The sequence below is a fragment of the Globicephala melas genome, chromosome 7, assembly GCF_963455315.2.
Source record: "Globicephala melas chromosome 7, mGloMel1.2, whole genome shotgun sequence".
NCBI lineage: Eukaryota > Metazoa > Chordata > Mammalia > Artiodactyla > Delphinidae > Globicephala > Globicephala melas.
This window is the reverse complement of record NC_083320.1, coordinates 309272-839346: the sequence shown is the minus strand read 5'-3', so window position 1 is coordinate 839346 and position 530075 is coordinate 309272. Positions and strand designations below refer to the sequence as shown.

Sequence of the window (530075 nt, the reverse complement as noted above, 5' to 3'; positions counted from 1 at the left end):
ACTTTGTTAATCTTCTCATCTTTCCCTTTATTTCATTTATTTCTGTCCTTATCTATTATTTCCTTCCTTCCTGGTTCTTTGGATTTGATCCGTTGCTCCACCTCGAGGTCAATTCTTAGCTCATTTACTTGTAACTCTTCTATTTTCTGATCCATTTAAAGGCACCAAATTCCTTCTATAGCACTGCCCTAGCTGGGTCTCACAGAATTTGAACATGCAATGTTTTCATTATCATTCAGATCTAAATATTTCTTAATGTTCCAGGTGATCTCCTTTTAAACCCAAACCCATGGGTTACTTAATAATGTTACTTATTTTCCAATAGTGTTTCTTTTATGATAAACTTTTGTTACCAATTTCTAATTTAATTGCCTTATTGTCTGAGCACGTAGTCCGTGTTCCATAAGGATGCTGGCAGGAAGCAGATGGCATGTTCAAATGAGCAGGGCCTGGTAAAGGGAGTACTTACAAAGGTGTGGGTAGGAGGTAGGGAAACCACAGAGCTGAGCGACGCTGTCTCCTGATTGCCCCGGGGGTGGGGGGTGGAGGTGCCCTGGCTATAGGAGCAGAGGCCTCAGTTGAGGAACGCAGCCAGCCTGAGCGCCCATCGGAAGGGACTTGGGGAAAAGACCCTGAACCTCACTCTCCGCTATCTGTCAGTGCTCCCTTTGTCTGAACCCCCCACTGACATGGTCTATGTAGGACGATCCCTTAGAGCGTCGGGCAAGGGGGATTGAGAAGCACAAACGGAGGACAGCAGCCCCGTCTGCGTGGATTTCTCCTCTGGAACTTATGGAGGCTTCTTTACGTCCTAACGCCTCGTCTATTTCTGTAAATATTCTGCGTGTGCTCAAAAGGTTGTGTTCTCTGTATGATGGGTGTAAAGTTCTGTATGTATTTAAAAGTTCAGAATTATTCATTATATAGATCAGAATGTGGAGATGATGCTAATTTTTGTCTGCTTGAGCTGTTAAATTATTAGTTTTAAGTTAAAGTCTCCAGTTACAATTGTTGAAATACCTACTTTTCCGTGCAAATCTGGCGGGCGTTGCTTGATGGGCGCTGAGGCAAACTCAGGCATTTCAATGCTTTTGACGGATGTGCATCGTCATTCTGCGGCCCCTCTCATCAGCGTGCATGTAAGGTCCTTCTTCATCTGTTGCTGGTTTTTTTCTGTTTGTTTGTTTGTTTTTGCCTTAAATTTGAATGTCATATATGAAGAGGTCAACCCAGTTTCCTTTGGTCCATGTTGGCTAGTATGTCCCCTGCCAACATTTTTATTCTAAACTTTTTGTACCTTTAAGTGTATGTCTTTTAGGCAACCCATTGTGAGGATGTCAAAATCCAGACTGCTTCCACCTTTTACTTGGAATTTAACCCACTCACATTTATAGAACTGTTATATTGAGACTTAGATTTGCCACCTTATTAAAAATTTCCATTTATTATATATATTCTTTCCTGTTTCTTTTTGAGTAAATATTCTTTCTCCTGGTGGTTCATCCTTATTCTTATTTTTGTTTTTATAGCAATTGCCCTTAATTTAAAATGCTGTTTCTTTCCTTCTTTCTTTTTTTCTTTTTCTTTTTTTCTTTTTTCGCTACTCACCACCTGTTTGGTCACTTACTCCTCACTCCCTGGCAATAATGAGATTGTCTGGAATTACACAGTTCTGAGTTATTGTGGGTATATTCTATTTCTTTTCTTTTGTCCTCTCTTTTAAGACAATTAATACACATTCTAAGAAACTTGGTCGTCCTTATTGTCCATACCTCTTGAAGAGTCTTCTTCATCTGTGTTACTTATGAAATACAAAGTATTTTCAATGTGGGCCTTGGGTGGAAACATTCTGAAACCTTGTATTCCTGAGAATATTTTTTATAATACTTTCAATTTCACTGGATGTAAAATTCTAGGTGCAAAGTTTGTTTCCTTCAATACTTTAAACATATGACTTTGTGGTCTCCTTGTGTGCTTTTGAGAAGAGTCCATGCTTATTGGGCTCTAGTTCCATGTTCTCTCAGGATGCTTCTAGAATTTTCTTATGGTGTGGATTTTTCTGTCTCCTGTTTGACAGTCTGTGAGTCCTTCAATCTGAAGTTGTTTATTTTTCTTTAATTCTGGAAAATTCATTTCCTTTGTTTTTCAAATATTTTCTCTTCTCTGTTTTTTGTTTTTTTTTTTTTTGGTACGCGGACCTCTCACTGTTGTGGCCTCTCCCGTTGCGGAGCACAGGCTTTGGACGCACAGGCTCAGCGGCCATGGCTCACGGGCCCAGCCGCTCCGCGGCATGTGGGATCTTCCCAGACCGGGGCATGAACCCGCGTCCCCTGCATCGGCAGGCGGACTGTCAACCACTGCGCCACCAGGGAAGCCCCTCTTCTCTGTTTTAGCATCTTTTTTCTTTTGGGATGCCTAGCATCGGTGCCCGTCCCCACCATTAAAACGGCTGGCTTAACAATCACATCCTTCATGTTTTAGCCCTGCCACAGCGCACTGCCCTGTGTTTTGTGCTCTGACCCTCTTCTGAGGTGCAGGTCGGCATCTGCTTTCAGTTATGTGCTCCACCCCATCACCGCTCATCGTGATGCTTTCTGGTTTGAAAATGTCCACTTAGGTTGCATTTCAAATGTATCAACTCAAGGGCTTCACACCGCTATGGACTCGAAACAGCTTCTGGAAAGATGGGGGCAGCGGGTGAAATTGTGGATTTTTTTTTCATGGGTAAAGGAAAACCAGTAAATTTGACAGGTTCAGAACTGAGGTCAAGGAGTCTCCCTGCTTCTGGTTGGGGGCTGCTGCCCTTCTTTCTTCCTGCAGGCAGGTCCTGAAAACATGATCAGACCTATGTTGCAGAAATGCCCACAGCATAACAAACCTTCTTGCTTTCACCTCATTGCAGTGTGGAAAGGAGGCCACGCTCAGAGACTGGGAGCCACACGTGGCTTGCAATCTAAACAACATTAAAATGACCCTACACCTTGACTAAATTCTCTGGAAGGCAAGGGTGGTTCAGTATTAAGGACTCCATCATTATAATCTACCATTCTCGTAAGTCACAGGATAAAAAGAAATAGGATGACTTTAGCAGGTGTTGAAAAGGCATTTGACCAGAGGGCCATCCATTTCTGGTTAAAAAGCAAATAACTACTCCCTTCGGGGAAAGATGGCTTCTTCTTTCACTTTAGGAGACAGCATCCCTTCAGGATCTTGGGGGATAAGAGTGCAGCCAAGGGGCGGCATGGGTTAGTGTCTGACTTCACTCTCTATCAGCTGTGTGACTCTGGGCAAGTTCACCAGCGCCTATGTCTGTCACCTCTCCTGTTGGTGGGATAAGAACAGTACCAACATCAAACGGCAGTGGTGAGGATTCATGTATGAAATGCTGGGTCCAGGGCTGGGCACACGGTAAGCCCTACACAAACAATACTCGTAATGGTGAAACAGCAAAAGAATTCTCGTTTAATTAGGGATGTGCATTATCATCTCATCTCTGTTTTATTTAGAAGTATCAGCCAATGCAATTACAAAGGAGAAAAAAAGGTTAAAATATTGAAACAAAAAAAAGAAACAAAATTATCAATATTTGCAGATGACGTAATCATCTACCAAGAAAATTTAAGGGATGAGTGAAAAGCTATGGGAAACAGTACTTTAGGGAGAGGTAAGAAAAATTATCACTGAGAAGGCAACGGTTTCCATAAAAACAAATAATAACCAGTTAGAGCCTATAATGGAGGAGTCTAACCACAATAGTACTAAGAAAGGTAAATAACAGGAAATGTGCTGGTTTCTCGTTTACAAAGAAATTAGGTAGGAAAACTTCGAAAATCCATGAAAAGAGGTAAATTAATGGAAAAGTATAGCATACTCTTGGAAAGGAACAGGTGATATTGTAAAAGGTCTAGTTTTCCCTAAATTAAAGCTACACGCTTGTTGCAATCTCAATTTAAAAAGCAGCAGAAGTTCATGTAGAAAAACAAGAAAGACTAGTGAGACGATTTGTTAAAAAGAAAGAAGAATGAGGAGGATTTGCCATTAGATATTAAAACATATCATGATATTCTAATCATTAAAAATATACCAGTATTAAAAGAAAATAGATCAAAAGTTTATGATAAAGGTATCAGTTCAAAAAATTTGGAGAAAATAGATGATTTGATAACTGGTGTAGGACACTATAGGAAATACATAAAATTGGATCCCACCTGACACGACATCAAGATAAATTTCCAATGAAGTACACATTTATTTGTAAAAAATGACATTTTAGGAAACTAGAATGAAGTGTGAATGGATGCATTCAACATCTTGGTGTGGAGAAATCAGGGTACACCAGCTGATTGCTCTAAAGAAGAAGATGGACTTCATAAAAAGTAAACATCTACATGGCCGAAACATCATAAACAAAACTGAGAGACCAACCCTGCCCTGGAAAAAGTATTTCAAAACATATGAAGATGAAGGGAACTTCCTCGAGGTATAAAAAGCTTATGCAAACTAATAGCAAAAACTATAAGTAACCACCAGAGAAATAGCCACGGACTATGAAAGGGACACTTTACAGAAAGAAAATGGGTCAATAAGCAAAGATAGTCATAGTTAAAGAAATGCAGGTCAGAACAGTGAGATCTTTTTTCTGACCCGTCAGAGCGTCCAAAGTTTAAATGTTTGGCAGCATCCAGTACCCTGTGGATGTGGGGAAAGGAGCCCTCCACACCACAGCTGTGGTTGGGGCAGTGGAGAGATTTTTCTGGGCGTGTCTGCATTCAGGTGCCCCCTCCTTGATTCAGTAATCCCACGGATAGAAATCTGCCTGCAGTATCTGCGCACAAAAATTTCCCAAGAGACAAGATAACCAAGGTGTTCACCCACGAGCCCTGGTTAAATTAATCGGGGTGCACAGGAGAGAGTTCTCTGATGTTACTGAAAAGAATGAGTCCAAAAGTTATGTGCCAGTGTGGAAAGACCACCGAGATGTTTGTTCAATTATTTAAAAGGGGCACAGAGGAGTGTGCATAATATACCCAAACAACCACAAGAAACGGTTGGCAGTGTTTGCCAGCGCTGGGCCTGCTGTTGGGGGAGGGAAGCAAGGTTGCATTCACTTAAAAAAAAAAAGTATCCATCTATCTATCTATCGATCTATCGATCGATCTGTCTACTTTCTGTTTATATAGTTTGAATTTTCTACTCATATTCAGGGATATCTTTTGTAGGCCAGTAGCACTATCTAGGAGTAGAAATTAAGACCCATTTTCATTTTTTACTTTTTTTGGCACCATTTACAATACTAATAAATACTACATTAGGTTTTTTAAATTTTAAAAATCTATCAAAGCTGTAGACTTCCCTAAGGCTAAGCAATGTTGAAAGACCCCAGTCCCTCCAAATATTAGGTTAAGTTATATAAAATTGCTTATGTTCAACTAATTTGGATCGTGAAAAATGGTAATTTCAAATGGTTTAACCTCATAAGAATAAGTTGTAGAAAAATATATTACAAAATTCAAAATACACAAACCAAGCTTGCAAACAGAAAAGAAAAACTACCCAGGTGTCACCAACCAAGAGGACACTAAAAATGTAGTTGTGGCTACAGTCAAGGTGAGCTGATGGCAGGATGGTAATGTCTGGACAGCAACTGGGCAGGTGCAGAGGGGACCAGGTGAACCAGGTGGGTAAGGAGTCAGCTGAAGGAGCTCTTCGGGCAGGATGGCATATCCAGGTCAGGAAAACGACTGTCCAACACGGGTCATCCCTGGGGCCTGAATGTGCTTGAACTGGGGGGAAGCTGGGAGGAAAAGGCTGGGTCGGGGCTCCTGCCTGGTGGGCACCCAAAGTCTAGGCTAGGCCAGGGCTCAGCAGAAAAGCCAAGGATGGGTGGTAGGGTCCGGGGAAGCTGGGAGCCAGGTGGAACCCGTGACCTGTGCTTGAGAAGCGATCCTGAAATTCTTGAAGGAGGCATAGAGTCATTGAAACCATATTTGCAGAAATATTGGCTTCGACTTTTCCAGAATTGTAGATAGACAGAAATACTTAGTGAGGAATTAGCATGAACCCCAATAGGAAAAAGAAAACCAAACCTGCAGAAACCGGAGACCATGAATGAACGAATGAATGAATGAATGACGGAATGAAAAGACAGGTTGCCTGAAAAGAAGCCACAGCTGGGGGAGTGGTGGGATGTGAGGCTGCTATGGAAGTACATGGGAGCCCTGGAGGAGTTGAGGGGACACGTGGAATTTGAACAATGCCGCACTGCCTCAACCTGGGCCTCCTCTGCCCAAGCCCGCCTCCCCTCAGGGGCCACAGAGCATCTGGTGTTCTTGCGGTCCAGGCCCTGGAGACCCCGCCCCACTGGAGACCCCTCTCATTGGAGGCCCCGCCCTTTGGAGGTGCCGCCTGGTTGCCGCGGCAACCCACTGCAGCCGAGTTCCGGGCTCTGCGGGGCCGCAGGGGAACGCCGTTGCCACAGCAACGGTGGGGCGTGTCTGGCCTGGTCCGGAGAGCGGGGCGCACATCCCCGCGGACGCAGGTGTCGTTGCCTCTGCAGCGAGAGGGCCCCGCGGGGTACGGATCCGGACTGTGAGGTGAGGCCAGGCCGCGGGGGGAGCTCTGTGGGCTCGAGCTGAGTCGCGGTGGGGTTCCAGATCCAGCACTGGAAGGCCTTTATCCGTATTTTACAGATGGGGAAACTGAGGCCAGGAAGGGAAAGACCTGCTCCAAGTCAGCGCGTTGATGTCCAGGCAGAGCTGGACAGAGCTCCCCTATCTGGCTGAAGCTCCCTTGCCCACCTGGTCCCCGTTGATCCCCTATAGCAGGGGTCCCCAGCCCCCGGGCCCCTGTGAGGGACCGGGTCGCAGAGCAGGGGGCGAGCAGTGGGGGAGCGAAGCTTCATCTGCTGCTTCCCATCCCGCCATCGTTCACATTACCGCCTGAACCACCCCCCACACCCCCCGCCCATCCGTGGAAAAATTGCCTTCCACGAGACCAGTCCCTGGTGCCAAAAAGGTTGGGAACCGCGGCCCTGTCGGCATCTGCAGAGCTACACTGAAGTCACCCCCTCTCTTCAGTTTCTGCAGCCTTTCCCTAAGCTGAGCCTCCCATCCTCCACAGCCCTATGAGAAAGCCTCCTCCATGCAGCCTTCCTGCCGTCACCACTGGATGGAACGTTTCCACCCTCTGAGTTCTCATTTGTTTCATCCTCTGAGAGTCTCATGTTGTGTTTAAAGTGGGCCCAATGCCCTCCTTGGGGTCTGGGGAAGAGTAAAGCAAGTGAGCCAACAGGCAGTGTGTAAATTGTCTGAGAACCAGGCTGTCTGGGTCAGTCTTGGGCAGGAGAACACGACACTCAGGCTGGGAGGCCAACACGGGTGCAAGCATCCAGGAACCGCAGCAACGGTGCGGACAGGATTCCTGTATGACCCACCGGAGGCTGCCGAAATGGGGCAGGGACCAGACACCAGCCACTGACCTGGGTGCAGGGGAAGAGGCCCAGCAGAGCTCCTGTCACTGGCCCAGCATATGCAGTGGGGCTAGGGTCCAGAACGGGCCAGAGACTCGAGTCCTAGGGCTGGGACTCTCAACCAGGCTGACCTGAGGGCAGCCTGAGGCTGAGCACGTGTTAACACGGGGGGGCCGCCAGGGAGAGAGCCTCAAGCCCGCATACGGACACTGCTCTGGGCTCCCATCAGTAGTAACCTGGGCCCTGCCAGCGTTTGTATCATGCTGCAGAATTTGCAAAGTGCTTACTTTTGAATAACTGAGCTCCTTACACGCAGGTCCCCTTGCACAGGGAGGCACAATCATCGACCCCGTTTTGTGGATAAAGAAACCAAGGCTGAGAGACTTGAAAAGGCCCTGAGCGTCCCAGGTACTTGCGGTCAGCCTGAGCCAGACCCCTGGTTGAACACACTTTCTACGACTCCAGTAGCTTCTCAGGGGCCAGAGCCACAGGGGGTGAAGCAGCCCTTGGGGGATGGTAGGAGCAGGTTCCCAGGTGACTGGCCCACCCCAGGCTTTAATTACTGGAGGCTCTGATTAGCCGGACCCCTGAGCGCCTGCCCTGGAGAGTGGGCAGGGCTGGGATGAAGCCCAGGAGTCTGAATTTGTAGGAAAACGCCCTCCCCCTTAACCATTCCCAATCTCACCTCACTGCAGAATCACCCAGGAGGTAAGATCAATGTTATCAAACTTTATGAAGAAGGGAAATAACCTGCAGGAGGTTCCAGGTTTGGAACCCAGAGCAGAGCTGGGAGATGCGCACCCAGTCGAGGGTGGAGATTGGCGAGGCCCCAGGTGAACGGGTCCCTGGGCTTTGGGCTTGGGAGGCCTGGAGGGGATCTGCACTGCGTCTGGATAGCTCTGCTGGGTTCTGCTCCTGGTGTGCCTGACGGCCAATTGCTGACTCAGTGTCTGGCCAGCAGCAGCTGGCAGCCGGGTGGCTGGGCTGGGGCCAAAGCCCATTGTGGGGGACCGTGTCCGAACAGCAGCTGCTTCCAGAAGCTCCCTTCGTGACCCAGACCAGAAGGAAATGCTGACTCTTTAAAGGTCAGTCAAAGTCCCCAGCACACCCCCCGCCCGGCCCCTCCACTGTTTTCCCTCCTCTGCACATCTGCAAAGACCCCACAAGCTCTGAGCTGTGTCTGGGCTTGTAGGGTGAGGGAACAGGAAGGGTGTCCTCTGTATCGTGAATATGTTGTTAGGTAGGGCTAGTAATCAGGACTGTCCCGCCACCCACCCTGAGCCGTGTCCAGGGAGGGAAGGTTGAGGCTCCCCAGTGATGTGGCTTATAGATTCTGCTGTCAGGCAGCAGGTGAAGCCGGGGGAGGCTCTGGGGCCTAGAGCAGGTGCTCTGGGGTTCAGAAGGGAGGGGGTCCAGCACTCTGCTAGATGCCAGCAAGGGTTCAGGGGCTGGGTAGGACACCATGCTGCTCAGGGCAACTGCCGTCTTACAGAAGACGGGGCCTTCCCCAGGAAATTTCTGCGAAGTGGGAAGTGTTGCGGTGGCGATGCCCAGCAGCGCACAGGGCAGGACCCCGCCCGACCCCCCACTTCCCCAGTCAGCCTCCACCCACTCTGTCCCTGACTCCTCTGGGCTCTGCTTTGCCTTCAGCCAGTGGGAGGGTCCAGCAGGAGGTTAGAGGGCAGGAGGAGAGAGTGGGGGGAGGTGGGGGCAGGTTTCCCCAGCACCTCCTTTTCAGATCTCGCCGGGGGGGCTGCCACCCTTGTTGAGGGCTCTGTTTCCCGCACAACCTTCTCCAGGTTCTGGTGTGGCCCCTCCCTGTGCCCTCCGGGACCGACACAGACTCCCAGCGCTGCTGACTCCTGGGGCTCCCCCTCCCTCAGGGGCCCCCAGCCCTGCCTCCGCTGAATAAACAGTCCTTCACGAACTCTCTGCAGCTACCCCAGCGAGTTTCCTCCTGTAACCCTCACCAGTACATGCGGCCCCTTCGCAAAAGCCCAAGCACGTTGACATAATTTTAATTAGGCCTAGGGCCCGCCAAAGTATCAGTAAATTATTCGAAGAAGAAACTGTTCAGGTCATCTCTTTCTCTCTGAGGCCCAGGTAATAAAACAGGAAGGAAACGAGAAAAGTGTGGCTCCGGGGGACAAAATCAAACATCTTAGAACTTAGAAAACTTATTTGGTTCAATGAGGAAATAAAACTGAAATTATACTCTAGTTAGAAATGAATGAGAATGAGAATGTGCTTCGTCAGAACCAATGGGATGTAGCCATTGTGTTAAAAGAAACAAATTCAAGCCTTAAATGCTTGGTAAGAATTCAAGAAAGATCGAAAATGATTGGCCTCTACATTCAACTTCAGCATTTATCTTTTTATCTTATTTTATTTTATTTTTTGGCTGCGTTGGGTCTTCATTGCCATGCGCAGGCTCTTCTCTAGTTGTGGTGAGTGGGGGCTACTCTTTGTTGCGGAGCGCGGGCTTCTCATTGCAGTGGCTTCTCTTGTCATGGAACACGGGCCCTAGACCGTGAGGGCTTCAGTAGTTGCAGCACACGGGCTCAGTAGCTGCGGCTCGCGGGCCCTAGAGCACGTGGGCGTCAGTAGTTGTGGCGCACGGGCTTAGTTGCTCTGCAGCATGTGGGATCTTCCTGGACCATGGCTCGAACCCATGTCCCCTGCATTGGCAGGTAGATTCTTAACCACTGCGCCACCAGGGAAGTCCAACTTCAGAATTTAGATTATGAGTAACAACAACAAAATTCAACAGATAGTACAAGAAAGAAGCTAAGGAAAACCTGAAATTATGAAATAGAAAATAAACAACAATTAGACTTAAAAAAAAAAGGATTGGTTCTTTGAAAATGAGGAGAGGATATAACTACAGAAAAGATATTTAAAATGCAATGTTTATATAAAAAGTGAAAATCTAAATAAAATTGATAACTTTCTAAGAAAATATTAATTACCAAGATTTTCTTACAAGGTGCTATAGACTGAATGTTTATGTCCCCCCATATTCATATGTTGAAATCCTAATCCCTGATGTAATGGTGTTAGGAGGTGGGGGCTTGGGCAAGTGATTAGGTCATGAGGGTGGAGCCCTCACAAATGGGGTTAGTGCCTTTGGAAGAGAGACCCCAGGGAGCTCCCTCCTACCTTCCACCGTGTGAGGGCACAGGGAGAAGTCGGAGGTCTGTGAACCAGGAAGCAGACCTTACCAGACACCAAATCTGCTAGCTCTTTGGCTTTGGACTTCCAGCCTCCAGGACTATGAGAAATAAGTTCCTGTTGTTTCTAAGCCCCCAGTCTATAGTGTTCTGTTGTAGCAACCCGAGCAGACTAAGACACAGGGAGAGAGAAAACCTGAATGGCCCAGTAACACAGGGGAAAAATGGGAGACGCAGTAAATGATTTGACTTCCCTCACACGTGCTCGCGGGTTAGGCCCGGATTGTTGCATGGACAAGTTCTCCCAACTCCTCCAGGAACATAGTATCTGTTATCTAAAGTGATCCAAGGCAGAAAAAATATGTCACGATCCCTGATTTTTCCCCTGAAGATAATGTAGTCCTGAGACCAACATCAACAATAGCACAAAAGAGAAACTAAAGACTAATATCACTTTCTAATATCCATGCAAACATCCTAAGTGGGGTTGAAGAGTACAGTACAAGAATGACATGTCTTGACCATGTAGAATTTGTTCCAAGAATGAAAGGATGGTTCAACATTAGGAATCTTATAATTAAATTCATCGCACTAATAGGGTAGAACAGGAAAAACCATGTCATATTGATCAATGCAAAAAATACATTTGATAAAATTCAACAATGATTCCTGATACAAATGCTTAAACTAGTAATAGCATGAGTCTTCCTAACTTCAAAGAGATAGATCAAAGCCTAACATCAGACACAGTCTCCATCACCCTCAAACATGGTACCCTACTCTATTTTCATTGTAATATTTACATGTCCCTTAAATTGTTTTATTTTTTTCTTGTTTACTTCCTCTCTTCTTCCAGGGAGGAAGGATCTTGTTTGCCTTGTTCGTAGTTGTGCCGCCAGAATCAAGAACAGTGCCTGGCACAAAAGATACAGGCGAAGAAATACTTGATGAATGACTGAGTAAACAAAGAAACAAATAAATATCGGAATGAATAACTCAACGTAGTTCCATCAGGGTTAAAAACAACCAAGGATGGGCTTCCCTGGTGGCGCAGTGGTTGAGAGTCCGCCTGCCGATGCAGGGGACACGGGTTCGTGCCCCGGTCCGGGAAGATCCCACGTGCCGCGGAGCGGCTGGGCCCGTGAGCCATGGCCGCGGAGCCTGTGCGTCCGGAGCCTGTGCTCCACAAGGATGGACGCTATTGCTGTTCAAGTTCAGTATTTTATGATGCTTCTGCTCCATGTGAAGGCAGGAGAAAACAAATGCTAGATCTAAGTGTGGAAAGGAAGAAAGAGTTACACTTTTCAGATGAAATATTGTCACTACTTGGGAAATCTAAGAGAACAAACAAGGAATTTAGTAAGCTGGCCAAATGGCAAAATAACCAGGAAAAATTCCAGCAGTAAACGTGGAAGAACACAATGGCAAGGAGGACTCATAGGGAGGAACGCAAATACCCAGCAGACACAGCGAACACTTGAAAAGCTGCTCAACCCAAAGTCACGATTACGACAGTGATGACGTAGCACCCACGGCCTTCAGATCTCCGAGCACTCAGCCTGCACAGCCCCAGGCGGCCAGGCTGCCGGCCGTCCAGCAAACCCCACCCCGCTCAGGGACCAGGGCTCGGAAGGTGAGCCATTACACTCAAGATGTTACCCCAGCACAAGTCCAGAGGAAACACACACAAGGGCAGTCGTCACAGTATTGCTCAACACCCCCAAATTTGAACCCCCCTGAAAGTCCACCAGTGGAAGAGTGGATAAATAAAGTGTGATGTGCTCATGTAAAAACTGCTACAGCAGTTAGGATGAATGGACCAGATCTATGTATAGCTGCATGGATTAAACCCTCAAAACATAACCCTGGATAAAAGGGGCAAACAGCCAGTGTTTACCACGTGCATTTGACCACATAAGACATTTTTATTTATGGTTTATGAATCCACACAAGTATAGTAAAATTCTGGAGGCACGATTTTAATGTTAAAGACCTTGGAGCTGAGTTTCTCTGGGGAGGGAGGAAGGAGAATGGGGTTAGGGAAGGGTACATAAGAAACTTCAGTTGCGTCTGTGAGACATTCTTGGCTTTAGTCTTTATCGAGGTGTACTTTACGCACAGTGCAATGCTCAGATGTGTGCCACTTAATCAGTTTTGACAAATACCCAGCAAGCCAGGCACCTTTCCATCACTCCAGAAAGTTCTCACATGTCCCTTCCCAGTCCATTCCCCACCCCAGAAGCAATCTCAGACCTGATTTCTAGTATCAGGCGTTCCTTTGCCAGCTCTAGAATCTCAGTGAATGGAATTGTACGCTTCTGAGCCTGGACTCTTCCAGCACAACATTTCTGAGCTTCACCCATGCTGTTAACACACCGGCAGTCTCTCTTCGCCGCTGAGTGGTGATCCAGCTTTGCAGCTATGCCGTGGTTTGCTTGCCCTTCTCCTGTTGATGAGCATCTAGGTTGTTTCTAGTCTCTGACTATCATCAAATAAGCTTGAGCATTCTTGTACAAGGCTTTTGGGGGATATATATTTTTAGTTTCTCTTGAAACTGAAGAGGAACTGCTGAGTCATAGAAAAAATATATATATATTTAACTTTCCAAGAAACTGCAGTAAAAATTTCCACTCCCGTCAGTAGCGTGAGAGGCTCCACTTGCGTCGGTCTTGCCAACATTTGGTATTGTCAGCCTCTTTCAATTTTAGCCACATCTTATTTTCCTTGATCGTTCCTTGATGGCTAATGATATTAAGAACTTTTTTATGTGTTTATTGACCACTTGTATATGTGTGTGTGTGTGTGTGTGTGTGTGTGTGTGAAGTGTCTGTTCAAGTCTTTGCATTAAAATAAAGTTGGATATTTGTCTCTTTATTATTAAATTGCAGGCTTCTTTACATATCCTGGATACAACTCATTCGTCAACCACGTGCGCTGTGAATATTTTCTACCAGTTTGTGATTTGCCTATTTATTTTCTTGATGATGTTTTCGATGAGCAGAAGTGTTTAATTTTTATGAAGTTCCATTTATCTTTTTTTGTGTGTTTGGTTAGTGTTTTTTGTGTCCTGAGAAATCTTTGCTTACAAGGCTGCAAAGATTTCCTCCTGTTTTCCTGTGGTTTATTCTTGCACTTTTGTTGTTTTCACTTTTACCTTTAGGTCTACGATGCAGCTCTGATTTTTGGAGCACCGCTCACTGGAGAGCCTTCCTTTCTCTGGTCAGCCACACTGGGGCCTTTGACAGAAACCGTTGGCCGTACGTTTTGGGTCCATTTTTAGTCACTGTTCTGTTGCAGTGATCAACTGGTCTTTTTTTTTTTCCAGTACCACACTGTCTTGATTACTGTAGGTATCAGGACACTTTATTGTTTTAAAAAACAGGATCTGAAGCAAAAGGAAGAAAATGTTAACATTCGTTAAATCTAGTGGTGCGTCCATGGATTTTGAAACCTTTCAAAATATTAAAAAATGTAAATATGTAATGGAAGACAGATTCCAATCACAACAGCAACAAAAACATATAAGTACCTAGGAATAAATTAAACAATAAACGGACAAGTTCTTTATTAAAAAAAACTATAGAAGGTTATTGAAGACATAGAATTTATATGAATAATTGAGAGATAGTATACTTTCTTGGAAGGAAAGACTGAGTATTATAAATTTAATGTAATTTCTATAAAAATCATAAGAGAGTATTTTAGGAAGGTAAGTTGGTTCTCAAGTTAATCTAGGCAAAACCAATAAGAGTGGATAGCAAGAAAAAATTGACACAAGTAAAAGAAAAAATACTCAGGGAAATTTATCTGCCTTATGGGAAATCAACCTTAAAGCTATAATAATGATAATAGCTCAATACTGGCAAAGGAATTGACCAAAAAATGACACAGAACAGACATACATGAATTTAGCTTGTGATAAAGATGACATTTCAAACCAATAGGGAAAATCAGCCTATTTTCTGAACTGTGTCTGTTGATTAAAGATCTATTTGGGGGAGGAAAAAATAAGGTGTCCTCCTCATTTTACATACACACAAAATTCCAGATGGAGTCAAAATCTAAAAGAAAAATTAAGACTTCTGGTTACTTTTGTCCCCCCAAAAATACAAATCCTAGTTTTCTCTTCCTTGGGCTGTGGAAGACCTTTCCAGAACATAAGGAGTCCAGAAACCTGACAGATGGGGCCACAGCAAAATCTAGAGCTTGAATGTGACAAAATCAACCAGAGACAGAGTTAAATGAAAAAAAAAAAAAGGTCCAACCTAGGAGAAAATGTTTATAACACACCTAAAAGATTGCGTACCTGTACCCATAACATTGAAATACCTCTAAATATTAAATCAATGCTTCAGGTACATTTGAGTGTTTATAAAAGAAGGTACTAACTTTGAAATGTTTTGAGAAATAAATAACCAATTTTTTAAAAACTACAAGAAAGTATGAAGTTATAAAAAAGAGCCCTGACAACTCAGAAAATTGTGGGTGGCCTCTACTGGGGTGACTCCCTCCCCCACTCACCCAGGAGTCAGGAAGCAGGGGATGCCAGGGGAGGGTCCTGGCTGATTGGGGCATATGGAGGAGCGTGGGGTCCAGGCCCTTCCAGCTCCCACCTTGTTGTGACTGTGTGTTTGTATCTGTCATTTGGGCCACGTGTGTGAGTTTCCTGTGGCCGCTGTAACAACACACCACAAACGTGGCTCAGGACGACCCAAATTCATTCTCTCCTGGTTCTGGAGGCCACAAGTCCGGATCAGTTTCGCTTCGCCGAAATCAGGGTGTTGGCGTCAGCAGGGGGGGTCCGTCTGGAGCCTCCAGGGGAGAATCTGTCCTGGCCTCTCCCACCCTCTGGACCCACACTCATTGACTCACGGCCCCTCCCTCCGTCTTCAAAGTCAGTATCTCAGCATCTTTAAATCCCCGCTTCCATTGTCACACTGTCCTCTGCCTTCTCTGTGTGTCTAATCTCCTTCTGTCCCTCTCTTATAAGGGCTCTTGTGATGGCGTCTAGGGGCACCTGGATACTCCAGAAAAATGTCCCCATCTCAGGACGCTTCCTGTAAACATACCTGCGAACACTTTACTTGGTAAGATGCTATTCACAGGCGCCAGGGCTGAGACCTGAGATCCCCGGGGTCTTCGTCTGGCCTGGTGCCACGTGTCGCTCTATCTTTTATGCCGAGATATCAAAATAGGTGAGCGTGTGGGTGCTGCACTTCGGCTCGTTTCACCACGTGCGCTTCCCTGCCCTGCAGAGGCTGCGTAGCCCTTGCCGTGATATAGCCTCTGCCAACCCCGTGAGCTCACAGGGGTTTTGAAGGCAGAGGGCTGCTGTGGCTGGTGGCCCAGGTCAGTCACATGGCTTTGGGTCATTCCTGGAAACCCGAGAAGGTCCCGATGGTCAGGAATGGGGACCAGCACCCCTCAGTACACCCATTTCTCCTCAAACCAGCCATAGTGAATTCTCACTGACCCCTCTGACGCTGTGGACCCCATCCACTGCTGCACTTAGCGTCCCCGGGAAGCATGCCTGAGCCTCGTGGAACTGACTGAATCAGGAGGTCTGTGGAGGCGTCTGGCCCAGGCCGTTTTTAAGGCTCGTCGGTTTGACCCACGTGTGCAGCTGGGCTGAGAACCACTGTTTTGGCGGCTCCATCTGCAGAGGCATCGGCTCTGTCCCGCTAAAATGTGATTGATACCATCTCATACCATTTCTCTCTATCAGGCTCCACGACCGCAGCAGTCAGTGCTGGAACCTCCCACGGCTCCTCCAGACCACCTTCTGTTACTGGTCGTGTCCATCACCTGCTTCACACAGGCTGCCTGGAGCCCCTTCCCCTGATTAGGCACTTCTGCCGACCCCTTAGGTTAAGTTCCCAAACCCAGAATTTTTGTACTCAGAGGTCATTCACCTCCACACTTTTTGGTGTTGGTAGCTTCCTGTCTGTTTTTTTCTCCCGAATTTGTGTTTCCCTCCATATGATGATGGGCTTGTTATTTTTCTGAAGAATCCATCAGTCATCTGGGACCTCTTCTGTGCAGACAAGCCCGCGAGTAGAACTCCTCTGCAGGACTGGCTGGATGTGGGGCTCTCAGGAGCAGAAGAAGCCCCGCAGCGGGGCTTCAGCCCAAGAAAACGCAGCTCACAGAGGCTTTCATCCAGAAGATGGCATCGCAGGGACGAAATGGGCAGCAAAAGCGGCTGAAGTGAACTCTTGTCTTAGATCTCGTCAGAAGAGAGGCTGGCCTGGGAGGAAGCAGTTTGGGGATCGATTGCTTTCTCATCCGCTATTCAGGAGCAGAGGAGAGGGAAGCCGGAGGCCACCCCACGCCCCGATGACGCTGCTACTGGCTAAGCCTTCACCAGGAATGAGCGTGGGGCTGCGGTCCCTCTGGCCGGTGCATTCAGGTCTCCTCACTAAGCGGCCACGGGCTTTGAGTTGGGAGCCTGAACGCCTCCCGCCCGAGGTGCAATCTCTGGGGAAAAATGGGTGAAACAGAGGCGGCAGTGCACCAGGGGCTCCCAGGACCAAGGCGAGGCCTGTGCAGGCCCTGGCGGAGGAGCGCGAGCTCCCTCGGACAGGTCAGCACGGAGCAAGATGCCGGCGGCCTCGTGGTCTGAGCCACGTGCTGGGAGCAGTGGGGAGAGGGGGAGGACGCGGAATGCGTCTGGAAATGACAGGGAGGTTAGCAGAGCGCTCCTGGTGGGCGAGTCTTCACGTGAGCTGCCACACCAGGTCCTGCCTGCCTGGGACCGCCGCCCCCCAGGAGGACCACGGCCCTGGCTGAGCTGGGGGGTGCCTGCCACCTCCCAGGGAGATCCGGGCTGAGGCCCTGACGACAAGCACCCCTCGGAATGACCCAGCGTTTGCTCCTTCCACACTCGCACCCGGGGCTGAAAGCCGGGAGCCCAGCTCACCCCTGACGCCCATCAGCGTGTGCTCACGGTGGCCGCGGTCTGGGTGGACACAGGTCCAGGCCCCTCCTCCCCCAGGCCGGCTTGGTCCCTCCCCTCTCCCCGCGCTCCTCCCCGCTGTAACGGAGCTGCCCTTGCGGAAGGCGGCCCCTGCTCCGAGCCTCGGTGTCTTAATTCATAAACAGGGAATTAAACAGCCTGCCTTCCCTGAGGGGCGCCAGGCTTGGGTGAGTCAAGTGCTGCGAAGTGAGGACGGGCAAACCAGGAGCCCTCTCCCCACGCCCTGGGCTTCTAGAACACACGGGAATCCCACCGCCCCCTGGGCTTTTGGTTCCAACCCTTCCCAGGAGGAGCTGGCAGAGGAGGGGCCCCAGTCCCCTTCAGGACCTCCCACCACTGTGCTTCTGGAGGGACAGTGAGGACGAGCGTCCTCTTGGGGTCCTGGTATCTCCCCGACACCTCCCCCAGCTTTGTCCTGTGCTTCTGGAGGGACAGGGAGAACAAGCGTCCTCTCGGGTCCCTGGTGTCTCCCCAACGCCTCCCGCAGCCTTGTCTGTAGCCTCTCGGGTCTCCCCGACGCCTCCCCCAGCCTTGTCTGTAGCCTCCTGGTGTCTCCCCGACGCCTCCCCCAGCCTTGTCTGTGGCCTCCCGGGTCTCCCCGACACCGCCCCCAGCCTTATCTGTAGCCTCCTGGGCCATGTCTGGAGTCTCAGGAGCTTGGGTGCCTTGCGCCAGCTTCCTGGGGGGCAGGGGCAGGGGCAGAGGTCAGCAGGAGGCCCGTGACCTCAGTCACCCGCCCTCCTGCACATACCGGGTCTGGGGGCAGGGGCAGCACAGAAGGATGTGCTGGCATTCTCAGAGCCCCTACCAGAGCAGGGCAGAGGCAAGGGGGGATTCCAGGCTGGGAGCTGGACCCCAGGGTTTCCAGCAAGACCGGGTGAAGGTCTGAGCTGGGGTCTTGGGAAAGGAACCTGAGGGGAGGGGTCTGTCCTGAGGAAGGGGGCATCTCCTGACCTGGGATGACCCTTCTCAGGGTAGTCTCACCCTTCCCACCAGGAAATCAGTCGCGGCCTTGGGCCCCACGCGGTCAAACCTCAGACCCTGGGGAAAGGTGACCCTCCTGCCCTGTCCCTTCATCCCTCCCCTCTCAGAGGCTCCTGGAACAGGATGTCTGTGTCCCAGGGATGCTGGGGGGTGACGGAGATGCAGGAAGAGGAGGCCGGCCGGGTGGCCAGGGGCTGGGGGCAGCCAGCAAAGCCCTCGAGACCCAGAGCTTTCCATGACGTGGGGGCTTGTCATAAATGCAGAGTCTCGGGCCCCACCCTGACCTCCTGAGCCAGGATTTGACCTTAGACAAGCTTCCTGCAGAGGCCTGTTTCCACCGATGCACGAGAGACGGTCATCCATGAACGGAGACTTGCACCCAGCAACACACGACGCCGGGACCCAGTCTGAACCCAACGCTAATCAACCACCTTTGAAAGGTCATATTTTGGACAATCGGGAAAGTTCGTCTCTGGACGGGCCATTAGATGATATGAAGCAATCTGATTTAGTTTTGTGAAGCATGAGGCACTGTAAGAAAATGTCCATTTATTTTAGATGCACACTGGAAGATTCGGGTAAAACACCATAAGGTCTGGGATTTGCTTTGAAACAGGGAAAATTAGACAAGTGAACATGGGGGGCTGGGGGACCAGATCAAAGAAATGAGGTCGACAAGATGTAGACGGCCAGTGGGCCTGGGCTGCTGGTGGGAACCAGGTTCTATGAGCTCTACGTCTGTGTCTGCTTCGAGTGTTTCTGTCGTGACTCACACTGAAGATAGTTTAAATTTGTGACTGTCCCCTGTGAGGTTCCACCACCGCGTCCTTCCCGCGGTTCACCCACCTCTGCCTCTGCACGTCCCCGCAGACTCCGCAGGGGTCACTGTCGCACTGCTCAGAGCACAGCCGCGCAGGCAGGTGAGTGCCTAGCCACCTCCTGGGGCCACGTGCACAGCCCAGACCCTCTGCAGGGTTGGCGCTCTCGCCCTGGCCCTGGGTGGGATCTTGGGTAAGGGGCACCGTCCTCTTTAGACCTTCCTGCAGTCCCCCTGTGCCCGCCTGGAACAACCAACCTGTGTCACTTTGCCATCAGGAAGAGCAAGAAAGCTGCGTTTTGAGGAAGGAGAATGAGAAGCATCCTGTGGGGTCTCAGGCTGGCCGCTGGGTGTCGCTGTTCTCCGCGGGGCCAGCACGTGGTCCCCCTACCTCATCTGTCCCATCCCCAGGCTGGAGGCTCCCAGGGCCCAAGCACAGGCTTTTGGAGTCAGGTGACCTCTGACCCCAGACCCACACCCTCTGAGCCTCCCTGTCCTGTGGGTCCCCTGGGAATCCTGGCCGCCTCGGGCTCCCTGCTGAGGATCTCTGGCCAGAAATGCAGATTCCCGGGACCACCCAAGTCCTGCTGAGCAGAAATCTGGGGATTCAGATACTCACTCCCATTTGGGACCCTCTGCACTCCAGACACACAGGAGGTCACCAGGGGAGGCGCCCCCCTCTCCTGGCCAGCTCTCAAAGCACCTTCCTTGCTGGATCCGTCATTGCTCAGGAAGAGTCTGCGGTTCCGCGGGGCTTTCAGGAGAGACCCCAAATGTGCCTTCCTCTGCTGCTGACGCTGCCGGCTCCCTGGGGCTGGCCCTTTGTACCTCCCACCCTCATGACCCGGTCAACCTTTCTCCCCTGTCAGACTCAGAGCTTCCTGCCCGCCTGTCCCCACCTTGGACATGCTCCCTGCTGCCGCCTGGGCTTCTCGGAGGCCACAGCCGGCAGCTGCATCTGTCCCTCCCCTGGGCCAGCATGTCAGAACCGTAAGCCCGCGGGTTTTCTCATCGTCTTATGCACAGTCATTTATTCTCATACGGTTGACTCAGAGTAGACGCAGTCAATGACGGTGAACAAACAAAAACATGAACTAATGAAGCGCAACGTCAGAACGTCTCTCAGCACAGGAAGGAAATGAGGCTGAAGTTTGCATGGATCTGATTACAGAGCTGCCAGCGTTTGCATGGATCTGATTACAGAGCTGCCGGCGGTGCAACTCAACGCCCTGAGCTTTGAAAAGTCAACTGTGCATATTTGCGTCCCCAGGACCACCCCCAGGACTCAGCAGAGGCCGTGCTCACAGCTGGATTCAGGACAGAGAAAGGATACAAAGCAGCATCAGTAAAAGGAAGGGGCGCAGGGACAAGTTGGGGACCAGGCGTGAGCTTCCAGAGCCCCCTCCCCTCACACGACACGCTTAGCTCCGCACCACCAGCCGTGACGAGACCGTGAGGTGCTGTCTCCCCAGGGAGCCCGTCAGAGACACAGCGCCTGGGGCTTTTCCTGGGAGTGGTCGCGGGCACCTGTGCCTGGTGAAGGTTCCAGACTCCCAGGAGGAAGCGGCACTCCGCAGGAGCCTCACTGGGCACAAACGTCTAGGGGCAGCGAGGCCGTCTGCTCCACGAGGGGGCTGGGGACCCTCCCGGCGCGCACAGCCCAGGGCCAGCCTCGCGGGCGGGTGGGGGCCTGTTAACCCTTTCCTCCACAGCAGCTGGAAGGCAGCCCCCGGGATGTCAGGGAGAGACACTGAGAAGATGTTGCTCTAGAAACGCCAAGGTAAATGACTTTAGCTGCAGCTGGATCGAACAGACCTGCTCACCTGACACACTGACAAATGAGAGTATCAGCTCTGCCTCTTGAAGGTCTATGAAATGGCTTAAGAAATCGTTTCCTTTCCTGTTCATTAAGAAAAACCTGGACCGGAAAAGGCGGACAAAGTCTGAGCATCCAGACTGTCTCAGGAGTGAAAGGCAGCATCGGCTCTGACCTGTTCTCTATCCTTCCCTCAGGGACCCATGAAGGCTCCGGTGTTGACGCCACTGAAATATCAGCGCATATTAAATGATTTCAGTGACGCAGACAAAAACCTGGCAGGATGAACACAGAGTGTAAAAGGGGCCTGGTGTCCATAGAGGGTTTCCAAGCATTTGATTTGTTTTAAATTTCTTTTGTCTTTTAAAAAATTATTTATGGTGAGCATATAATACTTTTATCTTTTAAAATTCAACTTAAAAGCTGAATGTCAGGTAGGCATTGAATTGTTTTTCCTGGGAAAATTCCTGAGAATAGCAGAGTCCCCCAGGTTCTCCATAGCATCAGGCCAAGGTGACTCAGGGCAAGAGTTTGCAAAGTGTCTTCTCACATCCTATGTCTTTTGAGGTTCATAAACCCCTGGGATGCCAGTGAGGGTGGGCACCTATACCTCCTGCCGAAGAGGCAATCCCAGTCGGGGGCGTTAAGTGACCGATGAGGGCCAGGCCCCAGGAAGAAGCGGGTCCACTCAGGTCTCCAACCTCCTCCAACAGCGTTCACCCGGCCCCCAGAAGTAACTGCGTTTAGGGCAATGGACGTTTAGGAAGCTCTCAGTGAGGGTCAGACATGGAGGGCCGTGGGCACGAGAGTCCCAGGGGACGTGGGCCGTTTCTCATCTCTTTCCGTAAGAGCTGGGTGAGTTTCGGAGGTGGGGCAGGGCTGGCAGCCCACCGGGAAGGCTGAGCGGCCACAGGGACGGCATCCCTGTCATCAGCCCAGTGCTTGTGTAGCCAGAGAACACCTTCCACTTTTGTGTTTGCTGAATCAGAGTTTCAGAAATCTTGGGGGTGTGAGATTGGAGAGAAGAGTGAGGGCTTGTGAAAGAGACACCAATGAGCCCTCAGAGGAGCTGTGCCAGGCAGTGGGACCGGGGGTGGGGGGATTGGAGTGCGGGGCTGGCACCAACAGGCAGCGGGAGGCTGGAGCGCGGCGGCCAGCAGTGCCCTAGCTCTCGACTCTTAACAGCCGTTGACAGCAAAACCTAAAGGTAAAGCCCCAGCGTCAGGGGTCCCCTGCTGCATTAGCTTCCTAGGGCTGCTGTGACACATCCCCGCAAACTGAAATGTGTTCTCTGCTGGTTCTGGAGGCCAGACATCCAAAGTCAAGGTGTGGGCAGGGCCGCACTCCTCTGAAGCCGGAGGAGGCTCCTTCCTGCCTCTCCAGCTTCTGCTGGTGGCTGGCGATCCTTGGCGTCCCTCGCCTTGTGGCTGCGTCCTTCCGATCTCATAGCCTCTGTTGTGTGTCTGTATCCGTGTCCAAATCTCCCTCTCCTTGTAAGGACACCCGTCATCGGATGGGGGCCTGCTGTGCCCAGGATGACCTTGTCTTACCTGGATCACACCTGCAGAGACCTATCATAAGGTCACATTCACGGGTACCAGGGGTCAGGACCAGAACATACAGTCTGGGGGGCACAGTGCAACCCACAACACCTGAGAGCACTGAGATCTACGTGGCAGGGGCCTGTTCCCCTGGCACCAGTGTTGGGAAGGCAGGCTGCAGCGAAGACACGTGGAGGTGGGCTGACCCCGCAGAGCCACATGCAGTCCTGCCCTGAGCATCACGTCCTCGCAGACAACCCGTCTTCTGGCTTGGATTCCACGGTCGCCTCAGAGAAGAGGGTGAGGCCGTCCCGGCATGCGAGGACTGCTCAGCTTGGTGGAGGCCTTAAAAACTCCCTGAGATTCTGACTCCTGAGGCCCAGAGGAACGTGATCCGGCCCAATGGCCCTGCAGCACCTGGCACCTGTGTGCCAGGCAGCCCCGGTCTCCCTGCTCACCGTGGCCCGTGATGCCAGCGCCTCCCCGATCTGTGGTCCAGGCGGTGTGAGCAGCTGCTCAGGCCACACAGTGGAGGCCATTCCAGACGCCCTGCCCGCCGCTGCCGCCTCCAGGAAGGAGGCCAGGCCCTCGTCTCTGGGCCAGACGCAGAGTCTGCTCATAGCCCCTGCGTGGGGCTCCCAGGGTCCCGAGGGTGGGGTCAGGGGACTTCTCTCTTCTGGGAACCCAGAGCGGACTCCAGGAGGACAGTGCTGGCCGCCGCCCCGGCCCCCCGCCGCCCCCAACACTGAGGGAAACACACCAGCCAGGCATGGGCCTGCCGACAGGTGGGGGCAACGAAGTGCTAGAGGCAGCTCCCCCAGAATCACAGAACTTCTGACTTCTGAGACCTTCCAGAGTTCAGGGGTCCTGCCCAGACTCCCGGGAGCCCACCCTCGGAGGTACCCGTATGTGCCCGTCCTCAGCTTGGAGGGTTCAGCAGGGGAGGGCTTTGGGGAGATCAGAGCCTGGACGGGAGAGTCTGGGGTGCTAGACACCCCTTTGCTTCCCAGACCTCGGCGGGCAGAGTGCCCTCAGCCCGTGTGCAGCCCTGGAGGCACAGAGAGATGCGGGTGTGGGCAACGGGGGCAGCAGCGGGGGCGGGGCTCAGACAAGCGCAGGGCCCGGGTCGGGGTGCGCCAGCAAAGGTGTTGGTCCAGCCCATCCAGCTGCGGGCCCTGGGCCAGCTCCCTCCCCACCGGGGACCTGTACTCACGGCCTCCGCAGGACCAGCCAGACAGGACAGGCCGTGCAGTCCCTGACAGCAGAACGGACTGGGTCCCTGGGATCCCAAACACGAAGGGCGGGGCGACCTCTCACCTTGCCCTGCAGCTAAACTGCAGCTTCCCGCTAATAGGAAAACAGTCAGAGAGGGTTCAGTGCCTGCACCGCGGCGATCCCCGGGAGGAAGCTCCAGGCGTGCGCGTCCAGTCCAGCCTGAGTCTCGCCAAACTTTCCCGCAAACTCTCGTGCCCTGGGTTTCGACGACCCTCATCTCATGTTGGATTTTAAACTGACGTTAAAGTTGATGCTAAATGTATCCTCCGACTGACAGCAAAGGCTGGATTGACTTCTGTGATGTTTGTGAGGCCAGTGTGTGTCATCTCCTTAGCTCTGTAGGTGGGACATACAAATAGCTACTTCCTGGGTTTTGGGATGTGAGAGGGTGGGGCACCCTGGGCGATCCTAGACCCCGGTTCTGCTGTGTTAAGAGCAATGTTTTAAAAATATATATAAATAAATAACAAATAAATTAATTTTAAAAAAGCAATGTTTTAAGTCCAAACGTCAGTGGGAAATACTCAGAAGGATCTCTTTACTCCTTAGTAAACTCAGCGGCTGGCGCCCAGCCGTCCCTCTGGGGCACTGGCCGTGGGAGCCGGAGGGCACGTGGGATGCAGCCTGGCCAAACCTCCCACCTCACGGGGCAGGCGCAAGGCTCCGGGGTCCTCTCTGGTTTGTCACGACTGTCACATTATGAAGGACACAGGGACCCATATGGGAAAGGGGCCGAGCCCCCCATGAGGCCCTGAGAATCACAGCACACAGAGCGGACACTCGAGAGCCCCAGGAGCGCTTGGTTTTTCTGCGACGGTGCTCTGCTGCTGTGGTCGACGTGTCATTCGTCACCACGTGGCCAGGGGCTCATCTGCCTGCTCAGCGCCTGGAGAACGGGGGTGACTTGCTGCCGCAAGTCGCCCGTCCACCCTCATCGCAGTGGAGCTGAAGCACGTGAGCCATACCTGTGGCAGTGCCCTGACACTGCTCAGTCCTGATTCTCCAAGGCAGAGCTGGGCTCCTGGCCCCTCGCCACAGGCGCAGGCTTCCACACCACGACCTGGTGTCCTCACCCAGGGCACCCTGACCACAAGGAAGCAGCATTGTGCTGGGCCGGGGGTGGGTGGGGGAACAGCAGTTAATCGATGGTGTCCAGAGCCTGGCCCTTGTAGCACCTGCCAGGGCACCACTAAACAAATACCCAGGCACATGATGCCTCAGCAGGGGCTGCTCGCTGGGACAGGCTCCCACTGACCTTCTCCCAGCAGAGACCCACCCCTACCACTCAGGTGGGGACCAGGCCGTGGCGCCTTGGGCCGGACGCCCTGAGGCAAAGCTGCAGTTCCCACCAGGCAGCCCTGGGGGTCCTGCCGCTCTGGCTGCGGCTGCGGGTTTCAGGCCGTCTGGGACCTGGCGGGCTGTCTGTGAAAATGGGAGCGGTGGGCCTCTGGCGGCTCCTCTGGCCCAGGATGTCAGGACAGGCTGGCTTTAGCCGTAGGTTTGAAACAGAGCATCCGTGGAGACTCCCAGCTGGTAGATAGGACGAGAAGCCCGTCGGTACCGGCACACAAGGTCACTGTCTGCCCGGAGGGCCAAGGGGACAGACGGCACCGCCTCCTGCCTTCACGACACGCCTCTGGGGTGCGGCAGGTTGCAGACCCTCAGGCAAAAGCAGTCGTTTGTGCTTTTCACGTCAACTGTGGGAAACCAGAAGTGAAATTTCAAAACCAGGCTCAGTGTGTGGCAGGCATCAGCCTGTGGGTTCCACCACTGGCTGGGAGACTAAGACACTCCTGGGTCTACGGGCAGCTGGACCCAGGAAGCCCGCCGCGGGCAGGCACAGGAGCTGGTCTGCACTTCATTCCCAGGCCCCCACGGCTGCTGGTTCAAGGCCCCGCAGGGTGGCCCCGGGTGAGCCGGCTGGTCCTTCCGGAGCTACAAGACGCAGCTTCCGGGCGACGCTGTGCTGACCTTGGCCTCAAGACCAGGAACTGCCTAGCCCACCTGGCCAGGTGGCCCTTGTCTCCAGGGCTCCGGGAGACAGAGGTCGGTTACCTGCCGCGCTGCTCACTGGCGTCAATGGCTCGCGGCTCCCAATCTGCTCTCGGACTGAGGAGACGCCTCTCTGGATTGCAACACTCCCCTCCCGGTTACGTTGACACAGGACATCTTCCTGTTTTGGAACAGAGAACACACACCTCCCTCGTTTCCCTGGGCTGCCCCCACCCGTCCACCGGCCAGGCCGGGTCGGCCAACCCCGGGCCCAGGCTTCTCCTGCCCCGACGTGCCACGCTGGGCACCCCTCAGGGCTGCACGAAGTGGGGTCCTGCCCGAGGCCTACACAGACAGGGCGGCCCATGCAGCCTGTGGCGTGGCGGAAGGACGTCTGAGGAACTCCAGACAGGATGGCTCCCCGGACGGGAGGCTTGGCCACAGCTCTGAGAAAAGAGCCAGAGGGGCTGAGCAAAGAGAGGGACAAGCCTTCCAGGCAGAGGGAACAGCACGTGCAAAGGCACAGAGACATTTGTTAGACTGGAGCGAAGGCAGCAGTGTACCTGGCGGGAGGCCCCGATGATGCACTGGTCCAGGTGGTGCAGCTCTCAGGTGGGCGGAGGGCGGGCCGAGCAGGACTCTGGGCTCAGGGACTGAGGGAAGGAGCCCAGGGACCGTGTGGCTGCAGACAAGGTGGCCAGGGCAGGAGCAGAGTCGAGGGGTCTGTCCTGCGGACCGGGTGGTCCCCCCGCTGCCAGCAGGCAGGGGACCCCCAGGGTGGGCACAGCTGTGGGGCTGGCACCCCCTCCAGCAGGAGAAGGTTCCTCAGCTGTGGCAGGTCAGCACCAGGGCTGGGCAGGGCTGACACACCTGTGACTCCAGAGGCCCAGTGCCGCACAGGTGTTACCAGGCCAGTACCGGGCCCCAGCCACCATGGCCGGGCCAGACCTGAGGCTGCTGGCCCCAGCAGGGGTCTGCACGGGCCCCCCTCACACAGGCCTCCACCTCTGTGCCCAGGTCCCTGCAGCTCCTTCTGCCTAGCAGGCCCTCACCACCCCTCCCACCCTGGGGTGGGCCCGCCTCTCCCTTCTCCAAGGCCCAGCTCCGAAGCCCCCACGGACTTTGCCCAGCAGCCCCCCGGGGTTGTCCCCTCCTCCAGGCGCTCAGGCCCTTCAGGCGTCTCCTCTCAGCTCCCAGGAGGCTGTCGCAGACCCCAGGTCCTCTGCCCCACCCGCCGGCCGCCGGTAGGGGCTTCTGCGTCTCTTCTAGCTGACGCTGCCTCAGCTGGAGCTGCCAGACTGGGTCCTGGCCCAGAGGGATCGCTTGGTAAGGAAGATGTCGGGGCAGTGGGGAAAGAAGGGAAGGAAGGAGCGAGGGAGGGGGCGCCCGCTGGGCCTCCCTGTGCAGGACAGGGCCAGGCTAGCGGTGGCGTGGCAGGCCTGCCCTGGGCCAACAGGGACATGTCTGGCCCCCCTTCCCTGAGTTTCTTTCTGCCCACCACTCGGGGCCTGTCCCCTTTGCCTGTTCCTCCCAGATGGACAGGGCGCCCTGACCCAGCAGGGCTGTGAGGGTCTCCAGGTGCTCAGGCCATGCCCGTCCATCCTGGCTAAAGCTTGTGGAGTCCCTGCCACCCCAGGATGCCAGACGAACCCAGCCCAAGCAACGAGTGCTGAATGCAGGGCTCTGCTGAGCTGAGGGCAAGTCCCCATGGGGGAAGGTCATGTGCAGTCACTTGTCGACCACGGGGGCTCCGTGCAAGCCCGGACGCCCCCCTGGTTACTGAGGCCCAGGCGTCAGATCCCTAAACACAAAACGGGAAGTGCTGGCAAGCTCCAACCCGGCCCCTTGAGAGCTGTCAGAAGCAAGAGCTACTCAGAGAGCATCCGGTCCAGTGCCTCCCCGGCCTGGTCACCCACAACGCAGGGCTCCTTCGATGTCCCAGGACGCCAGCGGCTCTGCTGGGCTGCCGCCCTGGGCTGGGCCTGGCTCCTCCTGCAGGGAGTCTTGGTCGCATGTATTCGACCCACGTGCTGACTCAGAAGCTGCGGAGGCTCCCCAGTGAGCACCCCTTGGTTACGTGTGTGGAGACCAATCATCGGGGCCCTCAGGTGTAGACGGGCAGAGGAAATACTCCAAACGGATCAAGAATGGACGTGTCCTCAGTGTGTACATATGTGTGTTTATACACGTGGAGCATATACTTTCTGAAGTGAGTCTTTCCGGGAGCTAAGCCAGAATCAGCAAACTGTGGCCCTGGGCCAAATCTGGCCCACCGCTTCTTTTGTAAATAAAGTTTTATTAGCACACAGCCACACCCTTGTAACCGCCTTCTCACCACCACAGCAGGGCTGAGTAGTTTTAACACAGCCTGCAGGTCTGCCAAGTCTGAAATGTTGGCGCTCTACTCACATAAGAAAAACGCTGGGGCCCCCTGAGCCCAGTCAGGCGTACCAGGCTGGGCATCCTTCGGGGACGGAGAGGGAGGGGTGGCTGGAGGGCAGAGGGCAGCTTGCCAAGATCTGTTTTTCACTGACTGGACTTTGTTGGCTCCTCCTCTCCCACCGAGGGTTCAACACCCCTGCTTCCAAGCCTTCACGTGCAGGACAAGCATTGATAACGGCCTGGTAACAACGACACACAGCAAAAGACAGCAGGTGGAGCAGAAACCCGTCAACCAGGCTCACCTCCTGGACGCCTCCGTGTCCTCCGGTGCCCATCGTCCAGTGCAGGGCCTGCTGGGAAATGCTCCGGGCACTGACCGCGGCCAGTGTGGCCCTGGGGCACAAGGTGGCAGGTTGGGTGAGGACCATGGCCTCCCACCCACTGCTGGTGGCCCCCCCAGAAGCCCTGAGTAAGCCCCTGTCCCTCCCCAGCCGGCTTCTGCTGGGGCCCGGCCCCTCTAACCTGACCCCCCGCGTCATGGCGGCTGGGGGGAGGCAGACAATAGGACACATGCACAAGGAGATGTTCCAGGTAGGCCACTGAGACACAGCGGTCAGTGCCCTGAGTGGCCTCCTCCCTGGGGTGGGAGTAGGGGAGGCGGCGACCTGCATGTCCACTGCCCCCAGATCATGGACGAGATCAAGCAAGGCATCCAGTACGTGTTCCAGACCCGGAACCCCCTCACGCTGGCCATCAGCGGCTCGGGGCACTGCGCACTGGAGGCCGCCCTGTTCAACCTCCTGGAGCCGGGGGACTCCTTCCTGGTTGGGGTCAACGGCATCTGGGGGCAGCGGGCCCAGGACATCGGGGAGCGCATCGGTAAGAGACGGTGTGGGCGTGGGGTGCGGCCCTTCTCTCCATCCTTCCCCAGAGGCCTCCCTCCTCCGGCACAAAGCCTGGAAGCCCCCCTCTCCAGGTACCAACCTCGGGCCCTGAGCACTTACCCCCCCTGGAGGCCCTTCACGCATCCCCCTGCCTGCCAGCCTGCTGTCTCCTCCAAGAGGGCGTCGGGATGCTCGAGGGGCCCCCATCCCCCTGGTCTCCCGGAGTTTGGGGAACAGCTATTTCCGGAGCCCGTGGTGGGGACGGCACTGCAGGGACTCCTCTGGTCTCAGCACGAACCCAGAGCATCCCCGCAGCTGTCTGAGGTCCCCAGGGGCCACCTCTACTCTGTCACAGGACAAGGTTTCAGAAGCTGACATCCCCCCCTCAAAATCTCAGAAACAGCTGTTTCTAGAGCTGCAAAATACGGACGTATGGACAGGGTGTCCAGTTCCAGAGTAAAATTTACTAAAGGAAGAGACAGAAGTCGAAAGCCCTAGGGTGCATTGGGTTTAATGATTTACCGCGGGTTTGGAAACATCACGGAACCCCTGCCTGGTCAGCTCCGCACATGGGCACACTCGGTCCAGGTTAATGGACAACCCCCGACAGCCCGAGGGCATCCTGACCCCTCACCGGGGCCCCTCCAGTGCACATGCCGGTTTTCAAGGGGAGCTCGGGTCAGGCAGGGTCCGGGACCCTGAGCGGACCTCGGCCACCCTCCTGGCCTGGGCAAGCCCCTCCCCTGCCTCCACCACACACCTCAGGCCCCTGAGGCTGGATGGTCCTAGGGCCTCCCTGCCTCCTGCATATGACACTGGGGGCCTGCTGTGCACGGGGGTGCAGGGCTTCAAGAGACAGAGCAGGACCAGGGCCTGCCTCCCTGGAGCCCCAAGGCCCCAGAGGGGGCAAAGCCTGCTCCCGCACCCCCTCAATCCTTCACCCAGTCATCCACCAAATGCATGGCCCCTCTGCAGCTACCCTCTGCTGGGAAGCGCCCATCTGCTCAGCCTGGCACAGATGCTTCCCTACTTCCCATGTGGAGAGGGCTGCAAAGGACCAGGGTGCCCCGGCCTGGCTGGGCTCAGGGAAGGTGGGCTGGGGAGGCGACAGTGGAGCTGAGGGACCCGCTCTCATCCACGGCACCCCGGAACCTGGGTTCACCGAGCACACTCCACCTTCCCCCTCCAGCAGCGGCTGGGGGCAGGCATGGGCGGCCCTCACAGGACCCACCTGCTTAGCCGGGCCTCTGTCCCCAGCACTGGCTCCCCCCAGCGTGCGGGGACTGCTCACCACTCACTCTGCCCCCAGGAGCCCGCGTACACCCCATGATCAAGGACCCTGGAGGCCACTTCACGCTGCGGGAGGTGGAGGAGGTACGGGGGGTGCGCCAGCCCGGGGAGGGGGCCGGTCAGCTGGTGGGGCAGGAGGGGTTGAGGGGCGTCCAGTTCCCACTGCCCAGATTTGCACTGTCCCTGGGGAGGGGGACAGACGGAGGCCCCTTCCCCGCACTGGGTCTGCCCATGGCTGTAACCTCTGTCCTCTCAGGCCCTGGCCCAGCACAAGCCCGTGCTGCTGTTCCTGACCCAGGGAGAGTCATCCAGTGGCGTGCTGCAGCCCCTCGATGGCTATGGGGAGCTCTGCCACAGGTGAGCCTGTCCCCTCAGGTGTCCGCACAGGTGAGCCTGTCCCCTCAGGTGTCCACACAGGTGAGCCTGTCCCCTCAGGTGTCCGCACAGGTGAGCCTGTCCCCTCAGGTGAGCCTGTCCCCTCAGGTGTCCACACAGGTGAGTCTGTCCCCACAGGTGAGCCTGTCCCCTCAGGTGTCCGCACAGGTGAGTCTGTCCGCACAGGTGAGCCTGTCCCCACAGGTGAGCCTGTCCCCTCAGGTGTCCGCACAGGTGAGCCTGTCCCCTCAGGTGTCCGCACAGGTGAGCCTGTCTCCTCAGGTGTCCACACACGTGAGCCTGTCCACACAGGTGATCCTGTCCCCTCAGGTGAGCCTGTCCGCACAGGTGAGCCTGTCCCCTCAGGTGAGCCTGTCCGCACAGGTGAGCCTGTCCACACAGGTGATCCTGTCCCCTCAGGTGAGCCTGTCCGCACAGGTGAGCCTATCCCCACAGGTGAGTCTGTCCCCTCAGGTGAGCCTGTCCACACAGGTGAGCCTGTCCCCTCAGGTAAGCCTGTCCCTCGGGGGAGCCTGTTCCAGGGTGGCAGTGCTGGGGGCAGAGCCAAGCACAGCTCAGACCCAGTCTGAGGACAGGGTGGGAGTGTGGTGGGCTGCTGGCCGGTCCCCCCAGCCTCTGCCGTGTGATGGTGGTGCAGGTCCTCGGGGGTCCTCCTGGCTCTGGGCCGAGGCTGGATGGACCCTCCCATCTGAGAGCAGGGTCAGGTGTCCCCCCAGTGCCACTGCCCTCCTGGCCCCATGACTAGGGAGGGCTCAAGCTGACCCTGCAGCCTTGGTGCCAGGGCCTGCCCCCCTTGCCCCGAGGTCCCAGAGCCCCAAAGCAGCACCGTCCTCCACTGCCTTCCGCCAGGTTCCCCCACCCCTGCATGGGCTGCCCAGGGCCTTGGGTGGGGTCGGGGGGATTCCCTCCTAGGACCAGCAGTCGTGCTCTGGACAGCTGACCACAGGGTGGGAGGAGAGAAGCTCCACTGACAGGCAGGGTCACCCCGGCAGGGCTGCCACCCTCCATGGGGGCCTTGGGCCCACTGGGCACAGCCCAGCCAGGACCACCTGCCGCCTGGGGTCTTGTCCAGTGAATCAAGCTCACAGATGTCACCTGGGCTATGACTCCCATAGGTCCGCGTGGAATACTCTTCGTGTGTTTTTTAAAGAAAATGTGGAGGTGTAGGAAAGTCAGAGGTTTCAGTTCAGGCTGTTCCTGGACTCTGTCCTCCCATGCTCTGGACTTCTGCCCTGTGGGCTGTCAGCAGAAGAGATGCAGCCTTGTGCTAGGCTGGTCCCTGGACCCCACACGGCCCTTGGGCCTGAGCAGTCAGAGCACCCAGCCAGCCCCCAGGACACAGACTGCCTGGCTGGCCTCACGAGTACCTGGGTCCGGCCACCTGGGGCCCCCAGGGTGACTCGCTGTGCCGGGGGCTCACCCAGGTTCAGACACAGAGCTGGTCCCGGGGGGCTGTGGGAGGTGGGAGGCTCCCCTGCTTCCCCGGTGGCCCTTCTAAAGGCTCTTAAGGCCCCTCCAGAAACCCCACCCTGGGGCAGAGTCTGACGCCCCTCCTGCTCTCTGCTGCCCCTCCCCCCAGGTACCAGTGTCTGCTGCTGGTGGACTCGGTGGCATCCCTGGGCGGGGTCCCCATCTACATGGACCAGCAGGGTAAGGGAGTGCCCCCCGCCCAGCCACCCACCGGTGGCCCGAAGCGTCAGAAGCCCTGGCTGGGGGTGTGCTGTGCCAGGGCCTGCGGGTCCGTCGGCTGCATACGGATTAGGCGCTGCTCTCCACAAGGCGTGGGAGAGCCGCCAGCTCCTCACGGGGCAGGACACGCTCCAGAGACTGGCCACACCCCGTGTTTCTGCTGGGCCGTCGGGCCGGGACCGGGCGGCAGGCGGGAGGAAGGGACCCTCCAGGGGAGGCATTTGGAGAGGCACCCAGAGCCTTGGAGGAGGTGTGGGGGCAGTGCCAGGGCCCCTGCCAATCAGGGCGGAGACCCCCCTAACACCTGTCACACGCCGGGAGCACCGCTGACATTGTCACCTGCAGGCCAGCCCGGGGAAGCTTTCCAGGCCCAGCATCTCCTCAGGGAGGAAAGCCCGGCTCCACTCTGGGTGGTGCGGCGTCCACGGCCGCCCGGCCCACTTGGCCTGGTCCGCTTCTGCCTCTGCAGAGGGCTCTGCTCCGCGGGATCCAGTGCTGAAGGGGGAGCCTTCTGGGCTGACCCCAAACCACTGCTCTGAAAGGACAGGCACACAGAGGGGCCCTGGGGATGGGAGCAGGCGGGCAGTGCTGTCCCCGGGATGCCCACCCTGGGCCTCCAGGCTGGCCGCCCCCGCCGTGGAGGGAGAAGCCAGGCAAGGAGGCTCCAGCCTGAGGCCCAGGCCGCGGAGCAGCAGGGCCAGGCTCAGGACCTCTGGCCTTCACTGCCCCCCACCGGCCTCCACGGGACCCTGTGGGTCAGCAGACGTCAACCTAATGTCAGCAAGGTCGCTCGTGTTGCTGGTCCTGAGTATTCATCGCTTGTGTGAACCCCCACTTCACCCCTTTCCTCTCGGGAGAACGTTGGGTCCGCCCAGTTTTAGGCTTTAGGAATGAACTGTAAAGAACATTCCGGGTCCACCCGTCCGTGCACCTGGGCACGCAGTTGCCTCGGGTCCCCACCCTCAGGGAGTCAGAGACGGTGCAGGGCTTGGATCTGAATCCTGGTCCTTCGTCCTCCCGGCTTTGGGCTTGACCTCCACCCTCTGCTGCCGCCCCATAATTTGAAACTCCCCTCAGGCTGTGTGGGAGCCCAGGGGACGGGCACTGCAAGATGTGAAGGAAAAACCTGTTTGCTGCTCCACCCTCCGCCGCCCCCCACTCTCTCCCAGCACTTGACCCCAGACGTGTGGGTTTTCCACACCAGGCAGATGCTAACGGGTGCCCTCCAGTTAGCTCAGCCCACCTGCAATAGCGTCGGACCCCACAGGGTAAGGGTCTAGTCCTCCAACACTGTCCCTCCCATTTCCGACACCAGTTGCATGGTGGGTCCCAGGTTCCTGCAACGTCTGCTGGACTCTCAGGACCTGGGCTGGGCAGCCCCCCCGTGACCCCTCCCCCCCGTGGGGCTCGGCCCCTGAGCATGCGTCCCTCCCCTCCACAGGCATCGATGTCTTATACTCGGGCTCCCAGAAGGTCCTGAACGCCCCTGCAGGCACCTCGCTCATCTCCTTCAGCGACAAGGCCAAGTGAGTGTGCCCCGCCCCCAGCCAGGGCTGGACAGGCAGCAAGGCCAGGTGGCCCCGAGGAGGGAGGGACGGAGCAAGGGAAGGGACGGCTCCTCGGGCCGTGCTCTGCAATGCTCCCCCCAGTGACAGGCGCCCACCCTCGAGGCAGAGGCACAGCTGGGCCCCAGGGGCCTGAATACAGACACGGGGGTCCCGGGGGCCCCACCCATCTGGCTCACTTCTGAGCAACGGGGGGCTGGGGGCATTCAGGCTGATTCTCCTCCCCAGAAATAAGATCTACACTCGGAAGACCAAGCCCTTCTCCTTCTACCTGGACATCAAGTGGCTGGCCAACTTCTGGGGCTGTGACGACAAGCCCAGGCTGTGAGAGAGGGGGCGGGGCTGGGCGGGGAGGAAAGGGGGTGGGTGGGTGGGGGGAGGGAAGTGCTAAGCCCAGGATGTGAGAGAGGGGGTGGGGCTGGGCGGGGAGGAAAGGGGGTGGGTGGGTGGGGGGAGGGAAGTGCTAAGCCCAGGATGTGAGAGAGGGGGTGGGGCTGGGCAGGGAGGAAAGGGGGTGGGTGGGTGGGGGAGGGAGGTGCTAAGGGGTGGGAGCCTCCACCCTCATGCCCTCACACCCCAGCTGGAGCCCAGTGCCAGGCCTTCAATGCCCCCAGCGGGGTCCCCCCCATTCCTCCCAGGCCCCCCAGGCATGGTCCCCACCCCACTTTCCATGGGCCCTCTCGTCCCAGAAGTCCCAGCGCATCTGCAGGCACTTTGGACCTGGCCTGACACATCTTCCCAATCCTGAGCCTTGCTTTACCCATCTCTCAGAGGGAGTGGGGGGCAGGGGGCTCTCTGTGAGGTGGCTTTGACCCTAACCCGAGGCCCCTTACGTGACACACGTAGACAGGGACACCAGGAACTGCGCCCTATGCAGCGGGCCCAGCGGGGCACTGGGGCCACAGGTGGGAGCCAGTGCCTGGTCTCTAGCCCAGTCAGCCTCTCCCCGCAGCCCGGCTAGTGCCCTGCTCTGAGCCAGGCTCTCCCCACATCTGGCTGCAGGTCTGTAGCCCCCAAGCTGGACCGCGCTCCCCTGGATGGGGGCCGACCCCTCGTCAGAGAGCCTGGGCCAGCTGGGGCTGGGAGAGACACAGTCACTGCCCGGGCCCCGCCCAGTGACCTGGCCACCCGCTCCTGTCTTCCAGATACCATCACACCACCCCTGTCGTCAGCCTGTACAGCCTGAGAGAGAGCCTGGCCCATCTAGCAGAGCAGGTGAGCGGAGGGGCAGCAGAGCAGCGTGGAGCGGGGACCCGGCAGGTGCTGAGGCTGGCGAACCGCTGGGTGGCCCCCACCCCGAGATTCCCTGATTGGGGGCAGGGGGCGAGAGGGATGCTAAGACTCGGTTGGTTTGCTGAGGGGCCCGCAGGAAGGAAGAGGTGCTGGGGGCCTTGCTGGAGAGTAGCCCTGAGTGGGGAGGGGGATAGGCTCTGGGCAGGCATGGGGGGGGCGCGGGGGGTGGCGAGCCGGCTGCCAGCTGAGGGTAGAGGCCCCGGAGGATAGAGCCCTGAGGGCAGATGCGGCGAAAGGGCAGGTGTGGACCCCCTTCCAGGCCCTAGGTTCTTAGTGAAGCGCTCAGCGCGGGCCTGGCTGAGCAGAGGGCCCAGGTGGGAGGAAGAGAGGGCGGGCGGCCAAGAAGTGGAGCCAGAGGGCGGGGGGGGGGGAGTGAGACCACCGTCAGGAGGCTTGGCTGTGCCCTCGGCCACTACCCGCTCCCGGGTGTGGGCAGGAGCCACGTGGGGACAGCTGGGTGTGACCACGACCAGGGTGGTGCCTTGGCCCAGTGCAAGGTCCACACTCTCGGGACCCAGGAGGCCAAGTCTGGCCCAGGCCAGGAAACACAGCCCCAGGACGGCCCCCAGGGGCCCTGCCAGCTGCCGGTCCAGAGGCCGGGAGAGACCTGGGCCAAGACCTGCCTCCAGCAAGGCTGCAGTGCTGCGCCGGCCACGTCTGCCCCCTGCGTCCACCCACGTCGCCACCGGCCCAGGGCTGGGCTAGTGTCCCATGGGCTGGGTGGGACATGGTAGTGTCCCATGGGCTGGGCTAGACTCGAGGTGTCCCGTGGGCTGGGTGGTCACCTGTGCAGCCGGGAGAGAGGCCGGGAGCTGACGCTAGCAGGGCAGGGGACTGGGCCACGGCTGGGAGCTGTGCCGCCGGAGAGGCTGGACCCCCGTGGAGTAGGGACTGTGGGCTCAGCGGCTGGGAGGGCAGGAGGCAGCGTGCAGCCCAGAAGCCTTTCTGCCCCCAGGCAGCCCCCCACCTCTGGCCAGGTCGTCCCCACCCCTCCCAGGGGCCTGGAGGATCCAACAACCGGCTGGGCCGCCACGTCCCCCTCCCAGACCCAGACTATTTCCACCTCCCTGAGGTAGCCCGGGCCCGGCCCCTGGGGCAGAGTCAGGGCCCTGAACCTGGGGCTCCAGGGGGCTCCCGAGGCGCTCAGGGTCCAGGCCAAGAGAGGAGCCCCTCCCCCGGCCAAAGTTGCCCCCCCCGGTGGATGCCAGCCAGTTTCTCCCTCTCTGCCCACCGAGGAGGGCCCCCAGCCCACCCTGCCCACCCCACTGCCCTCTCCCCACCCAGGGCCTGGAGAAGAGCTGGCAGCAGCACCGCGAGGCCTCAGAGTACCTGCACGGGCGCCTGCAGGGGCTGGGCCTACAGCTCTTCGTGAAGGATCCGGTGAGGAGGGCGGGGGCAGAGGCCATCACATGGCAGTGGGGGGAGGGCGAGCTCCTGCCCAGCCCCCTCTCTGGATATGCAGTTCTGGTGGGGGCAGGGGCGGTCCTGGGGATGGGGCACAGTCCCCGTCATGGTCACGGTTTCCTGGCCTCCGGATCTCAGGACATTTAGTTGGATGCCTCCACTTCCCCCAGAGCCTCTCCGTCTGGAGTAGTTATGGGTGCTCCCTGAGCTGGAGGACGCCCATCGGCCTCCAGAACGCCAGCCAGACTCCATCCTGGAGGGGCTGGGGGTAGGGGGTCAGCTGAATAAGCCAGCGTGTGGCCTGTCAGAGAACAGACACACAGAGGGGTCCCTGGAGGCTGGAAGCCTTGCTCTGAGCACCAGCCGGTAGGCGTGGCTCCTGGGGCGGTGGTGACCTCGCTCTCCTGGGGCCCCTTCTCCGTCCCCCACATGCACCCCTGCCCGCCCCTTTGGAGCCTGCGGCCAGGGCTGGCCAGGCCAGGGCAGGTGGAGCTGGCTGTGATGGCACGAGGTGGCTGAGCCCGGCCTGTCCTGCAGGCGATCCGTCTGCCCACCGTCACCACCGTGGCCGCACCTGCGGGCTACGACTGGAGAGACCTCGTCAGCTACGTCATGGACCACTTCAGCATCGAGATCACGGGCGGCCTCGGGCCCTCGGTGGGGAAGGTGAGGGGGGCCTTCTGTGCTGAGTGTACCACATGCAGGCCGAGGTCAGCAGTCGTCTGCGGACCCGGGACAGCAGGGCGTCAGGAAGGGAGCACCTTCTCTGAACCCCAGGGACTGTACGGGGAGTGACCTAGGCCACGTGTACCCTCCCACCCACTTCCTCCTGCACAGGGGGACACCAGCTGGCTCTGCCCTGGCCTCAGTCACAGCCAGGCAGGACCCCAGACAGAGGCTGACATCTGCGCCCCGCCCCCGCCCTAGGTGCTGCGGATCGGCCTGCTGGGCTGTAACGCCTCCCGGGAGAACGTGGACCGAGTGATTGGGGCCCTGCAGGAGGCCCTGCAGCGCTGCCCCCGGAACAAGCTGTGACCCGGCTGCCTGTCCCATGCTCACGCAGTGACTGGGGGTGGGAGCCCAGGGGCAAACAGACTCTGCCAGGGGGACAGGGACAGGACAGCTGCTGACCCAGCCCGGGTGAAGGGGGGAGGGGCAGGGCCGGGCAGGGGCCCGACCCCTCCGAGTGGAGCTTCCTGGATGTGGGCTGTTTGGACCCTCAGCGCCTCCCCAGCGAGCGGCCGTCCCCATAGGTCACTGGCCTGGGAATGTTCAATAAAGAAGCCGCTGGTCATCTGTCCTCACTGTGTGGGGCCGGGCTGCGGAGGAGTCTGGCAGGAAGGCGCCCCACTCCCTGACTGCACCTCTGTTGCGGGGAGCTCAGGGAGCGGATCCTCGCCCAGGCCTCCCCAGGGCTGGAGGATGGGGTGTGTGACCGTCAGCTGGGCCGGGCGCCCTGACACTGCACACCCTGGGCCCAGACCTTGAACCTGCAAAACACATCCTCACGTACGACCTCCACGGAAGGCCCGCAGGGTGGCGGGACTAGGGCACCAAGATGTCCAAGGGCAAACAGCCAGGACTCGAGCCCTGGAGACTCAAGGGCACACCGCAGGCACGCAAGCCACTGCAGGCGCGGAGCGTCTGGGAGTTCGCAGCCCTGGGGCCACTCTGCAGCCCCCAGCCCCTCCCCCTCCTCTGCCTGGCTCCCCCGACCCCTGTCCCTTCGCTCCTGCCCCTCACTGGCTTCTGCCTATGCCAGGCTCCCTCGCCTCTCCTTCCTGGGAAGGGTCAGGCCAGGCCAGAGCAGCGTGTGCTGCAGCCACAGCCACGTCCACACGTCCAGGTCCTCACGTCCACACGTCCAGGTCCTCACGCAGAACCTCTAGGATGCACGCCATTGCTCCCTCTGGTCGAGATGGGCACCCACCCCATGCAGCCCTGTGTCTCTGTGGAGGGCTGGGGCTGGCCTGGCTCCAGCCCGTTGCTCACCCAGCTGGGCGCTGGACACAGCTCTGGGCACTGGGGTGGGGCTCTGAGCAGACCCGAGGCCCGCTGCCCCGTGGTGCTCACAGCCACTGGGAGAGATGGCACTGATAGGGCGACCCAGACACTGTCACAGGGTAGCTGTGATCAGCGCAGGAGCTGAGAGGCCAGAGGGTCTGCAATCCCACTTTTAAGGTCCTACTTGCTCCTGTGTTTCTTTTATGGTCTGTGCTGTTTGGATCCTCCCTAGGAAACCTCTGCCTCCCTTGAGGTCCCGAGGATCTGTTCCCGTGTTTTCCTCTAGAAACTTTGTGGTGTCAGGTTTAATGCTGAGGTTTATGACCCACCTCACGTTGACTTTGTCCGTGGAGGCGAGAAGGGGGCGAGGTTCATTTTTATCCAGGCTGATACCCAGTCTTTGCCATGTTTGTTAAATAGCCCTTCCTTCCCATCTAGTTGACGCGGCCCCTTTGCCAGCTGACCATGGGTGCAGGCCTCCTTCCGCCTCTGTTCCCGTTCGTTGCTCAATTTATCCGCCCTTATGTCCACACCACACCGTCTTAAGTACATCAGCTTTATAGAGAGTTTTGAAATCACGTAGTGCGCGTCCTCCAGTTTCATTCTCCCTTTTAAAGATTGTATTTCCTATCCTAGATCTTTTGAATTTGCATACAAATTTTAGTCATCTTGTCTATTTCCTCAGAATAGCTTACTGGAATTTTGGTGGGAATTGCACTAAATCTATACATCAAGTTAAGGACAATGGAAACTATTAAAATATTACAAATTCTTGTTCATGAACATTAATTTAGGTCTTTTAAAATTAAACTTAGCCGTGTTTCCAGTTTTCAGTGTAGAGGTCTTACGCATCTTTTACGTGATGTATTCCCAGGTGTCTGGGGTTTTGTTTTATGTATAAATTTATTAATTTTTGGCGGCATTGGGTCCTCGCTGCTGCGCGTGGGCTTTCCCCAACTGCCCATGAAGGGGGGCTACTCCTCATCGTGGTGCGCGGGCCTCTCACTGTTGTGGCCTCTCCCGTTGAGGAGCACAGGCTCCGGAGGCGCAGGCTCAGCGGCCATGGCTCATGGGCCCAGCCGCTCCACAGCATGTGGGATCTTCCCGGACCGGGGCACGAACCCGTGTCCCCTGCATCGGCAGGCAGACTCTCAACCACTGCGCCACCAGGGAAGCCCTGTAAATGGTATTTTTAAATTTTCATTTCCAATAGTGATTCTTAATATATAGATTTATAGCTAACTCTTCTCTATAAGCAAACCTAGTAGTTTCTTTGTAGAGTCCTTGCGAATTTCTATGCAATCAAGTCGTCTATGAATAACAACATTTTCACTCCTTCTTTTCCAGTGTTCATATCTTTTCATCATTTTTTCCTGCCTCGTGGCACAGGTGAGGACCCTGTACCAGGTGGCTCCCGATGGGCAGCTTGGAGCACACGGTCCGCTGGGGTCTCGCAGGCAGGGCCTCGTTCTCTGCCAGGGCTGCGCATCATGGTAGACACTGTGCTGAGCAGTGAGGCTGCAGATGACGTGGTCCCGCTCCACCACCTCCACGACCACGTTAGGGTTTCCAGAGATGCCACGCGCTGCCCACTCTCCCCGGGTCCCACCAGCACCTGCACCTGCACCTGCTGGAGAGCCCAGCTGGGCTCTGACCCCACTCGGAACCCACAACCTTCCAAGTCACTTACCCTCCGCACTTTGGGATGAATATGTCTAACAAGGCATCCAGCGAACTGCTAGCTAATGCCCCCAGGTCTTCTTCGCAGGATGTAATCAAAACGGTGAACCAGAGTGACGTTCTACAGGATGTCCCAATGATAAAGGCCCATCAGGCTTATGTTGTGACACAGAGCACGAGGATGAACCTGGGGCAAGATCGCGAACTTACGTTGTTGCCTCTTCCAAGTGAATGCAAACTGTTTCCGACCCTCCTCTCTAAAGGGGGTTGAAGAGAATGCATTTCCCAGATCAGTAGTCACCTAGCACGTCCCAGAGGCTGTGCTGTCTGTTCTACTAAAGAAACCACAAAGTACAGCACCTGGGTTGCAGGGTATGACTTGGTTCGGTTTATGTAATCCACTGCCAGTCACCACAATCCCACTGAGTTTTTATTTTTTAAGACACATTTTTAGAGCAGGTTTAGGTTCTTAGCAAAATTGAGAGGAAGCGTCAGAAATTTCCCACACACCCCTACCCCTACCGGTATGTAGTCTCCCCACTGTCAACACCCCCGGCCAGCATGTGATATTTGCTGGAATTAGTGAGCCTACACTGACGTGTCCTAATCATCTAAGGTTTAGAGTTTACAGTAGGGCTCACTCTGGGTGCTGTACATTCTATGGGTCTGGACAAACGTATAATGACATGTGTCCACCATTATAGTATCATACAGAGCATTTTCACTGCCCTAAAGTCCCCTGTGCCCCACCCATTCATCCCTACCCCTACCGCAAACCCTGGCAATCACTGATCTTTTTGCGGTCTCCATAGTTCTGCCTTTTCCAGAATGTCATAGAGTTGGAAGCATACAGTATGTAGCCTTTTTCAGATTGGCTTCTTTCACTTAATAATATGCATTTAAGCTTCCTCCACGTGTTTTCATGGCTTGATAGCTCATTTCTTTTGAAGTCTGAATAATATTCCATTGCCTGGATGGACCACAGTCTATTTATCCACTCGCCTACTGAAGGACATCTCAGTTGCTTCTAGGTTTTGGTAACTATGAGTAAGGTTGCTATGAACATCTGCATGCAGGTTTTTGTGTCGACGTAAGTTTTCAGCTGCTTTGGTTAAATACTAAGGGGTATGATTGCTAGATCGTATGGTGAGAGTATGTTTAGTTGTACAAGAAACCACCACATTGTCTTCCAGAGCGGCTGCACCGTGTTGCATTCCCACCAGCAACGCATGAGCGTTCCTGTTGCTCCACATCCTCGGCAGCATGGTGTTGTCAGAGTTCCGCATTTTGGCCATGCTAATCGGGGTGTAGCGGCACCTCACATTAACTTGTATTTCCCCTGATGACCTATGATGTGGAGCATCTTTTCAGATGCTCATTTTCCATCCGCATATCTTCTTCGGTGAGCTGTCTGTTAAGGCCATTGGCCCACTTTTTGGTCGGGTTGTTTCTTTTCTTGTTGAGTTTTAAGAGTTCTTTGCATATTTCAGATAACAGTCCTTTATCAGGTGTGTGTTTTGCAAATTTTTTCTCCCATTATGTGGCTTGTCTTCTCATTCTCTTGATATTGTCTTTCACAGAGTGAAGGTTTTTAATTTCAGTGACAGCCAGCTTATCCACTGCTTTTTTCATGCCTTTGGCGTTGTGTCAAAAGTCAATACCATACCCAAGGTTATTTGGGTTTTCTCCCGTGTTACCTTCTAGGAGATTTATAGTTTTATGCTTTACATTTTGCTGTCTGGTCTATTTTGAGCTCATTTTTGTTAAGGGTGTAAAGTCTGTGTCTAGACTCATTTTTGTCACGTGGCTGTCCAGTGATTGCAGCGCCATTTGAGGAAGAGACCACCTTGGCGCCATTGTATTGCCTTTGCTCCTCTGTCAGAGGTCAGCTGACTGCATACATGGGTCTCTTTCTGGGCTCTCTACTCTGTTCCATTGATGTATGTGTCTAGTCTCTTGCCGTCCTGATTACTGTAGCTTTAGAGTAAATCTTGAAGTCTGATAGAGTCGGTCCTCCGACTTTGTTCTTCTACTTTAATATTGTGTTGCCTTCTGGGTCTTTTTTCTTTCCATATAAACATTACATCCATCTGTTGATATCCACAAAATAAATTGCTGGGGTTGGGATTGCAGTGAATCTATAGACCAAGTTGGGAAGAACTGACGTCCTGACATACTGAGTCTTCTATCCATGAAGATGAAATATCTCTCCATTTAGTATTATCTTCTTTGATTTTGTTCATCAGAGTTACACAGTTTTTCTCTAATAGGTTTTGTATATATCTTGTTGGATTTTATCTAAGCATTTCATTTTTGACCCATCTGTTGCTGAGGTCGTGCGGGTGAGTCACAGTTTTGAAGGTGGCTCTAAGCCCTGACACTGCACTGGCACACAGTATGTTTTGCTGGACAATTTTGGCCATGGCAGTAGGTGGTTTTAAAGGCTTCCCCTTGGCCTTTCCTACCACTGTGGCTCTTACTCCTGCTAAGTACAGCCATCCATCCTGATATACCTCCAACAGCAAGGAAATGACCACAGGGTGGGCCTGGACACTTTGCACCCATTACAAATCAGATTGGACCAAGATAATGTCTTCTGCAACCTCCCCTGACTCATGGCAGGGGGTGGGGGGGGTGGGCATCATGGCATTTTTTTGTCTCCTTGTATGAGTGTCAACTCTGGTCCTGAGTCCCACAGCCTTCAGAGAAACTCGCATGTCCTCTCCGTGGCCACAGGTCTTTCTGGAGGAGGTTCAGGGAGGTGGCTCCCACGTGGACTTGCTCAGGGTTTGCAGGCCCTTCTCAGGACCCCGGGGTGTGGGCTGTGGCTCAGAATCTGAGGAGTAACGTCATTGAGAGGCAAAGAGAGTGAAGAGTAGAAAATGCCTGTCACCACCTGAGCCTGGAGCTGGAACCAGCTGGGGAAAGTCTCCTTGGGACCACCCGGCCCGGCTGGGAAGCCTCGCCCTGCCGTCGCCTCCAGCACCTGCCCAGCCGTCTGCCTCGGCCCCTCTGTCTCTATGGGACTCTGACCTGCAGGGAGGAGGCGCTGCTGCAGAGGAGCTGGGGTCTCTCCTTCCTGACCCTGACCCTCGGGCATGGGGCCCTGTCTGCACCTTCACTCCACTGTCTGTGATTCGATGACTCTTACATTCCTCCAGCTTCACTTTCCCAAGAATCTCACAATTCTCCTGAATTTGCCCAGGAGACCTGGCGACACTTCGTGTACCCAAAGCGCCAAGGGGCTCTGAGCCTAGAGGAAGGCCCAGCTCCACGCCCGACGGGCCCCACTAGGTACCTGCCCCCCGCTCAGGCGTAGCCCTGTGTCCGGGGAGCGCTCCTCGCTTGGCTCCTGGAGCCCCTCCCCCCGACCAGGGGCACTGAGGTGCCTGAGGCTGGCGTCCACTCTCCCTCCTGTGTGGTCTCCTCTCCCTTGCCGTGCATGTCCATCATCGCCCTTTGCTGACACCCCTGCTCCTGCGGCCCCAGGACCAGGCCAATCTGCCCTCCAACGTCTCAGGCACCTCGTACCCGGCAAGCTCAGCGTGCGTCTCCAGTCTGCCCCCAGAGGGTTCTCCCACCCCCCGCTCCCATCTCGAGGTCACCCTGCTTCCGCCCAGTTAGTCCTGGATCTGCTCCCCCTCCCTGCGTGCACACCTCCACCCATAGCCACCCCTCCTCAGCCCCACGTCGCTCCTCCCCGGGCCGCCCAGCCACGGCCCTGAGCCTCCAGAGCCTGCCCACCCCAGAGGAAGGAATCTGGCCCCAGCGCGCGCCTCTGGGTCATCCGTCTCCGGACTTCCATGCTTGCAGGGCTCTCTTCCTACCCTGGCCGGACAGCAGGCCCCGCCTGGCTGAGCCCTGACCCCTCCTGTGGCGCACTGGTCCCCTGCCAGTTCCTCGCTGCCCGCCCCCCCCGGCCCCTCTGCACACGCTCCCCCCCCGCGCTCTGCCCCTGCCCGCTGCCCTCCCGTGCTTTCCCAGACCTCAGCTCTGATCGGAGCCCTGATGAGCCAGGCCACGTCCTTTCCCCTGCAGCCCCTGGGTGGGTGGTAAGTTCCCCAGCAGATGGTAAGCTCCACGCGGCTGGGGCAGTATGGGCCTCCTCAGCGTGCGCCAGGGGGGCACAGAGGCTGGCACGCAGCCGGCACTTGGACAATGGGTGGAGGCCCAGGAAAGCTGGATGTGAGCCCCGCCTGGACCCGCCAGGACCCAGCCGGGAGAGTGGGGCGAGAGACGAGAGAGACGGGGCCCAGGGCGCAGGGGAAGCAGGCGCCCACCCCAGCCGGCCAGGTAGCATTAGACCACGGGGGAGCCACGTACCTCGGGCCACAGCCGCCAGGACCACAGCCCTGGGACCCCGGCGGGGAGCGAGGGGAAGACCAGACATGCCCAGCATCGTGGGCGGATCTGAAGAGCTCCCCGTGGGCCTTGGCGGCACTGGGCGGGCTGGCCTGCGCGTGTCTGTGTTGCTTCCATCTCTCAGTGTAACTCAGGGCAGCACGGGAGCCTGTATTTCGGGAGTTCCCAGAGGTGCCGGGAAAGGGGTCACGCGTTCCACCTGAACAGCCTTGTGAAATGAGTCCTGGGAGCACAATGGCAGCCCCCGCGAGGGCTCGGCACAGGTGAGGGACGATCCAGGTGGCGAGGGGTTTGCCCCCGGAAGGACACAGGTGGCAGTCCTGCCCTGGGTGCCCTCCAGAGCAGCGTCAGACGGAGGAGAGGACTCTGGACTCGGCGTGGCCTCGCTCCGCCCTGTCTCCTCGGTTCCCAGCCCATTTGGGGCACATCCCGTGTCGCCCACTGTCCCCCATTACTGGACTTCAGACTCGTGCACAGTGATGCCCCTGGGGCTGGAGCCCCTGGATTCCCAGTGATTTCCTGGGAAAGCATTTCCCCCGGGTTACGGGACGTGAGCCCTGACAGCCAGGATCTGTCCCACTGCTGGTCCCCGTGGCCCAGGGGCTGTCCTCCTGACCACCCATCACCACCCCACGGGCCTGCTACCTGCTAGGAGGGGCCCGGGGGCTGAGGGGAGGCAGGCTGCCCCTGGGGAGGCGGCCACCCAGCCTGCTGCCTTTTCTCACAGGGACCCAGCTCTCAGCGTGTGCCCAGCTCTGACGTAAACACGCAGGGAACCTGCAGGACCAGGTGTGGAAGCGGGTGATGGGACAATCGACCCCCAGGTTGGTGGAGAAGCCTGGGGAGGCACTCGGGTCGGTTCCTGCGCAAGATGCAAGGTGCACGTGTGCTGTCGGGGGGCAGGGGGCGCAGGCAGGGTCTGTCTGTCCAATGGGGGCTGCGGGGGGGAGCCCTGAGGAGGTGAGCTGTCCAGGCGTTTGTGAACACCCGGGCCACCCAAAGAGAAGCAGGCATGTGGCCAACCAGCATGGTCACCGGGAAGGTAACCCCCCCACCAAGTGGGGAGCAGATAGCTGAGCCATGAAGCTTTCCAAGCGGAAGGAAGGCAGGGGTCGCCACAGCCCAGGACGGGGCGGGCAGGGGTCTATGGGGAGAGGAGGGTCCCGAGGGCCTCGGCACAGGGCTGGGGAAGAGGGGGCTGAGAAAGGGGCCCAGGGAGCAGCCACACGGTCATCTGGCGTCACGCAGAGTGACCCAGCTCTGTCGCACAGGCCCAGTCAGTCAGCCCAGGGCCAGACCGGAGTCACTCCCGCCCTCCCCTAGAACGTGGCATCTATCTCACAGCCCGGACTGAAGAAGCTACTAGGGCTCATCGAAGCTGCCAGGTGGGGGAGAAGAATTTGATCCCCAGGTGGTGCCGGCAGATTTGAGTTGTTTTTGTTTTTCTTTTTGAGATGTTTTTATTGTGACGAAAAAATATAACATAAAATTTACCATCTTAACAATTTTTAAGTGTAAATTCAATGACATTAAAAATATTTACGGGCTTCCCTGGTGGCGCAGTGGTTGAGAGTCCACCTACCGATGCAGGGGACAAGGGTTCGTGCCCCAGTCCAGGAGGATCCCACATGCCACGGAGCGGCTGGGCCCGTGAGCCATGGCCGCTGAGCCTGCGCGTCCGGAGCCTGTGCTCCGCAGTGGGAGAGGCCACAGCAGTGAGAGGCCCGCGTACCACAAAAAAAAAAAAAAAAAAGTCACATCATGCCACCAAGTTCACCATCCATCTCCAGAACTCTCCTTCTTCCCAAACTGACACTCGGTCCCCTTTAAACACTCCCTCCCCATCCCCCTCCCCCAGCCCCTGGTAAACACCATACTTTCTGTCTCTATGAATTTGACTGCTTTAGAGACCGCATACAAGTGCGATCGGCGCGTTTGTCTTTTTGTGGCTGGCTTATTTCACTCAGCACAGTGTCTTCAAGGTTCACGCGTGCTGTAGCCTGTGTCAGTGCTGCACCCCTTCTGGCCGAGTAATGTCCCATTGTATGCGCAGACCACATTTGCCTATCCACGCATCTATCAGCGAACACTTGGCTGTTGTGAAGTACGCTGCTATGAACACGAGGGTACAAATATCTCTCTGAGACCCTGCTGTCAACTCTTTTGGGTTTGTACCCGGAAGTGGAATTGCTGGATCACGTGGTAATTCTATGTTTAATTTTTTGAGGACGCACCACACTGTTTTCTATAGTGGCTGCACCATGTTTTATTCCCACCAACAATGCACAAGCATTTTGATTTCTCCACATCCTTGCCAATACTTGTGATTTTCTGGGGCTTTTTGTTTGTTTGGTTGGTTGGTGGGTTGGTTGGTTTCTTTTTGGCCGCGCAGCACGGCCTGTGGGATCTTAGTTCCCCGACCAGGGATTGAACCTGGGCCCTCGGAGTCCTAACCACTGGACCGCCAGGGAAGTCCGTTCCGGGGTTTTTTGATAGTGGCCATCCTAATGGGTGTGGGGTGATATCTCACTGTGGTTTTGATTTGCATTTCCATAACGATTAGTGATGTTGAGCATCTTTTCATGGACTTATTGGCATTTATATGTCTTCTTTAGAGAGCTGTTGATTCAAGGCCTTTGCCCATTTTAAAATTGAGTTGTTTGGAGTTTGCTGTTGTTGAGTTGTAGGAGTTCTTTATATATTCTGGACATTAATTCCGATATCAGATATATGATTTGCAAATATTTTCTCCCATTCTGAGGGTTGCCTTTTCACTCTCTCGATAGCTTCTTTGATGCACAGAAGTTTTCAATTTATCCAGTCTATTATTTTTGGTTTTGTTGTTGCCTGTGCTTTTGGTATCATATCCAAGAAATCATTGCCAAATCCAAGGCCATGAAGATCCCCCTGTGTCTCAGCTCTGACGGTGAGGATCCCCCTGTGTCTCAGCTCTGACGATGAGGACCCCCCTGTGTCTCAGCTCTGACGATGAGGATCCCCCCGTGTCTCAGCTCTGACGGTGAGGATCCCCCGTGTCTCAGCTCTGACGGTGAGGACTTTCGTGGCAGGGTTTTAATGCCCCGATAGCACCACACCTCCCAGGTGCCCCAGGCAGAGGCACCCTCCCCCGGGTTGCCGTCTTCACCGTCGTGCAGAGCTTGGTGCTCCGCTGTACCCACCCCGTGAGAGCAGGTGCCAGGGGCAGGGCCCATGCGTCATCCCCGCACCCCTTCCCCAGGACCGTCCCCCAGAGCCCGCCCAGGGCAGCAGTCTCAGGCAGCCCTTCCAGTGGATGAATACAGGCTGGGTTCTGCTCCTGGTGGCCTCCCAGGACTTATCCCCTGTCTGGGATACGTCCTGAGACTTATCCCCCACCCCAAAACACCAGGGCTGATGCGCCCCCTCATGGTCTCCGGGCAGTGGACTGGATGCCGAGAGAGGCCCCCAGAGCTGGAGAGAGAGGGAAGGCGGTGAGATACCGCTCCCACAGCACACGTGCCCAGGGGCCCACTTGGGGTGACCCCAAGAGGCTGGCCGGCAGTGTCCCTAACTGTGAGCCTCCCAAGCCCCGCGTTACAGGGCCTCCGCTGCTATCTCATGGCCAGGCCTCAGGCGTGGACAGATGGCCGGGAGGCACAGACGCACAGATGGCAACCAGCAGCCTGGGGCCAGCGGGCAGTGGGACAGTCAGCCTTGTCACCAGTCAGCGGTTCTGGGCAGTGCCCGAGCCTGCGCCCCAGCCAGTGGGCAGAACAGGGCTGCATTTTGGTGCCACAGCAGAATTCTCAGGCTACTTCTGTCCAGCACCTGCAGGGGACACACCCCAAAGAGGCGATGGACCCGGGTCAGCTGAGCCACAGCGGCCAGTAGGAGCCCCTCTTCTCAGGAGCTGTCGCCGGCCGTCCCACCAAACCGGCTGCCAGGAGAGACGTCTGCTGGGGGCACGGGAGGCGGGGGGGCCCGGGGCACAGGGTCACAGAGGAGCATAGACAGGCACAAACGCCAGCCAGGTCCCAGGGCCGATTACGGCGAGACCTGCGGCCCAGAGGCCACGGGGCTGGGACAGAGGAGCCCGCCCCTTCCCGGCCTCCCACCCTCTTCCCAGGCTGCCCTGCATGTGACCCGTCTTCAGAGGACACGTCAGGGTCCCCCATCATGTCCGCAGCAGGCATCCACCCCGGCTCCGTCTGTCAGGCCGTCCAAGGGCCGGAGTGGCCTGAGCATGGGGAAGTCCACGCTTTCCTGGGAGTTTCGAGGTCCCTTCCTCTTGGGGAGGGTCTGGCTCAGGGGTGGCAAATTCTGGTGCCCCCGGGGCCGGCGAGGGGCAGAAAGAGGTGAGGCCAGCCTGGCCCTGTTTCAGCTTCCCCACTCCTCACCCAGCCCCCTGGGGCCCCCTGTCCACACGTGGGCCCGGCACGGCCAGGACTGCGGACTGTCCTGAGGGAGTTTATGGGTGACCTGTCACTGTAAACTCAGCAGGGGCTGAGGAGAACCCAGCGAGGCTCCTGCTTCAAGGAGGGAACTGTGACAAAACGCGGTGACGCCCTGACGGTGAGGGACCTTCCTGTGCACAGACAAGGGTGGCCACGTGCTGGGCAGGGGCCGGTGGGTGAGGCCACAGCACGGCGCTCGCTGCCTGGGGGCCCTGGCCTTCTCCAAGCCGCAGGGGGAGGCGCTGGGTCCAGGGCGCCGGCCAGCAGAGCCCATGAGGAGGGGGTCAGGACAGCCGCGGTCCTCCCTGAGCCCACCCTGCCCGCAGGCCCGTCCCACTGGGACCCCCCTTATGGTGAGCTTCTCCATCACACCCTCTCTCATTCCAGAGCCTTCCCCGGGGGCTGTGCCTAGGCCCTGGGCTGAGCCCTTCCCTGAGGGCTCTCCGGCCCACTGATGGCCCAGGACAAGAAGCCGCGAGCACGGACGCTGGGCCGTGAAGCCCTGGGTGGTGCGTAGGGGGCCCGTGTGAGCCTAGGGGGGCGGAGGCATGGGGGCCAGAGAAGGGGTCTTGGAGGAGAGGGTGCTGGGGTGGGTGAGGGTAAGGCCAGAGGGCACAGGGCTGCTCTGCTCAGCCTCGAGTGTTCAAGGGGGCAGAACAGGCCGAGGCGGGTGTCCGGGTGGGGAGGGGTGGGGTACAGGCTAGACAACCCCACCCGCCAGAGGGGCACCAACTTCCCTTGTGTCCGGCCGGCGGAGTCTTATTTGGACTCCTCTGAGTCACCTTCACGGGTGATCACACCGATCTCTGCAGCCTCTCATCCCCCCACTGTCCGAGCACCCCCCTTTGAGCCCCCCAGGTAGGAGCTCTCCCCAGAGGGCAGGGTCGCACTCTCCCAGCCCCCGAGCCCAGCTCCCTGGGGGCAGATGAGGCCCAGCCTCCGGGCAGCAGGAAGTGCCGAGCCTGTCCCTTCCCCAGCCCCCTCCCCAGCTCCCCAGGTGCTCCGTCCTCGGGAGCCACAGGGGTCCAGGGCTCCAGGAGCTAGAGGCAGCCTTGGGTACCAGGCTGGCGCCCCAGCCATGGCGGTCAGAATCTGGGCCTCTGCTTGGAGCCTCCGGAAGCCAGAAGTCGCCACTAATCCAGAGGGGCCGTGCTCAGAGGATGGCCTTGTCCCCCGTCCCCCAAACTGTCCAGTGATGCCCGGCGGGGCTGTGTCCGGCCAAGAGCCCGTCCTGTCCCTGCGTAGGGCACGCTCGTGGCTATCCTCACGGGTGGTGGGGGGGGCAGCCTGAGGACACCAGGAGGAGGCAGAGGGCACGCGTTCCTCGGGGAGAGCTTCCTTTAAGCAACGGCAGCACCGTCGTACATTTCGGCTCTGAGGAAGTGGCCTGGACCCCGTCAGTCTCGCCCCTGGCAGCCCTGGGGACAGAAACGCTGACCCACTAAGTGTCCACCCTCACTGCTGGCCCCTTCTGGCCTTGCCCGGCAGGCCACCTCTATCTCCTGAGCTGCCTCAGAAGAGCCCAGGTCTCTGGGAGTCTGGGGACCACCCCCCGTCCCCAGGGCCCCAAACTGGCCTCCTTTCATTAGAGGGGCTGTCACTCCCGCTGCTGGGCCCACCTCCAGAGGCTGCCCGTTTCCAAGAGGGACTCCTGTCGGCATTAGCCCGGCTGGGAAAGGTCCAAATTTGAAGGAGGATCCCCTGAGGGGAGGGAACACTGGGGAGCCACACTCACTGCAGAGGCCCAGGCTGGGGAGCACAGAGCTCTGGGCCTGCAGGGACCTCTCCCATCACCACCCACAACAGGTCAGCTGCTGCCAGTGGTCTGTGTGGTTCCGGGGCGGTTCAGGTGAGAGGAAGTGAAGTAGGAAGTGCACAAGCCACGCGGCAGGTCACCTGACGGGCTCCAGAGGGAAGTCAGGTTCCAGAGGCGCATCCGAGGGCAGGTGAGGAAGACGGGCTCTGCTCTGGGCCTGGGGCAGGTGACCTCCCCTCCGCAGGCTCTGCGCACCTGTTACACGGCATTGCACTACTGAACTCAAGCTCCTTTGCAAATGCTCGGACAAGAGTCACAGTTTATGATTCTCCATCAGGAAGGACCCGTGGTCTGCACGCTTCCTCTACCTGGTGTGTGGCCACCAAGCACACAACTCCTCCTGGGGCAACTGCTCAGTGGAGGGCTGAGGGCCCTTCCCTGCAGGGCTGGGGGCCCGGGGGAGAGGCCAGTCGCCCGGGTGTGGTCGCTCAGGCGGAGAGCTTCACCCAGGGCCTCTCCAGGTCTCCTGGGGAACAGCTTCTGGACAACAGCGTTCCCTAGTCCCCATGGCAACAGGGCCTGCACTCCTGTTTCCAGGGAAAACCAGCCCTCAGCGTCGTGGTTGCCGCAGCAACGCCTATGGGCTCAGTCAGCCACGCTGTCCCGCCAACCCAGAGAGGGCAGCTGGGCACCCAGGACAGAGGAGCCAGGTGCTGCCCAGGTGCGGGGTCGGTGCACAGAAGGAGGTCCTGGCCCTGCCAGGGTCCCAGGAGGAAACTCACCGGCAGCAGAGTCCCTGCTTTCCCTTGGGTCCTGTGCCCCAGCCCACGATGAGTTCCGCCTCCAGCGAGCCAGGCAACGGGGACTCTGCCGAGCGGCCCCGGCTGGGGCTGGACGCTGTGATCCAGGTCAGTTGTGTGGCTGCCCTCTGGCACCCTCCTGGGAGCAGGTCCCAAGGGCACCTGGGGAGGGAAAGGACCCTGCACAGAGAGGCCACACCTCCCCGGCTCCAAGGGGCACTTTCCACGTGTTCACGTGGTCAGCATGAGCACCACGTGAGCGCACGTGCACACAGGCACCTTACACACAGGTGCACACGTACACACACAGGTGCACACGTACACACACACACAGGCACCTTACACACAGGTGCACACGTACACACACAGGTGCACACAGGTGCAGACTCTGCTCGGGACAGGAGCCTGGGGAGAGACTGAACTGGGGGCCGGGGGCCTGAGCCCCAGGGCCAGCCTCCCTGCTCCGTGCTGTGTGGGCTCGGGCTATCAGCGCCCCTCTCTGGGCCTCAGGCTTGCGGCCTGCACTCCCACCCCGACCTTCTGGGGTCTAGTTCACTACTGCCTTGGGGCCAAGTGTGGGAATCAGCGGGGGCTCCCCTGGAGAGGCGTGCGCCCATGGGGGTGGCCCGTGCCCAGTGTCTAGTCTGTGAGCTCCAGAAGTGCTGGTTCGGTTTTCCTTCATAGCACCCACCTGCATAACAAAAACAACAGCGACAACGATAACGACTGGGAATTACCCCACGCCCCCTCCTCTTCACTCCCTACTCCCAGCCCGTGGCCGGCCCTGCCACCCCACCCTCTTAAGTGCCCCCCGCTGGCCATCACAGCCAGACAGTCCCCACCCTGATTCACCCCTCAGGGATCCCAGCGAACCCCTGGGAACCAGCTGACTCAGAGTTGTTTATTAACGCAGTTATTAGACTCTCAGCAGTGCGCTGCCTGATGGGGGGTGACGTGGCCCTGTGCAGACAGACAGGTCACTGCAGAAGAGTAATTGCCGACAGTTGTCCCCGTGACTAAACAACACGGCGGAGCCACCGCACGTGCGCGCGCGCACACACAGGTGCCCACGCAGGACAGAACACGACCGGGGCAGGATATTTGAATCAGGTGATGCAGGCAGGAAGGCTGACAAGATGGCCCTGGGTGGGGTGACTTTCTCTGTCCAGTTCCCGTGAGGTCCAGCTCTGCGAGGCCCTGGGTGCCGGTGACCATGAGGGCCGGTGGGGGGTCAGGGGAGGGAGGGCCGCTCGCACACCAGTTTCCAAGCCAGGCACCCCGTCAGCCTGTGAGGATTCTACCACGCCTTTGGGTTCCAGGAAAATAGAGACTCGAGAGTCGAAGCAAGTTGCTATGGTTACGGGCTGGTCTGAGGGAGAGACACAGGATGGTGCCGACACCCGGCAGTGGCATCGGTGCTTGGCAAAGTGGCTGCCCCCCCGGCCCCCGCTGCCCGTGGGAAACCGCCATCTGAAAGCCACGGGGAGCCCTGGCCGAGGTCCGCTCTGCCCGCCCAGCCAACACCTGTTGTCTTCACCACGGTGATGGAGATCGCGGTGGCTACTCCAGGGCTGAGCAGGCGGCAGGCGCCTCAAGATGCCCGGATAGGCCCGTCCGGAGGGGGAGGAGGGGGGATCCTCCAGCCCCTCCAGCTACAGACGGGGAAACCGAGGAGTCCGGGCAAGGCGTGGCTCCTGGGGGACCAGACCTGAATGTGCTCCCCTGCCCAGAGGAGCTCCTGACACCCCACTTGCTGCTGCCCCTGGCAACCCCGGCCCCGGCCCCCCCTCAGAGCTGGATTCTCTGAGGGTCTGGACGCAGAGGCGGTGGAGAAGGCCGACGGGCAGGAAGATTTGTAAGTCTGGGCCCAGTTCCTCTAGAGCTTCAGGCATTTTCAGACTCTTTCTTTTGGGTTAGGTTTTGATTAACGGTATTTTTCTAAGAACTTGTCTATTATATATAAATTTTCAAATTTACTGCCCAAGGTTGTTCCCAATATCCTCTTACTGTCTTCTTGAAGTCTGAGGCTCTGAAGCAGGTAACCACCTGCCCCTGAGTGTTGAGGCGCTTGAGACCCAGGGGTCACCCAGGACCCAATCTGAGGAAGTCCCTGGCAGGCTGCAATGAGCTGGTCACCCCGAACTGACGCCTCCTTTTGCATTGCTGATACCGGTCATTGTGGGTCCTCTGTACGGTATTTTGTCTTCTATTTCATTGATTTATATACTTTTTATTCCTTTGCTTTTCAGTTCTTTGGGCTGTTTTTCTTCTAATATTTTGAGATGCGTGCTTAGCTCATTGATTTGCAGCCTTCTTTGTTTTAAAATTTTTTTTTTACTTAAAAAACTGTGGTAAATTATATATACATAAAATTTACCATTTTCATCAGTTTTAAGTGTACAGCTCAATGGCATTAAGTACATTCACATTGTGCAGCTATAGCCACCATCCAACTCCAGACCTTTCTTCATCTTCCCCAACTGAAACTCTGCCCCCGCTAAACACGAACTCCCCCCTCCCCCTCCCCCCCTCCCCCAGCCCTGGCACCCACCACCCTACTTCCTATCTCTATGAATCTGACTCCTCTAGGGACCTCATATGAGTGGCATCATACGATACTTGCCTTTTCGTGTCTGGCTTATTTCACTTAGTTTTGTGTCCTAAGGGGTCATCCATGCTGTAGCCTGTGTCAGAAGGTCCTTCCTTTCTAAGGCTGAATAATATCCCACTGTACGGATGGGCCCCATTTTGTAATCCATCCATATGTTCATGGATCCTTGGGTTGTTTCCACCTCTGGCTGTTGTTAATAGTGCTGCAAATACCTGTTCAAATCCCTGCTCTCACTTCTTTGGGGTGTACACCCGGAAGTGGGATTGCTGGATCCTACGGTAATCCCATGTTTAATTTGGGAAAACTCCACACTGTTTTCCACCGTGGTGGCATCATTTCACATTCCCACTTTCTTCTTTAATGTATGCATTTCCTCCTAAACAAGGCTTTAGCTGCGTCCCATAAATTCTGATATAATAAGTTTCATTTTTACCCAGTTCAAACTGCTTTCTAATTTCCACTGTGGCTTCTTATTTTAGCCCTGGATTATCTAAAGGTATAAATACCTTAGTTTTCAAACATATAGAGATTTTCAAGCTTTTCTTTACATCTAGTTTAACTACCCTGTGCACAGAGGTTTTGCTTTGAGCGTCGTCAGGTGGAAAAGCTGATTAGCGTCTGCACGGAGGCAGTCGGGCGGCAAACGGACGCCTGGATCTGGTTTCAGAGAAGAGCTCCGTGCTGGAACCAGATGTCCGGGGCCGTTGGCATGTGGGTCACTGGGTGAGATCCCAAGGGGAGACTGTACCCAGGAAAAGGAGCGGGTGCACACCCGCACCTAAAGGTGGGCGAGGCGAGAAGGAACCGGCCAAGGGGACCGAGACGGGGAGGCCAAGGAGGTGAGATTGACTGGGAGAGGGCCATGTCTGGAAACCTCGTGAGGGGAGAGCTCCAGGGAGGAGGAACGACCGTCAGCACAAAGTGCTGCTAGTAGGTCAAGCACAGACTCGGTGGACCACGGCATTCAACAGCGCGGGGGTCATGGGTGACATTGACCACAAGGGTAACTCGTGGGGCACGTAGGGGCAATACATCTTTTTAAGGCGAGGATAAATTATGACAGTTTGCGTCGACAAGAATGGTCTGATAGAGAGAAAAATAACATACGTAAGCAATAAGGAAGGATTGCTGGAGCAATGTCCTTAGTGCAAGAGAGAAGATGGTATGGGATGAGGTGGGGTGGGTGGGATGGGATAGGATGGGATGGGGTGGGATGGGGGGGTGGGATGAGTAGATACATGGATTAAAGCAGAGGCTGGCAAACTTTCTGGAGGGGCCAGATGACTGATACTTTAGGCTTTGCAAATCATAAAGTTTCTGTAGCAACTATTCAGCTCTGACACTGGAGCATGAAGGGGGTCACAGACACTGTGTGAGCAAATGGATGTAGTTATTTTCCAAGAAAGCTTTACTTACGAACAAGCGGCAGGCCCGGATTTAGCCTACAGATAGAGTCTGCCGAGCTCAGGATCAGCGGACGGAGGAATAAGGGGACATTCGGGTGGGTAGGGGAAGAGACTGTCGTACAGATGGTGGCAGATGGTTGAGTGGGTGGGTGGGAGTGGTGGACACGTGGTAGGTTGGAGAATGGATGGAAAGTCATTGTACACAGAGTGTGGGGATGAGAGCAGAGCCCCGCATTCTAGAAACTGGCCCTTGCATGCATACAAAAGCGTGCCGACATCCTAAGTGTGCAGCTTAACTGAGCCGGTCGTCGTGTGGCTGGCGCCCGCCCCAGCAGAGCATTCTCAGAATGCCAGAAGCCCCCTCCCCCAACATACATTAGTCTTGCCCATTTGGGGACTTCAGGGAAATGGAGCCGTATACGTGAGTGTGTAAACACACACACTCTTGGTACTACACCACGTTCGCGAAATTCACCGGAATGCAGCGCGTCGCTCTAGTTTGCTGTGCACGCCATCATCTCCCCACTGCACTGTGTCACCTTTGTCACTCACCAGTGTGTGCATGTGTCTGCGCACGTGTGTCTGCGGGTGCATGTGCGCATATATACTTCCAGAGTTCGTGGCCTCTTCCCTGGTCAGCTGGTCCTTATACCAACGCTACCCTGTCTTCGTCCCTGTGGATCTGTGACGTGTCGTTACGTCTGAGCATAAGCTTTCTTCACGATTCCCTACATACTTTTTTTTTTTTTTTTTTTTGCCGTACGTGGACCTCTCACTGTTGTGGCCTCTCCCGTTGCGGAGCACAGGCTCCGGACGCACAGGCTCAGTGGCCATGGCTCACGGGCCCAGCCGCTCCACGGCACGTGGGATCTTCCCAGACCGGGGCACGAACCCGCGTCCCCTGCATCGGCAGGCGGACTCTCAACCACTGCGCCACCAGGGAAGCCCTCCCTACATACTTTTGACTCTTCCATAAGAATTTTAGAATCCGTTTGTTAATTTCTACAAACTAAGAATCCTGCTGGGATTCGGATTGGGATTTCATTGAATCTGCAGATTAATTTGAGGAGGACTGACGGCTTTACAATGCTGTCTTCCATTCTTCCATTTACGTTTTTGCTAGTTTTACTCAACGTAGCTCTCCACGGAGCGGCCCTGCACATACTTTGTTAGCACATTGGCTCCTAGGTATTTGATGTGTTGGGAAGCTGTTACCACTTTTAAAATGATCATAGCTGAGAAACCGGCTCTGTTTTGAGGGTCGCTCCGTTCCCAGGCTCTGTCGCTGATCTTCCAAACTCAGAGCACCCACCCAGCCCAGGACGCCCTGCCGCTCACCTCTCCCTGAGTGTCGGTCCATCTCCCCCACTGCTTCCGTGGCTCTCTGACGTCTTCAGGAGTAGGAGTTTCACAGTCTACCTGGCTGTTCTAGTAACTGTGGAGGGAGGGCTGGCTCCCTGGGTCCTCTGTGTCCTGCGTCCTCCCCTCCCCACACACACACCTTCTCCACTCACGGGTTTTGTAGAGGTGTTTATGGTTTAAGTTTCCAAAGTGGGAAGGTCTGAGGGGGAGGGGGGAAGGGAGGGGCACCGGGGAGAGGGAGGAGGTGCTGTCAGGAGGCCCGGGAGGGCTGGCACAGTCATGAAGTCGCAGCTGCCCCTGAGCAGAAAGGAGGGCACTGCGGTGTTCAGGTTCTGGACCTGAACTGGCCCTGCCACTGACTGTCTGCCTCAGGGTCCCCATCTGTACGAGGGTGAGACAGGTGGTCTGGGGGGCTCCCCAGAGCCTGGGTGAGTGAGGGCCCACCCTCGGGACAGGAGCCGGGATGGTTTGAGAGTGCCAGGGTGTGGCCAAGCCCTGTGTGGACGGCAGCCAGGGTCACTGCCAATCAGATGGGACATGTCTCCCTTCCTCGTTCAGAAGCGAAGACGGGGCGCCACCATCCTCACGGGGATGTTAAAGGCCTTCAGTTACCTCTCCCGCCTCGTGGCTCCCGTGCACCCTGCTCCCCAGCCCCACACAGACTGCCTCTCCTCCTCTGGTCCCTCCACCTGGACGCCTGACCTCTGTCCCCTCTGGCTGCTGGACTCTTATTTATCCTTCAAGGTCCAACTCAGCGGCCCCCTCCTCCCGGAAGTCCGTGTGGGCACAGAGGACACAGTAGCAAACAAGACGGACAGGATGCTGCCCTTCTGTCATCCCTTGACATGAGTCAGTTTTCAGTTGTGATTCATACCTTGGGCTTGGCTTTCAGTCCCTCCGGTAGTGGCCTGTGTCTGAGCCTGCTTGCGTGCCACGCGCTGACGGTGCCGGGCTGGGGAAGCGGGGATGAATGAGAAATTGTCCCCCCATCCCCAGCGCCTGCTTTCATGCCTGGTCCAGATTGCCCCCTTATTGTTAGTTGAGGCCCAAACTACCACCCCCAGAAGCCTGACCCGGCTCCTGGGGTGATGCCCAGGGCCCCAGAGGGCTCAGCGGACGCACAGAGATCTGAAACTGGGCGGTGCTGAGATACAGCACGGTGGGGGCCAGGGGTTACCCCAGGCACAGAGAAGCTCTTTTTCCTAAGGAAACGGAGCCTGGCAGGCCGCCACCCAGGCCCAGGGCCCTCTCTGCAGCCGGCCAAGCCACGGAAGGATGGCAAGCAGACGTCCGGTGGCTGGACTTGGCTGGAGGCCCTGTCCTCAGATGTGTTCTTCAAGCTGGGCCCGCGCCTGGCGAGGGCCAAAGCCTGGCCCTGGGGTGCCTGGGGCCCTGTGGGGGTGCTGGGGAGGGTCTGAGGGGCAGAGGCGGAGGAGGAAGCCAGGCTTGGGCCGACCCCCATTCCTCTGCCTTCGGGGAGGGGACCCAAGGCCAGCGTGCCTGCGGAGTCCTGATCTCGGGCCACTGGGAAGGTGCTGGGGGCCCACGGGCAGGGGCCCAGGCCTAACACTGCCGCCCGTGAGTGCAAGACCCTGAGCCTCCCTTCCAGCCGAGATGACAGATATAAAACGGGTGCTGGGAGACCTTGAGAGGTGACGCCCTTCTCACATCTCCATGAGCAAGGGAGCCTCTGCCTTCCCGCCGCCCCCAGGAGCCCCAGCCTCCCTCCTCGAGCGACGGGCAGTCACAGCTCCTGCAGCGCCCCTTGTGGCCACACGGTGGCACTGTTGGAGCTCCGCCACCCCAGACCCAGGCTGCTGGCCAGGGGCGCCCCCCCACCACCATCCCCCGACTCTGCCGAGGGGCCCAGGATTCTGACTCGCTCACGCTGCTGGCTGAGTTGAGGTCCCCCGCTGGACACCCGCTCTCGCAGGGTGACTTTCAACGGGGCTTCTGGCGCCCCTCCCTGCCTTGCCACGGGGCTCATCTGGACCCACCCGGGCCACCCAGGGGTCTCCCTCACTGGGCTCTGGGTATGGGGCACCCTCATCTTCCTTCCAGAAGTCGCTGGGCTCCTCTCCCTGGGGATCTGTGCCTGGGCAGCCTGCGGATTCAGAGGGGCCACTCGGGGGTCCGATGCTGGTCACCAGTGAGGGAGAGAGTGAGATTGTTCCGTGTGGGTTCCGTTTCTGTCTTACAGCTCCACCCGCCCTCCCCAGCCGCCTCATGTCCTCACCTGTGGGGTTAGGGCGGGGTCCCCAGAGCCGCAGCCCCCGGGTCCCTGGGACGCCCCATTTTCAAAGATGAGAACACACGGCTCGGGACAGCAGGTGGCATGCCTGAGGTCAGGCAGTGCACCGGCAGTGGCAGAGCAGGGGCCCCAGCCCACCTCTCCCAGAGGGGAGCCCAGGGTCCTCGGAGCGGAGACCCTCCCCATCCACAGGGCCACACGGCGAGGGCGGCGGCGAGGAAGGAGGGGATGGCCGCCCCACTGGGCCGCACACACAGGCCCCCCTCTAGGGCTCGCTGGGGGTGTCACGCAGGGGCTGTGACCTCCCTGAGGTCCTTAGAAGCTGGTTGAGCTGATGGGGAGGAGGACGCTGGGGACAGAAAGGAGGAGGGGACATGGTCAGGCTCAACTGTGAGTCTGAGGTCTTTTGGGGAGCTGATGCCCAGCTCTGGTGTCCCCTCTGACCAGCTGAGACTGCGAGGGGGGGAGGGGGGCTTCTAGAAGTCTCCCAGTGCACTGCCCGGTCACAGGCAGACAGCACACCCCCCCAAAGCTGACCCAGAGCCACCCCTGGCCCACAGGGCTGCAGGTGGCATCACGGGGTCCCGGGCGGCCGCAGGGGGAACCAAGCCCCAAGGCCAGAGGTTGGTGCAGGCCCAGTGACCTGCCCTGGGTGAAGGCCCCTCCCTGCCCCCATTACTGGGGGGAGTGGGGGGCAGGAGGTGGGGCGGGGTGGGAGGGGGCAGCCCCAGGGCCTCCGCGCACCCCCACCGTGCTGACCCCGCTGCCTCCCTCCGCTCCAGCTGGGCCACGGCCCATCGCAGGCACCCGGCCGCAGCTGGAACCCATTACGCGCCCAGCTCCTCTTGGGACATCTCGGCTAATAACTGACCCTCCGTAAATGTTAGGAATGAGTCAAGTTTATGCCGCTGCTGCCTTCCCGTTAGCGGGTGGCGCCGCGGACGCTGGGGCGGGGAGGGTGGTGTGGAGAGCGGAGGGGCAGGGGCCTTCCTGGACTCGACAGTCCCGCGGGCCTCAGGTGGCTCTCGCCTCCCCCTTGGGCCTCGGTTTCCCTGAGTGCAAAGGGGGTTCAGGGGGGACGATGGCTGAGCCCCTGCCTGCGGCCTTGGTGGTCTCGGCGCCCCCTTCCGGGCTCTGCCGAAAGGGGCCAGCAGGCACCTCGTCCCCTCCCCTCAAGGGAGGCTGCTCACCCGAAGTCATGCTGAAGGGGGTCGGCGAGGGGGAGTAGTCAAGGTGCCTCCCAAGACCTCCCAGGGGACTCAAATTCCTACACGCAGGTGAAGGAGGACTGGGGTCCAGGTGAACCAGAGCCAGGGTTCTCACTCCCCGTGGGGGGCTGTGGAATTCAGTCCCGCGAGTTTGCTCAGTGTCTGCCCAGCACCGAGCTCCTGTTGGGATGGGAACGTGGCTTCACCAGGTGTCATGCAAGAGCCCGGGTTTCGGGGTCGCCCTGGCCACTCTGGTGCTGACGGAGGGGCAGGCCTCGTGTCCAGGCAGACGTGAGCGGAAGAGACCAGGCTGGGGTCTCAGGAGGAGGGGACGGGCTGAGATTGTACCAGGGCAGTGGGGTGGGGGGAGCAGGGCTGCACCCAGGAAGCCCTCCATCCCTACCGGCCCAGGCCTGAGGGTCAGAGCCAGGTGGAGGGGTCTAGGCCTCGAGAGGGTCTTCAGGGAGAGCTGGGGGGATCAGAGGAGGACAGGCAGGTAGGAGGCTGTGCGGTGGTCACTCACCAGGGCCCTGGGATGGGAGGGAGATCTGGGGAGTCTCGGGGTGGGGGTCTTGGGAAGCCAGGGGTGGGGAGGGGCTGGGCATATGGTGATAAGTTTGAGAAGTCTGGGACCTTCGGGGGTGATGGGAGGACCCTGGTTTGCCGCCCTAGAGAGCCACTGGAGGGGACATCCATCTCCAGGACCCCCTGGGAAGCGTCTGGTTTCCCTCTGTATTTCACTCACTGCCTGACAGCTCATATCGCAAAGGCAGCAGGGCCGGTGGGCAGCTACGGACTGTCCTGAGTGCAGGCCCATCCTGCCTCGCTGCCCTCTCACGTCCAGATGTTCATGCTGGCTTAGAAGTGGCTGCCTCGGCCTGCAGCGTTCACGAGTTCCCCCCACGGTCAGCACCACGACAGACCTGGCGACAAAGGTCCCGCCCGGCCCTGGGCTCTGGAGGGCAGCCCAGGCCCTCCCCCGGCGGTGCCATCGTCGTGGAGCCAAGAATGCCCAGGGCCGAGGCAAAGTGCCAACTGGAGCCCAAGACCCCAACACCAGTCTCTGGGTACCCAAGACCCAGGGTCTCCTACCCGCGTCCGGGGCTATTCGGACCTCTGCCACAGATGGTCAGCTGTTCTAGGCGGCTAGGAAGGAGGGCCGTCCCCACGATCCACCCACTGTCCCTCCCTCGGCTCCCACCCTGCCCCGGCCCAGGGCCCACGCGTGCCCCTCCCAGTGGACGGGGAAGCCCCACATGGCTGGCCTTGTCCTAAAGGGGGGTGTGTGGGTGGACCTTCTACCAGTTGTCCCTCTGCTGTTGTCAGCCCCTCCTGCCGTGGGGCTCTGGGCCTGCTGGGTGGGGTTCAAACCCCTCCCTGCCAACCCCACTGTGAGAACTGGGAGGCTGCCTGCTCCAGGAGGGCCAGAGGCAGGAGCCTGCCTCCCAGCGTCCCCGGAGAGGTCCACCACGACGGTCAGTGCGGCCCCCGCAGAGGCGGAGCAGCGCTGAAGGGTGGGACGAGGTGGTGCCCTAGGCTCGGAGCTCTCCGGACCAGCTCTTCGTTCCTCACCTGTGCTCAGAGCAGCGCCAGGATGGGCAGGGTGCCCTCCCACCTTGAAAGGTGGGGAAACCAAGGCACGGGCCTTGGTGACCTCACCCAGTCCTCTCCAGCGCACTTTGCCACCGTATGGGAGCCCCGTGGCAGCGCCCACTAACTCCAGTGGGTTCACGTGGGGCTCTGGCAGCTGTCCAGGGACCTGCCAGCCCCAGGCATCTCTGAGCCGGTGTTTTTCAGAGGCTGGAGGACACCGTTCTGAGCCCCATGGCCAGCAGAGAAGACCGGGCGCTGACCGTGCATGGGGGAGGCTGGCGGGCCTCACCCATCCCCGTGCCTGCCCGCATCCGTGAGATTGTGGCTGGCAGCCTGGGCGAGGAGCCGCCCCAAGGTGAGGGGGGCCACCAGGGGGGCTGCAGAGCCGTCAGTCAGAGTCCAGCTTCAGGGAGCCAAGCCCCTCACTGTCCCCTGACCGGGCCGGCCCCTCCCGGCCCATCATCCTCCCCTGTGCTAGGGCGAGAAGCACACCTTCCCACGGCATCGTCCCCGGGGGTCAGAAGCCCATCCCCACGGCGCGCTCACCACCAGGCCACAGGGACCATGCCCACCTAGCCCCGCGTTGGTTTGTCACACATCTGTGCCCACCAGTCTTGATTTAATTATGTTCATTTTTCATTAGATGATGAAATCCTAAAGGGTGACACTCAGGAGGCGTGGACGCTAAGCAGCCCCCCCCCCAAGAGCTCTGCTCCCCCAGCCCCCGGGCCCCCTCGCGGTGCCTCTCGCTGTCTGTCACGGCTGCGTGCGCGGCTGGGTCCCTGCACCGAGGCCACCCAGCCAGTAGGGCAGCCTGGCCCCAGAGTGTGCCCCGACCCCCTCGTGCGGGGGTCCCGAGACCCCTTTCTGAAATAAGGGGCTCTCCAGCCTCCTAGAGGAACTGGGGACCTCACTGTGTGTTAAGGAAAAAGAAAGCCCACTGTGTGGTTAGAACAGCAACTTACTACTTGGGGGTGAGATCTGGTTACCCTGAGTCAGCAGTTCTCACTGCCTGACGGGGGTGTGGGATCCCCAGCGTCCAGGGGGACGCTGTAACTGGGTTGGGGCTCGCCCTGGGCAGGGGTCTGTACCGGGGTGAAACGTGATGTCCACGGCAGGAGAGGAAGGGAGGCCCGCGGCCGAGGTGCGGCCCCAGATCGGGGTCCCCCGGGTCAGTCCCGGCAGATCGGCAGACCGGCGGCGGGACAGGGAGCCGGGCTGGGGGCTGGCCTGGCCACAGGCTGACCTGCTGCTGCGCCTGCAGCGCTGCGGGAGCCGCCAGCCGCCTCGGCCCGCGTGCAGGAGGAGCTGTCCCGGCTGGAGGAGCTGCTGGCCCAGGCGGGGGCCGAGCGGGACGAGCCGGCCGGCAGGTACCACGCAGTCAGCGAGCAGGTGAGCGTGCGTAGGGACGCGTGGCAGCCAGAGGGTGGCAGCCGGGCCCGGGGTGACCGGTGGATCCGTCAGCGCGTCTCAGGACGTGGAATGACAGTGGTCAGCCATGGCACGGCTGGACCCTGGGCGGTGGCTAGAGAAGCTGAGGCTGGAGGGGACCGGTGAGAGCGGGACAGGTGCCCGGGGCTCCCCGGCCCCGGGGTCCCCCAGGACTCCCCCCCCAGCTTAAGCACTGACTTGTGCCCCACCTGCCAGAAGCCCTGGGGGCGGCTGGGGCATTCCTGACCCCTGGCCCTGGCCTCCAGCCCAGCGTGGGCACGTGGCAGCAACTGCCCAGGGGAGGAGCGGGAGCAAAAGGAACCGCCTGGCGGCCGCCGAGGACTGGCCCCGCCCCCAGCCCCCACCCCCGACGGCCGAGGGCGGACGGAGCCCCTGGGCCTCTGTCCTCAGTGCCCTGGGCAGCGCGGTGCCCTCCAGGGTGACTGGCTGTGGCAACAGGCCATTTGGTCACGACCAGTGGGGCTGGGAGGGCCTCCTGGTGGACAGATGGGGAAACCGAGGCAGAAAAGTGACGAAACTTGCTAGGCCAGAGCCTCTGTCCCATGTCTGCCACTCTAAGACATGATGGCCTCTGAGGCAGGACTGGGCTGGGGTGCCCGGCCCACAGTGTGGCACACTGGGAGCCCCTGTGTCTGCAGAGTCCCCCTGGTCTACGTGGCAGGGCAGATGACTCCACTTTCCAGATGAGAAAACTGAGGCTCAGAGCTAGTCCGAGTTATCCAGGGCCACGCTGCCATTGCTGGGTGAGACCTGACTCAGGTCTTTCTCCGGCATGACCAGTGACCAGTGCCGAACGCCCAAGGGCCCTGGGTCAGCCTCGTCTCCTCGAGGGTTCCGAGGGCTTCCTGGGATAGGCGGCGTCACCAGCCCCACAGAGGGAGGGCCTCCCTGCCCCCACCCGGAACTGTCACACCTGTTCTCATCGCCAGCCCCACCCCCGGGCAGACTGGGAAGGCCCTCCTCATCCCCGGAGGGGACGACGTCTCCCGCCCACCCTGGGCCCTGCGCGGGGCGGGGCGGGGATCTTCCTAGCACAGGGTGGGGAGATGTTGGGAACTAGAGGCCCTATGGGAATAGAAGCCGCAGAAATCCCGCGGCCAATTAGGAAACCTCGTGAGTCAGTAAGCTCTGAACTCAGGCCTGTGCCAGCTCTGGCAGGCGGCTCAGCAGCCCTTGTGAGGGCCGCAGAGGGGCCCAGCCTCCCCAGGTTCCCCCAAGCAGATGGGCGGGCGGATGGTGGTAGCAGGGGCCGCGTGACGGTTCCGTGGGCACCTCCATCCCGGCTAGACTCCCAGCCCCCGCCCAGGCCCCTGGGCTCGGCTGGACCCCCCGGCCCTCCTCTCCAATCCCACTGGTAGCTGCGGGGGCCACTCACCTCCCTGTACTCAGGCCCCATGTCGTGCCACAAGGGTGCCCTTCAGCTCTCCTGACCTACCTGCCTCAGCCCCCCACCAGCCGGCCTCCTCGGGTCGGGGCCCCCAGCACTGCCTTTTCCCCTCAGAGCCCCGGGTCCCCGTCTGCTCAGGCTCCAGCAGGCTCGGGGTCCACCTGGCCCAATTTGGGGGGCTCCCCTCCCTGCCAGGCCCACTTACTGGGGGTGTGGTACCCACCCACCCGCTAGATGAGGGGCTGGGAGCAGACGGAGGGTCGAGCACAGGCAGGAGGGCAGCTGCAGGGGCGGGACCCTACGCTCACTCACTCCCATGGGGGTGACCCCAGGCCTGCTCTGCATCTCGGCCGTCCTGCCCCTTATGTGGCCGGACCAGAGCCTGGACCCCCACTCCGCCAGCCGTGGGCACATGGCACAGGACCATGGCACGGACGGCTGCCCGCCTGACCCGTCTTAGCAGACCCAGCTTGACCCCAGCTCGACCCCAGCCCTTATCCCAGCCTGGCCCCGCCCCAACTAGGGACCCAAGGGGAGCCCTCTCACCCATCCCTGGGAGGGTTTTGTGCCAAAGCTGCCCAGCCCGCTGGGCTTGGAAGTGTCCAGCCAGGTGGGTTAATGCCCCTCTCCAGCCGCAGGCCCGGCTGGAGGCCACCGAGGCTCGGCTGCGGAGGTCAGAGCAGAAGCACAGCGTCGACCTGGAGGAAGCCCTCGGCCGGCTAGAGGCTGCCGAGCAGAGGTGAGGCCAGGCAGGCAGGGCAGTGGGGCAGCAGGGAGCTCGGCCGTCACTGCGCAGCGGACGCCACTGTGCCGTCGGGCTGTTGACACCTCTTCCCAGGTGGCTCCAGGGCGGGGCAGCGCGGGGCGGAGCAGCACAGGGAGGGGCAGCACAGCACAGGGAGGGGCAGCACGGGGCGGAGCAGCACGGGGAGGAGGAGCACGGGGAGGAGCACGGGGAGGGGCAGCACGGGGAGGAGCAGCACGGGGAGGGGCAGCATGGGGAGGAGGAGCACGGAGAGGAGCAGCACGGGGAGGGGCAGCACGGGGAGGAGGAGCACGGGGAGGAGCACGGGGAGGGGCAGCACGGGGAGGGGCAGCACGGGGAGGAGGAGCACGGGGAGGAGCACGGGGAGGGGCAGCACGGGGAGGAGGAGCACGGGGAGGAGCACGGGGAGGGGCAGCACGGGGAGGAGCAGCACGGGGAGGGGCAGCACGGGGAGGGGCAGCACGGGGAGGAGCAGCACGGGGAGGGGCAGCACGGGGAGGAAGAGCACGGGGAGGGGCAGCACGGGGAGGAGGAGCACGGGGAGGGGCAGCACGGGGAGGGGCAGCACGGGGAGGAGGAGCACGAGGAGGGGCAGCACGGGGAGGGGCAGCACGAGGAGGGGCAGCACGGGGAGGAGCAGCACGGGGAGGAGGAGCACGGGGAGGAGGAGCACGGGGAGGGGCAGCACGGGGAGGGGCAGCACGGGGAGGAGCAGCACGGGGAGGAGGAGCACGGGGAGGAGGAGCACGGGGAGGGGCAGCACGGGGAGGGGCAGCACGGGGAGGGGCAGCACGGGGAGGAAGAGCACGAGGAGGGGCAGCACGGGGAGGAGGAGCACGGGGAGGGGCAGCACGGGGAGGGGCAGCACGGGGAGGGGCAGCACGGGGAGGAGGAGCACGAGGAGGGGCAGCACGGGGAGGGGCAGCACGAGGAGGGGCAGCACGGGGAGGAGCAGCACGGGGAGGAGGAGCACGGGGAGGAGGAGCACGGGGAGGGGCAGCACGGGGCGGAGCAGCACGGGGAGGAGGAGCACGAGGAGGGGCAGCATGGGGAGGGGCAGCACGAGGAGGGGCAGCACGGGGAGGAGCAGCACGGGGAGGAGGAGCACGGGGAGGAGGAGCACGGGGAGGGGCAGCACGGGGAGGGGCAGCACGGGGAGGAGGAGCACGGGGAGGAGGAGCACGGGGAGGGGCAGCACGGGGAGGGGCAGCACAGCACAGGGAGGGGCAGCACGGGGAGGGGCAGCACGGGGAGGAGGAGCACGGGGAGGAGCACGGGGAGGGGCAGCACGGGGAGGAGCAGCACGGGGAGGGGCAGCACGGGGAGGGGCAGCACGGGGAGGGGGAGCACGGGGAGGGGCAGCACGGGGAGGGGCAGCACGGGGAGGAGCAGCACGGGGAGGGGCAGCACGGGGAGGGGCAGCACGGGGAGGAGCAGCACGGGGAGGGGCAGCACGGGGAGGAGGAGCACGAGGAGGGGCAGCACGGGAAGCAGCACGAGGAGGGGCAGCACGGGGAGGGGCAGCACGGGGAGGAGCAGCACGGGGAGGGGCAGCACGGGGAGGAAGAGCACGGGGAGGGGCAGCACGGGGAGGAGGAGCACGGGGAGGGGCAGCACGGGGAGGGGCAGCACGGGGAGGAGGAGCACGAGGAGGGGCAGCACGGGGAGGGGCAGCACGAGGAGGGGCAGCACGGGGAGGAGCAGCACGGGGAGGAGGAGCACGGGGAGGAGGAGCACGGGGAGGGGCAGCACGGGGAGGGGCAGCACGGGGAGGAGCAGCACGGGGAGGAGGAGCACGGGGAGGAGGAGCACGGGGAGGGGCAGCACGGGGAGGGGCAGCACGGGGAGGGGCAGCACGGGGAGGAAGAGCACGAGGAGGGGCAGCACGGGGAGGAGGAGCACGGGGAGGGGCAGCACGGGGAGGGGCAGCACGGGGAGGGGCAGCACGGGGAGGAGGAGCACGAGGAGGGGCAGCACGGGGAGGGGCAGCACGAGGAGGGGCAGCACGGGGAGGAGCAGCACGGGGAGGAGGAGCACGGGGAGGAGGAGCACGGGGAGGGGCAGCACGGGGCGGAGCAGCACGGGGAGGAGGAGCACGAGGAGGGGCAGCATGGGGAGGGGCAGCACGAGGAGGGGCAGCACGGGGAGGAGCAGCACGGGGAGGAGGAGCACGGGGAGGAGGAGCACGGGGAGGGGCAGCACGGGGAGGGGCAGCACGGGGAGGAGGAGCACGGGGAGGAGGAGCACGGGGAGGGGCAGCACGGGGAGGGGCAGCACAGCACAGGGAGGGGCAGCACGGGGAGGGGCAGCACGGGGAGGAGGAGCACGGGGAGGAGCACGGGGAGGGGCAGCACGGGGAGGAGCAGCACGGGGAGGGGCAGCACGGGGAGGGGCAGCACGGGGAGGGGGAGCACGGGGAGGGGCAGCACGGGGAGGGGCAGCACGGGGAGGGGCAGCATGGGGAGGAGGAGCACGGGGAGGAGGAGCACGAGGAGGGGCAGCACGGGGAGGGGCAGCACGGGGAGGGGCAGCACGGGAAGCAGCACGAGGAGGGGCAGCACGGGGAGGGGCAGCACGGGGAGGGGCAGCACGGGGAGGAGGACCACCCCCAGGGCCTCAGGCGAGAGTGCAGGTCCCACAGGTCATGGGGCCTCCCTGGCCCTCTGCTCCCTCGTGTGTCACCCCAGGCCCCCTCCGCCTGCTGAGGCCGGGGCTCTGGCCTGAACTCCAGGAAGGCCGCCTGAGCTGCTCCTGGCCCTCGGCTGGCCTGGCCAATCCTGGGGGGCCCGAGGGTTCTCCCCTCAGTCCCAGTCCACTTCACACTCTGGCCCTGACTCCCAGGCCCCTTTGGCTTCAAGCCGCTCTGATTTCATGATCGGGCTTACTTGTGCACCGTTGGTAAGTGTGTGTCATACCCCAGCGCCCCCGGAAGTAGCCCCAAGCCCCAGGACACGGCCGCGGAAGGGAAGGGCATCTCTCCACGTTCCCTGCAGGGCGGCCAGCGGGAGGGATGAGCCCCCACTCCACGGCCAGCTCTGTCTCCAGACCTGGGGGAGGTTAAGCCATTTGTGGAAGACTTCCCGGCCTTGGTTCATCCTCAGGGACTCTGGATAAGGAAGAAAAGTGCTGAGAAGCATTTTGAAAACCAGTTTTGGAGCAGGGGGGTGGAGGGTGTTGGTAAATAAGCCAGGAGAAGGCTGATGCCCACAGAGCAGACAGGAGCAGAGGAAGTCCCTGTGGCCGCGCGGCTAGCCTGGAGGTGCGGGCTCCAGAGGGTTTGGGGTCCCCGACTGCAGCCACATGCAGACCTGCCCTGGGTGGAGAGAGACCCCCACGGTCCCAGAGGAGCTGCCCCCTCCACGGGGCAGGCCTGACTCCCTCTGCCCCCGCCCTGCGCGGCAGGGTACCTTCCCAGCCCTGGTACCCTCGGCCAGGCTCCCAAGCCCTAAGCCTCTTGATGGTCTCCCAGCCCCTGGAGTTAGGAGCCAGCCACAGTTGTGTGGCAGAGCCAGGGGAGCCCAGAGGGGCGGAAGGTGGGGAGAGCAAGCGAGTCAGGGCAGGAGGGGGCGTGCCGGGCTGGCACCCAGAGGCTGGCCCCCGTTGGCGGGGCCACTGAGGACCGCTGCAGGTGGCCAGTGCCTCTTAGGGGCAGTCTGGGCACTGCACAGTCGAGCTGGGGTCGTCTGGGCCCAGGAGGTTCGGGGCCCGGCTGTCTGAGCACGTCTGTAGGGAGAGGCCACCCGCCCATGGCCACGCCGCTCCGTCCCTACCCGTACAGGAGCACCGGCCTCTCCCAGGTGAACACCCTCCTGCGGGAGCAGCTAGGACACATGAAGAAGGCCAACGACAGACTGGCCGAGGAGCTGGCGGGGACGACGCACAGCGTGCTCCTCCTGCGGGCTGAGCTGGAGCTGCGGGAGAGGCAGCGCTGGACCCAGAGAGAGGTGCTCCCCGGCTCTCGCCCGTGGGCAGGGGCATGCCTGGTCTGGTTCCCGTGGCCGGGGTCGGGGTGGGGGGCAGGAACAGGGAAACGGAGAGCTGGCTTCTGCCACGGCCCCTTCTGGGGGCAAGGCCCCTGGCCTCCCGCCACACCATGTCCCCCACTCGGCTTGGCCACGTTAGTCTGCAGGGTGGGGGACACTGCGTGGGAAGACCCCCGCTTTGAGAGAAGGACGCCTGGCTGGGCTTGGAAAATAGAGTGAGGGCCGAGCCCTGGTTCTGGCGTGGCCGAGCTGCTCTAGAGAGAAGAGTCTCTGCAGGCCCAACTCGGGGTCAGACACAGGAGCCTGGGCCGCACCACAGCCCCCCACTCCCTGGCCAGCCCAGCAGGGCCCACGCAGCCTCTTCTGAAACCCGCAGCCCTGGGGCGCGGGGTCACGGCACGGGGCTCCAGGCCTCAGCCTTGCTGGGGGGGATACTGTGTTGACCATCCCGGGCTGGTCACCGGGGCAGGACGTCCAGCTTGAGGTAGGGGACATATTTGAGACGGGTCACCCCACGCCTCTGCCTGTCCACATCCCCGCTGGGCTTGCAACCTCTGCTCCGATCGTCCCTGGATGTCCCCACGGACCTCCCGGCGTCTGCCACGGGCCCCATGGGCAGGATTTCTCCCCAGACGTGGCAGGAGCAGAGGCAGAGCTGGTCCCCGGGTGCCTGGGCCTCAGGCTGACCCTGCACAGGTGTCCCTCGGACAAGCCCATCTCAGAGGGGCCGTCTCGGCACTGCCCACACGGATCGGGCGGGGTGGGAGGCCCAACCCCACTGTGTGGACAGGGCTCCTCCTGCTGGACAGCTGCTCCAGTCAGAAGCCGAGCGGCCCCTCCTGCTGCAGCCACCCCTGCACGGGGACGGGACGCCAAGAGGGAATATGCGCTTGTCATCACAGGGTGGTCGTCGATGGCCGGGCTCCCACGTGGGGTTGGGGAGACGTGGGAGACACATCACGCCCCCGCCTTGGCCACTAGGGAAACAAATGCCCTGGAGACGGGCCTCGCGTCCAGTTTGGCACTGGTTTATCGAGGGTCTTTATTCCCCCTTGGCCGCTGGCCGGCGGCTCTTCCTCTCAGCGCCTTAGAGACCCCCGTCCTCTGTCTGCTGGCCCGCCACGGAGGCCGTCGTCCTCTTGCCGTGGCCGCTGTGAGCGGCCGCTCTCTGTGATTGCATCCTGCCAGCTTCCTGCCAGCTTCCCGCCGCAGACGCGCAGGTTTCTTTGTGTTTATCCTGCTGAGGACTCATCAGATGCCGCGCTCCCCTTGTCCTTGGCAAGCAGCCGTCACCTCCTTCAGTGTCACCCACGTCCCGCTCTCCCCTGTCCTCTCCCGCCCCGTGGACCTTACCCATCCCCGTGCTCCCTCCCACGCTTCTTAACCTCCCAGACTTTCCTTCCTTCTACCCCCCTGGTCTACGTGGTAGATAGAAGGTAGAATCTACCCTCCTGGTCATCAGTTTTCTCTTCTGGTGTCCAACCGCCCTTAAACCTGCCTGTTAGGCTTGAATCCTAAACGTGGTGTTTCTCAGCTTTAGCAATTCTGACGTAATTCTGGATATTTTCCAGCTATCTCACTCTTAACTGGTACTTTCAAGCCTCTCGTGTGTTTGCTGATGCATATTAGGAAACAGTTATTTTGTAGTCTGGGTCTGACGTTCTAATATCTGAACTTCTTCAAGGTGTGAGTCTATTGTTTCTGTTAGGTCGTGGTCATGGTGCTGTGTTTCCTTGTGTCTTTGGTGGTTTTTTAAAAAAATTTTTACCTAAGACCTGCATGTTATCCTTGGGACTCTGAAAATTGTTTGAAACCTGGAATGAACGTGGAGTGCTCCAGAAAGGACTGCCATTTGCTTAGGTCGGGTTCTCAGGGGCTCTGACGACCTTTGGGCCACAACCTGGAATGAACGTGGTATGCTCCAGAAAGGACTGCCATTTGCTTAGGTCGGGTTCTCAGGGGCTCTGACGACCTTTGGACCACATTGAAGTAAATTTTCAGCTTTATTGTTTTTTTTAAACCACCCAGGTTTTGTGAATCCAGGCTGAAAACTGCACCAAGGCTAACTTGTGGTTCCAAAACCACAGGGAGATTTTTTCCTTACTGTCTTGGTCCCTCCAGGCCACTGTAGCAGAAATACCCCAGCCTGGGGGCTTGTCCACAGACATTTACTTCTCACAGCTCTGGAGCCTAGAAGTCCAAGATCAAAGCGCCAGGTCCTTCGTCTGGTGAAGAGCGCTTCCTGGTCACAGACGATACCTCCTGGCTGTAAGCTCACATGGCAGAAGGGACTGGACCCTCGTGGGGCCTCTTTTATAAGGACACTAACACCAATCCTGAAGGTGGAACTGGAAAGCCCCACCTCCAAATACCATCACGTTGGGGATTAGGTTCCAACATGTGAATTGTGGGGGACACTGCACCTCTTTACAGCGCCCTGCAGGCAGGTGTGTGTGTGCATGTGTGTGTGCATGTGTGTGTGTGTGTGTGCGCGCGCTTGTTCACCGTCCACGGCACCTCGTTATAGCACCCTGCAAGCAGCTGTGTACGTGCGCGTTTGCGTGTGTGTGCGTGTGCACGTGTGTGCTGATTCGCCCATCTCTAGCACACCTTACTTGGAGTGCAGCTTGGGGGATCACGTCCACATGTGAGCAGACTCCCCCTTGGGTGGACCTTAAGCTTTCCTCTCTGTCCCCAGAGCCCCTGTGGTCAAGGAAACGTGTTCAAGTTACTGTTTGGCAAGTCCCCCTAGAGTCCCTGAGTTTCCTGGTTCCTGGCTTGCGTGTCCCTTACCATACCGGCCGCCCAGCCTTGCGTTCAAGAAGTCGTAAAGTGTGGAATCCCAAGTATTCCAGTGTCTTAGTGGGCAGGCGGGACAGGAGTCGCTCTTCGTGTCAGCAGGAGGGATGTCTAATCCCTGCTCTTTGATGGTCACAGTTGGGGGGTGGGGTGCAAGCATACACAAGGCTCTGGCACCAGGCGCAAAGGGCGTTCCCTACACAAGGTACACAGCAGGTGTTTCTGGGCTCGATGGGGGGCACCTCAGATGGGGACTCAGGGGAGGTGATCGGCAAAGGCTTCACGAAGTAGCAGGTGAGCGTGTGGGTCCGGGGCTGGAGGACCGGCAGGACGTGAAAGTGCTTTGTTTGAAGCAACATTGAAAAGCCGCGGGTGGGGCTGTACCAGGCAGGAGGGGCCCTGGGAGCACCGGAAAGCACTGGGCGTGGTGGTGAGCCCCCCGGGGGGCCCTGGAGGTCAGTGTTCAGGACACAGCCCAGTGCAGGGGCTGGGACGGTGGTGGGGAGACTCAGGACCTTCTGGCCTTCGGCTAGTTCCCTGCAAGGCTGGCGCCGCTGACCGCACGTGACCCCATCCCACTCCTGCCCCCAACTCTCCACCCCGTCCCCTCCCCGTTCACAGCCCAGCGCTGGGCTCTCGCTGCACCTTACAACCTTGTTCACTCCGCCTGTTCTCAGGGTGGCTCCCCCACCCCTACCACTGCATGGGCTCCTACTGGCAGAGGCTTCTGCCTCCCTGCCACCTTGAAGGGCCAGGCCCCACTCCCGACGTCCTAGGGGCCCTCCGAGAGTAAGCGCTGCTCTCTAGGTCCTGGAGAAGGCAAGGTCTGTTTCCTTGTGTCGTGCTCCCAACCCCCCAGCTGGAGGGCGGGAGCTGAGTGCCGCCCACGGCCCCACTGGGGGAACCAGGCTGAGTGGGTCCTGGTTCTGGACCTGGGAGTGGTCACCTCCCCAGGTCCTTTGGGGAGGGGAGCAAAGCACTGCCCCCGGGGACGGGGGCGAGTTGCATTGCTCAGGAAGGTAAGCCAGTGGGGTAGGCGCCGCATGCAGGAGGGTAGTGATGAGGGGCTGCACTCCGCCCGCCTGGAGCCAGAGGACCGGATTGTGGGGCGGGTGAATGGGGCCGCAGGGCTCCCCTCACCCCTCAGCGCCTGGCCTCCGCCTGCAGTGGACGCAAGCCTCTTGCTTTCAGACCCAGCGTACTTGCGCGGTGGGACACCAGGATGTCCTCCTCCTGCAGAGACAGGTCACAGCCCTCCGTGGACACCTGGCTGAGCTGCGTGCAGCCACCGAGAGGTGCGTGCCAGCCACCCTGCCCACACAGCCAGGCGTGGGCGCCATCAGGGTCGGGGAGAAGGGCACCTGAGGCCCAGGCATCGGGCCCACCACACTCCTCCCACGGGGGGCCCGATGGGAGTGGTGGAGACGGCAGCAGAGGTGGGCAGTGGACGAGATGGACGGATGGACAGAGTGAGGCAGGCAAGGGTGCAGGGGAGAGAAGAGAGGCAGGCCAGCTAGGGAGATGCAGCGCCAGGGGCCGGATCCACCCGCAGGGACTCTGGCTTCCCCCCTGCCCTTGCCGAGAACCTCCAACGGTCCACCCTGGGCCCCTGAGGCTCAGAGGGTGGAAGTGCTGCTCAAGGTGGACAGCCTGTCCTGTCCGGCCTGGCCCATTCCCCGCTTACCCCCGCCCCTCCGAGATGCCACCCAGCGGGGCCTCCCCTGAGGACGGCACGGGAGGGGTCTGCCGCAGGCCTGTCACCAGACCCTGCCCCTGCCGCCCAGCGTGGAGCCTCCAGGCCGAGCCACAGGCAGCCCCGAGGCTCAGCGGAGTGCCGCCCTTGTCTCCCAGGGGCCTCGCTGACATGCGAGTGGACGCGGCCAGGACGGCCCAGCGCCTGCACACGGCCTGCCTGAACCTCGGCTCCAACCTGCGGCTGACGGCCAGCCGCACAGCCAGCGCCCTGGAGCAGCAGCTGCAGGACAAGGTGCGGGAGATGCTGCAGCTGCAGGGTCGCTGGGACGCCGAGAAGGTGGCACTCCAGGCCAGGTGGGTGCAGGAGGTCAGGGGTGGGGGGCGGGGGCGGGTTGCTACGCCCACCCATCTGCCCTGCGGCCGCGGGTCTGGGACTTTGCTCACATGCAGTTGTAACTCCTGATTTCACCCCACACCCTGACACCGGGGCACTTGCCCTGAAGCCGCCCACGGCTCATAATCGCCACCTCGTGGCAAAGGCAGGCGGGTCCAGACCTCCTTACCCACCATGCCCTGGAGGCAGCGCTAGCGCCCTGCGGCTGGGCGCGTCTCTGTGGACACTGCCCCCATGGCTGCTTCCAGAAGTGGAATTTTCAGACCTAAAAGGCCTATCCTTTCAGGGGTGGGCGCCTGTTTTGAGGGCCCCCAGAGGGGCCGGGGTCCACCCCCGGTTATCGTGGGAGGTTCTGGACACGGAACTCACGTGTGGTGCTCGAAGGTCTCGTGAGGACAGCTTCTGCAGGAAGCAGGAGGCAGCTCCTAACGCTGCCACGGGCCTCTGTTCCACGGGACCTGGGGCTCACGGGGTCACGAACGCCCTCGGGGTCAGCGAGTCCAACACACTGGAGCCGCCCCGGAGGAGAGCCGCGGCGGGCCCGGGGGCACGGGCGGTCTAGCGCAGCCCGAGGGTTCAGCGCCCGGGGCCTGAGCCGAGGGCTCTGGGCCCACGGGAAGGGAGGCCCGGGTGCTGGGGGGCAGCCAGGGGCCTTTGAGAAGAAGGCGGTCCCGGGAAGGAAAGACAATGACACCATTAGACTTACGGTGGCAGAGGAGTTCCAGGCAGAGGGACCAGCCGGGACAAAAGCCCAGAGGTGAGCACGGCACCTGCCACACCCCAAAGACAGAGCAGGGCCTTGGGAAGCCACGCTGTGGGGCTGGAGAGCTGAGTCAGGGTCAGAGCGGGGGTCCTGAGTGCTGCACTCGGGCTCTGCGCTCTACCCTGAGACAGCGGGAGCCACTGCAGGTTCTAGAGCAGAAGACAGGCGTCTGACTGGAGCGGGACTAAGGTCCACGCAGGCAGAGGCGGCCGAAGCCAGCAGGCAGGCCGCACCCCAGGAGGTGGCCGACGGGGCCGGGGGGTTCCAGGGCCCGCCAGTGCCCCAGCCTCTGTTCTCTGCACTGACGACCCCACCCCGACTTCTCTCCAGACTCTGGGAGCAGACGTTGCTGGTGCGGAAGCTCACAGAGCAGAACGCGGACAAGGAGGAAACCATCTCCTCTCTCAGAACGGAGGTTCAGGAACTGGTGCGTGGCACTGGGAGAGGGGCGGCTCGCGGTGGGGGAACCCGGGCCCCGCTGAGCAGCCTCCCCCCCCGCCAGCAGGAGTTCCGTCACAGTGGAGGCCGGCCGGCCCCGGGAGACTTGAGGGCTGAGGTGGAATCCCTGCAGCTCACCTCGGACAGCATCACAAAGGTGCGGGCCCGTCCCGGGTCCTTCCCGCGTGGAGCAGCGGAGGGGCTGCAGGGTCCTGGTGCTTCGAGCAGGCCCGGGAGATGCTCTGGAAGGACCCGTCCGACCTCAGCCCTGCGCTCTCTCCCCTCTACCCCTTCCTACCTGCGCCCTGAAGGTGGCGAAGGCAGACGCGGGGTGCCCGGAGCCAGCCTGGAGCGGCAGCACCGAAGGCCAGGAGGCGCGGGGCCAAGCAAGGAGCCCCCCACGGGCCGTGTCCCCGCCACGGGCGTGCTCCCCGGCCGCCCTGGACCCTGCGCTGCGGGCTGTGCAGGTGGTCATTGAGAGGCGGCGGCAACGGGAGCAGGTGGGCGGCCACAGAGGCAACGCTGTGCCCCGTCCCCACCGGAGCAAAGCCACAAGGCCCACCAGGCGCCTGCCCCTGGACCCCACACCCCGGCAGGGTCTCCGGTCTGAAGTGCATCCTTTCTCAGGCAGTCGGGAGCCCCGCTGGCTTCTGTGGTCGAAGGCCTGGCCAGGCCACGGGGCTCACGCCACGCTCCCACTCGCGGGCAGGAGCTGCGCCGGCGGCTGGAGTCCTCCGAGGCAGCGGCCGCCGGGCTCCACGAGCAGCTGTCCGAGAGCCAGCGGGAGCTGCGGGCCTCGCGGAGGCTCCTGCAGGAGCTGAGGCAGGAGCAGGCCCGGGAGCGCCAGGACCTCCTGGGCAAGCTGGAGGCGAAGCGCTGCCGGGAGTCCAGCAAGCTCCGGGGAAGGTGAGGCTGGAGGGCTGGGCTCACCTTCTCCACGATGCCCCCCGCAGGAGAAGTGAGGGCCATCTCCCGGACAGGAAGTACTCCTGGCCCGAAGGCTGCCTCCTCGCCCCTTCACCCCCCAGCCCCTGCCTGCACTGAGCACAGCCCCTCTTCCCTCGTCTGGGCCCGTCTGGGCTGTGTCTCCCCAGGACTCACCCTCCCAAAGCCCAGGCTGAGCACGTGCCTGCCCCTTGGCCTGCATCCCAGGCTCCCGGCCGCCCGGCCCATTTCCACACTCCCCTCCTGGGAGTAGGCTGTGCTCTCTCCCACCTCCCCGCTGGCAGCCAGGACTCCTCCGGGGGTCGTACCCAGCCTTCACAGGTGGTCCATAAAACCCCAACTCCGGCCCCATCCGCTGGGGTGGCCCCGCGTGCCCTCCTGGCGTGTCCTGCGGCTCTGCTGTTCCGTGGTGCAGTCGGCCGTGAGGCTGTCTGGATTCTTCTGTGCACGTCTTACTGCCCTGGGGCCGGTGGGGGTGAAGGACCTGGAACGAGAATCCCCCAGGATTTATAGTCCTGAGTGAGAGGCTCGGTGGGCCTTCCCAAATCCACACACTGCCCGAGCCGGGAGATGGGGCGGGGAGTGGGCTGGCGGCCCAGGAAGGCTTCCTGCAGGAGGGAGCGACGCAGGGGCAGACAGGACCACCTCCTGTGCTTCCCCTCGCTCACCCCGGGGGCTGGGACTGCAGGTCCCTCGGGGCTGCTCCTTCTCCGGGTGTCCTGACAGCGCACTTGGTTCTGAGACAGGAGGTCCAAAGAAAAAATTCATCCCGGTCCCGCTCTAGAGAAACACACGGGAGATGGGCAAAGAGATGGGAGCAGGCGGGTTCAGCCTGGCACGGGGGCCCGGGAGCGGAGGAGCCAGCGGGGGCCCCCGGGGGGCGGGAAGAGCTTTGCCAGGGGGAGACAGGAGCAGGTGTGGGGCGCAAAGCAAGGCAGGCGGGGCCCCCTCACCACGCCAAGGAGCAGAGGTCACGGGGGCCGCGGGGGAGCCGTTGGCAGCGACGCCGCCCTCACAGCCGTGGCTTTGGCAGGGCTGATCTGGCTGCAGCGTCCTAGGGCCAGGGGGTGGAGGGCAGGCTGGAGCGGCCCTTCAGCACCGGGGAAGGAGGGGCTGAATCCCAGGGACATTTGGGAAATGGGGCCTCAGGACTCGGTGCTTCAGAGCACGGCCGGGAGAGAGCTGCTGAGACTGCAGCCCTGGCTGGTGGGTGACCGGCAGAGGGGACCTGGCCGGGGCGACGGGGGCGGGTCAGCAGCGAGCACAGCTTTGACAAGGCTCAGCAGTCAGGGGAGGTCAGCAGCGCAAGCAGACCTGGAGCTGTGGGGTTCCCGTCGGGCAGGCGCCCCTCCTCCCCGCTGGGTTCTGCAGGTGCAGAGGCCGAGGGCAGGGACACCCCGGGTGCAAGGCCCTCCAGGGCTTTTGGGTCCCTGGGGTCCCCTCCCCGCTGCACGCCCGGGACCCCCGGCTTCTCCTCCCCTGCTCCCAGAGAGGAGGCAGCTCGGGAGAGGCGTGGAGGAGCTGAGGGGGAGATGGATGTTTCCGACAGGGAGCGGCAGAGTCCGGAGGCCAGGCGCGCGGGGCTGCAGAGAAGCCTCCTGCGGGGGGCGGGGCAGAAGGCGGAGCTGGTGAAGCAGGGCCTGCAGGGCCGGAGGGAGCTGGACGGCAGGGGCGCCGCGCCGCCACCAGCGGGCTGTCCTGTCCCCTCTGGGCCCCGCGTCCTCAGCTGCTGATGCGACCTCTTCTGCACCAGCCTCGTCTCAGGGGTCGGGGTGCCTAGCGAGACAGCAGGCCCCGCCCACGGCGGCCGGCCCCCACCGCCACCCAGACACCCACTCCAAGCCCGGCCCAGCGCCACCCCGGGGCAAATCCACCACCCTGGGCCCAGCCGAGATGGGTGCCCCAGCGTGTGTGCCGCGCTGCTCACCCAGGCGTGTGGGCCAGGCCTCTGCTGACAGTGCCACCTCCAGCCAGAAAGGGCTCAGCGGTTCCTGGCCTGCAGGGCGAGCCGCGCTCCTCTGGGGCCCCTGGGCTTGGAGGGAGCTGCCCTGCCTGCTGGCCCCCGTCTCGCCCTGAGGTGACCTAGCGCCCTCTGGTTTCCGGGTCTCAGTCAAGGGCGCCTGGAGCAGCTGGAGGAGAAGGTCTCGGGGCTCAAGAAGGAGCTGGTGTCGGCCCAGGAGGTGCTGAACACAGCACGGCTGCAGAGGGACGTCCTGCAGAGTGAGGCGGAGGTTCTGCGCAGGGCCCTGGCCCAGGTACGACTTCCACTCCTCTCTCCCCGCTGCCTGGGCCCTCAGGCCATCCCCAGAGCCCCCAAACTCAGCGGCGGCCTCCTGGGTCCCTGGCCAGTGGGCACCGGCCCACCTGCGCTGGGCACACCTTCTCTCAGGGTGCCCTCTCCCTCGGTCGCCCTGTCACCTCTCCTGGCTGCAGCCTTGTACCCGGGGGCCACCGTCTGCCCCAGAGGCCTCACCACCGTGGGCCCCCTTCCACCAGGCCCCACCCAGAGCGCCGGCTCACACACCTCCGTGATGCGGGGCTCACTCCCTCCCCGGCGCTAACAGCTCTGCCCAGCGGAAGCTCTGCCCATGAACCTGAAAGTCCCTCCCTGGCTTCCCCGCTGGGGTGCCCTCTGCCCTCCCTCCACCCCCCAGGCCGAGTCCAGCAAAACCAACCTGGAACTGCTCGTGTGCCAGCTCAAGGCGGAGGGGGTGGAGCAGAGACACTCCCTGGCTGACATGGCTGCCCTGATGGCGGGGCTGGCTCGGGACAAAGGCTCCCTGAGCCACCTGGTCCTGCAGGTGAGACAAGGGCCCAGGGGGACGGACCCTGCCTAAGCCTCGCTTCCCCAGCGTGGCTGTGAGTTCCTGCCCCCACCCTGCTCCCCTGAGCTCAGGGCCCTCCCTTCACCCGTGCTCTCCCCGCCTTCTCCCCTCCTGGACTTGGGGGCTGAGGGTGTGGGGGCGGGGCCTGCACAGGGACCCCTCCCTGCCTCTCTGGCGGCAGCTGGAGCAGGTGGGCCAGGTGAGGGGTCCGCGGGCCCCGGGCCCCCAGGCCCACCCAGCAGGGCCACCGCTGCCTCTGGGGCAGCCGGGCACACGGCACCTTCGGAAGTCACGCTGGTTCAGGGTGCATGTCAGCACCAGCGCTTTCTAACTGCAGTGCTGCCTGACGTGGCTGATTCGAAGCCGTCTCCGCAGGGCTGGGAGGCGGGGAACGGGGGAGGAACACACAAAGAAGGACCTTTACATCAGGCCTGTCCCCAACATCCGGGGGCTGGGTTCTCCGCTGGTCAGAGGGTCGAAGGCCTCGGGCCCACTGATGCTCACACGCTCGGGGGGAAGGCTTCACTCCTCCTCCGTTGTCTTGTTTCTCTCCTTCCTGGACCGCATCCACACAAAAGAGCTGCCCCGTCACTCACTCGCTCTTGCATTCCTGCGTTCATTCCCAAATCTGCTGACATGGATCTTCCATGGAGGAGGTCAGACTCCCTGGGACGAGACACTGCAGCACCTTTGCTTTCTCCTGACATCAGCCTTGTCGGTCCACATGGAAACCCTGTCTCTGCAGCGTCTCCGGCCCCCAGTGGCATTCAGACTTCATGGTCTGTCACCTTTGGGACTCAGTCCAGCCTCTTTCTGTTTCTCAGACTGTCCTAGCCTTTTTGGGGTCATCTTTTCCTCTTTTTTTAGTCAAAGGGTGACTACACTCAGTAAGCCAGTGCACAGTTTTTGACAGTTGTAAGCAAAGTGTCTCCACCAGCCCAGCAGGCTCCCTCCTGTCACGGCCACCCAGGTGGCCTCTGCCCTGACCTGTTTTAGACCTTGCTGTAAATGGAGCCATGGGGCATAGACTCTTTTGAGCCCGGCTTCTCTCCCTCAACATGACGTCTTTGAGAGCCATCCCTGTTCTTAGGTGTATCAAGAGCTCCTTCCTTTTGACTGCATAGTAATATTCCATCATTCGGATAAACCACGCTTGCTTATCCATTCACCCGCTGCTGGACTTCTGGGTTCTTTCCATTTGGGGAGTGGACAAGACTGCGATGAGCATTCATGGTCAAGTCACGTGTGGATGTTCTCATTTCTCTCGAGTAAATACATAGGCGTGCAATTGTGGAGTCACTGGGTAGGTGTGTGTTGAACTTTATAAGAAACCGGCAAGCGGTCTTCCAAAGTGGTTCTATCATTTTACTCACCAGCAGCGTGGGAGGCTTCCAGCCGCTCCTCTGCCTCGTCAACATTTGGCATCATCCGTCTTTACTTTTTAGCTATTCTGTGTGTGTGAAGTGATACGCCATTGTGGTTTTAATTGGCATTTTCTGATAACAGATGGCATTAAGCACATTTTCATGTGCTTCCTAAATATTCACATACCTTATTTTGTCAGGTATCTATTCAAGTCTATTGCCTATTTTTATTGGGTTTTCATATTTCGGTTATGGATATGTAGGAGTTCGTATATCTTGGATAAAAGTACTTTGCCAGACAGATGTACTCACGTTTCTGTGACTCGCCTATACATTTTCTTTTTTTTTTTGGTGGGGGTGGTACGCGGGCCTCTCACTGTCGTGGCCTCTCCCGTTGCGGAGCACAGGCTCCGGACGCGCAGGCTCAGCAGCCGTGGCTCATGGGCCCAGCCGCTCCGCAATATGTGGGATCTTCCCAGCCCGGGGCACGAGCCTGTGTCCCCTGCATCGGCAGGCGGACTCTCAACCACTGCGCCACCAGGGAATCCCTTTTTTTTTTTTTTTTAAATATACATTTTCTTAATGGTATTTTTGATGGACAGAAAAGTTTAACTTTGGCAAAATTCAGTTTACCAAGTTTTAAAAAAATTTATGGTTAGTGTTTTCTAGGGGCGGTCTGAAAAATTTTTGCCTAGCCCAAGGACGAGACAATATCCTGCTCTGTTTTCATCTAGCTCTTAGGTCTATGATCCATTACAAGTTGATTTTTCTGTACAGCAGTGGTTCTCAAAGTGTGTTCCTCAGACCAGCAGCATTCGTATCTCTTGAGAACTTGTTTAAAATGCAAATTCTCAGCTGCCCTCCCCAAACCTACTGAATCTGAAACTCTGTGGGTGGGGCCCAGAAATCTGGATTTTAATTATCCCTCCCAGTGACGCTGATGCACATTAAGGTGTGAGAACCACAGGTGTGTGGTATGAAATAGGAACTGAAGTCAGGTGTGTGGTATGAATAGGAACTGAAGTCCATTATTTTTCATACTAATATCCAGTTGTCCCAGCACCAATTTTCAAAAAGACTTTCCTTTCCTCCTTGAATTATCTTGGCAGCTTGTTGAAAATAAATCGATCATACATGTGCATATATGTGCCCAGATCATATTGTTGATCTGTGCAAACTGATCTATGTGTTCATCCTTTCACCAAAACTGCACTGTCTTCATTCCTGTAGCTTTTTTTTTTTTTTTTTTTTGTGGTACGCGGGCCTCTCACTGTTGTGGCCTCTCCCGTTGCGGAGCACAGGCTCCGGACGTGCACGCTCAGCGACCATGGCTCACGGGCCCAGCCGCTCCGTGGCACGTGGGATCCTCCCGGACCGGGGCACGAACCTGTGTCCCCTGCATTGGCAGGCGGACTCTCAACCACTGCGCCACCAGGGAAGCCCCCTGTAGCTTTTTAATGTCTTGAAATTAAGTAATGTGAGTATCCCCATCTTATCCTTCTTTTCAAGACTGTTTGGCTGTTCTCAAACCTTTGCATATTCATATACATTTTAGGATTAGATTGTCAATTTCTATACCCAAAAAAGCCTGGTAGAACCTTGATTGGGATTGTGTTGAATTTATAGATCAATTTGAGAAGACTGGACATCTTAACTGTATCTAGTTGTCCATCCATGAACATGGTATATCTCTCCATTTTTTTCTTTACTTAATTCCTCTCAGCTGTGTTTTGTAGTTTTCAGTGTAGAGGTCTTGCACGTCTTTGATTAAATTAATTCCTAGTTTTGATATTGTGCCTTGCTGTTTTAATTTCATTTTCCTATGTCCATTACTAGTATATAGAAATATAATCTCGTTGATTAACTTTCAGTCATGCAACCTTGACAAATTCATTGATAAGCGCCAGGGTTTTACATGTACATAATCATGTTATCTGTGAATAACAACAGTTTTACTTCCTTTCTGATCTCAGTGACTTTTATCTCATCTTCTCTTAATTCACTGGCTAAAGACCTACAGAACAAAATTGAAAAGAAGTAGTGAGAGTGGCCATCCTCCTACCAAACTCAACTACGAGGAAAGAATTCAATATTTCACCATGAAGTGTGATGTTATCTATAGGCTTTTCATAGGTGCCTTTTATCGGATTGAGGAAGCTCTCTTTTATTCCTAGCATGCTGAGATTTTTTTTTTAATTATGAATGGGTTTTGAATTCTGTTAAATGTGTTCCCTGAATGAATTAAGATGATCATGCCATCATTCTTATTCTGTTAATACAGCTAATTATATTGGTTTATTTTTTAATGTTAAAACAACCTTGCATACCTGAGATAAACAATTTCATAATGTTTTTTAAGGATTTTGACATCCATATTCATGAGGAACATTAGTCTATAATTTTTTTTCTCATAATGTTTTTGTCAGATTTGGAATGTGGGTTATGCTGGCCTCACAAAATAAGTTGGGAGGTGTTCCCTCCTCTTCTATGTCCTGAAAGTGTTTTAAAATTTCTGTTTCTTCCTTAAATGTTGGTAGAATTCACTAGTGAAGTCATTTAAGTCTGGAGTTTTCTTTGTGAGAAAAGTTTTGATAAAAATTTAATTATTTATTAGATATAGGGCTATTCAGATTTCCTACTTGGTCTTGTGGCTGTTTCTTCTGCATTCTAATAATTTTGCCTGTTGTGTTTTTATTATCATTCAGTTCAAACTATTTTCTCATTCTCTGTGTGATTTCTTCTTTGACCCATGGATTATTTAGACATATATTACCTAATTTCCAAATGTGGGAATTTCCTAAGTATCTAATTATTATCAACATCTAATGTAATTCCAATAAGGTCAGAAAATATACTCCATATTATTTGAACAGATTTAAATGTATTGAAGCATGCTGTATGGCCCAGCATATTAGCTATTTTGTTGAACATTCCATGTTCATGTAAAAAGAATGTGTATTATGCCATTGTTGAGTGTAGTGCCTATAAATATCAGTTAAGTCAAGTTGCTTGATACTGTTGTTTAAGTCTTCTGTGTCCTTATGGGGTTTATTAGTTTGTTTGCTTTATTAGTTTGATTTTTTTTTTTTTGTCTACTTGTTCTATTAATGACATTTAAATCTCTATGATTGTGGAATTGTCTATTTCTATCTTTAGTTCTGTCTACTTTTGCTTCATATATTTTGAATTCCTATTTTTAGGAGCACACAAATTAGTATTTTATGTCTTCATGCTGAACTGACTTTTTATCTTTATAAAATGTCCCCTCTTATCTTTGGTAACATTTGTTTTCTTGATATCTAATTTTCCTGATATTGATATAGCCACACCAACTTTCTTTACTTACTGTTTCCATGTTATATCCTTTCCATACATTAACCTTCATTTCTCTATGTCTGTATATGTGAAGTGTGTCGGGTCTTGCTTCTGTATTTACTCTGACAATCTCTACCTTTCAACTGGAGTGTTTACGTCGTTTACATGTAAGGTAACTGTTGATATGCTTGGTTCAAGTTCACCATCTAGGTGTTTGTTTTCTATTTATCTCATTTTTTTGTAAATTTTTACATTTTGCCTTTCCAGATTTCTTTTGGGTTATTTGCATATTTATTTAGTATTCCATTTTATGTTCTCTATTAACTTTTTAAAGCTATACTTCTTCTTGTTATTATTTTAGTGATTACTTTAAAATTACGGTATGCACAGTCTATATTAAAATAACATTATACTATTTCACAAGCAATGTAAGATCGTGACAACAATATATTCCATTTATCCCTCCCATCCTTAGGGCTTGTTGCCATATATTTTATTTATACATACGTTGTTATAAGCTCTGTAATACATTATTAATATTTCTGCTTCAAATGGTCACTTCAACCACACGCACACACGCACACGCACACGCACGCGCACGCACACGCACACACGCACACGCACACGCACGCACGCACACACGCACGCACGCACACACACACACGCACACGCACAAGCTGTCTAGTGAAATTCTCCATCTTCTTGGATATGTTCTTGAACGCATTAAGTATAACATGTTTCAGGTCTTTGTCTGATAACTGCAACATCTGGACCCCCAAACTGGGTCTATTTCTGTTGTCTTTTACCTCCTCGTTTTCAGTCCTTTGGCCTTATCTCCTGGTGCTTAATAATTTTTTATTGAATGACAGATTTTGAGGTTTTGTAGAGCTAATCTGAGGCTCTGGGTGATACAAGCTTCTTCCAAAGGGAATTGGCTTTTCATTTTAGGATATCAGAGTCAGAGCAGAGCACCTTTACCCAGTCTTGGATTTAGCTGTTTTGTAACTGGTTTCAGTCTTTTTTGAAGAGTGAGCTACCTCGGGGTGTTGACCTCATGGAATGGCTCTCCTGTGCTCCTAACTAGGGCCCCCACCCTGAACTCTGGGTGTTTGTGTCTCAATTCTGAGATTGCCAGACGTCCTGCCTGACATTCTGGATGCTCCACTGCACTTTCTGGTCCTATTCATAATAGGACAGCACATGCTCTGAGGAGAGAAGAGATACTGAGTGGTGGTCTCACTCTTCTGTTTCCCTTTCCTCCAAGATCTTGGCTCCTTCAGACCCAGCTACCTTGACAGCTCTCTGAGGCCTTATACAGGTTCCTGTGATAGGTTTTGTCTAGATTTTTGTGATGTTCTTGGTGGAGGTGTTAGTCTGCTACAATCTGTTCCTCTGTCACCTTCTTTGCATTTCTGTGCCATGTCTCCTGACCCCAGAAACTTGTGACCCAACAGAGGTTACCATTTAGATTGGCAGCTGGGTCCCACCTGGGGGTGCTCAGTTCAATAATTTCTCCATCATGGTGACAGGAGTGGAGGTCCCTCTGCTGTGAAAACACACATGCACCAGGGGTCCAATACGTCTCATAGCCACCCTCCTCCTCCACTCTTTCCTCCATGCCGTTCTGCATGAAACCACTTTTTCTGAAGTCCTTCTTTTCCCTGGAGAGGCCCCTCCTCACACTTCCACTCTCTCTGCTGGACTTTCCCCTCCCCCTCCCCTAGGTCACATGCAAGAAACAGGCCCTGGAAGAGCAGCTGGCCCAGAGCCTGCAAGACCAGGAGGCCCACATGGACGCGCTCCAGAGGGCCCTGCAGGAGAAGGAGGCTTTGTCTGAAGAGCGGGCCCAGCTGCTGGCCAAGCAGCAGGCCCTGGAGAGGCAGGGCCAGCTCACAGCTGAGGAGGCAGCTGACCTCAGGTACCTGGGGTCATGTGGCCTTGACCTCAGGGAGCCTGTGGTGTGGCAGGGATGGGCAGTCACTCAGCAACTGTAAGGCAGGGCAGGTATGTCTACATGGGAGAGAGGCTGTAAGGGAGGGGCAAACACAGTGCCCGTGGGGTCAGAGAGCACCTAGAAGAGGTGAATGCAGCGAGAGCCTTCCTAGAACAGTTTTCCTGAGAGAGATGGTTGCACTGGCCCACCTCAGACCAGCAGAAGAAAAGGTGTGGAACGTCCTGCTCATGGATCTGAGCAGTTCAGGGTACACACGGCTTCAGGCAAGGCTGGATCCAGGCGCTCCTGGTGCTCTCAACAGCCTGCCTTTCCGCCATCAGCGTGGCTCAACTCTAAGGAGAATTCATTCCCGGGCAGGCTCGGGGTGAGAGCTGGCCAGATGGCCAGCAGCCACGCCCAGCTCCTCCTCCAGCAGACACAGAGTGCCCTTCTCCCCACTGCCCACAGCCGTCTTGAGCCGCTTGACATCCTTGAGGAGATCCTGGGCGTCGCAGGGCTCCGACATGCAGGCTGGGGCCCCGTGACTACCCCTGGAGCCCGGGTGGTGGCAGCCCCAGGGAACCACGAGGCTGGGGGTGGGGGTGAACCCTGAAGACCATCGGGGCCACTTCCAGGACACCTGGAACAGACACTGCAGGCGAGAACAGGGTGCCCTGCCCGCTGTTGCCTGGTGAGCTGAGCTGGCCTGTGGCCTGTAAGGGCATCCATAAGCTGGTGGCTTTCTGCGCCTTGTGCCCTCCTCAGGAACATCGAAGTACTTTTGTAGAAAGAGTTCCTCCCGAAATTCCAGTACTGGGGGCCATGAGGAAACTTAGAGGCCCAGGTCCTCGAACTTCTTCACAGAAGACCTCTCCTCCCAAGGAAAGCATGGCCACAAGTTGGAGCAGGAAGCCCGATGAAGTCTCCTCCTGGTGGCTGGCAGCAGAGGGTCCCAAGACCCCACTCCTGGCCCCGTCCCAGGCCCCACCAGTGCTCAGAGGACAGGGAAGGGGGCCTCTTTCCTCCCGCCAGCATTTGCCGCCCAGAGCATGGGCCCTGGTCAGGGGACCCTCCCCCAGCCTCAGCACTGGGCCCACGGCCTCTGTGCATGGAGGCCCTGCAGCTCCCAGACGGAGTCCCACACCCACTAAACAGCACTTCGCAGGGACCAGTCTGAGCTTCTGGTGACAGGGCGGCACGGGACATGGCTTGCTTCTCCTGATGACCGAGGAGCCCAGGTTTCAAGGTCCTCCGGCCCCCCGTCCCAGGCCCTGACAAGGCTGCGGTGCCGCGGACCTCTTTTAGTTCTCAGGCTCCAGCAAGATGGACTGGGGTCCCCACTTGTATCCCACGCACCCTTGCTGGTGGTGCCGGGCCTCCTTCCAGGAAGTGAGATGCTCCCGGGCTCTGGTGGAGGGACAGACTGGACACATCCTTAGAGTGTCCGGGACTGGCACAGGTCACTCCCCTCAGAGGGGCCCGGGTGGGCACAGAAAGCTGGGGAGAGCCGTCCAGACGTGGAGAGTGGGGAACATGTGAGGTGCTTAAGAGGGTGGGGACTGGAGGGGGGACGGGATATCAGAGGAGTGAGGTTCCTGGGCCCTGCAGACACCAGGGCGCCCCGGAAGGTGCTGACAACACCCCACTCTGACACTGGCGGCAGAGGTGTGCAGGGGGCCCGAGGGAGACTGCGGCGGGGCCGGGACAGGCTGAGCAAGGTCCCCCATGGCCCGTGGCCCTCCCTGACCCACCGAGCCGTTTGGGGCTGCGCGTCGGCTGTCTGTGTCTTCATGTGGGCGTCTGTGTTGAGTGTGGTGTGTCCTCGTTGGTTAGTTGGTTGGTTTTTTCACCGTACGTCACCCAGCACTGGACCGAGCACACGCTCGTTGGCTGGCTGGTGACTGATGGATTTGCTGTCAGAGACGCAGTCCGTGTCATCACCCGCCCCCGAAGCGGGTGCCGCTGTGAGTCACCTCGTGCACCCCAGGCACTTTCTGAAGGGCTGCGTCTGTGCCCAGACGCAGAGGCGGCTTCTTCACGCGGGGGAATCGTGCTGCACGAGTTCCGCTCTGAAGGCTGCTTCTCAGAGTGACTCTTTAAGAGAATGTCCTCGTTGTCTTAGCAGCTAACGAGATGCCCCGTAGTTTCTGAAACATTCCAGCATTTCATGGCATCGAAGCTGAGTGTGATTGATGCCCCGTGTGGAGCTACGGGGAACGTCGCTGCGCTGCGCCATTGGTTCATGTGTATTTTCTGAAGAACCGACGCCTAGAAGTGGGATTGCTGTGGCCCAAAGACATGCACGCTTTACGTTCTGAAATTTCCCAGCCCCCCTCCCCCCAACCAGAGAAAGTCACCCTCACACCCTGCCAACACTAGATGTGATCGTTATTTTAAGCTTTTGCTAATGTGACATGTAATCGATTAACCATCATAGTTGTGATTAGAACCCCCTTGAGGACCAGTGAGTTTCTTACGTTTATTCCCCATGTGTGTTTTCTTTGTGAATACCGGTCACTGTTCTCATCGTTCTGTAGGATCAGACGCCTTCTGTCATCGACTGGCAGGAGCTCCTTGTATGTGACGGACATTCACCCTTTGCACATTTAGTGCAAATACTTTCTCCAAGTCTGTCCCTTGTTTTTTTTGTTTGTTTGTTTGTTTTTTGCGGTACGCGGGCCTCTCACTGTCGTGGCCTCTCCGTTGCGGAGCACAGGCTCCGGACGCGCAGGCTCGGCGGCCATGGCTCACGGGCCCAGCCGCTCCGCGGCACGTGGGATCTTCCCGGACCGGGGCACGAACCCGCGTCCCCTGCATCGGCAGGCGGACTCCCAACCACGGCGCCACCAGGGAAGCCCTGTCCCTTGTCTTTTGACTTGGTTTGTGGAATCTTTTCTGCACAGAAGGTTCCGTCTCCCTCTCTTTAAGTGTATTCAGATCTGTTGGCCTCCTTATTTTTGTCTTGTGGCTTTTATGTCTTGCTTAAGATTATAAAACACCCTTCTGGATTTTTTCTACTATTTTTACAGTTCTGAGTCGCTTAGTTGTTGTCTCTTTGTGTTGTTTTGCATTTTAGCTTTTTAGTCCACCTGGAACATGGTTTATGCAGGGTCCAGTTTGTTCTTAGGTTTACGATGAACGAGCTGTCCCCCGTTTGCCTTCTGATTTACCATCCCACCCTGACGGGCACCGTCCTAGCAAATGGGCTCCACGCTGTCCCTCGTTGGCAGGATCCTCCGCCAGTCACGCCAGTGAGTGACTCGCCTGTTGTTTGGTGACTCTCTGCAGGGCCGAGAGGGACTCCCTGGAGAACAGCCTCTTTGAGGCCCAACAGCTGGCGTCACAGCTGCAGTCACGGCAGGAGCAGCTGGAGGGAGAGGCCCAGAGCGCAAGGCTGGCCCGGCAGGCCCTGCAAGGTGCTCCGCAGACAGGCCCCCTCGGCTCCTGTCCCCAGACCAGCCCCAGACGGACCCTTTAGATGAGCTCGTCCCCTGATGCTCTGCTCCCACTCCCCAGCCCCCAAAGGGGCCCAAACGCAGCCCAGAGCTCGTGTGTCTGAGTGACTTGTGCCACTATTCTCTGTGATGGGTGGGCACTGCTGCCGGCGCTGGCCCGAGGCTCAGAACGGGCTGTGGCCACAGGGTCAGCGTGGCAGCCCCCGGCCCCACCCCCTGTGCGCCCGTCCCTGCTCAGCCCACCCTGCAGCATGCAGGCTGCCCAGCGCAGGCTGGGATCAGGACACGTGCCTGCAGTGGCACCTGGGGGGCTCTGTCCTGCTGGCTTGGGCCGTATCCTCAGAGCCGGGGGCTGCCACTCCACAGGGGCTCACAGGGCCGCAGGGTGTTCCGGGGGATGAGGTAGGGGTGAGGGAGGGCCCCGCGGCGGGTGTCAGATGCGCCTGTCCCTTCACAGTGCAAATGGAGCAGCTGAAGTGCACCTGGGAGGTCCAGGAGACGAAGCTGCAGGGGGACGTGGGGCGGCTCTTGCAGCAGGTGATACAGCAGGAGCAGGACACGCAGCTGGCCCTGGAGAGCCAGGCGCTGGCCCACCTCGAGGACCTAGCCCGGCTCCAGAGGGAGAAGGTCTGCCTCCCTGGGACCAGCCCCCAGCTGCCCAGCCGCTTCCCGGGAGTCTACCATGTCCCCAGGGACGGCAGGCACTTGGGGAGGGGCCCAGGAGACCAGCCGGGCGGCAGGGGTGCCCAGGCCACGCTGAGGCTGGGCCAGAGGACCCTTGACAGTGCACGTGGGCGGCCAGGGCCCTGTCCCTCACGGAAGAGGCACCCACGGGCGTCGGCTGACCTGGCCGCAGTCTGAGGACCCATAGCTGGACGGAGCTCTGTCCCCCTCTGAGACGTCCCGCTGGTCACAGTCCCAGAAGGCCTCGAGTGACACGTCCTTACACACTTTGCATGTCAGGGTGCCTGGTGCTCTGTGGAGGCTCAGGAAAAGTTTCTGAGCTGTGACTTGAGTGGGGGGTGGTAGCCGCTGGGGCCCAGAGAGCCCTTCGCAGCGCGTGTCACTGCGTGTGAGGTGTCGGCGTGAGGCTGGCTGAACCGGACGGTCCCTGGGCACCTGTCCTGCCCTGACGTCCCACGAACCCAGTCTCACTCAGGAACACAGGCGCCTGCTGGTCTCACGAGTCCTGACCTGTGAGTCTTCATGGCCTGTCCCTTTTCCTCGGCCCAGGAGACCCCGAGTCTGTCTCTGACAGAGGAGAAGGAAGTGGCGGCACGCAGGCTGGAACAGGAGGAGGAGCTGGTGGCAAAAAGTGCAGCCAAGAGGGAGCCTCTGCAGGAGGAGATTCAGAGCCTGAAGCATGAGCGGGATGAGAGTCTCCTTCAGCTGGAACGCGAGATGCAGCAGGTGATGGGCCGACCACGAGGCAGTGGGAGCTCTCGTGTCTGATCACTTGCCTTCTCCGACCCAGCAAGAGGGCTGTGCGGGGCAACCTTTCCACGCCACTGTCATTGCAGCTTTGATCTTCCACAGCAGTCCTGGTGGACAGACATCCACCCACCTACCATCCACCCATCCACCCATTCATCCATCCACCCATCCATCCATCCATCCATCCATCCATCCATCTATCCATCCGTCCTTCCATCCATCCACCCATCCAACCATGCACCCATACACCTGTCCATCCATCCATCCATCCATCTACCCATCCACCCATCCATCCATCCATCATCTATCCATCCATCCGTCCATCCATCCATCCAACCACGCACCCATCCAACCATCTGTCCATCCAGCCACATAGCCATTCATCCATCCACCTGTCCATCCATCCATCCATCTATCCATCCACCCATCTATCCACCAATCCACCCATCCATCTACCCATCCAACCATTCATCCATCTGCCCATTAAATTACCTGCCCATTTACACATCCATGCAATTCACTGTCCCTCCACTCCCCTGTCCATCATCCATCCGTTCACTTGAATATCCATCCTTTATTCACACACCCAGCTGTCTACCCACGTACATAGCCGTCTATTAACATACCCAATTGGCCATTCACACACGTGACCATGAATCTATCCATCAACTTGCTTAAACATCCACCCAACTGTCCATCCACACAACTATCCTCCACTCACCTGACCATCCGTCTCTTCAGCCACTCACCCAGCCAGTCATCCATCCATTCACTTAAAGACCCTTCCCTCCATCCACACACCCAGCTGCCCACCCACATCCACTGATTGTCCACGTGTCTGATGATCCCTCCATCCATCTGATCACCAGCCAGCCGGCTATCAGTGTGTCCATCCATCAGCCACCCACCCAACCCGCCTCCCATCCCACAGGCCGTTGGAATTCAGACACTGGGCAGGTAAAAGCTACCCTGTGAGTGCAGACAGTTCCGGTATCCCGCGCCACCCTGAAGCGCGCGCTGTTGAGTGAAGGGGACGGACAAGTAAACACATTCCTGTGGGCTGTCGCACTGTGACAGGACGCTCAGGGGTTGGTACAGCTACAGATCGTGGGAGAAGAGTTACAGTAGCAGGAATAACCAAGGTTGTTGTCAGACTCTGCATCTCTAGTTTGACTCTCACAACGCTGAGAGGTTCACGCTCTTATCGGCCCCTTTGACAGGAGGGAAACAGAGATTCACAGACGTTGAATAACTTGCCCAGGGCGGCACGGTACACCTGCTGGGCAGTGGGGACCATGTCCTTGGCCACTCCGCTCTGCTGCTTCCTGAAAGTGAGGATGGCGTGTCGAGGGTGGGGCTTGAAGGAGGGTCGGGAGGCTGTGGTAGAGGAACAGCATCGTACGAATGTCCGGGGAGGGCAGAGCCCCGGATTCAGCTGTTCACCAGCGTGACTCACAGAACTCCAGGAAGCACCGCACTTGTCGTTAGTGCTATTGTAAAGGACACAGGCCAGGACGAGCCCAGTGCAGAGACACGGGGACGGGCTCTCTCTCCGCAGAGCCAGGGCCGGCCACCCACTGGCACATTAGGGTGTTTACCAGCCGGTAAGCTCCAGGGTTTTATTGGTGTTTCCTGGTGTGGGTGTGATGGACTAAACTCAGGGTCCAGCCCCCTCCCAGAGGCTGGGTGGTCAGGCCAGTCTCAGTGGCTCACTGCCCCAGGGTTCCGACCACCTTGTTAGCACAAGCTCAGGTGTGGCCCCAGGGTCCGCAAATAACAGACAACCCTCACCTGTGAAATTCCGGGGGTTTAGAGGCTCCCCCAGCACCCAGGGCAAAAAGCAGACACACTCTGTTACAAACCTCCTCCCAGAGACTGCCGTGCACAGGCCAGCAAGTGGGAATACATGCTCCTACGCCCGCCTCTGTAGCACAGGGATGAAGAGGACACACAATGTTCTGGACCTTTCTCTTCTCAGGATCAACAGACCTGGGGGCTTCCACACTGTGTTCAGAGCTCGCTGGTTCTTTTCCACAGCTGCATGACGCCCCGACGTGTGCAGGGATCCCCCTTCGTTCTGTTGGCCTCCCTTCGGTGGGAGTCTTGTTGTCATTATGAATAACATCATAAATACTCATCGGAGACCCCGAGCGTAGGTCATGCGTGTCTCCAGGCTGCCCTCCCCAGGGGGCCTGGCAGGGAGAGGATGTGCATTTGTGACTGACGGGCATTGCCAAATCCCTGCCACCCCACAGCCTGATGACAGAGCAGGGGTCCCTCCCACCTCGGGGCTGGTGCGTGAAACGCAGCATCTCCGGGGGCTCACGCGCACCCCTCACCCTCAGCGACGCGGAGCACGTGGGGAGGTTAGGAACGATTAGCAGTTCCTGCTCTGTGCCTGGAGCAGGTGGAGGGCTCCAGGGAGGAGGTGGCCCATGAAGCCCCCTGACCTGCGCTGGGAGAGAGCAGGTATTGGGCAGAAGCAGGTGGGAGGGGAAAGGCACCCTGGGTGGGGCAGGGGAGCTGCCTGAGCGCAGGCTGGCAGGCTGGACCCACCCCCTCAGGATGCAGCTGCCTCTGAGGGGCTCCTCCTCCCAGAGCCTGCGTCCTGGCAGGGCCGTGGCACCCAGAATTCTGCTGAGCCTCTCCTCAGAGCCCCCCAGCCCTCTCACGAGCACCCTGCCCCTGTCGCCCAGGCCCTGTCTCTGAGAGAAGCGGAGACCAGCCAGCTGAGGGAGGAGCTGTCCAGGGCCGCGTGGGAGCTGGAGCTGGTGCAGCACGAGGCCCGGGGCCGGCAGGAGCGAGCCGAGGTGAGCCCGCACCCCAGCCGGAGCGAGACACCTGGCTTGGCCGCCTGCACAGCCCAGCAGGGGCGGCAGACCCCAGAGGCGCCCCCTCCCTGCCTGGTCCCAGGGATGCATCCCCTCCACCCAACCCACCCGAGCCTCCGTTTCCCCCAGGGATCTCCAGATCCCCTGCTGGGAGGGGACAGTGTCTCTGCGGGAAGCAAAGGCGATGGGGTGGGACAGGGGTGGGGGGCAGCAGGCCAGTCACCCTTGTGCCACTGGGCAGAAGCCAGAGAGGGGAGGGCCTGGCACCAGCAACAGAGGGGGCAGACCAGGCTTTTGCCCGCCAGCCCCCCAGCCCCTGGCCTTCCCCGTCTGACCTCAGCTGCCTGTGGCACAGCATAGCTGTAGGAGGTTCCGAGGGCCTCTTGGGGCTGACTTTCTGGAGAGGCCCCTCCCAAAGGAGAAACCCAGCGGGTAGGCCAGCGTTGTAACTGAGGCAAGCGCTCACCAGAAGGACCCCATAGAGAATCCCCAGCAGAGCTGGAGGGAGGCATCCGCCAAGGGGCCAGAAGAGACCCCAGCAGGTAGCCGCCCACCCTGGGCCAGTGGGCAGAGGCCCCCACGTGCATGGAGGCCACTGTGGGCAGCCAGCTGGGGTCACCTGGGGCCCCTGGCTTCTCTTCAGTAGCCCCCGTCTGGGGGCACAGGGCAGGCAACAGCAAGTAAGACTCCGGGAGCAGGGGTGGCCACACTGGGGCCCTGTGCCCCACCCCACGGGCGGGGCTGGGCACCGCTGCAGTCGCCGGTAGGGTAGCCTCGGCCTGTTTACGGAGTGGCGCCAGGCCCCGGGTGGGTGACGCAGAGGCCAGGGCCCTGCCGCCCACGGGAGGAGGGGGCCGGGGGGATGGCTCACGGTGAGGTTGGGGGACGCAGTCCCCCCACAGGTAGCAGGGGTGGTCGAGGGCAAAGCCGGACCCTGCCCTCAGGACTCCAGCCGCACCCAGTCGGCTCAGCTGGGCCAGCGCCATGTCTCCTCTGCCCCCGCCTTCGTTCTTCCAGCCTGCCCACCTTCATTTTTCACCCCGGTCCCCGGTGTGTCCCCAGCCCCAAGGGTGCGGGGTTAGATGCTCCCCTGGTGTTGCATTAATGGCTCAGTGAGTCCATGAACAAGTGAGTGGGTGGAACGCAGGCTTCAGGGCTGGGTGGCGACCCTCTGACCCCACAAGCGGGGCCGTGCTCAGAGACCGCAAGGGGCCCTGGACAAGGGCAGGACACCCAGATGGCAGGCCTGGGGAGCCCAGGCCGTTTGCTCCGACCTAGCGGGCCGTGGCGGGAGGGGCGCTGGGCAAGGGAAGGAGTGTTGCAATTAGGGGTTGGCTGCCAGGGTGTTTCTTCACCCCCTCCTGATGCAGCGACCTGGACCCCCGGGTCACTAGCAGAGCAGTCCCGGGCCGCTCCTGGCACCCGGGAAGGTGTTGCCTAAGAGCCTCTCTCCCTGGAGCCCCCGCCCTGCTCTGTCCTACCATGGACACAGCCGCGAGGGGTGTGGGAGCCCCATGGAACTGGGACCTCCTTTCCCCGACCACCCCCTAGCTGCTCCCTCGGGCCAGGAAAGACCCCAAGGCCCGGGAGCGGAGGCCCCGGCTCGCAGAGGGGCCTCTCTGGGAGTCCTCCCTAGAGCTGGCTCTGAGCCTCCCACTGGATGCGGGGGGGGGCCTGCCCGCCAGCTGGGCTCTTCCGGGAGCTCATTAAGGGTTCTTTTGCCACCTTGACTTGGAAAACGGAAATTAAAACCCACTGAGAGGGGAGGGTGGGGAGAAATGCCGGCCACGGAACAGCAGTTGTGGGTGACCTACAAGCAAGGCCCCCGTCGGTGCAGGGGCTCCCGGCTTCGCCCTGCGGTTCCTGATCCCGAGGAAGCAGTCCTTCCACTCGCACCCCACCCTGGCCACACCAAGCGCTCACTGCAGCCTCGCTGGGGCTGTCCCGGGGGCACAGCCAGACCTGGCCGCCAAGGTGACACTTCTCAGTGGAGATGGACAGCCGCACCCCACCCTGGCCACACCAAGCGCTCACTGCAGCCTCGCTGGGGCTGTCCTGGGGGCACAGCCAGACCTGGCCGCCAAGGTGACACTTCTCAGTGGAGATGGACAGCAGGGGCCAGGAACAGAGGCGGCACCAGCGAGCTTCCTTCCCCGAGGGCAGGAAGCTTGGCCTGATAGAGCCCCAGCTTGCCAGATCCCTCAGACAGTGGCCTGTGAATAGGGAAGGGGCGGGGGAAGGGTGTCTCCCAGAGACCCCGTCGGGGGCAGCAGGGCACCAGGCCTCCCTGGAGCACAGAGCCAGCTCTGTCCCTCGCCCTGCGGAGGAAACTGCCCCTGGGGACCCAGACCACCCCGGGCGGTGGCGGGGATATGTCCTGGCCAGGAAGCTAGGCTGGGTCTCGGGCTCAGGGTAGGCAGGTGGTGTCCTCATTCATGGACAGGAGGGGTTCTCGCACCGCCATGGCCAAGCCTGTGGCCCAGAGGCCCCCCTGCTCCAGGTGGCCCTCGGTTAGCACTAGAGGAGCGTCTTGGCGCTGCGGCCACCGGAAAGCAGAGTCAGGCCCAGCTGAGTCCCGCCCGCGTGGACATCCAAGTTCGGGGCATAGCCGCGGGTCCCGCCCGCGTGGACATCCAAGTACGGGGCGTAGCCGCGGGTCCCGCCCGCGTGGACATCCAAGTTCGGAGCGTAGCCGCGGGTCCCGCCCACGTGGACATCCAAGTTCGGGGCGTAACCGCGGGTCCGAATAGGGACGACCCCGACCCCTACCAGGCGTGTCGCAGGTACTCTCACACTTAGAGCCTGGGAGCGTCCCCCAATCCCACCCGCCTGCTTGAAAGTTCAGGGGGCAGGGTCAGCCCTTCCCATAGGAAGCTCCCCCCGACCCCGACACCGGGGCCTCTGCCCCGCCCCCCTCACCACTGGGACCCTCAGGAACCGGCACTGGCGGCACTGGCCGTGGTCATCCGGAGCCCCAGGCCCACCTCACGTGGCCCGAGCGGGCTGCCCGCCTGGCCCAGCACAGCGTGGGGCTGCCCTTGGGGGCCTGAGCCTCCCGCCAGGCACACTTGACGCTGCGGCCGGCTTGCTGCTCCCCCCAGGCCACCATCAGCGCCACGACCGCAGACCTGAAGGCCCTGCAGGCCCACTTCGAGGACGCCGTCTCGGCCCATCAGAGGGAGGCCAGGGCTCTGGGCGAGAGGCTCCGGGAGATGGCGGCCCAGCGGAGCAGCGCCAGGAGAGAGGTGAGGCAGGGTGGGAAGGGGGGCCCCTGCGAGGCAGGTGTGACCTGAGGGGTAGGAAGGGACCCGCATCCGGGACCCACCTTCCAACAAGCCGTGGGGAGACCCCGGGCGAGACGCTGCTGAGCGGGTGCAGCCCGCACACAGCGTGAGGCCTGGATGCCGCCGGACCAGGCCCTGGGGGGGCGAGGCCGCCCTGGACGGGGGGAGACACGCAGAGCGAGTGGGGTGTCCCGGGGCAGCCACGCGCGGGCCCCGCCAGGGCCCAGAGGCTGGTGCGGGGCCCCCGGAGCCTTGTGAGGTGTCCCGGGGTGGGGGCCAGTCTGGGCCCGGGCGAGCGGAGCTCGGCAGGCAGGCTGGGGAGGTGTTTCTGAAGGGGATTTGACAGGACGTGGGGACGCGGGAGGGGGCGGGCAGGCGGGCACAGGGATTGGGGCTGGGGGAGGGGCCCCGGGGCCCAGCGACCTCATGCACTCCCCGGGCCGGGCGCCAAGGCTGGCAGGCAGGCGGGGGAGCGGCCAGCAGAGTGAGCAGAGGGGCCGGGCCCTCCCCCAGCCCCCCGAGCTGGGCCAGGAGAGGACGAGAGCGTGATTGAACATGACAGCCTGTTTACTTTGGCCCCCAAAGAGAAAGGTCTCCTTTCAACAGATTTCGAAGTCAGGCCTGGTCAGCGACCACACGGGGAAGCAGAATGAGATTTTAAAACTGGGGGCGGCAGGGGGAGGAGCCGGGGGGGGCACGTTTGTGCTGGTGGGTGGAGGGAGAAAGCAATGCCTCGTGGGAAGTTCAGGTTCCCCGATCGGCCGCCCCCAGAAAGGAGAGGGGCCCCAGAATGGGGACGGGGTGGAGGCTGAGGCGGGTGAGGGGGGCAAGGGGAACAATGGCAGGGGGAGGGAGCCCAGAGGACCCTCCCAGGCGCCAGGCTGGCCCAGAGTCGCCATGGAAACCATAACACTTTCACAGCCTTTAAACTGGAGGAACATCCAGGCCTCTCACAGCCGTGCCTGAGGTCCACACGTGCGTGCATGCGTGTGTGCATGTGCGTGTGTGCGTGTGTGTGTGTGTGTGCTTGTATCACACGCAATACATACACCGCCTGTGCACATGGAGACCACACCCCCATGCACACACGTGCACACACAGAGTGGCAGTGCACACACATGCACTCATGCGTGGACACAGCACTCACACATGCAAACACATATGGGCACCACATCTGTGCAACAAGCAGCACACGTGACCCCGAGAGTCCTCACACGTATGAGCATCACACACGCGTGTGAACGGACATGTGGGCACGCACGTCTGCACATAGGTGTGTGCAGACGCACACACTCACGCATGCTGTGTGCATACACACGTGTGTGCTTGCACATGCATGCACACGTGTGAACACGCACACACAGGCCAGGGCCCCTCAGCAGCCCCTCCCCCGTGCAGAGCCCTCGGGTCACTTCCCTGCAGGAGATTTCAAAAGAGTCTGTTTATACAATTTCTAGTAAAGAAATAATTATTATAATCACATTAAGAGATTTGGCTGTAAAATTCCTGTAAAAGGGGTGGTTGTTCTCATGAGGCGGGGGGGCGGGGAGCAGGGGGGGCGGGGGGCTCCCTCCCCCGCGTTTGTTTTGCTTGTTTTCATCTCCTCGGCCCTGGGAAATGAAAACAGCTTCTTTTATGATGGATAGGCCCTTTTGCTGGTCCTTGACCTTCGGGTGGATTTCTGCTGAGCTCGGCGGAAAATGCTCCGCGCAGTTGTGGCTCCCACATGTGGGGGGCGGGAGGGGAGCGGAGGGGGGCCCTTCCCAAAAACAGAACAACAATAACAGCCGGCGGACGCGGGAGCCAGGCCGGCCGGGGCCTGGACAGTGTCCCGCTGAAACAGCCAGCAAAGTGGGGCTCGCACTGGCAAACCAGCGCCTGGACAAGGCTCCGTTTCTGTGGCTTCCCCCACCTCCTCCTCTGGGGCACGCCTTCTCCAGAGTGCGCCAGTGGTCGGTGGGGAGACCAGGGATCCCAGCCGAGCCCCAGAGCCCGCACGTCGGGCCGGGCTGCCCCTTCCCGGGGTCTGCGCTCCCTCCAGCGCCTCCCACCAGAGGGTGAGCCCCGGGGGCCCTGAGGCAGCTTAGGAACCCAGGGCGCTTAGGAACCCTGACTGCCACGGACGCTTCAGCTCGGCTCTCAGCCCCACAAAACCACGGAGCCCGCAGGCCCTGCCCAGAAGCCAGGGGGTGAGGAGGGCCCCGGAGCAGGAGATGACACAGGTCCCGGCTCCAGCACGGTGGGAGTCCCCCTCTGGGCCCGGAGCAGGTCTGGCAGGGGACGAGGACACACCTGCAGCCTCTCCCCCTCCTCGGGTCAGCTCACAGAGGTGCGGGTGGCCTGAGGCCAGGGTCCGGGCTGCTGGGCCCTGAGGTCCCCACTGGCTCCACAGCCTTCCCACCCTGGGGCCTCGGCTGCCCTCACCCCTGGGGTTTAGGAGGCCCTCGATTCTGTGGCGGGCACCTTGAACCATGCTCCTGTGACAGCGACAGCCCAGTCCGAGCGGCCCTGCTGCGGCCAGAGGACGCTGAGGGCGCCGTCGCCCAGAGACCTGGCTTCCCCACTCCCTCCCTCACGGAGAGGGAGCCCAGGCCCGAGGCAGTGGACGTGCCCACGGCCGTGCAGGGCTCAGGAACCTGGGCTGCTGAGGCTGCTCTCCACACCAGGGTGGGCGGTGGCCCGGGGTCCACACTCTTATTGAAGGGGAGGAGCCGGCCCGAGGGACACAGGTGGGGACAGTGCAGACGTGTGGGCCGAGCTGTGTCCCACACAGGCCCTGCTGACCGGTGACCAACGTCCCCAGGGTCCAGGGAGGGAGCGCAGGGCAGCACCAGGGTCAGGAAGGGCCAGGGTGTCTCCTGCCAGGGCTCTGGGATGGGCCCCTGTGAGCCGTCCTGCAGCCTCAGCGGCGTGGGCAAAGCCAGGCTGCCTGCTTCTCCTTCGAGCACTTGACGACCCGGGGCCGGGGTGTTGGGGGGGCACTGGCGCTGCCAGAGGCCACAGCTGACCCTGGCCCGTGGCCCCCAGCTGGCCCCTAGAGACACACACTCCTCCCCAGGCCGAGAGGCTGCGGGCACAGCTGGACGAGGCCCAGGAGGGCCTGGCCGCCCTGCGCCGGGAGCTGCAGGGCAGCGAGGAGAGCCGGGAGAGGCTGCACAGGGAGGCCCTGGATGCCCGCCGGCTGCTGGAGGACGAGGCCCGAGAGAAGGACGTGCTGCGGGATTCCAACACCGAGCTGCGGGCCACCATCCGCAGAGTCGAGCAGGAGAAGGCCAGGTAGGGCGGCCGCCCCACAGAGCAGCCCTGGTCCTGTTGAGCTGGGCCAGATGATGGTGAAGTGGACACACCCAGCGGACCCAGGTGCCAGCTGCCCGTCCAAAGGGTCTACGGTGCTGGCCCGGGAGGTGGAGGCTGGGACGCCGCCAGGCCTGTCCTCGCCCTCAGGAAGTTCCGTTCAGCAGGCAAGACAGGCCCCAGGTGGCCAGGGCTGGGGAGCAGAGGGAGGCCAAGGACCTGGTCAGTGGCTCCGGGATGCCTACCAGAGGCAGGACAGCCTGGCCGGAGCTGCGGCCCTCCCCGGGGAGCAGCAGAGGTGCCGGCGGATGCTGGACACCGGGTCTCTAGGAGCGTGGCTAGAGGGAGGGGAGTGGGGAGAGGGGCTGAGACACGGTGAGGGGCCCGGCCAGCTGGGCAGTCGGACCCAGACAGAGGTGTCCCCAGACAGAGGAGGCTGGGCTTCGGCACACTCGAATCGGATGTGGGGAGTGTCTGGCTGGAGTGAGGCGGGCGGCCTGCCGGGTGGCCAGGACCGTCACCTGGGGGGATGCCGGAGCCCCCAGGGAGCTCCCCGGCCCAAGGCTGTGACCCTCTGCTCAGCTTTCAGCGTTCCAAGGAGGAGAAGGCGCAGAAGGTGCTGGTCCTGGAGGAGGCCCGGGCAGCGGCTCAGAAGGAGGCCGGCACGCTGCGGGCCCTTCTGCGGGGGGCACAGCAGGCACAGGCAGACGCCCGCCGGCAGCTGCAGGAGCTACGCAGACAGGTGAGGGGCCGCCCTGGAGCCCACACCCCTCCAGGAGCGTCCCCCCACTCCCCAGACTTGGAGCCACAGCAGAAGGGCCCTGCTCGGACTCACGGGGTCTGGCTTTGGTCTGCCTGTGGGGCACAAGGACAAGCCCCAAACCTACTGGCTTAAAACAACCATTCGGACGCCCACGGACTCTGAGGGCCAGGAGTGAGCCAGGGCGCCACGCGGAGGGGACCCCACTCCACAGAGGGACCGACGGTGGGGCTCTCCCAGCACGTCTTCTCAGGCGCCCGGTGGTGATGCTGGCTGTCGGGGGGACGGGGTGGGCAGCTCCCATGGCCCCGAGTGGCCTGGCTTCTTCCCATCACGGCCGCCTCAGGGCTCAGGGTGAACAGATGGGTACTGCTTCATCCTTTAGCCTTGGCGTCCGAGGTCAGGGCCACTTAACACTGACCACCTTGGTCTCAAGCCCACCCAGGAGGGCCCTAGACTGCCTTCAAAGTGTGCACACCCAGTTTTGCCAGACTTCTGCAGACAAATCGGTTGGTGAACTGTCTACTGTAGGGACGGGCACAGGCACCCTTCCTCACTCGAGTGGCCTCTGCACCCGCATTTTTCACATCTCTGGGCTCCACAGAGTGTCCTGGCTCCAGAGGCGAGACACCAGGAGAGGGTGTGGAGTGGCAGAGAGAGTCAGCTCCAAGGGCCTGGTCTTGCGGGGGACACGGCACAGACCCCAGGCTGGAACTGGACGTGGCCTTAGCCTCCCTGAGTGCAGTCTGCTGGCCGGGAGGGAGGCTCTCTCCCGGGCCATGTGAGCAGAGGCAGGGGTCAGGGAGGCCTGGCACAGAGGCCCAGGCGACCCCATCAGTGTCGACCCCACACACCCAGGTGATGTCACTGGAGGCCGAGAACCAGAGGAAGAGCCAGGAGCTGCGCCGGATGCAGGTCCGGGGCACACAGGGTGCGCAGCAGGGGACGCCGGAGCTGCAGAGGCTGGCGGCCGAGGCACAGGCAGCCAGAGAGGGCTCACAGAGGGAGGTAGGAGCCCAGCAGCGCCCAGGGCTTCCCGTCTGGCAGGCGCGGGGCCCCAAGCTGGGGGACTGGCTGTCTCCACCCCAGCCTGGGCACTTCCTGAGGGGCTGTGGCGTCTCCGTTTACCCCCCATTCACTCATGAGTATTCAACGGGCACCTTGCCCGAGTCCATGGAGGGACCATCCCAGGGGATGGGGGCACGAGTCAGGCCACGAGCAGGGTCTGCCTGGGGCTTGCCCCACGCAGGCCAAGGAGGGCACAGCCTGGGGCCATCGCCCCGTCTGGCCAGGGTTGTGAGGCTGCCAGTGGGCTCTGCTGCCTGCCAGGACCTGCTCCATGGTTCTGGGGTGTCCCTCCCCACCTGGGCTCGGTGTCCCCATAGTCAGACAGGGGGTGGGAAGCAGGTCCAGGGCCCCCTAGCTGTGACATGCCGAGCAGGGGCTAAGGCCAAGCGGGCTGGGGAGTCTTCAGAGAGCAGGTGGGTCTGGAGCCCCGAGTCCCTTCCCCAGGTCCTGAGGCTGCAGCAGACGCTGGTGGAGGCGGAAGCCAGGGCCGCGGCCCGGGAGAAGCAGCTGGAGGAGCGCCTCTGCGAGAGCCGGGGCACCGAGCGGGCCCTCCGGGCCGAGCTGCACCGCGTCACCAGAGAGCTGCAGCAGGCCAGCGGCACGGCCGATGGCCTCCAGGCTCGCCTGGACGGGGCCTGCCAGCGGCTCGGCGGCCTGCAGCAGGAGGTGGCCCAGGCCAAGGGCGCCAGGCGGGAGGCGGAGGCCCAGCTGGGCCGGCTGTGGTCCACGCTCCACCTGGGCCTGGGGCTCCGGGGACAGAGCCCCGTGGCCTCCCCCAAGCGGCCCGGCTCCCCCGCCAAAGGTCAGTGTCGTCTGTGGCTTCAGGCAGGCTCCTGTCCCAGCTGTGTCACCCTCCTGGGGCATCACCCCCGCCCCCCAGGGCCCATGACCCTCGGGTTAGGGTTAGGGTTAGGAATCCAAAGGAGGGATGTCTGGGAGCAGAGCCAGCAGGAGAGAAGCGGGGGCCTGAGCCCTGTGCCTCTCCCCAGGCTCCCCATGGCCGGGGATGGCAGAGAGAAAGGGGGACGGGGCACCTGCGTGTCTGTCACCGCATCCCCACCACGCTCTCTCAGTCGTCACTGTCCTGCAGGCTCAGAGGGCACCCAGGGTTCCCCTGGGCGGCAGAGTGCCAGCACCCCCGGCCGGTCCCGCTCGCCGCTCCGATGGCCCTCGCCTGCCCCGGGAGACTGCAGCACAGAGGGGGCCGTGGCCTCGGTGAGGGACGCCCTGAGGGACTTGGCGCAGAAGCTGAGGGATGCCCGGCGGGAGCGGGAATGTGGGCGGGGAGGGGCTGCTCGCTCGGTCTGCTGTCCTTCTGTCTGTCCGTCCTGGATCCACTGAGACCCTGGCAGGACCCTGAGGGATAAATGCCAATAAATACCAGCAGCCCTCGAAAGCCAGCTGCCCCACTGCCCAGGGCTGCCCTCCGTCCTCTGAAGAACCAACCCAGGAGCTGGCCAGGGCCCCCTAGAGTGCCCCAGTGACCCCACCCTGCTGCCCCGGGGATCCCGCAGGGCAGTCCATGAGCTGCCCCCGCCAGATTCGCCAGACTCGAAAGGGCGAGGGTGGGAAGAGACAGACTGACAGTGACGGGGTCCTCCACGGACACCTGTTCCCCTTCCACTCCCACCCCACCCCCGCCCCGCCCGACCAGTGCCAGCCCCGGGGACGGGCTCCAGCCCCACACAGGCCCAGATCCCGGCGGGGGGCCGTCCCTGCAGGTCACCCTGACCCCACCCACGGGCCAGCTCCCGTGCCCCTGCAGGCCCTGCTGCCCCGCTGTGTCCATCCCGCACAGCTGGACACGGGACCCCAGCCGCCACTCCAGCCCTCGGTGCCCCCCTCCCCGCACCCGCAGGCCAGCCCAGCCGCCCACCGCCCTGTCCCGCCCGAGCAGCCTTGAGCTGCCCCACCCCACCCTCCAGCCAGGTACTTGGCCCTCCACCCGCCCCCGCCCACCAGCTGCCCCCGACCTTGGTTCTCCCCCAGGATGCCTGGCGCTGCCAGGAGGGGAGCCTGAGCTGCCGGCTGAGCGAGGCCGAGAGTGAGCGCGCCCGAGCCCAGAGCCACGCGGGGCAGTTGCAGAGGGCACCGGCCGGGGCAGAGGAAGGTGGCCGCCCTTCTCCACCCTGCCCTGGCCACCACTACAAGGCCCCCCAGAGCCCCCCTCCTGGCACCTCGAGGGTCCGTCCCGGGAGCTGCTCGGGCCCGGGCCACGGGGCCAGACCCCGGAACCAGCATGCCCCCTACCCCGAGGCGCCCCAGCACCTGGCAGCTGGCGGGTCTTTCTCAGCCGTGGCCTCCCCGTCACAAGGCAGTAAAGTCCAGAGACCTCCAAGGCCCGCCCCGACCTGGCCCCCAGCTACTCCGCCACGCCGGCCTCCTGCAGTCCCACCTCTGGGCATCTGCACTGGCTGTGCCTACCGCCAGGAGCCCTCTTCCCCCACCGGGTCCTCGGCCCATGTCAGCTCCTCAGAGGGAGGCCCCCTGCCCTGCTGGTCACCCCACCTCCTTTCTGCCCCCCTTCCCCCACTCCTGGGTCTGCCCAGGAGGCAGGCCCGGGCCTGGCACGGAGTCCAAGGGAGGGATGTCCAGGAGCAAAGCCAGCAGGAGAGAAGGAAGGGTGGGGAGGGGCCTGGAGTCCAGGCAGAGGGAGCTGACACCCCAGACCTGCCCCCGGGGACCTTGACTTTGAGGCAGGACGGGAAGGGCAGGGAATTTTCAGAGGGGGGGCCTCTCCAGCCCCTACCATCTAGGTGCCAGTCACTTAAATAAACCAAGCCTCAGTTTCCCAGCCTGTGCAATGGGAGGGGCCATCCCCGAGAGGCAGCCCCACAGGCCCTGGGAGCCAGGTGAGCTGCCCCGCTTTCCCCACAGGCCGGCGTGCAGGCTGCATGGGCCCTGCAGGAGGAGGTGTCCCCAAGGCGCGGAGGAGCGAGGCTCCAGGTGGGCGCACCTCACACCCCGGGGCAGGGGGCGGGGTGGGGAGGAAGGCTTCTGGGGGAGGGCGGGTTCCAGGTCCCCGCAGGCAGTGGCACTGGCTGTGCTGGGCTGGGGCAGGCGGCCCCTGGGCGTCGGGCCCCCACAGAGCTCGTCTGGGCCACCCTGGCAGAGCCTTCTTTGCAGTGGTCCCAGCCCTTATTTCACAGATTTGCAGACACTGAGTCCTGAGCAGGGAGTCACCTGGCCCCGGTGGCACAGTCGGCGAGGGGCCAGGTCGGGGGCAGACCCCCGGCCTCCCAGGTCTGTGCTTTTGGCGGCAGGCATAGGGCGGCGCTGGCCTAGCCTTGGAGCTCTCCAGGTGCGTGGGGTCATATTTATGCGGCCACGGGACCGCATTTTCTTCTATGACACTCAGACATGGAAGGAGGTTGCCCCCGGGGTGAAGTTTTCAGGTGAGGATCTGGGCCTGAGGTGGGGGCCAGGCCTGGGCGGACGGGGGCTGGCCCGGACCCCCCTCCCTGCACCCCACCCAGGCCCACAAGTCCAAGGAACCCTGGGCTGTGCTAAGATCCCTCGGCAGGACAGGGCCAGGGCCAGGGCTCAGCCGGGTCTGGGCCGCTGCGGCTGCTTGAGGACCTCAGAGCTCCAAGAACAGCGCACCTGGCTCAGGGGGTACAGGCCCCAGAGGCGGCCACCCCCAGGTGTCAGGGAATCGGGTCCCCCGGCCCCATGCTGGAAAGACGAGGCTGATGGAGACAGCAGAGCAGAGGGGCTGAGGAGGACACGGGCTCGGGTCCAGGCCACCCCCTCCCAGTGCCTGCGAGGAGGGACCTGGAGAGACGGCCTTGCATGTCAGCATAGCAGTGAGCCGGGCGAGGCCTGTAGGGCCCCAGGGGCAGCCGGCAAGCAGGCCTCCCCTCAGAGGGCAGGTGCGGACGCCAAGCCTGCGCTGACTCGCTCCGTGCGGGGCTCGGCCTGGAGCCTGGTGGCAGGGGCCTGGGTCCCAGGTGCCCGCTAGGCCAGGAGCCTCTGAGGAGTGGCCTCCTGCAGGCGATGGGCAGAGAGCAGAGAAGGAGCTCAGCCTGGAAAACATTTGTGAGCTGAGAGGGGATTTCTGTTTCAAAGGCCCCAGTGGCTGAAGCTGCTGGGGAGAGGCTCGGAGGGCTCAGTCCCAGCGCCCAGGTGCCTGGCTGGGGGCTTGGGAGATGCCCAGGAAGTGTGGGGTCTGAGGAAGCAGGGGAGGCGGGGCCAGGCTGTTTCATTCTACACGTGTGTCCACATGTATTTGTTCCGTGCACATTTGAAAACAGTGCTTCCTGTTTGCAAGTTACACGTTTTGAAATATACCTATTAAACCAAACTTTACATCATTCAAATATTCCACCTTGATTCTGTCTCCTGGATTTATCGAAGCTAAGAATCATGTGTGGAATTTTCCCAAGACAGTTTTTTGGGGCAATGTCTCCTTTTATCTCTAAGGGTCTGTAACTTCTAGATCTCTCTGACACGCTCTCTAACGTTTGCTTACTGGTCTGGAGGCCTCTGTGCCCTGCTCCGTGCCATTGTCTTGAATTCTGCTCTGCCCAACGCTGGCAGTGCCCCCGCCATCTCCTGACCCTGGCCTCTGCACTTCGCCCTGTAGGTTTTCGGCCATCGTCGCGTCAGCCTGGCTTTGGTTACAATCCTACCTTAGAGTCTCTCCCTTTTGCAGGAGAATTTGCCCCACTTACAAGTTTTGTGATAACTTATGCTCTGCTTTTCTTCCATCGCTGACGAGACACCTGCCCCTTTAACGACTCCTCACGACTTCCTTTTTGTCCTTTCACTGTGGGGTCATCTGCTCGCCCCTTCCCTCCAGTGTCTGCATCCTGGTGTCATCCTTGTCCGGTCTCTTGGTCACTGCTTGGGGGAGGGGGGGGTGTTACAACAGTTGAAGTGTTTTCCCCTAATATTCGGTGTTAAATGTGAAGAGAATGTGTGTGTCACCTGAGCTCAAGGACCTCCCACGGCCACCCCCAGCAGCAGGGGTTCTGCACCTGTGCCCTGGCTCTGCTGTGCTCTGAGGGCTCCCCTCCTCCAGCCCTGCCCCACCCCTTTCTTTCTCCTCAGCGCCCAGGTGGGGTCCCTGAAGAGCTGGTCCCTGAGTCTGAACCCCACCCCACCCCCTGCCCGCGTCTGTCGAGACGGGGGCTTTGTGCTCCCAGCAGTCCCCGCCGGCATCCCCCTCTCTGACGGCCCAGCTGCGAGTCGCCATGGACGGCTGACTTCACTCCACGTGTGAGCCCCTGTCCTTGGCCAGAAGTCCCGCTGGCCTGCCTGCCTGCCTGCGGGGCTGGGCTCCCTCCGGGCTCCCACACTTGGGAGGCTGGGTCCACCCTCTTGAGGCTCCGGGAAGCGTCCCCTCGCAGCCGTGGGACTAGGTCCCGTTTCCCAGCTGTCCTCTGGACGCCTTCCCATAGGCTGCCCGCCGCTTGCCCCCCCCACCCCCGCACCGGCCTATGGCCCTGTAATGGACTAGGCCCGCCCACCTGGGTGCCCTCCCCTTGGGTGAACTCGAAGCCAATGGGCAGAGCCTTAATTACAGCTGCAAATCCTTTCGCCAATAACCTCACGAACTCGTGGGACAACACCGGCCAAAGGTCACGGGCCATCTCAGAACGCTGCCCTTCGCGGTTGGGTTCTGTTAGGCACGTCAGCTGAGCTCTTCGTGAGCACAGATGGTTCCCTGAGTCAGGCTCACGTCCCACCTCTTCTGAGCGGGGCCTGTTTTTCCTTAGATTTCAGGCGCCTTGTTTGCCCTCTGACCTCAGTGTCAGACGGTGTCAAGAAATGTGAGGGTGTTTTAGGTTGTTGGAGCTGCTCCTTCCGGAGTGGGAGCCGGAGGGCCCGTTGATCTTTGAAATGTTTGCCCTGCGCGTGGGAGCCCGCTCCGCGTGCAGGATCAAACCTACCTTCAGTTTATACGAGTTCTTTCCACTTCGAAACCGTCTCTTCCCCCCCACCCCGCAACTCTCAGCCGCCCACCCTGCACTCTGGGCCTGCCTCCCTCGCTGACCTCAGACTTCACCTTCTCATCGCGTCTCCCACCAAGTCTGGGAGGACTTAGGGTCTCCGTGGTCTTAGCCGCTCTGCCTTCTCTCCCTGCTGCCCCACGGCCCCGGGCTGGCGCTGGTGTTTTCACCGCAGATGGTTCGTCCTCTGGCTCCCCGCTGGGCTCACCGTCTCGAGAACATCAGTTACCGTTTTCGGACACGATTCCCCTTTCCTGAAATAACTCTGTTCTCTTTTTGATTCGAGACCCTCCGATCGGATTCCGTGGACCGACTGCTCTCCTGACAGCTGACCGCGAGCGACTCACGTAGTGATTCTTTTCCTCCTTTTGAGAAGGGGGTCCGGTCTCCTTCCCAGCTGGGGCTGCAGAGGAACCCATCAGGGGCTTCACGCGTCTCTGGCCAGATGTTTCACACCCCAAGGAAAGGCAGAGAGGAAGAGCCCAAGGGGAGACGTGGGGAGCAACGGCAGAGACGGCACTGAGGCCCCCCCAGAACTCTTCTGTTCCAGGAATGGGGAGGGTGGTGGCCCCGGCCTCAGGGCAGAGCTGCGGGGTTGTCCTCCGGCTCCTCCCCCAGGCACTTGCCTGCCAGGGGAGTGGGGGCCTTCCTGGTGCCTCCCCCACCGTGACCCTGGTCCCTGGAGGCCTCCCCTCCACACCCCCACTGCCCCCTCCAGCCCCGGCCTCTGAGGTGCCCACGTAGGGTCTCCACACGGGGCGCAGACGGCTCTGCCGGAAGTTGTTCACGTATTCTCCACCCCTGTTCGTCCTTCTGGTTGATCGAGTGTTGAGCAAACTGTGTGCCAGAATCCATCCGTCGTTTGTCCAATTCTTCTAAGAATTCTGGCAATTCGCAATTATCCTATTTTTAGGCCACTTGCCTCCATGTGCGCTCCATCTTTCGGGAACCCTCAAAGTCCCTGGTCTCCAGCTGAGGGAAGTCTTTCCCAATGTTTGTAACCTGTTGGTCATTGCAGTGGGCGCCCGGGAGGGGGTTCAGACACACCTCAGTCACCGGAGGCCCCGGGCACTCTCCACTCACAGCCAACCCAGGCTGCAGCGTTTCCAGCCCGCTGTGGGCTCAGGATACGTGGCCGCACCGCCTGCCGCCCACTGCCTGCACCACGTCCAGGCCAGGCTGCCAGGCGGCCAGCGTGAGCTAGAGCAAGGCTTGCATTTGACAACATCTTTCACTCTCATGGACTGGATTTTTCCCTCGTTTCACATAAGCCAATGTGTTTGTCAAGAGAAAGTTAATTAAAAACATATTTTTCTAATTAAATGGTAGGCTGTGCTATGCAAACAGTAAGATTCTTGTTTGAGAGCAAATCCCTCCCTGTTTCCAGGGCTACCCTGGGAATTCAATAGATCAACAATGCAGAACCGAGCCCCAAGGTTAGGACACGCGCGAACACAGCCCCCGGGGGGCCTGCAGGCAGCTGGCGGGGCCTGAGCCAGCGGGAGGCGAGGCGCGGAGGGGGGCCTGGCGCCCGCCCACTGGGAGAGACCGCCCGAGGCTGTCCTCGGACCGGCGCCAGGTCACAGCCTCGATGGCTCAGAGGGGCTCGAGGCGTCCACCAGCACCTCACAGTCCCTCGCACACCCTCCCCTCCTCTCCAGAGAGCTCAGCCCCAGGGCCCAAATCCAGCTTCAGTCCAGGTTCTAGAGGCGAAGTGGGGAGCCGCTCGGCCTTCTGGGCGCGCTGTGGCTGGAGCGCGTTCCCGATACTTGTTCAGGAATGTCTGTGCGCCTTTAGGGCACCATGCTTGTCAGATGTTTTGTGTGTTAAGAGTATTTTATCTTCATAAAAGGAATCGGTGAGCTTCCCGTCTCTTTCTACTACCTGGGATCATCTAAATAGCCTCGGAGTCAAGCCTTCCTGAAAGGTTACATTGAACTCACCTGCAAATGCCCCGCCCCTCCTGTCAGCTTACGTAATACATTTTCATTTCCTCTCCCAGCTTTTCCCTCGCGGTCTCTGAGTTTTTCTATCTCTTCTGGGGTCAGTTTTGGACATTTGGAAGTCACCCATCTCATGTTCAAAGGCGCTGCCAGGAACTCGCTCTTATGTTTGGTGGCCGTTTTTCATTTTCACACCTGTAGTTAGATCTTATTTATATCTATAGTTAGATCTGTTTCTGTCCCTGATGTTGGAGATTTTTATTTGTCTCTCTTTAACTTGCCAACAGTTCATCTGTTTTATTGGTCTTTTCAAAGAATCAACTTTTATCTCTTTTCTCCTTTCATGTGGTTTATTCGTTTCAGCTTTTATCCCTATGGACACACTCTTTGTTGTTGTTGTAATATTTCTGATTTCTTCAGTTGCTTAGTGCTGTGTTTATTCTGGGCTTTACTCTTTCAATAGTAAAAGCATTCAGTGTTATTGTGTTTTCCCTCGTTGTGGTTTGGTATGTGCCCCCCTACGTTGTTGTTGTTGTTGTTGTTGCTTTATTTACTTTTGGCTGCGTTGGGTCTTCGTTGCTGCGCGGGCTTTTCTCTAGTTGCGAGGAGCGGGGGCTACTCTTCGTTGCGGTGCGCGGGCTTCTCATTGCAGTGGCTTCTCTTGTTGCAGAGCACGGGCTCTAGGCGCGTGGGCTTCAGTAGTTGTGGCTCGTGGGCTCTAGAGCGCAGGCTCAGTAGTTGCGGTGCACGGGTTTAGTTGCTCCGCGGCATGTGGGATCTTCCCAGACCAGGGCTCGAACCCATGTCCCCTGCATTGGCAGGTGGATTCTTAACCACTGCCCCATCAGGGAAGCCCCCCAAAGGTTTTTATCATGAATTCTTTTCCTTTCTTACCAATCCTCTAGGAGTTTCCGCTTTTATTTCTTCTTTAATTCAAAGGTTGTTTAGAAGAATAGACGCTGTGCCTCTTCTTGCGGCTGTGTCTCGTCTTACTGGAGAGGGGCTGCCTTTGGGACCGTTATGATGTTTTGATCAGCTTCTGGGTGGATCTTTGCTTATGTTCCTGGTTTGTCGGTTGCTTCTTGGTTGTTGGTTGTTTGCTTTCTTGGTTCGGTTTTGTCTATTTGTTTGTGGTATGTTTGGAGGGAAACTGGATAAGCTGATTGCAGAGTTTACAGGGAAGAATAGATGTTTGAGATTTTCTAAGAAATTTTTGAAATAGTATCGTAATACTGACTGTAACAGTAGCGTGGTCAAAGCAGCAGGGGTTGGCACAAGGGTGGACGAAGAGGCAAGCAGGACAGGACAGAGTCCAGAAGTTTCCAGCTGTCCCTAACCGGCACCAGATCCCAGCCTCCTGTCTGGGCTACTGAGGCCCACCGTGTAAAGTAAGGCGCTTGGGTCCCCTTATATTGGAGCACTTCCCAGCGCTAGTTCTGTCCTGTGACCGGCCAGAGGGCTCGCGAGGCTCCCAGAGGGCAGGGCCAGGTGGCCGTGCACTGCTGCCCAGCGCTCACCCACACTGGACACTTGCCAGCCGATGAACAAATCGATCCGTTGTCGCCAGTGGATGAAAAGGCTGAGGACCTGAACTCCGAAGGATGCGCTGGGGTTGGCGGCAGGCTCTGCTCTTGTGCAACAGGCAGGGTGCGGAACGTTGCGTCCGCCTGCTGTGCTAGTGCCTGAGGCATTTCTAGCCTCTACAGACCCCCACTTTACAGCAGCCCCCATACAGGGGGGCGGTCCTCACAGTTCTTCTCCCGTCCTTCTCTTGCTCCCGACGAAAACGCTGTGAGATCGCATCACACCCGTCCGCAGAGGGGGAAACCAAGGCTGGGGGCTGGCCCAAGGGCACGTGCCGAGCCCTGCCTCCTTCCCCAGGCCCGGGGTGGAACCACAGAAGCCGGCGGTCGAGCCTCGTGCGCTCCTGCAGCTGAACCCCCGCGCTGAGCGCAGGCTTGTGACGCGTGCACGGCCAGCCGCCCCCCATTCAGGCTCAGGGCTCAGAACCAAAGCAAGCCAGCAAGGAGACTGACTCCGTGGGGCAAAGGGAGGTGTCCATAAAGGGTGCCCCGTTCAGTTATTATGGTTCATCTGAATTCCACAAACGCTGAGTCACTACAAGAGGAGCATAGCGCATCACGAGTGGCCTGGAGCCTCTTTAAAATACCGTGAAATATTTAAGCCATATTTGAAGGAAACGTCTGCTTTTCTACGGGAAAATGTGTACAAACAGAAAACTGTAATTTCCAAAATTGTAAAGAAGGGTGAAACCTCAATTTGAGGTACAAGCATTGCCCTCCCTTTCCTTTAACTTTCTAAACTGACAGACCCAGAAAAGTTCCTACAGGGTCACGGCACCTGTCCCGCCTTCACCCAGCCTGGGACGGGGGTGCCCGGTGGCTCCCCCTCTTCCCCTGAGTCAGTCCTCCTCTTGTATTTAGTGAAAACGGAGTGGGAGGTGGATGCAAAGCCCCCTTAGACACACGGCTCCCGGGACACAACTGCTGGGTCCCTGTGCCTTCAGGCGTTCCTGCTCTGGCTCTAGACCCAGTCTCCCTCTTCCTAAACAAGCACCTCTTGCCCGCCACAACCCACACCCCCTCCTCTCTCTGCTGGCCCCATCTCCCCTCCCCCAGCCAGGATTCTGGAAGGGCTGCCCCTCCCCCTCTCCCCAGACCGTCAGCACCGCAACCTCCCGGGACCCACACAGACACAGAGATCACCAGCAACTTTGGTCCCTTCCAAAGGGTGCCTTTTGGGTCCATGTCTACCCGAGCCCCTGGAGCTTTCCGCACAGGAGCCTGACCTCTCCCTCCGATCTCCGCCAGCTCTCTGGTCCTCCCTGGGCCCAGCCTCCTCTTTTCTCTGCTCTGAAGTCCACTTGGCCTGGACCCCTCCTCCCCCCACTCCCTGGCCTTCCGTGCCAGGGCCTCCATAGTCACTTGGTCCTGTGACACTGCCCCTGGCGCAGTGACCCCCGGGAGACCCCTCAACGTGCTCCCACACCCACCTTCCCATCCCAGCAAGTGGGCTCCGGACACCCCGCACGCAGTCCAAGCTTGGGAGCCCTCGTGGCACTGCCTGCCCCTCACCCGCCACGCGGCCCTCGGGCTACCTCACCATTCCGTGGCGCGTTCTTCCACTTCTTGGCTCCTTGAGCCCAAGCCGCCACAGGCTCCATATGGACAATCCCGGGGCCCCCAACTTGCCTTCCTCCGCCCCCCGCTCAGCCCCCGCAATGGGCCGGACGCGGCTCCTGATTTTCCAGAGTGCTCTGTACCAAAGATCACCACCACCTCCTGCCCACCAGACACTCGCGGGCAGGACGGCATCCGTGTGCTCCCGAGAATCGCCAGGCCCCACTGCGCACCAGCTCCAGCCCGGGGACACCACAGGCGCCGTCCTCGTGAAGGCTCAGAGAGGAGGGGTGACAGGGAGGGGGCGGCGCAGCGGGAGAGGGGGGCGGCCAGCAGCACTCTGGGCTCGGGCAGCAGGGGTGGGGAGGCCTGAGTCACGGGGGTACGAGGTGGGCACAGGGGAAGAAGGCTGCAGGTGGAGGGCGTGGGGGCTGAGCCCCACCCGCCCCGGGAGCTTCGGAGGATTTGGGGGGACTGTCGCGGTCTTTCTTCCAAGGGCTGGAAGCAGGGCAGGGAAAACGGATGTGTCTTCTGAGCCACTCTGACCACAGCGGAGAACCCGCCTTTGCCCACGCCGCCGGGCCAACAAGGCCTGCTTCTAGGACCCCTCCCACCCCGCCCGTGGTTACATCGGAAACTGCCCGATCCGTGCACACGGCACTCAACCTGTTCTTGCGTCTTTGCTTCCCAGCCAGTGCACGTGATCTGGGCAGACGCCAGGTGCCACAGCCTCACCTGCAGCACACCCCGGGCCGTGCTTCCAGACGGCCTGTGCCTCCCTCCCCCAGAAGCACTGGACACGCGGCACCAGGCCCTGGACGAGGGCAGAAGGCACAGGCAGGGCCTGGCCCAGAGCGGGCGCTGCTAGAGGAGAAGGTCGCCCCCCTGGAGCGCAGGCGCGGGAGGCCCTGCAGCAGGTGAGGGGCCCCGGGGGGCAGGGCCCTGCCTTCCCTTTAGGAATCGCTCCCTCCGTGTGAAGGGAAGTCCAGGGAGACGCTGGAGGCAGGTGTCAGGCCTGGAGTCACCCAGACGCGTCCAATCCCCAGCTGACAGAGGGGAAACCGAGGCGGGAGGGGCACGCAGGGAGTCAGAGCCCCAAGGCCTCTCCCTGGTTTCCTGCTCCACTGCGGGCGCCCCTACGACAGAAGGTGGACTGTGGACACACAGCTCCGGGAAAAATAATCAGCCGAGCCGGGGGCTCAGCCTCAGGCCAGAGTGACCTGCCTACGCGCGGCCTCTGCCCGGCCCCTGCCCGGCCCACGTGCTCTGGCGGCGGCGGCGGCGGCGGGCGCAGCGCGCGGAGAGGCGTGTCCTGCGGGAGGAGCGGCCGCGCTGCGCCCCGGGCGGCCCGCCTGCAGGGGGAGCTCGCGGTGCACCGGGCCCAGGTACCCGGATCCGGTGGATGGTCCCCGGAAGAGGGGGGTGGGGTGGAAGGGTGGTCCCTGGAGAGTTGGGGGTGGGGAGGCGGGGTAGGGGAGGGCCTCGCGGGCGTCCAGGCAGGGGCTGGGGGGTCGGGGAGGCACCGGCTTCTGTGTCCCAACCCAGTGGGGAGTATGCCCGCCCTGGGCCTGTCCACCCGCCTCCAAGCTCAGGGGCAGCCTGGCGTTGGCAGGTCACCCTGTGGACCTCCACAGCCCTCCGGTGATGTTACCCCAACTCTACCTCTGCTGTCCTCGGGGGAGGACCACAGGTCATGGCAAACACACGCGCGCGCACACACGCACACACCCGCGCACAAACACACACACACACGCGGCGTTGTTCCCAGTGTTTGAGCGCCAGTCCTGCCTGGAGCTGTGTGGCATTGGCACACTGCCCGCCTCTGGAGCCCAGATTCCCCTGTCCGCGGTGGAGATAGCCCAGGCTCAGGGGGTGCCCTGCAGATGGGGGCAATGGGAGGGTAGGTGTAGGCCCGCACAACAGAGACCAGGAAGAGCGCCGGAAGCCGTCTCGTCACCCTTGCAGACCCAACATGGGCTGGGGTGCAAGACAGGGAACCAACCAAAGAGGCTGAATGAATGCAGGACAGGACAGGGCACGGGCCGGCCCAGAGACGGGCAGAAAGGATGTGAAAGGCAGGGAGGCCCAGGGGCCTGCTGGCCAGTGATTCTGACAGCTGAACTGTCCCCAGGCGTGAATGGACCATCTTCACGTATGAAACGGGCCAAAGTGGAGGTATTTGGGTTGAAATCAGGGGTTGGGGTCACCAGAGCATCTTCCTGGGGCCCAGGTTAACTGATGGGGAAACTGAGGCTAGTGAAAGGAAATGACGTTCTTGGAACCAGGCAGAATGTCACCCAGGCCCCAACCCCAGCTATGGCTCTGTGGACCCACCCAGCAGGCCTGCTGTGTGCAGGGACCTCCCAGGTCACGTGGCCTGAGAGGCAGCTCCCTTGACCTCGATGTCCTGCCTCTGCCCCATAGGAAGAGGCACGACCCATCCAGCTGACCCCGGCGGAGTGCGAGGCTGGACTTTGGGCCTGGGATTCTGATGCCCTCTCAACACCCCCAGGGGTGGGCAGGACAGGGAGTCCAGAGGGAAGACAGACCACCGGGCAGTAGGTGGAAAGCCTGCGCTGGGCTGGTGACCAGGCACCCGAGGCACCCGTCCCTTCAGGCTCCGTGTCCCCACCTGAGCGGGGGGGGGGAAGCAGGAGTCCTGGCAGTGGGGAGAGCTGGGGGCTCAGTCCTGGACCCCAGAGCAGGGCAGCCTTCCCAAGGCCTCTCTGGGGCGAGGGCATGGTTGGGTCCTGCTGCCCGGGCGGCCTGGCAGGTGGTGGCCGGAGGCTGTGTGAGCACACCTGGGCAGAGGTCTCGCTGCCTGTCCCCTGGAGCCGGGAGCTGGGCTCATGTGCAGGCACAGGGACACGGCCCTCCCGACGTGGCATGGATGACCGGGTACAGCTGCTGTCCCTTGCACCGCAACACTGGCCCTGGGTGGAGGTGTGGGTGGACCCTGCCAGCCTGGGCTCAGCTGTGTAAAGGGAACTGGGCCGAGAAGGGAAGGTTCGTCCCTCACGGTAGGTCCAGGCAGCAGTGTCCGGCCAGGGCTTCTCAGAGGGCGGTGGAGGGTCCGTGTTTCATGGCTCAGCCCATGGACTTTGCAGGGACCACCTCAGGCCCAGTGGATCCCTGAGCTTGTCACTGTGCCACCTGCCTGCCAGGTCCTGCGCAGAATGGCTCTGTGCGGGGGCGGGGTTTGTCTGGGCCGTGCAGCCCAGGGCAGGAGGGCCCGGGCACCACAGGGGCCAGGCTTGGCCTCACCAGCACACAGTCGTGGCCGCTGGGACGAATGGTGAGGTGACAGTGCCCAGGGCTCTCAGACTTGGAGGGCAAAGATGTCGGGGGGCGGGGCGTGTGGACACCAGCGAGGAGTGAAAAGGACAGGCTCAGGGTCGGAGAAGAGGCAGAGGCCACCGGCCACGGCAGGGGCAGGAAGGAGAGTGTTTCACTGTGTCAGGAGCAAGGTGCAGAACTAGGAACAGTGGGGTCCCCACAGGGGGTGACGGCGGCACCCCAGCGCGGAGGGCAGGCTCCAGAGAGGACTGACCAACGCACCCCGAGGGAGGACAGCAAGGCCCCGCCCGGCGAGGAGCTGCCAGGCCTGGAGCCTCCAGGAGAGCCGCCACCCGGGTCACGTGTCCCCAAGCACATGGGGACACGTGTCCCGGGCAGGCCCTGGCCACCATGTGCACACTGTCCAGCTCAGGTGGGCTCGGGGACAGGACGGTTTTCCAGAGGGAAGTGGCCGGGTCAGTGGGGTGGCCATGGAAGGCAGGGACCCTGGGGACAGAACTGGGGTCAGGACGGAGGCGCAGAGGCCAGCAGATCAGGTCACTGAGAGCCAGCGGCCAGCTTGTCCACGCAAGGCCACCTGCCTTCTCACAGAGAAGGGTTGTCCAGCCGGGCATGGTCACCAGGACCCTGCAGCTTCTCCTGAAGGGCAGGCCCAGTGCCAAGCTGGGGAAGCCAAGGGCTCCCGTGGCCGCTTGGGGTAGGGGGCCTGGGGGCTGGGAGGCCGAGATGGCACTGCCCCGGGCAGCAGAGCCAACCGCGGGTCCCTGGAGCCCAGATGGGGGAGGGGAGGAACAGCTAACGAGTTCCGGGAGGTCAGCTGTGAGGGGCCCGAAAACCCATAAAGGCTTTATTGGCGTCTCAGGAGGGAACCCGGATGCAGCCGTTTATTTACTTTGGATTTCACTTTTCTCTTCTCTTTTTAACATGCACGTCCCGGAGTGTAACTGGATTTTTAAAGAAACAGGACTTCCTTTCTCAGTGGAGGGGCACCCTTCGTTTTCCTCAGTCCTGAAGAAGAAAGGGTCCCCTCCTTCTGTAACACGCTGGACGCTGCCCCCGTCACGTTGCACTCGAGACCGATCCGCCATGTCCCAGGGCCCCCCGAGAGACCAGGCCCTGTCCAGCCTGAGGGCGAGAGGACAGGCCTGGGCCTCCAGCAGCTGGGGCTGACCACTGTTCCACCCGGCCCAGAGCCGGGGAAGTGGACAGGTCTGGTCTGGGGCCCAGATTCCCATCCTGCCCCAGTGGCTGATGGGCCAGGCCTGCCCTGCGTGTCAGTTCCTTCCTCCAAAGGGACCATCCACAAGGGGGCAAAAAGGAGCCCCCAAACCTTCCCACCAAAAGTGTTTGTTTCATTGGTCACCCAACATTCATCCCCAGTTCTTCCCCCCTGTCCTGTGCCTGCGTGGTGAGGATGGGGGCCAGGAGGGGGGCTGTACTCAAGCAGCGGGCCGTTCCAAGGAAGACGGGCTGTGGGGACAGGGACACAGAGGACACAGGCTGGCTGGGACCTGGTCAGGGAGAGGTTGGGGCCTATGAGCCGGCTGCAGGCGCTGAGGTGCAGGGGTGCCAGGATGCAGCGCACAGAGGCTCCCTGAGGCTGGGAGCGGCACTGCAAGGGCCTGGAGGTACCAGGAGATGCAGCTGGTCCAAAGCAGGACAGCAACGTGACTGGTGGTCCCCCCTCACTCTCATAGCAGCCCCACATGCTGGACGGCCCAGGCCACTGGGCATCCTGGCCAGGGAGCTCCCTCCCCCAACCCAGCCAGCTCTCATGGGATCCAGAGCCCCTCCCGGGGGCACCCCACGTGCTCTCCAGGGAAAAGGCTGGCCTGAGCTCACACCCCCGCCAGAGACTGTGGCAGGTTCTGCTCTTGTAGACAGAGCTGAGGAGGGAAAGGGACAACGTGAGGGCGGGGGCCGAGAAGGAGCCGCTGGACCATACCTGCCTGCACCAGGAAGCGGACAGGGCCCTGAGGCAAAACCAGCTGGGCTCCATGCACCCCAGTCTTGGGAGTGGGCCGGGGCCTGGGGCTGGGGGTGTCCGGGTGGGTGTGGGTCCCAGTGCTTCTGTCTCGTGCTTGGACACACATATGCACACGCCCAGATGGGAAGGGCGGGCTGGACCACTCCTACACAGAACAGGTGCGGAGACGCAGCCCCAGACAACAAAGGGGTCCACCAGGGCGACACCTCAGGTCTCAGGGCTCCATGGGCCCCGTGGGAGTGGGGGGACCATCAGGGGACCGTGAGCCAGTGCATGGACCAGAAGGGGGAGGAGTGTGGGAAACACAGGGCCAGGCAGGCCCACAGGCAGGTCCAGGGGCTGCTCCTGTGTGTTCTGGGGTATCTCCCCTTTCACCACTGGACAGACCCTCTATCGCCAGACAAGGAATCGGCAAGGGAGGTGGGGGCGAGAATCAGCCTGCGATGCCTCTGGGACCCCAGGTCCAGCCAAGTGGAAACTAGGATGCCATTAAAACAGATGTAAGGCTCACCTTGCCGGCCTGTGGGTGGGGCTCCGGAGCAGACAAGGCCCGGGGGCCGAATGTGTTTACGAAACCCTCCGCTCACCTTCCGGTCCTGGCCAGGCCCTGGGCTCCAGCAAAGGGCAGCCGGGCCAACTGGGGGTCCCCAGGGGAGGGCTGGATGCGCCTGTCCCGGGACTCTGCGCAGCCCTGGGTGGGCAGGCCACAGTGAGGTGCCTGGGGTCTCCCCTATGCCCAGCGGCTCCAGGAGCTGGCCACCCAGCACCAGCGAGACCTGATGGTGGAGGCCGAGCGGCTGCACGGAGCCCATGTACAGGCTGCACAGGCCCTGGCGTCCCGAGAGAGTACCCACCAGCAGCGGGTGAAGGTGCTGGAGAAGCAGGTGGGCGGGGACCCAGCGCCCGGCGGGGGTGCAGAGGGAGGGGAGGGTCCCTGCGCCCGCCTGGCCCCAGCCCGAGGTCCTCCGGCAGCGCTACTGCCCGGTGGGCTCCAGGCCATCCCCACGGGATCCCACACTACCCTCCGTCACTCCCACACCTCACTGAGGGGCGGAGGGGGATTCTGGGGCGGGTCACCACCCTCTCCGTGCCGCCATCGCCCCCCATAAAGAGGGGCGGGGACAGTCCCTCAGCCGGTGGTTGCTGCGTATGAAACGTCCAGATGGTGCCTGGCGCGTTGCAGTCCTAGTGGTGGTGGCCGCTGCACCGTCCTGCGGAGTCAGGGACGGGGTCAGCAGCGAACGGGGGGGCGGGGCAGTAACAAAGCAGGACAGAGCCTTGAGTGTGTGCCTATGCTGACCACACCCCCCCCACACGCACGCATGTGCACAGACACACACGTGCACGCACACATACACAGACATGCCAGCCGGGGCTGCCGCGCGGGCTCCGAGCTCTCTGCCTCGGGGGAGCTGCTCGATGGGGGAACAGAGGAGGGAACTGAGACGCAGAGACATAGAGTGGCAGCCCGCTGACTCCCTGAGGTGGTGTCCCTGACCCTCCAAGCCACGTTTGCTCGATTTATAAGCCCAGGAGCATTATTTCCTCATTACTCTGAGTGTGTTCATGGCTGAGTGGAAGGAGGTCCACCCACTGTGAGTGGTGGTCACCCGGGTCCCTAAGAGCCCACGGGGGGGTGACCCTGATCAGAGGTGGGACCCTGCACGCCCCATCTGGCCTCTGGTGAGTCTGTCTGTCTGCCGGGGTTTCTCTCCACGCACACCGCCCCCTTGGGAGCCGTGGACCGCGGCCTCCCAGCCCTTCCGGTCACGGAGCTCAGCCACGGGGCCCGCCCGCCCGCCCGAGCTCCTGCCCTGTCCCCAGGTGGCCAGCCTGAAGGAGCCGCGGGACCAGGAAGTGCAGCAGCGGCGACGAGCCCGCCTCGGCCAGGCCTTCCAGGCCAAGGAGTGAGTCCGGCTCCCGACCCCTGGGTGGCCCGGCTGCCACTGCCCTGACCGGCCCGGCAGCAGAACCGCTGCTGGGGAAGCAACGCCTCGTGCTGCTCAGCCGGGGGGCCGAGCTCGAGGGGCACCGGGCCAGGGAAGCCACCACCCGTGCCGGGAGTCAGTGGGCACCCTCTGATCCCCTGACCACAGAGCTCCCCCAGCCCTTGGGACCCCCGCCTCCGGCTGGCGTGGCCCGAGCTCCGGAGCCGCTGCTCTCCGACGCGCCCCTCCCCGGCAGCACGGAGCCTCCCGCGGCCGGCATCGGCCCTGGCACCGCTGTGGATGTGCTGACCCGGCCAGATCCCGGCGGCCAGGCCCCAGCAGGCCAGCTTCCGCAGCCACGGGCTGCATTCCGTGCCCTCAGCTCTGTAAACATGGGGAAACACGTGGAAAACATTTCCACCAACTGAAGCCAAAAACATAATGTCCCGCAGGCCCAGCTACCACATCCCTGCGCACAGAGGCGGCAAGACCTCCGTATCCAGGAACTGCAGGGCCGTCACGGTGGCAGGTGGCTGCAAGTGACTCAGAGTCCAGTCCCCACCCCCACCCCCACCCCCCGTGCTCCCCGCCCCGTGACTCACTGCCCGTGAGAGGCATCAGGATGTAAACGTTAAAGTTGTTAGAGAACCACCCACTTTCCCAGCCTATAACTCTGGGAAAATTCCTGCGGGAATCCAGCCCTGGTTGCCACGGAGACCGGGGCAGCCATCTTAGGCCGATGCCTGGTTCACCTGTTCGCATTTTCTCTCTTTTCCCCCCATGAACACTGGTCAGAGTGATTTGTTTCCTCTCCAAATGGCCTCTTTTGTTTTGTAAGTGACGTGTTTACAACATCTGCGGGGCACCAGCCAGCCCAGGAAATTCCTGCGTCCGCAGGTGCTAGCCGCCACCCCGAAGCACCTCCTCCCTCCAGGACTCATGGGGGTGAGAAGGGCCAAAGCTCCTGGAGCCCACCCATTCCAATCACGATCCCGCACTTAAAACAGGCTGCCCTGTCAGGCCTTCCTTTCTGACTGAACCTAGTAACGGAGTTGCCATATGTTGCGAACTGCACAAAAAATAGGTTTCATTCTGCCTGTCAGCTCTGCCTGATTATTGGTGGCTGTGTTGAGAAGGATTCTGAAGTTCAGCCCAGACTCAGAGGGGAAGAGCATGGTGACCCATTAACAACGCTGCTCTGGGCGAAGGAGGCGTTAGTGGTGGTGTTCGCACCCAGGTATTCACCAGCTTGCAGCGGCCCATTGGAACGCATAGCAACCCAGCGGCTGCCCCCACCATTGGAGAGCCTGGTACAGACAGGAAGGGTAGGGCCGTGAGACACACACAGCTCTGATGCTCAAGGCCTGGCATTTAGTAGGCAAGTCCCTCCCCTTCCTCCTCGACCCGGCGACCCCACGACCCAGTGGGCAGCTCCCTTGTGGAGGAAGGGCCTGAGGGTTGGCGGGCGGGGAGGAAGGACCCGGCATCTGGAGATTGACACTTGGAAAGTGTCAACACTTGCCTCCCTTTGGTGGCCACTGGCGTCTCAGCGTCACGCCTTTGGGACTGAATCGCCCAGCACAGAGGAGGTGCCTAGTAAACGTGCACAGATGAGAGAGGAATACACCCCAGATGCAAAAGGGGTCGGAAAGGTTTCTCAACATTGAAATGAGGGCCACGCGCTATTTGATCAATGTCCTTGCTGGTGATTTCTGGACCCTCCTTGCCCAGACTGCTCCCGGGAGACGTAAGATTTCTTATATTTCAATGAAAGTTCAATCAGTGTAGGAGACGCTGTTTTTACTTGTTCAACATAAAGTTGTATACTTAGGAGAAAGGATTTTTCTGATGGAGATAAACTGCTGTTTTCTTAAACATTTCCAATGGCAAGCGTGTGGCTTCCGTGTGAGAGCCTTATGGCCGCCCGCACCCACGTGTGCACAGCTGTGTACCCTGAACCAGGGCCCCCCATCTCTGCCGCAGCTGCACCAAGGCCCCATCCATCCTCACAGTGTAGTGACCACGCCGGGTGGGCCTCCGCAAGAGCCAGATCCCGCCTGCCCCTCCAGGCCCTGTGACCTCCTGACCTCATTCCCGGACCAGGTAGGGGTCTCCCTGAGGTCTCACCTACGTGGAAGCCCCAGGTGCTCAGGGCGGGTGGGAAGGAGAGAGTGGGAGGGGGGTGCAGCCAGGCAGCCTCCACCACCAGCAGCCCTGCTGGAGCCCCCGTCCCAGCCCTGCAGGGACCAGCCGGCCAGGCCAGGTTCGGTGGGGGAGACGCTCCCCACCTTGGCCGGCACGGGGTCCTGGGGCTTCCCGAGGTCGGCTCCGGGGCTCCCCATCTAAACTGCGTACACACTCAGGCCCTAAATTAAAATGTCACAGGCCTGTTGGGGAGTCTCGGGTTTCCTGGCCGCGGAACACGAGCCTGCTTGATAAAACGATTTTGGTTTTGATAAATGTGGACTTTCTGTGGCCAAGACAAAGGCACCCTTGAGTCTGGAGGGGAACCTGAAACAGCACATTGCTGAAAAGTATTTCCTGATAATATTTTTAGCACCTGGAAAAAAATTTTTTTTTCTCTTTTTCGCCTGTGGAGCTGTGTGTGTGTGTGTGTGTGTGTGTGTGTGTGAATGTAACACCCAGCATGGCGGTGCCTCCTGTTAACCCCCAGTCTCCCAAATGGGACTGCAAATGGCCCAGGGTGACGGCCGCGGAGGGTCAGCAGGCCTGTGCCTGCAAATGCACAGCCTCGCGGGGGGTCTGCCTGCCAAGCGCCACCGTGTGCCCCGGGCATGGCCCCTGGGGCAGCCCTGCCCCTACAGGCCCCCAGGAGGACCCAGAAGAGAGCCTTTACTAGGGTCCCCGGAGGCATGTGCTCAGGAGAAGGTCAGCAGTGCCCCGGAGGGACCTCCTCCGCCTAGGCGGCCTACTCAGAGGAGGAAAGTGCAACTGGGGGGAGGACGGGGTGTGTGCCCCCTCCCACCCCCTGCAGGAGGTGGGCCAGTCTGGGGGGGGGTCAGAGGTCAGCCTGGACAACCCACTGTTCCCACCTTCCCCCCTGCCCCCCCCCCGCCGTGGTTTGGTGCAAGCTGGGAAGTTCTGCCCCTTCTCCCTGTCAGGGAGGGGCCACCTGCCCTCCCCCCTGAGGAAACAAACAGGAGAGGGCCTTCCCCTGGGCCCCAAACCCACGGCACAGACGGCAGAGGGCTGCCAGTTTCCCACAGAAAACCCACAGATGGAAAAGCACGTCCTCCTGGGCTCCCACCAAGGTGACCGGCCTGCTGGCAGCTCTGCCCTCCGGGCTGCACTGTTGGAGGCCGTGTCCTGACCCCACGGGGATTTTGCGAGTGAGGTTCACGGACCCTCCCTGTCCAAGGAGGGTGAGGCTGCCACACCCCTCCTCCGACCTTGGCCATGATTTGACCACTGTGCTGCAGCCTGGCTCAGGTCTTCCCCCCACCTCCCCACTCAGCATCTGAGCCAGCGGGGTGCCAGGCTTGGCTTGTCCTCACGAATCAGCCCCCACCAGCACCCGAGAGCAGAGAGGGTGGAGAGCCCCCGGGGGTCGGGCCCTGTTCTGGGCCTAGGGACCAGAGGTGGCCAGATGCCGGCCCCCTGTGGAGGACAAACAGAGTCTGACTCAGAGCAAGTTCCTGTGGCACGAGAAGAGCTGCGATGGCCACAGGCTGGAGACGCAGAATCTGAGTTGTGGGCACTCGAGGGCCTGCTCCCACCCACGGGGCATCTGTCCACTTGCCCCCAGGCCGGCGTGGACCAGCCTCCCCGATGGAAGGCTGATTTACCGGGAGTTGGCCCCAGACTTCTCTTGCTGTGAGGTTTCCTTAGGCCCCCAAATCATCTCCCCCCGCATTTCTCCTGATGTGGCCATGCAGGGCAGAAACTGCTTAATGCCCTGAAGCAGCCCGGGCCAGAGTCCTCCTCACATACGACCAGATGGCAAGCCTCAGGGCTGGGTGGGCAGCGTGAGGCTGGCCTCTGGCCACTTCCAGAAGGGTGGCCCCCGGCCGACGACACGCTGGCAGGAGGGTGACCTGGTCCCCTGGGGGACAGGGGCCTGAAAGGACACCCAGGAGGCCTGCCCCCAGGCCCAACAACTCACGCAGGCCTGAGGGTCTGTCCTGGAGCTGCCTTGCGGACAAGGCACCTCCTCTGGGCCGGCCCCACACGGGCGGCTGGGGACCCACGGAGGAGGAGGAGGATGGCCCCGGCCGCAGGGCACGCCCGCAGAGCCCTCTCCTTGCGGCCAGCTACCTCCGGGGGGCTCGGGCCCGTGGGCTGAAACGCCCGCCCCGCTTGGCGCTTTAAGAGCCGCCTAATTTGCATGGCCCGGCCCGGCCCCGCCCAGGCCCGAGTGACCGCCCGGTTGGATATTTAAATCGCGGCCGTAGGGGCGGGTCCGGCTCCGAACGCGGTCCCGCCCGGCGCCTTCCTCCGCGAGAGACGACCGGAGCACGGCCCGGCCGAGCGGCAGCGGGACGCCGAAGTCCACCAACGGCGCGGCCGCGTTCCCCGCACGCCCGGCCGGCCGGGCCTGCGGGCCACTCCCGACCGCGGCCTCGCTCCTGCCCCGCGGTGACCGCAAGCCCCCCTGCGGCCCTTCCTCGTCGCCTGTCCGTCCCCGCTGTGTCTTCGCTGTGTCCCCCGCTCCGTCCTTCTCTGTCCCCGTTCCGTCCCGCTGTGTCCCTCGCTCCGTCCCCGCCCGCCGACCCCCGGCGATGCCGCGCGGCGCCACCTGGGCGCTGCTCTTGGCCGCGGCCCTGGGGCTCGGGGCGCGCGGCGTGCGCGGCGCTGTGGCCCTAGCCGACTTCTACCCATTCGGCGCGGAGCGCGGCGACGCCGTCACCCCCAAGCAGGACGACGGCGGCTCCGGGCTGCGGCCGCTCTCCGTGCCCTTTCCGTTCTTCGGCGCCGAGCACTCCGGCCTCTACGTGAGTAACCCGAGCCCGCGGGGGGCGCCAGGGGGGTGCTGCGCCCCGGCCGCTGCCCGCCGCCCCGAGTCCCGCCGCCGCCGCCAGCAACTTGGCACCGTGGCGGCCAGAGGTGGAATGAGGACAGCGCTTCCTCCCTCCGGCGGCCAAGGCCGGACAGCGGCCCGCGGGAGCGGCGGGCGGGGTTGGGGGCCCGAGCTGCGGCCCGGCCACCTTGGCGAGTGGAGCGGGGCGCGCCCGGCCCTGGCCCCTGCCCCTGTCGGACCGCCTGGGGCTTGGGCTGCGGGCACTGAGCCGTGTGCCCCTGCTGGGCCCAGCGCAGCGGGGTGAGGGGAGGCCTGCCCCGTCCCGGTTCCTTCACAGACAGCAGTGTAACAGCAGGCGGCTGCTTCCTGGGTCCTCAGTTTCCCGAGTGGGGCTCCTGGCCCCTTCAATTCCTCACTTGGCCTGCCGAGGTCTCAGCCCCTCCCAGGGCCACACGGGCCCCGCCCCCAGTTGACACCTGAGGCCCACTTGCTGGAGGCTGGGACGCGCCCAGACTTTCAGAGGTGCTGTGCGAGACTCAGCAAGCTGGTCGTCTCTGAGCCGCCCTTTCCCTCTCCCTCTCCTCCTGAGCCTGCGGGCTGGCCACTCAGGCCCAGACCTTCAAACAGGACTCCCAGAGGGAGCTCAGGAGAGCGGGGACAGTTCAGGCTTAAGGACAGCAGAACCCCCCCGGGGGGACCCGGGGCCACTGAGGAAATGCAATGTCACGCCTCATTGCTGCATCGAGCATTTACTGGGGGGCACCGTGCGCTGTCCTCTGAATCCCAGCTAGAAAAGTGCCGGCACCCTGTACCTCCAACACCATTGCCCCGCCCTCTGTCACTTCCAGCACCACCTCCACCTCCCCCCTCCACCGCCCATCAGCACCACTGCCTGCACTGCCAGCTCCCCCATCAGCCCTGTCACCTCCCCCATCAACACTGCCTCTCTCCACTCGACCCCAGCTCGGCTGCCAGCATCACTAGCTACTCTCCCACCACAGCCCTTCCATCGCCAGAGGTGGGAGGGGCAGCCGTTCTCTCTGTAGGTGCCACCCAGTGCACGTTCCTCCGGGCCAGGACTTGGACAGAGGGGCAGGACTGACTTCCGGAAGTATGGGGCTGGGGGCAGAGCTGTGCTCAGGGTCTTTGGGAGCCAGGGAGGCCCATGCATCCTAGAAGGGGGAAAATTCACGTTGGCATCGTCTTAACAGAGCCTCTGTCCAAATGCTCCTTGAACCTTTGGGCCAGGCGCAACCTCCTCACTCCAAGTCACAGGTGAAAATATTATTAAAACGGCTGACCCTCTTAACAGCCTCACCAAAACCATCTACCCCTGCCAAAGCAACTGGGAGACGTGGTTCTAAAGTGGAGAGATGTGCTAGCAAAACAAACGGTTTCATCTGAAACCAGCACGTGGTTCCTCGCAAAACCTGTGTCTCCATGAGAGCTCTTTCCTGAAAAAAGCTGTCGTCTGACAAACACCTGCCCGTGGCGACGTAGGGAGCCCACTTCACCTCTCTTCGCTCGGTAGGAAAGACAGTGGAAACCTTGAGGGCCCCGGACACCTTGCCTGAAATAATGGCCAGGGCTCTGTGGTCAAGGAGGGAGCAGGGCAGCGGGTCAGAAATGAGGCCAGTTAGAGAAGAGAAGGCATTTATTCCGAAGCAAGTGGGTCAGACTGGTGCCTCCCAGCTCGCGCAGCTGAGACAGTGCTTCTCTGCATGCCCCTGTCTCTGACCCTCGTCCAGCCGGGCGCGGCGTCAGCCAGCCCTGAGCCCAGGTGCCTGCATCCGGCCGAGTGAGGATCCTCCAGGGCTGGACACCCCGGCCCGATGCCTGGCAAAGAGCAGGCTTGTGGAGTGAATGGACACACGGGTGAGTGAATGGAGGCCTCGCCGTGACCCTGCGTGAAGATCAGTGCTTTCTGATCAGAATCGACCCCGGCAAGGACTCGGTCCTGCCGCGTGCGCGGTGGCCTCCTTTCTAGAAAGCCCCGTCGTTTTGCTTCTTTCTCACGCCGTAGCAGCCGTATGTGGTGACTTGTAAGGCTCTGAAAATTGTTGAGAGTCCCTTCTGAACACAAACCAGGCCGGCCCCGCTGGTGGGCATGGAGCGCGGCAGCTGAGAGGGAACCTTCTTGCAGGGAAAAAAGCTGGACAAGTTCACGGGTAGAGATGGCAGCTGTGCTGTGGCCTGCAGGCCCGGCCGAGGTGCAGCGTCCGCGCGGGGCGGCCACGGGGACTGAGAGGCCGTGAGCGGCCAGCGGTGGTGAGGAGCCCCCGTGTCCCCCCAGAAGGGTGAGGCCTGGGGGCTGCGGAGGAAGGTCTTGGTTTATTTGGCATCAGGAGCCCCAAGTGGCAACCTCAGGGAGCACTTCTGCTCCTTCATCAGGGAAGGAGTGCCAGGTGGGCGGTGTCTGCGAAGGTGCTGGGCACGCTGAGAGGGTCCACACGTCTGTTACGAGGGTGCAGTGGCCGAGACATGGGTGCGGGGTCTGCCGGCTGTGTCTCCAAGGCTGGGCTGCTGGGGGTGATGCACAGGGGGGTACCCGCCTTGGCGTGCCTTCCATCCTTCCCCTGCAGAGCCCCTTCCAGCCCCTGCTGGCCCCGCACGCACAGTGCTGTGACACCCTTGACCTCTGAATCTTGGGGACTCTTCCTTGTTCTGGTCTTTTGGAGCACCTTGGGGCCAGTCACGGAGAGCCCCGAGTGGGAAACGGGAAGAGTGTGGGCCCGGGGCGGGCAGTGGCACCTCCGAACCTGGGGGAAGACGTGTTGACAGTTGATTTGACCTGAGCCCTGGCCAGCAGCCCCTCTCTCTAGTGTCCCAGACAAGGCTGGCTCCACACCTGGTGTCTGCTTATCCGCTGGCATCCCCACCGGGGGCACAGTCCCCGCCCAGCCTCTCCCAGACCGCCCGCCCAGGGGAGGTCCGCAGGCGGCCCGGGACCGGTGGCTGGTCGGTTCCTCCGAGAACCCCGGCTTCCCCACCTGTGCAGCCCGTGGCACCTTGCCAACCAAGACAGTCCGCTGGCTGGCCACCAGCTCCGAGCCATCTGGAAAACCCACCCTGACCCACAGGACAAAACCAGTGAGATGGAGGCAGGCCTGGCAGTGGAGCTCGGCTTTTCTGACCTGAGGAAGCCCCCGCAGAAACGCATGAGCCCCCTGGCTGGGAGGAGAGGCCGCAGCCCCCAGGGGGCAGACAGGGTCCTGGGCAGGCCCCTCCCCACGCTCCCTTTCTGCTGGTACCTGGGGTGGAGCGGGGCACAGGCAAGGGGCTCGGAGGTGGAGGTGGGCAGGGGTCGAGGGAGGGTCCTGGGTGGCCTGGCAGCCCCACGTGGGGGGAGAGCGCCGGGGCGAGATCCAGGCTGGCCCCTCGGCCTGGACCTCCCGGCAGCCCGACGGAGGGCGGGCAGTGCAGTCCTCCCCGGCCCAGAGAGGAAAGCGGGCCTCAGATGCAGGCCCAGGGGCCTCAGGACTCCTGCGTCCCGCTGCCTCCTTGCTATTCCACCCCGGCCGTAGTGCGGCCCAGACAGAAGTCCTGCTTCCTCGGCCATCCTGGGAGCTCCCCTGAGACCCCGCCTCGTTCCCACGTGGTCAGAGCAGGCAGCTGGGCCTGCAGCCCTGCCTTGGAAATGCTCCCACTTCCCAGAGCGGCCACCCCGCCGGCCTGGGCGCGTGCGGCACCTCCTCGTGGGCCTCCGGCTCCTGGCCCTGCCCCTCCAGCCTGTCCGTGGGGCGGCCGAGGGAGCCTTGCCTTTCTCTCCTGCCCTTACCCAGCCCCCCTGGCCTTGGGGCTGGGCCCCGTGTACCTGTGCCCCCCCATCACCCGTCAGCCCCCCTGGCCCTGGGCCCTGTGTACCTGTGCCCCCCCAGACCCCTGACCTTGGGGCTGGGCCCCGTGTACCTGTGCCCCCCCGTCCCCCGCCAGCCCCCCTGGCCCTGGGGCTGGGCCCCGTGTACCTGTGCCCCCCCGTCCCCCGCCAGCCCCCCTGGCCCTGGGGCTGGGCCCCGTGTACCTGTGCCCCCCGTCCCCCGCCAGCGCCCCTGGCCCTGGGGCTGGGCCCCGTGTACCTGTGCCCCCCCGTCCCCCGCCAGCGCCCCTGGCCCTGGGGCTGGGCCCCGTGTACCTGTGCCCCGTGTACCTGTGCCTCCCGTCCCCCGCCAGCGCCCCTGGCCCTGGGGCTGGGCCCCGTGTACCTGTGCCCCGTGTACCTGTGCCTCCCGTCCCCCGCCAGCACCCCTGGCCCTGGGGCTGGGCCCCGTGTACCTGTGCCCCGTGTACCTGTGCCCCCCGTCCCCCGCCAGCGCCCCTGGCCCTGTGTACCTGTGCCCCCGTCCCCCGCCAGCCCCCCAGCTCCCTCTGCTCCAGCCAATACAGAACAGGTCACCCTCAGCCACTGTGCTGCCAGCTCGGAGCCCCACCCAGGACAGGCAGGCCTCCTCCCCTGACGGGCCCCACTCCCCCAGCCTGGTCCCTGCGCTCCCCGCGTGTCGCTTCTGACCCCACCTCGGTGGTTTACCCTGCACGGGGCGTGTGCCCCGCAAGGCACGTCAGTACACGGTCCTGGCACCCACGTGTGTCTGACTGTATTTGGGCGTCGTGCTGGCGGATGTGGACGTAGGCGTGTAGGTGCGTCTGCCCACTGAGGGAAATGCAAGCAGTGACAGCTCAGCGGCCGTGAGCAGTCCTCGGGCTCAGGTCCCGGCTCCCGAACGCCAGGCACCACTGAAAGGAACTGGGGCTCTCTGGAGATGATACAGCCATGGCAGGAAGAGAAGAAAATGAGCTTGGAAAAGCTTGTGCCAGAAAGTACTAGAGTGATCAAAGAAAGATGGGGATGTGGCGGAGGGACACAGCGGCCACACCCGAAAGGGGCTCTCGGGACAAGCGAAGCATTACTTTAATGGCAGTGACAGATTTCAGTCCCTAAGGAAAGGGGAGCCAGCGAGTTCACGCCGATACGAGTATAGATACATGAATAAATGTATAAACGAGGGAGAAAGTGGTACTGACCACACTGCCTCGGTGCTGAGTGTCCTGCTCCGGGCAGCCGTGTGTTCTCGGTAGAGGATGTCCTTGCTCAGGGGAATACACAGTAGGGGGCTCAGTGGGTAAAGGGTCATCACTTCTGCAAGGTCCTGTCAAGTGGTTCAGGAAACATCTGTGTAGAAGGAGAGAGAGCATGATGAAGCAAATGGGGCAGGATCCTAGAATCTGGTGAATGTGGATCAAAAGTATGAGGAGTGCCTTGCACTTTTTCTGTAAGTTTGACATTCTGTCAAAACATAACGTAACCTCTAGGGAATGCCTTCTGGCAGAAACACCCGGAGCCCCGGGCACACACCCCGCCACCCTCACTGGGAAGCCAGCCTGGCCGGCTGGGAAGGACTCAGGTGTTCCCCTCCTCAGCTCTCAGGGGCTGTGTGAAGCTAGAAGTGACCAGCTCGCCACAGCGTGCCTCCAGGACAGCCCACCACTCACTCACCATTGACTTATTTGCTAATTCATTTAGTCACACATCCATCCGGAAACCTTGGTGGAGCCCTAGCTCTGAGTCAAGGAGCGGACATATGCACCAGCAGCAGAGTTTTACTTTTAGTCCTAAAATTTTGTCTCTTTTGTTCACGGTGCTCTCCCAGCCTCTGCAAGAGAGCTAGCTTGTAGAAGCAGCTCTGTAAACGTCGGCTGTTCATCCTCTGACTGTTGGGATAACACGCCCATAATTCCATCTTCCCAAAACAAGCGCTCTAAACATTTTGGCAACATCCTTCCCGATGTGTTTTCAAGCGCATTTGGAGCTGCCATTTCATACAAATTTCCATTTTGCATATTTCGTTCAATATTATACTGTGAGCATTTTCCAGTGCCTTAAATTTGCTGTGAAGAGTGTGCTTTTTGGTGGCAGTATAATATTCCATCCTGTGGCTATACCATAATTCTTTTCAGCAGTCACAACCTGTGGCCTGTGTGGGTGGCTTCAGTGTCTCCGGGGATGCTCCAGTGCACATCTTTGTTCAGGCAGGTCTTTTGTTTTTCCGTTCCTCCAGGGGGGCTGGCTGGGTCCCAAGGAATGTGCTTTTCAGGGCTGTCTCCCTACTTTCCCCTGCTGCCCAGAGGGCGTCCTTATTCACACCCTCCTCTGCTGGGGGAAGGGGGCCTCCTCAGGTGACCTGAGTCAGCCTGGAGGGCACAGCAGCTTCCAGGCCACACAGGGTACCTGTGGTCCAGTCGACGATGGGGTGGGGACAGTGGGCAGACCCAGGGACAAAACAAGCTGCGGGAGCCTGGGCCCCAGTGGACGCTGCTCCCATGGCTCTGAAACCAGGCGGCTGGAGGGGGCTGCCCGGCTCGTTCCCTCCCCCCCACTCCCCCCAACCCCCGTACCTCCCCACAGGGGGTCCAGCCTCAGAGCCTTAGCAGCCATTAACTGGCCGTTTACACACCGGGGCGAGTCCTTCACTGAACGCCTGCTGTGTGCGAAGCGTTACCCGGCTCCCAGCCCGAGGACTCGGCTCGGGCAGAAGTCTGAGTGCTGGGGGCTGCGTCCAGGGTGGGAGGAGTGGGCACCGTGTCTTGGTACAGGTCCCAGGACCAGGCTGTCCTCCAGGCGGGTCCAGGCGGCTGGCCGAGGGCCAGACACAGCCCCCTCGGGCCCTCACACACGTCCTGCAGCGAATGTTTCCTGCCACCTGCTCTGGGCAGAGGGGCTGCCGGGCACAGGCAGCTCTGGAGGCTTGCTGTGGATGGGGCCTGGGGTAGGGCTGGTGTCCCGGGGGAGTGGCCACCGTCCCCAGAGTGAGACTGGCAGGGTGAGAGGCCTAGGTGTGGGAGCAGAGGCACACTGTCCCTGCACTTGGAGGTGGCAGCCAGGGGCGGTGGCTGCAGGGTGACAGTGGACCCGACGTGGCCTCAGAGCTCAGGGCAGCAAGGTCAGGCTGTGCTGGGCCCGGGGGAGGGGGGCGTGGGTGCCCAAGCACAGGGCATGTCCAGGGGCCTCTGGGGACTTGGGATCTGGTCCTAGGGGGGCACCTGGCCCAGGTGTGCCAGAGGTGAGGCAGGAGCTGCCATCTAATCTACACAGGGAAGGAAGGGAAGGGCTGTGAGGACAGCTGGAGGGACAGGACACGGGAGGGGCAGGTGCCTGGACCCCCCGCCCACTGGAGAGGCAGCCCCTGTTGGAGTGGGGTGGGGCTCAAGGGCCTGGGCTCTGGGCCGTAGGCAGGACCACAAGGCCCAGCAGGAGACGAGAGGGTGGCCACCGGGAGGCCCTGGACAGCTGACGGCAGGGGGCACGGTAGGGAGGTAGCAGAGGACCTGCGCCCCGAGGGCCCAGCCTGGGAGGGGGAAGGGCCGTCGCTCCAGTGCTGCAGGGAATCCCTCCTCCCCCGCTGGGCGCTGAAGCCAGCCCACTGCCCCACCCGCAGGCTACACCCTGGCTGCCCAGCAGTGCCCCCCCCCACCCGGTCCTCTGTGGCCCTCCAGCAGCCAGGCGAGGCCACCTGGCACTCCGGGTGCTCAGAGAGGGCCAGCCTCCCCTCCTCGCCAGGTCTGGGTGTCCAGGGCCCCACCTTGCCCGGGGGCCCAGGGCCCTGCCCACGGCCGCCCTGCGAGCAGGACCCCAGCCCCGAGCTGTGCTTGTGGAAGGAATCCTGGTTCCCCAGAGAGCTGCCAGGAAATAAAAGACATGCCTACATTTTTCAAAACAAGCTTATAAAAGGCCTCAGAACTTTATTGTTTTATTTCTGGCAGAAACGTCAAAGCAGGAACCAAGGCCCCGCCCTTTCGGATCTGATGTTTGCAGAGCTGGGGTGCTGTGCCCGTGGGGTCCCCAGCTCCCCTTCAGGCTTGCCTCCTGGCCCAGAGCAGCCCCTTGCCCAGCAAGGGTGGCACCAGCCAGCCCCAAGCTGCCCAGTTCAGGGACCAGCCAGACACACGTCACACGCTTTCGGCTGCAAGTGGCCTCTGAGAGACTCTCCAGGACATTCCCGCTCTCTCCCAGTTCCCTCCCAGTTCCCTCCCAGCTCTCTCCCAGTTCCCTCCCAGCTCTCTCCCAGCTCCCTCCCAGCTCTCTCCCAGCTCTCTCCCAGCTCTCTCCCAGTTCCCTCCCAGTTCCCTCCCAGCTCTCTCCCAGTTCCCTCCCAGCTCTCTCCCAGCTCTCTCCCAGCTCCCTCCCAGTTCCCTCCCAGTTCCCTCCCAGCTCTCTCCCAGCTCTCTCCCAGTTCCCTCCCAGTTCTCTCCCAGTTCCCTCCCAGTTCTCTCCCAGCTCTCTCCCAGTTTTATCCAAGTCGGAAATGCCACCAGGCCATCTCTCTGCGCTTTCTCCTGGCCCAGCGGAGGGAGGGCCGGCCCCTCCTGTGAGAAAGGCCTGGGTGCCTTTCCCTCTGCGGGCCACACGCCCCCCCAGGTCAAGGGCAGGCTTCCTCCACGCCCCGCGGGCCCCCTTCCTGCTGCTGTGGCCTCGGGGCCTCCCCAGGGGACCAGCCCAGGCCCACCTGGCTGGCCTCAGGTCCTGAGGGGCAGCGGACGCGGGGCGGCACGTTGCAGGGCCCGGACCCAGCCGACGGCCGGCCCGGGTCTGGTTTCCGGTATGTCAGTGGCTGAAGAGCACGCTGGTGCCCGGCAGGGGGTCGGGGTCCAGTCCTTTCTCCTGTTTTCCCGACGTGTTGCCCGTTCTACAGAGTGCTGTTGCAAGGAGAGAAATAATAATAGTAAGATTGATATTCTGTGGGAGTAGCATTCGCTGGCCCTGAAGAAGGAGAGGGACCCCGGTGCGGGGGAGGGGTGCCGTGCCGCTCCCCGCGCCGCCAGCCCCGCCCCGCCCCACCGGAGGTTCAGACGTTCTCCCCTGGAGGAAGACAGTCCGGGCACGCCCCTGCCCAGGTGGCCCCGGCCCTGCTCTGCCCTGGCCCCGCCCCGTGGGGAGGGCGGCAGCCATCCGGTGGGGGCGGAGAGGGGAGCCCGCCGGCCGAGCGCTGGCGGGCAGGCCGGAGGCCTCTGCACACACCGCACACACCTGAGCACCGGACTTCAAAAGCAGGAAGGAAACTGGGCAGAGCGCCTGTGGGGGAGCCATGGGGCCCAGGCCAGCCGAGGAAGACAGACGGGGGGGGGGGGGGGGGGGGGGGAGGGGGGGTGCAGGATGCAGGGAGGGCGGGGCAGGCGGTCCCACCCGGCAGGTGGCCACGGCCCTAGGGACCCTCACTCCAGCCTGCGGCGCCCCCCCATCCAACTGTGACTCCTCACCCTTGACTCTTTTCCTAAACACGGGCAGAAAAGGGGACCCAAAGTAAGTGTGCAGCGAAAGAGCAGATGTGATGCCAGCCCCGAGGGACGGCGGCCCCATCACAAGGCCTGTGGTTGCCGCCCACACCGTGCAGCCCTGACAAGGCTGCCTGCACCTGCCTCCTTCCCTCCAAGTTGTTCAGGTTCTTCCATGTTTTGTCCATTATCACCGTGGTTCAATTACATAGATCGTCTTCAAGTTGTTTGTTTCACTGTGGTGGACATTTGGAGCTGTTCCTACTTTTAGACCATTCTTACTGTGCTGTCTGGGAACATTCCGGAACGTGCGTCCCGGTGCACGTGGGCGCTGGCGTGGAGGGTGGTGGGCCCTAGGGGTGGGGCTGTCGGGCATGGGCCGCACCCGCTCCCAGCTCGTGAAGTACAGAGGCCACGGGTGTTCCCACTGCAGGACACGCTTGCCAGCCCGGTGGTTGTGGACGGGCGTGAAAACGAGGTGCTGCTGCTCTGTTTTGTTCATGAGGCTGAGCACATCTTGTTCGCTTGCCGTTGGATTGCCTCATTTGTAAGCCCGCTGTCAAGTCTTTCCTCTTTCCTACTGAGTTCCCTTTTTCCTTGTTACTTTATGGGAGTTGTGTACATACACCAGGTCACAAGTGTTGCAAACATCTTTTCCCTTTTCTCTGCACCTTACTTCACGCTCTTTGGTGCGCCTTTGGGTGAATAGGTACTCTTGAGTTTAATGCAGTAAATGTACCCGTCTTTATTTTTATGGTCAGAGGTTTTTTGTGCTTTTTTTTTTTTTTTTTTGCGGTACGCGGGCCTCTCACTGTTGTGGCCTCTCCCGCCGCGGAGCACAGGCTCCGGACGCGCAGGCTCAGCGGCCATGGCTCACGGGCCCAGCCGCTCCGCAGCATGTGGGATCTTCCCGGACCGGAGCACGAACCCGTGTCCCCTGCATCAGCAGGTGGACTCTCAACCACTGCGCCACCAGGGAAGCCCCTGTGCCTTTTTCTTAAAAACATTTTATTTATTTATTTGGCCGTGTTGGGTCTTAGTTGCGGCACGTGGGATCTTCCGTTGCGGTGTGCGGGCTCCCTAGTTGTGGCACGCGGGCTCAGTTGCCCACGGCATGTGGGAATCTTAGTTCCCTGACAGGGGATGGAACCTGCGTCCCCTGCGTTGGAAAGTGGATTCTTCACCACTGGACCGCCGGGGATGTCCTGTGCCTTATTTTAAAAATCACCTCCAAGTCTTGAATATGTTCTCCATGGCCCCCCACAACAGCGTCTCTGCTGTGCAGCTTGGTCGCTCACACCTCCGTGCCTGCGCATGTGGAGCTGGGCACGAGGTAGGCCCCCCAGCCCGCCCCCCACCCCCCACCGAGTGTGTGCCTGGGCCATCTCCCGGCCCTCCTCCTGCCCACCTGTCTGATCACTGTTCCGTGTGAGAGCCCAGTGTCCACCACAGCATCCATCCTGGACCAGCAAGTCCTTCCATCTTTTCTTCTCCAGGAAGTCTTGGTCCTTCTTGGCGTTGCCTTTTCATATAAAATTTACAGTTGGCTTATCAGGTTACACACACACACAGACCCACGTCTGCCGGGATTTTTACTGGGATTGCGTGGAGTATGAAGACTGACGCGAGAACTGATACCTTTACCTGGGTTGACTCGCGTGCCCGGGAACAGAGCACGTTCCTGTGTTTATTTAGATTGTCTCTGACGTTCTCTAATAAATCTAACATCTTTTGTTAGATCTATTCTTAAGGACTTGCTATTCTCTATACTGTTGTAAATGGTGTCTTTTCTTCATTTCTTTTCTAAGTACTTACTGCTGTCAATGTGGAATCACAACTGAGTTCTTACCGCTTCTAGTTTTATATGTAACAACCAGGCCGAGCCTCTTACCAATTCTGCTGCATCATCGGGATTCTTCTGGATTTTCCCACATTCACGTGCATAGCATTTGCACCTGATGGTCGTTGTGTTTCTCCCTTTCTAGTCCGTTTGCATTTTGATTCATTTTTCGCCTTGCTGTGCTGGTTGGATACATTGCGTGTTAGCAGGACCCAGAAAGAAAGTGTCCGTGTTTCACGACTAAACGTGCTGCTTCCTCCTGTTCGTTTTCAAGATGCCCTTTTCCGGATCAGAATGTCCCCTCCTATTCCTATTCTCATATTCAGGGAATTTGTATCACATGTGGGTGTTGGCTCTAGTAAATACCATCTCTACACCTATAAAGGTGAGTCTCACCTTTAATCTGTTAAATGGGTCGCTTAAATTCATTGGATTTCTACTGTAAAGCCACGCTTGATTCCTAACAGAAATCCAAGCTGGTAGTGATGAATTACGTACCCAGTTCATATACTGCTGCATTCAGTTTGCTAACTGCGTTAAGATTTGGGCGGTTTTATATGTGAGATTGGGCTGTTAGCCCATCCATGTTACATTTTAGTGTCGGGGTTGTGCCAGCCTCAGAAGATGAGTTCTTCTGTCTGGAAGAGTTCGTGTCTCTCTGGACTTACTCCTTGGATGTTTGGTAGAACTCACTGGTGCTGCCATCTGGACCTAGAGTTTTCTTGGTGGGAAAATTGTGAACACTAATTGAATTTCCTTATGAATATAAAAAAATAGATTTTCTATTTCTTTTCACATTTGGTAAGTTGTGTTTTTCTAGGGGAAAAGATCCATTTTATATACAGCTTCAAGGTGATCAACATAAAACTGTTGAGGTCTGGGATTCGATGGTAGCCTCCTTACACACCAGCGGTCAGCCTGTCACTGCTTCTCAGAAGCTGGCCGAGGCCCGAGGCTCCCGGGTCAGGAACAAAGGCCGTTAGGGCTCATGGTGCAGGGAGAGGCACACCGTGTGGTTCGCCTTGATGTCCCTGGCTCTCCTCGTGGTGTCATGAGGCCACACGGAGGGGCCCAGGCAGATGGAACCCAGACTGGGGGTTTGTGTCATAGCCAGGAAGCCCTGGGCTCGGGGAAGCCATCTCTCCTATGGCGAGCCTGCCTTTGCCCGCAAGGGAGAGGACACTTTGTCTCTCGAAGCCAGTCTCTGCAAACACAACCCCAAGACCCGGCCCAAGCAGGGAGCGGACGAGCAAAGCGCTCGGGGCCTCCCCCACGGCCCACCTCCCCGCCCCCCCTGTTCTGGGCCAAGCTCCAATTTTCACACGAGTCTGCCATTCCGTCAGCCACCCTGATTCATCGGACCAGCAGAGGCCAGGACCAGATCTGGGTGATTTGCTGCCCACAGGACTCCAGGCAGCAAGATGGGGTTCAGCCCCAGGTCCCAGGTGCAGCCGGCTGTGCAGGATCCCAGAGAGGCCAGGAGTGGTCCAAGGCCAGGCCACCGTCCATCCTGACGCACGAACGCCTGCGGACCGCCCTGCTGATCTTGGATGCCATCACCAGTGACTACAGAGGCCGTAAATTGGCCCAGAAAGCAACTCCCATTAGGCTGACAAGCTCACCCTGCTTTTGCGCAAACCTTCCCAGCTCTACACTGAAAATCTGGTATGCTGGGAATCGCCCAGTCACAGGCAGACTGCGAGGGTTGAGCCCCTGCCCCGCCGTGGAGAGACGTCCTGTGATCCCTCTCCCCACATGCAGACGTGTGACCTGAGGGGACGCAGGCCTCTCAGGTTAGGATCTGTTCAACTTGATTCGGATTGCCTGTCCCGCCGGTTTGGTTAAGGCCTAAGGGCCGTGTCTCTGACCGTTTGTGGTCTCAGTCATCACACACAACAGAACCCAAGGCCCAGTATGAATTCGTGTCATGAGACAAACAAGGTTGTGCCGTCGTGAATTTACCTGCAGGGAGGGCGGGGCCCACACCTGGGCGGCAGGCACAGTAGAGCAGTTTGTGACCGGAGTGTCCCGTGGTTTTTCCACTTTCATAGCTCGCAGACAGGGATGCAAACCCAGCGCAGGTCAGGTGGGCAGCTGCACTGCTGCCCGACTCAGGTGGGCCGTGAGGGCTTTGCCAGGCACTGGATCTAGGGGCGCAAAGCAGTCACCTACCCCCGGCTCCCCCGGGGGCTGAGGTGGTCCTGCCCAGGTGTGGGTTGAATACTCCTCAGCCACAAAGCCAGTGTGCCCGTCCTGGCCCCGTTAATCACCTCCTCCCCTAGCCACCCTCTGCTCACAGCCAGACCTTTCACCAGGAGGGCTCAGGTGCAAAAGCAACAGGCATTTGTGTAACATGTACAGACACCGTTACATCCCCCACAGGGGCCCCCATGGACCACCGCTGATGACAACACGCAGAGTCCTCAACCAAGTGACCGTGTCTCCAGGACCTGGAATTCCGCCATCCAACAGAAAGTGAAATTCGAATCCTGCAGCCCCTGTATGGGGGCTGCCCCTGGGGGCGCACCTACCAGGCTAGGCAGGGCTGCTGTCAGGGAGAGGGATGCCTCACGGTGCCAGGAACGGTCCGGGCAGGTCCCTGTCTTCAAAGGAGGGCTGTGTAACCCGGTACCCACACCCCCCTTAGTCCTGGCCACCACCCAGAGGCCAGCCAAGGGGAGCTGAACCCCTCCTGGGGCCACGTTTGGTGAGCAAACAGCCCGGCCAGGGTGCGAGGACCCGGGCAGGCAAGGCCACAGGGGCAGAAGGCTTTCGGGATGATTTCAAGGAGGCTGCTCCAGGGCTCGTGACACCAGGTGCCCTCAGAGGATGGGGAACACAGAACGCTCGTCGCACACCTGACTCTAAGCACTGCGGGGGCCTTTGAGACCCCAGCCCTCCGCTGCCACACACAAATGGTCCAGGGAGTCGACGGTGGCAGTGCCGTGGCCAGAGGGGGCTGATGAGGCTGGAAGGGCAGCACCGTGACGGCAAAGTATCAGCAGCAGTGAGACCCCATGGAGGGCCTGGGAGGGGTCAGAGGTGGCTCGCGAGGCCGGCTTCTGTGGACACAGGCCTGGAGTGTGGCAGTGGGTTTTGCGCCCCTAACGCAGAGCCCTTTCTTTCGCTGGGTCATGGTGGTGGCTGCATTGCCATCTCTGGTACGCGGAGGGACACAGGGGCATCCCCGTCAGTCCCATCAGAGAAAGCCCCACCCTGGACACCTGCCCGAGGGACCCAGACCGTGCGACCATCAGCTGCAGTCTGTTCCCGAAGATGGGCGCCCTTAGTTGGCCGGGCTGGGTGGGCTCCGTCCGGTGGCAGCGCCGGCTTTTTCTGCGGAGGGTCTGGTTGTGAACCTCTGCGCATCGTGGCCGTGAGGGCTCGGAGCAGAGGCGTGGGCGCATGTGGGTTCCCGCAAAGCGCGGCCCACGGAGCCCCACCCAGCCTCGTCTGCGTGACCTGGGAGCTGCGAGTGTGATTTGTGTTTTTAAAGGGCTGTGAAAACAAAAACAAAAGGGGCAAAGAGGCATATGCGAGGAGCCCGTATATGGTCCACGGCGTGAAAAGTGTTTACCATCTGGCCCTTCAGCCGGCAGTCCGCTGACCCTCCAGCAGACCCTTAGCAGCCCCCGCAGGTCAGTACAAACCTGGGCGTCCCTCAGAGCTCCTTCCGTGGCCGGGTTGCAGGGGAAGCCGGTACTTACAGTTCTGCCCACGCGCAGGCTGACCCGGCGCCACTTCCGGAGTGGGCGCTGGAGCCGGACAGCCGCTGCCCCCCAGTGGACACCATGGGGCCCAGCTTAGCTGGGCCATCGGCGAACCAGGCTGGCTCTTAGGGCCCCTCTGGGACCCGAGGTCCCGCTCGGCCAGGGCTGCGCTCCGGGTGCCGGGGCGTTAGCTGAGCCCCCCCGAGGGCCGCTGCTGCTGTTTCACGTAAAACCGAGACGGCTCGTGGCACAGGGACCTCTCCCTTTGGCCACCGACCCAGCTGGGCCCTTCCCTTGCTAGTGCTCAAGTTCAAGTCCGCGCGCCCCAGTGGGGATATTGGGCAGAGAGTCACAGGCCCCGCAGATCACACTCAGCTCCTACGAGCTGTCCCGGGGAGCGGGCAGGGCCCCAATTTGTAAACAGGGTGCAGTGGGCCCTGCCTCGGGCAGGGGGCGCTGCTGGGCAAGGACAGGCCTCCGGCTCCGGCTCCGGCTCGGGCTCCGCGTGGCTCCTGGACGCCGAGTCCTTTCTGCTGCAGGGCCTGCGGGCGGGGTCTGTGCTGCCCTGCCCTCTCCACGTGCAGGGCCCCTGGAAGGAGAGCCCAGCCACTTCCCGGACGGACGTGCAGGCAGCGATCACTCGTTCAGACACAGAGGCCACGTGGCCCAGATCCACCCACAGGGCCCCTGAAGCTTCCCGTCCCCACTGCAAACCCGTCTAAACGCCAGGAGTCGAGTTTGGGCATCTTCTCTTCCTACGGGAGCGCAGGAGAGTGGAGGGGCCGCGGGCAGAGCAGAGGCCAGCTCCCGCTTTAGCCTTTAGCCCCTCTTTCCCGCACCCCTGCACTCCTGGGCCCTCCCTGCTCCCAGAGGCCCACGGTCAGGAGCGCCTACCTGCCACCTTCCTCCTGCCTGCCTTCCTTCCTTTTCTTTCCTTTTCGTTTCTCTGCTTTCTTTCTCTTCCGTCTTCATCACTGAGGTATAATTCACTTACTGTGCAGTTCACCCTCTTACAATTCAATGGCTTTTCACATACTTACAGAACTGTACATCATCACCACAGTCACCCTGGGAACATTTCCCTCACCCCAGAAGAAGCCCTTCGCCCCTGAGTGACCATCCTCCGCCTTTTCCAGCACACCCCTGACCTAGGCAATGACTAAACTACTTTGTTTCTTTGGATTTGCCTGTTCTGCGTGTTTCATGTAAGTGGAGTCATAGTGTTTTGTGACTGGCTTCTTTCACTTAAAATGATGTTTTCAAAGCTCACTCGTGTTGTGGCCTGTGTCAGTACATCATTTCTTTTATTTGCCAAAAAATTCCATTTATTTTTATAACGTATCCACTCCTTAGTTGATGCAGATGAGGCTTGCTTACTCCCTTTGGCTATTATGAACAATATTGTTGTGGACGTCTGTGTACAGTACATCCTTGTGTGTGGACATGTTCTCAGTTCTCTTGGGTGTCTATGGGTATATATCTAGGCATGGAATTGCTGGTGCATATAGTTATTCTGTATTTAACCATGTGAGGAGCTGACACTGTCTGTTTTCCAGAGTGGCCACACATCTTGCGTTCCACCAGCGGTGTAGGAGCGTTCCCGTTTCTTCACATCCTCGCAAACAGTTGTTATTATCTCCTTTTTCCACGATGGCCATCCTAGTGGGTGTGAAGTGTTATCTCACTGTGGTTTTGATTTTCATCTCCCGGACAGCGATGCTGAGCGTCTTTTCATGTGCTTATTTGCTGCTGCGTATCTTCTTTGGTGAGGTGCCTGTTAAGGCCTGTGGCCCGGTTTTTGACAAGGTTGGTGGTTCTCTTATCGCTGAGTGTTAAAAGCTCTCTGTGTACTTTGCATAACCGTCTTTATCGTATTAGCAAACAGTTTCCCCAGGTCTGTGGCCTTCCTTCTCATTCTCTTGGTATTATCTTTCACAGAGCAGAGGTTTTTGTCTCCTTTTCTTACTGCATTAGCTAGAACAAATGCTGAAGACGGTGGTGAGAGGGACATCCTTGCCTTCTACCTCATCTTAGTGGGAAAGCATCTAGTTTCTCACCATTGAGTATGATGTTACCTGTAGGTGGTGTTTTTTTTTAACCTCTTTATTGGAGTATAATTGCTTTACAATGGTGTGTTAATTTCTGCTTTATAACAAAGTGAATCAGCTATGCATATACATATGTTCCCATATCTCTTCCCTCTTGTATCTCCCTCCCACCCTCCCTAATCCCACCCCTCTAGGTGGTCACAAAGCACCGAGCTGATCTCCCTGTGCTATGCGGCTGCTTCCCACTAGCTATCTACCTTACGTTTGGTAGTGTCTATATGTCCATGCCTCTCTCTCGCTTTGTCCCAGCTTCCCCTTCCCCCTCCCCGTGTCCTTAAGTCCATTCTCTAGTAGGTCTGCGTCTTTATTCCCATCGTGCCCCTGGGTTCTTCATAACTACCCGTAGGTTTTTTGTAGATATTCTGTATCCCCCTCTGTTCCTAGATTACTGGAAGTCTTTATCATGAATGGGCGTTGGATTTCGTCAAATGCTTTTCATGCATCTGTTGACATGATCATGTGATTTTTCTTCTTTATTTAGCCTCTTGATGTGATGGATTACATCAATTGGCTGTTGAATGTTGAGCCAGGCTTGCGTAGCTGAGATAAATCCCACTTGGTTGTGGTATACAATTCTTTTTATACGTTGTTGGATTTGATTTGCTAATAATTTGTTGAGGATTTTTGTATCTATGTTCATGAGCACTATTGGTCTGTAGTTTTCTTTTCTTGTAATGTCTTTGTCTGGTTTTGGTATTAGGGTGATGCTGGCCTCATAGAATGAGTTAGGAAGTATTCCCTCTGCTTCTATCCTCTGAAAGAGATTGTAGAGAATTGGTATAACTTCTTAAGTGCGGTAGAATTCACCAGTGAACCTGTCTGGCCTGGTGCTTTCTGTTTTGGAAGATTATTAATTATTGATTCAGTTTCTTTAATAGATATAGGCCTATTCAGATTGTCTATTTCTTCTTGTGTGAGTTTTGGCATATTGTGTCTTTCAAGGAATCGGTCCATTTTGTCTAGGTAATCAAATTTATGGTCATAGATTTTTTTCATATTATCTCTTTATTATCCTTTTAACAACCACGGTATCTGTACTGATGTTCCCTTTCACATTTCTGATGTCAGTAATTTGTGTCCTCTTTTTGTCATAGATAGCCTGGCTGTCAATTTTCTTGATCTTTTCAAAGAGCCAGCTTTTGTTATGTTGATTTTTTTATTGATTACCTATTTTCAATTTCATTTTTTTTTCTTGAATTCTTCTTATTTCTTTTATTCCACTTACTTTGCATTTACTCTGCTCTTCTTTACTAGTTTCCTGTGGTGGAAGCTTAGATTATTGCTTTTAGATTTTTCTTCTTTTCTAATACATGCATTCAGTGCTATCAATTTCCCTCTAGGCGGTGCTTTCACTGCATCCACAATTTTGGATAAGTTGTGCTTTAATTTTCATTTAGTTCAAATATTTTTAAATTTCTCTTGACATTCCTCTTTGGCCCATGTGTTATTTAGAAGTGTGTTGTGTAACCACTATGTAATTGGGGATTTTCCAGTTATCTTCACTAGTTACCATCTGTCACCTAGTTACCGTCTGTCGCCACACCAAGTCATTACGATATTATTGACTATATACCCCATGCTGATTTCTAGTGTGGTCTGAGAGCAAATATCGTATGATTTCTATGCTTTTTAATTTCTTAAGGTGCGTCCTATGGCCCAGAATGTGGTCTGTCTTGGTGAGTGTTCCTTATGAGCTTGAGAAGAATGTGTTTTCGGCTGTTGTTGGGTGAGGTGGTATTTCGATTATATCTAGCTGTTTGATGGTGGTGTTGAGTTGGGTTATGTCCTTTCTGATTTTCTGCCTGCGGGATCTGTCCATTTCTGGTAGAGGACTACTGAAGTCTCCGACCGTAACGGTGGACTTGTCCATTTCTGCTTGTAGTTCTGTCAGCTGTTGCCTCATGTAGTTCAATGCTGTGTCAGGTGTATACACACTAAGGATTGTCTTGACATCTTGGAGAACTGATCCCTTTATCATTATGAAATGACCTTCTTTACCCTTGATAATATCCTTGGTTTGAAGTCGGCTCTGTTTGAAATTAATATAGCAACTCTTGCTTTCTTTTTTTTTTTCTTTTTTTTTTCGGTACGCGGGCCTCTCACTGCCGTGGCCTCTCCCATTGCGGAGCACAGGCTCCAGACGCGCAGGCTCGGCGGCCATGGCTCACGGGCCCAGCCGCTCCGCGGCACGCGGGATCCTCCCGGACCGGGGCACGAACCCGTGTCCCCTGCATCGGCAGGCGGACCCTCAACCACTGCGCCACCAGGGAAGCCCTTGCTTTCTTTTGATTAGTGTTAGCGTGATATGTCTTCCCCCATCCATTTACCTTTCATCTATATGCGTCTTTATATTTAAAGTGAGTCTCTTGTAGGCAGCTTATAGGTGGGTCTTGTGTTTTGATCCACTCTGACAATCTCTGTCTTTCCATTGGCGCATTTAGACGATTGATGTTCAGAGTGATTACTGATATGGTTGGATTAATGTCTACAACACTTGTGACTGTTTTCCATTTGTTGCCTTTGCTCTTTGTTCCTCCTTTTGTCTTCCGCTCTTTTCTGGCTCTTGGTTTCTTAGTTGAATTATGACTGACCTAGTCGCCGTCTGTCGCCACACAAGTTATTACAGTCCCCATGCTGTACATTCCATCCTGTGACGCATTATTTTGCAGCTGAAGTTTGTACCTCCTCTGAGTGTCCCTCACCCGTTTCACTCACTGTCCCACCCCTCCTCCCCTCTGGCAACCACCTGTTTGTTCCCTACGAGTTCTGATTTGTTATGTTCGTTCATTTGTTTGTTTTTTAGATTCCACATATAAGGAAAATCATACAGTATTTGTCTTTCTCTGACTTACTTCACTTAGCATAATACCCTCTAGGTCCATCCATGTTGTCACAAATGGCAAGATTTCATTCTTTTTTATGGCTGAGTAATATTCCATTATATATATATGTATACACACACACACACACACACACACACATACATATACATATATATCCCACTTCTTCTTTATCCATTCATCTATCAATGGACACTAAGTTTGCTTCCATGTCTTGCCTATTGTAAATACTGCAGCTGTGAACATAGGGGTGTATATATCTTTTCAAATTAGTGTTTTTGTTTTCTTTGGGAAAATATCCAGAAGTGGAATTGCTGGTGGTTCTATTTTTAATTTTTTGAGGACCCTCCATACTGTTCTCCATAGTGGCTGCACCAATTTACACTCCCCCCAACAGTGCACAAGGGTTCCCTTTTCTCCACACCCTCACCAACATTTTTTATTTGTGTTTTTGACAATAGCCATTCCGATGCGTGTGAGGTGATACCTCATTGTGGTTTTAATTTGAGTTTCTTTGATGATGTGAAGTTGAACATCTTTTCATGTGTCTGTTGGCCATCTGTATGTCTTCTTTGGAAAAAAATCTATTCAGGTTCTCTGCCCATTTTTAATCTTTTTTGTTTGTTTGAGTTTTTTTAATGTTGAGTTGTATGAGATCTTTGTATATTTAGGATACTAACCCCTTCTTGGATATATAATTTGAAAATATCTTCTCCCATTTAGTAAGCTGCCTTTTCATTCTGTTGATAGTTTCTTTTGCTGCGCAAAAGCTTTTTAGTTTAAGTCCCATTTGTTTATTTTTGCTTTTGTTTCCCTTGCCTGAGAAGACAGATCCAAAAAAAAAATTTCTAAAACTGATGTCAAAAAGTGTACCGCCAGTGTTTTCTTCTAGGAGTTTTATGGTTTCAGGTCTTTTTTTTTGGGGGGGGGGGGCTGTGTTGGGTCTTCGTTGCTGCACGTGGGCTTTCTCTAGTTGCAGCGAGCGGGGGCTACTCTTCGTTGCAGTGCGAAGGCTTCTCATTGCGGTGGCTTCTCTTGTTGTGGAGCATGGGCTCTAGGAGCTCGGGCTTCAGTAGTTGTGGCATGCAGGCTCAGTAGTTGTGGCTCAGGAGCTCCAGAGTGCAGGCTCAGTAGTTGTGGCACACGGGCTTAGTTGCTCCGTGGCTTGTGGCATCTTCCCGGACCAGGGCTCGGACCCATGTCCCCTGCATTGGCAGGCGGATTCTTTTTTTTTTTTTTTGCGGTACGTGGGCCTCTCACTGTTGTGGCCTCTCCCGTTGCAGAGCACAGGCTCCAGACGCGCAGGCTCAGCGGCCATGGCTCACGGGCCTAGCCGCTCCGCGGCATGTGGGATCTCCCCAGCCTGGGGAGATTTCTCATCTATATCATTTTCCTTCTCTCTGAAGAACTTCTTTTAACATACCTTGAAAAGCATGTCTACTGGCAAGAAATTTCCTCAATTTTTGTTTGTCTGCGAAAGCCTTTATTTCTTCTTCACTAAGGATTATCTTCACTGAGGATAATTTTGCAGGGTACAGAATTCTAGGTTGGTGGGTTTTTTCTCTCAACATTTTAAATATTTCATTCCACTCTCTTCTTGCTTGCACTGTTTCTGAGGAATAGTCAGGTATAATTCTTATCTTTGCTCCTCTATAGGTAAGGTGTTTTTTCCCCTCTGGCTTCTTTCAAGATTTTTTCTTTATCTTTGATTTTTCCATGATTTGAAAATGATATGCCTAGGAGATCTGAGCACCTCTCCTTCTTGGTATTCTCTGAGCTTCCTAGATCTGTGGTTTGTGGTCTAATATTAATTTGAGGAAATTCTCAGTTATTACTGTTTCAAATATTGCTTCTCTTCCTTTCCCTCTTTCTTCTCCTTCTGGAATTCTCACTACATGTATGTTTCTCCTTTTATAGTTGTCCAGCAGTCCTTGGATAATTTATTCTGTGTTTCTTTTTCTTTCAGTCTTTATTCTCTTTGCTTTTCAGTTTTGAAGGTTTCTGTTGAAATATCCTCAGGGTCAGAGATTCTTTCCTCAGCTGTAACCAGTCTACTAATAAGCCCATCAGAGTCTTTCTTTACTTCTTTTACAGTGCTTTTTATATCTAGCATTTCTTTTTGTTGTTTCATAGGGTTTCCATCTCTCTGATTACATTGCCCATCTGTTCTTGCATGCCGTCTACTTTATCATTAGATCTCTTAGCATATTACTCAGAGTTGTTTTAAATTCCCAGTCTGATAATTCCAGCCTCCCGTCATGTCTGGTTCTGATATTTGCTGTGTCTCTTCAAACTGTGTCTCCTACCTTTTATTCTGCCTTGTAATTTTTTCTTGGGTAAAAGGAACTGCTATAAATAGACCTCTAGTAATGCGGTGGTAAAATGTGGCCATAAATTTGCTCCTAAGTTCTGCTTTCACCATACCTTCACGTATTGTTGCTAAATAACACTTTTGTTATCTTTCTGTCCAAAGTTATTTATATTTCCTAATTTCCATATACATAGGAATTTTCTACCTTTTGGGGGTTATGATTTTCAGTGTAATTGCACTGTGGCCAGAGAACAAACTCTATACTTTTTGCAGTCATTTGAAATTTGTTTACACTTGCTATGTGGTCAGTATATGGTAAATTTTAATGTTATATTTGTGTTATATATTAGGTCAATTATTATTTACATTGTTCAAATTTTCCATATTCTGACAGATTATTTTTGTCTGCCTAGTGTATATTTTACTAGCAAAGATGTGTTGAAATGTCCCACCATGATTATGAATTGACCTATTTTCTTTTTTTTGAATTTTATTGCATTTATTTTTTTATACAGCAGGTTATTAGTTATCCATTTTATACATATTAGTGTATATATGTCAATCCCAATCTCCCAGTTCATCGCACAAATTGACCTATTTTCTTTTGTCAGTTTTTCACCTTTATATGTTGAGCCTTTCTTATTAGGTATATAAAAATACAAAATCGTTATATCTTTCTTTATTATTATGAAGTAACCCTATTTATCTCTAACAATACTTACTACCTTATGGTCTAGTTTCCCTGAAAACAATATAACTATACCGGGTTTCCTTTGCTTAGCATTTGAATGGTATTATATATAGTATTTTAACGTTTTATTTATTGATTAATTTATAGTATATATTTTAACTGGAACATCATATCCATTTAATGAATCATTGAGGTACTTGTGTTTCAGTCTATCTTCTTGTGCTGTTTGTTCCACTGCTTTATATTTCCTTTTTTTCTCCTTTCTTGCCATCTTTTATGTCAAATACTGTAATCATCCCATCTTATCCCCCCATCAGTTAGGACTATCTACACTATTTCTGTTCTTTCAGTGATTATCCTAGACAGTACGATATGTGCTTTTAATTATCAATGTTCACTAATAAGTTTATTAATGCCATTGTCCTTCTCTTGGAAAATACAGTGGCCTTGAATCACATTAACATGATTTATACTCTCCCAACTTACAGGCTATTATCGTCATGGATTTTAATTCTCTGTTTTCAAGCACAGTTCCACAAAGCATTATTTATGTGGTCAATGTTCATGTAGATTTATTCTCAAGCCTTCTGCTTTAGTCTGCTTGGGTTGCTGTAACAAAAATGCCATAGACCAGGTGGTTTAAACAGCAACAACAAAAAAAGATGTTTATTTCTCACAGTTCTGAAGCCTGGGAAGTCCAAGGTCAAGGGGTCAGCAGATCTAGAGTAGATGGTGAAGAACCACTCCCTGATTCATAGACGGCCATCTTCTCGCTGCGTTCTCACATGTCAGAAGAAGCAAGGGAGCTCCCTGCAGTCTCGTTTTTAAGGTCACTAAACTCATTCATGAGGGCTCCACCCTCATGAGCTAATCACCTCCCAAAGGCTCCACTTCCAAATACCATCACCCTGAGGAGTAGGTTTCAACGTATGAATTGAGGGGAGGGGGCACAAACATTCAGCCCATAACAACTTCTTTGTCCTTTTTTCCTTTTTTAAAAAAAATGTTTATTTATTTTCTTATTAGTCATCCATTTTATACCCATCAGTGTATACATGTCAATCCCAATCTCCCACTTCATCACACCACCACCACCACGCCCCGCCGCTTACCCCCTTGGTGTCCATACGTTTGTTCTCTACATCTGTGTCTCCATTTCTGCCCTGAAAACTGGATCATCTGTACCATTTTCTAGGTTCCACATATATGCCTTAACATACGATATTTGTTTTTCTCTTTCTGACTTACTTCACTCTGTATGACAGTCTCTAGATACATCCATGTCTCTACAATGACCCAATTTCGTTCCTTTTTATGGTTGAGTAATATTCCATTGTATATATGGACCACATCTTCTTTATCCATTCGTCTGTCGATGGGCATTTAGGTTGCTTCCATGACCTAGCTATTGTAAATAGTGCTGCAATGAACATCGGGGTGCATGTGTCTTTTTGAATTATGGTTTTCTCTGGGTATATGCCCAGTAATGGGATTGCTGGGTCATATGGTAGTTCTATTTTTAGTTTTTTAAGGAACCTCCGTACTGTTCTCCATAGTGGCTGTATCAATTTACATTCCCACCAACAGTGCAAGAGGGTTCCCTTTTCTCCACGCCCTCTCCAGCATTTGTTGTTTGTAGATTTTCTGATGATGCCCATTCTAACTGGTGTGAGGTGTTACCTCATTGGAGTTTTGATTTGCATTTCTCTAATAATTAGTGATGTTGAGCAGCTTTTCATGTGCTTCTTGGCATCTGTATGTCTTCTTTGGAGAAATGCCTATTTAGGTCTTCTGCCCATTTTTGGATTGGGGTGTTTGTTTTTTTAATATTGAGCTGTATGAGCTGTTTGTATATTTTGGAGATTAATCCTTTGGCCAATGATTCATTTGCAAATATTTTCTCCCATTCTGAGAGTTGTCTTTTCGTCTTGTTTATGGTTTCCTTTGCTGTGCAAAAGCTTTGAAGTTTCATTAGGTCCCATTTGTTTATTTTTGTTTTTATTTCCATTACTCTAGGAGGTGGAGCAAAACATATCTTGCTGTGATTTATGTCAAAGAGTGTTCTTCCTATGTTTTCCTCTAAGAGTTTTATAGTGCCTGGTCTTACATTTAGGTGTCTAATCCATTTTGAGTTTATTTTTGTGTATGATGTTAGGGAGTGTTCTAATTTCATTCTTTTACATGTAGCTGTCCAGTTTTCCCAGCATCACTTATTGAAGAGACTGTCTTTTCTCTATTGTATATCCTTGCCTCCTTTGTCATAGGTTAACCATAGGTGCGTGGGTTTATCTCTGGGCTTTCTATCCTGTTCCATTGATCTATGTTTCTGTTTTGGGGCCAGTACCATATTGTCTTGATTACTGTAGCTTTGTAGTATAGTCTGAAGTCAGGGAGTCTGATCCCTTCAGGTCTGTTTTTTTTCCCTCAAGACTGCTTTGGCTATTCAGGGTCTTTTGTGTCTCCATACAAATTTTAAGATGATTTGTTCTAGTTTCGTAAAAAATGCCATTGGTAATTTTATAGGGATTGCATTGAATCTGTAGATTGCTTTGGTCATTTTCACAATATTGATTCTTCCAATCCAAGAACATGGTATATCTCTCCATCTGTTGGTATCATCTTTAATTTCTTTCATCAGTGTCTTACAGTTTTCGGCATACCGGTCTTTTGTCTCCCTAGGTAGGTTTATTCCTAGGTATTTTATTCTTTTTGTTGCAGTGGTAAATGGGAGTGTTTCCTTAATTTCTCTTTCAGATTTTTCATCATTAGTGTATAGGAAAGCAAGAGATTTCTGTGCATTAATTTCGTATCCTGCAATTTTACCAAATTCATTGATTAGCTCCAGTAGTTTTCTGGTGGCATCTTTAGGATTCTCTATGTATAGTATCACGTCATCTGCGAACAGTGACAGTTTTACTTCTTTTCTGATTTGTATTCCTTTTATTTCTTTTTCTTCTCTGATTGCCGTGGCTAGGACTTCCAAAACTATGTTGAATAATAGTGGTGAGAGTGGACATCCTTGTCTTTTTCCTGATCTTAGAGGAAATGCTTTGAGTTTTTCACCATTGAGAATGATGTTTGCTGTGGGTTTGTCGTATATGGCCTTTATGATGTTGAGGTAGGTTCCCTCTATGCCCACTTTCTGGAGAGTTTTTATCATAAATGGGTGTTGAATTTTGTCAAAAGCTTTTTATGCCTCTGTTGAGATGATCATATGGTTTTTATCCTTCGGTTTGTTAATATGGTGTATCCCGTGGATTGATTTGCACATATTGAAGAATCCTTGCATCTCTGGGATAAACCCCACTTGATCATGGTGTATGATCCTTTTAATGTGATGTTGGATTCTGTTTGCTAGTATTTTGTTGAGGATCTTTGCATCTATATTCGTCAGTGATGTTGGTCTGTAATTTTCTTTTTATGTAGTGCCTTTGTCTGGTTTTGGTATCAGGGTGATGGTGGCCTCATAACAACTTCTTTGTCCTTTTTTCCTTTTAGTGTGGGTCAGCTGTAAGACCACACCAGTCCCAGTCCCATTAGAATTTCTTTAATAGGGGTCTGCTATTTATTTAGTTAGTTAGTTAGTTATTATTTGTATGGATTTTCTCTGTTTGGCCTTCAGCAGTAATGGATATTCTATCTCAGTATAAAACTTTATGTTGGCAGTTTATGTATCTGTCAGCACATTGAATATATAATTCCACTGTTTTTCTTGCTCCCATTGTTGCTTATGAGAAGTCAGCAGTCAGTTTACCTGTAATGCCTTTAATGGTAATTTATCTGTTTTCTCCTTTTAAGATTGTCTCCTTGTCATTGACTTTCTGCATTTCCAGCGTTTATTTTCTATAGCTTTGTTTTTGTTTTTTCCAGGTAGGGAATCACTGGGATTATTGAATATGCAATCTGATGTCTTTCAGCAGTTCTGGAAATTTCCCAACTATTGCATTTGTATCTCTTTGCCTTCTGTTGCTCCATGTCATACATTTGGCCGTCTTACTGCTTCCCATAGTCCTGATCTTTTCTTCATTTTCCACCTTTTTGTCTCTGTTCTAAATTGTAGATCTTTCCTTCTGAGCTGTCTTCTAGTTCCAGTTAACTCACTCTTTCTTTAGTTCCATCGGACCTGCTCTTAAATGTCTAATTTAAACAGAAATTCTCTTAATTTCTGTTATTTGGTTTTAGTGCTAGAATTTCTACTTAGTTCTTTTAAATGGGTTTAAAAAATAATTTCCAATCCTGATTTTTTTTTTTTTTTTTTTTGTGGTACACGGGCCTCTCACTGCTGTGGCCTCTCCCGTTGCGGAGCACAGGCTCCAGACACGCAGGCCCAGCGGCCATGGCTCACGGGCCCAGCCGCTCTGCGGCATGTGGGATCCTCCCGGACCGGGGCACGAACCCGCGTCCCCTGCATCGGCAGGCGGACTCTCAACCACTGCGCCACCAGGGAAGCCCCCCTGATGATTTTTTAATAAAATTTTGTATTGTGGAAAATATACATAATATAAAATTGACCATCTTAACCATGTTTACGTGTAAATTCAGTGTCATTAAGGACATTCATGTTGTGTAGCCATCACCACCATACATCTCCAGAACTCTTTTCATCTTGCAAAACTGAAAGTCTATATCCATTAAACACTACTTTGCCCATTCCCCTTCCCCTTGGCAACCACCATTCTACTTTCTGTCTTTATGATTTTTGACTACTCCAGGTACCTCATATAAGTGAAATCACACAGCGTGTGTCCCTTTGTGACTGGCTGTTTCACTTTGCATAACGTCTTCAAGGTTCGTCCATGTTGTAGCCTGTGTCAGAATTCCCTTCCGTTTTTAATAATATTCCATTACGTACATATATCCTATTTTGCTTATTCATTCCTGCCTTGATGGAACTTTGGTTATTTCCGCCTTTCAGCTGTTGTGAATAATGCTGCTATGAACATGGGTATACAAATATCTTTTCAAGACCCTGCATTTAATTCTTTTTGGTATTGTTGTGGATTAAATTGTGTCCCCTCAAAATTTATATGCTGAAGTCCTAACCCCAAATGTGATTGTATTTGGAGATAGGATCTTTAGGGAGGTAATTGAGGTTAAATGAGGTCACAGGGGTGGGACCCTAATCCAATAAGAAGATGAAGAGACACCAGAAAGCTCTCTCCTTCCTCGTGTGCACACAGAGGAAAGGCCCTGTGAGGACAGAGCAAGAAGGCAGCCATCTGCACACCAGGAAGAGAGGCCTCACTAGAAAGCAGCCCTAGTGGCTCCTTGAGGACTTCTAGCCTCCAGGACTGTGGGTAAATACATTTCTGTTGTTTAAGCCACTCAGTCTGTGGCATTTTGTTATGGCAGCTCTATCAGACTAGTACAGATACATACCCAGCAGTAGAATTACTGGATCATGTGGTAATTCTATTTGTAGTTTTTTTGAGAAACTGCCTGCCTACTGTTTTCCACGGTGGCTGCACCATTTTACATTCCCACCAACAGTGCACATGGGTTCCAGTTTTGCTACATCCTCACCAATGCTTGTAATTTTCTGGCTTTTTAAAAAAAATAATAGCCATCCTGATCGGTGTAACATGGTGGCTCACTGTGGCTTTGATTTGCATTTCTAATGATTAGTGGCATTGAGTATATTTTCATTGGCTTGGTCATTTGTATGTCTTCTTTGGAAAAACGTTTATTCAAGCCCTTTTCCCATTTTTTTAATCAGATTGTTTGGCTTTTTGTTGTTGTTGAGTTGTAGGAGTTTACTATATATTCTGGCTATTAATCCCTTATTAAATATATGATTTGCAAATATTTTCTCCCATGTGTGGATGACCTTTTTACTCTGCTGAAGGTGTCTTTTGATGCACAAAAGGTTTTCATTTGGATGAACTCCAGTTTGTCTATATTTTCTTTCGTTGCCTGTGCCTTTGGTGTCATTGCCAAAGCCATTGTTGTGAAACTTTTGCCCTATGTTTTCCTATGAGTTTTATGTTTTTAGCTCTTATATTTAGGCCCTTGATCCATTTCAGTTAATTTTTGTAAATGGTGTTAGGTAAGGGTCTGACTTTATTCTTTCACATGTGGATATCCAGTTTTCCCAACACCATTTGTTGAAAAGACTGTCCTTTCTCCACTGAATGGTCTTAGCACCCTGGTTAAAAATCATCTGACCATATATGCAAGGGTTTCTTTCTGGGCTCTCTGTTCTATTCCATTGATCTATCTGTCTGCCTTTGTGCCAGTGCCACACTGTTTTGATTACTGTAGCTTTGGGATAAGATATGAAATCAGAAAGTGTAAGTCCTCCAGTGTTGTTCTTCTTTTTCAAGATTATTTTGGGTATTCTCTTGATGAAATTTTAAAGCTTGCATTTTATTTCTTTGAACATAGTAAACTTAGTTATTTTATAGTCTGTGTCTGATCATTCCAATATCTGATGTTTCTCTTATTTCTGCTTATTCCTGTCAGCAGTGTCTCACTTCCTTGTGTGCCTGGTCATCTTTGACTGTGTCCTGGAATTTGTATTTGAACAAATGTTTACAGGAATAACTTGAGGCCTAAGATGATACATCTTGCTCCAGGGAGGGTTTTTCTTTACTCCTGCCTGGAACCTAGGGGTTCCACCTTAATCTAAGTTCCAGGCTCAAAGTGCCTGGATGGCCCAGGTGAAGGGAAGGTGGAGTGTACATCTGCATAAGGACCACTTACTTTGGGTTCACCCTGATTATGAGGCAGGTCTTAGAGGTCCCAGCTTAATGTGGGGGTTATCAGGTTCCTTACCTTGAGCTAGCCCCGAGTTTTGGCATTTATCTCTTTCCCTCCATGAGGCTACAAAAATTATAGGTCTGTCGTACAGCTGTTGCTTCTGCCTCTGCAGATGCACTCACTCAGGGGGAAAGGAGCTTTGAGTACTGGGCTCACCTCCAGTCTCTTCTTGTCCAAGATTTAGAATTGAAATATGCCCCCTTCTTCACTCTTTGGTGCCTTTGAGAGGTCTATTGGGCTTCCCTGGTAGCACAGTGGTTAAGAATCCACCTGCCAATGTAGGGGGCACGGGTTTGAGCCCTGGTCCCGGAAGATCCCACATGCCGCGGAGCAACTAAGCCCTTGCGCCACAACTACTGAGCCTGCGCTCTAGAGCCCGTGAGCCACAACCACTGAAGCCCATGTGTCACAACTACTGAAGCCCGCGTGCCTAGAGCTCGTGCTCCGCAACAAGAGAAGCAACTGCAATGAGAAGCCCGTGCTCCGCAACAAAGAGTAGCCCCTGCTCTCAGCAACTAGAGAAAACCCGCACGCAGCAGCGAAGACCCAATGCAGCCAAAAATTAGATAAATAACCTTATAAAAAAAGAAGAAGAAAGGTGTATGTATCCGCCTTTTTGGTTGGTGTAGATTACAGAGCCTGCCCTCACCCGAAGGGTCATTTCTAAAAGCACGGGCTGACCACAGTCTTCCCAGGATAAATCGTGACGGTCTAGAGCCGACTCTGTGATCGTTAGTCCACTCAACCCTGCCCAGCACCCCGTGAGGCCAGAATGAGTGTTTGCTCCATCCTGCAGGTGGAAAGCCAGCGCACAGAGAGGCAAAGCCTGACGTGCCTGGTGGCTGCATAGCTGGAGAGTGGCAGGGTCAACGCTAGAACCAGTTGTGTCTGACCACAAGATGCCGCTCCACCTCCTGTGCTCAGGGGCCTTCTGGGGCTCCACTACCTGGGGTCCTGAGCACAGGTGCCCCACCTGGCCCTCGAGGCCCTCCCGGCCTCCCCTGTCCACAGTGGTCCCAGCCCATCCCCACCCCTGCTCGGCAAGCACGCCTCCTCCTCACCCTTCCAGACCTGGCTCAGAGGCTGGGACTGCCCTGCCCTCCTGCGGCCCCTGATGGGAGTCGGACCAAGGAGCTGGGGCCACTGGGCAGGTCTGAGCCCCCTACCGCACAAAGCCAGGGCCCACACTGGGGGATCCCCACCCCACGCTGGCAGCCCCGGGCCAGGCACTGTGCAGGGCACCGTGTACAGCAAACAGGTCAGAGCCTGTGCCCTGAGCCACGGCCTGTCTGGGAGGGGTTGGAGCAGGCCCAGGGATCCCAAATCAGGGACCAGGAACTGTCAGGCCATCCTGAAAATACCCTGCCCAAGGCTGGCTCAGCCCAGGGGGTGAGGCTGGGGAGGCCCCCATCTGGCCCCTCTCTGGCTTTCTGCCCCGACAGGTGAACAACAACGGGATCGTCTCCTTCCTGAAGGAGGTTTCTCAGTTCACCCCAGTGGCCTTCCCCATCGCCAAGGACCGCTGCGTGGTGGCGGCCTTCTGGGCGGACGTGGACAACCGGCGTGCAGGCGACGTGTACTACCGGGAGGCCACCGACGCAGCCACGCTGCGCAGGGCCACAGATGATGTCAGGCGCTACTTCCCCGAGCTCCCAGGCTTCTCTGCCACCTGGGTTTTCATAGTCACCTGGTACCGCGTCACCTTCTTCGGAGGCAGCTCCTCTTCCCCCGTGAGTGTTCTGTCCTGGGGAAGGGAGGACATCCATCTGGGGCCCAGGGTCTCCCTCCAGGGCCCCCTGCTTGCTGAGTGGGCCAGACGCAATCTCTGGGCTTCGTGCCCAGAGGGGACAGCTGGGCTCAGGGGGGAAGCCACTCGCCCACGGTCACAGGGCCAGGCTGGAGGGAGGATGGAGCCTGGGCCTCCTGGAAACCACCCACGTCCAGGGAAACGCCAGGTGCCCCAACACCGTCCTTCACTCCCTCGGGGGACGCAGACGGTCTGTGATAGAAGGTTTCCGTTTGGAACGGTTCAGTACTCAAAGGGTTAAATGGGAAGTTTATTGCGTTTAATACATTATTCCTTGATGACGCCAAACGGCCACAGCGCCCAGTCCAGAATAACCGACCACTTTAGCCAGCGTGGTCCGTGTGGCGGGCGGATCCCCAGTGAGGGCGGCATAGCGCTTCCGGCAGCAGATGCGTGAGCGGCACCTCCTGCGGCCAGGCCCGCGAGGGGTGCCGGGCCACAACCGCGTGGGACAGGGGGCGGCTCTCTAGAGAAGAGCACTGGGGAGCGGGCGGCCTTTCAGGACGGCGTGCCCACACATTCAATACACATTCCTTTAGGGGCACGTCTGGGGCAGGCAGTGTTCTGGGCTCTGGGGAGGCGGCCCCAGACAGAGAGCACAGGACATGACTCTCCCGCGGGGCGCACTCTAACAGGGGGGACACCAGCGACCACGTAACAGGGACGCCACGCCAGCAGGACGTGGGCTCTCCCTGATGCTGTGCAAGCCTGGGGGCCTGGCTCGGCCACGTGGGGGAGGTTTGGAGCTGGAGGGACTGGAGGGCTCAGCACAGCAGTTAGGGTGGGTGTGACCACACTGGGCTGAGGAGGAGAGGGAAGCCCCGAGGGCGGTGCCCGGTCTCCCATCGCAGGCACAGGGCGGGAGGGGTGGGCACAGGTGGCAGACGGGCTCGGTCCTAGATGTGCTGAGCGGAGCCCGGAGTCCCCAGCCGCGGCGGCTCAGGTGGGGACGGGGCGGGGAGGGACGTGCAGGTGGTGATGAACCCTGCAGCCCCCAAGAGGCCAAAGAGAAGCCAGCTTGTTGGCAGGTACCCTGCGAGAGTAACCGTCACTGCTGGGGCTGTAGCAGGAGTATGAGAGCAAATCAGGAAAGATGGGCTTTTTCTGTAAACATTACTACAAAGAAATTTCACGCCTGAACTTTTGTTCACACATAGCCCACTAACATTTTGTATGTTTTGTTTGTTTTTTCTTATCGCCAATTTGTAAGAAAAATGTCTTTTTAACAAAAAGTAGAGAAAAAGAATCTCCAGCCCCACCAGCAGGAGGCAACTCCTGTTCAACGTGTCCTATTGTGAATCGACCCACACGTTAAAAAATAAATAGAACCACCTGGAACGTGCTGTTTTGTGAGTGTTTCTTTCACTCAGCAGTATTGTGGGCACTTCCCTCATTCTTATATGTTCCTCTACATCATTGTTTATGTTATAATTTCACCTCTGCAGAGTCATTTTACCTGTTACTTCTCCGCCTGGGAGGAAGGAGGCGCCCAGGGCCCCTCCTGAGCAGACAGAGGAAACCTTAACGTTCTCCTCTTTTCAAACCCGGAGATGTCAGTTCCAAAATGATTACCTTGTGAGACGGGGAACCGGGATTCTGAGTTTGGAGTGGAAACCAGGCTGGGAGCTGGGAGATGGGGAAGCCCTCCCCTGGGGGCACCTGCAGGGGCAGGTCGATCAACAGAAAGTGATGGTTAAGCTTCGGGCATGTCCTCGTCCTCCTCAAGCGTCTGGGCCTCATAGCTCGCCAAGCCCCTCCGCTGGCCTTGCTGACCAGCCGCGGTCCGGCCCTCCCCACACCTTCCCACTGCTCGGGCCTTCCAGCCCTCACGCCCTCCTCGTCCTGAGTCCCAGCTCCTGAGCTTGCCTTCCTGCAGGAGACTGCTCGGTTCCCCTGCTGTCGTCTTTCACCGTGGACGCCCCCATGTGCGATGCCTGCGTGCCAGCCCGGCGTGGCGGCACTTGCGCTCCGGTGGGCCTGCTGCCTCCGTCACGGGGTGCCCCGAGGGGCGCTGCATCGCCCCCAGTGGTTTGTGAAATCATCCCGGCATGAGTTGCTAGAAGGGAGATTGCTGCCTGCGCAAGTCTGATTTCCCCTCAAAACTGCCCACTCGTAGTTGCATAAGCCGCATTCAGAAGCGCCTGTAGCCCTGCACCCCGGCCAAACGCACCGCTCCACAGGCGCGAAAGGAATGGCCCTGGTTTTTTCAGCTTTACGCATCTCTGATTTCTAGTAACGGGGAATCTTGGCCAGTTGTATTCCATCGTGATGTTTCTGTTCACACCCTTTGCCAATTTGTCTGTAATCTTTCTGTCCTTTTTCTTATCGATCCGTGGAAGTTCTACTTGAATTAAAGACATCATCAGTTTCTCTGCCGTGTGTGTTATAAACACACTTTTCCCTTCACTCGTTGCCATTCAGCTTGATCTCGTGACACTTTTTTATATCCGGAAGTTCTTGTAGTCAAATGTATAAACCTCCTTTGTGGTTTCTGCAGTTTTAACAAATGTCAGGCTTAAAAGTCCTTCCCTAGACGTTCTACATATTCGCCTACGTTTTCCTCTAGGCCAACGACAGCCTCATTTACAACCTTACTCGTTTCGGGATTTATTTGCATAAGAGATATAAAGCTCCAATTTAATTGTTTTTCAGAGCTTCCTATTTGTCCCACGATCATTTCTTAAACAATCTCACCCTTTGTCCATTCTGAAATAGCACCTCTTATGTGTACACTGCCCACTAATATTTTCATGGAGGATTTTCCATGAAAACCAAAAAACTTAGCGATTGAAAACTGCCTTTCCTTCTTTCCCCTTTTTCTCCTTTTACTTTTCTGTTCATCTCACATGAGATGATTTTGTGGATTTGGCCAGGTAGTCATGAACCGTCTGTGCCCCCAGACCCACAGAGGAAACTGTCTGCTCCTGGCGTCCGTGGCCTCCACAGCCCCTCAGTGGGCTTCACTCGCTCACCAGGCATCAGATAATACTGGGGAGGGCAGGCGTTGGGGACACAGCGGAGGATGGAGGCCGAGGTCATCGGGGCCTCCCTGTGGCTGACCATCTCGCTGGGGAAACAGAGGAGGGACCAGTGGGCGACAGCAATGTGGGTGGGGCGGGGTCTTTGGGTGGAGACGGGGGCACAGGCCCCGCTCAGGCCCCTCCTTGGCAGGTCAACACGTTCCAGACCGTGCTCATCACCGACGGCAAGCTCTCCTTCACCATCTTCAACTACGAGTCCATCACGTGGACCACGGGCACGCACGCCAGCAGCGGGGGCGACGCCGCTGGTCTGGGGGGCATCGCGGCCCAGGTAGGGGCCCCTGCTCCCCACGGCTGGGACTGTCACGAGCTGATGAGGCAGGTGGACGCCCCCCGCGCCCCGCTCCACCCAGTGCTGTGCAGAGGCCTCTCCCGGCCCAGAACCACAGAAACACTCTCCGGCCAAAGCGCCTTTGTCCTGACCCACACGGCAGGCCCTACAGGGCCAGCTGCAGCTGGGACAGGGTTCTGTGTGCGCTGTGGCCTGGGGTGGCCTGGCCCGTGGCCTGAGGGACAGTGGCCAGCAGAAAATCCCAGGTGCGGAGGGTGGTCAACTGCGAGCCCCCAGGGCCTGGGAGTGCCCCTCCCCCCGCTCCAGGTGCTCTGCTTTCTCCTGAGGTCACACTGGCCCTGGGTCCTAGGGGAGGCCCAGGAGCCCAGGAGTGGGCGGGAAGGGGTGGGGGGAGGGCTGCCAGGGCCCAACCAGGTCAGCAGCTGGAGGAGCTGCTGGTTAGGGTGGGGCGTGGCTGGAGGAGCTGCTGGTTAGGGTGGGGCGTGGCTGGGAGGCGGGGACCGCACGGGGTGCGGTGGGGGGGGGGGGGCCGGTGAGGATGCCCCTGAGTCTTCAGCACTCCGCAGCTCACGAGGCCGCCCCCGCGGGAGGTGGGTCTCAGGAACGTTAGGGAGACCTGCGGACCCAGCCCGCACCTGCCCCCACTCTCTCCCACCCGCCCGCAGGCCGGCTTCAATGCGGGTGATGGGCGGCGCTACTTCAGCATCCCCGGCTCGCGCACAGCGGACATGGCGGACGTGGAGACCACCACCAACGTGGGCGTGCCCGGGCGCTGGGCGTTCAGAATCGATGATGCCCAGGTGCGCGTGGGGGGCTGCGGCCATACAAGTAAGAGGACAGAGAGAGTGGCTGGGGTGGCGGAGGGGCATGGACTAGGGAGGCGGGATGGCGGGGGGCGGGGAGGGGGAGCCCCAGGCCTCTTGGGGACGCACGGCCCCGCCCACCTCGGCTCCTCTCCCCCGGGCTCACCCCTGAGCCTCAGTCTCCCCCTGGGAGGCCTTCCTGCCTCTGCTGAGGGGAAGGAGTTTGCTGGAGACCACGGTTTGAAGTGTGAAGGGGTGTGAAGGGGGGGAGCTGGGGTCACATCCCCACCCAGGGAATCCTGGGTATCCCTGCGTGGCCTCCCGCGTCCTCAGGACCACCTGGGAGGCAGGCCCTCTTCCCACCCACTTTGCTGCCTTGCTTCTTGGTGGGACTTGGTGCTTGTGTGACAACCTGGACATCTACCTGACAGGAGGGAGCTCTCTGACGCCCGGGGTCCTTCAGGCACAGAACACAGAGCAGACGGGAGCAGGGTCCACCCCGGGGGCGAGCGTGAGTCCTGTGGAAACAGCGGGACTGGCCACAGAAGGATGTGCTCCCGGCTCTCCTGCTGTGTGGCTCTGGGTCACAGACCCTCCTGAAACCCCTGCTTATAAACGGAGGGGGGAGGGTGTCAAGTGACGGGTTCAGCCGTGCCACTCCCCCGGCCAAACCTGGAGCCAGTGAGGCCAGTGCTGGGACCTCCCCCGGAGATCGCCTCCCACCCCCATGGGGACCAAGGCCACCAAGAGGGGCTGCTTCTCCTGAACACCATCCCAGGGATGAACCCAGCGCAAGGAAGCCCACCCAGACCTGCCAGGGGAGCAGGCGCACACCCCGGGGGGGGGGTTCGGGGGGGGCGGGGAGGGCAGGTGTGTACCGCCCCGAGGACTGGATATGGGCCCTGGGGAGAGAGGCCTGGGGAGCCTGAGCCCACCCACTCACCAGTGTGAACGAGGGGGCGGCCCACAGGGCCAGGAGCCCAGGGGCCACTGATTGCACCCCGTCCCCCAGAGTGGCAACACCCGCCCGGGCTCGGAGCCGCGGTGGTTCGGGGCACGGGGACGGTACTCCGTCACCACACCTTTGCGTGGGCAGCACAGAGGTCTGGCGCTTGCCAGCGGCCAGGGGCTTGGGCTGTGGTTGAGGGGTAGAGTATGGGTGCAGGTGTGCGTGCAGGTGTGCGTGCAGGTGTGCGTGCAGGTGTGGGTAGGTCCACGCTCCCCACAGAGGCTGCCGGCTGTGAGCCTGCAGACTGGGGTCCTCAGAGGAGGGTCCAGTCAGTCCCCCGGGGACGCCGTTCCCACGTGGCGGTGCTTCTCTCCCGCCCCAGGCCTCTGCGGGGAGCAGACGGAGGAGGCCCTGCTTGGCCCTCAAAGCTCTCGCGCATGGAGGCCCTGAGGGGCACAGTCCCGTGGGGGTGCAGGGAGACCGGCCCCCTCGTGTCCCCGCCCCACGCTGCAAACCCAGGAGATGGAGCTCGTGCGCCTCAGTCTGGAGGCACCGGGGAGGGAGGGTGGGTTCACACCTGAGAGGCGGGGCGCCCACACCTGGCAGTTTACCTTATGAGAAGGGCTGGTCCTGACACGGGCTCAGGCAGTCAGCCGCCACCCGCTGCAGGGCAGCCGGACTACGCCGCCTGAGTGCCGGTGTGGCTCGGTGAGTGGACCGGTGGGGGCAGGGACGGTCCTCAAAGGCACCCACAGCCTTGGTGGTGCTCAGGGCCCGAGGGCCCTTCCGGGAGTGCCCCTCTCTCCCTCCCTCCTGGACACCAGCCAGCTCTTCCCAGGGCCCTCCTAGTAACAGGAGGTCTGAAGCCCTGGGATGCCCCCGCACCTGCCCAGGTGTGCTCATTCATGGCGGGTTTCGGTGGCCTTGTTTCTGCGGAGGGTGGGCCCCATGAGCTGAGCCCTGCGGGAGGCCTGTCCTCAGGATAACGGAGACCCAGCAGCAGCGGACCTCGCAGCGCCTCCCCCGAGAAGGGCCCCCGGGCCAGGCTGACGGCCCTGCCCTCCCTGTGTCCGCAGCCTCCGTGTGCCTGACCCTGCGCCCCTGCCTCAACGGCGGCAAGTGCATCGACGACTGCGTCACGGGCAACCCCTCCTACACCTGCTCCTGCCTCTCGGGCTTCACGGGGAGGAGGTGCCACCTGGGTGAGTTTCTGCTGGGACCCCGGCCACCTGGAGGAACCCAGCAGCACAGCCAACGGCCCCAAGAGCCCGAGGCCGCGGGCCTCTGTCCCCGTGGTGTGGGTGGCGTCCGGGAGGCGCCGCCGGCGGAGCCAGACACAGCGGCTCCGTGATGGCGAGCACGTGGGCGGGCTCTGCAGCCGCGCCGCCCCGGGCCACGGCAGGTCCTCCCCAGCGGCGCCTCCACTGAGTCCCCGGCTGCCCCGTTTTCCAGATGTGAACGAGTGTGCTTCCCACCCGTGTCAGAACGGCGGGACCTGCACGCACGGCGTCAACAGTTTCATCTGCCAGTGCCCGGCCGGCTTCGGGGGACCCACCTGTGAGACAGGTGAGAGGAACCAGGGGCTGCAGGGCCGCGGGGATGGTCCTGCCCGACCAGGGAGTGGTGGCTAGCCTGGTGGGGGCATCAGGTCAGCGTGCCGCAGGGGGCCCGGCCCCAGGGAGGCCCGGGCGCAGGGGGCGCAGGAGCCCAGACTCCAGAGGAGAGGCCCCGCCCCCTGGGCGTGACAGGAGCGCTGACCACAGCACACAGCCAAGGATGAGGCCTTGGGACAGGGCAGGGCCTGGTTCCGGACGCGTCTCACCGTAGGCCTGCACCCCTGAACCCCTGAACCCCAGCTGCTCCTGGCAGGAGTGCAGGCTGTTTCTCTCCATCCCGGGGGTCTTACGGCCTAGATGTGGGTTGGGGTCTTTCTGAAGACCCCCTTGTTGCTTCCAAACTGCAGCCCACACGCCCGTCTGCCGCCCCACTGCTGAGCGCGCCTCTTGGAAGCAGTGCTTTCTGATCAGGCCTCTACTCTCTGCCCTTCATGCAGCACCTCTTTGGGGCCCCTCACCCTGGGCCCTTCACCCACCTGGTAAAGGAAGGTGGACGCCCCACTCCCACCCCCGTGCCACTGTGGGCAGCCACTAGGGGAGCCCAACAGACGGAGCCCCTTAAAATCAAAGCACGATGACCCTTGCTCCCCACCCGGCGCAGCCAGACACACTGTCCCGTGCATACGCTTCCTGATGTGTAACTGTTGTTTAGAAAAACATGGAACACCTGGTTAACTCGAGTGTGTACGAGTAACCACCGCACCAATGTCTCCAACTAGAAAAACCGTTTCTAATGGAGACTTACGGCCACAGGGAGTGTTTTAAAGTCCTTAACTCTGGTGTGTATACACGTGTCCGGGCCGGGTGGGACCCTGGGAGGGCTTGGGGCCAGAGCCAGGAGCCCTGAGCCTTGGCCTCCTCATGGCCACCACGGCAACACCCATGGGTACCAGCCCCCAGTCCCCCATGAGGCTCTCTGGTCTCAGGACCCACCTCGGCCCCCAGAGCCCACGACAGCAGGGATGCTGGGCAGAGCCCAGCAGGGACATGGGTACCACTCGGCCCGAGGCTCCCCTCCCCCACCCGTGCCCAGCCCTGCCCTCTGGTGGAGTCAGGGTCCCAGAGACGGGGGTCACCGTGTGCCGTCAGCCACCAAAGCACCGCCACACCTCCCAGGGTTCAGGCCTCCTTCCTCCCACTGCCCCCCACCCTGACTCCAGGGTGGGTCACCCGCTCTGGGGATCCCGTCTGGTTCCTGTATTGAGTCCTTTCTGGAATGAGCTGTCAGCAGGACAGGCGACATAGCTGGGGGAAGGCAGTGTCCCCCCACCTGCTGCCAGCAGCCACCAGGTGAGGCCAGCATCCTGGGTGAGGGGCAGGCCAGAGCGCCAACAAAGGCGGGTCCCGCCTGCTCACTTCCACCTGACTGGGGGCCGAGGCCTTTGCAGGGCTGTCCTTGCAGCAAGAAGTGCCGCCTCGCCCACCCTGGACCCTCAGCCCCGGACCACTCAGGCCCCTCCTGCGCCCCCTCAGGGCTCCGTCACAGGCCGTGCCCCCAGCCCAGCTGGGAGGAATCTCTCAGCCCCAGAGCCCTGTCCTGTGATGACAGCTCTGTCACAGTCATCTTAGCAGGGGCACTGCCCAGGAGGGTGGGAGCTGGGTCCCATTCACCCCCATGTCCCCCGCCAGGCACAGGCACACCCTCCCTCCTCCCCAGGTCTGCTGAAATAAACCGCATTCAGACAAGCTTTCAGTGCCGGTGGGTTGGGACTGCCCTGGTCCCCCAGGGCCCGATGCCCTCCAGAGACGGCCAGATCCACGCGTGCTGCAGCCCGAGATGTCAGCAATGGGGCCACCCCAGCTGGGGATCCCATGGCCTTCCACCCCTTTGTGCTTGTAGCACAGTCTCCATGCGACGCCAAAGAGTGCGAGAACGGCGGCTGGTGCCAGGCGGAGGGCGGCTCCGCGGTGTGCGTGTGCGCAGCCGGCTACACGGGCGCAGCCTGCGAGACGGGTGAGTGTGCCCTCGGGTGGGAGCAGGGGCGCAGGGTGCCAGGTGCTCAAGGGCTGGCACAGAGCCGAGCACCCACCTCTGCCGCCCCCAGATGTGGACGAGTGCGGCTCTGACCCCTGCCTGAACGGAGGGTCGTGTGTTGACCTGGTGGGGAACTTCACCTGCCTTTGTTCAGAGCCCTTCGAGGGACCTCGCTGCGAGACAGGTAACGGCCACGCGCCCGAAGCCCCCCACCGGTGACAGCAGTCAGCTGCCCCCTTTCCCTCTCGGGGGTGGGGGGGTCTGGTCTGAGCTCTGCTGTCCACGTGCTGGGTAAGGCTGAGCGAATGTCTTCCCCTCTCTGGGCCTGGGCTCCATCCGGAAAATGCAGGTGTGGATGAGCGCCCTCCCAAGGCCCCTCTCCCGACTCAGGAGATAGATTCTTGGCTGTTTAACGTCCCTCCTTCCTACCCCAGACCCCTCGCCTTGCTAGGGAACAAGCCGTGGGCGTCGGAAAGAAAGCTGATCTCTCCTACAAGTGATGGAGGCTGCTAGCTCCTGTTCCATTGCATACTGTTCTAAATAATGCCAGTTAGGACTCGGTAGGTCAGTTAAAAGACCCACGCAGTAAGTTCGGGGCTTTAGCACCTGACATCGCCTTACCTCCCACAACAGCGGTGCTTGCATCTCCCCGGTGGGGGGGCGCTCGAGACAAACTCAACTCGATTTGCTTCGAGTCTCAAAACCTAGGAAGGAAATTAGGTTCTACCCGTGAGTAAGACGCGGATGGGCGCTGTGCCCTCCGTTGGTCTTTGGTCGGATGGCCACACGCAGGGCGGGCTGTGTCCTGAGGCGATGGCGAGGCTTCACGGTGCAGAGGGCGAGAGGGTGGCAGCCTTACCTGCTGCCTGAAATCATCGCGATGTGTCACACGATTGCCTAGATTGTGATTTAAGTATCAGCGTATTTAACTAAACTCACGTCAGAAAACAGAGAAGTGCTTGCAAAAGACTTTGCAAAGAAACCATGTTTTGTACGAAGAATAATGCAAACGAAAGCAAACAATAGGAAACAACTGACTTGTCTACCCCAGTACAAGCTCATTAGCCACGTTGCACATACAGCGGGAAGCTGGCCGAACGTTGGAGATTATAAAAAGGAGTATCTAGCCTTCTGCTTGTGGCCAACAAGGATTAACTGCCCTGGGAACTTCCCTCTCGCTGTCAACAATGAGAAAACCAGACAAAATATATGAAACAACTGTTTTCAGCCATTGGACAGCAGAAAGTAGAGGGCTGTCATCCCTGAGAGAAGGGAATGAAATGGTGTGAGCCCTACAGTTGCCCCAAGGCTGCCTTGGCGCCGTTTCCAGGCTGCCATGCTGGGGTGGGGCCGGGGAGGAATCCAGACTCCAGCAGTTCCTCTGAGTCTCTGGGTCAAGGAGACAGAGATTCAAATTCAGTGGCTGGAATTTGGGGGAATAATACCAGCAAGGACAGAGCTACTGAGAGGGGAAGCGGGGAAGGGGAGAGAGCACGAGATTGGCTCTGGAGATCTGCAGGGGGACCCCTTGAGTGTGGGTCGGGTGAAATCTATTGGGCTGGGGAAGAACCACTGGGAGTGGTGAGTCAGACAATTCCTGGAACTCAGACCCGCCTCCCCACCAGCTGGAGTGGAGTGAGCTCTTCGTAGCCAGGGCCAATGCTGAGTAGAGTCCCCAGTGGTATCACCTTAGTAGTGGGGATAAGTAAATGCTAAGCTAACGGCTAATCTGATCTGCCCCAAGAAATCTTAAAAGAAAGTTCGAAAGGATCAAACTGAGCCCAAGTAATTTCACTCTCTGCCAGCACAAAATCCCCCACCCCTTAAAGGAATAATAACGGAGGCCAGGGGACCCCAAGATACCCGACCAGAAGTTACTATAGGAATAATAACAGAGGCCAGGGGACCCCAAGATACCCAACCAGAAGTTACTATAGGAATAATAACGGAGGCCAGGGGACCAGGACACCCGACCAGAAGTTACTATAGGAATAATAACAGAGGCCAGGGGACCCCAGGATACCCGACCAGAAGTTACTATAGGAATAATAACGGAGGCCAGGGGACCCCAAGATACCCGACCAGAAGTTACTATAGGAATAATAACGGAGGCCAGGACCCCAGGACACCCGACCAGAAGTTACTATAGGAATAATAACGGAGGCCAGGACCCCAGGACACCCGACCAGAAGTTACTATAGGAATAATAACGGAGGCCAGGACCCCAGGATACCCGACCAGAAGTTACTATAGGAATAATAACGGAGGCCAGGACCCCAGGATACCCGACCAGAAGTTACTATAGGAATAATAACAGAGGCCAGGGGACCCCAAGATACCCGACCAGAAGTTACTATAGGAATAATAACGGAGGCCAGGACCCCAGGACACCCGACCAGAAGTTACTATAGGAATAATAACGGAGGCCAGGACCCCAGGACACCCGACCAGAAGTTACTATAGGAATAATAACGGAGGCCAGGACCCCAGGACACCCGACCAGAAGTTACTATAGGAATAATAACGGAGGCCAGGACCCCAGGACACCCGACCAGAAGTTACTATAGGAATAATAACGGAGGCCAGGACCCCAAGATACCCGACCAGAAGTTACTATAGGAATAATAACGGAGGCCAGGACCCCAGGACACCCGACCAGAAGTTACTATAGGAATAATAACGGAGGCCAGGACCCCAGGACACCCGACCAGAAGTTACTATAGGAATAATAACGGAGGCCAGGACCCCAGGACACCCGACCAGAAGTTACTATAGGAATAATAACGGAGGCCAGGACCCCAGGACACCCGACCAGAAGTTACTATAGGAATAATAACGGAGGCCAGGACCCCAGGACACCCGACCAGAAGTTACTATAGGAATAATAACGGAGGCCAGGACCCCAGGACACCCGACCAGAAGTTACTATAGGAATAATAACGGAGGCCAGGACCCCAGGACACCCGACCAGAAGTTACTATAGGAATAATAACGGAGGCCAGGACCCCAGGACACCCGACCAGAAGTTACTATAGGAATAATAACGGAGGCCAGGACCCCAGGACACCCGACCAGAAGTTACTATAGGAATAATAACGGAGGCCAGGACCCCAAGATACCCGACCAGAAGTTACTATAGGAATAATAACGGAGGCCAGGACCCCAGGACACCCGACCAGAAGTTACTATAGGAATAATAACGGAGGCCAGGACCCCAGGACACCCGACCAGAAGTTACTATAGGAATAATAACGGAGGCCAGGACCCCAGGACACCCGACCAGAAGTTACTATAGGAATAATAACGGAGGCCAGGACCCCAGGACACCCGACCAGAAGTTACTATAGGAATAATAACGGAGGCCAGGACCCCAGGACACCCGACCAGAAGTTACTATAGGAATAATAACGGAGGCCAGGACCCCAGGATACCCGACCAGAAGTTACTATAGGAATAATAACGGAGGCCAGGACCCCAGGACACCCGACCAGAAGTTACTACAGGCGCACAAAGGGTTGAGAGTACATGACCCAGCCAGGAGCCAAATAGACCAGTAGAAACGGGCCAGAGGTGGCAGAACCAGCAAGTACAAATGTTCAGTTGTCCATCATGAACACGCACCATGTGTTCAAGACTGCTGAGGGAAAAAGACATAATGAGAAGTAGGAGATAGAAAAAAAGAAGCTTCTAGAGATGAAAACTATAATATCTGAATTTTAAAAATACACTGGATGGTGTTAACAGCAGGTTAAGACATCACAGAAGGAAAGATCAATGACCTTGAAGAGAGAAAAGGAAGCAATTCAACATGCAGCCCAGAGACAATAAGATGAAAGGACAGCACCTCCTCAGGGGCCTGTGCACAGACACCATGCAGTCTGGCAGGTGTGTACTTGGAGTGCCGGAAATGAGGGAGGGGGCTGAAGGGGTGCAGAGAAAGTATGTGAAGAAACAACAGCCAAACACTTTCTAAGTCTGATGAAAATGAAAACCAAACCTCCAAGAAAAACACGAAGCCACATCATAGTCAAATTGCTGAAAACCAGTGACAGAGAAAACCTTAAAAGTAGCCAGAGAGAAAAGGCAGACTGCACAGAGAAACAAGAATGACAACAGCCTCATCAGAGACAACGCAGGTCGGAAGACACTGGGACGACACCCCTAAAGCATGGAAGAAATAAGCTGTCAGCCTCGTGCTATACACCCAGCAAAACTCTTCCAGAAATTCAGGTGAAATAAAGATTGTTTCAGACAGCAAAAACAGAGAATCCACCACCAGCACATATGCATTACAAGAAATGTCTTTTCGACAGAAGAAAAATGGTCCCTGATGAAAATCTGGATCTACACAAAGGAATGAGGAGTTCTAGAAATGGTAAATACATGGGTAAAAATAAAAGACTTTTCTTCTTACTTGTTAATCTTTTTAAAGATATTTTTAAAACAAAGAAATAGCAACATATTTGGGGTTTACAATATACGTAGACATAAAATGTATGACACCAATAGCTTAAAGCAGCCTGTGCAAGCTTTTAAAGGGCCAGATAGTAATTTTTTTTGGCTTTATGAGCCATGTGGTCACAGCTATTCAGCTCTACCAACGTAAGGCGGAAGCAGTGCGCCACAGACTGTGCATAGTGAGTGGGCGTGGCCATGTTCCAGCGATACTTTATTGTTTTAAATGGGTGGCAGGCAAGATTTGGTCTTTGAGCCTTTGCTTATCAACTTCTGGCATAAGGGATAGAAAGGGAGAAATGGAAGTATAATATCGTAAGGTCCTGACATTATATACGAAGTGGTATAATACTGTTTGAAGGTCGACTGTGATAAGTTAAAGGTATACATTGTAAACCCTAGAGCAGCAACTAAACAAATAATAATAATGAGTTACAGCCGATAAACCGACCACGGAGACGAAATGGAGTCCTAAAAATACTCAGTACAGAAGGTATGAAAAGAAGAAAAATGAAGATAAAGAACGCTGGCTGTAACTACCACTGAATATTCAAAGGTACAATTACAAAATACCAGATTTTAGCAGTGGAAAGGAATTCAGGATTCAGAGGATTTAATCCTTAAATAAATACGTAATGTTAACTGAGCAAATGAGTTATATTACTAGCTACCTCTAGTTAATAAATAAAAATAAAAGTGTGCAGGAAAATTTGAAAAATCTACAGTCATTGAGAAGAAAAAGGAATATATTTTTCTAACTCAAAATGAAAACACAACTTTATATCTTTAAGAATAAATGAAGCCTAGTAGTTAAAGTTTAAATAACTTTTTAGTGGCATTTATGAAATTTTACATATGCTTTCTCACCTTACGATTTCATATAAACAAATGTTTTGTTCACCCAGGAAAAAAAAAAAAAAGACGAAAAAGGAACAAAGAAGAAGTGGGACAAATAAGAAACAATAGCAAGGTGATGGGTTTAATCCAGTCATATTGGCAATTACATTTAAATGTAAAAATGGTTAAAAACACAAAAGACAGAGATTGTCAAATCAAATTGAAAAGCAAGACCCAACCATATACTTTCTACAAGAAACCTGCTGCCAATAGGAAGACACAGATCATTTTAAAGTAACGGGATGGGTCTCACACTGAGTGCAGCGACCAGTCCTGGACTGAGTGCTGGGAGCGGCTCTGAGGACTCTGACGTAGCAGCGGGCGGGGTGGGGAGAAGCACAGGGGCGAGTCCTCATCATTTTCCTCTGGTGTCCCCCCGACCCCGCCGCCTGGTCTCAGAGCAACCCCGAAGCCAGAAGTCGGCATCAGCGCTGACGGAGAAGCAGGACCCACAGAGGCGGCAGCAGTGGGCGGAGCCTTCCGCTCCAGCCGGGGGAATTCTGGGCTTCACAAGCGTGGGCAAACTCCTGCTGGTTTTCCCTTTCTCTGTCCTCCAGCCACGTGACCCCAGACAGGCGTGCGGTCACAGGAAGTAAGTAGCAGAGTGGGGCCACTAAGCCCAGATTACAGGCCAGAGGACGAGATGTGCTGCGGAGGGCGTGGAGGGGGTCTGGGGCGGCAGCCCCATCATGTTCTTTCTGAGCTCCTGGGCTCCCTCAAGTTGGGCGTGTGTAATCTGATAAGCAAAAGACAAACAACTCAGCGGAAACAATGGCAAAGAATGTAAGCAGGAAAGTCACACAGAGAGAAACAAACACCATAAACAGGTGAAAAGAAGCTCAGTCTCACTAATCAAGAAACTACAAATTAAATAAAAATCTAATTTCAGGTTTTGCCCATTAGATTGGTAAGAATTTTGATAGTTGATGGAATCGGGAATTGGAAAGGCTGTGGCAGAATGAGTGCCCCCATTCTCCCCGGGGAGTATTGATTCTATTTTCCTTGAAATTTTTTTTGCAATCGTTCATATGTATTACATTTACAGTTAATTTTTAAACCATAAAATGATGGATAAAAAAATTAAAAATGATACCATTTATTGAAGGACTTAGGTATAAATGTAATAAAGCATTTTCAGGATTTAAATACTGAAAACTACAAAATGCTGATGAAAGAAATCAAAGAAGCTCTCAGTACATAGAGAGACACTATGTTCATGGATTAGAAGACTTAACATAGCAAATATGTCAGCTCTCCCCAGACCGACCTGTAGATTTAACATGATTCCAATCAAAATCTCAGCAGGGTTTTTGGTAGCTGCACACAAGCTGATTCTATAATTTATATGGAAAGGCAAAGGAATTAAGATAGCCAAAACAATTTCGAAAAAGAAGAATACATTTTAAGGAATCACACTACCCGGTATTAAGACTTATTATAAACCTACAGTGATCAGGATTATGTGGTATTGGCAAAGGGACAGACACACCAATCAACAGAACAGGAAAGAGGATCCAAAAGCAGACCCACACAAACATGGGTATCATTTTTTGAAAAGGTATAAGAGAGATTCAGCAGAAAAAGGATGCATAAAAGCATGGGGACCAGCAAGGACGCAGGGACTGGGCAGCGCTACTCCAACCTAAACACCTCTTACACAAAGATTAACACAAAATGAATCATAGACCTGAACAGAAAACAGAAAACTGTAACGTTTTTAGAAGAAAACTAAAGATTCTTAGATAGAAAAATCTTTGTGACTCACAGTTAAGCAAAGAGTGCTAAGACAAGACCGCAAAAGCATGCTCTATCAAAAAAAAAAATAGATAAATTGGACTTCATCAAAACTGAAAACTTTTCCTCTGTGAAAGACACGTTTAAGAGAATGAAAAGACAAGCTAAAGACGGGGAGAGGGACTTCCCAGGTGGTGCAGTGGTTAGGACTCAGCGCTCCCAATGCAGGGGGCCCGGGTTCGATCCCTGGTCAGGGAACTAGATCCCACATGCATGCCGCAGCTAAGAAGTCCACATGCCACAACTAAAGATCCTGCATGCCTCAACTAAGACCCGGGGCAGCCTAAATAAATAAATAAGTAAAAAAAGAAAGACTCGGACGCTTAACCAAAAAGGATACACAGAAGGCAAATAAACAGATGAACAAAACTGTTGTCATTAACTATTGGTGAAACGCAAATTAAAGCCACAATGAGATGCCACTGCAAGCCTATGATAATCGCTAAAATAAGACACTGACCTGGTGAGGGCACAGAACAACGGGAACTCTCACCTACTTTTGGTGGGAATGCCAAACAGTTTGGCCACTCTGAAATAGTTTGATAGTTTTTTTTATAAAGTTAAACATACACTTACAATATGACCCAGCAATCGCACTGCTAGGTATTAACCCTAAACAAATGAAAACTTATGTCACACAGAACTCTGTACAGGAATGTCTGTAGCATGTCTATAGCCACCAGAAACCGGGAACCCAAACATCCTTCCCAGGGTGAACGGACACATGAACTGCGGTACCTGTCGACGTGGGACACAACTCGGTCATAAAAAGGACTAATTACTGATGCTTATAACACCTGAGACAGTCCTGGAGGCATGACGCTGAGTGAAAGAAGCCAGTCTCAGAAGAGTACAGGTTGTTTGCTTCCACTTCTCTGGCATCCTTGAAAGGACAAAACTGCAGTGATGAACAGATCAGTAGCTCTAGGGGTTCAGGACGGAGGGGGTCTGTGACCCTGCAGAGAGAAAACAAAGAGGTCTTTGGGATGACGGAACGTCCCGTATCCTGTCCTGTATCCATATACACACAGCTATACATGTGATAAAATTCTTAGGCGTGTCCCTCAAACACAAGTCATTTTACTGTATATTAATTTCAAAGATAAATTCTGAAAAAACATGAGGAAATTGAACATTTAGAAACAAAAAGACTAAAAAGGCAAACACGCATCAGGAGAAGCTGGAGTGGCTGTATTCATATCATTCAGATTAAACTTCCGAGTAGGAGAGCAGCCAGAAATGGGGACCTTTTGTAATGACCACGGGCCAGTCCATCAGGAAGACACAATAAATATGCAGCGCCTAGTAACGCAAATAGAAACACCCAAAGCAGCGGCTGGCGGAGCTACAAGGGGGGACAGATCCCCCGCCACAGGCGGGGCTTTCGGCGGAACTCCTATCTCGGTGGCTCAGAGCACACAAGCATGGGGACCAGCGCGGACGCGGGGACTGGGCAGCGCTGCCAGCCGACCTGGCCCGACTGACAGTCACGGACACCCACGTTCCTTCCAGGACTCACGGAGCCTTCCCTATGACAGACCATCCTGTCGGCCATAAAATAAGGCTCAATAAATTGAAAAGGACTGTGTTCTCTGACCACAGCAGAATTCAACTAGAAATCGGCAGCAGAAAGATAACTTAAAGGTAAAAATCCCAAATCTCTAACTAACAGAGATGCTGGATGGGAAACGTCTGGGGGCTCTGGCCTCAGCTGGGCCCTTTGGTGCACACCTGGGGCTCCCTCCTCACTCTGGCTTCTCATTCTGCTCCAGAGAAGGGGCTCGGGGACTGAGGGGCCGCTAGAGGTCAGTTTCCGGGCGCTCGGCACTAAGGACAGAGGTTAAGACACCTCCTCTCCGGCCCGAGGCCCCATCCTCGCCGTGCTCTCTGCGCGGCCTCGGGTGACCTCCGTCTTTCTTGCAGGAAGCCACCCGGTGCCCGACGCCTGCCTCTCGGCCCCCTGCCAGAACGGGGGCACCTGTGTGGATGCGGACCAGGGCTACGTGTGCGAATGCCCCGAAGGCTTCATGGGCCTTGACTGCAGGGAGAGTGCGTGTGGGCCGGGCTGCCGGGGCCCCGTGGGGTGTGCACGCAAACCCCCATGAGAGAGGCTGTGGGGAGCGGGGAGAGGGGCTACACGGCGGGGTTTAGGGACGGTGGTCAGGAGAGGGCCCCCGACATTGGAGGCTCCTCCCTCCCTCCCTCCGTGGCAGGAACCCCCAACAACTGTGAGTGCCGCAATGGTGGCAGGTGCCTGGGGGCTAACACCACCCTCTGCCAGTGCCCTCCGGGCTTCTTTGGGCTCCTCTGCGAATTTGGTAGGTGCCCAGGGCTGGGATGGGGGCGCCCTTCCTGCCTGGACCCTGAGAATCCCCACAACCACCGTGTAAGTGGTGGCTTGGGCCTGGGCCCGGACCCGCATGGCGGGCCCCGGGGGCTGGGGTGGGGAGGCCACAAAGGTGCCCGAACCTGGTCACCCGGGCAGCTCGGTCCTTCTCAAGGACACACGGTCTCCAGGGAGACACGCGGGGACGTGAGATGGGCTCACCCCTTCCCTGCAGAGGTCACGGCCATGCCCTGCAACGTGAACACGCAGTGCCCCGACGGCGGCCACTGCATGGAGTATGGCGGGAGCTACCTGTGCGTCTGCCACACCGACCACAACGTCAGCCACTGTGAGTGGGGGGGGGGTGCGGGCACCAGCCTGCGAGGCCAGGGTCCGGCCCAGAAGCCGGGGTGGGGGGTGGGGGAGAAGGCAGTGGGCGCAGCAGGAGGGGGCCCTCGAGGGGACCTGGGGGTGGATGGCCTGGCCGTGCGCACGTGCCACGCCGCACCTGCCTGAGCCCCGGGCTTAGGTGCTAGAACGTTAACGTGCACCTGACGAGCACCTGCAGAGAAACAGGTTCACCCCGCGTATCTGTTAGTGCGCGGATGACCAGTGACTTAGGTAGCGAGTGACTACACGTGACGGTGGTGCTGGTGGTGACGATACCAAGACCCTCGTGGACCACAGCTCCGTCCCAGCTCACGTAAGAGTGAGGATGAACTCCGGAAGAATCAGAAATACAAGAAATTCCAGGGCGGACCTTAGAGCCCAGCGTGAAGAATCAAGACCTTGGCCTTGGTTCCAGCCAGGACCTCAGGGTGATTGCCCTCTGTCCCCGCAGCGCTGCCGTCCCCCTGCGACTCGGACCCCTGCTTCAACGGAGGCTCCTGTGATGCCCACGATGACTCGTACACGTGCGAGTGCCCGCGGGGCTTCCACGGCCGGCACTGCGAGAAAGGTGGGGCGCGGCGGCACTCGAGGGGGCGGGGGGCTGGCGGGGCCGCCACCCCGGCTGCCCCGCGCCTCTCGCTCATCACAGCGCTGTCCTCACGACGGGCCTCCTTTCCTGCTCAGTGTTCTTCCAAGTGGATTTTAGAATCACTGATTTTTTAAATTCATTAGGACTTTGTTAGATTGGGCGCAGTTGGAGAATGTCAACGTTTTACAACATTTAGCCAGTTAAGAACGTGAGCACTCTTCTGTAAACACACAGCAGGCGTCACTGTGCTCGCCAGCACCCACCCAGGGCCGTCTCTTCCACGCAGTTTGAAGCAACGCTCAGAACTCTTTTCAGTGACCCAGGCGCCCCTTGGTCAGAGCCCAGGGTGCCGGCCCCCTGACCCCGTGTTGCCCGGCCCATTCTCCTGGGCTCGGCAGCCGGCCCACATCCAGCCCTGCAGCCTTCCCACTGCCCTCACTCGTCCCGAGAGCTGAAGCCTGGACCTTTACCTGCACGCCTCTGCCGCTCCCACGGTGGCCCTGAGGGCAGCTCCCCGGCACTCTGACCACGGAGCCCCTGCGGCCACCCCACCCCTGAGGCAGGAGGAGGGCTTTCCGGAGAGCAGGCCTCGTCCTCTGCAAGGACCACTGAGGTCCGTCACCCTCGGCAAAGGCATCCCGGAGAGCGGACACGGAGGGACACGGGGTGGGGTGGCCGGAACTTGGGCTGGCAGCCTGGGAGGCCCCACAGGATGCGGGGCGAGAAGCGGCCCCCTGAGCCTGGGGGCAGGCCCCCTCCTGCCTCACGTCCCCCCCGAGCGTCGAGGAGGCCAAGCGCCTAAACTCCTGGCTGGGCTGTGAAGGTGCGGCTCCTCCAGCCCGGGCGGGCGGCCGGGGCCCCGCACGTCCAAGGAGGTGCCCACAGGAAAGGTACAGAAAACAGGAAAATCAGGGCCACAGCAGGGCTCCCAGCCCGGTCCTGGATGCCAGCTCCCCACCGGGCAGGAAGGCGGGGCCAGCTCTCCTGGCCCTCCAGCGGAGCCTGAGGCAGGGAAGAGAGGGCGGGCGGGCGGGCAGAGGGCCCCCGAGGCCGAGGGGCTGCACGTGGCTGGCTCGGCCCCCCTGCAGCTGGGCCTCGGGCTCCGCCGAGAGGCAGGCCTGGGCGCATGGGGCCCAGCGGTGCCTGAGGACGGAGAAGGCTCACGCGGGGCGTCGTGGGCACTGCGGGGCCGGGAAGCTGGCCCTGCTTTACCCGCCTCTCTGTCTCTGTCTGTCCCTCCTCCAGCCCGGCCGCGCCTGTGCAGCTCGGGGCCCTGCAGGAACGGCGGCACGTGCAAGGAAGCGGGCGGCGAGTACCGCTGCGACTGCCCCTACCGCTTCACCGGAAGGCACTGCGAGATCGGTGCGGCCCCAGCCAGTGGGGATCAGCCTGTAGAGAGTGGGGAGGAGCCAGGCCCCGACCCAGGACCCCCGACCCTGCCACCGTGCGTCTGCTTGTCAGGAGCGTCCCCGCCAAGGCCCCAGCTCTGGGATGTCAAGGGATCAGGGAAGGGGCAGGGGTGGTGGACGCATGACCCCCGACCCCGCCCGATGGGTGCCTCCTGCTTCCAGGGAAGCCAGACTCATGCGCCTCTGGCCCCTGTCACAACGGCGGCACCTGCTTCCACTACATCGGCAAATACAAGTGTGACTGTCCCCCAGGCTTCTCGGGACGGCACTGCGAGATCGGTAAGGGGGGCGGAGGCCAGCGGGCCAGGGCGCAGACAAGAAGACAGGCCCGGTGGGCAGGAATGGCCCGACCACGGAGGCGTGGGAGGCGGAGCTGGGGCGAGAGACGGGACGCTCTCCTGCAGCCCCGAGGCCTTTGGGGAGGACTCGGTGGTGGGCGACAGGGACTCCCTGCACCCTTGCAGCCCCCTCTCCCTGCTTCCGGAGCCCGTGCATGAATGGGGGTACCTGCGAGGCCCTGGGGACAGACTTCTCCTGCCACTGTCAAGCAGGGTACACCGGACGCCGGTGCCAGGCAGGTGAGAGGGCTGGGGGTCCTCCGCTCCCTGAAGGGCAGAGCAGGGCCCAGCAGGGGGCCGAGGGGAGGGATGGGAAAGAAGGAAGGGAGACCTCTGAGAAGCCCATTCTGGAAGGCATGGCGCCTTCACCCCGGGATGGGCTGTGTGGGGAGCGAGGGCCCCAGGCCGTGCAGCCCAGCGGAGCCAAGGGCAGAGCAGCAGGAGGGGCCGGCGGGCACCCCACGGGGCAGGACAGGGCTGCTGTGTCCTTGCAGAGGTGGACTGCGGCCCACCCGAGGAGGTGACACACGCCACCCTGCGCTTCAACGGCACCCGGCTGGGCTCGGTGGCCCTCTACTCGTGTGACCGAGGCTACAGCCCGAGCACCTCCAACCACATCCGCGTCTGCCAGCCGCAGGGCGTCTGGAGCGAGCCTCCCCAGTGCCACGGTGACCTGGGGGCCCTCTGGGGTGGGTGGGTGGGTGCACAGGGCCAAGCCCTCCCCCCCTCCCGGGCCGAGTGGAAGAGCACAGGGGCTGCAGTTCTGACCCTGGCCTGCGCCTCCTCCCTTTGGTATCCTCTGTGCAAAGTGAGGCCAAAACCCTGTGGTGATGGTGGTGATGACCAGTGCCAGCTCCACTCTGTACCCTTGTCTAAGGGCTTCCCTGTCCTCAGAGCATCCCAAAGCATGGGGTCCAGCACCCACACGCCCACTCTGCAGAGGAGGCCACCGAGGCCAAGAGGTAGCCCAAAGGCAGAGCCCCGAAGAAGCAGATCAGGGTTCAGGCCTCACCTCCCGCTCCCAGCCCCACCCAGACCTGTGGAATCAGACCCTGCGTTTGAACAAGGTCCCCACGAGCCCCCATAGTGCTTTGAGGGCTGTTGCTCTAGACAGTGTTGCCTCCAGGGCCCTACAGTGCGCCAGGGTGCACGGCCTGCAGGCGAGACCCCCCGACCCACGCCCCTGGAGACAGGGGCACCGCGGACACCACCGCAGGCATGTGGCATTAATTCAAAGCATCCCAGACTCTGTTCATCAGAAAATCTGTGCGATGGTAACACATTTTTCATGAAAGAAAGGTTTTTAAACAAAGTAGCTTAGGGACAGTGACAGCACCCAGAGATGGGAGGGGCACATAACACATTTCTATCTCCCAAATGCCCTGCAAGGCCCAGTCGGGCCTGGGCGGCCCTATCAGGCGAAGAGTTCCAGAAAACAGGTGGAGACCACCTGGCTTCAAGCATCTTCCTTCACTCCTGTCCTTCCAAGCCCCCCAGGGCTGGTGGTTACTGTCTAGGAGGCCACCCCTGGCCCACTGCCACTTCTCCTCAACATGCCATCAGATGAGGAGTGGGTACCACCAGGGAACGCGCACCCATAAGCCAAGATATCAAGACACCCAACAAGTACGGCCACCTCCGAAACAACAGTAAAGTCCAGACAACACATACTATTGGGGGTAGAAGTATAGAAGATAAATAAGAATATAAAATAAGCATGACAAACATACAGAAGGAAACATGGCACTGGCCATAAAAAAATGGATCAATATATAATCTTTTAAAAGAAAGCAGAAATAAGAAGATTGAAAAACTATAATAGTTGAAGTAACAGACACAACTTACAAATGGATACGGACGAAGACTTAAGTTAATGCGTGGACAGATTGGCGTGCGGGGCTGTACGAGAGAGAAGCAGGGCAACACTCAAATCAAAAGACAACGCAGGCGCTGAGGAGGGTAGGAGTGCTGACGCTGAGGTGACAGGAATCCCAGAGTGAGGAGGAAACGTGGGAGCAGCTGTGGAGTAATCCCCAGAATTACTGGTGAATGACCAGAGGCTGAAACGGCCTGCAGGACATCACACAGGAGAAAAGGAAGACGTTAGACACATTGTAATAAAAGTTAAGAAAATCAGAGAAAAACAGAAAAAAAGAATCTTTAAAACATCCAGAGAGAAAAAAGGAACAAGAATCCGATCGGCACCGGGCTTCTCAACAGCGGACGTCAGCAGTGAGATAATAAACCGGTATCGGCACCGGGCTTCTCAACAGCGGACACCGGCAGTGAGATGATAAAACGGTATTTTTAACATACTGAGGTGATCCATTCAGTTAGGATGTAGACAGTTAGAAAATACCATCAGTCTCACTGTAACATCAAGGAAACACTGGAGAACCCATAAGATCATACCTTTTAACCTATCAGAGAGCTGAGGATGCAAAGAAGTTTTCTCACAAGGGAACACCAGGCCCAAACAATGCTATGGGTAAATTCCACCAAACTGCCGAGAAACAGATTGTTGCAGCGTGATACAGGCTCTTCCGGGGAGTAGAAAGGAGTATGTGCCAACCCACTGTGTGACGCCAGGATAACCGTAAACCAACACTAGATATGGACAGTTGGAGAAAGTAAAATTAGGGGTCCATTAAACAGACGCAGGAATTTGACAGTCTATAAAGACTATATACACCATTATCAAGTTGGGTTATTGCAAAAATAGTTTGATATTAGAAAAATCTACAGTAAACCAACTGAAGGAGAAAAATCATGTAAGAATCTCAAAGAATGCATAATAATCATTTGATAGAATTCATACCTATTCATGAAACAAATTCTTACCAAATAAGGAATAAAAAAGTACTTCCTCATCCAGGTAAAAATAACATGATACACACACCCTTCTAGTACCATGTGGTGTAAAATAATATAGAATCTTATTGGAAGGAAAACTTAGAAGAGAGAAATAGCAGAGCCCCCATAGCCCCCACGTGTTCATTACCCCACAGAGAGGTGTGCTTAGGCCAGGCACAGGTAGGCTGGACACACCACCTGAAGCACAACAGTTACACTCCACATATTTATAGAAGAAGGGGTACAGACTACATCAAGAGAGCTGTGGAACGATGTGTTCCTGACCCTTGTTATGCAGGGGAGGATCTGGAATTCAAAAGATGTTCTTCTGTTGAACTGACACAGACAGGCTGAGCTGCCAACAGGAGGAAGGAAGTCAGCTTCCGAGGCAGGTTTACTACACCTCTCCTCAAACCCAGAATACACGGTATCCTAAGTAGACAAACATTCCCCTGAAAATTCAGAACAAGACAAGGATGCCCATTATCACCAAGTCTAATCAGTATTACACTGGCAGTACTAGGCCATGCAATAAAGTAAGAAAAAGAAATTAAAGTCATGAAAATGCTGAAGGAGGAAGTAAAAATGTCAGTATTTGCAGCAGATATTGTTGTCTTTACAGGAAAACTTCTAAAAGTGATAGGAAATGGAACATGTTTAGTAGATATAGGTGTTATAACAAAATTCATTGCATTTTTATTTATCAATAACAAACAATTATAAAATATAATTATAAAAAAGACATGTGCAGAGAAAACCAATGAAACCAAAAGCTGATTCCTTGTAAAGGTCAATAAAAATAATTAAACCTCTAGCTAGACTCATCAAGGAAAACAAAGAAAAGAAAAATTAGCAATATCAGAATGAAAGAGGAGACATCAGTAAAGATCGTACCAGCATTTAAAGGACAGGGAGATATTGTGAGCAACTTTAAGCCGATATATCTCACAACTTAGAGAAAATGATGAATACTACCTTGAAAGACACAAATAACCACAACTGACACAAGAATAAATAGAAAATGTGAATAGCCCCATAGCTATGAAATACATTGAAGTTGTAATTTAAAACTCTTCTGCAAAGAAAATGGCAAGACCAGACTGCCTCACCAAGTTCTATCAAACATTTAAGAAAGGAATAGTACTATATACGGAGCTCTTTCAGAAAATGTAGGAGGAAGGAACACTTCTCAACTCATTTTATGAGACCAGTATTGCCTTTATACCAAAACCAGAGACATTACACATATGAAATTACAGACTAATATTCCTCATGAGCAAAGCACAAAAATCCTAATAAAATATGATGAAAATCAAACCCAGTACTTCATCCAAAGGGTAATACAACCTGACCAAGAGGGAGCCACCTCAGGGCACAGGTTGGTTCAACATTTGAAAATCAATAAATGTAATTCACCACATTAGGAGATAAAGGAGGAAACCATATGATCATCTCAATAGATGCAGAAAGTCATTTGACAAAATTCAACTGTTATTTTAAAAACTCTTAATAAACTGAGTAGAAAAAAAGTTCTTCAACCTGATAAAGGGCATCCATGAAAAAGTCAGCAGCGAACAAAATACTTAATGGTGAAAACTTCCTGCTATAGTCAGTAATAAGGCAAAGGTGTCCCTTTCACCAGCTCCTTCCAACGTTGTCCTGGAGGTCCTAGACAGTGCCATAGACAAGAAAAGGGGGAAAAGCCATGTCTATTGGGCAGGAAGGAGTAAAGATGACACAATCGTGCACATAGAAAATTCTAAGAGATCCTACAAAAGGAGCTATAGAACTAATAAGTGAATTCAGCTAGATCACAGGATACAGGGTCAATACACAGAACCAATTATATTTTCATATTCTAGCTGTGAAGACTTGGAAAATGAAGTGAAACAATATTATGTACAATAGCATCAAAAATGATAATTTTTATATGTGTGAAATGAATTATAGACATAAATGGAAAAGATAAAGCTATAAACTTCTGAAAGAAAGCATATGAGAAAATCTTCATGACAACTGGAATAAAATGGTTATGTACTTGGGAAAATATTACACCGTTTCCCCACTTCTCACCATACACAACAATTAATTCCAGATGGATTAAGGACTTAAATGGGTTTTTTTTAAGTATATGATTTTGTATAGAAAATGTAGGTAAATATCTTTTTGGCCTTGGGGTAGGGAAAGATTCCTTAAGCCACAGAAAGCACTAACTATAAAAGAAAAAATGGACAACTAGACTAGCTAAAATTGAGGAATTTAAATTCATTGGCCTTAAGAAAATCGAATATAAGCTACAAACTGGGAGAAGATTATATATATTATATATATATTTATTTATATATAATATATATTATATATATAACATATATATATAAAATCAACCCAATAGGAAAATAGGTAAAACACATAAGTAGGCATTTCGTGGAAGAGGAGGTACATAAAGCCAATGAAAAGAAACATTCTCTTCATTAGTGATCAGCAAAATGCAAATCAAAAGTACACTGAGAGGGGCTTCCCTGGTGGCGCAGTGGCTGAGAGTCCGCCTGCCGATGCAGGGGACGCGGGTTCGTGCCCCGGTCTGGGAAGATCCCACATGCCACGGAGCGGCTGGGCCCGTGAGCCATGGCCGCTGAGCCTGCGCGTCCGGAGCCTGTGCTCCGCAACGGGAGAGGCCGCAGCAGTGAGAGGCCCGCGCACCGCAAAAAAAAAGTACACTGAGATACTTTCAGTTGGCAAAACCTCAGAAGTCTAAAAAGCCCAAATACTGGTGAGGATGTAGAGCAACAGGACTTCTTATGAACTGCTGGAGGAAGTGTAGATCGGTAGAAGCACTCTGAAGACAGCTTAGTAATTTGCCTGGCAAGTTGACCATCATATAAACTATGTCCTAGCAGTTCTACTTCTAGGTATAAGTCTAGGGAAAACTCACATCTACACCAGGAGATGTGAAAGACACAGCTTTTTTTTTTTTTTTTTTTTTTTTTTTGCAATAGCAAGAAGTCTAAATCCAACCCAAATTCCTACTAAACAAGAAAGGATAAAGTACGGTATAATCACACTGAGGAATATTATACAGCAGTAAAAATGGCAACCCACAACAATGTGGAGACATTAATGCTGAGTGAGAAAAGAGTGCATATACCACAATGTCCTATTAATAAAGTTCGTAAAGAGCAAGATCAAAACCATATATTGTCTAAGGTATTCATAAAAACTTTAAAACTAATTTAAGGAGGCACAGAAGAGATAAGCACAGAAATTCGGGTCACAAGGAGTTGGGAATTGCACGTGACCAGATGAGCCGGCCAGCGTTCTAGCTCCCAGGTTGGGTGCCGGCCCCCAGGTGTCATTACGTCCTTACCATTTATTTACTTATTTACACGTTAAGCATTAAAAGTAAACTCTTCTAAATTGAACACTTTTAATTCAGGAGCACAACTCGCGGTTTTTAAAAAGCCTGCGGTATTTTAAAATGAAGGACTCACCCCCAAATGTATTGGTTCCGTACGTGATTGTTATCTAATGAATTGGCAAGATTGGGCCTGTCCCCCGAGGGCCACTGAGGGCAGCCCCAGGCACTTCCCAGACGCCGGCCCAGCCCGAGTGCCCAGGTCCACAGTGTCCCCTGCGCCGAGGCAGCCCTGCCCAGATTCTGGCCTCTCCAAGCACCTGGGGGAGGCCGTAGACCTCTGTCCAGACCCTCACACCAGAGCTGACCTGTGGCTGTCTTAACCTGGCTTCGAGTCACCCCCTCTAACAACAGCAACACTGCTTTGTTCTTGGGGCCTCTCCTGGCACCTGGCACCCGGGCTCTCCTCTCCCAGAAATTGACGAGTGCCGATCCCAGCCGTGCCTGCATGGGGGCTCCTGCCAGGACCGCGTCGCTGGGTACCTGTGTGTCTGCAGCCCAGGGCATGAAGGAGCCCGCTGTGAGCTGGGTAAGACAGGTCCCAGCCCTCGCTGCGGGCCGGCAGCTCCGGCACCCCGGCCGTGGGCCTGGGGCACTGGCATCCCCTGGCCGTGGTCACCTTGCTCCAGCTGCCCCTCTCCCTGGGCTGGTCTCTGGTTGGGCACTGCCTGCTCTCTCAGGTCCCTGCCAGCTCTGATGTCCAGAAGGACAGCAGTTTATAAATATCTCTGCTTCTGCCTCCCCAGGGGGACTGAGAGCTCAGCTGAGAAAAGCTAGCCTCCTGCAGCCTCTGGCCTGGGGGCAGGGGGGCAGGTCACACCCCAGTGCTCTGCGCCAGAGGAGGGAGGGGAGGCCTGCCGGGTGCACCGCTGAGCAAGCCCTGCTCCCTGCACGCCTGTGGGGTCCTCTGAGCCCCGAGACAGAGACACCGCCCCGGCATGGCGGGGCAGGCCCAGGATGTCCAGTCGGGGCCCCTGCGAAGCCTGGGCGGTGAAGGCCGGAGCGGCCTGGGGGCAGGCTCTGTGGGCAGAGTGGAGGGCAGCGGCGAGGCTGAAGCCTCGGTGCACAGGAGACCCCGGGGGCGGGGGATCATGCCGTCACATGTCCCGTCTCTGCAGAGACAGACGAGTGCCTGACGCAGCCCTGCAGAAACGGAGGCTCCTGCAGGGACCTCCCGGGGGCCTTTGTCTGCCAGTGCCCCCCAGGCTTCGTTGGAGTCCACTGCGAGACAGGTAGGGGCTGCGCTTGGGGGATCCCCATGCGCCAGGTCCTCAACCACACTCGCTAGGCCCCTGACACCCCGGGAAAACCTCTTGTCAACAAACGCAGACCCTGGGCCGCTCAGAGAGCAGGGGGATGGGGCAGTCCCCGTGGCCCTGCTGGACAGGACCCCTGGGGGAGGGGCCCCACGGGGGAGGAGGAGGGGAGGGCCGGGTGCCCGCCAAGGGGAGGGGCCCGTCGCCAGCCCCTTCCGCCCGCCGGGCTCGCCCCGCCGCCCTGCGCCCCCGCCCGGCCTCCCTCCTGCCTCCCCTTCCCTTCTTCCCGCTGTCCTCTCCTCCCTCCCCCAGACACCCCCCTGCCGCCCTGGCCGACTCTCTGGGTGTTCTCCAGAGGTGGACGCCTGCGACTCCAGGCCCTGCCAGCACGGAGGCCGGTGCGAGAACGGTGGCGGGGCCTACCTGTGTGTCTGCCCAGAGGGCTTCTTCGGCTACCACTGCGAGACAGGTGGGGCCCAGCCGCCCTTCCCTCCTCCGGGGTCCTTTCCTCTGCCCGCCCCCGCCTCCTGTACTTACCCTCCCCGGCGATCTCACGTCCCCCCCAGCTCCATGTCCAGCCACAGGCCCTGCTGTCGCTGCACCGGCCAAGCTCAGGGCCGCCCCAGGGGCCAGGAACTCACGGTTCCTCACATCGGGATACTCTCCCTGATCAGCCTGAGCAGGGGCTCCTTGGGGACCAGGTCCCGGCTGGAATGTCCCTCCTGGACGAGGGCTTCCCTGACCACAGACCTGCAGGGGCCCCCCCACCATCACCCGTCTCCCCAGCACCATTTTTCTCCTTTGGAGCACTTTCCCGTCTCTGGGACTGTCTAAGCAGTACTTCTCTCAACTTGCTGCTGTGTATCCCCTCCCAAAACAGGCCTATCCCCGGGGTGGGGCGTGGCCTGACCTGGGCTGTTCGAGTGTCCCCAGCCCCTAAGCTGGGCGTGGCTGGCTCCACTCAGACCTACTATAGTGTGGATGGGCTTCTGGGCTCCAGCGCCGCAGTGCGGACCGCCTGTGGCCAGAGAGCCCCACTGCACAGGCCTGGGGCGGCGGAGGGCACTGCAGGCTCTGGCCTGTGAGCTTGGGGCCGCACCCACACCCCAACCCCAGTGCTCTCAGCTGCCTGCTGCCCCCGGGAGTGGTCGCCCCAAGTCACCTTGGCTCGGGCCGGGGCAGCATGGCCTGGTTCCGAGTCAGAGCCCTTCCCTGCCTGGCCTCTCCACGGGGCCCCGGCAAGCCCTGCCCTCCCCCTACGAGAGTGCCCGCACCCCCCGTATCCACCTCCCCAGAGTGCGGCCGTGATACCACCCACCTCCACCCCGCAACTGCATCAGCGCAGGAACGGCCCTGGGTCAGGACCAAGGCCCAGCTGGAGGGGGGCCTGGCGACGTGCGCACACTCACGGCTGCCTCCCCCCTCGCAGTGAGCGACCCCTGCTTCTCCAGCCCCTGTGGGGGCCGCGGCTACTGCTTGGCCAGCAACGGGTCCCACAGCTGCACCTGTAAAGCGGGCTACACGGGCAAGGACTGTGCCAAAGGTGAGGCGGCCAGGGTGCCGACGTCGGGGGCGGACTCCCCTCCTCCCCAGGGCTGCAGACACCCCGTGGGACGGGCCAAAGGGCCAAACGGCCCCCAGGGCCGAGTGTCCAGGCGGCTGCTCTCCCAGGCTCTGCCCGGGAAGCCGGGAGGAGCAAACAGGCCGACGGGCGGCATCAGCGCAGTCACGCGTGCGCGCACACGGGAGACCCTCCAGGAGCCCAAGGCGGGCTCCCACCAGCCGTGGCCCACCTGCGCCCCGGGGTAGCCAGGCCCGAGAGCTAATGGGCCAGACACCTGCCTGGGGGCCGGGGCTTCCACGGCCGACAGCTGACCACCCCCCTTCCCTTGTTCTTGACTGAAACCCTGAAGAGCTCTTCCCACCAACGGCCCTCAAGGTGGAGCGAGTGGAGGAGAGCGGGGTCTCCATCTCCTGGCGCCCACCCGAAGGCCCAGCCGCCCGGCAGATGCTCGACGGCTACGCGGTCACCTACGCCTCTTCCGACGGCTCCTACCGCCGCACGGACTTCGTGGACCGGGGCCGCTCCTCGCACCAGCTCCGGGCCCTGGCGGCCGGCAGGGCTTACAACATCTCCGTCTTCTCGGTCAAGCGCAATGCCAACAACAAGAACGACATCAGCAGGCCCGTGGTGCTTCTCACCCGCACACGTGAGTGTCTGCAGACCTGCCCGCCCCCCCGAGGGCCCCACGGGCCGCACGCCGCGGAGCCGGCTGGGGGTCAGCCAGCCGATCCCCGACACTGGCGCCAGCGCTGCCAGGCAGGGCAGAGAGGGAACCTTCTCACAGAGAGGAACAGCTGCGGGACAGAGACGGCGATGGGGGTGAGGGAGCGAGACTGGGGAAGTGCAGCAGGGCCCCTGAGAAGGTCCTGGGCTGATTTGCCAGCCCACACTGGGGCGGGGCCGAGGGGAGGCGGCCAGGTACCCCGGGGGTGAGGATGGAGCCTCCTTGCTGCAGGTCAAGAGAAGGGGCCAAAGGGGCCGCAGGGAGGGCCCTCTGGGGGAGCTGCCCTGAATGGAAGTTGTGTGTAAGGGCGTCCAGAGGCTTGGGGCCCCAGCTGGCTTGTCTGCTCCTGGGATCAACAGGGGAGGGGGGAGAATCCCAGAACACACCCATGATGGTGGGATGGTGGGCGCTGGCCCAGGGGGTCAAGAGACTGGGGAAGGGGCGGCTGGAGGCTGGAGGGTGGAGCGAGAACTGGGAAGTGATGTGACTACTGGGTGTGTCGAGAGCCCCGTGGGGTGGCTGACGGGCTCCGAGTGAGGCCCAGGGCAGGTGGACACAGGCAGGCGGCTGGGTGCGGACCCTCGGAGGACAGGCGGGGGAGCACCTTCTCAGGTGCCCCGGGAGGAGGGAGGCAGGCATCCTGGCAGCAGCTGCTGGCCCGAGCAGACGCTGACACCGAGGACATTGAGGGCCAGTGCAGGCGAGACGAGGACTCAGGACAGCACGTCCTGGGGGAGGCCAGCGAGCGGTGCCGAGGACACACCGGGCCAGCAGGGCGGGCCGGGCACGTGGCCGAGGAGCGAGCCCTCAGGGGCCTGGGGGAGGAGTAGGCCACCCTCAGCCTGGCTTCAGGAAGAAGTGCTTTTGCGCTGCTCGAGGTGGGGTCTGCCGGGGAAAGGCCTCTGGAAGGAAGACAGGGTGGGAGGGGTACCGCTGTGCGCAGAATGGGGCGCTGCACCCCGGGAGCTTCGGGCGCCCCTCTCCGCTCCCTTGGCTGGGGTTCGGCCCCCTCCCTGAGGTCGCCAAGGACCCTTCCTGGCTTCTCCCCGTCAGGCCCCTGGACCATCCAGACAGTGCAGGTAGTCGCTGTCGGTGCCACTGAGACAGCCAGCCAGAGGGTCAGGAAGGGCCCACCTCGCCCCTGGCGGTCTGAAGGGGCCAAGACCGCCCAGAGCAGTGTCCACAGCAGCCCCTCTGGAGCCCCCCCAAGGCAGGGGCCTGGGGCGTGTCCACCCACCCCGACTCCGCACTGGGCTGGGGGACGTGTTCAGCCCAGGCTGGATGGCTCACCGTGAGGCCACCTCTCCGCGACCCCCTCCCAGTGCCCTTCCCGAGCCTCCTCTCTTGTCCCGGCCCCGCCCTACCCAGGGGTGAGGAGGTGCCACACGGCTGTGCCCCCATTGTCCCCAGGACCCCGCCCCGTCGAGGGCCTTGAGGTCACCAACGTGACCGCCAGCACCATCTCGGTGCGATGGGCTCTGCACAGGATCCGCCACGCCACCGTCAGCAGCGTCCGCGTGTCCATCCACCACCCCAAGGCCCAGGAGGACGAGTCCACCGACGTGGACAAGGGTGTGGACAAGTTCACATTCAGGTGAGAGCGCGGCGGCCTTGCCCCACCCCGGCTCCCAGCCTCGCTCTTGCCGCCACCCTGTGCTCCCCACCTGCCCAGCCCCTGGGGGAGCAGGGGCGCTTGGTCGGTCCTGGGTCTCACTCCTGCCTCGCCTCCTCATGGGGCCACCAGACAGGTGTTTCAAAGTGCCCCCAAAAGCAGAGACACTCTAAAAATCTGAGGACAGACCTCCTGCACGGAGGCCAGTGAGACACTGGCTACCCAGAGGCCAGCCCAGAGTTCTTCCAGCCTGAGTCACGCAGACAGACGCCTCTGAGAGGGAGAAACCGTGGCACCCCTGGGTCGCCTGACATTTTTATCTTGTTCAGTAATATCTTCGAACCTTAAACTAGGCATATAAACTTCTTAGGCTTAATTATTACAAATTACATACAAACAAAACTACAAAAATAAAATTCAAATGAACATCAGTCATTCAGAATGGCCGGTGACTGAAATAAACCCCTTAGCAACCCTGCAGGGAAGCCTCAGACCCCACGGCCTAGGCGCCCCGGCTCAGGGACCCCTGTGGGCTGCTCGTCAACCAGAGAGGTTTCCAGCCCCTGGCCAGGAGGGCAGGCAGTGCTGGAGGGCAAGGGTGAGGAAGAGTGCTGGCAGCCTCCCAGGCAGGGGTCCCCAGGCTGGGGAGTAAAGTCGGCTCCACTCCAGGACACGCCCACCAAATTCCTGCGCAGCAGTCTGGGCGGGCTCAGCGGGAACAGCCCTGCAGCGTCCAGCCCAGAGCAGCCACAGGCCACGGCCAGGGGGCGGGGCTCTGGAAGGTGAGGCCAGGCCAGGCGGGGCGCTCTGTCCGCCACATCCTCTGAACCACCCACATTTTGGTACGTTTCTGGTTTGCAGACTTCTCACAACCACTTTTTCTGTGCACGTCTGTCCTTTCCGTCTAAGCAGACGGCTGTCAGTGCTGGAGACGACACTCCACTTTCTTTGTCTTTTAAGTATTGCTGTGACTCTCCTTGATTCACATCCTGCCCACTTCCCAAGAGTGGCAGGACAGAAACACAAATGGAGCCCAAGGTGGGCATTTTGTGGCTACGTCAGGGTCCCCAAGACCACGCCCACGTTCACTAGGGGGCCCCCAGGACTCAGCAGAGGCCGTGCTCACAGCTGGATTCAGGACAGAGAAAGGATACAAAGAATATCAGTAAAAGGAAGGGGCTCAGGGACAAGTCGGGGACCAGGCGTGAGCTTCCAGAGCCCCCTCCCCTCACATGACACGCTTAGCTCCGCACCACCAGCCGTGACGAGACCGTGAGGTGCTGTCTCCCCGGGGAGCCCGTCGGAGACACAGCGCCTGGGGCTTTTCCTGGGAGTGGTCGCGGGCACCTGTGCCTGGTGAAGGTTCCAGACTCCCAGGAGGAAGCGGCACTCCGCAGGAGCCTCACTGGGCACAAACGTCTAGGGGCAGCGAGGCCGTCTGCTCCACGAGGGGGCTGGGGACCCTCCCGGTGCGCCCAGCCCAGGGCCAGCCTCGCGGGCGGGCGGGGGCCTGTTAACCCTTTTCCTCCAATTGCCCTATTCCGGCCTCTCCTGTCTTAACACCAGCCACCCCGGCAGGCCTGTGACCTTCCCAGCCACTCCAATACTAGACAGACAGACCGGGGAGTAGCTTCCTGCCCCTGGAGCACTCAGGTCTCAGGCCACAAATCTGGCCTTCGTGGAGGCTGCCTGGCCACCAGCACTGGCACGACCCCTGGCCCCTGTCACAACCGCGCAGACGAGCCTCAGTCTGGCAGCACAGCCGTCCCATTCCTCTCTCCCTGGCCTCCCCTCCCCACAGGGCCCTGCTTCCAGGAAGGAGATACACCATCTGGGTGACTGCCCTCAGCGGGCCTGGGGGGCAGGAGCACCCCACCGAGAGCCTGGCCTCGGCGCCGCTGAACGTGTGGACCCGTAAGTAGGATGGCGAGGGCTCGGCTCACACGGGGGCTTCTGGAAGGTCTCGCCTCCCCCCGAGCCCTCAGTCCTCTCCAAAGTGGCCGCAGCACCAGAAACCTGGCCCTGGCCACGTGTAGCAGGCGTGCCCAGAGGCGCCCGGGATGGCGGCTGCAGGGGGCTGGGTGGCCCTCCCGCGGGGGACGACCTTCCTAGGCAGCCCTCCGCGTGGCTTCTCGCACGCTGCCGGGCTGCTGCGGCACCAGGGTCACCAAGCAGGGCAGGAGGGACAAGCGGCAAGTTGCCCGAGTGAGCGCCACGCTGCCACGGGGAGGACGCCCGGCCCTCACTGCCCCTCCCTTCCCAACACGCGGGCTGTCCGGGCACAGGGGGCACAGTGGACAGGGGTGGGGAAAGGGGCAGGGGCTTGGTGAGCAGGGCCTCGCCCGGTGGTGCAGGTGGACAGCACAGGCTCAAGTCCTTGCTCTGACCCTCAGTGCTGGGGCCCTGGCCCACCCTCTGCCTGTCTAGCCCCCTCCCCTATCTACATCCCAGGAGAAGGCGTGCATGGCCAGCCTCGAGGGATGGAAAGTGTCACCGGGAGGGCCCCCTGATGGACTGACCAGGCAGGGGGCCTCACTGGGGGCCAGCGGGTGGCATTCTGGGGGTGCCCCTTGGGGCAGGAGGGGGAGCTGCTGCAGGCCCTGGGCAGCTGCGAACGCCCCTCCACACCACCCTTTAGGACCACGAAGTGGTCTGTAACCACCCAAGCTGGCTTCAAATGAAGCTTCAGCAATCCGTGTCAGATCTTTAAACCGTGTCCTGGGCAGAAGACCCCGTCAACCCCCTTCACTTCCCTCCCCTGCTCCGTGCTCGCCCAGGGCCTCTGCCGCCAGCCAACCTGACCGCCGCCCGAGTCACGGCCACCTCCGCCCACGTAGTCTGGGATGCCCCCACTCCGGGCACCTCACTGGAGGCCTACGTCATCAACGTGACCACTAGCCAGAGCAGCAAGAGCCGCTACGTCCCCAACGGGAGGCTGGTGTCCTACACAGTGCGGGACCTGAGGCCTGGACGGCGGTACCAGCTGTCAGTGACGGCCGTGCAGAGCGCCGGGGGCGACCAGCTGCACAGCGAGCCCGCTCACCTGTACATCATCACCTGTAAGTGCGGCACCTTGTCCAGGAGGCAGTCCTCCTGCTCTGGCCCAGGCCACACTGTCCCAGGGACAGACAGGCAGCCGAGAACAGGGCTGTGCTGACACAGAATTGCAAGCATGGAAGTTGGGGGAGGAGTTCCTGGGCAGCTGGTGCTGGGTCACTGAGCTGGCAGTTCAGAAGACTAAGCATCTCACTCCTCACCTTGCGCCGTCCACCCGAGTGGACCCCAGATGGCTGAGCGGTATATACAGGGCGTCACCCTGCAAACAAGCGCCGAGAGTGGGCAGTGGCAGTGTGGAGGCGGCCCTGGGTGGCGGCCTGGCAGCCAGGCCTGAGCCGTGAGGGGCTGCCGGACCGCAGCATGGGAAGGAGGGGCAGGACAGCCTCAGCAAGGGGTGGGCTGGGGGAGGCAAGAAGGAAGGGCAGAGTGGGCGGACGGAGGGTGGGGGCAGCTGAGGAACGCGGAGGCTCAAGGCCACGGTGAGGACACGGGGGTGCTCCCAGGAGCACAGGAGGCCCGCTGGGTCCCGCGGGGGTCCTGCGCGACCCCGCTTACACGTCACAGCTCACAAGAGGACGGCCGGTCTGGATGGTGCTGCGGGGAGGTGGGCGGCGGCCCGGGCTCCCTCCTCTCCCAACCCACCGACCTGCCCTCAGGGCATGGGGCGCACTTGCCCTGTGACATTCAGACCCAGCTCAGCCCCAGGCGCGCCCGCCAGGCAGACAGGGCAGGTCGGGGCCCCTCTGTGAGCCGGTGGGGGGCGGGGGGTCTCGCAGGTGAGGCGGGTACCCAGCCCTGGGGGTGGGGGCTGCGGAAGGCCACGGTTAGGTGACAAGGACCCACGGAGGAGCCATGCCCTCTCTCTCGGGGTGTGCAGGGCGTGGGCCTCAGATGAGGTGAGTCTGGACGGGGTCCGAGGCCCGGCCCCACCTGCAGGCGGAGAGCCTGGGCCAGGGTGGGGGGCGGGGACCGGCACCTGGACCACTCCCAGGCCGCATCCGCAGCTCCCCATCGGGCGGGGAGCGGGACTCGGGGTGGGATGGGGGTACGCGCCCCTTCGGCTCTCACCTCGGAGCAGCGGGGCAGGGCGCGGGCACAGGGAGCCCCAGACCAGCCCATGCGGCCACCCCGTCCTCTACCCGCCCGCAGCCGCGAGGGACGGCGCCGACAGACGCTGGCACCGGGAAGGACTCCCCCCGCGGGCGCTCAGAACCCGACCGGCCCCCGCGCGCCTGCCGGAGCTGCGTCTGCTCAACGACCCCGGCGCCCCCGCACCGCCGACCCAGGCCCCCAGGTGCCCGCCTCAGCCGCCGCCCCTGAGAGCCCGGGCCCAGAACCCGCCTGCTGACCCGCGCTGACTCTCCCACAGGTTCTCGGAGCTTGTGGACGGCAGAGGACGAGTGAGCGCCAGCTTCCGCAGCTCGCCTGGCAGAAGGGTCACCGTGAGATCACGTGAGTGCCAGGCCTCCCAGTGGGATGAGGGTCGAGGTCCCTGAAACCTGGGCTTCAAGACCACCTCCAGTGCCCCGCACCGTCCCCAGCGGGGGACCCCGATGGGGTCGGAGGCCCTGGGCTCCAGGGAGAGAAGCCGCTCAAGAAGGCGGCCCAGGGACAGTCCTGGGCGCGAGGGAGCAGGCTTCATGGTCAGCGCGCTGTGGCATCCTGATCTCTCCTAGAACCCACGGCTCTGGTGCAGCTGGAGAACGCGGAAGAGGTCCCCGAGCAGGTCAGCCTGGCCCTCCAGCTCCCCGGACGCAGTGGTGACAAGGGCGTGGAAAGTAAGTCAGCAGGAGTAGATTTCAGGGCTGACCACCCTCAGGGGCCTGAAGGACCCCAGTGAGGAGGGCTGAGGCACGGGGCCTGCCCGAGGGGCAGCCGAGCGCCCCGCTCTGGAAAGGGGGGACCAAACCACACCACGCAGGCAGACCAGAACAGGCCTGGGGGCTGCAGCCACCCAGACATTCAGGGTCCTCCCTGGAGAGACTGGCCCACCGCTGCACCCTGCAGACGGCCCCTCCTCTCCCTCTGCGAGCAGCAGAGCCCTCCCTGCCTCTCCCAGAGATGTACAGGGAGCAGGATGGCAGCAATGAGTGGAGGGGCAGCCGCTGGGCGGCTCCAGCTGGAGGACCGCCTAGGAGGCTGCCGCCACCCAGGCTCGGCAAGCAGGGCCTGAACTGTCTGCCGGTGAGGGCCACAGCTGGGCAGCTCCAAGAAGCCACCTTCCTTCCTCAAACTCAGACCCTTGCTCTATCTTTCCTCCCGTTCTAACCCTCGGGGCCTTGTCCCTCTGGGGACAGTTCTAGGAGCCAGTGGCCCTTTCTCCTGAGCTACACCACAGGCTCAGACTGGGCTCACCCATCAGCCAGTCCCCAGAGAAGGCAGAGTACTCGGTAAAGGGAGAGTCAAGCGCCCAGGATGCGGCCTCACCTGCAGGCCCCCAGCGCACCCAAGGACACCTGGACACATCCAGGCACCTGCACCACAGGGTGTGTTTGCCAGCGGTGGCTCCACGGCCCCACACAGCCCAGCACCCCTCACTGTACGAGGCCTTGGTGAGCACCGGGGGGGCGCAGTTTGTGGGTCGGACGCGGTCAGAGAACGAAGCCACCGGCTAAGGTGCGGTCAGAGTGAAGACACTCGTGTTGCTGGCGTTTTGTAAGTGAAAAAACAAACATTTTATCTGATGGTGTGCGTTATGTCAGCCCTTTTAAATATCAGATGTTTCATTTCACAAAACTCAGAAATTAGAGGGATGTGAGTGACCTCTCCTGGGTCCCTTCTTAAGGAGAGATTCGAGGTGGCACCAGGCTGGCCCCGGATGTCACTGCCATCTGCAGCGTTTGCTAACGTGAGGGACGAAGCCTTGGCAGAGTGTGCGATGATTTTAGGTGATAACAGGACGAAACATCTCTAATGGCCCCCAGGTGCACAGAATTAGTCACGGTCTTTGGCTCCTGTCACATTCTCACCATCAGGCCAGGCTGGCCCCCTTTTACTTAGTGAGTCTGGTTGGTTAGCTTTTGCTAAACTAACAGCCTTCCGACCTGGAACCCACCCATGAACCAGAACACAGCAGTAGCCTGTGTCTTGCTGTTGTCCTCCCAGTGAACCACGAGCTTGAGTTCGTGCCGCCATCCCTCTGCTCCATCAGAGGCTGGATGGTAGGAGTGAGTTCACCGCCCGCATGGGTGTCCGACAGCCACAGGCTTTCCTCACCGGGCAGCATCTGTCTGTGTGCTGCCCCCAGACCCGCGTTTGCGCCCAGCATCCTGTGCTCGTTCACCCTCACTGTCCAGCATCTAGTCCGTCAGTGAACTCGCTCCGAGGGCACGTGGGCCGTGTCTGCCGTTGTCAGCAGTGCTGCTCTGTGCTCCTGTACACATCTCCCGGCACGTGTGCAGGCTCGGGATGTGTGAATGCCCCAGTGACAAGAGACTGCGAGTTGTCTTCCAAGTGGGGTATCAGTCTGGGTCCTTCCAGCAGCAGTGAAGAGGTGCAGTGAGTTGGCCCACAGTCTCTCCAGAATCTGAGCTTGTCAGGTTTCGCCGTCCTGCCAGCAGGACGGGTGTGGAGAGCACTGTAATGATCTGTGTCCCTCGAGAACTGGCGTGGTCAGCGCCTCGTCGTGGCCCCTCCTCCGTGCCGCTGCCTGGCTTCCTCAGGCCGAGCCTGACCGCTTCAGAGGCTGCCTCTTTGGCAAGGCTCGCAGTCCCACGGGGCCAGTCCTCTCGCTGCCCGTCAGTGTCCTGGCTGTTCTTGACTTTGTATTTCTGTAAACGTTTACAATCAGCTTGCCAAGGTCCACAAAGTACTTGTTGGAACTTTACATGGCCAAACTTCTGAGGCCCTATATGGCTGAAAATACACTTATTAGCCCTCACATTTGAAGGACAATTTAGCTAGGTATAAAATTCGAGGTTCAAAGTTCCTCTCCCATTCAGTTCTTCAAACATCTGTCCACTGTCATCAACTGTGCTGTCACTGGGTGTCAATCTTGTTCTTGTTTCCTTCTAGAATAATCTGCTCCTTCTCTCTGATGGTTCTTAGACTTTTCTTTCTAGGGAAAGAAAAGTCTAAGGGAAGGACGATCCCCAGAAAGCCCCAGGCACCCCCCAAGCACACAGTTAATGCTCCTGATTTGGCATTTGCTCACCAAGCAACTCTCCAGGTCAGGGCCGCTCCTTCAAGCACCCAGGAGATGCTCCTGGAGGATTCCCAAGATTCCTGCCATCCTGGGAACTTGGAGTGAATGCAGAAGCTGGTCAAATTCTTCCTGTTTCTCCCAATTTCTCACCCCAGGAGGGCTTTTGGACTCTGCTGGCTTTATCCCCTTGACACCCATATAAGTGGGGGCAGAACTTAAACCTCTCTACTCTGTAATTTATCCTTCATATAGGAGGAGCCCATTGCCCCCGCCCCAGGGTGCAGCCCCATCCTTGTCCCCCACCTTCGTTCAAAACAGCCTTCTCTTTGTTTTTATTTACTCGTGAGTGTGTTTGTGTGTGTGTGTGTGTGTCTGTCTGTCTGTCACGATAAACTCAGGATTCAGTGGAGACTTTGTAAAATGAGGCTACAGAGAGTGGTGCCCCAGTAAAACCCCCACTGCTTCATATAACTCTAGGCTTCGGGTCCCAGCTGCCCGAGCATGGCACAAATGTCAGTCACAGTCTCTGCAGGCTGGTGTCCCAAGTACAGAGAGTAAGGATTGCTGACATGGGCTCACAGGTTCTAAACACCCCTGCACACTTCCATGTTCTGTAAGGTTACCATAAAATGTCTCTGGACAATTGTTATGTACAGTGTCTAAAATCCACATGGAATTGGAAGGGACCCGGAATAGCAAAAAACATCCTAAAAAAGTAGGAAGACTCACATACCCGTTTGTCAAAACTTAGTACAAAGCAATGGGAATCAAGTCAGTGCCAGATACTGGCACGAGGATAGACGTATAAATCAGTGGAATAGAATTAAGAGTCCAGAAATAAACCTATACATCTGTGGTCAACTGATTTCAACAGGGGTGCCAAGACCATTCAGTGGAGGAAAGAAGAGTCTTTTCAGCAAACGGTGCTGGCACAGCTGGATATCCACATACAAAAGAATGAAGTTGGACCCCCTACCTCACACCATACACAAAATTAATTAAAAATGGATCAAAGACCTAAATGTAAGAGCTAAAACTATAAAATTCTTAGAAGAAAACACGGGTAAATCTGTATTACCTTGGATTTGACAAAGGATTTTTTTTTAATATTTATTTATTTACTTATTTTTGGCCGCATCAGGTCGTAGTTGTGGCATGCAGGATCTTTCGTTGTGGCACACAGGCTTCTCTCTAGTTGTGGCACGCAGGCTCGAGAGACCATGGGCTCAGTAGTTGTGGCGCATGGGCTTAACTGCCCCACAGCATGTGAGATCTTAGTGCCCCAACCAGGGATTGAACCACGTCCCCTGGAAGGCAGATTCTTAACCACTGGACCACCAAGGAAGTCCCAAAGGATTTTTAGATATGGCACCAAAAGCAAGAGCAACAAAAGAAAGAAAAGGTTAAGTTGGTCTTCATCAAAATTTAAAACTTTCTGTGCTTCAAAAGACATCATCAAGGAAGTGAAAAGACAACACATAAAATGGGAGAAAATATTTGTAAATCATATATTTGAAAAGGAATCTGAATCTAAAATATATAAAGAACTCTTAAAGCTGAATAAGAGGAAGACAAATAACCCAATTAAGAAATAAGCAGGGCTTCCCTGGTGGCACAGTGGTTGGGAGTCCGCCTGCCGATGCAGGAGACACGGGTTCGTGCCCCGGTCCGGGAAGATCCCACATGCCGTGGAGCGGCTGGGCCCGTGAGCCATGGCCACTGAGCCTGCGCGTCCGGAGCCTGTGCTCCGCAACGGGAGAGGCCACAGCAGTGAGAGGCCTGCGTACCGCAAAAAAAAAAAAAAAAAGAAAGAAGCAAAGGATCTGAATAGACATTTCTCCAAGGAAGATACACAAATGGCAACAAGCCCATGAGAAGATGTTTGGTATCACTAGTCATCAGGGAAATGCTAATCAAAACCACAGTGAGATGCCTCTTCACATACACCAGCATGGCTAGAATGAAAAAGTCAGGATACCCACAAGCACTGATGAGGATGTGAAGAAACTGGAACCCTCCAACACTGCTGGTGGGAATGTAGAGTCGTGCAGCTGCTTCAGTTCCTCAAAGAATTAAACATGGAGTTACCATGTGACCCAGCAATTCCACTCCTAGCTACACACCCAAGAGAAATGAAAACATGTCCACACCAGGACTTCCACAGATGGCCACTGCAGCACTATTCACAATTGCCGAAAGGTGGAAACAGCTGATGAATGGATGAACAAATGTGTTATATTCAAAATTATTGGACCATGAAAAGGAATAAAGTACTGATAAATGCCACAACATAGAGGAACCTTGAAAACATTATGCTAAGTGAGAGAAGCCAGTCGTAAAGAACACATAATCTGATTCCATTCATGTGAAAGTCCAGAATAGGGAGACCTAGAGTGAGAGAAAGTAGATCAATGGTTGCTTCGGACTGGGGGTGGGGGGTGGAGGTATATGGGGTGAGAGCTAAAGGTACTGGGTTTCTTTCTGAGGTGATAAGAACATTCTAAAATTGACCACGGGGGTGGATGCACATATCTGTGGCTATGCTAAAAATCTATACACTTCAAATGGCTGAATCGTATATAAAGTATATCTCAAAGCTGTTTCCAAAATGTACTGTGCAGAACAGTGTTTTGGTGTCTCTTTTGTGTAGGAAAGTGGGGAAGGGAAATATGAATGTGCATACCCATTTTCTTATATTTAAAAATAAATAAAACTAATAAAAATGATTAACTCTATAATTAAGCAGAGAACAAGAATGAAGAAATAAAGGGAATGGAGAGGGAAGATAGGTATCTCTAAATGTACCTTTATAGATGTGACTTTAGAAATAAGAAAATGTTTTTTTAAATGACACCAAAAAAGAAAGCAATGCCTAAAATTTGAAAACAAACTGAAATAAACGTACTAACCATGCCGATGGCATAACCACACAGGAAAAAAAAGGATCACTTCAAGTGATTTTTAAAACAGCATCCTAGGGACTTCCCTGGTGGTCCAGTGGGTAAGACTCCACGCTCCCAATGCAGGGGGCCCAGGTTCCATCCCTGGTTGGGGAATTAGATCCCGCATGCATGCCGCAGCTAAGAAGTCTGCATGCCGAAGCTAAGAAGTCTGCATGCCGCAACTAAGAAGTCCACGTGCAGCAACTAAAGATCCCACGTGCCGCAACTAAGACCTGGCGCAGCCAAAATAAATAAATAAAACAGCATTCTGACTATTAACATCTAGTGGGATATAATCTAAGGATTAAAAGAATTGCCAAGAAATTTTAAGCTGTACTCAGTGATCTTAATGTCATTTCCAAACTATTACATGTACATTGTGGGATAAAGAAAATAATTATGTTAATGCCACAAAGATTTTCAGCATGAAGTGATACAATATAAAAATCAAAGAAGTAAAACCCCTGATTTTATTTAATTCTGTTCATTTGAACTGGAAATATTGGAATGAACTCATAATTTGTTCATTTTTATTTTTTAAATCTAATTTCCTAGTTCTGTCTCCTGAAAAGACCTGGAGCACTGACACCACAGTAACAGTGAGCCCCTTGATCAGCCAGACTGTGGACTCTAGATACCATTCTCCACTAAAAGGAACCGGGGGGGGAGTTCCCTGGTGGTCCGGTGGTTAGGACTCTATGCTCCCAATGCAGGGGGCCCGGGTTCGATCTCTGTTCAGGGAACTAGATCCCACATGCCACAACTAAAAAAAGATCCTGCATGCCACAACTAAAGATACTGCACACAGCAATGAAGATCCCGCGTGCCGCAACTAAGACCCAGAGCAGCCAAATAAATAAATAAATATTTTTTTAATAAATAAATATATAGACTGCGGTCTTCAGAGAAATGGCTGATTCCAAGGCTGAAGCAGAACATGGACAAAATAAGCCCAGGACATGGGAATTCCCTGGGAGTCCAGTGGTTAGAACTCCGCCCTTTCACTGCCAAAGGCCCGGGTTCAATCCCTGGTTAGGGAACTAAGATTCCACAAGCTGCATGGTACAGCCCAAAAAAAAAAAAAAATCCTAGGACATACTTGTAAAAAAGCAAGCAGGCTTTCAAAAACAACTAGGATTGTGTCTAAAGGGCACAGGAGCCAACCTGAAGGGGCTCCCACTGGCCAAAGATGGGATAATTTGAGCATGAAGAAAGCTAATGACAGCAACAGACTGAAACCCATCAAATATCTACAAGTCCACAAGGTCATAACAATGGTAAGAAAGAAAGAACAACGTATTGGTCAACTTTAGAGCTTGCTGGGGGACCAACTCACTCTGCAAGTATACAAATAAAGGAAAAGAATGGAGCACTTACCTGGCCTTGCCTGTATGGACTGTATTTTAGGGTGACCAAGGGGTGGCTGAAGGAAAGCAGGTCTTCAGAGGGTACTCCCTAGCTAGTGGAGGCAGAGAAGTGACAGATCACATGAGACATGACCCTAGTAGAGATCAGCGATCTGTATGACTTCTCAAGCCGTCAGGTGCAGAGCCTAAGAGAACTTTACTCTGGATTAAGCAGGCTGCCAACACTGAACCAGTGATCGATCCTCCCATGATGAAAACCAAATGCGGAGACATCATGTCTCCTGGTGTAGCCAAAGGGCACACAGCCACCTGTTGTGAAGCCAAAGCAAAGCCAAGCCCATGTGAACCTGAATCCTATTAAGCCCCTTTCTCTTACTACCAGTTAACGGGAAACGTGGGGAGGGGGCAAGTTAATGCCGTCAGTCAGACCCAGAGGATGGGAATTCCACGGGACAAATGACCTCATTTCTTGAATAAATACAGAGGGGAAGAAGGTTAAATTTATAGATTAAAAGAGACTTGAGATACATCAAACTAAGGCAATGTGAATCTTTATGAATCTGAATTAGATGGGACCAACTGTAAGTAACATTTTTAAAGATGATCAGGGAAATGTGAACACGGACTGCGGTTTCTTGTGATATTAAGGAACTACTGTTAATTTTGTAATAATAGTATTGTGCTTAAGTCTTTATGTATTAGATACTTGCTGACATATTTACAGTGAAATGGTTTCTGTGAACTGCTTTGAAATTCTCCAACTAGAGAAAGAAAGGCAGATGGTAAGCGGGAAATAGATTAAACAAGATTGGCAAAATGTTAAACCACCTCCCCCCACGAGGCGGCTGCCGAGAAGGGGGGGAAGGGGGAAGGGCTGGATTAGATGTGGAGGGGTTACTCGAAGTGGTGGCGTATGCACGATTCTTATTCTTTTGTGTTTCTTAGTTTGTTAAGAGTTAAAAATGAAAAGACAGTGGACTCTAAGGGGGGAGGGGCAGGTCTGCCCCCCCCAGGCAGCACCACTGACCAACCTGCCTCTAGCTCCCAGAGTGCGGAAGGCAGACAGCGGCCCAAGGGGCACGGACGCCAGCACAGACTGCTGCAGAGAGGCTGCCTAGGGCTGGGACTTGGGGACACACAGCTGGCTCGGGGACAGGCACTGGAGGATGAGGAGGGCTCTCAAGGGTTGGCCTCTGTGTTCCGAGCAGAAGAAACCCTGTGCGGCGGGGCAAAGTCAGCAGAAACGTGGGGCAGGGGGCACAGGCCAGGGCAGAGCGGGGAGTCTCTCCCAAAGACGACCAGAGTGCAGCCACGATCTAAGCTGTGAGCCGAGGCGCCTCTGCCTTGTGACGGCTCAGCACCGAGAGCCCTCCCTCTCTCCCTCGAGGTGATGGGGTCAGGGCTGAGCACACTGAGGCCAGTCTTCTCACCTCTGCTCTCTGACCACCCCTAGGGCCCACTGGTCTTGGGGACGGCAACCTGGGAATGCTATCAGGCCTTCCTGTGGGGCCCTGAGACTAACTGCTCGTGGCTGTTCACAGATGCCCCTGGGAATTGCTCAGACAACCCCTGTCAGAACGGAGGCACCTGTGTGCCTGGTGAGGATGCCCACAGCTGTGACTGCACCCCGGGGTTCAAAGGCAGACACTGTGAGCTTGGTAAGTTTGGGGCCGCTCCCCTTGCCTGCTGGGGTCACTGGGGCTGGGGCCTGGCCTCTAGATGCTTATGACGGCAGGCTCTGACGGGACCGCTGGCCCCAGGGTGGGTTTGCCACAAGGACCTCCAGCCATGAGATGCCAGGACAGGGGCCTGGCTACGGTGCCCCAGACCTCCAAGCGTCCAGGTAGGGAGGCTGGCAGGCAGTGAGCCGCCAGGCCTCCCACTGCCCCAAAGTGCCAGGGTGAAAGGGGCTGCCCAGATAACTGGGGGTCTGGGACAATCACAGGGACACAGGGAGAGGAGGGAGGAGGGGGCTCTTCTCGCCTGGGGACCAAACGAGGCAGTGCGAGGGAAAAAGGCCACGGGCCTGCCTCAGACTTCTGGGCTGAGGACAGAAGCTCCCACGCCAGCCACACAGCCCTGAGGCCTGCCAGACCCAGAGACTCCGACCAGCCCTGAGGGAAACCAGCCTGCAGGCTCCCAGGACCCCAACTCAGAGGAGTACCCACAGTCACTGAGCAGCCCCGGGGACAGGCCCCCAGGCCAGGAAGTGGCAGGGGCAGAACCCCAGACCTACAGTGGCTGCAGGAAGAGGGCAACCGTGGCCTTGAGCTCCTTGTAAGCGACGGCCCTTTTCCTCTGTGCCAGCAGCCTGTAGAAAGGTGCCCCAGCCCTGCACACGGCTGTTCTCGGAGACAAAGTCCTTTCCGGTCTGGGAAGGAGGCGTCTGTCACCACGTGTAAGTCCCTCTCCTCCGCCTTCACCATGTCTGTATCGTGTTCCCGACCCTGAAATGCTTCCACCCTGTCCTCACAGGCCCCTGAGGTCTAGTAGTCACAGCACGGAAAGGGCTTGCTTTGACCACCCACCCCCTCCATGCGACAAATTAGGAAACTGAAGCTAAAGGGCTGAAAACCTTGCCTAAGGCTGTGCAGCTGGGAGCAGAGCCACATGAGGTCTAGAAGCGGGATCCCCTGCTCCTGCCCTCGGGCCTTGCTTCCCCACGCCCTGGGGTGGCATCAGCCTCCCTTCCCTGGATGGCAGGGCATGCGGAGACTCCAGGAAGTGCCACTCCTCAGCGCAGGAGACCTCGAGTCGTGGTTCTGCCGTGAGTTCCTGACACGGCCCTGGGCAAGGCACTCATGCCTCAGTTTCCCCATCTGTAAGACGGGCTGAGGAGGGAGTCTGCCGAGCCCACCTCTTCGGACCTTTCTTGCTAACACTCTGACTCCGTGGGTCATACTTACAACCTGCTTTGTCCACCATACGGACGATCACCTCCCGTGTGCCAGGCGTGGTTCAGAACACTCGGCACACATCAGCGAGCCGAACGGGCCAAAGTCTTGCCCTGGGAGTCCTGACGTTCTAGCTGAGGGAGACACAGTACACAAGAAGCACGAGTTTGTCCTGCAGTGTTTTAAATGGTGGCAAGCGCTAAAGGAGGATGGAAGAAAGGAATACGCAGGGCCAGGAGAGCCAGGCCCGGGGGGCAGGAGGGGGTGGCAGCAGCATTCGGCAGGGTGTCAGGGGAAGCCTCATGGAGAAGGTGACATGACCAGACATGGGCGGGCGGAGATATCTGAGGGAAGAATGGCCCAGTCAGAGTGTACCTGTTGCCAAGGCCCTGAAAGCAGGAGCCTGCCTGCCCGTCTAAGGAGCAGCAAGGCCAGCAGGGCTGGAGCCGAGTGAGCGAGGGGGCGTGGAGGGTGGGCCTTGGAGACCCTTGGAAGGACCTGCATGTGTCCTCTGTGAAGTGGGGAGCTACTGAAGGACACTGAGCTGAAGTGACACCTGACGTGTTTAAAGATCACTGGGATGGGATGTAGGAAGGCAAGACAGAAGGCTTGACATGAGCCTGGACATGAAGCCAGCGTGACACGCAGCAGGGATACACCAGAGGCACTGAGCTGCACTGGGACTTGGGAACCCAGGTTTACAGGCCCCTGAATTTGGACTTTGTGGAATGGCACCCCGGAGCCCCTGCACCTCCGTCTTCCGACTGTGTTAGTTACACCAGTGCCCGGGGCGACCACCAAGTACCTGACCGGGAGAGCCCTGCACTTGCCCATAGCTTTCCACCCAGTGCTTTCAACCTATTGTATCTGAAAGGGACTTCCTTGTATTTAGCATTTGCGAGGGGCTTGCCATGCAGCCAGTCTGACATCTCTGGTTTTTATTGGAGTGTTTAGACCGTTTACATGTTAACAAAATGACTGAAGTGACTGGGTTGAAATCTAACATACTGTTTTCTATCTGTCCCACCTTATCTTTGTCACTTTCTCTTTCCCTGCCTACTTCTGGATTATTTTTTAGGATTCTGTTTTACCTGTACTGTTGGCTCACTGATATACTTCTTTGGTTTATTTTCTTTAGTGGCTGCTCTGGGATTTAAAATATGCGTCTTCAACTGATCACAATATACCTTGAATTACAACACAACTTCAGTATCATAGAAGACACGCAACAGCAAGCTTCTACTTCCCCTGTCACTGCCGGACGTTTTACTTCCACATATGCCATGAACCACACAGTGTGTTACTTTTGCTCTCAACAATCATCTTTTTTAAAAATGTTGAGAGTATAAAGTCTTTTGTAGTGACTTACACGTCTACCGTTTCCAGCGCTCTGCATGCCTTCGTGCAGGTCTAAGATTCCATCTGGTACCATTTACCTTTGGCCTAAAGAGCTCACTGGAACATTTCCTATAGGGCAGGTCTGCTGGTGGTGAATTCTCTTAGCTTCTGTTTGTCTGAAAAGGCTTTTATTTCACCTTCATTTTCAAAAGACACATTTGCTGAACACAGAAGTTTTGGTTGATAATTGTGTTTTTTTCAAATTTCAGCACTTCAAAGAGGTCATTCCTTTGTCTTCTGGCTTGCAGTTTCAGATGGGAAAACTTCAGTCACCCTTATTCTTGTTCCTCTATATGTAACGCGGTCCCCATCACCTGTGGCTTGCTTTTACGTTTTCTCTTTATTACTGTTTTTTTGGGAAATTTAATGATGATGTGCTTTGGTAGGTTATGTACATGTGTTTTTACTCTCTGGAGTTAAGCTTCACCTCTGTGGTTTTAGCTTTCATCAAATTTGGAAAATTTTAGCCATTACTTCTTCAAACACTTTTTCTATGCATCCATTTCTCTCCTTCTTCTGGGACTCCAATTAAGCATGTATTAGACTGATATTGTCCCACAGGTCACTGAGGCTCTTTTCCTTTTTTTCACTCCTTTTTCTCTTTACTTTGTTTTGGATAGATTCTACTGCCATGCCTTCAATTTCACTGATCTTTTCTTCTGCAGTGTCTAACCTACCATTAATCCCATTCAGCAAAATTTTCATTTCAGATATTGTGATTTTTTGTTTGTTTTGTTTTGCTTTGGCTGTGTTGGGTCTTTGTTGTTGCACACAGGCTATCTCTAGTTGCGGCGAGCAGGGCTACTCTTTGTTGCAGTGCACAGGCTTCTCACTGCGGTGGCTTCTCTTGTCACGGAGCATGGGCTCTAGGTGTGCAGGCTTCAGTAGTTGTGGCTCGTGGGCTCTAGAGCGCAGGCTCAGTAGTTGTGGCACATGGGCTTAGCTACTCCACAGCATGTGGGATCTTCCCAGACCAGGTATTGAACCTGTGTCCCCTGCATTGGCAGGCGGATTCTTAACCACGTGCCACCAGGGAAGTCCCAGATATTGTGTTTTATCATCTCCAGAAGTTCCATCTAGTTCTTTCTTTGAGGCTCCACTTCTCTCATTATGTTTATATTTTCCTTTACATCACTGAACGTGTACAGCAAATTTATAACAGATGTCTGCTATTTCAGTCATTGCTCTCATTTCTGGGTGTTTTTCTATTCAATTTTTTTTCCTGTTGATGGGTCACATTTTCTTGACTCTTTGTATGACTGATACTCTTGTAATTTTTTTGTTGGGATGTTAGACATTATAAACTTTATGGTACAGACTGTTGGAATTTTTTTTGGCATTCTTTTCAAGAATATTTTTGTTTTTAATTTTTTTATTGAAGTAAAGTTGATTTACAAAACTGCATTAGTTTCACGTGCACAGCATAGTGGTTCAGTTTTCTGGGCTTTTTGGTTTGGTTTTTTGTTTTGCAGATTATATTCCACTACAGGTTATTACAAGATATTGGGTATAATTTCCTGCACTATACAGTAAATCCCTGTTGCTTAACTATTTTATGTATAGTAGTTTGTATCTGTTAATCCCATACTCCTAATTTATCCCTCCCCCTGCCACCTCTCCCCTTTGGTAACCGTAAGTTTTCTATGTCTGTGAGTCTGTTTCTATTTGGTATATAGATCCATTTGTATTATTTTTTACATTCCACATATAAATGATATCATATAGTATTTGTCTTTCTCTCACACTTCACTAAGGATAATATTCCCTAGGTCCATCCATGTTGCTGCAAATGGGAATATTTCATTCTTTTTTATGGCTGAGTAATATTCCATTGTATATATGTACCACAACCTCTTAAGCAAATCGTCTGTCGATGGGCACTTGGGTTGTTTCCAAGTCTTGGCTATTATAAATAGTGCTGCTATGAACATTGGGGTGCATGTATCTTTTTGAATTATGTTTTCCTTTTTTCTGGATATATACCCAGGAGTGGGATTGCTAGATCACATGGTAACTCTATTTTTAGTATTTTAAGGAACCTCCATACTGTTCTCCAAAGTGGCTGCACCAATTTACATTCCCACCAACAGTGTATGAAGGTTCCCTTTTTTCCAAACCCTCTCTATTTGTAGACGTTTTGATGATAGCAGTTCTGATTGGTGTGAGGTGATACCTCATTGTGGTTCTGATTTGCATTTCTCTAATAATTAGTGATGTTGAGCATGTTTTCACGTGCCTGTTAGCCATCCGTATGTCCTCTTTGGGAAAATGTTTATTTATGTCTTCTGCCCATTTTTAGATTGGGTTGTCTTTTTGTTGTTGAGTTGTATGAGCTGTTTTTATGTTTTGGAAATTAAGCCCTTGTTGGTCACATTGTTTGCAAATATTTTCTCCCATTCCGCGGGTTGTCTTTTTGTATTGTTGATAAGTTTCCTCTGCTGTGCAAAAGGTTTTAAGTTTGACTAGGTCCCATTTGTTTATTTTTGCTTTTATTTCTTTTGCCTTGGGAGACTGATCTAAGAAAATACTGCTACAGGGGCTTCCCTGGTGGCGCAGTGGTTGAGGGTCCGCCTGCCGATGCAGGGGACGCGGGTTCGTGCCCCGGTCCGGGAAGATCCCACATGCTGCGGAGCGGCTGGGCCCGTGAGCCATGGCCGCTGAGCCTGCACGTCTGGAGCCTGTGCTCCGCAATGGGGGAGGCCACAACAGTGAGAGGCCCGCGTACAGCAAAAAAAAAAAAAAAAAAAAGAAAATACTGCTACAATTTATGTGAAAGATCATTTTGCCTATGTCCTCTTCTAGGGGTTTTATGGTGTCACATCTTACGTTTACGTCTTTAGACCTTTCTGAGTTTATTTTTGTATGTGGTGTGAGGGAATGTTCTAATTTCACCGATTTACATGTAACTGTCCGGCTTTCCCAACACCACTTGTTAAAGAGACTGTCTTTTCGCCATTGTATATTCTTGCCTCCTTTTTCATAGACTAACTGACCATAGGTGTGTGGGTTTATTTCTGGGCTCTCTGTTCTGTTCCATTGATCTGTATGTCTGTTTTTCTGCCAATACTACACTGTTTCGATTACCATAGTTTTGTAGTACAGTTTGAAGTCTGGAAGGGTTATACCTCCAGCTTTGTTCATTTTTCTCAGGATTGCTTGGCAATCTGTGGTCTTTTGTGGTTCCATATAAACTTCAGGACTATTTGCTCTAGTTCTGTGACAAATGTCATAGCTGTGTTGATAGGGATTGCATTGAATCTGTAGATTGCTTTGGGTAGTATGGCCATTTTAATAATACTAATTCTTCCGATCCAAGAGCACAGGATATCTTTCCATGTCTTTGAATCATCTTCAGTTCCCTTAATCAATGTTTTAGTTTTCAGCATATAGGTATTTCACCTCCTTGGTTAAGTTTATTCCTAGGGCTTTCTAAAAACGTGACTTTAAGCAGGATTTTTTTTTTTTTTACTTTCTGATGTTTCATTATTAGTGTAGAGAAGTGCAACAGACTTCTGTATATTAATCTTGCATCCTGCTACCTTGCTGTATGTATTTACCAGTTCTGACAGTTTGTGTGTGGCGACTTCAGTGCTCTCTAGTGTCAGGCCATCTGCAAATAGTGACAGTTTTACCTCCTCCCCTCCGGTTTAGATACCTTTTACTGCTTCTTCTCATCTGACTGCTGTGCCTAGGATTTCCAGTACTACGTTGAATAGAAGTGGTGAGAGTGGGCATCCTTGTCCTGTTCCTTTGTTTGACTTTTGGCTTTTGGTTTTTTGCAAGGCAGTTTAGATGGATCCTTTTGAGGCCTGTTTTAGGGTGGCGTTAGCATAGCCTTTATTCTGGGGTTAATTATGCCCCACTTTTAAGGCAGGGCCTTTCTGGGGTTTCTATTGCTCTGGAACAGCCTATTAACCAAGATCTCCCCACTCTGGCTCTGGGAACTGTCCAGCTCTTCAGTAGTTCCTTGCTGCCCGTCTTTGCTCACCCGATGCACACACAGCTTAATCTTCAAGGGGCCCGCCCCTCCAGATCTCTGGAGCTCTTCCTCTGCACAGCTCCCTCCTCTCCGTGCTCTGACCCTCTGCCTCCCCAACTCCAATCTCTGTTTCGCCCACTCAGTGTAGCCACTGCTTGGATTCTCCCTAACCCACAACACAGTCCGAAAAGTGCCTCCAGGCAGAATTCCAGGACCATCCCAGAGCTCAGCTTGCTCCCCTTCTCTCTGGGTTACTGTTTTGCACTGTCTTTTTTCTAACATCTGAAAAGACTTACTTCCTGGATCTTGACCAGTTGTTCACATGTGGAAGTTAATTCCAGATCCTCTTACTGCCTGATGGCTGGCAATGGAAGTCTTAGCTAAGGCTTTAGACCCTAAGGACTCTCCTAGACTAAGCTCATGAGTTTTACCCATTGAACTCCCTGCATCTCTTTCAAACAGCTCCGATGTTTAAAAAGCTTTACCAAGAGTCAAACACTTTCTCATTCATTATTCTCTACAAACATGTGACAGAGGCAGTGTAAGCAATTCCCATCTCATACGAAACAGAGGCTTCAGTTCCAGAGACGTGCTCAGAGTACACTAGTTAGTAAGTGGGAGGCAGGGCTGGGAGCCAGGTCTCCTGTTCCACACCGCCCGTGTCTAATGCCTGCATCTCCAAGGCTTCTCAAACTTCTCCATCAACTGCCCGTAAGAGTGCAGTCACATTGTCTCAAGGCTTCGGAGCCAAGTAGCCTGTCTCAAGCAAGACATGTCTTTGAAATAGCACATTTTTAAAAAAATATTTATTTTTTGGCTGCATTGGGTCTTAGTTGGGGGACTCGGGATCTTTCGTTGTGGCGCGCAGGCTCTTCATTGCAGTGCATAGGCTTTTTTCCAGTTGTGCATGGGCGGCTCTGTAGTTGCAGAGCGCGGGCTCAGCTGCCCTGCAGCATGTGGGATCTTAGTTCCCCGACCAGGGATCGAACCGGAGTCCCCTGCGTTGCAAGACGAATTCTTAACCACTGAGCCACCAGGGAAGTCCCAGCACACTTTATCTCTTACTATATATCACTTTGTCAACACTCATCATAATGTACACTTAAAATGAGTGTATCTTATTTTACATAAATCATACCTTGATAAAGTCATTTTTTTCAATTACATGATTTTTATGTTGGACATTTTAATACATCCACAGGAGGTAAAGTTTTATCAGGAGAATAATAGCCTTCCCTCAGACACCTGTACAGCTACCTGTAGGTTTGTGTAGCCTAGGTGAAGGGGCTGGGCAACATTCTGCTCAGTTTCCGGCTTCACTGAGCTTTCCTGTGATGCAGGTATAAAAGAGTCTACAAAGTGCATCCAGACACCTGTTTCAAAGAGAGCTGTGAGAGCACGCGTGCCAGGACCCCAGACAGGTGCGTCCCAGGGAGGAGGCCCGTGCTGTGCCCTGCAGGCGGCCACAGGTGGCCCTGGTGACTGGGGCTGTGGGATGCCACAGGCCATGGCTGAGCCAGGTTGCCAAGATGTGCAGCCCGGCTATGCTAAGGAACTGTGTGCCCACATGTGTACACGTGAGCGCACACAGATGGGTACAGCTGGGCATGGTGGATGCTGGTAGGGGTCACAGAGTGGGTGCTGGGGAGGTTACATGGTGGGTGCTGGGAAGGTCACAGGGCAGGTGCTGGAGGGAGGTTGAGTGGTGGTGCTGGGGGGGGTCACTCTGGTTATGCACGTTCACACAGTATCTGGCACTAGTATTGGGAAGTGTTACTGACAGGTCCAATTATATAAATACAGTAAATCTCTATTTACTTTTTATTCACTCTCACCCAGGTTCTTTCCCCAAAGGGCTCAAGGTAGTCACAGATTATTATATAATGCACTGCCTGAGTACAGACAGCAGAGTCCAAAGCTCAGTCACATTCTCCATAGACCAGTCACCACATGCACCAGGTCTTGCGTTTCTGAGTCAAGGAAAAACCCACCCTGCCTTACCTAAGCGCATCACCTGTCTCCCATCACCCATCCTCCACACTCCCTCTCACTCTCCATGACTCACACCCAGCCAGGCAGCCTTCCTCATCACTCCACAACTCCCACCCCAAGCCAGGTGGGCACACACAGACTCAAACGTTCATCCCTGTGTCAGTGTCTCACTACCACACTCCCCAAACTGGAACACATGTGACCTACAGACAAGACAGGATCACAGCAGGCAGCCTGGGCCGAGGAAGCTGCAGAGTTACAGGGACACAGGTTTCTTTTTAATAAACCGCATTTCTCTAATTATTTCAGGAAACAAAGTAACAGTCCTACACTGAAGAAATCTTAAGGTACGTTCCCACAGCCAGCAGAGCTGCTGGGAAGTCTGAGGGACATCACCCCAGCACGCGGCCCTCAGGAGGGCTGCTGTCTCCTTGTGGAGCCCTGAGAAGAAAGCCCAGTGTGTGCTCTGTGTCATAAACTCAGACCAGAAGGTTTCAGAACTTCCTAAGGGGGGTAAAATGGGTGAGAAAAATAATACTTAAGGAAGGCCTCCCAATAGACATAAACTTGGTCTGATACATCGAGCCCCACTCTATCTCAACGGGCAGAAAAACCCCTTCCCCAGTCATCAGCAATGGCAATGGAGGGGGCGGGTGAGCTCTTAGAGGGAGGTGGGACTGACAGGGGCTGCTGGGAGGGCAGGCGAGGGGGTACAGTGGGAGGGGCCTGGGATGCCAGAAGGCAGAGGAATTCTAGGAGTGCTTTCCAGACCCTAAATGGCAGTCCACTGAGAAAGGGCGTGCGGCCTTGATCACATAACTCTGGGTAAGTCCTGAGACTCCCTCACTGGGAGAGTGCCAACGAACACAGGCATCCTGAGCATTCAGAAACCCTGAAACGGAAGAAGCTTTCTAGCGCTATTCCTGCTTAATCCAGTATTTCCCAACCTCTGTGGCAAGTCAGCCCATGTGACTCCCACCCCCTCACACGCACGCTCTGTGGAAACCTTCACGATAATTTGCAAGATACTAGGCTAAGCCACAGCCCGACACAATTTCTTATCAACGTGACGCACTGGGAATGAAAGAGGTATTCTGGCTGACCCAGGACAGCTCACCACTCGAGCTCCATAAAGGAGCCTAGAAGCCCATCTTCCTGGTGGTGTAGGAGAGGAGTGAGACTCCTGGGTACCAAGCAGCTTCACAAACAGGCTACATTTTTTTATATGGCTGAGGAGATGAAGAAGAAATGTTACTCAGAGACCTTTATAAACAACCAGAAGCAAAAGAGCTTCGCAGGTATAGGCTGACACTAAAGCAGAATGTTCACCAACCAAGCAGGGAAAGCAGAGGCTGGGACCCACAGGCTGGGCAGCGGCACGTGAGCGAGAATGTGTGACCTCAGGCGTTCAGTTCCCATCAAAAGTCTCTGCGTTCAGGTCCCACCTACTCAAAGGCATCACTTCCCCCCCCCCCGCCACCACATACCCAAAACATGCACTCCAAGGCTTATAAGCAATTCACCACCCACAGATATAACTGGGGTGTGAAACATTTATATTGCAATAAGTCATCTGAAAGATTTATATATATATATATATATTTTTTTTTTTTTTTTTTTGCGGTACGCAGGCCTCTCACCACTCTTGCCTCTCCCGTTGCGGAGCACAGGCTCTGGACGCACAGGCTCAGTGGCCATGGCTCGTGGGCCCAGCCGCTCCGCGGCATGTGGGATCCTCCCGGACCAGGGCACGATCCCGTGTCCCCTGCATCGGCAGGCGGACTCTCAACCACTGCGCCGCCAGGGAAGCCCAATATATGTATTTTTAAACTCATTCAATGAATCCATTTCTATAAAAACACATCAGAAACCCTCAACTGTTAAATTATCAAATACTGGCTTTTAGGATACCCATTCTTCAGACAATGGAGAAAACACAAATAAGCAGGAAAAATTCACACACACACACACACACACACATACACACACACACCCCCAAGAACAAAGTACAAGAATTCATTTCAGTCGAGAGAGACCAGGGACAGCCCATACGCCTTCAGAGAAGAGATCCAAGGCGGCACCAAATGAAGGGGGTTGCAGCCTGCAGATTTCAAATTGAAGCTGCAGTGCTGCCCACATGTCCCCACCACTGGGGGGTATAGTCAGTCCTCCACGAGCCTGCCCCCCAGCACCCACTGCCATGTCACAGGGAACAAACTTCACAGTTCTGACGTGGCAAGCTCTTCAGGTACTCCGGGGGCAGCAACCCGGGAGCCGCCGCTGTAAAGCGGAATGGGTACCACCACCATCCTCCTCACGCCCTGGTCTGTTTTCTCTTCTAAGGATCAGGATGCTCTTGTTAACGCTCCATCAACCTCACGAGTTTCTAAAGCCCAGGAAGACGAGGTCTAAAATTGGATTGAGAACAAGGTCCTGGCTGGAGTCGGTGCCCTGAGTGGCTTCTCTCCTCTGGCCTCTGGAAGACAGATGGCCAGGCCAGGCAAGCACCAGCCACGACCAGGGAGACCTCCGGGACAGAACCCACACCTGACGTAGCCCAGGCTGCCGTCTCCTAGGGAGAATGCGCACCCACGGCGCACACGTTAGCCCTGGATGGCAAGGCTGTCCACCAGGAACGCTTCTGCAACCTTCAGAAACCCGTTCTCAGATTCCAAAGTCAGAGAAAGCGTTCTCCCTTTGAGAGCTAGCAACAAAATTGAGGAACTGCTCTCAACAGCTTCCAAAGCAGAGATGGTGGGGCTGGGAGGAAGGGGCAGAGATAAGGCCACGCTGCAAGCACTTCGCCCGGCTCTCCTCCGCCAGCAGATTATTTATGCTGACCATTCGCAGGCTACTGCTCCATCATACGGACCAGCTGACTCTGAGAGAGAAAATGATAACACTAAGACGGAGTTTAAACACTTTTTACCTACAACCTTTTCTGCAAAGGTCAGACAGTATTCCTGGCTTTGAGGACCCTATGGTCTCTGTGGCAATGACTCAGCTCTGCAGTGGTAGCACAAATGCAGCCAACAGACTTGTGACTGACCAGGCGTGGCTGGGTTCCAATAAAACTTTATTTACAAAAACAGGCAGGGCCAAGTTGGCCCATGCACCACACTGGGTTAATCCCTGGTCTTCGAGGTCATAGGCTTTGGCCTCTCCCCTGGATGACAAGTCCCACCAAGGCACCAAAGACCTCAAGGGTTTCATGGAAACCTCAAGGGTTTCAGACCCCACTTGGAAAGCCAAGGCAGCACCTCTACCAGGTCCAGCCAGGGCTCCTCCCACAAGCCTGAGCGCGATGCTGGTTAGGGCTTCTCTTAGTCCAGGACGCAAATAACGCTGTGTGGGGCTCTCAGGTAGTGAGCACCGTGTTCCACACGCTCCTCCTCCACACACAGATCGCCGCGTCATCCTGCCACGCCTGCTCTCTAGCACGCTTCTAAGCTGCGCTTGCTCCTCCCTGCAAATGAGCTGAAAACCAGAGAAGCCCAGCCCACCTCTAGCGTGCCGAACATTTTAGCCGCTGGCCCAGACTGGAACTCAGGCCCCGTGCATCTTCCACTGACTCTGCCCTGAGTCAGCACCACAGCCACAGAAAGGGGCTCTTCCTTTCATCTTTTATAAAAAAATTTTTTTTACAGAGTTATATTTTAGGCTTTTTATTTTTATTAAAGTTTTGTGTGCATATGTCTGTGTATTATGCATTCTGTCATTTTCAGCAAGGAGGAATAGTCATTTCGAGAAGTCTCTACTGTACTCCAGAAGGTCCCCAGTCTCCAAGGCCCACCTGGAGAAGACGGCTGAGTGCAGTCCAGGGGCTCTGACACTGGGAGAATCGAGAGAAAACCACATACATAAACACGTACTGCTGACCTCTGCTGTGGCACTGGGACCTGCCACTGTGCTTCTGTGTAGGCTACGGCGTCACGAGCAAACAGCAAGATCAAGTGATATCACTGGAAAGAAGACGAAACCCTCTACTGCCATGTTAATAACCTCAAGCCCCTCAGCCACGAGGCAAATGTAACGTGTTCCAGTCTTTAGCTTAGAAGCCCTTGTTTCTACAAGAAACAGTCTACTGAATCCTGAGCTTGGTGCTGTGTTTTCTTATGATTAACCCATTTTGGTGTTTTATAAGTTAAACATCTAGTGAAAGACTTCCTGACGCTAAAGGAATTATAATTCATCCTTGAAACATTACAAATGAGCCACTGCTTTTTTCCACACGGCTCCTTCTTAAAACTCTAACGTCTTCCTTGGAGATACTCAAGGTCCACCCCAAAAAATTAGCAAAAATGGAATCAAAACATTGCCAGGCGCATACACATTTCTGTGTCGAAAAGAAAGGAGCGATCCTGAGTTGCCGAGTTAGCCTTGTGCTAATCAAAACTTGGATCAACTAACCACGTAATCGAGCTTAGATTTAAGATTCTGTTAGTCCCGACTGGGGGGCACAAGAGCAACACCCTAGGTTCCAGGGATCGTGCCAGCCACCCGGAGACCACAAAACACAAGAGTAAATGAAAAATGAAATCTCTTTACTTTCAAATCATTCTGCCCATGGCTAAGACAGTAAAGACAAAACCTCCCTTTTCCCCTTGCACAAGGACTGACACGGGTGCAAATGAGGAAAGCTATGCGGCACCCTGCTGCTCACCCACCAGCCGCACCAACAGGCAAGGGCTCCACCCGGTGTCAGCCAACCTCCAGCACCTTCCCTGGGCTGGAACTCCTGCCACTGGCCAACAACTGCCCCTGATGTCGGCCCACGTGTGGAGGGACTCACTGAGCTACTGTGCTTTTGCAAAAAAAAGTCTTTCTCTTTGCAGTCATGCTCGAATATGAGCCTGGAGAAAGCAAAAGCATCTACACCTCAGTAAATGCAGCTCAAACCTACCCGCAATAAAACACAGCTCAAACCTACCCGCAGTGAAACACAGCTCAAACCTACCAAGAGAACCCCAGTACAGAGGAGACAGGAACTCTCTTTAAAAATCAGCTATTTACTTTACTTTTAAATAAAAGAGAAACAGGTGTAAGCCCATTTAAAATCTTAAGTCCTCACGAATAAACACGGTCGCGTTTTGCTAAATGGGGCCTGAGAGCAGTGTCTGAGCCTTGGCGCTGCTGTCTCTGGGCTGGCTCACCCTGTCGTGGGCCTGTCCTGTGACTGTAGGATGTTTAGAAGCAGCCCTGGCCTCGACCTACTAGACCCCACTAGACCCCAACTGCACACCCTCCTGGTCCTAACAACCAGATGGGAAATGTCCCCAGATGTTGCTAGGTGTTCCCTGTTGTCAAGATCACCCCCAGGTGAGAACCGCCACCTGACAGGACTTACGTGGTCTCTGCAAGAAAAGCGAGGCCAAGCACCAGGAGTCTCGTGTGTAGCTGTTAAAATGCTGTAAAGACCTGAGTTTTGGGCACATCACCAAAAATGTCTTCTGCAGCATCAATCCTGTGCCAGCTGCCCCCAAGAAAGGAATCTCCAGAACCTTCTAGGAATCACCCATCTTCCCATCCCTCGCAGAGCTCACGCCATCAGGGCTGTACCTCTACCTCAGAGATGACCCCTGGCTTACATCCAAGCCCATTCCCCAACCCCAACTCTTCAAGTCACTCCTCAGACCCACTGGCCTCCCCAAGGGGCCTTCCACCACCTCTGGTGTCACGGAGAGCTCCCTGAAATGAAACCAAGCCCAGACCTGTGGCCCTGGCTCCAGGTCAGAACTCCACGGACGCCAGAGACGTCAGGGGCCTGCCTGGACGCAACCCCCTGGGCCTGAGCTGGCGTGAAAGCAAACTCCGCCGGTGGTCAGAGTCAGGGCCTGCTCTTCACAAAGATGCAAAAAGCGCCCTCCCCGCGTTGCTGGCGTTAAGAAGCTGTGCAGAACAGAACCATACATCACTAATCAACTTCCTTTTACTCTGCTGTACAATGACTGCAATTACGAAACCATAAGCTACTTTTGAACTGAAAACCTGTTCCTTGTTTTCATAAAATAAAGTGCTGTGATAACCTAAAAGCTCGCTGTCTTCTCAGAACTCTGTCTTTGTCACGAGGAGGATGTAAAATGACTCCTGAACCAGAAGAAACATCCCCCACTGTCACGGGACTGTCACCAACACAGATGGGAGAGAAAAAGTAAGACCGAACGTCGATGTGTCGAGCCCCCCCCCCCACGATCTAGAGGCTCAAAGTCAGCCTTTTACTCAGGATGGAACAGGGCCCTCCCCCCTGAACCTGATGGCAGATCAAACCAATGCATCTGCTTCTTAGTCTACTTCTCAGGTGATTTCCAATTAATTTTTTATCAAAAGACCAGTGTGAGAATGAAAAATAACCTGAGAAGATCCAAGTGAAGTTCCCCAAAACCTTGAGGAAACTACAGTACCCTCCGATCCGTCTGGGCTTCTCTGCACTCCAGTCCGTCCGTCACGGCCCCGCCTCCTCCGGGCTTCCGGCATCAGCCATTCGGCCCTCAGACTCCTCCTCCTCCCGGGCCAAGAGTTCCTTAAAAACCCCAAACTCCTCAGCAGAAGAACAGGCTGTCTTGGCCAGAAACTCAGCTTCTGAAACCCTGAGGATGTCCTTGAGTAAAGGGTTGGGGACCAGCGTCTGCCCCTTCTTGTCGGGGGTCTGGTACCGGCCCAGGCGCTCCAGGAACACGTGCCTCTCCTTGGTCTTGGTCATGGAGTACTGCAGGAAGTCGGTCTTCACCACGTCCACATGTTTAATCCCCATCCTGAAATAGGCATACTGGAGACACAGCATGGTTAGGAAGTGCAGCTGCAGAAAGCTTTGTAGGCTCCTAAGGCGCAGTGAACTGAACTGTCCAAAAGCACTGGGAGAGACCTGCCTCACTAGTGACGGCAGAACACTACGATCCCGACACCTGCGTGATGGCTTTCAAAGCATTTTCAAATTCATATCGAGAAAAATGCAGCAGAAAATAAAGGGCAGGAGGGAGAAATTAAGTTCTATTTTTCTTCATGGGGTAAGGAAAACTATGAGTATGGAAAAAATAGGCAAAAAATTCAGAAAACATCTAGGATTTGACCTAAGCCATCATAATTGTTACCAAAAAATTAGGACACCCTTCACAATTATGTTTCTAAGATCAACATGCAAAATAGGTTCTAAAGATAGGAAGGTTCTAGCTATTTTTAAATTAAGTATTTTAAGCAGAGGCCTCATTAGGATTCTAAGAATAGACCTGGGTCGTCCGTTATTAATGGCAGAAAAGTTGCAAAAGAGGTTTTTTTTACCTGTAGTAAAGAAGTGAAGAACGAAAACCGAACTCTCTTTGGCTGGTGCAAGCAAAGAGGGTCTAGGCCTTTCACCTCATCCACTCGCCCCCGCGAGTCAGCTAACCCTGACTACACTCGAAAACTTGCTGTTACTAATCACGCCACCAGGAATTCTCACCTGGAATTTGTATTCCAGTTCACCAGGGTCCTCCCGAAGAACACAGGGGCATCTGTGCAAAATCTCGGTGACTTGCTTTACCGTGAAAAGGCACTTCTCCTTGAGAACCCCGACGATGCTCTCAATGTCCCGCTGACGCATGGTGAAAATTTCAGGGCAAGAGTAAAGCACCCGCTTTAATTTCCCTGAAGAACGTAAAAAAGGGCAAGTACATAATTTTAGGATATTCCAGAAGCCCAAGTGGCCAACCACACCCAATACAAGCCAGCATTTAAAAATCAAACAAGGGTCCTCTCCTCCACAGAAGGAGTGCCAGCTTCAGATAACGTCTTCCCAGAAGCGTCGTGGAAATGGGATGGGCCAGAATGAGACATCTCCCCACTGACTCCCTCTCACTTCTCAGACTCGCCAACCCTCCCTCCTGGTATCAAGAGGCCTCTTTCTGGCCTCACAGCTGAAAGGCACCTACTTCATATTCTAGGTCTCCTCTTGCCCTTCTCACCTAGAAAAGACTTTCACAGGGATTTACTGGAAAGCTCAGACAGTAAGATGGGATAGTAGCTTCCCCCATATCAGGGCTTTGGGTTCATGTTTCCTTCTATGATAAAATAGCCCTTGAAATATTCACAACCAACATTCTTAAGACTGAGGAGCCTGAACTCAATGAAAGGGCGTTCCGCTCTAATAATTAACGTAATAACCACAAGAATCATGACACACAACCACAGAGACTGGTGATCTCCTGGTTAGTGGGTGACCATATATTTTATCCACACTACGGTGCTTCTCAGTGACAGAGTCCCTATTAGTAACTGCATTAGGATAACTGGTATAAACTGAGACTCTCCCAGGCAAATTAGGGCATATGGTCTTCCTACAGGTAACTGAGTAAAATTTAGTACCTAGAAACGTAGAACCACTTATTTAAACTGTTAATTAAAATCTTCCTAACAGGTGAGCCAGTCAGTGTCTTGATAAAACGTGTCAGGAATGAATTTCAGGAATTTAGTCTTCATCTTTGCAGCTTAAGGCCACGCTGAGCTTGTTAATTTATTGATATAACCGCTGCATGTAAGGTGCTAAGTTTAGCTTTTTAGATTAGACTGCGATAGGTAATCTGTTAAGAGAAACACACACCACTATCTTTTTGTTTGTTTGTTTTGTTTTGTTTTTTGCGGTAAGCGGGTCTCTCAGTGTTGTGGCCTCTCCCGCGGAGCACAGGCTCCGGACGCGCAGGCTCAGCGGCCATGGCTCACGGGCCCAGCCGCTCCGCGGCATGTGGGATCCTCCCGGACCGGGGCACGAACCCGTGTCCCCTGCATCGGCAGGCGGACTCTCAACCACTGCGCCCCCAGGGAAGCCCACACCACTATCTTCTGCTCATTTTCTAGAGAAGGAGACCGTAAAGATCCTCTGAAATCTGAATTCCCAAACCTTTTCTCCCTCTCCCCCACCCGACAATATTTCACCAGCAAGAGGCAAGAATAAACAAAAGAGTGGCATTCCTCTGATCAAAGCAGGCAGGGGTCCTAGGAGTTGCTCACGCCACCCACCCCCCAGAAGGCCCGTAAAGAGATCCAGTGAACTTCTAGGGCTCCCGGGGCTCGAATCCTGTGGGGGTGGGGATGGTGGCTCTTTTTGCCTTCACTCCACCAGTGTCCCAGGAATCTGGGCAGATCTCACATTCCACAGTAAATCGAGACACCTGACTGGAATCCAAGCCTCTACAGGGAACTTTGTCTCTCTGGCTTCCCATCACACAGACACAAAGCCCTAAGCCCACCCCAAGTCAGCTTCAGCATCAAAGGGCAACATACCTGCACATAAACCAACACCACGTGCCCAGCACCGTTCTAGATGCCAGAGCCTCCAGTGAACACGCCAGACACGAGCCTGGGTCGGTCACTCAGTCCCCCTCCCTCCTGCAATGCCCTCTGCGGAGCTCATTCTGCTTCCTCACCTCCAAGCCAAATCACACATTCCTCTCAAAGGCCTTCCCCCAGAAACCTCCCCGAATCGACCTCACCAGGCTATTCGTTCCCCATCTCTGACTCCTCAGCTCTCTATATAAAATCTACACCTTCTCATACCTTCTCCAAGCCCCAGCTTTCGCAGGTAACTGGAGCGCTTCTTCATGTGCACGACAGGCAGTTTCAGTAACTGAGGACTCTTCTTTAAGGCCACACACACAGGCTCTGGATTCAGACCCAGGAGTATTAATTCTGAAATGATATCCAGCAACTGCTGAGGGTGGGTGCCTGGCTGTATACTGAGCAGTTCGTTAACATGGACATCACTGAAACCCATGTCCAGGAGGGAACTGACGACCTTCTCTCGCTCCACAGCCGTCCTCTGCTTCTCGAGGAGGCACTGAGTCAGCCCCGTCCTGTGCTCTGGTTCTTGCGCGTACTTCTGGGGTTCAACAGAGGGTGACTCCCCGAGGCCCCCCCCGCTGGAGACCGTTGTCAGTTTACGCAGCAAAAAAGCAGTCGTCCTCTTCTGTCCTCCAAGCCGAGTAGTCTGCCTAGCAATAAGGGACCAGGTGAGGGGGATCAGGCGGTGCCCATCCAAGACCTGTAAGACACAGCCCCCAAAGGGAATTAATTCCTCACCACTCCCACATAATGGACACCTCGGGATTTCTGAGGCAGGGTATTTAGTGCCTTGGTCCTACACAAACAGAAGTTTTTACAAGCAATCCGCAAAGTCATACCTGAACTTAAAAAGCCTACAGAGAAAGACGTTCACGTACAGAGAACAGAGAACTGCAGAAGCACAGAGATGAGCTGTTGCTGCTATAACTGAGGAGACACAGACAAGGGGGACAGGGGAGAACTATTTCAACGCCACCAGGTAAAGTATGGGGGGGCGGGTTTCCTCCACCTTCTCAGTGCCTGGGGGGCCTGCAGATTTAACTGGAAGATTAGCAGGCAGAAGAAAAGGTTTACTTATATGCATGTGGTGGCTCACAAGCGCTGGCTCCCTAAACGGCTGGAGTTGGAGGCTACCTGGAGCAAATGGGTGGCGGGCTCCTAGGCGAGCAAATGGGAGCCCAGGAAGTCTGTGATAATGTTTGCTTATGTAGATACACGTCGTCCTCCCTCTCTTTTTTCCTTCCTGGCCGTAAAGCTCCCCAGGAGAAAGGATCTGTGGCGCCCTCGCTCCCAGAAAGTTCTGCTTTTAGCGCGATAAGGGCCGCCCCAAGAAGGCTTCTTTCTGTATCTGCTAAATCTCAAATGTCTGTAACTTAAAGTGATTTCCGTGCCAACTCTGGGGGTCCAAGGTGGTACCCACACCTGAAAAATCTGGACCTCACGTGAGTCTCCAGATTCACGTACTTAAATTCATTCCACAAAAGAAATCCTGGTAGCCTGCAGGCAAACTACTCCCGTTGACTTCAGAACTCTCCAGGGTTCAGGCTGGCGCGTAACGAACGAGGCCCACATCCCCACTCAACCGCCCTTCACGGCCCGTCCCAAAGCCTCCCCAGCGCCCTCGGCCGCCGCGCCCCCGCCAGCCAGTCAAGTCCACCCGCTCGCTGCTCCCGCCTCCCGCTCTCGCCCTGTCTGGGGTCCACTCGCGGGGTCGGCCCAGCGCCGGCGGGGTGAAAGCGGGATAAAGCCGCACTGGCGGAGCGGAGAGCGCCGCAGATCAGGGTGCGGCACCAGGTCGGCGTGCGCCGGCCTCTACGACCCTCCAGGGAGCCCCTGCTCGCGGTTCCCCCTCACCTGCCGACCCAACGCAGCCATAGCGCGAAGGCAGCGGCAGCGCCGCTGACGCCGGAAGCAGCCGTCTCCCGGGTCCGCCGCTTCCGCCCTTCCCCTCGGCAGCGCGAAGGCGCGGGAAGCAGTTCCGCCCAGCCCTTGTCCGCAGGTGTCCGGTGCTGGGCCGGTTTCTGGGGCCTGGGCCCGCCGCCACCTTGGGCGCGGAGAGCGCGCCTTCTCTGCTTGGTGCCTCCGCTGCCCGGGTTTCCGCTTTCTAGAGCTCTCGGCTAGCGCAACAAATGAACAGCTCCTTCCCCATACGTTCGCTTCTCATTACCTTAAAATTCCTCTTAAGAGTGGAGGTGAGAGGAAACCGTAACCTCGCTCAAACCGGCCACCGCCTCGCGGTCCAGCAGTAACCTCCCCGGAGAAAGCAGGGCCCCTCCCAAGGCAGGTTCACGTTGAGGTAGAGACCGGGCGGTCTGAGTAAAAGGGAGCCGGTCCCAGATATAGTTATTTGGTGTGGAATCTGCATTCAATATGAATATTAGTGACAAGTTGAAATGGTAGTGGAGCGATCGGTTCAGGCATGCAAAATGGAGTCTGGCGGCCATGGAGGACCTGGTCTCAGCCACTCTCTGCACCGCTGAGAACGTGAGCTTTGAACTGTTCCAGACCCAGGGACACCCCCAGCCTATTCAGAACAGCACCTGCCAGCTCAACCTTCTGGTCTCAAGGTCTCCCTTTATAACCGTGCAACCATTTCAGACCCCAACCAATCCTTATTTGACAAGCACCCTTACTTCTTGTGAGCTCCAATTATAATTCTTGATAAACACCCCCCCCACACACACACACATATTCTAGAGGTTTAAAGTATCCAATGGAACTCCAGAAGTCTTTACAGTTTAAAAAAAGGGGGGGGGTCCTCCCAGCTTAGAGGTCTGGTTTCCTCTTGGGATGAAATCCAGTGATGTTTCAGCCTAATTTGCATTCATTCTTAAATTTCGGACATAGGCCTGTAACAGTTCAAATATAGACACTAACCATCTTTCAAAAGGGGACAGTGGTGAAAAAGAAAAAAAAGGTGTGCTTTCTCAGCTGCCTAAATTCCACCAATTGTAAGCCCAAGCCTTAGTGTATAAGTATTTCTTCTTGTTTTATCTACTTGTTTCCGAACTGAGAAAAAGGACTTGATTCTTGCATGGATACAATTTATAGAGCTCTGGGCCAGGCACCAGACTGGATGCTAAAAATCTTTCTACAGAAGGATTATGCCGAAGAAGCAAGAGGCTGTAAACTTTTCTATCTGGACTCTTTCTGCAGAGAGCACTCTCAGAGTGTTCAGACTTTCTGCTGCCATCAAATCAGATGAGTTTTAATTACTTTTTCTTATAGAGAAGTAACAGTTCTTGGAGACCTAGAACTTTGCATTCTCGGCCCATTGCACACCTGTCTGTAGAAACATTCTGTAACTTCTTTTGTGTTATAAGCATCATAAAAACTACATAGGAAAACATTTGTGTTTTTTCCCCCACTCTTGAAGAGTTCTTTGAACATCACGAGACTCATTTGATTCTGAAGAGTAAATGTCATTAACGTACTACACACTTTAAAAATTCACTTCTAAAAGCCCTGCCTTTACTGTCCCTGACGGATGGAGGAAGGTCCCTCGTCAGTCTCTTGAGACATCACGGAGACTCAGGCAGCACTTCCTAAAGGAAGGGGAAGGCAATATCCTGCATCCCAGTAGTTGAGAATCAAATTAACTGTCATCGGAGCATCTGAAAATATCACGACAGTTGCATGCTTCTTAAATGAACACTAGCATACTAGAGGCAGGCTGGCCCCTGAGCATCTTCCCTAGAGCTCGGGACAGGAGCCTTGGCACCTGCGGAAAGTGATAACGTGGGAAAAAGGCACGGGTTGGGGTAGCGGGGGGCGGCGGGGGGGGGGGGTCTTGGTTTTGGTTTTGTTTTCTTCCTGCTATTTGAGCAGGGGAAAAATGAAAGGTTTCTTTCTGACACCAACCGCTCCCTCCCCTCTAACACAGATGCAAAATAGAGGCTGGATTTCCTGTGCCTGAGCTAGCTGACTCTGTTTCAGAGGGGGATGGACTGGAGCCTAGAGGGGAAGGGCCTTCTGAGTGTGTGAGAGCTGCACTGGGGCCTGAACAGGGATGGGAGAGGGACAGTTGGGGCTGAACGCCCCCCCACATAGTCACGGAGGGAGCCTGGACTGGCTGGGGAGTGCTGGGAGGGTGTCGTGGGTGGACAGCAGAGCACAGACAGATGGTGGGCCAGCCCTGGTGAGCTCGTGCACAAGGAGAAGGGCAATGCCTGAAACACCACACCCTCTAGTCTCCTTAGACCAAGCAAGCTGCAGAGCCCTGGGCTCACCCATAGGAGGGACCCCCAAACTGACCAAGGCTGAACCTCTCTCCAGCTGTGGCAAGTGGAGATGCACAAACGGAAAAATAAATAAAGTACTTCCCATACCAGCGCTGTAGAATTCACATGGTCCAAGTCAGGGTAATTGCTTACTAACAAAGTTGCTTTAATTTGGAAAACGTTCAAGGAAATAAATTAATGAAATAGTCTGGTCATTTGGTGAATAGGTTCTACACATTCCTCATATCAGAGGAGCATATACCAAGTCAGGAAGCAGAAACACAGGCACATATACAAAAGTAGAAAGAGGGTTAAAAACCTTTTGTGTGCCTTTTGGAATTTCACAAATTAGAAGCCTTTTAATAGTAAAAAATAGTACAAAACTCAATTGAACACTAGAATGTTTTTTCAAGGCCATGAAAAAAATGAATTCCAAGTCTATTTTATAACCCTAAAACAATATAGTATCCCTGGCTTTTGTTCTAACATTCATCAAGCTTGCACATGAGGTTTTAGACGGTGCACTGGGCCTAATTCTTGAGAACTTACTTCCTCTGAATGGACGGGGCCTGAATATAACATGACTTCCTGAGTAAAGGAGAGCAGCAGAGAGCTGGGTTCCCCGGCGGTTAGGGGCCTGCCCGCGCACATGAAGCCCTGCGCAGCTCCGGGGCCTGAGCCACTGCACTTGGGCTCCTGCTCTCCAGCTCCAGACTGCCCATGGACAGAACTCCGCTCTCTAAAGAAAGAAAAAGATACTGTGTCAACTGCCAACAGCAAGATTCTAAAATACTTTGCTTCTCTTTGGAGAAATTCTTAGGAGCAAAAGACATCAGGGGAACCCTTCAGAACCCAACTGGCAATGTTCTAGACTCCCTGGACCCTGCTGTGGTGCCGCGGGGATTCTACGTCCAGAGCCACAGACAATGTCTGCCCACTCTGAGCAGCGGGGACCAGACACACGGGGCTGCCGCTCCCAGCTGTGGGCCCCCGGGGTCCCCCAGACCATCGCACTCCTCGTCTGGGCCTTATCCTCCCTTTCGGCCCGCTCAGACCACTGCCAGCTACACTTCGCAAACTCTCTGGCGCAGCCCTCAATACCGTCTGCGGTTTCCTCCTTGTCAGAGGCTCCCGTGGGCACGCACCCACCTTCCACAGCCCCTGGTGGTGTTCAGGGACCTCTGGAGTCTGTTTCACAGGCAACAAGCCAGCTCTGGGCCCTGACGTTCACGTCCAGGGCAGCACAGAGGAAGGAACCTCGCCCTCCCCCAAGACCCGGGAAGCAGCCTGGGAACCGCCTCAGCCCCGAGGGGCACGGCCTCGCCTCTCACCTGGCTTGTTTAGTCGACACACCTCTTCCCAGGTGTAGTCAGCCAGGTTCACAGGCTGCGTCACCCAGGGGTCTGTCACCAGCTTCTCCAAGGTGGTGCGCTGCTCGGGGACAGGCTGTAGCAGCCCAGACATGAGGTTCATGAGATCTGGGGACAGAAAGGCGTGTGGCCAGAAGACTGACGGAGGACCCAGGCTGGGGGCAGGTGGAACACGTTTCACAACTGCAGGTCCTGGGTCTGATGGGACAGGAGGTGGCTCTGGATCCCCACTTCTAACTAACACTCCAGGAGTTCTGGATGTGGGGTCCCAGCTATGCTTCAGGAGGGGCTGTGGGAGATGTTTGTTGCCTCTGAAAGGAAAGCTTGGAGCTCGAGATCCCACCTTGCTCACCACACCAAGTGTGGCAGCTCCTAACCTGGGCCTGATCTGAGGGACTCTGGGGGTGCAGAGCTGTGGACACAGGGATCACGTGACAGGACGGAGGTGGGAGGTGGCCGGCAGCAGAGCCCCAGCTCAGTCCCCACAGGAAGGCAGCACGAGCTCTGAGAAGAGCCCCCAGCCTTGAGTCTGGATCTGGGTCCCATTTCCTTTTAGTGTCACCTCAGCCAGGGCCACCCAAGCCTCACTGCCCAAGTGAGTATCCTGAGAGCCTAGTGAGAGAGCCTGCGGAGCAGCCCCCGTAGGCAGAGCTGCAAGAGCCGTGGTACCACGGAATCCAGAACGTTAGCAAAGCTCTACAAATCTTCTTCTAGGCTGCTCTGGACTGAACTGTGCACCCCCCTACCCAGATTCACAGTGTGATGATATTAGGAGGTGGGGCCTTTGGGAGGTGACGAGGGCTAGACGAGGTCATGAGGAGGGGCCCCCGCAACAGCATCAGTGCTCTTATCAGGAGAGACACGAGAGGGCCGGCTCTCTCCCTCTCTCTGCCACGTGGGGACACAGGAAAAGGCAGCCATCTGCAAGCCAGGAACAGGGCTCCCACCAGGAACCGCATCTGCCAGCACCTTGATCTCGGGCTCTCAGCCTCCAGACTGAGAAATAAATGTCTGCTTTAAGCCCCCAGTCTGCGGTGTCCTGTCATGGACGCCCGAGCGGGCTGAGACACAGGCTTCTAACCTAAGCAAAGAGCCCAAGGCCAGACTAGATTCACGAGGGCACTTAGCTCCTCACTGCCTGTAACGATGAATGATGACTCTGGCATCACAGAATGTCACTATGTCACTAATGTCTGAGAGACCTCAGAACCCGTGGTCCAGCTCCCAGGAGCACCTCCAGGTATGGGCCGTGAGGGTCCCACTCCAGGCATACCGCCCAGAGGTCCTCACTGCAGACGCAAACCGCCACTCATGGCCCTGGGGGAGCCAGCTCACGGGAGCTCGAGGTGGGACAGAAACCCCCAGGTTCCACATGAGCGGCCGGGGGGCCAAGTCCATCCTTTGCCCTCCCCGACAGGTGACCTTACAGTCACTGCCACGGCCACGCTCAGAGACGGCTAGTGTTTGCGCATCCTTCAGAAGAGGGCCCTATGGTCCAAAGGGAAACTCTCCTAAAAATAAAGTTGTGATGTTTGAAGGTCATATTCAAATCGTCCTTACGTTCAGATCAAAGTCCGAGAAGAAGAGATTAAAGAGAGAGCTGGGCTATCGGCACGGACCCGGGTGCGCTGCTCTCGCAGACGGGAAGCCTGTGCAACGCCGGCGCCCGTCCGCCCGCCACCGCGCGAGCTCACCTTCCGACACCAGGTACGGGGGTTTTATCGCAGCCTCCAAGGCCTCCTCCAGCTCGCAGAAGGGGTTCTCCTCGAAGATCAGCGTGTACAGTGCGACGCCCATTGACCACATCTCCAGCTCTGGCCCCTTGTAACTGCAGGAAGGAGAGAAAGCACTCGGGGCGCTGGGCCGGCCCCGCACGTGAGCCTGGCACCCACACAAGTCACCCGAGAGCGGCTTCCAGGGAGACGCGCCACACTCCTCGACCACGTCCTCAGCGCCGGCCCGTCCGCCCCCAGCCGGGTGCCGGCCACATGCTGCAGAGGGAGAGGAAAAGCAAAGCCCCACTCGGCAGCTGAGAGACAGTCGGGAGATGGCACGGGGGCAGAGCAGAGTGCCTCCCCGGGGGCTTCCTGGAGGAGGTGGAGAGAAGGCCCGGGAGCGCAGGCAGAGTTCCAGGCCCGCAGGAACTCGGCTCACTGGGGGCCCTGGGGAGCCACAGGCAGCTTCAGAAAGATGTGAAGGATGCTCAAGGCGAGACTGGCACGGGTGAGCATCCTTAAGGATGAGGTAAGGCAGCGGCGCAGGATAGATAGAGGAGAGTGAGAAGGGCATGGACAGAGGGAGTGCAGGCAGCCGGCCGGCTGGAGGAGCAGGCTTCAGGGAGGCAGCTCCCTGGGGTGCTCTTTGTTATTGCCTGTGGTTACAAACACCCTCATCCCAGCCACCATTTCCTGGGCACTTGTGAGATGCTGGTGCTCTGCAAGGCACGTACATGGTCTAACCCTCATCCTCACAGCAAACCAGCAAAATACATATCACCTTGGTTCCACGTAGAAGAGGTGAGGCTGCTGCTGGGCGGGCACGGGAGCCAGGCTGATGGCCCCCACGCACCAGCCCCCGTGCTGCCCACTGCGGTTGGTCCCTCGGGTCTGGAGCTCGGGCGGAGGGAGAGTCTGGCCCCGAGAGACTTGGGCAGCAGCGTCTTTGCAGCAGAACAGGAATGTAGACAAGGTGGCTGAGAGGAACTGGTGAGAAGAGGGCCCAGGACGGGGCCCTCTGCCTTCCAGGGAGCCACAGAGAGCCTGGGGACATCAGGAGTCGGGAAACCAGTGGGCAGTAGGGGCAGGGGGCTGGGCCCCAGGCGAGAAGAGGGGCCAGGAGGGGAGGGGCCACGAGGACAGACCTCAGGGAAATGAGGGGATGAGACAATGCTACAGCCAGAAAATCAGATTTGGCAGTTTTTGTTTTGTGCCACTTATGTTTTGGAAAAAGAAATTTTAAGAATTTTGGAGGCTAAAGAGAAAAATCCAATAGACTAGAAAAATCCAATAGACTAGGGGTCAGCAAACTTTTGCTACAAAGCGCCAAACAGTAAGTATTTCAGGCTGGGGCCACGTGGCCTCTGTCCACCAGGGCAGCACAGAAGCAGCCACAGACACTACGTGAGCCGACAGGACTGTAGTTATGAAAACAGGTGGGGGCCGGATCTGCCGCCCCTGGAGTAGAAGGACATGAAAACAAGAGCAAGGAAGCGGGGTCCCTGAGGACGGGATGTAGAACCGGGCAGTGAAGGACCCCGCGACGCTCTGGCGTCTGTCCCTCTAACCACAAGCCCTCCTGGAGAGACACGTCCTAACCACACTGCTCCAAAGTACGTGTAGGTGGTACAGGATAATACCTGTGGTCCGGATCTGACTGGATTTCATTTCATATGTGTACAGACACACTTCGTTTACATGTGGACAAGACAGAAATCCATGCATACGCAGGGGAAACACTGAGCACCGTTTCCATGCAAGCCCACGAGCACCTGAGCTACATCGGTGTCCCTTCCTCTCCCGAGTTCCCTGAGACCAGGCCCTGCCCAGGCCGGGCCCCTCCAGCTCACAGGCTTCTGGGGTGCAGAGATGTAAACGCGGCCTGCACCCCTGCTGCTCCTCTCAGCCAGCACAGGAAGCTTGGCGCGCCCCGAGCTGACGCATGCTGGGCCAGTCAGCGACAGCACCTCTGGCCAGGAGTGGACCCAGCTTCAGCCTGGACCCTCTGCATTAGTACTTTTTCTGTTGCTTGATTTCTTACATGGCCAGCCCAGCAATATATTATTGGACTAGATTACTAGTTCTGTCATCAAAATAAATAAACCAACTAAAAAAAAAAATCCTCTTCATTAATTTGAAGAGTCCCAAGTTTTGGGACTCTTTTTATCTTTCTCTTAACTTTTTTTTCTTTTCTTTTTTTTTAAAATTTATTTATCTTTGGCTGCATTGGGTCTTCACTGTTGCACGCGGGCTTTCTCTAGTTGCATTGAGTTGGGGCTACTCTTCATTGGGGTGCATGGGCTTCTCATCGCGGTGGCTTCACTTTTGCGGAGCACGGGCTCCAGGCATGTAAGCTTCAGTAGTTGTGGCTCGTGGGCTCTAGAGCACAGGTTCAGTAGTTGGGGCACACATGCTTAGTTGTTCCGTGGCATGTGGGATCTTCCCAGACCAGGGCTTGAACCCGTGTGTCCCCTGCATTGGCAGGCGTATTCCTAACCACTGCACCACCAGGGAAGCCCTCTCTTAACTTTTAATTGTATGAAAACTCCAAACATAAAAGTTGAGGAAATAATATACTGAATCTCTGTCTCCACCCACCAGCTTCCCTGACCCACCTTACTTTTCCTGCCTGCCTGCCCACTTATTTCCCAAACATACTTTATCACTCAACACCCTCGTCAAAGAGGCACAAACTGAAACCATTTTTCCCCCTAAAACCCCACCAACCACAGGTCTGATGGCAGGTGTGACAACAGGCTGCAGCTCCCATGATACGTACGGGTTTCCCATGAGGACTTCGGGCGCGCAGTACTCAATTGTCCCACAGAAGGTATAGAACAGCTTGCCCCTCTCCAGGTAGGCAGCCGAGCCAAAGTCTATGAGCTTGATTGTAAAATCCTCAGCGATCACGATGTTCTCGTCCTTGATGTCCCGATGAATGATGCTCTTGGAGCGCAGGTATCCCACTGCTGACACCAGCTGAAATCAGGAGGCCACAGGGGACTTTTTAAAAGGCAATTCAGGTAGAACATGAATTTAAATTAAGGATTAAGAAGAAAAAAAGAAAAGAAAAAGAACAAAAGAGTTCTCTAACTCATCACAAACTGGTGACAGGAAAGACTCTGGAGGCTGCAGATCGCACACAGCTGAGCCGTGTGGAGGAAAAGCAGCTCCAGGCAGCATGCTCAGTGTGGCTGGCACACGTCATGCCCACAAGGCAGCAACGCAGATCTAGGATTCTTTTCTTTAATTTCATTATTTATTACTATTATTATTTTGTGATAAGGACACCCAAGACACGGTCTACCCCCTTGGCAGATTTTAAAGTAGACCATGCAGCATCGTTAGCTATAGGGACCATGCCGTACAGCAGACCTCTAGGACTTACTCATCCTGCAAAACTGAAACTTTGTATCTTTCACTGACACCCCCATCCCTCCCTCTCCCAGATAAATATGTGAGTTTTAAGTTCTCTGTCTGTGTGCTACCAATGAAACCTCCTCAGCAGATACAGAACGACCATCTTGGGAGGAAAGACAGACAGACCACGGCAGAAGCTACAAAGACACATGGTGGGCACCTTAATGAGTGTGGGCTGGTTGCATGGGAGGTGGCCCTACAGAAGGCCTGACTCCACCACCTTTGGTTCACAGTGAGGGACAGTGTTCTGCCCAGAGTTCACATGGCAATTCGAGCAGAGTTGGGGACAGAAGCCAAGTCTCCAAACTCCTACTTCAAGGCTCTGGCAGCTCCTCAAAGATCAGCACTGAGTGTCAGCCATACGTTCCCCAACATGTGTGGAAGTCTCTACCATGTGAATTTAAAGTAACTCCCCAGGAAATGGGCTTCATTCCAACAAGCCAAGCACGTTAGTCTCCCCCGTGAAAGGGTAAAGTTACTAGAACACACTGTTGTCTGCCTGCACTGCACGTGTGGGGACAGAGACCAACAAAAGCAGCACCTCAGTTAAGGTTAAGGAAGATTAGTACAATTTCTGACCCCATTCATAATTTGGACACCAACTGTACCAATCAACATAGTGATCTCGGGACTTCCCTGGTGGTGCAATGGTTAAGAATCCGCCTGCCAATGCAGGGGACACGGGTTCGAGCCCTGGTCTGGGAAGATGCCACATGCCGCGGAGCAAGGAAGCCCGTGCGCCACAACTACTCAGCCCACGTGCCACAACTCCTGAAGCCCACGCGCCTAGAGCCCATGCTCTGCAATGAGAAGCCACCGCAATGAGAAGTCCACGCACTGCAACAAAGCGCAGCCCCCGCTCGCCGCAACTAGAGGAAGCCTGCGCTCAGCAACGAAGACCCAACGCAGCCAAAAATTTTAAATACATAAATAAATAAAAAACACAGTGATTTCATGGATGTAGTCAGTCGTTTACATCATCAGAGACAACTTTATATTTACAGATGAATATCTTGAGTCAGAAGCGATAGTTCGTGGCAGACAAACTAAGCTGAATTAATTAACTTTAAATGAATGAATGCATATTTGCATGCACACGCATGCAGACACATCCACACCTGCACATTTACATAAGGAAGCATGCATGCGCACGCGTACACACATACGCAAGTGTGCAGACACACACGTGCGTGTCTATGCCTATACGTTCACACATATACATACACTTTTACGTGTATATGTACATACATATACGTGCACACATGCACATGTACATATCAGGCTCCAGTTGGGAAACAGAAAGCACACACTAATCTGAACATGGAAGGCTTCATCAAGGTTCATTAACTACAAAGGGGTAAAGAACCTGAATGGGAGTAGCTGCTCTTCCTGCAGGCCCCCCGCAACATCCCAGCTGCACAGGAGAGCAGTTCACCAAGCAGACCCACAGCTCTGGAGCTGAGAGGCAATGCACTAACACCTGGCACTGCACATACACACGTTTACATGCAATAATATAGTTCTGTAGAGTTCTGAATCCATGCTTACATATAACAACACTTATGTATATAGATTTACAAAGGGGCTATAGATACCTCTTGCAAAAGTTAAAAAGTATTGAACACTAGAATTACCTGTATCAGTCGCCCCAAATTAACAACGGTTAGGTAGCAGCTATTGATAAGTGACTCCTAATGTTATGTCATACTGACACTCTGTTTGCCATGAAGATTTCAGAAACAAATCTTTGCCATGAAGTAAAGTAGATGCGTAAATAACCTTCCAAAGTAGCAAGGGGGGAGAGGTGACATTCGGGCAGAACGATGATGACCGAAACTTACAAGTAGGTGCCTCAGAAATTCAATTTCACAAATCCAATAACTTCTGGGGGCTTATAGCTTTGAGGAAGAAATGTCAATTCATGGAAGCTGTCATTAGAAATCAAGTCAGCTCCAGGAAACGAAGAGCAAATCTGTGAATTGGTCACAGCCCCGTCCCAGGTATCTCTCCATCTTTTCCAGGGAGCTAGGAATCGTCTGGAATGGAACTACCACGATATTAAAACTAAAACAAGAATTGCAGTCTCCCCCTCCCCGCGCTGCCACCCAACTTCTCTCTGTCATAGGACACCTTTCCACTTCCCTGGTCACGCTTCCGTTCCAAAAACTAACGAGTGGACTAACATCAGGACACAGACAGACACAAGGAGATCAAGACAAATACTCACTGTAAAGTGAGATTGCCAGAACCGCAACCTCTGTGGACTAATTAACTGGACAGCTACGTTTATTAAGCACTTCCTGTGTGCAGGACTCGTGTGTGTGTGCTGCACAAGGGCCTTAGAGGCACTCTGATTTAATCCCAACAGCCTCATGGTGCTGGCACTAGAATGATCTCTACGTACAAATGAGCAATGATTTCCCATTGGTGAACGAGGATTCAGATCAAGTGCACAATCTCAAAACCCAGTCTGGTAGCTCTGCTGGTCCATTTTTGAGATTGCTTCGGATATTGTAGGGATATAAGTAAACCTGAATCATCAACCCACGTCTGCCATCATTCCATGATAGTACCTGGCCTCATTCTTCCTTCCCCACCTTACTCTCTCTGCTTCATCCATAGAATTCTCTTCTCAAAATACATATCCTACTCAATAAAATCCGAAAACCGAAGGCCAGATCCAGCTCACAGAGAGAACGGAGTGTGTATCACTGACCCTGCAGCCCTGGGCCCAGGCAGCCAAGCCCACACTCGCCCCGGGCGGCTCTGGCCCGCTCTCACCTGTCGGAAGATGTAGCTCGCCAGGGGCTCATCGAGGCTGGGATGGCGGTCGATGAATGCAAAGAGGTCCAGGCCGGAGCCGTGCTTCTCCATCACCAGCTGAAAGAACCCTTGGTTTTCAAATACATCCAGCACCTGGAGAGACACAAGCTGGGTGTGGCCCTGCCGGGGAACCTTCAAGACAACGAACTCGAGAACGAGTGTGACAAGAGCTCTCTACCTTGACGATGTTGGCGTGCTCCACCCGGGACAGGATGGCAATCTCTAAAGTGACTCTCCCAAGTTTGGGATCCTCAGTCCAACAATCCTCCAAAACCTTCTCCTTCTGAATAAACTTCACCACCACCTGCGAGGAAAGCAGAGAGGAGGTGACTGCAGCCATCCCCGCCAGGCCTCCAGCAGCCCGTCGAGCCTGCTGCTCTGCCTTCACCCTATCCCCACCCCGACCCCCGCTGAGCCCCAGGCACATGAAAGAAGAAACTGAACAACAACCCTCCGGCGCGAGCAGACAGAGAAGCAAGTCAGTAGCCGACCGGAAGTGCTGACTGGACCAGCCCGACCTAGAAAGTGGGCGGACGGGGGTGACGGTGTAGCCACAGGCGGAGCTGCGGAAAGACAGGTGCTCCCCAGAGCACCGCATGCCACCCCAATTTCTCAACCGAGTATTGGATGTCCTGGCTGAGAAAATGAAACAAGAGGCCTGAGAACTAGAAAAAATGAACAAAAACTGTCATTCATGTTGATCCTGAGAACTAATAAGAGAGTTCAGCAAGACAGATGGACACAAGATAAATACAGAAAAAATGGTGTTAGTCAACTAATGATAGTCAATTGGAGTGTGGAATAGAAGAAAAAGACACCGTTAGTAAAGAAAACCAACACTCTAGGTCAATGAATGACATCCCTGCCCCTCAACAAAACACCTGCTCCTAGGTGGGTGCTGGGCATGTGGTGAGCAGTGGCCGCGGGCCGGGCCTGCTCTGCACTTCAATAGGAGACCCCAAACCAGACGACAGAGAGCCCCGCCCTCACGGAGATCAGCATCTGCCGGGAAGCAGACGATACACAAGATGCACCGCGGGTCAGGAAAAGCGAGGGCAGCTGAACCGGGAAGTGCCGGGTGCGGGGGCCGGGGTGGGCTTCCTGAGGCAGCGGCTTCTGAGAGGGGCAGGGGAAGGCACTGCAGGCAGAGTGAAGATGGGGGAAGATTCTGCGCGTGCTGAGCAGGCGGCACGAGGGGCAGTGACGGCACACAAGGCAGAAGCAGGGAGACCACTTAGGAGCTTCTGCAATATCCAATCACCCCACAATAATCTGAAGAACAAAGGTGGTGGCTTGGGTGCCAGCATGTGCGTGGTGACAAGTGGACAAACTCTGAAGATGCTTCGAGGGGAGGGTCACCACGATTTAACAGGTCAGATGAGAGACGCAAGGGAAAGCAAGAGGATGAGGGTGGAAGCAAGGCTGATGGCCCGAGGATCCAGGTTACTGGGCACGGGAAGGATGATGGAGTCAGGCGGGGCCGGAGCGGTGCAGACGGCAGAGCTCGAGTTCGCGTGTTTGCAGGGAGCTGCCTGCTGCCCGTCCAGCTGCAGGTTCAGGGAGACAAGAAGGAAGGCGGCCTCCAGGGCCTCCACACACACCTAACATGAGCTTCAGGGGAAAGAATAACGGAACAAGAGAAGAGAATCCTCTTATGGTAAAGAAAGCTCTAAACATCTAGATTGAAGTCTTACCAAGTGTCAAGCAAGAATAAGGAACACACACACACACACACACACACACAATACACACACATACACACACAATACACACACATATACACACACATACACACACACACACACACAATACACACACATACACACACATATACACACACATACACACACACATACACACATACACACACACATACACACACAATACACACACATATACACACACAATACACGCACACATACACACACACACACAAATACACACACACATACACACACATACACACACATACACACACACACACAATACACACACACATACACACACATACACACACATACACACACACACACACTACACACACATACACACACAATACACACACACATACACACACATACACACACATACACACACACACACACACAATACACACACATACACACACAATACACACACACATACACACACACACACACACACACAGAGAAATATGTCCTGGTGAACTTTCTGAATTCTGAAGATTAAAAAAAAAACAAAAACAGAAAGGATAAAAATCAAGTTGCTGGCAGCAAAGTTCACTTCAAAGTAATGGCAGATGACAACAGACACCACTGTGTGTCTAAAACGTTCCGAGAGGAAAAAGGCACATCTCCACTAAAATATGAGGGAAAAACACACCCTAATACATGTAAGGATTCCGAGTGGAACAGCCATACATCCTTCCTAGAAAAATTAGTAACAAATATATTCCAGCAAATGAAACATGAACACAGGAAAGAGAAGAAACTGGATATAAAAACACTGGAGGTTTAACAAAAGCAGGACAAGACTTGTACACTGGAAACTATAAAACATTGTTGAGAAGTGAACACAACATTGTTAATCAACTACACTCCAATATAAAATAAAACTTTTTTTTAAATAAAGTAAATGAAATAAAATTTTAAAAACATTGTTGAAAGAAATTAAAGATCTGAATAAATGGACAGACATCCCATGTCTGTGGATCAGAAGAATTGATATTGTTAAGATGGAAACACCCTGCAAATCGATCTGCACTCTGTCCTGAGAACTGGACCCAAACCCTTCAAAGTATACTTTCTGATTGGCTGCTTTTACTTAATAATGTGTTGGCCTAATAACATTTAAATTGACATCCCTGTTTTCTGAAAGGCAAAATTACTCATGTGGCTTCGTTTTAAACCAAGAGAAGAACTCTGGGGCTCCTTTCTTCTTCCTTAGGTATAAAGGTCTAAAGAAACCCGCAGAGCCTTTCGGATTCCTGATCCAAACCGAGAGTGAGTAGATCTGCCCCAAATAAATTAAAGATGACAACAGAAACTGAAGAACGAGACTGCTTAGAAACACGTGACACCCAGAGCAGCACGTGTTTAAACCTCTAGAAGGTGGCCGGGTGCACTCAGACAACTCAACGCTGCACAAGCTTTTATTATTAAGTAACAGCTTAAAAAACACACATTCAAGCTAATAAGCTAGAAAAATAGCAAAATTAACTCGTAGAAAGTACAAGAAAAGAAATTTAAAGAAAACAAAGCAAATATTTGATTAGAAAATAGGCAATTCTTTGGCAAGTCTAGCAAAGAGAAGACAGTGAAGACAAGGACAGCCAAGGGGACGAGACTCGCCACAGAAACCCCTGCAGACGTGACGTCACAAGTGCTGGTGACCACCGGTGTCCCCAGCTCTGCAGGCCCCACAGAACTGGCAGAGAAAAAAGAAAAAACACTTACGTATGAATGTAAGTGAAAAAATCCCAAATAAAAATATTAGCAAGCCAAATTCAGCAACGCATTAAAAGAATGTTATAACACAATTGAGGAGTGAGTCTACGAATGGAAGTTGAGTGTTGTTATTTATATATTAATAAAGGAAACAAAGATACAATCATCGCAACAGATGCTGAAAAGACATCTGATAGAACTCAACGCTCATTCTTTAAAAAAAAAATTTAGTGAACTGAAAATAAAATGAAGTATTCTCAAACAAAAGGTATCCGTCAAACAATAAAAGGAGCCATTGGAATTGACAGAGGACCACCCCGAGGTCGGGAAGTGTACCTGTTACTCCAACGGCTCTGCGGCTCCTAGCCAAGGTGACAGCAGGAAGGAAAAGAGGCGATGAGATGTAAGTAATAGAGAAAGAGACAGGACTGCCACTGCCGGCAGAGGAAGAAAATCCAAAGGATCCACTGAAAGATCACTAAAACCAACAAGACTTTGATACAGATCCTGGAGGTACCAATCCAAGCACGGAGCTTTGGTAAATTCCAGAAGTGACTAGAAGCCGCCGTGGTGAAGGGGTCCCACGCTGGCCCTCCCAGGAATCGGCAGGCCGGGCCCGGGGATACCTGGGCAGTCTGCGGGGTTCGCCGGGACAGGCAGTACGGCGACCATGCCAGCTCCCCCGAATCACGAAACGCCCAGGCAACTACAAATCTAATCACAACGGGACTTGGGAGGGAGGGGCGGTGGCTCTAAGGCACATTACAGGATGAGGTGTGCGGCAGGGCAGCCGGCCCCTCAGCACGCAGACCCCAGCTCTGCAGGAGCCCAGTACCTCCTTATTGGCTTCCTGGTCCACCGCCGTCCACACGAAGCCAAAGGCCCCTCTGCCGATGGGGCTGAGCGTGCTGTACTTGCGGGAGTACGCGCCCTCGCAGGCCGCCAGCCCCTCCAGCTCCGCAGCCTCGGGGGGCTCCTCAATCCAGGGTTTGCTTGCGAGCACCTGCGAACGCAAAGGCACGTCCGGGGGACCACAAGCAACGCACTGAAGGAGCCGGGCAGCGGCAGGCCGAGCGGCGACAGCGGCACCCACGCCCTGTGCTGCCCCTCCCCGCTCTTCCCAGGCCCACGGGGTCCCCGGCCCGAGACCCGCTCTCCACGGGGTATGCCAGGGGCCTCAACGTGTCTGTCCAGACTGGCACACACCTGGACCCCACTGTGCACACGGAGACACACAGATTTGAAATCCCACATGTGGCTTGATACACAGAATGTCAGAAGACAGACCCTACACAGACCCTCTTCCCATCCCAGAGGACAGAGAGAGAGAGAGAGAGAGAGAGAGAGAGAGAGAGATGCTGATTGGGAGAGGCGGGCGGAAGGCAGGAGCTGACTTCAGTCACCAACCTCCCCCAGGCTGGCTCCAGACAGCTCGCAGGTGGAGTGGGCGGAGCCAGGCAGGAGCAGGCGGGTCTGCAGGGCTGAGTCCAGGTGGCCGTGCAGGAGGTCCTTCACCAGCCAGCAGCAGAACAGGGTGGATGAGCCCTGGAGCTCCACCCGCTTCACTTCAAACTGCACACCTGAGGACGGAAGGGGAGACCAAACACCCCCGCTGCTGTCACCACAGCAGTGTCAAGACCCCCAGAACGAGATAAAGCCAACAGACAGCGCCTGGGGCAGGGGCGGAGGGCACGGAGCCCGGAGAAGGGCAAAGCTGAGGCTGGCGGCCGCATCACCTCCCGCCGGCGTGGTGTCAGCAGCCCAGCATGTCTTCGGGGGCAGCCGGAGGCCAGGGGACTCAGGAGAGACCCGCCACCAGCCACCGATTCGGACGAGCCTGGAAAACCTGCCCCCAACACCCTCCACAGGAGTCTGGCTCGGGAGCCACACGTACACACACGTGCCACCTAACTGTACACGTCACCGTGCACACTGCCGTGGCACATGTGTGCGTGGACACAGCCTCCTGGGAACACAGCACATCTAAGGTAGCTATCGGGGAGGTTTACAGGGGATTTTACTTTCTTCTTTTTGTTTATATTTTCTAATATTTCTGCAAATAACACATACTACTTATGTAACTCTTTTAAGTTTGGGAAAAACCCTGGTAACCAACACTACGAAATCAGCAACGAGGAGACAACTGGCTGAAACACGGCAAATTAGGAAATCAGGCAAAGAAAAAGGGACAAGTGGACGGGTCTGACGGCCACACCCCCAGAATGGAGATTCTGAGGCCAGAGCAGCCTGAACCCCGACAGCACACGGAAAACCACCACCAGCCCCTCAGCCACACCTGCCTCCTGCTGTGGCAGCCGGGAGCCCACCCCCTGCTGCACCGCACGGAGGGCCTGGGCCCCCGGGCTGCCCCCTCCCCGGCACACGCACCTGCAATCCTCACTTTGAAGAGGTAAACTCTAACCTCGGCTCTATATTTAATATAACACCTCATTCCTGCCACAACGATTCCGGGGATGAAGCCCCATCAGAGGCCAGAATCAGGAAGCCCCCCTGACCCCGCTGCGCCACGCTCTTGGGGCAGCAGGGCAACGGGGGACCGGGCCCTCCCTGCCCCCCACCCGCACGTACTCAGCTGTGAGCCGTCTCGGTGGTAACAGCTCCCCGCGTAGGCGCCCTCCTGGATCTCGTGCTGCAGGTCGGCGGCCCCAAGCGGCGCAGAGCCGTCTGCTCTCACAGGCGTGGAGGTGACCTGGAGGCTCAGCCTGGGTGCCTCTAACAGGGACGCATCCATGGGGCCGGCTCCCGACACAGGAGGGACGCGGTCCAGGCTCTCTCGGCCACCCAGGTCATAGTGTTCGGAGGACACCAAGCCAGTCTGCGATGGTTCTGTTCCATCCAGCCCCAGACAGCTCTCACGGAACCGCCGGCCTTCACCCAGATTGAAGTTGGTGCCGGTCAGCAGTAACAGCTCCCGGCCGTCCAGGACTTCTGACCTCTGCCTGCGTAAACCGCTCACGTCCACATCAGAGACCCCCAGCGAATGGGACCGGGTCCCCCCGAGTTCAGACGTAGCGCAGGAACAGTTCGAAGAAGTTCGGTCTGTCCATTCGCTGAAAACGAGTTCCTTGAGGTTCCAGGAAAACGAATTCTCGCCAGCCTCCCGGGCCTCCACGGTACCGGGCAGGTCAGTGGCAAGGGTGTAGCGGGCCGAGGAGCTGCCCGAGCGGCCGCCGTGCGGGTCTGTGCCTCCCAGGTCACACAAGGACGCAGGGGCGGAGGGCGGGGGCTGCTCTGCGGGGACCAGCTCGGCGCAGGAGACACCCCAAGGCCCCGCAAAGCTCGGTGCAGGCAGCTGCTCCTTAATCAAGCACGTCCCCAGCCACGGCTCATCCAAAGAAAGCGTCGAGAGCAAGGGCTGCACCGTCCCCAGGGGGCTGGGGGCCGAGCCCGGGCTTCCCCGCTGAGTGCTCCACTCTGCCTCGAATCCAGGGCCGCGCACCGGGAGGCCCTGCCCTGCCAGCTGACCCGCAGCGTGCGGCCTGGCCTTGGTGGCATCAGCCCCGTGGTCTGAATCGCTGGTACCACTCGAGCCCCTCCGTCCCAGCTGTGTCTCCTGATATAGGCCGCCCCTTCCAGCACCACTGGTCCCATCTGTACTTGGCACTGGTGTTTCAGCATCTTCATGGGAAGCGCATGGTTTTGTGTCCACTGGGTCAGACCTGTTTCCTCCCAGAAGGCCCTGCCTGAGGCTCTCTGCTGTTGCCAGCCGCTCTTTCTCTAAGGCAGTGCTCTGGTGGTCCTCTGGCGACAACCGACGGCCAGGGGCTGACGGGCATCCCCCCGGCATGTCTCGCCGGCCCTCGGGCAGTGACTGTTCCTGGGCTGGCGGCCTTCCCTCCGGGATATTTTGCTGGTCCTGGGGTGACGGCTGTTGGCCATGGGCTGGTGGGCTTCCTTCTGGGACGCTGTCCACCCTGTGGATTGTTATACGGATGACACAGTCACTGAGGAGCCACAGAAGAGTCAATAAAAAAGAGACCACAGGGGCTCCCCCTTGATTAGAGACCCGCACCATGCACTTAACGCCATAGACTTATGACAGAAAAAAAAGACTTTTATAACTAAACTTAAAAATGAAGAACCAACTCACATATTCTCCAGATAAATCCACACTTAGCAATGATTTATCCAAGAATGCCACTGAGTGCCTAGGACCCTCTGCTCAAGGCTGTGGTCAGCAATCTCACTTTGCGGTGAGTGGGACCCCGACAGCCGTGCAGCCAGCCTCTTCCTGCCCGCAAGGTGGAGGTGTGGGAAGAAAGGAGAGGCACTGGACACTGCACGCGGTAAACCACAATGGCTACAAACACCATCGGATCTCACAGCTCAGAGAGGGCAGGGCACGAGGGGCAGGAGGCTGGAAGAGCCGTGCCCCCAGGGTCCTGAGAGCTGGAGCACAAAGCCCCCAGCGCACTCAGCACGGGCGGACCACTGAGGAAGAGGCCGCCACGGCCCACCTGGCAATCTGCATCCAGACTCCCCTCTGCCGGCCCCGCTGCCAGCACCCACTCGGCCGGCGGTGCTGAGCGCCGGCCCCGTGTCAGCCCAAGGTCAGCTGCAGGCACCAAGGCCAACAGAAAGTGGCAGTGCCGGCCTGGCTGGGGAGGCGTGCGGTGATCTGTAAATGTTACACCAGGGGCTCATAAAGAGGCGGGGAGAGGAAAGACGTCACTTAAGGATGGGTCCCACAGAGGAGGCCGCTGTGAGTGGAGTTCTCAGGGACAGCTGAGGGGGCGAGGGCCTGCAGAGACCAGGCAAGAATGACGCCACCTCTATCTACCACCACCATCTACCTGGGCCAAGAGGCCAGCCCTGGACCCGTCTCCGGGGAGCCACACGGCCTCTGCGGTGTCAGCAGGTGAGGCGACGAGTGAAGGAAGAAGACGGTAACTGGCCCATGAAGGACGCATCAAACACTTAGAACTGCGAGACCAGAAACGTCCAGCGAAGAGGAAATGCAGGAATGGCCCATCTAGTTGAAGCTCCTCGTTGCCCACCCACGTCCCAGAAAATCAAGCCCACGCACCGCACTGAGGTTCGCTCAGCACGTGAGCCATCGCTAAGACACACCTGCCCCGACGCGGGCCGGGCACCTGGCGCCCACACCAGCGGGTGCCCCTGAGCCCAGGCCCCACCATGCGCCCCCAGGCAGCACAGAATCCTCCCTCCTCACCGTGTGTGTGTGTGTGTGTGTGCGCGTGCGCACACGCACACACACAGCAAGGAGAGCCCGCAGTCACGCTGCTCCAGCCACCAAAAGTTAAATAGGAAAAGGCCAGGAAGTTGAAGCAGATGACAGGAGCCGTGTTCACAAACCACGGCGCCACCTGTGAGGTGGCGGCTCTGAGGCCGCGCTGCAGAGCAAGGTCTCCGGGACACACACACCGCGTGCCCAGGCACGTACACACATTTAGGGCAGCGTGTGCATGGCAGCCTGCCCGTGCCCATGCAACACACACTTCCGTCTAAGCACGTGGGGAAAGGGGTCCTGCAAGGCCACTGACGGCAGAGGTTCTCTCTGCGGACAGAGTCACGGGGACTTCTACTCTTCACCATTATTCTTCTGTACTTAGAAAAACATGCACGTTCATGTAGTACGTATTTAAAACATAATTTCAAGACTAGAAAACAGCGTGTATGTGTGAGTGAATAAATCTCACACAATGGTGAACAAAATATGCCGGAGATAAGGGAGTGCATTCGGTGAAGTTCAAGAACAGGCACCTCCGACCTGCGTCCTGACCCCAGGGCAGTGAGGGACACCGAGTGGCGTGGGAGCAGGGCCTCCCAGGGTGAGAGGAGAAGGTCCAGAGAGGCTGGCGCATGACTGTATGCTACGCTTCAAAGAGACTGCTTTAAAAAGAGAAACTTACTGAAAACAAACCAAAATGCTATGCACAACAGGACTGTGGTAACTGAGCAAGTGGATGTTCTATTTCTACTTTCTTAAATTTTCCACATTGTACCTCGTCTCCTCTAAATAGAATAACTTTGTTATTTAAAAATGCATAGCAAACAGATTCAAATTATTTACAGAATGAGAAAATTACGCTGGAATCAGCTCCCCGGAACCTCCCTGAACGCCTCCTTATCCATAAACTGGGGCCCGTCTCACGGAGCCTGCAGGGACCCGGCCGGGTGACACAGAAGCACTGCCATCGCGAGGGGCAGCAGCAGGTGTCACCTCCAACATTCCCAAGGACTGAACACTTCCCCAGGGTGCCTCCCCCCTGCCCCTCGCGCACCCGCCCCTCCCCCAGAGGACTTACCCCAGAGTGGGCAGCGCCGGGAGGGAGAAGGCGAGGCGGCCCCCGGCGTCCACTGGAACCTGGGCCCTGGGCGAGGCAGCCTGGCTCTCCGCTGGCTTTGGGGTCTCAGTGTTCACCCTTAGATCTGGCAGCAACAGCAAAAAAAAAAAAAAAAAAAAAGAGTGTTTTCCATTCGCTGGCTCGTCCTGCTGAAATGCACCTCCTCGGCCCGTGTGACTCGTGAGCAGGGGGCAAGGGGGCCTAACCTGACCTCAGACACACCGCCAGCCCCACGTCCACAGCAGGTCTCGGATCTGACCGCCCCTCACTGCCCCACGGGCACCAGGTCCAGGCCCACAGCCTCCCTGGGCTCTCCCTGCTCCGCCCTGGGCCCCGCACCTACCGACCCCGGAGTCGAACCTGCCCCTCATCTGCCGACAGCCCCCGAGGGCTCCGCTCTGACGCCGGGTAAAAACCAAAGGCCTGGCAGCCGGGCCCTGCTTCCCTCCCCAGGGCCTTGGGGCCTGGCCCTCTGGCCACCTACCTCACCACGCCCGGCGCTGCTGACTTTCCCAGAAGGCTGCCCCTGCCTCATTCCGGCTCACAGACCCCAAGACGGCACACCCTCCCCTGCTGTGCCCTTCCTTTGAGCGCTGGTCACCTCCTACGGCTCGTGTGCCACCTGCCTCCGCCTGCCTGCCTACACCAGGGCCCGGGACATCACAGGTTACTGGGGTCAGAGGAGCAAGACTGTCCTTGCCACACAGCAGCCTGCATGGGGGAGGCTCTTAGAAAGTTTAGTCCCGGCCCCTGGCTGACAGGCACAGGCGGGCTGGCACCATAAACAAGAGCACGCGTCCCCACGCACCCAGAACACACACACACACACACACACACACACACACACACACACACACACACACACACACACACACACACACACACACACACACACACACACACACACACACACCCCCAGGAAGAATTTGGAAATCTGGAAAAAGAGGAAAGGGAATGCATCAGCGATACAGAAAAAAACTTGAAAAAAAGGAGTCTTTGCAGACACAAAAACCCGGATACAATGAAGGAAACCCCATGTTAAGAAAAGTGGTCACAGACTTCCCTGGCGGCACGGTGGTTAAGAATCTGCCTGCCAGTGCAGGTTCGATCTCTGGCCCGGGAAGATCCCACATGCCGTGGAGCCACTAAGCCCATGTGCCACAACTCCTGAGCCTGCGCTCTAGAGCCCGTGAGCCACAACTACTGAAGCCCGCACGCCTAGAGCCCGTGCTCCGCAACAAGAGAAGCCACCGCAACGAGAAGCCCGCACACCACAACGAAGAGTAGCCCCCGCCCACCGCAACTAGAGAAAGCCCGCGCGCAGCAACGAAGACCCAACACAGTCAAAAATAAATAAATAAATAGATAAAAGAAAAGTGGTTGAAGAGAGTCAGTAGCCTAACAAAGCATCTTTTAAAACCTGGACACCGTCTGACAATAAAGGTCCACGTCCCAGTTGGATGCCACGCAGCCGCGTCCCCCTCGGTGGCCACATGAAACCCACTCACACGTCTACTCAAACACCACGTCCTCCCACGGACGCGCCCGCATGTGACAACACCCCACGGGTGCGGAGCTGGGACGGCCCCCGAGGCAGCGCCGGGGCAGCTCCTCCTTGAACCTGCTTGGGGAAGGCGGGCGCCCCGGAGGCTGCTGGTCCCCTGCTTCCCGGAGCTCCAAAGCCAGAGCAGGAGCCACGCGCCGCCCTCTCACACACGGCGCCTGCAACATCACGTGGTGGGGCTCGGGCCACTTGTTGGAATCATATTAAATGTTGAAAGTACTAGAAATAAACAAATCCCGCCAGGACTGTTTACTCAGGGATTCATCTGATATGCTGCATCAATCCGGTCTTCAGCCACTTACATAAAGCTATATCACTCACATAAGACCGCCAACTAGTGGCCGGTGTTGCGGACACAGGCATGCAGTGACTCACCTGGGGACCTCTCGCGCTAACACATCTGTGAGACCCGCACACAAGTATCCCATCCCCTGGGAACACGGAAGGCCCACAAGAGACAGAGAGAAACATCAAACCCACACAAACAGGGTCCCCATGACAGCCATCCCATCACCCATGGAGGCCAGGGGCGGGGACTGGGCGGCCACAGGTGCACCTGGGAGGAGGCGGCAAGCTCTCACCCTCGGCTGTGTGCTGGGCATCCCTAGTGGTCTCCCCAGGCCCACTGTGTCTGCCAGCGTCCAGGCAGTTGGCCACGTCTGGCAGCAGAAAGGAACTGTCACAGGCAAGGTCCATGTAGTGGTAGAAACCAGGAATCAGGAAAGTGATGTTCTAGAAAACAAAAGGACATTTCAGAACCTGGTGAGAATCCTCACTGACCCACTGAACCATCCCTCCGTCCCGTCTGGGCAGAGAATGAAGACAACGCCAGCAAGTCTCTGGACAAGGTTAGGAAAGACCCTGGTCAAACTCCTTCTGGCAGACCCGAAGCCCTGGACGCTCAACACGGAAATCAAAATTTGCTTCCCTTTCTCTTAGTACGCCCTGACGAGACTGCGTCCACACACTCCCTGGAAGGACCTGGCGCCCTCAATGTTCCTGTGGGGAGCCCTTGTCCAAGAGTTACTCTAACTGCGTTTTCATTAACTTCAATTGAACTAAGTTTGACTTAATTTAACTAAAATTTATTTTACTTGTTTCTTAGTATTTCTATTAAAGAACAGAAAGGGACCAGTTTTGGGAGCCTCAAAAGAAGTTAAAGCTCTGGCTGGCTGGACGGGGTGCAGGGTTGGCTCCAGAAAGAGTGACAAGAGGGGACGGCTGCCTGTGGGGAACAAGGTGCTCGGTGAAAGGCTGTGGGGAACGCCAGGCCTGCATCCACGTCTAGGAGCCAGTCCAGCCAGGTGCAGGGCCTGTGGCCAGGGGCGGGGGTGTCATTCAGGTGTCAAGAGCAACACATCACACAGCAGCCTCTCCTTCCTGCATGAACCACTCCCCCCCAGTCGAGTGGGGGCCCGTGCCCCCTCCTCAGAAGCCCTGGAGGACTGCTGAGACCACCCAAGGAAAGCCACTCCGAGGAAGCCTGAGATGCTCGCCTGCCCTCTGAGCCCAGCCCAATCCAAGGAAGAAGGTTCTAGAAACACCTTCCTCCCACGCTGACTCACAACGGACCCCAGGATGGTCAGAGGAGGTGTGGACAAGCCCCGGCCCGTGGGTGTGGAGCGAATCCGCACAGCTGTGACACACCCTCATCCAATAACTCAGACCCGATCTTGCTTGGGACAGGCTTTGGGGTGAGAGAGCCCCTTCCCTCTCCTGGGGGGGCACATGGCACCCAAAGGCTTTGGGGGTAGCCCAGGCGGGGTCATCAAGTATTCCCTGTGGGGTCCAGATAAATGGGCGCAGGCGGGGGAACAGGGCCGTGAGCAGAGGCCTCCCTCTCCGCGCCCGAGTTCCCGCGGGGAGAGCTGGCGAGCTGGGCTCGAGGATGCAGAAGCACAGGCCTAGGACAGGCCAAGACCGGCTTCCCCAAGGCGGGGCGGGGGAGAAACACCTTGCCCAGGAGCTCATCCTTTCCATAACCAAACAGCATCAGAGCAAAGCTGTGGTTGATGCCGTAGATGGTCCCGTCCGGCAGGAGGGTGATGAGCCCACTGATGGTGGAAAACACCCAGATGGAGGCCGAGTAGCCCCAGTCAGGGGCCGCCTCGCCGTCTGCTGCCTCCTCGCTGCCGGGTTCAGAGTTCAGCTTTAAGCTCAGAGGGAAGGTGGTACCATCCTTGGCTCTTCCAGCAGACCTCTGAATCCTGAGATTCTGAAAGAAAGACACACCACCGAGCTAACCACAGCACCTCCTGTGGCCCGAGCCTTGAGCCTTTGCTGCTTTAGATGTACGTCCACCCACGCCCATTGGCGGGTGCCCCCCAAACACCTAACTCTCCACACTGCTCTTCCTTCCACTATCTCCCCGCACCACCCCTCTCTGCCCCAGGGAACGCAGAGCCCTGACCGGGAGCTGCGGCCGGGCCGGGGGCCCTGAGCGCAGAGCACACAGGGTCCATCAAGCAAGGCGCCAGCCCTGCGGGAGCAACACCAGCAAGTTCCTCCCTGCTGTCCACCCTGGACCACTGGTGCCCCCCAGCGCCCACCTCTGTAGGCGGCCTCAGCCCCTCAGCCCCGCCCTCTGTCCTCCAGCCTGGGGGGCAGTGGCTTCCCGTAGTTGCTGACCTCTGGGCGGCTTGCCCCCCCCACACCCTCCGCCTCCTTAGCTCCTCTGTCACCCACGCAACCAAGTCCTCGCATCACGTTTCTCTGCTCAAATACTCGGGCGTATCCGGTCTCCCAAGCCAATCTCAACGGTGCGGCCTCTAACCAGAGGCTTTCTGAGTCAGCTCCCTTCCTGGTCCCAAGACGGCAAGCTGGCCCAGGCCTCATGTCTACCCCTCACTCAATACCGCCTGCCCCCTTCTCAGGGTCCACCCGCAAGACACAAGACCTGCAGAGGCCCAAGGCCTGAACGGGGGGGAGCTCCCACTGCATCAGCACAGCGCTCTGACCAGGGGCAGAACTCAAGACCCCAGGCTCCCCGTGGTAAGGGTGCAGGCCAGACCCCAGGCCCCAGGGAGCCCTGAGGAAAGAGGGGGCAGGGTGTCTGTCTCCACCTGCTGCTGGGGGTGTGAGGCGGCTCCAGCGTGGGGCTGCTGGGAGGGTGCTTGCCGTCCTGGCACACACCTCTTGTGGCCACGTGCCTGGGGTGGGCAGAGGTTTGCTTACGTTCAGTTAAGCATAAGAGGCTGCCAAATAGTCCAGAGCTCTGGGGTCCAAGTGGTCCCACTGCTTTAGAACAGAGTAAAGGACATAAAGAGAATAAGGTACGGGGGAGAGGTTTCCAATTGAGCTGGAAAGCCTAAAAATAGCAAAGCACCACCTCAGAGGGCTCAGCTCTCTTAGCCTAAGGCCAGTGGGAGAGCCAGGGAGTGCCTACAGGTGTCCCGAAAGAATCTGCTATTTCTTGCAGCAGCAGAGCCGACTTCAGCCCCAAATCGACCATCCGGCTGACGCTGCCGGTCGCTGGGATGTGACATCAGGTGAATTCCCAGCAACGTGATTGCTTGTGTGAGGGCTGCGTGCTAGTTGGTAAACGGAGCACCTGGAACTGGGAGGACCCAGACGAAAAGAGAACCTTCAGCCTCAAAGCTCCACTGCCCCCAGAGCTGCCGACTGACCTGCCTCCGTCTGACCTGCAGACCTGCCTCCGTCTGACCTGCAGTCCTGCCTTGGGGGGAGACCTGCCACCTGCCAATTCCCCCTGCTCCTCTCAGCCCCCAGACCTGTCAATAAAGAGACCCCAGCAGGAGCTCCAGGGAGAGGGCCGAGGGGCAGGAGCAGTCAGTCAGAGAGCCACGGAGGCTCTGAGCCTACGTCAAGACTGCAGAGCCCAGACACCTCTAAATGGAACCCGTCCCGTCATGTCCATGCACGGGCCACTCCTACTCTCAGGAAGCCCGGCCTCCATCTGCAGGCCAGGGGTTTGGGTCTAAGAACTTGATGCTCATCAGATAGAGACTCCAGCGGCCACAGGGCCCCAGCCACGGCCAGGCAGTGCAGGCGGTCGGGGGTCCTACCTTGGGGATGTGCTCGCCAGGCGGAGGGAGCTGCACAGAAGGGATAAGGTCTGTGATGCGCTGCCCGACCACTTCCTCCACAGACGTGAATCCATGCAGGTGGGCAAAGAGACCGTCACAGGACGTCACGGTTCCCTTGGAGGAAAAGCCAGCATTTTAAACCTTGTAATCAAAGTTTCTTGCGCGTCAGCTTTAAACCTCACCGAACTTCTGTGTCTTCAAGTTGAAGGCAAGGCTATCGGTGCTACCTCTCCCCCACAACCCGACCCCCACAAAGCGCAGCGGCACAAAGAACGCCGTCTTCCTCCTTCTGCCGGGCGGACCGAAACACGCATCTCTCCAGGCACCCGCAGAAGCCCATACCGCAACCACACCCACGCTTGCCTCTGAGGGCCGTCTGCACCTCAGCCACCACTCGGACAGATGTACGTGTCATCGCTTTATTGAAGTGTTGAAACAATCCTGTGAGTGTCAGGATTATATCCCAATTTTACAGGTGAGGGAACGGGGCCACAGGGAGACTGGGTTCCCTGCCCAAGTGCACACAGGTTGTCAGGGGGCTGCCGGGGGCCAACCCCCCAGAACCCCATGCCCTCTTTCTGCCCGAAGGCCCCGGTGGGGAGGCGACACGCAGTTGAGAAACAGACTCACGTTGCTCTGGAAAGCCACCCAGGCCGAGACCCTCTCCACGGGCTCCAGCACGACCACGCAGCAGAGGCTGTGCTCCTGCTTCACCCTCCGCATCCACACGGAGACCGGGATCTGCTCCCCACTGCGGCTCACGATGTCCACCTGGGGGCAGAGGGGCTCAGACCCGGCCAGAACCTGGCACGTGGGCGTTCCTGGCCACTGCTCACCTGCCTCACGTTTCGGAAATAAACTAAAGTACAAACAAGGCTTCTGACACCTAACCTTACAGTCTCTGGGTGAATGAATGATCTATCGAAGAGTAGGTTTTTTCCATCCTCAGCCTCATGGTAACAAAGCAGGGGAAAGAGCGGTGTCTGTAACTTCTTAAAGAACAGACACCAATACATGCTGAACGTCTGAATTTTCTTCTAGGTAGTCGTCTCGTGGACGGGTAATTTTCTGGATGTAGTTGGTCCTCTCTAACTTGTTTTGGTGCCTGAGGCTCAGGGCTCAGCATCTAACATGCAGGTCAGCCCATCAACGTCCAGCTTGGACACACACAGGAAGGCTCAAAGCTCCAGGGAAACCCTGCAGCCATGCCAGCCCCTCCAAGACCACCAAACAAGCAGGGCGTGGAGACGTGGATGGGAGACAACAGAACCGTGCGACTCCTCGGGAACCTGGTGTGGGCCCTGCAGGCTTGCAAGGCGGTCAAGGCTCCTCCCGACGCAGGAGTACCGGGGATGCGCCAGGCCAGCAGCAGTACCATCTCTGTTCCCACACGGCCTCCCCCCGCCGCCCCAGGTGCTCCCCATGCCAAGGTTGAGGGCAGGACGGCGCCGGCAGTGACCACTGGCAGTCAAGAGGCCCACACTCACCACCGTGCCAAACACGACAGCAGCGTGGCCGTCGGCCTCCACGTGCTCCTCACTGAGGGCCTGCGCCACGTTGGAATCCGGCTTCAGGAAGAACTGTGTGAGCTTCTGGCCAATCAGGTCGTGGCTGCTGTACCCCAGGAGCCGGCAGGCTCTGTCGCTGGCCACCAGGATCTGAGGTCGCAGAGAGGAGGGCACCCGCGTCACCAGCAGCTCCTCTGGCTCCCGGACAGCCAAGGGGAAGGCAGCGAGGAGGTGGTGCGGGGACAGCCCAGTGACCTGTCCTTCCCGCCACGTCCCGCGGCCGTCGAGCTCCCAGCAGAGCCGCCCCGGATCATCCGGCATCTCAATCGCATGGAAACAAGAATGACCACCAGCCAGTGCAGCAATGGCACTGAGACTGAAACCACCCATCCTTCACCCGCCGAGATGCACACACCACGTCGTGAAGACCAGGCGGGAGAGACGGGGATGCACGCCCCACGGCCTGCCCGCCTGACAGTCTCAGCTCTTTGCACACAAACGTGCATGATGCAAATGCATTTAATTCAAACACTGAATATCCAGGCCTATTTTAGTTGAGCCAGTGCTTGAGCAAAAGCATGAATAGGTAACGCGCTGCTTTCCTTTCCTTGAATCTCTGCCTTGATGAGAGGATTCAATGTTTCGACTGATTAACACGGAGGTAGGTTTTCAAAGTCCTCTCTTTTGCTACTATGTAGGTAGAACCAGCCCCTTTTCTCATTGCACCCAAAACACTCAAGTGCCTCTGTTTCAGGTTATAGGTTGAAGGCACAGACCCCAAACTCACGGCTGGGTCGCAAACCGAAGCACATACCTCTGTGGTCTTGGCGTCCACGGTGAACACGGCCTTGCTGGGGTTGCACACAGGGGCCGGGAGCGGAGGTGTGGACCACCCTGAGGACAAGCCCTGCAGCAGGGAGCAACAGGACGTGCTGCCCAGGGACCCTGCCAGGTCCGCCTGCGCAGGCGCAGCCAGCCAGTGCGATTTGCTTGTGCAAATATTTTGGGCAGCCAATGACGACAGACAGTAGGAGCTCCATCTGTCTTCTGGAAAGCAAAGGAAGGGACACTTTAAACCTTGCGTGGCTGCAACACACAAAACACACAGTCCCCACCTCTAGCTCCTGCAAAAGGGTCCAAGGATGAAATTGACCTGCAGGGTTGTGCATCTGAATGTTCCCCAGGGGCCACCTAGACAACCACCACACAGAAGCACAAAGGACCTCAACACTGTGCAAACAACCCTCTGAAGTCCCTTCCCACCCGCCCCTCCCAGGGGCATGCTCCCGTGTCCATCGGTCCAAGACCCACAGTCCCTCCGGCTGCTACCCCTCACCCGTCCCTGTGGAGTCTCCCAGACCCCAGAGCTCCCTGCTGTCTCACCACCTGCGCTGGGTCTCCCTCCTCCTTCACCCACAGGCTCACTCCCCACCGCGGCTCCAGAAAGTCAGTTCTCGGCAACATCGCCAGCGGCTCCCAAGTCCCAGCGGTCAACTCCCAGGCCTCGCCCCCCCCTCCCCACGCCTCAGCAGTGCTGGGCCGGGAGGGCCGCTCCCCTCCTCCCAAACTGCCTGCCCTCAGCAGGGCACCCTCTGCCCTCCACCTTCTCACCTCTCAACACTGCAGGACCCCAGGCTCATCCTCAGGACCTCCAACCATCCCTGGTGGCTTTATATACACTTCACATAGACGTGTGCTGATGGCCCCTGGGCTCCAGGTGCCGGCTCCCCCCTTTCCCAGCTCAGTGAATGTCAACTCCATCCTTCCAGCAGCTCAGAAAGCAAACAAGCGAACAGGACTCTTCCCTGCTCTCCACTCTGGGCCCTCAGAGGGGACGCCTGGCTTTCCCAGTCAGCGGACCCACCCTGACCATCCTTTGAGGCTAGAAACCACATGGTCACCTGCCCGGGGCCTCCTCTTCCCAGGCAGCCAGTGCCAAGCTCAATCCAACCACCCTCGGGCCTCAGGACAAGCACTGAGGCGCCAGCTCTGCTTCTTCCTCCCACCCCTCGCCGGCCAGAGCCCCCGGCTGGAGCCCTCACTCCCGGGGCACCTGCCCGCCTCACAGACCAGCGAGGCCACCGCCACAGCATCTGTCTCCTGAGCACAGCTGGCCCCTCCAGATCCTCCTACCCTCTCCCGGAGACCAGACCCGCCCCCGCTTCCCCTGCAGCCCTTTCCCCCAGCTCCAGCCACCTCCCCGTCGTCCTAACAGGCTTCCCCGTGGTCCGGGCCTCCCACCCCCAACAAGCACCTGCCGGTGCCCAGGTACACCCTCCGACGATAAGCCACCGAGGCGGAGCAGCGCCTTCCTCCTGGCTGGGTCTGGGCCCCGCAGGCACCAGCTGATGCAGAGAAATAAGGAAGGGGGGGCAGTGGCACCTCCCACTTCTCGGCCAACCCCGGGCACTGCTGCCCGCAAGCCCGTCTAACCCGTTAGCCTGCATCCTGCATCCGGGAGGAAAGCAGGAGCCTGGGCGCGGTCAGCCAGCATGCGCCGAACCCAGTGAATAAAACTGAGTTCTGGCTCGCGCAGCCCACCCGGCCCAGCCCGGCCGTCTCACACACCCTGGAGCGAGAAACCCCGACCCTGGACCGCAGGCCAATTCCAACCGCCGCCTGAAAAGGAGTTTCCTGCACAAGAATCACAGCAGAACAAACGTGGCAGGAGAGGGTCCTGCCGGCATCGCCTGAAACGAAGGCCTTTTCTCTGCAGGAGCAGAGCCCCTGAGTGGAGCCAAGCGTGGCCCCCACCTTCACACGCAAGGCGGACGCCCCTGGAGATAAGAAGGGCTGCTTACCAGACAGCGCCATCCTGCTCTGGCAGAGCTTCGACAGCCCGTTCCTTCTGCTCGGCTGTCTGTGGGCCAAGGACCAGGACTTGCTGGGCTCGGAGGCGGTCTGCACAGCAGGGCTCTCTGGCGGCGCTGCCAGGGAGAGGCTCCCGCCCTGGCCCCGGCGGTCCTCTTCTGAGGCCATGGAGCCGCTGTCCTCCACCGGGAGCTGGTGGGCCAGCGGGACCATCGTCCACCGGAAAATGAAGTGAACGGATCAGCGTCTGCAAGGCAAGAACAAAGGCAGTTCAGCCAACTAATTCTTCACAAGGCTGAGCTCAGCTCAGCCCCAAAAGACTCACAGGCGCCCGAGAGCCATCCTGGGTCAGAGCCTACGAAGCAAGGATAGTCGGACGGAGAGAAGTGCATAGGAAGGGATGAGAAAGAGAGAAGGAGAGGGGGGAAAACCAGAACAGAGCGGGAAGGAGCCGTGAAGGACACTTTGCACTACAGTACAGACCCACCGCCAGGAGGCCCAGGCCAGGGGCCTTGATGAAGGAGGAGGCCAGGGCCAGGGCGACGTGCCCCTAGAGCCTACACCCCACTTCTGGATCACCTTCTGGGCATGCGGAACCCAGAGCTCCCGGCCAGAGGGCCTGGAGCCCACTCTCCAGACCTGCACCGGCCTCTTCCCCTCATCAGTCCTCCCATATTACAGCACCCACCGACCCAAGGACAGGCCGAGGAGCAGCCCTGCTCCAACGATAAGAAGGCAGAGGGAGACCAAGCTTCAACAGCAGGCCTCCCAACACAGGATGGACCTGGCAGCTGTCCCTTCCCATGCCACCACATTACAGCAAAGAACTCTAAGGAAGCCCAACCCACGCATCCCACCCTGGCTGCAAAGTCATCATAAAGATTCATCAGGGTAGGAGGGCAGTGCCTTTCCCAGTGAACAGTCTGTGGGCTGATTTATCATTTTGCATACAATGATAGCAATGTGGGGTCTCTGGTACGCTCATGCCCCAGGTCCCTCAGAAGTTAACATTAGGGCCTGGCAATGCCCACCTAGGCTGCGCGCTGACCTCGGTGGTAAGGGGGGCCCCCTAGACAGAGGGAAAACTAGAGGTCCCACTAAGACCTGTGTGGAAGGATCATGACATCAAAACACGCCACAGAGCTACATAAACAAAGGTCATTGCAGGTAGAGGAACAAAAATAGCCAATAGAACATAGTCAATCTCAGAAACAGAGCGAAGGGACACTGGCACACAGTGAAGAGCAGTAGGGCACCGCCAGCATGTTCCCCAGCTCGGCGAGGCCCTGGACAGCACCTGACCTTCCAGTTCCAGTTTCCTCATGTGTAAGGTGTGATTAACAATAATCCACACCTCATAATAATACTCTTGTGAGGATTCAGAGACCTAAGTTGGGGCTGGCATACTGTAAGTGCTTAATAACTGTGATCTGCTAGTTCTCAATGGAATTAGAATAATTAGTTTGGGGCAAAATTGCATCCCTATGACTTTCCATGTGCAAAAATTAGTTCCAGATGAATTAAAGAACAAAAGTTCTAGGAAAAAAATAAGACTAAGAATATAGTGGACTGGATAACTCTTTGTGGCCCTTGCATTTTAGAACAACTAGGTCTCACCACGAATATGGTGGCCATGGCATCTGTGAGCTACCTGAAAGTAGGAGAAACTTCCAAAAGGTAAAAACAACACACATGAGCTGAAACCAGAACTGGGAGAGTGAGTTACCTCAAGAGACAAGAGAGTTACTCTTAGACTCCTAAAAGAAGCCAGGGACCCTTGAAGAGGGGCAGTGTGGCCCTAATTCAGTAGCACCCCCAAGATCCTGGCAAAAGCAATCCTCTCAGAAACAAAGCATCCTAAATAGAGGCCTGAGATTTTCCAAAGATTAAGATTAACCAAATATGCTCTCTTTCAATTAAACAGATAAGAAAACAAAATACCATGAGTGAAAGTCTGCAGAAAAATCAAACAACAAAGTCATTTACACAAGAAGACTAAATGGTAGAAATAACTGCAAATGTGTTTAAAACTATAAAAGATGGAGTCTTTTGCTCACAAAAGTGAGCAAACAAGAGTTTCTCAAAATAACTAGGAAGATATTGAAAGAATCAAACCAGCTTTTCAGAAATTAATTTTTTTTTTTTTTTTTTTTTTTGCGGTACGCGGGCCTCTCACTGTTGTGGCCTCTCCCGTCGCGGAGCACAGGCTCTGGACGCACAGGCCCAGCAGCCATGGCTCACGGGCCCAGCCGCTCCGCGGCATGTGGGATCTTCCCGGACCGGGGCACGAACCCGTGTCCCCTGCATCGGCAGGCGGACTCCCAACCAGGGAAGCCCGGAAATTAATTTTTTTTTAAACCAGTAGAGCTTAAGTTCAGTAGAACTGGAAGGTTGTAGGAAACAGAGATTTTGCTCTTAAAGGTTGTACACAGACTCTCACACACTCTGAAATCCAGCACAAAGGCAGTGGTTTCAAAGGAGCCTGGGTCAACCCACTTGTTGATCTTAGAGAGCCTCCTGGAAAGGCAGGGGCAGCTGCAGCTCACCCTGGGGACTGGGACACTGGCTGCAGCCATTTCTGTGATTGTGTTCCACAGTGCTGACACCAGGGCTGGTGGGTACAATTTTGGAATCCTCCCTCTAGCCTAGTAGCACCAGGTGCTCTGTCCATCCCACCAGCGTGCCCACAGCCACTTCACGTGGCTGGGCCTCACAAGCAGCTGGGCTGGGGCCCAGTTCCACACAGCAGCACACCCACAGCAGCGGGCCCCACCACAAAAGAAGGGCGCACGCAGCCCACATAGGGAGCACCCCTGAAGCATCTGGCTCTGGTGGCCAGAGGGGAGTGTGCTGCTGAGTCCCACAGGACACCTCTCACATAAGGCCACTTCTCCAAGGCTGGGAGACATAACCAACCTACCTAAAACAAAGAAATAAAGATTAGCAAAATGAAGAGACAGAGGAATATATGCCAAATGAAAAGCCTCAGAGAAAGGACTAAATGGATATGAGTAATCCACCTGATAAAAGACTCCAAGGTAATGATCATAAAGATGCCCACAGGATTCAGGAGGAGAACGGATGAGCACAGTGAGAAGTTCAACAAAGAGTTAGAAAATATACAGAAGAACCAATCAGAACTAAAGAATACAATAAATGAAAAAATACACTAGAAGGAATCAACAGTAGATTAGATGACAGAGGAACAGATCAGCGATCTGGAAGACAGAGTAGTAGAAATCACCCAAGCTGAACAGAAAAAATAAAAAAGAATTAATAAAAATGAGAATAGTTTCAGGGACCTCTGGAACAACTACAAGCATATTAACATTCAAATTAGAGGGGTTCCAGAAAGAGAAGGGAGAGAGAAAGGGCAGAGAATTTATTTGAAAAAATAATAGCAGAAAAATTCTTCAACCTGGGGAAGGAAACAGACATCCAGGTCCAGGAAGCATAGAAAGCCCCAAAAAAGATGAACACAAAGAGGTACACACTGTAATTAAAATGTCAAAAGTTAAAGATAAATAGAAAATCTTAAAAGCAGCAAGAGAAAAACCATTGGTTACATACAAAGGAATTCCCAGAAGACCATCAGGTGACTTTTCAGCAGAAATTCTGCAGGCCAGAAGGGAGCAGCACCATATGTTCAAAGTGATGAAAGGAGAAAACCTACAACCGAGAATACTCTACTTGGCAAGGCTAACATTCAGATTTGAAGGAGAGATAAGGCGTTTTACAGACAAGCAAAAGCTAAGCAAGTTCAGTACCACTAAACCAGCCTTACAGAAATGTTACAGGGACTTCCCTAAACAGAAGAGAAAAGGCCACAACTAGACATTTTTAAACTGTGAAAGAAAAAAAATCCCAGTGGTAAAGGCAAACATAGAAAAGGCAGTGGATCAACCACTTATAAAGCTAGTAGAAAGGTTGGAAGACAGAAGTAGTAAAATCACCTATACCTATAATAAGTAGTTAAGGGATACACAAAGTAAAAGATGTGAAATACGACATCAGTAACACAAAATGTGGTATGGGGAGGGAATAAAATGGAGGGCTTTTAGAATGCACTTGAACTTAAGCAACTATCAACTTAAAATAATCACATATACATATAGGTTGTTATATATGAATCTCATGACAATCACAAACAAAAAACCCTATAATACATAAACAAAAAGAAAGAAATTGAAACATAACACTAAAGATAGTCACAAAAATCACAAGGTAAGAGAGCAAGAGAAGAGGAAAGAAACAGAGAAGCACTACAAAAACAATCAGAAAACAATTAACAAAATGGCAATAAGTACATACCTATGAATAATTATTTTAAATGTAAATGGACCAAATGCTCCAATCAAAAAACATAAAGTGGCTGAATGAATGAAAAAACAAGATCCATATATATGCTGCCTACAAGAGACTCACTCCAGATCTAAAGACACTCACAGACAGAAGTGCAGGAGCAAGAAAAAGGTATTTCATGCAAATGGAAATAAAAAAAAGCTAGGGTAGAAATACTTATATCAGATAAGATAAACTTTAAAACAAAGACTGTAACAAGAGGCAAAGAAGGGCATTACAAAATGATAAAGTGACTCAATCCAACAGGAAGATATAACACTTGTAAATATATATATACCCAATCTAGGAGTACCTAAATACATAAAGCAAATATTAACAGACATAAAGGGAGATAAATAGGTGGTAACATAATAACAGCAGAGGACTTTAACACCCCCAGTCACATCAATGGACAGATCATCCAGACAGAAAATCAATAAGGAAACACTGGCCTTAAATGACACATTAGATCAGACTGACTTAATAGACATATGGAGAACACTTCATCCAAAAACAGCACAATACGCATTCTTTTCAAGTGCACATGGAACATTCTCCAGGATAGATCACATGAAAGGCCACAAACACACCTCAGTAAATTTAAGAAGACTGAAATCATATCAAGCATCTTTTCTGACCACAACATCATGAAATGAAAAATGAATTACAAGAAAAAAAATGGAAAAACACAAACATGTGGAGGCTAAACAGCCTACTTAACAACCAATGGATCAATAAAGGAATCAAAGAGGAAATGAAAGAAGAAAACAAAAACCTCAAGACAAATGAAAACAGAAACACAATGAGCCAAAATCTATGGGACACAGCAAAAGCAGTTCCAAGAGGGAAGATTATAGTAATTCACGTTTACCTCAACAAACAAGAAAAATCTTAAATAAACAATCTAACATTACACCTAAAGGAAACAGAATAAGAAGAACAAAGCCCAAAGTTAGTAGAAGGAAAAAAATAATAAAGATCAGAGTGGAAACAGAGATAAAAAATTAACAAGATCAATGAAACTAAGAGCTGGTTCTTTCAAAAGATTAAACAAAACTTATAAACCTTTAGCCAGATTCATCAAGGAAAAAAAAAAAGAGAGGGTACAGATAAATAAACTCAGAAATGAAACAGGAGTTACAACTGACACCACAGAAATACAAAGGACCATAAGAGATTACTATAAAAAATTATACACCAACAAATTGGACAATCTAGAAGAAAGGGATAAATTCCTAGAAACATACAATGTTCCAAGTGACTGAATCAGGAAGAAATAGAAATCTGTACAGACTGATTACTGGTAGTGAAACTGCATCAGTAATCAGAACACTCCCAACAAACAAAACACCAGGACCAGATGGCTTCACAGGTGAATTCTACCAAGAAGAGTCAATACCTATCTTCTTCAAACTATTCCAAAAAATTGAAAAGCAAGAATCACTCCCAAATTCATTCTACAAGGCCAGCGTTACCCTGATACCAAAACCAGACAAAGACACTACAAAAACAACCACAGGCCAATATCCCTGACAAACACAGATGCAAAAATCCTCAACAAAATACCAGCAAACTGAATTCAACAATACATTGAAAGGATCATACACCATGAGCAGGTGAGATTTATCCCAGAGATGCAAGGGTGGTTCAGTATCTGCAGATCAATCAACATGATACACCACATTAACAAGACAAAAGATTAAAATCCTACAATCATCTTAATAGATGCAGAAAAAACATTTGACAAAATCCAATTTCCATTTATGACAAAAAATTTTAACAAAGTGGGTATACTGGGAATATACCTCAACATAATAAAGGTCATATATGACAAAACCACACCTAATGTCATACTCAATGGTGAAAAGTTGAAAGCTTTTCGTCTAAGATTGGGAAGAAGACAAGGATGCCTACTCTCACCACTTTTATTCAACATAGTATTAGAAGTCCAAGCCTAAGCAATCAGACAAGAAAAAGAAACAAAAGGTATTCAAACTGGAATGGAAGAATTAAAATTGTCACTATTTGCAGATGACATGACACTATACATTAAAAACCTTAAAGATCCCACCAAAAAACTATTAAAACTAACAAGTGAATTCAGTAAGGTTACAGGATACAAAATTATATAGACATACATATATATATACACACATATGATTGAATATTACTCCGTCAAAAAAAGAATGAAATCTTGCCATTTGCAACAACATGGAAGGATCTAGATGTTATTATGCTAAGCAAAATAAGTCAGAGAAAGACAAATACCAGATGATTTCACTTATATGTGGCTCTAAAAAACAAAACAAATGTAGAAACAAAACAGAAAGACTCATGAGTACAGAGAAAAAACCTGGTGGCGGCCAGAAGGGAGGTAGCTGGGGGGATTAGTGAAATAGGTGAGGGAGATTAAGAGGTAGAAACTCCCAGTTATACCATAAGTAAGTCACAGGGATGTAATGTAGGGAATATAGTCAACAGTATTGTAATAATTTTGTATGATGACAGATGGCTACTAAACTTATTGTGGAGATCATTTCCTAAAGTATATAATTGTCAAACCACTATGTTGTACACCTGAAACCAATACTGTATGCCAACTATATTTCAATTTTAAAAAAGGAAAAGAAAAAGAAAAATGGGCAATAGATAGAAACAAGAATTTCACAAGAGAAAACCCTATAAACCTATGATAAGAAGCTTAACTTTACGGGCATAATCATGACAATTTTACACCCTACTAAATCAGCAAAAATTAAGAACCTAAAAATTCTAATACCAAATGTTGATAAAGATGTGGATCAATGGGAAGGCTAACAAATTAATATAATCTCTTTAGAAAACAATTTAAGTCAAACATTCTCCTCTGACAGTACTTTCCACTCTTAGATTTATATTCTATAGATATTCTTACACATAGGTAGCAAGTCACACTCAAGAACGTTCAGGGCTGTATGGTTCATAATGGCAAAAGAAAAAAGAAAAGAAAAATCCTAAACATTTAGTAATTAGAAAATAGATTTAAAATCCTGGTATATTCATGCTATGAATTATAGCAGTGAAAACAAATTCTATACACACAAGGATAAATGTTAGCAATATAAGTGAAAAAAACCAAGTTATGAAAGACTATCGGCAACAGGATTCCCTTTCTGTCATACCCCCTCATCTAAGTATATTGTTTAGGGGTACACAGTTACATGACAAACCCAAACTTCAGGCAGGAGATGTCCTATGAGGGTCCAGCAGCGAGCTGCAATGAGGGAGGGCACAATGGCACAGGGTCTCCCAGTTCCTAATTTGGGTGGTGAGTTTAAACACGTTCATTTTACTGTTTTGACTTGTGACTCATCTTGCCAATGAATCCACTAGTATATACTGGAACATTGAGACGTTTTACGTGTACGCGTTTGTATCCCGCACGGGACCCTAAAAAGCAATAGCTGGCTAGGAACCAAACGGTGAGTAGGAAGCAAGAGAGCAGCGAAATGATAAACTTATTAGAACGGGTTGCTCTCCTTCAAGTAGCAACATTTAAATGCCACAGGTTGATATTCCCTTCTTTAAGCATCTCAATGCACTAATTATTCTGCAATAACTAACAACAACATGATCATATTTCAGTTTTCCACTTCTATAACCAGCCTATAGACAAAGCCCAGAAGACTTGATTACGACTTCAGACTACACAGTAAGTGCTATAAAACTTTACTTTGTAAAAGAAAGTAATAAAACTCTTCAGAATACATTGTAAATATTACAAAAGTTTACTTTGTATAATAAAACTGACAAGAAACAGAGAGAGGAAGGAAGGAAATGTGGAGAGAGGAGGAGGGAACAAAATGTTTTGTCCTTCCTGGGGGGAAGTAAATAGTGTCTAAAGTTGATAAATTAAGAAATGGACACAGAAAAGACAATCCGTTTTCCCTTGGTGCCTCCTGTGCTGTTCGCAGTCTGCCGAGCTAGTTCAGCATTGCACAGCACATTCAGGCCACAGCCCCAGGCTGGCCCCTGAGAGCACAGACCCTAGCTTCACACAGCCTTACATCTCTTCCTTTTTTACAAGTTCAGTTTTGACTCGGGCCTAATCCAGGACTAGGTTTTTAGAACAGGTGTTGTTTTTTTGCTGTGTGTGTGTGTTTTCTTTTTTTGGGGGGGGGGAGGGTATTATTTTGTTTTGTTTTGTAGCCACTCTGAGCAGAAGATGTGGGAAGCTGGACCCAGAGAGCACCTCATGGTGCTTCAGAGCAATCCTACTCCCGTTGCTAGTTTTGATTCCAGAAGGTGTAAGTGACACTCCCCACCCCCCACCAAACAGAAGGAGAGGTTTGCAGGGAGCTTCTGGAATAGTACTCCTTGCTCTTATGGGTGAACTTCTGGAGGCCACCGACTTTCTCCCACTAGAACAAACGCTAGGAAGCAAATAGCTCCAAATGCTCCCACCACTGCTATACAACCGAGAGCAGAACCAGCCTCAGGATGAAGCTAACACGGTGGCGAGCAGAGCTGAAAATGGCAAGATGTCATTTCGAACCACTGGATGAACCTACCATAAAACATGCCTTTCTCTGGACTTTAGGCTTGGGGGCCAATAACTTCACTCACCGTCAGACCCATTTTGAGACTATCTCTCTGTTTCTTGCATCAAGGAATCCTACAGAGTATCCAGGATGATGGCTGCTGTGAGGGAGGGTGTAAGCAAAGGCACCTCTCAGACCTGAAAGGTCCTCAAAGGCATCCTGGAGGAGGCACCAGCAGGGCTGAGCCCAGCAAGGTAGAGTAAAGAAGCCTCCCAGGCAGAACCACAGTAAGTGAAAGATTCCCACAGAGCCCTTGGGGAGGAGTTCAGCGCACAGGAGTCGGTGGGGATGGGCCTGGAGAAGCTGGTTGGGATTCCCAGGGCCTCCTACGCCGGCCCAAGCAGTATGGATCTTATTTAGAGGTCTATGCTTGTAAGTCACCTGACCAGTGGGGGAGGAGGGGGGAGTTACAGTCATCCAGGCAAAAAATTATAAGGTCTTAACTTAAAGCAACACCAGAAAGACGGAGAGGGAAAGCCACAAGAGAAATTAGACATAGAATTGATATAGGACTACTGGGCGAGACGTGGAAGTACGTAAGGGAATACAAGTCATCAAGACCGCATCCCAAGGCCTCGGCCCTTGTCTAGGAAAAGAAACACTGGTGAGGAGGTTAAAGATAAAGCCCAGGTGTGTAGTGGGGACGTCAGGAAGCATGGACACGGCGCTACAGCCCATGGCTCGCCCCACAAACGTCTACTGAGAAGCTCCTACGTGCCGGGCACCGTGAGCCGAGAGCGAGACGCGGTCTGCCTCCTCCTGGCCCCCTTCCAGTAGGGGGACAAGGCACACACAGTCGCTCTAGGGTCGAGGACGGAGCGCCAGGTGGGGCCAGGCCGAGGCCAAGACCCCGAGGCGCGCAGAGAGAAGGGCGCGGGCGCGGCCGGGGGCAAACGGCCGCAGGGCGGCAAGCGGACGGGCACGCGGGCAGCGCGGGGTCGCGGGCCGGCTCCCCCTGTGCGGGTAGCTCACCTGACGCCGCAGAGAGTCACGCGCCGACCTCCCAACACCCGCCGGGAGGGAGCCCATCCGCGCCTCTAGCCCCACCGACCAATGGCAGAGCGACCGATGCCGACTGACAGTACTCACGGGCCAACCGCTAGCGCCCGTGGGCGGGGACGCAGCGAGCCCGGGAGGAGACGCCCGCGCTAACGGTTGCTAGGGACGCACCGGAGTCTGTCTAAGGCGCCTCGGAGGAGCCAAAAGAGACAGGGCCTCCACCAGCACGGTCCGCGGACGCCGTTTCCTCTGGTCTCAGGAAGGGTGAGCAGCGCGGAGCTCGCCCCTCGGAGACCTCGACCTGAAGGCGGGGAGCGCAGGGCTGCTCCCTCACGGCCCACGATGCCCGCGGAGCCGGGGGCCAACGTGGGCTGCGGCGCCCTCAGTGGCCGGGTCGGCGTCCCGGGCCCCGAGCGGCTCTCCCGGCACTTCGGGCGGACCCGGTAGCGGACAGGCCCCGGGCCCGAAACGAGCGCGGGCGCCCTGCGCTAAGCGTTTGACTGGAAGTGGCCCCTTCACACGGGCTCAGTCCGCGCGGCGACGCCGGAACAACGTCGGCACATTGTGCAGACGCAGACGCTGAGGCCCGGAGGGGCCGGGGATGCGCTCGATTGGCCCGCACTTTGCAGCCCCACGCAGGGACCCGCCCCGCCGTGTCTGGCTACCAGCCCACGAGCCCAGAGCGGCTCCCAGACTCCTCTCCGCTCTCCTGCAGGCTCGGCTCCGTGCGTGCGGCCCCGACTATCCCTGCCCTCAACCCGCTCCTCGCCTTCAAAGCCTCCCGAGCGCTAATTACCTGTCCGCCGGGTGGTGTGGCTGGCGGCGCGGGGGCTGAGGGCGGGCTCGGCCTCACGGAAGGACTACAACTCCCATGAGGCTCTGGCGCCGCGCAAGCGTATGTGATTCCATTGGCTGGCAAAGCTCTGAGCTGGGAACCCTCATTGGCTGAGGGGCCTGAGGCGATAGATACCGGAAAGGGGAAGAGCAGCCAACATGGCGGCGGAGCGCGGCGCGGGACAGCAACAGTCGCAGGAGATGATGGAGGGTGAGCGGCCCCGCGGGGCGGCGACCGAAGGGCCCAGCGGGTGGGGGGCGGCGACCCGTACCGGCCTTGCCCGCCTGCGGCCGCGGCTCGGACCCCGCCGCGCGCACCCCCTGACATCTGCCAGCCGGCAGGGCGGGGGTGGCCCTGGACCCGGGACCCCGTGCTGAGGCGGTAGCGGCCGGGAAGGCGCGGGAGGCCCGGGAGGTGCCAAACCTAGGGTCGGGGCCAGCGGCGGGGCGAGCCGGGCGCGTGGGTGGGGACTGAGGGCGCGGTGGTCCCACAGCCCTGGCGTCCGCCAGCTGGTGGGAGCCTCGCACCGAGTTCCTCAGCCAGCCCCGCGAGTCCCCAGTCCCGGGGCAGCTGACGAGGAAACAAGGCGCGCGGCTCCCTGGGACTCGCCCGAGTCGGGTCATTGGTGAACGTGGCGGGGGTGCAGAAGGGTCCTCTCGAAAGTGAATGGGTCGTGGGGAAGGGGTGACCAGGAGCCAAGAGCTGAGTTACAAAATCGACGGTTTCTTGTTTTCAAAGCGATCATAGTTGCAAAAAGACTAAATCAAACTCTTCCGCTTTGTTGAAAAAAGTATATGCGTGTTATGTGTGCGTATAGTTACATACACACGCTTACCGCAGTCAGAGAGCCAGTCGTGTCTGCGAGTGCTCCCGTGCTGTTCGATCCGCTGGCCTCAGCGCTCCGGAAGAGCAGCCACAGTCTCCAGTGTCAAGTGCTAGGGAAGCGGGGGCGGCGAAAGAAGAGCAGGCATGTTTGTGAGTGACGGCTGCGCAGCCAAAGCCAGCTCTGAGCCGAATCGTGCAAGACAACTATAAATCAGCCGGGTTGGAGATGGGCTGAGGTCATTTCAGGTGAAGGAAGCCACACGAAGGCAGAGGGGTGTGAAGGAATGTGACCTGTTTGGAGGAGAGTTCAGCCAGGAGTGGCACAGTCCTACTGAACGAGGGAGAGTGCCGGTGAGGCTGGCAGGGGAGGTCGTGGAGGGCCTTGCTGGGGGGAGGAGCACATGAAGGGTCTTGGACTTTCAGACCATTAGGTCTTTTTACGCAGGGAAACGCCTCTTCTTATCCCCCTTCTTCCCACCCTCCCACCTATTCCCACTTCCTCTTTAGCTGTTTCTGTGTCTTGGTAAATGGCAAGTAGGAAACCCAGGCAATTCCTTCTCTCCGGCTCCCACCCATCCAATGAATCAACAAGCTCTGCTGCCCCTGCTTCCTTAATCTCTCCAAATCTTTAATACCTCTCCCGTGCCCACTGCTGATACCCTGAGCCAGTCCATAGTCCCCGCTGCCGCATAGTCACCTTATGTGCTGATCTGCTGTCCCATGCCCCTGTTTCACTTTGGCTGCCCTTCATTAGCTAAGCCCCTCCCACCCTGGGCTCCGCTGCACCAGACCATTGCCCAGTAGAACTTGCTGTCCCTTAGCCTTGACCACCTGTGCCTGGTAACAACTGATTTATCACATGTCTGCGTACGTGTCATGCACATGTTTTTGTGCCTGACAGCAGCTCTGAGATGCAGGTACTATACTAGCTCTTTCTACAGGTGAGGAGACGGAGGCTTGGAAAAGAAAATAACATGCCAAAGCTGTGTCTGTAGAGACAGGATGCAAACTCAGGAAGAGTCAATGGCATTCCAGAAATTTTTGGAGTCAAAGATCAGATTTGGATTTTAGAATAAGCTCAGATTCTCTAGCAATGGAGAATAGATTAAACAGCCAGACAAGCCACCGAGAGACCAGTCAGGAGGCCAGGCAGGAGCCGAGGCCACAGGTAATGAGTAGCTGAGCCAAGGCAGTTGCCAGGGCAGGGAAGAAGGAATGCGTTTGGAGGTTTTAGAGGTGGATTTCATCAGGACTTATCCAGCAGTCCTTGCCTGGGTGCTGCTTTGCTGGGCCCAGCAGGAGATACAAAGGTGAAGTAGCTGCCTTCCCCTCAAAGAGCATACCCCTTTGTAAATAAGCTGCATTGGGAGAAAAGAGAATGCTTTCAGTGTGGTTGATGATTCCGAGTAATCCATTAGCGCTCCAGGTCTTCCACAGATTTCCAAAAGAGGCTGCAAAAAAAGTCAGGAAAAAGGGAAATTATTTGACAGTCTTGCCAAAGAATTTTTACCAGTCTGCCACATTTAATCACTGCCTGATTTGCTAATTCAAAAAATATTTATTTACCAGCCTTTCAAAACTGCGCTGGTGTCACGGTGCCCTGACATTCAGCATCAGTGACTTCGTGGGGCATTTAGCACTACTGGCTGTCTTCTCCTTTTTCTAGAGCTCCCCGCTGCCCACAGTCTGATTTGAGTTAGTCTTGATTTCTTTCAGAACGTGGGCCTGTGAACTGGGCTGGTTTTCTTGGCCAAATGGATAGTGGAGCATGGATGAAGGTATGTGGCGGGAGGGTCACATGGTCCCCTCTACGTGGACATCCAGGCCAAAAGGGAGCCAGACAGGAGGTGCTTCTCTGTGTGTTACCGCTAGGGCGTTTAATCACAAACCACCCAGGCCTTCCAGAACACCTGGTAATTCTTCACGGGTTCCTTGAGGGCAGGAATAGTATGTCACTCACCTTTGTACCCCTGTGGCCTCCCTGCTGTGCCCCATTCCCATCTGCCACAGTTCCCCCCTCCACTGGATGCCTCAGGTGGTACCTGGGACATCCATGGAAAACACTCAAATGTTTGTTGAACTGAGTTCAACAAACATTTTTGAATGAAGTCTTTTTGACTTCCAACTGGATGTCAATCTGTTATATGTTCCTCAAAGGGCCCCCTAACATGGGTGTGAGTTCTTATGGATGTGTGTGGGTTCAGTTGACAGGCGGGTGGAATCGGAAGAGTCGGGCGATGAAGAAGGGAAGAAGCAGAGCAGCGGGATGGTGGCCGAGCTCAGTGCGCACAGCCTGAAGGACGGAGAGGAGCGGGGGGAAGAGGACCCAGAAGGTACCAGGCCGAGTTAAGAACCTTAAACTCACTAAGCGGGAGGAGGATGGGGCTCTGTGGCATGTGATGGGCCCCCGGGTGGCGCCCGGGTGTTTGTCTGGCTGGCTCTGGAGGCCCTCGGTGGGTGGCCAGGGGCACTGGGAGTAGGGCGCCCTCTGAGGTGCTCCCTGAGCCAGCTACACACTTACGGCGCTTGCAGGCAGGATGAACTTTTTCCTAATTCCATTGAAGGCAAATACTAACGATATTGATACTAATGTGTCATCTGAAACAGAACCAGAAGATTGTCGCATTAACCACACGCGCAGAAAGTGCAATTTGAAGTAAACAGTTGGGCTACCGAGCGCGCTCTCGTTTCCACCGTGGACGTAAACTGATTCTCTCTTAGTCACTTCTGAGTTCTGTCCACCAAACTTACAGGCCTGAGGATCAACTTCTAAGTTGGTTTAGTGATTAACAACAACAAAATGAATTTAGAGATGAGAAAAGTAAGTGCTCAGCCTGTAATGGTGGGTTTTCACCCTCCCAAACTATGATCTGAGCCTTTTTTGTTTGTTTTCTTTGCTTGCTTAGAAAATCAGTTTACATTCAGAGGAGTGAGAGAAACCATAGAAACAGACATAAAGATGTCCAAGATATATTATTAGGTGAAAAGAGCAAATTCTTTACAAGTGGGATGCGTGTTAAAATCCTATCTTTATTTTTAAAATGATAATAATAGAATAATAGTATGTAGTTTTACTTAAGAGAGAAAACACATCAAGCTGTTGTTGGCCCGGGGGGGCCGGGGGGCAGTCTCTCTAAACAGCAGGTTTGAGAGGGTCTCTCGTACCTTCTGCATTTTCTAGATTTATACACAGTGTATGGGTATTTAAAGTTTTAATAGTCATGCATTACCGTTATGGTAATTAAAACAAAACGAATTTTTAAAATAACATCATGGTCTGTGCCAGTGAGGATGGTTGGTAACTATGGCAACCTAATTTTAAGGCAAAAGGAGATTACCACAAAAGTACCAGTCACATTACTTTGGAGCTTCAGAGTCGATATTCTGGAAGTGATGTGGGTGGAATAAGTACACGGGAGTGATGGGTGAAAGCTCTTCTTGCTGACTCAGTCACAGGAAGGCCAAGCGGTGGGAGTGTCACCTGCCCTCACATCTGAATGCCTGGCATGTTGACCGAGCCCTGTCATGGGCTCTCCCCTGGCTCGTGAGCACAGGCTCACTGTGACTCGCCCTAGGGTACATGGCTACAAAGTGGAGCCCCTGGACTGGACCCCGACTTGTCTAGATCCGGTGTTCTTTCTTCCAGGCTACTAGCTGGTTACAAGTCCTCTAGGAAGGTGCATTTTTATAGGTCCTTAGAGAAACCAGGACTTGCTCCTACCTATACTTAACTTAGATCTTAAGTTCAAGTAAAACAAATTCAAATGTGACAACTGGTACCATTCACTTATTTTCTATAAGTTGTTTTAAAACTTAAAACATACAGGATAGGTTTGGAAAGATGGCTGGTAACTTTGTTCAAAGGTTAAGCTGCCATTTTGAGCACTGCCCTGTGCTGGATGTATTACAAACAGAACCCTTTAAGCCTTGTGACCATGTGTCCTGGACACCCTGCCTTTGTTGTAGCGCGCGTCTTTCGTTGCAGCTTCCTGAATTCAGGCCGTTGGCTGTGCTGTCTTTTGTAGGGGGATCGTTTGGGCATATCTCTTGGTTTTGCCCAGCTCCTTTTATTTAATTTTTGGGTTGGTTGACATCTTGTAAAGCTATGGCTGAACTAGAGTAAATGACATGGGGTTTTTTTTGGGTTTTTTTTTGCGGTAAGCGGGCCTCTCACTGTTGTGGCCTCTCCTGTTGCGGAGCACAGGCTCCAGACGCGCAGGCTCAGCGGCCATGGCTCACGGGCCCAGCCGCTCCGCGGCATGTGGGATCCTCCTGGACCGGGGCACGAACCCGTGTCCCCTGCATTGGCAGGCGGACTCCCAACCACTGCGCCACCAGGGAAGCCCGACATGTTTTTTTAACTAGCCATTGTCGGTGGTTATGGAAAAGGCGGCGCGGTGAATTCAGCCAGTGTGAAGCCAGGACGTCTTTGTCAGGCTGGGCCTGCATCTGGCGTGCCTCTCCGAGGCCTCCAGTCCAGCCTGCGAGCTGCCCCGTGTTGGGGGGCGCTGGGGGCGTGAGGCTGGGCTGTGAGCCTGCTCAGCCGCAGGAGCATATGCAGTGTTGCCGTCGGGGAGAGGCAGCTGAAGGAAGCAGGCCGAACGGTAGTGGTGACCAGCGGTCCCTGGGGGCACAGGCCAGATAGCAGTCACCGTGGAGGAGCCGCTGCCACCGAGGAGGAGCCTCTCCAAGGCAGGCGGCCCAGTTTCTTCAACAACGAATTGCAAGAACAAACGGGGACTTTATAGAAATGCCCTCTAGTTACAGTGTGTGGCCTCATTCAGATCCTAATGCATGCAGGCTGGGGAGAGCATTTAACCCTTTTAGATGATGTGCTGCAGTAGGCCCAGAGCCCAGTGCGGGACCGGTGGCAGCCCTCCTCAGGCCCCCGGACGGGAGGCCTGCTCTCCAGGGTGGACTGGCTCCTCATCCTGCCCGGCAAGAGGGTCATGGAAATTGCTCAGCGAGGCTCTTCAATCTTGTCTGTTGAGCTGAGCGTTTTGTTTCGCTCTTTGCAGACAGACATGTTTGTAGATGCTGGGCCACTTTCCAAAGCAGTAGAAGGCACATCCTAGAACATCTGATGTGCCCACAGCGTGATCTATATTCAAATGACCTGCTTTCTTGTCACAGACAAGAAGGGAAAGACCGGGAGGCAGGCTGCCACCAGCTACGCAGCTTCGGGCATCACCAGGAGGTGGCGGTGGGCAGCTTCCTGGCCCCTGGCTGGGGTCACTTGAGGCTCGGTCACCGTTCCCCCTCCCCCGGCTTTTCTGACAACAGCGTCAGACTGCATTTCCCTTCCTGGGAAAGTGTGCAGCACAGATGGAAGTTTGGAGGCGTTTGCTGAGTTCAGGAAACTGAGGATCTTGAAGGGTGACCACTGTCAGACAGATGTTAGCTCTGCTGCGTCATCCATGCCCTCCGGGTGTTGCCTGCTGGTTTCTCCTCTGCTTTCGAGTTGGCTCTGTGCCCCAGGCAGCCCAACCCAGCTCTCCGTGGACGCAGGGTCTGCGTCCTCCTGGAGACGGGGGGCTCTGAATGGGCTTTTCTTCTTCTTCTTGTTTCAGAAGGACAAGAGCTGCCTGTGGATATGGAAACCATTAACCTGGACAGAAATGCAGAGGTAATGCAGCCTGCTCAACCCAACCTCGGGGGGCATGGTGACAGCACTCTGACCGTCAGGGTATCTTTTACGAGCGTGCCAGATTAGCGAGTGATTTCCCTGGAAGGAGTTGTCTGAGCCTGTCTCCGTTGGCTCAGAGACCCTGTGTTCTTACTGTTTTTAATACCAGTGATTGACCTGCCATTTCTGTTTAACCAAGTGAAACGCCTTTGACTCAAATTATATGGGTCAGATGATTGCATTGTATGTGGTGGGGTCCTGCCATCCCCAGCCTCTGAGAAGCACCGCGCATTAATGATCTGGGAAGGGCGGAGCCAGCCGCTGTGTCTAGGCGGCCCGTGGGGCCTCCCCTGAGCCCACAGCCGGCCGTCGGTGGGGGTGCGGGACTCAGAGCATGGGCTTGTGCTCTGTGCTAAGGGGGCAAAGGGGTGAGAGCAGGTTTCGCATCCCACCCGCTTGCAGGGTCAGTTGTACGTCAAGCCGCTACCCGTGGTAGCTGAACCGAGGAGCGTTTTGCCGCTCGCCTCTGAGTCCCCACCCCCTGTCTGCGCAGACTCCGTGTAGCGCTTCTCCCTTTCTCCCCTCACCCTCGCCTCCACCCGCTGCCCGGCCTCCTCGTGGCTCCGATTCCAGGAAGCATGTCTTCAGGCGCTTGCCTGCAGCTGAGCTAGGTCTCGTCTTGTTTCAGGACGTTGATTTGAATCATTATCGCATTGGAAAAATTCAAGGGTTCGAGGTGCTGAAGAAAGTGAAGGTGAGAGGAACTCCGTCCTTGCAGGGGAGGTGACACTCCAGAGTCTGTCCCGCCCGAAGGACATAGATAAACCCAGAACAGAGTCAGTTCTGCGCAAGTGACAGTCCTTGCAAAGGTGCTAGGCCGCACCAGGAGCTGCCGTCGGGCACCTTTCCTCCTGGGCCTGGCAGGGTTGCTAGGGCAGACGGCAGGCTGAGTGGCTCGCCCCAGGTTCAAGTGGTGGCTCGGGCGTGCGGCCGCCTGCAGTGCCTCAGGTCGAAGCCCGCCTGCAGCCACACACACCCCAGCCTGTGCAGTCCTTAACTCGCTTCAGCCCAATCTGTTTTTCAGAATTGAGCTGCTGAGGGTTCCCTCTGCTGGGACACAGCACCCCCGCTGCCCGCTGCCTCCCTCACTAAGGAGGTCTGCTCAGAATGGGGCTTGCCTCCAGCCTCCCTTGGGTGTCTGCCCGTCCTTTCCAAGGTCAGCAGCTTTCTAGAAAACGGGAAGGAAAACCATGTCCTCCCACCCGGAAGACCTGTCCTGTAACGGCGGGCGCTTTCTCCTGGCCTCCCTGTTGCCTACGTCAGCTGCCCTCTTTCTGTCCCCTAGACTCTCTGCCTCCGTCAAAATTTAATTAAGTGCATTGAGAATCTAGAGGAGCTACAGAGTCTTCGAGAGCTGGATCTTTACGACAACCAAATCAAGAAGATTGAGAACCTGGAGGGACTGACAGAGCTGGAGTGAGTCGTGAGACCCAGGGAGACAACGGAGGGGCCCGTCCAGCCTCCCCAGAGCCAGCCCTGGGCCCCAGCTCTCAGGCCCAGGGAGGCCACTTCTGCCCCAGGGTCCTGCCCTGCACCTGGCTCCAGGGGTGCGTTGGCTTGCCCACAGTCCCAGCCTGCAAATTAAACCTGTGGAGGCTTTTGGCTGGTCTCTTCAGGGAGGACATGGTCTCTGCCCTGAACACCATCCTGTGAGCCCAGAGGCATCGGGAACCTGTAGGCTGCCTCCCAGCTCTCCCGGGCCTTCTTGGGCAGCCACAGATTCTGCGCCCGCCCCCGGGTGAGGCACAGTCCCCCGGGTCGGGATGCTGCCTCTAAGTTAATTACATTCTGAGTTCTGTGTGACCTACACTCATTAAAAAATAAATGTTTTGCCTGTTCCCAGGATTCTAGATATTTCTTTTAATCTACTGAGAAACATTGAAGGAATTGATAAGTTGACACGACTGAAAAAGCTCTTCTTGGTCAACAATAAAATCAATAAAATTGAGAACATAAGCAGCTTACATCAACTGCAGATGCTGGAGCTGGGGTCCAACCGCATCCGGGTAGGTGCGAGCGTGGCGGCTGCGTGGCCTGGACGGTGTGGGTGCAGGGTGTGCGGTCGGCTGTATTTTTCATAAGAAAAAGTGCTGACTGGACGTCAGTATTAATAAGAGTGTGTGCCCAGGTGCAGCGGTCTAGCCTTTCTTCTGCACGTAGAGTTCACTTGCTCCCCATTCAAACCATGACATAATTCTTACCAAACCATTCCATTAGGTTCTGCCCGAGGTGAGCTGATCAGCCCCAAACACTTTGCTTTTGAATGTACTGCAGAGTGAAAGTGTCCCAAGGCAGCAGAGGGCTGGCTTGCCGATGCCTCGCCCCACACCAGGGCCGTAGGAAGGAGCACGCAGCCTGGTACTCGGCTGGCCTGTCCTCCCCTGCTGAGCAGCTGGGGGCAGGGGTTTCGGAGCACTTCTTACCCTCCCTCCGTGTCGCAAGTGACCCTCTGTCCAACTTTTGGAAGCTCGTAGCACACGGTCATCCCAGGTTGGCCCTCATGAGCTGGACAGGATGCAAACCAAAGAGAGTGGTTCTGGCAAAGGGCCTCTCATGACGATGGTGGTGATACGGCTGAAAATAGCAAAGCAGCACACTTAAAACTAGACAGTGGCCCAGATGTCAGCATTTTATCGAGTATTTCTCTATGGAATCTTCCAAGAGAAAGGTGGCTCGTCACAAATTGATGCAGGCCGTAGCAGTTAAGGATGCCTTCCCTCTGAATCCTCATCCTCGTAGACTGCCCCCAGCCACATCTTGCTGTGAAGGGCCAGACAAGATGCTCGGTCTGCACTTGCTTGAGGCCCCACTGTGTTCCCGTGCACATAGTCTGGTCATTTAGTGCTGAAGAAGCCAGTAGTTAACCTGTTCTGGGAGAGCAGTGAACTCAGAGGAGGCGGCGGCCTGAGGCCTGGTCAGTTTGCGTTGATTAAGCCGGCTGCTACCCGAGGCGCTGCGGGAGATCCATCTCCAGCTGAATGACGGAGCACCGGCATGGAGCAAGGAGAAGCAAGGAAGCAGGTGGCAGAAACAGGAAGAGGGGCGGAGAGTCAGGGAATGGGGGCACCTGCTCTAGGAATCCCGTAGGGCATCCCAAGGCCAGAGCTCCCAGCTTCTGTCTCTTGTGGAATGCATTTTAACAAACCCTACATAGAGTCACGTAATAATGTGGCAACTCGGAATTTTAGGACTTGAGGGACCTGAGAAGTCCCGAGAGCTCCAGGGCTCTGTGGAAACTCGAGGTCCGGGAGTGAGCCCAAGTAAGGGGGGGCCTTAACGCCTCGCTCCCACCCCCACCTTTTCTGTGTTCTCATGTTGTGCTTTCACGTGAGGTTGCATGGGAAATTTTCCAGAGTGGAGAAGCACCTGCCCGACGCCCCGGGCGGCTCTCTCTCCTTGCCCAGAGATCTTCCTCTTCCCCGGGTAGCTAAGCGCTGCCCTGTCCTGATTTTCACAGGCAATTGAAAATATTGACACGTTAACCAGCCTGGAGAGTTTGTTTTTGGGGAAAAACAAGATCACTAAGCTTCAGAACCTGGACGCACTCACCAACCTGACAGTCCTCAGCATGCAGGTACTGACCGCCCTACCCCCCCGCCCCTGCCGCCTCCGTCCTGCAGGCCCAGGGCCCAGGCTTTGATGGGCTCTCTGTTTCACCGGCAGGGAGCGACTGAGACATTATACTTCACTGACCTTAGTCGTGCGTGACGCATGCTGGACCACAGTTTCATTCTCCAAGCATCACGCTCCTTTTCCTAGTAAAAGTTCGAGCTGGTTTTTAGCCAGAGGGTCTCTTCAGAAGGTGGAGCTCATTCCAAAACCTACAGTGCTGGGCTCCACGGTGGGAGCGGCCCTCCCGCGTCCATGCGGAGGGCATGCGGCCTGGCTCGGGGGTTGGGAAGCACGTGGCTGCGCCTCAGCTCCTGTTCCTTTTTGTCAGAAGCAGGCAAGTGGCACCAGGCCCTTGAGGCAGGATGTGGCGGGGTGCTCTGAGGACAGGACCTCAGCGTGGCAGGTCCCCTAAAACCACAGGTGCCTTTTGGAAAGCAGATGTTCCGCAGACTTCTTTAAGAAGAGGGCGTTAGGCTTTAATTTGAGTTATAGTAGTTGCTGAAAGAAATGAGAACTGATTTTATTTTAAACTATTCTGTGATGCTGACATTTTTGAATTACTAAATTGAGGTAGGCCTTCCCCAAGTAGATGAAAAGTGAGTGCTTTGCATAAAAGCCTTTAACCCCGCGTATGAGCTTTAGCCCAGTACAGCAGACGCAAGATTTCGGTCTTCCTTTTCTGTGTGTGTGAGTCCCATTCTTGCAGCTGTATCCGGATGCCCCGCCGTCAGGCACCCATGGTAAGCAGCCCCACTTGCCACAAGCCACGCAGCTTCGCGCGTCCTTGCTGCTCTGACTCTCCCTCTTGCAGGGCAACCGGCTGACCAAGATCGAGGGCCTGCAGAGCCTGGTGAACCTACGGGAGCTCTATCTCAGCCACAACGGCATCGAGGTCATCGAGGGCCTGGACAACAACGTAAGCCCGCCGGCCGCCTGTGGGGCAGTGGGGTCATGGGGTGCCCGACGGGCAGGCAGCACACACCAGCCTCCGGGGGCTCTCGAGGGGACTTGCTGCCTCTGGAGGTCTGTCCTAGTGACCTTTCCATCCCTCCTCACGCTGGGAAACACAGACGCAGGTGGTATCTGCTCAGCCCTGAGCGGGCGCTGAGCTGAGCCGTGTGTCGCGGGGATAGATTCACTGCATGGCCCTATAGGCGTTGGGGAAGATTTTTAAAAAGTAAACCCCAGGGACTCCCCCGGCCGTGCAGTGGTTAGGACTCTGTGCTTCCTGTGCAAGGGACGCAGGTTCAGTCCCTGCTCGGGGAACTAAGATCCCACGTGCCGCGGGGCACGGCCAAAAATAAATTAAAGTTAAGAAAAAAGTAAACCCCGGCTGCTCCTAGGTGTCCCTGTCCCACGGAGGGCTAGTGGGCGCAGCAGCCACCCCCTCTTCCCGCTCTGGGCCCCACTACCCAGCCCGCGGGGCCAGCAGCGCCCCCCCGGCCCAGATCCTGCACAGTCTCGCTCCCTCCCGCCCGCCCCTCAGCAGCCCTGCCCGCCCAGCGCAGGACAGCCTTAGGGGCGCTGGGCAGGGAGGGGTAGCGCTGGCCCTGAGCCCCCAGGAAGCCCCTGCGCCCCTCAGCTGCCTGCAGGCAAACCTGCTTTTCCTCAGTGCAGTATTCAAGACAAATAAAATACTTTTACTCTTTCAATTTTACTGGGTTTTTTTCCTGTTTTGTTGACTTGGCAGCACGTGTAACCAGATTGGTCACTTCTGTCGTTGTAAACACAGCGTTTCAATCTTCGTCAAGTCTCCTTTGGGCTTTGCGCCTCAGCCCCTGGGCCTGGCCACCATTAGTAATGTTTTCAGGGGAAATCCACGTTCTGAATTTCATTTCACCAACATCTACATACAAAATTTTAGAAAAGCTAGAATTTGCCTACAGTGAGTCTGGTCGCCTTTCCCTGCCTTCCAATCAAACTGAGAGTTTACAGAGCTGGTGTGTAAACTGGCTGCACACTCGGCCGGTGCAGAATGGGACCCTGAGGCTAAGCTGAGAGGTGCGGCCATGCGGAGGCCATGCGATTGGAGCCGGGCGGTGCCCCCTCTGCTCCTTGGCCTCCCCCGCCGGTCCCCACGGTCAGCGGAGGGTCCATGCAGGAGAGGGCGTGGCAGCGGTGTGGCCCAAAAGAGCAGCGGGGTCCCAGGCGCACAGGACGGGGCAAGAGCTTAGGACTGTCCCAGTAGGAGCGCTGCACCTCGGTCTGGGGTCAGCACCGCACCCTTCTGGGGCCTCTGCAACAAAACAGAAAAATAGCAGTTGTGGCTTTAAAGGTAATCATTGTACGATTCTTGTAATCAAATGAGACAGGCTTTCCTCTGAGACCTTTGTTCAACTAGAGATCAAATATTCACCTATACTTTCTTCTAAGCTTTATCTCTTAATTTATCTGGAATTTACCTTTGTGGTGTGAGATCAGGCAGTAAGTATCCTTTTCCCAAATGGCAGATCCACCATCTTGACACCACAGCTGAGTCCTCCCCCACTGCTGCCTCTGTTTGCCCCTCTGTGTGCTGGGTCATCTTCCTGTGGGTCTAGCGGGGTAATCTCTCCTGTGCGTGCTCTCCCCACCCTGTCCCCTTCCTTTTTTTTATAAAAGCAATTCTTACTGGTTTGCTTTTGAATGAGCTTTCAAAACACTGTCCAGCTCCCCAGCAAAACACGAGGTAGTATTGAGCCCATGACGGAATCCTTGTTCCTGGACGTTTGGGGCCAGTTCTGGCAGCCGGGTGCCCCTGGTGCTGAGCCCTTCTGCTGGGGCTGCACAAGGGTCACATCCTGCCGCGGGCCGCACATGCTTTAGCTTGGCCGGTTCCTGCGCTGACACATCCCACGCCGCCCAGCACCGCAGAGCAGGGGGCAGCGGGCCTGCCCTGGCCCCGCCCTGCTGCCCACGGTGGCCCCCTTCTGCAGAGTTCTCCCGAGTCCCTGTTTGCTCTGAAAGTCGCCGAGCCCCGCAGGCAGGCGCCTCCTAGCCCCCTGTAGTCACGCAACTATCTGAGCGGACACCAGGAGCCCAACAGAAGCCAGTGGAAGGGCTCCTCACCCGCGTCTGTGCCCAGACGGCACAGGACACTGTGCCCGGCCCTCAAGGAGTCAGAGGCCAGGGCCGGAGCGCTTCTGGGTTGGCAGGGCTTCTGGCTGCCCGCTCGTGTGTGTGTTTGTGGGCTTTGTTTTTATTTTATTGAGAGTTTTTTTTTAACTTTCCCTTAAAACTTGGTATTTGGAGTCAGAATCCCAGGAACACAGTAGAAAATGTAAGAAGGCAACCCGCAATCAGAAACGAGCAGAGAGGAAGAGAATGTATTGTCGGGGGCTGTCAACCAGCTTGTAACGTTTCCCTTTTGATTTTAGAAAAACTTGCCAATTGGTGTGGTTAAACGTACTTCAGGAAGCAGTGCAAGCTTTTAAAGGCTTCGTTTTCACTACAATCTTATTCTGTGAAATCCTGAAACTCTGTGAACTTTAAAAAAAAATTCCTCGGGCTTAGCTGATGTGTGCTGGGAAGTAGGCGTCTGCTGGACATTTCTGGAATAGAGGGTCGAGCACAGCGTCTCCACGAGACGGTGCGATGCCTGCCCCGCAGCGGGCGAGCCCCGGACGCTGTCCCCAGTGGGGCTGAGCCCCCTCTTTCTTCTCTCCCATCAGCTGTAAATTCCAGGCCGGGGCCACCCGCTGTCCCTCAGTGCCCAGGCGTTCCTCTCCGCCCTTCCTCCTGTGCTGGAAGGAGGGCCCCTTCACCCCCGCCAAGCCCCAGGTCCCTCAGCCCTAAAAGAAGAGGAAACACTGTTCTAAGGATCAGTTGGAATTGTATGTTTCCTTGGGTTGGGCACTAAATAGATGCTGCTGCAACTGTTACCCCCTCTTCAGAGCCCCGGCCTCGTGTTAGCTGCCCTTCCCGGGACCAGGCGTGTCGCTGGGGTCCTTGCGGGCCAGGATCTGGGAGCCTGGGGCTTGGAATCTGAAGGAACTAGTTCCAGACCCCAATGGTGAGAGCGCAGTGAGGCAGTCGTGAGGATTCTGTGTCTTCGGCCTGGTCTGGGGGTGGGCGGGGAGGCTGCAGGAGGTGGGCAGTGCTGTCCCCCTGCTAGCGCACTCCCGTCCTGGGAGGGCAGCTCGCCTCATGGCGCTAAGCTCAGCGCCCAACGCTGTGTGCATGGTCGCGCGCTCGTTGTTGATCTGAGGTAATCCAGGAAAAATTTTATTTCCTTATTTTAGAACAAACTCACGATGTTGGACATTGCGTCAAATAGAATCAAAAAGATTGAAAATGTCAGCCATCTAACAGAGCTGCAGGAATTCTGGGTAAGTTTAATACACAAGGGGTTGATGACACTTCAGCTGCACTGGTCCTGCCGAGTGAGGTACCGTTTACTCCAGCCCTGGAGGCTGTGGCGTGGAATGGGACTGTGGGCAGGGCTGTAGGACTTCGGCACCCACGCGGGATCTCGGGCCCCGCCACGCCCCAGATGTAGACCAAACCAAAATGGGCATTTTAGAAGATTCTGGGTGACTACGGTCACATGAAAGTGTGAGGAGCCCTGCACAGTGTACGGTTAGACCCGAGGATTGCCACGTGACTGAAGGGCTTCCAGACCCCGCCAAGGGGCCAGTGCACCCAGCACGGGGGTGTACCGGCACCACGGAAGGAGGTGTCGCATGGGCTTCTGCTGTCAGTCGTCCCAGAATGTGCCTTGTGTTTGCCTCGTGGTGACAGTGTTGTCTCGGGAGCAGTGTCACCGAGCCCAGAGGAGGAGAAACAGGGCATGAGATGTCTCGAGACTCCTCTGAGGGGGTGGCAGGATGACCCCCAAGCTGAAGTCCTCAGTGTCAGGGTTCCACACGGTGTCCTCCTGAAGCACGTTTGTTGCCTGGTGGCCCCTGCAGGCGCCACCACACGCTCCACCCGGTGACTGCCGTCTGCAAAGTGAGCGTCGTCCGGATGCGCTCAGTCTGATCCAAGATTCGTGCTGCGTCTAAGGCGTGCTTCTTCCTTGTCTAGCCATCCTCCTGACCCTGCTTGTGTCCTGTGTGCTTTCCTTTCCTCATCTTAAAAGATCGACCCGGTTTCCCTAGAGCACAGGTGGCCTGCTGTGAGCATGTCCCTTGCCCCTTAGCGGCAGCACTGAGTCTTGGGCGTTGTCAGCACGTGATGCCACAGCAAGTCTGGGAAGACCGGAACCAGCCTTTGAGAGGCTGGGGGAGCCGAGCGAGCCACCGTGAGCCGGGGGTCTGGTGTACAGCCCACCCCCAGAGGCAGGTGTGGCTAGTGGTAAGCCGGTTGCATTGGAGCGAAGGGATTTGGCTCCGAAGAGGCCAGGGAACCACACAGAGGAACCGCACAACCAGAAGAGGGGTCCAGAGATGGAGGCTGGGGCTAGGCCAGCACCCAGGGCGCCCAGCAGGGAGACGGCGCTAGGTGTGCCCCCACCCCCCGCAAGGTGCTGATATTCACGCCGTGTGTAACCCCTCCCCGTGAGTGTGTGTTGACCTTAGTGACTCACTTCCAGCCGACAGAATGCAGCAGAAAACAGGATTCCACCCCCGTGACGGGGTGATGAAAAGACTGGCTTGTCTCCTAGGGGCTCCCCCTTGCTCTCTCCTGAACCCCAGCTTTGTGTGAAGTAACAGACACCTTCTTTGATGCCAGCAACATACAAGGCACGCATCCCCTCTGTTGAAGTGATTCTGTTGTGTGAGAAATGTATCTTGGGAATTCTCCCACACCTCAGTTTTGTTTAAAATGTTATTGAATTTGAGGGGAAGTAAATGTAAATTTTCTATATAAACATTAGCCACCAAAGACCATTGTGATGGGAAATGCATACATTTGGGTGAAGTTTGGGTCTTGAAAACCACGAGATAGTCTGCTGGGGAATGTCGGCCAGGGTGATGTTCTGTAGCGGAATTCCAGTCTGGGATTCAGGCAGGCTCATCACCAGACTCTAAAACCGTGGACGAGCAGGGTGTTCGCACGTGTGCCAAGTGTCGCCCCGCCGAGAGTTTGCTGATTGCAAAGGGGAGACGCGTTCCCCAGAGTCATCTGGGCGCCACCAGTGTGTCCACAGGATCAGACTTATCCCCGGTGGTGGGACAGCCTCATGCCTTGCGTCCCCCGATGTGCTTCATGTATGAAGTGTGCTCACCAGGAATGTTTAGTGTGACGTAACCAAGCATGTAGACCTAACTTCCAGTTGTCAGGAAGTAGAGGGTCCGGGAGAACGAGCTAGGTGACACCACGGGAAGCAGGCGGCTGAATCCAGAACAAGGGTCCTTCTACACGACAAGTAGCTGGGTGTCTTTAAAGGTCGACTTCATACAACAGAAAAAAAATGAGAGGAGGAAGTGGGAAACATTCTAGATGGAAAAAACTAAAAAGTGCACCTTCTGGGAGACTCTTTAAGAAGACGGGCGTACCTGGAAGGTCACACTCCACATCACACCTTGCTCCTTTACATCTCAGTTGTGCAGAACTTGAAAAAAGAGACATAAAGGCCTTTTTTTTTTTTTTTCCCCTCAATGAGGCTTCCAGAGATGCTGGAATTCCTGTGGAGACAATACAGATGAATGGTTTTGAGTTCCATTTTGGAAAAATACAAAGATAAGAATCTCCGGGGACTTCCCCGGTGGCACAGTGGTTCAGAATCCGCCAGCCGATGCAGGGGACACGGGTTCAAGCCCTGGTCCGGGAAGATGCCACATGCCGCGGAGCACCTAAGCCCATGCGCCACAACTACTGAGCCTATGCTAGATCTAGAGCCCGTGAGCCACAACTACTGAGCCCGCACGCCACAACTACTTGAAGCCCATGCGCCTAGAGCCCATGCTCCGCAACAAGAGAAGCCACCGCGATGAGAAGCCCACACGCCACAACAAAGAGTAGCCCCTGCTCGCCACAACTAGAGAAAGCCCCAGCGCAGCAACGAAGACCCAACGCAGCCAAAAATAAATAAATGTATTTAAAAAAGAAAAGAATCTCTGAAAGTTACCTGTGTCAAAGACATCCTTTACAATGTGCCATTGGTGGTGAGTAAAACTCCCAGGTCCACATTCGCTAAATCCTAGAGAAAACTGCCCTGTGGCCGGCTGTACTGTGGAATACCCTCAACTATAAGACCTGGGGTTTATAAAGACAGTAAGCGCACCAGCGGGGACTAACAGGACGGCGGCATTGGAAATGCCGTGACGTGTGACACAGGAAGCACACAGTGTGTGTCAGCCACAAACGACTCTGTTGAGAAAGACGAGGAGGTGGCGGCCCTGCCGGAGCGCCAGCCGCCAGCGGAGTGGGAGACGGCCTCTAAGTAGATTCTGCTGCAGAAAGACCTTGCTTCTCCTAAGCAGTGTAACATGGCTACTTTTAGTAAATGAATGTGCTGTTCGCACGTTGCAAGTTAAACGTGCCTAAGGCGTGCGTGTCTTTTTCGCGGCTCCCCACTGCAGCGGCCTCCTTCTGGTAACCGAGCAGCTGCGGCCACCGCCACGGGGGCTATCGCTTCCCTCTGGCTCTGGTTTGCACACTCTGCGTTGGCCACAGGGGCAGCTCATGTTGTACGAGAGGAGTGTCGCAGACTAGCGCTTAACAGAGTACTGCTTAAGGCTTTATCCTGGGACAGCTCTTCTCCCTTTGCGGTGGAGGCACCTTGAGTCCTGCTCTGAGTTCCGGGTCCCCGTGACTCCGTGCTCAGAAGCAGGCTTCGGGCCCTCCACGAGGCCGGGCTCTGGGTTTTGGAAATCTGGCTTTCCCAAAGCACGGGGCACACTAGGCCCACGTGGAGTTCTGTGAAAATAGCGTTCCTTAAACAGGCGAGTCTGAGAAACCCTGCATTGTATACCCGCTGGGAGAATCGAGGAGAAGCTCTGTGGGAGATTCATAACGTGCAGTGAGTTATTAAAGACAAGACTGGCTGTGACAGTGGAACTGGCGCCAGAGTCGCCCTCCCACCATGAACCGACCCCAAGGCCCGAGGCTGCTCCGTCCGGGCAGCGCACAGCAGGCAGCAGCAGGCCGCAGGCCCTGAGAACGGGGATGACACAGTGAGCCCCGGGCTGCCCTGCTCTGCCTAGGACCAGCTTCCTGAGCGGAACACTGCAGTTCTGTGGAGCTGAAGACGCAGCGGTCAAAGTTCATGGCAGCTGGACTCTTCAGGACAAGGTGTTGGAGAGAGGAGGGCCCCGGAAGTCCACGTGGGGGTCGCCTGCCAGGCTGTGGCTGAGCGGTGGGCAGTCTGGGCACGAGACCACCCCTCTCGCGGCTCACCCACTAGCTCTGCCGGAGGAGAGCAGAGCTGGGGGACGATGGAGCTCCAGCCCTGCCCAGGTGGGGGTCTCACCAGCACCCTTGACATCCAGCTAGACACCAAACGGGCCAGGCCTTAGGGGTAGGTGCCACAGGCTCAGCTACGACGCCCTCCAGCCCCCTAGAAGCAGGCTGCAGCGGTGTGTCCAGAGGAGGCTGCGCTCGGAGCGTCCCACCAGGAAGGGCCTGGGGACCCTGAGGGGGTCCTGGCCTCCTGGAGACCCGCCCCGAAGGAGTGTGGAACCGAGCCTGTGGCCGTCTCTACACCGCCTTAGCCCCGACGTCCAGCGTTCAATCCAAAATCACTAGGTGTACAACAGGAAAATGTGATCTGTGTTCAAGGAAGTCGTCCTGAGAAACCGAGCCTAGGTTTTCAGTCACCGTTTGTGAACGTAGCCCTGGACCTGGAGGTGGCTTGCGGTGTCTTGGTCCTCACTCCCACCTCCAGGCTGCTCTCGCCTTCCCCCCGAAGACCCCCACCACACAGCCGCTCTGCAGCGTGGCCGTCATCCTCTCCCTCCCTGGAGACCCTGGTGCTGCGGCAAAACTGGGCCCTTCTCTCGAGACTTAATCCAGTGCCTGGTCAGTGCTCGAAGCCTCTGCAGCGTCCCCACCAAGTGGCAGTGGATGGGACCGTCAAGGGCCTCGGCTTCTTCACCTCCCACACATGGACAGATGTCATACCTTCTCTGAGTGGGGCTGCTGCCGTGTGACCTCGGCCACCCCGCTTCTGCCCTCGCAGGTTCCAAGGGAACAGGTCTGCCCTTCCCACCACCATGTGCATGGCGGGCCCCAGGCCTGGTGTCTCTTGAAGCGTGATTTCTAGAACCGGGTGTGGCCGGAGCCAGGGGGTGAGGGCAGCAGGTGCGGGGCATGCACTCAGGGCAGCTTCCCCGCCCACCCTGCACACCCAGCCCTGTCACCTGTCAGCTCACGGGCGGCGACGCGCTGGAGCCTCTGCCGTGCACCTCTCTTCCCAGGGCTATGGTCAGCATGAGGTCAGCCACAGAAGCTGGCAGACACGACACGTCGGGGCTCTTCAGCTTCCCTGGGAGCCGGTTACTGAGCGTTTGCTGGCGCAGCACAGCCGGGAGCCATGATGGTGATGTCCCCGCGGGGGCCGCCTGAGCCCCCTGCCCTCGCCCTTCACTCCGACCATCCAGGGCACGTCTCACGTTCACAGAGGCAGTTCTCTAGTTTGTGTTCACTTGGCCGTCTGCCGTATTCTTTGGAAACTGAAGACTGGTCTCTTGGAGCCCCAGCAGAAGGGCCACGACATCCACGCGACAGGCATGGACCAAGCTGGGTGACGGGTGCTCCAACCCAGAGGCCCTACGTGCCCTCACCTTGATGGTGGTTTGAAAAGTGAGAGGTCTCCCCACCCACCAACCCCAGCCCCGCGGGCCTCAGCAGAGCCGGGACGGGGCCTCCTGACCTGCTCTGAGCCCGTCCTCCTGACGTGGCGCGTCCTGGACGGGATCAGCCGTGGTGCAGCATTTCCGCCACAGAGGCGGGCGGTGGGTGTCCCGGGGGTGCACGCCGTCAAGGCCCCTCGTGCCCTGAGTGTCCGGCGAGCGACCTCTGGTCTGTTGTCCGTGTTGTCATCAGAGCGCATAGTCAGGCCTTGGGGACAATGGCCGAGGATGGTTTGTAGGAAATACAGCCGAACCGGCTGCAGCACTTTGCCTGGAGACGGGGTGGGGTGGGGTTGCTCCGTCTCCCCTCTGCTGAACTGAACATGGATTTGCCCCTGTCGTGGCACCGTGTCCAGGTTCATCCCATATGGGACGCGGCCCGGCCAGGATGTGCCGTGATGGATGGAAGGCCCCGTGAGGTGCTGGTCACCCCTCTTTTGAGCGGGGGCCTCGTGCCCCACGTGGGGAGGCTGGGGGGCCGGGTTGGTGTGACCTGAAGGGGGCGGGGCAGGGCTGTCGTGTTCTGAAGGGGGGCGCGGTGCGGGGCTGTAGCACCCTAAGGCTTCTCCGATGTGCGCGTGTTCCCCCAGATGAACGACAACCTCCTGGACTGCTGGAGTGACCTGGACGAGCTCAAGGGCGCCAAGAGCCTGGAGACTGTGTACCTGGAGCGGAACCCCCTGCAGAAGGACCCCCAGTACCGGCGGAAGATCATGCTGGCCCTCCCCACTGTGCGGCAGATCGATGCCACCTTCGTCAGGTTCTGAAGCTCCCGGCCCCTCTCTTCCAAGAGCCTCCCAGCCACGGTTTTTAGTCCACCCGTTGCTCCTAAATCATCGCTCTATCAACAACGGTCACAAACCCAATGGCAATAAAAAGGCACTGAGTGAAAGCTGCCGTGTGCGGTGCCGCTCGCCACCTGGACACCAGTGCTGTCACCTCCGGCCAGTCCGCATTCCGAGTTAGTGGCCCACAGCCCCGCGCCACCCGTGGTGCTGCTCGCGACCGTCTCCGTTTCCTCCTCTCAGAGGGCGGTCACAGCCCGCCTGAGAGGGTGAAACAGCAGGTCTGGGAGCGCGTGCCGGGGGGGCGCCCGGGCCATCCAGGGGCCCTCGGGCCTGTCAGCCCAGAGCTTCGTAGCCTCCTAGACCAGTTGATGCCAATTTTATCTTATATATTAAAAAACAAACCTGCAGGCAAAGGATGACTCAGCCCTGTGTGCCGTGACCCCCAGCGCTCTCTTAAAGAGCAGTGGCCGCCCGCCAGGCCCTGCTGGCTGCCTTCTGGGCCTGCCCGTTGGTCCCCCGCAGCCCTCGGGGTAGGAGGGGCCGCCTCCCGCGCACACTGTGCTGTGCCGCTGGCGGGTCTGAGCCCACCTGAGTCTCTCTGCAAGGACTGTCTCTAGAGAGCTGCCCTCATGGCTGCTCGAGTGCTGCTTCCCCTTCTTACCCCACCGTTGTGTTGGCTTGTTCTTTACGAAACTTACATTGACACTCACCCTTATTCTTTACAAAACTTACATTGACCCTCACCCTGAATGCTACAAGGACCTTGTCATCTCTTGGGGCCCTGGATTTTCCCTTCTGCAGAATGAGGACCAACTCTCAGGGTCTCCAGGGTTCCTCCTTCTTCCAAGACCCAAGCTGCGCTGTCCAGTGTGGGCCCCCTTGTGCCACACGTGGCTGCATCAGTTCAAGTTTAAATTTGTTAAAATGAAATTAAAAATTCATGTCCTCCGCTGCACTTGCCACACCATAGCCACATCTCACCAGGGGCAGCCCGTCTCCATGGTCACAGAAAGTCCTACTGGACAGCACTGCTCTGGAGCCTGTCACAGAGCCTGGGCAGCCGCGTGGGGGGCCAGGAGCTCGGGGGTGACCGCCTGCTGGGGTGGCCTGAGGGTGAGGTCACGTCCAAGTCCTGACTCAAATCTTCGCCAGAATCGATTGTGTGACGTGCATCTGTGAGCATCTCCCTGTTGAAGAGTGAACTCTTGGAAAGGAAAGCAGGGTTAGGTAGGACCTGGCCCCAGAGAGCCCTTGCGTTGCGACCCTAGAATTCTGCCCTTGGCCAGACACTAGCTGAGGACAAAAGAAAGCCATTTTAGAAACACAGCGTTTCAGGATCTGAGTGCCCTTGCTGGAAGGATTATGTGGAGGAGTCCACCCACACGAGCAGTGAATCCAAATGAGGAGCGAAGGAAGAGAAAGACAGGGTTTGGCAGCAGTACCAAAACCAGCAAAATTTGGTTTAGAAGTACGCACTCGACTGGTTGGTGAGCTCTTTTCTTTGTAAATGCTAGGACGGTTCCTGACAAGACACAAAACTTGCCCCTGAAAAACCATGAGTGACCCGAGCCGCATGGCTATGGTTTTTTTAAATCGAGGTAAGACCGTGGCAAGTGCAAGTAGAGACTGCAGGCTTTCGCTTTGGTGTGGAAGAGGGAGCGAGAGCTTAGAGAGTTTGTGGGAAGATGTAAGTTTAGAGCGGCCGCTCGTAGACATAAGTTATCCAACATCCAACTCACAAGTAGGAAAAAACCCAAAAAGCTTCAAGCAAAGAGGACACTGGAGAAAAAGGCTCAAGGAGGCGCCGCAGATAGATGTGCAATTGGGGTCAGAGCCCGTCCGTCCCCGTCTCGGGTCACAAATCCAAGTCCAGCACCTGCTCTTTAATAGACACTTTCAAAATTATACAAAAAAAGTAGAAGGGATGGGAAAGCTCTGCTAAATCCAGCACAATCCTAATCAGAATGACATTTGATTTTTTAAGATCCTTAAACTCTAAAATTTATATGGAAGAAAAGATCCACATTGAACCTTGAAACTTTAAAAAGGTTTAGTCACCTTTGAAGATGAGTCAAAAGCAGTGATTTCCTTCCAGATTATAAAAAATCTGGGGGAAAACAAAAAAGCTACAAACCCACCGTAGAAACACTGCCAACACTGTAGAAATACTGCCGGCCGCACAGACCCTCGGACGGGCTCGGTGCTGCTGAGGGCGCCCGTGGGTCCCGGGACGAGAGGCCTGTGTCCTGGGCGGGGCTGGCAGAGGAGCACAGTTGGTGGGAAAAGGGACACTGACCCAGCCTAACGTCGTACGCAGGCCGACCTGAGGATTAAAAGTCTCCGTGTGAAAGTAGAATCGCGAGCCAGTAGGAAGAACGGTGGGAAAATACATTCGTGAGCTGGGAGTGCAGAAACGCCGCTTAATCCCCGAAGCACAGCCTTAAGACAAGGTTTTGATGGGTTAGTTTACATAGTAAACACTCCTGTGGGCAAAGGACACCATGAATAGACCACTGAGAGCAGACTGAGAGACGTGTGCTCAGACTTTAGAACTGGCAAAGGGCCTGACGCTTAGATGTAAAGGACTCCTGCAAACCAGAGGAAGGAGAATCCGGGTAGAAACATGGGCCCAGGACAATCAGGCAGCTCAGAGAAGCTGGGGGCCAGCCAGCCAGGGCTGCCATCAGAGGTGTGCAAACCAGGGCAGGGAGCTGATCTGCTACAGTGCGGGGTTGCCACGGGGGAAGAGGGGGCACGGACCGGGGCGTCCACGTCGGGAGTTGTCCCCTCCTGGCCGGCAGGGCACTGCACGCAGGCCCCGGGCACAGCGGTGGCTGAGTCCAGCCTGGGCCTTCGGCTACGGTAAATGCTCCTCAGTGGGGAGGAGCCCACAGCGCCCTTGCTGGGAAACCACAGGAGGCCCCAGCCACGTGGACTGCACGTCCATCACAGAGGGATGCGTCCGAGTAGGAGGGTTCCCACAACAGGGACGGAGTGGACGAGGGGATAAAGTGAGGCCCGAGTCCCTGCTGAGAGCACCCCGTGAACAGAGGGTGGTGAGCACAAGCCGCCTCACCAGGGTCTCTGCAGCGTGACGACGCCGACGGTAAGCCAGGGGGAGGGGGGTGACGACGCCGACGGTAAGCCAGGGGAAGGAGGGGGGGTGACGACGCCGACGGTAAGCCAGGGGGCGGGGGGTGACGACGCCGATGGTAAGCCAGGGGAAGGAGGCAGCTTCCGTGGGCGATCTGACCTTCGTCCCTCAGCAGGCACTCGGCACCTGCTCCGTGCCAGCCCCTCTCTTGGGCACTTGGGAGACATCGCGACAGAGGTTTTTAAATTCCTGTCCTTGTGAACTTCACATACAGTGGCTATAGATTAAACAATAACCGTAATAAGACAGTTACGTAGTTGGAAGGTGACCCGTCCTTTGGAAGAAAGCAGAGCGTTTTGGACAGGCTCGCTGAGGAGTCATTTAACAGGAGGAGTGGGTGACCCTGAAGAGAAGACCAGCGCTGGGGAGGGGGCGGGGACCCGAGAAGGGGCGGCAGAGGTGGGGAGGGGGCGGGGACCTGAGAAGGGGCGGCAGAGGTGGGGAGGGGGCGGGGACCCGAGAAGGGGCGGCAGAGGTGGGGAGGGGCAGAGAGTGAAGCCGTAGCCAGAGCAGCCTGGAAGGAGGTGGGATGAGGGCGAAGGAGCCCTGAGAACCCCCAGCTCTGGGCTTGGGGCACTTGGCAGGAAGAACCAGGGGGGATGGGGAGTCGGGGTAGGGACCCAGGGGGGCCGAAGGAGAGATAGGGGTCGGGGGGCAGGGGATAGGCATGCAGACGCACTGGACCGGGGTGAAGGCTGCGGGGATGGAAGTGCCCTGTGCAGCCAGAGACAAGCAGGCAGGACGGCGGCAGATGGCTGGTGAGCAGGCTGGGGGGCTGCCTGGAGGAGGGTGCTCCTTTTGTGCAAGAAGAAGGTTTGGGGGAAGCGGGGGAGGGTCCTGGGGGCAGGGAGCCGCTGTGCAAGCGAGGTAGCTCGTCCGGGCACAGGAAGCCTTGAACATCCGTGGTCCACCCCTCAGGCTCTGTGCAGAGCAGGCAAGTGTCAGGAGGACGGAGCCCTTCCCAGCTGGCAGTCACTGCAGTGGGCACTCACCTCAGTGGTCTCGCCCAGACCAGCAATGTGCCCACCCCCCAGGACGAGGTGCATTTGTTCCAAACCACCTTTCCAGACTGCCTCATGGCCGGGGGCGGCCTGAGACTCGTGCTTAGCTGACGACACCTGCTTTCCCGAGAAGAAGGGCAGGTGCAGCTAGCACAGGACCTTGAATGTGGACTCGGTGGCTGGACCTGCCACAGCACTCCTGCAGCCACAGGCGAGGGCTCTGGCCCTGACACCCTTGAGCCACTGAACCCACCCAGGTGCCAGCACCTCCCTACTTACGAGGTGAGGAAGAAAACCTTTTGGGTTAAGCCACACAAAGGTCTGGTGTCAAAGCCACAGTAGTTGGAGGCTTAGCTTTTTTTAACTAATGTATTTCTGAATATTATATAAACATATATTAAAAGTTATGGTCAAATAAAGCTAGCATAGCAGCGGCTCCTGGGCCTGGGCCCTTCCTAGCACCTGGGACCCAGCAGTACAGCCGTGCTAATTGTAGCTTGCTTGATTGCTGAAATTTTTTTTAATAATATATTTTTTATTAATAGACTATTTTTTAGAAGTTTATTTATTTTAATAAATTTATTTATTTTTGACTGTGTTGGGTCTTCGTTGCTGCACGCGGGCTTTCTCTAGTTGCGGCGAGCAGGGGCTACTCTTTGTTGCGGTGCGCGGGCTTCTTATTGCAGTGGCTTCTCTTGTTGTGGAGCACGGGCTCTAGTCGTGCCGGCTCAGTAGTTGTGGCACGTGGGCTCAGTAGTTGTGGCTCGCAGGCTCCAGAGCACAGGCTCAGTAGGTGTGGCGCACGGACTTAGTTGCTCCGCGGCATGTGGGATCTTCCCAGACCAGGGCTCGAACCTGTGTCCCCTGCATTGGCAGGCGGATTCTTAACCACTGCGCCACCAGGGAAGCCCTAATTTTTTTTTTTAACTGCTAAAGTAATGCAACTTGAAAAAATTTCAAACCATAATACATTGTATAAAGTGAAAAGTAAAAGATTCTACGCAGGCGTGTGTGCCTTTGCACGCGCCTGTGTCCCTCTGAGGCTCCAGCTGAGCTGCGCACTCACCTCCAGAACCCGCTGACTCTGCTTTTCCTGAGCAGACAGTGCTGGGGCCACCGACAGCGGAGGGCCTGGGACCCTGCGGGTCGGTCTCTGCCGGGACCGTCCTTCGCAGCGGCAGCCAGAGGACAGTGTCCAGCGGCCTAGGCTGGGGAGCTTGGCCAAGCCCTCCTGCCGCAAGCCCCGCAGGGTCAGCCTGAGGCTGCCCTCTGCCAGGATTCCACCTCCTCGACTGCATGGGTGCCGAGGTCAGGGGCTCCAGCCAGGATAAGGGTCAGACTCAGGGAATTCCACAGGCAGCCAAGGGCAGGAGGGGAACGGCCATGGGGGCAGGGCCGTGAGGACAGGGTCCCTCCCAGCTCTCTGCCCTCAGGGCTGACCCAGACTTGGCTGCCAGACCAGGCTGGTGCTGGGAGGTTGGCCATGACCTCGGAGGCCTCTTCCGGAAGCCGCTGTGCCAGGTGGGAGCCCGTTCTGCCATGAATGGGTCGCCAGAGAAAGGGGGTAGATGGACCCAGGGAGGCTGGGCAAACACCTGGCCCGTCAGGGCTCCACAGGCCCCTGGGCCTGGCGCGGCATCTCCTCCAGGCCCTCGGGGGTGAGAAGGGCCAGGTGCTCCGTGTGGCTTCGGTGGGGGGACCCCAGCCCTGGGAACCGCGGTTGCCCACCTGCCCGCTGGACGCGCCGCAGAGCAGCTCACTTCGGGCCGGGCCTTCGCAGGTGGGGCGGCCTCGGTCGGTCCCTGTGCTCCCGGCGCAGAGCGCGGACAAACACCCCGCCCCAGCCCTCGCGCTCGCCACGGCGGGGCATCTGGGGCCTGGTGCGGGCTCCCATCTGCTCCTCCAGGCCTCGGGCTCTCTGGACTGAATGACAGCTGCCCCAGCTCCTGTAGCTCTCCCCGCCCCCGCACCGTCCCAGCCACCAGCAGCCCTCCTGGCCGCAGACCTCCCCGCGCTCTCTGCCCCGCTCTGCCGACCCGGCAGCCGCAACAGTGGTGTCCGTCCTCCCCGCAGAGGGATCCAGGGGCCGGCAGGAAGGACGCAGGGTCAACATGGCCAGAGGGTCCTCCCCGCTGGCCCAGGATCCCCGAGGAGGAGCCGCGGCCCTGTCTCTATTAAAGGGTGGTCTGTTCCCCCTGCAGGCGAGGCGGGGGGGTCTGCACTCCAAGCCCACCCTCGGGCCTTCCCAGGCCCTGCCACGCGGAGGGGGAGGCGGGCACTCCCTGGGCAGGTGGGCAGACAGACAGCTGCGGGGCCAGCCTCCCTGTGCTCCCCGTCTCCCTGGTCTGGAGCAGGGGCCCAATCTAGGGCGGCTTCCTCTGCTCCCGGGCCGGACCCAGCCCTGCTCCAAGCCCCGTCCTCCCCTCTGAAGCGCGGACTGTGCGGTGAGACAGGGACCGGGCCCCACGTGCCCCTCCTACCCCACCCGTCCCCACCCCGGCCCTGGCCCTGGCGGGATGCAAGAGCGGGATGCAGCACAGACGGGCCCGGGAAGAGGACAGTGCCGTCCTGATCGACGTGGCCGCCGGGGCAGAGAAGGGGGACTCTCACGGGAGCACAGCCAACGCCTCGGAGGTAACCCCTCCCCTCCTCCCCTCCCCGGGTCCAGGCTCGGTCTGCTCTAGGGTTAGGAGGTGGACGCGGGGACCCGGGAGACAATGGCCCCAGGCCCTTGGTGGGGCGGATGCATGCCAACTGTGTCTTCCCTCCTGCGTCCCCCAGCGACACCCAAACCCTCACCTGCCCCAGCGAAGGGAAGAGGGAGGTGCCCTTAACCCTGAGGGATGAGCAGACACCCCTCAGAACAGGCTGGGCGGGGCCGGGTGGGGCCCCCGGCGAAGGGGGAAGGAATGAGACACAGAGCAACGCACCAGGGTGACGCGGTTGCCTAAAAACAGAGCCGTGAGCGCAGCAGACGTGGCCAGTGGTGGGTCTGGGTAGAGACCATGGGTGCTTGTTGGGCTGTGTCTGCTTCATTCTGCATCCGCCAGTTTATCAGAACACAGAAGTGACGGGGAGAGAAGGCCCTAACCCCCAGAGGGCGGAGATGGGCTTTAGAATCAGGGTCAGGGTCAGAGCGTGGGTAAGCTTCCGATGGGTTAGGTGAGGGCGAAGCTCGGAGCTCTGCACGGGTGACGTTATTGACAGGGTAGGTTTTCGGTTAAGGTTAGGGTTAGTTAGGATCAAAATTAGTGACGGGGTTCAGGTTAGGTCACCCTGGGCCCAGGGGAGTGCAGATGCTTTTGATAAAGTTGCTGGGGTGGGAACACCGGCCCCACCTTGCCTTAGGTTCCAGCCGACCCCCGGAGCCCAGGTCAGCCACTCTGGGAGGCCCCGAGGACCCTGAGGGCCTCAGCCTGGCCTCAGGCTCACTCATGTTCAAGCTTTGTCCCCTGGGTCAAACCTGGAGAAGAACACACCTCCTGGGGCCTGCAGGAGACTCCCTCCGGGCAGCCTGTTGTGGGCCTCCTTTGGCCATCTCTAGGGTTCCCACCCCTGTCCCTGGGGGGCCACAGACACCCCAAGTGAGGCTGTTGGGGAAGATTCCGGGTCCCAGACCCGGGAGTCCCCACCAGGGAGGTTCCTCTTCCCTGGTCCTCCGGGGCCTCGAGCCTCCAGCTGCTGCAGCCTGAGAGTGGACACAGGTGCCTCCCTTCCTGCTGCCCCAAAACATAGCCTCAGGGGAAACACTCACCCGGAACATCTAGAAACGCAGAAGCATTCCACCCTCTGGGCGCCGTGGCCACCTCCGGCCTATCCGAAGGGCACTTAGGGGCCATCCAGCTCTTCTCCAGCCTCTGGAGGCCAGCACGGTGGGCGCCCCGGGTCCTGCCCGTGCTGCCCACAGCCCAGGTGCTCCGTGGCCCGTGGAAGCCCCCGGAGAGGCCCGGGGCTGGCCTCACCCCCGGATGCACGTGTGCTGTGAGCCCCTCTGGCCACGTGGCCAGAAGCTGCCATTCCTCCCACTTCCTTCCCTCCAGCTGGACGCCAGGCAGCCACCGGCAGGGTGGGGAGCCCCGCCAAGCCCTGGGCCGGTGAGCCCCTCCCAGCATCTGCCAGCCGTGCCTGTGTTGGTACCGGGGCTGGGGACACAGATGGGGCACCCAGGGGTGGCAGCGGGAGGACGGGGCCCAGGCCGCCGTCCTCAGGAACCAGGCCTCCCCTCCCTCGCCCAGCACCATCTCCGGAGCCAGCTGTGGTACCAGCCTCTGTGCTGGAGGGTGGGGTGAACAGCACACAGCAGGAAGGGGGTCCCTACGGATGAGGGGAGCTGGAGGGGGCTCGGGGGCAGAGCGGGCGGCCGTCTCCCTCCTGCTCTGGCCTCAGGACCAACTCCAAGTCACCTCAGACTCTGCTCTCTTGCGCCCCACACTTTCTCTACCTTCAAAGTGGATCGGATCCACTTCTCCTCACTCCCCACCCCACGGGTCCTGTCTGCCCCGAGCCACCGTAATCTCCCCAGAGTTCTGCACCAGTGCCCACCTGCCAGCCCTGCTCTCCACGCAGCACCGGAAAGACCCGTGCTAAAAGGAGATGCCCTGACCTCGCACCCGTTAGAATGGTTGAACGACAACAAAGAAACAGAAAACAAGTGCCGGGGAGGACGTGGAGAAACTGGAACCCTCGTGCACTGCCGCCGGGAAGGTGAAACGGCGCGGCTGCGGTGGAGAACGGTATAGCGGTTCCTCAAAAAATTAAACACAGGATTACCGTATGGCCGTCATGGCGGGCTTGCTGAAGAAGACCACTGGCCTTGTGGGACTGGCTGTATGTGAGAGTCCACACGAGAGGCTAAAAATATTGTATACAAAGATTCTTGGACAAATCCCTAAAAATGCAGCATACCGGAAGTATACAGAACAGGTTACAACTGAGAAGCTGAGTATGGTTAAAGCGGAGCCAGATGTTACAAAATTAGAAGAGCAACTTCAGGGAGGCCAAATAGAAGAGGTGATTCTTCAGGCTGAAAATGAACTAAGCCTGGCAAGAAAAATGGTGCAGTGGAAACCATGGGAGCCTTTAGTGGAAGAGCCTCTTGCCAACCAATGGAAGTGGCCGATATAAACATCATTAAATGACTTGTGTGTTTATGGGAAACTGATGTAATTAAATATTCTGTTATATTAAAAATATTTCCATATTATTGACATCTTATAATCAAGAAAACTGATACAGACCATATATAGGAGACTTGATGAAATTGCTGATTATGTAATAGGGACTTGTGAATCGATTTTTGATTTGTAGAGCATTCATTCAAATTATTTCAAAAATATTTTTTAAAACAGAAAAAAAAAAAAATTACCGTATGATCCAGCAATCCCACTTCTAAGTTTATACCCAAAAGAAGTGATGACAAACATTTGTGTTGTTTCCATGTTGGGGGTTATTGTGATTAATGCAGCAATGAGATCACGTACAAGATTTTGTGTTAATGTAAGTGTTCATTGGGGGTGCGGGGGCGTATACCACTGAGTGGAATTTCCAGGTCATATGGTAACTCGATGTTTAACATTTTGAGGAACCGTCAAACTGTTTTCCAACGTGACCCCCATTTTACAAACCACCAGCAATGAATGAGGTTCCAATGTCTCCACATTCTATCCAACACCTCTTATTGTCTGTCTTGGTATTATAGTTGTCCGAGTGGCTGTTGGGTGGCATCTCACTGTGGGTTTGATTTGTATTCCCCTAATGACTGGTGATACTGAGCATGTTTTCATAGGCTTATTGCCAATCTGTATATCTTCTTTAGAGAAATGTCTATTCAAAATCTTTGCCCATTTAAAAATTGGGTTATGGGACTTCCCTGGTGGCACAGTGGTTAAGAATCCGCCTGCCAATGCAAGGGACACGGGTTCGAGCCCTGCTCCGGGAAGATCCCACGTGCCGCGGAGCAACTAAGCCCGTGCACCACAACTACTGAGCCTGCGCTCTAGAGCCCTCGAGCCACAACTACTGAAGCCTGTGCTCTGCAACAAGAGAAGCCACCTCACTGAGAAGCCCACGCACAGCAACTTAGAGTAGCCCCCGCTCACCGCAACTAGAGAAAGCCCGCGTGCAGCAACGAAGACCCAGCACAGCCAAAAATAAATAAATAAATAAATTTATTTTTTTTTAAAAATTGGGTTGTTTGTCTTTTTATCATTGAATTGTAAAAGTTCTCTTATGTTCTGATGCAAGTCCCTTACCAGACACATGATTTGCATATACGTATTTTTTCTCCCAGTCTATGGGTTGCCTTTTTTACTTTCCTAATGATGTGCTTGGAAGCAGATAGGTCTTTAATTTTGATGAAGACCATCTTACCAATCTTCTCTTTTATTGCCTTGCTTTTGGTGTCGTATCTAAGAAATCATTGCCTAAACCAGGTCATTAAGACTTACAACTATGTTTTTTCCTAAAAAGTTTTATCATTTTAGTCCTTATATTTAGGTCTGGGGAATTCCCTGGCGGTCTAGCGGTTAGGACAGTGCGCTCTCACTTCCAAGGGCCTGGGTTCAATCCCTGTTTGGGGAACTGAGATCCCACAAGCTGCTTGGTGTGGCCAAAAAAAACCCGAGAACAAAACAAAAAAACCCTTAGGGCTGTGATCTTTAACTTGTTATCTTTTTTTTTTTACACACACACACACTTATGTAGATGTTTTACACACACACACTTATGTAGGTGTTTTAAAATTAGATTTCTGCTATTGTGTTTTGTTCTTCACAAAATTTTAGAAAGCTTTTCACATCAGTACATATAAACACATCCCATTCTTTTTTTTTTAAATTGGGGTATAGATATTTTATTAATTTACCATCTTAACTCCACTTTGAGTTAATTTTTATAAATGGTGTGAAGTAGGGGTCCAAATTCATTCTTTTGCTTGTGAAAATTCACTTGTCCCAGCAACATTTGTTGAAGTCACTATTCTTTTCCCATTGAATTGTTGACCTCTTTGTTTTAAAAAATGATAATAAAATATATGGGTTTATTTTCAAAATCTCAAATATATTCCGTTGATCTATATGTCTGTCCTTATGCTGGTGCCACTCTGTCTTGATTATCCTTTTTTTTTTTTTTTTTTTTTCTGCGGTACGCGCGCCTCTCACTGTTGTGGCCTCTCCCGTTGCGGAGCACAGGCTCTGGACGCACAGGCTCAGCGGCCATGGCTCACGGGCCCAGCCGCTCTGCGGCATGTGGGATCCTCCCAGACCGGGTCACAAACCCGCGTCCCCTGAATCGGCAGGCGGACTCTCAACCACTGCACCACCAGGGAAGCCCTTATCCTATCTTTGTAGTGAGTGTTGAAATAAAAAATTGTGAGTCCTAAAATTTTGTTCTCCTTTTTCTACATCGTTTTGGCTAATCTGGGTCTCACGTGTTTCCATATGAATTTTAAACTTGTCAATTTCTGCAAAAAAAAAAAAAAGTCAGCTAAGATTTTGATAGGGACTGTGTTGAATCTGTAGGTCAATCTGGGGAGTACTGCTGTCTTCACAATGTTAAGTCCTCTCATTCATGCACATGGGATATTTTTGTGTTTATCTAGTTAGTGCTTCTTCAACTTATTTCAACAATATTTGGTACTTTTCAGTGTGTACATCTTACACTTTTTTTGCTGTTAAATTTGTTCAGGTTTTTGGGGGGAGCTGTTATAAATGGATTGTTTCTCTTTGTTTTATTTTCAGCTTGCTTGTTGCTAGTGTACAGAAATACAGTTGTTTTGTGTGTTAATTTTGTATCCTGCAAACTTGCCAAACCTGTTATTAGTTCTAATAGTGTTTGTAGTGGCTTCTTTGGGATTTTCTATACACAAGATCATGCCATCTGTAAACAGAGAGAGTCTTACTTTTACATTTACCTGTTTATTTATCCTCTTGGTCTGTTCATTCGTTCTTGCATACCTGCACTTCCACCTGAGAGTATTCCCTTCAGCCTGAAGAATTCCCTTTAGTATTAACTGTAGAGCATGTGTCTGGGACTAAATCTCTCAGATTTTGATCGTCTGAGAACATCTTCACTTAACCTTCATTTCTGAAGAACATTTCTACTGGATAAAGAATTTTAGTTTGCAGTGTTTTCCCCACCCTTTAAAGATGTCGTTCCATTGTCTTTGGGCTCCGTTGTTTCAGTTGAGAAATCATGTGCCTGTTTTATTATTTTCCCCTGAAAAAAACATGGTTTTCTTTCTCGCTGCTTTTAAGATTTCTCTCTATCTTTAATACAGCAGAGCTATGCTGCACAATGATTTTCCTAGTTTTTAAATCCTGTTTGGAGCTCACTGAGCTTTTTGAACCTTTGAACTGATTTATTTCATCAGATTTGGAAATTCTTGAACATTCTTGTTCAAAGATTGCTTCTTTCCCACTCTCTCCTGGTTCTCAGATTACAGTCTATTGGGCCTTTGACCATGACCCCATCCTTCTTGTACCCTGCTCTGTTCTTGCCATTCTTTTTGCTCTGAACTTCGCTTTTTCTACTGGTCTCTCCTTAAGCTCAGCATCCTGTCTTCTGTTGAGTCTAGTCTACTGTTAAACACGTCCAGTGAGCTCTTAATTTCCTGTGCTGTGCTTTGCTCTTTTATTTCTTATTTTGGGCTGCACCACGCGGGATCTTATTAATTCCCAACCAAGGATCGAACTAGCACCCCCTGCAGCGGAAGCGTGGAGTCTTAACCACCGACCGCCAGGGAAGCCTCCGCTTTGCTACCTTAGCACGTGCATTTGATTCCTTTTCATAGATTCTAATTCTCTCTCAAAATAGTCCAGTTGTTCATCGGACCGTTTTGTCCATTCTTTACCCTTTTTTTCTCTTTTAACTTAATAACCATCATTATTTTGCGCCTTTTCTGCTAATAGCTCCACTGTGTGGTTCACCTCTGGGTCTCTGTTGACTCTGTCACCCTCCTGTACAGTGTTGAGCTTTGTTTTGGCAGGTGGTCCAGTTACTGGCAGGTCACCTGGATGGGCCTGAGCTTGGTTTCAGGTGTCAGCTCTGCGCTCATCCCGCAAGTGCAAAGTCCTCACCCCTGTGCTATCGCCCAGGAGGCTCAGCTGGGAAGCCAGAGGGGCCGACAGGCTCCCTCCTCCCTGTGTGGCTGGAGCTCCAGCACTGTGCTTCCTGAGTCTCTGTTAGCCATCAGCCTGCAGCAGCCGCCTCTGGGCGTGAACGAGTCAGCAGCTCCAAGGACCCCCCGATCTCCTCACAGACCTGTGTCTCCGTCCTCTCCACATAGCAGCCCTCAAGCCCAAGGCCCCTTAGCAGCCCCGGATTCTGACCTCCCTCTGGGCTCTGTGGCCCTGCCCTGCAGTTTGGAAACGCCATGAGGGAGAGAGATGAAACGAATGCTTCCCTCCTCTCGAGGGCCTTAGCCCGGCATCCACTGCTTCCTGTGCTTTGCCCAGCTTTTACAGTCTCTGTGGCAGGGAGCTAAGGCTGATGTGACTCACACTCAGAGTCCTTCGAGACCCACATAGACTCCTGAGGAGTTTGGGGCTCACTCTGCAGGGATGGGGGCCACAGAGGAGCCAGAGGGCAGACCCCAGCCCCTCTCCAGGGCTCAGCTTCCCCCGTGGTCCAATGCAGGGCTGTCCTGAAAGCTCTCCTGAGCCCTCCCACCCCAGCAAGGACCAGGGAGGGCCTGGGAAGGAGACACAGAGGAGCCGGCCAAGCGGCCGGTGCCCAGATCCTACTGCCCACCGGGAGCCTGGGCGTCCCGTACCTGTGGGCCAGGTACGTCGGGTAGCTGGGGAGCCCCAGGCTCAGCGTTCGTTCAGTGACCTTGCCCCACGAGCCCTGAGGGCATGGTGTCCCGAGGCGTGGAACAAATGAAGCCCCAAAGTCCTGCTGGGGGCCTCACCCTTCAGTGAGCACCCCATGGAACCACTAACCACAGGCCAGTGTAATACCCACCCATCGCAGGAGGCCAAAGCCTCAGGCCGCCTGAAAACTCAGAAGCCACCTTCCGCTCATCCGTCCCACCTCCAGCGTTAAAGCTTTTGTCAAGGGGTGACATTTGTAATCATAACTGTGTTTTTATAGAATTTAACAGCTGAAGAAGTCCTTTTGCATGCAGTATGTCGGTTACAACAGTTGGCATCACTTAGACCCCCTCGGTCTCCCGCACGTTCCACCCTCCTTTCCCACGGCTTCCTCTGTTCCCCAGGAACAGGCTCTGCCATCAGAGGAACCAATCCTGAATTTTACGTTAATCACATTCTTGTGTTGTGGGTTTTTTAAAATCATTTTTGCCCCCATTTCACGTCACCAAACAACACAGCTTGGTTTTGTCTCTTTGAACCTGATGGAAGGTCTCAGTGTCACTCCTCCTGACGTAGTGTTCGCGAGGCCCGCCTGCGTCGCTGGTGCAGCTGCCGCTTGGCCACTGTCCTTGCTGTGGAGAAGCCACTATCTTCCTCTCTGTCCTTGTGTGGACAGACATTTGACTTCTTCCCAGTTTGGGGTGATTATGAAGATGGGCTGCTGTGCACCTGTGCCGTGCCCTCACGGGGCTGTCTCCTAAGGGTAGGGTCGCTGGCGGGGTGCAGGGCCACACCAGTCCCCAGGCACGTTGCACCGCCGACAGCGGGAACTCCTCTCAACACTTGGTGGTGTCAGTTCTTACAACCTGGTGGGTGTACAGTGGTGTCTCGCTGCAGTTTTAATTCACCTTTTCCCTGATTCCTAAAGGGATGGAGCATTTTTTGCATGTTTATGGGCTCTTTGTGTTTCCAGTACTGCGAACGGTCTTTTGCACCTTTTGCTATCAGGCCGTCCACCGATAGCAATGCTGGGCGCATTTGCTCATCAGTGCTGGTGCTTGTATCCTGGACGTTTCCTCGTCGCTTCCATGCGCGCAAACCCCTTCCGCTGTCGGCCTGGCTGTCCCAGCATCACGGTGTCCTGGTCGGTTTTGACCACACGGCTTTCCCTCCACCTTGTGTTCTGTTTCCTGTCCTTCAGGCATGAAGTGAGCCCCTGCCGCCCTTGCGGCCCGCCCTCCCCGGCCCACAGCCGGCTGCGCTCCCTTCCAGAGCTGCCTTAAGAGTTGGCAGACATACACACCGTGGGACTGGGGCCAAGACCCCTCCCTTTCCAGGTTCAGATCCACTTGACAGCCTGGTGCGGGGAGGGGCTGCAAAGCTGCCCTGTACGACGGAAACGGTGTGGCTCACAGGTGCGGTCACATGACTTTGCCAAACCTTCTTCCAGAACTGGGCTGCATCCTCCTTGGGCGCGGGGACCACGCTGCCTGAAGCCACACGCTGCCCAAAGGGCCCTCAGCCTTCAGTCCAGATGGCGGCCCTCAGCTTTCAGCACATGTCACAGCCAGCTGGGGACGCCCAGGCCTGTCCCCTGGGCTTCTGGCCTTTCGGGGACCCCGATGGCTGTGATGTGGTAGCGAGGGCTGAGAGCCACTGAAGAGGACAGTTTGGGAAAGCAGGTGCACTCAGCAGAGACGCCGGTCCCCGGGACAGAGACGCCGGGCCCCGAGCAGAGAGGCTGGGCCCTGGAACTGAAAGTCCCCGGCTCCGGCTCCAGGAGAGCCTGGCACGCGCCTGCACACAGACACACGGCCAGGCCCGCCCGTGTGTGCACACCTCTGTTGTACGTGCATAACATACACAGATGCCCAGTGGCTTGTCGAAGGCGCAGATGGGCGTTCGTTACCTGCAGAGTTTCTTGCCCATGGACGTCAGGACAGCCAGGTGGCGGCCTCGCAGGGACTGTCGCTGTTTGGCTGGCTTCCAAACAGGAGCGGCCCCCCCTGCCGGCTTCCACAGGTCCACAGAAGCCAGGTCCACAGAGGCAGGCCCACAGAAGCAAGTTGCCTTTTATCAAATAGGTTTAAAACGGCGCTGGTGAGCTGTTACCACGGCTACAGAAATGCCTCTTTTCCTTAGAGTGTGAATGCACGCACACGTGTGCACACACGTGCATAAAGATGACCGCACATGCCACACGCGCACACGTGTACACGCATGCGTGCACCCCAGGCTCTCACGGAGCCCCCCGTCCCGGCAGCGTGATGCCCAGGACGAGGACAGCGTGGTGCGCTACCACCTCTTCAGCGCCCCTTGGGCTGTGCTCCGCTATTACGCGGAGGACCTGCATCTGAAGCTGCCCCTGCAGGTACCCAGGGCACGTGGGGGGCAGAGAGGGCCTGGAGGCCCCCCACAGCCAGGATCGCTCGTGATGGCCCTCCAGTTCCCGGGGGCAGCCACCAGTGCTGACAATCCTGGGGGCTCCCCACTCCGTGTCCCCGAGGGTCCCTGCCAGCTCCCCCACCCCACCCCCGCCAATTCCACGGTGCTCCTGGAAGCCTTGTGGCCAAGTCGGGTGAGGGGTGGTGCCCCATGGTGGGCTCAGGGGAGGGGCGGGCAGTGCGCACAGAGGCCAAGGCTCTGAGCGGGCCACCTGGGCCCCCCTCCAGGCAGGGGCACAGGGCGGAGGGGCAGCGGCTCCCAGGTGACCTCAGAGCTGACCAGCAGAGCAGCCCTGGAGCCAGAGGCCCGGAGAGGGAAAGGGGCTTGCCTGGTGTTTCTGCAGGGCCCACAGCAGAGCCGGGGAGGGCGGGAGCCAGGGTGCCCGGTTTGCGAACCCACACGCCCACACCCCACCACCTGGTGTCCGCGTCCCCTCAGGACAGGGAGGGGCAACTGACAATTCCTTCCAGGAGTTGCCCAACCAGGCCTCCAACTGGGCAGCCAGCCTGCTGGAGTGGCTGGAGTTCCCCAACATCCTGCTGGAGGACGTGCCCGACGTGCCCCACAAGTCTTACTCCTGCCAGTTCAAAGTGAGCAATCTGTCCAGGTAAGATGGCCCCACCACTCCGCCCGACAGCCTCACACAGGGCCCTGGGATGGATGAAAGAATCAACGAATGAGTGAACCAAAACCTGCTGCTCTTCCCCTAAACTCTCTCCTTCCCAGAGCTTTTCAACCAGGGCCTGGGAGTCTCAGGTGGGTGAGCTTTCGTGCATGTCTGCATTATCTACACGTCGCCTGTATCAGTCAGATAGGCAGGTTGTGCTGCGGAACGAGCATCCCCCAAACCTCAGTGGCTGGACGTGAAGGTCCACTTCCTGCTCAGCTCCATGTCCGTGGTGGGTGGGCACGGTGTCCTGGGGCCCAGGTGGGAGTGCAGGCTTCACCCCACACAGAAAATGCAAGCGGTCAGTCCACACTGGCTCCTGGATCCCTTCTCCCATTCACATTTTACTGCCCAAAGCAGGTCACACAGCCACACACCCAGCAGGCAGTTTAGGGCAGCGTCCAGGCCTGGGGGGACCCGTGTGGGTGGCCAGCACTGGAAACCCCCATGCTGAGGACACCTCCTTCCCGGGCTGGTGGGAGGATTCAGCCTCACCCACACGTGTCCCCACACAGGGAATCCCCAAGGTCCTGGTGTCCCAGGGAGGGCCCTCTGGTCAACCACCTGTCCACACAGGCTACCACCAGACACCGCCCAGAGGCCTTTGGTCCTGAGTTCGGAACTTCAGGGGATGCAGATGCCTGTGGGCTCCTCTGCCCAAGTGCAGTCCACTCTGCCCTACCCTGGGGGGATTTCCGTGATGTCCTGCCATACCCTCAGGAAAGGAAAAGGCCCGCACGGGAGCTGCCCATGCCGCCCGGTGGCAGTGGTCGCTCTCTGAGGCCTGGCTGAGGTGCAGGCACCTGAGTTCTGACTCTGAGCCCACAGGTTCCTCGGGAGTGAGAACCAGGCCACCTTCTTCCCCATCACCTACAGGCACCAGATTGTGAGTGGGGTCCTGACCCAGCTCTGAGAGGCCTGCGGCCCCAGACGTCCCGGCCCCCAGCGGGCAGCAGAGGCCTCTGCGGACACAGGAAGGTTCGCCTTTGTCCTGTCCAGAGGGATGAGGTCCCGGGGCTGGGGGCCCCGGGGGGGTGAGGGGATGGATGCTTGGAGGCTGCCCCCACCTCACTGCACAAGGGGAGCACAGCTGGGGCCCCGAATGGGTATCACCTTCAAGAACCTGTGGGACTTGCCAAGACCACGGGGACTGGGGAGGTGTGAGTCCAGTTGGTCAGTGAGGACGGGAACCACGGGCAGAGCCGACCAGAGGCTGAGCGTCCCTGAGAAGCATGGGCAGTGCCTGGCCTATGGTGAGGGAGGGCCTGGGACAGGCCTGCCCAGGAGAACCGGCTGGTGACAACCGAAGGGCACCGGCCACGCGGGCTGCCCAGCAGGGGCTGGGCCGCCCCCGACACAGGCCTCCAGGTGGAGGCTGACTCCTGCCCAGAGTGAGGACCCAGGGCGGGCTGCGCTTAGCTAGGGCATGGGTTCAAATCCAGACTCGACTCCCATGAGCCGAGCGTCCCAGCCAAGGTCTCCCATCTACCAAGCGTGAGAACGATCACCACCCTTGGGGGTTGTGTGAGCCGGTGACATGAGGAAGAGCTGGGTGTACCCTTGCCATTGTCGCCAGGAGCCTCGGGAGGCTGTCTGTGGGCTCAGCCCCAAGACGGGAGGGCCCGGGTGTCCCCGCCCCCCTGTCACATGACAGGTGACCAGTGCCATCCCTGCCACCCCTAGCTGTTCGAGGTCCTGGCCAAGACCCCATACGGCCACGAGAGGAAGCGCCTGTTTGGGATCGACCAGCCGCTGGGGGAGGGGGTCTTCAGCGCAGCCTTCCCCCAGCACGACGTGATTCCAGGGGCTTCAGGGGCGGGGCAGGGTGGTCGGGCTGCCACCAGAGGGTGAGTTTCTGGATGAGGGGGACCCCAGGTCCTGCCCTGGGATGCGGGGCAGCAGCACACCAGGCCCTGCTGCGGCCTGTCGTCTCCCCGAGCAGCTTCTCTCCCTCGGGGGGATGGGGAGGTCACCGAGCCCCTCACAAGACCCGGGGAGGATGTGCTCACCACGCCAGCTGCCACCGTACCGGGCTCGGTCAGCCAAACCGTCACCCTTGACAAAACGCCACTGCGTCGGTTAGGAGGCTGTTTACTCCCCATGAGGCCCCCAGAGCCGCACGAAGGGGCAGCGGGGCCTCAGGGCCCAGGTCAGTCCCGCACCCACTGCTGTGTGACTGGGGGACAGTCGGTCCCGGGCAGCCACCGAGGGGGTGAATGTGGACGCGCACCGGGAAGTGCCTGGGCACTCAGGCTCCATCACGCTCCGCGGGCCTCGCCCTCCCTGCTGGCCAGGGCTGCACGGCACGGGGTCGGCAGAACTCTCACCCAGAGACGCGGAGCCCGCTCTGGACCACAGTCGCTGGCTCCTCCCAGGGCCACCCCTCCAGGCCCTTCCTCTGCCCTGGACTCGGACCCCGGGCCGAGGGGCTCAGCACAGATGTCCCCTCCTCAGAGAGGCCTTCCTGGACCCCCAGCCCCCAAAGTGACTCTTTTGCCCTTGAGCAGCAACCCTGCATCCTGGGCTTTGTCTGCCTTGTGCCCATGCTGGGCCGGCGGCCACCTGTGGGTCTCGCCCTGCCCTGAGGCCCCCACACACCTAGACTGTGCCTGGCTGGGGTAGGGTGCCCAGACCAGCCTGGATCCTCCCTGCCCGACCGCTTCTCATCCCCAGGGCCCCTTGACGACACCCCCAGAGGGCCCACGGGCCCTGGGCCTCACCCAGCGGCAGGTCCGGCTCCAGCCCTGGGCCCGCTGGCACAAGTGGCACAAGTACCAGCTTCTGGACCATGTGCGCAGGTACCTCGGGGAGAAGGTGGCCTTCTACTTCGCCTGGCTCAGTGAATCTCGTGCCCACCGCCCCTCGGGGCCTCCTGGGCCCCTAGCTGCTAACAGGTGTCCCCAGGAAGGGAGCTGTGGCGGGGGCTCAGCCACCGGCCATGCCGACCCCTCCTAGGCCAGCACTCCCTGGCTGAGCCCTGCCCCTGCCCCACCCCCTGGCCCCATAAGGTAACCCAGCACTGGGACCGTTCCGGGGCACCCCCATGTGCTGGTCATGGACCGGGAACCCCCTTCTGCAAGCCAGGGCCCCCTTTTGACTCCAGCCCCCAGTGTCCCTGGCCCACCAGACATGTCCCGGGAAGCCCTGGGCCACCCCAGGAACTCCCAACCTGGCAGAGGTCGCCCCTGCCCGGGGTCCAGGGAGAGCCGCCCTCTCACCTCCAGGCAGGCCGGCACCCTGGGGATGGCTGTCTGCCCCGGACGGCCCCCCGTCCTCGCTTTCCTCACGGGCTCCCCACCCTGCCGCCCAGCACAGTCTCGCCCCCCCCACCCCCCGTCCTGCCCCAAAGATAGCGATGCGCCTGCCCTCAATCGCGCATGCGCACGTCTGTCAAGATGGCGACCAGTGCTGGGGTGCTGTGCAGGGCGGCGGTTCCTGCCCTTGTGGAGTGTACCGGCCTCGGGTGACGCAAGGAGAGGCCACCCATAGCCTCTGGGGACCCGGATGCGGCGGGGGAGTGGCTGTGGCCAGGGCGCTGGCGCCCAAGGCACAGCCCACCTGTGAAGGACCTGAGGCTCCATCTGGGGCAGGGAGGGCCGGGGCCCCAGGAGGGCAAGGCCAGACCACAGGGTCATGGGGGGCACGACAGGTGGGGTCCTCGTCTCGGTCCTGGACAGACTTGCATTTTACAGAGGTCCCTCTGGCTCACGCAGGGCAGACAGGACACCAGGCTGGGATGGATCTGGGCTTGACCCGTGAGAGGCAGACAGGGTGCACACTTGAGGGCTTGGGGGTACTGAGGGACCTGGCCACGGTGGGGTGGGGTGCAGAGCCGGAGGCATCCACAGTGACCCCCGGTCACCCAGGACTGGAGTCCGGTGGGTGATGTGCCTCTCGAGGAGGGGACACCCATCCTGGGCATGCTGGTTGGAGGTGAATGGGGCTCAGGAAAGGGAGGTCCGGGAGGTGGGAGGCACAGTGGGCTGGAGCCCTGGGGGCTCAGGTGCCGAGGTCAACATGGGGGTAGTCCACAGTCCCGGGTGGGGCGAGGAGGGCAGAGCTGTGCCCAGAGCTGCCGGGGGTGTCCTCCCCGAGGACCGGTCCCCTCCCAGCTTCCTAGAAGGCCCCCACCCCTGCTGGCTGAATGTGGTCCCCAGAGGACGTGCGGCTGTGTAGACCCCCACCTGGGGCTCAGCCCTGGGTACCCAGGCCACCACAGTCGACTCCCAGGGTTTCCCTGCCTGGGCCCGGCATCCCCCTGCAGGGCTCTACACAGGCTGGCTGGTGCCAGCGGCGTGGGGTGGGCCCACTGGTGCCCCTGGTGGGCTGTCTCATGGTGTCCTCAGACGCACCCACGTAGTGTCCTCTCCCCTCAGCTCCCAGGCCTGCCCCTTGCCTCCTGAGATGGGTGTGCAGTAAGAGGGACCCCCCAGGTGCCAGGCCCTGTGCAGAGCTGGGGATAGAGGTGAGCACTGAGCACATCCCTGCCTTAAGGATGTCATGGAGGGTCCTGCCCGCGAGCTTGGCTGGAAGACTGGCAGGTGGACAGGTGCGCTCCCTGACAGGTGGATAGGTGTGCTCCCAGGTGGACACAGGTAGGCAGGGTGATCCCAGGTGGACATAGGTAGACAGGTGTGCTCCCAGACTGACAGGTGGACAGGTGTGATCGCAGGTTAATTTTATTGGCACTCGCCCTTGTTTCTTACAATAGTGTAAACTTTTCTTACAATAGATAAATAACTGGGCTTGGGTTTTATCCTACTATGGAGCTGAAATTTCAAGAAGTTATCTCCAAAATTATCATTGCATACATTTTTAAAAGAAATGCTGGGCCTGGCAAAGACAGTGTGGGGAAGGAGGGGGCAAGGGGGCGGGGCTGGGGGAGGGCCGCCTGCCCAGCCCCCACAGCTGCCCTCCCCGCCCAGAAGGCAGGAGCTGTGCCCGCTCTGCCTGGACTCTGGTCCAGGTAAGGACTCTGGTCCAGGCTGGTCCAGGTAAGAGGGCAGGTGAGGGGAGGAAGGCAGCCCCCTGGGTCCTGGCCCCGCCCCACCCGTAAGCCCAGCTCGGTCACCACCTAAGGCAGAGCCCTCTGTGAGTTACGTAACCCGGGTGGCAAGGTCCCCACTGGGCTGGGACTGCAACTGGCGCCCCCCGCCCCCCCGCAGCACTCAGCAGGGTGCCTGCACCAGTAGACGTCCACCTGGAGCTTTCACTATTATCGTTGTCATTATGTGTGGCTGGCCGAGAAGGTCAACTGGCCACCCCCGAGCTCTCAGGCACAGCCGGACTGAGCAGAATTCAAGAGGCCGGGGCGAGGGGCCCCTTGGGGTCCCTGAGCCCTCTGGGTCCCGTCAGCCCGCACACTTCCAGGGTGTGTCAGCTTTTCCATGGGAACAGCGGCCTCACCGGCATGCCATACTCACTGGGCCTCGAGCCCTGGTGCCCAGGATGGACCCACAGACAGAGACACCTTTGACACACTGCTGGGAACCCATCTGTACCAGTTTCCTAGGACTGCTGGGACAAATTACCACAAACGGGGGGTTTAAAACAACAAATTGCTTTTCTCCCAGTTTTGGAGGCCAGAGTCCAGTATGGAGGGTTGGCAGGGCTGGTTCCTTCTGGAGAACTGGCCCTGGGCCTCCGGCCTGGGTTCTGGGGGCCGCCAGGAATCCTCCTGTCCACTGGCTGAGGCTGCGTCTCTCCCATCTCTGCGTCTGTCTTCACGTGGCCTCTCCCTCTGTGCGTCGCTGTGTCTGTCTCCGCTTCTCTTACAGGGATTTGTCATTGGTTTTAGGCCGTCCCCCTAATCCAGGGTGCTCTCATTCGGAGATCCTTACCCTGACTACACATGCAAAGGCCTTTTTTCCAAGTAAGGCTATATTCTGAGGTTCCAGGTGGACATATCTTATGGGGGCCACAGTTCCATCCACTACAGTCCACCCTCTGGCCCCCAAAATTTTATGTCCATCCCATGTGCAAAATACATTTACCCCCAACCCAGTGTCCCTGGAGTCTCGCCCACTGCAGCATCAACTCTAAGTCCAAAATCTCATCTAAATATCAACAATGCAAAAAGTCCCCAATCTCATCTAAATTATCTAAACTGGGTACAGGTGAGACTCTGGGTGTGGGCCCTCCTGGGGCAAACTTCCTCCCTCCCTGTGCACTAGGAAACGCGTCTCTGCCTCCAGAATACAATGATGGGCACACGTAGGACAGGTGTGGCCTTTCCTAAAGGGAGGGACAGGAGGGAGTAAAGGACCACCAGTCCCAAGCGCGTGTGAACCTCATGCCCACGCCGCAGGCTAGCCGGCTCTCCGACCACGGCGGCACCGTCCTGGGGCTTCGACCACGGCGGCACCGTCCTGGGGCTGCTCCCACTACGAGGTGGGTCACCCCCGACAGAGGCCGCTCCCTGAGCACGCACTCCCGCTAAGCACCGGCTCCCCTCCAGGAGCGGCCGAGGCCCCAGTCTGCCGCCTCAGCTCCCACAACAGCTGCGAACCCCGTCGCCAGTGAGAGTGAGCCCTACCTCCCCAAGAGAAGCCGCCTGCGCCGTGCTGGCCGGCTCCACGGTGGTCACGGTGATGGTGACGGGTCCCCGCTGCCGTCCGCCCCCCGTCATGCCTCTGCCCTCCTGAGCCTCATGGGGCAGCTGCGTCCCCCTTCCTGCCTTGGGGCTGGGGCCTGACGATTCCTCTGCGACCCACAAGACCCCCGACGTCCTCAGAAAGGCCCCCATGTACCTGGGTTCCAGGGAGGGGCCAAGTTAGGGGGTCTGCGATGTAAGAGGTGTGTGTCGGGCAGGGGGCTCTGGGAAAGTTTCCCCCAGGGCATCTTTCAAGCATGGCGGGGGAGGGGGCAATCCCAGCACAGGGGTCCACCTCACCCTGTCTTGTCTTCCAGTCAGAGGGGCTTCCTAATTGACCCCCTTAGATGTCAAGGAATTCCCAAGTAGGAGGGGAGAAGGAGGGATGGTTCTTGAGCACCTGGGGCTGACAACAGTGCACAGAGGCCCCTTTGATAGCCAGAGGTCACCCACCCTCTAGCTCTCCCTGCCTGCCCCCCCCCGCCTGCCCCCCCTCCCTGCCTGCCCCCCCCCCCACTGCCCGGCAACCCCACTAAAAGGAGGCAGGAAGCACAGCCTGGCTGAGGGGCGGAAGCAGGGAGGGAGCTGTGGGGGGGGCTGGGCTGCCCCACAGGTGGCCGTGATGGTCATGTGCCTGGGGTCCATCGTCCTGTACTGGGCCATCATGGCCATCCTGGTGTCCAGGTCAGACAACACCCTCCTCGCAGCCTGGGTGAGCTTCCACTGCTCCTGCTGGTGGGGTGGGGGTGGGGCTCTGATCCACCCCTCCGTCACCCTGCCGTCTCCTATCAGGCGTCACGCGTCTCCAGCCTCATGGGGTCCATGGTGAACCTTGTCTTCATCCTCAACCTCTCCAAGATCTACATGGCCCTGGCCCACGTCCTGACGAAATGGGGTGAGTGCCGAGGCCGGCTGGGTGCTGACCAGGGACCCAGCCCTGCTGGACCGAATCAGAACATGACTTTTGTCATATCTGAATGAGGCACGGGTGGGACGTGCCACATCCTCCCCCCAGGGTCCCTTACATGGCAGTGAGCAGGGCCTCTGTTTGGGGAGAGGGGGGCACCCCAGGCCTCGCCCCGCATCAGCAGGAATCCTTGCCCGTCTCTGCCTGCTTCTCCCCCCTTTCTCTGACCCCTTTCCATTTCCTAAGGACAAATCCATCCGTTCCACAAATTGCACAAGTTGCAGTCCTGGTCTAGGAGAGGGACAGAGGTCAGCAGCGCACAGCGAGGTAGGCTGGTGCGGGCCCAGAGTGCCGCGGAGAGAATGTGGGGTGGGCAGGCGGCCCGGGGAGAGGCTCCAGGTGGGGGTCCAGGGACAGGGCCCTGGGGGAGCCAGCAGTAACGTTCCTGCAACGGTACGGCTGTGTGTCCCCCTCCGGCCTCAGGATTTTCCTCCAACTCACCGTTTATGCTCCCACCTCCACCTCAGCACCTGCTTGCTGGACACCCTCTCCGCCCAGCCCCCCAGACCTGTGCCCCAGTCCGCTTTCCTGGGCCGCATCATGTTACTTTTTATTGTCACTTGCCCCAGCTCTTCCTTTACCGACATAACGCCTTTAGATGCTTTTGCAGTTAGAAATTCAGTAACGCCACACTTGGCCCCCTTCTTGAATGAATTTCTTTAAAAGACCCGGGCGACGCGGCCCTCTCCGCACTCCCTGCGCCAGTGAAGTGCTGACGACAGGCGCTCACTGTGCCGCACAGACGCACCGGACCCAGACCACGTTCGAGGACACCTTCACCCTCAACGTGTTCATCTTCCAGTTCGTCAACTTCTCCTCACCCATCCACATCGTCTTCTTCAAGGGCAGGTCAGCGCGCGGCACCCGCAGCGCCCTGCCTGGCCACGCCCCCTGTCACGCCCACAGCGACCGCGCCCATCTGGACCCACCCACACCTTGACCCTAGGCCCCGCCCCCATCCGGCCACACCCACACCGCTCTCTGCCCCGCCACGCCACGCACGGCCTGGCCGTCGGTCACGCCCTCACCCCGCCCACTGTGGGCTCTAGGCACTCGGTGAAGGCGGGGGCGGCGCAGGCGTCCGGCACGTGGTGCCCCTCGTGCTTCCGCCAGGTGGGCTGCAGGCGGCCGCGGGAGCAGAGGCATGGTTCGCCCCTAGGTTCGTGGGCTACCCGGGCAACTACCACACCTCGCCTGGGGTCCGCAGCGAGGAGGTGGGCGCGCGAGGACCCCGCCGTGTGGTGCTCCCTTCGCCTTCCGTCAGCCGCTCTTCTGCCCCCGCCCCTCCAACCCCTGCGCACCGCTCTGCCCCTTCCCAGACCCCACTCGGGACAGCCGTCCACGGAACACTCACAATCCACGTGTCCCCGTTGGCACCCGATTCACACCTGAGCGGAGCGCCAGTCACAGGGATGGACCGTGAGCCGCTGTCATGGCCACGAGCTCGGCTGGCACATTGTGGGTGCAGAGGCTGGCGACCCTCACGGGGCTTCTCCCCAAGGCGCCCCTCGCCCCACCCCCCAAGCACAAGCAGGCTCACCTGCATGGCCCAGCAGCTTTGAGAGCCAGGGTGAACCTGTTTTTCCAGAAAGTGGAAGCTGGTTTGTGCAGGATGAAGAATCACTGTAGGGTGGGTTCCCCCAGAGCGGACGCCCAGGCAAAGACCCGGATTCAAGTAACGGGTGTGGGTGTCACCCTGGGAAGCATGCAAGGGGCAGGGGCTGTGCAGAAGGAGGTGCACCCACGAGTACTTGAGGGGGGGGGTCACCACTGTGGGCTTATGAGCTCAACCCTGCCCCACGCCCTCTGAGACATTGTAGAAAATCCCTCAAAATGTGCCTGTGGTTCCTTACTGGCTGAGGGCCAAGCACACCCCGAAGCAGCATGAATGGGTGTCTTGAACAGTCCACAGGTGGCCTCTAGGCTGGGCCAAGGAGACCCGGGTGGGAGTCCAACAGCTCCTGTGGAGCACCTCACCCGAAAGACCCTCTTCTCCCTGATGGAGAACAGCAACTTCCCATGGGTCTGGGCCGTGACCCAACCCGACAGCTGCCTGCAAAGTGACTGACCCCCAAGGGACACTCTCCATTTTCGCATGAGAGGGGAGGGGTTTTCCAGGGACAGGGCAGATGGGACCACAACTCGGGGCATGACTGCACATGACACACAGCAGTCAGGCAGCTTTGTTATCGGTTATCAGTGGGAAAAGTTCCCAAGTCAAAATGGTTTCAACAAAAAATGGAGTTTCACTGGCTCCTCTGTTGAAAATACAGGACTCTGTGAACTCAGGTATGGCTGGATCCAGGTGTTTCAACAATGTTGCACTGCTTTCCCAAGCATTGGCTGTGTCCTCAGGCAGGCTCTCCTCACCTGGTAGGGAAGACATGCTGCAGTGTGGGGCTGATATCCCAAGAGCACAGGACGACACCCTCTAGCTTAGTAGCCAGTGCAAGGCATGCTGTCCCGCAAGCTCCCCATAAAAGCCCCAGGCCCACCTCTCACTGGCTTGATCAGGTCACTGATTGGTGAGGCCTGCCTGAATCCTGGGTCCTCCCTGGAGCCACAGGCTAGGGTCAACCCCATGTGGGTTCCCAAAAGAGCCCAGGGTTGCCGTATGGCCGTGCTTCTGGTGTTCCCGTGACAGTCCGCCTGCGGGACCTGGGGAAGACTGTGGGGGCTTGAATGAGGTCAGGAAGGGGGAGGGAGGGAAGGAGGGTCTCTGCAGTCCTCAAGGTGCCCCTGGCATGTCTGAAAGGGAGATGAGGGCATGGCAGGGGCCGCCTTCGAGGCATAGAGAAGGATAGGCAGCCGTGAGGCTGGTCCCTCCCACAAGGTAATCTGGAGCCCTGATGCTGTAGTGTGCGGCTGGAGGCTGCCTCACTGAGTTGGCACAGGAGCTCCTGGTCATCACGGTGGGCAAGCAGATCATTTGCAACGTGCAGGAGATTCTGGTCCCGCGAGTCACCCACCCCAACCCGTCCCTGGGAAGCACCCAGGGACTGTGGGACCCGGAAGTGTCTGAGGCCACAGCCCCCAGTCCAGCCCCAGCTGGGAGAAGAGGTTGGGGGGAAGGCAGGCCCGGCCCCTCCTGGACCCCAGTGACTCCAGTGCTGTGTAGGGGGAGGGTCGGCCCCAGCCACCTGCCCCACAGGCGCTCTGCCACCTCCACCCCATGTAGTTGCAGCAGGTGCTTGAGTTCTCCTGCCCAGGGGCCAGCTTTGGAGGGGAGGAGGCCTGGGTTCCCGGGCCCTGCCCCATCCATGCCAGTCCATCCTGTCTGCAGCCCACTGTGGCTGGGCCGGGGGCGTTCTTAACGGGGACACTGGGGTCCCACCTCCCCAGTGCCACCCACTGGCAGCACTGGCGCCCCTCCCATGCAGAGCCCTTGCAATGGCCTGTCCAGGCATGGCCTCTTATCTGGCCCGAGGCTGGACTCAACCTGGACGCCCTCCAGCATCCCCACACACCCGATCTCCCTGTGATGGCCGCTCCCTGGCAACTCCCCCGGGCAACCGAAACCGTGGCTTCAGACCTTGGCCAAGCCACGTGCCCTCTGTGGGCGTGGCCCTGACTCTCAGGGCAGGTGGTACCGGGAAGCTGAATTCAAGCAACAGGCAGGTGTAGCTGGGCTAGCGAGCGACACACATGCACACACACGTGCCCCACTGTCCTCATCCGCTCCCTCCCAGCCCTGACACAGCTCCCCGGAGGAATCAATGCCCCTAGATCTCCTACGAGTGATGCTGACTTGCCTGAGAGCTCTGCTGGGGAGCTTGGCACGCCCTCGCCGCCACCCCTGCTGCCGCAGGAGCGGAAGGCCTCACCCTCGCACTGCCCACCCTGTGGCCCCAGACCCTCCTCCCCTTGCTGCCCTTTGCTTGCAGAGCGACCAGGACCCGGCTTGGGAGGACGGGGCCATCGTCCTGGGGGTTTCTGTCTCCAGGGAGCTACGGGGCTGGTGGCAGAGGTCCCGGCTCTGCTCCAAGGAGAGGAAGGCAGGGCTGGCCAGGTGCCCTAGGAGGCAGGCAGACTACGAGCTTCTGCCCTTCCAGGGCCCCTTTGACGGGCACCTTGAGATGGGTAGGAGCCATGGCGGTGGCCACAGCCACCGTGCGCGGGGAGGGGCAGCCGCACTACTGAGGGGGCTTCCAGCCTCAGCATTCCTGCCTACATCTGCCTTGAAACATGATGTAGGGGTCCCTGATGGAGCCAGGCCTGCAAAGATCAGGAATTGTGGCGGCCAGAGTGGGGAGCGCCCAGGAAAGCCTGGCTGAGGGCAGCAGTGGCAGCATCCTGGGCACTCGGGTTTGGAAGAGGACCTGGGCAGTTGATGGGGCTCCCTTGGAGTGGCCTTAATCTCAACCCGCCCTGGAAAGCCTGGGCCAGAGCCCCCCGTAGGAAATGAGAAGTGGGGTACGCAGGAGAGTCAGCCCTGGGGGTGAGGGCAAAGGCCCCCTGAGAGGTAAGGTTACACCTCTGGGGAGTTGATTTTCTCCAGACATTTTCTCAATGCCCGCACTCTTTGCTGGACCCTCCAGTGCCCTTGCCAGGTGGAGGCCTATGCCTGGGGCTCATTCCCTGCATGAGGTGACTGCAGTTTTTGAGGCCAGAGTCCGCATCTAATGCGGGCACTGGTCCCTGCAGCCAGGCCCTTCTCTTTGATGACAGGGGAGAGAATCATGGCACAATCTGAAGTGCTGCATCTGAGCCAACACATTGCTGTGAGCTCCCCGGCAGCTCTGAGCTCCCCGGCAGCCAAAGCAAAAGGGGTGGCAGTAGTGGCATCGTTCTGTGGGTAAAAGGGAGCAGAAGGCTCACAAGGGAGAAACATGGTTTTTCATGATAATGTGAGCCGGCTGACCTTGTGTCTCTACTCCACTGGACAAAAGGCAATGAGACCCCATGCTCTCCTTAGGAATTATACCTAAGAGCCAGGAACCCCTTTCAAGGAGCCCCTTCCTAGAATCAGCCCTAGAATCAGAGGCAGATTCTACTGCCACTCCTGCCAGGGTGAGCCAAGCAGTGGGGAGGACTGTTAAGAGTCCCTGACCTCAGGGAGATGGGGTGGCCCATGACCAGCCAGAAACGCATCCAACTCTGTGACAGCAGTCCGGGGAGGCTTCCTGAAGGAAGGAGCCCTGCAGCCGAGCCTGCGGGATGAGTACCATCAGGAGGAGCAGGAAAGGCCAGAGGCCGGGGCTGCTGTGCACAGTCAGGGGCTTCCCCTGAAAGGCGCAAGTGAAGGGTTTACGGTGGGCAGTGTCGGCCATCGGTCGCAGGCACGCGTGGCCCTTCCCACCAGCTGCAACCGGGCGGGCAGGGGTGAGGGTTCGCGGGCCGTGGCTACCGGAGGGCCTGGCGGCGACCACCGACCCCCGCAGTGCTGCAGTCCGGCTTCATCACCGTCTTCGTGGCCGCCTGCCTCCTCGCGCCGCTCTTCGCCCTGCTCAACAACCGGGTGGAGATCCGCCTGCACGCGCGCAAGTTCGTCCGCGAGCGCCGGCGCGCCCTGGCCGAGCGCGCGCAAGGCATCGGCATCTGCTTCCCCAACCTGGCGGGCATCACCCGCCCGGCGGTCATCAGCAACGTGAGCGCGCGGGCCTGCCCGGGGTGTCCGCCGGGGAGAGCGGGGCCGGGCGGGGCGGGGCGCGCGGCCCCGCCGGTCGCCCGGGCCTTCCTACTGGCCTTCTCGTCCGACTTCCCGCCGCGCGCCTACTACCAGTGGAGCCGCGCCCGCAACCTGCGCGGCTTCGTCAACTTCACGCTGGCGCGCGCCCCGCCCGCTTTAGCCGCAGCGCACAACCGCACGTGCAGGTGAGGCGGGGCGGGGCTGGGCGGGGCTGGGCGGGGCTCCCACCCGGAGGGGCCAGGCTGGGGGGGCCTCGCGCCCCTGGCTTCCCGCCTCCTTCCCGCCTCCGGAGCCCCGCCGGTCCGGTTGCTGCCCTGCGGGAGGGATCTTGATCACCAACCCCATTCCTTCCATGGATACAAGCTTCTTTTCTTTTTCTAGTTCTTCTTGAGTCAATTTTGGTATTTAGTATTTGTTTTTACGGAAAACTGTTTCAGTTAAGCTTTAGAATGTAACGACATGAACTTATATTCTCTTAAGACCTCATTTTGTAGTTATGGCCCCATCTTCTTTCCAGATATAGTACATGTATTTCCTCTTGAAAATCAATTTTCTGAGTTGAAACCTTAACTCGTTTCAGACTTCTTGGGTTTTAATAAACAAATTGTGTCTATAAATTTATTTGAACATACTTTTTATAAATTTATTTATTTTTGGCTGCTTTGGGTCTTTGTTGCTGTGCGTGGGCTTTCTCTAGTTGCGGCGAGCAGGGGCTACTCTTCGTTGCAGTGCACGGGCTTCTCATTGCAGTGGCTTCTCTTGTTGCGGAGCACGGGCTGTAGGCGTGCGGGCTTCAGTAGTTGTGGCTCGTGGGCTCCAGAGCACAGGCTCAGTAGTTGTGGCGCATGGGCTTAGTTGCTCCATGGCATGTGGGATCTTCCCGGACCAGGGCTCGAACCCGTCTCCCCTGCATTGGCAGGCAGATCCTTAACCACTGCACCACCAGGGAAGCCCCTGAACAAACTTTTTAAAAGCTTCATTCCACTAGTGTTGATAATACTTCTATCCTTCACTTCTAAATATTTCATCACTTCAATTGTGATTTACCTATTTATCCATGAATCACTTAGGAAAGTAATTTCCCAAACACACAGAGTTTCGTTTTTGCTACTTTTAAAAAATCATTTGTGGTTTAACTGCACGGAGGTCAGAGAGCCTGAAGAGTTGACCTGATGTAAACCTCACATTTGTTGAGTCTCCCTTTAGGATCTGCTGGTCACAATGGATTTTTGCATACGTTTCAAGTGAACCTAAACAGAATCTTTATTAATTTTGGAGCAAGGTTCTACATATACCCATTAGGTCAGGCTTCTAAGCTTTGTTGTTCAGATTTTAATTTTACTACTAGAAGAAGACAAAACACTTTTAGTCACTTGTTAATCACAACTCTGGTGTATTTCATTAACTTCTGTGGCTACAGTGTTTTCTTATGCATTGTCTTTCCTCTGAGTTCATTTTTCTTCTCCCTGAAGTTTATCCTTTAATAGGCACTTTTAGGAACGGTGTGGCTGGTGAACTCTTAAGTATGTTCATTTTGTCCTTCAAATGGCAGGTATAAAAATCTAGGTTAAGCATTATTTTCCCTCAGCTCTTTCTAAATATTTCTCTTTCGTGCACTGGCTTTTCTTGTTAGAAGCATTCGTTGCGTTTAAGACTTTTTCCTTTTCCTTCATTTGTGTCACTAACAGGCCTGTCACGGAAGGGCTTATTTAAGTTTCTGACCGAGACTCAGCAGGTGCTACCGATCTAGAGTGATGCCTTTCTTTAGTTCTGGAACAGCCGCATTCTATTCCTTCAGGCAGTGATTCTCCACGCTCCCTGACCTTCTCTGCTGTTGGAGCATCTCCATTCCCCCATGTGTCTTGAGCACTCTCTCCTATTTGTCTGTCTTTCTGGGCCTCAGCACTGCGTAACTGTCTTCCAGCTCCCACGATGTGTCCCTTCTGTCGTGTCTCGTTTAGCCACTTTAAGTATAGCCCATTCTTTGGGGAATTTTTATTTTCAAGATTTTTGGCTTTTTTCTTTTCCGACAAAGTTGGCCCTGGTAATGCTGTTACCACAACACAGAAATACGGAGGACATGAAAGGACAGCAAGATGACCATTCAATCTGAACTAGCCAGCAAAGCCCAGTGTCGTGCTCAGGATAGCAAAGGAGCTGGCCGGGCAGCCTGTGTGGGGACATTCCCTGCTCCCAGTACCCTCGCTGGTAAGCCCAGCCGGTGAGGAGGAGGAGCTGAGAAGTGTGTTTGGCACCCTCAGCCCGGCTCCCCACTGAGCCCCATGTCTCCTGCAGGTATCGGGCTTTCGGGGGGATGATGGACATCATGCCCGGACCTACTGGAATCTTCTGGCTATCCACCTGGCCTTCATCATCGTGTGTGAGGCACCAGCATGGTGGGCCCCGCTCCCCACCCCCAGTACTTTGCCTAATCCCAGCACAAGGTATGCAGGGGCTGGCGTGACCAAGGGCGCTCACTGCTGTGTCACCTTGTTCAGATCACAGTCCTCTGCATCCCTTCCCTGCCTGGCCTCTGTCTCCAGTTGTGTGGACGTCAGAATGCCCTGGGCACTGCGGAGTGTCCCACGGAAGCCGGGGGGTGGTCTCTGTCGCTGTGGCCTCTGCCTCTTCCGGGAGTTTCCTTTTCTGCACTGATGCTTGCTGTCCGCTCAACCCACACCTGAGGAGCAGGTGCCCCACGAAGGCCACCCTGGGCACTTGTTTTGCCCGCAGCACGTGGTGTTCTCCATCGGCCGGGTCCTTGACCTCTTGGCGCATGACATCCCCGGATCTGTGGAGATCAAGGTGAAGCGGGAGTACTACCTGGCCAAGCAGGCGCTAGCCGAGGACGAGGTGAGCGCCCCAGCCCCCGGTGCTCTGCCGCTGTCCTGCTCCCCCTTCTCTGCCCTTTCCTGAAAACAGGTTCTTGGTGGAACAAACGGGGCGGAAGGACCAGCCCTCGGGCTCAGAGATGAATCTGGGCCCACAAGCCTAGGCTGCCAGGAGCCAGAGGCAAAGGGGTCACCCTGAGAGCAGCCCCACCTGGAGGGCGGGGGGGAGATGCGGAGCTGTCAAAGGCTCACCACCCTCAGAGGCCACAGCCTTTCTCCTGGCCCCTCAGGCCTGCTGTGGCGCCCACGGCCGGCCAACTGCAGCGTGGTACCTGGAGCGCTGGGCATGCTGTGTCCGGGGGTATCAGGCAGCTCCTGCCCAGCCCCACGGACCAGTGCTGTCTCCTCACTCCCCTGGGGCAGGACGGCTCCGGTCCTTCCAGCCCCTGCCCCTTCCCCATCGCCTGGCAGGCATAGGAGGTGGCTTCTACCACGGGCTGCTCCATTCACACTTCCATCCCCCTCAGCCCTTCGGTGAGGCTCATCTCCTGTCCTCTGTCTTCTCTCCCGTGCTCCCCGCACGTGCTCTCCCTCAGATGGCGGTGTCCCCTCTCCAGGCCAGCCCCGCCCCTTCCCACCCTGTCCACGCAGCGTCTTGCGAAACCTGCTGGGAGTCTGCCCACCACCCCCGCCCCGTCCCCACAAGGCCTGCAGGTCTGTCTTCTCATCTCGAGCCCCTTTCCCTTCCAGCCTGTCCACAGCCTCTGAGCCGCCCTTTCCTCTCCTCCTGTGGTACCACTTGACTCCCCCAGACGGTGTGCTCTGAGGAGTGGGCACCCCTTCTCTCCGGGCAGCGAGCGCCCAGATGGGGAAGGTTTGGAAGGAGACTGAACTTTATCCCCTGACCAGTGAATGCCTCGAGGAAAGGACACTCCTGCGATGCTCGGTGCATCTCCTTCAAGAAGTTCTGCCTGTCTGGGTGCACATGGTCCTCTTCAGAGCTGGGAGCTTAACGGTACCTGCAGTTCGACTTTGTCCACTGACTGGCTTCACAACCTCTCTCTGTGTTTACCTTCTCCTAGCTCGGATCACACAGCACCTCCCAACTTCGCCATCTGCTTACCGTTCTCTTGCTCTGCGGTTAGAAATCACACGGCATTAAATGCCCGGAGACACTGCCCATCTTCGATTTCCTTAGGGGACGCTCCTCGAAGTGCCCAGCAGTGTCAAAAAGGACACGTGGTTTTTAAAGCGCTTTGATGCACTGCACCACCGCCCAGCTTTTCCCCAGAACTGCCGGTTGACACCTTGATTTAAAAACCCACGGCTCTGGGCCTCGGGCAGCACTGAGCATTTCTTGACCAGTGGGGCTGAGGCTGTGGTGTGGCCACTGACATTTTTTTGGAACCTGCCATTTGCTTACCCACTGTTTAAAAGATGAGCCGTCCTTCCGCTTGTGGGTGGTGGGGCTGCACGCACCATGCCCTTGTCACCAAATCCACAAGTATTTTCTTGCAGATGGTTGCTTTGTTGTTGTTGTTAAATTTTAAAGTAAATTTATGGAAACATAAGAAATGCTAGGTCACACCTCGGGTTTTCATGAAGTGAACAACACACCAGTGTAACCAGCTTTTGAACGAAGACACAGCCCTGGTCACCAGGACGCGGTCCTGACAAGGACCTTCCCACACCACCCTCCTCCTCCCACCTAGAGTAGCCACCAACATGGCCTCCGTTGGAGGGACGGAACGATGGAACCCACAGGTGCGACCTTTTCCACGGGCCGCACAACCACGAGCCTTCCCTGCAGCGTTGTGCATGACTAGCCCACCCCGGCTGCTGTGTCAGCTCCCTGAATGAAGACGGCCACTGAGCCGTTCTGCCCAGCTGCTGGGGACAGCGCTGCCTTCAAACTTCGTCCACACCTCCTGGTGCCTGCTGGTGCCCCCGCAGGGTGCATGTTTAGGAGTGGGAAGTGCCGGGTCACTGTCCACCCCCAACAATGACGCCTCCCAGCGCTGTGGCTCTTGCGGGAACAGTTAACACAGGGCTGAGAACCCTATGCCAGCTGGGAGAACTACACCAAATACCTGTGGGTGTCCAGTTACCACTCAAGAGCATGCTGAGGACACCCCTGGTTTCACAAGACTGAGCACAAGGGCTTCCCTGGTGGCATGGTGGTTAAGAATCCACCTGCCAATGCAGGGGACACAGGTTCGAGCCCTGGTCTGGGAAGATCCCACATGCCGCGGCGCAACTAAGCCCGGGTGCCACACTTACTGAGCCCGTGTGCCACAACTACTGAAGCCCACGCGCCTAGAGCCCGTGCTCCGCTACAAGAGAAGCCACCGCAATGAGAAGCCCACGCACCACAACAAAGAGCAGCCCCCGCTCGTCGCGACTAGAGAAAGCCTGCGTGCAGCAACGAAGACCCAACGCAGCCAAAAATAAAATAAATTAAAAAAAAAATTCCACTATTTAAAAAAAAAAGAATGAGCACACGCGGGACGTGATAAAATGAGTCCCAGCACACTGTATCTGGTTTCGGGTTTTATTTTAGAATTTATAAAATTCCAGTGTCATCCATATTCATGAGCCTTTACACATGTTTGCATATAATCTCCAAATTTTAAAGTTAAGGCCAAGGGATGGATGGTAGCCATGGACACATATGATATGGAAGACGTTCAACAAGGAGGAGACGGACACACGCGCCCATTCCCGCCAGGCTCTCCCCGCAGCATCGGAGGCCGCAGGGGACAGGCCTGGGCACAGTCATCTCATCCCCTTTAACAACAACCAAAAACAGAGCGAGCGAGACCCCAAACACAGTTTAGGAAAGGGGAGTTTGCATCTATGACGTTTAGCAGTAAATGCACGTGTGCAAAAATCTGTTGTGAGAATTAAAAATTTAACTCTGGGGAGGACAGGGCTGGATGCTGTAGGAAAGACAGAGGGAGGGGGAGGTGTGGGCAGACTCCTGGGGGGCCAGTGGGAAAGGCTCTGAAACTCATGCCGAAGGAGAAGAGGGGATGGTCCTTCCCCTGCGAGGCTCCCAGAGGCGGGGGGGCCTTTCCTCCTGTCTCCCTGTTGCAATCAACCCCACCTCCTTCGGGGTCACGCAGCCCACCCAGCAGGAGCAAACGCCCCTCCTTTCCTCTCCCAGGTGGCCACGCCTCTGAATGGGCACACTTAAGGCCGCCGGAGCTAGTGGGGACTTGCAGAGGCGACCGCAGTTAGACTCGGGGTCTACTCAGGAACTGAAGAGTCAGAAGGGGTCCGAGCTCCAGTTAATAAATTGAGAGAAGAACTCTGGGAGTGGGGAGAAGGTGGTCAGAGCAGAGACGACTGTCCCCAGGGCACAGGGCAGCTCCTCTACGAGGCCCAGCATCTGGCAAGACGACTCAGAGTGGCCCGTCGCCTCCGTGGACATGGGGCCCCACCTTTCCCTCTTCAGGGTGGACCTTGACCAAGCCGGCTGGGGCCGGGGCACCCTGACCCGCCAAGGCCTGGGGTCCAACCGCGGGACTGACCTACCACACACCTGACAAAGAGGCCGCCAGCAGCACCGGGGCCTCTGGTCCCGGCCGAGCGGCAGCCTCTCTCTACCCCAGGGCCAAGAGGCCTGCCCTTCGAGCATGCATCAGCGGCCACCTGGGGGGGGTGGCCCGTGTGCTCCCCGTTGGACGGGCCCACTGGCCACCGACCCAGTGGGGGAGGGACAGCACAGTCTTGAGCCGGGCACTCGGCTTCCAGCCCCCAAGGCCGCAGCAAACACACCCTGAAGCTCGGGACACCCCATACCAGCTCTGAGGTAGAAAGAGGCAACTAACTCAACAGGGGGCAGCTGGGAAGGGGTGGGTGCGAGGGAGCGGAAGGTGGTGTAAAACCAAGTCAGCCAGCGTGCAAAGGGTGGGGCCTCCGCCCAGCAGGAGTGGGTGGTCTCCACCTCCCCGGCCAGCCCCCTCCTCTCCACCTGGCGTTCCTCAGGCCCCGCACTCACCAGGCTCACCAGACGCGGGGCCTGCGCCTGTGCGGTCCGGGGCAGAGACCCCGACGGGACACAGGGCAAGCCAGGGCCCCCCAAGAACCGCGTTTCCCTCCTGCCTCCCTGATCCCTCTGGCTCCACCATGGCTCTCCTTTGGGTCTGCGGGCGCCCAGTGTGCACACCGGGCCTCCCTCCCGACCTGCCCTGCCCTGGTCTGGGTAACTGGGCTTTTTGGCAGCTGGAAGAAGGCGGAGCACATTCTACAGGGAGGAGCATCTGGATGGCAGGCAGGCAGGCATGAGAGAGAGAGGGGGGTGGGAAAGGAAGAGGGCAAACGTTTTGGCTTTTATAAAGTCAAGGAAATTTATTTCCTGAGGTCATGACACAGGAAGTAGACTCGGCTGCACCTGCGGTGCTCTCCTGGCGGAGGCCAGAGCCTCGCTGACGTGCTGGGTGACACCGTCCTGTGACCTCCTTAGTGTTCACAAGAGTGGAGAGCCGCCCAGAGCGAAGGCTGGGAGCAGGCCCCGCGCTACGCTGGGTGCCACCAGGCCCGGGACCGGGCCACACACAGCGCGGGGTGCCGGCTTCGCTGTGAGACCTCGGGGAAGGGGAGCATCGACAATTTACGGAGGGTCCAGCCGCTGGGTCAGATTGAGACAAACCATCATGTGGTGGGTTCAGGTCAGCAGGCTGGAGAGGGTTCTGCTCTTTGATCATTATCGTTTGGGGCCCCATGGGAGGGTCTTGGGGGCCACCTGAGCCCCAAAGCTGGGAAACTCCTCGGAGCTGCTCATATCGGGAGCCTGTGGGGGGAGAGAGGGCTGGGCTTCAGTGACGAGGCCGCCCCCGCCCCCGCCCCCTAGCAGCTTCTGGAACGGCCGCCGAGGCGCACGCGCAGGGGCTGGACGGCTGAGCCTCACCTTCTCGCTGCTGCTGGCGGTCCAGGGCGCGTCACGCACCACAAAGCCCCTGGACGGCGCCTTAGACTCCTCGTGGGGGGCGGGCTTCACGTACAGCTGCAGCGCCTCGCTGTCCACCACGTCGGCCAGCTGTGGGTGCAGGGGGGGGGTGTCAGTTTGCAGCAGCGATGCCCGACGGGCACCCCTGCACCCGGCCCCAGGTGCCTGCCGCCCAGCCCGGACTCACGTATTCCTCCTCCAGGTTGAGGATGTGGTCGATGGCCTCCTCCACGTTCTCCGGGAGCCCTGTCACGGTCACGCAGTTGGGGTCTGGGGCCCCACTCTGTGGGAAGCGAATGTCCACCTGGAAGGAGCACACACAGCAGCTAAGACGGCTCTGAGGGCCCCGTCGTGTGCGGCTGGGAACGGTCTGTTTCTAGTGAAGATCCCCCCTCGGGAGGACCGGGGCCCTGCGGGGCACCTGGTGTTCAGAGCCGCATGTGCCCTCACAGATGCAGAGCCATCGGCCACCACAGGGCTGCCGCCTTCCGCAGGCCATGCAGGGCGCTGCCGACAGGGTCAACTACACACAGCTGTGACCCCACGCGACCTCTACCTGAGGGACAGAGACCTGAGCCTCGGAAGTCTCCCGATCCGGTTCCCGAGTGTGGTCAGCGACCCAGGCAGGAAGAGGTGAAGCCCCAGGTGGTCCCCGCTGCCCCCTCAACCGGCTCGTGGGGACATAAGTGGCTCGATGGTGCACGGAGCACCCAGCCGCTCCCCCCTGCTGTGCTTTTCGGGCTCAACGCCCTTCACGATCAGGTCGGGGACTCACCTTGAATTCATCCATGATTTTGCGGATGGCTTTGCCACGGGCACCGATGATGCGGGCGTGAACACGGTGGTCTAGCGGGACGTCCTCAGAAACCATCTGTTCAAGTTCACCCACAATTTTCAATATGGCATCCCGGGCAGCTTCTGTATTCTTCTCGTACCCTGTGATGGTAATTTGGTCCTGGGGCTGAGAAAGGAGAATCCGGTCAGAAGAGGGGGCACCCAGGGATGCCTGACTGCGAGCACCGACCCAGCGGGGCGCAGCTCTGTGGGGGGGTGAGAAGAGGGGTAGGCGCTCAGCGGGCCTGGGTGAGGAAGGCCTCACCTTAAGGGTGAGGGGAAACCCAACCAGCTCAGAAGGGAGAGCGCCTAAAACAGCAGGTTACCAGTACCTGTGTTCTCCCGCCCCCCGCACACACTCCACCAGAAAGACAGACGCGGACGAGCAGGAGGAAGGGCACCGGGCCCCAAAGCCGAGGGGACGCTGGCAGCTGAGGGCACGGGGGTGGGTGGCCTCCATTGGAGGCGTCTCCGCTGGACAGACACACCGACCTGGAGACAAGGTGCAGACAACCGTGGCCGGCACCCCTGCCCCTCAAACCAGCAGGTGAGACGCCAGGGCCGTAAAGATGAGCAGAGCAAATGGGTAACTCAAGGCAGAGAGAAGGAAACTAGAAGCGACAACCTAAAGCCATGCTCCTCAGGACAGGGAAGAGCACTACGCCCACACCGAAGAACACAACACGACGCAGAAGGACCACAGGACACAAACGAACACCTGGACACAAAACAGAAGAGCAGGAACTCGGTGACCCACGCCAGGAGAGAGACAAGAGAAACGCCAGGACACACCAGGGCTGTGGCCAGGTGCCTCCGGTCCCGAAGAAGCAAATGCAGACGGTGGGCGGCGGGCTCCACCCAGAACCCAGCCCAGCAGAGCCCAGACTCCCACCAGCCGGCGGTCCCATCGTCCGCCAAGTACACAACAGCACAGAACAGACTGCAAACGCAGCATAAGCCTCACAGGAAAAAGCCACGAATGCGACCCAGGACCACTCAGCCCCACCTGGCTCATGGAATGCTGACCAAAGTGATCTCGACACTATACAGTGACTAAAAACATGATTGCGTGGAAAAGTTGGGGGAAATAAAAAGTAGTGAAGGCGAAGAGTCTGAACTAAATTCTCAAGGTCAAGATAATCTTAGAAAGGCTCGAATGGAGCAGAGCAGCAGTTTCACGAACACTGCTTAGAAATACAGAGGCGAAGAAACGGCGCTGCCCAAGATGCACCGGGGAGGGTCAGCAGGGCCAGTGAGGGTGCCAGGGGCTGAGTCCAGAGCAGTAAGAGGCTGGGAGGAGAGGAGGCAGGGCGGGGGACAGGAGGGCCCAGGTCACCGCCCAGAGCTTGAGCCTGAGGGGCGGAAAGTGCGAGGGGGGGGCAGGCAGGGGTGTGCGACGGCCTGGGGGCCATGTCTGGGGGAGGGGCTGCCTTCCACCGCCCTCTGAGTGCAGCAGGTGGAGGGCCAGGTGGGCGCGGGAAAGTGCTCCAAGCCCATGACAGAGAAGCCTCGTGCGCTGGCCTGGGCCAACATGGGCCCAGACCCCAAGCCACCATCAGCTCCCCAGAGACCTGCCACTCTCATCACCCCTCTGGATACGCCCTAAGTTTGCGTGGTCACTGTCCCCAGGTCAGGACGAAGACCACCGAGAGCCCCTCTGCCCCTGAAGCGCTCCACCGTGGCGTCTGACTCAAGTGGGGTCCTCCTTACCTGGTTCCCATCATCCTTATCAGGAAACTGGATGTTCACGTCATGCTCCAAGCGGATTTGGGTGATCACTGCCCCCTTCCTCCCAATGATTTTGGGGTGATATTTGGGGTCTACAGTGACACTCAGCTTAAAACTCCTTAAAGCCTGCAGATGAGACAAGAGAGAGTGAGGGGGAGGGGGGGCACGTCCGCCTCGGCCCTCAGCATCGCGCGCCCACGCGCCCCTTCCATCCTCAACCTGGAAGGGATCCGTCGTCACCTCTGCAACAAGAACGAGACACGGCCTTCCCGCTGGCCGCTGCGCCCCTTCCGCCATCAGCTAGTAATGAGAACCCGAGGACCTGACCATTCCACAACCACGAGCACAGATCCTTCAGAAAAGAGGGAAAGCTGCGTGCTGGTAACCGACAGGCCTGGCACAGCACACAGCAAGCCCTGGGCTCTACTACCCTAACTTGTCCCTAACTTGTGAAACAGAGACCTGATGAGTAAGTATAAAAAAGTTCTGGGTCTTTTGGGGTAGGGGTACGAAAGCAGGCAAAAAAAAACACCCCAAAACCAAACCAAACCAACAAAAAACCCACAAAAGGGAACAAAAGCGCTAAGGGATGTCCACAGGCAGAGGCTCAGGCAAAGCCCTGGGCAGAGAAGGGCCCCCATGGCCTGTGCCGAGGCTGAGACAGCAGGGACCACAGACTCGTGAGGTTCACGGGCCCTGCCCCATCACCAGACGCCAGGAAGGTTCCCCTCAGCAAGGAGTCCGTTACCCCCACATAAAATGTAACGGTGCTTCAAGTTTCCCGAACACCCGCCCCTGCGTGCATCACTCGTGGAATCCTCCAAACGCCAGCCCCACAGAGAGGCAAAGCGGCTTCTCATGTCCACCCAACGGCAGGGAAACAGCACCGAGGGCGTCAGTGGGAGCCGTGTGGGACCACAGTCACATGTTGGGGGGAGAGGGGGTCTTTCCTAGCAATGGCTCCCAGGCCTCCCCAGCTGAACCTTCCCTGTAAGGTTGGCAAATGTCTTCAGATTTACTTAAGAAACAGCTAATTAACGTGGAAGCCCACCTTTGCCACCGTTACGTCAAGAAGAAAGGGCCACGGCCCCAACATTGCCTCTGATGAAAGCTCGCTGCACGGTGGGTCAACTGGCTCTCCCGCTGCCACCTGACTTCATTGGCTGAGGGGCAGCCCGGGAGCTGGAGGTCGGGGCCCCCCGGGTGATCCTCCCTGGCCCACGCAGCCCCGCCCGGCCCTCACCCGGTCTTCTTGCTCTGCCTGCAGCTCCTTCACCCGCTCCAGCAGCCCAGCCTTGGCCCGGTCCAAATTCGCAGCCAGGCCTGTGATGGCGATGATGTCAGACTGCAGTTCAGGTGCCGGGACGTGAATATTCACCTGTGCGGAGACGGGGACAGGCCTGATGCACGTGCAGGACAGACACGTGTCTATCTGGTCCCCACCAGCGGGGAGCCTGGGAGCCGTGATCAGCTGTCCACCTGTCCCTTTGGCCAGGGACACAACTGCAGGCTCAGGACAAGGCGGGTGGGACGTGAAGCCCCACTCCGAGGGCTGACCTCCTGACCTGGGGGGCACCCCCCCGACACCTGGTCTCCGGGGAAAGGACCCGCCAACAGCTGTACCTCAAACTCGTCCATCATCTTGCGGATCCCGCTTCCCTTCTGCCCGATGATGTACCGGTGAAGGTCAAAAGGCACCTCCACTTCAATGGTGACGGGAACCAGCGCCTGCAGGGCAGGGGGTGAGGTTAGGCCTGAGAGCGAAGAGCAGAGGGACCCTGTGGGCTCAGCAACAGGTCTTCATGGAGCACAGGGGACGAGCCTGTGACAATCGAACCTTCTGTGCCATTCCACTCGGACTGAGAATGCTGCCTAGACCTTTGACTCAACAGAGGACACGGAAAAAGGATGTGGAATGCAGTCTTCAGGTCAATGCTGGCAGAGCAAACAGACCCGGGCCTGTGCTCAACGCGGCAGCCCCTTGCAGAAGCAAAGCAGCACAACTCCAGGGAGAGGCATCAGGGGCCCACAGAGGAGGGGAGTGGGGCTCACAAAGAGGCTCGCCCTGATCCCAGCCTCGCTGAGACCCTAGAGTGGGTCAGAGCAATGGGACACCACCCGGGACCACAGACTCCACTATCCCGACTGCAGCCCCGACCGTGCCCTTTACCTCGGCAAGCTGCTTGCCCCACTTGACCCGTGATACGACAGAACCCGTTCTGTCCACTGCGGTCGCGCTCAGCAATTACTCATCCTTGTGAGCCCCGGCAGCTGCACACCACGGAGGGTGAGTCCGAGCCCCGCCAGCTCCGCGCCCGTCCTTGGCCCGGGCCTGCAGCCCTGCTCCTGGGCTGTGACCCAGTCCAGTACCTTCCGCAGTGCGAGCCGAGGTGCTTGGGCTCAAGTGACTAGAGCCGCTCTCCCTCCCCGCCCCCACCCCGGTGCCTGCTGATGGGCCCCCAGGGACGTGGGAGTGGTGGTGGGGTTCTGAACGCACCTCGAGGGCTTCCTTGGCGGCCTCACACTTCTCCTTCCGGCCGGAGATGACGATGATGTCGCACCTCCTGGGGGAGCCGGGCTCGGCCTCCTTGCCATCCCTCCCCTCCCCCGCGTCGTCACCATTCTCCTGGACAGCAGGCTCCACACTGTGCACTAGGGACAGGGAAGGGGCAACTCAAGCTGCTGAGCGCCCAGGCCCAGGCCATCCTACGGGCCACCGCACGACGCTCGCCCCTGTCCAGACCCATACACTGGTCCAGCGCCTACGGGGGGTGCTGGTGGGGAGGGAAGAGTCCTGCCTGACTCCGGGAGGACGCTGGCTGGCTGGGGGAGGAGACAGACCTGCGGGAGGGGCACGGAGCAGGGCCCACTGCGCCCGAGAGGGAAGGAGACCAGTGCCCGGATGGTCATGACAACCCAAGTGACCCGTGCTGGGTGGAGGCAGCCAGGAGGGGCTGGAGAAGATGGCTGGGGAGGGGCCAGCTTCTTGTGCCAGGACGCCAGCAAATCCCAGAGCACTGGGGGGCACGGGAGCCGGCGGCGTGGCTCCCCTGGCCCCTCTAGGATCTGGGCGTGGCCGAAATAAACAACACGACATTCGTGGAGCGAGACAGAACCCAGGAGCGAATGAGCACACAGACACAACGGCCTAAAGCAATCACGACCCTGGACTGAGCTGGGGAAAGGTGTGGGCTCGGCAGGACACTTTTAAGATCAGCAGAACCTGCATGTGGACGACGAACTAGGCCGCAGTATCACGTAACACTGGATCTTCTGAGTCTGGTGAGTGATAGAAGAGAATGCTCTCATCCTTACGAAGAAGCCACTACAGGTAAAGGGTGCGTCTCAAGATTACATTTAAATAACTCAGAAAAAACAAGCGTGCCTGTGTGTAAGGGAGGGGGGTGAATCTGGATGTATCTTTACACCATCCTGTGTAATCTTTCTTTAATGTGAAGTTTCAAAATGAGGAAGTAAACGTTCAAGCGTGAAACATAAATGTGACAAATACGATTTAACTCGTTTCTACTCAAAACAGCCCATCTTCTCAGGAAACCAGGAGCTTCAACAGCCATGACAAGCTCCGTAGAGGACAGAGGACAGAGCAATGGGAGTGCACCCTGCAGGCCACAGGGCTGCCACCAGACCCAATGGGTCAACAGGAAGGAGATGGGCAAGCAAGGAGGACACGGGATTTACAAAGTTGGGTCTGAGACACCAGCTAGATCTGCATCCCGCAGGTCACCTCCCTGACCACCGATCGCCCTGCCCTGCCCTGTCCCGTCCCCGGGGGCACAAGCACAACCAGGTGACAGGCAGGACACCTGGAGCTGAAGGGCCGTCCCATAAAGGCAGCCAGCCATTCAGACGGTGCCCTCTGGCCGGTCAGTGGCTGCCTCATGAGAGGGGTGCTGGCAACGGGGAGGAGGTGCTGCCGGGACGGAGCCCAGCACACGTGGCACACAGAGGGCCCGGAAAAAGCGGCAGGCCTGCACTCAGGGCTCCCCACTGCACAGGAGGCTGCAGGTGCTTTGCTCTCCCCTGGCCTGGTCACCAGCAGCTGTGAACCTCTAGGAGATCTGAAGGGCACCTCACCACCCTGGAGCAACTAACACAGCCCACCTCTGAGAAACCAGGGAGTGACCCTGAACCTCTGGAAGCCCCCAGGACAGCCGACCGTACTGGCAGTGCACCCGCGCAGGAGCCCCAGGAAAGGAGGAGCTTCACCAGGACAGCCAACAGCCGCCACCACCTACCCTAGGCTGGGACCACACACACACACACACACACACACACACACACACACACACCCCCTCCGCTTCGCAAGCACAGGGCTCACCGCAAGGACTCACCTGGGTTCTCTTCTCTGTCTGGGAATTTAATCTGAACGTTATAGTCCCGAGTAATCTGTTGGATTTTGGAACCTTTGGGGCCCATGACCGATCGATGGAATTTCTGGGGTATGGCGCATTCTATGGTCACCTGGGCTTCCTGTGGGGAGACAGAGCAAAAAGAAAATAACCGGCGAAGGTTAGTCGCTTAGGGTCAAGTTCACATCCATCGCTTTCGTTTCCGTCCCCCTACAGCCGCCTCCCAGCATATGGACAGCCTGCGGTGCAGGGCAGGGCCAAAGGGGAGGCCTCTTTCTGAAGCGCTTCCCAAAAAGCGTACCGCCCAGAACTAGAACGTAACATCTCACTGCTCTGCAGACAAAGGAGGGCCCCTCCCCCACCGCACCGCAGGAGGTGCTGTTAGGAGCCATCCCTCAAGGGATGACGTTTGGAGGCTGGGCTGGTCCACAAGGAGGGTGAGGTTCTAAAGGCTGGTTCAGAAACCCCACACGTTTTCAGGGGACCTCTCCCCTTGGGAGGAGCAGGGGGAGGCCGGTCCTTGTGGGATGCCCACCCACCATCAGGAAGGAGGCTGAACACCAGACCCCTGGCGCTGCCGAGGGAGCGTCCACCCGCCTCGGGGCCTGGAACCCTGCCGAGCCTCCCGGGCGCCCACCAGGTCCTCGATGATCTCCTGGATGCGCTTCTTGGCTGCCTCCACGCAGTCCTTGGCCCCCTTGAGGGTGACCTTGTTGCTCTGCGTGCCGGAGCGTGGGAAGCTAACCATCACACCGCCGTACTCCTCAGCGATCTCGCGCAGAACCTGGCCTCTCCGGATGACAAAGTGACGGTGGTGCCTGGGGTCCACCAGCATGTAGTCTTCAACCACGTTGTCCTGCGGCGTTGCGAGAAGGGCGCAGTGTGACCCGCCCTGCTGAGCGCGCCGGGACCCCAGGGCCCCCAGCCAGGGCCCGGCCCCCACCAGGCCTCACCAGGCTCCGGATCAGGGCCTCCAGCTCCCTCTGGGCCTCCCTGACGGCGCCCTCCTTCCCTACGATGGTGATCAGGTCCTGGTCCCTGTCCTCAGCCGCCGGGAAGATGACGCGGGCCCCGGTGCTGTCGCGCACCTTGCGGATGTTACCGCCCCCTTTGCCGATGAGGAACTTGTGATACTCCGGCTTGGCGCGGATGTCCACAGTGAAACTCTTGGTCTGCTGCAGAAACCAACCCCACGTTTGTTGGCCTGAGCCACCTGCCTGGGCCCTGGGGCAGGTGACGCAGAGGGCCTAGGGGTTGGCGCTGTGAGGGGGAGTTCTCCTCACAGTGTCACCAACGTCCCTCCAAAGGGGGCTACTCAAACCTCAGCAAGCACGTGGACAGACACCCGGACAACATGGTACTCGCATCTCCTCCCCTCCACGATCAGAGACACCAAGGTGGGGACAGCACTCAGCCTAGAGCCCCAGGCCTGCCACTGACCAGCAATGACCAAGCTTCTGCGAGCTGCTCTCTATCTCCATCTGCAAAGGGGACGTGGGCTGGGGGGACTGCACCCGCACAACGGGAAGCCCATGGCACGCTGGGAGCTTCTCCCAGCCCGGGCACCCACACTGCTCCCGACGCCAGTGGACAGCGCCCTGTCCAGTCCTCACTCCCTAGGGCTCCAGGTGACCTACGCACCACCAGCTGCAACCTCCAACTCGGAGACGGCCAAGCCAACCAAGGCCCACATCTGACACCACGAAAGGCCCTGGCCTGGCGACCTCGCTGAGATGCCGGTTCCTCTGGCAGAAGCGCCAGGAGAAATGTGAGGGGGACACACCCCCAGGCGGACAAGCCCATGCCGGGCAACCACTCTCCTTTCTCTTGTCATGAAACCCGGCCCCCAAGCTAAACGGTGAACAGCCTAAGTCTGTTATCTTTGAGTGCCGGTTTCGCAAAACACCACCGAGAATCCTCAATTTTTCAGACAGACACTCGCAAATAGCAGCATTCTAAAAGCTAACGAGTTAGTTGAGCCCAGCCCAGCAACATGATACAGGACGAGACATCAAAAACAGGTGGGGTTCGCCCCGGAAACGCCAAAGTTGGTTAAACACCAAATCAATCTAATATCTGCACTAAAAAAAGAAAAACCAGGTGATCATGTCAACAGATCCTACAATACACCCATTCCTGAAAAAAACGCTCAGCACACTCGGAACAGAAGGGAACTTCCTCAGCTGCATAAAGAGCGACTGCCAAAGACCCAGAGCACAGCTCACGTCCCGCACGGCGAAGGGCCGAGGGCTGCCCCGAGCCCACGCCAGGCGAGGCTGTCCGCTCACCACGGCTACTGAACAGCGCACGGGAGGTCCAAGCAACGTAGTAAATAAACAAGACACACAGGCGGTACAGGGCAGAAAGAAAAAGAACTGCACGTTCACAGATGGTGTGTTTCACCTGTAAAACTCACAAGAATCCACAAAAAAAGGTACTGTCACTGATAAGTGAGCTGTAGACCAGATGCATAAAATAAGGCCAATATGCAAAAATCAAATATGCTTCTACATGCAACAGTAACTGGAGATTGAAGTGCCAATCGTATAAAAAGTACCATTTATAATAAAAACAAACTAAAATCAAAACAGACATAAACCTAACAAAACGTGAACAAGATCTTCACGCTAAAAACTACCAAACACCAATGAAAAACCAGAGTTTAAAAATTGAATCGATGTGGACTGGAAGATTCAAAACTGCCGAGACAACAATTCTCCCTGCTTTGATCTTCAGATCCAACATGACCCTAATCAAAATCCAAGCAGGATTTCGCTCTAGAAATTGACAAGCTGGCTCCAAAATGCATATGGAAAGGCGAAGGGTCTAGAAGAGACAGAGCAGTTTAAAAAGCACGAAGCTGAAGGCCTCCCGAGACGTCCCACAAAGCGGGCCGTCCACTGCGGTGCTGCTGAAACGGAGCCAAGTCCACAAACAGAGCGGCACCTGGGATTTTAACAAAAGGGCAAAGGCGACTGAGTCAACAGAGAACCTTGGGAGGTGACAGTCAAAATGTTTTTATTTGAGTGGCGGTCACATGAACGTATGCTTGTCGAAACTCAGAGCTATACACTAAACTTTACTGTATGTAAATCATACTTGAGGGAAAAAGCCCCAAATAACAAGCCTAGCAGCACATTTTCTACACTGAATATGTAGGCATCCGAGTTGGAAAGGCCCTTCAGTGGGGGCAAGAATCAGAGACATACAGGTATATATAGGTGTTTGCTAACCTGCCACACAGAGAGGGTGTGTGGAGGCGCCCAGCGTGACAAGAGGACAGACACAGTGACCCTCCTGGGCGGTGCTCACCTTCTCCTCCGCCAGGTGCAGGAGCTGTTTCCGGGCCTTCTCCACGTCCGAGGAAGGGCCCCTGATGATCACGGTGTCACTTCCCGAACCCTCCACGGGGAAGTGGATGTGGACCCCACCGCACTCCTCCATGATGGAGCGGATGAGGCGGCCCTTGGTGCCGATGAGCGAGTTGTGCAGCTTGGCAGGGATGGAGACCTCCACCTCGGCTATGTTGGCCTGAAATGACACACAGCACGAGCGAGCCAGGTTTTTGTGTGGCGGGAAAGGGCAGACATGCCGCGGAGGGAAAGCCGTGACGTCACACAAGATGTCTCCCTCAGGCGCCTGCAGCAGAGGCAGGGCCGAGATGCCCGAGGACCAACCCTCCCAAGAGCCCCGTAAGCAAGGACCCTGCCTCTACTCAAGGCGGAGCACAGGGACTGGATCACCTCCCACGTGACACAGCGACAAGACGCCGGAGACAGGAAACAGGCCAAGCCTGGTCCCTGCCCGCGGCCAAGCCCCTGCATCAAGCATGCAGCCCTGACAGCCCAGGGAGAGCGCAGCCCCCAGCACTGCAAGCTCACGGGCTGAATGTGCAGGGAGGCCAGCCGGGCCAGGGAAAGGACCGCCACAGACCCGGGACCAAGCACCGCTGTGATCCCACCCAACAAATCTAAAAAGCAAGTCCGAAAAGGAGCAAACTGTTTTAAAGTAACTTATCGAAGCTCAAAGCTATTTATAGAAATGCAAAAATATCCAGCACCCACCAAAGTAAACCTCATAATATCTAGCATCCAATTAAAAAAACAAACAAAAAACCGGACACGCAAAGACAACGCATCACGAGGAATGAACAACGGAAAACAGCCCAGAAATGACACAGAGTTAGAGCCAGTGGGCCAAGGACACTAAAACAGGGATTTTCATCACTAGACTACACAGGTCAAAAAGCCAAAGGCAAGCTGAATGTGTCAAGCATAAAAACAAATGGCTGAAACTGAACTTGTAGAGGTGAAGACAATATATGAAAAGAGGAAAATATACTTGGTATAATCACAGATCAGACATTGCAAAAAACTAATGACCTTGAAGAGACTGTTGAAAGGAGGGAAAAAAGCACTCCTCCTCCGCAAGCAAATAAAAAGGCACTGGTGGACAGCAGGGCAAGGTCAAGCTGCCTAGCACCAGGTAATCTGAGTTTCCGGACGACAGAAAAAAACAGTGAGAAATAACGACCCAAATATTTCCAAATCTGAAGACAACTCTAACCTCACATATCCAAGAAGCTCGATGAGAGCTTCAAACTCCAAAGAAACACGAATGAAATTACACCAGGACACATCGTAAGTTGCTAAAAGCTGGTGATATGATCATTAAACAGGCCAGAGGAGCAAGGATGACATCAGGTGTCTCGTCGGAAACCACGTTAAGTGAGAGACACTGAGGCAAAGCCTCGAGTGCTGAACGAAAGCCACCAACCTGAGGATGTGGGGCTGGTGGGGATGCGAGATGGTGCAGCCACTGTGGAAGACAGTCTGGTGTTTCTTACAAAACCAAATGTTACTCTTATGACACGATCCATCTCACTACTTACTACTAAGTAAAAGCAGCCAGTATGAAAAGGCTACATGCTATTCCAACTATTTGACATTCTGGAAAAGGCAGACTATGGGGCCAGTGAAAAGATTGGTAGTTGTCACCGTTTGGAGGGAGGGAGGGATGAACAGCTAGAGCGCAGAGGATATGTTGACGTGGGTGTATTTTCTTATTAAGATGCATGTAGGGTTTACGGTGTGTCGACAAAACACAGTGGCGGGCGCAGGGCTGGAGGCCCACTGTTCTCAGTTCCTTACACTGAGTTTCAAGCAGCATCAAGTCACCTGAAGACAGGCTGTGGGAAGTTGAAGATATATATACCAAACACCCTAAAGCAACCACTAAACTAAAACAGAGGTACACCCGACAGACCAAAACAGGAGGTTAAAAGGCATCATAAAAACATCTAACGCAAAAGAAGGCAGAAAAGAGAACAAAGCAGATGGGACAAAGAGAAACAAACAGCAAGACAGCAGGTTTAAATCCAAGTGCTCTACGTAAAATAACCACACTGAGGGGGCCAGGGGCTGGGGAGAGGGAAGGAAGAGCTGTTATTTGGTGGGGACAGAGTCTCCGTTTGGGAAGATGAAACCGTTCTGGAGGTGGCGGTGGTGACGGCTGCACAACAGTATGAATGGCCTTAGTGCCCCTGAACTGGACTGGACATTTAAAAGTGGTTAGGATGCTGAATTTTGTTTTTCAAACTTCACAATTTTAAAAATGGAAAAATTATAGTCACATTAAATGTAATTTAATTAACTTACTAAGTGTATGTAATAAAACTTGCCATACATACCACAGAAACATATATAATTACTAATGTGATTAAAACGTAAACACTTTTATTTAAAAGGCAGAGATTGTCAGACTGAATAAAAAAGCAAGCTGCCTAAAAGAATATCACTTTGATAAGAGAAAAAGTAGATTTCAGAGAAAAGAATATTACGAGGGTTAAAAGGAGATCATTCTACAATGCTGCAAATTACGTATACTAGGAATGAGAAAGATGACATTACCAGAGACAGGAAAGAGATAATACGTGAACATTAAGAAAATTTTTACACTAGTTAACTTGACAACTTAGATAAAAGAGGAAACCCCTTGAAAGACACAAACTACAAAGCTCACACAAGAAGGAACATGATCTCCTGTGATGAAGCGTCACCCGGCAGTGAAAAGCAGCACTGACACGTGTGACAACGTGGTGAATCTGGAAGGACCTGTGGTCTGAGAACAGCGAGGCCTGCGTGCGGGCGGAGGCGCCACGGTTCCCCTCACACAGTGAAGCAGGAAACTCACCCCAACCCACGGCGGCACAGAGACCAGGGTGGATGGGGGGGCGCCAGGAGCCCAGTGGGGCAGAGGCGGGAGTGAAGGGGGATGAGGGTATTTCGGGGTGACGGTGTGCGCTATCTGGATCGTGGAGGTGACTCCAGCGGTCAAAACTTACACTGCACACTTTAAACACATGCAGTCTCTTGCCTGTTAATTTTTCAAAAAATTGAAAAAAAAAAAAAAAAAAGTAACACCTTCAGAATGGGACGATTTCCAAGCACCTGAGTGGGACAAGCGGCAGGCATCTCTTGGTGGCCCACCCGGCCCTGCGCCCCAGGCCCCAGGCTAGAGCACCCCGCCACACAGCGTCCCGTTACCAGGTCTTTCTGGATGGACAGGATGCGGCTCCGGGCGGCCTCGCAGTTGGCTCGCTTGCCTGTGATGATGATGGTCTCCGAGTTGCTGTTCTCTGCAGGAAGGTCGATCTTGGTGTTGCTTTCCTCCCGGATCTACAAGGAGCGAGGGGACCGTGAGGGGCTGACTTCCCAGGGCTGGGCAGCAAGGCTCCCTTCTTCAGCTCTAAAGCCAGAACAGCGCAGGGCTATGGGGGCAGGGGGGGCAGAGCCAAGATTCGGGAGACACGCCGGCCGGTCACCTTTTTAATGTTTGCACCTCCTTTCCCAATGATGTTCTTATGAAACTGTTTGAAGATCGGAACAGAAATTGAATAGCTATTTTCCACCTAAAAAACACAAAAGATGGTACAATTAACCGTCGTACTACAGATTGACTTTTCCTTCTTGTGCCTGAAGGTGGGACGGAATGACAGGATTCTGCGACCTACTTCTCTCCCCACCTGACCTCCAGAGATTTGTCACAGGAAAGGTGAGACAACTTATCCGACAACTGACCAACCGGGCGTGCCAGTCAGCTACCGCAAAGTCCCTCCCGGGAAGAGCGGCCCGCGAGAGCGCCTGTGATCTGTTACACACGTGTTCTACAATCCAGAAGTGCCTGGACACACACCAGCTCTTTGGTGTCATAGCCAGGAGCAGAGCTGCCTGAGGGTGGGCAGAGGCCGGGATGCCAGGCCTAGGAGAGAGCTCAAAATGCCCATGAGGGCAGCAATTCCCACCCTCCAGGGCAGCGCTGGGAAGCCCTCCCCATCACCCCTCTGAGGAGGTCAAGTCCAAGCCCCCGAGAACCCCTGGAAAGCACGGGGCACCTGCAGCCCTCCCACCAACCGCCCTCAGCACTCTCCAAACTGCCTCTTCGCATTCCAAGTTTCGAGGAAGATAACAAATCAACACGTGACTCCTCAGGCTACGTGTGTAACCCTCTCTTCTCCTTACTGGATGGGAGAACTTCTCTGCCTAGGTATCCGAAGACCCCTCAAGAAACAAAGCAGGGACTTCCCTGGTGGCGCAGTGGCTAAGAATCCGCCTCCCAACGCAGGGGACACGGGTTTGAGCCCTGGTCCGGGAAGATCCCACATGCTGCGAAGCAACTAAGCCCCTGTGCCACGACTTCTGAGCCTACGCTCTAGAGCCCGCAGGCCACAGCTACTGAGCCCACGTGCTGCAACGACTGAAGCCCACGTGCCTAGAGCCCGTGCTGTGCAACAGGAGAGGCCACCGCAATGAGAAGCCCGCGCACCGCAACAAAGAGGAGCCCCCCCCTCGCCGCAACCAGAGAAAGCCCGTGGGCAGTAACGAGGGCCCAACACAGCCAAAAGTAAGTAAATTAATAAATTTATGAAAAGAAACAAAGTAACTCTGCACAGGAAAAGGATTTCTGCTGCTCTGAACACCGTGAGGTGGGGGGCTGCCCCCGTGCCCGAGCGGGCTCCCCGAAGCAGGGGCTCTGGGGAGCACCCCCAGCCCCTGCCACCCTCGACACTGTCGCACGGCAAAGCATGGAGGCGCGCCCTCACCAGGTCTGCCGCCACCTTCTGCATGTACTTCGTGCACTTCTCCACCTCATTCTTGGGCCCTCTAAGCTGGACAACATCGCTTTTCTGTGCTGGGTCTGGAAAGTTGATGATGACCTAGAACAAATCATCAGGAGACCAAGTCTGATTATTAGCGAGGACTGGATTCCAAAATACTGAATCAAGAATGTCTTTGGGAAACCTTTACCTCTGGGAATTTGTCCCGAATTTCACGGATCCGTTCACCCTTCTGCCCAATGATTGTGCGATGAAATCTCTGCTCAATGATTAGGTCCTTGGTGCGCTCGTTTTCCTAAAAATACAACTGAGCACAGTGAGGGGCGCCCAGGTGCACCCCTGCAGCACTGCCAGGCACCAGCGGCTGGCAGGGAGCACCCCTCGCAGAGCACCTGCCCTCTCCAGCAATGCCCACACTGCACGTTACTCTGGTTGTGTGTTATTCTCCTGAACAAAGCAGACGAGAAAACGGAGTGTAGGACCCTTCACCCAGAAGTGCTACTGCAGCAGCTCATCCAGCAACTCTACTTAACGGGCGGGCTGCGAGGCTTCGCCCTCTGCACAGCCCTCCTGAACACTGCGTGGCCCGGACCGCGTCCCTGTGCGGACAATTAAGGAAGAGTGGCTCAACACAGGGCGCTGAACCCGTGTGGCTCTCACCCTCCTCCAGAGGTCCTATCAAAACGTGGGAAGTACAAGAAAACGAGCAGAGCTGGAACACAGAGACAAACACTAACAGCCAAGCAGACGCTTCAAACAATTCTGGGAGGTTCTGGATCAGACTGGCATCAGGGTGACAGAGAAACAAGGGTTCAGCAACCCAGTACCAGGATAAGGCACCCCAGAGCAAGGATATATCTGTCTGCATTTGACTCAGAAAACCAAGAAACGTGTGTGAGGGCTGGTGGCTTAGTCTCTGGGATGGGGAACAAGGCACCACCCCGACGCTGGCTGTGCAGATAACCACACAGCCGTGCTTCTTGACCTTGGCTGCACACGAGAATCACCTCCAGAGAAGTCATCACTGCAGCTGGGACTCTGGGGTCTGGCCAAGGCTGAGCACCCAGAGCCCTAGCACCTCCCTAGCACTACATGGGGCCCTGGGGAGGGGGGGGAATGAAGGAAACTCGGTACCAGCAAGTCACACCCGCACCGGCCACCCTCTAGGACGGCACAGGAGGAAGGTGCTGCCACACAGCCCCAGCCCCAGCCGCGGGCTCACCATGCGGGAGGCGAGCTCCAGCAGCTCGCGCTTGGCCTGCTGCACGCCCTGCGGGTCCCCCTCGATGCGGATCAGGTTGCTCTTCTCGCTGTCGGGAGGGATGCGCACAGACACCTTGTACTGGTCTTTGATTCTGTTTACTGAAGAACACAAAAGGACACGCGCAACTGGATGCAGAATCTACCTTGCGCCACCAATGACTCACAACGTGGCAGGACAGGGCTAGAGCCCTCCCCAAAGCTAACCACTCATCCCATAAGCAAAAACTCCACAGCAAGACCTTCCATGTTCGACCAGGAGCCAGGTATGGACCACAGGCTGGCACCTCCCTGAGAACTTCCAGTGTCCTACGGCGAGGGCCACTCGGTGCCTGAGATACAGCTGGTCTGGGCATGGCCAGCGCATTTCTAATGTGGAGACAGACAACTACTGTTCAAGTAAAAAAAAATTACTCTCAAGAATATAATAAAAATAAGAAGCCATTAAAATCCAGAAGCTCCCACATTACCTGAAGATAAAAGCACCCCCATCGACCACCTTGGAGCCCATGGAGGCCATGCTGTCTAAGGAGACTCCATCGTCAGCTCAGCTCCAGCCTGAGCACTTCACTGTCTTTGCAAAACCAGTGGAGTTGTTGACAACCCTCCCCTGTCACCTTCTCTAGACAGAGATCCAGGCTCCCACACCCTGGGGAAGCCTCATCACCAGGAAATGGGGTCGGCATTTTGCCCACCATGTAGTAAAGGGGAACCAAGCTCCTTAGAGGGTCGCCAAGGAGGGATCTGAGCGAACACGGACACAGCCATGAGCCGACCCACTCGGGGGCTGCTGTTCCAGGGCAGAACCACACGGGACAAGAGCCAAGGACACAGAAGCTGGGTGGCAGATTTTAGATGAAAGAAAACGAAGGTGAGAAACTGAACCAGAAGAGAACGGAACAGACACAATTCTCTGAACAATGCAAAGTGGCTCTGCACTTCCCAGGGAGCAGAAACCAGAAATTAACATCAGAACTGCACTTCCTTACATTTTCTGTTTAAGAAAACACTGCAGTTAAACAAAACAAAAAACAAAAGCAAATTTATGGTGTGTGCAAATTTACGGCTCAAGCAGCACTGACTGGTGTCACTCCCTGTGGGCGTCTGCCCGTTGTTTAAAACGCTCCAGAACTCACAACTGACACCAACTAAAGCAGCAGCAACTAACTAGCTTATATTTACTCTGAACAAAGAATGGACTGCACAGGGCAAAACCCAACAGGGCAGGCACACGGAGGTGTCCTACCTACACTGGCGGGGGGTGCCCGCTACCTCACCTCCACCAAAGGTCACACACAGGGGACAGAGCTGTTCTCAGGACTGGTGAGCACCGTGATGCCTAGAACGGCACTGAAGTTAAACTGAGCAAAGCAGTGGATTTCAAAACACATCCGACATCCGCGGATTCAAGCGGAGCGCTCACTCGGCACGTTCCAACTTGAGCCGGTTCAGTCCGCGGCTGAGCCTGGGCTGGCCAGCCCAGCAGGGGCGTGGTCAGGGGCGCACGTGAGGATGGCGGATGGCAGACCCCACCCCAGCAGGTCTGGCTGAACTGTGAGGACACGGCCCCCTGCATGCCTTCACGACCAGGCTCATCACGTTCACCTCTAGGCCCATCAGCTCCAGGCCAACCTCGGCCCTGGGGGAGGCCCCAGCTAGGAGTCTAGGCCGCCCTCCCGCTGGCGCTCTGCTGAGGACGCCCCACCTGCCCTCCGCGTGCTGCCCCCACTCACTGTTGGCCCCGCTCTTCCCGATGAGGTGTCTGTGGAACTTGTGGTCGATGTTGATCTCCACGTAGTCCATCCGGTTAATCTGTGGGAGAAGCACAGAGCAGGACATTGGAGACCACAGTCCAGGACCTGGGCCCAGATCCGCAGACACACAGCCAGAACCAAGGCCCGGGAGCTGGCAGCGGCCGCCCTCTCTTCCCACTCAGCTTCAGGGTCTGCGGCAGGATCGTCCTACAGGCCTCTCGCAAGACCCTCTTCCACAGTAAGGTTTCGTCTACCCACGGCTCTCCCGGACTTCGGCCAGATTCCAGCTGTTTCAGAACTCGCCACTTGCCGACTGGGCCCCCCTCCCGCGCCTCCAGGGCCCCCACGTGAGGTCTGACTGGCAAGTGACAGGATTATGCCCTATGCCCACTCGGCCAGCACCCGGGGCACCTTACCAAGTCCTTGACCATGGCTTCGATCTGTTCCTGGGCCACGTTTACATCCTCTGTGGGGCCTTCCAGGGTGATCCTGTCCTCGCCCTCCGTGAACTCGATGTGGACCTACCGCACCAAAACAAGAGTCGGCTCACCGGGATGGCACGGCCACAGCAACCTCCTATGCGAGCCTGGGCTGCTCTCCCGGGGCAGCAGCCGATCCACAGACACCAGGAGAAGTTGGAAAGGCGGTCTGGGGATGACCACGGTTTTGGTACTAAACACTGTGTGGGAACCGCAAAGGCCTCCCCACTGTGCGCCACCAAAACCACTGGCATGGAGCACATCAACACCTCACTGCTCACGCCCCCCCCCCCCCCGTGTGCGAGGGGGGGTGAGACAGACGACAACGGGGGTGAAACGTCACCACCACTGCCCCCCGACCCCACCCGGCCCAACACACCAGGTGAGAAACAACGCACGGGGAGGGCAACCCGGGAGGCCGGCACCACGGAGCCAGCCCCACCGTGGGAACCAGGACTCTGAACAGAACAGGAACGAAATACGACGCACGCGTTCTCTGCCAAGGTTACCGGACCTACTGCCGCCCGAAGGACAGAGACGCGGAGGGCAGAAAGGCCCACAGACTCCACCTCCACACGAATCGTATACAAGTTCTGCTCCACGAAATTCTCAGATGTAACTACTCACAGGTTACGACACCGTAACAACTAAATGAGGTATTTCTTGAGATATTCAATAGACTTAGCAATACACTCTTCCCCTGGTTAAAAAGACCCAAAGACGTGACACAGGTATTTGAAAAAACGTATTCTGCTCACCCCTGGCCAACCACGGAGCAGCTGACTGTCACCCACAACAACTGATCTTTAAAACGGGTGCCCCGGTCTTCAAAGGCACCCCCACCCCCACAGGACAAAAGCAATGTCAGCAATGGGATGACGAAGATCAACTCAACACAGCAGACAACGATTCCTTACCTTTGGCATCTGCTGAGTGATTTTGGCCAGGTTCTGCCCTTTCTTGCCAATGATGAAACGGTGAAGCCAGGAAGGAGCAGAGACGGAGGAGACCGTAAAACTGTTGGCCTAGGAAAACCAGGAAACAAACCCGTGGGTCTGCAGAGTCCAGGTTTCGTGAACACCAAGCCAGGTGGCTCACCAGGGCTCAGAGACAGGTGAGTGCTGCCCTCCCCTGACACGGTCCCAGGAAACGCTCATCGGAGTCTCCCCACAGTGAGCAGTTACCTTGGCATAGACTTCAGTCAACGCCTGCCCCAGCTTTTCAGGCTCGCCTCGGAGGATCACAGTCTCTGAGGTGCTGTCTGAAGGAGGGATCTCCACAGAGACTCCAGTTCTTTCCAGGATCTCCTGCAGGGAATTGCCCTTGGGCCCGATGACATACTTGTGCTGGGATTTCCTCACCTCCACTGCGATGGTCGTGGTCCTCTTTTTCTAAGTAAGAGCGCCGTGAGGGTGTCAGAGGGAAGGGCCGGGAGCAGGACACAGGGCCCCGACTACAGCAAGTGAGCCCCGAATAGTGAAGACGATGACCAGCCAATCCCCAGAAACTCCACTAATCAAGGACTGGGCTTTCTCCTCAAAAGAATTACTGCAGAATTTAAGTCAAGCCCAGAGTAATCATTGCAACTAGCTAGGAAGAAACAAAAACACCCCGTCCTCTCCCCAAAGAAAGGAACCAGCGTCAGACCTCAAAGCCCACCGACTCAGGCTAACAGCTCACCCAAAGGCCTGATCAGCTCTGAGCGACACGTGCCCAGGGGCACACAGGGCAGGGGGAGCTCGGATGGGAATTCGTGGGGACAGCCGCCCAGCAGAGCCTGGCCCACTGCCTCACAGCTACGGGGAGGCGCAGGCGCCCCCTTCTAACTGTGGCGACTGGAGCTGTCCAGGCCTCGAAGGCTACAGGGCAGGGCTGGGCTGCTCTCTGCCCCCCTCCTGACTGCTACCTTCTCCTCGTAAACCTTCTTGACGCGAGCCACAGCCTGAGCCAGTTGCTCCTTCTCCCCCGTGAAGACGATCTCGGTCCGGTTGACGCTGGGCGGGGGTATGTTGATGCGTGTCCCCGTCTCCTGCATGATCTCGCTGACCAGCCGGTTGTACGGCCCCGCGATGAAGGGGTGGAACGCCTTCTCTACTTCCAGCCTCTCCACAGCACGTTTGTCCTGAGAGGGAAGGACGGAAACCATGAGGGCACAGATCTGGGCCTCCCGGTGGTTGGGGCAAGGCCACCACGCACACCAGGCCCGTGGCTGGCCACACCTGCTCGGCGGAGATGAGCAGGACCTCGTGGCGAGCTTTCTCGATGCCCTCTTTGGTGCCGGTGATCCTGATCTGATTGCTGGCGTCATCTGGGCGTGGGATCTGGATTTTGGTTGCAGTTTTTAGCTCCAAGTCTTGCAGTTTCTCTCCATTTTTGCCAATAACAAAGCGATGGTGTTCTTTGGGAATGGCAACAGTTGCTGAGGCCTGTGGCAGGAAAAGAACCAAAAAAACAAAAACATTTGCAGGTTCCGCAAAAGCACGTTTTCCCACGACATTCTCCCTGGTTGGAACGCCACCTCTGCCTACTCTCACCTTGCCAGCCCCAACCCGTCCTTCAGAACAGTCTCGGGTTAAACATGGCCTGCATGGGGAAGCAGGACCAAGCCCCAGGCTTGAATGAGTTCCAACGTGACACAGACCCATGGTCCTGCGTCACCCCTTCAGCCATCACGATTATTCCTTCAGTGTCTTCTCAGCCCAGCTCTCAGCCATCACGAGGACAGGAATACTCAGGAATGGCACGTGCCTGCTTCCTAGCTCAGTGGCTCCTCACACCACACTAGGACACAGCAGGGACGCAGGCACAGCCTGACTAACCAGATGAACTGTTGTCTCTGGAGCACTATATGCTCTTGTCTTCAGACATAAGCCCTATATGTAGGAATAAACTCTTCTTGCTATCTCTTTTACAACCAGTTAAAATAGACAACCCATTTGAGGAAAGAAAACGACAATAATCCAAATCCTCAAACTGCCAGAAATTAAGTAACTTTCTGAAGTCACAGGAAAATCTGGGAGGAAGACAGAGGTTTCCAGTCTTCCTAGATCTATAAACAGTCATCAACCAAGAGGATGTCAAAAAAAAGAAAAGGGCCAAGTGTTAAGGTTCCCACCACTAGTGCAGCAGGAAGTCACAGACCAGCCAGCTTCCCTCCTTCCCCAAAGGACACAGCTTCACAGCCAACTTTCCAACACTCACAACAGAAATGTTAAATTGTATCACGGAGGCAATGAAAAAGGCCCTCACTTCCCAACTAGCACAGAAAGTAAGACCAGTGGCTTATAAATTATGAGCAAATGAGGTTTATTCTAAAAATGGTTCAATATTAGGAAATCCATTTCTATAAATCATCATATTGTTAGATCTAAGGAGAAAAATCAAATGATCATCTCTATAAAATCAAAATCCTTTCATGATAAAAATTTGCAAGAAAACAGAAATCAGTGGATGTATATTTTTTTAACATGACCAAATATACATGCACCCTCAGCCCCAGAGCTGTATTTGGCAGGAAAGCTTTGCTCATTAAGGCCGTGCACTGTCCACAGCCACTGCCAACCTCCACCGGAGTATTTCCCACGAAGGAGACACGAGAAAGCAGAGCCGACACGAGGCTGGAGAGGAAGAAGCACATGACTGCACACAGGGGAACCCTGGGGAAAACCACTACTTTACCCAACTCTTACTGTCCGTAAGAGGAAGAAAAAATTAGGATCCGGACTCAGCAGCTTTAACTCATACTGACAACACATGGTTAGAAGATGCGAAAGGCGGACCACTCATCTCAGCAGCTGGACCCAAAACACAGCAGGTGGAACGTGCGTCCCACAAGGCAGAGCACAGCCCTGGGTGATCTAACACCGCTCGGAGCAAAAAGCTGATGATCAAACTTGAAGGGTAGAACAAAAGGGAATAGAATGGACAGGAAATCCTGAAAGAGAACAGTACAGGAGTGGTGGCAGTAACTGGACTAGATATTAAAATATAAAACCATTACCAATAAAACAGAGAACATGAGCACACGGAGAGACAGACCAACTCAAAATCTAGGAACAGACCCAAGTTAGCACGAAAATTTAGGACGCGATAAGAACTGCCACTCAAATCACTGCGGGGAAACTAAAATTGGTGTCAATGACTTGATAGCTATGTGGGGAAGGATGTTTCTGGATCTGTCTGTGGCACCATTCACACTAAATTCCAAACAGATCAGGACTTGAAATATAAGAACACCTTTACAAGCACCAGAGAAAATAAGAATAAACTTTCCTACGACCCAAAGTAAAAAGAAACTTTGCTAACAACAACTCAAAAAAACAAAAGAGTAACGAATTTTGACTACATAAGAATGAAACTTTCACACAGCAAAACATACCAAGATCAAAACCCAGGTGGCAAACTGGGAACTGTCTCTGTAACGTGTTACTGATGCAGGGTTTGAAGAGCCCCACTGCGTCGAGCAGGACGGAAACCTTTACCTGGACAGCAAAGGGCAGGAGACCAGTGCACAGGGGAAACGCAGATTAAAAGTATACGCAATTATCTTTCAGAGTCCAGAAAGTCCCAGTATCTGACGGCCCTGGCAAGGCTCTGAGAAAGCCAACGGGAGGACAAACGCACAGCACCTCAGGGGAGGGATCTGGCTGTGATGGCAAAATTACAGATGCAGATAACCTCTGACCCAGCCATCTCACTTCTAGGAAATCTCTCCCGAGATAACTGTAAAACAGGAAATAGCAGGTGCACAAGGTGTTTAACTGTGCATGATTTGTTAAGAGCACAAGTCTGGAAGCCACCCAAGGGCCCATCAAGAGGAATGCCTGAAATCGCAGCACACCCACAGAGCGCTGCGCAGCTGTGTAAAGAAACGAGGAAGCCACTACCTGCGCCTCGATGCACTGCTCCAGGATGCAGGGCAGAAAGAAACAAGGTGCAGAACAGAGCTCACAGCAAGGTGACTGTGCTTCTCTTCGCAAACCAAACAATGGAAGAACACCCCAGAGACCGAGAATGGCCACCCAGCAGGGGAGAAAGGGGCCAAGAGGACCTCACAGGGCTTTGCAATCATGGAATATTTAAGTACTTTTTAAAAACCGAAAATAAACTAAAAACAAACAAACCTAACTATATATCAAGATGATAGCATAACCTCAATAGAGAGAGAATTACTTCAATGATTTTAAAACCCCACCATCTTTCACCTTAATTAGAAGCATGTGTTTGAACTCATGCAACTTCCCACCATAAACATCCAGAACTCTTGGACCAACAACTGACTTCAGGTCTGTGGAAGGAGATGGCTAAGGTCAGTCTGTGTTACAAATAAGGAAGTGGTTCAAGATGAACAGTTATGTCAGAAGGTGCAGGGTGCCTCCCTGAAGGAGCTCCCGCGGGCCAGAGACAAGGCAATTTCTGCATAAAGAACTAATCAACACACCAGAAGTTCATGATGACACTGAGAAGACCCATGGACCCAAGATGCCAGAGTGCCAATGTGGTCTAAAAACTAAGGGGAAAAGGATCAATTTTTTTAAAAAAATAAATTTACTTATTTAATAAATTTATTTTTGGCTGCACTGGGTCTTCGTTGCTGTGTGCGGGCTTTCTCTAGTTGCAGCGAGGGGGGCTACTCTTCGTTGCGGTGCGTGGGCTTCTCACTGTGGTGGCTTCTCTTGTTGCGGAACATGGGCTCTAGGCGCGTGGGCTTCAGTAGCTGTGGCACGTGGGCTCAGGAGTTGTGGTTCCGGGGCTCTAGAGCACAGGCTCAGTAGCTGTGGCGCACTGGCTTAGTTGCTCCGTGACATGCGGGATCTTCCCAGACCAGGGCTCGAACCCACATCCCCTGCATTGGCAGGCGGATTCTTAACCACTGTGCCACAAGGGAAGCCCAGGATCAATGATTTATCCTGCACGTCCCACCCGGAAGTTCTTCATCAGAATACCAACTAATTCAGGAGGAGGGAGAGACTAGAAAGCCATCACTTGCAACCCCAAATGAATTCAGGCAGCGATAGCAATGGTTGATAGAACTATTAAGCAAAAGATTGGTCAGGAACTTTACCATGGATGGATTTGCTGAAGACACCTGAGTCTACGGATCAATCCTGGAATCAACACCAAGTACAGAAGCACTACCCACACGTTTTCTTGCCAAACATACAAGCTGAACATGAAAGCAATCGAGAGCCCCTAGATCTACCCTCCGATTTACAGGAATAACGATGGACAGTGGAACGAGCCAAACACCTGCTTGTCCCTCGAGAACAAATCAACGGCATTAAGGAGAGGAGAGGAAGGAGCTGCTGAGGAATGAACGAGCGGGAGCGGGCAAGTCTCATCCGGACACTGAGGAAAAATCCAACCAGGAAGGACGCCTTTGAGATGATGAGGGAAGACCATACACAGACTGGGTTGATGTGGGTATATTAAGAAGTTAACTTTATTAACTTTAATAAGTGAGTTAACAGGATGTGGTTATATTTATGGGAGCCCACCGGGCTGTGCTCCCCTCCCCACTAAGCCCCCTGGGGCCCCTCTTGCGTCAGCTCCCCATCTTTGAACCACCACATCTAGAGCCAGCTCTCCCAAAAGCTCAGAGACTCAGCAACAGGTGGGAAGAACCCTCATTCCCACCTAAACCCATCTAAAGACCTGTCATACTACATTTTAATACGATCCTCTGCATTTATCTTGGCCTTTAAGTGATGCCACTTCGGGAGAAATGCATCACTGATTTACTCATTTATTACAATGGTTCCCAAATAAATTCCAAGTAACTGGTATCAGACTGCTAAGAACTATGGAATTCGTGATCTCCCAAGGCCGGGGCCTGGAAGTGTGTATTTAACAAGGCACGTACTCACTGACCCTCAGAGCCTGAAGTGGGAACTGCTGATCTACACATGCATGTCCTCACTCCACCAACTGGGCAAGCTCAGTTGCGTGTCTGAAGCTCTGGGACGCCCCTCTAACTTTCAGTTCATTCACCGCAAGAGCAGAAATGGGAGGTGCCCTAGTTCTATCACTGAGTTAGTGGTTTCACACTAAAAGTGCCAGGAGGCTCTGAATATTGCTGGCCTGCCTGCAAACTCTATGGCCCTGCCCACTGGTGGCAAGAGTCGGATCGGGTCTGAGCCGTGTCCGCAGTGCCTGGAGTGCCCCTTCTGGGGAGGACCGGCCGGGGAACACCCACCTGCGTCTGCAGTCTAGCAACAATGTCCTTCCGGGCTTTCATGACAGCATCCAGCTTCCCTGAAACCATGATGGACAGGCCCTGGTCTTTGGCAAGAGACAGCTCCAGGTGAGCGCCAGTCCTCTGCATGATCTCAAGGCAGATTTTTGCTTGTTCACCTTCTCCAAACTGGTTCATGTCCTTGTATTTCCTCTCCTCCAGGGGTACATGGAACACCTGCTCAGAAAAGGTCAAAAAGGTAAGGTTAAGAGACCAAGAAGAGAAGACAGGAGTGTCCAGAAACCGAACATACACAGTAAAGAACGTGAGTTTGTTCATTCACTAAGTATCACCCCTGCCTACTGCTCTAAGGCCCCAGAGGGCAGTTAAGAGACAAGTGGAAAGCGCCTAAGGGCAGGAGACTGTGAAGAAGTCCTAGTGAAGAAGACACCCCCTGCCCCGCCACCAACCAAGTACAAATGAAGGCAAGGGGCATCACATAACAGTAATGAGCAAGGTCAGTGAAGGAAACAAACTGGGAGGGGAGAAGGACCTGGCTGGCTATGCTGGGAGGGGCCAGAGCAGAGGAGCGGGAAGGGAGGAGAGCTTCACAAAGGGGGCGGGGAGCATCTAGCACAGCGGGGGTCCACGAGGTAGGAGGGGGAGTGCTGGTCCCTCAGCCCACCCTGTGGGTGAGATGAGAAGACAACGGAGAGTGTGAAGGAGGACACGTTCTGACTGAGGACTCGGGCTGAGCAGAGGCAAGGGTGGAAGCAGGGAACCAACAGGACTGTGGTTCAGGGCCTGAGCCACTATGTGGAGCTTGGTGCATTTACAACATCAGGAGGCTGGGGGAACCAGACTACAGCCGGCGATGAGTCCTGGGCTTAGGGGGACTTCTCAGTGCGTGGGTGGTGGTCGACAACCATGACCCAACATCGACACACAGAGAGAGCACTGAGCCCGCCAACACCCCAGCTCCAGGGAGCAGAGACAGGCTAGCGGAGTCCCAAAAAATCAAGGGGAGAAAACTGATTCAAGACAGCGGGACAGCTGCTGACGCTGGTGACACGGAAGCCAAGGGCAGTTCCAGCAGCTGGAGCACAGACTGGACTGCAGTGGACTGAAAACATATGGGACCATCCATTCTGGGTGCTGGGGTACAGGGCAGCTGTGCTTCCCTAGAGCTCTGGGGGGTGGGGAGACCGACTTAATCCAAAGGCCTCCTCTCATGTCCAAAGCACTCTCACATCTGCATGTTCAAAAACCCTCCCGGGAATTCCCTGGCAGTCCAGTGGTTAGGGTCCCACACCTTCACCACCGAAGCCCGGGGTTTGATCCCCGGTCAGGCAACTAGGATCCAGAAAGCAGCGCGGCACAGCCGAAAGAAAACAAAAACAAAAACCTCCCATCAGACACCACTGCTTCCTACTTGGAGGGGCAGGTGAAAAAAGAATGGACTCTCTACCTGAGTGATGACGGAAGCCTTGATGGGCCGGATCTTGTTATTCCAGACGCCAGCAGGTTCCTGGGCATTTTCCAAGCAAGCTGCTTTCTCAGGGAGTGGGGGGAAGGCATCCTTGTAGGTTGGAGGGTCGCTCTCCTCCTCTGAATTTAAAGTGGCAACTGGACCGGCCAACATAGATTAAGAGGAAGCACACCACTTTCAGTGTTAGATGGAAAAACCACGAGGAGGGTTTCAACGTCAAAAAGAGAGAGCACTGACTGCTGACAGTTGACACTGACAACCCCCCACCTCTTCCCTTGGTCACAGGCAAGGGCCCCCGCCGCTCCGCAGGCCCAGCGCCCTCAAGTTCAGCCTGTCAACTGGAAGGGCCAGACTCTGATCCGGATGGCGCCCCTGCCCTACGCACAGCCTCCCCTGTGAGCCTCAGCTCAGACGCTGGATGCCCCACTGCTCCCCTAATGGGGTGAGCTCCTTGATGGAAGGCCTTGACACAGACTTTTCGGCCCTGAAGAGTCTTCCAATCCTGTATTCAAAAACAATCACGACCACGACAATGCCTGGCACATAGCCAGCTCTTAAATTTGCAGAACAAAATGCTGTTGCTGCCCAGCACTGCCAGCGAGAACCCCCCCGAGGTAAATTGCAGCTGATTTCCCACTGTAATGTACCATGTTGAAAGCATCGCGGGACCTGTCATCTCTGCCCCCCGCACTCCCAACGCAGGGAGCACAGGAGGAAATCAGGTCCCGGTGACCCCCTGCTCCACCCTCCACAGTGCCCCGACCGTTCACCACAGCTCCATGGAAGCAGGAGCGTGACTGTCTGGGTCACCCTAGGGTCCGGGGCTGAAAACAGTATTCGGCAATGGCAGGGCCCAATAAAAACTACTGTGAACAGAGGTGCACGCAGAGCAGAGGGATGACCCTTGGAATTCCGACTCCAGGGTCGTGACTCTAGCCATGCAGCCGTGCTATCCTGGATGCCAAGACAGACTCCGTGTGACGAGCTGTTCCAGTCTGCCAGTGCCCGCTCCCCTCACCTAAACACGGGGGCGCAGACCCCACAGGGCTGTTGGGTCGTGTGGAAGCCCCAGGCAGCAGGCACTGAGAACCCAAGCGAACGGCAGTGTCTAGGTCTCCACTGCTGAGAGACAAGCCACTGAAACGTGGCGAGTGTGACGGATGAAACGCACTTGTAATTTTAATTAATTTAAACTTAAGAACGGATATTCAATTTAGTTATCGGAAAACTTTAAAGAATGTTTGGAACGACAAAGGGTAGAACAAGCTACTCTTTCAGCTACAAATTTTATAAAATCTAACTACAGATGAAGGGCTTTGGATGGAAACAGCATTCAAGTCAAGTTGTCCTGCAGTCATACATACACATCAGACTCTGAAGGGAAAGACAAGACTGTGAAGTATGAGCTAGAGACGCCGAAGCGACCGTCCTGCAGATGCCGCAGCTCGTGTACTGTCCCTCCTGGGCAGCACTGGTCCCCACTGGGGCTGGCTGCCTGGGCCAGTGCAGCACCCGAGTCCCACCTTCATCCTCACAGCTATCTCCCGACAGAGCTCTGGGATGCTTCCCATCCCAGAGTCCAGTTCAACACAACTGGGCAATAGCCATTTTGGAGAAGAATCCTAATAATCACAAAGGCCAAATTCACTGGCTTTCCAGAACGTTGTCCACATTTTAAATCTTACTGTAGGCGATCCATCCACCACTCCTGGCCAATTTCACCCCTCACACGAGGGTAGTGCAAAACGGAGCACACAGCACTGGTGGGTCCTGGCCCACCGCACAAGCACAGGGCTGAAAGGCACCTCTGGAGAGGCCACAGGCTCTCATGAGGATTGGAAAGAGCCGTGTCTTACGGTCAACAAGAACAGTGGGGAAGGGGCCGTCACCTTTGATTTGTTGCGGAACCAGTCCACTTCGGTGTTCAGCAAAGCTCTCTTGGGTCAGAACGGCGACGGAGCTCATGGTTGATCTCGGGAGTCCACACGATCCGGGTGAGCCACTGAAGCAGGGGGGTGAGTCAGAGAGGCAAGTCCGGCACAGACAGCTCGCAGCTACCTGATCCGTTCAGCTGAGAGTTTAAGCCCAGGGTTCACTCTGCTTCAACAGCAAGCAACACCTTATCTTCCTCACTTACAACTGCTGACATAAGGTGATTCCCAAACTCTCACCAAGTGATGAAAAGGAGAAACTCAAGCGGTGGGGGGGGGGGGGGCACCCTGGAAAACCTCCCCCCCGTTGCCCATAACAGAGCAGATGTAGGCTCCAGCTGAGAGGTTCAGGACCAGGACGCCCAGAGGCCACCCCTCTCTCCACCCACGGTGCCCCAATGGAACCCAATACATGTCTGACCCAGCCCCAGACACAGATCAACATCTGGATGGTTCTACTAACAACTATCCCAGTTATTTGGTTAATCTGTTATCCTCATGCCTCCTAATGCTTATAAAATGTATCATTTGACAGTAGCTGCAAAGAGCCACTGAAGAGCAGCCTCCCTTGCTCTGTGGCGACAGTGTAACAGCAAGAGGTAGGAGGGGTAGCAGTCTAAGTGCCTCTGGCGTGCGGTGACTGGTTGTTCTCCCACGTCCGGTCTCCCAGGTGTGGGAGGGGACTTGCAGCAGGTGGGACCAGGCCCAAGGGCACACAGTTCCTCAGTTCAGGGTAGGAACCCCGCAGTCTGCCTCCGGACCCCACTCCTGAGTGGCCGCAGTGCTCAGCGAGACTCTGGCTCTCAAAGCCACAGCTCCCTTATTTGGAAAAGGGGCTCACTCAGCACTGGCTGCCTCTCTCCAGCTCCAGGTGAGCCCCATGCTACTGCAAAGAGGAAGAACCCACTCTCTTCACACAATTCTGCACCAAGTGTCTTCTTGTGCCACCGTGGCAAAAAAGTATAAGAGGGTCAAGTAATTTATTAAGAGTGAGTTTCTTCATCATTTTTACAACACAGTAAGACCCCTCCCCAAGTTCAAGAAAATTAAACTCTGTATTTCTAAAGAAAAGCAAGATACAAATTCAGATACCCCGAGCAAACGTAATTCACATTTAAGGAAAAAAGATTAAAAATAGATGGAAACCAGATGACACATCTACCTGAAGTATACACACTGCTCCGTGCTGGGAGGTTAGCTACAGTGATTCTCTCTGAAGAACCATTAGGAACTTAAGGATAAAACATAATGGAAGAAGGCACGCACACAGCCCAGGGCCAGGAAGCCTTGAGACAAGACACACTTACCAGCGAAACGGTCAGTAGCCAGAAGGTCCGTCCTGAGGCCGCCTCTGTTAGCCTGCCAGCTTTTTCTGGTGTGGGACAAGGGGAGAGGGAGCAAGGAGAAAACCAGAGAAAAGTTACTTATCTGCATCCTACAACCCAGATCTGTTCACCTCTCAACCAGAAAAGGTCAAAGTATTACTTACACTTTGGCTACTAATACCAATATTAGGCAAATTGCTTGGGGGGAAAAAATGGAAGGAACCCTTTCACTAGGCCATTAGCTTCTTCTTTTTTTTTAAATTAATTTATTATTTATTTTTGGTTGCATTGGGTCTCTGTTGCTGTGCGCGGGCTTCTCATCGCAGTGGCTTCTCTTGTGGAGCACGGGCTCTAGGCGCACGAGCTTGGTAGTTGTGGCTCGCGGGCTCTAGAGTGCAGGCTCACTGGTTGTGGCGCACGGGCTCGGTTCCTCCACAGCATGTGGGATCTTCCCGGACCAGAGCTCAAACCCGTGTCCCCTGCATTGGCAGGCGGACTCTTAACCACTGCGCCACCAAGGAAGCCCCTAGGCCATTAGCTTCAAACAAACATATTACGGTAAAACCTGAACCATCTGGAACTTCTAGAGGGCAACTTGCAACTTTTCCAGGGACCCAAGGGAATCCCGTAAGTGTATCCCTTTTACATGTAACCATTTTGAAGTAAAATTATCACAAAACTGATGTTTGTTCTGCTATGTGGCGAGTAATTTTTCCTGTATTCCTCTTATAAATCTATGCTGAGCCAGAAGAAAAAAGGTCTGCAACACTGTGTCATGATCTAGAACAGACTGTGGACCTTGGGGGCTCCAGAGCTTTTTAGGGTGACTGAGGGCTACTGTCTTTAAGAGTTCCCTGTGTATTTTGTAGTTACTTTGTTCTTCTTGCTGTTAGCCTATAAAAGTTCTTCGGTCCCTTCTAATCTACTGGGGATTTAGAGACCAGGCCATAAAATAGCAGGGCTGGAAAGGACCTTCAAAGGCCAGCTTGAAAGGACCAAGGAAAAGGGGTGGGTCACCTTGCCTTGGGGGACTTCAGGACAGTGAGGCTGCCAGGCAGGTTACCAGCCGCACCACGTGCGCTTGATGAGGGAGACATTATGACAGTGGTGAGGCATGGGCTAAAATGGGAGAATTCCCATCAGTAACAAGAATACTCTACCTCACTGGAGAGTAACACCCCCAAGTTCTTGCCCATAATACAAGCGTGGTTCAGGAGCTAGGAAGACGGTTCATGGCAGTCAGGGGTGCCTCAGTGGGGTCTCAAATGTCCCAGTTGGGGACATGAACCAGTGGTATAAAAAAAAAATCTCTCAATGTAGGGGCTTGAGTCACATGGGGGAAGTACTATGAGCCAGAGGCCAGACCCGCTCTGGGGCCCCAGTCCCACCAAACACACAAAGGCACCTGAGACCCAAGTGGAGAAGGTGGAGACAAACTGACCGAGACTATTTTATTTAAGAGTTTGCCTCCAACGCATTCTAATCGCAAGTCTCAGTGACTAAGGCAAGGAAGAAAGAAACCCTTTCCATTCAACCAGACTGTCAGAGTAGCACATCCACGCGTGGGTCCTGACGGGGTGGAAAAGGTGAGCCCGCCTCGGGGTTCCCAGTGTCCAGGGGGCCCACACTTAGCCCGTCTAGGAACAGGATGGCGGTGCTCCAGGTCAAAGCGCCAACGGGAAGCCAGGACCCAGGCATCTGCCCCGCTCTCCTGGCAACTCTTGACTGCTGACCTGCGACCTGAACAGCCTCCCACGCCAGGTGCCGACATCCCTTATCAAAACCCACTGACACCCACTCTCTAAGAAGCTGCATTCACCCACGTGACCACCATGACGCCCACACCATCTTCTCTGTGCTCCTAACTGACCAGTCCTCTTGCTTTCTTGGACAGGCAAGTCTTCAGTGCCCAGTGACAGCTACGAGGTAAGCCCGCGCAGTGCAGCCACTGTCCACGTCCGCTCCAGCCACAGATTTCTGACGAGAAGCCCCCACCCTGCACCTGGCGTCACACACAAGAGGGGAGGAGCTCCTGAGGCTCCCTTCTGAGCCAGCTCCCACATGCAGCACGAGTCAGTTCCGGTGAGCCTTTCTACTGAGCCCCGCATTCCTCACTGGCTCAAGAAAGGGGCTTCAATACAGCCCAACCGGCAGAGCCTCTAACGCCCCCATGTGTGCACAGGCCCTCAGGCAGCTAAGGGCGGAGGGTGGACCTACAGAAAACTCCAGGCTGGTTGGACAGGACACACTAGTCTCTAGTTTCCAGATTTCAAACGGCAGTTTCTCCCAGCTGGAATGAATGGATCACAGCGAGCCACAGGTGAACATCGAGGGTGTGATATGATCAAATTAGGGTGTTGCTTTTCTCATAAACTTCTCAAACTCCTGTCTCTAAAGAATCCATTTTAAAACCGATCTGCTGATCCATGTGTAAGTGCAGACCTGAGACCTACCTGAGGCGCTGGGGTAGATCTTATAAAAGGCCAGCACCAGTCCTCCTCCCGTGCCCCCAGCCCTACTGTCAACCTGCCGCCAGTTCAACAAAGCAGCACCTAAGAAACCGTCCCCCACAGCGCTACGCCCACCCCTCGGAGATCTTTCAACAACCTCACGCCCGTCCAGGCGTGTGTGCTCCCTACCCCGGCTTCCCTACTGGCCATCAGTCCCAGGAGACCTTACCCAGGCCTCCTCCTGAGGAGCAGAGACCAAACATTTGCTATCACAGCTCCTCCCTTAGTTGAATACAGCTGCTCAAATCAGGACCAAAAGGGACCTCAGCGACGACTCTCTCCCACTCTCTGAATAAGCTGGGGAACAGGAGCCACACAGCCTTCCCTGGGGGCCCAGGCTCTGCTGCTTCTCCATCACTGTGTAGCTGTCAGGACAGGTGGCTTGAGGTCGGGCCCAGATCTGCTCCTTCTTCCCCCTTCTTGCCACAGAGAACAAGTCCATCTTTCCTACAAGACTCCTTCAGGTATGTGAAGGAGTACTTCAGGTACTCCTTCAGCCCATTCCCCAGCCCCCTTCAGTGATTCCCAAGATGCCCTAGTCCCTTCATCGTTTTGGTTGCTCTCAACTACTTTCCATGCAAGCATTCAGATCCACCCAATGCAAATCTCAAACTCTTCTCAACCTGGACTTTAAGTCTTGTTTCTCAGAGTATAAATACCCACAGTAAAAAAAACACATTTTAAAATACAACTATGTAAGAAAGAACTAGAACCAAAGGAAGAAGGCTAGACAGAAGCAAAGACTCTTCTTTCCTACTCGCCCCCTCCCCAGGGTGGGATGCAGCGGCTGGGGGGCACTCCCACAAGGATGGACAGTTATGCACCAGGGTGCCCAGGTGAAGTCACAGCATACGTGGCTTACATCTGAAGCTCGGTCCTAACAAATGTACAACAGATTAAATGAAGAATTTTACTTTTTTGCCTATAAACAAGGAAATATAAGTTGATTCCCTTGTAATGTTTTGCCAATTACATATTCAAAAGAGCAAGTCTTTTGCAAAGAGAACTCATGAGTAGTAGTCCAGGAAGAATTTTATCTCAGTCAACTAATGAGATCTCAGTGCTTTGTTTACCTACTAGACAAGACTGAGTATGCAGGGTATCAAAAAACCACCAGGAAACCCAGGACCTCTGTCCTCTTCTTCCAAAGTTGAAATTATTTACTTTTATCCCCACAGCAAGCTTGTAAGGAAAAAAAAAATTTCAAAGTCCTTCTCAAGACCCACAAACCAACTGAGAATACGAACATAAAATCCCGATGGCTGCGAGATCACAAAGCATAAATATAAGGCCACCCGCACAAAGTCTACACGGCTGGGCATTTGTGCGTTTCACCAAGTTCTGGAAGTCGGCACCCATCCTGCAGGAGGAACTTTCGCAGATGCCACCTCAGCAAGGCCCTCCCACAGGCCACGCGAGCCCGCGGGCGGGGAAAGGCTTAAAGGGGCAGCAACGCGCTGGGCCTCCCCGCCTTTCATCCAAATTCGGTACTTTTCCGTAATGCATTTTTCGTCCGTGGACCCTGGGGCACATCCAAGTTGCGCTCCAGCCCCGAGGAGGGCAGCAGGGCCCGGCCGACCACGCAGGCGGCAGCAAGTGGAGGTGAGGCCCGGCCTGCCTGGGCCCCGTGCCGCCGTCCCGTCCAGCCCCACCGCCAAGGATGCCCTGCGGGACAGGCCCCCGCCCCTGCCCCCTCCGGCCGGCCAAGCTGGGGGGAGGGGCGCCCCTGCCGGAGCAGGAGGGGGAGGGGGCAGGGCCCGGCCGCCAACGTCACCGACCTGGGCCCAGGTCGGCCCCCCCCCACCTCAGCGGCGGGCGCGCGGAGGGAGCGGGACCCGGACTGGGGTTTGGGGGCTGCTCGGCGGGGCGGTGGGCTGCGCAGAGCCGGCGCCGCGGCACTCGGGAAAGTTTCTCACTCCTCCCGTGCCAGCGCCGCGGCCCATGCGCAGTGGTGACACGTAGCCGCCCCCCCACCCCCGACCGGTCAGGGGGGCGCCCGCGGGGGGAGGGTGGCTGTGCTGGCTGGGGGAGTATCGGCTTGGGGGCGCTGGGGCAAAAGGCGGCCCCGGCCCCCTCCCCCCGCCCGGGGCTCCACGTCGGCAGCCCGGCGCCCCAACTTCCCCGCGCCGCCCCCCGCCCGGCACCCCGGCCCGCGCCGCCCGCCCCGGCCTGCTCACCCCGAGGTGCACCCGTCCGTCCGTCCGTCGTCCGTCCGCCCGCCGCGGAAGAAGCCGGGACCTTCGCTCGCTCGCTCCCTCTAGGCTGGCTCCCTCCAGGCCGGCGCCCGGGCCCCCGCGGCTATATAGGGCGGCGGCTCCAATCCCGCCCGGACACGTCAGACCACGGCCGCCCCGCCCGCCGGCCAACGCCGCGCCCCCGCCCGCCCGCTGCTCCTACAGCACCTAACTCCCCGGGGGCTCGGGAGCCTTTTACTGGGGGGTGGGGGGTGTCGGGGAGTTGGGAAATAAGTCTCCACCTTCATAAAGCGAAGGCGGGAGGGACTGCAGCTCTAGCATTGAGGTCCCCAATACCGCCTCCCCACCCCAAAAAGAAACAAGACACCTCGAGGTACAACACAAAGGAAATTAACTGCTGGCCCCAACCATCTACAACTTCCAATAGCTGGACAAGCTGGCCTAATAAACTCGCGTGGAAACATACCCCATGCCCCCAAAGTTCGGAGCACAGATCTCCACTGGCGCACTCGCCTGCGGTTCTGCACCTTGTGTCCTTCCCGTCTATAAAATATCCCTACTCTACTCCTTGGCTACCAGTTTAATTCCCTTAAAAATTGTAGACCCCTTTTTTAAGGACTCCACTCCTACAGCTGTGCCTCCAGCCTCACAGCCTAAACAAACAAGAGGAGCAGAACAGAGCCCCTGCCCTCAAGGGGCGTCCACCCTGGTGGGTGAGAATGGCTTGCAGACAAGCCAGGTCTGCATTCCTTGTGTAATATCTGACAAGGGCCTCGGTTTCCTTCTTTTTTTTTTTTTTTTATAAGGGTACAGGCCTAGTGGAGGGATTTGCACCTCTGATGAAGCAGCCCATGAGTAGAATCCTACATGACATACAGAAGTGCACCACACACTGGGGACAAGGCATGAGCCGGGGCGCTGGCAGGACTGGGAAGGCGAGGTCAGGGTAGAGAGGACCCCCAGGGACAGGTCAGCTCGCCTGCGGCCATGATACACGTGTTGCTCAGGATGATGGGAAGCTGGGCGGGGGGTGGGGGGTAGTTGAGGGGGAGAAGGCAGGACCTGGGTATTCCTTTCAGTGGAACACTGTCAAAGTATGTACACATGGAGAGGGGGGCGGGGCAGGGCCACAGCAGTTGTTCAGTCTAAAGGTGACAATGGCTTTCCATTGTGGTTGGCAATGGCAGATGCACCAAGTGGACAGATTCCAACGGTAGCACCAGAAGTTTCTTATTAACTGGACACGGGGAATGACAGAAGTCAAGAACAGCAGGGAGACTAATGAGAAAAAATTAAAAAATAAACATTAAAAAAAAAGAACGGCAGGGTGGTTCCTGGCTGCCCTCACTGAGATGGAGAGACTGAAGGAAGCCTAGATTGGTAAGGGGAAGTGTGATGCAAAAACTCGGATATGCCATCTGACATGCCCACTGGATGGCCAAGTGGGGATGTCAAGTAGGCAACTGCATGTACAAGGTGAAGGCTGGGGAGAAGCCCAACACAGCTGACAGAATATGACAGCACTTCATGACATCACTGGGGGAAGAAACCATGGAGCTGAGGACACTGTCATCAAAGCTGTACCTTAAGTCACCAGGATGGTACCTGGGCAAGGTGGCACCTCCTTAGACTTGGAAGAATCTCTGTAAGCATCCCTTCCTATGTTATCACTGAAGTTTGGAGGTAGTCTTTCCATGCGGATTAACCAACCAGCAACTCCGACAAGTGTGTTTTGTTATTTTTTGTTTTTGAGGGCTCAGCACTACAGAGAGGTCTGAGAAGGGAGGAAGAAGGGAGGGATTCAGAAAAAGTAGGCAGGTCCACTGTCAAGGAACTTCCAAGGAAGCTAGGAAGTCACCACAGGAGAAGCTCACAGAGTACCTGGTGCACAGGATGCCTTGGAAGAGATGGTTAAAAACATATAATTAGGGCTTCCCTGGTGACACAGTGGTTAAGAATCCGCCTGCCAATGCAGCGGACACAGGTTCGAGCCCTGGTCCGGGAAGATCCCACATGCCGCGGAGCAACTAAGCCCGTGCGCCACAACTACTGAGCCCACGCACTGCAACTAGTGAAGCCCGCGCGCCTAGAGCCTGTGCTCCGCAACAAGAGAAGCCACCACAATGAGAAGCCGGCGCACCACAACAAAGACCCAACACAGCCAAAAATAAATTTTTTAAAAAACTGTAAAACAACAACAACATATAATTAACAAAAGATATGATAAAATCAAATGTTAAATTTGTGCTACAAACCATCTCAGGATGCTTTTGTGCTGATAGTTACAACCGGCTTTCCTTCCCAGCAAGCTTTACTACACTGAAACTAACAGTCTGCAGAGGCAAATTTTGAGATATCTGGGCCCAGCAATATTCACACAAAATAATATGCAAACCCCTTATGGCTGCCTCAAAAGGAGAACAGCAGTATGTAACATTTGGGTTTTCAGTGTTCAAGGGGACAGGGGAGAAGCTTTGGGGCTCCTCAAGGTAAAAGGTTAGAATAGATATATCCCCCCCCCACACTTAAAGCCACGATACCCCCAAAAACTAACCCTCAACAGAAGGTAGGTTCTGGCCCACTAGCATAGAGAGACTACAGGACGTTTCCCCACTGGCCAGTGCTGGGAGATGGAAACCCCTCTCGAGTACTAGCAACCATGCACTGGTTTAATTAAGGTTCAATAAAGGTTTAGGGCTCAAATTCCTACAGCCCCATTTGTCCAAGGCCTAGCCCAAACCTAGAAATTAACAAAACAGAAAGCAACCCCACCTGGGAGGGAATGAACCTCACACCAGGCTGCAAAGGACACCCACAGATCTACCAACACTGTAGAGAAGCTTAAAGTCCAAAGTTCAAAAACTAAGACTGAAAGACGATTAGACTTAAGAACTCCAGGTTACAGAACTATCAGAGGCTATTAAAAAAAAATTTAAAGCGACTAGAAACATAAGACATAAAGTTTACAATTAAAAAAAAAATCAAGAGATGGAACAAATTAGAGAGGTTAAGAACCTCAGATACAAGGATGAGGAAGTCCAACACATGTCTAATAGGCAGTCCACAGGAGGCAAATACAAAGAATAGAGAAGAGGGACTTCCCTGGTGGTCCAGTGGCTAAGACTCCATGCTCCCAATGCAGTGGGCCTGGGTTTGATCCCTGGTTAGGGAACTAGATCCCGCACGCATGCCACAACTAAGAGTTCGCATGCCGCAACTAAAAGATCCCGCGTACTGCAACTAAGACCCAGCACAGTCAAACAAATATTAAAAAGAAAAAAAAAGAACAGAGAAGAAATATTGGAAAAATAATGGAGAAAATTTTAGGATGTAAAGATATTACATTTCCCTCCCCTCCTAAAAAGAGACAGAACAGGTGGCCAGGTGGATAATTTAATCTCCGTTTTGGTGTAGAACAGTGAAACCTCAAAAACGACCAAGACAAGAGCAGACCTTAAAAGCAACTAGAGAGAAAAGACAGGTTACCTATAAAGGAATACCACGAGACTGGGGGCAGACCATGTCACAGCACAATGCCTACCAGAGGACAATGAAATAACACCTATAAATTACGCTGAAGAAAGTTAACTGTCAACTTAGAATTCTTTATCTTAAAAAAAAAATACATTTATTTATTTATTTTTGGCTGCATCGGGTCTTCGTTGATGTGCGCGGGCTTTCTTCAGTTGCGGCGAGCAGGGGCTACTCTTCGTTACAGTGCACAGGCTCCTCATTGCAGTGGCTTCTCTTGTTGCAGAGCACAGGCTTCAGTAGTTGTGGCACGCGGGCTTAGTTGCTCCGCGGCATGTGGGATCTTCCCAGACTTGGGCTGGAACACATGTCCCCTGTATTGGCAGGCGGATTCTTAACCAATGCACCACCTGGTAAGCCCTAGAATTCTTTATCTTATTTAATATAATATACATTATTACTTATTCATTATGTTATTTTGTATTACTTTTTTTTTTTTTTTTTTTGCGGTACGTGGGCCTCTCACTGTTGTGGCCTCTCCCGTTGTGGAGCACAGGCTCCGGACGCACAGGCTCAGCAGCCATGGCTCACAGGCCTAGCCGCTCCGCAGCATGTGGGATCTTCCCGGACCGGAGCACGAACCCGTGTCCCCTGCATCGGCAGGCGGACTCTCAACCACTGCGCCACCAGGGAAGCCCTGTATTATTAATTATTAAATAAAAGAGAAAAAAAGAAAATAGGAAGCAAGAGAAGTAAAAGAGAAGCAATTTAAAAGGCAAATAAAGCACAAAATACAATGGAAGAAATGAATCCCAATGTGGCAATAATCTAATGTTAATACACTAACTAGCCAGTTACAAAATCCAGCTATAAGCTATTTAAGAATCCCAAACCATGAGGACATAGACATTGAAAGTAAAGGGATAGAAAAAGTACTCCAGACAACTACTAACCAAATTAAAGCTGGGCTATCTATATTATTTTCCGATAAAATAGACTGCAGGATAAGAAGCATTGCTAAGAACAAAGAAGGTCAAGAATAAAAAATTCAGTCAACTCTGATCATGTATGTACAGTATCTAATAATGTAGCTACAAAATGTATAAATAAAAACTGAAGGTTACTAGGAATTGCTACAGCCAAGATTACAGGGCAAGACTGACTCAACTCTTGGTAACATAGAGTAGGAGATGAAAAATGCACAGAGTATTACAGCAAAGCAATTCAAACCTACTTTACTGGGCTTATACAATCCTTTGCCCAGCGATTAGAAAGCACATTCTTTGCAAGTGTACATCGAACTTTTACAAAAATTGGTCAGGAGCTAAGGCCCCCCCCCAATTTTTTTCCAACAAATGACAAAAAATTAATAAACATTCTGTGATCATAACACAATTAATTAGAAGTCACGTTAAAATTTTAAAAATCCTGGAAAGTTTAAAACTTGCTCCTAAATAACTCATGGGTCAAAGAAGAAATCTGAAAATATTTAGAATAAAGCAGTTATATATCCAAACTTGTAGAATGAAGCCAGAGTGTTACTTGAGACAAATCTATAATCTTAGTCATCATATTAGTGAAGAGGAAAATGTAAAAATTAGCTAGTCACCCTCTTCTAAAATTAGAAAAGCCACAGAATAAAACTAAAGAAAATAGAAATAAAGATAAGAAATCAATGAAGTAAAAGACATATACCACAGAAAATAAACTGAGCTAAATCTAAAAAGACTAGTTAGATCTCTGGCAGAAATGATCAATAAAAAAAGAGAATAGGTAAAAATAGGCAATACTAAGAATTCAAAGTGGGTCAAAAACTATAACTAAAATAGAGACTTTGAAACATCATACAAGAATTCTACTGAGAAAAGTATTATCAAAAACTTAGATGAAATAGGCAATTTCTAGAAAAGTAAGTTACCCAAACTGAGTCTGTTAGAAATGGAAAGTTTAAATAACCAACACTCTCCAATATTTGAAGAAACAAATATAAAAATCACAACAAAAAGGCAGGCCCAGATGGTTTTGTAAGGAAGCCCCAAGAGACTGTCTTCCCAACTCACTTAAAGCCAGGGAAATTTAATACCTCCCAGACAAGGGTAGCAGGGGAAAAGAATATGTGAATTTCATCTAGGTACTTAAAAGCAAAAGCCTAAAATAATCTAGCAAACTGATCCAGAGATGTAAAAACAAATACGTAATATATAATGATAAAGTCAAGTTTAATCCAGTTATGCAAGGTGGTACAATATCAGAAAAATAAAGTAATTCACCACATTATTAGCGCTGGAACAAGAAGATCTGATCATCTCAAAAACATTCAAATGAAGAACATGATATAGATTACCCATTCCTGATAAAACAGGAATACAAGGACACATTCCCTAACTCCATGATGGGCACCTACCAAGAGTCCTCATTAGAAGCATTCATATTGGGATCATGAGGAAGGCTGGTTGCACTGAGCATTTTCTATTCAAACCTACACTAGAGATTCTAACCAGGGCAGTAAGGCGGGAAAATGGAACGTATGAGGATTGGAAACAAAACTGCCAGCGTCGGCTTCCCTGGTGGCGCAGTGGTTGAGAGTCCGCCTGCCGATGCAGGGGACACGGGTTCGTGCCCCGGTTCGGGAGGATCCCACATGCCGCGAAGCGGCTGGGCCCGTGAGCCATGGCCGCTGAGCCTGCGCGTGTGCTCCGCAACGGGTGAGGCCACAGCAGTGAGAGGCCCGCGTACTGCAAACAAACAAACAAACTGCCAGCGTTCACAGACAATATAACTGTCCAAGTACAAGATCCAGGAGAACCTATAAATGCACTATCAGAACTAACTAAAGAGTTCGTAGGTTTTTTGGAAACAAGACCAGAACGCAAAATCAATTATGTTCCAGAACACCAGCAACTATTAGAAATAAATTAATGGGAAAGTAGAATTTATGGAGAGTATTGTAAAAACCTTTGTCAAAATACAGGAAAGACCAAAATAAGTGGAGAAATGCCACGTTCACCTATATAGGAAGACTTAATCATACAGAGTGCAATTCTCTTAGACTAGAAATTCAATGCAAATGCAACTTAAATCCCAAGAGAGGCATGCACATGTGTGTATAATTTTATAACCAGATTTTATACAATTTTCATTTATACAATATTTCTATATACATTTATACAAAATATTTAATTTATATGTATACAACAACTTTTATACAGAAGATCAAGGGCCACAGACAACGCTGAGGAAAACAAGGTGGGGAGGATGTGCCCTCCCCAATCCAAGATTTTCAGCTGCAGTAATTCAGGCAGTGTGTGCTTGTGCAGGAGCAGGTGAGAAAGCCCAGATGTGGACATAACAGACAGACTCATTAGAGGTGACCTCCTGCATGGACTACACAATCAATGCCTCCGGCAAAACTGATTATTTACATAAGAAAAACCTAAGTCCTTACCTCACACCACTCACAAGGCCAGTTAAGGCTTGAGATGCAAATACTGTGAGCGAACCCCCTCACTTCTAGATATATGCTACAGGAGCATCTACAAGAACCACATCACAGCCAACAACTGTAAACAATCTGTCAATGAACATGGACAGACAAACTGAGGTGTGTAACCTAGGCTACTTACCCTCTGTGCTTTACCTACCTACCTGACAGGAACCCCTCCAAGCAGGGTCACGTTGATGGGGGTCAGGGGGCATCGCTGGGGCTGTGGGAGTGCTCAGGTCTGATACTCCCTCAGCAGTCCTGCCACCCTGTGGGAGACTGGTGCTAAGGGCGGGGGTGTGGAGCACAGTTTGCTCTCCCACACTGTGTGGTGCTCAGGTTTGGGCAAAGAGTATGCCTTCATCCTTTTTTTTTTTCTGCGGTACGCGGGCCTCTCACCGTTGTGGCCTCTCCCGTTGCGGAGCACAGGCTCCGGACGCGCAGGCTCAGCGGCCGTGGCTCACGGGCCCAGCCGCTCCGCGGACCGGGGACACAAGCCTGCGTCCCCTGCATCAGCAGGCGGACTCTCAACCACTGCGCCACCAGGGAAGCCCCTTCATCCTTCTTGAGAGCTGAAATATACTAGTAAACTCCTTCTGTGATTAAGCTTATTTATATGTAGCTATAAATATAAACTGTAGTGTCGACCCACGTTGACTGGTAGTGCATTCGAATACTGAACACCTAAAAACTAGGTTCCTTTCTTTGGCTCAGAGATAGTGTTTATTACCATATGTATGTTCAACTCAGCAGCTTTGTTCCCCCCAAATATAGTAGTACAAGTTCAGACGAGAGCGAAACAAATACCTGTGGTCCATGTTTTCCTTTACCTGGCTTGATTCTTTCTCCACTAATTCTATCAGCGTCACTTCTTTTCAGGAAGTGACAGAAAGGGTAACTTAGAATTTTCTTCAATGACATGTATTTCTCCATAACGTGAAAATAGGTAACAACTAAGTTTTAGCTAAGTCATGACAGGTGTCTCTAGTGCGAAGAGACTGTGTAATTAACACCACACCTGTCGTCAGGACACCTACGTTCAGAATCTTGCCAGATACTACTTGGGTCACCCTGGCTGGTTGCTTATGCTCTGACTTTCTACATTTCCCACCTCTATCAACTTCTGAGGGCTTTGTAACTTGTTAAAAAGATCAAGGAAGATAGTCTGCTCTACAGTAGGTATCCCACTGTTTGGGGATATTAGTGTTTAATTCCACTAAATGAACAACACATCGCCACGTTCCACTAAATGAATACTCTAGCACGTTAATTTTACAAATACTGAAACAATCAGCAATATCTTTCCACAGATGAGTAAAGAATAATATTTATTTAGAGCCTAAATCAAGAACAAGTGTCAGATAAATACACCTTATAACTCTTTTTAAAAAGCAGATGGGACAAAGGTTAGGTTCAAAAGAGTAAGTGAATGGATTTCCACAGAAATGAAATGAAACCACTCTATAGAGCCATGCTGGCCAATACGTCCTGGCGATGTGTGTCTATGGACACTCGAGACCTGGCTAGTTAGAACTGATATAGACCGTAAGGCTAAAATACACACGGGTTTTGAAGGCTTAGTACAACAAACACAATGTAAAACATCTTATTAATGATTTTATGTTGATTACATGTGGAAGTGATAACATCTTGGATTACGTTAAACAATATATTATCAAACTTAAATTTCACTTGTTTCTTTTTACATTTTAAAGATGGAAACCAGAAAATTTTTAATTATACATGAAGCTCTTATTGAACAGCAGTGCTATAGTCGGTTTTCCAAATCAAGGCAGAAAGGAATGTAACCTGACAAAAAGTTTTTATTAATAAACTTTATAAAACAGTCTTAAAGGAAGAAAATCTCAAGTCATTTTTTTTTTTTTTTTTTTTGTGGTACGCGGGCCTCTCACTGCTGTGGCCTCTCCCGTTGCGGAGCACAGGCTCCGGACGCGCAGGCTCAGCGGCCATGGCTCACGGGCCCAGCCGCTCCGTGGCATGTGGGATCTTCCCAGACCGGGGCATGAACCCGTGTCCCCTGCATCGGCAGGCGGACTCTCAACCACTGCGCCACCAGGGAAGCCCTCAAGTCATTTTTTACAAATCTCCTGTTCATAATGAATAAATTTAGAGTAGGGGAAAAAATACAAAATGGGTACTTGTCTTAGTCACGAGAGTATCTCCTCTACCACAAACACCCAGGGGCACATGGTAGAGGGTATAGTCTCAAAGATCTGAGAAAGAAGTGGCCAAGTGTAGTTTACAGTATTTCCAAGCACTCTAACAACCCATTAAAAAAAAAAACGGCAAAAGATACAAAAATCTTCCATGCAAATGCAGGAAACATTTAATTTGTACAAAAAAAAATAGATTTGAAGGTAGGATGAGACTCTTTCACCTCTCAAATTGGCAAAAATAAAGTATGAGGACAGAAACGGTGTGAGCATACTGGTGTGGCTGGAAGAAGAATAACTGAGTGACCTTTCTGAGGAGCAATCTGATTACACATTGTAATTTAAAATACAAATTTTGGGCTTCCCTGGTGGCGCAGTGGTTAAGAATCTGCCTGCCAGTGGCCAGTGCAGGGGACACAGGTTCGATCCCTGGTCCGGGAAGATCCCACATACCGCGGAGCAACTAAGCCTGTGCACCACAACTACTGAGCCTGTGCCCTACAGCTCGCGAGCCACAACTACTGAAGCCCGCGAGCCACAGCTACTGAAGCCCGCGAGCCACAGCTACTGAAGCCCGCTCGCCTAGAGCCCGTGCTCTGCAACGAGAGGCCACCGCAGTGAGAAGCCCACGCACCCCAATGAAGAGTAGCCCCAGCTCAATGCCAACGAGAGAAAGCCCGCGCAGCAACTAAGACCCAACGCAGCCAAAAATAAATTAATTAATTAAAAATAAGGAAATAAAAGTGAAGAGAAATGTTTCTGTGAACACTAAGTTTACCACACTGAAATTCTCAACAAAGCCAGTTTGCTTTAAAAAAAAATGTCAGGTGAAAAAAAATCTTAAAACCCTCAAGGAATCCTGTGTTCTAACTGCTTTATTAAGTGTCTTAAATTCTTGATCTGATGGTGAATGTCCTAGATGACGTATTATATGAGCTTGGTTTATGCAAGAAGAGATTACGTAGGATACAGTCAGCAGACACTCAAGTACACACAGCCCTGCATCAAATGATTGGTGAATGAGCAAACGTCCCCAACTACACCACATACCCAGTATCCGTGTCAATAAAGGGGCAGCTCTATGTTATACCAATACGTAACCCGTGGTGTTAGAGAAACACGTTTGTCTATGCAAAAATAACTCTGGAAGGACACTCAGGCCACTGAGGACACAGAGTTCTGTGAAGAGGAGAAAGAACAGGAGCACAGAGTCGGGTACTGAGAAGTGTCAGGGCCACAGGGTGAAGGACGGGGGTTGCACTTACTGACTCGAAAAGTCAGCAATTTTACTGTTAAGTTGGTAGGTGAGCACACATAAAAGCATATATTTCATATACCACTTACCAAAAAAAGTGTGTTTTAACAGGTACAGAAATTATGGATGGACATATGCTAAGTGTTCACAAGAGTGTATATGGGGAGTGAGGGGGGGAGAAGCTGTATTATATGACGCGCCTCACTTTTTCAAGAAAGATACTTCCACTTGGAGGGAAACAAAGGTGCTATTACGTGGCACTAGCTACTATAAATGAGTGGAAGCCTGAGTCACAAGGATTTTCTTTTCTGTTTATTAGACCATGTTACCAGCAAGAAGTCTGAAGTGAGCTTTTTTGTGGTGAATTTCTTTGTGGAGGATGAGGCTTTCCGTTAACCCATTAAAGCCCTTGGGAATCGGAAGGCACCTGCGAGCTGTCTCTAAGTGTCTGGAGGGCAGCACAGAAGGCCAATCTCTGCCAGCAGCTAACAGCACAACTAGGAACGAGTACAGACACCTTTCACCTCAGCACAAAGACAAAGGTCCCCGAGGGAGCACACCTCGCTGGATCTGCGCCCTGGAAACCTAGGCAGAGCACTTCCCACCCGGTGACATGCTCCCCACTAGGTGACCGTCTGGATTAGATGACTCCTTAGGTCTCCGCCTCGACACGTCTTTGTGTCCTTAAAGAAACCAACCACTGCTTCTAGGGAAGTGCATCGTGAGGTCTCTGAACACCATGCTTCAGAGCAGCGCCTCCACACACAGGCTTGGAGGCCCACCCTCCTGCCTCAACCTGGAGGGCGTTTCTGGGAAGAGCAGGACGGGATGGAACGGCCATGGAGGAGGGCTCTGGCTGGCTCTCCCCCTCAGTCCTACAATTAAACTACAAGAAACAAAATAATTCCAAGTTTGACCTAGGGCAATATACTTGAAGGTGTTTTTTCTTCCTACAATTTACACAGAAAAGTTCCATGAGCTAGAATGAGCTTTTAGCTCGTGTTTATAAAAAACTTTGCAATGGATACAAAGCTAGCTAAAGCTATGGGTGGATACTTAAGAATTAGAACAAGTCCTGTCCAAATAGAAATGAAATGCTTTTCTACAAAGGAAGAAACAAACATCAGAAACATCAAGTCTTCGGACTTTCTCCTCTGCAGGGTGTTAAGCCTCCGTGGGCACTCAAGTGCCGTCTGCCTGGTGACACTGGGCCCATCACACATCTTCAACTGACCTGTTTCCTCATTTGTCAGACGAGGAGATGGGATTCCATCATCTCTTCCAGTATTACCTTTCTGAGTCTCCCAATTTAAATCCCTTTAAATCCCTCACTTTGGGATTTAAAGACTTCCTAGAAACCCTTAATGATACAGCTGTCCCCAACCCCTCAAAGAACTAATTCAACATAAAGGCACAGTAATACAAAGTACAATGTACAGGGACTTCCCTGGTGGTCCAGTGGTTAAGTCTCCATGCCCCCAATGCAGGGGGGCCGGGTTTGATCCCTGGTCAGGGAACTTGATCCTACATGCATGCCTCAACTAAGAGTTCACACGCCACAACCAAAGATCCCACACACCACAATGAAGATTCCGCACGCGACAAGGAAGATCCCCCGAGTGCCACAACTAAGACCCGGCATAGCCAAATAAATAAATAAATAAATTTAAAAATTTAAGCATTAAACAAAAACGAAACAAAATACAAGGTACGGACCAAAGCAGAGATATTTAATCTCTGTCCTGAGTCAAACACCTGAGATCCAGGACTCAGGGTAGACCACCATGCTGTAAGAGCATCTGGGGTGCAGGACCTTAGAGGTTTCATCTGTCAACAGAGAACGCTGGACAGGGCACGAAAAAACTGTTAACCCTCCTACTAGAAAACCGGTAACAACCAAAGAGGGGAGGAAGAGAAAGACAACCTAGCTCTGGCTCCACAGGGAGCCAAGGATGGGAAGCAGGTGGGCAGCAGGGCCCTCATCAGCATGGTGGTGCCAGACTAAGGTGAACGCACAGAGGCCAACTCCAAGCAGACACGAAGCACCCTCTTGGGATGAACTCTAGCTACTGTGTGAAGAAAGAATTGTGGAAATGCAAGAGCAGAAAAACTGAGAAATAAAAAGCTGATGAAGTCTGGAAGTAACCACAAATTCCCTGAGGAGGAGACTGACTGGATAAACCATGCTATGTCCATGCAACAAAATAACAGGCGGCCTAAGAGGCATGCATGGCAAGATCTCCATGCACTGTTACGCATGGTCTCTAGGGACAAGGTTAGTGAGAAACGGCGAAGGAGGCAGGAGGTGCGGAGTAAGCTACCTAACTCCAAGAAAGTGTCGGAAACACCAGTGTACCTATGTCTGCTCGTATTTGCAAGAAGAAACAATGGGAGGCAACACTGGGAGAAGAAAAGGGAGGAGGGACAGGGATGGACGCAACTCATCTGAATATACCACTGAGTCCCTCTGCCTTTAGAACCATATATATCAGAGAAGAACAAACTCTAAAACAAATATGTCCTGCTTCTCTGTCTTAATGGTGTTTACATGGTTGGGTTCAGTTAACATTTATGGCTCAACGAATTTTCACTAAGGATTTGCATAGTTCTCTGTATGTTTATTATACTTCTTTAATACTTTTAGTAAAAAAGATTGAAATGAACCTAAATAACAATGTCACAACAGTGGCGCAAGCATCAGAGAAAAACATAACTTTAAAACACAGTAACTTGACAGTATATTCCAAGTGGGATATAATCTAATAACATCAGTTACTATTATGCTAAAAATATTTTATGTTGTAGGATAAGGTTAATATCCTTAAAAAACAATTTTCAGCATTAGCAAAAACCATGTAGATTTTTATTTGAATTGGAAATATCTATACTCATGATCGGTTCCTAGGCCTGTCTGCTACGAGAAGCAATGCAGTGGCACTGGGCACCCTGAGCACACAGACTGTGGCAATCAACACCATTCCCCACTAAAAGGAACCAGGCTCCTTGGAAAAATAGCTGAGTCCAGGTCACAAGATGGGACATCTCGCTGTGGCAAAGAGCAAGGAAGGAGTCACAGACTAACGGGGACGTCCAAAGAACACAGAAGCCAACTAGGGGGAACAATATAAGCATCAAAAATTGGCTTCAATGGGTTGAAACACAATTACATGCACATCTACAAGTTTATAATACTAGGGGGGGAAAGCAACAAAAATGCATTGTTGCTTTGGAAGTTGCTAGTCCAAACATATTCTAAATATGAATAAAGCAAAGAAATCATTTCTCCTTTCTCTTCAGGAGGAATTGTATTTTAGAGTAACCAGAATTGATCAGGGAAACCTTCTTCATGTAAAAATGCCAACAAATAAATGTAGAAACAGATAGCCAGGTACTCGGTCCTGGAACCTGTGAATATGACAAATGAATAAGAGTTAAAGTTAAGAATATTGTGATGGGAAGATTATCTTGGATTATACAGGTGGGACCTAAATGTAGTAAGTATCCTTAAAATCATGTGCTTTAAAGATGGAGGAAAGGGCCGCAAGGAATGCAGGCGGCTTCAAGAAGCTGGGAAAGGCAAGAAATGGGTTCTCCCCTAAAGCTTCCAGAAGGAAGCCCTGCTGACACCTTGACTTAACCCCAGTGAGACTGGTTTCAGCCAAGTGTGTGGTAATTTGTTACACCAGCAATAGGAAACTAACACACCAATGAAACAGTGAATATAAGCAAAATGGCTATTAAGCCCCTTAGATAACTGGTTGATAAAAAACTTTATAATGAGGGACAGAATCAGCCTTCAGACACTTCATTCATTGATCACTTGTAACATAACGAAGAGAAAGACAGCCAGACATTACGCCTCCTGGTATAATGCAAAATGAAGTACACAGCACAATCTATGATGTGTTCTTGACACCCTCCCTACACCAGCTTTGCCAAAACAAACAAACAAAAAACCCCAAACCCAAAACAAATAACCACCCCCCAAACCAATTAAGCATCTAAACCTAGCTACCAGTTTACAGAAAGTATGAGGATCAGAGGAATATACCACATGCCACCACAACAATACAAGCAACCAAATGCAGAATGTGGGAAAACCCCCAGCACAAATGGCCCCGCTGCTTTCATAAACAAGAAAAGGGATTGTTACAGATCTTAAAATTGTTTAGATTTTTAATGCAGTGTGGACACTTTCTTTGGGTTTTCTTTGACTCAAACAAACCAAGTGTAAAGACGTATTTTATGACATTTGGAGAAAAGTGAACACAGAATAGATACTGGATGATACTAACAAAATATAGTTAATTTTGCTAGGTAAAATTTCTTTAAAGCCCTCATCTACTGAAGATACATGCTAAAGTATTTACAAGTGACATGAAATGTGATATTTGCTTTAAAATACTCAAACTCAAAATTAAAAGTATGACAAGTGCGGAACAAGCAAGGAAAGATAAAATAAAAATGGCAAAATGCTGACAACTCTTAAAGTTGGGTGACAGGTATGTGAAATATCAATATTCTCTCCTATTTTGGGATATGTTTGAAGGTTTTCCTAACAAAAAGGTGTAAAAAAAGAAAAAGATCAAAGATCACTACTTATCAGGGCATACAGGATGCTACCAAAGCTATACTCTGAGGATGAATCAAACTTGTAAATTTTATTATAAGAAGAAATGAACATAAATGAGCTAATCAGCATTCAAATCAAGATGGAAAGAGAAAATCAAAGAAAGTACATGGAATAAATAAACGAAGAACCGGTGAAATAGAAAACAAAAACTAACAAAATACAGCTGGTGTGGTCAATCAAAACCAGAATCAGTTTCTCTGAAAAAATAAATTAAAGAGCAATTAACTCTTTCAAGTCTGATAAAGACAAGGAAAGAGCACACAAAGAATACAAGTGCACAATGATATAATATTATCCTTGCCTGGTACTGAAATAAGAAGTGTTATAAATGGCAGTAATTATATCTTCTGGTAGTTCCCAAGGAAGTAGGAGCTTCTTTGCCCCATGAATTATTTTTGTATCTCACCGGCATCAATTGGGTTCTGAGCCCATCAGAGGACCAATAACTATAGTCAAGGGGCCAAGGGGATGGAATATGTCTATTAACTACAGCCAATCAGGGTCCACCCACGCAGCTGGGCCATTTCAACCAAAACACATGGCTTGTACATGGTAAAAAGGGGAGCTCCCCAGAGGAAAATCAGGGCACTGCTTTGCCTCCCCAAAACAATGAGTGGGTGCTGCAGAGAAAAGAGATTATCAACTACAAAAGAGTTTACAAACATATAAAATTTTAAACAAAACACCAGCACAGTAAATCCACTCTAAATTTAGAGAATAAGGCACTGTGACTAAGTAGGTCTGTTCTAGGGATGCAGTAAGGATTCAATATTAGGTAATGTAGACATCTCACATTTATAGCTCCAAGGAGGACAAAAAAACATATATACATGACTGATAGATGGCCATTTAAAAAACATCCGTCTGACTGATGAAATTCAAGCATCTATTCCTTGCTTCCCATGGAATGTAACTTCAGGAATAGAAGGAAATGGCAATACGAAGAGTATTTCCCGGAAGTAAAATGTATCTCAATTAGTGAAAGGCCAAAATTATCCTATTAAAGTAAGTAACGAAACAGCAAAGATGTCTACTGTGGTCACAGACTGTCAAACACACAATCTAAGGAGAAATAATTAAGCTAACACACAAATGCCACTATTTGCAGATGACCATCTGTCTAGAAAACCCCTCTACTATAATGAAAAGCTAGGAAAACTGAAGGGAAATTCAGTGTTAGCAAAACAACACACACACTAGATGCCTCAGTCATGGAGCAGTTTCATCATCCAGGACACTCATCACAGAGATGTCTGTTTCCATGCCCCCGCCCCCGCAAGTTCATCTACACCCTCAAGGAAATGCCAAATAACATCTGCGGTAGGCTAAACAATGGCCACTCAAGACATCAGGTCCTGATATTTGGAATTTAAATGTTACCTTACCTGGAAAAAGTCTTTCCAGAAGTGCTTAAAGATTACCCTGGATTATCTGGATGGGTCCATTACAAGTGTCATTCTGAAAGAGAGGCAAAGAGACAACACAGAGGAGAAAGCTTATATGAAGGTGGAGGCAGACACTGGAACACACAAGCCAAAGAAAATGGGAGCAGCCACCAGAAGCTGGAAGGGGCAAAGGACAGTTTCTCCCCTAAAGCCCCCAGAAGGCGCGTGGCCCTGCCAGATTTTAGATTTCTAGCTCCAGAACTGTGAGAGAATAAATTGGTGTTGTTTTAAGCTACTAAATTTGTGGCAATTTTTCACAGCCCTAGGAAACTTAACACAACGTCCCCGTAGGTTTTGTTTTTCAATATATACACTGTAAAAAAGATTCCCAAATTCACCTAAAAATAAAATTGTTCTAGGTTATTTGGAAAAAAGAAAAAAAGGGGGAAAAAGAAAAAACATTCAACCTGAAGTTAAGTAAAGCACACCATAAAGCAACAGTAATTAGTACTTGGTGGTTTTTGCTAAGGAAAAAGAAAAACTCATGTGTATCTATGAGTTTAGCATTTGAAACAAGTGCCATTTCAAATCAGCAAGGAAGGATAGACTAGGCAGTAAACAGCGCTGGGCCCATTTGCAATCCATTTTGGGAAAAATATAAAGGTTGATCCCTACCTCACACCATACACCAAAATAAAATTTCAGCTGGATTAGAGATCTGGCCATAAAAAATCAAGCCTTGAGGAATTCGAAGACTGGGGAGAAAAACCTATGATTTGAGGGTGCAAAGGCCTACTGATAACACAGACTGTAGACATCACCAAGGAAGATACTGACTCATTTGACCCTATTAGAGCTTAAGAATTTTGTACAGTAAAGGCTACCATATAGAAGTTAGGACACAAACAGAGTTTTTCTCTGGTTGGGAAACATCTGAATAGACTAGGACCTATCAACACACAGTTCATGGAAAACTAAGACATACGGCACATAAACCCATGAACAGGTGTGTTCATCTTCATTCTGCCCTTATACTATGAGATCTACAAAGATGAACAGAAGTGATGCAGATTTTGAAATGGTGAGGAAAATTGGCTTCTCTATCGTTGAGAATGGGTAACATTAGAATGCAATTTAAGAACACAAATAATCGGGCTTCCCTGGTGGTGCAGTGGTTAAGAATTTGCCTGCCAACGCAAGGGACACAGGTTTGAGCCCTGGTTCGGGAAGATCCCACATGCCGTGGAGCAACTAAGCCCGTGTGCCACAACTACTGAGCCTGTGCTCTACAGCCCATGAGCCACAACTACTGAGCCCACGAGCCACAACCACTGAAGCCCGCCCACCTAGAGCCTGTGCTCTGCAACAAGAGAAGCCACTGCAATGAGAAGCCTGCACACCGCAACGAAGAGTAGCCCCTGCTCGCTGCAACTAGAGAAAGCCGGCGCACAGCAACGAAGACCCAACACAGCCAAAAATAAATAAAATTAACTAATTTTTTAAAAACCCACAAATAATCGACATACCCATAATCCAATTCAGTGATAACACTCCAAAGAACCTACTCTCCAGAAGTACCTGCACAAGAACACAGAAGGCATAGGCATAATAGGTATAAGAAGGCTCATAGAAGCATAGTGACATGCAAAGAACTGGAAAAACACAACTGTGCACCAGTGAGATAGTGGTAACTAACTACACAGTGACGCATCGATACCATACAGCAGGCATCACCAACAATGAAGCGATGGCTCAGGTAACAGCCTCGAAAGGGCAAAAAGACAGTGCACAGAACTTTATTTCTAGAAACTGGGATATGAGTTCCACAAAACGGGGTGTCCACATACCTAGGGTATCAGAGGCTGAGTGAGATGAAGAGAGCAGAGGGCACCTGTGCAGAAGACGGGGCAGCAACAGGAGACTGGGAACACACACAGTGACTAATCAAATAAGTAAATATATAAGGGACACTGGCACCTAGGATTGTCACTGTTGGAAAAGGGAGCTACCAATTCAGAAAGGGAAAGACTGGAATGAACCCTGTGGTATTAGATAGAAACCGAGGTTCTGAAATGAACTCGTGCCTTTCAACATACAGAGATGTAAAAAGAAACGTGTTGTAAATACACAGGCATCTGTATATCTGTGTGTGCATGTGTACATGTATGTGCACACACACCCACACACACACACTCCATCTCTGTCCACTAAGAGGGCCTGAGTGCATTAACACCCCAACAACAGCCCAACTGGTGCCCACATTCTGCTTCTCTGAGTACCAACGGTCGTAAAATGGAACCGGGCCTCCTCAAAGAAAAGGCTGATTTCAGGTCTGGGGCAGGAAAGCATTGTACATGAAGAGCCCAGAGTACCTTGCTGTACCAGAAAGCAAGAAGTATTAAATGAATAATGGGGACTTATCCAAGCCAGGACACAGCAGCTGGCTTTAAGGGGCTCCCACTGGCCAAACATGGGAAAATACGAACATCAAAATAAATAACGATAATAAAAGATGACAGCCAACTGAATAAAATGGGAAGCTCTTAGCCTGCACTGATATAAATGAGCAAATCGAAAGTCTGATAGGAACAGATACTTAGTTTCAAAAGCACCTCCCCCCACAGTATACTTATTAATCACAAAGACTTCAGTGGAGAAGCCTGGCAGACACCACCTTTATCAAGTGAGCCAAGCGGGCACCACTGGTAACAGGACAAATCGAAATCGCGCACCATCTGATACAATGCCAAGAGAGGAACCCAGCACTCCTTCTGTGCTATTCCAGCTGAAGATGCAAAACCTGAATCGAATCAAAAGGAAACAGACAAACCCACTCTGAGGGACACTCTGCAAACTAACTGCTTGTGGTCAACAAGTGTCAAGGTGAGGAGAGTCAAGGTAAGATGGGGCAAATGCTCCAGTGTAGGAGAGACTAGAGACCTGACAAGGAGTGTCAACACAGGGCTGTGAACTGGGTCTTTCTGGTGAAGCGTGAACTGGTCTGAAGGTAGCAAAGTATTCATGTGTGTGAGCGGTTGTACTAAGCATCTTGTTTGCAGGAAACACACTGAAATAGCCAAGGGTGATGAGGTTTCATGTCCCCAAGTTACTTGCAGGTGGTTCAGAAAAAAGTGTTTTGTACCATACTTGAAACTGCTCTTAAAGTATGAGAGTTAAAAAACATTTTTTTTAAAATAGAGGAGAGTACTAGTTTTGTAATTAGAAAAAATAAATGCCTTAACTTGGAAATAAACACATTGAGGTAGGAGGGGGTGGCAAATGACAGTGACCATCCAACTCCAGGTCAAACCCAAGTTTAATAATGTATATCTGACTATGAGTTCACCTATTCACATCAGGGCACTTCTCACTCACATTTTATGGAGCATAACAAAGTTTTACCTAAATTTTATAATATTGTGATGACACTAAAGCCTGTTACACATCATTTTTTCAAAGTTCATGAAAGCAGATTTTTATTTTATTTTTTTAAATTTTTTAAAATTTTCTTTTTTGTGATTTATCTATTTAACTACCTATTTAACTATCTATTAATGTCTATTTATCTATTAACTTACTTATCTATTTACTTACCTATTTATCTGTTTACTTATCTATCTATCTGCATGTGGAACTTCCCCAACCAAGGATCAAACCCGTGCCCCCTGCAGTGGAAGCATGGAGTCTTAACCACTGGACCATCAGGGAAGTCCAAAAGCAGAATTTTAAACCATCAGACAGTGTCAAGAAAGCTGCTGACAGCACCACGTCAACATGCTGAGCAGCACACCCCAAATGACGTCAGGGTCCACAGCGGGACTCCCCGCCGGCTCCTGCAGAGGAGGAAGGAGGCCTGCGGGAGAGCAGAGGTGCTCCGAGAGCTTTTCAGACACCACAAGCAGAAGGAGCACAAGGGACGTGCCCATCTGAGCTAGCCACCAATCACAGACTGTTCTCTGGGCAAGAAGCAAAACTCAGAGACACCAGCAGCTGGAGCCAGCCATGCCACGTAAGGGACCGTGGCCCAAAGAGAGGGGAGCGATATTTAGGCTGGGCAAAGAGACTGACCACTCAATCAACAACGGCTTAGGGCTTCCCTGGTGGCGCAGTGGTTGAGAGTCCGCCTGCCGATGCAGGGGACACGGGTTCGTGCCCCGGTCCAGGAGGATCCCACATGCCGCGGGGCGGCTGCACCCGTGGGCCATGGCCGCTGGGCCTGCGCGTCCGGAGCCTGTGCTCCGCGGCGGGAGAGGCCACAGCGGTGGGAGGCCCGCGCACCGCAAAAAAAACCAAAAAAAGCACAACGGCTTAAAAGAGAGAAAAGCCCTCACATACCCCTACCACTTCAGGACTGGGGTGAGGAGATAACAAGACAAGCAAAGCTACCTTTGTGAATTAAAACAGTCCTATAAGAAGCCTTCTAATGCATAGCCAGTAAGTTCTAAATAGCCGAAAACCAAAATCATACACCTTCAATAAAGCCATATACCAACTGACACCAAAAACCTAATACTATACAATCCTGTGAGATTTTATGGAAATTCCCACAGATCCCCACTGAGTCCTTCACGTGCCATTTCTTCCTTGAAGGTTTGGTCCTAACACTACCCACACAGTGTGGAACCATCCAGAAGAAATCAAGGGCTGGAGGTGTGTGTAAACCTCCAACTCAGCGGCATCTCTGGCAGGTAGGCATACCTGAAGCCCCAAGCAACCAAGGACGAGAAGATGAGGATGTCACGCGACGCTGCTCCAAAAGCAAAGGCATGTCTCACGGGTCAAAGGAAAGCCAACCCGTGTTTTCAAAGATCAAAAAGAGAGTGTTGCCTTTCCCAGTAACACCATCGTTTCCTCCCTGCCCAGTCTTTCAGAAAAGAGCTACACTTAACCCAATCTCAAGGGCACACAGTGATCATCTCCAGCACCTGTGAAATTAAGGGATAGCTCCAAACGGCAGCAAGCCTGATGGGTCACCTGGTCTGGACGCCCCAGAGGCCGCCAGGCTGAGCTTAGGAGCCAAGGGGCCCTGGGCACAGGCCGCCTGACAGCACTGCTGAGCTCACTGCTCTGGCGACAAAGGCAATACAGCACTTTGGTCTCAGGGGCAGGAGAGTCAGCTCCAAGCAAAAGCAAATGTATCAAAACGGAAGCCTTGTTTCTACAGAAAAAAACTGTATTCTTCAAATTGATCTCACACACACAGATTTAAGCCAGTGCTATAAGAACACCTAACTAATCTTACACTTATGAGAAAAAGTCAAAACAGTCAATATAATTCAGTAATTCCATCTGAAAGGTATTTATAAATGAGCTAAGTATTAATAAAATTAGAAAGCATGTCACATAAAAGTGAAATGAACAGTAACATACAAAATAAAACCGATTAGGATACGCATCATCCTTGATTTTGCTCGCACCTGACCTGTCATCACCTAACACCCTACGTCCAGGAGTCAGTGCACCATCTCAAGTGAGGGAGAAGTGAATTTAAAGTCCCACCCAGACACCTCCAAGCCTTCTATTTATAAGTCACAGGACACCACCAAGTTAGGGTTAGCACGGTTTGTAACTGTCAGAATGGTACATCAGAAAGACAGGAATGATCACACAGAGCCATCCTTTCCTCTTTTATTACTCTTTTTTAATTTCTAAAGAAAAAGTTAAAACAAGGACGAAAACTTTCAACTCTGTATATCAAGGAATCAGAAACCACACCCTGTATACTGAGAAGGGAGCCCTGAGAGGCAGAGCCACTTCTCAACAAGTCACTCACCTCAACCAGAATTTCAAAAACAGCAAAACATGCCAAATACACGACATCCTTTCAAACACTGTTCCTTCTAACCCTGCGGTTGCACGGCTTTCTCTTTCCCTCTGGCCTCAGCTGGTCCTGAGGGGTCCGGCGGTCAGGGCGTGTTCGACAGCTTCCATCTCCCCCAAGGCTGTCTGCTGTGGTAACCTCCTCAGGAGCGCAGCTCTCTCCAGAGCCTCCTGATGGAAACCTCCTAAGAGGCCAGAGCAGTTGCCATGCAGGCCGTTGCTACCAAGGCACCAGCATGAAGACTGCTTTCCCTCCCCCAGGAACCATCCACCCAGAGGTCTGTAGGATGACGAGGGGCAGGGAGCTCGGCACTACGCCCCCTGGCGCCTGACCCTCGTTAGTCCAAGAGATTCCTGACTCACAGCGCCCGCCCTCCCAGTCCCCTTTCACTTAACTCCAGTCGCCCAGGCCAAGCGATGCACAGGCCTAACGGGTGGTGCACAGAACTTCCCTGGAAGGGCACAACAGGTTATGCAACAGAGATAACGCTGCACACTGAACTGCCTCTGGCCAAAGGTATTTCCTTCCTCCAGAAAGAAACCAACAGCAGTAGCACTGGTCCAGCCTGCACTGTGTCTAGAAGCTTAAGTGCCGTTAATGACCTTACAGCTGGGAAGACAGTGTATCCTGCCCGTGGACAGAGCTGGGACTGCTACGCAGAGTTCTCCCTCAGCCAGCAGAGCGAGGCCAGCTCAACCCACGCCCCAAAACAAGATGCTAGAAGCTTAGAGAAAGGAATCATGCCGATAAAGGTGAGACAGCATAGAAAACAGGCAGGAGGACACTTGGCTTCCCAAGCATCGGTGAGCCCCACGGTACCAAGCTGCACTGCCACAAAGAAGGCCCGTGCTCAGCATGCTTCCGGATCTCAGCAACGTGCCGGCCAAGCACATCCAAGCCTCTGGAGAAAGCTGAACTACAAAACCATCTGTGAAGGCCAGAGTCAACGGTGGTTGAAGAACACAAGAGCAACAGGTTGAGATGTGGCCTGCAGACTGCCTTATTTCTGTGTCCAGCACACCCCTCAGAGCCTAGAAAGCTGCTCTGGCTTGCAGCAGCCCATGGTAATTCACCAAGAGGCAGGAAAGACAAGAGTCCAGAATCAACACTGTCCTGTCTGTTCATCCCCTCCAAACACACAGGGCACCTGCCATAGCCAGGACACCCTGCTGCGCCAGGGGGTCCAAAACAAGAACAAGTCTACCAGTGGCTTATCCTGTAACCCAGATGAAGGGTGGGGCAGGTAAAGCTAAGCAGGGACTTACCCCACCAGACCTGTGTAGTCATATGATGACGTCACGGAGGCAGCCAGAGGCGGTGGAACTGGGTTGCTGCAATAGGAAGATGGAAACACCAGTCCAGCAAGAGTGAAAGCTGACCCCCTGACGGTGGCTGAAGACTGACCGACAGCAGCCGTTTACAGGTTACTGCAGAGATGGGCCCTGAGTGCTCAATGGCTTTAGGTCTGGAACTCTGATTTGTTCACTTCCTTCCGGGAAACCTACTGACAGATATGTACTTGGTGAAAAATAAATGCCTGATGAGGAATCAATGATATTCAAAATTCTAAGAGACACAGACCAATTTTAGTGTGTTTCCTTCAGGGTAGAATATCTACCTTGCTACAAAGGCCTGGGTGGCCCCACTCCTGGACATTACATCACCTCTGGATCCCAAATTTTAGAGAAACTCTAGAGATGCTGAGAGGAAACACTAGGTAAATTGTCAAGGCTGAATGTTTAAATGTGTGAACTGAAAATGAGGACCAAGGCAAGGAAAAAAGAAAATCCTGACTTCTCTGTGCCTCTGTCTCCTGTCCTGCAAAAGGGAGCTGACGTTAGTATCGGGTCACTGTGAGGATTATGAGAGTTTACATGCAGCGCTTAGCCCAGGCCTGGCAGAGTAAGCCTGGGGAGAACTTTCTGTGACCATGGCCCTCCTCGGTATCCGTGACAGCCACGAGAACTCTGGCAGTGCAGGCAGTACAGCCGTAACTCAGCCTCAATTGCCAGTGGTCTCACCCTACCAGGCTCCACTCTCCTTGACTGAAAAATGGGGCCTGTGACTGCTACATCCTAGAGCCCTCCAAGGACACAGCCGGTAAAGCAGGACTTCTCAACCTCACTGCTGCTGACCTTGTGACCAGGCAGTTCTTCCTTATGACCACACAATTCTTCCTTGTGGGGCTGTCCTGGGTACTGCAGAATGGTGAGCACCTCTGGCCTCTAACCATGAGATGCCAGCAGCACTCCCAACTCATGACAACCAAAAATGTTTCCAGATATTCTGGGGTGGGGGTGGGGGTGTAAGATCACCTGGTTGAACCATTGCTGGAAGTAAAGGTCATGATGCCTGGTGTGTAGGAAGCAACAAAAAAAGCTTTAATAGGCAAGGCTTTTTGTATCACTCGTGCATCCTTGAAACAGATCACAAAACGGGATGCTGTATGAGTGACTATTAGCTCCAGGTGTCACCCTTCCAAGTTGAAAAACTAAGTTTCTGATAAACTGAATTGAACAAGGGCGGGGGCGGGGGGGAACGCTGGGAGGGGAGGGGTAAAGGGAGGGAGGAAATGAATGAAGGAAAGGAAGGAAGAAAGGAAACAAACCACCTCAGAGACTCCTTTCCTATCTTTGAGAGGAAGAAGCTGAAGTCCTACAGATCAAGAAACACTCAAGGGCTTCCCTGGTGGCGCAGTGGTTGAGAGTCCGCCTGCCGATGCAGGGGACACAGATTCGTGCCCCGGTCGGGGAAGATCCCACGTGCCGTGGAGCGACTGGGCCCGTGAGCCATGGCCACTGAGCCTGCGCGTCCGGAGCCTGTGCTCCGCAACGGGAGGGGCCACAACAGTGAGAAGCCCGCATATGGCAAAAAAAAAAAAAGAAAAAAAGAAACACCCAAAATCACAAGGCTGATTAAGAACAAGTTTAAACTGAAGTACATTCAGGTCTCCTGACTCCCGCTCCAGTGGAGGACTACCTTCCCCACCTGAACAAACATCTCCACCCTCTGCCCTGTCTGGTAGAAAGAACCAATGCCTAAGACCCAAGCACCGCTGCATGTCTGACAAAGTCCACAGCCAGGAACGTCTAAGAATAGCAATTCACACAAATAAAAGGCAAACCTGAGAGCGCTTTCAGAAAAGAATCCATCCTAATTGCTCAACGGCACTTGCTACCTAACTACTGGTTTCTGCATCAGCAACTTCCTGCCTCTCCTTGACCTAGATGAGGGCTGCTGTTCCAGCTGTGGGGTCTCAGGGCACAGATAAGCCTCCTGAGAGGATACTGCACCCATGGCAGAGCCTGGGATGGAATGGGCAGGGGCCATGGCGACTACATTCATACCAGTTTTATTAACTGATAGTATGAATACGATAATACCGTCAACCAAAGAATGATCTTTAGCATAAAAATATTGTAAAACACAACAACAGAAGTAAAAATTGGCAATCTTCTTGATTCTTCCTCAAGAAATATCTCCAAAACTATTGTTTTACCTAATATTTTTTCTTGGATATATTAATACATGGTCTAAATAAAAACTAAGATCACATTACATGCATGTAATGCCACACTTACTTCCATTTAAAAATGCATATGGCTGTCTTTCCAAGTTTTACACACAAGTTTACCTATGTTAACAACTGCACGTTGCATGGAATAACCATAAAATAAACCCCCTGCTGATGTTGTTTTGTTTTTTTCCGATTACAAGCACTGCAGAAAAGAGTACCATCTACTCACTCAAGCCTGTACCTCGACAGGTTAAATTCCTAGAAATACAATTACATGATTATGGGAGATGCGTGGATAGGCACTGCAAAGGCAAAATTTACCCTCCCAATGAATTAAACTATTTACACTACACGACATTGGGGTATACCTGTCCCCCTCACCTTTGGTAACTAAAATGGTCACGTTTATTTTCCCCAGTCTGTAGGGGAAATATGATTTTAATGTCAAGTCTTTGATCATCGGTGAAAACTAAAAACCTTGCTCTGCATACCGGCCCTGTGAGCTTCTTGCCTGTGAAGACCGGCCTTTTCACAACCTCCGTCCACTTTCCTACCAGGGCCTTCAGCACACATTTAAGACAATGTAAAACCCACAGCCGGGCTATGAAAGGTGTAGGAAATGACAGAAGAACAAGGAATTTAAGTGCAGTGCAAGTTGCAAGCTAAAAATAACATTGCGAAAGGGCAGCCAGGCAAAAGGAGTAAGAAAATGCTGTCAAAAAGGACAGTTTTCTGTGTTCTGTTCTTTTTTTTTTTTGCCTCTCATGCCTCTTAGCCAAAGGGTGTGGTTTTTTTCCCCTTTGGAAAGGGAACTAGAATCTTTGGACTGGGGACACCAGTTACAGTGGAGTGATGGCAAACCATTCTGAAGACAGGGGAAGTAACTTCTTCCATAGTTATTGCTAAGATTGTGGCCTTCTCCCCTCACTTGGCCCCCAGGCAAGAGGCTGGGAGGTATTTCTTTGGAGAACCCAAAGAGACTTGAAGAAGCTGACAGGGTGCTGTAAGGAAATGGCCCAGCCAGATGCCTCTACAGCGAATGTCACAGTTGGCAAGCCCCAGTCCCTCTGACATGTAAGCAGGCAAGCAAACATCACCGGATAGCCCAGAAAAGGCGGATACGAAAGCCAAAGTCGCAACACAAAAAGCAGCCAGAAGCAAGCAGTGACTTTTGGTAAAAGAAAACTTTGAAACTCACCAATGTCCTCAGAGAGGTAAGAGGAGAGTCTATATCCATGGAACAAAAACAGGAGGTTATAACATAGGAACAGAAAGAATAAGAGAAATCTCCTAGAAACAGAGAAAAACTCAATAGAAGCGCTCAAAGATGAAGTTGAGAATGTCTTCCAGAAAGAAATGGGAAACCTAAGAAAATCAGACTGTCAATCCAGAAGGTCCAATAGTTGAATTCTAGAAAGAGAAAGAAAGTGAATGGAAAGCTATGAAGGTAATAAATCAAGAAAAACGCCCAGCACTGAAGAACAGAAGTTTCCAAAATAAAGGGGCCCAAAGGGCAGGCAAGACACTAGATGAAAACAGACTCCAAGGGACATCACTGCACCGGGTGCTCTGAATTTCACAGAAAATCCCTCAAGCTTCAAAAAAGAAAACACGGTCACATATAAAGGCTCAAGAATCAGAAAGCTCTAACACTTCAAGGCTAACACTGGGGGATGGAAGACAGAGGGGCAAACTGATGTCCAACCTCTAAACACAGGTATATGGGCAGAATAACGCACTCCAGACATCCAGGCTCTCAAAATTTTATCTCCCAGGCAACTCCTTGAGGAAGAGCTCCATCAAAATGAGAGAGTAAAAAAAAAAAAGAAAAGAAAAGAAAATCAAGAAAGAGAAAGACATGGGTTCCAAGAAACTGAGGGCAGTGAGATCTGAAGTGAGATTCCAGCAGGTTGGAGGTCTGCGCCTACTGAACTTGATCAGATAAAAAGAACTGAATTGCTTGAAAGGAGGTTTAGACAACTAGTGAATTTGGGGTTGACCTTTAGCAGCAAATGCATATAAAACTAAGAAAACAACAAAAACCACCAATAAGAACTTCAGGAAAAACAAAAACTTCTCCAGGAAAGGAAAAGTAATCCCATCACACCATTCGGCCCAACTGTGAATGGCACCAGTAGCCAGAATATAAACACTAAATACCTGACAGCAAATTAAAGGTGCACCTGCTTTGGGCGGCCATGCATTTGTCTGCAGGGCGAAGGCAGAGGGGTGAAAGAAAGTGAGAGACGTCAGAGTGGAGAGACCATGTGTGGGACGGGGGACGGAAGCGCAGGAAGTGAGCGAGTCAGGCGTGGATGCGAGAGATGGAGGCAAAGACCAAAGCCAACAGCTAGGAGACCAACGTGGGTGTCCTGCAAGGGAGGAGACATGATGGGAGGAAGGAAACTGACACTTTTTCTTCCTCACAAGCTTTTCCAGATTTACTTGATCTTTTCAAAAGTATATGAAGATATAACCTTGATTTGAAGTAAAATTAAATTTTAATGTTAAAATCCAAATGAGTGCCAATAAACAGTATGAAGGGAGAGTATGCATGGCCAATGCATTGTTATCAAATTAACAGCAAGCATCAACAAGACGACTAACATGACAGACACCCAGACAAGTCCGGCTTGTCTTAAATGATAGCTGAGGAACCTTACCTCACCGGGTAAACAGCAGCCGACTAGGAATATCACCTCTAAAATGTCTCTGATGTTAGAAATACAAAAAGGAAAAAAATAAATGAAAACCCTGCTTTACCACAAAGTAACTTGTGTAATCAAGTTTTTAAATGTTACACACTGAAGAAAGTTTAGTTCTTTTCTTGGCTTTCAAATGTTCAATGTTGTGGTGCCTTCATAACTCAAGAGAAAAGGCATTCTGACACATTAAGGTTCTTTGGCTGTCTTTCTATACTTGGTCAAAACGTTTGACAACATGCTCCTTGGACTTTTTGCCACCAAAAGTCAGCAACTGAGAGTTCAGCTGTGTGCTATGTTTCTTCCAGGAGCTTGGTTATTTCTTAATAGAAAAGGGAAATGCCTTCCTATGATCACTAGCCCTGTGAGATGCATGTGTGCTGAATGGGCCATACCAAATACAAGCATCACTCTGTACTTTAAAAAGTGTTCTCTGCTCAAGCCCTTTAGGTAAATAAGTTTCAGCTGCCAAGCATTAATGGTGAGTCTATCTGATCCACTTGTGACTAAAGATCACAAGTCATCTTGGTGGACAGTGTAATCATTTGAAATGCTGTCCAAGTCAGTGTCTTAGGGCATTAAGTCCTTCACCATTTGAGATGTCAGCAGTGTACCAAATTCTCAACCTCTTGCCCATATATGCCACCCCCTAAGTGGATAGCTGTCACTTGTTCCCTTTGCATAAGCTAGTCTTCTTGTCTAGAACAGCCCATCCTGCCAACTCCTCCTGGAAAAACTCTTATTCATCTTCTAAACTCCAGTTTCAGAACCACATTCTTTGTGAAGACTTTCCAACAGGTAATCACTGCCCCCTCTGTCCTACCTCCACCCCTTGTACATACGTCCATTACTGCACTCAGAACACCGTAATCTCTCCTTTACAAGCGAATCTCCCCTACCAGACCATAAACTGCTTGAGGAAAAGAAAAAAAGTCTGTGTCCTCTTTACCTCTGCTGCATCCCCAGAACCCTTAACAATGTCTGGCACACAGCCATTTCCAATATATATATTTTTGAAATATTTTCTACTGTGGAAGAAGTAAAGCCATGAGGTCAAAGTCAGACCGCCAGAAACCCCAAACAACAAATCCAAAGGAAAAAAAATACTTGATGATTCAAGAAGAAATTCTCCCATCAGGACGCTGAGAAGTCAGCCTGGCCCCCTGGAGGGGGCACTGTGACCGGGTTCCAGCGGGTCCTCGAGTGCCGAGGAATGTGGGCCAACGGCATCTTAGGAGTGCTCTCCTTACACGCACTGCTCCTTTACTCAGGTGACCTCAGCCTGATTAGAGAAGAGGAGGTAAGCCCCAATCGGGACGTGACACACCGCAGAATTAATAGTAGTTACAGGGAAGTTTAATCTTCACTGTTTTCAATGGCTTTCATATTTTGTCCTTCAAGACTTGAGGGGGTATGTTCAGTTTTCTCCAAATCTAAAGCTCTCATGACAGGTGGGTGGTTGATGTCTCAGATCCAGACAACTGGGAGTTCAAATGATGGGAGCCACTCTGAACCAAATACCTTCTCAACCTTTAACACTGCTTCCAAACATCCTAATATTAAGCGTACTTCATAAGGGTAGCTGGGGTTGCTTAGTGTTCAAAGTGACCGAATATCAACCTGAGCACTAGGCTTCAGCCAATGTCTCATTAGCCCGGGTTCGCTCCCATAAAAGAACACTGAGATCATTTTGTAGAACAGCACTACCAGTTACCTCAGACAAAATCCTAATTGTGACTCACTCCGTGTTAACAGGGCCTCAAGAAAGCTACCTGCCAAGAGAGTGCCTGTCCGTCCTTAGTTCTGCGGCAGACACCCAAACGCAGGTGAAGGCAACGCAACGCCTGAGGGTTTTCGGCAGCTCTGCAGCTGAGGACAAAGAAACCCCGCAGCTCAAGGGTAAACCATCCTGCTCCTGAAGATTCCTCTAAGACTCATCTACACTCCTTCGGACGTTTCCATAGCGTTGACCATATGGACGTGACCATAGCGTTGCTTAATAAAACACAGAGATCAGTTTTCCTTTGGTCTTACGTGGTGCCCGGACACCACGCACAGGCCGACTTCCCCACCTCCTGAGTCGGCGGGGAGAGGACGCCTGGCCCTGAGCACTTCGCCACTTTCCAAAGACACCCTGTCAGGACGCCCTACGGTCACAAAGAGCTTCAGGCGCCCCGCGCTACGCGGCCGCCCAGGAGAGACTCCAGAGCCGTGTTTACTGTCAGTCGTGGGTAACCCAGAAAGGCTTCCTGTACGAGAGCGTTTGCGCCCAGCCTCCCAGCAAGCATCGGCCAGCTGCTGGGCCTGCAGGCCGCGGGAGGGGGGGAAGGACGCCCCGGGCCGGTCACGCCCCCGCCGGGCACGTCGCCCTCCCGCCCCCGAGCCGCGCCGCCGCAGTGGACTTGGAGGCGCCCCCAGGCCTCACCTAGCGAAAGCGAGGGGCAGCCCGCCCTCCCCCCTTCCCGTCGGGCGCGGGCTCCAGGCTCTGGCGCACGAAGACCACGTCCCCGGGGACGGGCGCCCAACTCTATGGTCCGCGCACCAGTCGCCGACCCCCACGTGACCCACGGCAGCCAATCGAGGCGAGACCCGGACCACCGAGACGACGGCGGCTCGGGGCTAGAGCAGCCCCGCCGGCCGCTCGCCGTCCCTCCCCGGTCCCGCTCCGGTGCTCCCTGCTCGGTGCTGCCGCCATCTTCCTGGAAGAGAGGACCGGAGGCGAAAGGTCCCCTCCCCGTGGTCGTTCCGACCTCTTACCGCCACCTGCCCTGCCCCCGTCCCTCTCTCTTCTCACCGGTCATTTAGCTCCATCTAAAGAAACGCTCTTCCCCCCATTCTAGTTATTCACAAAGCAATGAATTACATTACCTGTTCCACTCTTATCAGCGTAAGGAAACGAAGCTCATAAGGTAGGAACTGTGGCGAAACAGGGACGAGCCGCCATCTTGGTAAAGGAGAAGAGGTTACGCTTGACCTCCCCCCCACCCCCGGCCTCTATATGGCCAACCGCCGTGGGAGGGGCACGGCGCCTGCGCAGAGGCGGAAACCGCGGACGAGCCTGCGCCTGCGCACTCGGAAGCTGGCGAATGGGGGCGGGGAGGAAAGCGTTGGCAAGGGGGCGGATCGACGCGTTGACGCAATCCGTCCACACGCGGGGCGGGGCGCGAGTCTGCAGGCGGATCCGCGGCGCGGTCGGTCGGCTTGTTCTTCGGTGCGTCCGCGGTGAGTATCTCGCAGTGGGTCTCGGCCGCCTTTGGGGCGCAAGCTGTGGGCCGACGCAGAGGGGCGGTGGCCGGCTCGAGGCGGTGGTCGGCTCGGGATGGTTGTCTGTCCGCTCCGGGGGGGACGCGGGCGGGGCCGCTCGCACGGTGTGGGGGAGGGGCGGCCGGCCCGGCGTCCTGGGCCCTCCCCAGATCTCCCCCATCCCCCCGGCGCTCTTCCCGCTCTCCCGGCCCCTCCCCCGCCCTTCTGGTCCCTACCGGGTCCCGGCCCCCGTCACCCCGTGCCCTGGCGCTGGCGGAGGCGGCGGGGTGTGTCCCGGGCGAACCCGAGTGGCGCTTCTCACCAGGTGGGAGTTACGTGGGGCGTGGTCAATAATGGACTTGGGACGTGGAGCGTGCGCTGGCGGTCGTGGTCCGGGAGGGACGGTGCGGGTCGCGCTAACTGGCGCTTCCGCTTCGCCGGCTCCCGGCCGAGAGGAAGCTCGCGGGGCGCTGGCCGCCCCCTCCACTCAGCAGGCCCCGCCTGGCCGCACACAGAGCGGGAGGAGAAGGAGGAGGGGAGGGGAGGGGAGGCCCCGCGCAGGGCCGAATCCGGAGGGACGGGCGGAGGGCCCGTTCCCCTGAAGGCCCGAGATGGGGCCGACCTGTGGCCGCCGTGGCTCAGTAAGGCCCGCAGGACCGCCTGTTACCCTTACGGCCTCAGTTTTCGTCGGTGCCTCGCTGCCTTGTCTGTGTCCCCAACACGCGGACGCGTGACCCAACAGCGCTGACTTACAGTTCCGACTGCTGTGGTCTTCCTCACCTTTGGCCTTGGTTCAGAGCCTGCCTTTTGCCTGGAGCCCGCTTACCTCCGCCGTTTGCTTGCCTCGTTTCTGCTCTGTTATTCAGGACTGCGGCCGGGTTAGACTTCTTCCCCCTGAAATAGGTGTCCACCTGCTGTCAGCCTCTGCTGTTCCGTGCGGTGGTTGTCCTGTGAGGGGCAGCGGTGTGTGGACCTGCCCAGCTTTACTTGTTGCCTAGGACGGTCATCAGCACGAAACAGGTTTTCAGGTATCTCTTGAACGACTCAGATCATTATAGTACCTCAAGGTAAGCTTAATGGCCGAAGCAGCCTTGCCATCATAAGGAGAGATGTATGATGGTGTACGGGTCGTGCAGGCTGCTTTCCTGGTGTTTGTAATTTAAGGTTCGTTATTTTTGGTTTTGGTAGCTCCCACTTAGGCTTTCTTTGCACCGCCCAGCCTCCTAACTCGCAATGAATTATGGCAGTGGTCTCTTCGGCCATAAAGTTACCCTGATTTTTTTTTCCCCCCCGTTTTTCGTCTTGGTCTCTCAGCGAGCACTGCAGCCCAGGGTAAAGAACAAGGGCTTTTCAGTCAAATCAGATTTGCATTCTGAGTGCTCTTGAACTAGCAGGGTGACCTAGGGAAATGGGGATGGGATGGGCGGCAACCTCCCTCTGTGGACTTTAGTAAATGTGATTCAGGTCCTTTTTATACTCAACTCAAAAGACAGAAACTGCTGGAAAAGGAAAAGTTGGCTTTGTTTTTTCTCCAGAGAGAAGGGGACACCAAAGCTCATTTGGCCGCAGAATTGGGGTGAAGCCACTTGTATAGTCTTACTTATTTCATTTTGTGCTCATCGTCATACTTGTCACTAGAGAAAACTCATTTGATTGTGGGGTGCTGCCCTCATGCTGTTAAGAGTGTGGTATACTGTACATGGACCTCAGATCCAAAGGCTCTGAATGCCAGATGTTCCAAGGGTTCTGGATGAGGGACTGTGGACCTTTGGGTCCTACTTTGCAGGGTCGTTTGTGGATGGGGATAATGAATGTAAATACAAGGATGACATGTCGGTGAATGGTGGTTTTGAGTAGTCCACTGATACACATAAATGCCAGTAGGAAAGCAAGTTTCTGTTGCTGAGAATCCAGTTTTAGCCATCTGTTCTTTGTCCCCTTTTGTTTTAGAAAAGTTGATTTCTTCTGTGTGGACTGGGGTGGAAGTATTGCTCTGTGGAAGAGGGAAGCCGTGGGTCAAAGAGAAAAAAAGTTTTAAATAGTTTCTAGTATCTAGAATGAGTGCATAAATTTTTCATTTGACCTAATTTCTGAGGTTTGGGGGATCTGATTGATCTGCATCCAAGGTTTAAACTAATCACAGTGCTTTGCATTTTGTGTTGCTGGATCAAGGCTTTCTCACTGAAAACCAGGCGCTTCAGAAGTTCAACATTTCTCTTTCAACTTTCATTTTACATTAGTCAGTTAATAACTTAAACTGTTGGAAAACTGTAGTGGATCCAAATTATGTTTCAGAAAAAAAAAAAACCTGAGTATGAAAGAAATAGGTTGTGGTAAGAGAAACTTGGTAAAATTAAAACAAAGTTGAAATAAGTGTTTTTTTGAGAATTAACATCCTGTTCCAATAATATTACAATAGTATTCTCCACTTCCCCGTATGTGTGCATCAAGATAGGTTTTAAGTAGGAGGAAACCGATAGGAGTGATGGTCCCCTTCTCACCTGCTGAGCAGAATAAGGGCCTGCGCATGCGTGGGCTTAAGGTGCAGTACTGTCAGGGTGCTCACGTGAAGTTGGTTGGGAGTACAGGCAGGGGCCCAGAGTTGAGTGAGGAGCGGGTGGGTGGAAGCTCCAGAGCCACTTTGATGACAGTCCTCTGCCCCACCAGGTTGGTGTGAAATCAGATGCGTGTGGTAGCTAGTAAGGCGTGTGATAGCTAGTAAGGCGAGAGCCTGCTCTCCCTTTCTATCCTCAGGCATTTATTCTCCAGGTGAACTTGAAAGTCCTTTTATCCAGTCCTTTAAGAAAAAAAAAACTCATCATTAGGGAGTCCAGCTGAGATTGGACCACACTCATCTACTAATTTAAGAAATAAAAATGATTTGGTTCATGCTAGGCCTGTTTTCTTTCTAAATTTGTTCCTATATTTGTTTTGATTTTGCGCTATTATAAATGGCATTTTCCCTGCATTTCCATTTCTTGGTATTCATTGCTAATGCAAAATAGAACTTTTGAGTTACACCTGTCTTGTATGCAGCCACCTTAAGTAAATTACCATATTCTGCAATCTTTTTTAACCGAAGTGTTTGTGGGGTTTTGGGTGTGTATTCAGTCATATCAGAAAAATCATTTTCACTAAACCTGCCAGAGTAGCAGTAAATAATCACGGTTAGACTGCAACATCAGGGTCTTATTTGGATCCTGCTTCAAACGAACAACGACAAAAAGAAGAGACAATTAGAAAAATATGAACCCTGGGTATTTTGTTATATTAAAGGAGTATTGCTAATCTTCCTTATAATAATGGCTTGTCGCTTTTCAGTCCTTATTTTTAGAAATATCTAGTACTCATAATCAGGGATCCGGGACAGTGGTTGAGGGGATATCTGAGTTAATAACTGTTGAATCTGGAGGATGGGGTGGTCCTTGTGGCTTTTGTTTTACTTTTGAATATGTTTGGAGTTTTTCATAAGTGTTTTAAGATAACTGTGGTGGTAATGGGCATCCTTTCCTAATTAGTGATGGTACTTTAAATAATTTAGCATCTGTTGTTTAGAGGATAACGTTTGCCGTTGGTTTCCGGAAATATATTTAAGCCGTTTCCTCACTTAGTGTTTTTATTAGAGTTGGTTGTTGGATTTTATCACATGCGTGTTCAGCATCTATTCACATATGGTTTTCTCCTTTAATTTGTTGTAACAGCTTGTATTGATAGATGCTTTTGGTACATTTCCGGGATATAATTGCTAGCAAGTATTTCATTGAGAAATTTTGCATTTCTATTCATAAGTGAGATTGACCTGCAGCCAGCCAGCTTGCTCACTCTTTCTTCTCCGTCTGGGTTTGTTGTTGGAGTTGTGCTGTCTTCATAAAATAACTTGGAGTGCTTTCCCTTTTTCTGTAGTGGCTTAAGTGACGCTGGAGTTATCTGTTCAGTTTTGGATGGAATTCAGGTCTAGTTCTGTCTGGTCCTGGTCCCTTACTTTTTTTCCTCCAATTATTTTTTTGTTTTTCTTTTTTGCCCACGATATGCAGCATGTGGGATCTTAGTTCCCTGACCAGGGTTCGAACCCGCGCCCCCTGCATTGGCAGCGCAGAGTCTTAACCACTGGACGGACCTCCAGGGAAGTCCTCATTGGTAACTCTTTGTTCACCTGTTCAGTGGGATTTGTTATAGTCAGGTTTTCAGTTCTTGCTTCAATTTTGTTAATTTACAGTGTCTAGGAAATCATCCATTTCTTCCAGATTTTCTAGTTTGTGGCCATCTTTACACATGTGGTCTCCTATGTCTGTGATTATATCTTCTTGTTTTTCCTCGAAGGAACTGGTGAGGAATTTGTTTTAGAGAACCAGCTTTTGGTTTTATTTATCCTTCTATTGAGTTATTTTCCGTGTTCTTTAATAGTGAAAATATGTAAAACCCAAATTCTCATTTGAGTCTATGAAACTTTACTGTGCCCCACTGATTTTGCTTTTATCTTCTTTCCATTGCTTTCTAGATAACTTATGGCTTTGCTTTTATCCCCCCTTGATCCAAGGGTTATCAAGGAATGTTCTGAATAACTAGGAGTTCCTTTTTATCTTTGTTTTAACAGATCATGATCTGAGAACACGGACTGTAAAAATAACTTTGCATAAATTTTCTTCACAGCAGTTACATGACAAAGTGTTTTTCTTTAGTCGCCTTTCTTTGTCTATTGACTCAAGGTTCTCTATACCAGTTAATTCAGATGTGTCGGTGGTCTCAGACCTCTGCCCTTGCTCATACTGTGTGTAGGGAGTCTGTCCAATTCCCAGAGAAGCTATTAAAGCCTCCCACTTGAATTGTATTTTTGTCAAGTTCACATAGTATTTTTTCTAGTCTTTGCTCTATGTATTTATCTGCTGTAAGTATTCATAGATACGGGTTTATGAATGGTTTATCTTTATAAATTGTTTCTTTTATCATGACCACACTTTCCTTAAATCCCAACAGGGTTGGTATTAACAATGTCTCTCCCTGTTCTTTTCTGTTTGCACTAGCTTGGTATCTCTTAGCCTGTTCCTTTGTTTTCAACATTTTTTTTAGCTACTTTGTTTTAAGCATGTTTCTTCCATGTAACATACCTTGGTTTTCTGTGGTTCTCCCTCCCTCCGCCCCGCCCCTGCCCCCAACCTGTCTCCTCTTTTAAGGAGAAAATTTGCTTCTTTCACATTTAGACTGGTGACTGATGCTCTTGAATTTTTCTGTTTCTTTTCCATTATTTTTACTGGTTTGATCAAGTTGCTGTTCCATATTTTTCTCTTAATTTGGAAGTAAGTTTTTTTTAATGGCTACCTTCCTTTTTTATTTTTCGTTATCAGACACTTACCTCTTTATTATTTAAAACAACGTGTCTGCTGCTTCTTCTGCCAGGACCATCTATCTGTTTTCCAGCTGACTGCTCCCTTCTCCCTCTTGAAAGTTTTACCTCTCTGCTGTCACTCCTGCCCCCAACTCTTAGGTTTTGCTGAGGAAGTTTAATATTTTAAATTCTGGACTATGAATAGTGTTCCCCTAGGATGTTCCTTGTATTCAAGAGATCTTAAGTCAGTCGTATAGTACACAGCCCCAGTTAAACTCTGGGATTGCTCTTCCTGGGACATTTTTCTTTTGTTATTACTGTTTTCTTTTCCTCCATCTTCCCCTTTTACTTATGGGGACTCTTACTGTAACAGGTAGGTTTCCTAGATTTTGTCTCTGAGGCTGTCTTTTACCCGTGATTTCCCTCCCTGATGTTTGCCTTGTGCACCAAGATTTCTTACATTTGGTCTTCCATGTCACATTCCGAGTCTCTACTGTGACCTTTCATTTAGTTCAGCTACAGCAGTTTGGGTTTGAAAATCGTGGATTTTAGGTCCAGAAGGCTGTGTGTGAATTACAGTGCTTTCATCTTCATCACAGCGATACTGTTTCTTGGTTTCAGGTGTTGTCTTCCTCCTCCTGCAGCTTGGCTGTTGAGCTCATCTTGGAGGCAGGGGGACGAGGGCACACTCACATGGGCCTGTCACCTTACCCCTCGAGTCCTCACACCCAAGGTCTCTGTTCCCAAGCTCTTCCAGGGTTCACTGTATTCTTCTCGTTCCTTTCTGGTTCTTCCTTCCGAGGAAGCTTTCATCTTCTGCTTCTCCTGCTGCCTAGCGTTTCTGCTGTCCTGGAAGCTTGCCTTGATCCTGCTGCCTAGGTTGAAGAATTTTGGACAACCTAGATGGAGCTTTACCTGTCTCCTTAGTCAGAATTGCTCCTTCCTTTGCACACTAGGCTGCACCCAGTACTCCTTCCCCACCTTTAGTGATGATCTGTCATAGTAAGAAGCAGTTTACAGACTCCTCTCCTTTTTCCCCTCTCGTTCCTGCCAGACGGATGAGAGGGAGAACCAAGACTGTATCCTTATCTTCTATGACATCGTACCACAGAGTTCGAGTTAAGTTAAGAATGCTACTGCTATCTTGACCTTGGTTAACCATTTTTTCAGAGGTTTGGGAACATTTCCATTCAAAAAGGAAACTTGGGTGTGTGCAGCATTCAGGAATGTTTCAGTCTGGGGGAAATAGGGAGGCAAGAAAGTGAAAGAAGTTTTCTCATAAGTTTCTAAGCACCAGAAGGAATCAAATTTGACTGTATTCACATCTCTTGACTTTGTCACCAAAGGTTAGCCAGCAGACCCCACATCTCCCGAAGCTTCCGAACTATCGTCACAGTTCTCTAGCACTCAAGTGCCTTCAGTCCTTTTTCTTTTACTTGTAAGTGTAGTTGTGTTGCTGTGTGTGCCCCAGTGTCAAGGTCCAGTTCTCAGGAGCTCAGGAAGTCTCCAGCAGACAGCAGACAGATGGGCTCCGACAGGCACCCCTTCCTTGTACAAAGCTTTCAAAGAGAGAAAGGAAATTACGTAATTCCAGAGGTTATGGGAATTTGTCTTTTTCTCCAGTTGCTCCTTAGTGCCTAACGTGTAATCAGTACTAAAAAAGGTATTGTTGAAGACATGGAATGTATATATCTATACATGTGTATAGATGGTCGCTTTCATTAGCTTAATTTTTTATATCTAATTTATATAATGAGGTGATAATTTCATCATTTCTGGGGAAGTATTTCACATAATGAGAAGCTGAGTGAGACAAGCTATTGATGCCTCATGTGAGCCTTTTTACATATCAATTCATGTTAAATTGAATATGTATGTATATGTGTATGGATGTACATGTACTTTTCTTTTTTTTAGACAGATTGACAAAACTTCACTAAAGATGTCTAAGGTAAGAGATCACACTTTGTGTATCTACAATATAAGGAGAAACTGCTTTATGTTTTGAAACCTTTTGTAGTCAAGATTTTTATGATTCATTATTTTGTTTTGTTTTGTTTTTGGGTTTTTTTGCGGTATGCGGGCCTCTCACTGTTGTGGCCTCTGCCGCTGAGGAGCGCAGGCTCAGCAGCCATGGCTCAGGGGCCCAGCCGCTCCGTGGCATGTGGGATCTTCCCGGACCGGGGCACGAACCCGTGTCCCCTGCATCGGCAGGCAGACTCTCAACCACTGCGCCACCAGGGAAGCCCTGATTCATTATTTTTAATATAACTGTTATTTGATTCATTAAGACAGAGTTCTAATTTAACAGTCATCCTAAAAGCTGTGAGCTTTCTTTTTTCAGATTTTCAATTTGTTTCTAAAAACATTAATGACAATCCATTTAGCCTCCCTAGATCATTCCCAGCAGACCATTCAAATAATAATTTTAAAATTGTAATAATTCATCATGATGAAATTTATGGGGTTCTCAGACTTGATAAATTGGCTTACGTCAGCTCTTGAAAATTAGCCCAGAGCCTGGAAAGGAATTGGTTCTAAAAGACATGCTGAGAAACACAGAACTTGTAGTTAAAATTGCAAGATTATTATTTCTCTTTACTTTTTATTTTTAAGTCTTCGGGTGTTTCTTACAGTGATGCGCAGTCATAGTGATTTTCTTTTTTTTTTTTTTGCGGTACCGCGGGCCTTTCACTGTTGTGGCCTCTCCTGTTGTGGAGCACAGGCTCCGGACGTGCAGGCCCAGAGGCCACGGCTCACGGGCCCAGCCGCTCCGTGGCATGTGGAATCTTCCCGGACCAGGGCACGAACCCGTGTCCCCTGCATGGGCAGGCAGACTCTCAACCACTGCGCCACCAGGGAAGCCCCGATTTTCATTTTTTATACAAGTGTCAGTGTGGAACTTTGATAAGCAAAGAGGAAAATAAAAATTAGCCATAATTCCATTATTCAGAATAACCGCTTGTGACGTTTTGTGAATATTCTTTTTGCATGTGTGACTATATATTTATAAAAGGTAACCTTAAAGGAAGTACTATTCTAAATCTTGCCTTGTACGTTTAATACATCAATTGCTGTATCTTTTTTTATTTCTTCCCATTTTTAGTATATCACAGCCTAGATTTCACTGTTTTACTATACTTGCTTTTTTGAATCTCCTCGTGTCAGGTATCCATCTATCAAGGAACATTGACGCTTCAGCGGCTTCCGCCGTGACCCCTTTCTCACTCTCAGTCTTCTTTCTCTTGGTCTGTGAAGCTAGATTCTCAGCATCCCACCCCTAAGTGGGCTGCCTCACCCTCGGTGGGGCTCGGTTCCATTGAGCTAGGAATGCAGCAAGAGACATGACTGTTTCCTGGCTACTTTTCACAAATGCACCGCTCCTGATACACGAAGTCTTTACTTTGGAAGCTGTTCTTTTTCTTTTGCGGTATGCGGGCCTCTCACTGCTGTGGCCTCTCCTGTTGCGGAGCACAGGCTCCGGACGCACAGGCCCAGCGGCCATGGCTCACACGCCTAGCCGCTCCGTGGCATGTGGGATCTTCCCGGACCGGGGCACGAACGCGTGTCCCCTGCATCGGCAGGCGGACTCTCAGCCACTACGTCACCAGGGAAGCCCTGGAAGCTGTTCTTTAGCGAAGTTTGTTGCATGAGACCACTGTAAGTGGGGTCTTACTTTGTACGTCTGACAGATTTTCCTTCAACTCTGTAGACAATTTTTTAAGTTGAGATTTGAAATTGTACTAAGATGAACTAAGCATGTATCTTTTATGTATTGCTTAATTGCTTAACAGAAATGTTATTTTAGGTCAGCATGTAGGCATGAAGTGATACTGGATTGGTTTTTCTTTTTTAAATATCTTCAAATGAATACCGTCAGTTTTCTGATAGCAGTGACTTTTTGGGAGTATTGATTTATGTGTATACTTCTTTAATTTGTGAGAACTAAGGATATCTGTGTTTGTCACAGGTTTAATAATGTCTTAAAAGCAACTAATAAGGTGTTTATTTGTTCTTTTTTTAGCAACAACCAACTCAGTTTATAAATCCAGAAACTCCTGGCTATGTTGGATTTGCAAATCTTCCCAATCAAGTTCATCGAAAATCAGTGAAAAAAGGTTTTGAATTCACGCTAATGGTGGTTGGTAAGAAATTAACTTGTACTCTCAAGTTATTAAATATGTGGGTGTCTCCTTTTCCCAACCTGTGGAGTATAATAATGTAACCTAAAAGTCACAGGGAAGATTCCTTTGTTGATGGAGTCAAATAACTTGGGAATTTGAAAAAAAAACTTCTTTAGAAAATTTTGCTGAAGTGCAGAATTATAATTTTTATGTCATTTTTTGCTTGTATGTAGTGAAAGTGTTTGCTCATTGTGACAGCGGGCCTCTGAAGCCCTCCCACCGCCCCCCAAATCCTTGCGGCCTGGTGTCCATGACGCTTTCTAGCCCCTTCCCCACCGAGCAGGGTTCACTCGTGTAGCCAGTAGGACGTTGTGGAGATGAAGGTGTGGCCTGTGCCTTGCCTTCTCTTGAATCATCACTGTCGGGACACTTCATAGTGAAGTCCTGCAGGGCACGGCGCTGAGGCCTGCCAGTGACCATGTAAGTGACCGTTCAGAAATGTCCTCCAGCCCCAGTTAAGCCTGCTGGTGACCGCCATCCTGGCCAACATCCCTGTCACCACAGAGGGACCCTCAAGCCATAACCGCCCACCTTAGACACTCCCGAACTCCTGACCCAGAGTCCATGAGGTGGTAAATGTTTGTTGTTGGTTTAGGCCTCTGAATTTTACAGTAATTTGTTACACTTGAAAGATAACAAACACTTATAATTAACCAGAAGCATGTTTATTTAATACTCATGAAAAGAACTGTTCAACTTTTTCTGGTGGGTATATTTTAAACAAGGAACAACCCTTACTACACACACGTGTTTTAAAATAAGTACTTAAAGTCGTTTGAAATTGAGTGGTTACCTGAAATGTCTATTATATCAGATATATTTTATCATGGATTATAGCATATATATTCTGTTTCAGTGTGTCCATAACAAACTTAACTTGATGAACTATTAATTCTGCTTACCATACCACATTTTATTTCATTTCTGATAATCGCAAGATTCTCCCCAAATGCTGAGGTAGCCGCTGGGAAAGCTTGATGGGTGCTCATGCATGAGTGGGACAAACGATTGTTTCCTGGGATAAACAGTTCACAAATCTGAGATGAAAAAAACTGTGGGACCCTAGGCCCAGAGAAGTGAATGGTGACATGTTTTAGGAGCACAATTACATGATGCTGTTAATAATGCAAATTCCAGTTCCTGGTAGAAAAGACAAATGCAGTGCAGTCTGTCACACAGTTACTTAATGTAGAGCTTTAAAGCCAGACAGTTACTTCTGGCCCTGATAGAATAACTCAGGGGTTGGCAAGCTCTTTCCGTAAAGGGCCAGATAGTAAATATTTAAGGCTTTGTGAGCCTTACAGCTTTTGGTGCAGCTGTTAACTCCACTGTCGTCGTGGGAAACAGCCAGAGACGACACATGAACAGACAGGCACAGCTGTCCCAGTGAAGCTCTGTTTTGTTCATGTGGTAGAGGGCTAGATTCGCAGGAGAGCTGCAGCTTGCCACACCCTGAAAAATTTTCTGATGGGCCTAGCAGCAAATTGTACACTGCAGAAGAACGGGGGCAATAGAAAGCATCCAAACTAAAGCACCAAGCAGAATACATATAAAGAAAAGCACGCAACCGGATGGTGAAAACCACTGGTAAATGGGAACATCTTACAAGCACACCAGGGCATGTAACCAGATGGCGAAAACCACTGATAAATGGGAAAGTCCTACAAGCACACCAGGGCATGTAGCCAGATGGTGAAAACCACTGATGAATGGGAAAATCCTACAAGCACACCAGGGCATGTAACCAGATGGTGAAAACCACTGATGAATGGGAAAATCCTACAAGCACACCAGGGCATGTAACCAGATGGCGAAAACCACTGATGAATGGGAAAGTCCTACAAGCACACCAGGGCATGTAGCCAGATGGTGAAAACCACTGATGAATGGGAAAATCCTACAAGCACACCAGGGCATGTAACCAGATGGTGAAAACCACTGATAAATGGGAAAATCGTACAAGCACACCAGGGCATGTAACCAGATGGTGAAAACCACTGATGAATGGGAAAATCCTATAAGCAGCCAAAGAAAAAGAAAAACATTACATAGGGTCGGAGGTAAGAAGGACCACTGACTGCTCATCAGGAATAATGTAAGCCATGTGGAATGACAGTTTAAAGTACTGAAAGTATAAAACTATCAGCCTAGAATTCTGTGTTTGTCAAAAATAACCTTTAAAAATGAAGGTTAAAAAGAAGGTAAAGACATTTTCAGATAAATAAGTGGAAAGAATTTATCAGTATCAGACGTATACCGTAAGGAAGATTAAATGAGGTTTTCAAGTTGACACAGAAAGGAGAGCACTGGAAATGGCAAATGTATTGGTAAAAATAAGACTTCTTGCTTTTCAGTTTCTTTCAAAGATAATTGATAGTGTGTAACGTGTAGGAATAAAATGAATAAGGGTAGCGCAGAGGACAGGGTGAGTAGAAGCGTGCGGCTGTGAACTTCTTACGTTACGTGTGAGGCGGTAGGACATTACTGAAAGGAAGATGCTGGGCTAATGGTGCACGTTGTGAACTTAAGAGCATCCACTAGAGAAATAAAGACTTGGCTAAAAGCCAATAGCTTTGATAAAATAGAGTATAAAAAAGTATGCAGGGGCTTCCCTGGTGGCACAGCGGTTGAGAGTCCGCCTGCCGATGCAGGGGACACGGGTTCGTGCCCTGGTCCCGGAAGATCCCACATGCCGCGGAGCGGCTGGGCCCGTGAGCCGTGGCCGCCGAGCCTGCGCGTCCGGAGCCTGTGCTTCGCAACGGGAGAGGCCACAGCAGTGAGAGGCCCGCGCACCGCAAAATAAAAAAAAAAAAAAAGTATTCAGTCCAAAAGAAAGCAGGAAAAGAAAAAAGGAAGATGGCAGCAAGATGGCAGCCTTGAGCATAACCTTGTCGATAATTATGTGTAAATGGACAAGGTAAAGTATAAGGGAAAGGTAGGGGTTATCAGACTCAATGACCTCCTGTTGTCTACAGGAAAAACCCTTTTCATTAAAAATAAAAGAATGGGACATTGTGATGCAAGCCCCAGTCATAAAGCTGAAGTGGCTGAATTACTATCAGACAAAGCAGACTTTAGGTCTACTACCTGAATATTCCCAGAGAGGAAGAACTTTATATCATAACGAGAAAGGGATCTGTTCAAAACAACATTATCTAAAATATGCATGACGCAGAGTCTGATGGGAGAAAGATAAATCTGTGAGGACAGGAGTTTTTAACACTCCTCACAGTAGTGTATGAAGCAGATAGAAAGTCAGTAACGTTGTAGAACGTTTAAGTTATGCTGTCAAACAGTACAGCCCAGCTGACATGCAGAGCACTGTGCTGAACAGCTGCAGGACACCTGTTCTTGTAAGGCACGTGGAACATTCACCAGACATGCTCTGCATTATGAGAGTATTAGGCCAAGCACTGCCCTACTGCAAATGATGAGAAAAGTAGACTTAATTCCTCATGAGCCTAGACACAGACACCTTACTAAAATTGCAGCAAGTCCTTAATACAGTCAGTTCTACTGTAACACAATATTTGTGTGTTCCTAAAAAATCATCATGCAGGGAAAATAGGGACACGACACTCAAAACCTTCCTCAGTGACGTGTTAGGAACATAGTAAAAATGATCTCAGTTTCACATGTTAAATGGCTAAGAAATCAAAATTACTACACCAAATAAGCCACTGAACTGAAGTTTGTGAAAGGGGGCATCAGGATGGTTGCAGCCTGTGTGTTATTGTGAGGTTGTGGAAGGAGGGCTATCTGAGGATGGGTGGACAGTTGGGACACTGGAGGTAAGTGGCTGTGGCTTGTAATACGTCAGCTGGTAGCTGTGGTGTATGCCTTGGGAGGAGTGTTCCTTTGTGGCTTGATTCTGCTGGGTAGACCTAGTTTCTCACCAGTGAAATCACACATAAGTAAATGCAGCGTTTGTATTATGCTGAAATTGTTACATAATATATCAGTTGTGTTGGAACAAATTGTCACTTTCAAAGCAAGTGTCATGGCAGGACTGACTGTGCATCCTAAATGAATGGAGTTGGTCACAGGAATGTGTGGTTTAACACTGGAAATCAATCACTTTGGTCCTAAAGGGGAAATACCTATAGTTAGCATTACTTTCACTCATGAAAAACTGAGAGAAAGAAGTAAAATCTCCTTAATGGCAAATAACATGATTTGTGTATGTTAAAATCGTAAGAAAATACAAAGCTGCTAGATCTAATAGGTAAAGTTTAGCAAGATTGCAGGTTCCGGTCAGTATACAAAAATCAACTTTATTTCTATAATTACCAGCAAGTAATTTAAAAATGAACTTAGAAATACAATATCAAAAATAATTACAATGATAAAATCTTTTTTAAAAGTAGTACCATTTATAGTAATATAAAAGGTACATACTGCTTAGGGATAATAAAACAAAATGTGGGGACTTCCCTGGCAGTCCAGTGGTTAAGAATCTGCTTTGCAATGCAGGGGACGCGGGTTCAGTCCCTGGTCGGGGAACTAAGATCCCACATGCTGCGGGGCAGCTAAGCCCGCGCGCTGCAACTACTGAGCACTCGGACCGCAACAAAAAGATTCCACATACCCCAACTAAGACCCGGAGCAGCCAAAAATAAAAATAAATATAAATATATTTTTTAAAGTATTAAACTTAAAAAAAATTTTTTAACAAAATGTGTGCAAGACCAACACTGAAAACTTCAAAACACAGCTGAAAAAACCAAAGGAAAGCTGACTGGGTTGCGAGACCTCACCTGCTCGTGGAGTGGGGCTCTTCAGATGTCCTGCCTCCCCAGATTGACCCATAGAGTCAATTAAATCCCTGTCAAAATCACAGCAGACTTTTGAAAAACAGGAATTAGTGATCTGATTCTAAAGTGCAAATGTAAATGCAGAGGGCCTAGAATATGACAGAACAATCTGATTTCCAACAAAATCCACAGCAGTGCGTAAGGTAGGCATAGAGATCAACGGCATAAAATAACAGCCCAGACCGCATGTATATGGTCAGCTGATTTTTGACTAAAGTGCCAAGGTAATTCAGCATGGGAAAAGGTTAGTCTTTTTACAAATAGTGCTGTAGTAATTGCTTGATTGTTGGGGAAAAAAGTGAACTCTAGCCCCTCCTTTACACTGAACATCAACAATAAACTCAGGATGGATTGTTGACCTAGTTGGAAAGCTATAAAAAGTCTAGGAGAAAATTGCTTTAAAAATGTTTATGACCTTGGAGCACGCAGATTGCTTAGGACATGAAGAGCACTAGTCACAAAATAAAATAATACGTTGTGCTTCACTCAAGATTTGCCTTCTTCAGAAGGCACCAGTAAGAAGATAGGCCATAAACTGAGAAAGTGTTCATATCGTAGTATATGCAACACAGGACTTACATCTAGAATATAAAAGTTTTCACAGGCTTAGTAAGAAGACAAATGACCCAATTACAAAAAGGGTCAAAAGATTTGAAGAGACATTTCATGGGAGGTAAACAGATGGGTGGTAAACACACGATGACGTCCTCTTCAGTCATCAGGGAAACACACATGAAAACCACGATGGGGTAGCCCCGCATACCCGCCAGACTGGCTGAAGTGCTATAGGCAGGCAGTGCAAGTGTTAGCAGTGGAGCAGCTGGTGAGAAGGCAAAGTGTGCCCTTTCTTCACAGTTACATGCGCACCCTGTGACTCAGCGGTCCCCTCCTAGGCGCACCCGAGAGAAGTGATAGCACGTCGCAGACTGTGTGTGAATTCTCAAAGCCAGTTTTCTGGACACAGCTCGGGTGTCTGTCCAGCAGCAGGTTGTGTTGTATCCACACGACAGAACATTGCTTGGCAGTGCAGAGAAGCAGGCTACCAGTAGGGGCGGCAGCACCGACCAACCTCAGAGGCTAAGCGATTGTATGCTGCGCCAAAGCTGCCGGACGCAGCGGAGAGGGGCTGCTGCTGTTTCGTGTTAAATTTTTGGGTGGTGATGGATTTGCACTGGTCCACACCTTCATTCGCGTCGTTTCCCCCATCTGAAGGCTCCTATTTGGGACACTCCCAGCTGGGATAGAGATACTAGTGAAAGTATTAGGACAGAGCAAAGCTAGGTGTGCTCAGAGATTCAGCCCAAGGGTGGCATCATGTTCTGAGTTAATAAGCAGATTATTTGTAGATGTTACCCCAAAGCTATTCCAAGTGAAATAAATCACTTATACCTTTAAAATTAAGATTCATAATTTAGAATCAGCCATCTCCACTCAGACACCTTTGCTCAGCTGTCTTCTGGCCTTGGTCCCTTTTCAGCTGTATTAGTCACAGCTCTCACCATTCAGTCGGTGACAGAGTGGCTTTGCCTGGCATCTTCCCCTGCTGGACTGCCAGACTCCATGGGAGCAGGGACTCACCCATCCTGTTGTCTGCTGTGTCCCCGCACCTACACCTGTGCCTGGCACTCGGGGAGAGGACTTGGCACGTCCTGGCAAAGTCCCCTGCAAGTGTAGTGAACGTGTAAAAGGGCGTTGCTGGACACTTTATGAAAAGGACAACTTGCTGGGATAGTGTGTATTAGGTCATATCCTTGCTCTCTTATATTTGGACATGTTCAAAATGTAATTCTGTTTTTGTCCTTTTAATGTTCCTTTTCATCTATGAAAATGGCAGTCTAGTTAAAGTGCAGTCCTAATCGTGTATGTCTACAAATTTCAGATTCAGTCTTCTGTTCTTGATTTTCCCAGAGGTAATTTTTAAATCAGATGTATGCTCCTTCCACAGGCTGAGCAGGCACTTAGCAGAGGGGGGGTCGCACCGAGGTGCCCAGGGGACAGTCGGACCAATACATGCAAACTTAAGCCTTAGATGATGACCTCCAGTAAAGTGTTGGAATCTGTTCATGCTTCCTTGGAATAGGAATTTTAATTTTTGGTATTTTGCATCTTCTTTGAAGTCAAACTTCAAATATTCAGAATACGTGATACACAGTGGTTTAAGTGGAATTTTTAACTCGTTAAATGCTTGAGTGGCTATGCGCTGCCCGAATTGGTCGCGTTACACTCAGCAAAGTGAGCAGGAAGTTGCCTGATGTACGGTGGTTGCCAGCGGTGGGATGTGGGGCTGTGAGTGAAGCAGGAAGAGGGCAAGGGGCCTGCTCTTGCCTTGGTGTCACAGGGGAGATGGCAGACTGGTTGTGCGCAAGGGTTAGCTGTCCATCCGTCCTCCGTGCCCTGCCACAGCTTGGGAAGCTGGGCGTTGTTGACGTGTGTGTGTGTTCAGTTCTCTGAAACGTGATGAGTTTAAGGGTTAGCGGAGCCCATACCTGAAAATCTACTGTGCATTCCTTTTCTCAAAAAAAAAACCCACCTCAAGTCCATTCCACATATTTGGGAAGAGGTCACATTGTGTTTATGACCTTAACGGATCCTGGAGCCTCACAGACCTGGATTCCAATTGAGGCCTTGCTCTGGACAGCACTCTGAGCACACAGGCTGCTGACCTTGGAGCCCCTATTCCCCCCTCAGTGGGACCGGGAGGGTTGTGCCGTTTTCACAGTCGTCACATGGGATGCAGAGACGGATGCTTGTGAGGCGCTCAGTCCAGGGCCGGGCCTCACGTAAACGCTCAACAGATTTGACTGTGTCACACATGTAACGTCATGACATCAATTTCCTTTTTGTTTCAAGGTGAATCGGGTCTCGGAAAATCAACTCTCATAAACAGCCTCTTCCTGACTGACCTCTACCCAGAAAGAGTCATACCTGGAGCCGCAGGTACGGAAGTTTCCACGCTGCACTACGTGAAAGCTGCTGCGGAGTGCATAATTAGTATTTTGTGCCTTAGCTTTGTGTTTTGTTTGTTTTTGTTTGGCTCTAGACACAAGGAGAGCGTCAGTCAGGTAGGGAAAGGTGTGCTGCACCTGACGTCCTTGGATCTCGATTATACACACTCAGACCATGTACCGTGGTCCGTCTTCTCCAAGCTTGTTTTCTTTGTCTACAAAGTGTAATAGTTCCTGCCTATGTTGTATGTTTGATGGGAGGATCAGTGTTCTCATGAAAAAACCGGCATACACAGAAGATTTCTGTGGGCATAGGTGTCATCGGACCTCTTCCCCTAGGTGTTAGCGTCCAGCACTGGACACTGGGCTTCTTGAGGCTGTTGAGTGAATGAACCGTGCATACATCAGTCTGGGACTTGGGCCACCACAACACGGCTGCAGCCCTTGGACGGTTTTTAAATGAATTCATTAATTGTTCTTTTTGTCCCGGGAATCAGAAATTATAATTTTCAACTCCCAAGCAGCCCTTTAATCTTAGCTGCGATGTGTCCTTCGCTGACCCTGGGTCGTTTTTACACAGTCCTCATGTTACCTTCTGAGAACTGTCCTTAAAGAGAAATAGTGAACTTCTGAGTCATTTGTTTAATAAAAAGAAAGTAACAGGTAATTTCTCATTTTTGCAAACTGGCTCTATTTTAAGGTACGTTCCTTTATTAAGTTTGCTTCTTCTTTTTCTTAGAGAAAATTGAAAGAACTGTCCAAATTGAGGCATCAACTGTTGAGATTGAAGAGCGAGGGGTCAAGCTGCGGCTGACTGTGGTGGACACACCAGGCTACGGGGACGCCATCAACTGCAGGGATTGGTACGTGCCCCAGAGCCCCGCCAGTGATGAGGCTGTGTGCCTGCCTACGTTTGTTTCTGTGTATTTCAGTCTGTAATGTTGATGACTGATTGCTGGGTTTGGAGTAGCTGTGTATAATAAAACAATGAGACAATTTAAATCATTTTAATTACGGCATTTTAAATGAGGAATTTCACAGGGAATGAGTATTTTTTTCTGTAAGAGCGTTCTAGTGAGATCTGATATCACAAAGCCAACCATACAGCAAATGCTAGAATAAATAAAGCACCTTGATTTGGACCATGGCCAGTGGACAAGATATGGTAGTACAGCCTTTCTCTTTTCCATATTCAAGAAGATGAACCCTCTTAAGAGACTTGCTCCAGAGCTCGTGTCTGTAACTGGCTGCTTGTTGCACCATTTGCACAAGTAAAGAAATCCAGAAGTAGAATGTAAGCGCAGTCTGTCCCCTGTACCTTGCAGAGAATCCGCCTTCGTTGTACCCACTCCCCTGGTTCTAATCCCCATAAGCATAAAGCACCAACTTTCCAGCACTGATGAGAAGAGGGAAGGAAGGAGAGGGCTGTCTTGCGTCTTTCTCCTTCACCAGGGGTTTCTCCCTTCCTTCCGCAGGCAGCCCTTAGCTCCCGTGTTCCGCTCCCACTCTGCCCCGACTGTCTTCAGTCAGTCAGCTCAGCCTCTTTGTAACCTATCCATCCAGGCTTTTGACCTTCAACACTTATGGAAATGATTCTTAGCACAGTTTCCGAAAGCCTCCATCTTGCCAAACCTAGGCGTCGGTTTTCTGTCCCCATCTTACAGTTGAATTATAAAATCACACCTGCTGGAGAGGCAGGGAATAGAACAGCTCGTTTTGCCTTTGAAGTTTGGGACAGCTGCCTCTTGCATCCCGTGATTACCTGTGTTTGTGTTTCTCTCAGCTTTAAGACAATCATCTCCTACATCGATGAGCAGTTTGAACGGTACCTGCATGATGAGAGTGGTCTGAACAGACGGCACATCATTGATAACAGGGTGCACTGTTGCTTTTACTTTATTTCCCCCTTCGGACACGGGTAAGTAAGCGTTTACCATGGAAACCTGGTGTGTAGATTAAGATTTTGTGTTTACTATGTGGGTTTCCAGCTTTCCTCCAAACTGCATATTTTATTATAAGAATTGGGGTAATTTTGAGAGAAAAAAGTTCAGTGTGATCTCCTTATTCTTCCCTTAAACATGACTTTTAGACTTAAGCCATTGGATGTTGCGTTTATGAAGGCGATACACAACAAGGTGAACATTGTCCCTGTCATCGCGAAAGCCGACACGCTCACGCTGAAGGAGCGGGAGCGCCTGAAGAAGAGGGTGCGTGCTGGGCTCCCCGGGCCGGGGCGGGGGGTTCGGACAGTCCCTGCCTGTCTGGTACAGAGCAGGCCTTGCTGATGTCCGTGCTGTCAGCGTCGGTGCGCCTCTGTCGTCTCACAACTGTGTAAGTCAGACGAATTCTTAGAAAGGGACTGAGGTGCGTTTATGTTTTTGAAGGAGGGCTGCGTTTCCCTCAAAACAGGTTTGTAGCCGTTTGCAGCCCCCAAAGCAGAGTGTGAGCTTCTGCTCCTCTGCGGCCCTGGAGCAGCTCTGGATGTGCTCCCGGCGTGCGTGGGGTCCCTCCTGAGAGATGGGAAGCGGCACCTCGTTGCAGTTGGCGTCCGCCTGGTTGCTGGTGCGAGTTTCTGTCACGGTGCTTGAGGCCCGTCGCCGTGCTCTCGGGGGTTTTAGAGCTTGCGCTCTTCACTGCGTGTTTGTTGGCTCACAGGTACCCGCGTGTTTTTAGGCCTTGACTGTCGCGGTGCACGCTACTTCACCTAGCTGGACTTCGTGTTACCTCATGTCTCTCTTGACGTCTTCTGCTGTAAGCGGAGCTTTAAACTAATACGGACTTGTGTTTGTCAGCCCTTTCCTTTATCGTCTCACGTGTCTGCCAGTGTTTTAGGAAGTATTCAGGCCCTTGGAAGAGTCCCTGAAAGCTTAGGCATTTCTATGCTTGACAGTAAGTGTCTTGGCAATTTACACTTAAGGGAACTTCACCTTTCATAGGATGTTACATTAAATTCCGGACAGGCAGGAGGGGCAGCTGTCGGGGTTAGGAGGCTTTATACCCATCTCTGATCCTGTGTCCAAAATTCTTCGGGCTCGATTTCAAAGGCTGAAAGGAATTGAAATCGTGGGCCTTGGCAGTCCCTCTCCTTATCCGGTTTCTTCCTTGTACCTGTGGGTGTGCTCCTCCTTCACAGTCTAAGAACATCTGCCCACCTCCCTGTCTCTCAGAATGGCCCCGTAGCTCTGCAGTCGCCCACAGTGAGGAGGTGTGATTATTTTTGGTCCATCACTTTCTTGCTGCGGAGTGGGGAGCAGGCAGGGGGTCACGCTCACCGCTCAGCTTCTCCATCTCGTTGGGGAACAAGCAGTTAGGAACAGACTAGGGCCAGCTTGTGAGGGGGAGAGGGTGCGGGGAGGAGGGCCTTCTCTTAAACCCCAACTTAGTGCGGACAGGGGGTTCGTCCAAGATCTTTGACCACGCAGGGCCCTTCAGGTCACATTAAGGAGGAGAAAACTGGGGAGCAGGTTTGAAGTAGGGGTGCTTCCTGCTTACTTGCTTGTGCTCTCCCTTCCCTGGGTGGTCCAGACTCTGGCGTGAGAGTAGAAGCAGAGCCCCAACCTCGCGTCTGACGGAGCACCGACACTGGGGGCTTGGGGCTGCTGCTTAGTGGACTGGTTGGTGGTGAGTGCCTGCTTACTTCAACTCCAGCCCAGTTGCCCTTTCCCTCTAGGCTACTCTACTACTTGGTTGATAGTTCAGACTGTGAGGTTACACTGCTGACCACTTTTTTCCTGTTGAATAAAATCCAGACCCCTAGATCCCTCACCTGGTGGCATTCAGGGAACTGTCCACCTCAGTTGTTTCTTTGTCCTGTCCAGCTGGATGTCTTAACCTTCCAGCCATTCTGGATTTCTTGTAATTCCCAAGACACAACCCTTGCGTCCTCCCCTCCATGCCTTTGAGGAGATGTTCCCTCTGGGCGCATCTCCCTTCTCTACCTGCAGGACTCCTTCCGGAGGCTGGTTGTGGTGTGGTCTGCTTTACCTGCTGTACTGGGACTGTCGTTAGTCTGCTGCTTTGGGCAGTGAAGGTGGTGATACGTTGTTGTTGTTACTCTGGACAGAGGGTCCCTCGGTGCAAGCATGAATACCTTTTTAGCAGTTTGTAAAATCATTTGAAAATGATTTTAATCAATATGATTATTGACATTTGGATAATTCTGACATACTTCTAATATGATGCGTTAGACTTGACTGAAATAGCATGCAGTTTGCTACAGTTGCTCCTGGTTTGGTGTTTGTTTCAGATTCTGGATGAGATTGAAGAACATAACATCAAAATCTATCACTTACCTGATGCAGAGTCAGATGAAGATGAAGATTTTAAAGAGCAGACTAGACTTCTCAAGGTAGGAGCTTTGTCTCCAAGTACACAGTGTAACTAACTCACTCCTTTTTCCTGTAGTCAGTGCATTTAAAATGGAAAGAGCTGGCAAGCACAGTTTTAGAAGGCTTGGCCTCTGAGGTTGCCAGGTAGATTTGGTCGCAGTGGTAGTTCTGCTCTAAAGATATTCTGGCATAGCTGTTACCTGAGGCTTAGAAACCTCACTGCAGGTTTCGTTTGATTTCCTACAGTTTGTCCCATGTGGAAAAGAACTGCCACTTGCAGGTAAAATATGTGTACCGTTGGTTTTCCGAGTGAGCCTCCTAGTTGGCAGCGGCGTGCTCATTCTGTGCTGACGTTCCTGTGTCCGCAGTGAAAGTTGGGGTTCCCTGTGTGGAGCCAGTCTACCCCGTGTGTCTCTTTCTAGGCCAGTATCCCATTCTCTGTGGTTGGATCCAATCAGCTGATTGAAGCCAAAGGCAAGAAAGTCAGAGGCCGCCTCTACCCGTGGGGCGTCGTGGAGGTGGAGAACCCAGAGCACAACGACTTCCTGAAACTGAGGACGATGCTCATGTAAGACGCGCGTGCATTCCCACCGGCTTGGAGAGCAGAGCTTTCGAGTGGGGGGTGTGCATGGGGCCTGCGAGCCACACCGGCTCCGTTGTGCTCCTGCAGCAGGGCTATCCCGGCTTGATGCAGAAGGCCCTCCGCTCTCTGGGACTGTAGCAGACTAGCCTCTTCCACCTGGGGCCTGTAGCTTAATACACTCTCCTTCCTAATCTCAAAGACCTTTTTGATGCTAAAAGTAGACTAGAGCTCGCCTGTGGTGTGGCTGCACCATGCACAGGACACCTCGGCTCTGGTGAGGAAATGGACAGCGTCGCTGCCTGGGACCCTGGGAGCCTTCTCCAGCCACTGCTGAAGTGCAGCGTGCCCATCAGCCTCGGGCTCTCACACGAGGTGGCCCCGGTTAGCCTTGAGGTTCTCCAGTCGGTTTTTAGCAGCTAGAACAGACCTGACCACAAAAACAGACTTCTTTCCTCTAAAAATAAATTGTACATTTAGTAACAAACATGCATTGCTGTTGCCTTTGAATAAAGAGGCTAACAGAAAGAGTGTTGCTAAAATCTAACCCGTCTTTCATCAGAATTCTGAGATCAAAGAACGGCTGGTCCAGATAAATTTTGAAGAACTGAAAATTGCTCTACAGGCCACGTAGGTCTCACTTGGTTTAGGAATTTTTGGTGAATTAAAATCACTAAAAATACCATTAAAGTTGGCCTTCAAGTTATGTCAGATGTAATTCAGTCACCATGTCAGGTGTGAAAGTGCACCCAGGCCCTCCAGGGACAGGCCCTTGGCTGTCATGATCCTGTCTCAGAGCTGAGTGCTTAAGTATCTGAAAAAGCTGGGCCGAAGCTAGGAGTGTTTTCCAAGATGATTAGAAGATGCAAAGTGCTGTTTCTGTCTTATCCAGAAGATAAGTACTTTGATTTATGGTTTTCTCCACAGGTGACACTAATAGGCTCTTTGTGACATACACGTTAAGCTTAAGGAGTCACAAATGTTTGAATTGCTTGTTTTTCGTAAGTTCTTTCAGAAAAGTGTGCTCTGTTTCAGACACTGTTTACCTAAACAATCTCCTAAAGCCTCTGTGCCTCTCCTTCTGTCCACTGTGGTGATCTCACGCAAGGGGTGGTGCTTGTGGCGGAGACCCCGTGGCCCAGCTGGGTGTGTCTGCGTTGTTTATCGTGGTAGCAAAGAGATGCGCCTCTGTAGATGTTTCCACAGCCTCATTCCCTTATCCCGAAATTCCAGCAACTTTGTGTACTGTTTACCAAGTAATCTGGGGTCTTAGTTCCTGGTGTGTGTTCTGTGTCCTTCATTGGGTGTTTTTTCCACGCGAATGGCATAGCCCTGGTGCATCCTTTTCTCTTTCAGCACTCACATGCAGGATCTCCAAGAGGTGACCCAGGACCTTCACTATGAAAACTTCCGATCCGAGAGGCTCAAAAGAGGCGGCAGGTTGTTGCCCCAAGTCATGCTGTCCCCTCGGTCCATATTTGGTCACCTTGAGTCATGCTGTCCCCCTCTCCTCTGTGTGTCCAGCTCAGCCTTGACCACTAAGCATCACCATTTGGTTTCCTACTCAGAAGCGATTGGGAGATACTTGTTGCTAATTTAATCAAATCGTGGGGTTGGGGTTTGTTTTTGTTTGGGGTGGGGTTTTTTTGTTGTGCCTGTTAAAAGGTATCTTTAACCGTTGCATATCAAGAACAGCTCTAGATGGAAAGGCCAAAGACTTGTGTTGGATCCTGTTTCAACACAAGGTCCTTCGTACATACGTATGAGGTACACTTTAGAGTCTGCTTTATGGTGTTACTGATTTGGGGACCAGATGTGAAGAAGGGATTTAGAGGCAGCGAGAACATCCCAGTCTGAGGAATACAGCCAGGTTGTGGTACCGAGGGAGTGGGCCCATGTGGAGCTGCGTCTTCGAGGGCTCAGAGGGCCTCCTGCGCCGGCTTCTCCACTTGGACACTCACATCCTGTTCCTTTTTTAAGTACGACTGTTGTAGTGTTTGTTCATAACTTATCTTAGAAGAGTATTCTTCAGATAATACCTACTGTTTTTGGGGTAAAGTCGAAAGTGCCACCCCCCAGCTTAGAGTAAGAAAGAGATCTTGAATTTTCCATTTCGTATTCCATTTTTCATCGTTTTCTTTTCTTATTCATGTCGTTAATCAGAAAAATGATAAATTTATGCAATTTTCAATAGATATGTTTCTCAGAAATATAAAGTGAAATATTACTTTGAGCATCTGTTGTCAGAAATGACCAACTATATTTGTCGTAATATTATAATTGTAATTTCTTTCACCTCTTAGAAAAGTGGAAAATGAGGACATGAATAAAGACCAGATCTTGCTGGAAAAGGAAGCTGAGGTAAGTAGAAAAGTACTTTTCCTGTTTTTGAGTCTACTGTTTAGTGTATACCTAAAAATATTATTTGTAGTTCATATAGTTTTTTTTCCTTGTTTTTTTTTGAAAAGGAACATACTATATATAACTAATCTGTTATATATATATATCTGCACATGATAATATGTATATATACACATAAGTGTATATATTGGTTTACATATATTATCTCATTTAATACCCAACAGCAATTTAGTGGGAAAAGTTGGAAATAGTGAGAATTCAGTAACGTGACTGGTTTTTGTAAGATGTTTAAAAATCAGCAGTTTTCCCATATATAGACAATGAAAATATCATGAAAGAAGCTCATTCAGCATCATTAATGAAAACGAAAGAAATACGTAGTAGGGCTTACATAGGGGAAGAAACTAGAAAAGGCTCTACTGAAAACTGCTTTCAAAATTTGAATAGACACAACGCTTTGTAGGTAGGATGCTCAGGGTGAGGATCACAGCTCTCTCTAACTCAATTCCCACAGAGTTGTGTGTTTGCTGAGTTCTTCGTTTTAGCGAGAACTTGAAGCAATTCCATTTGTCTTGAAGGCTAAGCATTGGGAAACACAGGAAGCTCTATAAAAAGCAGACTAACCAAAAGAGGCTTGCTTTACTGGTTACGGAAACATCAAACGGTGGCCGTCCAGAGTTTGGTACAGGCGGGTTAGGCTGATTAAATGCAGGTCGGGGCTTCCCTGGTGGCACAGTGGTTGAGAATCTGCCTGCCAGTGCAGGGGACATGGGTTTGAGCCCTGGTCTGGGAAGATCCCACATGCCGCGGAGCAACTAAGCCCATGCACCACAACTGCTGAGCCTGTGCTCCAGAGCTCGCGAGCCACAACTACTACTGAGCCCGCGTGCCACAACTACTGAAGCCCATGCGCCTAGAGCCCGTGCTCTGCAACAAGAGAAGCCACCACAGTGAGAAGCCCGAGCACCACAACGAAGACCCCCCTGTGCAGCCAAATATAAAGAAAATAAATATATTTTTAAAAATTAATAATAAGTAAATGCAGGTCTGGGAATAGATCAGAAGTGTGGGAATGTGCTCTGAGGTAAAGGTGGTGCTGAGCCCTGTTAAAGTGGTGGGATTGAGGCATGTTGAGTAAATGATAAGAAAACAGGCCAGCCTTTTGGAATCAAAAATAAAACACTTCTTTGGCCAAATTAATTCACTGTGGATCAAATATTTAAATGTTAAAAACATAATCACAAAAGTTACCTGAAGAAAATTGAGGTAAATCTTCTACAACACTTGCCTAGAGGCCTTTCTAAACGGAGAGAAACCATAGTGATAAAAAGTGATGGGATGAGACCTTCAAGATGGCAGAGGAGTAAGACGTGGAGATCACCTTCCTCCCCACAAATACATCAGAAATACATCTACATGTGGAAGAACAACTCCTACAGAACACCTACTGAACGCTGTCAGAAGACCTCAGACTTCCCAAAAGCCGTGAGGCTGACAGGGTCTTGGTGCTCTGACCGGGTGTCAGGCCTGTGCCTCTGAGGTGGGAGAGTCGAGTTCAGGACGTTGGTCCACCAGAAACCTCCCGGCTCCACGTGATATCAGACAGCGAAAGCTCTCCCAGAGATCTCCGTCTCAACACTAAGACCCAGCTCCACTCAACGACCAGCAAGCTGCAGTGCTGGGACGCCCCATGCAAAACAACTAGCAAGACAGGAACACAACCCCACCCATTAGGCAGAGAAGCTGCCTAAAATCACAATAAGTCCACAGACACCCCAAAACACACCACTGGACGCGGTCCTGCCCACCAGAAAGCAAAGATCCAGCCTCATCCACCAGAACACAGGCACTAGTCCCCTCCACCAGGAAGCCTACACAACCCACTGAACCAGCCTTACCCGCTGGGGGCAGACACCAAAAACAACGGGAACTGCGAACCTGCAGCCTGCGAAACGGAGACCCCAAACACAGTAAGATAAGCAAAATGAGAAGACAGAGAAACACAGCATATGAAGGAGCAAGGTAAAAACCCACCAGACCTAACAAATGAAAAGGAAATAGGCAGTCTATCTGAAAAAGAATTCAGAATAATGATGGTAAAGATGATCCAAAATCTTGGAAGTAGAATGGAGAAAATACAAGAAACGTTTAATGAGGGCCTAGAAGAACTAAACAGCAAACAAACAATGATGAACAACACAAGAAATGAAATTAAAAATTCTCTACAAGGAATCAGTAGCAGAATAACTGAGGCAGAAGAATGGATAAATGACTTGGAAGAGAAAATAGTGAAAATAACTACTGCAGAGTAAAGAAAAAAAAATGAGAAGAATTGAGGACAGTCTCAGAGACCTCTGGGACATTAAACGCACCAACATTCGAATTATACAGGTCCCAGAAGAGGAGGAGAAAAAGAAAGGGACTGAGAAAATATTTGAAGATATATTGAAAAACTTCCCAAATATGGGAAAGGAAATAGTCAAGTCCAGGAAGCACAGAGAGTCCCATACAAGATAAATCCAAGGAGAAACATGCTAAGACACATATTAGTCAAACTATCAAAAATTAAATACAAAGAAAAAATATTAAAAGCAGCAAGGGAAAAACAACAAATAACACACAAGGGAATCCCCATAAGGTTAACAGCTGATCATTCAGCAGAAACTCTGCAAGCCAGAAGGGAGTGGCAGGACGTGTTGAAAGTGATGAAAGGGAAAAACCTACAACCAAGATTACCCAGCAAGGATCTCATTCAGATTCTACAGAGAAATTAAACCCTTTACTGACAAGCAAAAGCTAAGAGAGTTCACCACCAAACCAGCTTTACAACAAATGCTAAAAACAAACAAACAAACAAACAAAAACAAATGCTAAAGGAACTTCTCTAGGCAGGAAACACAAGAGAAGGAAAAGACGTACAATAACAAACCCAAAACAATTAAGAAAATGGTAATAGGAACAGACATATCGGTAATTACCTTAAATGTCAATGGATGAAATGCTCCCACCAGAAGACATAGACTGGCTGAATGGATACAAAAACAAGATCCGTATATATGCTGTCTACAAGAGACCCACTTCAGACCTAGGGACACATACAGACTGAAAGTGAAGGGATGGAAAAAGATATTCCACGCAAATGGAAATCAAAAGAAATCTGGAGTAGCAATTCTCATCTATTTACAATAGCCAGGACATGGAAGCAACCTAAGTGTCCATCGACAGATGAATGGATAAAGAAGATGTGGCACATACATACAATGGAATATTACTCAGCCATAAAAACGAAATGGAGTTATCTGTAGTGAGGTGGATGGACCTAGAGTCTGTCATACAGAGTGAAGTCAGAAAGAGAAAAACAAATACCATATGCCAACACATATATATGGCATCTATAAAAAAAAAATGGTTATGAAGAACCTAGGGGCAGGACAGGAATAAAGACACAGACCTACTAGAGAATGGACTTGAGAACATGGGGAGGGGGAAAGGTAAGCTGGGACAAAGTGTAGGAGTGGCATGTACATATATGCCTTAACAAATGTAAAACCGATAGCTAGTGGGAAGCAGACGCATAGCGCAGAGAGAGCAGCTTGGTGCTTTGTTGTAACACCTAGAGGGGTGGGATAGGGAGGGTGGGAGGGAGATGCAAGAGGGAGGGGATATGGGGATATATGTATATGCATAGCTGATTCACTTTGTTGTAAAGCAGAAACTAACATACCATTGTAAAGCAATTACACTCCAATAAAGATGTTTAAAAAAGAAATAGCAAGAAAAAATAAAACAATAAATGAAACAAATGTAAAAAAAAAGTGATGGGGATGCAGGAGGGTGAAGAGTCACCATTTGAATCACCCAAAGTAGCTGGGCCCGTCACTCCCCTTGAGTGCACATTCCCCACTGGGTAGTGGCAACTCCTTCCTATCTTTTTAGGTCAAAAACTGTCTCATGTTGTCTTTCTTATTTCTTCTGTTTCTTGATAATTTTTATTTTTTATTTGAATTGCCTATTCATATCGTTTGCTCAGTTTTCTGTTGAGCCATTGGTCCTTTTACTGGTTTGTAAGAGTTTTTTGTATGTTAACTCATGGTCATGTTTTGGGAGAGCACAGACGTTTAAGTACTAGCAATCACAGGACCCCCTGTAAAGCCTGCTTGGGGACAGCAGAGCCCGAGAACCAACGGTGTGTTCATCTCGTGTCCGCAGCTCCGCCGTATGCAGGAGATGATTGCCCGGATGCAGGCGCAGATGCAGATGCAGATGCAGGGTGGGGATGGCGACAGCGCGGTCCACGGGCACCACGTGTGAGGTAACGACCAGGCCTGTAGAGCAGGCGCGTGTCCACCCGAAAGGATAGAGGTTGCCCCTCAAAACGGAAGCTGCTCCACGCTTCCTGTTTCGTAAAGGGTTTTCGTGTTTTCTAAGCTTATAAGTGTGAGTAACAATTGTAATGGAAAAACTATTTCCCCTTCCTACGTAGGGAAAAACACTGTTCTTCCCTGCTGTGTGCTCCTTTCCTGTATGTCTCCTTCCACGCAGAGTGCCCTCACTCCTGGTGACCAAATGTGTGGAGGTTCCCCTGCGCCGAGCAGTGCTCCACAACACCAGCTGGGGGTCCTGCAGTCTCAGTTCTGACACCATCTACCTGGAGATGCTGTCAGACCCCACAGGTCGAGGGCTCAGTCCCACAAGTCTGCCCCCCACTTTAGATGCCAGTCCAAAATCCAGGTTGTCACCACTGCTTCTGACTGACCGCCTAGAGATCAGAGGTGCCCACCCCACCGTGGGTTCAGTAATTTGCTAGAGCGGCTCACAGAACTCAGAGAAACGTTTTGCTTACTAGGTCACATTTATTAAAGGATATAATAAAGAACAGAGGTGAATAGCCAGATGCAGAAACCCACAGGGCGAGTGAGGTCCAAGAGAGTCCCTAGTGCAGGAGCCTCTGTCCCTGAGGAGTTTGGGTGTATCACCTGCCCGGTTTGGATGGATTCACCAACCCAGAAGCTCTCCAGACCCCTGCCTTGGGGATTTTAAAGGAGGCTTCCTCGAATAGGTATGATCAGTCATTAACTCCATTTCCTGCTTCTCTCTCCTTTCTGGAGGGTGGGGGACAGGGCTGGAAATGACAAGCTTCTCATCATGGCTTGGTCTTTCTGGTGACCAACCCACAGAGTTCCCTTATTAGCACAAAATCAGGGAAGGTACATGGGTTTCAGGAGCCCTGTGTCAGGAACAGAGGTCAAGGACCAAGTATCAGGACAAGAGGTGCACCTGGTGCTCTGACCACTTAGCAAATGAAAGGGTTTTAGGGGCTGTGTGCCAGGGCTGGGGGCAGAGACCAGGATCTGTCTTTATTGTCTCACAGCAGTAGAAGAAATAAAGTAGCTTTTATTGGTCGTACAGTTTGAAATTTATTAAAGCTGAAAACATCTCTTCAAAGTGTTACCGGAACAGCTTAGGCCAACTAAAAGTAGAGGTGGGGTCAAGGGAGGGAGAAGTATGCCAGGCAGGCCAGGGTGACCTTGCTGCTCCTCACCACAGCTCTGCTCCAGCCGCTGGGGATCAGTGGCGCGTGTGGCTGTGTGGCCGGGTGTATGTTGGCCTCCCTGCTTGAAGGGAGACTAGGAAAAGGCAAATGTCCGCTCCCCTGTACCCTGTGGACAGGGGGACACTCAGAGCTGTCCAGTGGCTGCTTCCATACCTCCAAGAGGAAGGAGGGAGAGGTGAAGTCACATGAGGACCAGAGAATGAAGAGTTACATGGGTGGGGGCGGAGGCAAGCCTGCTCCGTGGAAGAGTGGAGTGGGGCCAGTCGGAGTTCAAGCTGGCACAGAGCTGGGATATGGACCTGATTGTAGGGCATGTGAGCGTCGATGCAGTCCCTCAGGAGGCGATGGGATGGCCCGAGTGACTGCAGGCTGAGCTGACACATTGCAGGACCAATGAGATGGGAGGTAAGGGGCCCGGAGGTCAGGCACCTGTCAGAAGTCTTCCACAACACGGACAGGTGATGAAGGACGTGGGGCGGGGCGGGCAGGCTGGGGGCATTGGTCACCAAAACAAAGCCCCTGCCCCTTTGCGGCTTATTGGGAAAGGTTTTAGTTGTGAAATACATGCACAGAAAGACACAGATACACATGTACAGTGTGACCAGTTGCTTTTAAAGGGAGCATCCAGAGAAGCCCACCTGGGTCAGAGTTGGTTGCTGTTCTTTCGTCATCACGCTGAAACCTTAGGAAGGTCCTGAGGGCACGTGCTGAGTTCGCACTTGCCCAGTGAGGACATGGACGCTGTGCAAGGGTTTAAAATTACCGGCCTGTGGTCACGTCACATGTCAACTGATGGACCTCCTGGCCGCACAGGGCAGTCCTGCCTGGGCAGGTTTGCTGCCTGATGGGAAATGATGGCAGAGAAACGGACTCCTGAGGGGTGGGGCTCATTTGAGGCAGGAGGGAGCAATAGATGTTAGCTCACTCTCTGATCTTGCTGCTGCTTTTCTTAAACTTTATGGAATTACGAGAATTCTACTTTTGGTACATAAAATTAATCTGCATTTCTGTATACTTTTCAGTTTTGCAGTACTCCTGATTTCCAAGAGCTTCATAAGTGACGTTTTGATTTTAGTCAACTCTGTGGTCCTCAGAACCCACCTTCTGCTCAGTTTGTGCCGTTTGTTGTTACACAGGAAAATAATGCTACCAGTGGTCCAAGCAGCAGGCATTGCATCACTCCCATTTAAATGTGTTGTGTTTTGTTTTTCCAGAAAACACTTTGCAAGATAACATTCTGACAAGTAACACAGCTGCGTGTTTTCAAGACTGTTGGAGGGGTGCCTGTCCACATTTTACAGTACCTGTGCCTGAGAATTTAATTTTTTAAAAACTTTTGATGTGTTATTTTGTATGAAGTACTTTAACATTTATATTTCATTATGTTATACTTTACATTTTGTGAGGTTAACTTTCCATTTCCATTTTTTGTCCACCTTAACTGACCACTAATGTTAGAATTGATTCCCAGGGACCAGTCAGCATGTATAGTTAATAGTTGAATTTGATTTGGCTGGCCTAACCGACTAATCATGATTTATTTCTAGAACATTCAGATTTCCCAGAATGTTCCTGAGTAGCAGAGACATGGACCTAGTGACACAGAAAGATGAGAGCTGCCCTGGTACAAGGCCATTTCTCACCAAGTCATGGCACCTGGTTAGCTGTCTTGCTTTGTTTGAGCACAACACCTAAAACCAGTTCTGCTGCTATAACTCAATACTGTTGGTCCATCTGCACAGTTATCTGTTTACCAAACGAAACAGAATTACCCAGTGAGATACATGTTTATACTTAAATAGCTTTTTTAAAAACAGGCTTTTGGGGTGAATTTTTTAACAAGTCTTTGGATTCTTGGGTCTATGCAGAGAACTCGCCACAAGCCACTTTCTGTAGAGTTTGCCGTGAAAAATCAAAGTATACGTCAGCTGCAGTTTTCATGTTGCAACTAAGATTCTTACCTACACAATGAGAGTCAAACTATTTTTATTCAACTAAATTAAAAAGTAACTTTTTAAGGAAAATTAACAGTTGATCTGTGCAGAAACCAGCCTTTTTGTATTTTTATACTGCACTTTAATGTGTTTTCTCTAACTGCAGGTATAGGAGACGTGCCTCAGCAGTGAAAATAAGGGTCCTCGGGTAGGTGGCCCCGAGGCCTCAGCCCCGTGGGGCCCAAAATGCCTGCCAGGTTTTCCTGATTTGGCGTCCCTTTAACTGATGCTTTCCTGACTGGTTTTCAGGCAAATAGCAGTAATGTTTTTGTGTGTGCAGGCTGTCTAGTCCTTTTTCAGCCACTGTCATTTCCTTCCATGTATCGTGCGAGAATGAAGGCTATTTCAGGTCTGCACCGTGGGCTGGCTGACGGGTGCCGCCAGTTGAAGCCGCATCTGGTTGGTTTCCTGTGCCCTGTGGCCTTGGCCCTTTCCTGTCCTTGTAGCTGGTCTCCCTGTCGTGCACTCAAAGGGGCGCTGATGCACTTGGGGGTTGGCTTTTTTCCAGCATTGCTGCTGACGTGGGGAAATTGGTCTCCAAAAAGTGACAGATGAAAGAAGATCTGGAGGGAGCAGGTGCTGGTTCAGTTTTCTCATTTTGCTAGAACAAGAGGGGTTAAAATGGAGAAAATGCTTATTACTCCAAGGACGAGGAGGGGGTTTTGTATTCAACAGACAGAAAAGAAAATGAGATGGTTGAAATATATTAGTTACCAAGGTGTACTACAGAAAATCACTGGGTGTTCTCCTGACTTTGCCCTTTCACTGTTGGGTAATTGCAAATGGTCAAGAGCTATAGGTTTAGGCACATTGTGCAAAGTTTTTACCAAGAAAAAGTGTTCCATGACCTTAGGGCCCCTCCATGCAAGGCTAGTTATTTGGGTTATTATGTCATTTATTAACTATGCTAGTAAAAGCTGTCTTTAAAAAGGGGTGGGGTGTGGCAGCACTTGAAAAGTAGTAGGTGTAAGCTCTATATAGTAAAACTACTACTTAGTGCTAGCTGCCACCTAATGGTTATGGGGGTGTGGGTGGACCTACACTGTAAGACTTTTAAATTCCCGTTTTGCTGCCCGAATCTAAATACTTTTCCTAATAGATAATTGCCCTTTTACTAAGATATAAGCTTTACCTATAAAAATGTATTTTGAAAACTTATTTTACACAGCAATTTTGTATCCATTGAAACTAACCTTTTACCAATAAAGCACTATTGTTTAGATATTAAGTGAGTAGTTCTCGTTATTGGCTCTTAACGAGGTAAAGGTGTAAGGTTTTCTGGGAAAGATTCAGAGAAAGCCCTGCGTTTTCTGTGTATAAAAATCCGGAGGGGGCTTCCCTGGTGGCACAGTAGTTAAGAATCCGCCTGCCAGTGCGGGGGACACAGGTTCGAACCCTGGTCCAGGAAGATCCCACATGCCACAGAGCAACTAATCCCGTGCGCCACAACTCCTGAGCCTGTACTCTAGAGCCCACAAGCCACAACTACTGAAGCCCACGTGTCCTAGAGCCCGTGCTCCGCAACGAGAAGCCACCGCAATGAGAAGCCCGCGGCACCGCAACGAAGAGTAGCCCCCACTCGCCGCAACTAGAGAAAGCCCGCGCACAGCAAACGAAGACCCAATGCAGCCAAAAATAAGTAAATAAACTTTTTTAAAAATCAGGAGGAATTATTTGCACCAACATCTGTACCCAACAACTCTGTATCGGTGATCCCAGCCCAAAAGAGCAAGCCATAAAGATTGGAAAGGAAATAGTTACAGGGGAATCTGATCATCTACTTAAAGTGAATGATAAAAATGACCACTAGTGAGTTCAGTGATGTCTGCCCACTAAATAGAAAATGTGGGGAAGGATCTCATTCACTGTAGTAACAACTACTAACTTATTAGAAGAAATATTGAAAACCTGGACTGTAAGCCTGATGTGGGTGGCTGGCCGGCCCTCTGCCCACTCCACTGACCACCCCAGGGCCCCTTTACTTCTTTCTCAGTGTCTGCCTAGAACCCTGTCTCTGGTTCCTTCTTTCCAGGTCCCTTCCTCCCCCAGGTCCTGCACCTCTGCCTCAGGCCCTCCAGCATACACCCCGCAGCCTCTGACCAGGCTTTCCCCCTGCGGGGTCCCCACTGGCGCTGCTCACCTGTCGGGGTTCCGTGCCGAGGGGTGTGTGTGCCACCCTGGGAGCAGCGAGAACAGCGCCTGGGTTCTGACATCAGGGCTGCCGGTGGTGTCGCTGGGGGCCAGTTAGAGGAAAAGCTCGGAGGGAGCGACTGGGGACAGGAGTGCCCTTCTGAGTCTCGAATCCGAAGCTGCCCCGCGGGGAGCGGCTGTTCCTGCTTCCTTTGGGAAACGTAAGGGGTCGGGGTTTTGATCCGGTGGCCAGAAACCTAGGAGTCCCTCCTAGATGGGTCCGGGTCCATCCTCGGCTTACTCCCTAGACAGACGCGCGGGGGCTCGCGGGCGCGCTCCTGGCCTGCCCCGGGAGGCGCGGGGACTGCGGCGGGGGCCAGGACCAGGGCAAATTGAACCGGGTCTTGAAGGATGCGTAGAAGTTCACTGAACCTCTTCGAATAAGGTGCGTGTGCTGCTGCTAGTCGCGGGCCTGGGGGCTCCGGACGTGGTGTCACGTTTCCATTTCCGGGTGGGGGGCCACAAGGCTAGAGGAGGACTGTGAAGCCTGGAAGGGCCTCGGGCCTCGCCAGCACGGCCCGTTTCCTCCTCAGCACATCCTCACGGGGCTATCGGTGCCCGTAGGCCACACCAGTAGCCCCAGAAGGATCGCAATTGGTGGGTGGAGCAGGTAACGGGAAGGCTGGCAGCCAGGGGCGGGGGTGGAGGGAGCCAGCAGATGGCCGTGCCGGCACCGCGCCCCGCCCTCCGAGCCGGACCCTGCTCTCAGAGCCGACGCCCCGCCCCCCCTGAGCCGGCGCCCCGCCCCTCCCCGAGCCGGAACCGCGCCCCGCCCAGGACCCCGCGCCGCCCTGCCAGCCGAATATCTGCTGAATTGCATTGGACTCCGCGCTTGCCCTCTCGCCTTGCCTCCTCCGGTCCATTCACCAATCAGAATTCTGTGCCGCGCTTCTAGGCCGCGGCCGCGGAGGCCCCGCCCCAGAGTCCGCAGGCCAATCGGCGGCGCGTCCGCGGGGGCGGGGGCGGAGCCCTGGGCGGGGGGTAGGGACTGGGCGCGCGGCGCGGGGGCGGCCTACGGGCGGTAGCAAGCGGGCGGAGCAGACGAGGGATTTGAAGGGCGCTGCAGGCGACAGCGCGGGCTTGGCGGCTGGTGAGCGTGCGGGGCAGCGGGGCCCCGGTCAGGCAGGGGCCGGGCTGCGCCTCGGGGGTGGGCGGCGGAGGCCGTGGGCCGAAGCCCAGGGCAGGGCGGGCGCCTCCGGACGGCGGGAGGCCAGAGGAGTCCACGCCCGGGCTCAGAAGGCCTTACTTAGGGCGGCAGGCCCCGTGCGGGGAGGGCCGTGTGTGGGGAGCCTGCCCGCTGGAGGCCCGGGGTGGGCGGGAGGGTCCCGCGTGGAGGCGCCGGGGGTGAGCGGGGAGGGTCCCGCGCGGAGGCCCCGGCAGAGCCACAGGTGAAAGCTCGCGCCGCCTGAGACCACGCCCTTTTTGGCCTTTCCTTAGATTGTATCTTAACGCCGGGAATCGGTATTAGGTGTTAATGTTTTTGTTTTGTTTTTTGGTTTTTGTTTTTTTTTGCGGTACGCGGGCCTCTCACTGTTGCGGCCTCTCCCGTTGCGGAGCACAGGCTCCGGACGCGCAGGCTCAGCGGCCGTGGCTCACGGGCCCAGCCGCTCTGCGGCATGTGGGATCTTCCCGGACCGGGACACGAAGCCCTGGCTCCTGCATCGGCAGGCGGACTCTCAACCACTGCGCCACCAGGGAAGCTCAGGTGTTAATGTTTTTACTCCATGAAGTGTAGAACGGCTCCTCAGACAGTGGGGAGACTTCTAAAGGCAGACGGTGAAAGCTGGGGCTGGAATATGCCCCCGTTTCCGTTTACTATGGTGGCTGCAGCCTCTGGTGGCCTTTCGTGTGCTGGTCAGTAATTGCCGTGAAAAACAAATTCACACAAGGTGCGTTGAAGGAAATAATGTCAGTCCACAGTGAAAGGATGGGAAGATTTACATCTCAGGGTGGCTCTTCTCTGTACCTTTGCTCACGTCTGTGAGGGCGCTTCCGGCGGAGGACTGCGGAGGTGCTTGATGGGTGTCAGGAGCGTTGGACCAGCGGGCTGCTTGTGTGTGTGGACAGTGTGCAGTTTTCTCCTGCCACAGAGATGGGAGAGGACATTTGAGGTCAGCAGGCATGGAGTGACCTTTGCTGGTAGGCCACATCTAATGTTCATTGTCTGTATCGGCTGTTTTTTGAAAGTTTTTTATGAGTTCCTGTACACTACAGACGTAGCTCTTTGGGAAGGGTTGTGAAGCGCTTCACGCCCGTTATTTTATTTGGTTCTCTCACAATCTGCAGAGGAGACGTGCCCAGGCCCCGTCTGGAAGCAGAGGAGCGGGGTGACCGGTTTAGGGTCACACCCTGGCCCTGCTTCCCCCGTGCTCCTGCTTTGTTGCAGATTCTCCGTGAGCAGTTCACACTGAGCTGTTTGGACCAGACGCTGACAGGAGCTGCAGAAGTTTACCGGCTCATTTACATGCATGGGCATCCTTTCCCAAAAGGGAAGTTTGTATGATACATTCATCTATCTCTGCCTCAGGTTCCCTATCAGCAAATGAGGTTACAGTTTACCTGCCTCATAGACTTGTTGTGAGGATTAAACATCAGTGGAAACGCTGTTAGCTAGATGCCTGGGACACAGTAAGTGCTTGACAAGTGTTAGCCATTGTATTACCAGGTGGAAGAATGATCTGAGTAGACAGTAGAGAGAGAAGTACGCAGTATTTAAGCAGAATTATCCTGCTTGGAGGGAAGGATATGCACTGGATTGAGAAAGCAAAGGTGGATGCATGGGTAATTCCATGCAAGCTCTTTTAAATCCCCTGGGCCCCAAGGAATTCTGTTCCACTCCTTTCCAAACACTCCTGCCTCTAGTCACACCAGCACCTCCTCTATCCTGAGACGGTAACAGGTGTTTGTTGCTGCTGCTTTTGCCCTTTCAGCTTTGTTCCTGTTTTTTCTTCACCTGCTTTCGTATAAGCCTGCCACCTCCTCATTTGCTCAGGGGTCGTGAGCTTCCTGCACACGGCTTGGCGTTAGGCGCAGGGAAACCCCCCTGTAAAGCTGGATGTTGCGCCGAGGTCACTCTGGTGGTGCTCTCTGAGATCCCGTGTGTAGAGCATGATTGCACGGTAGCATATGTGTCAATTCCAGGTTTTACCTTGGCAACAGGGTGCCAGAAATGTGAGGGGGTTCCACAAAGCCTAATATGATAGAGGCCGGTGTTTGGTGGGTTTCTGGTGATTCTGTAAATTTCGTCTAATCTTTTTGGAGAGCAGCTAGCCGTATGTGATAAAGATTTTGATTTTGGAATCCCAGTTTGTTTTTGAAAACAAACTTTGATACATAAACTCTGCATGTCAGAGGGGTAGAGTACTCCTCAGCCAGCAGACATGCTCTGGCAATCTCCTTCCTATCCTTCCTTCCCAGCAAAATTTGAACCATTTTGATCCATGGAAATATGTTCAAAAACACGTCTTAACCAAAAAGGCGAGGTAGTTTGTACACAGCAATTATACGGATGTAAAAATGTGCGAGGACATGGGCAAGGATCAGAAGGGAAGGTGGAGTAATGTAAGTAGTTTTATTTTAGGGTCACAGGACTGTTTTCTCGCTAAGCTGGTGTTCTGGTTTATAGTCATTTTAAAATTCAAAAGCAGAAAGGCCCTCTGACGTTGTCGGGTGCAGTGACGAATCTTTCTTCATCCCCTCTCTCCCAGCTGCAGCACAGAAGGAGGTATGAGATTCCACCCAGACCTCTTAGGTGGGCCCTCGAGACCCCCACAGCCCGACCCACCGTGGGCATCCTCAGGGCCCCCGCCACTCTCAGCCTTGCCCAGCAGCCCCTGCCTGCGCACAGGCTGCTCTTGTGCAGCTGGTCTCCTGTCGCCCCGCAGGGCCCAGCTCCTGCTTCATCCCGGAGAGCCGTTGGCCAGGCTAGCCGCGCTGCCTTCCTCGGTGTTACCTCGTGCCTCCTGCCTTCCAGTGCTGCGGCAGGCAGTGGTCAGGGCCACGTCCACAGTGGTCTCCCCTTCTAGATCATTGTGTACTTGCCACGTGGGGTCCCTTAAACCGGAGACGGGACAGCATGTGTGCGATGGGGGTTGTGAGGACCAGATGTGCAGACACCCGCTTTTTGCTGAGGTCTCCTCCCTCCCTCTCCACCTACCAGATTCCTGGAGGCTCCCTCACTTCACTTCCACATGGCTCTTACCGCCCTTTAACAGACTGTCTTCTTTGTCTTCTCCCACTGTCATGGGAGGGATTTCCTCCCTCTTACAGGCTCCCGTATCTTTAAGGACTTAGACTTGCTTGATACCGAGGCAAGGTGCTCAATCAGTGTTTGAACTAATCAAATTTTATCTGGGGCAAGGGCAGATGCCAACTTTTATGGGGCCTGAGACTTATCCAGTTTGGGGGAGGAGACCTCTTTAAGAAAATACAGTGTTACAAATAAAAATCAATTTGAAAATTAATTTGCAGATATTTATTTAGAATGAGAAAACGTAAATAAGATACAGATTTGAAAAAGCTGACCATTGATACAGACATCACTAAATCCAGAAAGATAGCATATTTGTTAATTATCTGACACACTTCTGTAATACTTTTCATTTGGCTATGTACTTTTTAGTTGTCTCTTCGTATGACAGAGAATAGAAAGAATTCAGTGATTCCTCTAGCATGGCTGATCAGAAATCTTATTAGTGATTGTTAGGATGCATAAAACGTGGTTTCACACTTGCTATGTCTCGGAAAAGCAGGAGTTCTGATAAATTCTGTTTTGCACAATTCCATTCAAAAACGTTAAAAAATCAATGGTGTATTTATAGTCATACTGCTACATTATAAATTTTTTTTTCTGACAGGCGAGAAGTGTAGTTTTGACTACTGAGTACCGAACTCTGCTTGCATTTTGACAAGTCTGGTGATGATTTTCCCACAAATGTGCGTCTGGCTCCCCGAGTTTCAAACCTTGCTCCTTTCCCAGGGCCCACGTGCTTCCAGCACCAGGTGCCATCGGGTCTGTTCATGTTGCTGCAGGGCCTGGGCCCTGCACCTTTGTTCCATAACCCTCCAGCACGCAAGCACGGGACTGGCAGTGGTGTTCCGGGAGCCATAGCTGCATTGTGAGGCGGGTGGTCACCTCAGTGTGAACACCTGGAACGTCTCCACTTCAGCCCAAACTAAGGGTGTCCCTGGCTCCTTGTGCTGGTAGCTGGGTCCTCTCCTGAGCTGCCTGACGTGGAGGGAAGGAGGGACAGAAACAGACTTGGGGTGGAAGGGGCAGCAGTGTTAGTCGATTGCAATTTGAATATGTTTTCGAATTTCCCAGAAGGCTGTGATCATGGCCGCACTTCACTGAGGGCCTTTCTTAGGACCTTGGCAGGCCGGTGCCAGGTAGGGGCCCAGAAACGAGACAGAATGGCTTTAGAGTCACACTGCCGGCATAGGGGCAGCCTGTGGTCCGTTGCCTGGTGCCACACAACACCGTGGAGGCACATGCGTGAGGGTGCACGGCGCCTCCTCCTGCGGCTGGCGGGATGTGTCTGGAAGCAGGAAGCAGCGCTGGCTGTTTTACAGCCGTTTAAATGACTGGGCGTGATTCACTTTACCTCCTGCGTCGTTCAGATCCCAGTTGCCTTGGTAATAGTTAACACAAGCTGAGTGTGGGGGGAACAAGTCTCAGTGTCAGAACAAGAAATCAATTTTTTAAATTGATCTAAAGAGAGTGTTTTAAAATGTTAGTTTTTATTTTAACTGCACTATTTGAGAAGCAAGAACAAGCGCAACACCTAGAGGAGACGTGGGTGCTTACCCCGGCTCTCTCTTTGAAGGCGAGCGGGCTCGGCTGTAGGTGACCCCTGCCGTCGTCTGCCCGGAAGCCATCTGATTTCAGAAGTAGCGCACGTTCATCACGGTAGGCAATTCAAGAGATACAGGCGCCAGGAAAGAAGGAAATAAAAATCAGCCCTCTTCCCTCTCTCAAAGATGACCTCTGCAAACATGCTTTAAATGCATGGATGCCAAGTTCCGTTTGTGGGAAGAAGGAATGAGCCTCCTCCACCCTGTCTCTCCCGCTGACTGTGGCCACAAAGCTAGACAGCTGCGGGAGCAGCCCTGAGGACCCTGGCAAAGAAGTGGTGGCGGGCAGACAAAGGCCAGGGCCTGAAGTGCCTGCCGCAGGAGCGCTGAGCTTCCTGTTCTCCCTCCAGCACCCCCGGTCCCCAGCGTCTTCAGGTGTCCGAAACCCGGAGCTGGGCTCCAGGGGCAGATAGGGAGGGCTGCAGGGGGAGCCACCCAGTTTGGGCTCTAGAGGGAGTGGGAGAAAGCCACCATTTCTTCTCTCTCTCCCTGTTCTCCAGCCAGGCCTGAGACACCTAAAACTCCAAGGGCTTTTTACTCTCTTTCCTGCAGCCTGTGACCCCCATGGAGGGCGGTGCTCAGGAGGTGACCCCTCACAGTTGCCAGTGAACTTGTGGGCTCGACACCGAGCTGTACACGCATGGGGCCGACCGTGTGCCACTTGCCAGAGGCTGTGGGAACTCAGCTAAGGGGTCGACCACAGCCCGGGAGCCAGGCTGTCAGCTGGGTGATGGTGCACAGGGAGGATGGAGCCTCTGAAGGTGGAGCTGATGCTGAGACCACGGCTGCGGCCTGAACCCGGCAAGGCCCTGCTGCTGAAAGAGAAGTGCCACATTCCCTGTGGGATTTGAACAAGGCCAGAGGCTCATAACACAGTGTTTAAAATGTCCAGGATATAATCCAAAATTACCTGGCCTACACAGAACCAGGGAAATACCAGCTCACACGAGAAAAGACAGGCTACAGCTGAGATGATGCAGACATCGGAATTACCCGACAAAGACCTTGCGGTGGGCAGAATTTTGGCCCCCATGGCCGTCACCCCCTGGTGTTACTTCTGGGAACAGGTTATGTTACGTGGCAAAAGCACATCGACAAGGTTCCCTGTGCGACATGACTGAACACTGTAGACTCAGGAAGCAGAGCCCAGCGCTGCCCTCCCAGCGCCTCCCCCTCCCCCTGCCCCCAGAGGAAGGTCTTTCCTTTAGGTTTTGGTTTGCCCTCCAGGGTGGTGGTTTGAAAAATGCATGTGTTTGCCGTCTTCCTCTTTTAACCAGTTAGTGCGCCACGCGCCTTCTTTGTGCCTTGCTTTTATTCACCTTTTCATCAAAGAAGCACGTAGAGATCGTTTCCGTGCGTGACCGAAATTTTAGCAACTTCCACTGCTGTGGACAGTGGACTGCGCTTGTCTGGGCAGCCACAGGCTGACTTCCCAGCCGAGGGGGAGACGACTTGAGGGCCAAATCTGGGCTGGGCTCATGTCCTGGCTTTGTCACTTCTGAATTATGTGTTATGTGGCAGAGCTTCTTTTTCTTTTTAATAGACCTGATTTTTAGAGCAATTTTAAGTTCACAGCAAAATTGAGTGGAAGTTTCACAGATTTCTCATATGCCCCCCGCCCCCAGACGTGCACAGTCTCCCCCCCGTCCCCCCCAACCCCCTGAGTGGTACCTTTGTTACAAACCTGCATTGACACATCATCACCCAAAGCCTTGGCAGACTTTTTTTTTTTTTTTTTTTTTTGCGGTACGCGGGCCTCTCACTGCTGTGGCCTCTCCCGTTGCGGAGCACAGGCTCCGGACGCGCAGGCCCAGCGGCCATGGCTCACACGCCTAGCCGCTCCGCGGCATGTGGGATCCTCCCGGACCAGGGCACGAACCCGTGTCCCCTGCATCGGCAGGCGGACTCTCAACCACTGCGCCACCAGGGAAGCCCCTTGACAGACTTTTGAGCCGAATTTTTCCAACTTCAAGATGGAAATTTTATGTCACGAGTCGGTTTTTAAATTTTTTATTAAATGAGAATATATAGGAGCCGAGTTTGTAGTAGGTAATACTAAATATCAGTGGTGGAAGTTTGTATGTAGCCACCAGAAATATTTTTAGGAATGAAGACTGCAAATCATTTTGTTCACCTCGGAGGGAGAAGGGAACTGGAGTCCCTCGTAGGCACCTGACTCTTGACACCGCTGATTCCCTCCAGATTTCTGGAGAGGGTCTCTGGCAGCAGCAGGGGAGCGAGCAGGGACTAATGCCTGACGTTTAGAGCCTGCAGGACTGCGGGACGCGCTCTGTGTGTCTAGTCCAGTTTGCATATTCTTGCCTTTTTAATGTTTATTTATAAGCACACAGAGCAAAATAAAGTAATTTCTGTTAGTTTATTAATTTATGTAAAGCAAATTCAGTGCATACATTTTTCCCTTTGATTTTTTCCCATTGTCAGACTACAGGAAGCAATCAGGCTGTAGGTAGCAAGACTGTTGAATGAGCAGCTTCACGCTCCTGCAGGGAGGGGTCCTTCTGCTGCTCGTTCTAAAATGACACCATGATTATTAACTAACATTCACAGCACAGCAGTTACATTCAGTTTTCCATTAAGTGTCTTCCTTTCTAAACTTTCTTAAACTTAAAGCTGAGTAATTATCAAATGGGTGATTTAATGCCCCATTGCCGTTGTGTGATAGCAAACAGAGCTTTCTTTGGAATATCAGCAGGAGGGTGCCCCATGGGGTCACTTCCTCTTAAGAGAACTTGTCTCCCTGGGATGAACCTCTGGGATCAGGCCGTCTCGTGGTCCGGAGTCTCAGCCTAAGCTGTGTGGGTGTCTTACTCTGACCAGGTGCAAATAACTAGGATGTAAGCATGCTGCTCACAAGGTGTACGAACCTGCAAAGGCTTCCTCTCAAGAGCCATGTTTTAGAATTCCTTGAGCCAAGAAAATGGTTTTTTTCGTCTAACATATCTTATGTTCTTATGAGAGATGAAACAATGGTAAATTAAAAGTATGCTGGTTTAAATATATTTTTTATTATAAAATAAACACAGATACAGAAAAACTGCATTAATCAAATGTACAGATTAATGAATAAAGTGGACACTGTCCAGTGAAGCGATGGAACTGTGCCGGCCACACCCAGGACCCCTCCCCTGTGCCCTGCCCCCGGGACAGGCCCCTCCCACCAAGAGAACCACTGCCGTGACTGTTCTAGGAATAACCTCCTTGCCTGTTCTTGCAGTTTTCTCACCCGGATGTGCCCCTCAAGACAGGTTAGTCCTGCTTGGTTTGGTTTGTTTTGTTTTGTTTAAAGTAGGCGTTCAGACGTGACTTTCTTATAATAAGTAAAAGAGAAAGAACCTGAAGAAATTTTTTTCCATCTAAAATTATTATGAAGAAATATAAATGAGAATTTTACAGTGGAATACACAACAGAAGTGACTGCTAAAAGTACATCTTGGTTGTATATATGTTTTCAGAATTGTAGCTTTACTTAAAAGGGAAAGGATCACTTTGGTGCCCAAAGTGAAACATCCCGTAGCTTGTTTCAGGAGAAGCTCCTCTTGGTGGCGGGTGTTGGGCGAGTGCTGTGAGCTGACCACGCTTTACTCTCACCTGCGTGCGCACCTGGGACACCTGAGAGGTGGGCTTGACTTCCTTAACACCCCTCTCTTCCGCAGTAACTACTCAAGTTTGTGAGACTGGCATGAAAACGCTCACGTTTATGGCTCTCAGAGCTTCATACACCTCACGCTGAGTATCAGTCAGTGGCAGGAAAACAGGGCTTTTCTGAAGTGTGGTTCCTGACTGCGGCATACACGGTGCCTGTTCTTTGATGCCTGCGACGTTAATTAAGTAAATACTTAGCAAATATTTACAGAATTAGTGACCGCTCCCGGGGGGCATGCAGCCTGGAGAGAGAATTCTGAAGACGGTGGGTAACTGCCGACCTGAGCCACACGTGTGGTGCAGGGAATCTACGTGCCAGTCCGAGCCGGGGGTCAGCCCGTTTGTGCATGGGGTGGGTCGGGAGCTGTATTTCGCAGAAGGACACGTCGCCTCATCACTTCGCTCATGCTACGCACGTTTCACCTTTCCCGGGGGTTTTAGCTTTTTCTGTTTGCTTGTTTGATAAACCAGACATGCATGGAAATTCTCACGCAGATTGTTGGGAAGGTCTTCGCTGAGTAGGGTTTAAGTAGGAGTTGCTTGGCAGTGGGTCACTGAGAAGCTTTTCCATCTTAATTGAAGAGACAATAAGTTCATGAGTTGGTTTATCTTGATAACAAAATAAGCTCGAAAAAGAGGAAAAGGCCACAGGACTCAGCAATTAAGTTGGCATGAAAGGGCACGGACTAGGAGTTTAGTGAGATTAAGTCTCTAAAATATTTACTGCAAATTAGTAGAAGACTTTTTGAAGATGATTAAGCAAAATAAAATGGTTTTCACCGCATCTGCATTCTTTTTTTTTTTTTTTTTTTTTTTTTTTGCGGTACGCGGGCCTCTCACTGTTGCGGCCTCTCCCGCTGCGGAGCACAGGCTCCGGACGCGCAGGCTCGGCGGCCATGGCTCACGGGCCCAGCCGCTCCGCGGCATGTGGGATCTTCCCAGACCAGGGCACGAACCCGTGTCCCCTGCATCGGCAGGCGGACTCTCAACCACTGCGCCACCAGGGAAGCCCCTGCATTCTTTCTTGATTAAACATCTGACATTTGTGTTTGCCATACTGTGTTTAACCATTAGGTATGTTTCTTTAAGTTGACTTTCATACATAAATACACGTATTTAAGAAGGGAATTAGCCATAAATAGAAGGTAATTATATTAATAAGGACGACTAAAAGCAAGGCAGTATGACCAGATTCTAGCAGGCACTGAGCCTGTCCTTTGGTTGTTAAAAAACAATGGCGTGATTGGCTCTGTTCCACTTAACAGCTAAGAACCGGAGACCCTTCCCCCGGCACGTTGAGGAGGGTTGAAAGGGCACGAGCGCCTCCCGGGGCAGCTCTCTGACCCTTGCAGACCCTCGGTGTCGTCATAGGTGAGGAGGGCGTGGGTGGTGGTGACCACAAGGGTATTATGAGGACGGGACAGGGCGGGTGCTGGGAAGGGTGGCACGCGTGTGCTCCCCGTGACGTGTGCTAGGCTGTCACTCAGCGCCAAGTCTGAAGTTACCTCCTGAACCGCTGGTGGCCCCCACTCCAGCCTGGTGACACAGCTTAGAAAAACCAGGGTGTGCAAAGCGGGCAGACAGCCTGGCTGTCTTCATCCACCTTCCTTGGCATTTTCCCCACCGTGTCAGCGGAGGTGGGACCCAGGACCCATGCTGGCACCGTGCTGTGTGTACCCCTTTCCCTTTGCTGAAAAGCGCTGTCCGGCACACAGAGCGTGTGGTCAGCACGTGAATGTCTGGGCTGGTGGAGGGAGGAGGTGCAGGGCCTCCGGGTGGTCTGGGGAAAGAGAGGCAGGCGGCTGTGGGCCTCCCCTCCCCTGCCGGTGGGCAGAGATGCTGCGGCTCCTTCAGAGGGTCTGGGGGTTAAATGAGTTCACGCACTGCCAGCTTGCGTGCACCCCAGCGATAGTGGTGTTGCGGCGTGTTGCTGTGTATGCTCACCAGTCGAGGTATGAGGAGAAGATAATCTTTCTAAACTCTTAATTTTGATGTACGTTAAGACTCGTAGAAGTGCAAAAACAGTACAGAGAGTTCTTGTGTACCTGACAATTTTCTTACGTTGTTTTAATATTGAAATAACTGGGGCTAATTTGGGGGTTTTTTGTGTGTTTTAGTGCATTCCTCACTCTTAGCTGGTGAAGAATGGGGGAGCTGGAAGGAACCTACCGCGTCCTGCAGACCCCAGGGACACGCCTAGGCGCCCAGACCCCCGCGGGCGTCAGCACCCTCGAGCCTGGGCAGGGCCCCTCGGCAGCAGCGGCGTGGCCAGCGGCCAGGACGCCCATCCGAGTGCAGCTGCTGGACAGCTCCGTCGAGGTGTTTGACGTTGAGGTAAGAAGCGAGATTCCTGGAGGCCTAGTTCCTCGCGTTTTCTAGAAGTCGGGTAATATTTGGTATTATGTACCAAACTCCATTTTGCTGGTTAGACTTTGCCTGTTTGTCAAGTCGCCCGTGAGTGGCTGGGCTGGTAATAAAATCCTTGGGAACTCCGTCTGCGTTTCCCCTTTTAGTCTGGGGAGTGGTGTTCTCCTGACTTAAAATTCTGACGTAATGTGGTCTTGACATTCTTCTCTTTTGAGAGGCTGGCTGAGAGCCACGCAGTGCAGACTGGAACCAGCTTGTCTCCACCCAGGTCCTGGTGGCCGAGCCGCTGGGTGAGGGACGCCCCTTAGCCTCACAGTGTGTCCTCGTCTGAATGTGAGGGTGACTCAGGTCCCCGCTTCCCAGGGTGGCTGGGGTGAGGGCAGAGCACTCAGCACACGAAGAGCCTGGCACAGCGCTCGCACAGGGCTTGTCTTTCTAGGTCAGCAGTAGGAACATTTTTATCGTGAAAATTCTCTGATAATACATTGCACTGATAATGTTGGCAAAGACAGTTGAATATAGCAAATGTTTGAAAACATCTTTTCTGATTTTCTAAATGGCAATAGAATGAACGTTCTTTTAAAAAATTACTTATTTTCATAAGTAATGCAGGAATACATTCTTTTTTCTAATATTTTTATATTGGTTTAAAGTAATACCTTTGGAAGCATCCCCTGCTCTTAATGTCACAAAGTAAAGACGAGAGAATGAACTTAAACTTTAGCAGGAGGTTTATTTATGCTTGGGGAGAGGTCCAGACGCTACACAGAAAATAGAAAGATGATTGAGGAGCTGTGGGCCCGGTGTGAAGAGGCCTAGAGGAAGCCTTGAGGCTCCCGCAGAGCCTGATGGCAGGATGCCTTGTGTGAGAAGGCAGAGGTGAGGAAGGAGGTGAGCACGGTCGGGGGCGGGGAGCGGAGGGGAGAGGCCAGCTGGGGGGCTTGAGGAGTAGAGGTGCCCTCCTGCTTGGAGCCCAGGGTACACCTTGAGTGTTCGATGGCAGGTATCTAGTGCCTAGGTTCCTAGTGTCTGAACTCAGGGAACCCTGAATGCTTCTTTTAGGTCTTATTTGAGGAAGAAACCAGATGTCATTTCGTCAGGGCAGTGGTAACTGGAACTGGTAGGGCCTGTCTGTCCACCTTCCCAGGTCACTCCTGTGTTGCAAGAAGCAGCCTTTGCAGGGCAGGGAGTTGGGAACAGGCCACCTTTGAGCCCTGAAGGGGGGGACTGGCTCTCGGTCCCTGTCTTACCGTACTCGGATGAGTCACCTGGAGAAACAGGTTAAAGATCTGGGAATTAGCTGGGCTCCCACGTCTTTTCCGGACAAATGTTTGGAAGAATTCCCACCGTGTAGCCGTCCTATGATAAACACATTTGCTATGGTCTAGGCTTAAAAGAGGTTCAGATTTTTTGAAAGAAAGGAAGGAAGAAGAGAAAAGAAAAGAATTGCGTTAGTTAGGGTTTACTTTTAGAGCATCTTTTTCTGGCCTGCTTAATGGTCTTTATCAACTAAACCTAGGACCAGAAAAGAAAGAAAGGACACGTTTATCGTTGAGTCATAAATAAGATGTGATCCTTCTCTGAGAAATTTGCTTTTAAATCAGAGATAGCATTTTATAAAGGTTCAGAATATAGAGAGCATGTCGAAGTTTTAATAAATTGAGATTGTTGTTTCTTTTAACCAAATAGAACCATCATGTTTGGTATTTTGATAGACCTGGCAGAGTTACCAGAAAGTAAAGAATCAGATTGCTGTTGTATATCCCGAGTTGGATGGGGTCCTTTTTAAATTGTGCTACTCACTGATGCATACCTTTCAGGAGAAGTTAAAACTCAATGTATTTTTTTGTAAGTTAGTTGTATTCTATTTCTAAGTACCCTAGTCGTCTACAACTGTATCAGTTAGCTTTGCTGAGTAACACGTCACCCCCGAACCTGATAACTTAAAAGAGCAAATATTTAATATTTTCTGCATGTCTGAGTGTTGGCTTGGAGGTTCTTCTGGTCTGAGTGCTGAGTGGTCTAGGATGGCCTCGCTCACATGTCTGGGGCCCCAGCTGGAACCTCTCTCCGTGTAGGACCTCACTCTCCAGCGAGCTGGCGTGACCTTGTGCGCATGGTGATGGGAATGCGCTCGGGGGTGGCAGCTGTGAGGTCCCTGAGGCCTAGGCTTGTAATTCACACGTGTACCTTCTGCCGGGTTTGGCTGATCAAGCAGGCTGCCAGGCAAGCCCAGGTTGAAGAAGTACCCGGAGTCTGTGGCCATTTTCTGCAGAGGCTCTCACACGGCTGCTGCCAGGGATCAGGTGCACAGTCCCTGGAAAGTCTCTGAAGGTCTGGTATCTGGTGTCAGCGGGCTCGGCGGGTTTGCCAGATGAAGCACTTTGTGGGGCCTCCTCTGGGAGGGGCTGCTGGAGAAGGTGCATCTGCCCTGCTCCCTCCTCCCCAGTGTCTCCCGTGGGCCGCCGTTGCCAAGATCCGAGATGCAGAGCCCAGGCTGGGTCTCCCTGGGCCTGCCGCCCCTGCCCCACCATCCCTGGTCACCGATCTTGTCTGTCGTTCCCCCGCCCGCCCTGTACAGTTGGACTGAGAGACACACTGTGGTTGGGTGACTTTCGCTGTGGGTCTGTGGGTGGTATAGACTTGAGGTGCCGGGCAGTGAGGTCCCGGGGCGGATGGCCTCTGTTGGTGGCACAAAAGGCAGGTCTTGGGGAAGACGCCCCCACCCCGGAGCTGGCCGGGCTCTCCTCCTGGAAGGCAGTTCCTGGGCGGCGAGGCTGCTTCCGTGTTTGGACCAGTGCCGGTAAGTGCGGTCGACCGAACGGAAGCGAGGGTGAGCTTGGGTAACGTGCTTTCGTTAGGAGTTTTTAGTTTTTCCCTCTATGGCAACGTCTTCTGACGCTAGGGATTCAGGTGTTGTGTTTTGTGTCTGGGGTTTTGGGGCCGTCCACACCTATCTTACGGTGTGCTGATTTGGTTTATTTTTTACTAAGTATTCTGCAGTATTGTCTGCAGACTCGCAGGGTTGATGTGCAGCCGGTGGCACCTGGCCTGGTGTGGCCTGTGTGGACTCCCCTGGTTGATACTGAAGGTTTATTCTTAGGGGAAGAAGTTGACGTTTAGTTATTTTTGAAACGGCGTCTTCTGCTGGTGCCTGTGGCTCTTCACAGGCAGAGTCTGTGGCTCATCGTCTCCTGCTGCTTCAGCAGCTGAGGCTGCCCTCCCCCAGCCCTCATTCCCTTCCTTCAGAGGGGTGAGCGCATCCGCGAGCCCCTGGCTCCGTCTGTCTCCCACCCACTAGGGCGGTGATGTGAGCTTTGCTTCTGCCAGCTCAGGCCCCACGATACCGGCCAGCGCTCTGAGAGCCAAAACCGCTGGCCACACGGGAGCCTTTTCTTCCTCTGGCTTTCTCTCTCGGTCTGCAGTCCTGCTGCCCCAAAGTCAGGGTGGCTGGAAGCTGGAAGCTGGGGTCTGTCTGCTTTTTCCTGAGCAGCACTGGATAAGCTGAAACTTTCTAGCAACTTTATTGAGATATAACCGTACAGTCACCCACGTAAAGCGTGCAATTCAGTGGTTTTTAACGTATTCACAGAAACGCAGAGCCATCACGCCGGTCAGTTTTAGAACGTTTTCATCCCTCCCAGTTGGAAACCCCACGCCCTTTAGCTGTCGCCCTCGCAGCCCCAGCATCCTCGGTGCCCCCCCCCAGCTCTAAGCAAATCATGACCTGGGTCCTGTTTCCACAGACCCCTTTCATCTGAGCAGAGTCGTACGTGGCTTTTTGTGACTGGCTTGTCACTTAGCGTGGTGTTTTAGGGGTTCATCCACGTTGTTGGACGTCTCAGCACTATTTTCCTTTTTGTTCCCCACTCGTCAGCTGGTGGACGTCCCACCTTTGGGCTGTTGCGAACGTCGCTGCTGTAAACATTTGGGTACAGGTTTTGTGGGGACATGCGTTTCCACTTGTCTCGGACAGACCCCTGGGGGTGGGACTGCTGAGTCGTACAGCGACTGTGTGTGATCGTTTGGGGAACTGGCAGACTGCTTTCCAAAGCAGCCGCACCATTTATATCCACCAGCCACTTTATGAGGCTTCCAATTTCCCCACGTTCTCAACTACACTTACTATTCTTTGACTTTTTGATTCTAAACATCCTAGTGGGTTTCAAGTGGTATCTCGTTGTGGTTTGAGGTGAAATTTTTAAAATTTTTAATGGCTAAAGAAAGGAAGGTTTTCAGCCCAAAAATATGAGAATTGTACCATTAAAAATTTATCTTTGGGGCTTCCCTGGTGGCGCAGTGGTTGCGAGTCTGCCTGCCGATGCAGGGGACACGGGCTCGTGCCCCGGTCCGGGAGGATCCCACATGCCGCGGAGCGGCTGGGCCCATGAGCCATGGCTGCCGAGCCTGCGCGTCCGGAGCCTGTGCTCCGCAGCGGGAGAGGCCACAACAGTGAGAGGCCCACGTACCGCAAAAAAAAAAAAAAAAAAATTATCTTTGGGGTGGTTCCTTGGATAGATTATGAGTAATTGTGGAGTTAACCGTCTAGCTGTGGCCCAGTTACCACACGTGGAGTGAACATTTCTACATCCCAGAGTTGTGAGGACCACAGAGAAAGCAGGCTGAGGGCAGGCCCTGGAGGCCCTGGGAACTGAAGCTGGTAGAGGAGCGGGAGCTGCCGTGTCAAAATTTTTAAAACATTTTAAAGTTTCATTTAGACTTTTACTGACACTGTATTTATTTTTAAAAGATGTATTTGTTTGTTTATTTATTTATTTATTTGGGCTGTGCCAGGTCTTAGTTGCGGCATGAGGACTCTTAGTTGCGGCACGCAGGATCTAGTTCCCCGACCAGGGATCGAACCCGGGCCCCCTGCATTGGGAGCGTGGAGTCTTACCCACTGGACCACCAGGGAAGTCCCCTGCAATTGTATTTTTAAATCAATATTTATCTCATCTGTAAGTACTAGCTGCCAATGTCTACGATTTAGTCTCATCCATTTGGATCATCTGCTTTAACAAACTTACGTTTATCGTGATTACGTATGATAATGAAGCAAGGTGTACTTCGTGGTTCTTTATATTGATTACTAATTTGTGTCCGGAAGGGCGCAAAGAAAGGGGGAGAAATCTGTCTGATGGATTCAGGGTGGAACTTCAACTCTATCTAATTTTAAGTGATGTTTGACATTTACTGATGGGATTTTTAACTCCCTGAAGGTCAGTCAGTGACCAATTTTTTGATCTAGTAAAATCATGATTTGTTTTCAGTTAATTAAATGAATTCTGTGGTTTTGAAATTAGAAATCTGACCTCAGGTCTGGAAAGTTTTTTTTCTCAGCTGTAAGAGAAACCATCTGGAGGCCGTGTGTCGGCTCGATTGTCCTGCATGCAAAGTCAGGGAGTAGAAAGTGTCCAGCTCCTTGCCCTGTACGTGTGAGCGGTGTCCATGCTGCCCTGGGAGCAGCAGAGGGGCCGAGCTGGCGGTCCTGTCCTCCCTGGAGAGGCCTCCCCTCGACTGCAGAGGGCGCGGCATTGGGGACAGGGCACGTTCCTGCGTCGCTGACCATTCATGGCGGGTTTAGGAATGGACGTCACCTATAGCTTTTCTGTTATCTGGAGTCAGTATTGCGGAAAGAGTGATATTTAGTGATTGAGAGAACAGTCTGGGATGTGGTTTGGGTGAGGGAGACCTCACCCACGGGAGTGAATGTCATGCCTTCGCTGGCAGGTGTGGTGGAGTGCTAATGAACGTGAAGGTTGCTCACGTTTCCCCTTTTCTTAACATCCTCAAAAGTTTCAGAGTGGGCTTTCTTTCTTTCTTTTTTTTAGAATTGCAAAAGCTTTAGCTTAAATATGTGGCAAGTAGGAGGACAGATTCTCAGCCATGAAGTCCCATGCTGGAGGACTTGGAAGTTGCTATTCCAGTAAAAACTTAATGTTTTCTTTCTGGCTAGAAAGAAATAGCCAGAATTCCGGAGAGTACCGTAGCCAGATGTCTGTCGCTGCTCCTACACGAGCGCCCTAAATATGGCAAAGAAACCGCCTGAGAGCTTATTTTGGTCTGATCTCAGAAGAAGACGTTAGTAATTCAGCATCTGAAGTTTGGCGATAATATAGGCTTTGTATAAGAGCTCTGTGTGTCCCTAGTATATGCAGCAATTATGTGATTCTGCCCTAGGTTTTGAAACCTATTATTTTGTTTTGGAAAATTGATCTGTGTTTTGGCCCTGAAGCCCAGGAATGTGGCAGGGTGGGACGAGGCAGAGGTGTGGACATTTACCCAGTTGTGGTATCGAAGCTCCAACACACATGCACGCACACGCCTGCACACGGACATGCCTGAGGGTTGGCATGCACAGTCTATGTTGGATGACCCCGCGATGATGACCGATGACAAATGGAAAAGAATCGGGAAATGTCGCCGAGGGAAGACCCATCCCCACCGTTGTGTAATGGAAGACAGCAGACTTGTCTCAGGGTCCCAGCAGAGGGTCATAGAAAGGAAACTTGCCCATTGGGTTGTCTTGACTTGCAAGCTGTTTCCTGAGCCCTTAAGACACGTGACGGGTTTATGTCGTTGGCAACCCCAGCAGGAGGCAGAGGCAGAGTGAGCTGCCGGGTGACGCAGCTGGCCTGTGACCCCACCCCACCCCCTGGCTGTCTCCAGAACCCTTGCTCTTATCCACGTGATGCTCTCATTTACTGATCAGAAAGAATTTGGTTCTGTTGTCCTGTGTTCATAGGAGGCTAGAAGAGCTGACCTTGTACTTGTTTCACTGATTGGGCCCTTGAATCGCTGTTCCCGTTCAGCTTCCACCCCTTCCCAGAAATTCCCGATGCCTGCACTCTTGGCGCAACTCCCCACAAGGAGGTGGCCCGCCTGAGAGTGGTGCTGCCTGACCACCGAGGCCTCCTGGGCTCGCACGCTCATCCCTCTCCCTACAGCCACGTGGGGCACGTTAGGACCAGGTTTTAAATCTCAGCGCCTCGCCACCCGATGGCGTGAGGAAGGGCCTTGCTCCAAGTCTGGGAACGGCTTTGCTCAGGGGCCCTGTCCGGACGTGTAGCCAGAGTGGGGGGGGGGGGGCGGTGACGTCCGCGCCTGTCTGCTCCTGCGGGGGCCACGTGGGCGGGGAGGCTAGAAAGGCCCAGAGTCGTCCTCTGTAGGCCTTCACTCGGCTGCCCGACACACACCGCATGTCCTGCCCCCCATGCTGAGCTGTGTAGCCTGGCACAGCCCAGGGCTTTCTGCACTTACAGAACCCGCGCTGTTCAGTGGTGAACAGTGTCTGGATGTTAGGAGCAGTGCTGCTGCGGATGCTTTTGTGTGTGTTGCTGTGTGCGCTGGTTTCTCTAGGGTGTGTCCCCAGCGTGCACTTTGTGGTTGTAGGATGTGTCCATTTTTGCCCTGCCCAGGTACGTGGATTGCTCTGGAAACCCGTTAGACCGTCTCATGGGCCCTTCGTCCACACAGGACCACTGCCAGCCATTCTCTGATCCTGTGGCCTTTCTCCTGCTGCTTCCATCCACGGGGGCTGCTGCCCAGTGTGGGCCGCTGGTGGGCCTGGCCCCGGGGCTGTCTGCATCCCGTCCTGATTCCTGTCCCCAGCCAGGTCATCTGAGAGCGCTGCCGTCCTCCTGGTCCCCCCACCCCACCCCCTGCAGCCTCCAGTGAGCCTTTCACACCTACTGCACATTTGGGTCGCCAGGGCCACCTTTAAAACATGCCGTGCTGCTGAGGAATCCTCAGGTGATTCTGGGCAGGATGCGCGGCCGGGGTTTCGAGAAGAGCTGACGGGTTCTGGATTGTGTGCCCTCCCCCACCCCGGGCACCCTCTGCTGACCCATTTCTCCTGACCCTCATTTCTTCCCTCCGTCCATTCATTCAATCCCTGAACAAAACAAACACACCCTCCCCCTCCCCTCCCCCTCCCCTCCCCCTCCCGCCTCCCCCCTCCCCTCCCCCTCCCGCCTCCCCCTCCCCTCCCCCTCCCGCCTCCCCCTCCCCTCCCCCTCCCGCCTCCCCTCCCCTCCCCTCCCCTCCCCCTCTCCCCTCCCCCTCCCCTACCCTCCGCCTCCCCCTCCCCTACCCTCCGCCTCCCCCTCCCCTACCCTCCGCCTCCCCCTCCCCTCCCTCCCCTCCCCCCTTTCTTCCCCTCCTCTCCCCCCCCCAGAAGGTATGGTGTCCCACAAGACTTCCTCCAAGCTCCACTTCTCAGTGGAGCTTTGCTAGGTCGTAGCAGCCGCACAATTCATTTTCTGTCCTAAGAACCTAATTCTGTGTTACTGATCACTTTCAGTTAAAGAAAGTAACCAAGATTCTCCAGAAAGCTGGCTGGAAGATTGCAATTCTCTCTTCTTTCAAGGAGAGCGTTCTGTGTTTTCACTTGTACTGTGTTTAATACACGTTTTTTCCGAAGTTTATCTTACTGTTTCACGAATAGCGTGTCCACCAGGATTAGCACTTGCACCGGTGCTAATCGGTCCGCTCCCTGGCAACGCTGTGCCGCTGGCGAGGCTCTCGCGCAGCCGGTACCTCAGAGACCAGCCAGGATGGCACACAGGGTTCCTGATGCCACCTGTTTGGGAGGGAGTTCAGCTGATTGTTACAAATCACACGTGTCCCTTGTAAGAAAATGGAAGATGGGGAAGGCCTATAGCCAAGAATCACCACCCAGGAAACAGCCAAGCACAGTGTTCTGAATATCCTTCCACCCTTTTTATCTGTTCACATATATTCACTAAACACACCTAGAATCAAACCACATACATTTGTAGTCTGTTTTTAAACTTAGCATACTGTTGAACATGTTTCTGTATACTTTCTCCTTAAATTTTTAATGACTATGTAGTTTTCTAGTTTTCAGTTTCTTTGTGATAAATCTTTGTACACATTCTGGATTTTTCCCTGTAGATGGATATCTGGAGCTGGAGGTTCTGCGTCAGCGGGTGCTGTACGGCCCTCGGGGAGCCCCACAGAGGGCAGAAGCGCTTTACACCCCCCGCAGCACCTATTATGGTTTCTAATGAAATCTCCAGTTTAATAGGCAAAAGTTATGTTTTTTAGACACAGTTTTATCAGACTTAACTATTTTGGTTTTGTTTTGAGGGGTTTTTTGTGTGTGTGTTTGCTCTACTTTTTTTTTTTTTTTTTTTGGTAAAATAGATGCAGGAGAGATTTACCACGTTAAACACTTTTCAGTGCGCAGCTCAGTGGCGCTAAGTCCAGTCTCGTCGTTGTGCAGCCATCACCACCGTCCATCCGTGTCACTCTTCATCTTGTAAAATTGAAGCTCTGTCCCCCTGAAACGCTGACCCACCCCCAGCCCCTGGCACCCACCATCCTTCTGTCTCTGTGATTCTTCTCCTCTGAGTACCTCAAATAAGTGGAATCACACAGTATTTGTTCTTGAGCGAGTGGCTTATTTCACTCAGCCCCGTGGTGTCGAGGTTCTCTCGTGTTGCAGCACGTGTCACAACTTCCTTTTCAAGGTGAATGATGTTCCACTGCATGGATGGCCCACACTTTGCTTAGCCCTTCAAATGCTGAGGGGCAGATGGGTTGCTTCCACAGTTCAGCTCTTGTGAGTGGTGCTGCTGTGAACATGGGCGTACAGACGTCTCCTCAAGACTCTGCTTTCTTTTCGTTTGGGTGTATACCCAGTAGCGGGATTGCTTAATCACGTGGTCATTCTATTTTAACTTTTTGAGGAAGCTCCATACTGTTTTCCACAGTGACTGTACCATTTTGCATTCTCACCAACGGTGCATGAGGTTTCTAATTTCTCCACATCCTAGCCAACACTGGTTGTTTTCTTTTCTTTTTCTTTCTTTTTTTTTTGATAGCAGCTATCCTGATGGGTGTGGGTGGTACCTCACTGCGGTTTTGATTTGCATTTTCCTGATGGTCAGTGATGTTGAGCATCTTTTCATGGGCTTATTTGTATATATATGTCGTCTTTGGAGAAATATCTATCCAGGTCCTTTGCCCATTTTTGAATTGAGTTGTTTGGTTTTTTTGTTAAGTTTTAAAAGTTCTCTACATATCCTGGATCTTAGTCGCTTATCAGATATGCAATTTGCAAATTTTCCTACATCATATTAGAAGTTAAAAAAAATGGGAAGTTGAGAGTAAGTATATGGTATTTGAAGTGAAAAGAAAAAGCCAGGAGATGCTGGAGACATCACAGAAAGTGACAACTTACAGTGAAGAAAAGGACAGAAAGTTTATGGCAAGCACAGTCAGGGATTGGACACCTGGACAGGCCGTCGGTGTGCGTTTGTGCCACTTTCCGCGACCCCATGGCTCTCGGGGGCAGGTGTGTCCCAGCACATGGGATGCTCCGGGCACCACTATGGAAGCCGGGCCGGGATGCCAGGTGAGCCCAGCCTTCTTGCTGCTTATGCTGCAGTAGAAGCTCGAGGATAAACTAGGGAAAGCAGAGCCCTTAGTGCTCAGGAGAGAAACAAAGCAGGCAGGGGCGGAGTGTGGGTGCACCCTTAGACAGGAAGAGGTGGAGATGGACCGGCACGTGCAGGGGGTGCAGGGGCCTGGAGGCTGAGGACCCAGAGCCGGGCGTGTGGGTGGGAGGAGAGGGGACGCAGGGGGTGGGTCCCCGGGGAGGCCCTGGCCCTCCTGCGCTCAGGCCCCTCGCAGCGAGACACACATGCCAGCCATGTCAGCTGTTGACCAAGGAGGCCGCTTTAAACTCTCCTGTCCTCGACTCCTGGGTCACAGTAATTATGGGCTTTTATTTTCAGCGAGATTTTGACTAGTCTTTAAAAGAAACATGAAAAACATCTGTAGGTGCTTCCCAACTGTTGTTACTGGAATGCTTTGGAATGTCCTTTGCACATGTGTTACGCTTTTGTGTGTGTAATTTTGTAGTTTATGTAACTTGCCACCGTGGCAGAGAGGAGCCCAGCCCTTACTTGAGGGCTTTTTCTGGTGACAGTGAAAATCAGGAAGAAATGTTTTCCTGCTTGGCTCCTGGTCTCAAACCCCTGCCTGGGACTGAGCCTTCTTCAGAAGTTCCCGTGTAGACTTCTGCCGTAGCTTCACTGTTAAGCCTAAAATATCTTTTTCTAAAATAAATTTAACATTACTGATTATGAAAGATACATTCTTTCTTACTGTTCTATTTTTAGATATTTATGTTTCCTCATAATTATATTTTTTGCATTTGTTTTATCCACTAATATGTGGCCTTATGCTTTTTTGCATGTTTTGATATTTGAATCTGATAAAGTTAGATTTTTATAGCTGAAGAAAAGCCTTTTTTCCCCCTATTAAAGTAATTTTCAGTTAAGACAACTCAGAATGACTTTAAGGCTCTAGACGTTGCTTTCCTTCTGGAAATTATGTTGGAACATGGACTCTTTTAAATCAGACACTAAGTCAAGGATAGTCAGTTTTATAGCTGTTTGCTTCTGGCTCTGATTTATATCAATTCTTTTAAAACCGTATAAAATAGTAGAAACATATCCTAAATGTAGCGAGGAATCCAAATTGTATTATGAAATGAAACCATAAATTTTACATAAGTACTGAGATAAAATTTAACTTGTTAGCATATTAACATAAAGAATAAAAAAAGACATCTTGAGAGACTTTGATACACTCTTGCTGAGAGCACAGGCTTCTACGAAGGGTCTTCAATTTTTCCTTATTTAGGGGAATCAGATTAGGAGACACCTAAGAGCACCAGAGGAGGGCAAACGTGTTTCAGAAAATTGTTACTCTAAGTTCTGGAAAACTAAAGTTTGTTTGTTTTTGTTTTTTTTAATTTTTCTTTATTTTATTTTTATTTTTGGCTGTACTGGATCTTCGTTGCTGCGCGCGGGCCTTCTCTAGTTGCGGCGAGCGGGGGCTACTCTTCGTTGCGGTGCATGGGCTTCTCATTGCGGTGGCTTCTCTTGTTGCGGAGCACGGGCTCTAGGCACGCAGGCTTCAGTAGTTGTGGCACGCGGGCTCTAGAGTGCAGGCCCAGCAGCTGTGGTGCACGGACTTAGTTGCTCCACAGCATGTGGGATCTTCCCGGACCAGGGCTCGAACCAGTGTCCCCTGCATTGGCAGGTGGATTCCCAACCACTGCGCCACCAGGGAAGTCCCCCAAAGTTTTTATTGCTGCAGATTTTCTACAGTTTAGAAACTGATGCTGTTATTTTTAATTATTCAAGTCAACTGACTTTGTAAAGTTATAGTATTTCGTGTTGATTTTTTTTTTCTTTTTCACTGTAGAAAACTTTTTATGTATTTTTTTCAAATGATAAGATTAATACATGCTCACAGTAAAAAATTCAGTCAGTCAGTACAGAGGAAAACAGTTAAATGTATTATTCTCCTACACCCAGAAATAATGCCTTTGACATTGTGGTCATGTTACCCGTTTAATCTTCCAGACGGTCAGCCGTGTGTGTGCACGTGGGGTGCAGGCCCACAGTCCACGTCACACCCGTCCACTTGATCATGTAAGCACTTCCCAACGTTTGCGCGTTTACCTGTTTCTCTTTTTACCTCCTGTAGTTTCTGTGCTATGAATCTTGACACCATGTGAATTGGTACCAAGATATTCGTTGTAATATGCTGATGGGCATAGCACTGTTTTCCTCTTATAAAATATGTACTTTTTTTTGGTCTCAGTTGCCTTTTTGGCCTAAATTCAACCATGTATTCTATAAAGTTCGTGTTCCCTTACTTTTTGTTGTTGTTGTTTGCCATATTCGTGATTCAACCACGTCATTCTTTTATTTTCAACCTTTCTGTATCATTTGCTTCAGCTGTGTTTCTTGTATACAACCTAATGGCCAACACTGAGTGTTTACCACATTCTGAGTGCTGTTCAGAAGCACTTTGCCTGTACTATTTAATTTCCTCCTTAACCATTAGCAGCATTATTATTAGTTTTGTTTTATAATTGAGAAAACTGAGATACAGGGAATTTTTAAAACTTACCCAGTACTGGAAGTTCCAGCCAGGACAATTAGGAAAAAAAGGAAAAGAGTAAGAAAAAATGAAATAAATGGAATCCGTATTGGAAAGGAAGAAGTGAAACTATCTCTTATTTACAGATGACATTATGACGTATATGGGAAATCCTAAGGAATCTACAAAAAAAAAAAAGAACTGTTGGAACTATTAAATTCAACAAAGCCACAGGATACAACATTAATATACAAATATCAATTTGTATTTCAATACACTAGCAATGTACAATCCCAAAATAAAATTAAGAAAACAATTCCATTTACAGTGGCATCGAAAAAGAATAAAATACTTAGGAACAAATTTAACAAAAGAACCTCAAAATTTATATGCTGCCTGGTAGTCAACTACTAATTTCTTGAAGGGGAAGTCTGTAGTTTTAACCCATAAAAGAGTTTTGAAAAAAGCCAGTTAGTCACCTGTAGATTTTGAATGAAACTTTTTATTTATGGGAAAAAAAATTCCAAAGGGAATAGCCTAGAAAGGTCTTTTCTTTTCTCCTTTGCAGTATAATTATAAAAATAATTGCAAATTCTCAAGCACAATAAAATTCTAATTAAATTACAATTCACTGATTTGTTTTATTTATATGGTCAAATTATCCTCCCTTTTGTATTGTCCATCCATTTTCCTATGTTTTAAAACTTAAACCACAACTGTAGAGTGTTTATGTTGAATCCAGCTACAAAAATATTAACTATTTTTTACATTGCATTTTTTCCTAAAAACTAAACACAATAATATATGTAAAGTCCTAAAATAATTGAATCTTTTACATTTGTCTACTAGAAGTACTGATTTGTGATAGAACCAGATTTCATGTTCTCTGAAAAGCTCCATTAATTAGGGGGGGAAATGCCTACATGCTACTAAAAACAAATTCAATAAATCCCACTCTGTTTCTGAAAAACATGATCTTTAAAGATGAATTTTAAATGCCAGAATCAAATGTCAGGAGAAACAGACTTTTCTTTTTTTTGCCTTCAATGAATAGCTAAAGATTAAAAGAAAAGATTTGGTTTAGAGAACATATATTTTTCACTGGCATTTTAGGATGGTGTTTACCAAAATGTCATAACTGCTTATTTGCAACTGTTCCTCGTGCTTCCAGCAAAGGGCGGTAAAAGGAAACATCGAGCTCAGTTGTGGAAGCCCAGGAGTTTTGCTTTGCATTTCATCCCTCCACTTCCCACCCCTGCTTGGGACGGCCCAGACCTAACCGTCACCAGAGACAGCTCAACTCAATTCCAAACACATATTATGAGCAGTGAAACTGTGAAATTATGAGCAGTGAAACTGTAACTTTAAAACAAACAAACAAAAAAACACCCTGTGCACTGAAAACTGTAAAACTACTGAGAGAAGTGAAGGAAGATCTAAATAAATCAGTGGAAAGATACCCCATCTTCATGGATCAGCAGCCTTGCTATTATTAAGATGGCGGTGCTCCGCGGCTGACCTACAGATCTATTGTGATCCCTGTCAAGTCCCAGCTGGCTTTTTTACAGAAACTGACAAGGTGGTCTGAAAATGTATATGGGAATTCAAGGGACCTAGAATAGCCAAAAACAATCTTGAAAAAGAAGAAAGTTGGAAGAGTCACACTTTCCCGTTCCAAGGATGACTAGAACGCAACAGTGATCCACGTGGTGTGGTGCCAGCAGGACAGAGGTACAGACCACCCTCCGTGCCTGCAGGCCCCACATCACACATTCAGCCGAGCGCGGATGTATCCACGCACACGTGACCCGCAGACATGGAGCACCACTGGGGACTTGAGCATCTGCAGATCTGGCTCTCTGTGGCAGTGCCCCTGGATACCGAGAGGCGACGGTATAGGTCAGTGGGATAGAATTGAGAGTCCAGAAATAAATCCTTACGTGAAGTCGGACCCCTCAAACCGTGCACAGAAAGTAACTCAAAATGGATCAGTGACCTAAATGTCAGAGTTAAAACTATAAAACTCCGGGGAGAAAACCTAGGAGTACATTTTCATGCCCTCAGGTTAGACAGTAGCTTCTTAGATATGACGCCAAAATCACACGTGACAAAAAAAAAATAAATTGGATTTCACTTAAAAAAATTGTGCTAGAAATAATACTATCGAGAAAGTTAAAGGAATGAGAGAAAAAATTACAATTACACATCAATAAGGACTTTATCTAGAAATATATATATATTTTATATACAAATTTATTTGGCTGCGTTGGATCCTTTGTTGCTGCGTGCGGGCTTTCTCTAGTTGCAGCGAGCAGGGGCTACTCTTCGTTGCGGTGTGCGGGCTTCTCATTGCGGTGGCTTCTTTTGTTGCGGAACACGGGCTCTAGGTGTGCGGGCTTCAGTAGTTGTGGCTCGCAGGCTCAGTAGTTGTGGCTCACGGGCCCTAGAGCGCAGGCTCAGTAGTTGTGGCGCATGGGCTTCCTTGCTCTGCGGCATGTGGGATCTTCCCGGACCAGGGCTCGAACCCATGTCCCCTGCATTGGCAGGCGGATTCTTAACCACCGTGCCACCAGGGAAGTCCCTAGAATATATTTTTTAAAACAACTCTCACAACTCAATAATGAAAGACAAGTAACCCAGTTTACACTGTTGCCCAGGGTCACATGGCCAGAAAGCCGGCACCCGGGAACTCACTCCCAGGTGGTCCCTTTTCCTTGAACAGCTGTTCTCTTCTCTTCTCTTTCCAGAGCCCCTGTTTCTCTGCGTTGTGCTCCTATAGTACAGAGGCAGTTGCTTTATTAGCTGTTCTCTAACTTCATGATGAAATGTTGGCCGCAGTCTCATCTGCTGAGAGGCAGCGTTCTTCTGCTAAGTGTTCATCTGACTTTCTTTTCTGTTTTTTTTCCCTTCTTTTATCTCGAATGTCTTTGGATATTTGCAGGATTGTTCTATTTTGGTCACCCATCTTTGAAGCAGTTCAGCTGTTCATGGATTAGCTATTTTAAGGGGGTCTTGTATGAGTGACTGGTTGTAGAGTTGTGGACCTTTGGCATTTATGTAAGACCTAAGGCTTGGGGGGAACTCAGTTCACCCCTCATTTTCAGTCAGCCGAAAGCAGCAGCTGGCCTGGGTCTTTGCACGCGGTCTTTCATCCTGGCCTGCGTGTGCCTCATGTGGCTCCGCCTCCTGTGCCTCTCCAAGCCAGAAGGGCCGGGTTTGAGTTCTGCCGCCGCCGCCTCTTCCCCTCCTTTTTGCAAACAAGGGGTGTAGGTTTCACCCCCCAAGCTGTGCGGGTCGCCTGACTCAGTGCTCTGTGAGGCTTTCTGCTGAAACCTGTGCCCTGGCGTCTTGTCGGGGCGGGCGTCGTCCCACGCCCTCCCACGCCCTCGGGCTGGCTCTGCTGCTGGCACTCCTCCCACCAAGCTGTGATTCAGGCTTTAGCAGTTTCCTAGTTTTGCTGAAAATGGACTTTACATTTTTGTTTCTTATCTTCTTTCTTGATCTTCAGTGATTCCAGCAAGAGATTGAGGAAGTGACAGGCTACACTGCCGTTCTCAGAGGAGTCACTGAGCACCCCTTCCCCCAACCCCTCCCCTCCTGTGTCGCCCCCTCCTGGGATTCCTCTTAGACACGTTTGTGGTTCCCACGTTCCTGAGTCTGAATGCTTCTTCATTACTCCATCTCGAGAGAAATGCCTCCATTTATTGTCCACACCCATGCAGGTGCACGTCTTACCCGTTCAGTTCAGGCCTCCTGGTGACCTTTAATTTCTGGAGTTATCTTTTTATTTCCTCCTTTTATTCTTTAGTTGCTGTTTTTCTTCTTCGAAATCTTCTCATTTTACGAATACATTGACCTGTTCCATTGGCCTTTCTGAGGATCTTCGTTATTCTTTTTAATGACGTTGTTTTGGTTTTGGTTACCACATCCGCTCCGTTCATCGGGAATTCATCTGTCTGCTTTCCAGGTCGACACCTCTGTTTCAGGAGTTTGGTGTTAAGCATCTGCTCATTCCTGGTTGTCCGTGTATTTTTGCAAATGAAGGTTCAGACTGCTTGGTATTGGTTCCAGTGACCTTTTTAAAGGCACAGTTTGATTCTGTAGGCAGGTCCCCTCTGTAGGGCCCTGGCTGGGGAGCAGGCAGTCTGCACAGGGGCACACACGTCAGGGCAGGCAAGCCAACGAGGCCCTTCTGTTGACGAGGAGGAAAGAAAGGAATCACCTGAGACACTGGCTGCTCTAGGAGATTCACCGCTAAGATACACCCTCCGTTTTATTTTTCCCTGATGGTAAGTTAAAGACAAGGGATAAAAAAAATAGTGGGTTGATCGCCCAGCTACTAAAACTCATCAGAAGTATCAGGTTGCTTCCTTGGCTGCCGCCATGGGACATAAACTACGTAAGGATGTGGTGGGGACATGCGGCCTCTTTTACCCGGGTCACCAGCGCCCTCGCTCTGGTGGGAGGAGACGGGATGGTCCTTCCCGGAGCTGGGAGGGGGGTTCCCGTCTCTCTCCTTCTGTGCTTACACCTCAGCCCCTCCCCCCTCCACAGGGTCTTGTTAGGATGCTCATCACGGATTCTGCTTCTCTGCTGTCGCCCCCTCCCCCCGCTCGTGAGAGCACCCCGCAGGACAGACGTCTACGTGCCCCTCTGTTTAATGCGCACCGTTCGGCGTTTAAGCCTCATCTGGTCACGAGCTTCTGCCGCCGTCACGTCGCGGCTGTTGTGCTAACTGTGCGCGTTTGGACGAGCTGCAGGAGGCTTGCTGTGGGTTTGGCTTTCCCCCCAGTTCTGGAACTCTCTCCTGCCTAGGCTGTGCACGCCGTGGGCGTCGTCCAGGGTCTGTGTGCCGAGTTATTCAGGGTCTGGGTCAGGAGACAGAATACACCTGCCCTGTGAACTGGGAAATGCAACAATTGTTAACTGGTAACAGACAGTAACTATGAAGCGGGGAGGGGAGCCCGCAGGATGCGGAGCAGGGAGTGCAGTCAGCTGCCGCCGCCCCCAAGCCCAAGGCTCAGACCAAGGGCCCGAGGAACAGGCTGCGGGCAGGAGCTGCCCAGCGGTGGGACCGGAGCTTGAGAGAGAGTCGCTTCTGGGCCTCCTGCACAGGCCAGCAGCTGTGAGCCCAGAGCCCAGAAGCAGGGAGAGAGGCCCTCTCTTCCTGTGCTGTCTCCAGCTGGTCAGAGAGAGATGTCTGCAGGTCCTGTCCCAGGGTCACAAAGCCACAAAGAAGGGCGGGCTTGGAGCAGAGGGGCAATAAAGAGATAACTAGCTCACCCGTACTAACAGGGTCTTATTTGGGGATTTAAGCTGTCCTGTTTCCTCGAGTAGTTTCGGGGAAGCTATTGGAGGAGGAGCTGGGGCACCAGCGGATCCACGGTTGTGTGAGCTCATTTGGTGCCTCTGTCCAAGGACACTGTGTCCCCTCCCTGATAAGCACACGTAGCAGTGATGTCTTCATGTCCTCCAGCTTCACACAGCTCCTGTGGCCTTCAGCGCAGGAGGGAGTGGGTCTCTGGTGATACAGCATTTGAGGAATATGTGAGAATCTCAGACTTGAGTATGAGCCAGAGTGAGAGGGAAATGCCCGTCAGAAGCGCGGTGACCTTGCAGAGCGTCCCGAATGAATGTGGCTACAGTTTCCTCTGAGCTCGCAAGATTGTCTTCATTGCACAGTCTAATATTATAAAAGGAAGTTCGGGGTTGATCTAATCATTAGACAAGAAAAATCTCAAGTCCTGAAGCTAGCAGTGGAGATGTGAGTTTCAGTCCAGCAGCAGAGACGGAGGAGCTGTGGTTTGACAAATGAGCTGTAGACGGGCACATGGAGCAACGAGCTGCAGGACAAAGTCAGGCTTTTCAAGAAGGATCTTCCCACGCTGCTAAGACAGAGAAGAAAGAAGTACTGTTAGCGAAGCTGCTGTAACCCATTTCCATCCAGACAAAATCGTTAATGGTACTTTGGTCTATGTAGATATTTAACAATATGCTTTATGTCTAAGCTTGGAGAAGAGCTCTGCCGTTGTGACCAACTGGAAAAATGGAAACACTGAACAAAATGTCTGTAACCTGTATTGTACTTTGGTTGTGTTATTAATGCCGTGTCTCCTCTGGCTTGGTGTTTGAAGCCCCGCCCTGGTTTGGGCTGTGAAGTCGGTCTCTCCATTGTTGTCTGTCGGGGATGCCGGTGCTCAGACGCCCTCCATGCTGGTCAGGCAGCCTCATTCCCTCTGACCATCCGCCCCTGTAGGCACAGACCGTGCAGACTGCAGTCCGACTGATGGTCAGTGTCTGTATTTTTAGGAACAGAAGGTAAGCTCTGAGTATGGAAGACATGAGAAGGCAGAGATGGACGTGTGACAGATACAAGGGACACAGAACAGAGCTGCCATATTGCACCAGCCAAGTCGTGGTTGTGACGCTCCTGTAAAAATTGAGAGGAATGAACCTGTAGAAAATTATCCTGGCAAGTAATGTTGAAATACTCTTAAACTACACTGTACAAAACATCGTCCGCATCTATGTGTTTGCATAGGTGTTGACAGGAGGGAGAAACCACTGGCTGCCTGCGAGAAGCATGCTCCCCGTGCAGAGTCCAGGGGCTCCCTGCCCCGTCTGCTTCCTCCTCTGCTCCAGGCAGATGAAACGAGTGCCTCTTTCCAGACACGTGTCAGGAGGAGACTGTGCACACTTGATGAACAAGCACAAGACCTGGACGGACGGTCCTCGGGGGTGGGAGCTCTCTCTGTGCACAGTTAGAAGGTATTTTGTGCAGTGCTGACACGGTTGCGCGTGTGCAGACAACTCACCCGGCTTGTGCCAGGCGTCCCGTGGGGCAGTGTTCATACGTGGTTTCGTGACAGCCCCAGAAGACCCTTTCAGGGTAAGAATTATTTATTTTTCAAATGAGGAAAACCCAGGCCCAGCATAGGCACCAAGCGGAAAGCCAGGATTCCAACTCCAGGTCTGTGCTCCTACGGCCGCATGATGCAACGTGTTCCTTGTGATGAAACCAAGGCGCCGGAAGGTATCTCAAGGAAATCCCTGGCTTCTCACCCACGCCAGGCAGAGGGTGGCCACGCTTGGCCAGGCCGCTGTCTGCCGTTGGGCTGGCCGGGCAGCACGCCAATTCTCTCGCCTTTCTTCATCTTGGCCATCGGTGCCTCTCTACGTTTTTAGCTGATGTCTAAATTGTCGATTAAACTGTTTCTTCTCGTTTTGTCCTCTTTAGGTTTGGAAAATAACCGTTCAGCATCTTCCTAAAATGCTTCACATGCCCGGGAACTGTGCGTCTTGTGTCGCTGCAGGGGCAGAGGGCCCAAGGGCAGCTGGGAGCGGCCGGAGACTCGCAGCTCTGCCCTCCCGCTTCGCTTTCCCGAGTTGCGTGCAGCCCACGGAGCACCTCACCCACACCTGATCCTTTTGCTCAGGATGGCTTGCCCTGTCTTTTAATAAATGACGTTGGGTTGGACTTCAGTACCTATGGTCATAATGGAAGGGGTTGTCCCAGTTATTATGGGATTGCTTCATTAACAGACAGCTCAGTGCCTGTCCTGTAAGTGACTTCGTGCGCCGAGAACCTCCTGACGCTCTTTTATAATTTAAGTATCAAGAACCACCTCGTATTTTTTCCCCAAGGAGAACTCATTCTACTGAAAGTCTCTACACGTGCGGTGAATTGTTAATTATTGAACAAAATTCAAGATATGGTTTCTGCTCTCCCAAAACCTGTGGTCTAAAAAAGTCTCTCTGTCTCTCATGTTGAGCACTTTGAGAAACGATTGTTTATAAACTGGAACGGGCTGGTGTGTGCGTGAGCGTCAGGCTCTCACGGAGACCCACGTTCTGACCCCAGGTCCCTGCGTTTGCACAGGTCATGGGCTCCAGTGAGTCTGTTCCGCGTGGAGCGCCACGCTGGACTTGGGCTTTTCCGGTGTGTTCTGTTCTGGGTGACCTTTCTGAAAGGGCCCTTGACAAACTGGACCATGTCTGCAGGAGATGGATCAGGGGAGGATTTAGGCAAAGGCATTTTGGCCAAAGGCTGGGAACTCTTTCCAGGCAGGGCCGTCCAGCGGTGGAACCAGGTGCCTCGTGCCCTGTGCGTCCTGACGCCTCAGAGCAACTCTAGAAGGATTAATGTAAAAGGTGAAAGGTCAGCTTTCAGGAACTCCCAAGGATGTTTGACCTCTTATTTTCCTTGTGGTGACTTTCGTACCAGGGTGTCGCTTGCACAGTGAGGTGTGCAGCCCTTCGTGTGCAGCTTGGTGAGCTGACGTGTGTGCACTTGCTCCCCACCCCGGTGGAGATGGACCCCAGGCTCCCTTGTGCCCCTGCCAGCCACTTACAGCCCCCAAATAGCTGCTGTTTTGATCTTTAGGACTATAAAGTGGTTTTGCCAGATACTCAGTTTGGTACAGAGACAGCCATATGGTGTGTGCGCTGACATTTATCAGTAACCAGTATTGCTGCATGAAGCATGAAGCAGTGGTCTCTCTTTTCCATCACTGGGTCATATTCCATCGTGTCAACAAACCATATATCGTTTATCCATCCAGTTTGACATTTCAGCTCTTGTCAGGGTTTGCCTATAAGTGAAGCTGCTGTGAACGTTCTCAAACGTGTGTTTCGCTGTACGTAAGCAGACACTTCTGTTCAGCGTACCCCGGGACTGGGACTGCGCAGCCGTAGGGCAGGTCTGGCCGCCGCTTTCCCCAGGAGACCTGCAGACCTGCACCCACGTCAGCCTGGACGCGACCTGCATGCGGTTCCCCACGTTCTTGCCAGTGTCAGTGTTGCCAGTCCTCTCCTCTTTAGCATCCTGGAGGGCGTCTGGTTGAGCCTGTGTTCCCTGACATCATGCTGTGCAGCTTTTCTTGCTGTTCATTGGCCACTTAGATAATGCTGTTTTGAAAGTGCCTGTTCAGCTGTTTCTGCCCACTTCTGTTTAACTGGACTGTCTACCTTTTCCTTATGATTTGTAGATCTTTAAATATGTGTTGGCTTCATGACCTTTGTTGGACTTTCGTATTGCACATACTTTCTAGTTTGTGACTTGCCATTTTCCTGTCTTAACAGTGTCTTCTGATGTACAGAAGTTTCTGATTTTCAGGTGGTCCATTTATCAGACATTCTTTTGTGGTTAAGTCCTTTCTGCGTCACGTGGTTCAGTTCTCTGGAACCAACAACTGTTCCTAGTTAACTGCCCCTTCAGAGAGAGTCTGTGCGTTTACCTGCAGTATGTACATGCGTATGTATAGATTTATATCTATATTTATATCCCCCCATGCAGTGGTGGTGTGTGCGTTGTTCAGCACCCAGGTTTTTTATGCTAACAGTTTACCTTGGCGGTCTGCTCACTTCAGTGCAGGGAGAGCGGCTTCGTCCACCCGCCGCAAGGGTCACCGGGTTTGCTGCAGATTTAGGGTATGGTTAATTGTCTGCTATTAGAAGCATTATTGTGACAAATGTTGTTCTATATGCATAGCTTTGCACCTGCGAAACACTTTTTTTTTCCTTTGGCCGTGCCACGTGGCTTCCAGGATCTTAGTTCCCCCACCAGGGGTTGAACCTGGGCCCTCGGCAGTGAGAGTGCAGAGTTCTAACCACTGGACTGCCAAGGAATCCCCTGAAATACTGTTTAGAAGTGGGGTTTTTGAAAGCATGGTGTGGACATTTAAATTTTGGTAGGTAGCTCCATCGTGATTCCACAGAGGTGGTCCCAGTTTGCTCGCATGGTCCCACGGGGGGTGCCTGTTTGCTCTGCTCCCTGACATGGTGCTTTCAGACGCTCTTGAGTTCTGCCCAGCTGATACACGAAAAATGGGATCTCAGTGTAGGTGTGATTTGCGTATCTCTAGTTATGTGTTTAAACGTCATTTAGGTTTCTGTCTTTGTGAACAGCCTGTCCTTTTGCCCATTTTTCTATTCCGTTGCAGTTTGGCATGTTTTAAAGAAATTAACCCTTTGTGATACGAGCTATCAAAGTTTTTCCCCTGTTTATCTTTGAAGAAGTCTTGACTTTACAGTGCTTCTTTCTGTGCAGAGGTTTTTAGTTTTGTGTTCAGTCTCTCAAGCCTCCTGTGATGGCTTTTAGCTGCTGGAGTGAAATGAAAACAGCCTCTCCCATGTGGAGTACAAAACAGATTTATCTCACTGCAGTACTTTGATGGGTAGATATTTTTGTGTTTAGATATTTTATTCATCTTGAAATGATTATGCCAGATAAGGGTACAGCCTAGCTTTTTCCAGATGGATACCTAATAATATTTATTGCATAATCTGTTCTCCTCTCGCTGATTGATCTGAAGTGTCACTGTCGCCAGGCGCCCCACTGTTTTATGGGTTTGGGTGTGTTTCTTCGCCTCCTGCTCTATTCCATTGATTTGTCTGTGTGGACACATGCACCAGTACCAAATGTTTTAATTACTATAGTTTTTCAACAGTTTGACTATCTGCTAAGGCTCATCCTCTCTTAATTTTCTTTTTCAGAATTTTCCTGACCATTCTTGCATTTTAAAAAATACATCAACTGTAGAATCAGCCTCTCAGGTCCCTTAAAGAATCCTCTTGGTACTTTTATTAGGGCCGCATGGAGTCTGTGGATTAATGGAAGGAAGCTTGACGTCTCCGCGGGTGTTTCTCTCCAAGAAGGTGGCGCCGTCCACTTCCGCCCCTTGTTCAGTCTCCTGACAGTGTTTTTAAAATTTTCGCCGTAAGGCTTTCTTTTATCGTAAGTTTATTCCAAGATATTTCAGTTTTTTCATTGCTGTTACAAATGTGGTGGTTTCTTCCTCTCTATCCTGAAAAGCCTGGTGATATCCGTATAATAATTTTCCCCCATCACCTAACTGAATTTCATCTTTTTTATAATAGTTTTCTAGTTGATGTTCTTGGATTTTCAAAGTAAAGTATCATACCTGCAAGTAATGACACCTTGCTTCCTCTTTTCCAGTTTTTTTGCCTCCCGTTTCTTCCTGTTTTGGTGCTGGCATTTAGAGTTAGTGATGGAATGTGCGGTTGGGGGCAGCCACCCCGTCTTGTTAGATGTTAGGGAATCATGCCTCTCTTCCTATTTTATTAAGAATTGAATTTTATCAGATGCCTTCTCAGAGTCTCAGGTTCTGGGAATAACCGTAGGATATTTTTCTGCAGGTTAATGTTAGATCTCCTAATGGTGTGTTGAATTATCCTCTCTCTCTTGAATAAGTTTACTTGGCTATGATGTGTCACTCTTTCTGTTTTTGCCAGGTTATGTTTGCTGATACTTTACTTGGGATGTTTCCATTGACATCCATAAGGAGGAATCTTTCTCTTGGGGAATGTGTGTGTATATGTGGATTTGTTTGGAGTTTGGGGGTTCTTTTCCATAAAGCAAATTTAAGGGATTCCCTCCCCCCCACCCCGCCCCGCCATCTGTGTCACCTTGGATTAATTTAAATATCTTTGGAGATGTCTGTGCCTTCATGGTTTGTGGAGACACCTGTTTCTGATGGTTTTTGTGGGAATTGATTATGTATTTCAGGACACACGGAGAATACAAAATTCTTTTTGTTACCTGAACATAGGCTAGTAATTGACTTGGAAAACTTTTTTAGTTTAGTAAAATTTATTCCAGGGCTTCCCTGGTGGCGCAGTGGTTGAGAGTCCGCCTGCCGATGCAGGGGACACGGGTTCGTGTCCCGGTCCAGGAAGATCCCACATGCCGCGGAGCAGCTGGGCCCGTGAGCTATGGCCGCTGAGCCTGCGCGTCCGGAGCCCCTGCTCCGCAACGTGAGAGGCCACAACAGTGAGAGGCCCGCGTACTGCAAAAAAAAAAGAAAATTATTCCAATTCAGGAAGTTAAATATATATAGTTGTCCATTCAGGTCTGTGTATATGTGTGTATCATACATGAGCATTTATATACGCATATCCCCACATGTGTTTATGTGTGTCCGTATGTATACCCATGCATGTGTGTATGTATGTGTGTCCATTCTTGTGTGCATTATACATGTATGTGTTTTCGTGTATCCATAAATGTGTGTACATATGTGCATATACATACAAATACATGTGTAACTCATGTGCTTTGTGCCCCGATATACAGCCCCTGCCCTGGGTGTTGGGCGGTGCCAGGCAGCATTGTGTCGTGAGCAACCTCGTGTCACACACGTGCCGTGGTCGGTGCCCGTAGTCCCACTGGGACGGCCCCAGAGCAGAGCTCAGGCCGCGCTCACTGCAGGTGGAGGGCTGGCCGGCGGGTAGTGGGGTGGGCGGCTCGGGTACGGCTGTGCCGCCTCCCGTCCGACCGCAGACGGGGTGGGGAGCCCAGGGCGGGTGAGAACCAGTCTCAGTGCCACCAGCACCTTGTCCGGGGGCCGCGTGATGTGACTGTTGGGGGAGCTAGCGGAGGTCAAGGGCACCTTAGCGGGTTCTCAGAGGACACGCCCCCCCCCTTAGGCCGACCCGTCAGGGAGGTGTGCACCCAGCCCTGGGCGGGGGCTGGGGGTGGGACTGGGGTGCCCTGGCCCATCCTGGGGGAGGGGTGACGTGGCTTTGAGAGGACTTCTGTGGGGTCAGACACCCAGGGGTCGTGGGGTCAGGGGTGGGTTGCAGCAGAATCTATGATTTCTGACCGGTTAACCATGTAGGGGCCCCAGTGTGGGTGGTCCCTGCGGTGACACGGGGCCTGCAGGGCACTGCATGGCCTCCCCAGCACCTGCTCTGTCACAGGGAGCTCTACTGTGATGCTCTGAGGGACATCATAGGAACGGAACCCAGCGAGACCTGCGTGTGTGTTCCCTACTAATTGTACTTTCAGCGTGAGGTCACACTGTAGCTCACCTTCCTGTCCTGATGAGGTGCTCGTTCTGCTCTGTGATTCTCTGTGAGCTTCTGTTAGGACAAAGGGCGGGTTTTTTTTTTTTTTTTTTAATTTATTTATTTATGACTGTGTTGGGTCTTCGTTTCTTTGCGAGGGCTTTCTCTAGTTGTGGCAAGCGGAGGCCACTCTTCATCGCGATGCGCGGGCCTCTCACTATCGCGGCCTCTCTTGTTGCGGAGCACAGGCTCCAGACGCGCAGGCTCAGTAATTGTGGCTCACGGGCCCAGTCGCTCCGCGGCATGTGGGATCTTCCCAGACCAGGGCACGAACCTGTATCCCCTGCGTTGGCAGGCAGACTCTCAACCACTGCGCCACCAGGGAAGCCCAGAAGGGCGGGTTTTTATCCCTTCAAATAACAATTCTCATTTCAGGAGCCTTAGCACTTCCTGAGCACACGGAGAGAAAATCTAATGGTTAAATAGTGGACGTTTCCCTCCCCGCCCACTTGTGTGTATTATATTTTAATTGTGAAAATAACATGTCTACTGATGAAAACTTGAGACGTTAATGACTAAGACAAGTTAATGATTGAGGTGAAAGTGGAAGTCCTTGTCTGCATCCCACACTCTGTTCAGTCCCTGAGAGACACAGAGCACAGCCTTCCAGACCTGTTTCTGCTGTGTGTTAACAGAGGGTGTGTTCTATGAAAGGGAATCATACTGTGTAGAAATGGAAACCTTTCTTCCTGACTGAACTGTAGTCTTGACTTTATTCTGTGATGGTCCATACAGAATTTCTGTGTTCCTTTTAAGGGATGCGTAATTTTTTTTTCTTTTTTCTTTTTTTATTATTTTTTTTTTTTTTGCGGTACGCGGGCCTCTCACTGTTGTGGCCTCTCCCGTTGCGGAGCACAGGCTCCGGACGCGCAGGCCCAGCGGCCATGGCTCACGGGCCCAGCTGTTCTGCGGCATGCGGGATCTTCCCGGACTGGGGCACGAACCCGTGTCCCCTGCAGCGGCAGGCGAACTCTCTACCACTGCACCACCAGGGAAGCCCCTCTTTTTTATTTTTTTATTTATTTATTTTTTTTTTTGCGGTACGCGGGCCTCTCACTGCTGCGGCCTCTCCCGTTGCGGAGCACAGGCTCTGGACGCGCAGGCTCAGCGGCCATGGCTCACGGGCCCAGCCGCTCCGCGGCATGTGGCATCTTCCCGGACCGGGACACTAACCCGTGTCCCCTGCATCGGCAGGCGGACTCTCAACCACTGCGCCACCAGGGAAGCCCAGGGATGCGTAATTTTTAATTAGGGATACGCCATTACTCATTTTGCCAGTTCTTTGCTAGTTTGTCCTTGGTGTGTAGCTCTGTGCAGTTGTTTTGGGCTATCTGTAGGAGGAAGTAGAAGCGGAGTTGCTGTGGCAAAGGTACATGTATACACTTCAGATTGCAAAGTGTTTTCACATTATCCCAGCAGGTGTGTGGCTGTCTTCCCATGGCCACGCCACTCACTCTTGGCATCATCATAACCTCTTTGATGGGTGAAAAGTGACACCTCACTGTTTTAATCTATTTTATTGCTAGAGGGCTTGAGTACCTTTTTGGGTTTTTTGTTTGTTTGGTTTTGGTTTTTTAAATATTTATTTAGGTTGCGCTGGGTCTTAGTTGTGGCATTACAGACTCTTAGTTGCAGTATGCGGACTCTTAATTGTGGCCTGTGTGCTCTTACTTGCGGCATGCATGCGGGATCTAGTTCCCTGACCAGGAATCAAACCCGGGGCCCTCTGCATTGGGAGCATGGAGTCTTACCCACTGGACCACCAGGGAAGTCCCTTGAGTACCTTTTTGTATGCCTAAGGCCATTTGTATTGCTTCATAAGAGCAGCATGAGACGTAAGTTATAATTTTTTCAGCATGATTCTAGTTTGTAACTTTGTTCAGTGTCTTTCTATTCAGAAATGTTTCATTTCTACTTAACCGGATCTATCAATCTTTCCTTTGTGCTCCGCTTAGGAGACTGTACTCAGCCCGAGATTATGGAAACATTCTCCTCTGCCTTTAGTCCACTGGAATTGATCTTTGTGAGCAGAGTGGAGGGCCGGCTCCCCACCTGGTTTGTTGCCTAGTTCATGCTCTTCTCCCTGTGGGAAAGGCTGCCAGACGCTAAGTTATCCACGGGATCTCATGCAAACATGAACTATGAGACTCACCGTTTTAGTAAATATCAGAATTGTTGGATAAAATGTTTACTGAGGCTAAGAATGGTTCCTACCACCTTAAAGTTACAAAGAAATGTGACTCCACACGCTCTGAGAAAGTAGAATGGAGGCGCTTTTAGCTTTACTGATGCCTCAGTTCCTGCGCACAGAGCCTCAGGTTCATCTGTTCGCTTTGTGACAGTTTGTGCGCCTCGTCAGAAAGGAAAGCGAAGCAAGAAGTTAAATATAATGAAGTTCTGCGTGTGGGAAGGGACTCTATGCCACAGTGTTCGTAAATCTTTGTTGTCTAAAGTCGTGTAACCCTCCTCGTGTTTCTTCTCGTCTGTCTCACCGCAGCCTAAATGCTATGGCCAGGTGTTACTGACCCAGGTGTGGAAGCGCCTGAATCTGATAGAATGTGACTACTTCGGCTTGGAGTTTCAAAACGTCCAGTCCTGCTGGGTATGTGCTCCTCATCTGCTTTTGGAGATAGGCGGTAGGTGGGCTGCAGGTGCTTGTGATGATGCATCCGGGCCAGAGACCTTTGAGGACCTCCTGGAATGATAACAAGCAGGGCACATTGTTGTTATCAAAGCTGTGCTATTAAAGTATTTTATTTACAGCTGTAGGGAATATATTTGCCTTCTACCTAAGCCTGAATTGGCATCCCCCCTAATTTTTTTCAATCTACTAGCGCATGTGCCAAGGAAATCCTTTCTTCATAAGTTATAAAAGCAGCTAGAGTATATCGTGTGTGATGATCATTTCAAGAGTGGATTTTGAGCAAACTGCTTTACTAAACTGGTTATGCCTCATTTTACTTAATAGGTGAACCATAAAAGTGTGGAGCTTTAATATTTACAGGTGGAACTGTTTTTTAAAGAAACCAAATGAACCCATTAGTTCAAAAAGCATGTCAGCACTGTAGAGCCCCTTTCTACCCCTGTCACACAGTAACCCTCTCATCAGCTCGCTGTTTACAAAGGCAGCAGGTGGCCGATACTTGTTTGGTCTTGACAGATAGCAGCCCCAGCACGCACACACAGAGCTCTGGGTGCCGGTCCTGTGCACGGCGACAGCAGCCTCTGTAACGTGGGGTGGTTGGCAGCATCCTGTTCCACGCCTCCCAAAGCGTGCCCTGCTGTACTCTGTTATATCAGGATTCGACGTGTGTCCAAGAGCAGCAGGGCCAAAATACTTCTGCCTTAAATATCTCCCTTAATTATAAACATTTGTGTTTTGTAACATTCTTGCTAAATAGAGAAATAATTTAATGGATTTGATATCTTTTCTTAAATCCTCTTTAGATCTGGCTTGAACCTATGAAACCCATCGTTAGACAAGTACGAAGTAAGTCCTTTTCTTAACTCTTTAAAGCTCTGCTCACTTAAGATGCTTTGTCCTTGACTGTCCAAATTCAAGGCACGTTCAGACGATCATGGTCGTCACCACTCTGGGCAGCAGCATGGTGACGCCAGCAGCAGGAGAACTTGGAGGTCACTTTGCCGTTTAGCTTTAAACTGTAAGACGTGGAGGGTGGGGCGTCGTTTAACTCAGTTCTCAGTTACTTGCCTCAAATTTGGAAGAAATAGGATATGCTGCTCGATATTGCCTTCATTTTTGGCCAACAATAAGTGTGCAGTTTCTAAGTTATGAAAAGACATATGGGGTGAAATCTCTAGTCCTGAATTCACCTGTAAGTTTTCTAGGACTAAATTGAGAAGAGGTTGTATGGAAGGGACTTTTGTTCACTGATAAGCAAAGGCCATTTCGGTTGCCATAGCAGTTTAGCAAAACGGTTCCTCTTTTCTTGTGGTGGAAATCATGTGGCTGTGTTATTATAAAATTTCAATAAAGCTAAAATACTCAGATAAGCTAATATCCTACACTTTTTCTTTACAGTAATCAGGTTGTTCTAGTTCAGTATAGTGAATGATAACATTTTTCTTTCACTAAAGTATATAAGGATTTCAAAAATAATGGCCTTTTTATTAATTTTTTTTTTTTTTTTTTTTTTTTTTTTTTGCGGTACGCGGGCCTCTCACTGTTGTGGCCTCTCCCGTTGTGGAGCACAGGCTCCGGACGCACAGGCTCAGCGGCCATGGCTCACAGGGGCAGCCGCTCCACGGCATGTGGGATCTTCCTGGACCAGGGCACAAACCCGCGTCCCCTGCATCAGCAGGCGGACTCTCAACCACTGCGCCACCAGGGAAGCCCTTATTATTAATTTTTTTTTGGCCTTGCCGCATGGCTTACAAGATTTCATTTCCCCAACCAGGGATCATACCCAGACCCTGGCAGTGAAAGCCCGGAGTCCTAACTACTAGGCCACCACGGAACTCCCAGGCTTTTAAAATTATTACTATGACTAATAGTATAAACACCTTTATTTTTTTAATCACTTTTTTACTTCTAAAATATAAAGAAGAATACATTTTAAGATTTTAATGTGCAGTTTCCTGCTTGTTTTTAGGGTTCTTTTAGTAATCTCTACTTAAAGCAAAAGTTTTCAATTTTTTCTTTGCTATATGTGACTGGTACTTAGGACTAACAATTTCACGCAGAGGAAATTTCTTAACATCCTCTTACTTGGAAAGATTTGCTTTAACAGTCCATTTGAAAGCACTAGCTCAGTCACACCAGAATATGCAGAAAGATAGCAAATACAGAGTGTGACCTTATTTGTGGACTTTAAAATTTTTCTTTTTATAGGGCCAAAGAATACAGTGCTTCGCCTAGCAGTGAAATTTTTCCCACCTGATCCGGGTCAGTTGCAAGAAGAATATACACGGTAAAGAGCTTGACTGACCCAGAGCTGCCGTGGGCAGGGTCCTCCTTCACCTGTGTCCCCGACAGCACCTGTGCTTTACCTAAGCACCTGGTCAGGGTTGTTTATTCAAAGAACGAGCCTAGTGTCTGTGTCAAAGCTGTAACCAAGGTGTCATAGTTTTGCATTTTCACTCTTGCACAGACACAAATGCAAACAGGGTTTGGAAGAATGGTTATGGCACAAATTTGAGAATTAAAAATGGTGTTTGAGGGCACTGCTAAACAGATATTCTCCATAGATCTGTGCCTGTGCATGAAGTCGGTAGGAATTTCGCCCATTCCTTTACTTTTTTAACCAACAAAATACACTTACTTGGGAGTGTCCTCATGAATATATGGAGCAGAAATGCTTTAGGTGATTTCTTTTCTGCTACGCTTTTCAATTCACGATTGATTCTTTGAAAGAAAATGTTTGCAGTTGTTTCATCTGGGCAATAAGATTATGGAAGTGGTTTTTTTCCTTGTGTTTTATGTACTGATTTTATCATGAGGAATAAAGCAAAAACCTAAAAATCAACTCAAAACCCGGAGTCAGAAGTTAGATAAGAGAGAGCTATGATGATGATGCAGTGGTAACAGAGTAGCTTCCTGACCAAATGTGGATCCATACCTGGGTCCTCAGAGTCTTAGAACCTCTGCTTAGAAGGTCTTTGCCAACCGCTTCTGAATCACAAAGCCATAGACTCAGCTGCGAGGACACGTAGAGACCGCAAGGCTCTAGTCTCATCTTTACGGGTTAGGAGCTGAACCCCAGGACGGCAGAAAGCGCCTTACGAGTGAGCACAGAGCTTGTCTTAATAGTGTATTAAACACCTCACATTTACCAGGAAGTCCCTTTTGAGAGAATCACTTTTTATTCCTAGACATTGGTGAGTAACAGGAAGTGTTAACCTAATTCCGTGTCCTGGGTCCAAGCCGGGTTTATGCAAAAGGTCATCTTTTTATTTATAAAAAAACTGCATGTTTGTGGTAAAAGAAGAAAAACTTTAAAGTTATGTAGAGTAAAAAGTCAGCGTTCCTCTTCACTCCCTGCCCACCCAGCCTTCCCAGAAGTGTTAACGCTTGGACATGAGTCTTCCAGATGAATTCACAGCGGTATGCCAGTAGACGTGGGGCTTTAAAGTCATTATTTTACAAAACAGTATCAAACTCTACACAGAGAACTGCAGTTTGAGTTTCTTTTTCCCCCACATATCCATGGCATGCCATGGATGTCTTTCCGTATTAGTATGTATGGCTGTAACCTAATTTATTTAGCCAGTCTCATGTTAGTGCAAATTTAGATTGTTTCTAGCTTTTCTCTGCTGTAATGCTGCAAATAAGCATGCTTGTCCACATATCTTTGTGAACTCTGGAAGTGTTTCTGTAGAAAAGTTCATAGTGGTGGGATTGCTTAAGGCCAAGGGTGTGTACATTCCAAGTTTAAGAGAGCACAGTAAGCGCTGACGGCTCACGCTGGAGTGGACCCCCAACAAGGGCGGGGCGTCTGCCCTGCGCCCCATGGTATTTCCAGCTCCCAGAACAGCACCTGGAGCATATATGTGCTTGGGGATTATTTGCTCATGGGATAAATGAATATATAAATAGTTTCGGTCACCCTCTCTGTTACATTCTCACCAGTTAATTCAAGACTACCTGTTTCTCAGATTCTAGCCAAGACCGAACATTATCCATCTGCCTTACAGCTCCATAGCCACACTTGAAGCTTCGCCCTCATTGGCTGTTTGTGCTGCTTCACACAAACCGCGAGTGCAGTTTTGTGCGTGTTCACAGAAGTGGCACGAATTTGTGAGCTTCCCCCTTGAAGGTGTGGCTCCAGGTGATCTGGCGCCCTGGGCTATGGTGTGCCCGGCGTGTGGACCGCCCGCCGTGTGGACGCGCTAAGCTCCTGTGACTGCCCTTGCTCGCCTTCTGCTCTGGTGTGACCTGGGGCTGTGTGTCCTCCTGAGACAGACGTGGGAAGTGTGTTCAGAAGCTTTGGAGCTGATCTCTGTGCTTGGAACTCCCTCCTAGATACTTGTTTGCCCTGCAACTTAAGAGAGACCTTCTGGAGGAGCGTCTGACCTGCACGGACACCACGGCTGCCCTCCTGGCGTCCCACCTCCTGCAGGGTGAGTGTCCTGCTGGCCCTGCGCTCACACGGGATGGCTGCGCCTGTGGCTGACTCACCTGCCCCAGGCTGGGCACCAGCAAAGGACGGGCGGTTCAGTTTGCAGGTTTTTCTGAAGGGCTGAGGGTTAACTTCCCACCTGGGAGGGGAGACAGGCCACGCGTCCTCCCCGTGGTCTCACGTGGCCCTCAGACCTCCAGTGGGGGGGCCAGGCAGCACCCCGACTCTGGGGAGAGCGTCACAGCCCCTGTGACAAGTCAGGTGTCAGTCCCCGAAGGACAAAGGAAGCCCTTCAGTATCTCAGAGCGGGAGGTGGTTTGAGCGCCATGGTGACTTCAGGCATGACCTGGGAGAAGCATAAGAGAGGAGGGTCTGGAGAGCAGGTGCGCGCTTCGCCCGGGCTCTCCAGCGGCCCCCCTGCCCCCCACCGCAGGACAGACAGAAGGGAATCCCCGCCTGGCTTCTGGACTAGAGGCTGGACCGCATCTTCCTGGCATAGAACGAATACTTCTGAAATTTGAACTCAGGAAGTATGATATAGAGAGGTTCCAGGATTTTAGGAACTTCTAAGTTAATGGGTTAGTGTGCAGTTTACTTGGTCCTTCCCCTGACTCACCTTCTCCAAATAGCAGATTTTACCAGAGGTTTGCCGTCCTGCACAGTGGGACCCGTTCACACCCATAAGCACAGGTGTCGAAGTGGCTTAGTTATCTGTGATTTGTCCTGAGGTCCTCTCAGGCAGCAGGTGGCTTTGCAGTGCGGACGGCCTTCGGTAGTGCCTCTTGCTGAGGGCTCTGTGCGAGCTGAGTTATCTTAGAATAACTCGTCCGCCTGGAAGTTCCACCTTGGAAGTGTGCTGCTCAGATTGAAGGGCGGTAAAGAGCCACGACAGGCAGATGCCGTGTAGGATTCTGACCGGGTCCTTTGCCTTAAAGTTAGGCGGCTGCTGAAACGTGAACGGGTCTGAGGCTCGGATGGAGCAGCAGCTGGTGGCCTTGTCCTTACCTGGGTGGTGCTGCTGGGGTTATGCATGAGAATGTCCCGTTTTGTAGAAAACACACCCCAAGCTGTGATCCTGTGCATGCGGCTTTTCTGTGATTTGAGACTGTCTCAGGACAAAGTATGTTGCTTAAAATTATTGGGCTTTAACTACTATTTTGAAAATATGTGTGGCCTTAAAATACATGAAATTAGAAAGAAACACTCACTGTTCCTCAAGAATTTGAGAGGGCCTGATGGAAGAAACAATTTAAAATACATTATCTTGAAACAAAATAAAGGACCTTATCCTGGTCACAGTAGTCTTGAGACAACTTACAGAGAAAACGTTTAAAACATAGCAAACAGGGTATAAAGCTCAGAGTTTCCCTCCCTGGAGCCGCTCACCAGCGTCTTTCCTCTTCAAGACTCAGAAAGAATTCTCTTCGCCTGCCTTTATGTTTGCCTCGAACGGCATAAAATACGTGGAAAAGTAAAATACAACGTTTTGTTTATTTAAGGGATGTGTTTTTGGCTACAGATTTAGGGTAATTTTCTTCTGCTTTTAATTTACGCACTTGCACGCACAGACGCTTGTATTTTTCTTCATGTAAACATGAGAAAGACCGCCTGTTACTTTCTCGTCTTAGCGGAAATAGGAGATTACGAAGAGGCGCTGGTCCGGGAGCACCTGCGGGCCCACGAGTACCTGCCGGGCCAGGAGCGGGCCCTGGAGCGGATCCTGGAGCTCCATCGGGGGCACGCGTGAGTCGGCGCCGCCGGACGTCGGGGCAGTCGGCTGGCCGGGCGGGACTCCGTCCACAGGCCGCTTCGGGACAGGCTGGGAGGGTGCCCGGGCCCCGGGCAGTGCTGGCGTCCCTCCGTAAGTGGGGGGCAGTGGACGGGGTCCCGCACTGGCCGCGCCCAGTCCTCAGGTGTCGGGTGGGGGCGGGATGGTTCCTGCTGCAGCCCTGCTGCCTGGCTTCCCTAAGGCTTGACGCTGGGACGAGGTGAGGGCGACCCGGGGGAAGAGGGGAAGAGAGATGGGGAGGCCGTGAGAAGGGCTGGCGGCCCCGGGCCCGGGGGTTGTGAGCTTGAGTTCACCAGAGGGAGAGCTCGATGGGGAGGGGTCCTGGAGGACTGGGCCCCCCTCGTGGGGGAGCCTGCTGAGAGGTGAGCGCGCTGACGTCACGTGCAGGGCGGGCGTTGGGCAACGCAGACCCAGGCTCCAACCCTCGAGGATGCCCTTCCCTGTGGGGCCGTGCGCTTTTCCATGCCTTCACCGCTCAGAGCCACCAGCGGACCTTTGTGTGCCTGGCTCGGGGTGGCACTGTCTGTACAGATGTGTCACTTGTGGCATGTGGGCTGCAGTGCCAGGCAGAGCCCACTCTGCGGGGAGGATGGGGTGCAGGAGGACCGTGAGGGTGCCGGCAGAGGCAGCAGCCTGGGGGTGGGGGGCACGGCCCCCAAGGTTCTAGGAGCCAGTAATAGCCCCAGCTGCTGGCGGGAGGCTGCACGTGACCCCGCGGTGCCACGCGTGCCCTGGGCTCTGGGCCCCCCTTCATCACGGAGCCAAGGCCTGACCTCCGTCTTGGGTGTGGTGGTTTGGGGCACCGCTGGGCGTCCGAGCTGTGCACACGGGGCCACCCTTTCCCAGACGCGGCCTCAGCGCGCACCTGGCCCTTAGGGCTCTGGCCCCGCTTCCACGCCGAGGGGCGTGGCCTCTTTCGAGGCTGCCTTGGTTCTCGCTGGTGGCGGGGGAATGCGCCGCACCCCGTGTCACACCCAAACCCCGAGGACCAGACGAGCAGAGGGCCCTCTCCCCATGCCAGCCTGAGTGAGTCCCCGGTCTGCCCCAAAGGGGACGGTCACCTGTGTGGGATTTGCTCCTAGCGTTGGGGGCAGGGTCCCCTTCCTTCCAGGACACACAGGGCCGGAGCCGGGCGCCCGTGGAGGGTGGGGTGGCCGCGGTGTGAAGCGTCCCACCTGGGCAGCGGCGACGGGGCAGGGGTGGAGCCAAAGCGCACTGTGCAGGGTGAGGCAGGCGGGGCGGGGCCAGGGGTGAGGCAGGCGGGGGAAGGGGTGAGGCGGGGCGGGGCCAGGACGCCCCCTGGAGGATGGGGGTGGGGAGAGGCCCCACAGGCCGTGAGAAGGAGGCCCCCAGGACAGGGCCACGAGCAGCCAGAAGAAGGAAGACAGCCTGGGGCCGTGGACCCCAGGGAAGAGTGCTTCAGGATGGGGACCAGAGCCCCGTGGGAGAGGCTCACTGCCAGGCCCGGTGGGTGGGGGTTCATGACGTGACCCCCCCCATGCATGGGGAGGCCGGTGGGACGGTGACCAGTCTGTGCTCAGTCACACTGAGAACCCGCCTTGAGGGGAGTAAAGCACCAGACCTGAGAGGTGGCTCCGCGCCTGCACGTCGTGTGTTCGTATGCACATGTGCATGTGTTTGTAAGTGTTGCAGATATCTCTAAAGTTTGTATGGAAACACAAAAGACCCCAAATAGCCAAAATAATCTTGAGAAAGAAGAACAAAGCTGGAGGAATCACTCCCTGATTTCAAACAACTACACAGCTACAGCCATCAGAACAGGAAGGAAGTGGCATAAAAACAGACACACAGATCAGTGGAACAGGACCGAGAGCCCAGAAATGAGCCCACACACTTGTGGGTGAGTGAAAAGAGACAAGACTAGACAATGGGGAGAAGACAACCTCTTGAATAAACAGCATTGGGAAACTGGACAGCCACACACGAAAGAATCAAACTGGACCCCTTTTTCACACCATATACAAAAAATAAACTCAAAATGGATTAAAAACTTACATGTAAGGGGACTTCCCTTGTGGCACAGTGGGTAAGACTCCACGCTCCCAATGCAGGGGGCCCAGGTTCCATCCCTGGTCAGGGAACTAGATCCCACACCACTAAGAGTTCACGAGCCGCAACTAAGGGGCCTGGCTGCCGCAACTAAGACCCGGTGCAACCAAATAACTAATATAATAAATAAATGTTTTTAAAAGATGACTTACATGTAACGCCTGAAACCATAAAACTCCTAGAAGAAAACAGGCAGTATATTTTTTGACGTGGGTCTTAGCAATACAGTTGACCGTTGAACAACATATGCGTGAACTGGGTGAGTCCCCTTATACACGGACCGTTTTCCGTAGTAGATGCTACATACTGCGTGGTCTCAGGCGGGTTGAATTCTCAGATGTGGAACCTCGGATACAGAGGGCTGGCTGTAACTTACGTGCAGAGGCTCGGTGCCCCTGACCCCCGAGTTGTTCAGGGTCAACTATGTTTTTGTTTGGATCTGTCTCCTTAGGCAAGGGAAACAAAAGCAAAAATAAACAAATGGGACCTAATAAAACCAAAAACTTCTGCACAGCAAAGGAAGCCATCAACAAGACAAATGGCCACCTACTGAATAGAAGATATTTGCAAATTATATGTCTGCAAACATATACAAAGAACTCATACAGCTCAACATGAAAAAGGCAAACAACTTGATTAAAAGCTGGGCAGAGGACCTGAAGAGACATGTTTCTAAAGAAGACAGACAGATGGCCAACAGACACATGGAAATACACTCACCCTCACTAACCATCAGGGGAGTGCACATCCAAACCACCATGGGACACCACCGCACACCTGTCAGAATGGCTGTCATCAGAAAGACAAGCAATGCGTCAGCAGACGAATGGGCAAAGAAGACGTGTATGTATTGTGCAGTGGAACACTACTCAGCCGTGAAAAAGGCAGAAACTTTGCCACTTGGCAGCAGCCTCTATGGACCTGGAGGGCATTGTGCTAGGTGAAATAAGACAGAGAATGAGAAATACTGTACGATTTCACTTATGTGTGGAATCTAAAAACACAGCAAACTAGTAAATACAACAAAAAAGAAACAAACTCAGATGTAGAGAACAAACTACTGGTTACTCATGGGGAGAGGGAAGCGGGGAGGGGTGAGATAGGGGTAGGGGATTAAGAGGTACAGACTACTAAGTATAAAATAGATAAGCTACAAGGATGTACTATACACATAGGGAATATAGCCAATATTTTATAATAACTATAAATGGAGTTTAACCCTTAAAAATTGTGAATCATTATATTGCACACCTATAGCTTATATAACATTGTACATCAGCTGTACTTCGATAGAAAAAAAAGACAAGGGAGGACTTCCCTAGTGGTCCAGAGGTCCGTGCTCCCAATGCAGGGGGCCCAGGTTCAATCCCTGGTCGGGGAACTAGATCCACATGCCACAACTAAGAGCCCACATGCCGCAGCAAAGATCCTGCGTTGCCACAATGAAGACCCAGAGCAGCCAAAATAAATAAATAATAAATAAATATTTTTTTAAAAAAGACAAGAAATAAGTGTTGGCAAGGATGTGGAGAGAAGGGAACCCTTGTGCACTGTTGGTGGGAATGAAAATTGCTGCAGCCACTATGGAAAATAGTATGGAGCTTCCCCCCAAAATTAAAAATAGACTCAATACTCTCTAATGGCCTGTATGGGAAAAGAATCGAAAAAAAGAGTAGATATATTAGATTCACTTTGCTGTACACCTGAAACTGACACAACATTGTAAATCAGCTCTACTCCAATTTTTAAAAAAAATTAAAATAAATAAATAAATAATTAAAAATAGAGCTACCATATGATCCAGCAATTCCACTCCTGGGTATTTACCCAAAGAAAAGAGAAACACTAACTCAAAAAGATATATGCACCCCAGTGTTCATAGCAGCATAATTTACAATAGCCTAGATACAGAAGCAGTGCCCATCAATAGATGAATGGGCAAATAAGATGTGGTGGATATACAATGGAATCATCATCTAGTTGAAGATGATTTATTCAAATGCAAGTTAATAGATGTCTATATCAGCTTCAGAGAACAGACATTTTAGTCAAAGAATGGAAATCACAAGAATGGCATAACGCAAACAGTTGTGTTATTCCTTAAAGATCCAAAAACTCAGGCATTCAGAAGTAAGAAGAAAAAAAGAGTTGTTAATGGAACATCCCACATGGAGTGTTTGGGACTTACCTGAGCGTCACGCCTTGGAGCTGCTCGGCGCCATGCGGGCCGCGTGCGAGGCGTCAATAAAACCAATTGTTGCGGTGATTATATTTTTCTTCATTTTGATAATTTCTTTCTTTTTTTGCGGTACACGGGCCTCTCACTCTTGTGGCCTCTCCCGTCGTGGAGCACAGGCTCCGGACGTGCAGGCTCAACGGCCATGGTTCATGGGCCCAGCCGCTCCACGGCATGTGGGATCCTCCCGGACCGGGGCACGAACCCGTGTCCGCTGCATCGGCAGGCGGACTCTCAACCATTGCGCCACCAGGGAAGCCCCAATATGTAATATTCTTAATGTTTATGAGAATATTTAGCTGTAACTGAGTAAGTAGTCACTTTTTTAGCAAAATATTTTTATATAAATTTTAGTTTTTTATTTTTATTTTTTTTGCGGTACACGGGCCTCTCACTGTTGTGGCCTCTCCTGTTGCGGAGCACAGGCTCCGGACGCACAGGCTCAGCGACCATGGCTCACGGGCCTAGCCGCTCTGTGGCATGTGGGATCTTCCCGGACCAGGGCACGAACCCGTGTCCCCTGCATCGGCAGGCGGACTCTCAACCACTGCGCCACCAGGGAAGCCCGATAATTTCATTTTTATAAAAGTGTATTCTAATGGTTAGAATTGTACTTTTTGAAAATAGTTTTTTAAAGTTTTGAAATGGGTTTAATGAGATACTAGAGTTATCTGTGGTATTTCCTTTATTTACTATTTGTCTCTGCACGTAATGTTTGCACATTACTTTGTATTAAGATAAAATTATAAGGCTGAACATACAGTGAGTGCAAAGAAAACATTTGACCCACTAGGAAATGGATTACAGAATAGAAGCAAGCGGACGTTTCCGTGGCCCGTGTGCGGTGTTCTGTTTGATGTGTACGTAAACATACAGTGGGTGACCGACCCTCTGAAGAACAGAGCCTCCTTTGTTGGTTTGTTTCTGTGGTCTGTTTTCCTGGTCGCTTCTGTCCTGTGTTTCGGCTCTTTCAGGAGTGCTGTGATCATGCTGTCTTTTATTACAGGGGCCAGACGCCTGCCGAGTCGGATTTCCAGGTGCTGGAAATTGCCCGGAAGCTGGAAATGTACGGCATCAGGTTCCACACGGCCTCTGACAGGGAGGGGGCCAAGATCAACCTGGCCGTTTCCCACATGGGCGTCCTCGTCTTCCAGGTAGGAGGGCGGCTGTGCTGTGGCTTCTTGGGGTTGTTTTACGTTTGCTGGGAAGTCTTTGTTGCTGAATCCGTCTTAGACTTGGAGGAAGAGCTTTGCGGACCCTCCGATCCAACCTCTCACCCGTTAGAGAAGTTGTCTTCTTGTCTTGGACTCACTGTCACGGGGCCCATGGCCCGCAGGGCGCACAGTCATGTCCCACTGTCCTTCTAACGTTGACAGAAGGTCGCCCCCGTGGAACCTCAAGCCCGGCTCTGGCTGCCCTGTAGGGCGGCGTCCACCCCCGCGGGGAGGCTGCTGCCCTGTGGGGTCTCCGCCACGGGTCCCAGTCACCGTTCAAAGCACAAGACAGAACAACCTGGGGACCCTCCGAGGGCAGTGCTAGGGTTCCCGGGGATGTGTGCGGTAGCGGCGTTCGGATGGGTGAGCGTTACATAAAGGGCCACTGAGTCGTGTTTGTGGTGAATGTCCTTGTGCCGGGCCGTGGGGTGTGACGCGCCTGGAAACAGCTGCCAGGGCGCCGGCCTGCAGCTCCGGAGCCCGCGCCTCGCCAGGTGCTCCCGCCTCCCCTCCAGGAGCTGCCTGCTCCCGGCCCGTGGAGCCGGGCACCTCTGGTGGAACGTGGTGCCCAGGGTTGGCGGTGGCGCTCTTGGCGCCCAGCTGGCTTTGCAGCTCTTCCCTCTGTGGCCCGTCTTCGCTGCCGGCGCCTGAAACGGCTGGTCTGATCCAGGCCTCCCTGATCAAGGACACTTTGTTTCTTCTGCTTTTCCTTTCTCTTTCTCAACTTAGCCAGCAAATTTCAATTTCCCGTAGGAAAAGAATTTAGTTTTGCGTTTAGAATGTCCGTTCTGTTACATTCCACCTGAAATCCAGGCCCTTTGAGTGGTGTCCAGGGCCTCCCACACCCGCTCCCTTTGATGGCGGTTCCTACCTGGCACAGAGGGGAAATCACGTCCCTCAGGATCAAGTTGTTGTCATTTCTCCAGAAAAGGACAAATAATTTATGACCAGAAGAAACTGCAAAAGCATGAGGTTAGAGACTTGAAATGAAAGGCGGCAGATTGAATTCATTTCCACTCCCTCAAAATCCCCACCGGCATGACCGTTAAGGAATTTTTTTTTAACCTTACATCAGTAAGAACAAAGAATGGAAAAGGAAACCACAGAAAACAAGGACTATCGCCAGAGTGTGGGGAGTAGGGAAGCAGGCCCTGACGGCCCAGCGAGGAGCCTGGGATCCCCAGGGGGGCGGGGAGGCCGGATGGGGCGGGGCCGGCAGCTACAGCACGACCCGCCGCCGCTCCAGGACGAGGTGCCTCACGAGCGGGTTCTGACATCGGGGGCCCTGCTGCAGCCCTGGGAGCTGCCAACCAGCACTTCAGAGCCTCCTCTTGTAAAGACTTCCATCTGGAAACACTTTCAATTCAAACGTCCCAAAAAGCTGTGAGAATGAGGATAGCACACAGAGACCCCATGCACCTGTCCCCCAGGTTCAGCTGTCACCATTTGCACCTCCCGCTGACATGTGTTCTCATCCCTGCCGCACAGACACACGCCCAGACGCACACAGTTTTTTCTGAAGCCTTGGGGAGTAAGCTGCACACGTCGGGGCCTTTACCCCGAGAACTTCAGTGTGTGTTTCCCAAGAGCAGAGTATATGCTCTGTCGTGACCACAGTCAGTCACCACTGAGGCCGCAGGCTCTTAACACCTGGCACACGGGTCCGTCCTCAGTCCTGTCAGCTGGCCAGTGGTCTCCCTGCAGGACAGGATCCCATCTAGAACCAGGCCGTCACGCTGCAGTCGCCTTTAATCTGGAACATTCTTTTTTCTTTTATGAAGACGGTGTTGAAGAACACAGCCCCTTTGTAATAGAAAGTTCCTCGTCTGTGTTTGTCAGCTGTTTTCCTGTGATTAGATTCAGGTGACGTGTTCCCAGCTGGACCACTGCCCAGGTGACATGTGTCCCCCTCGGGGGTCACACCTGAGATGCCACCTGGCCTCCCTGGCGATGCGAACCTTGATCGCTGTGTTTTCTGGTTCCTCTACTGCATAGTTACTGGTTTTCCTCTTTTAACTAATAAGTGGTCCATGGAGAGGCGCTTTAAGACACAGATGTTCTGTCCCTTGTCAGATGTCCCTTAGACTAGCGTCCCCTCGTGATGCTCCCTGGCCAGTGTTTACCAGGATGGTCACTAACTCAGGCACACCCAGAGCCTTGCTGTTAAATAGAGACAGTGACCAAGGGTCGCCAGAAATTTGAGGAGAGCCTTTCTTCAAGGGAAGATGGTATTTGAGGGACAGGTCGCAAATTTGTGCGAAGAAGAGACTCAGAAGAAACAGAAACTGTGCTGAGGGTGGAAGAAATGGAAAGCGCGCTTCCTCAGAGAGGTTGCTGCTTTTCATCTATCAGACGGGCAAAGCGGAGAATCGCTTTGCCCACGTCGCGTTCACGGGGAGCAGGAACACAGCCTTAGCATGAGTGTAAACGTTTCTCTTGTGATGTTTCATTCTGGCCTTGTTTGTAATAGTAAAATACTGGTGATTAATTATTAGGAGGCCGGTTAAATAAACGGTGGGGCATCCATATTATGGGATAATTGGACAACTGTCCAAAGGTTGCATGTGCTCTCTGTGTCCTGATACGTGAAACATTCTTTGAGATGTATTGTTAAATGGAGAAGATGTTCAAAACTGTGTGTGGAATTTGCTACCGCTTATGGGGAAAAGAGGGGAACTTACACACACACACACTCTATTTATTCCCTACAAAATAAACTGGTGTTGACTGCCCCTAGGATGGTTACTATAGCCTGCAGGCTTTTGGAAGTGGGGAGAGGGGCCTGTTCATTCTGGACTCAATTTTGGTACCTTAAGGATTTGAACCTTGTTAGTATGTCACTGTATTACATTTTCCTTCTTTTTTTTAATTTAAAAATACTTTACTGCCAACAGTGTTAACTATCATCTGAGCCTTCAGAGAGTCATAATCTTTTCGCAAGAGTAACATCAAAGATCATTGATCACAGATACCATAACAAATATAATAATGAAAGTTGGAAATATTGTGAGAGTTACCAAAATGTGACACAGAGACACGAAGTGAGCAAATGCTATTGGGAAAATCAGCGCCCATAGACTTGCTCAGTGCAGGGTTGCCACAGACCTTCAATTTGTGTGTATTACGTTTTCTAAAAAGCCTCACAGAAATAAGGGAAAAGCTTGCATCTCTGAAACAAGAGCAGGGCAGTTACGGAGAAAAAGAGTGACGCACATTGGCGGAACGAGAATGTTTGGAAGATGCAGTTGAGGAAATCTCCACAGAACAGAATAAAAGATAAACGGTGGGCTTCCCTGGTGGCGCAGTGGTTGAGAGTCCGCCTGCCGATGCAGGGGACACGGGTTCATGCCCCGGTCTGGGAAGATCCCACATGCCACAGAGCGGCTGGGCCCGTGAGCCATGGCCGCTGAGCCTGCACGTCCAGAGCCTGTGCTCCACAACAGGAGAGGCCACAACAGTGAGAGGCCCGCGTACCGCTAATAAAGAAATAAATAAATAAATAAAGGGTGAAAGATGGGAGAGAAAAGTAAAGAAAATTCCAGCGCCATCCAGGAGGTCCAGCACCCCAGAATTCTGGAGGCAGGAACCAAAAAGCAGTGGAGGAATTGTTAAAGAAATTACACGAGAAAAAGTTTCCAGAACTCAAGGCACAAAGTTCCAGGTTGAAGGTGCCTGCAGGTTCCAGTGTGACGGCAGCAGGGCTCGTCAGCGCGAGCTGCCAGAGGTGGGGGCAGTTGGAGAGCTGCCGGGCTAGTAGCGGCAGGACTGGCAGCTGGAGACCGGAGGTTCTACACGTGAAAGAAGAGCATTTCCAGCCCGGGATTCTGTGCCCTGTGCAACGCGACTCCTGTACAGAGAACATGAAAGCATTTTCAGATATGCAGGTTTTCAGAAAGTCAGTTCCTGCACAGCCTTTTGAAGGCCAACACTGGAGGAGGGAGAAACTCGGATGGGAGCTGAGGAAACAGGGTGACTCAGATTGGAGAAGGCAGAGGTGCAGGCTGTGCTCAGATGGGGAGAACGTTCGTCAGCATAAGCACAGAGGCGGCCTCCAAGAAAGGGCTGATGGGGGAGCTCCCTGGCGTCCAGTGGTTAGGACTCGGTGCTTTTGCTGCCAGGGTCCGGGTCCAGTCCCTGGTTGGGGAACTGAGATCCCGCAAGCCGGGAGGTGCGGCCTTTGAGGGGGCAGGGGGAAGAATGAGCGATGGCTTCATGGGTTAGACCGTATCGAAGAGTTCTAAAGGTCTGCGGGGAAGTTTTGGGCTGAATTAGAATTAGCGACGGGTACCTAGAGATTAGGCAAACGAAAAGAGGCAGTTAGTGACTCGAGGAAAATTAAAAGCGAAGGAGTGGGCTTCCCTGGTGGCGCAGCGGTTAAGAATCCGCCTGCCAATGCAGGGGACATGGGTTCGAGCCCTGGTCCGGGAAGATCCCACATGCCGTGGAGCAGCTAAGCCCGTGCACCGCAACTACTGAGCCTGCGCACTAGAGCCCGCGAGCCACAACTGCTGAGCCCATGTGCCACAACTGCTGAAGCCCGTGCACCTAGAGCCCGTGCTCCACAACAAGAGAAGCCACCGCAACGAGAAGCCCACGCACCACAATGAAGGGTAGCCCCTGCTTGCCGCATCTGGAGAAAGCCCGCGTGCAGCAACGAAGACCCAAAGCAGCCAAAATTAATTAATTAATTAATTTTAAAAAGCAAAGGAGCAAAGTATAGTTATAATTCAGGTTGGCTCAACTTGCAAGCAGTACTTACGTGATCAGTAATATAAATACTGAATTTTAAATTTACCAAAAATGGAGGGAGTGTGGGGAGGGAGGGGTGGACGTGAGGTCGTGGTGGGTGTGGAGGTCCAGGAGACGAGATCTCAGAGCAGGGTACAGTAGCAGCCTTGGACAAGCTGTGTGGACATGCGGATGCAGGTCCGGAAGGCGGTTCTGTCCGGGGGAGCAGGCCTGAGGGTGGCCCAGAGAGCCCTGAGTCTCCGGGTTCTGTTTCAGGTCTTACTTGGCATTTACAGCTGAGCCGTGGATTTTTTTGATAAAATCCAAAATGAAAGCAGTGGCTCTGAGTGGCGCTGCTCGGTGAGTGTCAGGGTTGCCCAGGGCAGAGTGAGGGCAGTCATCCGTGGATTCTTTGTTTCGATTTATGACTCGGTTAAAGCCCTGGGATGTGGTGATTTTTTATTTTGACCCAAAGGGAAAAATGGGAAGGCAAGCTTGCAGCTGGGAACAGTGTGTCTCTCGCTCTTTTCTGTGTCTTCCTGGGGAGGACAGGCCCTTCCCTGCCCCTCCTGTGGCCACCTGCTTTCTTAAGCCTTTGCCCTAGGCACCTACCATCTAGAGGTGAGAGCTGGCGGTGGGCGTTTTCTTTTCTTTTCTTTTGTTGATGTTTTATTGTTCGGTTGTTTTGTTTGCTTTTTTGAGAACCCAGTTGAAAACCCTCAAATATTTTACTTTGAGTAGCAGTTGAAGTGACTTCGTGTCTGGACAGTGTTGGGAGCTGGGATACTTGGGTCTCATCTAGACCCTGTCATTTGTATCTTGGCCTCAAGGACACTTCTTAACTCAGGAATTTTAAAAACTGGATATAATTCACACGTAACGTAAAGTTCACCATTTAAAAGTATAATTCAGTCGTTTTTAGTATATTCACAGAATTGTGTCACCGTCACCACTAACCCCAGAACGTTTAAATCGCAGCCTCACCCCACACACCGTAGCAGTCACTGCCCGCCCCTGACAGCCACTAAGCTGCTTTCTGTCTCTGCTGATTTCCTTGTCTGGACGTTCCTGTAAATGGCCTTTGTGCCTGACAGCTTTCCCCTGTCTCAGAGTTTGTCCCTGTCGTGCATGTTTCAGTGCCTCCTTCCTCTTTAATTGCTTAAGTTGTTGTGGGTTTTTTGTTTTGTTTTGTTTGTTTGTTTGTTTTAGTATCTCTGAAGGGAAAACATTCTTCACCTTGCCACCCCCCATCTTGAATTTGTAGAAAAGAGTAAATGGTCATGATAGTCGAGAATAGAAAAGAAAATGCCAGAAAAGTGTTTCAGTCCATTTAACATTTTAATTCTGGAAACGTTTCAAGGTTATGGAGAGGATATGAGAACAGTAGAACATGCTCCTTCCCCAGAGACCGCATCCAGCTTCCACCAGTTGCCCCAGTCTCGTTGGTTTCAGAAGATCCCTTCTGAGGCCAAGCGCTCTGCCCAGTCAGGATCCCGCTCTGGCCTCTTCAGTCTGGAACTCTCTTCCTTCTCTCCTTGATTCTCCTGACCTTGATGCTTTGGAAGGTTCAAGGCCAGTCATTTTGTGACATGGGCCTCCCAGCACCTGCTGACGATCAGACCCTAGTTAAGCTTCTTGGGCGGGTGAATGACAGAAGCGAGTGTGCCTGGTGCAGCCCGCGAGGTGGCCCACGGTGCCTGTCTGTCCCATTGCCGGTAGTGCCAGTATCCATCACATGGTTGGAAGGCATTTGACAGGCTTCTTCGCTGCAAAGTGACTTTTTATCCTTTGTAATTAGTAAGCATTTTGTGGAGAGATACTTAAGACTGTAAATTTCCCGGATGGTTGCCAAAAGGCAGCTTTTTAAATTCCATTCTTCATGATCCTAGAAGGGTTTTCTCCTCGTTTGTTTATTGTCTTTACGTCCCTGTGGATCATGGGTTTGTATTATAATCGTACTATCACTCAAGTTATAATTCGGGTTATAATCTGATACTTGATCTGTTGTCATTATTTGTTTTGATCTTTAAATTGACCCACATCAGGGAGTCCCTTCAGGTGGCTCCTGTGCCCTTTTCTTTTTTTTTAGATTTTTTTGATGTGGACCATTTTTAAAGTCTTTATTGAATTTGTTACAATATTGCTTCTGTTTTATGCTTTGGTCTTTTGGCTGCGAGGCATGTGGGATCTTAGCTCCCCAACCAGAGATCGAACCCGCGCCCCCTGCATTGGAAGGTGCAGTCCTAACCACTGGACCAGCAGGGAAGGAAATCCCTCCTGTGTCCTTTCGACATTTCCCCGTCATTTTTTGAGCACTTGTTTACTTTCTTACACAATAAGATGGTCCAGGTTCCTTTGTTCTTTGCCTGCCCCACCCTGGAAGAGCAAAGGGCCCTGGTCTCCTTAGTGGACAAAATTGTTTAGAAGCTGAGGTCCTTGCCCGGTGTGCCCACTCTGGAGAGTCGGGGGTTCAGCCTTGGATCCGGGTCCCATCCGGCACCCCTGGGATCCCTCCGTCCTTCCCTTCAGTGGGAAACCCAGCCCCGCCCTGCCACCACCAGGCCCCTCCCAGCTGCCGTCCTCGCAGTAGGGGGGCTTCAAAAATGTTCACTGTTAACATTGAAAAAAGGAGCTTGTAATAAAGCTTTATCAAAGAAATAAAGTTTTCTTCCTAAAACAGAGAGATTAGTGTGGTTAGTATTGACATTTTAATTCAGAGTCTTTCCGAACATGAAGTGGCAGGGGCTTGCTGTGCTTTCTGGCAAGGATGTGACTTAACCTTCTCTGTTTCATGAGAAGTCGTGTGCACGCGTCAGGTTACAGATGTTCCTCAACGAACGTCTGTGTCCTGAATTCCAGAGCAGCACCAAGATCAACACTTTCAACTGGTCCAGGCTCCGGAAGCTCAGCTTTAAGAGGAAGAGGTTTCTTATCAAACTCCACCCAGAGGTCCATGTAAGTATTATTTTGAGAACTTTTTAAGTTGTAAGAGAATTTACTCTGCTAGAATACTGAGTTTTTAATTACTTCTTTTTAAAATTTATTTGTTTAATTTTGGCTGAGTTGGGTCTTTGTTGCTGCACGTGGGCCTTCTCTAGTTGCGGCGAGCAGGGGCTACTCTTAAGTTGCGGTGCACGGGCTTCTCATCGCGGTGGCTTCTCTTGTTGCAGAGCACGGGCTCTAGGGCACGTGGGCTGCAGTAGTTGTGGCACACAGGCTCAGTAGTTGTGGCGCACGGGCTTCGTTGCTCTGCGGCATGTGGGATCTTCCCAGACCAGGGCTCGAACCCGTGTCCCCTGCACTGGCAGGAGGCTTCTTAACCACTGCACCACTAGGGAAGTCCCTTTAATTACTTTATATATCGTTTCAGCGTAACTCACATAAGAATTTAAGGACAGGATTCGGGACTGGGGACAGGCTTCGGGGTGACCTGCCCAGCACTTCTCACCTGGAGGGCATATCAGCATCCCCGGGGGTGGCCCCGCCCAAGACTCAGCTGTGGGGTTGGCCTGAGAGAGTGCACGTGGGACAGACTCCCAGGGCTGCTGAGAACTGTTGGTCTGTTACAGCCAGTCCTTCTTTGGGTAGTAAAGCTGAAATACGGAGTGTCTAGCTGTGATCAGAAGAAGCTGCACGGCAAATCAGTGTTGGAGCTTCTGTCCAGAATGAAGGGGGGCGTTTCCAATATTCTCATGTGTCTTTGATTCAGAAATTGACCCTTTAATAGCTCTAATCGAAGTAGACTTGATTTTCAGAAAATAAATGTTCCTTTCTTTTGAGATTGTGAGTCAGTAAGGTAATAATTAAATATAAATTTACTGAAATTAGTAAAAAGGGGGAAAAGTAAATGTCTGTACAGTCTGATAGTTGGAAAAATCCAGTACGTCAGACTATTCAGAGATGTTCACATTGTTATATGTCTATTGTACAAAGGAAGTTAGGAAATAAAAAGTAGATTAGCTGAGCCGCTGTGGCGTTGAAGCTTAGGAGGCTGTCAGCTTAGACACACTCTGGGAGATCAGAGCTCCGGGCCAGTCTGGAGGAGGCTCAACTTGATTAGCTTTTGTCAAACCCCAGGGTCACGTGCGGCGTGTAAGTGTGTTCGGTAGCAAGTGTGAACAGATAGCTTAATTGTTTTTTACTCAAATATTTCTTCTGCGGATGAGAGAGAAGTATAAGGAATGCCAAAAACATGTACGAAATACAAGTAAAAGGCTGCGTTTTTTTTCTCTGTAAAAAAAAAAAAAAAGAAGTTTCTGGCAGTTATTCTGAAAGGACAGGGAGAGAAGAGAATTGCGGCTTTATATCCCAAAGCAGCTCTTCTTTGGAACAGCGTGATGTTTCAAAGTTCCGGACTGTGTCTGTCTCTGCACCTGGCAAGGTTACGTTTTGTAACCCTAAGCACTTACATTTTTAAGATGAAACATAGGAGTCAAAGTATTATGTTCTTTCTGGCAAGTAATTTGGTAATAATATATCATAAGGTTCCAAAATGTGCGTTGTTTCTGAGCTCAGTATACCATTTCTGGGAATTTATCCTAAGGAATAGCCATGAGAGACAATGCAGTAGTTTCTTCATGGTGATGTTTGTGAGCCTGCAAACCCTGTGTGTCCTGGGCATCTGAAACATCCCAGAAGAACCCCCAGGAGAATGATTGGGTGATAACAGATAAAGGCGTCAGCCGGCCTGGAAAGATGCCTTAGTTTCCTAGGTGGGAAAAGGTTACAAAGGTAAACTTCAGAATGTTAGCAGTTGTGTAATTGTAGATGGCCACATTTTCCTGATGTTTCTACAATGAATATATACCTTGTGTTTTTCTTCTCTTAAATGTAAATGGAACCAGAAGTCTTTGTATACAACCTTGAGGAAGAAAACGTGCTAATCTTTAACTTTGGAGCAGCCTTTTGCCTTCCTAAATTTTATTCTTCATATAGTGACTCGAACCTTTGTCTTTTGTTCCCAGGGGCCTTACCAGGACACCCTGGAATTCGTGCTGGGGAGTAGGGACGCGTGTAAGAACTTCTGGAAGACGTGTGTAGAGTATCACACCTTTTTCAGACTTGCTGATCAGCCGAAGCCCAGAGCTAGAGCCATCCTCTTCAGCAGAGGTTCCTCCTTCAGATACAGGTGGGGCAGCAGTGCCAGGCGGGTCTTGGCCTTGTCTGTGGGACTGAGAACCCGAACAGCCTCAGTCAAGAAGAAGGTGGTGTGAATGTTCCAGAGAACTACACGCAGACTGCAGCTATTGTAAAACTGGAGAAAGCATATCAAATAAAATAGTGGGAAAAATAGGCTTCGTAAAAACTGTTTAGAAAACTGGTTATGCTTGTTGCAAAGTATAATTTTTAAATATATACGTAAACTTGTGAGAGAGGATGGGCAAGTCTTACTTTTCCTTTGCTTTTGTGAAAAATTAATGCTGTGAATTACTGTTTATTCTTTTCTTTAAAACCTGATTTTTTTCCACAGTGGAAGAACTCAGAAGCAACTAGTGGATTATGTCAAAGACGGTGGGATGAAGAGGATTCCGTATGAGAGGTAAATTTTCTCATCTTCATGATGAAAAGTGTGGGCTTTGAAAATTAACGTTTTAAATACTTTAACCTGTATTTGAGTAAAAATCACTTCACATATGTAAACGTGTATTTTGGCACTTGAGTTCTGTTTCTTTTATTTATTTTAATGGTAATAGATTTGTATTTTACAGTTATTTACAGTTACTGTGTACAGATACAGATAATGCTTTTTGGTTCTAGTCTGTATCGCTTAGCTTAGATGTAATGTTTTTACGTAGCGTGGTAAACTTTGAATCTGAAAATTCATGTTGTTGCTTTGCATGTGGAGCTTTTCCTTCAGTGTGAAGGGCGCAATTTCACCTCTTCTGGACGTGTAGTTTTTGTTTGAGTGCTTGTGTTCTGTCATCCCGCCATTCCTGGTTACGTGCCTCACGTTAACAGAGGCTTGGCCACACGTTTATGCAAGTCCTCGCGCGGCACAGCATGTGCTGCTTTAGAGGAGGGCTGGGGGCTCACAGCCTGTTCTCTGTTTGCAGAAAACACAGCAAGACCCAGATGTCTCTCCGCGCCCTAAATGCCAACTTGCCGAGGCAGGTCAGTCCTTCTGCGTAAAACGTACACGATATGATCACCTGTCCTCTTCGGGGAAATAATCTGGCAATGTTGTAACAAGAGTCCTAAGATTAGCTTTGTCATTTGTGAGGAAATTCCAATCCTGGGACCCTGTTTGCAGAAAGGAGTCCTGAGTGAAGAGAAAGCTCTGTGCAGTGAGATGTGTGACAGTGTTGTTTATCATTCGAGAAATCCTAGCGACCACCGTCTGTGCCGGGTGAGTCACTGGCAGTTCTGGGCGTGTCCGCGGGAGGCGCTACTCAAGAGCCTTTAAAAATCTCGTTTCGGGAGAATAGTGCGCGAGCAGGACGCGCCCAGAGAATATCAGTACGTGAAAGTAGCAGGGTGCGAAGCAGCCTGGGTCACGTCCTCATTCTGATTTAAAAAGAGAAGTGTATGCACAGCATCAAACATGATCTCTGAGCGATTGGATCCAGGCAGTTTTTATCTTCTCTTTGTGCTTCTCTCTATGTATTTTTTTCTTCTCTTTGTGCTGTGGACACAGTGCTTTTTGTTGTCAGGAAAACAACTGAGAAATACTCCTTCTGTAAAAGTGCAAGGTGCGGTTAAATGCCAGCTTAGGGAGACGATTTGCTTAGTGAAGCCGTGTTCACTGAGTGCATCTTTTGCTATTATCTTAAGGGTGAAAAGCAGGAAACAAATGTGTATGCCTGTGTGTTTGACATGATCACAGCTATATGAAGACAGGTGCACACAGGTGCACACAAACACTCACAGGAGACGTTTGGCCACAGTGTCCCAGACGTGACAGTTCTGTGTTGCGAGGCCGGGACGTCGGTGACTCTGTGTTTCAGGTCTGCTTCTCTGCTGTCGCTCCCTGTGTTCACATTTGCGTGTTGACTGCCACATGCAAGTATATTTTTACAGAGAATCTTGCTCTTTTCATGTACTGTTATTTCGTAACTTTCTATGTGTGGCTGTATAGTTTCATATTTATACATTTTTATTGCTGCACAAAGTTGATTTTCGTTGACAGTTTTGTCATTTATACTGTTATAGTATTTCCAGAAGCTACACTTGTACCTCATATATTAAAGCTCATGTGTCCTAAATTTTCTTTTAATCGGGTCTTTTAAATAGCAACATTCTTTAACTCTTCTAGGTATGTTTTCTATTTTGGAATTCCTTGTTAAATCAACTGAAATTAAAAGAACTTATTTTTGTTTCTTTAACAAAGTTCAAATTTGTGAGTAGTCTAAAAGTTACACTTAAGCTTTCAGTTCTCTGATGCTGTCTTTCAAAAATCACAGAGAATATGGAATATGGTCGATGATTAGGAAAAAGCCACGTGGTAGACACACGAAAAGGGATTAATCTTACGGGTCGGGTCGCGAGCTGCCGCTTTGTCTAAAGGGGTGGTCGCTGTGCTGCTGCTGCTGCTGCTTCTGCTTTGGTCTGACCGCCCCCTTGTGATGTTGTGAGTGCCGGTGTGACACGGCTGTGTCTCGGTGACACGTGAGTGGGAAGGGCTGCTCCGTGTCCCTGCGTGTGGGACCGTGAGCCAGGACGCAGCGCAGGCGCCCGGCGGGGCGAGCAGCCCCTCCCAGCACCCTGCGCGCCCCTCGTGAGCCTCTTCCTGCTCATACGCGGGGCCGCTCCTGCGCCTCCAAGATGCCCGGGGCTCCTGTGCACGGCGTGGGCGAGGAGCTCCGTGTGCGGACCTGGCCCTTGCTGCCTGGGCGGTGTGTGGATGCACCAATGCCTTTTGTCCCCCGGTGACCCCTGGCAGGGCGGGGGAGGGCGCCTGGGTAGCCGAGTGGGGCAGCTCACCCCTCCTCCAGCTGCCCAGCCCCAGGGGAACAATGATGCCCAAAGACAGCCCCAGGCAACTTCAGGGTGACCCGGGTGCCAGGGAGACTCAGGGCCTTTAGTGGTGGAAATGGCCTTTCTTGTAGACAGGTCACGCCTAATGCAGAGAAAAAAGTGGACTTACAAGGGACCTAAATAGATCCTGGGTCCGTCTGAAATCATGTCTGCATTTACAGATCTTCAGTTCTAAAAGGAAAGGTCTGACCTGCTGCCCTCCTTTGTAGAAGCTGTGACAGAAATGTGTGGGTGCGGCTGTACTCACCTGGGCCCAGTTAGCTCTGCGACTTCCCAGCAGTAATTGCTCATTTCACGTGTTCCTTTTTCTCTTCTCCTGATTTGATCCCCAGAGCGTCTTGTTCACCGAGGGCACGAGGACTCCCGCGTCCCCGTCTTCAACAAGTGCCTCCTTCTGTTCGGGCCCCGCCTCCCCTCCAGCCCCCGTGGGCCTGCTCGGTTCCAAGGACGGCAGCGGCTCCCCGACGGGGCCCCCGGCTCCCAGCGCCAGGTGGCCAGCTGCAGAGAGGAGCGGCGTGGCCGCGGCCCCGCCCCCCGGGCCGCCTGCTTTCCAGCCTTGCCAAGGTGTCGGGTTGGGTCGGGGCGTGTGGAGCTGTGGCCCCAGCAGTACTGAGGGGCTGAGTCGCGCCGCCCTAGGCCTAGAGGCAGGGGGGGCCGGCAGGGAGCGTGCGGGTCACAGTGGCCATGGTGAGGGTGCCTTGACCGTGGGCCCCTCCCCTTCCAGGGGGGCGCCCATGTGTGGCCGGCAGAGCCTCCGGGGGGGCCCTGTTTTCACATTGACAAGCGCCCAGCTGCCGGCGTTCGAGGAGTTCAGAGATGGCGGCCTGGCAGACATCTCCTTCTTTGCCGGAGGCTCTGAGGCCTTTCCTTTCCCCTTCGGCAGTCTGCGCCCGCAGGCCCTGCTGTGTGGCCGCCTGGGGTCTGCCCCGTCCAGCCCGGAGGGGTCCTCCCCGGAGCCGGCCCGTGGGAGTGGGGCGCGCGGCTTTGAGTCCGAGGAGGAGGGCAGCCTCGGCGCCGCGCACCCCGCCGACACCTCGGAGCTGCTGGAGGTGAAGGCGCAGGCCAGCCTGATGCAGCGCCTGCTCAGCCCGTCCGCCGCCAGCTCGCTCCGGCTCCACCGGTCCGAGACCAGCTCCCTCAGCAACGCGCCGCTGCCCGGCAGCCTGTCCGCGCACACGCCCGGCTCTGCCGCCCAGTCCGAGGCCAGCTCCATGGCCAACTTCCCCGCCTGCTCGGTCCGCTCCGAGGCCAGCTCAGCCTTCCATTTCTCGGACATCGTCGACCAGTTAGAGCAGCTCAGCTGCCCGCCCACGACGGCTGAGGACCCGAGTGGCTCCGACACAGACTCGTGGGGCTCCGAGGCCGAGGCCCCCCTAGACGTGAGCCTCTTCTTCGGTAACCCCTTTGCCCTGACAATGGGAGAGAGAGTCCTTTTCGATCTGCAGAGTAACATAAAGAATTTGACTCCTGGAGAGCAGGTCGATGAAAACCTGTCCTGACCGTTCCCGGCTTCCCTCCTGGGGACCCTCACCTGCTCGGGGGGTGAGGGCTCCGACTGTCGGCCTTCGATACAGAAGGTGATTTGTGGTCACGGCTAGATGTTCCTTTTTCACCCTAATTCTCTGATTGATTGTTGCATTTGGAATGCCAAAAGTGAAAACTTGTGCTTGGAGCGGTGTTAAAAGCTGTGGCGTGGGTTTAGAGTGGGGGAGTGTCTCCAGCTCACCCTTCGGGGCTGGTCGTCTCGCCTGTGCAGCTTTATTCTTCTGGCGTTGGCTTCGATACTGCAAAAGTGGTGCTATGTGTTTTGAGTGTGACGCGGTTCTGACTCGTGTTGGCCTCTAATGGAACGTGTGCCTTGTGCCTGTCGCTGCTTCTTAAGGTGAGGTGTGCGGCCCATGATTAATTATGATGGAGGTTTTGTCTGATTTGACTGCACGAAATCTTGAATAGGCCCCACAGGACCCAGTTCCTGGGGAGGGCAGCGGGGGCTGCGGCCTCCGTGTGCTGTGGTCTGGGACTGCCCAGGGCGGCTCAGCGCCCGAGGCTTGGCTGCGTCCGTGACTTAGGATCCAGGGACCGTGCTTGGAGAGGCGTTGGTTCAACCTGCGGTGTAAGCGAGACTGTGTCCTTTCCACCTTCCTTGGGGGACGCCACGCACTCGGTTGCAGGGAAGGCAGAACCAGACACACCAACCGGCCCAAGGGGCATGGCGTTGGCTCGAGCTGGCCAGCCGTTTCCTTGGGGCCGACGGGGGCTTGTTCCCCGTGGGGACTGGGCACCCGGGACCTCCCCAAGCTGCAGGGGGCTTGGCCTTTTGTAGCAGTGGTGTCTCCTCCGGTCAGGTGTGCACCCGACACAGCTGCGGGCTGATTCTGATAGACCCCATCCGCACGCATCCGTCCAGAGGCCTTGGGCAAGGTCATGTGTGTGGACAGGCCAAGGTGGCTGTGGCCCTGGGGGCACTGCGCTCCACACCCCGCGGACGTGGGGCCAGCGCTCAGCACAGGCTGCGTGGCCGGGCCCCTCGAGGGCTGGATTTGTCACCGAGTCCATGGACTGGGTCTTGTGCTTCCTTCCCGGTCTCACCTGGTGGAGCAGCACCGTGTTTAAAGGTTAGTTTTCTTCCTGAAAGTCCCATCCTCGCCGTGTGTGTGGACCCCGTTCCCGGCGGCCGCGTGGAGATGCCGGGGCTTCCCTGCAGGCTCGGTCGCCGTCCGTCGATGGTGTCGATGGTGCCAGTCGGGTACCAGCAGGGGCTTCAGCCTAATGGGTCGGTACTTTCCATCCTCGCAGCTGCCTTACCGCCGCTCTGGGTCCCTTGTGGCTCTGGTCCCGGGACGTTCTCACCCGTCGCCCCCGCACCTCCCAGGCCATGGGTCCGTCTGCATTGGTGCTGACTGGCCGGCGTCTGTGGAGAGACTGTGTGACCGTGACTGACGTCACTGGTGAGGATGGCACGTCTGGGACACTTTGTGTCACTGAAAAGACACACCGTGGGTGTGTGTGGCAAGGAGCTGATACAGACGCTGTCCATCCAACGCTTTTCCTGAATCTTAGTTGACACGACGGCTGCCTCTGTCCTTGGTCGGTTGTTGTCTCCTGACTGTGCCCCCGACTCTCCGAACTAACAAGAGTGTCCTTCTGTCTTTAAAGCAGCCCGTCCTGGTGTCTGGGCAGAAAGTCTGAGCCAGCAGAGCAGCCGGGGCTGCAGGATGCGGGGCGGGGGGTGTGGGGGGGGGGTTGTGTGGTCGTCGTCACATGTCGAAGAATCTGAATAAGTCTTGTTCTCAGATGTCTTTTACTGGACCTTCCTGTTACAGGTTTTGTCTTGTTTTTTCAAAGAAACTTCTTTTTCTGGGGATAATTTTCTAGCTTTTGTTTAGACAGTTTTCAGGATATGCAGAAGCGGAAAGAGGCGTATCAGGAGTGAAGCCCAAGCCTGTTGGGCAGGGCTGTCCTGTGTCCCCCCCCGCCACGTCCCCCCGGGTGTTGCCCCCCTCCTATAAAGCGGGCCTGACGCGCTGACGACCTTCCTCAGCGCTCATGTGTCTCTGAAACGTAAGGCGCCTCCTCACTGACCCCACACAGATGTCACCCCACAAGGTGGACGAAGTGCTGGCCGACGTCTGGTTTGCTCAAATTGGGATCCAGACCCGGTCCGCGTGCTGCTCAAGGTCGAGATAGCCCGTCTGTCTCCTCTTCCTCTTTCCCATTTGTGCCGGTGACTTGCAGGGAAGCCGAGCGGCCTGGGCTGTCGTCGGTCTGCCCCTCAGGCCCTGCAGCCCTGGAGGCTGGACCTGCAGCTGCATTGACTGCTGACCCCGACCCCTGACCCCCTCCCTGTTCCACGCATGGGCAGCGTGGCTCTAGAACGAGCCCAGCATCCCAGACGCTCTGTGGACACTGCTGGTGAAGGTGTGCTTTTCAGATTCAGGGTTAGCTTTTTGGTCAGATTTGGAGAAATTTTGAACAACTTTCCTTTTCCAGAGTGTTCACGATATGTTTAATTTTACAGCTTTCCTTTTATATTGAAACCATTTCTTTAATATCAGTTGTGGCTTCTTTGGACTCTGCCCACAGCCCTTCTTCCCCTTCACTCGAGTGGGAGGAGCCCCCTCCCGGAGGGGACCCTTCGGCAACCGGGAAAATGAGCCTGAAAGATAGCTCCTACAGGTCCTGTCTTTCTGCTTGTAGCCCAGGCAGTGGCACTGTCGTGTTCTGTCTAGTAAGAGCTGGCTTACAGGAAACATGAAAATATCCAGCATGGTTCTGAGTGAGGCCAGCAGCCGGCCTTTGCTGGGTTTGCTGAAGGCCGTTCGCGGTGATCGCCTTTTATTTGAAAAACACGTTATGCAGTGGCATCACCTTGGAAGGGTGGCCCCGCAGACCCGGATTACAGGATGAATGTGCAGATTGGCGTGGGACCCACAGGCTTGGGAGCAGCGCTCCTCACGCCGGCCCACGGGGGAGCCCGGCACTGTCACCGCAGCCCAGAGGCGCTGCCCGCCGTCCCCGCCAAGTCCCCTGGAGTGACGCACTCCACTTACGTGGACTGTTTATGTTTACTAGCTGTCTAGTCTATGATTGTCTTTCCGTTTCCAGGGTCTAACGACAGCCTCACGTTAGGCAGGTTGACGGCACTAAAGCAGGAAGCGGCGTGTCCCGTGTGTGCCTTTTCACATCACACAGGAGCTCTCTCAGTGCGGGGTCAGAGCAGGACTCCTTTTTCCAGTTAACACGCGTTTTTAAAATGGTAGTAATGATGGAGGGATGGGCGATGAAAACCGCACAAAGAAGTTTAACGTGGAGAACTTTGATCATCCCCAAGGTCGCCACTTTGCAAAGTCCTTTAATTGCTCTGGTGCTGTGGGTGTGGTTCTCACCGCAGGCATCTTCTCACCTGCTGCCCTGGAGGGGTGGCTGAGCACCAGGCGTGCTGTGCTTCCGGTCCTGTGGCGCACACGGGCCACGCCCCTATGTGTGTGTGACAAGGGATGCCAGTTGTGCGTCTTCAGGGTGTGCTGTTCCCTCCCGGTTCAGGGAGCACCAGAAAGAAATCCATTCTTGGCACAGTACTTTGTAGGTGAAAATGTTAACGTTCTCTCAGGCACTTAAAGTTGGGCATTTCCGTGTCTGTTCTCAAGGCCACGGGTTCACTCGTGGGATTGCGCCCCGGCCCCTGTCCTGAAGTGACAGAGCTTGTCGCAGCTGGCCGGGGCGCGGGGGCCGCTGTGGGACTGTCTCTCCACGCAGTGCCCTGCCCGCCGTGACCCTGGATGCTGTCTTTTGCATGAACGTATCTATGTCCCCAGGAATGAGGAGAAAAGGGGGTGGCATTTCCCTGTAAACCTGAACTCGTTCATCCTTTAAAGACACATTGACGTTGCCTGGTTTGTGGTTCTTGAAAGTTTGTTTCCTGTTGAAATTGCCGTTTATAAATTTGCAGATATGTACTAATTCAGAACTCTTCGTTTACTCAATAAAATAAGGGAATATTTGCTATGGATTTTGATGGCTTTTTAAGCTTCCTTTCCCTCTACTTGCGTGCAGTTTTGATTTACACCCATGGAAGGTTATCTCATGTGTCAGGTGAACCCCGGAAACAGCCCTGTATCTTTTCACATCACCACCGACATCTGTCTTCATAGGCAGTTGGCCCCATGGAGCCCACAGGCTGTCTCATGCCGGCTGTGGGTGGCAACGCCCCTATGGAAGGCCAGTCGGGGAAGTGCCTTGCTTTTCTCAGCGGCCCCGCTCAGGCTCGTGGCCCCTGTGGTCAGTGTGCAGAGGGGGATGTAGGAGAGCCAGTGGTCTCTGCTGGCTCTGGGCCCGCATGAGCCTCCAAGGTGCCGGCTGAGAGCAACACTGTTGGCAGCTTTGGGGTTGAACTGCACGGTCCTTGGGCTTATAGTGCACAGAACACGTGCTGTTGGCTTCTTAACTCTGAAAATGAGACCGTTTTATTGCCTTTTCCCCGCAGTCAGCTAGACCCCACCTGATAAAATCCCTGGCCCGAAGTGCGGCAGCTGCTCAGATTCTGAACTGGCCTTTCCTCCTGGACCCTCTCTTGGCTGCCACGAGCTTCTGCTGCGTCCACGGAGCTGTCTGCCTCTTCAGCCCCTCTCAGGCCTCGGGGCTGCCCCACTCCTGCGCAGCGGCTGCAGCAAGCCGGCTGAGGACGGGGTGCTCGGGGCAGCGCAGGCCCCTCGGGGCGGGGGCCGGGCTCCCTCTGGGGTCTCGAGGCACCTGGCGCCCAGTGTGATGGGGGCGGGAGGTGGCTGGCAGCGTCTAGAAAGGCTCCTGTTGGCATGAACTCCCTGGGGGACCCCCCCCTTAGAGCAGAGGACAGTGGATCACTAGGGTCTCCATTTCTTCCCCCATCACACCGGCCCGTCCCTCACTGACGCCCCCACTGCCGTCACCCCCGCGGGGATGAGGTGGCAACACCTCCGTGATGAACCCAGTGGATGCACAGGGTGACCAGTTAGGAGGGTAAAAGTTGTGTGGCCTTTACTTCCAAGAACGTTCACAGGCTGCACCTCCTTCCTAACGCACGTCACCTCCACACTTCCTAGTTTACTTGAATAGTTTGTTTCGGGGCCCTTGCCTCCGTCGCTCCAATAGTTCAGAAGATCCATAAGTCACAGCTTCTCAAACTTTAGACAAAATGTGTCATTTATTAGAACAAGGACGTGCACCCTGGACTACCTACACGTGTCAGCAGAGGAGACCCCACACCTGGCGGGCGCCATCCGGACAAGTGGCCCAGAGTGTGAATGAGTTGTAGGTTGGCACCCCCGTTTCTCTTAACAAGGAAAGAGTCTTGTTTGCTTAGAAGGAAACAGAAGAGAAGACTCGGGAAAATGCCCCTGGGTGCGCCATGCGTGTAGACGTCACCCCCTGAGTCTCAGGTGACCACAGCCACTTGCAGACTGAGCCGTCACAGCCCTGGGAGGCAGGCGAACACACAGCAGGAGGAAGGGGTGAGCTGGGCCTCGGGCCCCTCGGAGTAGCCGCTTCTTTACCTCCTACTTTATTTTATGAACCATGTTTCCCATAAGAGACTCGTGACGTCCTAGTTCAGAAGTGGAGCCAGACGTGGTTTCCTGCGGCTCCTCAGGGTCACGCTTACCTGGGTGCTTTGGAAAAATCAGCTTTTCCCTTTTCTTATGGGATTAGTGATCACTGTTCCAGCCACAGAGGGAGCTTCTAGATCTTACACTCCCTCCATCATGTTAACCTTCAAACTTGACCTTGAACTTTCCAAACTGGAGCTGACTCTTGCTCCGCTATAAGGCAAAAAGTTTCAAAATTGTTTATTTTATTACAGAGTTTTGAAGAAGAGAATTTAAAGGTATGAAATAAAAGTAGCTGAGCTTCCTGTCTAAATGTGATGTTTCTCTTTCATCACCTGGTCAGACGATAAGGAGGTTACACGAAGCACAGTACTGCGCTTCTCAAAACGATGTCAGAAATTATCAGATGGATATTTAGAAATGTTTGGAAATAACGCCACAAAGAAAATCATCTCCCAGGGCGGCTCACTGCTGACTGACTGAGACGGAAGTTTTACCTTTGCAGTGTTTTTTTTTTTTCAGTACGCGGGCCTCTCACCATTGTGGCCTTTCCCGTTGCGGAGCGCAGGCTCAGCGGCCATGGCTCACGGGCCCAGCCGCTCCGCGGCATGTGGGATCTTCCCGGACCGGGGCACGAACCCGCGTCCCCTGCATCGGCAGGCGGACTCTCAACCACTGCGCCACCAGGGAAGCCCTGCAGTGTTTTTTTTGAAGACGGTCAAACCTTGCACCTTTGAGAGCAGAGGCTGCCTGTGAACTCTGGGTGGACAGCAGAAACGGAGAGCTGTCCACCCATCCCAAAGCATTTCCTTTTGGAAGCATTTCCAAACCTGTCTCGTCTGCAAGGATTTGGTGGTTCTCGGTGCCACGGTGGGGCAGTAGCGCACCACCTACGTGTGAGCGGGTCCTGTGACTCAGAGCGACATTGACTCCTCCTGGCTGTTTGACAGTAGAGGACCTTGGACGCAGAGGTCTGGGTTTACAAACATTTAAGATTCTTCACCATGTCAGTTAAGGCTACACGTACTCTGTGGCACCTAAAACTTGACGTTTAGCATCTTAAAAATGCTTACGCAATCTGCCTGTTGGTGTGCATTCTAATACAGGTCGTCCACGTGGACAGGGCTTTCTAAGGTCAGAGCCTGTCACGCCACCACACGGTCCAGAGCAGCCTTCACGCGCCCCGGCCGCTCCTGGAACTGGCCAGCAGAACCACGGCCCCACGGGCGTGCTCTGGGCGTGGGGCCCTCGCGTCACTGGCGTCACGACAGAGAGGCAGTGGCCCGCACGCTCCAGCAGCCTCGTTTACTGCCACTTGCTTGAAAGCAGCTCCTTGCAGATTTATTCGCTTCGTCTCGTAGCGTCTGTGTTGACAGAGTTTGATGTAGGTACGATGTATTACGTTTTGCTGCGGCTGACAGATTTAATAAAAACAAATGCTTAATGTCTGTTTGTGGTGCTTCTTAATCGAGTCACTAAATTGTGAGTTGACAATTTTTGTGAAATAGTAAGTACAGTTGTCCCTTAGTATTCACGGGGGATTGGCTCCAGGACCCCACAAATAGCAGAACCCCTGACGGGAAAGTCTCTATGTGAGATGGCGTCGCATTTGCATACAACCCACCCACGTGCTCCCGGATACTGTAAATCATCTCTACATTAGGTACAACACCTAATCCAGTGTAAATGCTCTGTGAATAGTTGTAAATGCAACGTAAGATGCTGTGTAAACAGTTGCCAGAGCGGCAAATTCAAGTCTTGCTTTTGGGACCTTTCTGGAACGTTCCCCCCCCCCCGATATATTCCGTCCTCATTGAGTCTTCAAATGTGGAACCTGCAGATGTGAGGGCAGCCTTGTCTACAATGATAATATCAAATGATGGCTTTTAACCTTCCTAGAGTCAAAGCAGTTTATTCCAGACGAGCTGTTTGTCCCGAGGCGGTCACTTGCTGGGCTTTGGTCTCCCGTTCGTCGGCCCATTTGTCGGCCCCCGAGCCCACCCTGGCCTTGTCACAGGAGGCTTCAGAGCTAACACCACCTCCTCACCTGTCACCTTCTGCTATGTAAAAATAAAGTCAGGTTTTGCAAGAACTCTGTGGTAAACTGTGCACTAGTAGCTTTCTGTCGGGCGGGAGGGCTGTGCGGGGCGGGAAGACGCAAGGGTCACCCCATGGACTTGTTCTCAGAACCAACGAGGGTGAGCGTCTTGGTTCTCACACCTTGAGCAACACGCCTGGAAGAATAAGTAGCTTATTAGTAGCTTCTACATCTTTTCTGAATTTTCACTGTGTGAAGGTGTCTCATTATGCAATTCCGGGCTACTTAGGGACACAACGGGCCTTGGAGTGTGATCCTGAACAGCTCAGCCGGAAACGAGCCTCTTCTGCAGTCAAAGGAGCCATGGCTCGGGCACAGCCCAGAGCCCTTGCTCGGTTTGGTCCCCGGAGAAGTGACAGTGCAGGCCTGTCGGGGGAGGGGACGTAGGCAAGGCACGCTCTTTTAAGGTGGCTTAGCTTATTTTAAATGTGTAATAAAAGCAGATTTTAATAAAACTGGTTCCGATAATTTCACGTCCTTACGTTGTCCAGGTTTTCTAATGTCAGTGAACGTTTCTCTGTGTCTTAAATCTGTGTGGTTGTGAGAATCCCAGAGGAGAGCTCTGCTATCCGGCATTGGTAGCCCATCCCCAGAAGCCCTGAGTGGGGTCCCGGCTTCCCAGAGCTCTGAACTTGTCAATGTGAAAATAAGGGCTCCCTCCCGCCGTCAGGCCACGGTGGAGGGCTGCAGGAGCTTCTGCGTGGCAGCCCGGCCAGCAGGAAGCTCTCTGCACCAGCCTGCCTCCTACACACTTCATGCTTTAGGCTGAATAAACTAAGTTTTGGGTCTATAAACTGGTCACCGTGGATAACTGCATTTGGTCCCCAATCACAGTGTGAAAGGATCTCGTTTTGAAACCCGTTGTGTTACTTCTAGCGTTTTGTAAACCGACTTAATAATCATACTTAGAGATGATGGTAGTTTGGGTGTTAAAAGGCCATACATTTATAAGCTCAAGGTAAATGTCTATCTTAAATTGCTTTTGAACAGTTAAACGTCTCCTCTAAAACTCTGCTTTAAGGTGACTTTCAAACGTGGCATTTAATAGTTACTAATCTCTCATAGAAAAACATTAGAAATAAACCTTTGAGGATTTTTTTAAATAGAAAAGAGAATTTCTTGATCACAAAATGTTGGATGAAATAGAACGAGGCCAGAATTTTGGCTTCAGTCTGGTCAAAAGCAAACATCATTTTCAGAAGGGGAAAAAGTTAAGTATTAGTTACTTTTGTGGTATGATTCTAGAAATCAGAATAAAATCCTTGCTAACGAACAATTCAGGGAAGTAGAAAACAGTATGACGAGTGTGATCCAGTGTTTTAAGTGAATGGTTAATGAGTTTGGCCTTAGAATACACGTTCTTTTCCAGATAAGTCAGCGTCAGTTTGGCCTCTTACGTGCGCTCCCTCCTCCCCGTTGGCTCTATTGTGCCTGCGTCTTCCCCGGGAGCCAGAGCCCTGGAGGTTCTCTGGGGAAGCGGGCTCTCACTTGTCACCGGTTCTCACCGTTGCTTTATGTCACACTGAGGCCTGCGTGTCTCCGGAAGGGCCTGGTGGCAGGTGCTGTCCCTCGGGTCTGCCCTTCTTCATCTCTCGCTCCATCGCCCGTTCACTTCCAGGCCTTTCCGTGGAGAGTCCTCAGCTTCCCTCCACCCGGAAGACCCCACCGAGCCTGAGCCCACTGGGCCCAGCCGAGCAGGGCTCCTCTCCCCTGCTGAGCCCCGTCCTCAGCGACGCTGGCGGAGCCGGGACGGACGACCAGGAGGAGCTGAGACACAAGGTGGGCGCCCCCGGGGGTCTTGCTGCTGGGGGCCTGGGCAGCAGGGGCTGGGGGTTCCCCAGTCCTGAGACCCTCCCACCACCTCTGGGGCGCTCGGGGTCCCTCTGCGCCAAGACGGGCCTCCTCATTCCTTTCACGTTCCTGGCGCCCATAGGTTCCAAGTGCGGGGCTGTGGATCCCGGGGACCTGGGGTCTCAGCCTCCCCGCTTTGCTGGGAGGAGGCCTGGGGGTCAGGCGAGGCCGTGGGGCTGAGGGCTGAGGCGTTCTGGAGGTGCGTCCCAGGGGCTGGGCGTGTGGACTTGCGGGGGAAGAGTGAGGTCGGTAGGCAGAGCGCCACGGACCAGGCAGAGAAACGTGCCTGCTCGCTAGTGAGGCCACAGCCTGAAGCATCGCCAGCGAGGCCCTGGCCCCCAGATGCACGCTGGGAGACCCCCAGGTTTCCTGATGACTCCCCTGGCAGGTCCTGGAAGCCTTGGGCTCCCGCGTCGGCATCTGACTGCCCGGCTTGGGGGGGGGGGGTGCGGGGGGGCTGCCCAACCCTCCCTTGGAGCCCGTGTGCCAGCTTCCTGGGATCCCTCCTCCTTCCTGTGTCTCCCACTTACTGTGCTGTTTTTCCTTTTTAATAGAAATTGGTGGGGACGCACAGTATTGGGAAGGCCTGAAAGGGAAGGTGGGGTTGCTCCCCTGCCTGTGTGTGGGCACCAGGCTCGGGGCTCTGTGGGGACAAAGCAGGGCCTCTCGCTCTGCCCTGACCTGGGGCCTGCGGGCAGGTCTGCTTGCTGGTATGGCTGGCAGAGCAGCAGCTGTTTTGCTGTCTCTCCACTGAGTTTCCTGAGAGGTGCTCTTTGCTCTGGAAATCGGGTTGGCCCTGGCTACCCAGGCTGGCCACCCACGAGCTGCTGCTGACCTCTCTACTGCTGGCATCCCCTTGGCACCTGCAGTATTACTGTGACCTCAGCAGTGATACTGCCGTGGTTGTTTCTGAGCGTCTGTCTGGGCACCTTCACCCGCCACGGGAAGAGGAGCTGGTCTCGGGCCTCAGTGGGGACCCAGGCAGGAAATGCTCACCGGCAGCGTGCGTGCGACGTGTCCGCGATCCAGAGCAGAGCCAGGACGCTTGGCCACAGGGAGATCCAGGCAGGGAGGGCCGAAGCCTCCCGGACCAGGACCGTGGGCCTCCTGGGGCAGCTCTGGCCCCAGAGAGCTCACTGAGCACACAAGCTCAGTGATTTTTCAGTGGATTTGAAGCAGTCATGTTTTAATAGCACAAAGCCCAGAAAGAAAGAATTGACGAGCATGAAGTTTAGAAAGGCGGCCTGCAGGTGTCCGGGGCAGGACACCAGGAGATGCCATGGTACCGTGTGGCTGCCAGTGTTGTGGGAAAAGCTGGCGTGAGAAGCAGCCCACGGACGCGCCACACACAAGTCCCAGAGGGAGGACAGCAGGACAGGCTGTGAAGGGTCAGGTGGAACCTCCTGGTGTCCCCGCGGCTGAGGGGGCGGCTGCCGTAGCAGTGGCCTCCGGGACACACAGGAGGAGCGGCCTCTGCTGCCGCGACCTCCCTAAACTCCCCAGGGCCCCGGGGAGAAGTCTCAGACCCCACGGTGCAAACCCGGCCCCACCTTCCTCCCCGAACGGGTCACCTGCAGACTCGGACCCTCGCCCTGCCGCACTCCTTCCCTCGGCCGACTCGCCACCTCCCCCCACCCAGACCCTGACCATCAGGGTTAGCACCCCTCAGCCTGGCTCTCCCTTCCCTGCGCCTCCTGACCAGCCCCGGCCCCCAGACACATCCTGAGCCCCGCGCACCCCGATGTGCTCAGATAGGCCCCAAACACCCTGCCTCCCCACCCCGCTGGTGACCACTTGGCTCACCTTGTAGCCCCCCATCCTTGACCTCTGGGCTGGCCCCCACCGCCCAGCCTCCCGGCCCCGCCCTCTCTAGGAGGCAGCCGTCTGTCCTGCCAGCCTCCACCCCACCTGCTCCGTGGTCCTTCTGTGCGCTTCGCCGCCCAGCTGGGTCACTTCCCCGGTAGCTGGAGTTGCTTCCTGCCTGGGAAGCTGTCAGCTCGAGGGCAGGGACCTCTGTTCCTGGGCACGTCCCAGGTGCCTGTTGGCACGGCTGCAGACGTGGGAGGGTCGGCCCTAAATCCTCCATCTGGGGGAAGAGCAGCGGGGCGAGCGTGCCGGGGCGGAGCAGGACCAGGTGTCCGCCAGGTAGGAGAGGGTGGAGGAGAGGCCATGCACCGACCTTGACGGAGGCGGAGGCAGCTCTCTGAGGTGTGCTCAGAGTGGGGTGGGGCCCTGCAGGGATAAGACACAGCCCCCAGCCCAGGTGGGCACGAGGCCTGTGCTTCGCTGGGAGCGCTGTGCTGCCCTTCCCGCTCCTGAGGGTCCTGTCACCGCTGACTTGCCTGTGGCCCCTGCAGATGGTCAGCGGCCCTGTCGCAGGTTTAAGAGCCCCGGGGCTGGGCCACGTCAGGCAGCCTCCGGCTCTAACCGCCGGCACAGATAAAACGTACATCGCTTGGCAATTTTAATGACTTTTGTGTGAGTTAGGCTTAACTGTTGCTAATCACATACATTCATGCATGGGCAGACCTCGTATTATTGCGCTCCGCAGGTACTGCTTTTTTTTTTTTTCCTACAAATGGAAGGTTTGTGGTGACCCTGTGTCAAGTCTGCCAGCACCATTTTTCCAATAGTATTTGCTCACTTTGTGTCTCTGTGTCACATTTTGATAATTCTCACAATACCTCAAACTTTTCCATTATCATTATGATTGTTGTGGTATCTGTGGTCAGTGAGCTTTGATGTTACTACTGCCACTCACTGAGGGCCCAGATGATGGTTAGTATTTTTAGCAGTTAAGTAGTTTTGTTTGTTTGTTTTGCTTTTTTTTGGCTGCATTGAGTCTTCGTTGCTGCCCATGGGCTTTCTCTAGTTGTGGGGAGGAGGGGCTCCTCTTTGTTTGGGTGCGTGGGCTTCTCATCGCGGTGGCTTCTCTTGTTGCGGAGCATGGATTCTAGGCACGCAGGCTTCAGTAGTCGTGGCTCGGAGGCTCTAGAGTGCAGGCTCAGTAGTTGTGGCTCGTGGGCTCTAGAGCGCAGGCTCAGTAGTTGTGACGCACGGGCTTTGTTGCTCTGCGGCATGTGGGATCTTCCTGGACCAGGGCTCGAACCCGTGTCTCCTGCATTGGCAGGCAGATTCTTAACCACTCTGCCACCAGGGAAGTCCCAATTAAGTAATTTTTAATTAAGGTATGTACATTGTTTTTTTAGACATAATGTGGGAATTCCCTGGCGGTCCAGTGGTTAGGACTTGGTGCTTTCACTGCCATGGCCCCAGGTTCAGTCCCTGGTCAGGGAACTAGAATCCCTCAAGCTGTGCAGCATGGCCAAAAAAAAAGGGAAAGACACAAGGCTGTTGTACCCTTAATAGACTACAGTATGGGGGAAATGTAATTTTATATGCACTGGGAAACCAGAAGAATTCGTGTGACTCACTTCGTTGCAATATTTGCTTTATTGCGGTGGTCTGGAACCCAACCCGCTATCTCTCTGAGGTGTGTTAAGCAGCTACAGTCCTGTGAGTGATATCTGAACAGTAATTTCATCACAAAATGAGTAATTAGCTTCACTATATGTTGCTGTTTAAACAGCAATTCTTTTCTCAAAAAAGAATAATATAAAATGAGAAGAACATCTGGGGGCGATACAGCGGGGCTTATATCTTTACTTAGAAGTGACGCTCTCAGGAAGTGCACGTGAAGATCACGTGACAGCGTTAACTTGAGCAGAAGAGCTGGCGCGCCAGGACCGTCGGCGACGTGGCCGGCTGACACGCTCACGCTGTCTGCACTTCTTGCAGTGTGCGCCCGCGGACGAGGCCTACTTCATAGCAAAGGAGATTCTTGCTACAGAGCGAACATACCTGAAGGATTTGGAAGTTATTACCGTGGTATGAAACCTAAGTCCCTTGTTGCTTTGATTTTCTTAATACTTCTTAAATCTGGGCCAGAGACACAGGATCCCCCCCCCCAGACCTGCGTGTGTGTGTGTGTGTGTACATGTTCTGTTAAATACGCCTGCCTTAAAACATGTCTACGTCAGGTCAGAATAGTGGGTCCGATTTTCTGTGAACCTGGGAATATATCCCTTCGAAGCTTTTCACCCGGAATTGCTCTCTTCTGTTGTGCAAACTGGCCGGTCAGCCGCGGCGCTGATTTGAGCTGGCCTCGTGGGGGCTCCGGGGCCAGGTCCCTGGGTCACCCTGAGCTCTCCCGGCAGTGGTTCCGGAGCGCTGTGGTCAAGGCGGACGCCATGCCTGCGGACCTGATGACCCTGCTCTTCTCCAACATCGACCCCATCTATGAGTTCCACAGCGGCTTCCTGCGCGAGGTGGAGCAGAGGCTGGCGCTCTGGTAACGGCCGCAGGCTGCCCCGTCCCGTGCGCGGGAGCTTCCCAGCGTCCTAGCTAGTTCGCGAGGGCCGCTATTGCACGAGACGGCGTTAGGGAACGTCACTTGCATTCACCCTGTTCCAGAGGAGAGGGCAGAGGCAGGTTACAAGGAGACCCCTTTTCGCCCGGTCACCACCATTTGGAGGATGGCTGAGACGGGACAACTGCCTCTGTCAAGGACGGCCTCGCCCTCAGAGGTGCTTGCTGAGCCTGGGACGCCCCATGGCACTGGCAGCAAGCGAAGCGTGTCTCACACGCTGTCGCGAGGTTTTGACCGTGTGTGTCTGTCCGTCTCCACTCCAGGGAGGGGTCTTCCAGTGCCCAGGCCGCAGGCGACCACCGACGCATCGGGGACGTCCTGCTCAGCAACATGCTTCAGCTAAAGGTAGCGCGGGTGTGCGCGCGGCTCTCGGCCGAGCAGCTGGCCGTGTGGGCGCCCGCCTCCCCGTCAGGACAGTGTTCCCCTGAGCGTGGTGCACGAGTCAGGGCAGCTTTCCCCTCAGGCAGCGCGGCGTCCCGAGAGGACGGCGTCCGGGTCAGCGCGCGCTCCGCTCCCAGCGCTATCGCCGCTCGGGACACGCCCCCTCGGGGCAGGTCCTCTGAGAGCCGCCTCCCGCGCAGCGCAGCGCTGGCCGGCACTCTCGTCCCGACACGCTCTCCTCGGGATAAAGCGCGGGGCCGCGTCCCGCCGGGCCGGGCTCCCCTCAGAGCCGCGGGCCGGTGCGGCTGCTCCTGCTGAGCTCGCGCCCGTTCCCGGCCTCTCCCGCGGCCTCAGCGCTCCGGGCGGCGGCGCGGGTCGTGCTTCCAGCGCTCGGCGCTCTCGCGGGACCGGGACCGATGGGGTGGGCGCCGCCAGCGCGTCGCCGAGGCCCCGCCCCCGAGGCCCCGCCCCCGAGGCCCCGCCGTGCCTCCAGGCCCCCGGTTTTGGGGGCGGGTGGTGAGCGCGTCCCGGAGGCGGAGGCGCGCGGCGTGAACTTAGGGCCCACACGCACGCGCGGCCGCCGGGCGGCGCTCCTCCAGCCCGGCGCGTCCCCTGTGATGCCCACCGAGGCAGACCGGTGTAGGGGGAGACCGGACAGGGGAGGGCGGGGCCCGGGGGCCGCCGCTCAGCTGCCCCCCGCCCCGCAGACGCTCACCCGCCACTTCCAGAGGCTCCACGAGGTCCTGACGGAGCTGGAAGCGGCAAGCAGGCGCCTGCGGAGGCTGGAGGCGCTGCGCCGGGACTTCGAGCTGCAGAAAGTCTGCTACCTGCCGCTGAACGCCTTCCTGCTGAAGCCGCTGCAGCGCCTGCGCCACTACCGGCTGCTGCTGCGCCGCCTGTGCGCCTCCGACCGCCAGGACCCCGACCGCGGCGACCAGGACCGCGCCGACCGCCGCGGTGAGTGCGCGCCCAACACCCAGCCCCCGCGGGCACCCCGTTCTCCGCCCGCGGCGCCCAGGGCAGGGGGTCGGTGGTCTGCTTCTGAGCCGCACACCTGGGGGGCCACGTGGCCTGGGGGAAGCTTCTGATGTCGGTGGGCTTTGTCATTCCTGACTTTGGTGAGAGGGACGAAGGAATAAACCCTGACCCTTGTGACCTCAGATAGGACTGACTTCCAGCTGCAGCACAAACGTAGAGCAGGAAGTCACTGCCTCTCAGGTCCGGTCACCGCTGTCTGTCTCTGAAAGTACAATACGAAGAGCTAGGTAGCCCTTCCTTCCAGCGGGTCTCCCGGTGTCCTGAGAATAGATCAGATAACTTTCTGACGTACAGGGAGCAAAACAGACCGTATGATGTGGACAGCGCCCTTCCTCTGCATCCTAAAAGCAAGTGTTTTGTGTTTGCCAAAAAGGAGGGGACAAAATTGCCCAGAATGTTTCCATGCATTTTAGGGGAAATGTGAAAGAAGAGCAGCACAGGTAAAATGAGGGTGGGCGACGCTGCTTTGCCCGTAACGTTAAATAGTTGTTTATAAAGACTCTGCCCTTTCTCTTTACCGAGCGTGAGCGTTGGCTAGTCAGCAGTTTGGGCTGAACGAGTCCACGTTTCAGGTCATCTGCAGGGACCCACACTTGCTGTCCCTAGCAGTCCTGTGAGGAGTTTGAGTACAATGTTCCTGGAATTAAAACCACCTTTAAATTGTCAGTTCCTGTCACAAACTGGTGGGTGGAGGGTTTCGACCATGCCACCCCCAGCTCACCTGCCCGGGCACCTGTACTGAGGGACCTCCCCACGCAGAAGCCCTCAAGGCCATCACGGAGGTGACCTCCACACTCCAGCACAGCCTCGTCCGGCTGGAGAACCTCCAGAAGCTGATGGAGCTGCAGCGGGACTTGGTCGGCATAGAGAACCTTATTGCTCCCGGCAGGGTGAGTGACTTTGAGAAAGTTCTGTGAACTGGTTACTGTTTTTAATTGAGATATAATTCAAAATGTGACTTGGTGGCTCTCAGTGTATTCATGAGGTTGTGCAACCGTCACCACTAATTCCAGAACATTTTCATTCCCCGAAAAGAAGCCCCATCGCTGTCAGCAGCCGCCCCCGCCCCGCTCCCCGGTCCCTGGCAGCTTCTCATTGGCTTTCTGTCTCTGGGCTTCTCTCCGGAAATTTCATAGACATGGACTCTCACGGTGTGTGGCCTTCTGTGTCTCACTTCTTTCACTCAGCGCAGTGTCTTCAGGCTTCATTCGTGTTGTGTGTTGTGTTGGGGCTTCATTGCTTCTTGTGCCTGAATAGTGTTCATTCTCTGGAGACACCGTATTTTGGTTACCTGTTCATCTGCTGATAGACACTTGGGTTGTTTCCACTTTTCGGCCATTGTGAATAGTGCTTCTGTGAATGTCATGTACAAGTCCTTGTGTGAACATGTGTTTTCATTTCTCCTGGGCACAAACGTACATACCTAGGAGTGGAATTGCCGGGCCTGTGTTTAACATTTTGAGGAACCGCCAGAGTTGTCCACAGTGGCTGCACCACTTTACGTTCCCGCCAAGGGTATAGAATGGTTCCGACTTCTCCATATCTTTTTTTTTTTTTTTTTTTTGCGCGGTAGGCGGGCCTCTCACCGTTGTGGCCTCTCCCGTTGCGGAGCACAGGCTCCGGACGCGCAGGCTCAGCGGCCATGGCTCACGGGCCCAGCCGCTCCGCGGCATGTGGGATCCTCCCGGACCGGGGCACGAACCCGTGTCCCTTGCATCGGCAGGCGGACTCTCAACCACTGCGCCACCAGGGAAGCCCTTCTCCGTATCTTGTCTTTGATTCTAGCCATCCTGGTGTTACATAGTGGCATCCCTTCGTGGTTGTGATTTGCATTTCCCTAGTGACTAACATCAAGCATCTTTTCATATGTTTATTGGTCATTTCTGTGCCTGCTCTGGAGAAATGCCTGTTCAAGTCTTTTGCCCACCTTTTAATTGGGTTGTGTTTTTACTGTTGCGAGACTCCTTATCTACTCTGGATACCAGACCCTTGCCAGAACCTGACTTGCAATATGTTCCCCCATTTTGTGGGTCATCTTTTCACTTTCTTGATGGTATCATTTACAACACTAAAGGTTTTAATTTAGCTGATGTCTAATTTGTCTGTTTTTTCTTTGGTTGCTTGTGCTTTAGGTGTCATAGCTAAGAAACTGTTGCCTGATCCAAGGTATGAAGGTTTACCTCTGTGTTTTCATCTAAAGGTTGTTTATGTTTTAGCTCTTACATTTAGAGCTGATCATTTTGAGTTTTGTGTATGGTGTGAGATATGGGTCCAACTTTGCTCTTTTCCAAGTGGATGTATAGTTGTCCCAACACCTTTGCTGAACTGTCTTCACTCCTTTGTCAAAAATCAGTGGGCCATGGAGTGTGAGTTCGTTTTTGAACCTTCAGTTGTATCCATGGGTCTGTATGTCTCCCAGGCTGCTTACTTTCTGTCACTAATTCCTTTTGCTTTGGACTCAGTACTGTCAGCAAAAGAAAATTGTTTTAAGGGTTGCACAAGTCCAGTGGTTAAGAATCCATGCTTCCAATGCAGGGGGCGCAGGTTCGATCCCTGGTCAGGGAACTAAGATCCCGAAAACAAAGGGTTGCACAGGGATGTGGGATGTTCCTGTCTCAGCACAAACGTAAGAGTATTGGAGCGTGGGTGTATAAATCCTGTTTTGCATTAGCCCTTGTTAGAAGAAAGGTACTGCGAGTGTGGGACCATGAGCTCAAAGAAACAAGACTAAGGAAGGTTTTGCCCTCCTGGAGCAGGGCCTTGGCTGGGAGCTGGGAGGGCTCTTGTTACACTGTTGTTTCTCTGAGTGCCCCACGCAGTGACTTATAGATGGTGGCCCCAGGAAACTGTCACCAGAGGGGCAAATAAACAAGAGCAGCCACGTAGAGCAGAGGCCGGGCGGGCTCCCCGGGGCGGCCTTGCGTCAGGGTCTCCGAGTCCTGCCTTAACCCCCGGGGCTCCTGGCCTCCCCAAGTGAAACGTGTGCATCAGTCAGAGGCGAGCCCACCCCAGTCGTCTGAGCGCAGGGTCGAAGAGCAGGGCTGTGAACTGAAGGTGGGTGACGAGGCCCCGAGGGTGAGCACTGCCAGGCATTGAGGAGGCGGGACCTCGGGGAGCGCACCCCCAAGGGCTGGGGTCTCTGGGGAGCGGCGGAGCTGGCCCTGCAACGACGGCGGGAAGGCCTGCCAGCTGCGGCCCAGAGAGGGCTGGGGGCCGCCCGCCTCCTCCTGCAGGGCTGTCCCTTGGGTTGGGGCTGGTTTCTCATCTCGCTGTGTCCGTGAGGATTACTGGGTGAGCTCTCCTCCCTGTGCCCTTGCTCAGGTCATCTGAGGGCTGTTAAGGCCGGGGTGTTCTCGGGGCACCAGCCCGTGCTGTTTGTCTGATAGAACAGCGGACGGTAGAAGAGTCCCCAGAAATCGTCCAAAGCGGACTGTTGGGGTCCCCGGGACAGTGCTTCAGCCAGGGCGCAGGCAGTTAGGGATGTCAGACATCTGTGCCCCGGAGGCAGGTGCGGGGCCCGGCCCGGCGGTGAGGGGAGCCCCGAGTCCCGGGGGGAGAGGGCTGCCCGGGACACGGGGGGCTTCCGCTGAGCCTCAGCCCACGGGAGGGTCTCACTCTGGGCCGTAGCACCTTCGTGGCCTTAGGAATCCTCTGCTCAAGCACCAGGGTGGCAGCTAACAAGTCCCCTGTGACGTTTGGTGGGAACCAGGTGTCCTGTCCTCCTCCCTCCCATTCTCAAGCTGCCCCGCCCAGCTTTTCTCAGAGCTGAACTCACGTCATCTCCATGGTGGAACCTTCCAGAAGCTGCCCCTCAACAATGCCCTTTGCCTTGTGTGCCGGCTCTCAGCACAGCCGGCCTGTGGGAGCTCAGAGACCAGGCACCGAGTTAACCGACACCAAACAGGATGCGGGTGACCGAGGGGAGCGGACGGGAGGGAGGCTGGAGTGGCACGGCGGGTCCTCAGGCATCCATCCGGGCAGGAGGGTGCCGCGGAAGGGCCCGAGGTGCCCTCGGCCAGCACACAGGGACCCCGATGGTGTCTTGCAGGAGTTTATCCGCGAGGGCTGCCTCCACAAGCTCACCAGGAAGGGCCTGCAGCAGAGGATGTTCTTTCTGGTAGGTGCGATGGGCGCGGTCCAGGCGGGCGGCCTCATTGTCAGGAGCCGGAGAGGGTCGCAGAAACACTCCCGGGCCTGCCACCTTCCTTATTCTGGGTTCTGGGCACCTGTCTGCAGGATGAGCAAAAGCCCGAAGGTAGAAAAATCCACACACCTGCGGCTGCAGGACCGCTCTGCTCGTGCCAGCGTCAGTTCGCAGGGCCTTACTCACGAGCCCACAGGTCCTCCCAGCAAGTCCCTGCCGCCAGCAGGTCCCCTTTTGTCAGCTCCCTTCCTCGCGCCCAGCTAGTGGATTCAAACCCCAGCCTTCCTGGGTGGGGGTGACTTTCAGGACCAGCCCCCCAGCGCCTCCCGCCGGCCAAGAGGTCTGCTGGCCCATGTGGTTGCTGGTCACCCCTGGGCAAAATGACTGTACGAATGGAACAAAAATCCTTTTTCTGCCAAAAACCTCCAGCAAACTGCATAAGCACACGGGGCCCTTGGAGTTGAAGTTGGTCTGATTGTTAAGATGTTGAATCCTTGTTACTTGTTTTTAGAATTCATTTTTCTAAAGCTTCTGGTCCCTCAGTTCTCAGACATGCTGCTGTACACAGGCAGAGGTGCCTCGGGGACCAGCCGCTTCCGGATCCGGGGACTCCTCCCGCTGCGCGGCATGCTGGTGAGCGCCCGGCGCCGGGCGGGTCCGGACCGGGGGTCGGGGGCCGTGCCGCGTGGCAGCACCTGCCGGGCTGTTCACGCCTTTTCACCCTGTTATGGCTACTGTTCTCGGTGCTCAAACAGCCCCACCTGCAGCCCCTCCAGGGCCTCTTGACCAAGGCCACCAGCCCCTGCAGGACAAGGCCCAGCTCCGCCAGGAACCCACCTACTCCTCCCAGGGAGCCCTGTCCTTCGGCGGGAGACTCCGTGAAAAGCCTGGGTCGGGCGCTGGGGCCACCGCGCTGCTGGAGGGGTTGGGTGCTGACACAGCTTTGAGAAGAGGAAGCTGGACCCCGAATTCTTAAGACTGTAGAGTGTTCACTTCCTCGATTTTATACTTCTCTCTTTTATACTGACGATTTGGGTTTCTTTGGGCATCATAATTAGTTATTTCACACACACACACACAGCTTTATAATGGTAAAACAGAGACCACCACCGCTAAAGAGAGGGTGGGCTGCAGGGCAGGACTGGCCCCAGGGAAGCTCCCGGTGACCTCCACTGAGTCGTGCTGTGTCCTCTCGTTTGTCCTTTGACCTCCACCCCGTGAAGAGGCGCAAGCTCTGTCTTCAGAGCTCTTGAGGGGCTGGGCCGCACCTCATGCTCTGTCCACACCACATGCCGCCAGGGCGTGTCCGCATCCCCACCGTCTCAGTGCCGCGTGGCGTGTTAATATTGTCTCTGATGAGCGGGAATTCTTCGTCTTAATGGGATGCGGTCTGTCTTCTCCTCCGTGGTCAGTGCCTTCTGTGGCCTTAAAGGTCATGGAGAGACTCCCTCTTGAGTGTGAACCTAGACTCGGCCTGGAACCCATCTTTGGGAACAGCAGAGATAGGAGGCCAAGTTCAGGTTTTTGCTATAAAGATGTGCTGTTTGTCCAGAACATCTTAGGCAGTGAGCACCTCTCCCTGCAGCCCTGCCAGGCCCCGTCCAGGTGTAGGATGGGTGGGGTCCGACCCCTGTCCAGTTCCCAATTCCCAAAGCGTCAGCGCCGTCCTCCGCCCCTTTCTCCTTCGTGGCGTCTGGGCCTTCTCCCCGCCATCCGCACCCTGGGCACTGCACCACCTTCCAGAGAGCATCAGAGCCTCCGCAGGTGTCTCTGTAACATTTGTTCAGCTTTTCCAACTCTCAGCAAAAAGGGGTCAGTTTGAATGACCTCACCTGCCATCCCTGGAAGCAGACCCCATCTGTTTTAAAGTATACTTTTAAAAATTATACCTTCAGCATAGAGAAAAACTGAAGATGTACAGTGAAAAGCACTCATCGTTGTACTACTGCCCAGTAGTAAGTGCTGTCAGCATTTCGCCATCATCTGGGGAACACCCTCCACAAGCTGCATTGTAATCCGCACTGGCTTTGCTCGGCAGTTCACCTCGAACATGCTCCTGTGTCCTCTGCTTCTGCCACCGGCTCAGGAGCCATGAGTAGTGGATTGGGGCGCCGAAGCACACTTTAGTTAACCAGCTCCCTGCACCGGACGTTTTGGCTACGTCTAGTTTCTCAGAATTAGAAACAGCGCCATTGGATCTTTCTACGCGTCCTTAGTTACGGCCTTGAGATAAACCGCCACGCGTGTATGTGAGCCTGGGGCTCCCTGTTCCCACTGAGTGGCTGTAGGAGCGGCTGACTGGGTGGCCTTCCCTCCAGGCCCGTCTGCGCCTGCGCCGTCCCAGCCTTGGGCAGCGCTGGCCATCCCCCCCGTCCTCCGCGCCCCAGGGATGGCCAGCAAGGCCGCTTCCTGCGCCCTCTGCTCTCCCCCAGGAGGCACCGGGTGCGTCTGTCGCTCTGACCTGTTAGTGTTGGTGAAGCGTTCCTAAACCCTTCCAGGTCTCAGGTGCCTTCCAGGTACGTAATTCCCGTCACTTTGCCTGCACTTCAGTGTCACCTCAGAGTTTATAAAGTCCCTCCAGACGGGGATCGCGTTTGTCTTGTCCCTAGAATGGCCACGGGCACAGAGGCCCGACGAATATGTGTTGAAGGGGTGAACTTAGATGTTTTTCTGTGGTCGGTCTGTCCATCTTTTCCTAATTTAGGGTTTCTGTCCTTGGCACGGGCTCAGAAAGTCCTTCCCACACCAAGACTACGTTGCTGTGGGACTTTCTTTGCTGCTGTGCTTACGGTTTTTTCTCTTTTACCTAATCCGCCTAAAATTCGTTGGTTTTGATGTTTTTAGGTTGGGATGTAACATTTTCTCCTCGTATAGTCAGTTTTCCCGTTATTTGTTACATCCTCCATTTTCTTACTGATCCCAAAGTCTGCCTTTATTATATAAAAAAATTCTTGTCCTTACACTTGGATTCTTTCTGAAGGTTCTGTTCCATTTCTGTCTGTCCCAACATCAGTCTACACTCTTCTAATTAGTGGTGGTGTAAGGGTTAGTCACTGTGTGGGTAAGTTCCTTCCCTTATTTGTCCTTCTTTTTAAACAGTTATTTGCTCAAGTGTTTATTTAATTCTTCTAAATAAACTTTGGAGTCATTTGGACAGATTCCTTCAAGAAACAACATTGGCGTTTCTGTGGAAATTGCATTAAATTTACATATTGACTTGGAGGGGGCGGCCGACATCTTGATAACCTTCTCCTCCTGGCTGCGCTCCTGTTAGTTTCAGACCCTTTTAAGTCCAGCGTGAGGCTCGGTGGTTGGCATCCCATGTTCTGGGGTGGGTCACCTGTAACTGGCTGGTCCTGGGGACAGACAGACAGCCCTCGCTCCTGACTGTGGAGGGAAGGATGGTGACTCCTGGCTTGTGAAAGACACCGTTTCCTTCTGTTTGTATATAAGAGATTATCAGAAATAACGTGTGGGATTTTGGCAAAGGTGTTTCAGCATGTGGAGGGGGATGGTCACTCTTCTCCCTTTGACTTTGTGACAGGGTGGGTTCCATCAGTCACCTTCCTCATTCCTAGAACAAGCTCACTTCGTCAGAGGACAGTTTCTCCTCTAGGCTGTTAGGTCTGATTAAGGAATACTTTGTTCTGGAGTTACTTCTCTTAATCTCTTATAACTGAGATTAGCCTGAATCTAACTCTGTTAGCGTTTGGTACCACTTTATAAACATGAATTGTCCAACTCCCTTTTCAACTAAAATGCTCAACCTTTTTTCCCGTGCTTGATTTTCAGCTAATAGTGCTGGACCCACCGGTGAGTAGTTGGGTGCCCATGGCCCTCAGCTTGCCCACCTGGGCAGCAGGCGCCATGGCGCGGGGATCCCTTGTGTCTCCTGTAACCCCTCGTAGAGTCGGCGTGGGCTTGGTCGGCACCTGTGTCCTGCCGCAAGCTCGGGTTCCGCCAGCCCCGCTCCGGGTCACACTCCCCTCCTCTCCCGCCCGCAGGTGGAAGAACGTGAGAATGAGTGGTCTGTCCCGCACTGTTTCACCATCTACGCCGCTCAGAAGACAGTCGTGGTGGCAGCCAGGTAAGGGCCTTCCGCCCGCGTTCCGCATCCCAGCGGCCCTGGTCCCCTCTGAGTTGTGAGAGTGCCGCGGTCGCGGGGACACGCAGCCCCTCGAGCACTGCATCAAAGCTGCGCGACCGCAGGAGCAGCTTCACTGTCCGTGGGAGCTTGTGACCATTGAGACCATCCGCAGAGACTGGCTGTGACACTGCTGGCCGCTCAAGGGAGGGGGCCGGCGGGCTAGTGGGGGGAGCCCGGCGGGGCGGCCACACCGAGGCCTAGCGTCACGTGCCTCCCGCCCCGGAGCTGGGCAGCAGGAGGCTGACTGGGCCGTAGCACAGGAGCAAACAGACGCTTTCCCCACTCCCCACACCCTGTGGACAGCAAGGCGACCCGAGCTCCTGGCGGCCTGGACGCTGTGCCTGGTCCCTCCCCTGTGGGAGCCCGCGTCCCCAGCTTCTTCCAAAGGTGTCGTCCTGTGTCCGGGCGGGCGGCGCCTGGCTCTCAGCTCCCATCCTGCGGGGTCCTGGCTGATGTCAGAGCACAGGGCACTGGACTCCCACCGGGAAACCCTGGCAGCTTAATTTATGATCCAGGACCCAGTCTCATATTTCAGCTTCACAGCCCCAGAGACCTAAACACCCGTTCCAGGAACCAAGTACCCTGTAGAGCACCCCCGTTCCAGCGTGACAGGTGCAGGCTGGGCCTCCAGCAGCGTCCTGACAAGCCCTCTGGACCCGAAGGATAGGGCGCACGAGGGGGAAGCAGGCACCCTGGCCTTCTGCCCTCCAGTGGGAGGGGGCCCTGCCCAGTGGCTGAGCTTCGGCCCTGCCCCGCAGCACCCAGCTGGAGAAGGAAAAGTGGATGAGGGACCTGATCGCTGCCATCAATGCAGCCAAGAGCAGCGCCGACACGGCCCTGGCACCGCTGGGCAGCGTGCTGTGCCCCCTTCCCCGCAGTGAGTGCTGGCCGGGCCCCCAGGAGACAAGGAAGCTTTCCTGTGGGTGTCACCCAGGTCACGGGCAGCCCGCTGGGCCCACGTGCTCTCCGTCCACGAGGGACGTTTCGGGCGGGCGGGAGCTCTTCTGGCAGGAGCAGCACGTGGTCTCGCACCCTGCCTGCTGCTGGCCGGGGGCGCGGGCGGGTCCCGTCTCCTCTGAGCAGGGGCTGACTTCTCCCCCAGGGCCCTCCGACGAGGTCTCTCTGGAGGAGTCGGAAGACGACGCTCGCAGGGCCCGCTGCTCCTCAGGGGGGCCGGGCCAGCACCGGGCCAGCACTGCCATGCACGTGTGCTGGGACCGCACCACCAGCATCTCCAGAGCCGACCGCAGCGCGGCCGTCGAGGTGCGGCCACTGGAGACCCTGCTTGTGTGGGCTGATGGGACACCCGGGGTCCACGGTGGCAGGGGAGAGCAGCCCGGGTGGGCGGGGCCGGGAGGGCGCCGTCAGGAGCTCTCTCCGAAGGGCCTGTCGCCCCGGGATCCTGGGATGGCTGCCTCCCTCACCGGGAGCGGCCTCTTTGCGCCTGGGTCACCTCTGCCTCCACTTGTCCTGAGCTTCCGCGGAAGCTGGGGGAGGGACCAGCAGAGCAGGTGAGGAGCGTGGGTGGGTCCTGACACGGCGGGGGGGCGGGGAGGGCGGGGAAGAGCGGGGATTGTGGCCAGCTCGCTGGGGCCTGCAAGACGGCGGAGTGGCCCTGGACACCGCGTCCACCGTCTGTGCCACCCCCTCACGTGTCAGAGGCGCGGGGCCCTCGTGAGCATCAGCCCCCAACGGGGGCAGAGGCCTGCGTCATGGGGAGGGCCCTACCGTCTGTGGATGCACTCGGGCCCGTGTGCCTCGCCCCAGCGCGAGGTGCGAGGACGGAAGCGGTGGCGCCGGCCGGAGGGCAGGAGGGCCAGCGCAGAGCGGCGCAGGCCTCGGGGCTGAGCGGGGCGGCCCCTCCTCTCCCTAACAGCGCCACGCTGCAGGCCGGGCCGCTGGCTGCGTGGGCCTCTGTTTACGGGGCACCCCTGCCCCCCACCGCCAGAGAACCTTCCTGTCTGGCCTCCGTGTCACAGGGGATTGGTGATGACGGGAAAGAAACTGAGCGCTATTCTACTTCGTTGTCCAGACTTTTTACCACTCTCCTTTGTTAGCTGCCAACGAGCAGAGCGTCAGAGCACGGGGAAGGGCACTGCGTTCGTGTCAGTGCGGAGCCAGCGAAGCCTGTGGGGGGGTGACCCTGGGGAGACACCTGCTCCCGGGAGGCCCCTGGGAGGACAGAGCCCGCAAGAGTGGCTGTCTTGGGGCTGGCGGTTCTTGGACACCCGTGCCCACAGGCTTTTCTTTTCCTTCCAGAACCAGCTCTCGGGATACCTGCTGAGGAAGTTCAAGAACAGTAGCGGCTGGCAGAAGCTGTGGGTGGTCTTCACCAATTTCTGTTTGTTCTTCTACAAAACTCACCAGGTAGGGGTGCTTAACCGAGCCCGAGGGGGGCTCTGCCCTTGGCACTGCAGGACCGCCAGGCCCGCCCACTGCGCCCTCACAGAACCCCCTCGGTTCTGAACGAGCCTGGCCCCGCCGCTGCTGCCGTGTGGGGAGAGGCGGGGGGCTGGGCGCCTGGCGAGCGCGTGCCCTGCTGCCTTCCAGGATGACTGCCCCCTGGCCAGCCTCCCGCTGCTGGGCTACAGCGTGAGCCTCCCCCGGGAGGCCGACGGCATCCACAAGGAGCACGTCTTCAAGCTCCAGTTCAAGTCCCACGTCTACTTCTTCCGGGCTGAGAGCAAATACACGCTAGGGAGGTAATTTCGCGGGGGGCTGCCAGGGCCCCCCGTATCTCCTCGGCTCTCCCTCTTCCACTGAGGACACCAGAGGCGGGTTTTCTGGGTCCTAGAAAGGAAGGACTGAGCACTGTTTCCAGGCTTTTAACTGGCCCATGCTGAGTCCCATGCCCTCCTTATTTGGGGTCACTCTTGGGAAGACAGCTGAGCGCAAGCCCACTGGTCTGATGGTCAGAGCACGCCCGCTTCCCAATCTGCTGTGGGCGGGGGACGGGTCCCGGTCCTGACGGTCCCGAAACCTCTTCTCAGGTGGATGGAGGTGATCAAGAGCGCCAGCACCTCACCAGGGAGGGCCGGGACCTCCGAGGAGGAGGCGTGAAGCCCACCCTGCCCGGCTGAGGACAGACCCGAGCAAGCAGAGCAGCACGTGCCCATGACTGCACGTCCCGTGTCCCCCCTCCAGACTGGCAGTGGATGGGCCTCACTCACAGGGACACCTGGGAGGGGCACAGTCCCCTCAAGACCCAGTCACTCCCTTGGCCCCGTGGGGCAGCGGGACGAACACACATGTGTGTGGAAATGGGCCCGGCTCCATGCACTGCCGAGGCTGGTGCCCACCTGCCCTCTCTGCGCCTCCAGAGCAGGACCCTGCCCTTCAGGCTGGGTGAAATGGGGGGTGGGACAGGGCCCCTGGGTCACAGCCACATGGAAGTCCAGCAGAAACCACTCTGCCGCCCACCCCACAGACCTCTGCAAAGTGGAAAGCAAAGTCCCCGTAATTTATCAGCCCCCAGGAGGTGTGCTGTGCTAACCTGCGTGTGGTTAAAAATAAAGGGCATCTCCTGTATGCCTGCGTGCTGCCCCTCTCCTTCCAGTGGGCACACGTGGTCCCTGCGAGCTGTGACGAGCTCAGAGGCCTGGAGCGCAGGCTGTGGACCCCGCCCGGCCACCACCAGCATGTCTCCAAGTCAGGTCTTTATTGAAAGTGGCAGGAACTTCTCAACGTTCTATGAAAACCAACTCCTTACCCTCAGGCTATTTACGGAAGCAAGGAAGTTTGATTTTTCTTAAAAAACAACATTCTGGCTGACAAGTACTTATGAGAAGACACGGTACCTGATCCAACACCACAAGGCAAATCTACAACCTCCAAGGGCCATCGGGCCGGGTGGGGAGGAGGCATATCTGCCCCTCAGTCTGGGTGGCCGCACTGCCCGGGAGCCCACAGAGGGGACGGCCAGGCACCGCTCTGCTGCCGAGTGTGGCCGTGGCCTGGCCACGAGGGGGGCGTGGCAACGGGGCGGCCCTCTGCTCGGGGCTGGGGGCGTGGCCCGGCAGGGAGGCCGGCGGCCCCGACAGCACACGGGGTTTCCAGTGAGCGCGGTCCTCGACAAGGCAGCTCAAGACGAAGACCCCTCTCTCCCCTGTGTGCGAACCGCAGCGGCTTCAGCGGGCTGACGTCAGGTGGTTTCTGCTGTGTGAAAACCTGCGGACCCGAGGCCCCGTCACTGCTGCCGCCGCCCGGCAGTGCCGGCCGGGGTGGGGTCTCCGGGACACCGAGCGAAGCCGGTGCGGCCCCGTCCTGCCGCCTCCTGTCCCAAGGGCGAGCACCCAAAGCGCGTCCTGGGCCTCCCCCCTGCCCCAGCACCCTCACCTCTGCACGCGCTCCACCAGCTGAGCCATCAGCTTGTCCGAGATGCCGGGGCAGGACTCCTCAGCCAGGCTGAAGGCGTTCTCCAGCTCCTCCAGCGCCCCCAGGCCCCCGCCGCTCTGCTTGTGCTTCTCTTTGAGCTGCAGAGAGACACCCGTGCGCCTGGTCAGAGGCTCAGGCTGGTGGCCTGCTCCCCTCGCCTGTGACTCGCAGCGTGGTCCCTCCACACACAGCTGGGACAGCAGGTCCCCGGAACGCCTGCGGGGCGGGGCTCCCAAGAGAGGCAGTGGCCGCCCCACCCCCCGCCTCCCCCTGCAGCACCCGCGTCCTCAGGCCTTGGCTCTCCAATCACGTGGCTTCCCCCTGACCAGGGTCCTAGAAGCCCACAGCTCAGGTCCGCCAAGTGAGAGGACACAGCCAGACCCGCCGGCCCGACCTTCGGGACCAGGCGCCACCAGCACCGCGGGGCTGTGAGGACCCAAAGGAGAGAGATGCCCTCCCTGCAACTGGCCTGGGAGGGAGGGGCTGGAGACTGGTCAGCCCGTCCCCACCACGCCCGACACTACAGAAACAGGGGTGCACACCTTCCAGGACACCCCCCCAGCAGCCGACCTCAGGCAGGCCCAGCCCACAGCGTCAGGACCCTAAGGGGGCCCCAGCCAGCCTAGGTGGGGCTCCACCTCCCCACCCACCTCCCTACCCCGACACACCAGCCCACGGCCCAGCCCACGGCCCACCCCTCGCAGCTGGGACGCGAATGAACACACACGCACACACGCGCGCACACACCACGCAGCCCCAGAGCTGCCGGCCCCGCCCCGTGGCAGCCTTGCTCAGGCTTCTGATCCAGCTGTCCACGCTGAGCCCCAAGAGCTCCTGCCGCACAGCCCCAGGTGCCCGCACAACCAGGGGCAGTCCCCCCAATCCCGTTCCCCCCACTCCAGGCATTCCAGGCCCCTGGAGGTGGCAGCGTGCCTGCCTGCATCCTGACGCCCCTGCCCCGTGCCCGCACCCCACCCTCCGTGGAAAGGCTCTGCTGCCGCCACGCTCAACATCCCCTCCTCCTCCCCCGAGCTCCAGGTGCCAGCGACACCCTGGGTGTGAACCTGACCTGACCACAACCCACTGCCGGCTGACTTATGCTCCTGCGGATGCTACCGACTGCCCGTGAGCAGGTGACACAGACACCAGGTCACGTGACCACTGGGGAGTTGTCCTTAAGGGCTCCCTGCCCAGGGCCTGACACCCAACACCAAGATCTAAATCTCCCGGCCTCTCTCTAGACAAGAGAGTCACCCCGTGTTGCTGGTTCAAGACAAAAAGTCCTAAGACAGTAATTCACGATCAAAGCTGCCCTGAGACCCCAGAGAACCCTGGCAGGCTTGGGAACTTAAGGGTCACCTTAGGCCAGCTTGCCCCAGCCATCCCTGGCCCTTCCACTCAGAAGGCCGGGTCCACAGGTCCACCCTCGTGGGCTTTACGGGACCCAGAAAGCCTGCGCACCGGCAGGCTGGCCAGTGTACCTTGCTGTGGCCCTGCGGGGGCAGCATCTCTGAAGAACAGCAATACAGCCCCTGCCCCCCAGGCCCCCCGGCCCGGCCCTCACCTCTCCAAAGACGGGTCGGACCAGCGTGGACAGGCACTGGGACCTCGGCTGCCTCTTGACAGGCTCCGCTGACTGCAAACACAAAGCGCGGAGGGGTGAGCAGGGCAGCGAACTCAGGCGCCCCGTTTCCGGTCTCCTGGAAACCCGCCCTGGGGAGCACACGTGCCCAGGAGACATGCCCCCCCACAGCCCTCCCCTCAGTCAGCTCTGAACAGGCCTTCACCCTCCTGGCGTGGGCGCGGGGACAGCCAGACCTTCTGGGGGCCATGCAGGGCCGTCCCCTTGTGCAGCTTGCCGTGCGGGCTCGGCCGGATGGTGGGGGGGAACGTCCAGACGGGGCCCTGCTCTCCGTCCTCAGGGTCTCCGTCGCTGAAGGGGAGGAGGAAGAGTCACAAGGGCCGCGAAGCGCACCTGGCCTCACGGCCCTGAACGCTGGGCCCGCGACACCAGGAACAAGCACCCAATTCCTACCCCCGAGCAGGGACCCCGCCCCTGTGCCCACCGAAGCCCCACAGGACGAGCGGGGCCCCTACATGTCGGAGTCCTCGGAGCTTGACTCCTCGCCGTGGCCCTCTGACTTCCAGCGCTTGTAGCGGTCGATGAGCTCAGTGAGGAAGGAGGTCTTCTTGGTGTAGCGCGTGATGAACTTGTGCTTCAGGAGCTCCTTGGCGGCGGGCCGCTGCCGGGCACGGGCACGGGTTACCTGGCGCCGGGCAGCCAAGCTCCGCCCTTCGAGCTCCGGGGGCTCGGGTGCAAAACAGCCTGGGCCGAGCCCTGGGCCTCAGCCTTGCTGCTCCCGGGGGCTCGGTGAGGGGCCTCCGGGTGGGAAGGGGCAACAGGGAGGCTGGGGGGTGCTGCACGCCGTCCTTGCCAGGGGGGAGCCCTCTGGAGCTTCCCCGGACCCGCCGGGGGTTGCAGCAGAGCCCACCCTGGACCAAGAGAGGCTGGGGCGAGGGGGCACCTGGCACAGGGGAGGGGCCTCAGGCCCCATCGCCTCCCAGCTCCCAACACAGACCCCCCCAACACACACACACACACACACACCCCTGGGGCCTGGTTCCAGCGCGGCCAGAACCCGCCCAGCCATGCAAGCTGGCACCTGCTGGAGCGGGGGGCCTGGAGGTGCTTACGAATCGGGGGTCCTTGTTGAGGCACGCCTCCACGAACTCCCTGAAGGGCTTGCTGTGGCGGCCCTCCAGCGTGGGTGGGCTGTTCTTGGGGATCAGGAACAAGACGCGCATGGGGTGGAGGTCGGAGTTGGGGGGCTCGCCCTTGGCCAGCTCGATGGCCGTGATCCCCAGCGACCAGATGTCAGCCTGGACGGAAACCCACACGGGGCCACTGCAGCCGGGGCACCTTGAGCGCCCCCGCCCGCGACCCTGCCCCCCCCCCGCCGCGCCCACCTTGAAGTCATAGGCCGACTGCTTGATGACCTCGGGCGCCATCCAGAAGGGGGTGCCCACAAACGTGTTCCTCTTGATCTGCGTGTCCGTGAGCTGCCCTGCCACCCCGAAGTCTGCCAGCTTCACGTCACCCTGCTCTGAGAGCAGCACGTTCGCAGCTGCCCGACACAGGACAGCGGGGCGTCACCCTCCGCGCCACGAGGGCTCCCGCCCGCACGCAGCTGCCCGAGGAAGCGCCTCCCTCCCGGCGTCCGCCCGACGACCTGACCAGGGCCCCAGGGCACTGCCGGCAGGTGAGGGGCACAGCCACGTGCTTCCCCCAGGCCAGGCTCCAGGGCCCTCGTGGTGGTTGCCTCTTACGAAAAATCCCACAAACAGAGCGACGGCCCTTCCTCCCAAGTCACACAACAGGCGGAGGTGACCCTGACCGTCCCCTCACTCTGCCAGTCACCTCCCGTCAGCCCCTCAGCCAGGTCCCTCCCTGGTGGCCCGGCCACTCGTGTACACCAGCACGGTTGCCCTAACTACACCTCACTCTCAGATCTAAGACCTGAGCGAGAATCCATGTTTTTGGCCTAAATAGGGTCCCTCCTACGCTACGTGCAGAGCTGCTCTGCCAGCGCACAGGGACACGGTACTCAGAAAGCTCTGTCCGTTACTGGCAGTGTCTTCTGGAAGACAGAGCAAGATGGAACCGCTGGGTTTCCGAGGCCACGGGGAGCGCAGGCTGGGCGCACTGAGCACCGCCAGCCCCGTGCCCCAGAGCCGCCTGCCACCTCACAGCCCCGAGGGACCTTTGATGTCTCGGTGTATCTTGCGCTCTGAGTGCAGGTACTCCAGGCCCTTCAGGATCTCTCGCAGGATGGTGGCGATGTAGGTCTCCTCCAGGGGACCCGGCTTAAGCTGCAGACACACAGGAGACACTCGGGCCTCCCCTGCAACGCCGGCCCACCCTCCCTTCCCTGCCACCCAGAGCCAGCGCCAAGGCCTGAGCTCGACCTCCTCTCTACCGCGCGCGGGGTGACCCTCTGGATGGCGGGGGCTTCCTACTTCTTTACCCACTCTCGAGAGAGAAGTTCCAGAGGCCACGTCACGTGGGTGTGGGGGAGGCCCTTTTCTGAGGACAGACACACGCTACCTTCACCTTCGCTGTAAACGTAACAGCTGAGAACGGAGTCCTGGCCACACCCCTGAGCTGTCTGCCTGGGGGAGCTAACCACCCTACCCCCCAGAGGCCTGCAGAGGCCCGGGACCCCTCAGCACCGGCTGGGTCCCAAGGAACATCCGATGTGCCAAGACGGCAAAGGGAGGGAGGTCACGGGAACCCAGGGCCCAAGGACAACCCCCAGACAACTTCAGTCTGGCCCCCGCCCTGCGGGCCACCCACTGCGTGGCCCACACCTCACCAGGTCCAAGGCGGAGCCGCCGCCCAGGTACTCCATGATGATCCACAGCTTCGTGCTCTGGTACCAGAGAAGCGCGCGTCAGCACAGGGCAGCCGACAAGCATGGGACCCCGACACACGCCCCCACCGGGGTGACTCAGCCAGGACGCCCACCGGGGACGGGCTGCGGCAGCCCAGCCTGGCTCCCCTCCCACCACGCCCCCGCTGCAGACGCTCTGCAGACAGACCAAGTGCCCGGTCAGCAGCCGAGCCCCCTCCCTCAAAGCCCTCCTGGGAAGGGCTCCAGGCTCCGGCTGCGGGGGTCCCAGAGCTCTCCCAGCAGATGCACCCTTGCCCGGGCAGCGGGCGCAGCCAGGCCACTCCAGAGCCGGCCGACCCCAGAGACTCTGCTCACGCCCTGCCCTCCCAAGGGCTCCCCCTCAGGACGAGGCCAGGCCCCTCTCTGCATGCACGTTTGGCCCTGGGGGCTGTCGCTTCTTGGGGGCCCTCTCCACTGTGAGGCTGGGTCCGTGTTGACCTGTCGGGACCCCTGCCCTTCAGACCAGGCCCACGTGGGAGCAGACCCAGCCTCGGCCTCCCAAGCAGACACGGGGACTGCCGAGGCCGTCCCCGTGCTGGCCACAGGGAACCTAGACGGCTCCCCGGAGGGGCGGGCACGGGCGTGGCTGGCGCAGAGCAAGCCCCCAGCCCGCAGGCACCTTCAGGTAGGAGCCGAAGTAGCGCGTGATGTAGGGGCTGTCGCACTGGCTGAGCACCGTGATCTCCTGCTGGATGTCCTCGATCTCGTCCTCAGCCTCCTCCAGGTCGATGATCTTGATGGCAACCACCTCCTTGGTGCGGTTGTCGATGCCCTTGTACACCTCCCCAAACGAGCCCTTGCCGATGCGGTCGAGCTTGGTGAAGAGCTCCTCGGGGTCCACGCGAGAGTGCTGGGGACAGAGGGCGGGCCAGGCAGCCAGTGACCCCAAGAGCCGCGAAGAGCCAGGGAGTGCCCCCAGATGCTTTCCTCGCTTCCTTTATCACTTTTCGTTCAGAAGATAAAGTTACCCTCCACACAAGGGAAAACGCCCCCAGAAAGCGCGGCGAGACCTGGGCTCTCGCCAAGAAACCAGGGCCGTGGGCAGGCAGAGGGGCCACGCAGGTCACCCCGACCTGCCCACACCCCACGCCTGGGGAGGGCCCAGCAAGGCACAGTAACGGGTTAGGAGGGACGAGTCGGTGGAGCACAGGGAGGCGGGGACCGTGAGACGACCCTGGGCGACGCTGTAACCACCCAGGAGCCAGCCTCATGCGCCCTGCCGGCTTCGTGAGAAACAGCCTGTCCACACTGGATCAGTGACTGTAACAGACTCCCCGGGGAAGGGACGAGGGATGTACGAACTCTCACCGATCTTCCTGTAAACCTAAAACTGCTCTAAAAAATAAAGCCTGTTAATTAAAACAAAAAACAAACCCAGCACACGTTAACCGAGTTCTCCCTGCGCACCTGGAAGCCACACCCGGAAGCTACACCCCTTAGAGAGAGTCCCATTCGAGCCCCCAGATCAGTCCTCACACCAGCGCAGAGCTGAAAACTAACACTTTCTTGGGTGCTTGATCTTGGAGGTTCAAATATACGGAACGCCGTCCCACCCAGTGCTCAAGGCAGAAGCACAAAACCACCCTAACAGGCGCTGAGCCGCTGGGGCAGGAGGCGCTCGGCACCTCCTTGTCCCAGCACCTGGACGCTGTGGCAGAGGGGCATCCGCGGTGACAACCCTGCTTTTGTCCCTGACCCTCAGTGCATCCAAGGCGAGACAGCTCCACGTGGGGCTGCGTGGAGGCAGCAGCACCAGAGAGCGGGTGGGGCACCCCTGGCATCGCCCCCACCCCCGCCCCGCGGTCCCCTGGGCTTCTGAGATCACCTCACTCCCGCCACCGACCACGTTCTTAGAGCCTGGAGCGGCCGCACAGGCGCTGCAGCCCCAGGACCCACGTGAGGTTCAGCAGCTCTGGGTGGGACCCGTGGAAAGGCTGGCAGGGAGCATAGCATTTAGTCCAGACAGAGGTGAAAAGGGTTTTCCAAGCGCTGCCGGGCCTCAAATCCACCAGGACTCACGTCCCTCCAAACCCCAAGCACCATCACCCAGAGGGCGTCTCGGGGGGCGCCCACCCAAAGCGGCGGCGTCACCACTTGCTCGGCTGCTAAGCGCTGTCCGTGATGGTGCTGAAGGCGGGCCCATCCCAGGGCAGCCGCGCTCACCAGGTCCGGAGGAGACAGCCCTGGGGAGCACAGAGCCCACGTGCACCCCTGGGGTTCACGCCCAGGCAGAGCTCCGTTTGCGGCCCAGCTGGCTTCAGACTGAGATGACGTGTCAACCCCAAGTGGCCAGCGAACTGCCTTCCCAGGAGAGGGTGGCAGGTGATGGGGCCTCGGGGAGGGCTGGGCCAGCGAGCCTGGGACACAGCCCCCTTCCGCCTGCCCCTCCGCCCGTGCCCCTCGGCTCAGCCAGCCCAGGAGGGCCTCTCGCACCTCTGGGGGCCGGTCCAGCAAACCACTCACCCGCACGCCAGCCCCAGCCCCAGCCCGAGCCAGGGCTGGCACGGCCCCGGGGACGCCTCCGGTCCCACCAGCGCTCCTTCTGCGGTGGTCTCAGAGAAGACCCAGGGGAGGTGGACCGAGGCCCGGCAGCACTGATGGGCACCGCTGTCCCTCCAGCTCTCGGGCCTCTGCCAGCGACACACGCTCCCCGCCTTCTCCACGCGGGGCAGGGCTGGGGCTGGTCCCCCACAGCGGCCTGACCAGGGATACCCCAGGCAGGGTGCCCAGCCCTCCACGGCCCCAAAGTGGGAGACAGGGCAGACCCCTAACCAGATTCCAGGCTCGGCAGGGAAGCAGGGAGCCCCGGCCCCAACTCTCACACTCTTTGGGTCCCCACCGCTACAGGCCAGTCCCCTGAGCAGACAGCGTGACAGGAAGGCTCCTGGCCGTGACCCCAACCCTACAGGCACATCACAGACACAACCTGCTCACAGCCCTGCCAGCGGAAGGAGAGACAAGGGCTCCGGGGCCTGGGTCTCAGGCCGCCCTTCCTGACAACACGCGTGGTCTGGACAATCGCTCAGGCTGCTCGCTGGGCCCAGACCCTGGTTCTCTGAATCAGCCCTGGGGCTGCCAGGTCTGCAGCTGCCACTCAGCAGTGTGTCTGTATGTATGTCCACTTAGCGATACGTCTGCCATAAGCGTCACCCTCCAAGATGAGGGGTGCCCAACAGCCCCCACCACCCCACGAAGGGTGGCAGCCAATGTGCACGCGGTGCTGCCTGCAGCCATCCAGAGCCTGTAGGCAGGGCAGGAACCAGCTAGGCAGGGGCCTGACATGCAGGGCTCCCCCATGCCTGTGGAGGAGCACACCCACGGCCCCATGCAGGGGCCGCCTCGAAGGGCCACAGTGACAACCGTCTCAAGAGAAAACAACGTCCTGTCAGGCTTCCTGCCACCGACAAAGACCAAGTCTCTCCACCCCTAAAAGGACAAAAGGGGCTTCCTTCCTTTGGGGTCTCTTCCTCAGCTCCTCTGGGCCTGCGCTCCCTTCCCCGGGCATGTGATCCGGAGGCCCAGGCCACACTCCAAGCACCATCAGCACACAGGTATGGGGGGGCTCATAGCTCCCATTTCTCATTCTGGGACCCACGGGAGCCACTCCTATAGCTCTTTATAAAAATAAACTCGAGCCAGACTTCCCTTCCAGCATCTGAGTCATGTAATTTAAGACACAAGATGTCACTGATGAACGAAAACCCACCAGCTCACGTCCGCGTCAGCGAGCAGGCCCTGGGGCCCGTCTGCAGCCACAGCCGGTCCAGGATGCCCTGCCCAGCAACTGTGTGAGGCGCTCCAGGTTTCTCCAAGGAGCCCAGCTGGGCCTGGAGCTGACCCTGACCCCAGCCCCGCCGCCCACACACAGACACACGCTTCCTGTTCCTCCCGAGCACCCATCCTCAGACTCAGCCCACGGAAGTTCTCTTTAAGAGCAGCTCCCAACACCTCACAGCGCTCAGCCTAAACCACGCTGGAGCCGACAAGATGAGGAGAACAAGACCCAACAGCTAGGACGCAGGGACACCCAACTGCCAGGTGGCTCACCTCACATCAGCTTCGGGTCACACTCGATTTGAACTAACAAAAGAGGGGGAAACGTATGGCCCAGAAGCCCAGAGCTGGCTGCCCCGACGCTCTTATCCAGAGCCACCCAGCCTCAGGGCACACTGTGGAGGGTCCCCAGTGCAAAGCCAGACGCCTCAAAGTGGCTGTCGGGAATTATGAGAACCAATCAACCAAAAAAGAAAGGCAGTGGGCGCTTTCCAGGCAGGCACCTCCAGCCCAGGGGCAGCCCTTTCCAGCCCCCTTGAGAGAAACAGGCACACACGTGTCCTCGGCTTTCCCTGCACACCGACTCTCCCAACAGCTGCTAAAACCCATTCTCAGCCCCTCTCGTCCCCCCCCCCACCCCTACCCAGGCCGAAGCTCCATGTGGACCCCGACCTTCCACATGCCTCCAGATGCGCAGACCCAGGTTCCTGCGGGCCGGCCCGGTTCCCAAGATACGTCTCTGCACGCCCTCCACTGACCCTGCACTGTGGCTCTACGCTGACAGACTTGGAGACTCCTGCCCCACAGAACGCTGCAAACCAGCCAACCGGAGTCGGCCCTGCACCCACCAAGCCTGAGCACCGCAAGACTGCTCCCCGCTTTGCGCACGGCTGTGCATCACAGGGCTCCCCACGAGCTCCTCCCTTCAACCCACACACGCCTTAGCAGGCGCTGCTCTTCGGAAACGCCAGGACGACTTTCAACAGACAGTCCTTGGTGAAGCGCCCTTTCTCAGACCCTGCAGCCAGCGGTCCGTGTCAGGCGCACGTGCACCGACACACACGCCCGCGGTCCAGACGCCCCCCTTACCTGGTTGGCAAATCCCCTGAGGTGAGCCATGTCTGCGCGGCTCTCAGACCATCCGCTGCACCGCCGGGAGGCCCCGAAATCCTGCCTGGAGGCTCTGGAACTCGGCTCACCCGCTTCAGTCAACTGCAGGGAGAGCAGGCCTGCTCGGTGCCCTGTTCCGGGTACACGGGGCTCCCCGCTCCCCTGGGACCCGGCGGCCGCCCCCTCCTCCAACCATCTGGGGACCAGCTGGGGTTGAGGGCGGGCTGGAGTCAGAAGGAAGGGCCATTCCTCCGAAGGATCCCCAGTGCCGCGTTCTCCTCTTCGCCCGGCCCAGCCCAATGCCTCCCCGGAGGAGCCACCCAACACCGGGCACTCCTCGAAGCCCCTCACACCTCCGCCCCCGGCCCCCGCCCTTCCTTCAGACCCCGGACCCCCGCCTGGACCCCCGCCCCTAACCCCTCCCCCAGTGCCCTCTCCGCGCCCCACCCCCACCGCCGACCCCGCCCCCGGAGCCCTCCCCCCGCCCCACTCCCCCCGCCGCCCGGCCCCCTCCCCAACCGCCCCAGGCGCGGGCCCGCCCGGCAGCGCGCCCACCTCCGGGGGGCTCCATCCCGGCCTCCCCCGGCCCGCTCCGCAGTGCCCACGAAGGCTCCCACCCGCAGCCTCCGCTCGCCCGGAGATGCCTGGGCCCTCCAGTCCGCGAAGCAGCGACAGTGTCGGCGGCGGCCGGAGAAAGCCCGGCGGCGGCGGCGACGGCGGCGACGGCGAGGGCGCGCGGCGTCGTGGCCCAGCGCGGGGCTCTCTGGGACACCGAGTCCCTCTCTCGCCCTGCGCCGGGGCGCCCGCAGGCGCTGGACTACAAGTCCCGGCAGGCCACGCGGCGAGCAGTGTCGCGGCCCGCAGGCGCGCCGCGGAGCTCTCTGGGACTCCGAGTCCTGCTTCCTGAGAGGCTCGGGCCTACGTCTCCCGGCAGGCCGCGGGCCGGGGCCGGGCCGGGGCGGCCGTGGGGTGGGGCCGCCCCTCCGCCCCGCCCTCCCCCCCCCGCCCCGCCCTCCGCCCTCCGCCCTCGCGCTGCCCCTACTCCTTCCCGCACCTGGGAGCACCTGGCCCTGGGCTCCCGTCCTGTCCTGCAGGCCCCGCCCCTTCCAGCATCTCCGGTCGGGGAGGGATGACTGGGTCTGGACGTGCCCGGGAACACTATTCAGCCTGAAAAAGGGAGGCGGTTCTGACACAAGCCACTGCCTGGATGAACCTTGACGACGTGGCGCTAAGTGACATAAGCCAGTCACGGAAGGACAAATACTGTTTGATTCCACGTATGTGAGGTCCCGAGAGTAGCCAGATTCGTAGAGACAGAAAGGTGAAGGGTAACTGCCAGGGTGGGCGTATTGTTCAATGCGGGCAGAGTTTCAGTTTGGGAAGATGAAGAGAGGTCTGGAGGTTGGCTGCACACCTGTGTGAATGTATTTAACGCTGCTGAACTGTACAGTTAAGATGGTACGTTTTATGCGACCTGTATTTTACCACAATTAAAAATAAATAAAATAAAATGAAATAAACCTATCACAAAGGGACAAACACTGTATGACTTCACTTAGATGAGGGGTCAAGAATAGGCCACTTCAGGCTTCCCTGGTGGCGCAGTGGTTGAGAGTCCGCCTGCCGATGCAGGGGACACGGGTTCGTGCCCCGGTCCGGGAAAATCCCACATGCGGCGGAGTGGCTGGGCCCGTGAGCCATGGCCGTTGAGCCTGCGCGTCCGGAGCCTGTGCTCCGCAACGGGAGAAGCCGCAGCACTGAGAGGCCCGCGTACCGCAACAATAACAACAAAAAAGAATGGGCCAATTCAAGAGACAGAAAGTAGAATAGAGATTTCCAGGGGCTGGGGGAGGGGAAAAACAGGGAGATATTACCTAATGGGTACAGAGTTTCTGTTTGGAGTGATGACAAAGTTCCGGAAATAGACAGTGATCATAGTTACACAACATGGTGAATTTACGAATGTCAGTGAATTGTACAGTTAAAAATGGTTAAAATGAAAAAAAAGGTTAAAATGATACATTTTATGTTCTTCATATTTTAGTACAAATTTTAAAAGAGCAATGATAAATTGGATTTCATCAAAATTTTTGAATTTTGCTTTCAGAAAGACATTATTAAGAGAA

General features: G+C 54.4%; 10 protein-coding genes and 1 pseudogene across 49 annotated transcripts; 7 read left to right on the top strand and 4 right to left on the bottom strand.

Annotated features, from left to right (window-relative positions):
• Window positions 1–28781: 28781 nt before the first annotated feature.
• AGXT (alanine--glyoxylate aminotransferase) lies at window positions 28782–37977 on the top strand. Its single transcript, XM_030850287.2, has 11 exons — window positions 28782–29012; window positions 29108–29300; window positions 30615–30679; window positions 30852–30952; window positions 32571–32641; window positions 34122–34206; window positions 34474–34569; window positions 35391–35460; window positions 36823–36918; window positions 37480–37608; window positions 37870–37977. The coding sequence occupies exons 1-11, from the start codon at window positions 28782–28784 to the stop codon at window positions 37975–37977; spliced, it is 1245 nt and encodes a 414-aa protein (XP_030706147.1).
• Window positions 37978–52007: 14030 nt separating this feature from the next.
• On the top strand, window positions 52008–121270 carry CROCC2 (ciliary rootlet coiled-coil, rootletin family member 2). Its single transcript, XM_070046032.1, is given in 36 exon segments — window positions 52008–52085; window positions 62613–62763; window positions 63673–63800; window positions 65880–65986; window positions 69792–69977; window positions 72740–72749; window positions 74017–74090; window positions 74647–74844; window positions 75978–76074; window positions 76397–76585; window positions 76795–76991; window positions 78520–78695; window positions 78784–78937; window positions 79141–79285; window positions 79685–79831; window positions 80037–80054; window positions 86259–86452; window positions 89756–89883; window positions 90380–90549; window positions 91156–91332; window positions 94053–94166; window positions 97289–97432; window positions 100530–100747; window positions 101348–101507; window positions 102384–102533; window positions 103038–103395; window positions 103684–103886; window positions 104604–105056; window positions 114322–114487; window positions 114490–114547; window positions 114817–115015; window positions 116055–116144; window positions 118808–118975; window positions 119655–119798; window positions 120739–120821; window positions 120922–121270. Coding segments are annotated over 36 exon segments (5781 nt in total).
• A 4034-nt stretch (window positions 121271–125304) lies between these two features.
• Window positions 125305–218308, top strand: SNED1 (sushi, nidogen and EGF like domains 1). Of its 10 annotated transcripts, none has more exons than XM_060301563.1 (32): window positions 125305–125794; window positions 156786–157073; window positions 160322–160462; window positions 161149–161311; window positions 163312–163437; window positions 163688–163801; window positions 165692–165805; window positions 165897–166010; window positions 174896–175021; window positions 175186–175290; window positions 175534–175647; window positions 176140–176256; window positions 177523–177639; window positions 177849–177965; window positions 178151–178264; window positions 178519–178692; window positions 184705–184818; window positions 185408–185521; window positions 185901–186014; window positions 186975–187088; window positions 187459–187755; window positions 189244–189427; window positions 191247–191359; window positions 192223–192504; window positions 193652–193796; window positions 193872–193954; window positions 194179–194280; window positions 202497–202613; window positions 203263–203353; window positions 210567–210647; window positions 211528–211565; window positions 214944–218308. In XM_060301563.1, the coding sequence occupies exons 1-31, from the start codon at window positions 125582–125584 to the stop codon at window positions 211562–211564; spliced, it is 4245 nt and encodes a 1414-aa protein (XP_060157546.1). In that variant the 5' UTR covers window positions 125305–125581; the 3' UTR covers window position 211565; window positions 214944–218308. The 10 variants fall into 10 exon arrangements, with proteins under 10 accessions (XP_060157546.1, XP_030706110.1, XP_060157544.1 ...); XM_030850250.2 differs by having other exon boundaries at window positions 203266–203353; window positions 213562–214948; XM_060301561.1 differs by having other exon boundaries at window positions 213562–214948.
• On the bottom strand, window positions 171224–222677 carry MTERF4 (mitochondrial transcription termination factor 4). 4 transcript variants are annotated; one of them, XM_060301577.1, is made up of 5 exons: window positions 222382–222545; window positions 220744–221227; window positions 218654–218838; window positions 217620–217984; window positions 171224–173928 (listed from the first exon to the last, which is right to left on the bottom strand). In XM_060301577.1, exons 1-4 carry the CDS (start codon window positions 222400–222402, stop codon window positions 217661–217663), a joined length of 1014 nt encoding a protein of 337 aa, XP_060157560.1. In that variant the 5' UTR covers window positions 222403–222545; the 3' UTR covers window positions 171224–173928; window positions 217620–217660. The 4 variants fall into 4 exon arrangements, with proteins under 4 accessions (XP_060157560.1, XP_060157562.1, XP_060157561.1 ...); XM_060301579.2 differs by lacking the exon at window positions 171224–173928 and adding an exon at window positions 180487–180631; XM_060301578.2 differs by lacking the exon at window positions 171224–173928 and adding an exon at window positions 210203–210224.
• Window positions 222678–224889: 2212 nt separating this feature from the next.
• On the bottom strand, window positions 224890–264499 carry PASK (PAS domain containing serine/threonine kinase). 11 transcript variants are annotated; one of them, XM_060301569.2, is made up of 18 exons: window positions 264475–264499; window positions 253749–254005; window positions 251762–251994; window positions 250927–251097; window positions 250070–250210; window positions 249419–249553; window positions 247348–247608; window positions 245975–246125; window positions 243791–243914; window positions 240090–241435; window positions 238908–239080; window positions 238336–238503; window positions 234254–234379; window positions 234034–234168; window positions 230612–230811; window positions 227812–227945; window positions 226079–226225; window positions 224890–225486 (listed from the first exon to the last, which is right to left on the bottom strand). In XM_060301569.2, exons 2-18 carry the CDS (start codon window positions 253969–253971, stop codon window positions 225377–225379), a joined length of 3978 nt encoding a protein of 1325 aa, XP_060157552.1. In that variant the 5' UTR covers window positions 253972–254005; window positions 264475–264499; the 3' UTR covers window positions 224890–225376. The 11 variants fall into 11 exon arrangements, 8 of the variants coding, with proteins under 8 accessions (XP_060157552.1, XP_030706114.1, XP_060157550.1 ...); XM_030850254.3 differs by lacking the exon at window positions 264475–264499 and adding an exon at window positions 263850–264245; XM_060301567.1 differs by lacking the exon at window positions 264475–264499 and adding an exon at window positions 263652–263710.
• Window positions 263893–285244, top strand: PPP1R7 (protein phosphatase 1 regulatory subunit 7). Of its 5 annotated transcripts, none has more exons than XM_030850255.3 (10): window positions 264185–264723; window positions 267543–267683; window positions 270909–270964; window positions 271653–271718; window positions 272310–272440; window positions 272868–273030; window positions 274482–274598; window positions 275448–275552; window positions 278857–278943; window positions 284943–285244. In XM_030850255.3, the coding sequence occupies exons 1-10, from the start codon at window positions 264672–264674 to the stop codon at window positions 285117–285119; spliced, it is 1095 nt and encodes a 364-aa protein (XP_030706115.1). In that variant the 5' UTR covers window positions 264185–264671; the 3' UTR covers window positions 285120–285244. The 5 variants fall into 5 exon arrangements, with proteins under 5 accessions (XP_030706120.1, XP_030706115.1, XP_030706116.1 ...); XM_030850256.3 differs by having other exon boundaries at window positions 264198–264723; window positions 267543–267671; XM_060301576.2 differs by lacking the exon at window positions 264185–264723 and adding an exon at window positions 265551–265689.
• An 8509-nt stretch (window positions 285245–293753) lies between these two features.
• LOC115849237 (NADH dehydrogenase [ubiquinone] 1 alpha subcomplex subunit 5 pseudogene) lies at window positions 293754–294569 on the top strand (annotated as a pseudogene).
• Window positions 294570–322561: 27992 nt separating this feature from the next.
• Window positions 322562–389817, bottom strand: HDLBP (high density lipoprotein binding protein). Of its 6 annotated transcripts, none has more exons than XM_030850292.2 (29): window positions 389659–389817; window positions 374751–374823; window positions 353629–353693; window positions 352280–352392; window positions 350370–350527; window positions 348923–349138; window positions 343947–344153; window positions 343634–343849; window positions 342912–343118; window positions 342645–342752; window positions 341665–341769; window positions 341228–341306; window positions 339457–339596; window positions 338425–338529; window positions 338220–338333; window positions 336942–337028; window positions 336664–336795; window positions 333431–333649; window positions 331072–331293; window positions 330756–330974; window positions 330101–330239; window positions 328246–328400; window positions 327372–327476; window positions 326992–327126; window positions 325731–325874; window positions 323962–324147; window positions 323374–323490; window positions 323148–323276; window positions 322562–323030 (listed from the first exon to the last, which is right to left on the bottom strand). In XM_030850292.2, the coding sequence occupies exons 4-29, from the start codon at window positions 352353–352355 to the stop codon at window positions 322944–322946; spliced, it is 3807 nt and encodes a 1268-aa protein (XP_030706152.2). In that variant the 5' UTR covers window positions 352356–352392; window positions 353629–353693; window positions 374751–374823; window positions 389659–389817; the 3' UTR covers window positions 322562–322943. The 6 variants fall into 6 exon arrangements, with proteins under 6 accessions (XP_030706152.2, XP_060157543.1, XP_060157541.1 ...); XM_060301560.1 differs by having other exon boundaries at window positions 331072–331290; XM_060301558.2 differs by lacking the exon at window positions 389659–389817 and adding an exon at window positions 389216–389279.
• A 97-nt stretch (window positions 389818–389914) lies between these two features.
• Window positions 389915–423344, top strand: SEPTIN2 (septin 2). 2 transcript variants are annotated; one of them, XM_030850296.2, is made up of 13 exons: window positions 389915–390012; window positions 397278–397307; window positions 399381–399501; window positions 407205–407291; window positions 408039–408162; window positions 409083–409217; window positions 409389–409506; window positions 411546–411647; window positions 412050–412195; window positions 413564–413647; window positions 414511–414568; window positions 418778–418880; window positions 421337–423344. In XM_030850296.2, the coding sequence occupies exons 2-12, from the start codon at window positions 397299–397301 to the stop codon at window positions 418877–418879; spliced, it is 1086 nt and encodes a 361-aa protein (XP_030706156.1). In that variant the 5' UTR covers window positions 389915–390012; window positions 397278–397298; the 3' UTR covers window position 418880; window positions 421337–423344. The 2 variants fall into 2 exon arrangements, with proteins under 2 accessions (XP_030706156.1, XP_030706155.1); XM_030850295.2 differs by having other exon boundaries at window positions 389932–390012; window positions 397274–397307.
• Window positions 423345–425275: 1931 nt separating this feature from the next.
• FARP2 (FERM, ARH/RhoGEF and pleckstrin domain protein 2) lies at window positions 425276–517760 on the top strand. 7 transcript variants are annotated; one of them, XM_060301553.1, is made up of 28 exons: window positions 425276–425396; window positions 435940–436156; window positions 464481–464585; window positions 465431–465473; window positions 466836–466914; window positions 468966–469063; window positions 470691–470805; window positions 476164–476311; window positions 483959–484054; window positions 486064–486227; window positions 486570–486638; window positions 487153–487210; window positions 489406–489637; window positions 499869–500029; window positions 503900–503989; window positions 504319–504452; window positions 504794–504875; window positions 505619–505868; window positions 506709–506839; window positions 509998–510066; window positions 510637–510726; window positions 513886–513906; window positions 514098–514180; window positions 514999–515117; window positions 515343–515503; window positions 516500–516607; window positions 516791–516942; window positions 517231–517760. In XM_060301553.1, the coding sequence occupies exons 2-28, from the start codon at window positions 435968–435970 to the stop codon at window positions 517298–517300; spliced, it is 3117 nt and encodes a 1038-aa protein (XP_060157536.1). In that variant the 5' UTR covers window positions 425276–425396; window positions 435940–435967; the 3' UTR covers window positions 517301–517760. The 7 variants fall into 7 exon arrangements, 6 of the variants coding, with proteins under 6 accessions (XP_060157536.1, XP_060157535.1, XP_060157537.1 ...); XM_060301552.1 differs by having other exon boundaries at window positions 483899–484054; XM_060301554.1 differs by lacking the exon at window positions 483959–484054.
• Window positions 517761–517881: 121 nt separating this feature from the next.
• STK25 (serine/threonine kinase 25) lies at window positions 517882–528674 on the bottom strand. Of its 2 annotated transcripts, XM_030850273.3 has the most exons (12): window positions 528505–528674; window positions 527929–528051; window positions 523685–523915; window positions 522988–523044; window positions 522376–522484; window positions 521582–521739; window positions 521309–521494; window positions 520712–520857; window positions 520433–520547; window positions 520179–520250; window positions 518576–518712; window positions 517882–518407 (listed from the first exon to the last, which is right to left on the bottom strand). In XM_030850273.3, the coding sequence occupies exons 2-12, from the start codon at window positions 527956–527958 to the stop codon at window positions 518368–518370; spliced, it is 1281 nt and encodes a 426-aa protein (XP_030706133.1). In that variant the 5' UTR covers window positions 527959–528051; window positions 528505–528674; the 3' UTR covers window positions 517882–518367. The 2 variants fall into 2 exon arrangements, with proteins under 2 accessions (XP_030706133.1, XP_060157540.1); XM_060301557.2 differs by lacking the exons at window positions 527929–528051; window positions 528505–528674 and adding an exon at window positions 527512–527818.
• Between the last annotated feature and the right edge of the window lie 1401 nt (window positions 528675–530075).

Excerpts from the sequence above, each read along its gene's own strand:
- AGXT (XM_030850287.2), top strand. The coding sequence starts at position 28,782 with ATGCTCCGGGCACTGACCGCGGCCAGTGTGGCCCTGGGGCACAAGGTG. Across the intron at positions 34,570-35,390 it reads TGTGACGACAAGCCCAGGCT|ATACCATCACACCACCCCTG; the intron begins GTGAGAGAGGGG and ends CCTGTCTTCCAG. Across the intron at positions 36,919-37,479 it reads AGCTCTTCGTGAAGGATCCG|GCGATCCGTCTGCCCACCGT; the intron begins GTGAGGAGGGCG and ends CCTGTCCTGCAG.
- SNED1 (XM_060301563.1), top strand. The coding sequence starts at position 125,582 with ATGCCGCGCGGCGCCACCTGGGCGCTGCTCTTGGCCGCGGCCCTGGGG. Across the intron at positions 165,806-165,896 it reads GGGCGCAGCCTGCGAGACGG|ATGTGGACGAGTGCGGCTCT; the intron begins GTGAGTGTGCCC and ends TGCCGCCCCCAG. Across the intron at positions 185,522-185,900 it reads TGGAGTCCACTGCGAGACAG|AGGTGGACGCCTGCGACTCC; the intron begins GTAGGGGCTGCG and ends GGTGTTCTCCAG.
- MTERF4 (XM_030850263.2), bottom strand. The coding sequence starts at position 222,402 with ATGGCTGCGTTGGGTCGGCAG. Across the intron at positions 218,839-220,743 it reads AAAGCTGGGGCTTGGAGAAG|GGAAATTAAAGCGGGTGCTT; the intron begins GTATGAGAAGGT and ends TACGTTCTTCAG. Across the intron at positions 217,985-218,653 it reads AACTGGAATACAAATTCCAG|TATGCCTATTTCAGGATGGG; the intron begins GTGAGAATTCCT and ends CTGTGTCTCCAG.
- PASK (XM_060301569.2), bottom strand. The coding sequence starts at position 253,971 with ATGGTCCCGCTGGCCCACCAGCTCCCGGTGGAGGACAGCGGCTCCATG. Across the intron at positions 230,812-234,033 it reads CGAGCTACATCTTCCGACAG|CTGGTGTCAGCAGTGGGATA; the intron begins GTGAGAGCGGGC and ends TCCTGATTTCAG. Across the intron at positions 225,487-226,078 it reads GTGTCGACTAAACAAGCCAG|AGAGCGGAGTTCTGTCCATG; the intron begins GTGAGAGGCGAG and ends TTCTTTCTTTAG.
- PPP1R7 (XM_030850255.3), top strand. The coding sequence starts at position 264,672 with ATGGCGGCGGAGCGCGGCGCGGGACAGCAACAGTCGCAGGAGATGATG. Across the intron at positions 271,719-272,309 it reads AGGTGCTGAAGAAAGTGAAG|ACTCTCTGCCTCCGTCAAAA; the intron begins GTGAGAGGAACT and ends TCTGTCCCCTAG. Across the intron at positions 272,441-272,867 it reads GAGGGACTGACAGAGCTGGA|GATTCTAGATATTTCTTTTA; the intron begins GTGAGTCGTGAG and ends GCCTGTTCCCAG.
- HDLBP (XM_030850292.2), bottom strand. The coding sequence starts at position 352,355 with ATGAGCTCCGTCGCCGTTCTGACCCAAGAGAGCTTTGCTGAACACCGA. Across the intron at positions 343,850-343,946 it reads TGCTCATCTCCGCCGAGCAG|GACAAACGTGCTGTGGAGAG; the intron begins GTGTGGCCAGCC and ends CTTCCCTCTCAG. Across the intron at positions 336,796-336,941 it reads GAGGTGCAAACATTAAAAAG|ATCCGGGAGGAAAGCAACAC; the intron begins GTGACCGGCCGG and ends CGCTCCTTGTAG.
- SEPTIN2 (XM_030850296.2), top strand. Across the intron at positions 399,502-407,204 it reads ATTCACGCTAATGGTGGTTG|GTGAATCGGGTCTCGGAAAA; the intron begins GTAAGAAATTAA and ends TTTTGTTTCAAG. Across the intron at positions 413,648-414,510 it reads AGGCTCAAAAGAGGCGGCAG|AAAAGTGGAAAATGAGGACA; the intron begins GTTGTTGCCCCA and ends TTCACCTCTTAG.
- FARP2 (XM_060301552.1), top strand. The coding sequence starts at position 435,968 with ATGGGGGAGCTGGAAGGAACCTACCGCGTCCTGCAGACCCCAGGGACA. Across the intron at positions 436,157-464,480 it reads TCGAGGTGTTTGACGTTGAG|CCTAAATGCTATGGCCAGGT; the intron begins GTAAGAAGCGAG and ends GTCTCACCGCAG. Across the intron at positions 489,638-499,868 it reads TGCTTTCCAGCCTTGCCAAG|GCCTTTCCGTGGAGAGTCCT; the intron begins GTGTCGGGTTGG and ends GTTCACTTCCAG.
- STK25 (XM_030850273.3), bottom strand. The coding sequence starts at position 527,958 with ATGGCTCACCTCAGGGGATTTGCCAACCAG. Across the intron at positions 523,916-527,928 it reads TCAGGGGATTTGCCAACCAG|CACTCTCGCGTGGACCCCGA; the intron begins GTAAGGGGGGCG and ends CTCTGTCCCCAG. Across the intron at positions 520,251-520,432 it reads CCCTGCATGGCCCCCAGAAG|TCAGCGGAGCCTGTCAAGAG; the intron begins GTCTGGCTGTCC and ends TTGTGTTTGCAG.